The following is a 576,716-nucleotide window of genomic DNA, read 5'->3' as shown; positions in this document are numbered from 1 at the left end:
TGGAGGGTAACCCATTCTAAAATCTTGGAAGGCACTTAACTAACAAGCCATCTGGATCTCTGGCTCCTTTTGGCCTTGTGAGCTGAAAAGGAAAATGTGATAGTCAGACACTGCAGTCTGCAAGGAAGTGAGGCACTTTAACTGTAGCTTCAGCAATCTGCAACACACTTCACCGTGGCAACATTGTCTCAGCAGGATTTTAAGTGTTTCCATTAAACATGAGGATTTGTTCCTTTTGACCTAAAAATGTATCACTGGTAAGCTGTGATTCGCTGACAGGAGTATTGTATTACAAGGTAAGTTAACATTTGAACTGCCCACACAGCAAATGTCGCTCTTTGGTTTTCCATCAGCTTCACAGTGATAACAGCATGTTGGCATTTATACACCACTAAAGCTGATTAATCTCAAGCCTGACAGTAAATATGCTAGCGTTTGAGTCATGCACACAGAGGGGAGAAAAAACTTGGGCCATGAAAACATTACTAAATGGCTCAAGTATATTTTTGAATGATTTTCGCTACACCCCAAGCACTTGCAAATGGCCACTGGCTGTCAGAGCAGAGGAAAAAGCAGCTGAGGACAGGTATATAGTATATTTCATTAGACATGGAGCCTTAGGGGAGCTGACTACACTGTATGTTTGTCACAGAGGATTGATGACTGCTTTCTATAAAGGTAAATAAATAAATAATAGCAGTAATCCCACAGATGTGATGGCCATAATGTGTGCTGCAATAAAAAGCTGTGGTCTGAGGCTTCTGATAGAAGTTTAATTCACCATGGAATATGTCTCATTTATTTATTTATATAATTGTGCCATTTATTCATGTACTGCTGCAAACATGCTGCTGAAAGATCGGATTCTCTTTGACTACAAAGCTCAGTGGGTTATCAGGTTTACTGCCACCTATTAAAGTATCCTCTGCTTTCAAACCTTGAAGAGATGACTAAGTGTTTTTTGGGGGGAGAAATGAGTGCTTAAGCAAACTTCAAACGAAAAGCACACAGGCTTCCCAAATATAATTTTTCTAAACATCCACTTTTTCATATGCCCAGCAAAAAAGCAAAAAGACATAAAATAGAAATTACATGTTACTGTGGCTGTTGTTTGTGTCATAGCAATGAATAAATATAGAACTGTGCTGAGGCTCAGCACAGCCTTTCTGTTGAATATTAGAGTGCTCATAATTTCACTGTTTCTTTATTGCAGTCACATTTTCAAGAGCATTTAAAAGTAGGTATTGCTTCTCAAAAAGTTTTTCAGTTTTTGTTTGTTTGTCTCGTGATAATTGTATCTCTGTCTTTCCTTTTTGTGATCGACAATGCTCAATGCATTTCTTGGCTATAATGGCTCTCCAGCTAACTTGAAACGTTTTCTAAGCATTATCTGATTATATCCTCGTTATGTGGATAGAAAGGCAGAATTGATTTTTTTGTTCATTAGCACTTCAAATAAATCTATTCAATTTTAGCATCCCTTCTCTCTGCCCACCAGTTTCCTACCTTTTTATACTACATTGTATCATTTTCATTAACTGTAATGACCCTTAAATGTGTCAAAACCAGGAATTTCCTTCAGTGGAAGACTCCAAGTTCATCCAGGTTTCAGTGCTCCACAAGGCTAAATGAACCTTTTCACCTTTAAAATGCTATAGATTAAGTTGTCAGGAGTGTTTTAAGGTGTCAGGAGGTTTACATGGAACTACATGTTCCAGTAATTAAAATGGAAAACTCTTCCTTCAAGCTGAGAACAGAAATTATGAGTACAGATTCACTGAGTAAAGATGCTTTTTCATTCAGTTTTGTATTCTCTACATTTACCCAATACGTGAGCCCTCTACTAGTACACTGACATTACCATTAGCTATCACATCTATTGTGTCAATGATCCTTGAAATATTTTTTCTGAACATTTCAATTGAATCATATTCCTTTCATTTCTAGTCTCAGCTCTTGACAAACTAATTCCCAATTATATAAATTTAAATAAACTGAAGAGAATTTTCAGTGCATTGGCAAAATGATTAAATGTTGGGACTGTGGAGCCAAATTGCAAGCCTGATATAAAAAGATAGTGACATTGAAATTTTAGTAGCAATAACTCATTCTAGAATGATAAGGCACATGATTTGCCAGAACAGCACTTCTTTGACAAAGAAAGGTGTTTAAGTAGAAGTCATAAATCCTCAGGATAAGATATTAAAAAATATGAGATATGTCTTATCTTCCTAATATATTTAATTTGTCTAGGAGCATTAGAAGTCAGTTGGAAACTGAATTACCTAAATGTAAATCCTACTATGACTAGTTAATATAACTGCTTTCTGGTTCATGCCTAATAGGGACTACATACAGATATTATGTATTAAACATCCTTGCCTCCTTAATGAATTAGATACAAAGGCCACAGAACACAAGATAAGCTTCTCCAAGAAAATTAAAAGCAAAATCTATCATCTAACCCACAGAAACACAGAGCTCTCATCTATCTGTCTTACTCTCTTGCAGACAAATTACCACAATAATTCTGTACAAGAACAGCAATATAAACCATCTATCTGGGAATGGACAAACAAGTAAACTCTGTATTAGGTCGTTCATTCTTGCCTTTGACCCAGCTCATTCCAATGCAAACTCAATGGAGCCTCTTCCTGCACAAAATGGAGAGAAGACAGGGCAACACCGGACGCTGCATGTATTTGCTGTTTGAGGACATCAATAGGAAGGTGCTTTCATTGCTTTTGTGTGGTTTAATACATCTGTACACTGTGAAAGGAACAGCCAAAACCACACCAGCATTTTTCAATAAAAGTCAACACGTGTTTTGACTTGGACAGTCAAAAGTAAATGAGAAAACACCAAAGTGAACATTGATTCAGCCCAGTGTTTTTAATTTGATTGCTGAACAAACCAGTCGCTAATTCTGGAACAATAAAGCTATTCACCTTCAACTCATTAACTGAGGAGGAAAAAAACAAGTCAATCAGAGCTTTGGTGGAATTAAGACTCATCTGGCTGTACAAGCACCACAAAAATAGGTACAGAAAAATGGCACCAAACACACACACACACACAAGGGCCTTTCAACATTCAAGCTACGAGATGCAACATGCTTGTGACCCACGCATAAGCACGTAAAAGCCCCGTCGAACACCTAAATCTATCTATTCTTTGCAAGAAACAATTTATGAAACATGACACTGGTTTTGCATTGCATCTGCTGCTTGGTTGAACTATAGGTTTCTGTTTTAAAATTAATACAATTAATATGCAGTATGCACCACACAGACCACACTGATAATGAAAAGAATTTCTACACCTTAGATAACCCTAATATCTTTTCATCTTGTCCTCAAAGAAGTGATTGCTGGTACAGGGGACTTTTTTATTGCAAGGGTCAGGGGGCTGGTCTCTGTTCTATAATTTATTAGGTGGGTCAGCCATTTCGCTAGCATTCATCCTCATTGATTTGTTTAACTCTCTGGGGCCCCTTTCCTTCCATAGCTTTTGGGATGTAATATAAAGGGGCTTGAATGTATTGGTCTCCCCAGTTTGAGAAGCTAAGCAAAGATGGGATTTTATTCATTCCATTCACTCCTAAAGCATGAACCCCAACATTAAGAAGATTGTAGAATAATGTAGTTTGTAGTAACATTTACATTTATCCTGTCCCAGAACAAACTTCACAAATATATGATTTGGCAAATAAGAATATTCTAATTGAAGGAGGATAATATTAGCTTTATTGGTGTTTGCTGTTGCTTTTTAATTACAGTGTACTTGAATTACAGTGAATGAAGATTGTTGTTTGTTTAAACAGACACAGTCTGAGGGATGAGGACGAGGATTATCCCACTTCCCTAGTGGTCATTATCCCTGTTTCATAATTGAATTGAGGTCTTTAAAAAAGGTAAACACCCACACTAAGGGATTAAAAAATGAGGAAGATGGCCATTTGGCCAAAAATAACATTTCTTTTACAAATAATTTCCTGTTGGTCCTCTCTAAGACCCATTAGATCAATACCATGCTGATGTCTGGAGAAGTGTAATGGCCATCAGTGCCCCCCAGGGAGGACAACCACAGCTCTGTGCTCAGCACTGGGCTCCCTGATGACCCTGAGACTTGGCCCACAATTGACCTCAGAGCTAACCACCAGGCCAATTAGCACTGGCTCTCTCTGGGGCCTACCTATCTGCACATCTGATCAGGATGCCACACAGTCAAGATGAGGTCTGGCCCTCATTCAGTGTGTGACCACAGAAAGTCCTCAAATCCCAGGTGGGTTGTATCTTAACTAGCAGGATGACATGGTATGAACAGTGTAATCACATCAGAACTATTCACTGTACAAAATCATGTCTACAATGCTTAAATGCATGACACAATGAAATACATAAATGATGAAGTACTACATAACAGCAAATAATTTGAATGAATTACTGTATCTCTGCTCTGTGGGTGGGGTCTGTGCATACCATGACACTAAGTCTCAGAAAACTAAGTGAAACAACAGCTTAAGTCATTCTGCAAATTCTTTCATTTATAACTTACATCACTTACCATGCATCATGCAAGTAATATAAATTGATATGGACACAAGGGGGGAAACTAACTCAAAATAGCATAGATTTTTCCATACATACATACATATATATATATATATATATATATATATATATATATATATATATATGTATATGTGTGTGTGTGTGTGTGTGTGTGTGTTTAAATTAAAGAAGTCATTTAAACCCATGTTAAACCTCTACAATCTGGTATTATATGGTTTTGTTTGGTAAATGAAAAGCTGTCAAGGCAAAGTCTATTTTTGGCCTTTGGTGCGGATTACAATATATTCACCTCTATTAGTCATGCTAGCATTCCTTGCCCAAGCTAACAGCAGTGCATGACACACCGTCACACAGTACAGTTGCAAGGGCCATGTGAGTGATGCAATTGAATTGGGCCTTTTGCCTAGAGGCTCTCACAGCTGAGATGCTTTCAGAAAACATAGTTTGAATACAGTTAAATTTCATTTACCTAGCCACACAGGCCATTTCTGTCAATTGGTTTTTGGTCAATTCTGTCCTTCTGGACATATATATACGGTATATATATATATACGCGTATATATATATAGCAGTGAAGTGTTCTTGAAGTTAAGAATGAATTGGAGGTTTTGCTGAAATGCAGTAATTGCGTACTCGTCAGTAAAACAACAGTATAACAAACAGTGCATCTTGAAAAATGCTTTTGAGGATAAATAGAAACACATTTCAGGTCTTGATGGTTGAAATTTTTTCAACATAAGACTGCAGTGCTGTAACTGAAGATCTCGCAGACAGCCAGTGGCTTCCCAGACATAAATGATCAGCAATGAATTGGGCAAATTTACAGAAACATTTTGTGCTATAATACCTCTTAAAAAAAAAAAAAAAAAAAAAAAAAGAGAACTAGATGCTCACTTTTTTCTGAGTGGTCACTAGCTAGCCTTTCAGCTGACAACCTGTAACAGCAGTAACCTGTCAGCAGAAAATTAGCAACAGGCATCAGCATTCAGGCAGTTTTGCTATCAGGTATTTTACTTTGAATGGCAGCATAACACATTAAAGTGCTCCACTGCATCCTCATAGATACAATGTGACATCTTGGTACACAAAAAAGAATCAGACACACTAAACAGTGTTATATTACCGTGTATGGCTGAATTTTTTCACATTGTAGCCTAACATGTTTCATTGCTCACCATTTGCTGCTGTGTGTTTCTGTCTGCTCCACTGCATGCTGCCTGATTCTATTGAGTATAGGCTACAATATAGTATATAACAGAGATTATAATTCATAGTTTAGAGAACAGATCCAAGATGAAACTGACAGAAGGGCAGGACTGAGAGAAAAAGGTGCAATTACAAACCTCCCTGCTACTTCAGCACCACAGACAGCACCATGGATTTATCTCTATGCAGCCCAGAGTGTATGTGTGTGTGTGCGCATGTGGGAAGTGTGTGGGGGGGTCATTTTGTTAACAAGGGGGATGGCATTCCCTCTCATCCTTCCTAAACTCAACAACTATTATTTTGCTAAATATGAGGCTAAACCCAGCAAGTGCATAATTTAGTATTGCATTATCAAGGGATCCCCACCTCTAAAATTTACTAACAGCTTGTTATGAAATGTTTTTTTTTCAAATATGTACACAAATTGAAACGTAAAAGCAACAACTTGAGGTTTCGCTAGGGGACTCCACATGTCTTGTCTTTACCATGAGGTTACCAGGCAAACAGAGAAGACTCCAAAGAGTTATGGCACCCACTGGTCACCAAGAAATAGTTACAGCAAATAACCATAGCCATAAAACCATAACTTGTTGTTTTTATGTTTCTGTTTGTGTACAGATGGAACAAATGTGAAACTAAGGGATGCTGGTAGGATTTTACTTTGGGACAGGGACAGGCAAGCTGTTTGCCCCTTTTTTCATATGGTAATTGCCTGGTGGATCTTGTGGAATACTTAAATCACAGACACAAAAGTGGTGTCTATCTTCTCCTCCCAGCAAAAGACAGTAAATGTATTTGCCAGCAATATTTCATTAAACTATATTTTTAACTATTTACTGTATGTTTGACATTTTTTTCAGCAGTAATCAAGTGGATTTTGTAGTTTTTGTTGTTACTGGCGGAGACCACCTGGCTAGCACAGGATTCAAACTGCAAACCTACAATATTACATTAAAACAACAACAATGACTTTCTTTTTAAACTGTACTTAAAACAATCTTACACATTGAATCCCATTAGCCAGTGGGTTGTTTGAATAACTTATACACAAGTTGCTTTCTTCAGTTGCATACTTGACAGGGCTACATCTTTAAGGTGTGTTTGCTGCCCCCAGTAGTCAGTACACAATAGTTGGAACAGAACTCTGGGACCTGTATTATTAAAACATACTTGATGCTGCCATTAGTAATAACAGGTGTCTCTAATTCAACCCACAATGAAACCTAAAGTATTTTAAAATTTATATTAAAAGGTACAATTATTGATGCAAATGTAAGTAAAGCACGACTCCAGTCTCACATTAATTTTCAGGTCTTTTAATTAAAATATCAACACAAAGTCTGATGTTGTATGCTGTTCAGTGTTCATATAATAAATGATTCAACTGTAGTATACTAGGTGCAGCATTGCTGCAGCATAAATCAAATAATACACTGTGTCTACAATGAATATCAGGGTTACTCACTAACACTATTAACACTATTTCCTCACCAAAGAGCAGATCCACATGTTAATGATGCAGTCAAATTGATCATTCTTTTGTGCCAATAAGGCTACTCCCCTGGGCCTCCCCTCACCTGTTGTTAACAGCATTCTCTTAGGGGTTTCTGTCAAGTCCTGACAGTGAGAAAAAACATATGGCTGCCTTCATCTGTTAAAGCCGCATGAGAAGAATCCCTGGGAGGCTAGTTTGACCCTCTCCAGCAGTCTTTAAACCACAAATTAAACAGAAATTGTTTTCTTACCTGAAGCCACTGTGCTTCCCTGATGTCTTTATGCTTAAGGGAAACTGAGCGTCAGTTCAAGCCAAGGGATACAACAGCTTGAAAGAACTGACAGAAATGATTAACAGACCGTTCAGCAGCCGTCAGTAAAAGATGAGATCATATCATTTTCAACACCATCCCTGACAGCTAATGATCTAATTTTATCTTGTTTTTTAATTTATTCATTTGCTGAAATCAAAAGCTGTTTGGAGTGATATTAAATAGCTTTTCAAAAGAACTGGAGTAATTCTAAAAAGTTAGGTTTGGAATCCATGGCATTAGAATATCTACAGTCCTACATAATGTCCTTCCTCCTTGAAGTGACCCTGTCGTCCCTTTCTCCTTGTGATGATTTGCATTCAGTGCTTTAAGACAGCTGTATGGAGAGCACAGTGGTTTGACGGCTGATGGTTGCCTGTGGGCTGTATAGTTCTAGTGGTGCTTTTCAGCTGTTTGAAGTGTGCCTGCCTATGTGAGAGATGAAAAATTCATGAAAATAATTGAGAGAAAGATCCCTCTCTCATGCAAAGGTTAGTATGAAACAGTAAAGATACTTTTCACACCACCTGCACAGGACCTCTCGTCATGTCCTCAGCTACTTTGCAGCATGGCTAATATTAAAATTTGGTTTATTTTTAGTTAGTTGCCACATGCATCAGTACACTTGTTTACACCAAGATTGTTTTAAGAAATGTCCTAAAAGATCCATGTAAAAATAAAAATGGGGACTGAATAGACATGGAATTGTGGAAATTGAGCTGGCAAGGTAATCAGAGGCAGACAGAAGACACCAATAACTCCTCCGGGAAGTAACCAGCCACTTCCAATGGCACTTCTTATTTCCATTCTCCACGCTCTGAAATCCTGTCAACTCTCTCTCAGACAGACAGCAGCTGCATTTCACGCTATACTTTGTACAACTGAGAGTTGCCCACTCACTTTATACAGAACAGGGTGGTGGCATGCCGCGGTTAACTGTGTTTAATGTTTGTTTGTTTTTTCCTCTTATTTGACCATGGTTAAAATCTCAAAGATATACACGTCTTTAAGCTAAATTCTATATTTTATTCTTCTAGAGATGCACAAGATTTTTACAGGGTGATAGACTAAATAATAACTGCATTATGGAACCCTCTGTTGAAAGACATTTACCAAGATACAGATCTTGGTTTGGCATTTTGGACAGTACTAATATGAAATTTAAAGTTGTGAAAAAAAGCTCTTCACATCATCATGCTCTACTTGTGTCCTTTACACCAGCAAGTGCACCATATTCCACCACTGCTCCTTGACTCTCAATTTCCTGCACTGGCCCGGTGGCTGCTCCACTCCCACTTGACTTTTCACCCTACTGGCACCCCAATGGTGGAGTGACCTTCCAACTCGTTTCAGAATTAAAGACACCACCCTCTGCCACAGTATACAGATGAAAACTCAAGAAATATTTTATGTCATTCTCCTGAATAATATCTCCTTTGCACCCTGATTGATTTCTGAAAACTCATAAAAATCATGGAGTCCTTGAATTTTGTTTTTCTTACTGCAGTTTAGGCTGCATGCCATTTTCATCATGTAAGAACATTTTGATCATTTTGAGTTTGTGTATTATTCTCAGGTGCATACTTCATATATCCTGCAAATGTACTGCAATTAAGCAACTTAGTGGACATTACAACACTGATGTAAACTGGACATCATATTGAAGGTGCATATATACATAATTAAATACAACAAAATACGCTTCTGGGGCAGTAAGATCTTATGGCAGCCATTGAAATGCTGGTGTATTTTGCTTGTTTTTTTAAGTCACTAGCCTACATAAGCATACATTGTAAGCCGCGTGGTACATCACATCATTTGTGATAGATGATTGCAGCACTAGGACTAACTATAGAAAATCAACACTTGAAGGCCGAACCAAGCCCACCTCTGATGTCATCTGAATCCAAACACAATTGCAGGGATGCTAATAAAGCTCCCACCTAACAGAAATACAGAGGAGGAATATCGCTTCCTCTGATATTTATTCTGTGTTCATAAATGGTCACAGATCAAAGAATGATTTTGGCCCTTCAAGTACTCATTTACAGCATTAAAATCCCCTTTAAGAAAGAGCCTTTTAAAGTGCAGCATTGTATTGCATTGATCATGATGGCTACTGCCTTCTGAAAAGATGAAAAGAATCGGTCTTCATTTCAGAGAAGCGATTGAGATAGACATCCATTACCACATCCCACCCTTGCTGTGCTCTTACATCCTTACATGAATGCACTCGCATCAGTTGGAACAATAAGAGGCATTTAGGGCTCTGTTCAGACTTACTGTCCTGCATCCAGATATCTCCTGATCGTGTCTAGATTAGGCTGAAGCAGATTGCTGCATAATACCAGGCAACACAATGCGGATCAAATGCATCTCAAGTGACCACTTATTATTTTGTTTTGTGCTGTATCTTCATCAAAGGTTAGACATGCATTTGCTTTCAGAATACACTAAAATGACAGCTGCTAGTTATGACTGGGCTCCAGTGATCACACGCCATGAGGCTACTTATGTGTCAGTACGGAAGGAAAGGCTGATTAACACTTCACCAAAAAAAATAAAATAAAATGTTGTCCAAAGTAGAGATTATAATGAAATCTCAAGTACAAAATGAGTCACTGTTAGTGTTAGCTGTGAACATCTGTCTTCCATGTGTGTACCACATACACATGAAGGGCCTCTCTTATAGCCTTCCTACATTACTAAAGCAGCCTACCAGTGCAAGCCCAGTGACCCATGGGTCAAGGGGACACTGGACCAGAGCTATGAAGTGACTGTTGTGAAGTGACATTTCTGGATAAAAAGTCAATCAAACAACTACAAAGAGACACACAATAGCAACAAAGATAAATGACTACAAAGATACATAATGACCACAACTACAAAGAGATGCAAAACAACCACAACAAGAAAAAAAATGACCTGGAAGAGACAAAGACAAAGAGACAAAATGACTATAAACACACAAAACGACCATACATCATTCTGAAGAGTTGCCAAACAACTTCAAAGAGACACAAAATAACTACAAAGTGAGGCAAAATGTTTGTAATCAAAAGAGATGCAAAACAATCAGAAAGAGACACAAAATGAACCAACTACAGACAATGTTTTGCATCTCTTTGAGTCTTGCTGTCTCACTCACTACGCTGGAGGGGTGGGGGCCTTTTACATGGCCCATTGTCTCATAATCGGTCCATGCCTTCCGATCATACTGTACAGTGAATCACAGAGATCCAACAGTAGTGTAGATGCATTAAAATGTACACTCGGTAAAGTGATTACAGTCACTAATGTCTTAGTGGCATCACTCATTGTGATGGAAACATAGCCCCAGTCAGGTCACAGGCTTCAATGCAACTATACAGGCTGTGCTGTTTATATTTCTCCCCAATTTATCCTCAATACATTTTATTCATAAATTTTTTAGAGCTCTTCACTCATGACCAAATTAACTAGGACACACTGAGTGCAAGAGTTAGGGTTGTCAATGTCAGAAATACATCAGATAGTTTTGGGTAGCAGTGGAGGACCACAGCATTTTTCTAGGAAAATGTAAAAGAATTTATTATGTGGATCTTACTTGTTAAATGCTTATTCTCTTTTTCTTATCATTTGTATACTTTGAAGAAGAACCTCCTTTTTTAAGTACCGTTAGCAGTGTTTTTCTTTGTTCTGTGTGCTCTTCCTGGGAATGTTGACATATGTAAAGAGGCTAATGGGTGTACCAGTCATCTAGGCAGGCACGATGCTTTATGCTTTGATGTAAACATTTGAAATGTCAACCCAGTCCATTGCTCTGCGTGAGTAAGCTCCGACACAAATAAGGCTGTCAATCCTTTTTCTTTGTACGTGTGTGCGTGTTTTAATCTGAGAGACATGCCTCTGCCTTGTTGTGGGTTTGTTTACTTTATCGCCACATTACAAGGAGCCCCTGCCACTGTCTTACAGCTCTGCCACTGTCCATAGTTATCCCTGTTCACTTCTTATCAAAGATCCCTGAGGTGTGACACCAAACTATTCTCTTTTCCACTAATAACCCTCCACTTTTGTCTTCATCATTCTTGCATGAAATTGGCTATTAGATGGTTCTCCAGGACAGATAGAGACTTAATATTTTAATACAATGGGCCTATGCACTGAGAGAATGTGCCAGAAAAATGCTGAAAATATGAATACCTAAGAAACAAATTTCCTGACCGAGCTCAACCTGAGTAAGGACACACATGCACAAACATGCACACATACACACAAGGGGGAATTGGAGGACAGGCTCCTGTGATGTGTCTTAAAACCCCATAAAATGGCTTCAAATGACTGCAGGGACATGTTAAGGAGAGAAGGGGTCTTTTCAGTTTGATTTACTTTGAAGCCATCACTTATCCCTGTGTGGTGATTACCATGGGTCTTTGCAGTCCCCGACCTCACCACAATCGCGTTAACACAATCAAATTTCTGGGCTCTATTCGAGTTGCCACGTGCCAGCTACCTAATCATGAACAGAGAAAAGAGTGGAAGAATTATCTATGAGAACTTGGCTGCTTGAAACCCACATACTGGGTCAGTCATCATTATCAAAGCCTGTCCTTCTGGGCTCACCAGAGATTATAAAAAGAAGGGTTGATGAACAGTGGATGAGGCAGAACAGAGAAAACAAAAGAAAAAAACATAAAGTCTCAGTGTGCCTTTCAAAGTTCAAGAGATAGTTATAAATTGCTGCTTTCAAAATATGTCTTGCTTCACTTCGCTTCCCACGTTGCATCAAAGCAGAGTGAATATTTAGTAACATACATAGTGTGACAAAATGACAATGTTACTCTCAGTTAACGGTCCAGTAATGGGAGCTTTTTGAAATACCACGTTCAAGGTGGGAGTTTGAGTCCCTTTCACTGTGTTTTCCACAACTGCTGTGATATAGAATGACTGCATCTTTTACTGCACAAGTTATGAGCACTGCCTGTAGCTGTGGGAGCTCTGCTCCAGTTGAACATGAGAAACATACAGCATTCCAGATTGTATAATAAGCCGAGTTACAATTCTGACAGGCCTCTCTTTAACCTGACATTCTTTTATTTGTTCCCATATGGATTACTGCAGATGTTGATTTTATGTATTTCTCAGGGCACTCACAGAGCGGCAGAAATACGATTGAATACACAGTACACTACACAGAAGCCATTCTAAACGTAATCACACAACCAACTTAAACCAACATTCTCTTCCCTCTTTTACTCAATTTCTTTTCCTTTAGTTTTATGGAAATGAGACACAAGTCCCCACTATTGTCACATAAGATGTTCAGGTAGATGGAACATACACTTGAATGTGAATGAATAACACTTCCTACTGTGCACTTCCTTGTTATACTTGGAATCATATACACTTAAAGCCCTCTAGATGGGAAATCACTAAATCACTAAAGCATGCTCACACAGTAGGAACATCCGCTTTGATTTTCAAATATGCAGTTATATGGTCACTGACATTTAAGGCTTGCTGTCCACTCTGTACTAGTGATTTGCCCAGGTACATGTTTCAGCAGAACAGTTTATTCTTTCCATACATACAGTAGCTACGTTTACATTTACTGTAATATTCCTATAAAGGTTAATATTCAAGATTGTATGCACAAGTTTTTCTGTTTAAGTACAACTAATCAATATCTTTATGTTAAAATCAAATCATATGTGTGTATAATATGAAATGGGTTGCTTGCAGTGACAAACCCATCAAGAATTATCAGCCTCTGCAGCGCTACAAAACGTTTTATCCTCTTTCACTCTATGGATTTGGTTTTACGGCCCATGGTTGTAGGTTTCAGTATGTGTGAGTGTACATGTTTTTGTTACCTCTTTGGGACCTTTTCCAGTATAAACACCAACACTGAGAGGACCAATGGTCCTTATGGGGACGAAAGCCTGGTCCTAATGAGGCAAACCATTTCTGAGGTCCTGGTTAAGGTGAGGGGTAAGGTATGAATAGAGATTAGGTTAAGGTTAGGGTTAGGCATAAATTGGTTAGGGTTGGGATTAGGGTTTCCATATGAATGAAAGTCAATCCAATGTCCTAACAAGAATAGCTGCACAGACTGTAATGTAAACCTATTACAACCTTACATAAAATCATTTTTAGTTTTCGGTTTCTGAAACTCTCTGATAGCTTATGTTTATCACAAACACAATTACTACAGAGAGCACTATGGTGTTAGGAGTTAGGAGGACATGCAGCTAAAAGGCAACTAAATGTTGAAGTTACATTTGTCAGGTGCCCAAAAAGAAGACTAACTACTACTATTGCTATTCATGTCTGCTGGATTAAATAGGCAACTGTTTGCTAGGATGTCTGCTAAACTAACAACTCTCTAATGCAATAATGTCAGGCTATGTATCTGTCAACTTGCTGCAGAGCTTGTCTACTTCCAAGTGGCCAAAAAAGAGGAACATTTTAGACATACATATCAAACTTATAGCTGAGTCAAGAGTCTGTCTGTTTCTGACATGTACAGCACATGGCATATGTTTTACAGTGTGAATCTATTCTCATGTAAAGCAAATAAGTCTTTTTTTTTCCTTTTTTTTTTCAAAATTTGCATGCAGTCAAAAGGGAGTACTATGATAGCAAGTTGACAGAAAGATGAAAGAAGAAAAGTCTGCTGCTGCATTATAATGCTGAGGTAGTGTCTTCATTTATTAATCAGGCTATGCTCTGTTGCATGTAGATGGAAATCTAAAAAAGAAAAAATCTATAGTAAACAGCTCAATACAAATACTGATCTAATGTCTAAATGAAACAGGCAGTAGAAAGTTAGCTCTTAAACCTACCTAAATGTTGGCAGCTTGTAGCTGATATACAAACAAAGATTGATATATGTAGATATAAAATAATGGAAACTATAATTACATTAATCCCTAGCATTTACAAATGTCACCTTGGTGGTGCTCTTATGTGAGCTTCGTATTTGTAAAGACATGTGGGCTCAGGGGAAATCTGTGAGTAGATACTGAGGACAATCTTTGGCAAGAGAGACATCTGACAATCCTCTAGCACTAAACCTGTCACACTGTCAAAGCACCAGCACAACTTCCATATCTCCAGGCACTGAGCAGCGGCCAAGAGTGAGACTACACAAAAAATACATATTTATTAGTTTCTGTGAAGTATGAAAGCACCGAACTATACAACTTAAGATATCCTCTTCCCTGTGAGTCTAAAGAGGAAACTAAGCAGCAACACCATTTTGAAGAGCAGAGTCAGGGAGAGAAACACATACAGTGTAATAGCTTGATGGAGAATTTTGTTTGAGTGAATTAAACCTTGCCAGCCTTACGCCTGTATTAAATCATTTATAAAAAGCATTCTCTATAGTTCAGTAAAGCATCATGTGATAGAAGCTCTTACCTCCAAAGCTCAAAGGCCACCTTTCATTACCATGGCTATGTCATCCAAAGATGAGCAATGAGCCCTATCTCTACTGGGGCAACATGTAAAATATTAATATGCCTTATAAGCTATCCCAGAGGGGGGATGGACAATCAGGGGAGAAAATTGGGAATAAATTATGTAGGCTAAACTTGTGTGGGGCTTTTATGTAATTTATAATGGTGGTATAACCAAGGTCTTAAGATTTAAGATTGGAAACTCTTTACTATGCTTAAATGATTCCCATAGCACCTATTTCTCCTATGAACCAAATAACACAATTGAAGTAAGAGGACTATCCTAAGGACATAATGCAAAGTGTTTCCAAAAATATTCAAAGGCACCAAATGCACCTTAACATGTTTATGTATGTTAGATGCTGCAATTTATAGTTTGCTTCCTGCATGAAGCATGCATACCAGGTCAAGGTGGGGAGGACAAGAGACTAAGAGAGATTAATCATTTGAGAGTGGTCGGGTCTTGCTGGAAGCCGAATCCTTGTATTTTGTCTCCCATATTCCATTTACACAAAGAATCCAATTGATGTCAGAAAATGTGAAGAGAAATCATTTTTGAGACAGTGAGGTTGCGTTAACAGAAGTGTACCTGTTGGTGAAGTGTTTAAAGCATGTGTTTCCACACCAAGAGAACACATTAAATCTCCTGGAGGTCAATCTACGCTTTCTTCAGCTGCATCAACACATATTTTTTTTTTCTGCTTAAAATAGTTACAGTTGAGGAACAAATTTCCTCAAAACCCTGGAGTATGTGTGTAAACACAGTTGCTGCTTGTTGTGAAGTTATCCGCATCTAATTAATATGCTTGAGTTGTTGGAGGGCTGAAATAACATTACAGTCTTTCATCAAACTTTGAGATTAAAACACTCTGGCACAACTAATAGGCCTTATCCTTTATCAGAATGTGCCACCTGAGAAATTGCTACCCGGGGGTGACATTTAGCATCATACGTCGGCCGATGAAAGGGTGGAAAGTCTGAGCATCAGCAGGTTCCATGTCCTGCATGTTAGGTCCTCAGCAGCACCTCCATCTGTTTCTCTGGTAATGCAATTTGCCTTTAATTTCCTAATGTTCCTCTAATCACCAGGCCGGGTGCACGAGGGCTAATAGAGGGGTCACAAGTTGAAGTCTGTCCCGAGGAATGGATTTAATGGGGAACAGAGAATGCAAACCGCATTATAAAACACAGCTGCTTCTGCCTCACAGCAAGCACAGTCAATGTCTGTTGCAGATCTGATACCGTGAGTTATGTACAGTGTTGTTGAATATTTAAGTCATGCTTTTTGTATGATGATTCAAGCAAAAGCCAGACATAAAAAAATCCCACCAGAGCAAATGTTCAATCTGGGTAATTACATACCCCAATGCTCTTACGAGCACCATGTATTTTATAATTTAATGCAAAATATACTTTAATTTTAACCAAATGTGTGGAATGCCATAATATTTATGAGTCACAGTGGGGGAATTAGCAAAAGGTTAGCATGTTTTTTTTTAAATAATGAATAATAGATTAAAGAGTACTACAGATGAGGATTTTTCCAAACAGTCACACCAAATACAAATTCAGCTGCTATACAATCATTAAAGCAAACTGCATCATTATCTCTTATCATGAAGCTTAAATAACTTTATTTAGAATTTTTTATATGAAATCCCATGATTTCAAGATTCTCACATTTCATACATAACATTTTTTTTCCTAGCCACAACTTTCCATCTCCAAATCTTCAGAAATAAAAGTTTGCCTTAGATATGCTTATGTATGCTGTATTTTAGATCAATGGCATAAAGCCCTGGAAGAACAGAGATGGGAAAAACATCCGCTGTGAGAAACTAAAATAAGCAGCCAGGCAACTGCATCTGTTCAGTCACACGCTTCTCAAAACTCTCTACACCTAACTAAAGGACCTCGTGGCCAGACACAAACAGAAAATATTTCTTGGAGATGTTCGTACTGAAAAGTCTTTGCACTCATTGCATGTTTGTCTACTTAAACATCTTAATATCCGTGTTTGAAGTGTCTGGTAGACTTAATTCTTTAGCCGTTGCAAGCTTGCTGGCTTGAATGTTGCCCTGTGAGGAACTCTTATGAATTCAGTTATTTTCAGATTTATTATTTTGAATAATCCAAGGAGTGTTACAGCGGCAGTTATTCCCCAACCATACTCTTTTTATCTTTACAGTCAATTTTGTACTCAAACCTTGGTCAAGTGTGGTGAGTCAGTTCTGAAAAGCTTGTTTGTACATTTTAATAAGAGAGGGGTCCTCCACCAGAGGCAAAAAGAGGTTAGATCATCTGGGCTGAGTGTAATCATGTATTTCTATACGGGGCTAAATTGACTTATCCAGTGCCATTTTTGTACGTTGTAACCAATGGACTTGCTGACCTCTGGACCAGTGGTGATCCAAGCAAAGCTAATACTAAAAGGTTGTCATACAGCAGCTACATTACCAGCCGTTTTTTTTTTGTTTGTTTTGTTTTGTTTTGTTTTTTTCATCTGACTACTCTGCTGTCATACACTCTGCATTCCCTGCTCTGAGCTGACAGTGATAGGCTGATGGTTTAACTGCAAAAAGCAGCAGACCCAACAAAAATGAAAGAAAAAGGAAAACACAAAGAGGAGCTGAAACTAAAAAAATTAAGTAAAACATAAAAAGGAGCAGATGCAACTAAATGGCATGAATAAATGTATTTATTTGGCACGGCTCTATAACACCAGTGCAAGTTCAGCAGATAGCAGTTCAGCTCATTGTAATACAGGCTATATTCTCACATAAATGTCTGTAATGCCACTAGCATCAAAGCCACAACGCTAACAGGTTTGAAATGTGAAATGGTGAAACGTTCTTTTTCTTCATGGAACAAATCTGTTTGTCTCACAGAGGGTTCAGCTGAATCAATTAAATTGGCTTCTAAAAGGTATTCTGGCAAAATGTCCATTTTGGCCTGCTTTATGTTTATTAATACTAACCTGAATCAAAAGCAAAGCTGGCTTATGAATTATTCATGTTGAAATGAATGAATTGATAATATTAAACTGCTCATTTAGCTCTTTGATTTTGAGGTTTCATCATCAGGCTGGGCATTTCATAAGCAACACTAGCTAAATGCTAACAGCTATTAAAGAGTACTGAGACGAACAAGCCTCAGCTTTTGATGTAAATGTAAAATGCTGTGTTGTATTTTTTTTTAATTAAATAAAAAAATATACACATTGTACTCCATCATGTTGAATTTACTTCAAAAGCTGATGCAAATAGTTGCTGTTTTGAATAAATTCTGCATTTTTCCTGGCATCACTGTTCTCAGGGCAGTGCTATGTGTTTGGGATGCAGTTCCAACAAGTCGAATGAGAAAGGGCTTTGGAAACCCCAGGCTCTTTAGATTGAAGGACTCCAGCTGAGTGGAAGAAGTTACAAACAGCAGGAGTCAATTTCATGTCTAAGCAGGGCCTCTTCCTGTGGATATAATGCACTTTTTGAATGCCCTAAACTCTGCTGATGTGATTCTCTCCACAATGAGAGCTTTTTTAAAAACTACAATGATCAAACAATGAACCTTGCCAGATGTGTACTCAGAAATTAGGTAAAACAACATTTCACAATAGAATATCTTAAAAACAGAAAGTGGTTCAATGTTGACATCTGTGTCATAAAAGCAGGACCGCACGTAAATGCATGCATCGATCTGTGAGCCAGGAATTCACATTTACATCTCAGTCAGCTACACAAGAAAGGCAGGATGTTCACATGGTATATTTTTACCCCGCTAATGCAGGCATCTTTGTACCTGATAATGTATTAACAGAGGCTTTTGATTCCTGTGGGGTTCAAGTGGCACTTAATGCAGTTAGAAAATACTTCAAAGATATCCATTTGGGTTTTATAACAACACGGTTTACCACTGCTTGGCTGGATGTCACGCGAAGGGAGGAATTATGCCAGGGTGCACTATTTCACACATGGCTTTCAGTATGGAACAGTAATTATTTGCACTTCTAAGTAGTTGGTGTTGAGGGGGTCATACAAAGATGAAATGACTAATAAAACTGCTACAGTTTCTTGTAAAGCCTGCTGAATAAAAATCAGACTATGAGAACCAGAACAGTCACTGAGCGCCTTATTCATTGGTTGAAGGGAAGGTCAGTAAACTAGAGGAGCTGGTTGTAAGTTCACTTTGAAAAACTACACTTTCATACACGTGTACGTGTGTGTGAGGTACACCTCCTGGCTGTATTATTAGGCAGGAAATCAGGTGTGTAGCAATATAATACTCAAGTTCAATATTGATCAAGAACACTCAATTTAGCTTGTACATTTCACAGCAGCAACCCCGCTTTGAGCTACAGAGGCACATAGATGTGGTGCATGAAATCGATTGGAACAAAGGTACAATAGCAAAATCATATGAACCCTCACATAAGGTTTTCTCTTGGAAGAGAGATGAGAATGACGTATCTATCTCAGAACCCTCTTTGGCTTACTCAGCTTCCATTAATTTCTGTTTTGTACACATACAATAGCACACACAGTAAAGAAAGAAGACGTCAAATTTCAAGCAAGTGTAGACTGATTCAAATCTGAATGAATGAATGTCAAACAGCAGGGTTATTGGGTGAAGGTAACTATGCCTCTACATATACCCCCACATTGTCCTAATAGTACAGCCTAGTACAGTAAAAGAATTCTGATTCCATGTATATTTAGCCTGGCAAAGGAATTAAGGTGTTCAAAGGTGAGGCTGGGGACGATACTCAACTGACAGACGGGCTCTAAGGATACAGCTGTCAGGTGTGCAACACCAACCAACAGGACAGAAATAGGACTCAAGACAGGCAGTCTGACGGGGCAGTGTGAAGTGCAGGTGCAAGAAGGGCACCCTTATGAAGGAAGGCATCTTTATCAGGGAAGAAAAATGACCTGTAAACAGCAGAGGTCAGCCAGATGTACTAAAATAGTGTCTCGGACAAAAGTTTACTTGGAGAGAGCAGAGAGCAGGATTCCCACCATACTGTAACAAGAAATCAAGGAAAGAAAGCAGTGTATCAAGAAATTCTTCCTAATTTTAAGATCCTAATCAAGGATCATAAATGTCAGATGGATTGACCTAAGGAAGAATTTTCTGGTGCTTGCTGAAAAAAAATATAGGTACAACTCTTTCTTTGTTTCTTGTTTCCACTCGGATTTATTTAAAAAAAAAAAAAAAAAAAAAAAAAAAAAAAACACACATACACTTTGTACCACCATCAACACATGGCAGGAAAATGGCATTTCAATTTTTTGCCATGTTAGACAAACACCCACAATCAAGTCATTCAAAGCTGAGGTTAGTTTTCAGATTCACTATGGTTTAGTTCAAAACAAACTAGACAATGAGTGGACGCAGACGAACTCAGATGAAGAAGCACAATTTCAGCAACTGAAATTGAAACTACAGTGGAGGGAGGCCTGAGCAGTGGCATTTCAAACACAAAGAAGAAAGAAGAGTGGCAGAGGGTCACTGATGCGGTTAATCATGTGAGTTTTCAGCGACACACACAAGATGGTTTTGAAAAGGCCAAAAACCACATTGGATTTCCACAGAAGAAGCACAGGGAACCCCATTTGTCAGTACCCTCCAAAACAGTTTTTCATTCATCTGACATGTTTTTCTGATTCCTTTGTTCCTTACAGACACTGGTCATTATTCACACAGCCCATCTGATAATCGCAGTTATTTACATCAAATTCACCCTTAAAGAAAAAATAGAGTTGTGGGTTCTAAAAAATTAACCATGACATGTTTTTCTATTTGGTTTTGTACTTATTTGCATAGTTGAATTACATTTAGATGAACCCTGAACTTGACTGGTGTATTGGTGCTCATCTTAGATTATACCACGAGGAATATTAACTAAACCTGTGCATTGATTAACTTTATGTTATTTCTCTCACAACCCGGAGTGTCAAATGTGAGTAATTTAAATTTTAAATTGTCTTTCATTTGTCTCTTTTATCTGCAAATGAAAACACTGCACTCAGTGTCAGCAGCCCTCCAATATAACCTCAACAACCCATGTTAAACAGGTTATGTTCTCATTGATTGTTCACACACACTAGACAAAGCTCAGGAGTAAATCTCCCAGACACAATACAGCAGCAGGAAACTGTACCTTCAAAAGAGAAATGTGATCCCAAAATAGCCTCTTACAAATACACTTTGTGGTGGGAATGTTTCACCTTAGTGCACAGACGGGACCTTTGCTCATACATCTTCACAGAGAAAGCATTTGCTTAAAGGAAAGTGAGGTCAGTGACCTGCGGTGAGGTGTTGTAAGGAATATGCTGACCACCAAATTAATTGCCAGTCCAGTAAGATTGCAAGCTCAGGGCCCTAATTTCTATTTGTGGCATTTTAATGACTAATAGTCTCAGTTAAAAGGCTAGCATGATGGGCTATATTTCAACAGCTCCATTATAACATAACTCATACCTTTTAAAATAAAGCAGTGAACAAAGAAAGTATGGAGTTTTGATTTTAATTGTGGACAATGGATTAGAAAGAGAAGTTTATTTATAGTGCATATATGCATAAAATATAACCCACAATCTACTGTTCAAAGCTAACACATGAAAGTTCAAAAAAATAACTCTAACTGCATGCATGATAGGATGGGGTCAGTGAATGGTTACAAAAAACAAAGCAGTTGTGTTGTGGGACCATGAGACTGCAATTAATTTGGAACTAAATCCAAAATCTTAGAGGTTTTCACTTAATTGCACATGTATTATTCTAAAAAGAGAATCATAATTCTATAATTATGTGTGGAGAGATGTGTAGGAGTCTTACTAATGAGAAACTCAAAAGGACAGAAGTTTGGTTCCCTCTGGGCAGATCAAAGTCAGACAGATTTGACTGCTTTTTAGCCTCTCCTCACTGTCCCCTTCTGGTGTCATTATTTTTCTACAACACACAGAGTTTTTGTTATACAACACACTTGTACTGCTGAAACCTTTCTAAATAGGGAAATAGAGATCACAGGAAAAGTGGATGGTGGTCTAAACCCCTGCTGCGATGTCTTGTTCACTCCAGGCCAAAACCTAAAATCTAATGCTGCAGTTTAATAGTACTGAGCACACAAGGGGACGGTGTGCTCTCCTATAAGGCGCTAAAACATCAAACTGAGGTCTTGTTACAGCTTCGTGATTACCAATTCAGGAGGCCTGAAGACATACTTTAGCTGCTGTTGATTCAGCAATCCTGCGTGAAACAGCTTATCAAAGTCTTCCTATGGGCAGCCAAACCTGACAAGCAGATTCAGGGAGGGGTTTGTTCTCGACTGCAGATGAAGTGCAGATAGATAAACATTAGGCGTGTGCCGGTACACAAATTTCATAGTTGTGGAAAGTAAAACAAATACAGAAAATAACATTTTCATCTTGTGTTCAAATTCAATCCAAGCTGTACTTTATACAAGGCAAGCACAACACACTGACCGAAATGTGCACAAGAAGTGGGGCTCACTTTGCGTATGCTTAAGTCCTCTATTCCCTCAGCAAAGTATGGTTGCATATCATTAAACACACTTATAGCATTAGTTATTGCTTTAGCATGGTCTGAATCTGCAGTCAGTATGTTTGTGGACAGAGGGATTTGTTTCCCAGGCTGTTTTTGTCTTGTTCCAGTAAGCATGTGGTTTAGTATGTGTAATTGTTTTTCATTGTCCATTTTGGTCTGATCCACTACTATTTATTTAGTGTCAGAGTAACTTACTTGTCCAGTACCCCAGGAATTATGTACACCCATTGACAGTTCACAAATTACATCCATGTCAACGTTCAGCGCCAACAGGTCAGACTTTCTATCATTAGCTCCTAGAAATTACTTTTCTATATAAACAAGCTACAACAGAAAATACATTTTGTCAGAAACATAATCACTGGCTGGATTATGTTCAGCAGAAGCAACTTTTTTCTTGCTCATTATGTTTATAGAAAACAAAATCCGGTCATAATTATATGCTGACCTGAGTTCACATTACGTCACAGAGCGGTTATTTACATTTGTTTTTTGGGATTTTTTCTTTTGGGACTTTAACTGTAACTATAATCTCTCCTTAACCTTAATCAAATGTTTTTGTCGCCTAACCCTAACCACATCTCAGCCTTAATTTATTTACCATAATGATGATCATTCTCCAAAATTTACCATAGTTGCCACGTGCAATACTGTAGACCAACAGAATGAAAAAATTCTAAATTTGGCATGGCATTGTTGTTCAACAATATAGTACACTGTTAATGAACATAGTTTGTACTTAAATTCACAACAAGTCTGGCAGAATGTCTGCATCCCTAAATGGCAGAAACTATGTATTTAATGCATGTAAAGAAGCAAAAAAGAAAGAAATCATACAGCACATCATCTCTCTGTATCTCTCTTTACTGTAATCTGCTGGTGTCTCATTCATGATTATAATCACTTTGTATAATCACACCGGAGGTCTGAGGAGTGAAATATCCAAGATGACATGGATTTCCCAGGCATCTGTTTCTCTTCCCTCTCTGTCAGCAACGAAGGTTCTCGTGCCAAGGTCCTCAACTCCTCCTATCTCCCAGGCATTGGGCCTGAGAACTCAAAACAGTCTCACCAAAGCTCACCCAAATGGCCTGGGTCACGCACACAGTGGCACGCCTCAGTGACAGATGGAGCTTGCAGAGAGAGAGATGCCCTGATTGGATGTAGTACATAGGCCTGCTGCAAGCTATCTCACAAAGTACACTTTGTGTGCTCAAAACCACACTCCCCTGGCATAAACGTAAAGCAGCCAATGTGTTGGTTTTCTTTCCTCATGAATGATGGTTCAAAAGTTACAGGTGGAAGTGAGACCTATCACCTTTGAGTCACATCATGTAGAATCCTGTCTTTTCATCAAATTTTCATTAAATGTCACTTTTCACAATCAAAAGCCTAGATGATGATTGTGTGCTGTGTTTCTGTCTGTGTGTAGGACTGTGGCTTTGATCTAGTGATGCAGTGGCTGCTGCTGCTGCACAATATGTGTCTGTACATTAAGACATATTCATCTGTTTCTATGCTGATGACACACATCTGCTGCGGTGATTTCATGTATAATCTATCATACATTAAATTACCCCAAGTCAACCTATTTGTAGTTACAGTCTATGATTAAGTAGACTATGGTTGAAATGATTAGTCAGTGTCATATTCTTTGATTTACACATGGTGCACTTGGTTGTAATATATAGATATAAATATATTCATTTTCATATGCTGTCACTTAAGATCATAAACCCCTCACATATAAAACTGTATAATATTTTGATTATAAAAATAAAGCATGGTTGTTATTTAGAATATTCCAAAATATACAACAGGGACAGGAGAGAGCTTTTGATTTACTGTCACATCATGCATTTTATTAAGCATGCCTCATTTAAATACACCTGCAAAAGTTTATCTTCCTTTCAACCTGATCCTCCCATCTGGTGGACCGGATGAAAAGACAATGCTGATTTCATTTGCATGAAAGCTTGAATGAGTCAGCTGCACAATCGGAAACAGCTGCACCTGCTGTTTTTTGCACAGAGTAATAATTTGCGCCTTTTTCTACATCCAGGACTACATATTGTCTGCATTGCTTTGAATTAGCATTGTGATATTTTTTGTCCTAACAACAGCTTTGATGAATGGAGCAGAGAAATTGCTCCCTGCATAATGACTGACATAACTCATTCTGCAACATCTACTGTATCCTGCAACTCACTGTGGGGAGGGTTTACCCACAAGGTAACAATGGAACAACATTTTGAGAGCACCCTCTCTCCATAATTTAAAGTTCAGTATTCATTACTGAAATTAGGTGTTGCAGTGGGACATGACAACAGAAAGAGCAACATATCTGACTATACAGCAGGTAAACAGCAAAATGCCACGTAGGAGTCATAGAAAGAAAAAAGATGTATTAATCTTCAGTTTCTAGTATGTTGGTTTTTATTATTCAATTGTCAGTCGAAGGGTGCAGATGATAAACTACTCAATTTTGAGGCTGTAGTCTCTCAAGCATGGATGAGCAAGCAAAGTTGTACTTTCAATAAAAGAGACATAAATCAGAGCATCAAATGAATTTCGCAACTTCCGTTGAACTTGTAAAAATTCAAATAACTTTACAGGCCTGTGATCCTCATTCTTTCTGCCAAATCATTTAACACCACGACCACCACCACCAGACTTGCCACATACACCCCCTCCCCCCAGCATCTCGTTTTCCTGCTGCTCTTTGATCTTCTTATAAGTGACTCAAATTCTCTCTTACTCACGCTTGTATTCAGGGAATACAACACTTCTACCAGTGTTAGAACATTATTTCCAAACTAGTGAGACACTGCATAATGATAGCTGTATGCAAATTGAGGTGGATCGTTTTCTGTATACAAAAAGGTTCATGTCATGCATTATTATTCTGCCAGTATTGCTAAAATTTGGCTAAACATGTGCAGCTGTTATTACATTTTAAGTAATGCAAATGAAGCACTTTGTAGAAAAAAAAAATCTAATATGACCTGTCATGCAGTAAACAAAAAGTTCCTTAGCATAGGTCAAAGCAATTGCAAAGTTTCATGCTGATCAATCTGCCATCTGCTCATTAATGCCTAAATAATAATCTTAAACATATTAGGAGCTCTTGTTGCTCCTTACTTGTCCTTAACTGATGTTTTTTCCCCAGTGCTGTACACACAACTTGACATTTTTCCTTCCTTTTGCTAAAGGACAACAAATACAGAGGACATATTGAACAATAGAACTAGAGTAAAGTAATGAGAAATTATGAATTGTTTATGTATTTAGCTTTGGGTTTGCCCAGAGTGTTGCAGTGCCTGTTTTCAACTAGTGTTCATTTTCACTGGCATTTACTTCATTTATTATGAGTTAACAAAGTACTTTTTCTATGTAGAGGTTAAAACGTGTGTTGACACTGTGTAGCAACATAGTAGAATGAATCTACAATATTGTATCTGAAAAGTCAGTTATGAATGTTGTGATTACCCCCATAGTTCCAGTAATAACTTTAACTACAGCAACTGCTGACTCTATGCTGTTACTTGGAGTCTAGAAGGCTGTGAACATCTGGTGTTGTCTGTGTATTGATTCACATGTACACCACTGTGAAATGACATAGCTTTTTCTGTTGTTTGTTTGGTTGGTTGGTTGTTTTTTGTTTGTGCTCTACTTGAGAAAAAAAAAAAAAACATTCTAGGAAACTGTTTCTTCAAGGCAAAAATAAGAAAGAAAATATACCAAAGAAAATAAAGGGATTTAAACTATATTTAAGTGCTTCCTCTTCATCTCAAGAGAGCTGTTTACTTGCTTTTAGCACCTCTGAGATTATGGCACAGTGTGACCTGAGTGAGACATAAAAGAAATAAAAGGTTATGGATGAGCTATCCAGTGTAGTAATCTGAGGTCTGCAGGGGCATTGTCCCTTGATGTATTATGTGTTTCTCTTAGTTAAAACGCCATGTTTCAGTCAAGGGGGAGTTCAGGTGGCCTGTGATGACCACCACATTTGTGTGTATAGTGTATGATGAATGACTGAATGGAGATAAAACACATATCTGGATGCAGAAGTTCTCAGACTAGTTGCAACATCCGCTGAATTCTGAAACTCCAGCTGAGCATTGCAGGAGAAAAAGGGGGGAAAAAAGGAAGTCAATGATGGATGATGTTGATACGGGTAAAACATTCTTACTTCACACCGTCTTCGCTGAATGCTTTTCTCCTCAGCAAAATACAGTATCTGTCTATGAAACCTCTGTCTCTTCATCTGTAACTGGGACTCTGGCTTGCCAGTCAGAAAGAAAGCATTTGGAGTCCACCAGTCTACTCTTGACCGAAGCATCAGAATGATAAAGTGGCCTGACAGCCACTGAATAGGCTAGGATACACACCATCTTGCCGTAGTGCAATCTTCATTGCCGGAGGTTGGTGAATGAGCAATAAAAAAGGAATCACTGTGGAAAGGAAAGTGGCCGGTCAGCATTTGAGATGTGCTCAGCCATGTGCAGGGAGTCTCTTCACATGCAATCAAGGCAAAATCGTGCACACAGGACAATGGGACGGCTCATCTCTCTTTCCTAGATGACTGAAAGGTGGAGATTTTGCTTTTCAGAGGAGACAGCTGTTCCTCCTTCGCTTCACACAAAAGAAAAAAAAACGGCGTACCTGCAGTACACGATAGACGGATTGTAAAGATAGGTGGGGGAAGGGAGCTGACTTGGAAGACTTTGCTGCGACATCGGGCAGCATGGTAGAATGGATGGCCTTGAAAGAGCAGAGTTAACAGAAAACAGCCAGGGAGATGCATCATAGGGCTCTAGCTGGAGGACGTGTCTGTGCAGTGCTGTATCAGGGGGCCCAAACCATGATTGGCTCTGCCTGTTTTGTCATTTGTTAACTTCACCCCCACCCTCACCAAAAAAAAAAAAAAAAAAAAGACACAGTCAGCCTCGGAGCGGCATGGATAATCCTGACAAGAACCTATCACCTATAAAAGGAATCTGTTAACGCGGAGCACGCTGCTTCGTAATTTAATGTGACTGTTGTTGTTAGCGCAGCGAGCTGAGCAGCCTCCTCACAGCAGATACAAGGGGTTCAGCTCCTGCACTCTCCAGTTCAGGACAGAGGAGAGTTTATTATTTTCTATACGAGGACAGTTCATTATCAGTCTTACAGTACAGTCACTTAACACAGGTAAATGGAAAAGTTTTCTTGTTCTAATCATTATCAGTAACTAATTCAGTGTTCACATGGATATGTTGCCGGTACTAGTTATCTTAACTGTCTCTATGTCTCTTAAATGACCATGCTGACTGGGAAGTAGCGGCATCATAGCATAACTACAATGTGACAGTCCTCTGTGCAAAAATGCATTCAAAACATCAACTGATTAACTGGGTTTCATACAAAGTAAAGTCTTTTTATGACAAAATTAAAATATCCCTCCAAGGCATTTCAGCAAGTGGAAACTCAAAAAGCAAATTTCATACCCAAAAAACTGCAACTTTGGAAGATATACAAATAAATTTGCCAACTCCAACTTCGCACCTCACACACTGACTTAAATGCACTGCATGTGTAAGATGTTCATCAAAACATATGCACCCTTTCTCTCAGTGTAAGCCCAGGTCATTGTGTCGACTTGACACAAACAGAAAGAAACAAAGTATATATATATATATAGAATAGAATATATAATAGACATAAAGCAAACCCTATCTGAATAAATAAGTGTTAAACGCCCATTATAATTCACTGGAGTTAAAATATCAGCATTACTTAATTCGCTTTTATCAACTATTTTTCACAACCACAGAAATATAAATATCATTTGTGAACTGACTGACTACTTCTGTTCTTGTTTGCCAAGTTACCCTCAATCACACAAATCCGGGAAGCTCACAGAGCAGTGCTGTAAAAGAGATGAAATTAGAGCGATGGTGCTCGTGTGGACAGTGAAAAGGGGAAATGAAGGAGAACAGGACACTCGCTTGGGAGTAGTATATTGAGCCGGACCTCAAGGTGCACTACAGATCAACCCCTCTTTGACCCGAGGGGCTAATCACAATTTTAAAGCATCCCTGTGCCCCATCCTGCCATGACCCTGAGGGCAGACTCAGAGGCAACCTCGCAGGAAGGTGTCCCCACTGGACTCATTAGAAATGGATGCGGTGTTTCTGTCAGACATGCTGGACGTGAGCGTTTTGATCAGCTCTGCCAAAGGAGAAAATTTAGCATTGGGCTCACACCTGGATGCACAGAACTCATACTGTTGTCTCCGGACACTACGGTTAGGAGGAGTAACCCTGAGTTCACTGCAAAGCTCTGTCCTCTGTGACTGTGCAATCTAGTGATGATTATTCTCTCTTTTTAGTGTTTAAGAAAAAGCATTTTCCCTCTCCCCTTGAAGGTTAATACTGTGGGTCATTTCTTTCTCCGAGGAGGAAATTAAACACAGAGAGTAAGCCTTGAAATATCTGGGTGCATGGCTCCATTAGTTATATCCCATAATACATCTTTGTATTTCATTATATCCTGTGCCTGCTTTCGTCCCAGTAAGCAGTCCAGGAGTTAAATACAAAGATAGCAGTTACTAAGCAAATGGGTCCCTATGCAATAGCTTTTCATTTTATTTTTCTCCCCCTTTTTATTTTTCTCACTCAACCAATTGCCTCACTCTGTATGAGTGCATAAGAGCATCCTCCCCCCCCAAGGGATAAAAGTCACCTTCTCCAAATCTCATTGAACAAAAAGTCACACAGAAAATAAAAGCTAAACTCTATATTCCGCCTGCACACAGAGTTCAAGCTTAGAGAGAGAACAGGGCTGGCACTTTTTAGTTCTCTCTCTGTCAGCAGGAATAGAGAGAGAGAGAGAGAATGAGAGAGTGAGAAAGAGGAAGAGAGAGAAAGAGAAAAAAAAGAGAAGAGATGAAGCAAGTGTGAACCTTGAAAAAAAAAAAAAAACAACAGCATTATTTTTCTAATTTACGAAGCAGTACATGCATTCTGTTGGAAGCACTTGACTCACTACCTCCATCTCCTTCAGTAGTTCACTCCACCTCACCTACTGTACATAATTCACTCTCTCACACCTTCTCTCTCTCGTGCATTGTGTCTCATCCAGGATCAAGGAGCAGCAAAAGTGAATCAGGTCATTCTAAATCATTGAGGAGACATGAGAGACATGCAAAATTTGAATGTGAAAGGGGAGCTGTAATAAGCTCCAAACAGGTACCACTGATGTGTTTCGATTGACAGGTATTTATTTCTCAAGGGCCTTGCTAAAAAATTACCCTGCCCTTTTGGCAGAGCCGGGCCACAGCTGTTGATGAAAAATCCTTGTAGTGTGAACCTGTGTTGTTATTTCAAGGAATCAATGATTATTAAGGTTTAATGTGATTTATCATCACCTACACTGATTCTGAAATACTATGAGAGGACATTTCCTTGTTTTCTTATTCTTATAGGTCCAGTATCCAGTTGCTTATTTACTGACTCATTTTCTTAATTCAACACCCTTTTAAAAAACAAGTACCCTCACATTACAGCGAGGTAAAAACGTCAGAAACGCCAACAGGCTCCATTTCAAGCCGACCGAGAACATGTGACATTGATATTTCACTGTGTTACAAAAGATGTTGGGGGCAATCATTGGACCAACCACTGTTACCATGGAAACTTGTGTCTCTGGTGTTGATTGACAACTGGCACAATTTAAAGCTGACTCACCTCTTAAAATAGAGGTACAGCCACTCATTCAGTCAAGCAGGCTGGAGAATACCACATGACAGATGTCATTGTGCATGTATACAATCTATTACACTTAGACTTTTCCTAATGGCATGGCTGCTGTATAAAACAGTATTCCATTCAGTTTACTGAAACCAGAGCTTCTGTAAGAGCAGTTCAGAAGCGTGGCCTTTGCCAAGATTCTTCTTTTACAGCAGTTAGAAAATGTATTTCTATAAAACCCATGATAAAGAGTCTTTCTCTAACAGATGTCAGACCTAAAGCCCTAGCTTACTTTTAATGATTGTATGACTGAACGTATTTGGGTTTTTCCACTTCTTTTCTACATAGGTATGTACAGCATATGTAGTATTTTATACTCTATTATGTATTACTTTATTACTGGCGGCTCTTCTACAGATGAAATTCAGCTAGAGCGATGTTTAAATTGTGCATGGACCCCATGAGGCCTAAAAGTAAAGTATGGTGCTAAAGTTTGAGGGGGGATAAGATTGGATGTAAAAGATTAATACAGGATGGAGATTTGGAGGGTAGAAGAAGAGTAAAGGTCATTCTGGATGCTTTGGTGTGGCTACACGTATGCAGGTATTTGCATTTACAGGTACCTGCTTGTTTGTGTGTGCATTCCTACCATGGTCAAACATGTAATATGTGTAAGATGACGGCAGGTTATTCTACCTAGAGCACCAGATAGAAATTTAGAAGTGGGTGCTTTTTCAGTCCTCAGTGGTGCACTATGCCACTGCATGAGGCATTTTTTCCTCCTCCCATTAGAGCATTTGCACATTCAGTCAATTCAAATGTGAAAACCCTCTATAGTTATTTAAGAATGCCTTTAATTGTTTAAGCTTATACTTGTCCCTGAGTGTATCTTCGTGTGTGTGTGTGTGTGTTGTGTTTGTTTTCTCATCTTCCTCACTGCCTGGCCCTCTTCTCCGCACCTCCTCCTACTTCCCACACGACCATAAAAGGATTCATTACTGACCACTTCTCCTGTCTGCTCATTTATCCAGAAAATCTGCTCATCATCTAGTCCTCGCCACTGACTCCGATTACAAGCACAAACAATGTGTTTACAGTTCTAAATTTTCCCCATAATGAGCTGACACTAAGTACAATATTGTCCACCTAACGAGCTCATAAAAGCAATATGCAAACATTCTAGAGGCAGGATGTAACTGATCGAGAAGAACTGTAATTTGAGGGGCCAGGAGAGGAGAGGAGGGGATGAGTGTGGTGATGAACTGGGAAGCAACAAAGAAATTAACACACAAATATGTGGTTAATTATTTTTGATACAATTAAATATGTTTACTACAATTAAACATGTTTACAATTAAAAATGTGTAATTGGTGACCTTTTCAAAATTTAATTCAAATGCATGCATATGAGATAAGCTTTCTTCTTTCTCTCTTCTTCTTATTGCCCACTATTCAGATTTGGCTTCTCAAATCCATTTACAATGCTGTCGATATGTTTCAGCCTACATATACATTGCAGCTCTGTAGAAACACTTCAGCTGTCATTGGTTTCCAATAAAGCACACTGAGTTTGTGTACAAAGGGAATGGCACTATCAGCATTCATATCAGATGTGAAATCGACCACTAGTGCGCATACAAAAGCTACTAACAATGTTAGAAATGGTTTTCAGAGAGAAATGGTGCATGATTTGTGTAATGGGAGATAAATCATTAATAAATAAAGTTGTTGTGAATGTATTTTACAACATTACACAACTGTATGTTACAGTAATTTCACATTTTTTGGAAAAATGATGAATGGAACTAACATCTCCCCAGATAGTCATTAAAAACCACTAGAATTACACGGAATTACTCTCTGAATGGTTTTCATTGTAACCCTCCTTGGTATTCACTTGTGATTCAGTTTCACCTATAACACATCAGCTCTTTATTGTTGAGTGTCATTGACATTTGGATGCAATTCTCAGTCAACACTGAATTGCAGCAGTTGTTTTCAGCAAACACTGAGGAGAGCTGTGGAATAAAGCTTCAAGCACGTGCAAAGTGCAAGTGCAAACCTGGAATTTGTAAGAGGATAAAGAGAGCAGAGGATTTACTGTGCGTTCCAGCTCTCTCATCTTTTTGTCTCTCTTTCCTCTTCCTCGCTGCATTGGGCTTATTGACCCTTGAAAGACATAGGAGTTAACAGTCAGGAACAATTTGCACCAAAAAAAAAAAAATAAAACAGCAACATATATAGTTTAAAAAACCCTTCACACACACATCCTTAATTTCTCCTCTGTCCACACACTGTAGATCCATCCTCAGTTCTGCACCATTCCCTTTCCACCACCCTGATCTATTGAACCATGTTTAGTATTTCCACTGGTTGACGGGTTAATCCCCCCCCCAAAAAAAAATCCCCCACCAAAAAAAAATCCCCACCCTCCCTTACTCTTTTTCTCAGTCTTATCTGGTCACCCAGGTGTATAAGATACGGGCCCACTGTGCAGTGGTCCGTTTGTAATGGTAGTCTGTGTTGTGTGCTCAGTCACCCTGCTGTTTAACAGATGCTGCGCTTTATCTGAGGCAGACTGTGGTTATTATAGAGTGGGAGGGCGGTAAGAGACACCAGTCCCCTGGGTAAATGTATACTGTGCAAGTGGATAAAGCCCGTGATTAACACACCTTGCGCACGTGTCCATTCAGGTGCATGCCAACGTACCTCACACCACAGTCTGAGGGGAGACATGTTCACATAGCATCACAACACCCGAGGAAACAACCATGTAAATGATATTATGTAGGGAATAAATCACTTACTTCCCACCCCCCATGCAGTTCTGTAAACATCATATTTTTAATTATGATGCTTTGTGAATGTAAATCTCATATGGCTGATAGGATAACATGATTGTCATGCTTAATTCACACTTATGGTACATAGACAGCAACTGCTCCACAGACATGAGAGAGGTTAAAAGAGAGCAGCTGGACCAAGCTATTACTTCACATAGCTTTACTTTAAATCTACCCGTTTTATGCGGGTACATTTAAAGCACAAAGGTTACCACTATTTACAATCTGGCTCTATTGTGGCCGCAAGATGACAGACTTCTTGTCTAGTTAAGTGAGAGGGAGTGAGGTGTTTAGGCTTCCCGTTTGCTTACAAGCACAAAAGGAATGTGATACCTGCCTCCTGAGGGGGAGGAAAAAAATGATAGCGTTTTCTTTTTTTTTTTTTTCCAGAGGTTTGGAACACACACTGACACTCACCTGCAATCACAAACAAATACACATACTGTACAAGGCACATGCTCACTGTAGTCAGTGAGCACATACAGTACCTAGATACATAGCAATGCCCAGATAAATCCATCATGTTGAGCTATTATGCTGCTAGTGGTGCTGGGGAGAATTGCATGACCCATTCATCATCTGTGCTTTATTTCCTGCTAAAAATAAGCAGACAAATAAGTCTGAGCTCTAAGGAGACTTAAGCTGTTGGAGAGGCTCGGCGAGTTTCGGACCGACAGTCCAGGACATCAGCAGAGATATGAAGTCTCATCAGCTGCGAGGGTCAATTTGATTTTGAATGCAGGGTTGCTTTGTCATTCCGCTGCACTATATTTGAAGAACAGTGCATGACCTGGCGAGGAAAATTGAATGGAGTGAGGTGATATGACAAACGCTATTCAATTCAAAGGACTTATGTTAGACACCTGATAAAAAAATTCACGCTTAAATGTGCCCTCAAGTGTTGTGATTGGCTAATGCTGTGTGGGAGTGCTTCTCCACGTCAAGAGGGTCCTGGTTATGGTTGATAGGGAGAACAAGCCTGGCAGCTAATCTTCCTCATTCCATGCTCACCTCTTTAAATGGGAAGCACCAAAAGAAAAAGATACCATATTAGGTTCATGCACATTGTCAACTATCCCCCCTCCTTGTCTCACATCTTTCTCTACCTCTGTGAGTAAATCATTTCTGGTCATGCTAATGTGTGTACCTTTGTGCATATGTGCCATATAATTGCATGTATGTATGGAAATGTCTCAGAAGAATTTCTAACCATTTAAGATTACAGGTATGTTGGCTTTCACATACACACTCATAATACATGCAGAATAATAATTATTATTATTATTTATGTACACTTCACCTAGCATTGAGATGGTGCCATAAACCCAAATTGGGTTAATTCTGACTCAATGATTTTTAACGCATGCAAATTATATTAATTGGTGACTCTAAATTGCCCTTAGGTGTGAATGTGAGTGTGAATGGTCTATATGTATTGGTCCTGTGATGGACTGGCGATATGTCCAGGGTGTACCTCGCCTCTCAGCCAATGTCAGCTGGGACAGGCTTCAACCCCCCCATGATCCTTAACAGATAAGCTGTATAGATAGATAATGCATGAATGAATTAATGATTTTAATTTAATTTTAACAAAATCAAACAAATATCCTCCACCTAGAAATGAAATACACTAAATCAAAAAAAAAAAGTACAAATACCGTCTGATCCATGTGTGAACATTTGGAGGAGAGAAAGAGAATGATTGTGAGGAAGAGAGAGTCTACAGAGGGATGAAAGGATGATGGTGGTGATGATGACATGTCTGCATGGTGGGTTGTGGGGCATTCGGTTTTAATAATCCGTGCGAGGTCGAGGAAGGCCATCCATCAAGGAACTCTCCCACTTCCACCACCTCATTTCCTGAACCCTCACCCACCTTTTAAAAGGAGAGCTTTACTTGCATAAAAGCAGCAACTCTGTTTACTCCTCCTTTTTCCTCTCTCTCCCTCACTTCCTCACCCTGCCTCCCCTGATACCGAGCCCCGTGAAATCTACACAGCTTTCAAATTAAATGTGAATGAAGGGTATGTTTCCGTAGGATTGCGTGGCATGATGGTTGAAATCCTATAGTAAATATGACTTTGGAACCAGCGGTATCTCTCAGGCTGTAAGCTGGGTAATATTCTGCACTCTTGCACTTCATTCAACCTCTTCACAGAATCTGATCTGTTCCCGAGGCTTATGGAAGGTGTCAGTAGACCTCTCCGTCTTAACAGTCCTAATATAAATGGAAGATGATGGGAAGTGGTTTAATTTGCATCAACAATATTATTTGGATGAGACATTCTTACAAAAACATTTGAGCATGAAAGCATCTGCATATAATGTGTAGAAAGAACTTTTAGTATTTTCTTTTATTTATAGTTGGGATGAAATTACGGTTGTAGCTTTATTCTACTTAAAGATTAGGGAGATCCGTTATGTACAATAAGGCATTCCAGCATTTTTTGAATAGTTTTCATGTACTGTAATAAGGTAAGTTGGGTTTATTTGCATCACCCTGGATTTCAGTCACAGCAATCTGTCCACTATGTGTCCACCAAGGCTGATGTCTCTTACATTCCAAATCACATATTAATAAAGGAGGGATATACTGTATATTTTGTTGAGATTTTTAGTGTTAAGACTTTAATGAGCTTCTGAATGTATTGTGGAGTGGTGGTTTATTCTGCAGGAATGGTGTGAACAGTTTCAACTGAGGCTTTGACTTTTTTCACCACTGGAATTCACTGTAACTGACAGGAATTCAAGCTGACAGCAGCATCTATTCTCTGTTAAGCACAAAGCTCTTTTTTTACCCTTCACACCTACAGGATTGAGTGTCTGAAACTCAGAAGATAAGATTTTGTTGTTTGAGAATCACTTAAATATTGTGTAGTGTAGTATCAATTTAATATTGTGTGCTGTGAATTGTACATGTGCTGTACTATATATAGCGTTCTAGTTCTAATCATGTCTTAAATGAAGAAAAGACTATCTGTGAAATATTTACTTCTGATTTTATGAATCGGTAGAATAATCTGAGGTTGTATTACATGCATGTATTTCTTCTTGTCAGTTGAGGTGGTCATCAGTGCAGCAGAGGAGACCACACTGCTCACACCCTATGGAAAAGTGTTTCTTTGAATTTTTGATTGATAATTTTTGGGTGGGACATTAGCATCTTAAATGTTTAACCGGTCTGTTGACAGATAATATGAAGTATAAGCAATTAAGAAACATTATGTCATTTACTATCTGTTGTCTGTCCACTCCTTCACCTCTAGTGACTCCCTGATTATAAAAATCTAAGGGGTTACTCTGAGAGATATTTGAAGTTAAACCATGATATCGTTTTTTATAACAGAAAAAAAAAATACTTAGACTCTTGACTACAGGCATGTATCATTATGGTGAGACTGGTTATATAGCTCATTAGAAAAAACACTAGCATAAACTGGCTCAGATCCAGCCTTGTAATATGCAAAAGTGAATCTGAATAAAATCATTACTGCACTGTGTACTTTCCATTCTGTGTGATCTATAATGTAAGGTTTTTGCTGTATTAATGATATATAGTCTGGTCCTTTTCCCTGTTCCTTTTTATATACTGGTATATCATAGATTGAGCCCATGTTTTGTAACTACATGTTACTGAGAACGTAGTCAGACTCCAGACCATCAAGTTGAAAGTCTCACAGCCTAACTCACTGGGGGTCATCAGTGCAGCAGGGGATTAGGCACAAGCTCGAGTTTGAGGATCATTATCCAATTAACTTAACCATTCCCAAGCCTGAGAAACATGACAAGAACAGGCCACATTGATTTTCTTTGGTTTGATGTTTTCTATCTCTTCCCCCGTCCTTCTCTTCCTGCTCCTCTGGCTACTGGCTCACTGTGTTGTTCTTGGCGGATCTATCACTATGTCCTGGACTTCTTTCAGGGCTCCCTGATAGTACCAAGTGACAGGGCTGCAAAGGGCTTTCAGGAAAGGTTGCTATACAGCAGGTCATCAGTGAGAAGGTCTTGACTTGTCTTGTTGTCCCAGTCACCAGTTCTGTAAAACCTTTCCAGATCACCAAGGCAGAGACAGCTTGGGAAAAAAAACTACAGTAAAAAAAAACAAAAAAAAAAACAAAAGCCAAAGCCCATTTGCCTGTGATCTGCACCAGTACAAGACTGGCATTTGGTGCTAATTGCACAGATTATGTCTGTGTTGTTGGAGGTATTCAGGCACAGGACAGACTGACCTTGCCTGTTCAGTGGATGTGCTATGTGCCAGTATTTGTGCCTGTGAATGGAGCACAGTACAAAGGTAAATTACAGTTAGTTGCTTAAACATGTGCATTAAACACACGTGCATGCACACACATATTCACCATTGAATAGATGCACATGTTTCTGAACATATACACGCAAGTATACATAAAAAAATAAATGTACCACCACAATAAAACACTTACAAGCTCATGTACACACACAAGCTGCTACCCCTGCCAGGCTTTTGTCCTTGTGTGGTTTTTATAAGTGCTATCAGTGGAGCATACAGCTGTCTGAGGACACACACAAAATCCTACTCTGCAGCTCTCTCTTCTCCCTCTCCCTCTCTCTCTGTGGAACTCCTTGTACTACAGGACACATATGGCAGCAGATTGGCCATAAAAAAACAAAACCAAACACACTATCACACATGCTCTGAAAAATTCTGCTGCTCAACCAAAGCAAAATACTCTCCGCTTATGGTCTATTCAGAGCCAGTGGGAATATATCTTAAATTCACACACGTGTACACCTACGTACACATGCCCCAGACCAATACATATCAAATAATGTAACGCTCTGAGCTATGAAAAGGTAGCACGCTGCCATTATCTGACACTATTAAGAGAACAATCTCTTTGAATCTCACAGTGACAATGGGCTTCATTTCAGGTGTCCCACCATAACCCCTGTCTCGCCAAATGGTTTCATCATCTTACAAGCTTCATGTAGGATTACCCTGAATTAGATTTTCTCCAGAAAATAAGCCAGCAGTGGACATTCTCTGAATGCTAAATTAAGCATACAAGTGAAAATTATGTTCTGAAAAACATACCAAAAGTACTATTGCTGCCATGTAGCTACTTAGCAGGACATTTATTTTACACATAACAAATGTGTTTTCTACTTTGTGAAGTGCAGCAGAGCTATTTTTAACTAATGACGACAGTGTTGTCAAGTCCATATTATGAGCTCATTTCCTCATTATTAAATATAGTTTCAGCATAAAACATGGCTGAGCATCCACATTTCTCATATGCTATTCAACACACTCCAATCCCTCTTATTAATTCAGGAGCTATTACATTTCAAGGTACATGTGCAACGCATCTCTGGATTATGTACAGTTTCATATGGGGTATCTAATAATGCCACACTGAAGATGTGTGTCATGTATGTGAGCAGAGGAGATGCAGCAGCTTGGAAAACATGATATGCTGGACTTCTCTAAAGACCACAGTGACCCCTGCTGGATGGGTCAAACTCTGGAGTCACAGTGAACTTTGAGCTTTGAAATAAAAAATAAAAATAAAAAAATGAAGAGAGAGACAGAGAGAAAGGCAGTGTTGGAGTAATTTGCATGTTTGCTCTCTGAAAGTGAATTATCACAGTGGGGGTCAGCAGGGGTCAAAAATACTTTATTGGACTTTGGTAAACTGCACTTAATGTGTTCAATTGATTGAGGGAATGTAATTAATATATTCAGTGCTGACATTTGGTGTGTCATTGTGTGTGTTTGAGTGAGTGAGGAGAGAGAGAGAGAGAGAGAGAGAGAGAGAGAGATCTTTATTTCAGTGTCGTTGGGAGAGGAGAGTGAGGAACGGGCAACATGTTGGAAAGATATGATGTGATTAGCTTTCACACCTAGTGTTAATGTTGAATTATGCCCCCTTATCATGCACTGTGCAAATTAAACAAAACAATGGACAAAAATCAGAGTTACACTCATAAATATAAACAGGCTGAACAGTACAGCAATGTTAAAGTGCAATATTAATCATCAATTTTAATTAAAGCTTCATACTGTTCTCAAAAGACTAATAAAAATATTTACACTGGAATGAAAATATCACAATGTCTGTATTCTTACAAAGAAAAAGACGAACCTAATAATAAAATCACGGTGAGAAAAAAAAAATCATATTTCTTAATCCAAGGAATGATTCCTATGCTGCAACAGTGGCTGTAATAGTGGAAAAGTGAGCAGCACATCCTATCGCTACATCATCTCCAACTCCCTTAACATTATTCAAATGACTGACAGGGCCTAAAAAATTGACAGCAAAGAGCAGCTTGATCAAATGTGATCTGACTTGTCGCTAAATGTGTAATTGTGGCATCTATCAGGGCGATGAGGAAGACGAAACTGTCAGTAGATGTCTCCCCCATGGGAGGGCTAATGGATTTACAGTACTGCCTGACAGATTTTAGAGTCCTTACATCATGTTTTTCAAATATGTATTTTTCTCATTTATTTTGAAAGTGGAAGCTGAGGCTTGGCAGTCAAGCATGAAATGAGTCAAATCTCTTTGCCTTTTGGCTCTGTTCAGATTTCTCTAAATGGTTATAATGGTTATATTTACTTTTATATGTTACAATGTTTTTTAATTTAGGAAATTCCCTTCTGTGAAGTAGTAAGAGGGAGGTGAGCTTTGCTGCATCACGTGTCTCTAAAGTAATCTAAACTGTACTCCATCTTTATCATCCAAGAGATACCATTACCTTGACTTAATATTACATTGACAACATACAACATCAGGTGTGTGTCAGTTTCTACACTGAACACATACATGAATATATGCTTACTGAACATCATGCACCATTGACTAAACTCCAAGAGGAGTTGTCAGGTGAGCAAGTTCACCAGCTGGAATCAAATTAACATTCAGATCACTCGGCTCATTACGGTAATTTTCATGTGGCTTCAGATGAGGATCAATTATAGGGGCAGGACAACTGCCCATTACAAAGCTAGCATGCTTATCTTCTCACTTTGAGCCATTGGCTTTCAAATGAACACAATGTAAATGAGCACACAAGAGAACCCCCAAATACTCATTATCTCACATTCACGAACAATGTGCCATTGGATATTGACTACATTATTCTCCCTGCAGGGTCTCCAAAAGGTTATTTGGCTAGTAGTCTCTAACATTCCTTTTAGAGAGAATTAAAAAAAAATCCAGTAAAACGATCCCAGGGCTGCCACACTAATTAGGTTGTGTGTTTGTGCAATGTCAGATAATCTCTCTGAATAATGACTTTTTGATGGAACATCCAACGACATAACAAACATGGAATGAGAGGAGAATAGTCTGGATGACTAGAGCGAAAATCAAAATGCATCCTCAGTGAGCAAGCCTTTATGCCTGACGTTGTTGTTTGACCCCACAGAGCGCAGCTTCCTTTGCGCCTCCTGCTGAGAAACTGAACAAGCTAAAGTGCAGTCTGTGGTTGTCTTTGAGCAGCGATGCCTTTGTTGTGCAGGGCCGTTTGCGTTCTCCTAAAATGGCTGCACTAATGAACTCTGGGAAGCTGAACGTCATTTAAAAACACCATGTGCTCATCCCTTGCTCTTGAGCGGCACTTCAATTATGTCTTTGTCTGGGTAGGGTCTGCATGCCATTATTCGGCCCGATCTAAATTTAAATCTACAACATCCTCCATGTGACACTTCTGTCTTGAAAGAAGTCACGCTGGCATCTTGAATAACTTTCATTAGTTTTGACACATAGCTTATTTGAATAAGAAATCACTCAGTGAAGCTAGTTATCACAAACTTCAGTGAAAAAGAGCATGTCAGATATTTCAGCTTTCATTCAGCTCTTCACTTTTAAAGAAATTATTTTTAAAAAAATACTGTATTTGACATTTTTAAGTGCCATCCAAGCTAACATATTCTTTGCTGTCAACTACTGTACACCATATGACTTATCATTACACAGAGTTTAAAACTCTCACTTAAGGGCTATATGTCATTTTGCTGTGATTGAACATTTAAGTTATTCCTCTTGTCACCAGGGAGTGTGTGATTTGTCTGCTCTTTGGCTGTCTTACTATTCTTGTGAGGGCAGGCGAAAAACTGCATTCATTTCCACAGGGGTCTGATGGATTGTGCTCACCTTCAAGTTGCTAGCATTATTTATCTTTTTGTCCCGCATACTACATTTTCATCAAACAGTTCTCCCCCATAATTTGCTACCATGTATCCCTCAATCAACAGAGCATGGCTTAATGAGACACTTACAATGAGGACAGATGTAATTCACACCCTCAGACTGTATTTATTGGACAGTTGTGTCTCCTCACATCCTAACTGGAAGCAATGAGATGCTCACTCATCTATCTTTATAGACAGAAAAAAACAACATCACTGCAGCATTAAATATCTTTTTACATCCTATCAAAACTGCTGAATAACTTGAGAGGTGCATTGGAATTTAAGTTTCCCTATTGTTCAGAGAATACTTTTTTTACAAATAGCAGGTGTTTTAATAGCAAAAAAACCTGTTCTCAAATACAGTTCAACTACAGTGATGTTTCCTCCTGAGATTCTTTCATTTAAGTTTTAAAGGTCTAATGAGGACACTAAGGATTGAGAAAAGTTTTTAAAAACTGTGTAGGAAAAACGTTTTTCTCTATCTTGTTAAAGCTGCACTAATGTTTTACGGAAAAAATGGGTTAGATGGGTCATAGTCACAAACTCACAGAGAATTATCAACCAACTCTTTAATTCCCCTCAGCTACAATTAAGCTTTTTAATGTCTTTCTGCTTATTGTTTTGGTTTTCGGGCCCACAAATTTATTGTTATGGTTCAGTCTCTCCTCTCTCCTTAACCTCCCCAAAAACAATTTACTTTACCTGCCCAGCATCAAACGATAAAGTCACACAGAGAGGCAAATAGCAAGCCAGAAACCAACAAATATTGTACCCAGGAGTTGGTGAAGTACAAAACAGAGCTTCAAGGAGAAAGACTCGTGGACTGGCATTTATCAGGTTAGTGTGTTGTAGTAGTCTGCCCCCAGGTGGCCAAAAAATTTATCATCGCTGCATAAATCATACTGTGACCCCATCTCGATCTCTGTTGGTCAACCACAGGAACAAGGACCAGCCTAGATTCAATTTCCAGACTGATGTGATCCAATGACATGATAGCATGATGACTGATATCTCAAGGAACCTGGACATCATCTTCTTCATATTTAAACTACGTGCACCATCATTACTTCATATTTTTGTTTTGTCCAAATTTATGGAAAATAAAAAGGAATTATTATCATTCTACCTGCTAAATCTGTGTTCCATACACCTCCATATATTTTGTAACATCAAAACAAGGCGGCAGGTTGTTGTATATATCTGTCCTAATTTCACCTGGCCTTCCACTTCAGCTCATCTCATCTTTGTATCTCTCCATCCATTTTGCACTCCACACATTCCTGCAATCATTTACACAACAGATTATTGCCCCTGTCTGTTCATGATAAAATACTGTGATAAAATGAATACTGCAATAAAATGAATTAAAGCTTCAACTATTTCTTCCCAATGGTTATGAGTGAGGCTGGTATATTACCATGTTTATATGACACCCGTCCTCCTGTAAACTCCGGTAAGCAGAAACAGAGGCAGCCAGCCTATAAAACACGCTACCCTCCCCACATCCAAGTATTTATGGGAATAAAAACAACGGGCTTTAAATCAGACCTCAAGAGGGGTCGAAGACTACACAGAGGAGCCATGTTGTGTCCAGTCCTCCACTACTGCCTCTGATGTGTTCATCTAGTATCATTTATTGTAATAATTCTGCAGAAAAAATGAATTTATGCATGTATTCTGATTTGTTTTCTATATTTGCATTTGATGAATTCCATTCAGTAAGGATATACTGAGAATTCACCTCATTTTGAGCCTCTCACCTTTGGCACCACAGTGATGATTTTCTTTGGTTATGTAAACCAGTTGTTTGATTATGTATTCAGTGGATACAGACTAATTGTCATTGGTTGAAAAGGTTAAATGTGTGTCTCATTTGTGGGTCTTGTGATGAATAATTGCTCTGAAATATATATACATACTGCAGGCTTATTTCTTCAACATCAGTCATCCCTACTGTCCTTCTCTACTTGCCAAGCTGGCTTTTGTTTAAAACAGGAGGAATAATGTGGTCAGGCCTCAAAGCAACTTTTTGCCCGTAGGTGCAGAGAGGGCAACGTAAGATTGTTCTTGTTATATTTGTTTTCTGTGTCGGGGGGGCTATCAATCAGGGCTGAGAGGGAAAAATATAATAATAATATCGTAGTTAAAAAAAAAAAGACAGCCCCAGCACAAATGGATGGCATGGATGACAGGTGACTGAACATTTACAGCAAAAAGGTCTGTGGAAAAATATCTTGATCACCTCAAGTTAATTTTTATATTATAACAATTATGTAATTAAAATGTAAATGTATAATATGCAATTTTATTACATTTTATCATGAGATGATTCCATCTTTTCCTCCACATCCATATTATTGCACTGCTTAATTACATGTAAGGCACATTATTGTATTTTTTAATGTAAAATGTATTGCATAATTGCATCATGTTGGTTGGCAAAAGGGTGGAAACGGAGGACACGTTATACATTAAAAGATGCATAAAGATATAATGAAATTAATTATAAGACACTGGAGGGGTTTGTATTAGTAATCACTAATGAAATCACCAAGCTGTGTGCTTTGTGCCACTACAGGTTACTCTGAAATGGGTAATGGAGGAATGTCCCAGTATTTTCCAATTTGCCTCTGAATCTCATAATTGTAGGCATTCTGACTATGGGTCAAGCTAACTTGGTTCAGGAAACAATCAACATACATTATATTAGCAAAAGCAGTGCAAGCCTCCTCAAGCTTTCCAAATGAACTGAAACTAACTGCTGTGCTAACTGAATGATTCAACCAGCCGGCGAACCAAACGGCTGCCTGTTCAACTGCACATGCCGTTTTGTTGGGTGTACATGCAAACAACTGGGTCTTTTCTGTGTGGAGTTTGCATGTTTTCTCTATGTGGGTTCTTTTCGGAATCTCTGGCTTCCTCCAATAGTCCAAAGACATGCAGCTTAGGTTGATAACTCTAAATTGCCTGTAGGTGTGAGTGTGATTGGTTGTTTGTCTGTATATGTTGGCCCTGCGATAGACTGGCGATACATACAGGGTGTGTTTTAATATCATGGCAGAGGGTCAAGGCTTCATAATAGGATGGAGTTTGCTTCTATCAGTCTGAAAGTGAACTGTCATCAGTGAAACTAAACTGATTGGTTCCACTTCTCTCTTATCTGCTGAGACTACAGTGGGGGCAGTCATTGAGTGCTCAGTGGACAATCTACCTACTCAACAGTCCAACTGTTCTGTTTGAGCCTTTACACATAGTTGACTTTTTAAAGACAGAAAGGGTAATGGATATAATTAAAGTTGGGCAGACATAATGCTGGGACCTAGACACCTTGGCCAGCCTATAATTAAATTGCTTTCAGGGCTGTGCCATCTGGTCTCTGTGTGCTTATGTAACAGGTTCACCTTACATTCTGAAAGACCTGTCATGGTATTAATCGCAATATTTAATGCTTTGTCTAAACCTGTCACTAAACCCATCATAAATCAACATTTACTTTGCATCCAGTGTTGTCTGGAATGGTAATCAATACCTGCCCACTTGAATGATTTGGAGGAATGCTGTACATCACATGTTCCTTTCTCTTATTACCTCCATTTCTGAAGAGGTGAGAATCAGAGGAAAAGTATAACAGGGAGAATAAAAAGGAATAAAAAAATAAGGCCATTTAGCAGCTGCAGTCGAGGATTATATTTATTTCAGAGAAGAAGAAGAAGAAGCAGTGTAATCCAGTTAACATTTGGGTGTCTCCGCCCTTGGGGAACAGGGGGCCTTCAAAACCACAGTGTTTAAGCAGTCATCATGGCCTCACAGAGCAATGTTCAGTCTCATTACCACTTAACGGCCTTATTAAAGTCCAGCTCCAAACCTCTTACATGACATCAAACGTGTTCCATTAAATTGTGACATCTTGTACAAAGTTGTAGAAGCTATTAAAATGCAATGGTGAGGAAAGCGCTAGACACAAAAGTGGGTGAAACCTATTGGATGGTGTCTTTTTTTCCTGTTTCTAAAGCTTCATTTAGAAAATGAGAGCAGCTCATGGTGATTGTGAAAAGCTTACCATTGAATACTTCCCTTGAGGGAGAGTCTTATAGTAAGTGTGCTTCCCACATGATCATTAACCATAAATATCAAAGTCTCTTGACCCAATCATTTTTGGTGTGGTAGAGCTAATGAAGCTTAATTAAAATCCTCTTAAGGATCACGATGGGTGACCTCTGGAATACGCTGTCTGGATCATCACAGGCAAACTTCGCTCATTCATAGTCAACATTTAGCTCTCACTAATAGAGCACATATTCTTAATTCGTTGTTTAAATCATCATGCCTTTATGCTTTCACTTCTTTTTCATTCATGGCATCAGCTGGATATAATGAAGTAATGTCCGATCACTGAAAGGCAGGACTTATTTTCTGTTTAATGTGGGGATAAATGAAATAAATGCCTTTATATTTTTCAATAAAGGGACTAGGGAAAAGGAAAATGACAACATTATTCTTGTTGAAATGCCTAAAACAACCTGTGTGAGGGTGGAGGTTGGGGTGGATGGTTGAGTCAACAAAGTGTGAAACTTTGACAAACTTTGATTACCTACACTCAATGTTGGTTTCCTTTAATAGGCTCTCTTTATCTGGTGACACTAACATTTTCTTAATAGTTTCCTGGGAAATATTTATGTACTTTGGTTAAAATAACAGAGAAAAAGTTCTAAGACCGTTGGCGATGAGCATAAAAGTAGATGTCTTCATGGGCTCACTCAGATCTGAGGAGCCAAGACTCATTTCAAGAACCCAAGATGGACCCGGTCCAAGTTACACTCAGCTTAGTCAGGTCAGATAAAGTGTCATTGCACTGTCACAGGTTTTGGGTCTTGTCTTTGATTTACAGCGCCTTGACTTTGATTCATAGATGTTAGATTGGTTACAGTTTTATTGTTGGTACAGGAAGAAAAAAAACAGAACTTTCAGTTATTCCATTTAACCATATAAATGAATATTTTTAGAGTTCACTTCTATAACTTTGCAACTGTTCTGCATGTTCAGCTGACCAGTTGTGGTACAAATGAAAACAGTTCTCTTTTTTTTTTTTTTACCAATAATTAGTGCCATTTTCACAGTTCCTCACTGGAAATTACAAGGAAATATTAAATAAAATCCAAGTAATTTTTGAGCATAAACCTAATCAAATGTTATCCATAGTGGTGGCAGATCAAAAAAGTTATATGATAAATTTTACATAAAATACTTAATAAAGTTTTTGGAGAGCAGCAATTGAGGACATTGTGTGAGATCAGAAATTGGTCAATTTGGAAACCAATGACAAAGACACAAAGACAAAACATTTGTCTCCCTAATGTTACGGCTTCTTTTTTAAGACAGTACACATATAAATTGTCAGTGTGCCTACACTGGCCCAGCACCTCCAGCTACTTTATGCTCTCTCAGCTCTGACCTTCACAAAGGTCCTCTGAGCCACATTCACATCATTGCTTCTAGTCACTGGCAGACAACATAGAGTGAGAGAATCTAAGGCAGGGTGACAAAAAAGTAGAACCCAGTGCTTAGTTCACGTTTCTTTTATTAGATTTCTCCTCAAAATATATCAGAGACATTGGGAATAGGAACAATGCCCCAGAGGCACTTCAACCATACATCAATAGTATTCATGGCATTTAAATGTCACACAGGATTAGATACTTGCGTCACCACCACACCTGGAGCTCGTCTTTACACATCCCTCCATAAGCAGAGGGCTCCACTGTCCTTTGTTAAACAAGAGCGATCCATAGTGATCTCAAGAGAGCAGAGGAGAGCCGGTATGGGCACCAGAGAGCACCCCCCGAGGCAGAGCAGTCAATGCAGAGCTTGCTGTCCAACCTGCACCTTTCTTTCTCCTGTCTCCCTACCTCTTTCTCCTGGCAAATGATTTGGAGAGGGACAGATCACGTGGAGCCAAGCCCCAGTTATCTGGCAGAAGATCACACAGATGGGCCAGACTGAGCCAGCTGAACCCACAGGCAGCTGGGAGTGATGATGCACAGGATGCTTCCTATCAACAGGATGTACTGTAGCGCAGAAGCTTCACAGGCTGACACACCAGACAGAGCCACTAAAGGAGGGCCTGCAAAGAGACCAAAGAGGACAGGGGAACAGAGAGGGAGCGGCTAGATCAAGAGGAGGACCTCCAATCTGCAGAACTGAGGGGATGGTTGAAGTGGGGAATGAGGGAAGAAAGAGAAGGGAAGCAGGTTTGTAAGGATGAAAAAAAAAAACACCATGAAGATAAAGAGAGAGAGAGGAGAAGGAAGATAAGGTTTGTGGTGAGTGGTAAATAGTGGTGAGGTAAAGTGAAGGAGACTGACAGTAAACTTAAATATGTGAAAGGAGAAAGGGAAACTTTGAAAGAGGAATGGCAAATATATTTGGACTAGAAAAGGACAGAATATTATGTCTTTTCCCGAGGATATTAAAATGGTTGGGAGACGCAGAACGGGGTCGGGGTGAGGGTGGATTGTTGTTGACATGTTCATTTAATTCACCACTAGGTCATATTATTTCAAGTCTCTTACTCGTGTATTACATAATGAGGCTTTAATGAGGCAAGCACATGCAGCTAACTGCAAATGAGGAAGCAATCCTCAAAATTGTTTCTTTTATTAAGTGCTGTAACTCGGTCGTTTCTGTAGGCACTCTCCCTCTAAATTCTTCTTCCTTCACCTCTTCTCCTCTTCCCGTATCTTCCCAGAAACCATAACTCACAGGAACCAAATTTTATCACAGCTGTCCACATGAAAATGCAAAGCAGACAGGTACAGTAGGGATGCTCAGTGGCTGCAAATGCAGATGAAATAGAGCCTTGGGCATGTTTCTTGTACATACAGCATCATCACCGGGTGATAATTACTGTATTCCAGCACTTTATTGTGATTAAGCGCTTTAATTTGCTTTTTGGTGTGCCAACATCCCTCCAAGCTGCCTTGTTTGCATTTGCTTCATTTTGTAATTTTGCAATCCCCAGAGTAACATCTAACAACCTCCAGAGACCAGGAGTGAGTGTATCACCCAGGTGTGTGTTTTACAGTATGTACAGGAGAAAATGACTATAATGACAATATACAGTGCAAAGCTGCGATGGAAGAGTTAGTGCCCCTTATTCATTGAACAGATGTCTTGTGGTTACATTGCACAGTAGTCCATTGAGGTTGCCATTGCTGAAGAAATTGATATCGCCACCTATTTTTGTGATGAATTCCTGTGGGTATGATTATTTAATGTTGGTGCAAAACTGCGGTTATATAAAGGCTCTTTGATTCTACGAGGGTGATACCAAACCAGACATTCACTGCTGGAGTTTTAGGTGAATATTTTTTGCCATAAATGTTCTCATAACTCTGTGGGAAAATAATGTCACATCATCTATTTTTGGCTACTTATCTGTGAGGATAAAAAAATGCTGTGTATCACCCAAAAATGGGCCAAGAAATTCAAGGTACACCACCGGTAGCTGTATTAAACACTTTAATCCACCCTTTAATCCACCCTTAAACACTTTACCAGTGAAGGATGGATTTTTCCTGTCTAAAACGCTGCTCCTGCAAAGTGTAAAGACAGTTGGAGTGGCTGCCTTTTAAAGGAAAGTATACCTGGGTGATATCCTTCTAACAATATGAGAGCATATTATGCTTGGAAATAATATGAAGGGATGCATGTACAGTACCGCATATGGTGACAGGCTAAGAAACTCAGTGGCACCTGCCAGACTATACAGCAGCTTGGGAGGAGGAGGATGTTTCACCCTACTGAGACAGAAAATAGTCTATAAGAGAGACAAAAGCTGCACCAGTATAGTGCTGAATCTTAAACACCAACATACTGTAGTGTTTCTCACAGAGTCAAAATAGCACTGTCTCCTGAATCTTGTTTCAAACAAGGGTCATTTATTACCCTCATGAGAGTACTTCAATTGAAAAAAGAAAAAAAAAAAAAAGAAAAACCACATAGCTCATACTTATGGACACATGCTTCACACACCAGAGCAAGGCATTTTTATGCAACATACTCCCTCTCTCCTTCTCTCAGTATTAATGTTAGCCTTTGCTACTTGTCATTTGGTCCAGGCAATACCATGTACTCTATGTGCTGCAGATAATATGTAATCATGTCCTGGCAAGCACAGCATTTTGAAAAAGGGTTGAGGATTTGCACGACAGTGTGTGTGTGTGTGTGTGTGCACAATGCCAAGGACTGACACAACATTAACATATTTAGTGAAGCCAAATTTTGGTTGACAAAAATATCTGTACTAGAGTATCACAGAGCACACATTTATGACATTATAAATATAAAAAATAAAATCTTATACATATGCAAAAAAGTACACAATATAAATTATACAATATACACAAAACAAATTTGCCACTATATTTACAGTTTGAAAATGCAAGACAAAATATGTGGTATATTCGGTTTAGAATTGACGTATGACTAAAACTGCGACAGAATCAAGATGAGGGCAGTGGTTTTATGTAGGGTACACATCATTTTTAATTTTTATCAGTTGTTGGCTGGCTTTGCTTGTTATTTACAGAGAAATCTTTAGAAAAACATCATTTTCTGTTGCAGCTACATACAAGCCTATGTCTCACAGGCAGGTGGACAAAGGGGTATAACATATTGGGAATAATCTGATTGAGAGTGGAGCTGCCACATATAATGTAACATTTTGTACCCGCCAGGTTGGTTGGCACAGGACCTGATGAAGTTGGAACATTTGTCATCTTAAGCATAGAAAGATATTACCTCCACTGTCTTTTCACTGAACCGAACTCTTTGAGAAACAGAAACCCAAAAATAGTTTTTGTGTAATATTGGCTGAGCTCTCAATATCAGCATTGATTTGTAGCCCTTAAAAACCACAAATTCAACTCTCCTCAAATCACAGAGATTCATGACCAAATTCAACAAACACTGAGTATCAGGAGCATTTATTTAGAATTGTTTGCTCTTGCCACAAATGTTACTCTCCTTTTACCTCTGTTTTGATCTCCATCAAAAGCTCCATGAAGCTGTAGACTTGAGTGGAAAGTCTTTGTAGACCCTTTTCACATTTTCATTTCATAAATCACATTTTGTGATTTACAATATACAAAATACTGGCTAGTGGAGTTTTAAGTAATAATCAAGACAGAAATCAGGCATACAGGCTACCTTGTCTTCTTAATCCCATGCAAGCACCAACATTACATTGTTCCCAGTGTGTGGTTAGACAGTTATGAGATTGGTCTATGATACAATTCTGACATATCCCTAAATTTCTTTACATTTCAGTTGAAAGCTTTTTTTGTGACACAAAAAACTGTTGTTGACTCATTTTGGCGACTGGCGGATTTGGTTGGGGCAAGAGGGTATTTTGTCATATAACAGAGTCTCACCAACAGGAATGAAACTGCCATTCTGCTTGCCAAGAGTGAGAGCAGAGCTGGCATATTAAAAGACTACGAAAGGTTAGGACTCCACAGGGGAATTCTGTGAAAATAAAATCACAAAAGAGGTGCAATAACAGCCTGATTACAGGGCAGTAATAATGAGAGAGAGACAGACAGACATGCGGAAAGAAAGAGAGAGACAGACTGTTCAGTACATTTGACATTTGTAATGTTGGCATGAAAAAAAAAGATGTCCAACTTTCTAGAGCTGACTTTGATTTAAAGGCTGTGAAGTCCTCCACTGGGGTGTCTGTAATGGTAGGCTGCTTTGGAGGACAAGGAGGACCAGTAATTGTTTACAAGACTTGTAACATGCAGCTTCATTTCATGGCCACACTCAGATTAGCAGATGTTTGATCGTGTCATCCTGCCTTGGAGCAAGATATTACACAAACAGTCACATAGCAGAATGCATGCAAAATGGATGGATAACTCCAATCAACTGCCAGAACATGGCCATCCATTACAGTCCCAAATTGTCAAGTCAGGTTTGAGTCAACACAGTTCTGAACTGTAAATATGACCTGAAATCTATTTCACTGTTACATCAAATGCTGTGAACTCTCACCGGATAAATATTACACCTTACGTTAGCAATATGTCAGTAAAGCTAATATCTGCAATCACTTCCAACAGTTGACAGTCTAATCATACCACAGAAATTCATACTGCAGAGAAATACAGGCCAATGAGGAAAAATGACAGAATGTTAAAAGTTTGACAGTCCGCGTCCTTAGCAGAAAGGTAACATGACTGATAGCAAGGGTGCCTATTGAAGCCATAGATCTCTGTTTAAAAACTCTATTAGACAGAGATCAATATGTGACAGCACTTAAGAATTCCTGACACTGGTCTGACATTTATTTTGGGATGGCCAGCAGTACACCATGAATACAGAATAGTCAAGTGAGACCACAAGATCTTCCAACTTTTCACATCTTCACCTCTTGTTTAAACCAATCCATTTGCACTTTTTTTTTTTTTTTTTTTACACCCCCAAGTGAAATTCTCATAAATTAATTACATTTGGGTCAGCAAACAGCTTAAGACAGCTCTGATGTTTTACGTTGTTAAGGCTAAACCACAGCATTTGTTCATGTACTATTTATCACAGTCAAATGAAAATGGCCAATTTTTGTCCTATGTGCCTTTCTACAATCTTGCACATTACGCTGGCTTTGTGTCTGCATCTGAAAGCTCATTTAATGGAAAATATATACAATGTAAAAGCAGCAACAGGGACATGAAATTCCTGCCTTTCTTTCTTGTGGACATGAATAGATTCATTTAAACATGTGTGCCTTTCCTTTTTGAAAAACAGGCATACAGAAATACATGAGACACCTACACAGGCAATATGTGAGTCATGTATGTGCTGATTATGTTTAAATAAATAGTAGATTCCATGTTGCCATTACTACATTTTTCAGTATTTCAGTAGGAACCAGCTGTGAGAGGCTGCAGAATGACAATAGCTAAATGGTGAAAATGTTACGGACAGAAATACTGCGCAATCAAACTGAATCCACTTATTATCTGCTTATTTTGAGCAGGCACAGCAAAATATTCCTAATCTGCTGCTGTTAAAAACACAGAGGCTCATACACAAAACGTTGACTGTGTGCACAGATAGGCAGATATAAACAAATGTGCGTGTATTTGCATCAAATTTGTTTGAAGAATACACTCAAAACATACAGGTCCATTATCCAGTATCTCTGCAGTTAACTGCAGCAACAATGAGCGCATTGTCAATACATACTTCATTATCACTGCACATTTTACCACAAGACAAATGTATGTCTTCACTAAAAATACTGATGTATATGCTTGAAGATCCAACAGTCATTCTGATCTCATGAAGATAGCTGTGACCCCTAATAGTGTGCTTACATCAAAAGCAAATGAAAAGTGCATTTTATAAACTCCAAATTACTTAAGGAAAACACATACATTGTGAGTACTTTTAAATATCAAAAGGTTCACACCTACTGATTCCAAACAGTTCAGGGAAAATGTATGTTTTTTGTAATGCTAAATTCTATGGTTCGTGTGAACGCAACTTGGACAAAATAACACAATACTCTCTTTAAAAATAGGGCCAGAGCAAGCTGAGACACTGAGATATCATAATTTATTAAAGGTAATAGTTCCTATAAGAATGTATTTTTCCTCTTCAAAACAATGTCCTAAATGAATTTGTTCAAATGAATAATTTATAAACACTTAAAAGAACATTACTCTAAAAAGACATTTATTGTAAATGGTGTGAAATTTAAATTGAATAAGAAAATAAGTAACGACAAGCTTTATGGCTGTCCTGGGGGCGAGCTGATTTAGTAAATGTGACCACATGCTTATTGTCTACTTTAAACAAACACATGAATTAAAAGAAGTCTTTAATACATCATCCCGACACGCTTTAGCTTTAAAGTGGTTTTATAAGGTGCCATATCTCTCTAGTACATTAAAAAGAAGTGTGGCAACACATATTCAGTAATGGAATCCCATGCAGTCTTGAGTAATGAATGAATTAATTCCAAGACTCTGAATGAGCTTACAGATGGAACCAACATTTGTCTTTATTATAAAAACCCACTAAATTATACCTAAGAGACACATTAGCTGGTTGCACACAGCTTTATTAAATAGCAATGAGTCGCTGAGCAATGACCGCAACAATGTCTGGGTTTTAGTTTGGTCTAATATATTATATAGTACTTGGATGAAGCTGTGTTAGTAAATGGCTTCTTGGCTCCGGTATGTTTCCAGGTGTCACATACATCCAAAAAAAGAGACATTCAATCACCTGGCAAGTTAAGTTGAGGTTACATTAGACTTTTTAGAGATTATTATGCAAGGTTTTGTACTGTTTTGTGTTCTGTTTGTTTGACTTTATAGTCTATGTGTGAACAGATATTTGCACTGCTGAACAAATTGATTTTTATACCTGAACTTGAAGTTGATTATGAAGTACTGCTTGAAAACAACACACTGTTTGAAAAACACCAAAGAAAGTACATGTCAGTCAATGGCAACTCCACAGCTAAACTCTGAATAGCACGGTGACTAATGGATCTTTTAGAGATTTAGGACTGTACGGGCCATGTAACCCTGTCGATCGATAAGTTTGGATTTGGCGCCGTCTTGGGAACAGCCATGAACAGAGGAAAAGACTGTGCATCTGCCTGCACTGTTAAGGTCCTGCAGAGCGGGTGATCAGTCTTCCTTACAGAGGCAGTCAACTCAGTCTAAACTCTTTGCCAGGACATCTCTGAGCTCAGCTGAAGTCCTTCAGGCTCCCAATGGACACCCTCCCTCCTGATGAAATGCAGGTGAATCCATTGCTACAGCATAGGTCTGCAGAGTTGCTGGGGCCCGCTGGCTCATTATGAGATATTTATGGCTGTATCTAGCTGCCCAACATAGGGCATTCTCTGAACTCAAAGAGCACTTTACCACGTAAGTTTCTTCTCATGAAGGTGGCCTCATTGTAGCATGTTGTAATTCTAATTACACTCTGTACTAGTGCATGAGACGGTAAGAGCACAAAATCAAAGCTTTAAAAGTGCATGTAATTATATCATTGGTCCAATAAAATAACAGGGGCATTGATGTGGGCTTGCTTGAAAAGTCAATATTATTGTTTATTGACTTTCAGTTAAATTGTATAATGATGATATATGGTCATTATACTAAAATTACTTAGTCCAAATTAGATCTTTCAAGTAAAATGTAATTTAAAACGGCCAAATTAATTAGAAGATTTTTTTTTTTTTTCACATTAATGAAGCCCAGGGGTATTTGTAGAACCTGTTATGTGAGAAATCAGCAGAGCATGAGCCTTCCTGTTAATTTCCTACAACATTTTGGATGTTATCCCATAGTATTTTGTCTGTTGATTTGCTGTGTCGAGTGGTTTCAACAGCATTTAGGCAGCCTCTCCAGCATCTACTCAATACTCATCAAATGTTTTCAACCAACAGCAGCACTTTAAAGTGGCACTGTCATGAGCGATGGTCATACCTACTCAAGTTTTCACAGCCATGTGTAAAATTGTGGATTGCACATTTGTTGCCCAGCACTATTAATAATGTTATCTTTTCACCCAAAACTGATGATAACCAATTTCAACGTTTTAGGACTGAAAAACATCCACATTCATATAGGTTTCCATCATCCATCAAGTGTGGGTGATGCCAACCGTGATCAATCCTACCATGCTTTCACTGTCAGTAAAACTGTGTTCAGTTCGACTGTGCCTCTGCAGTAATGGCGGCGTCACTGGAGAGCACAACAAATAAATCAGCCAGCAGATTAGTATATAGACAGTGAATAATGGAGGACCTGCTAGGACAGTATGACAGCAGGTATGATGATTTTACCAGGGTATGTACATCTTCTGGTTCGTAGCTGTAAGCACCACACTGAAAAAAACTCATTTAGATAGAGTAGCTCAAATACAAGCTCAGTGAGCCCACAGAGTCAATCATTAATTAAATGTAAAAGGATGATTTCCAAAAAGTGTCACCTGATGATATCATATATTTCAGTCTATAGTGACACATAAACACACACTAGCCACATCTCAGTGTGACATTATCATATCTATTGGAAAAGTGGGCATAGATGTATCCATGTAAGATTACTTTATGTATTTTACAAAAATTTGCAATTTGCAAAATGATAAATACCCCTGCAACAAGTCTCTAAGCATTAGCCTCTTGAGTGCTACTAATAAGGTATGTTCCAGTGGTTAATTCTTAGCTCTCCAGGAGTCTGTTCCAGTGGTTCTCACAGCAAAAGTCATTCCAAATCGACTCCAGAAATTTGGGTGTTATGCACTGCTAATCTGCTCAGCTTCATAAGTGGGTGGCAGCAGGTGCAGAGCTCAAACTAATGAATATGCAAATCAACAGTGAATGTGAACAAAGTAAAGCTGAGGGGCAAAGGGCAACCAGTAACAAAAACATCTGAAAAATAATAGCATACAGCACTGTATGCATTAACCTCTAATAGACTGCAACTGGCAGTGCACTGTCCAAATCCCAGTCTGAAACACAGTCTACACCTAAGAAAAGGCATTAGGAGATAAATACTCAAAATGTGTTGTAGCTGCAACCTGCAAAAAAGAGAAGCTAAGAAGTAAAAGTTTCAAGAGAAGTTAAATCAATAGTACTTTATTTAATTCTACTGTGAGCTGCAATAACAAGTTCGGCACAGGAGTCCGAGTCAGTCGGAGTCCTCGGGTTGCCTTATTTTACATGTGCTGTAGTTTGTGTTCAGCTAACAAATAAAGCAATTTCCTTGAATTTGCCAGCAGTCTTTGAAGAGACACTCTCAATTTTTTTCCCAAATTGGGAAAGTACCTACTACTGTGCTATTGCTTACCAAAAGAGCACTGTTGAAGCTTGTAATGTAAATTGCTGCAATTTAATTCATCAATTAAAATGAAAAATTTTTAAATGATTTAAATCAAAAAGACTAAAATTCTACCACTACAATTTTCCTTCCTGTTAATTAAAAATGTTCCAGAACTCTATAGGTTATTTCTTATATCTCCAAAAGGTTTAAGATCCAAATATACAAACTACATGAACAGAAAGCCCTCAACTCAGTGAGCCTTGTCAATCACAGGGCAGCATATTATAAAAAGACACACATAAACACATACACACACACACCTATACAGTACAGTATGGCAGGATCACAGCAAATCCAAACTGACAGCTCGACTTGTACTTAAATATAGTGCGTTGTTTTGATTCTCTTGTCACTCATGAAGAGGTTTTATGCCATCTATATCTTATTGCTGTGCAAAGAATGCATGACAGTCTATCATTGCAGTTCAGCTTCAGACCCACAACAACTCCCATCTTGCAAAGCTGCTCTCTGAAAGAAAAGTATGAGCAGTAAAGAAGCCAATTCGGTGCACTTGATCGCATCGTCTTGATTATAGCAACAATTCAAGAGGGGGGGCCCATTCCTGAGCCCTCTGTCTGCTCATTTAGTTGAAATCTTTTAAGGAGACAAAGTGATCTGTACACTGTTGCTGGACAGTAGCTGAGGCGATTGGGGTGGGGTAGCAGGGTGGGGGGGTTGAGATGAAAAGGCTGCGAGAAGGAGCGTGGGGGTGGGGGTGGGGGAGGGTATCCGTGTACAAACAAATACCTCTTTAGCATTCTACACAGCACTCCGCTGCAGCGTGTTTGGTTTCCAGGCAGCACTGCATTATTAATGCACCCATCACCCTCGTCCTCCCACCCCCAGAGCACAGAGAGAGTAGGGTGGGGACAGAGAGAGGAGGGGAGAGAACAAGTTGGGGTGGGGTTTAAAGAAAGATTGCAAAGTTATATTTAAAGGTAGCTAATCAGCACGCACTACATGCAGTACTGTAAAATGTGCAAAATTAGAAACAGTTTAAGATTTTCAGATATATTTTTTGGCGAGTATGTGGCTATGTGTATTGCACAGCCCCCAATGAAATGACTCTGAGGATAAGTCTGGTACTATTCTATATTTTCTTACTGTCAACAAATTCAATGAAAAGACTAAAGTCAGGCCCAATTCATTCCTAACGAAGACATTAATCTTTAAAAACAGGTCATGAATATAGAGTTTGATTTTCAAGAATGTTATTTCCCAAAGCAGATGGGCACTGTCATTTTTAGCAAATGTTACTCTAAAAGGTGCGCATTCTTCCATGGATGAATACACTGCCATAGACTCTATCTATGTATCTATGGCAGCAGGACTACTTACTTCAAATACATTCTAATGAATAAACATATACCTAGTGAAACAGTGTGGCCAAGGTTCATAAAAACTTCTTACCATCAGCTCTTAAGTTTGCTAATTAATCTCATTTGTGTGGTTTTACTGGGACTAAGTTGTAACGATTTCTTGGCAAACAGTTGCCTTGATTTCCCCGTCTGTATGCTAAGCTAATCACCTACTGACTCCAGCTCCCTATTTAACACACGGACATGGGAGTGGTATTGATCTCCTCATATTGGTAAGAGAGTGAAAGTGTATTTTCCAAAAGAATGAAGTACTGCTTTAATAGTTTTTAAACAAGGAGGTCTACATAACAGGAAGATGAGCTGTATTAGCAGGAGTAGCTAGTTGGTTTTATTCTTTTCATGTCGACAGTTAACAAAAATATCCTCACCGTTAAAGCGGTTTGTTTTAGGCATGGCATGGTCACAGTATAGAGTGACTGACAGAAACATACAGTCACTTGGTTCAAGTAAAGTAGAAATCTCATATAAGTAAAAATTAAGTTGCACTACTGTCTTTGAAATACTAGGAACAGCTAAATTTGAGAGGGGTTTTACAGCCTAGCAATATTATTCTGCCAACACTGGAACCCAAGATCATTATCTGATGATATCTGACTTCATAAAAACAGACAAACTGCTTAAACTCCTGGCCAGATTGCCAACAATGGAATCCTTACCACAATGAACAGTCTCACGCTGTGTCGGTCTCTCTGTGTCTAATTAACAAACTCAGACATGTTTGGAATGTGGCAGAGTCTTTTCCTCAGTCAGTGAGACAGAGACAGATACATAAAGACGGAGAGAGAGAGAGAGAGAGAGTCGAAGAGATAAAGATTCCAATTTCCCCAGTCACTGACATCATAAGGAACACATTGTGTCCCCTCACAGATTGGCATCGAGCACACCTTGACGCTGCTGCCGCCACTGGGAAAATGTTAAGAGTTAACCTTTGGCAGCCCTAATGCAGTTATGTTTTTGAAGCTAGCACATTTCCCTCATCTCTTTTAATTCCACCTTTTCTGGGAACTTCATTTCCCATTCAAGGTAATGGGGGTTGGAGTAATGAATTCTTTCCGAGTCTAAACTATGTCCCCCTTGTGACCTCCTGTCTGTAAATGAAACAGTCAGCAGAGCTCTGGGCAGGAGGTCATTCTGGTATATAGCCTCAGCACACCGCTCTGCAGGGAACTTTCAGGGAGCTTCTACTCTCCATCATCTCTAAATGGAACCTGGTGCAACCTTTCTCTGTTTTCTCTAACTGGTTTCAGAATCCAGCTCAATTTGTTCTTATTTTTCCTGGCAATGAAATTGTGAGGCAATCCACCAAGGATGTCAATACCCATTATCTTTTGTCTTTTATTCCGTATGAGCAAACAAAAGAAAACAAAGCGCAGCAGCATTGAGCTCTGAGACTGACTGTTGACTAGTGTCTCTGATGTGCTACTTGACCAATCAAGCTGTTAAGCCGGCACTATTTCCCTCCAGTGGAATTGAAAGCTGTAAGCAGACGAAAGCGGCGGCACCGAGTGGTTGTGTGACATCACCTTGTCAAAGTAGTCGGCCTGGATTTGCTTAGGAGGAATTTACAGGGTTGTTGATCCCTTAGGAACATTGACTTCCAAGCCCCCTATAGCCCAGTGCAGCATTGCTGTCATATATGGATTTGCAGGGAATTAATGGCAGAAGGATTTTAAGTTAATGCACTCATCATTATTACTGGCAGATCAAGGTATTTGTGAAAGTACTAATATACTAACTTAATCTCTTACAATATGAATGAAGATCATACCTCTCTTTTACAAAAAATCTTGAGATATTAGTGTTGTGCATAATATGTTCAACCAAACAAAGACAAAAATTTAGTCAATTTAATCCAGTGATACAACCCAGTACTGCGCTTCCTTTGAAGGTACAATTATAAATGTCTGTATCTGTAAACCTTTTTTCCTAAATTCTGTTGAGCTAGTACAGGCAGATGCAAGTATTTTCAGTTGTGTATATGAACATAGCTTAGAATTTGTTTTATAACATTTTTTAAAATAATTCACTGCCTGTTGTGAGGGTGCAGTGTGTGTGTGTGTGTTAGTGTCAGTGTACTGTGGTTAAAAGAGTTTTCATGTGACAAATGACAATCAGCTCTGCAACCCTGCAATGCAGTGGCTGCACCGCAGCTAATAAATACAACAGTTTCACCCACCAGTTTAACTATAGTGACACAAGTCCTAATGATGGTGCATGAGAAGAGTAGCAAATACAAAGAGAAAGAGCAAATTAGAGAGAGAGAGAGAGAGAGAGAGAGAATGGAGAGGGTTGACAGATAAGAGTGGAACAAGATAAAAATTAAAGTATAATCTATTTTAGAAACAAAATTACTTTGAGTTTTTTGAAATGAAGTGATATCTTTTTGAACATATAAAATGTTCTTTAATTTGCATGTCATGATAAGGACAATACACAAAGTCTAAAGTCTAAATAGGCATTTTATTACAAACCATGCATGTCAAAGCGTAGTGGATATTCAGTACACCTTTCTCATTTGGCATGGAGGTGTGATTGGTCCAAATGACTCATAACAAACTTCCTAAGCAGAGACTACAAATAGCTTATTAAGAAAAAGTGGTGGTTTTACACTCACTTAAGTAAAACCTTTTTAGAAGAGATATTTGAAGATCCCCATTTATCACACCCACATTCATCATTTCATTTAACTCTGTTCTTTAATGGCATCATAACTACAGTACATGTCAAGGGAAGGAGAGTCTAGGAGTTATTTAGTTTATTTTAAAAAGTTAGCTTGCAAATTGAGGTGAGATGTTGACCAATAAATTGATTCATGAGCAGACTGACACATTCAATTCAAAGTGAAATTATCTGCAGTGACATTTAATGCTGCCTTTCCCACGTGGCCTGGAGAAAACAGGGATGATAAGGGCACTTTTAATTATTTCTGCTGCTGTTTTCCGACTCCATCCATTGCTGTTCTTCTTCTTCAAATAAAATGATAACAGTTCCCCCAATAGTGATCCTGTGTTTATAGTGAGGAGGAGCAACAATGTAATGAGCAAGATTTGTTTTATTACTTCCTTCATGGTCTCCATCCTCCCTATTCTGTCATCTTGGTGTGCTCGAGTTTCTTCCTGTGTGTCCTTCACCTTGGCAGGAACATTGCTGTAAACCTGTTTCTTTGAAAAAGTGTCTGGTAAAATTTCAAGTCTTGTGCAAACAGAGCAAACAATTCCAGGAATTGCTGTGCCGTGCTTGCTGCCCACAGCTCACTTTGTTATAGTAGTTTTTTTTTTTTTCTTTTTCTAAAAAGGAGATTTGGCAGTCTACTCCTATTAATATTTCTTGCTTGACCGATTGAAGAGACAGCCTAGAGCGATGAAAGTCACTCAGGGACTTGAAACTTGGTCACTCAGCAAGTTGGATATGGAGTTATGCACAAAGTGGAAGTCAAAGACCTTATCCCCATAGTCATTAGTAATGCTGCAAAGCACTGATCCAACACAGTTCCCTTTTATTTTTCTTGTTTATTTATTTATTTATTTACTCTCAAAAATGAAAACCTGAAACAAGACTGTGGAACATAATAACTGCTATAGACATATACGTATATATGCTTTTACAATTACCTGGATACCTACAGACCAATCTCCCTTCATCACCTTTGATCTGGATTCTATCTGCTCTTGCTAAAATTTACATGACCTTCACAAAAGCAAATATGTGGGCAGTGTTGTATTACTTGTATATAGGGTTGCAAAATTCTGGGAATTTGCAGAGTTGGAAACTTTCCATGGGAATTAACGGGAATAAACTGGAAATTTGCAAAATTACAGGTTAGCCTATAACAGGGAACTTAAATGTAGTTGGGGAAAAAAAACACCTTGCAGCATAATGTTGGATAAAACAACCAAACTGTAAATTCAGTTGAATTTCTCCCCTGTACTGGTCATTCTTCCATCACATACATAATTTGGAGAATCCTCTCACTACAGCAGGACTATTGAAGCCACACTACTGCATCTGAGCTCACAGACTACATCCAGTCAACTAAGGTCTGATGATATTACTGAGGTAAATATATTTGATATGTGGTATTAAAGTTTAACGAGGAAATAAATAAATCAAATGTGTTTGTACAGTTGCTACCTAACCGGTAAATCAGAGATGCTAAGTTACCCAACACCATTTCATTGACAATTCGAGTCTGGTTCTGCTCGAGGTCTCTGCCTCTTAAAAGGAGGTTTTTTGTTGTGTTTTTTTTTTTTTTTTTTTCTTTTTTCTGCTGCTCATGGTGGGAATTGTTGGGTCTTCCTTTGTAAATATTATAATATAAAGAGTATGGTCTAGACCTGGGCTGCATCCAATAGTCAAAATAATCTCCTTTCCTAACCACTTTTTCTTGACCTCGACGGATAATGTCATGAGGTCATGGAAAGATGCAAAGGACAACTGATAAGGAATTAGGAAAAGAGCACCGCTGTATTTAGAGAATTCAACTGCACTTACACTAGAGTTTTTTTTTTTTAAACCAACTTTATTCATAATATGGAAGAAATCTACAGTGACAAACTCAGTGCTGTAGGCTACAATTCAATAAGATTTCCAAGTTGAGGCATTAAAATAACAATAAAAAGGAATTGTGCAATGGGTTCAGAAATAGTAGTTTCCTGTTATATGGGCTTTTACCTCTTTTATATGTTTAAGTAGAGAAAATTCATTTAATGTAGAGGGTGGAAGGATTTTCAGAAGTTTTGGATCGTGTCACAAACATAAAACAGGAGCTCTTGCATCTACATGTTTGTAGATCTGCTGCGGTGTAACTACGACAGTGCGTCGCTTTAAATGCTGCAGCTACAAGGAATTATGGGATGGCATTTTCTCCTTTCCTTTCATAAAGGAAGGTCCAGTGTATCCTATGCTAAAGGAGATGAGATAGGAAGCACTGAAGCTCCTTTCCTTAACATTTAGAGACTTGGACCAGCTCTTGGCTGCCACTGAGATACTTCCGGGTCATCTCAAGCAAAATTGAGATGACTATTGGACTGTAGTCCTGCTCCATTGTATATGTACAGTGCCTTGAGATAACTTTTGATGCTATATAAATTGACTTGACTTGATTTCAAGAGGCTAGCTATCATGGTGCTTTCTTCTTCAGTTTTCTGTTTGTACAGACTGTAGGTTATAGTTTGATTTAGCAGCTGATTGAGGAGAGTTCATCTACTCATCTAACCTGTTTCAATTCATTTATTCAACATCAATTGTAAAATATTTCCCAATATTCCCAAAATTCCCCAGCTTACCTTACTGTGGAAAGTTTCTGGCATATTATATATATAAATATATATATATATATATATATATATATTAGCAATAATATATCAGTATACTACAGACAGGTAGAAACCTTTAGTATTTGTATCTGTAGTATTATTTCCCCATATTTTTTTTCCATTTGGTTATTTTAAAATAAAATTGCCTTGCTTTCAATCACCTCAATATACCTCAACCACCTCATTTTCTACACTGGAATATTTCTTTCTCAGGACATGCAAATAATGCATCTTTGGTTTCTCGGATTGTTATATGTTCAGGTGATGTCAAGATTAAATAAACAAAGATGAAAATAAAAGCATTTCTTTGGATATGCCTTGCCCTATATCCTTTGTTATTATTCTTTGCCTTATTTTCTGATCAAAACAAAGACACCAACTTTGATGAGATGGACTGATAATTATTTGCCGTTTTCAAACATGTGGGGCCCTTTTAAACATGATGCACAGCTGTATGACATATTCTGAAACAATGACTGATTTTAATAAACTTAAAATCCAGTTCTAATAACCCACTGCATCACTGAGCAAAACTGCCTCTGTGCCCTCGTCTCAGTTGAGACCGTGTAAACTGCCATTGAGCATGGCAGCAGCTCTACTGAAGCTCAGGACTGACTCTGTAAAAGAGTCAAGCAGTTGGGAATTTAAAATGGGTATTTCTGTTTTTGGGTTAAGCTACATGTATCCTGCAGCCTGCCTTTTGGCAGCAACACAGTGATCATGTCTGTTTGAGGGTGATTTGAGAATAGCTATAAGGCATTGTTCTGCACAATGCGTAGAGTCTGGATGGAGCGGCTTTTTGTTTTATAAAATGGTGGGAATAAAACTACTGCATTAAAGCAACAATTCAAATGTCCAATTCATAATTCAATTTAATAATCTATAGTGTTAATACATAATCATTCTAAATATTCTGTTGTATTATTTTGTACAGCAGCTAAGTACATAGTTCATAGATATAAAGTTTCTATTAAAACAATGGATTTTAGTGATTTTTAGTATTTGTTTTATCAAGCTTTCAATGGGAAAGTAATTCTTTGGAACATGAGGTTTAATAGAGACCACACTCTGTTTCAATATAATGCCAAGGTTAGAGTGCACTCACACAACAAGAAAAAGGTCTGTTTCATGCTCTATAACTGTGTCCCACATTATATTTCCCAACAAAATGGAGGAAAAGCCCTCTGTTGCAGTTATTTGAGTGGCTTTCAGCATCAAACAGGTCATTGTTGTTAGGTTAGCTTCAGTGAGGGGTTTTCTTCGGGTCTGTGACCTGAACAGACTGTGCTCAGAGAGGCAGGAAATGTGAGTCATGCTGGCAGTGTGTATATAAACACCTTTACCCCCAAGTCATAGTGAGATGTCACCTTTGTCTTCATAGCCACATGGACCATCTCTTGCACAGGATAACATACTGTCTATTCTCTATTACTGGAAACTACTTTTAAAGTCACATCAGATTTATTCTTTTTTTTTCCTGTCATACATTAACTACTAAAGGGCATAGATGGGATCTGACAAAGATAATTTATTCAAGTATTGTATACAAGTACAACTTGGAGCTTTTAAATTTGTAAGACTTGTTTATATTTCAAATAGAAACATCTCACTTATTTACCACATTCATGTGACAGCTGTTCTGTCTAGTTACTTTGCAGATTGTGGTTTTATATTCAAATTATACAATAAGCTCATATAATGCATTGCTGTATTTCAAACTACCCATCTGGCCACTTACAAGATTTTAACACTGCATATTAATCTAAAATATATACAACTCTGGAAGAGACAGTTTTCTGAAAGAGTTGCTTTACTTTTGACCCCGTTGAACCCATTATCTTTAGTTCACAAAATGAATTCAAATACTTTTGCACAACTGATCTTCAGGGCATCTTCTTCTAAATATATATTCTCCATGCACATTGAAACTCACTCATCCTCTACTCAGTCCACTTCTTAATCAACCTCAGCCCCAAGATCAATAGCCTGCGAAGGACAATCCAATCAACCACTCATAATAACAGACCAATTAAAACATAATCCATTTATCCATCACCTTTAATAAGCATATTTAATTTTCCAATGTGATTCTCCAGCATCCTGACTATCCATAATGAGAATGCCTCTTTCAAGGGCACCGTGGCATAGGTGCCGACAGCACAAACCCAAAACCCCAAATAAGGAATCCACCTTTCCTCCTCATTATGAACTCAGCAGCATAGTGTTGACCTGTGACAGAACCAACCTCATTGAGATGCTAAGTGTTCTCTCACCTTCTAGGGAGTGAGTCTGTCGACCATGTTAGGGCAATGAGGGAGTGCCCGTCAAATACTGCTATCTGAGCTGTGATGTACTACTAAGTGCACACACCCTTAATGGCCCTTGGCTTTTGTATTTGTTTTTGGGGGGGGTAATCTTCTAACCTATAGAATAAGCAGAAACCACAACCTTTTCAAACGTATTAAGAGGACTATTAAAGATCACCTTGAAGACATTCAAATGCACAGTGATGGATGAACCATTATTGATGGTTTGGCAAAATTGACAGCAGCAGAGATAAATATGGCCTACAGCCTGCCAAGTGCTGTCATAACCACTTGGCCCTACACTTGTCAGTTAACTGTATGAATTTATGTTGCTTAGGCAGGCATTATAAAACAATTTCCATCCCATTAGACCTACAAATTCAGAAGTAATTTTATCACAATATTATAAACACCAACCTCTTCTGACCCATAGAATACATAAAGTTCAGTTACTACACAGTGAATGCATCGTTTCAGAATTCCGAAAAATATTCAGAAAAGCAATAAACAGCAGATTATAATGCAAAGTAAAAAAGTAAAGGTCAGCACAATTAAATGTTTTGCAGCTTTTTAACTCAACGGGCCTTAATTGGTCCTTTGCCATCAGTGAGTACTTTCAAAAAAATACAACTTCACACTTTACATGTTTAAGTTTCAGACTGATGGATAAGCAATTTAAAAACATCACTTTGGTGCTAGGATGTGTCAGACATTCTTTACTATTTTGTGAAATTTTATAGAATAAACTATCAAGTGAATAGTTAAGAAAATAATCAGGAGATTAATCAATAATGAAAATAAGTCATTTGCATTCGTAGTTTCTTTAACTGTTGGCCAATTGGTAAATGTGGTACATTTATTATTTTTTCCAATCATACACAGATTAACTGTTCCTGTTCTCATGCTATCCCCTTTTTGGCTGTAACACTGCAAATTTGGCTTTAGCAGCACTAAAATATCTGTAATTTTTTTAAAGATTATGTATATATTGAAGCTGCTACACTACAGTGCTCAGGAGTGTTATGGCTTGTTTTAAACCAATACAATGAGGTAAGCCACTTATAACTAATAAAAATATAATTAATTAATTTTAAATTAAAATGGATTTAAAAAAGAGCTTAAAAGCCCTCCTCTAAAAGATCGTTTTATCTTTCAGTAAATCTGATAATGAATATTATCAGAAGATTTAAGTGTATTAAAGTGGCCTTTTTGAGGTGATGTGATGTGTCAGATAACACTTCACTTTTAAGTGCTATTTAAATTAACATCTTTAAGATAAGTTTGGTAAAGTGTTACCAGATATGAAACTCTTTTGACTTAAGTTGCACTCAAACTGTAGTGGTTACTTGAAGTTAGCAGTCGCAGTCTCCAACCCATTTCCCTTTCACACATACATATGTACGCATACGCATACACAGACACAGACTATTATGCAGAAGGGGTTCTTAGCAAATCCGACATCTCTGCACTCTGGCATCAAAGCCCTTTGTACGAGAGCCGACACCTGGTCCCTCTCTCCTTGCCAAAGAGGCCTAGTGAGTGGGCTCAGATGCCTGGAAGAGCTGGGAGAATTTACACCACCCACCTCCTGCTCAACCCACAACCATGCACAGGCTATTGGAAGTCCAGACAAGGACAGACTCTGCTGCCCTAAATTGCCCCCATCCTAATCCTACCCTTCACCCCTACAGGCAAAGACACATACACACACACACTATTTAGCAAGACACACTGTACTATACACACTGCAGCAGATTCATGCATGTTGGAGCTAGCACCAGACAGAACAAACTATACTGCTGTGATAGCACGCTGTAACTAATAGTGCCAAATTGCACGTTATGAAGGGCACAGAGACAATGTAATTAGTTCTGGATGTGGACTACTTTTTTGTAACTTGGTGTTTTGGCTGAAAAGTTCAACCATTTTTTGCCCTGATGCACCAAGTATTACCCCACACTAAGATCTTGTCTTAATCTTAGTGTTGTGTATTTAACTCAGCAAATGATTATTACGGTTTAATTGTCTTGTATAATAAAACGCCATAAAAAGCCACGGTTTCTTTAGACTGCAGCAAGTGTAACACTTTGTAGCATTCAGAAGGTAGATGTGCTGTACAACCTCAGTACTACAAACAATCTGTAGTTTCCCTCTGTATTCAGTGATATTGATTATTAAATATTGTGCTGTATAAACAATTCAACTCAATATTGTTCCCATATATATACACACAATAGTTGAGAAACTTGTCTCACCCAGCAACCTAGATCTAGCTTCCTCTGCATAGCAGCTGCTGGCAGGTTAACTGTGATCAACTGCAGAGCATATGACTCACTGCTACTACAGATGTAATGTAGGTTTCTGAGCTATAGTATGAAAAGTGGGGGTGGATGAAAAGCACACAATTTCTATTCATTATATTTGCACACTTGTATACTTTGTGATTTGTAAAACATATATGTCAGTTCTCAACCAAACCATCTTGGAGGTACACATCCATGGTGGGTGAGCAGATAATTTGCTTATATGATGTCTGCTGCCATTAATAGCTAAACAGCTGGCTAATGGGTAACTGCAGCACTACATCCCTCGAGCTGCTGCTACTGTAACTGATAGCCACAGCAGTCACTATGAGCAAACCTTCCTTCTCTTCACCACATATAATTGCTGTTTAAAGTTCTCCCTTGGTGTCGACATTTTCATGGGGTCTTTGATTATATTCACATGCCTTGACATGTTAATTCATAACTAACAATTCTATGAATTGCCCACCAAATGACATACATGCCAGTAATTTGTTTGAAATAGTATACACTGACAACAAGAAAAACATCACTTTTCTTGGATTTGAATTTTTCGAAACCTGCCCTCTCCTCTATGCTCCACAGAACTTCAGGTGACATTCTCCCTTAGGTGTCAAGAAGGCTGCCATTATAAAACTCACTGGAGTCTGTATCTGGCTGATGGTTGTGCAAGCTGGAATCAATTGGATTTTTGCTGCAGTTGTGGGCCACCTCTGGGGTTAGCTTGCCTACAGGCATGGCCATGCCTCCTCAGCTGTAAGGTTGGGCACTGGGCCCTCTCCATGAAGCAGAATGGTGGAGCACAATGTTAATCTCTCCTGTCTGCTGAGGCTCAGCTGTGGCCCAGGAGCACTGGGTGCTGGAGGGGGGGGGGTTGTTGCATGGACCTCTGCTATCACCACAGCTATGGTTACCACCAAAGCATTTAAAAAATTATGTCTGCTCTTTATCTAATAAATTCAAGGTGACTGTGCAGTGTATATTATATGGTAAAGTTTCTGTAGAATTTGCTTACTCTCGATACAGATGAGACTATCTAATGCTCTGTATCTCTGCAAGCTCTGATTTGTCTTTCACTTCTTTCAAAGTACATACAATTCATTTGTATGGAAACAGTGAAGGTTTTGTTACATATTTAGAGCACACTTGAAAAACCATCAGAATTCATTCAGCTCTTGTCCAATGGCATGTAGTTTCTAATTCATATCTTATAAAGGCCTTCTGTCTGACATACATACATTGACATTTTTTAAGTCCTGTGGTACGGAGACAGACGTCTTAAATAATCTGAATTACTTTCTACTTTAAACTCTGTAACTTACACAACCAGAGAGAGATAAAGAAAAGTTTGTTCTGATGATGTTCCAAAAAAACCCACAAGGATTAATCTGAACTCTAAGGTAACATAAATTCAAGATGATGAAACCTGACAGCTGACTTTAATAGCTTAAATTAAATAATGATCAGACCTTTCATTGATCATTGTGCATGTACTCTGTCCTCTCACAGGGAGGTCAGAGCTGAGAGTCAGGTACCTGGAACTGGCAGGGACTCTGCATTTTTGCTCACGGACACTTCAGTAAGACGGATGCTTGCCAACAGAAGGGCTTGAACCTGTGTCCTCTGTTTGAATAATTCTCTCCTTATTCACAATGCCATCCCGCTGTTCCAAATAAAAGTACTCACCGGGCAGCTGATGAAGGAAAAAAAAAAACCTTAAATAAAAAAATGGGTTCATAGCAGACTTTGTGGTTCTAATATATTTGCACCATAAATCAACCTCCCGTTTGTAGAATACAAAGTAAAAAACATCAATAAAATCAATATGAAACAAATAAATTCAAGTCTTGCACTTGATAAACATTTTTCTTAAAATTAACACATACAATATTGACTTCAGTTTGCAGCCCTCTTACAGAATCCACTGAATTTATATATAGGAGGCCAGGGGAAAATTGCTCATTGTTATCTTTAGTAATCCATAAGGTCTCTGAGCTACATCATAGCATGGTCTGGGGCTTGGTTGCTAATCGTAAATTCACAGAAATCTACTTAGAGAAAGGCAAATATCAACAAGTCCTGCACTGGCTCCTCTATTTTCTCATTAGGCTGATAGATGGAAGATAGCTAGCACTGGGAGAGGTGGAGGCAAGAACAGATTAGTCTCCCTTCACAAACAACCACATATCCTTGACTTTTAATTAAAAATGCCATCGCAATTAGACACGGTAGTTTAAAGCACTGCCGAAATAAAAAGAGTTCAGGCACTGCTATAAAGGCAATCCGGCGCAGTTCCAGGAGAATAAAGCTTTTCACTTTTCTCATTGTGAATGTGGCCTTTTTTTATTTTTAAAATGGAAACTTAAATCGGCTTATAGGTTTTTCGCAAAAGCACTGCAGTAGGAGCAAAAGAGGAGCCAGAGAGGAGAAAATAGAACTCAAAGTCATCACAGTGGTTACAAAGGACGTCTAAGATTGAGGTCAGGGGAGGGAGGAAAACTATTCTGTCGGCACAATAAATGAGAACAATTAATCAACAGTTAATGTGAATCACACCATTTATCCATCTAAACAATCTGGTTTCACCAAGTCACATTACTGAGGTAATGAATCTGTGCAACTCTGACATTTGAAATACTTGAGGGAAGGACAACAGCCTGTAGCAGCCAATATAGAAGCATATGCCAAACATGAGTAACAGCAGTGGTCTAAGTGATGCATACTCCACTTTTCTGTATGTGAGTCAACCATGCACATGCAGGTCCTGATCCTGGAAATAGTAGTATGTATTGTGAAAACAGAAACTAGTGGCCTACTTCAGGTTATTTTCCAGTTGCATTGCCTTATTTAATAGTAACTACTGAAAGCTGATTGCCCATGCAATTTATTTAATATCAGAGTATTTCAAAGTTGTTGGTATTACTCTACATCTATTGATAAAAAGCTATTTTCAGGAAGATAAAAACAACTCTCAGTGCACATGATTTAGCAGGCAGTTGTTCCTCCACTACCTGATAATTCACTGGAAGTCCTATTATGGTTTTATCAGCTTTTCCTGTGAACATTTTCTTCGCCCTAATTGTTTTACATATTTTTGTTTTAAATTTTTCCCTTTTTCCACAATTCCATTTTATTGCATTAAGCTTTTCCTTGTATTATTCTTTGTTAATGTGTTTAACCTGCATGTGAACAAATGGGAACACATTCCCACTCTCATTCTGGTTTCTGTGCTTTTTGCAATAGAATAACAAATCGGTCTTGGTGATTTAGTATTCCCTTGGGTAATTGGTTTTCTGGAGTGGTGACCATGTGGAGATGAAAAACAATCAGCAAAGCTCTTAACAGATGCTGTAATTACCTGAGCAGACCCGCACAAGCGCTTGAGCACACCAGAGTAGTAGATGCACCCTGTGCGATCTGCCACTTACAGAGAGGGAAGGGCAGAATCCACTTGAGCACTCGCTTCATCTTGACAAGCAAATGTAATGCACCATCTAACCATACTGTGGAGCCACAGGAGACACACAGAGCACATAAAATGAACTGTAACTACTGCAAAGGAATATTTAATCCAATAGTACCAAACTTTAATCAATAGAAATATGTAATACATTGCATAGAATACTTATAGCAATGCTAGCAGTCTATCTGATGGTTGATCCACACTCAGTCTGCCCAGTGCTTTGCTTTATGACTGGATTCCTGCAAAAGTAATGACACATCCATTAAGCCCAACTGAAATTTGTATTCAGAGCAAATGTTAGCATGTTTATTAGATACACTAAGATGGTAAACATTGTAAACATTTTACCTGCTGTACATCAACATTGTTGCATTGTCACTGTGACTATATTAGTATGCTGATGTTATTTACATCAAAACACTGCTTTACTATCCTTGTAAGAATGATAAGATTCATCATTGTAGTATTAAGGCCACTGTATTTGTATAGTGTTGCATTATACAGTTTGTATTGTATCATAGAGTTCATGTTACTGTGTACATCTCCATCTCAATAGTACTTAATATGCATAATTTACTGTTTTCCTGACAGTGATATAAAAAATGAATGTTAATCTTCAATGAAATCCAAAAAAATGGGCCAAAATGAAGACTTGCATACACTCTCCACTAATTACTCTCAACTTGTGTATGACGTTATGATGCACTAATCTAAACACAAAACTGCAAACGCTAGACAACAGCAATCTGTTATAATGGTCTAAATTAGTACGATTAATAGACAGATTTGAACACACTCCTTCCCTTGTTTTCAAACTGCTGAGGAATATGTTCTCTTGCTTCTCGCCCGTGAGGGTTCATCATTTTGTACAGCAGTGTAGATGATTAAAGGCTAAATCGCTTAAAGGGTCTTGAAGAAAGGAAGGGAGAACATTAGAGGTAGATGTTAATGTTTGAAGCTAGTGAGGTTAATGTGGTGCCATGCTGAGAGAACTTGTTCCTCTCCCTTTAGCGGATTCTGCCCTCCTGAATTCCTGTGCTCAAAATGACCTCTGCTTCTAGTCAGGCACACATTATTATGGCTACCTGGTGGCAGCACTTTCCTCTTCTATTCTAACCAACAACAGCCATAACGTGAGATGACTTGATGGCAAATACGCAACACTTGATACAACTGAGAACATCAATTATATGTAGGGGGTTGTGTAGAAAATACATTTAAAATAAGGGAAGCCAGGTTGGGGAGGCTGATACAGAATATTTTATTGTGGGATGTTTTACGCAACTTTTTTCCCCTTTTCCCTCTGGGCCCCATGTTCTTTCTTCTCTGATAATCCAACAGGAAAATACAGACTTTTCTACCAACTAAGCTTTGTGATGACTGTATTATGCATGGAGGGGACATGATGAAAAAATATATAAATTGAAGAAAAATACATTACTTCCTATTTGTATTTTGGTTTTCGACTTAAGTCGCTTGGTTGTCGTAAATAATGTATTCCTAGCTCACCTACAGCCTACCTTTAAATACTGTGATCCTGAACACACCACAAGCCCTTCAATGGGCATTACAAAGGCATTCTAAATACTGTTTTCCCTTATTCCAAAAAAAAAAAAAAAAAAAAAAAAAATCTAAAACGCTAGATGTAAGAGCTTAAAATTTCTTAGTCAAAAAGTTACCCCAGAGTTTGCTGGCACAGATGTATATTGGGAATGTGCATCTCTACTAAGCAACTTTAATCATAAATCAACCAAAGCAATGGGGACAGAATTTGGCAGCAACAGCTTTCGTCCCAAAAGAAATAGAACAAAGCTTTTTTTTCTAATAACATGCAGCTTACTGCTTTATCCATCAAACTAGTTTCAAAAGTGACATTGGTGAGTCAATCCTGCTTTAATGTAGTGTTCCATCTTAGCCCAGTCTTAACTACACTCACTACCCGCTTCATTTTCCCTGCTAACTATACTATAATTTTAATATGATACATTCTGTATGCTGAATCATATGCATTTGCTTAAACCCAGTTTTACCCCATAGATCTATGGAAGAACTCTGATTAAATATACTTCTAAATATGTAAATGTTTCTCAGTGATTATAGTAGGTCAACTCCTGGTTACCTTATAATGTATAGTAATGTTTCAAGCCCAACTTAGCAAATTAATGACAGCAACACCATCTTGTGAGCATTTTGCACATCTCAAATTGTTGCTTTCTCTCTCTGATGATCTTCACATATCAGCTTAATCTCTAAAAAACAGTATTTATGCCTCTTACAAGACCTTGTTCTGCAAAGTCTCCTGCTGCCAAACATGACATTTATTGTGATCAAACTGCACTTCCACAATATTATAGAAATAATCATTTTTTAAATAGTGCATATTCATTTACTTATTAAACAACATATAAACAGACATACAATCACCTCTGCACTTGACTACATGAATATTTTGTATGTCCATTGTTGCTGCCAACTCCCTGAAGCCACTAGATGCTGTTGACTAGAGTGTTTTTTTATTGCACACACCACTGTGAGTATACAGTACAATGCACATACTGTACTGAAGTGCAAACAAATATCAGCTAGACCTCTCCCCACTCAGCTGTAAGAAACTGTCAGAAGTTGAGGTGCTGGTGTTGCACGTCCTTTAATCACAGGCACATCATGGTGACAGAGCCTTGTGTAGTTTAATAAAGCTCCAGGAACAAAGACATTCTCCTCTAAACTATCTCTCTCATGTAGAGATGGCGAGCAGGGCTTAGGAGAACTGGTTATTACCATCTCATTGAAGAGGGACCCTCAACAGCTTGTAAAGTTACTTGGCATCATGTCCCTACTTCACTGTATGCTGACAGCCCAACCATCAGAACTAGACACTTGTCTTTGGAGGCTGTTTCAATTATTCACTCTTTCCATAGAGTGTCAGTGCTGTCTCTCTGCTGACACCACCTCTGCCTATCTTCCTTTTTTTTTCTTTTCTTTTTTTTTTTTTTAAAAACACTTTCTTCATCGCTCTCAGTCTCATCTCTCCTCAGCCTGAGATGGGCAGGTATCACACTCCAGGTAAAGCCCATGGTCAGATAAAAGGAGGAAAATGGAGGATGAAAGAGCAGTACATCAGGGTCACAGAAAAAAAAAGGTCCTTAAACAAATCTTATCACAGTAGAGCATCCAAATGAGATACCTAACCAAAGGGAATAATTATCTTTCAAATGAGCCTAATCTGAAGCTATCAAATAAAAACAAACTTCACTGCGAGTGTAAGGAAATATGATTATTCAAATGGGATAGAAATGCAAATGTGTGGTCTTATGTCGAGGAAACAAGGAGCCAGGAGCTAGTGTCCTAAGAACCAGACTCCCTACTGGTTCATAATTCTCTGTAATGGATGTCTTTGTGGACATGTGCCATTTTTTAAGGCCAGCAAAATTGTGGAGAGTCAGCTGCCCCCTAATTAAGAATAAATGTGTCTAATTGTGTTTATAAATGCCCTTATGCAGCAAAAATCTATTTTCATTAAATATAGATCTAATATAGTATAATATCTATACAGTAGAAGAATTTCAATCTGTTGGTGGCTTTTGCAAAAAATAAGTGGAGTTTATCAGTATTCAAATGTGAAACTTTGGTGTTTGTTTGCTGCAATTTTTTGTTACTTACTGCTCTGCCTATGTGCTGATACAGACCTGTGATAAGCTAATAGTAACAAACACTATAAGCGTGCCACTTTATCTGCCAGGCTGTCATTTTTAATACATTACATTTTATTTTTCAGTGTATACTGATGTATGTCTTGTAAGAGTCGAAATCACTTCTTCAGAAATAACAATAATAACCTTGAGGCACTGAGGCATTTCTTGAGAAATGTGCACATTACTTTTATTCTCTGCATGATACTCTTATGACACACACGTGCACATACTGTACAAATTCACACAGAGATGTTACCATCACCCCCGTCACCTCCTCCATTGTTCCTGTTGCACATCTTCTCACTATACTTGTATTGTCCGTAATGCAGGCATATACAGCACACCCTGCAGGCTTATGTAAGAGCAAAAGGGAGAAGCTTCAGAAGACTGTGGAAAGTATGCCGGGACTCATTTTGCCAAGAACCTCAAGCCAAAAAGTAGATTTAAAAACATGGCACTAGAGTTGCCCATGATTAGTTTTCAAAATATTAGACAAATGGGAGAAATAAAAGGAAGAGCCCATGGATTAAGCTAACAACACAGAGCAGGTGGTTCAGTGGATACAGGGTTTTATGTATTATTAAAATATTGTGTATTCTCCAGAAAAAAAACAATGACAGAATCCTATGTATCATCATTAATTTAAATGTTGTGTGTGTATTCAAAATGATGTTTTTAGTTTTTAAGCCACATAAGAGCCAAATTCACATCACTTTTTTGTCCTGAAAGCATGACCTTGAACCTAAGGAAGGCCCAAACTCAATGCATCTATTGCTGCTGCAGTGTTATCACTTTCATATACAGGTATACACCTGGCAAAGTGCTGCATCTGCACATTCTTTAAATTATTTCTATTGGTTGCAAGGTTGCTCTAATAGAGTTACAAAGAGCCTTGATTGGTTTCCAGAGCCACAGCCAGATGATAGTTTTTCCCTCCCTTTAGATTACTGTGGCCCAACAGCAGCGACTGAACAACAGGAAGCAGAAGATGAGCTTGGGAACAGAAGCACAGCACAGTCAACATGCTCCGTCAGCACAGTGCCACATTAACCTCACATCCCAACAACTCTCTGAGGCTTTTCTCCTTTTTACTTTTGATCTCTTTCTCCTCCTTTCTGAACCACATTGCTCTTCTCGTTTGACATTCATCACAAGCTTCAACATAAATACTCAATACACATATTTCCTTTAAAGATGAAAAAAGAACTGAAAATGCAAAGTTGATCTTTAAATATAGTTTCTTGGCTCTCTTCAGTACATAAATAATTGATCACAGAAAGTCTCCAGGCAGTGTCGTGTTCGCAGATATGTTGATTTCACACCAATTTCCTCACATATAGCCCAATCGCTTTACCCTGGTGTTTACCCTGCATAAAATTAACACTTACTGGACAGTATCTCCAGAGCTCAGTTGAAGACGAGAGCTCAAATACTGGAATTTCTGGGGCCTTTAGTAAGTAACATTTGCAAGATGTGGTACAATGGCTTCAGGAATGAGGCAGAGATTGCTCTCATATGCCAACAAGACCGATTCCACGATCCATATCTCTCTGAGAAATCACCACACAGCAGTACAAACAAGAGCATGTCTCTGCCACAAGATCAAAACAAATGTTAAACGTCAAAAGACTAAATTGAACAAGTGAAAAAAAAATTCAATATAATGTACAACATAGCAATCAATGTAATATGCTGTAGTTTCTATGACTGTGCAAGCAACACAAATCTAGAGCAGAGCGTGCTACTGGCAAAACAACACAAATCATCATCATGTGTTCTACAGAGAGGGGGGAAAAAAGTTTAGAGCTTTTCAGCTTAGCAATACTGACAACACCTCAATGATTTTACTGCATGAGCCCATGAATAAATATGCCAAAAAGTTTTGTCTAAATACATTTCTTAAAAGGAGCTGCAAAGTAATGTTTTTGGGATGTTTTCCCAAAATAAACACAGGATTATTCTAGGCAAATAAATGATGATGGGAATTTATTTATCATAAATTTGTTTGATCTCATCAACAAAACAGCTGACAGCAGTAGGGGTGCAGATTAGGTTTGAAGCACACAGATACGAAAAAGAGCTAATAAATCCTGAGTCACTCCAGATTGAGGGCAGTAAAGCCAAATTGTGCAGGGCTGCCCTCGCTGCACATTACTGTTTGGATGTTAGCGTATGAAATAGTCCTCTCAGAACCCCACCCATTCAATTTATTTATTTTTTATTTTTTATTTTTTTTCAGTTGTAAGTAAAGGATGCCTGGCCGCAATTTGTTTCTGTCAGGAAGATTAATGGCTCTCAATAATATTACAGCTTATATGGATATGGGAAGGTGCTTCTCTACAGCAGACAATCGATAAATCTGTGATCCTGCAACCACCCACCCTCAACACGCCAAGAGATTTAGAGACCATATGAGCAGCCTTGAATGCCCATACAGTAAGTCTTATGCAGATTAATAAAAACGTTCTTTAAATGTGCTCTAACTTGGTCCAATAATACCGTGACTATTAATTCTCCAGGCTGACAGCCTGCTTGCTTGTTCTTGTGTGGAGCCAGAATGTTCAGAATATATATATATACATACACACACACACACACACATATATATATATATATATATATATATATATATATACACACACACACACACACACATATATATATATATACATATATATATATATATATATATATATATATATAGTATGTATGTGTGTGTTTAACAGCTGAAAAGTTAACTTTCAAAAAGCGAGACCGACTGCTGATCAAGGATGTTACAGTGGGAAGGTATTTATTATGAGAAACCCTGAGGACCAACAATCACACATATGGCCATTATGAAAAGAATACTGAGTGTTATTTAGTCAGCTCTAGAGCCTTGGATGTGCGTGTGCCTCCCACTTGCACATGAATGCAGTATAGAGTTAAAAGACTCCCATGGCCCTTGAACGCCAAATACAATCACCAGATGGAAAAGGAAGTGTTACTGTGACACAATGAAAATATCAACATGTTCCTCAGAGTGCAATACAAATTTGTAGTAAAAAAAAAAAAAATACAAATAAAAATGTGAATTAGCATGTGAACCTCAAAAAAAAAACAACTTCAGCCACAACATGAAATTAATTCACAGTTAACAAAACTGCAGATACTGCCCACATGTACAACTGTTGCATATGAAAAGAAACTACTAGCCATCATATGTCATGACATGACATGACAAGCCCAAGCAAATTTATGTAGATCCTAGTCCCGTGATGCCAGCTGACATTGCCAAGCACACAGACACCAACTACAGCTAGCCTAGCCATGAGATTCACCAGCAAGTTAGCACAAGCACCATATTTAACTCACCTGCTAAGTGAAGCTGGGTTCCCTGGCATCTCCTGCGGATTTTCTTATCGTTCACTCCCATAGGAAAAGTCCTCCTTCCTCCGGCCTTAAGTGCTCCTCTGTCAGAAAGGTGTCTTCATAAATGGTCAACAAGACGGGAACAGGGCGTAAACACAGTTATTCTTCCACCAAGCCGTCCTCAGGCGATAGATTTCCGACGATTTGCGAGTGGCAGCTTCACGCCAGCCATTACACTCGCAGAAGAGTTGGCAAAACAGCAGGTGAGGCGCGGACGGTTTAAATAGACCGCTATCACACGAGGGGTGCGTTGGATAAAAGCTGCCTCAGGTAAGACTAGGTCACGTGTGAGCGTGGAATCGTCTGACTGTGCAAAAGCATACCACTGTGTATATGATGACACTTAGCCAACCACGTTTTCATTAATAATGACATCCCATACTTGGAAAAAAAAAATTATCATAAGAATAAAATTAGGTGTTAATAAAATAAGGTGTAATATTAAGAGACCAAAGTAGAATGTTGAATATTTTTATAAATATTTTCATTGTCATTGGGCTTTTACCGTGTTCTGGCGCCTGGATCCCTGCAATTTCTGTCATAGCTGTCAAGAGGAAACCATGTTTAAATCACACTCAAGTGCGCCACTTGAGATTGTGTAATTTGAATGTATTATGATGGTAGGATGCAGGATGGGGTTAATCAGGCCCTGTCAGTGTAACTTCAAATTGCCATATGTGCGTAGGCTCCATGTTGGCTACAGGCTGCTCCCTTACCTATTTACTTTTTATAAAATGTTAAATCTTTATTCTTAAAATCATAGATGTTTTTTACCCCAACAGCCTGAGTACCCCAGGTCTTGAGTGTCTTTGTGTTAAACTGTGCATTCTGCTTTATATATGGCACCCTCAAGAGGTTTAAATGACTTGGTGAGAAGAATTCAGTGTGAAATGGGATGTGATGCTGCACAGAGGTGTTCCAGTCCCACAGGCTGTGTAGTAAAGCGCGACCGGACTTCACTGACTCCTGCCCGCCTCCCAGCCACCTCCTCTCCCTCGGTTTTTCTTTTCCTCCATCTCTCACTTCCTTTCTCGGCCCTCACCTGGGGGACATCCTCCATTTTCTCTTTATAATATCCATTTTCCTTTGGCTATCCTCCCTGTGAATAAAACTCTGAACCATGCTGAGAATTTGCTGCTCTTAATTATTGCATAGTAATAAATGAAGTCTGAGCTCCAACTCTCCAGAGTAGCTCATGCTGATCTCCACCATAGAGCCTTACCAGAGGCACTGCTGCTCACCCACATCAGTCTCATCAAGCGCTGTGGTTTCGCTTCACTTACAGCTTCATATATATGAGAGCTTAATAGAGACTGATTCATTGATATTCCAGCCAAACTGCCCAGGGATTTGGCAGAACAGGCAGCAGCAGAGGAAAGAGACAGACAAAACAAAGTGTTGGAGAATGACTGGGAGGGGAGGCGACTGAGAAAGTTACACCAGATTTGCAGTCACACGCTGAGATGCCAAGGATGATAAAACCATCTCTCTCAGACAGGCCACTTTGATAGACTTGATTCGGTCCAGTCACACCCAACACTCTCCCCCACACACAGACACACACACCTCCCTTTATTCTCACGCTGGTCTCCTGCATTCTTCTTCCCTTATTCACTGACTCAGACATGATGAACAGGAGCAGGGGAGAGATGAGCAGCTGGCGTGGTCTCGACGGGGCAAGGGAACACATTTGACAAAATCAAATCAGGTCGGTCAAAGGTGAAACCTGCCAGTCTCCCTGCGGAGCGGGGAATGGTATCAGCTCCACACAGATGACCAGAATTCTCTGTAGCACCCACTGTAACCCCCCTCTTCCTCCAAACTGAAAATTCATGTTGCTCTATGCTCTGTTGTAACATCTATGAATTTCAAAAGGTCACTCCAGTGAATCAGTTTAGACCTAATTATATCTCCTAACTGCTCTTACCGTCCTAATCCTAATCCTAATTACAATGTTCAATGTCTGTTAACACCACTGTCCATGAATTTTTATCACACAGATGAAAGACATAATTGTATGGTTCCTCATCTTCATTGTGTGAAGATGACATTGCACAGGCCTTTAATTTGTGCAGATCCACCTCCTTGTGGTTGGGAGTCAGCTGTCAGTCTATTGCAGCAGCTAACGCTTTGATATGCAACACCTCATAGAGCCAAAGCACCAATTGACGCCATTATATAGTGTTCAGCTCACTAATAGATTTATTAGAGGGCTGGAGCCAGCTTATTACAGGGGGTCTCAGGAAAAGAGTGGAGGGAGTGATCTTTGCATCTGCATGCAACGCCAGCCTCGAAAAAGGACCATAAATTAGTGCTGAGGGTGAGAATATGAAAGAGATATCAAGCAAGAGTCCTCAGCTCTCAAACCCAGGACGATGGTTGAGGTGGCATCCCTCTCCTTCTGTATGCATAGTCATAAGAATCAGGCTCACATTTCCCTTATCAGAGCCCATCACCATGCCTCATTCTTAATCATCAGCAGCAGAGAAAGGTCATTACCCAAGTAAATTACCTCTTTAGCATTTGATTATTCACTTTTCCCTTCTTTTTTCTCTTTTTTTTCCTCTCTGTAAGCAGGAAGTATCACGCATGCGTCAATTTATGCATATATCCTTCAGCACATTCACCTATGGAAACCACTTCTACATCAAACCCATGTATATAGAGACACACTGATTAGTACAGTATATATATATATATATATATATATATGTGTGTGTGTGTGTGTAATGAATTAATTTCTATTTGGAAAAGTTTTCAGTTGTTTTTTTTCTTTCTTTCTTTCTTTTCTCTGTTTCAGAGCACTACAGTTCTCCATCTTCCCTCCAATCCCCTTTGGTCCTAATGAAGTTTCCTCAAAAGATGACATGAAGTGAAAATGGTAAAGTTTCAGGCTGCGTATTTGCATTTACAGAAAATATCAAATGATAAAGCACTCTGACAGTCCAGTGCACTTACGCAGCACACGCTGTAAAACATCGGTTGAAAGCTGGGCATAATTCATTCCCCAAACACTCATGCACGTATGCTAATAAAACTCAACTGCTCTCTCTTCATTTATCTGTGTATAGATGTGTGTGCCAGTTTGTCTGTCTCTCTCCCTCTCTCTCCCATGCACAGGCTCCCAAACACAAATCTGTCCGTGAACTTACAATATATGACATTTGCAAAGAGCATGGTCCAGTCAGAAATATTGTAAAATGTTAAACTTGAGGGTAAGATAAAAAGGCATTTTCACCTTTCACATTTAGTTTCCACCAGGCGTTGCAAATATTATCACTTAATGTGACAGGTGTAAAATTAAGGGCTAAGGTCAAAGATGCAGTCTTAGTCTTTTTTATTCCCTTTCCAAAACTGAAAATACAAGAGCAAAAGTATAAGTACTGGATTAATCACTGTCTGTAAGCCTTGCTAACTAGTTACTCATAACAATAACTTGTCCCATTTTGTAATGAGTCCATCAAAAATATTAACAAGCCAACCATCTGTTTTGAAGTCAAGGACCCCATTATTTTGGAAAATTACCATGAATTGCAAGTTATAAATCTGCCACTGTAATTATTGGAAACTGTGCACATGCAGTGCTTGAATGGATAGCTTGACAGGTGTAGCCACAGTAACCAAGGGGTGGCAAGGTGTAGTCATAGTGAAGGGTCAATTTATGCTGCACTTGGCCCCCCTATGAGCTTTCTTCATATTCTGCAGGTCAAGTACAGGTTTGAATCACAAAGCCTTTGTTTTCTGCATCTGTCAAATCTCTATTGTTCACAATAAAGCTTTCATCGCTGTTCATATTGTAATGCACAGCATTGCCTTGATAGTCGCTCCCTCTTGCCCTGTCTTCCAAAATTACTGTTCATTTACAGTTCTGAGCATTTGTCATCCATTGCCTTTCACATCCAGCTCACTGGACATGCAAGGCCAAACAGTAGTAACCCAATAGCCAGTGGTGTATGTGCACAATTTCCACCTCTCCCAGATTCTGTATATCACCCCCAACCCTTTTGAAATGGTGGCTATGAATCTTCATTGCATCCGGTGGTGTGGAAAGCGGCCCTCTTCTAAATGACTATTGATGATGATGCCACGCTGTAAGGAATGTGAACACAGTATGGAAATGGTACGGCAAGCCTGGAGGACTGGAGAGAGGAGGGGTGGGGTGGAGTACTGTGAAATGGTACGGATGGGATGGGAGGAAGTGTAATCAGCCTACAGCCTGAATGTAAATTTCCTCCAAGGGAATAGAGCATGTTACTTATCAACAAATAAATAAATAGGTCCACAACATATTATACATGTGAATTTATAGTCTTCAAATTCATTAAACAGACTTAAAAAGGGAAAGAACTTCAATGGGAGACGGAGAATTGGTATCCTTGTCTTGCCCAAAAACGGAAGGGAACATCCCTTTAGACCAACTTTAGCCTTCTCTGGGAAAAATCATTTCATTTATTCATTCATTTAACAGCGGGAAAATTAAAGGGCAAACATGATGCTTAATGTATACAGCTGTATGAAATTTTGGAGGAATAAATCCAATAAAAATGCATTCGTGCACACATGCTCATACATGTTTCAGATACATTTATATTTTGATTTTATATTCATGGCTAATTTAGTAAGAAATATGTGATGGAACACAAATTGTAGTGTGAAATTTAGTTCTTTTATCTTGTATTATTCAGAGTTCTGACCTTCCAATGTGCTTGAAAACAGAGCTGTTGAGTGGAGAGAGCTGCATTTATTATCAAAGACACTGGATAAGTGCTATCCATGGTCCTCCGAAGATCATGCTCCTTTCTTTCTCTCTGTCTCTGTCTCTCTCTCACTGCTGCAAGAAAAAACGTCTGCAGGTAGCTTCTGGGTCTTATGTGCACTGGTGATATCCACTCCCCAAAGGCCCATACAACTTGTCCTTGGTTGTAAGGAACTATGAAAAGTTACCCAGACAGCACAAGAATCATCAGTTTACAAGCCTTGAGAAAGACAAGGAGTGCTGCCTGACAGTACAGATGTCAGTTAACTGATTCTAGCATATATTATTTAGTCTGCATGTGCTAAGAGCAGTCTGTGCACCCAGCATTTCAAATAATGTCAGTCTGTTGTCTTTTCAGTTGTATCATTATTATTTGTATACTGTATATGTAGCTTTTGGTGTTTTCTCTGTTTCTTCATTTTCCTCTGCATATGTTTAATTTTTATTTTATCCTTTATTGTGCATCACCTTCTAAATTCTGTTTTCATTTAAGTACTCAAAATGTAATCGTTACTGATTACCTTTTCAAAGTGTGATGATGATGATTGCAATACAGTATAACTGCTGCTGATAGTTTGCAGGTGCATGTGTAATTAATTAATGTCTAACTGACATGATGGGTGCTATAAATAACCACTGCAATATGCAACTGGCCGTGCATAAGGATCACTGCTTTTTTGGGGGACTTCATCAGTGAGACAGTATCGTTCTTCTTTGCTGTTTTTTTTTTTTTTTTATATTGGGGGAGGATTATGGTACTGGTGATCTGTACAGGGTGTACCCCGCCTCTTGCCCAATGTCAACTGAGATAGGCTCCAGCCCCCCCACGACCCTTAACAGTTAAGCGCTTTAGATAATGGATGGATGAATGGGAGGATTATGGTGGAGCAGAGAGAGGCATTCCTCTATAAATTTGACTAAGGGTGTCTTGTTAGAGTCAAAAGTCAGTCAAATTGAATGGGATGGAATTGGGGAAACTGACTCTACAGTGGTGGGATGATCCAGTGTCATTTGAACATAAACATCCATAAGTCTGGCTCAAAGAAAACACGGCTCCTTGCATTGTAACTTTGTAACTCAGATTCAGTCTTTTTCTTCAGTATCAAAAGTATTCCAGGTAACTGTTGGCTGTACAATGTGATCAGAAACTGCTTGTAATCAAAGCAGCAGAACTGAGCTAGAGGAAAGGGAACACTGAACTTCCGTTTACCATGTGACCACAAACATGACTCCAAATGCAAAAAGTTAATGTAGCTCTGTAACTGCTGGATGTGTTGAGAAGCAACTTATGTTTACCAACAGCTTCACCATGTCAACTTGAACAGCGATGATATATGTTTGCACAACTGATGACACTGTGATGTGAAAAGACTCTAAAGGGAGTGTGAGCCTACAGCCCACTCTTTACAATGCCCACTGCAACCAAGATGGTCAGTGGAGTTCACAGCAGAAACATACTGTATCACAATTCTACCACCAAGGCCACAAAGTCAGCCACCACGCAACTTTATGGACTCTGACAGGGAATACTAGACCCTAATCAAGACCTTAATACACTACCAAACACACAAATCTTCTCATGCAACATGAAACCCAGCAGCAAGCGCCTCTGCTTTATCATCTTCCCTCTCTTCTGTCTTCCCTCGGACTGTTGATGTGGAATAGCACGAAAAGGAAGGCAGTCGTGTCACAGAAGATTTTCTGGAGGCCTTGACAGAACGGATGGGTCTCCATTACTGTAATGAGGCTACAGGAATGGCCGCCACGCTTTCCTCATTTACGCCATCTCAGTCTGCGCCTCCTCCAGGGGATACACTCTTTCCTCAATAATAGCCTACTCAGTCTTCTTTTACTCCCTCTCTCTTTTGCTCTTTGCTCTCATTCCCTTTTTACAATCCTAGAAATTTACAAGAGGTGTGTACATTTGTGTGCTCGCACAAAGGAGAAATGTATCATATTAGAAGCTTGAGGTTAATGAGGAATACTGGTATGTGTCCAGCCACCGAACCGTCATAGCATGGATGGGGAGTTCATAAAAATGGCCTGATGTATCACATTTTTGGGTGCTTAAATGGCAAGGTAGGGTATTTAATTTCAAAGTAATTTCAGCTGCATTTGAGGAAAAGGTTTTACTGTTAATCACCCACTTCAGCCATGTTTAAGAGGGTAGAGGGGAAGTTGGGGGGTGGGGGGTGTGTGTGGTAAGAGACTGTTTGAAAGTTTGCTGTTTACTCACAGGTGACAAGTCATTTGCTGCAGCTCACTGTGGGAAGGAATTGCCTGTTGAATCTGTTTCTTTCTTTGGTGTTCTCAGGGCGCACAAACACCAACTAACGAGAGCAGACTATTTGAACTCTGATATGTTTACTCTTTTTAGTTTAGCTTCTATGAGCATATGCAGCAAATAACTGCACCAAGACCATCTAAAAGTACAAGTCCTTGTCCTTTCTCATGCAACTACATTGAGATTCGCAGAATACAAGAAAACAATCCATACCAGCCAAACACAACACTCCTAAAGGGCAAGGGTTCACTCAAGCAGATTTCAGATTGGCGTTACGTGATGAATCATTGGAAAGTGTTAATCATCTAATAATCAGCCTCTTATTTCTTCATGTGGTTGTTTCCTTATGTGTTAAATCACTAATTTCAGCCCAGTGTTCTGCATAATAACCAGTCCATTTATCAGTCAGCTTTGACGAATACTAGAAGACAAGCTTGTTTCAGTTGTGCAGTTTTATTAATGTTCCAGAGGGTTGTGATCTCTTAAAAGGTCAAGATTACTGTGGTGATTGCCGGATGAATCATTGTCTCTTCAAAGCAGTGGCTGGGCACTGTCGAGTGGCTGCTTCAACGCCGTGTCTCATTTTAAAATTTAATTTGATCTTTGACTTTCAAACTCTCCATATGTTTGATTTTTGGTTGTGTGCCATTAAGTTATTTGTTGATAATAAAAAAAATGGACTTCTGCCTCCAGTTGTTGCATTTTACATCATCCTTTCCAAAGGTTTCCAGGGCCAAACAACACTTTCTTCTTTTTTTGGGGTGGGGGTGGGGGGGTGAGGTGTGTGTGGGACAGTTATGCAATAAAAGAACGCTGGAATCTGACAACTTCTTTTAAACCTTGATTAGGTTCATTGACAAGTTTTTTTTTATGAGTCAGTGTTTGGGCTTTGATTCAGGAAAATGTTGTCAAAATAGAGGAAGGATAATTAGAAAAAGAGCAACCCTGTGTGCAGTCATCCTCTTTTAGGCTGTTAAGAATTACAAGGCCACCAACATCAGTACAAACTTGTCAGGGCTGAGGTGCTTCATCATTTGCTTTCAAAAATGCTTGCTTTCCACTATCTGCACATAGCAACTACAGGTTGCTTAGGGAAAGACTGTGCCTTACTAAAGGTATGCATTGGATATAAATCATGAAAATGGATAAACACCACTGAAATATTAAAATAGCACACTAACAATAAGAATTATGCTTTTTATGTTTATATTGAATACTGGATGTTAGGATTCAGTCTAGGTTGGAAGTCCCACATAAACCTCTAGGCTCATGATTTGTATGAAGACTGTAGTTTGTATCAGGTAATCCAGTCCATGCGATAGTTTTCAAATATGACTTAGAGGTGCCCTGCCATGTCAAAAATTGATTTGTCACAAATACTCCTGCCTCTCTTGACAGAGAATTGTTGAAGTGATTCCCACAATGAGCAGAAACTCCAGGCCCTCGGTCACCTTGCTGAAAAGAGCTATAAACAATATCTAAAGGCAAGCATTAGTAAACAGTCAGGCAGACAAATGGAACAAACAGAGGGAATTCAGCAACATTGCATCGTGGGTTTTAGAGAGCATCCGCTCCAACTGTGGGTTGATGAAAATACATGAGCCAAAGGGTCTGTGCCACCAAGACCCATGAACTGTGTCTATGTCTGTTACATAACTAAATCAGCAATTATAAGTAAAGGTCTGGCGAAGCAAGCATTCATCCAAACAAGCTATCGGAAATCAAACTTTAATGCCAACAGCAGCAGCAGGACCAGTTTTTTTCCAGCAGTATCTCTGCAAGGTGAAAATTATTTTAAAATTTCTGCATATCTCCAGTTTTATTGTTACAAAACTGTATGACAGGAGGTTAATTCACTTCCTTTCATTCAGCCCTTTTTTGTGCTCTTACATATAGAAGATTGCCCTCAAGCAAAAGACTATGTTTTCATAGAAATTAGGTCTTGTCATGGTGATTGATATTGTAATGCTATTTTTCTTTGTTATGATCTTTTTAATGTAATTTTTTCACAGTGATGTACAAAATGTAGAGCAGTTTGTTTCACTGTGTAAAGGTAGAAGGAAGATGAGTGTTGTGATAGATCTCGTATACCCTTTTGAAAGATACTGGACAAACACTCTCCATTAATACAGAATTTAATAAAAGGGAGTAGAGATGCATGACATTTCACTCCGGGAGTCCTCCGATCCCAGCAGTCAGGGTTTAAATGCTATTGATCCAATTTTAGAGCACACAGAGGTGGAGAGTTGCCCGGGTAGAGTTACTAAAGTCCTACAAAAGCATGCCTCTCAGGTACCTTTTCAATAGCATATGAAATCCTTCCCAGCCTTTTCATTGTTTGCACACACAAAAAAGCAGATAAATGCAGGCATTACACAAAGTGATAGCAAACACAGGGTCTATGTTTGCTCATTCCTCCCTAAAAATAGATAGCTTTAGTTATGTATGTTGGTATTCATTTTTGAAAGCACATCCACTCTGTTGTGATTCTATAAAATACGTATTTAATCTCAATCATAATGTAAATTAATGGCACATGGTAATTTCACCCTGGGGTACAGGGTCTCCTGAGTAAGATCAACTAATTAACTCATTGCCAGAAGAAGTCCTTTTATCAAATTTCTCACTCTAATTGGAAGACAGGATGTTAATTTTCAGTGTCTGCATAACGAGCCCCACACATGCAGTTTTAGTAGTGATTGCAATGTGGTGTCTTTGCCAAACAATGAGTAAGCATGAAGGATAATTAAGGAAAATCTAAATTCTTAGTTTAAAACATGTGTCCAGACCCTGACAAGCACGGCATTCATGGTTTGCCTGAGTTCTGACACAAATTATTAGTTTGCACAAAAAAGGATGAGGAAAAAGTCAAAGTCAATGTGGATATATTAATTAGAATTGACTCTCACTACAAACAATCTGAGTGCAGGTGCCAATTGCTGAAATTCTACAGAATTAATAGGGGGAGTTAGTGTTGATGACTGTCAGCTGATAACTGCAGACTCACATTGAAAAGTTGCATTATATAGAGTATCTCAGTGCTGATCTGACCTACTGGACTTTACACTGACTCTGCCTACGCACTGGATTTCAAAGCATCTATACTACAGCACCTGCCTGAATCATTTTCATACCCAACACCACCAAGCCGGTGGTCATCTGAGAGACCATCTGACTTGAAATGGCCATCTCAGCAGTTCAGAAACTGCTTTGTTTTAACGGTCACAGATTAATGGGACGGCTGACCCTTTTGGCGAGAATGGTTTGCTCAGCACTTTAGAATAGACATTATACTGTGCATGCACACCAAAGACTTCAAAAATAAGCTAAGAGCTGATGGTGGTGTATAACCAATTATACTTACCTAGAGGGTAATGTGTTGTAATGATTGGTTTGTTTGTGTATAATGAAGTTGTGCATTCCTAATGTAATGTAGACTTTAAACTCTAAAATTGGTCCTTATAACAAATGTGAGATTAAGTGGGAGATCACAGACTGCCAGATAATTTTATTTAATATTTTACAAAACTGGTGCTTTACAGTTTGGGGTATGTGATTTTCTCACAATTTGCTAAGAATCACAAAGAAGCATTTAGTGCCAGAAGTAGTCCAGTGTCTGGCCATAGTGATGGAGGTCCAGAAATCATAACAGAGTTTCTGCCCTGATGGTTTTTAGGTATAACGCTATGAAATTGCAATTTAATGATTATGTATTTTGATATTTGAAATTAATTACAGAGTCTCTTGGATTTGTCTACATCACTGAAATCACATTTACAAGTTGAAATGCAGAGGAGTGTTGAGGCCAAGGCTTTAAAATGTCTCATCTTTGAGCAGTGCTGACAGATAAAATTGGCCATACAATGCCTGCCCTTTTTTCCTACTATGGCTCCCATTTCACATCAGATATTACTCTATGTATTAGTATCTGTGGACATATATTGATACATGATTTATGCGGGTTATTCAAACACAAGAATCTTCCCATTTATTTTGTAGGTCAGATAGAGGACGTAATTCTTAATGTACTTTTTTCTTTGGAGTGCTCTTGATGAGGAAAAATCAGTTTTATAATGGGGGCTTTGTGTAATTACTATGAGTGGCTCAACATCATGGAGCAACACTGGACTAATTATTTTTCACCAGTTCATGTTCTTGTTGATAGGGATGATAAGGCTCTTGTTCTTTAGTAGCTGTTATTTGGTGTTTTGTTTCCAGCACTGTGTACACCTGCTCGTTTATGAGGGTGCCTGTCTGCTTGACTGTGTGGAAGCCTTTAGTTTCTATGGGTCCTCCTGTTTTATTATTTCAGTTTAAGGTTGCTGCTAAAGTCTCTCCTACTTGGCTCAAATGTACAGACATTGTCTATGGTGTCCTTTAACTCTTGTTACCAGCTTTTCGTTGTGTGTTGTTTTCTGTACTAAATCTCAGTCTGTGCACTCCCAATGCTCACTGCATGTATGACTATTGGAGTACAGATACCCTTTTCCATGGGCTTCTCACATTTTCTTTCTATTACTGTCCTTCATGCGAGGTTGTGTTTGTTCTAAATGAAAGGTTGGTTTTCCCTTTTATCATTTTCATTTCTTATTTCATATGTATGTTATGGGGCCCTTTGATAATGAACTATGATTAAAGGACAGTCACACACACACACAGATAGACAGCACTCATACCAAAGTGGTCAGGCTTTGAGGTCTACTTTGACAAGACACCATCATCAGCACAGAGGCTTTGGTGTTCCCTGTGATCATATCATTGATTCAGACATTCCTGAACCATGATCCATGATGTATCCACATGTAATTTCTCGAATTAACAAATGTTAGATATTAATCCTTAAAAGAGATACAGGCCACGGTTCAAAGCAAAAGCATATAAGTCAAATGACAGGTTGCCAACATAGCATATTTCATCTTGAACAGCATGCATTTTCACACTGTTTCATCTCCCAATCAACTTAACACTTGCCTTGAGATGAATGGAATCCATTATCTTTCCTCCTCTTTGAAGGTCAGCCAACTAACTTTTAAAGTTATTGTCCAAAAAAGGACACAGCAGTGGTGGGAAAACATATCCACTTTCAAGAGCTACCTCACTGGATGTCTGAAATTTCTCATTTGGAGTTGACAGGGTGCTGCTGGGAGCAGAGCAGCATCACTCAGGGACAGCTCTCTGGCTGTGGCTCCTATCTCTCATTTTCTCTCGCTTCTCTGCAAATACGCCCCCATACCTACTCACATAACCCACAGACAGCCAGGCTGCGCAGCAGTGTGGGCTCCTCACTCACAACAACACAGCGTGCTGGCAGGCTCACAACAGAGAGTTACTATAGCTGTGCTTCACAACAGTATCATTGTGCCAGGTGATGTATATTTGCTGCTATAAAGCTGTGACTGCAAGCTCTGATGTTAGTGATTGTAGTATAGCTTTGATAGGTAAAGAACATCAGATAACCCTGCATTTGAGGTAATAAAAATGATATTAATTAGGAAGCAAAGTAAACATGTAAACAGGATGAGTGCCGCAGCATAATAAGCTTGCAGGATGTGGTTACAGACTCTTGATCTGGTAAGGATTTGAAAGAAAGGTTTGGTAAATTTCCCTCTACAACCCTAATGACATTTCTATGAGCCATGGCCCATGACAGTGCCCTTTAGTCCTCAGACATTCATGAAGTAATTAATAGTTGACTTAGAGGGATTATACTACATGAACGTGCCTTTGTTTTGGTGACCTTGGAGAGGTTGACTAATCTCTCTAATTGAGTAGTTGTAAACACTATTGTTCCCGCTCTGTTCCAATGTCAATTTGCTCATGTTTGTGGACGACTTCTTGCACAGTATCTTCAAGTGTTTGCACCACGAGTGAAGGTATTATGACAATCTATTTATCTAGGAGCTATTTGGCACTGCCAAGCGCAGCTTCCAGTGAAACGCTTCAGATCAGAAAACCTTGCTTAGAATTAATGTATTCAAACCAAAGGAAGAAAAATAACTTTGCTTGGAAGTCACATGTAATATTAAAATCATGTTTTCAGTGTTCTCTTGTCTGTAGCACTCTGCATAGCAGCAGAAAAAAAATGATACTAAATATTCATACTTTAATAGTATTTCTGCATTTTACAATGCAATGATGGATTTCCCTGTCTATGCCCTCCTTGAAAATCCAGTTTCATACATATTTAATAAGGTCCTCTAAACAATTTTTACATTTTGTCATCTTCAATGATGCATGCCATCAAACTCATAGGAAAAGTGCTTCATCCCACCCCCCATTGTCTGCACCACCACCACACCCAGTTTGTTAGTCTGCCAACTTTCACAGGTCTGTATTTATTATCAAATCTTTTAACCCTGGCTAAAATGGATGGCTGTGGTCCTAAAGCACCTATAGTGGAGCATGTTCATATGATATATTAGTAAATGAAGACATGAATTTGAATGACATGATTGCACCTCTCAAAAAACATGTCTAGAGAGTGTGGAAGCGCTTGAGCTAAGTGGGGTACATTAATCACAACATCCCTGAGGCTGGTTCAGTGCATGCTAAAGCAAATGTTCCTGTTCATTTCAGCAGTAGAAAATGAATGTAGATAACACACACGTTGTGGAAATAAATCAGTGCACATGAACACCGTGCTTGCACAATAACTCATAGCACATTCAATGATATCTAGATGAGATGCACCTGTACATTTTAATATGTGTACACTGGACAATATTTTTATAGGCATGAAAAAAAATTGTCTGTTCACCCCACATGAGGAAATGAGATCTGACTGGTATGTGGTGCAATGGTATAAGATGACAGCAAGGAGAAACATGCAACCACCTATTTGTGCACCTGTTCAAATGTGTGCATCCTTATGTACGATGGGACGAGACATTGTCCTGGACCCATATTAACCTGTGCAGTATCAGTGAACAGCTCGTGACAGCCCATTTCATCCTGACACTATAACTCCACTGGAAGGGAACCAACTGAGAAAAAAAACATGGAAATTGACACTTAAGATACAATGACAGTCAGCATTCACACCATCACCACTCTTGCTCTCTCACTCTCTCATAGACAGTTTTTTATTTTTTTTATTTTCAAGCACTCAGATGTCCTTTTCCAGAAAACTCACAATTAATTATTTTAATAGGATTTTGCTTCTCCTTCTCTCCTAAATTTATCTCGCCACATTGGTCACAGGAAAAGATAACCTTTGATAAATGAACACTTGCAAATTGTACAAACACACGATAGAGATAATATTAAATAGTGAATAGTTTCATTTGGTCTCTTTCTCCATCTGCAGCCACGGGCTTTCAGAGGATTCATAAAGGCAAAACCTCATTAATTTGGATAAGAGGATGAGGCACCTCTTTAAATATGGTCAATGAAATTCCTGAATCTAAGTTTTTTGTATCTGGTTAAATTAATAGATGTAGAAGAAGCAAGACTAAAACCTGCAAACTTATCTGTACTTAGACATTTGTAATGACCTGTCTTATTTTAGACAGAATCCTGAATCATGACTTTAGTTCATTTATTTTAGTTCCTGTAGCTTTAGGCTGGGGACTGTGTCACTGTGCATAAGTAACTTTGTTATTCTATTAAATCTTCCGAATTGGCTACAATATTGGACTGCCTGTCCAATCAGTCAATATTTATTTAGTATTGATTCATTTAAACCACGTTCACATTCATTATAAACATGCATGTGTAAGATTGATTTAAAAAGTTTTTTTTTTTAAGATCAGGATTTAAATTCACTGGGATGTCATTTAATTTTAAGAATAACACAAGACGATTTGAGGAGTATTGACCATTCTACTAATTTTGGGTTTTCTTTTGTCTGTTCAGCCCACAATAGCCCATAGTGTGAACCTTTATTTTTATTTGACTTCTTGTAAAACACTAGAACATAGTTGTTTTTTATTCATCTACTGATCACATATTCTTTCATGAATTTATTACCATATTACTGTATTTAGGTAGACTTGAAAAAAGTAACTAACTTTAAATAAACTTTAAACATTAGTGACAGGTCACTTTACTGCAGTTTGTTTGTGGGATTAGAAAGACTTTATTTCGAAATGATGCACGCATCTTTGACTGATGAGACTGCTTGGTTGAAACAATAACGTGAATAACATTAAAGCCTGTGCAATAATAAAACTGCTCAAGTTCAAAGTCTGTCCATCGACATGGTAATTAACTGAGTTGACGCACTAACTTTTAACCTCACTCTAACTTTTCACTTCAAAAAACAAAAAAAAGGTCATTAATTGCTTTTCCTCCCACCCATGTGGCTGATTTAATTTCACATAAGAGCCTCCTCTCCCAGTTGGAATCATTTCAATCAAAAAGCCTCTCTTGCTCCCCCCTCCCTCTACCCCCACCCCCCACCCTCTCTTTGGCTTTTCAACTTTACTATTTCCCTATCAAACTGCAAAGCACAGAATTCTACTTTCAGACTATCAACAGGTGCAGCAAGTCGTCCTGAATATGTGTTACATTGTGTCCTCTGCCACACAAATTGACTGTAATATCGTTTAAAGAATTAGTACCATTAGGTATGTCAGATAATGAAACCTGAGCTTATACAGATGGTACTCGCCCCTGCCAGTGCCTTGATGATAAATACTGTAAATAGACCAGGATTCAAAGGACAAGGACTCTCCTGAATGTGTGTCTGCTATCCTATAATCAAGTTCAAATTCCATTAACAGAGCCCTGTCTTCAGCAAAATTTCTCCCTCATTAAAAGGTTTAGAGACTGCACCACTTTCCCGTATCCACTCCCACTCGAAAACATGCTCCTGCCTAATTCATTTACCCATGCTTCCTATACACACCAACAGTATAATTGCAGCGGTAATGAACGTGCAAAAGCAGCAAAATGGGATGGGAATAACATTAGCAACCCAGCAACGCTCGCTGCTCCTTCCAACCTAACCACCGTCTCTTGGTACATGCAAGCGTGGACCCCCACAAACACACGCACACGTGCACACACACAAATTCAGAGCAAACACAACCACAAACTGATGCTGATATATCTGCTCTATCACCACAGCTCAGTTTCCTAGTAGGCCTGATTCTGATAGCTCTTTGCCAGTGTGCTGCTGGTGCTCTTGAGGCCCAAAGAGGGTCCACAGGGATCCCTCTGCCCTCTGTAGTCTACTGTGCAAAGCTACAGCTGAAGGTCGCACGGCTTAGGTCACGTGGTCTTAAAAAAAAATAAGCCCACTACATGTTTATCAACAACAGAAAGAAAATAAGGGGAGCTTTCAAAAAGCATTACCCATAATATTCCAAAGTTGCATAATGGTATTCATTTTTCATGGAGGGGTTAGAGGGTGATATTAGAGCCAAAAAAGGGAGCAGTTTTGATCAGAGGCTGAAATGGATAAATGGGAGTGAGAATGAAGGGATGGATAAACAGTCCAAGCCTTGAAGTAAACATGTTTCAAAGAGACGAGTGAATCATACCCTGACATTAGAGTAAGGAGGTGAAGAACAGCGCATAGTGTGCTTCAGCTATGGGAGTATGTATGGGAGTTTTTAGGTTAACACATCGTGAATCAAAATGCATCAAGAGGTTCAGTCTGCCAATTTAATCGACAAGACTGAATCTACAGTCACAGCAGCAGCTCTGTGAAGCCATCAGCAGGGTTCACAATGACAGTGTTTACTTACAGATGTTTAGCAGCTGTAATGTTTCCATTAAGGTCCTTCCTCTGAGAACCATGGATATCTGCACAAAATATCAAAGAAATTCAACCAATAGCTGTTGAGATATTTTGCTACAGATGCACAAAGCAAATATTCACTCATTCTTTCAGGTATTTGTACCAGTTTGATCTATTTCTGAGTGGAGGGTGGCACTAGCTTCTTGTGGGACTAAGTAAAAAGCACGGAAAATATTTGAGACAGGGCCATTAGTCCATCACACACTCAAAAGATAAATCCCTCCCCTTCATATACAGTGTGCAAGTCAGAGCCTCCTGACTGTTTTTGGAGTATGAGGAGAAACAAGAACACCCAGAGGAAACCACCACCAACACTGGGAAGAACATGAAGACAAAAAAAAAGAAAAAAAAAAAAAAACTCCAGCTGAGAATAAAGTACCTTGTTGTTGTGAGGTGAAAGTGCCCACCACGGGAGCCACAAAATACCGAAGACAGAAAGGTAAGATAAAATTCACATATAGTTTTTATATTGAGTGATTGCACAAGCGAAGCACCTACCACTAAGCAACATAGACATAATTTAAAGTAAAGAATTATCCAGGCCTGGAGAGGACAAATAGCTCCGGTGCACAGTTCATGAGCTCTCTGAATGAATCCGTATTTTTCTTTAAGTTTTTCCACCAGTAATTCCAGTTGCTTTGGATCAAATATGCCCTGAATTTTATGCCGCCTACATTACATACATAATGCTATGAACTATGCATGTAATGAGGCAACAGCCCCAACTTCATGCTGGCTGGCATGTGCCTCTGTCTCAGAGGAGGATGCAAGGGCAGGGATTAAATTGAATTAGCTGCATAATTATTTCCCTTGAAATTGATCGTGACAAAAATTAGCGTCTTAAGATGTGTGAAGTAACGGACTAGTAATACTAGTAATGGTACAAGTAATACTATACTCACTACAGTCTGTCCATCTGTGTTTCCAAATCTGCCACACTGAAAACCTTTATACCCCCACACATACTGTAACATAGCATACTGTGAGATTAAAGGCTATTTCATGCATGCATGCTTTCCACAGTCCATTCAGTGTAATGCAATGCAGGAAGACACAGTGAACTATGATTAATGGCTATTTGCCTCCTGCGTTAAAGATGAAAGACTGGACAGTGCATTTTGTTGTAAAAGGAGTGGAGACCTCATCTATCTAAAATGGTTTTGTTTTACTGAGTTTTGGGGATTTGGAACTAAGAGTCTGGCAGCAGCTCTGAATTCTTACTCACCCAACCTTGAAAAAATAGCACACTGCAGCATGATTACGCCTCTCACATTTTCACAAACTGTCACAAAAACAACAAGCAGAGGACACACATTGCTTCAGGGAAAAATATGCATACTAAGATATTGTTTCCTTTGAAAATACATCGGAGACCTTTTGCTTTGGTATCTTGCCTTCTGAGTGTTGTTTTTGCAATGCTAAGCACAGCAACGTGTCTTGGAGTAGGTTAGAATGACACTGTCAGTACTGACGGAAGAGCATTAGTCAGCTATCACTCACAAGTGACAAAACCAATTAGAATCACCTAGACAAATTTGGTTTAGGCTTGCAATTACATATGCTTGATAAGCATTATTACCCAGGCAAGGCGTTGTGTGTGTGTAGAATCATCTTTAAGGACCTCCAATATGATCCCTGTGGTGGGACTGAAAGGCAAAATATATATAACTATAAAAGCGTGTCTGTGATTAATTTTCACCAAGATGTGACATGTTATAGCTAAATGTAATCACTTCCTGATTATGACAACAGTCCTCCCTGTGCCCAAATTTAAGTAGTGTGTCTGAGACCCTGTTCATATCCGACAGTAATATGCGTTGGGTGATCAAATCGTGAGTGAATGCCTCTAAGTACAAATGTGAATGCACCCAAGACACATTGATGACACATTGAGATCTGATTGGTCAGACCACATTCAGAGGTGGTCTGAGCTGCATATGACCACTTTCCTTGTAGCAGTGTCTACACAAATGTGTCCTGAGTCACACTGAAGCATGGCTCACTCAACCCATGTTCTCTGCATAAGCAGAAGTAAATACTCATTCATACTCTTTCAGTTGGTTCTCAGATTGCGTAAGCTGGCTTTGTCCATGACATCTGAAAAATTTGAAAAATTCTTGGAGATGTGACAAGAGCCTCAAACATCTTGGGTGATTTGGTTTGCCTGGAACACACCAAGGAAAATCTTTGTCTTCTTTTAATTTCCAACAAACTTGGTATGGGAGGTGCATTGCTGCCTCCTGCTGGTTAAAAACAACAACGTATTTGGTCTTTTCAAAGGGAAGTATGGACGTGTTTATATGCATATAAAATCCTATCACAAGTGGTCAGTTGAGATGTATGTGGAAGCACACTCTAATGCCAGGTGTGAACGGACATGGTGTCCATCTGTGACACGTGTTAATGTCACATGTTAATGTCAGCTAATGAACAGGGCCTGTGTGACCTTAAAAAATGTCCTTGATACAAGCTACATAGACACGTAAGATAATTATACAGTGTCAGCTATTTGATTAGCTTAGAGAAGTTATGAGAATTATGTACTGGCATGATTTCTCACCTTCTCTCCATCCTCTCTTTTGTTCACACAATAGCAGGTACACACACAGTATGAAGCACTCATGTGGAACTGTGAGTGATTTGAACTCAACACAGAATTGAATTTTCTTGTTAGTACATGTTAAGTCAGGACGTTAACGTTACTCCTCAAGCTCAAAAACAGGTAGGGAGCCCTACTGAAACTACAGGAATCCATTTTAACTAAGAGGAGTGTTTAGACTAATTACTTCTCTTAGATGGTTGCAACCATCTGGCAAATAGTAGAGTAAACTGTGAATAGTAAGTGTTTCTTTCTCCAAGTCCATATCAGTTGTAGAGCAAGGAGGGACCACAACAGTGTGGCTGCTTGTTGTCCATGCTTAATTAAATTTGTTCATCGACTCCCTCAGTAATTAAACTCTGGTGTATTTTCTTTTTAACTGTGGATCATCTCTTGGGTGCAGACATCCCATTAGGATCAGCAGGATCTCCAATGGAAGGATGTGCTGCTTTCAACTTGACACATCTGTAGAATGGTAACCCAAAAGTCATCAAGCTCAGAGTTTTGTTTCACTTTTTATCTACTTGTATACTTGAACTTTCACACCTTGTTTCCAATTCAGTGTTTACTATTTGGAGAATTCAGCCTGTATCCTTAAGAATTATGTCTTTTTGTTTCTGTCATTTTTCCCTCTTTTCTTCTCCTCCTTTACCTCAACCAAGTGTTTTAGGTGTCTAGTCCTAACCACACTTTAATGTTTACCAGCCATAACAATTCTTAACCTTAAAGCTGCTAATCAATATCTTTTATATTAGACATGTACAGAATGACTACATAACAGACTACGCACATAATGTGAAGGCAGAGAATCCACAGATAATTATCACTCAACATTGGCAATGGGCAGTAAAAAATTAAATTAAATTTAAAAAATTAAATATCAACATTCTTATCTGACAATAGGGTAGGAGAACTCACACAACATTGTGTAATGTACAATGGTATGCTAGAAGAGAACAGATAAAGAAGACCCTGTAGGCTGTGTGTGTAGGAGGAGTTGTAAAACCTAAAGTAAACAAATATACCTGAAATTGTGAAATGCTGTATTTGCAGCAGTAGTATGTGACTGCCAAATCACTAATACCTGGCAATGTTAATAATATACAGTATGTCAAACAGAGAAAGCTACCATGTTCCAGTGATTTTCCTACACCAACATTTTTTTTTAGCCTGTGATATGAACTTGACAGCCATTCTGCTTGCTATGTACTTAGCGCGGGAATATGCAGTAAAGGAAAAATCTTTTTAATCCTAACTGGGGTGCCGTGCTGTAGAGTCTTATTAATATGTAATATTGCTGGATTACTCTACAGGCAGCTTAGTTTGCTTGCCCAGAATAGGGTGATCATCCATGACAAGCAGGTGTATCTGCCAGTCTCCAGCTTGCTACAGCATTAACGAGATTCTCACTTGGGAGTCAAACATAGAACATCAGACACAAGGGAGTGAGGGGCTGTCAATTGAAGCAGATACGCATCCGCATAATTCTGGCCATGTCATTGCTAAGACTAATTTTACGACATGTAAATGCGACATGGAAAAACATATGTTTTGAAAACTTTCATCTTGATTGTGCAAAGGTCAAACTGCATTAAAAAGGGGAAAATGTTTGTCTATGTGTGCTGAGGGCAGTAGACATTTGAAGATGACTCACATTGTCACAATGGAAATGGGATTTGAGCAATTGCGCACGAAATAGAAGAGCGAATGACAGTTGTGTGGAGGTTTTTTGGCATCCCACTGGAGGCCAGGTGAAAGTCCTTTTTCCCTGTGCTGACATTTGTTCCACGTGCTTAGCAGAGTGCTGCAAGTTCAGTTCACCATCGATTCAGCTCCCTTGTAGAATGGATATAATACAGCTGCAAAGGTTGTTTTCAATGAATGTATTATGCAGTGATTTAAACTGCCTACACATGATCTCTAATAGTCTGCAGCTTAATGTATTTCAGTGCTCTCATAGCCCTGTATCAGCACTTGGTATTACCTTCAGTGTGTCAGTGAAAAGCCTCCTTCCTGGTTCCATCAAAGGAGGGCTAGGACTTTTGAATCCTGCCTGTCAAAATTCTAATGGACCCTTTGGGAGCAGTGTCATTCATCTCTGTTCAGTCAATAGCTGGCAGCTCTGTCCCTCCATTGATTATCAACTGCGAGGGAGGCGAGGCAGGCAGGCCTTTTGTTCCCTCTCCTGAAGGAGGACTGCCAGCAAAATAACTCGCCACAATTAAAATCTCAATACATCAGCTGGAGTTTACTTTATGGTGGAGCCCAGATGTTATGTAAAGCACTTGATGAGAGGATAACAGAAGAGGTCCAAATGCATAGAGATGCTTATGGAGCCAACAACAGTGGAAAAAAACTGATCATTCAATGCCAACAGAGAAACAACTCATCTGACAGAGAGGAACCATCATACAGAAGTTATAGGTTAAAGACAGCTCAGTGACAAAGGCCAACAGAAAGGTCAATGCACTTGTTGCACTTTAACCCCGCAGATGATTGCTCATCATGAGAATTAAGTCTCCTTGACAAAGCAGGGAGCCAAGTGGACAAGGGTATAGCCTCGAGACATGAACCTCAGCTCGCTCTGTCAACTTCTATTGCCTTCTGCTGAGAGAATAAGCTAACAAGCTGTCATAACATTAGCAAGTGAATATCTGGAGATTTGGATTCCAAATGCATCACCCTGATTTGCCCGTGTTGTGCTGAATGTGCCAGCGGTCCCAACAATGTGATGTGAACACAAATGGAGTTGGTTGAAAACAAAAAAGAACAACAACAACAACAACAAAAAAGAATGTACCGTCCAGTCTGTCTGTCTTTTTCTCCAAAAACTTTTGTGACTATACAGTATGAATATAACATTTCAATCACACAAAAACAACCGGTGAATGCCTCCACAGGAATGAGCTACGGTAAAATGGGACTGGGAATGAGGTCAGATTTCAGCCTGCATTCATCCAGCAAGGCACCATACCTGTGTTTAATGTGAGCAGTATACAGAAAGAGGGACTTTAATGGATAGATGCAGCAAGTAATTCAGGCACTGCATGGAACCTAATGAGGGATAGAACTCAGAGAAACCAATCTTCACCCCACCCCCCACCCCCTTTGTTGGCTCCAGTTCTTTCATAGAGCTACACTGCCCTCCAACAGGTCTGAGAGGTACTGCAGCAGAGGTTTGGATACACTCAGTCAGTAATGTCCTATTATGTCTTTTCTAAAAATTTAGATGCAGTGATAGCTTCACTGCCTTTGCAACACAATGATGCATACCAACGGATTTCTCCATCTGTGTGCAGGCATGTTGTAAAATGGTGAACTTGAAGGTTTGCCACAAAGCACAACACAAAATATGGGGAATATGTGGGGCGGGGGCAAGGAAAGCACAAATGTGAATTGATCTCTCCAATCAATCATGATGAACAAGGAATGCCAGGAGTACTTTCTGCAGTACGCTCTGCAGTATTGTTCATTCCAGTGTGTTTTGTGAGAAGATCAGGGTTTCGTAGTCGATATCCCTTTAGTCATTAAGTGAGCCTATGCTGTTATTACACAAGTCAATGCTGTATTTACATGGAGGAATTCGCAGAAATGTTGCTGCAGTCTCATGCTGGATTTATTTCTGCAAAAGCAGAAAGATGAATGCAATCCTGGTGACTAAAACATTTTTCATCACACATAACTAAATGTGGGTAGTCTGCAATCTTGTATCTAAGTGTTTCTTTTCATGGTTTTTTTAAGGACCATAAATGCAGTGGGAGGAACAGGCAGGCATGTACGTTGTGATTTATTTAAACCTTAGGTTGCATGGTGATGTGTCAGTTTGATGGCTGGTTGCAAAATATTATCAAAACATCTAAAAATGAGTCAGACATACATCAGTCCCTGAGCTATATATTCACGTATGTATAAGTATGGTGCATCACATGCATAATTGCTTTATATCACTGAGTTATTCTTGCCACCTGTTCTGAGAAATTCTCTGAGTTTATATCAAAACAGGTCAAGCACAGAGTGGTTTGCTTTCTAGCAACATGTATAAATTTAATACTTAATGCACCATTTTTCCTCTCCAGTCCTCATACTCTCTAGACAACAGGGCAAAACACAGCAGATGGTAACATCTGTAACACCACTGGAGGATCACATTATATGTGGGCTTCGTGCATTGCTGTTAATGGTCCACATAAACAGAGTATTTATCTGTTTGTCATTGTTACAGCTTCACTGGGCTGCAGGTTGTGCCTCTGCACTTTTAAAGGAAAATATAACAAAAATCCTACTTTTTTTTTTTTACAACCTGAGAGCTTTTTTTATATTTCTGATCATCAGTCCTGTTTTTATGATAACATTTTACTCACCATCTTCACTGTGGAGACTTTGGGATGCAGCAGCTGCACAGAGTATCACAAACACAGCCAAACAAGTTCAGTTAAACTAAACTAGAACTGAAAATATCATTTGGAGGTGAGAGGGAAGGTGAACATCTCCAAACTGTCCATTACTAACGCCTGGAGATTTTTACAAATGCATGCTCAATACCATCGTAAGTAGTGTTACAATGTTTACTTTTGGTTTCATTTCACCAACAGAGGCTTACTAATATCAGTTTGGAGGGCAGATTTCTTTGATAGGAGGCAAAGATGCTTTCCATGTGCATATAAGAATTATAAGAATATTATCCAGGGCCTTTAAGTCATTGTCTACTTGACAGCCACATTTTAAAATTACAAAGAGTCATATTCATTTATGCATTCATTTGGTTATTTTGAAGCCTGAAACACTATATAAAATTGTTTTTACTACCATAATGATTACCCCCCCCAAGACATAAACATAATAGATAGGCTATTAAGTTAATTTATGATCTTCTTCATAGCATCCAGGTTCATGATATTCTTTTTTGATGACCCCAACTTTTTAGACTGTTGGTGTTACCTGTGGTGATTTATGTCACGCTGCAGGCTATGTCAAACTCACAAAACAACCTTTTGCAGCACATAAACATTAACATTCAAACTGGAGGTCTTATTAGAATATAATCTCACGAAATAAAGCCAAGGGCAGAGTCAAGTGTGCAGTGAAGTGGCAGCGGTTGATCTGTTCAGTCTGTACACTTTAATAGGGAGGTTGATAAGTATATGAGCAATGCTGCACTATTGATTTTGTGATTCTGACAGAACAAAAGCAATCGAAGGGTGTCCTTTTACCTTGTCAGATGTCACGTAAACAGAGTACCCATTCTCATGCCGTTTGCCTTTCCTCCTCAAGAGGTAATGTCACAGGGAATGATCCTTTAACGTTGATCAATTCTGCCACCTGACACCATCATGAGAACAATTAACTCCTGTTCCAGCCCTGGACGGAGACATGAGGGGAAAGCTAGTCGTGTGGACAGACAAGCTTTGCTCTGAGTGCTGGTTTGTGTGCCAAAATATCCAGTCTCCAGTCCTATTCTGCAGCCCTGTGTGTAATGTGTCTGGCACTGTTATCAAGTGGGCTCCAGATTTCTATCCACCCCACTAGAGTGGCTTTCAAACTTCTCTGAGAGCCCTTTTGTTTTGTGACCCACAATAATTTAATGGACTATTGTGCAAGCTTATCGAGCAAAATTTATCCCATTTTCAGGCTACTACTAACCTGTTATAGTGTTTTATTCAGCTGGCCACACATTGCAGAGACCAGAGAGGGCTTTGGCAGCATAACACGGCCATAATTTTGATATAAGCTTATACAGAATCATTTCCTGACCCAGTTTAATCTCCCTGTGAGTCATCTTTGGATTTTTATACCCAAACGCTCTCTAGCATGTTAATTTTGCATGCAGATTCTGACCACAGCCAATTGTCTGTGGTGCATTAATTATTATTTCATACTACACACAAGTGATAACATGAGACAGCAACTAAATAACAGCCTCCAGATGTCCCTCAGGGATGTGTTTATAGGAAAGAAAACAAAGGAAAATTACAGAATAACGGACATAGAGACTTTTACTCTCTTTTATAATATGATGAAGTACCACATCTCCACAAATGTATCCAAGCATTCACACACCATTATTTCCTAATACTATCTGCTGTGTGAGCTTGGCTGGACACATTTCTCCTCTGCGTGGCATCTTCCCATAATCATCTTATGCTCTCCGACTCTCTCTCGTACACATAGCAGCAGTGTGTGCGCAGAGTGGTCTGGAAGATAGCAGAACCACAACTGATGGAAAGACAAAATGAGAGAGAGAGGATGAGCTTACTCATCCAGGCCATCTCTGCCAAGACAAAACAAACCCAGAGAGTGAAAATCATCTTATCAGGGCGATAGCAGGCAAATAAAGGGAGACTGTCAAGAAATTATCGCGTTGGTATTCAAGCCATGACTTGCTGTGTCTTGTCACAATAAAACAGAGGGGATGCAAGCGAAGGCTCAGAGAGTGCGACGGCAGAGAGGGAGAGAGAGGGAGAGTGGGAAAGAGAGAGAGAGAGAGAGAGCTGTTGATCTGTTTAGCCTGCTTGCTTCATGCCACTGTGGTGCATCTCCTCTGAAATGGCTGTATTTGAAATCAGCTTTATAGAGTATAGGACACTGCGGAGCACTGTGTGCCGAGGCATGCCTGTCAGACCCAGGAAGGGTAGACTTCATGGATGAATTGTGATTGCTTACATACATAGCTACACACCAAACATTAATCACAAGCAGTGGTCTCTGTCCAAAAATACTGTTAAAAAAAACAAAAACAAAAAACAGTGGAGGAAACAGGTGCAGAGCTGCACTGAAAGACAGAGGGCACAGCATGAAGTGAAGGAGACAAAGAGTATGTGAGACCTAGGGAAAATAAGGTGCAGGCTATATGTAGTTTAAGTTATAAGAACACTTTATTTTGCCTTGTAGAGAGAGAGAGTGCAGCGTCGAGATTGTGCGCGCTTGAAGAGAGTGTTGCTTGCAATTTTAATGCAAGGCACAGCTCCACTGCAACCTGTGTGAGACAGCAGGGACTCTCTCAAGTGGCGCTGACAGGGACCGTCTGTGAACCTGCCTGTGGATCATCATAAACCCGGCACCTGCTCACGACTGTATCACAGAGCCCCACCGCTTTATATGCACATTAGCATACGGCTCAACACACGCTGAATATATGCACCATTATGGACCATAATTTATCATGTGTCCTGAGGTATTGATTATGTGCTCAGTGATAAGGCAGTGGAACATGCTTATTGAATATGGATAAAACATGCATCTGCATTAATTTGTCCACACATCTAATTACCGACAAACACAGTGAAAAATAATCACAAAGGGACTAACAACTTTAATTAAATAAGACTTACAAAAGCAGAAAAACTCATGAGATGAGGGGCAGAGTAAGCAGGCCTGCCAAGCCGAAGACATCTTTGGATGAGAAATGTGCACGCCCTATCACTTTTCTTTGTTTGATACAGACTTTTTGCTGCTTTTCGCTTTAATCGACTTTCATGGCAGAAGTGATTTGTAATTAATGGCGGTTTTGTAACTCATCTATATCCCTGAACCTTGACGAGACCGATCGATAGCTCTGCCTGTGGCCTGCTCTGTATGCTCGCTCTCTCTCTCACTGCAGCAGAACCCTCACAAGTGGCCGTATGGACACACACATTCACACACACAATGACAACCCATAGGAGGGAGTTACGGTCAAAAGTATAGGACCCTTGTTCATTTTGTTCAAGGTTAACAGTAGACTTTTCTGGAAGGAGAAAAGAAGCCATTTCCTGCTCAACTCCATTTTTTTTGGCCACTTGGACATAAAACACAACATTGAGATACAGTATTATCACCTATTAAAGCTGATACGGTACAGTTAACATGTTAGCAAACAGTTCGTGAGAGCTGTAAGAATGAACCAAAATAATTATAGGCTTTAAAACTAAAACAGTATGCTGAAACAAACTAAAACTCCATAGCAGTGAGCGGAAAAGCCAGATGTTAATATTCTGTGGCACCCTTCAAATTTGTTCCTTTGTTAATATAAAAATATTTATTAGAGCAGCTTTGAATTCTTAATATTTCCAGGTTGATTTGGCGACACCCACAGTTACTGGTGGTAACAACAAGTGTGTTTTTAATGTCACAAGTCCTGTGTCCCGTTTTGATTTTTTGACACATGAAAGTCTGTTTACACTAAAGTCCAACTACACATACACATCAAGTGACAAAGTGACAAATGACATCAAGTGAAAAAAGTCTAGGTGTGTGGAGCTTACCATAATTCTTTACCCTGCTCATTTCCGTCTATTAACGTAACACAACCAAATCTCTGAACCAACTGGTGGTGGTCAAGTTGCATGCTGGGTAGTGTAGGTGCCCGGTTGTCGCTATACCATTGTTCATCCCTTCTTTTTGAGAAATTATGAACCACACATAACCTCTTTTACCAAAAAAAAAAAAAAGAAAAAAGAAAAAGAAAAAGTACTAGCAACTCGCCCCTGACTGCTTCCCTTACTATCTGACATCCATCCCTCTAGTCACTGCAGTGCTGCTCTTCAGTTCATATAGGTCTCCCATTCTCCCAGCTTGCTACCGGTGCTCGTAGTCAGCTCAGGTCTTTATTTGATTTTATGTCTCTTTCAGACAAGTGTCTTTCAATCATTCCCCTTAGGGTCATACCCCTGAGTTGTTCACATAAAGAGCACTGCACCACCAAATTTACGCTTCAGTAGAAAAAAAAAGGAGGAAAAATCAAATCCAGAGGAAAAAAGAAGAAGAAATAAGACAGCAGGAAAGGAGGAGAGAGAAAGAGAGATGGGGGTTAATGTTAGACACTAACCACATTTTTCCTGAAAGGTCACTTGACAGACAGACAGCAGCCTTGTGCTGTTCAGCTAATATTCCCCCATCATAATGTTCCCCGATTTTCATCTTCCATTTCTTTTATTTTGGGAGTCGCCCATTCATTTGGCACTTGGAAACTTTCCCGCTTGCCTTGACGCAGTATTAATCACGCCAGTGTCACACACAACAATGTGGGGTGGCACTAGTGTTAATAACAAGCTTATCAGATAAGACGAAAAACGAACCAGCTGCCTCTTACACTTCAATCTTCAACATGAAATGACACAGGTGTGCAGGGATGACACAAACAAATTAGAAGAGAGGGAATTTGTGACAGGACATGCTGTCACCTTGTGTTAGGTCCAGGAGTGGCACTGTATTCAGTTGTGTCAGCATTCCTATGGATCACACACACACACACACACTGATAGTCTGGATGGCTGCTAAGGAGCCTGAAGAGTGGGATGAGGTTGCTGTAAAAGCAATTTCCTCATGAGAGAAAGGTCTCATAATTCTTGTGAGACAAAGCATCTGGGATGGTTGGGGGACAGATGGAGAAAACTGTATGAAATTCAGCAATGTCCTCATTCACTGCAATTGTATTTTTGGTAACCTTTCTCTTGAAAGTTTCTCTGATGTATTTCCCCTGTTTTTGAGGGACTTCACATTAATCACGGCTGACAAGCAGCAAGGCTTTCCTGTTGACGACAGTGTTTCAAATGTGGAGTGCGCCTACAGGCATAATGTATTTCGCTGGTAATAATACATGTATCCAGTCATCCCATCCGCAGCAAGCTCTCTTGATCACTTATCACTGATGAACATATGTTCAAATGCACAACATTCCTTTGTTGTATTTGCTAGATATCCGTCTGAGGTGAAAAATTAAGAGTATGTTGTGTAATGTTTGTAGCCCACACTCACTTACCAGAGCATACTTTCCAACCCATAAATAAATGGGCTTGTGGTGCAGTATCAAGGAGAAAATATCCAGCGAAAAGTGAAAAACATAAACAGGAGCTTGACTCTGCTATTATGTCCAAACATGGGAGTGGTTGGCCTGGCAGAGGCATGACTTGCTGATTTTAAAAAAATGGTTGTAGCAGGTGAAATGCTGGAGCAGAGCCAGGGACTAGCCTCTGGGGCAGTGATATTTATGCCTTATCTTTCTCTCTCCCCCTCTCTCTCTGTCTCTCTCTTGCTCCCTCTTTCTCTGTTTTGGTTGCAAAGCTAAACACAAACACTATCACAAACACAAACACTGTAACACTATCTTTGCTGATTTCCCAGCTGTGCCTTTGGCTGTCATGTTAGCGTCTTGAATTTATTTTTCAATATTACTGACTTTAAAAGATCTGGTTGGAGCACCCATTGCTTTGTATTCCTGGATAAATAGCAGTTTCCTACTATTTAGTTGCATTTTGCCAACAATCAGTGCAGCACAAAGACCACATTAGATGTGACCATGTACACTGCATAGAATGTTATGGTTTGGATTGTATAGTATTTGAAGCATCAGTAAGCTATTTCAGCTTTTGAATAAAAAGCCAGCCTTATCAGGAACAACACATCCACAAACAGACAGGTAAATCTGAGAAAACTGCCAACAGAGGCACTGGAGAGAAGGTCACACAAATGGAACAATGGTTTAAACTCATGTGTGAAGAATAAGACAGGATGGATTTGTTATCACCAACCATCAGCAACCTCCTACTCCCCTCCACTTTTCTTTATTTTCCCTACGTTGTGTTACTGCGCTCTTCAGCAACCACCATATTGTGTGGAGTAACACAATTATCACCATGAATGACTCCTTGCCATGAGGAAGGTATTTTAAATGTATGATTTTGTGCAGTTCAAACAGTTGTGTTGTGCACTACTGCATTTCTTCTGAGAGGAAATTCACATTGAATTAATCCAAAGCTGCTGGAGCAAACTTTCATTGGACTGACAATCGTCTTGGTTCATCAAAATTACAGTTTTATGCTGTAAGCAGCAGTAAGGTCAGCGGAACAAGCTGTAAACACAACACTAACATACAGGTATCTGCACCTTATAAAGATAAATTGGCAAACGTTAGCAAACAACCGCCTATTAACACATTCAGCACACATGAATTTTTTAAATCAAGTCACGCCAAGTCAAGTGAAGTCAAATTTTATTTTGACAGCCCAATATCATGAATTACAAATTTGCCTTTAGGGGCTTTACAGTCTGCACAGCATACAACAACCTTGAAGACCCTGGGATCAGATGAGAAAAAAAAACTCCCCCTACAAAGAACAAGTTGAATATTCACTCTTCTTTTAAGCCATGTTTGGAGCAAAATATATGTATCTTTAGCTGATACATTTTCCACTATCTCCATTAGGAAGGTACTAACTGTGTCTGCATGCTGTTTGTTGCCGTGACAAGTAGTGGGCAGTGGGTTTTTAGAGCTTTTTGTTGGAAACAGTTGCCGTGAAACAACACAAATGACAGCTGCAAGAGAAAATAAAGACAGCACAGTTGAACCAAAACAATGAAACTGAAAGACGCTAAAATTCTCTGTAGGGCTAAGCGGAGCTGCAGAATCGGGTAATAATTCTCTGTGTATTTGTGACTAAATCAACCCCTTTGTCATTGCATGTAGTCATTTAATCCACTGTTAGTATTAAAAAAAATATTGATTAGTGCAGCTTAAAAAATTTAGTTATATCTAATATTTAAAATAATATTGTGCACATCACTGCAAAATCTTTTGTGGAGCCCCAAAATAGAGGAATGCTTTTTTTTTTTTAGTGTTGATGAATAATTTAAAGGTTTGGGCTGACGAGATTTCAAAGGTCTGGTAGAAATAGATGAAAATGCAAAACAAATGGGTAATGAACTCTCGAACATGTGAGGGGTGCGCGGGGTGGGGGTGAGGGGGGGTGAAGAGCAGGGAGGGAGCTGCTGAGTGGGACAAGCCGATTGGAGTCTCTGCGCTCCTGCACTGTCAGATCAAAACGCCTTTCTGGGCATCAAAGACACCTGCAGCAGCAGTGTCTCCAGTGATAAAGATGCCACTCTCTCTGCTTTCCCACTCCCATTTTAATTACAAATATTTATAAGCAGCTTAACTGCATGGACAGGGGTTTTTCTTTACCAGGCAAGGGTGTGGGGGTGTCGGGGTATCAACGCAGCTGTTGGATACGATAAGATTATTTACCTCTTTTTTTTCTGGGTTATTTTATTTGTTTATTTCCTGTTAATTATTCATACCCCCACACCATCATCTACTCCACTTTCTCCTCAATACATTAAATGGGGGATAACATAGATAAATAAAAATAATAATAAATAAATAAATTATACTTGGGATAAACATTCTCAGTGAAAAGCTAGAGGGTAAACTTGTCTCACTGGAAATTAGACACTTGTCTTGTGAGTGTGAGACTGAGAGAAGGTTCTGCACATCAATTCCACCCAGATTTTAAACTCCTTACTTAACAACTTTCATGTCCTTAAAATTTTCATCCCCCTTTGCACACGTTGCGCGAGGCAAACGCTGCGTGGCTCGGAACTGCTCACCTGACAACAGCTTTACTTTATGATACCTAATTTCACCAAAGGTTGGGAGCCCCATAATGAGAGGAGAGGAAAGAAGACTTCATCTTACATGTCACTACTTTACCCTCCATGGTACATTATAATCCTAGAGAAGGGTGGAAGTAACCTTGTGCGAGGAGAATGTAAAAAGGAGACGAGCAGAGAGAGCGTGTGAGTGGAAGAGATAGAGACAACACAGGTGTATTTTTTTGTTTTGTTTTTTTTCTGTTTTCAGTGAACTTCAGAAACTCCAGAAAGCAAAATACATTGTTTTCCAGTGAATTGGGCTGACAGGGGTTGAAGGAGGTTGGGGGGCATTTATCTTATTTGGTTGAGATGTCTTCTAACTAAACACTTCAGCAAACTGAGTGGAAAGTTTCTCTGAGATACTGTTAGAATGTCAATAACTCAACACCTGCTGCAATTCTCCTCTGTTTTTTTTTTTTTTTAAATCAGTTCACGGATGTCAGGAAGAGTATGGCCGGCAAGCCATCAGCTAATGGGAATCCTAATGAAGAGCATGAACATCAGTCTAAATAGTAACAGGAAAGCCCATCGTGGCACTGAGTGGTGACGTGAAGAAGGTTTATTCTCGGCCCGGCGTTCGCAGCCCCAAGTGGGAGCGCGGGAGGGTTTATTTTATTTTCAAATCGGAGGTGGACAGTAATTACATTTAGTCTCATTAGTCGTTCCCCCTTGACTCTGCGTGGTCATCAAGGTAATGTATGAGGCCCTTCCTGTTTGGGCGAAAATGGATTTGCACTGCATTAGCTGATGAGGCAGGTAAATTACATTATGTCCCCCAATGTGATCTTAATGTCAGTGATTCTTGGATGGATCAGCCTTGTGGACAGTCTCAGACTTGTTAGTGTAGGCCGTTTTCACCACTCTGTCTCTCTTTCTGCAATAAGACGCAGTAAAGAGACAGGGGTAGGCTGCTGATCCTTAAAATACTCATTTGAAAGACCCTAAATGAGTCAGTCAGTAATTCCTTTTCAATTCTGACTTCATTTTGCAGCAAAGAGGACTATTGATAAGGTATTACACAGCCAGAGAAATGACAGCCAGTGAATTACTCTGTAAAGCACAAGGTTGAATGAGTAGCACAAAAGGACGAGGGGAAAAAAGTGCTTTTGAAATAGAATGAAAAAGATGAAATCATCAGCGGTTTCATCAACCTGTCGCCTGTCGAAACCTCACTGTGTCATCTCACTACCACTCCGTGAAAATAGATTGAGGTTTGCTCTTCTACAGGTGTTTATTTTTTATATCTAACTAATATCATTTTGTTTTGCTTATTTACCTGTTTGCGTGAGAGTGCAGAAGTCTCTCAACAACAAAGTCATGTATAGCCTCGCTGGCATATTCTACCCTCTTGAAATCATCTGTGGGAAAAGTATCAACTAATTTTTAGCAAGTGGACTAACAGCAGCAGCTAATGGGCTTTATTATTTGGCCTGACATTTATCAAGAGACTGATCGCTGCCCCATCTGTCAGAGCTGGAGTGTTAGGGGTAATTTGGGGTTGAGTATTTATACTGACATTTTAAAGTTCTGCAAGCGTGTGTGTATGTGTACATGATGTAATTGTGGTGTGTGGTTAGTGTGAAGGTACTTTAATATCTGCATTAATCAATATAAAGAGTCATATTAACATCATCCATCATCACATATAAAACAAGTATACTTATGTATGTATTCAGAGTACAGGATGTAGAGTGCTACACACTATTCAGTAGGAATACCTAACATTATAAAACATATCATCACCATGCCTTTTTTGTCATGCCAGGAATAAACCTGGGTCCAGACTTGGTCCAAGTCCGAGAGAAAGCATAATATTACAGTTTGATTCTCATGAGCAGAGATATTAGAGAGTTTTGTGCCTTTCCTGGGGAACTATAATGTGCTTGGTATTGTCTCCTGTTTTGCTTGATTTAGTTTCTGGTACTTTCAAGGGAAAAGATAGGGGGATGAGTACGAAAAACTAGGCCACCGCATAAAATGGAGTCAGTTCTTAGTCGAGACCTAAGATCATAATGTGTGAGACAGGGCCATAGTTAATTTTTTTTTTTTCAGAACCAAGATTTCAGACCCAAGATCTTCATGAGAAGCAAGGAGAAACATTAAAGCCAGAGCAAAAAAGTTTGAACTGGCCTTAAGCCTCGCCAACCTGTCTGTACTGGGGAATGATTTCTTTCTACTGAACATGTTCAGAAAACCCATCTACCCTTAAAAACAGGTAAAATACTGTAGAACTATGTGAAACTATTAGCTTTAAGAGTTTCACTGAGGCCCTCAAGGGATTACAATTGGTCCCAGCCACAGGTTTTCAGAGCAAAATGTATCAATTGGGACCAAACCAATGAAAACAGCTGTTAGGGGGAAAAAAAAGGTAATTCCAAGAGAAAATAGGACATGTAGCCTTGGGTCCTTCTACAATTGTTGAAAACTGGATTAGAACCAAAAAGTGTAATTCACTTGGAGGGCCGACTGTAATAAACAACTCTGTGAAGTAAATACACACCAGAAAAATATGCCACTGGTTCTCAGTGAAACAATGTCAACACCAGCACGAGAGCACAAGTCATCGTTAGACTACCATGCACAGACACAACGTCAATACTGATGCAACCTTTGGCTACATAGAGTGATGGTAAAATACTCTCATACTGAAAGAGAGAGACTGTGCAGATGTGAGTGTATTTTACAGCTACACTGTGGAGCTAGAGCTTTACTCACCACTCTGTACCTCGCTCAGTGCAGTGTGAGGTCTGATCCAAGTCAGTCTGCAGGATCAGCATATCAATTTTTTAAATAGATCGGTATCCAGTGTATAACCTCTGACCCATTTCTGATCTTTTGTTTATGGTAACCCATCACTCTGCGCATACACCAGCTATCAATAACAACACCATTGCACTTTGGTAAAAGTGGAACTGTGGCAAGAACTACATATAGAACTAAGAAGTATATAGATGCCACCCACTGTGCACACTGTAAGCACTGCAGTTAAGTCAAAGATTCTTCAAAAAACAAAAGTATGTACAAGTAATGTATTGGTGTATTGGCAGCGTTCCTCATAAGCAGCTTGTATGTTTCCTGAGAAGCAAAAGCTAGGGCAAATTTTTTTTTTTTTTTTCCTTTTTTAAATCTGCAAATGTCTCACAAGTGCTCATAAAGCTTAAGCACTGTGAACATGTGCTAATAAGGGAGACTGAAATGAGCATTTTAACATTTTGTTCAGCTCAGAGCTTCTTCCATCTGGATTTTGCCAGCTGCATAAGAGGACATGGTTAAGTGGTCTTTTAATGAAAGAAAAATCAAGCTGAAACTGTAAAAGTGAGGTGTTTAAAAAATATATAACTATGGGACTGGGACTTGTGTCTGCATGATTCAGATCAGGACTGGGGGCAGAATACATCAGTACGCGCTAGATAATTAGATTACGTAATTTCATATTTTTCTGTAAATACAACTGTCAGCATGTCTGAATAGTACATACAGTCACTTACTTTGTGCCTCCTATAGAACGCTGTGGAGTTATGTAATGCTGACACCATTTGTGCCTCCCACAGACGTACAACAATAAGTTAATTATACAGATGTCACTTCTTACCCACTTCCAACCCCATGTTTTGAACATTTGCTGTCATCACGTATAACATAATTGCCGACAATAAGTTCACAAAATTATGAACTAAAATTGACAGTGAGTCATTAAGGTGACAAGAGGGTGAGTCACATTTGCAACAATAGAAGAAGGCCTAGGGGGAGCCCCCATAGCTGAATGGTTGGGGCGCGTACCACATGGGCCTAAGTGCCCTGAGGTCCCCGGATTGACTCCCGGTCTGGCCGGACCTTTACTGCGTGTCATTCCCCCACTCTCTCTCCCTGTTTCCTGTCTCCTCTCCACTGTCCTGTCAAAAATAAAAGGTGAAAAGCCCAAAAAATAATATTAAAAAAAAAGAAAGAAAAGAAGAAGGCCTGATCAGAACCTGCTGAGTGCAACACACCACAGACCAGTCTATGAGCAGCTTAATCACACAGTTGCAGATACACAACTCACTGTATGTGTGTATGTGAGGGGAAAATTTCAACAAGTCCTCCAGATTTTAAGACAGAATATGCTGTTTATCCACAACTCTCTCTGCAAGGGCTGGGGACACAAATGCAGACACTGGGAAGAGGCTAGCAGTTCAGAGATGTATTTTAACAAAAGAGATGACTTAGGCTTACTGACTGTGGAGCAGGTGAAAGTCCATAACAAAAAATCCACAGGAAGGTCCATGAAAGTTCACAAGGTGGAAGGTAAGCAAACTCTAGGGAATCCAACTGGTGATGCAAACACTACACAACAAAACATGACACAGCACAACTAACCCAAGGGGGAAAGACAGGACTTTATATTCACAGGGGAATGATTAACTAATGAGACACAGGTGAGACAGGAAAAAGGGCGGGACAAGTACAAAGACAGGAAGTAAAAACACAAGAGACACAGAAGGATGGTGACTACCAAAATAAAACAGGAAACAAAAAAACACAAGAAACAAAAGAGGATAGTGATTTCAAAATAAAACAAGAGATCTTAGTCATTCAGGACAGGTTATGACGGGTTACATTTTCTGATCTGACACCCCTATTGACAGGCCCTTCCAGAACCATGACTGATCCCTCCTAGAAAAATGCATCTATTTTATGCTCACACCGCTGTGATTAAGGTTTGTTTAAGTTTATACACAAAAACAACTTAATTATTGTTAGAGAAAGATAGTTTGGGTTAAGGTTAGGGATGGTGATAACTGCATTCATAAAAATATTAATACACTTAACTGAGTCATCCTCAGTTATTGCTGTGCACTCAGAACAATAAGCTTAACCCTCACGCTGACAATGTGCCAATGTTCATTTGTGTGTGTGTGTGTGTGTGTGTGTGTGTGTAGTAGGATTTGTTGTTGTGCATGACATTTGTTATTCTGAAGCGGTTATCTTTTCTTTTTGAATAATAGTAAGAAGAAAAAAGTATATGGAATATAAAGGGTAATACAAAGGGCAATGGGAGGGTTAATGAGCAGCTGCTTTTAGGCTTTGTTTTGCTTTGGGTCTTGCTCTCAGGCTACATACAAGCTGCCCTACTTTATTGGACTTTGTCCAAAATCAGCACCTTATTCACTCAGTCTCAACTCTCTATATAATAGACACTCAGTGGTTCGCTCAATATTGAACAGTAAACTGAGACTTCAGAGAAAAAGTAAAATAAAAAATGTGGCTCATTGCATTGTGGGATTGTGTACATGTCACGGATACAGTAAATAATAGGGAGTGATTTCAGACACAGCCTTGGTGAAGGTTGTGGGGGCTGTATGCTGCCTGGAAGGAACACCTGCCGACACTACTCCAGGCTGAGGAGTGGTCTGCCGGACTTTTTTTTTTTTTTTGTTTTTTTTTTGGTAAAAAGAAAAAAAAATAGTCTAAAGTTATAGAAAATATTGTCATTAATATCAGTCAAAAATAGACTAAAGCACAGTAATCTTTGTAGTAAGGATGCACATACAAGTATATATCAGAAAGCAACATCTGTAAAGGAACCTAAAAATGAGTTGAAGTGGGCTTACAAATACAAAGGTTTACACAGCATTTCCATTTTGTGTTATTCTTCCATTATTATGGAAAGCACACTAACCAGTCTTATCAAAACATGTTGTTTGCACAATTGATTTAAATGTAAATTTAATTTACATTTACATGTACATGTTATTTATATTTTTTGCTTCATTGTGTCCCCCTCCATTTCTGAAACCAAAGCTACACTCTTGGACATAGGTCCTAATTCCTAATGCACTAGAGGGCTTTGTGTTGTTTTTGTGGATTTGCTGATTTTATTTTATTTTTTTATTATTATTATTTATTTATTTATTTATTTTTGAGGACAGTCTTGGAGATTTAAAGGTAGATTGCTGTTGTAGTGGTGGTGTTTGGGTTAGGAGTGTTTTCATGGAGAGGATTCATTGTTAATATTGATTCAATAAATGAAAAATGCCAGGAAGGGGAGGCAGAGGAAGCCCAAATTAACTGAATAAAGATCTTGAACGGAAATATACCATAGGTATTGTAAAACTACTCATAATTTGGATAAAGTAGAAGAAAAATAATAAACAAATAATCACTTTCTGAAGATGTCTCAACACAATTTTTAACCTGAGAAAACTTCAGCACTATTCCTCAGTGGACCAGAGGTGCATGTTTCTTGCAGAAAATGGACAGAAAAGAGCAGAAAGGTCTATTTTTCTTTCAAGTAGTTCTGCTCCTTTTCAAACTCCAGCCAGAGGAGGAAACTGGCTAGTGCACACGGGAGGGTTGTAATGTGGTTTCAGTATCTGGGCCCCTGTGGTATAGTACCCTCAGGTGGAAAACCTCTCAGACTGTGTTGGCACATCACTGCTCCAATTATCAACAGCAGGAGTGCCCTTTCATTTCTATTACATCTTTCTTCCTCTCTCCTTACTGCACTCTTCTTCTGTTTTGCGTGTGCTCTCATCCCTGCCCTTGGCTCCTTCACCTACAGTCACCTTCAACATTTTTCTTCTAATCTTCGGTCTCAACAATCATACCACCCCCACCCAAAAAAAACTCACCACTGCGTTGTACTGCACTGTCACTCTCACCAGAGAATTACTTACTTTACTCGGGCCCCAGCCAGGATTTCCAGCCAGGAAACATCTCTCTAAATGGAAGCATATTGGACTCTGAAGATGATCAGACAGGAGAGGATCTGATGATTCGACTCATCTGCCGCAGACACAGACTATCACTAAAAAACACTACAATCCACCAGAGAACTATACTATCACATTTAAGCTGGGAGTCTCTAATCAGAAGACCAGTCTTATTGATTTCCTTCTCCCTACTTTCACATCACAAGTCTCTTCCTCTCTATTTCCTTTGCTTTTTCATTGATTATTCTTTTTTCTTTCCTCTTTCATTCCACTTACTTTTTATCTGATCTGACAACCATTCTCAAGTTTCTCAAATTTCTATCTGCTCTTTATTCTTCATCTGTGCTGTAAAATTAAAATTTATCTAATTTAACATTTTATAACATGACTGTTGAAACAAGGTAAAAAAATAATTATTCATCTGTCATTACTGGCAACAGTTGTATCCATCATTTTTTGATAATTGACAAACTGTGTCACAGAGTGTTGTGGAATTTAATCGCCTTTAAATTAAAGATTAAATACTATGAAAATGCAGAATTTCCAGACACTTGTGTTGAAGATTTAACTTGTCAGTATGATTTTGTTCTGATATATTAAATGTGTCATTTTTTCCTAATAGCAGATGGAGGGCAAGGTAATGCACTGTTTGGCAGCTTACAAATCAGGCATCTTGCTCACATTTTCTGCTCCAACAAATCAGATGGAATGATCACCACTCATGTTTGTTGGAAATATCAGCAGGTTCTGGTAACTGATTTATTGAAGCATCTCTCAGTACGATGAGAGCCACCATCCCCAGAATCATGATATTTGTTTCTATAACCACAGTTCTGAGATGTAATTATCAAAAGACAGCCAATTTACTGAGGTGGAATGGAAGGTCCCTCAGGATATACTGAACACTTCATGTTTTTGATAAGGTCATCAAGACTGAGTAGTTCTATACTGATTATAAATGCCTCATGTTATTAATGCTGATGTTAGTGAAGACATTTTGTCAAAATGTTTATTTGCTTCCTTACTGAGAGGACTGCATTAACCACAGAGCTAGAGTCAGGAGGCAGTTAGCTTAGCTTAGCATTGAGACAGGGAGCAGGGGAAAGATCTAGCCTGTCTCTGTCCAAAGTTCCAAAATATGCACATCTAAGACTCAGTAATCAACTTGTTGCATCTGTGCACAAACAGAAATGTGAAAATGACCATTTATAATTTTAGACAGAGCTGATCCAACTGTTATAGGTTTATTTAAGTTTATCCATCATCGACTGGTTACCTGGCAACCTCAAGAAATAGCTGCAGCACCTCACTCCTTTGAAACCACAAATTGTCATTTTTTACATTTAAATCCACAACATACAAGCCCTGGAAATCAAGCTAAAGCTAGCATTAGACTTAGAAGCAATCCACCAATCCACTCCTCCAACTCCTCCCTCTCCCTGCTCTGTCACACTAGCCAGATCTGAACACACTAAGCTTACCAGTTCAATATTATTCATGTTTACACTGATACAAACTGTCTCAAGGAATTAACCATATGCTGTACCACATGCTTTAAGTCCGACATGACAAAAGATCTCCCTGTCTCCTGCCTACTCAGCTTTTATTCGTCACCAAACTAACAGCCCGCCACATAACTGAAGGTATAACAATCTCAACAGTGTTATAAACTCACTTGAGTGCTGTGTGACAAAGTTTAGTTTGCTTTAAGCAGTGCAGGTAGTGACTGACTGACACATGGTTTTCCCTCGGGGCTTACGCTGACTGTATGCACACACAGCTGAGACCGTTCAGTGTTTCAAACTTGTACAAACCCATACACTCGACTTGACTCTGCGGTTGCTGACACCAGCTCTCATATAGACTCACTGGCCTTGACACTTCCTATATATGCCGAGCTGCAACCCATACACCAAAGAATGCTGTAGAGACCACTTGAGAGCCTTGCAGCTTGCCAGATTCGTTCATGTACTACATGAACTACAATCACAGTAGACTCAGTGCATGTTAGCTCATACACACAGCTTGCCTGTGAATATTATTCCAGATTCCTACATAAGTTAGAGAGACTGGAAGAGTTTTGCTCATTTACCATAAAACACTTTAAAAAAATACATTTCATAACTAATTAGTCACATGTAGTCTGCTGTGTAAAATATTGGGAGGATAGTGAAGCATATTGTTTTCACCTACATCCTCGTCATGTACGCTGTATCAGCGAAACATGAGCCTGCTAGCGGAGCAGTAGTAAAGCAGCAGTGTGTTCAGGTTCTGACTAACAGCTGTGACCTCCCATCCCTAACTTCTGACTGGCCTTCTGATTGTTGAAAAGGTCAATGCTTACTCAGGAAATTTACAAGGGAACTTGACTTTACAGCACCTCTCCACATTAAGATATCTTTTAGAGCATTTTTCAACTAAGAAATATTAGGAAAAAAGTTACATACTAGCTTCAAGCCAGGCTAAATACCTCCCAGCTCTAACTCTTAACATAAAGATAATAGGGAAATATATCAAATCCATAATTAGTGAATAAAACTGAACTCAACCACACCAAAGCAGTGTGAGGTGAACTAGCAATAATTTGGTTATTTACAGTCATCCAATTTGGAGATAGAAAATAATAAATGAATGAAATAACATCATGAGAGGAAACACTGTTAAATGCTTTCTCTTTTTCTTCTTGAAGATTTCATCACTGAACATTCAGTCAAGTTTTCTAGATGACAAAAACACTACATCTTTTGTGTGTATGGGTAAAAACATGTTGTCAAATCTAATTTGCTACCTTGACTACAATTCAACATTACATTACAAATATATTTCCATGCTTGTCTGCTCTAGCGCCCCATAAGGTCCAGTGTCATCATCAGACAAAACACACTTTGTCCTCTGCCCTAAAGTAAACTTTTCTCCAGTCGGTATTGTTAAACAAACACAATTCATCATTTTAGTACCAAATGACTGCATGCTGAGAGCAGTGAGTGATAAAATAATGAACTCCTTATAGCTGCGGAACTAAAAGACATGATTCATCATTTTGGTGATCCTACTATATTTCTCTTTACTTGCCCGCTGGGGAGACTTTGTCTTCCCATTATAATTAGCATCAAGGCTCCCTCTGTCTAGAAGCCAGCCAGCAAGGGCACTCAGGGATGGTTGAGTCAATATGTCTTCTCTGCACATTTAATACAGAAATGCAGAGTGACTGACAAGTCATTTCAACAGCGCTTGATTCCCAGATTCCCATCCCTTCTCACGGCGCAGTCTCTTATGGAGGTAACTGACACAAAGCAGCTGCTTCAACCTACCTTCAACACATTTTCAAGGACTGAGTAAAACTTGCAAAACTGGAGGGAAAAGTATGCACTCTTTTCAGTCCACGAAGTGTGCATTAGTAATATTACACTAAATTTTACAGTTGTGACAGGTAAAATGCTATATAATAGCTGTAAGTGGATGTTGAAGTGGAATATTATTGATGACAATTGGACAAATTGTTCCATAAGTAAAAGAAGCTCTGTGGAGCTCTGACGGGTGGAAAATGACTCATCGCTCTATTCAAACTATTCTGCACCAGTATGAAAATGCTAAAAATGTGCAATACAAAATAACAAAAAGGTGATGAGTCAACAAAAACAACTTCACAAAGAAAGCTTCAACAGAATCTTGGCAAAAGGAAAAAAAGGCTTTAATCTGCTTCTAAATTAGTGTATGATAGGTATGATAGGTAGTGTATGAAAGCTAAAACCTAAAAAAAAAAAGTGTGAAAAACAAAAACAAAAAGATATTACTTGAAGAAAGTCCAAGCAGTGCAACCCTCCCTCAAGGTACTAGAAATGTAATTACTGGCTGGATTATGTTCAGTGGCCATGTTTTATCCACAAAGTGCAACATTCTTATAAAGGAATTTTGGAACAGGACTGGGAGATTTAGCCTGCAAAGCTAAGAACAATACACATTGTGTGGTAGGCCTATTATTTTTCCTGTATGGAATCAGTGAGGCAAACTCTTATCACTACCCAAATACAAATAACATGTACAAAAAAAATATTTATCCCATAACACATGAAGCAGAATCCCTCCTTTATCGTCAACCAACAGGATTTCCATAGATTTAAAATGGATGTCTGTCATGTTCGAGTAGCCAAGATACAAAGTATTATCAAAAAGCAAATATGGCTCCACATCACTGATAGGGAATTCTGAAACAGTGCCCAGGCTCAGTTTCCCCCGTCACCTTTACAAAGATGGAGGGTTCAGATAATCACTCAAAAAGTTAGAAGTAAAATGTTAGAAGTGATTGAAACTGAGCACTTTGCCCTTTAGAAGAAGAATGAGCCAAAATCACACGAGAAAAAGCAGCTGACACTTGTTTCAATGCCGCCATTAGTGACAGAATTATTTGTAGACGTGTTGCTGTTAATGTGGAAACGCCCTGCGTATTTCAGCTGCTCTGCATGCACTTTACGCCCCACCCCCCACCCCCACCCTCCTTGCTGTGCTAGGACTCCAAATGTAGCTGCAATGGTGGCCCATTGCCTTTTCCCTCCACTATGTTTTTGTCCATCCTGCCACTGTAATGTATCTGAGAGTATAATGAAAACAAATAACACAAACCAGCCACTTCACTGGAGTTGAGTAATGAGAAGCCTGGGATATAAAGGATGGATTGGTGTAGTAGTATAAAGGTAACACAAGTAGAGCAGCTTTTTCTTTCCCTCTGGAGGTTACAGAACAACAAGATTAAAGGAGTGTCAGTCTGCAGCCTTAAATGGCTGGCAATGAATGCATCTCTGCTAAGAAAATCAGGGAGCATCCAGGAGAGAAAACGGGAGGTGTGTGCGAGGGATAGTGGAAGAGGAGGAACAATGGAGTGAAAAGTGAGAGAGAGATATTGGGGGAGGTTGGTGAGACATTTAGGAGGAGACGACAGTGTGATGATGGGTGAAGAGGCAAGTGATGGATGAGACAGAGAGAGAGAGTGAGGGGGAAACAGAAAGAGAGAGGGAGGTTGGTTGGGTGTGGGGGGGGTGTGGGGGCGAGCAATTGTGCTGTTCTTGACACCTCCACAGAAAACACCTTGGCAAGCTGTCAATCAGACAGGCTCGCTTGATTGATTTTCTCCTCTTTTCAATCAGCATTTCACTTTGCGTCCCTCTCTTCCGTCAGAATGTGCCCTGATGCCGACACTCTGCTTTTTTTCTTCTTTTTTTTTTCTTAAACGTCCTTTATGTTACACACCAGGACCAAACGATGACTGCTGCGTTGGTAGTCCTGAAGCAGCGACATAAATTAGGTGAGAAATTAAGAATATGGTTTTGTTAATATCACTTCTGCTGAAACTAATCAGTGAAGTTGTTTACATAGAGTATGTGCTCCTGGGAAATACTGCACTGCAGCAGCTCAATCAAATTCCTAAATAACTTGACTGAAATCAAGCAATTTAGGTACATATGAGCAATTTATTAATTATGAGGCAGTTTCTGATATGTGGTCCTCACTCTTTTCTTGGTAGCTATTTTGATATTATCCACCAAACATACAGTGGAGCAATATAAGAGTCTGTTTTGCTGCGACAGGATAAACAGTCACCTTCCTCTGATAACATACCATGTTCATGTATAGTAATTTATGTATAGTAAGTGCACTTGCTTTGCCTCCATAAATAAACATACAGGAGAGTAAACTTATAAATCAAACAGAGAAAAAAAAACAATGAGCCAAGTAACCTTTTCATAGCCATCTAAAAGGTTAACAAGCAGCCAATAAAGCCTGGGGCAAAGCCACCAGTCTCATTTGGAGAGGAACAAAAACATGCAGTGTGTTGATCGTGGGTACACTACGCCCTGTACTGTATATCTAAATAAGCTCTATAAAACTTCACAGCTGCCAATCTACACTCCCTTTCATACATAATGTTCTAATCTCATTCACAGCAGTTTTTCAGAGACTGGAGAATAACAGTGTTTTATCTTTAAATCATATCATATCATATCATATCATATTATCATATCATTTGAATTTATGCAGAAGACAGTGTTTATAGCAGCAGTAGGACTCTGCGCCCCATGCCAGTCTCCACTTTACACTTGTGCAGCTGACTCAGATGGTGGGACAGAATTTTTGTGGTAAGAAGAAAAAAAAACAGTGTGTGTGGACAGTGGGGGTGTGTCTGAGAGACAGAGCCCATTGATTTCCATGCGGATGGATGAATAGATCAAATGCTTTTGCTCCCCCACCCCACCCCCCAATTCCCCCAGCATCTGTGAAGGCCAAGGCCAATCAAATAGCCACCAATTGTTTTGGTTTTTCAGTGAAATAGTGGGCCAAGTGGGAGCAGGTTTTATATTAATCAGGGAGACAAATGGGAGAGGGCATGAGGGAGGCATCTTGGGAGAGAAATTCTGCAGTTATAAAGAGAGAGTGGAAGGAAAAGCCAGCAAGAAAAAGAAGGCACAAAGAGGAGGAGTAAATATTAAATAACTGTTTAACACATGACAGAGGCAGGTTTTAATGTAAAGGACAACCCACAGCATAAAAAGCTGCTTACACTGCTCATAAAAAATCAAGAATGATGGATAGAGAAAACTGAGAAAACACATGCGTGCACTGATTTAAAAAAAAAATGAAATAGAAAACAGAGAAAGTGCAAGCAGAGAGAGTGGGAAATTACTCGCGGACAAGACGTGCAATTTGTCCCTGCACAAGCCATGACAACATGATAAGGTGATAAAATCAGACAGCTTTGCTTGTTACTTTAGCAATGACATCTATCCATCATTCAGCATGCATCTTCACAGCTTACCAATGTGTCAATCACTCCATCCTTCTCACATCCCAGCAGCACCATGACGGTCCAGAGAGTGAAATCAATTATCTTACCAGTCCCCTTCTCCCCTCCCACTCCCCCACCCCCCGAGCTCTTGACCCTGTTGCTTTTCAGCATTTACCACGAATATGAAATTCATGATGTAGATTACATTCCTGATTACAGAACTGCCGTCTTCCTTTTGCAATGTGAATAGTAGGTAGATGTAATCAGGGCCCTGTGGCAAAGGGGTCCTTATTTAGTTTGTGAGTGAAGATAGCAACAGGGAAATGAAAAACTCTGTCTCATTTCCTGTCTGGTACAGCCGCTATGAGGCTTCAAAGCACAAAATGTTCCTCTGGTGATACATATCGCTCAACCCTTAGACTCCAACCGTAAACCAAACACAAAATTGCTTTTTTTTTTTCACTTTCTCTGTGGACCACCATGAAGGCCTGTGCAGAGGAGAGCTTGTGAAGGGGCCCATTATGCAAGGAACTGTGCATTTCACAATTTCCTTTTGTCCTCAGCATGCTGGCCGGGCCTGGAAGTCTTGTTCACCAGGGTCACACTGATAGCCATAACTCCAAGCCTAATTAGTCCAGAGGAAATATAGTAGCATTTATTGCATTTTATATCCTGTCTGCAACAGATACAGGCTTCATAAATATTGTAAGTTCGAGATACCCAGACGCCAGACGGTTATTAAAAATGAAAGCAATGGTTGACCTCCAAATGCACCATACACTTCCCCTCCTGTTGTGCCTTGCACTGCACCTGCATGGGGCCTTCCAGGAAAGAGAAAGATGAGTGAACTTAGAGGAGTTTCAGCATCATGTCAAAGACCCTCCCACCAACCCACCCTTTCCCTGACAGAAACAAGTGTTGATTGTCCAGAGCCTGCAAAGAACCACTGGGGAGACAGTCCAGAGCTTAGAGCCGACAAGTCAGGCTCCACTTTTGAGAGAAGACATGCTACAGACATACAACAATGTCACATTAGACCAAGCCCCAGGTGTGGAAGGAGACAATGCTGAATTGCAGAATTTTAAAGCAGCCATGCTTTTCTTTTTGTGTTGTAGCAGCAGGCTGTTAGTTGTTTTGTGTCACTGGGCAGGAACTCAGCCGTGTCAGTTTGCAGTCAGTCATTTAATCTTCTTCTGACTGACAGTGTAAATGACTGAGTCCTATAATATAATTGAAAATCAATAGGAGAAATGTGGGATATTTAAAACAGCTGTCGGAGAAACTGCAGAGAAGCACATAAACCTAAAATGTTTTTGTCCACAAAAAGACAGCAAATGTGTGACACTATATTGAAGAGTCCCTAATGATCACCAGCAGAGGCACCCATCCCAATAGCCAATTATTGTTTGGATCAGTATGAGATTTCTGGATAATGTGAATTAGCGCTAAGTCTCTCTTTGTACAAGGTATGGTTCTGTGTGCGGTTTAAAGATGAGGGAGGCGGTTACAGCGAGCCAGAAGTTGTGTTGTGAGTCTAATTCAATTCTGTGATGGGAGCTGTCTATTTTATTACCTCAGTGAATTACCTGCTCTCACCCTTTTCCTCTAACATTCAATCTCGGTTTCTATATAGGTGTTATCTCACACTGGCACAATAGCACAGAGGATACTGGATTCTGTGGGGATGTAACAATAATATGAACAGATTATGTACTCCAAACAGATGTGAATGGCATCCAAATTAAAGCAGCAATTTTTTTTTTTTTCTTCTTGTTTGTTTGTATCACTGTGCGGACCTGTCACAATGTTTTTAGTTGATTGCAAGCAGAAAATTCTTAGGCTTAAGTTCCAGTACAGCCTTTTCTATCTCACAACCTCCAAACAGTGCCTCTATTATCATAACAGTGAGTAGGTTGTGTAGAGTCTTTGGTCAGACCTGGATTACAACGGCTTTGCACGCGCACACACACACACACACACACATACAGACGCAAGCACATAGCCACACACACATCTAGTGTCACAGTCTTACCTTCTGTCACTAAGCTGTTCAAATGGAAACAATTCAACAAATCGGTGTCAAGTGCAAATAAGACATCACCTAATCAATACTGTTTGTCATTACATGTGTTTCGAATGATGCTTCTAAAAACCTGTATTTTAGAGTTAAGGTGATCTCAGGACCTCTTTGAATCCTGTTCTGCAGTGCTGTTTTCCAATGAGTCATCAGCTGCATTTATATTCCACTCACTGACTTTTTAATCTAATGGTGTACTGCTTTTGCAAATCTGAAATAATAATAATTATAAATAATAATAATAATTATTATTATTATTATTATTATTATTATTATTAGGTCAGGTCAAGATTTTCGCTCATGCTGTGAAATATCTCAGCATCTTCTGGATGGATTGGCACAAAATAAAGTAGTAGAGATCCATGGTTTCCCTTGGACTCTGGTGATCCTCTGACTTTTGGTGTCCAAGCAACTTCATGAGGCTGACATCTGTGGTTTTGAGTGAAAGGTCTTGACAACTCTTGAATGTATTGCAGTATCACTTGGTACAGACATGTTCCCATCAGGATGGACTGTAATCATTTTGGTGATCCCATAACTTTTTATATAGTGCCATTATCAGGTTAAAATACTTTGTTTTATGAGGGAACACCTGCTGATGTTAGCAGTTAGGTCTAAGCACTAGGCTACTGTTCCCATGACTGTAGATTCTTGGTCCTGTTTTTAGTTCCGCCGACAATCTGTTGGTTACTGTTGAGGGGGAAAGAAGAGACAGATGCAGATACTGACTGTAGCTGAGCTTCACACCACTGAATACATGACTGTGTTTTATGCATGGTTGCACAGGGTCAAGAAAAGGTTGTGTCACATGTCATCGCAACAACTGTCGTCTAATTTCCTTTGATCCACATTAATGACCAAATCTAATGTTTTGTATGTAAAGGTCAAGATTATTAGACATAAAACATGCTGCATTGAAAAAATCTAAAAGTTCATACCTCATTAAAATCCTGCCTTGTAATTCATCTGGTGATAGCAAGAAACAGTTATTTTTTTAGCACCTAGAAAGTGCTGAGTAGAATCACTACAGACATTATCTTGAATTTGAAATACCCTCCCTCTGTTGCTTTTCCACCATCTCTCTACTGTCCCTGTCCTCGTCAGGATTCAAGCAGGTAAAGTAGAGATGAGGAGCTGTTCAACCAAATTGAGTTTTCGGCAGCATACATGGAAGTATACAGTGGCAGTCTGTTTGTCCCCGTAAATCCCACTGATCCGCCACAAAATCCAGTCTCGACCACAGAGGGCTCTGTCTGGGGCCCAAGGCAAGCCCTGACAGGTGGTGCCTTCCTGAGTGCTGGCAAGGTGACTGTCTGCCACAAAGGGACAGTGGGGGTAACTCCTAAAATATTGCTGTAGCGAGCCACAGTCTGCATACTGAACCATGTTCTTCTCACTGTATTTCTGCAATATATGTGCTTTGAGCGAGAGCTACGGGGGGGGGGGGATTAAATTACACAATCCTTCTATGTTCATGTACATACAGAGTCAAGAGTTTAAAAAAAAGGATGTATCCGTGAATCACAGCCACCACAGTCCATTTATCTAAAGCTTTGCGTAACATGACAGGCCAGAAAGGTCCATTATGGCAATAATGCAAAGCTCACTTACACCAGCACTGCTTCTCCTTTATCTTCAAAGCTATGAAATGTACTTACTACTGCAGCTATTTTAGACCAATTGCTTGGTTGTCTTCCTCTGTTTGTCTAACAAGTGAAGGCAAAGCCGAAGGTCCGCCTCAGCAGACTCTCATGCATCCAGTTTAGAGCTGCCTGTTCTCTCCATCAGTCCTCACTGCTGGGAGTGTGTGCGCTCTCACATACACACACACACACACGTATGTGTGTCCAGGCCATGTGTCTGGATGTGTGCGTGTGTTCAGTGTTGCAGAAATTTGGTGGTCTGTGTGCAGCCGCCACCATAACTCATTAGTGCAGTGGGACCCACGGATGAGGCTCGGCACCTCAGATGTGGTAACAGTGACACCCACAGGAAGAGAAATATATTGACCTTCCTGCCAGAGGGAAACAAATTTCCTCTACCTTTGCTGATTATACCCTGGGTGCAAGCAGTTCATGGAGACATATTAGGCAAGGGCAAAATAATAAAATATTAATGGCAACAATTTTTTATCCCTATCTTAAATAAGCCAGGAGAAAACTTTCTTAGCAAGAGTATTACAAATGACATGATATGGTTTGACCGGTGGCTGTGTACTCCACAGTACCTTACAGCAGTCTGTCTCTCTCTGCACAAAGCAAATCCGTTCTTTCATTTGGCTTCGGGGTAACTTAAGAAGAGAACAATCCCAAAGGATGACTCTTGTGATCTCTGCCAGAATTTTATCATCTGACATGTAATCCTGGGAACTATTAAAATGATCACAAGCTTTAAAAAAAACATTTTTTGGCTTATGGGGGAACAAGTATACAAGAAGTGTGTTTACTAACGTAAAGTTGGAGCTCAAGGCTGTGAGCATGATAAGCCAGACCCTGAAAAGCAGGAAGCTCTATAAAATAAAATAAAAAAGTTCCTCTGAATGTATGGTTGCTATGTGCACTATCCTCAGCATAAATTAGTGTTTTGATGTGTACACATCAGACCTGACATATCAACTTCCTTCAAGGCAACAGATCAGTTCTGGAGACAGAGAGCCGAGATTATATCCACATAATCTTTTAATTTATTAGATTTATCTGCAGTGGTGGGAGTATGTAGGCTCATTTACTCAACATGTGTACTTCAGGTACATTTCTGAGGTGCTTGTACTATACAAGTATTTTTTATGGTATACTTCAGAGCTATACATAACACACAAAAAAAAACCTACCTCTTACTCATTCATACATGACTAACAGTAGTCCAGTAGTATATAATGTCATATAATTGGGGCTTGTCTGCTGCATGATGAGTACTTTTGATATTTTTTGTAAATGTTGCACAATAATCTTTCTGTGCTTCATTTTGTGCTTTTATTTGTAATGGAGTATATTTTAGTTGTGATATTTCAAGTGAGTTGAATACTCTCTGTCAAATTACACGAGTGTGCCATGGCACTGTACAGCATTTGTACTTGTTTGTTTGTGTCATTACAGACACCAACAAAGGGATCTGGGATAGGATTAGGCACATAACAGCAGAGAGAAGATGAAGTAAAGCGAATCATCTGTCACTCTGGTTTCCATCTGCCCATGAAATGGACAAATTACTCTGCCCACCATCCAGGCCTGAAATAACAGCACCAGTCAGGTAACTTACAGTCGCCCCTTCTGTCCTCATTGTACACATTTAGGTTCTGTGTGTTGTCAAAATCATCACTTTCTTACCTATTACCATGATCCTCATCAATTACCCATCTGGCTAAGCTAAAGGTTTGTTTGTTGCAAATGTGCTGTGAATGCCAAATGTTGCCCGTACAATTTCAGCTGTGTGTTCTCCAGCTGCTGTCTGCTTGGCAGTACATCGAGCTTAACTGGCTAAAATGGCTGTGTTGTTTGTTGAATCAGGGTGGTAAATGTAGTATTGCGACAAGCCAAGGCCCAGTGTTTCTCAGTGGCAGGATATTTAGCTGCTGTGCTATTTAGAAATTCATTCCAGTAGTTTCAGCCCAATCATGGAAACAGTGTTAATTATATCCAAACCCTGTTATAATCCAAAAAAGAGTCAGCTGTAAAGAATTTTTTTTCATGTGTATAGTGCATCTGTCTTCTTACTGCCTTACACAGTTGTGCTTTAAATTTTGATTATATTATGTTTTATCAGTTTTCTTGCCTTTAAAAATGAATGTGTGTGTATGTGTGCATGGGGGCAGTTTTATCCAGTAGGACAAATATACAAAAAAAATATTGAGTGAATCTGGTTGTGAACTGTAACTGAAGAAAGAGTGCTACACCAGGAACAGCTGTGCCAGATGGAGGCCCTATGTCTCTCTTCTGTTTGATTTGCTCTCTCAGCCTTATCACCTGGGTGTTACTGTTGGTGCCCCACAAACAGCGCACCTGCAAGCAGTAATGGGGGCAGGCTGGGGCTTGGGGGAGCCCTTTTATCTCAATCTTCATCTCTCCTGTTGGGATAGCACCAACTGAAAGGCTGTGGTCACGGCCCTTACTTCTCTGTCACCACAGGCAGCGGCACCACCTGGGGGGGGGAGAATGAGCCTGCGCTTCAGAGCTGCAGGACCCCTGCAGCACTAAAGCCTATTTATCCGTGTAGAATTACTTTCTCACCCATACAAACAAAAACAGGGGCACACTAATGCATGTCAGTACAACACTGGGCTCGATCAAATCAGAATATCTTGTTAATTAAATGGAAAATCAGTGGCATCTTTCTCAATAAAATGTGCTGCTTTTAATCAAAACAAAAGAGTTCAGTGGGAGCATGAATTCATAATGTCAGATATGGAGATGAGCCTCAGCAAGTGTCTTTGTACAATTCAGATGAGAGTCATACATAGATAATACTCAATCATAATACAAAATGTTTCCAAAGAAATATGTGTCATTGCAGTGAGTTTTTTCTGCTTCTCTGAAAGTTTAACATGACCCTGAAAAGGTCTTGTCCTTTAGCTCTTGCTCCACTGTGCCATCCACCAATTAAATGTGAGGTGACAGGAGCTGACATTAAATATGCATTGCTTAAGTCTGACTACGCAAATGTGAACACATTCCTCCTAATGTTTTAAAGTAAAATAAACCAACATGTGTGCTGGAAAATGTGTTCCGATTTTCTGCAGTCTCAACTCTTGCCAAATCCTGTCACGCATGCTTTATTTTCTCTTCCCACAAACTTTCCTTTTATTTCGCTTTTTTCTCCACTCAACAAGACATAAACTTACTATATAGGCAAACACATATGCAGGTAGCCACACAAGAGGACAACATCAGAGAGTGACACATAATACTCTTGACAAAGAGCACAGAGCCTTTGCAACATGTAACAAGCTAAGGGGAACAAAACTGAAGCATTCTAAATAATAATAGTGCTAAAAAAAAAAAAAAAAAAAAAGTCCCAGCAAAGTCACCTCATTAATGAGGCACTAACACACAAATCTAACCTACATTAAATTAGCTTACACATACTATTTGCCTTCACCTCCCAGGTTTCCAGCCTTTGTAAGTCATTTGTTTCTACAGAGAAGCACAGAGACACAGACTGTAGCGACATGAAATTAATTACAGTGCTGCATGTTCACCCAGTGGGCTACAAATACAGAAAAGCTGACAACTGTACCCAGCACACACACCACCCCACCCCCCAACCACACACAACAAACACAGAAACACGCTCCTTCTTCCTCACATGCACATTATGGTTCTTTGTAATAAATGACTGTGTTTTAACACATTTTAATCCTAACTAAATTGATTTACTTATAATCAGCTCATCAGCATAGATCATTTTTAAGTGCTTTCTTGCCATTTCTTCTTGTCTTGATTTTTCAGAATACACGTGTGATCACATCAGAAAGTAGCACAACAAATTTAATCAGGGCAAGATGATGTCAAGAAACTTGCTCATGAAGTAAGTGACTGCACTCATGGGTAGTTGGTGAGCTACTGTAGCTGGCGAGCTAACTGCTAACACACTAGCCTGCTAGAACATGCTAGCTAAACTGCTAAAGTGCCTGCAAACTATTCCTTTTTTGTGAAACAGCTTTTCAGATTTAGAAAAGGATCAAGTTGGATGCTTCGGCTTGCCACTCCCTCAAAGTTCAGCACTGTCACAGCTAATGGTCAACGCCATGAATTTGCTCATCAAAGTTCACCAAAATTGAAAATCAAAAAATAAAAACACACGCTGCTTACTTTGCAGCTATGAGCAAATCCACCAAATGCAGCAATTCTACATGAATTAAATAATTTTTGTGCACAAAATGCTGCCATTTTACATGCTGGTGTAACCAGGCCTTACATCTTTCCAAGCCATTACTTTAAGTGTTGACACATTCTTGCCAATTGGCTTTGGATTTTGACTGACAGATGGTGGGTGCAAACATATCTGCAGTTGACCTTGAAGCATACAATGCTAAGGGTAAAGCCTGAATTATATTAATGTGTATATCACAATGGTAAAATGTGGAGTCCATCAGCACTCTGATGCAAATTCTTGTTGTCAAACACAAATAATGTTGTATTTTATAGATATTTCATTATCTTAAACTTTTATGGTTGCCAGGTTATTGTGATCAGTTGTGCTGTGACATTTTGTCTCTGTCCTCAGGCCTCTGGCAGTTAGGGTCGGTTACAGCTACATCAGGTGGCAGAGGCAGGTGAGTCAGTGCATCATCATCCTCTGCTTTCCTGGTAGGACACCACCAACTACAACATAACAGAATGTCAAACAGAAGACAAGTCATCCTATTTTCTCCCCTTAACTCTTTTGTGACAGGGAACATAAAAGCATTATGGGTACATAATGTGTGCACAGCAATGTAAATCCTTATACCTTAACAGGCTGCCACCAGAGGACACTTAATTGCCTTCAGACAGGTGCATGGTGACATGTGGAAAGACAAAACCATTAAGGCCTTCTCCAGCTTTCCAGATTTGGAATGACAGCTTCCCTTACCTGCACGGCAAATCTGTTATATTCCTTAAGATTAAAATAAGTACAGCATTCCACTGCGAATGATTATCTCATTGGCTTTGTTTTGTGTGATCATCAAATGCAATTCAGGAGTGTGACAATCAAATTAGTGGAAATGAGAGCTGACTCGCTGTTCAATTAAAATCAGGCTCCAGTTGTTCCTGAAAGCATTGCTTGTCACTGTAATTGAATTGTATCACCAGGAAATCATGCATGGAAATGATTGTTTTGCAAAGTAATTATTTTACCTTCTCAAATTCTCAACTGGTGGACACTGCAAGCATTAAGTTTTTTTTTAACCTTCAGAGAGCGGTAGCAGGGCCTGCCAAATACAACACTTTTGTTCGACTCAATCTGTCTCTCAGCTCCACCCAGAGACCAAGCAAACAGCTCTGTCTCACCAGGAGAAAACATAGACTTCAGCCAGCATGGCTGCACTGAGAGAGAATTCCATCAAAATGAAAGGCCTTATTAGTCGTGTCAAATACTGATATTCACCATGGCAAAGTGCACAGAATACAGATAGCATTACAGGAGCATACAGCAGGCCATATCAACAGCTCAAGGAAAAGGGCCCCAGACAATAACTTGGTGTGATGGCAGGCATATGAAAGGCATCACAGATGACGTCTAATCTGTATTAAAAGACCTGGGTTGGCTGTAATCACCTCTCTGTCACTGTGCTAATGGAATCCAAAGGCAGATAACAGACACGAGAGAGCAAGGAGGGTCAAAAACAGCTCAAAAAGCAAAAAAAAAAAAAGACAGACACAGGCAAAAAAATAAATAGAATAAAATTTAAAAAACTCCTAATAACAGCAGGCAGACAAAAACATCACATCAATTGTGAAGACCCAGACAGAGCAGGCTGAAAGGAGAGCAGAAGGTACCTGTCAAAGTCAGGGTAGGGTATACGATTATGTACTCCCCTGTGCTCATAAAAGAGAATTTCAATCAATTTGAAGGAGCCAACACTATTAAATATTGACACTCTCCTCCTCCTGCTTGCCTACTAAGTCTTCCTCCTTCTTGGTTTGGCAATCTCAGACATGATGTTGATCATAATTAAACACCCACCCCCTTTCTTCTTTCTTTTTTTTTTTTTTTTTTTTGACTCATTTATGCCATTGTCCTCTTTACAAGCTAAATGCTGCTGCTAATGGAGGACATCACCAGTAGCTCCCAAGCTATCACTACAACTCTACTTGACTATAAAATTAGCAGTAGTAAAAGCTTAATTAAAACCTTAATAGTGATGCTCTTTCATAAACTTGTGTTGTTTCAATCTGAAAAATGCACATACAGGACAAATGGGATCCTTTTTCTGTGAGAGAACACTTATTTTTTTATTGGCATTCAGGGGTGGTGGTCCTCATTTTAAGAGGCACTTGGGCTGCATTACATCTCACCATAATCAGCATGACATATTAAACATAACCAGTTATACTAATGAAGTCATTAAATAAGCTAATTAGCAAGTGCACTGTAGAAAGCATAGCACAGCATGGTCTACTGGGCATTGTATACATTTTAAAGCAGGTGCAAAACATCACCTGTAACTTTACATCTAATCAGTAATAGACATGTGGGTGGTGCTTCACCACTTTTTGGATAACTTATTGAGAGCAATGTGGCAATAACTTGGAATAAATGCTTTTACGGTTTCAAATATGTGTAGTGTTTAGTAGACCTTTTAAGAGGCTCTTTTTCCAAAGCACTTCACCAGCTTTAGCTTTTTCTCTGTTGGGTTTTTTTTTTTTTTGACAAGTTATGTTAAAAGGGATCAATCGATTGACTGCCAGTTAGGTTTTAGCAGCTGCAGTAATGCACCACCAGAGAGAGAGAGAGAGAGAGAGAGAGAGAGAGAGAGAGAGAGAGAGAGAGAGAGAGAGAGAGAGAGAGAGAGAGAGAGAGAGAGAGAGAGAGAGAGAGATGAACCACTAACCACATTTCTACATTAGTATTACTCACATGTGACTGAAATTATAGGATTTCTTTGTAAGGTGGTCTGCCTTGACAGGCTAAGGAGTTCACTGAGGATGTGTACCTGGGAGACAATCCATGCAGGAAACACAGCAGTGCATCTTCTACCTGGAACACCACAGTTCCTCCACTAAGCAGTGGAGGAAATTAATCTGGACATTTGGGTTACTGTGGTTAGACTGATGGATGGATGGATGCATGCATGGGTGGGTTGTGGCATTACAAGCTCAGAGTATATGCACCTTTTCACCTTGAAGTATGAAGTGTATTGTTAGTCTCCCTCGACACTCCTCTTGATGAGCTGTCTGCCTTAAAAATGGCTTCCGGGCTGCTGCGTTCACAGAGTCACCACAGACGGAAGCAGAGATGAGCACAGACACAGACAATACAATAACTAATGTTGATGTTTGTTTAGTTTTGCTGTTTTCTTCCCAGCTTCCCATTGCCTTTTGTGATTTAACTGCACCTGCAGACAAGACAATCAGCTCCTGACATGTTAGTCTACTGGTAGCTACATTACATGTCTGACACCCACAGCCACAGATGGGGAGGAGGGAAATTGACAGCGGGTAGGAATTGGGAGGAATTAACGGTGTCAGGGAGGAGGGAAGAGTGTCATCCCGAGCTAACTCCAACATGCTAGACCGTGTGTCGGAGTATCATGGGGCGTCCCTCACTCTGCGTTGGTTGTCATCCACCATGGTCATACTAAATGGAATATCAGAAGCTTAATTTTATTCTCAACATGGCACCATGTATTCACACACCCTCGCCTGTCACCTCAGGACGTTAATGGGCTGATAGAGTCTACGTAGAAACTTAAGACATCTACACACAAAGTAGTGTGATATTAATTGTGATTTATTTGAATTTGAATTAAGTGAATTGTTTAGCCAAAGAATAGGTAAGATAAGTCAGGTATAAGTTACTAAAATAAAACTTAACTGTCTGAAGTTGGCCAAGATTTTCCACAAATAATCCAGACAAGCTGATTCATCCAGATGCCAAATGCTGAGCAGTCATTGATTGTGTAGTGGAGGCAATTACAGGCCACTCAGTGTCAAAGAGACACAGCCACTTTCCAGAACACCTCCTTTCACTCTGATTTTACGCTTACGGCAGCATATTCATAATTACACATGCTAATCAAGGTGGGAGTTCAGAGTGAGCCATTCTATTATGTCAGCATCTCTGAGAGGCAACAGAGAGTCAACAGCCAAATCACTTCTGTACCATTTGCCAAAGATTACAGAGACGACCCTCACCACTCTACAATCCTTGCCTGCCATTCAGCTGTGTTAAACAGTCAACGCCAAAATAACACACATGCTGTTGATTGAAGAGGTATGAGCATGTATGAGCTTCCACGTGCCCTCGCAATCAGTGAATACTGCCAGGCTTGCACGGTGATCAAGGTTGTTATGGACAATGTAGTGAGAATGAAAAATGGGTAAAGATGTACCTTCAACACTAATAGCAGGACAGCTACACAATCTGCATGTTGATTATGCATAAAAATGGTAATACGGACTATTTAAAAGGAAATTACTTCCTTAATCACACACATAAAATGCATTTAGTATTATCTATATCCCACTAAATTAAACGACACAGAAATGCTTTTCAAAGGCTTACTGAGGAACTGTTGCATATACTTTCATGGATTAAGAAATATTTGACTTTTATTGAGTTTTCCATTCTTCTGTACAAATTGGTAAAACTCGGTGAATGTAATTTGCTGTCAGAGCCTCGATTAAAGGAACCATTCTCCGTGAAATAGCATTGTGGCCAACTCAAAGGCTTATATCAATACAGCAAGGCAAAATTCTACTTCTCTAATTCCAGGATAATCAGAAAAAATTAGGATGAATTGATATTAATGAAGATCCATACGCACAATTAAACAGCCTTATTTTCAAATAACAAGAATGCCATTAGTATGCTCTTCTCAAAGGACACCTCTCCTCCTTTAATATGCCAATCTGAATTCTGACAAGATGGAGGAAAAAGTTTTGAGTGGAGACAGGAATTTTCTTAAAAAGGTAAGCTATTATGCATTTTAAAAACTGAAAAACTAAAAACTCAGTGACTGTAATCAAATCCTTTATGTACACATCTATAACAAGGCTATTGGTCTGCAGTCACAGTAGCAGCTTCATGCGGCTGTATTCAGGCACAGCTGCTTTGAGCTAAAAGCTAACATCAGTATGCTAACATGCGTGCAGTGACAATGCTAACATGCTGATGTTTAGCAGGTATAATGTCTGCCAATGTGGCAAGTGGAGGGTAGAAACAGGGGATGTGTTGCCCAACAACACCTGGAGTTTCACCCCAGGAAATAGTTAAATAACTTAAGGAGGAGGTCTCGCCAGGTTCAAAAATTACCACAGGGCAAGAGACGGTTAGAAGGAAAATACTCAAACTGAATTTATTTAACAAGTAATAATAACATAATAAATGTATAAAATCAATAAAGCATCAGCTTTCCATCCAGGAAATACACTTGGCCCAAAGGGGGGAGTGGACAGGGCTGAGGCTGACAACGGCAGTCCAGAAACCAAAATCAAGGGAGGAGGAGAAACTAAACTTAAACACCCATGACACTGCACACTCACACACTGGGTTGTGAAGAAAACCCACCACCAGGGATTGGGTCACTGCCGTGGGCCCACAGCACCTATCCACAGAGAGAGGGAGAATTAAAACACAGTGGTCAATACAGCTGACTTTCACACACATACATATACATACATAGAAGCACACACACGTGCACACAAAAGCGATAATAATGTAATAAGAAACAAAAGAAGCAAAGTTGGATTAAATCACCAAAATGAATGAAAAAAAAAGAGAGAGAGAAAAGGAATCCAGGACTAAAATCAGGAGCTTCATGCCAGGAGCAAAACAGCGAATGGCCAAACTGAGATAAGGAGAGTAAGCCAAAACAGCAGCGCCATCCAGGGAGAGGTGGCGGAGGTATCCATTAAGCTAGGCCTCACCGGCGCAGCATCACACAAGGCGGTCTACGACTGCTACCGAACAACACTGCAGCATAGAACATAAACAATCAGCGGAGAGCAGAGCAACAAATTAAAGAGAGGAGATAGTGTACAACACCGACTTAACACGGAGAGGCACCCACACCAAAACGAGCTTCTAGCGGGGCAACCCAGCCCCAAGGCCCCAGCAGTCTGCCACACTGCACGAGGAGAAAGTATCACCAAGACGCATATGGCACGTAAAGTGGAAGGAGGAAACAACGGTGCGCATTACCTGTGTACTAAAGAGAAAGTGTGCGCCTCAGCGGCAAACACCAGCCAACCACGCCAGCTGCCAGGCCACTGGGGGGACGAGCGGAACCGGAAAAAGCGAGAAAAGAGAGGGTGCCACTATATATGTGGGCGCGGCGCCGTTTCAGCAATCAGTGCACCAGAGCCCTAGTACAGCGCCCTACGGGGGGCGGGAGGGCAGTGCTCCGGCTACACCAAGTTTAGCACGTTAGCATGCTGCAATCACCACTATACACAAAGTACAGCTTAGAGTGGTAGGTTTGTCTCTGTTGAATGAATACAGAATATTCACGTTCCTTTTTGATCTGTTTTGGTCTTCTATTTAGGAGAATATGGGGCTCTTTAGCCACTAAATGCTCCACTGTGTTTACTTTTCCCCTGAAAACAGCTACCTGCTGCTGAAAGCACCTTTAATGAGAGCATTGAGGCTAAACCAGAACAATAAAGCTGCAGACTGTAAAACTACAGTGAGCTGAAAGACACTAAAATGCTCCATTTGATCCACTGTTCATGTAAAAGTAAAAGTATTGATTTTTCACTGCAACTTTAGAATAGCTTCTTTAAGGCCAGTTTTGAACAAACTTTATTCAAACTTTATTTATTCCAAATTCAAGAACTCCATACACCTAATGTCAAACTGCCCTATATTAATTATTTACTTAATAAATATCAGCTTTATTATACCATGTACATAATACCCGGTACAAAATCAGGACCTCCAGCCTTGCCTCTAGCGCTGTAGTATTCATTCCCACAGCTGCTACCTGTCAAACCTGCAGCACCATCATTCAGTACAATAAGATAATAAGACACTCAGTGAAAGAGAGCTGTATGAGAGGAATATCTTTCATCATATTCTCGCCGTACAGTGTCTAGCTGCCCATAAAAAGTAATCATGATGATCAAGTGGCATTATTGACTATAGCTGTAACATGCAGTGTCCAATGTGTTTGGACAGTCGAGACGCTCTCATTCCGAACTGTTTTTTATGTTAAAGGATCTTGTGCTCAGTCAACTCGTCTTTTAATCTTAAAAATAATCAACAGTGTGATTAATTGGAAACCAAATATGGGATCCTATCTGGCACCATCAGTTTCACTGTGCAGTTTACTGATGTATGGTATTGATTGCAACAGGGAGCCCTCTAATCAGAATCATGGCAAAATCAATAGCTGGCATTGCCTGAGGTCCTGTTCATGCTTCAGTGTACACATCTGAGGTAAACTCCCCTGCGCTCAAACAGTTCGGCCATTTACTTAAAGAAAATCGAGGCTCACTGCAATAGGGAGGACTGCAGAGATAAACTGGAGGAGACAGACATATGTAGAGGAGGAAGGCACTGAGACAGGTGAGGAAGGGTTTTTTTTTTTTTACTGTGAGTGAAAACTGTTGCAGGTTTTCTCATTCAAAGTTTCAATCCATCAAGCTTCAGGGGAGCAGTGGAGGATCAACAAGCTACTGACCTCAACCTGATCCACAGGCAAGATCCAGCTAACCAGCTGTCCCGCTGTTGTCACATCTTGCTCTGCACTCTGTTCCTCCTCTGTGTCTTTATCCCTGCGTCTCCCCCCGGGAATGAGTTAAGTTGCAGGGCCGCAGTCATGCATCTACTCACAGCATTCCCTGTTGGCAGAGGGGAGAGGCAGGGTTAGTGCAGATCTGAGCTTATCAGCTTAAAACATGGCTTTAGGTTGCCTGTTCAACATATAACAGTCACAACCCGTGAACTGTGAGACTGTCCTGAAGACATCTAAACGAAGCAGACCTAGAAGAGCTCAGAGGAGCTGCAGAAAGACTCTAGGGTTTCCACCAGCATCTGGTCTGGTGCCAGGGTATTCGAGGCAGTCTGCGCCCCTGGCACCCTGCCATGTACCAAGGCAACCAAACCTTGCTGCTCACCTACACAGAGAGAGGAGAGACACATTTAGTAGAGCAGGGAATCCAAGAACAATAGCAGCAAGATGAAAGACGAAGAAGGATTTGAAGCAAAGGAGCACTTAACATTGGAAGGGACACAGTGGATTCAACAACCCTATTTCTCACAAAATTCCTTTATATTCTACTGATATGCTTTGCCAGATGTGTTTTGAGGTATTCTACCTGGATTGCATTCATTGGCAGCACTTCCAATCCAGTAAGTCTGACAGATGTAATAGGCTGACTGTTGTTTGTGGGCTTTAGCACACATACAAGTGCAAGTTCAAGGCACAGACTTTGGCATAAGAGATCTCTGTAGGTTCTGTAGGAACTCTGTAGGTCCTGTGTACTATTTACCACACATTGTCCCAGCTGTGTCACACACATTAGTGCCAGTAGACACAGAGCAACATTAGCATTTAATTGGAGTCTTGTCTCTGTCCACCTGATTAATGTAAGTCTAATATCCACTCTCCTTTTAGCCCTGCTTTGTTGTAAACCTGAAAACAGTGGCCTGCTGTGACAAGGTTGACGAGAGCGAAGAGGCTGAACATAAACATTAAAGGTGAGGGCCATAAAATCAAAACAAATGAGCTGAAAGAGGCTAAAAAAATCTGTAAAGCTGTGGGGAGCTATAAAGTTGTTGATAATTATCAGTGGATTTTTCACTACGAGTACAGTTTTTTTTTTTTTTTACATTATTAATGCAAACATAATATTTAAATAAATTTGTATATTTAAATGCTATTTGCAAGTTGCCAGGAGCAAATATTGTAGGAGAACTAAATCACAGCGATGAAAGTTCTGCTGCTGAATACATTCAGTTTGCACTGTACAGTAACACATTCAATAAAAATGTTTCCTCATTATGTGTTGTAGACCGAAAACAATAGTTGCAGATGTAAATACTGACCTGTGGTATAACAGATTACTTATTACAAGATGATAACCACCATACCACATCCAGAGTGAGGTGGAAGTATCCCAGCGGCACTCAGTACCAATCACCACAAGGGGAGCAATTACCGTAACATTAAATAGTGATAAACACTGCTACACAGTGATCGTCAGAACATCAGAGCTGTCACCCCGTCATCCGTCAAAACCATGCTTCAGGGCAGCAGCAGTCAGGTAGTGATACATTACGAGGGACAGAAACAGGTGCTACCGTTGATTCTAATTACTTTGTTCTATCAATTATGTACAAATCCTTGCATGGCCCGGGGTCTGCCACACACTGCTGTGCCTCCTACTCACTCTCTGCACCATCCCAGCTGCGGCTACATAGCAGGCAGTACTTTTCGACAGTGCTTTGTGTGGATGCCTTGAGGTGACTAGAAAAGGTTTATTTTTCCAAGGCTGAATTTCGTACGGGTGGAATGTTTCTCAAAAAATAAAGAAGAAAGAGAAAAAATATATATTCTGCATATCCCACTGACATCTGAATTCATGCATTATACCCTCTCTAGTAACAGGAGTAAATTCTTTTCTCTTCCACTCAGCCCTGTAAGCATCAGTTTAGACACACAGGTGCTCTGCTGTTTTGTGTTTTCAAGCTGTAACGGTCTTCCAGGCACTTGTGGTTTCTGCCTTTGTTTTGCACACTCCTCAAGTTTTCTCTCAGCCGCTCAGTGCACAAAAACATTATGCTAATGAGTGGGTAGACATCTGCTTCCAGCTCGGTATTTCTCTAGGTGTTTAGGCGTGTGTGTGTCACTCATATAGGGGATGTGCTTTTACCTACAGTAGGTCAAATCTTTAAAACAGAAGCGCATACACAGGAATGTCAGACTGAACCAGCTTCTAGGATGTATTGATCATTGTTGAGGAATGTTTTGTTTCTCCTTTCTTTTACCCTCCCCTCATGGAACAGCATCATAGTATGATAATGCACTAGGTTCAGTGTACTGTGAGAATTAATGACTCACACTCCTGGTACAGCATGTCACTCAGCGGTGAAGGAGAGTGTCAGAGTGTTTACTGAAATAGATACTGTTGACTCTTAAGCTAATGATTTCGGAGGTATTACTGTGATGTATCCAGTGAGGCTCTATGTGCGTATGTATGGGGCAGGCTGCAACTAATAGCCACGTGTATAGGGCTTTTTTTTTTTGGCAAGCTATGAGTAGTCTGACTGTGTTTAAAGGATCAAATTATTTTTGATGTCAGAAATAAGAGAAACCAAGAGGAGAAGAGAGAGGGAAAAGGCTTCATGTGAAGGCAAGGCACTAGAAAAAGAAGGGGAAGAAATACAAATCAGATACAAAATGAAACTTTGAATTAAAGCTAACAGTAGCAATGCTGAAAATGTGAATTTTGGCTGTGGAACAGTAAATACTGTTTACCTATATAACACTGGCACACTTGGAGTATGACTCCACGTTGGTGCTTGAATAAATATTTCTGTTTTCACATTAGAAGTTGTTGCCCTTGACTTATTTTTCTGAATACCAACGGGGAATCAGTATATACTGCTTCATAGTTAACCAGGAAAAAAAAAAAAACAAGTTTGATTAGGTCCTGTAATCAGCTTTAGAAAGATTGTGTGAATTAGAGGCCCTGGTCTTAGTGAATAAACTAGAAAAAAAAAATTATCTACATGCAGTTAATTATCTCGGGAATTTCAGCTATTAGAAAATGGTTTTGCGTGAGGAAGAAATTATTTTAGGAACCAGTTCATTTATAATGAGATTTTAAGGAATTTCAGATGTTCAATTTTCTAATTAATGTTGGAGCTATATTAATAAACATTAAGTTTGACTGAAAGCAATTAAATGGCTGTTTGCATCTGTTCCAGTTAATATAACAATTAAGATAAGATGAATGATTAGCTGTATTATTCCAAATGTTGCTATTTTTGGTATATTATTGTTGTTTATTATTGTTGGGAGGGGTGAGGGATTGTTTCAGAAATAACTATAACAATTAAGTTCATCTAATTGATGTAATAGCATAGAGAGCACACACAACATCATGGCTTTCTATGTGTTTGTATTGTCTACTTCCAAACTCCTGACAAAAATCTCCCATCAGAGGAGTGTCTTGTTGTGGCAAGAAAAAGAATGAATAGCACTATGTAGGTTTTCCCACAGGTGGAGAGTCGACTTATTCAAAATATTCTGTCATCAGGCATTTCCTCCACAATGTGGGTCATGTTTCCCACCATGACTGTTATCTGAACTGTTATGAATACTGTTTATTTGTTTTGCTATTATATCACCTAATTGAAGCCAGTTTTGGATGTGCATAACACAAATTATTCATTTAATGTAAACAAAACAAAAAAAAGCAATCTCCTAAAAAGTGACTGAATCTAACATTTAAACTAGAACATAACTACTGGAGAGAGAAAAAAAGACATAAAGACCAGATTTGAACACAGGTTTGAATGTATTATACAAACTAGGATTGTTTAACAGACAAGCATTTCTCAATAGCCCGTTACATCTTCTTTGATATAACTTCAGTGAGATCCAGTGATATCACTGAAGTGACTCACCAATTCAGCACCATTCAAGCAGTACACCTGCCAGAGAGCAGCAGTCACAGACTGTTAACCTCAAGATCTGGAAGTGTTCGCGAGTCAACGAAGCTTCACAAACTCTGTCACCATCTGCTTTTGTCAAACTTAGAAAGAGCCCTTTGGCTTCATCTTAGTGATTTTAAGATTCACAGTAACGTGAGCTCAAGCACTGCATCTGGTCCAGGTCGTAAGGTAAGCAAACTGAAGATTATGGTTCTAAACTAAGGGAAGAATCAACAGCTTTCAGGCTTTTTAAGTCAGTATTGCTATCGCTAGTGCTAGTGCTATTGTTACTCTAAGTTCACTTGTAAAGTTTTTGTAGCCATCCGGTTGACTGGAAAACACTATCCTTATTAAAAGTGGCTAAAATTGACCAAAGCAGTCATAACAATACTGTTAAAGCTAATAAAATGACATTACATTATACATACGTGTCAGTTGGAGTAGTGATGGAACAGATGCTGCAGCCAGACTCAGAATAAACTCTAAAACTTAAGGATTTTTCTAAAAGATGTTATGTCATTCATTACATGGAAAATTCTTTCAGTAATTATGTTTTGATTCGCACAAAGTACAGGCTGTGCTATTGTACAATCACTGAATAATAGTACTGACATTGGTTGAACAGAAAATGTAGCCCATTTTCCAGGAAAACCACGCTGAGTACTGTCACCACTTGTAAACATTCCCGGAAAGTTACAGGCTGAGTGAAGCAGCTCCTGAAGTGTTTGTTCCTGTGTCATGCTGCCATTTAGGGCTCTGATTCAAAGATAGAAAGTTTTATATAGGAATTGTTTGTTAGTGGTTGAAATTAATAAAGTTAACCAAGGTAAAGGAGGTAATTATATACTGTGATCATATCTGGTTGCTTTAGTTTGACTTTCAAAAAACAGCACAACCTTGTGTTGTCAAAGAATAGGAGCAGCAGTTACCTATACATACTTATAGCAACTTACAACCTTGTTAGTGTTGGTAGGTGTGTCTGTAATGTAGCTTCATAGGCTTGATTTTTGTGCTTTCCATCCTAATATGTCACATTTTGCCGTAATAAAGAAAAGTACAGTTTCTTTTTTAAAGTCATATCACTTCTATTTATTTATTGAAATTTTCTGAATAAAAAATAGGTGCTTACATGCTGGCCAATGTAATTACATTTAGTTTGTCATTATTATTATCCTGTATTATATGATAATATTTAGACTGTGTTACTGTGTAAACGTTGGAAGCCATAATGTATGCCATCTTTCTTCAATCTGAAAAGAAATGGTGGCTTGTTAAGAGGCTGAGTAACTGTCTGACCCTGGTTTCATTTTGGGGTCTGTAGTGCATATTGTGTATTATGGTCATCCATGTGTTACTGTAATAAACAGGAAGTAAAAGTTTTAAAACCCCCAAATGGAAACAAACAACAGCTGAGTGACACGTTGTGTTTGTCTTTTTGTGCCCTGTTTTGATGCAGGCACCTGCCGGAAAATGACCCTGCAGCCATTAACTTCAGTGAACTGTGCAGGCCTCCTACAGCCTGGCTGCTCTTTGCTACAGCTGGATGGTGAAGTTCTCCTGTTTGGCCAGAAAGGCTGGCCCAAGCGCTCATGTCCAACGGGGGTGTTTGGGATTCGGTTTAAACGGGGTGAGATGAAGCTGAGGGCCATCTCCTTCTCCAGTGACTCCAGCTACCTTCCCCCTTTACGCTGTCCTGCCATTTGCCGCCTCGACCCCTACGACAGGGCTCCCCGAGAGTTATCTCATTCATGGTGGCCGCACCCCAAATAACGAGATCTCTTCGAGCTTGTATCTGCTGACCATGGATAGTCGTGGCTGCAATCGTAAACTGACCCTGTGCTGCAAAGAGAAAGAGCTGGTGGGAGAAGTGCCAGGGGCCCGATACGGCCACACGATGAGCATGGTTCAAAGCCATGGGAAGACAGCCTGCGTGTTATTTGGGGGTAGATCCTACATGCCTGCGGGAGAGCGGACCACAGAGAGCTGGAACAGCGTTGTTGACTGTCCCCCTCAGGTGTTCCTGTTTGACCTGGAGTTTGGGTGCTCCTCTGCCCACACTCTACCTGAGCTCAGTGATGGACAGTCCTTCCATTTGGCCATTGCCCGAGAAGACTGTGTCTACTTCATCGGAGGTCACTCGCTCACCTCTGACTCCCGCCCCCCTCGACTCTTCCGCCTGCGGGTGGAGCTCCTGCAGGGAAGCCCCCTGCTCTCCTGTGAGACCCTAGAAACTGGCATATCCATCTCTAGCGCCATAATCACCCGTACAGGTCCCACTCACAGATACATTATCTTAGGTGGATATCAGTCAGACTCTCAGAAGAGGATGGCGTGCAGCACCGTGATTCTGGATGAGAAAGGGATTCACTTTGAGACTTCAGAACCACCTAAGTGGATCCCAGATATCATCCATAGTCGCACTTGGTTTGGGGGCAGTGCGGGGGAGGGAAAGGCCCTTCTTGCTGTACCTACTGAGGGAAGACCATCCCAGCCAGATGTACATTACTTCTATCTGGTCAGCTTCCAGACAGAGGGAGAAGGCAAAGAGGAAGAGGGAACCCTGGCCTGCAGCCAGGAGTCAACAGATTATGACGACTCTACTCCTCTTGAGGACTCTGAGGAGTTGTACTTTGGTCGTGAGCCGCACGAGCTGGAGGGAGGCAGCGACGAAGAAGGGGACACTTACAACGAAGACGATGAGGAGGACGAATCGCAAACAGGCTACTGGATCAAATGCTGCCTGGGCTGTCAGGTGGACCCCAACACGTGGGAGCCGTACTACTCCACTGAGCTCCACCGGCCAGCCATGATCTTCTGCTCCAGAGGGGAGGAGGGGCACTGGGTCCATGCCCAGTGCATGGAGCTGTCTGAGACTCTGCTGCTTAGACTGTCTCAAGGCAGCAAAAAGTATTTCTGCCTGGACCACGGAGGCCTGCCCTACCAGGAGATGACCCCGCCTCGGGAGGTCATCCCCCTGAAGCGCACCCCCATGAAGGTGAAGGACAGGAGAACTCCTCCAACAATCAAGATGTCCCCTGCTAAAAAAAACTTTTTCAGAAGACTTTTCGACTGACTTGATCCTCGATGCAGTTAGACAGTCCCTGTTGAGAATGAAAGTTTTCTTCTTATATTACAGTTAATAAATGACTAATGAAAAACATCTGATATGCTGATCGGTATGTGAGAAATACGTGAAGTGATAAACAATAAATTGCAAACATAACTATATCATTATTACATTGTTTTAATAAATAATAAATAATACAAATAAATGTATTTGTAGTTTGTATTTTCATCAGCTCTATAAGAGTTCATTGTTTTTACATTAAGGACCACAGATCTTAACACTTCTAACTCTTCCAAGGCCAAATGAAGCTGTATTCTTTTCATGATTCTTTCTACAATTTAAGTGATGTTTAATGAATGGAAAGTGTACTAATGGAATTTGTGATGACAATAAACAATACAAAGCAACCTCAAATTCTGTGTCTTCATACCAGTTTACTTCTAATGTGTTTTCATGGGGAAAAAAAAACAAACAATTAGTCTGTCAGTGTTTCTAGTTTGCAATCCCAGTAGTAATTTTTGTATTCAATCCAGGCCACAGTGGAAATAAGTGGTTAGATTAATACTTCCTACCACTAGCTTCCAGGGTCAAATGTATCAAATTAAATTTTTTACAATTAAATATATTTTTATTGATAAATAATACTATATAGAGAGCTGTAGACAGTTAAATCTGTAATAAAAATAAATAATTGAAATGCAAACTTAAATTAAAAATGTATCTTGTTTTTAAGGGCTTTCATAGTCTTTATATGTGGCAGAAAATATTAATATTTTAGTTTGTCTGGCTCCAGTGTTTCCAGATTGTGTTTTTGTATGCTGTATAACAGTTCATTGTTATTTTGTTTTCCAGGACCACAGTGAAAGTGAGCAGTGACAAATATACCTGAATTATTTGCCACTAATACAAATTTAAAGCACAAAATCAATTATAAATTATTTAATAAAAACAAACCAGAAGTCAGTTTCAGTTTTTATTTATTCTTTGGTGGAATCAGAGTTTTAAAAAAAAGAAGTTAAAAAGAAAAGCAATTCATCAAAAGGGTGGTAAATTGTCCAGTTCAGTGAAAATACAGCAAAAATATGTGAATATTATGTAGCATTTAAAATCAAACAACGTGTAAAAGTAGTGGAACTTCAATGTAATGCTGCACCAGTACGTGAAATAAATCACCACTGAAAACATCTTGTGCAACCCAAGTAAACACTTTACCTGATATTTAGTGTAATATGGAAAAACAAAATGAGGAAGTACATGGTAAAAAGTGACCAAGTAGGATTTTATGAATCATCCATCATCCATTACTTTGGAAATGCAATTCATTACGGCAAAAAAAACAAATATGAGACAAGTTGCAGTATAATGCACTCAAAACACGATGTTATTGTACAAGTGTGACAACTATCCAATGAAATGTGAATATTTCACAGCTGACATATGGTTAAACTTATGACAGTAAAATAAAATCAAACATTCAATCAAATGAGAAAACAAAATTGCCTGTCACAACTGAAAATGGTGAGGGCAGAAAAAGACAATATAATCAATCAATCAAACAAATAAAGTTGCCAACAAATCAGTTTAAATCAGGTCTCTCTGCCTCCGGCCCATCCCTCTCCTCTGTCAACCATGGCAATGAAGAAATATCAGCAGAGAAAAAGAGCCAGGTTATATACAGAACTTAAGAAAAATCTCTGCCTGCTAGAGAGTCCATGGGGTATTAGGCTCCGTAATGGTCCATGCTGTATTTTTATGGTATCAACAAAAAGGTCAGTATATGCTTTATTTTATGTGAAGAATTCGTATAAGTATCATCTATCCTCCACTGTGCAAAAACTAAAAGAGATAAAAATTGGTTCAAAGTGACCTGGCATCTATTCTGCCCCTCAGGGATCCCACGATAAAGCACTAAAGTAATCTTTTTCAGAGGGCACTCATGAAACAAAGAACATTTGGGTCTCCGTGATTGCATTTTGCTCCAGCTCAAATGATATATTAATACAGTGGCCACAAATGTGGTCTTTTTAACACAATTTCCCTCTATGACTTACAGCGCTTTCATCTGTTTCCATAAATATCCTCTCTATATAAATTCATAAATGTGTCATATCCTTGCAATACAATAAACTGCACCATATTTCACAGACGGTGAAGATAAAGAAAAGAACTTTGCTGCTCAGAGCGAGTGAAAAGAAAACCTGTGTATTATTTCTATATACCTCTGCGGTCCCATCTTTGCTAACAAAGCAAGGCAAAGCAAATTTATGGGTATGGAACCTTTCAACAAGGCAGCTCAAATACAAGTAAGCATTCAAAACAAGGAGAAGACGCATTTAAAAAAACGTGGTGTGAGAATAACAATACTTGCAGGAAAGCTCTGTAAATGGCTCAATTCAAGTACAAGAGATTGGTTACTTAATGAAAAGGTCTTGCAAAATCAAACAATAAATGATGTTTTGCATAAATTTGTACATATGTTTTAATCACAAGAAAATGAAATGAAAAATCTCAAAGTATTATGACAATTCTTATTCTAAACATGAATCAATGCATGTACACACATTACACATTTCACATTAAATCAAAAATCATTCAATTCCAGAGACATGTCCTCATCATCCTGTGTCTCTACTGGGTCAATAGTAGCTTGTAGGGCTTTGACAGAGTCCTTGTGAGCCTCCATAAACTTCTGCAAGTACTTGGAGGTGTAGAGCCAGTGATGTTTCAACACGTCCTCCAGTTCGTAGGCCTTTGACTGACGTGCATTCATCTTCCGGAAACGCCTGAACAGCTTGTTCGCCGACTCGTTCCCCTCGCTGGCCCAGGCTCCGATGGATCCATCCCTCTCTATGATTTCGGGCACATGGGCCAGGGTCTTGTGAAGGTAATTGGTTATCTTTCCATTGTACCTATATTTGAAGGTAGAGGATAGGAGGTCAGCAAAGCGCTGGGAGTTGAAGCTGTAGCGGCACAGCTGGTCGGGGCATTCCTTGGCTGGGCAGGTGGCACGCCACACAGGCCTCATCTGGAGGTAGAGCCTCATGAGCTCCCTCAGGGCCTCCCTCCTCTCCTCCGAGGGCACCAGCTCGCACACCACCTCCACAGCCTCCAGGGTCATTAGCCTGCGGGCGTAGTTCCCATTCATCCTCATTATGGGTTTAAGCTTCATCTTCTTCCTCAGCTGTTTATCTAGGGCTGCCCTCCAGCTGCGCCGCTCCTCTCGGCTGGGGTTGACCTTTTGGTACACCTCCCCTATCTCATCCTGGAAGATTTTGTAGAACTCTGTGGCATTGCCAATGTCACAGTGTAATGCATCAAGTGTGGGCTGGGTCTCCATGAAGGGCTTCGCAGAGACCCCTTTGACTCTGTCTCGCAGCTCCTCCACAGACTCAGAGAAGGGGTTGGTTCTCCATATTTCGTAACGCTCCAGGTTCTCTTCGTGAGAGCGGGTGATGGAGTGCAGCACCATGTTTTGAGAGGCCTCTGCCCGACTGGAGTCACACAGAGTACAGATATACGTGGAGCCCGAGGCTTCCAGGCCCTCCATCTCTCTCACCATCTTCTCATCGTATCCTGTGCCTCTGAAGTGGAAGCGGAAGGAGCGAGGCAGGCCTCCTATGGGTAGGATGAGCCTGCTCTCTTTCATTGCGTTACGCTCTGCTATTATAGGCCCCAGGACAGCTGTGAGTGTCTCATGGTCTGACTCATCCACAAACATCAGGCAAAGGGGCTTACAGGACAGCTCTGAGTTTGGCTTTGGCTCGGTGAAGATGGTAACCTCCCGCCTGTCGTCGTCTGCCAGGACAGAGACAGACATAACGGTGAAAGAGAAGCGTACAGCCTTCTCAGGAACGGCTGGTCCTCCACCGTGTTTTTCACTGACATCACCCATGCCATCACAACATTCCTTGATCATGACACTAAAGCCTGAGGTGCAAGCGCTGTCTTCCATCCCACTCTCTCTCAGCCCCTCCATGATGTCCTCCTCCAGATCTTTTAATGCTGACACCAGTGCCACATCATAGCGAAACCGCCGAGTGATGGTGTCGGCCGGGGAGTCATCCAGCGAGGCAGCCCATCCAGAGAGCCCATTAATAATGCCAACGTTGCAAGACGTGGACACATTCTTGAGAGCTGGCTGCCACTCAAACTGGTGAAAGCCAGGGAGAAGCTCCTTCTCCGCGGCTCGGAGGGTGTGCAGGGGCTGAAATATCTGGCGGCCACTGGTGGCTTTGACAGTCCGGTACATCTTGTGATACTGGCTGCAGCTCAGGAAAGTGTTCACCCGAATGGCCAAGCACACCGCGGGATGCAGCCCAAAGCCTCTGCCTGCAGAGAGGGAGAAAATGAAAGGGGAGAAAGTTTCAGAGTGAGCCAAAAATAAAAACAGAAATATAAAAGGAGAGTGAGAGGAAAGGGCTGAGACATGAAGAGAATTATTTAGCACCAAACTGTGGAAGCCCATTTCTAGTGCTTTGAAAAGAACTGCAGTATCTAACATTTCCTCATTTGATATCCCGCGTTTGGAGTCATTTATACCATGAGACAGAGAGAATCAGGAATTTAACACCCAAATGTGAATGTATCATTGTCAAAACCCCACAAGCCCGTGATTATAAAATCCAATATTTCCTAATTTCCAAATGTTATAAGGGGACAGAGGGTTGAATCAGTGGAGCTGGCAAAAGTGATGTATTGGCTGCAGATGAAAACAGACACCAGCTGGCTTCTATTCCCCAGAGAGGAGGATGGTGCTGTCTGTGTAATTTGCAGATACAAGAGCTGCTGATGTTGTTTTGATTCTAACAGCCCCTTCACAAGAGTTGTTATTGTGCATTAAAGGGAGTGTGAGAATGAGAGACTGACAGACAAGCAGACAGAGAGTGAGAGTGGGAGAGAGTCAGGGAGGAGCTGGGCGTGCAAAACAGCAGCGGTTCAATAGACAGAGATGGACAATAATGAAATGCTTTTCAATCAAAAATCACAGAAAACTTTCTTCTCTCTTTTCAATAGTGAACTTTTCATCTCATTGTTATTTATGCGATGATTGTATTCCTCAGAGGTAGGTGGAAATATTAATGAGCAAACACTATCACAATTTTCATTTGTTTGTGTCCCTCTTTCTTGGCTCTGGAGGGTTATGTTGGCTAAACAAAAGGCTTATGATAGCCTCTTACCTTGCATCATGGCCTCGAGCTCGTCTGCCTGCCGGTGCTCATTCCCAGATCGCAGCGCAAGCAGGAATAGTGTCTGACACACAGACTTCAGGTCGCCACCTTCCTCTTTGTCTGCAAACACCTTCACCTGGTTCTTCAGATCCCTCAGCCGATGCTTCTGGGCACGCCGGGTTAGAGACAGCAAGTGCTGACGGGGTCTTCCCCCTTTATTGGCTAGCAAGTAGCTGTCGAGTTCTGATGACTGCTTGTTTGCATCCTGTTCACTCAGCTCATGATCCAGACAGTGAGCTTTAAATGAGTCTAGCCTGACCTGCTCTCCACAGCCGCCTCTGGGGCAAAGCAGAGGCAGGGAATGGAGAGCTGATAAAAAGGCTTTGGCAGGCGAGGTGAGATCATCAGGGGCACAGGGCAAGTTGCAGGCCGGGCAGTGAGGTCCCAGAACGTGGTTATATTTTATAATACAGCTGCGGCAGAAAAGGTGCCCACAGGGGGACTGAACTGGATCAAAGAGCAGGTGGTCACACACCAGGCAGGTGAAAGAATAGAGGAAGTCCACAGGGAGCTTCTCAGAGATCAGCTTAGTGCTCAGGTGGTCTTTCTGGCAGTGGGTAATGTTCCTCACCCATTTCTCTCTCTGGACACTGGGTTTCCTCCAGCCCCTGAGCGCCAGGCCATGATGGCGGTCCCCAAACGGTCTCAGAACTCTCCTCTCTCCCACGGCGATGATGTCAGCGTGCTCCCGCCTGCTCCTCTTCGCCAGGCTCTGGGCTCGGGGAATGGTCTTCCTCCTCTTCCTCCCAGTCCGCTGGAATGAGCTTTTCTTGGGGGAGCAAAGGTGGCAGAGGGAAGAGTGGGGTTTCCACTCTGGGACTTTTATTCTGGAGAAGCTGCAGAAACCCCCTCCTCGTATGGCGGCCATCCAGCAGCGATGGCAGAAGGAAAGGGGGTGGACAGATTCTGTGTCCTCGGTCACGTCCACTTTGAAGACTTTGAGGATGACCTCTGGCCAGCTCTTAAACTTGCAGCCCATTTTACGCAGGGCACCTTTACTTGCCTCGTCCAGATCCCCATGAACCTCATGCAGTGGTCCCTTGACTTTCCTCAGGGTCACTCCACAGAGACGGCAGAGACACCTATATAGATTTTTTTTTAAAAAGCAATGCTGTCAAATTCTTAGAAAGAAATGTATGATATAGTTCAGATTTAGTACAGTGACATTTGATTACCTGAGGTGGTTCATGTGGGTGTCCATTTCCTGCAGCTTCTTATCTACCCTCCGGCCGGGGCCTTCCACATTCTCCTTGCTTTTTCCCCCAAGGCACAATTTCATAACACTACCTGGACCCACACCATTATCTAAATCTATTTTTGGAGCTGCAGGAGGTGAGATCCCTAACAAGACTCCTGTATCAGGTTGGCTCTCACCGGGCAAAGGGGCCTTCTCCATGGACCTCACCCTAAACAGTTTAAACTTCCACTGAGCGTACTTAGAGTGGGGATGGTGGAGCTCAGCTGGCATGGAGGATCTGGGGCCATCTGTCTCCAGGTTCTCCTCCACCATGGCGCGACTTAGATATTAGACCCTGAAGAGGAGAGGAGGATTTAGTTTGATGCATTACAAAAGTATGAAAATAGTTTCACCTGTCTGTGAAATGCCCATTAATGGATACAGAGAGAAGATCTGAAGGTTTAGATCCTCAGATATCCCCAGCGCCCTCTCAGCATTGAGCCAATGACACAGTCTAACGGCTTTACTGGATTCCTGTTGAATTTATACACCAGGTATCCTGAAATCCCACTGAATAGAGAGTAGTGAGCCCTGACCTAGAGTGCTGCATTATACCATAAGTGGCATTTAGATCTTGTGTAAAATGCATGAGACAAGCATTGAGGGGATCGATACAGCACCAAAATCTTCATTTCTCTCATCTCCAATCCCATCGCTCAAGGAGCCATTGTGACTTTTTTCCTTTGACACAGCGAGTTTGCTAAATGGGCAACCTTATTCGTGCAAGGCTGTCAATCATTTATATTAGTCATTTTCTTGGCTGGGGAAAGAATTGGAGCCCCGGGAGCCTCTGCCTGGCATTTGAAATGCGGAGAAAAAATCAGAGACACTGGAAACTTATTTCATAATACATAGATATTGACCAAACGGGAGAGAAAACAAAACAAGAAACCATCATATTGACTAAAGATCATAAAGAATTATTCCAAACACAACATTGTTCAGTTTAGGAGTTGTATTTCAACAGCCAAGTGCTTTTATGACACGGCACAGGTAGGATCAATGATACTGCTGCACTGACAGACCTTTTTTTTCATCTTCTCCCATAGGTTCCATTACAAGTTCAGACAATAAAGCAGTCAAACAATCTCAGAAACTATTACATCCATAGTCGAGTCTTACCATTGTACACCTGTAGCGCACACACTTTAGCATCTTCCATCTATCCATCTTTCAGTGCTCTCACTACGTTTTCTCCCCGGGAGGCTTGAGCCTGGCAGTCTCCTTCATTTCTTTGCTCTCTGTGTACTTCACATGCTGAACTCTCCTTTGAGACAAACAGCTGAGCCTGAGTGCATGTGTGTCAGCTGGGCTCTTACCTTGTTTTTCAGTCTCAGCTGGCGTCAGCTCCCCTGGGGGCCCTCTCTGCATGGGAGCACAAGGGAAGCCCTGGAGCCAGGCCCTACACACTACATAGACTGTATATGCTTGAGTCTGTCACTGCTCGCAGCATCTGTTACCAGGAGTTGTGGCTCCATACAGTGGAATTTTCTCCTGTCTGTGTCCTCGTGTCTTATATTTATACCCTTCCTTTGATGGGATCCCAACAGTCAATTCCTGCCACCTGATGCAGGCAGCTGATTTGAAAAAAAAAGGAAAGGAAAAAAACAAGGTCAACCCCAAAGCACAGTTGCAAACATGTGCATGTACAGAATCCAACAGTATACCCCAAAACAAACAACTTTCTACCACACCACAGTGATCCTCAGCTGGAAACACTTCTATGTCACCTTTATCTCCCCTTTCTCATATCCATCTGCAGGCTCACCTCATCCAGGTGGCCTCACTCTAACAGAAAGAGAGATACTGTTCAACTAATGAAAAGGCCACAAGTGCAGAGCTCACACAACAGAGTGCAAAATAAATGCACTTTCTTGTCCAACAGACAAATAAGACCACACTTTTAAACACACAGAAATTAATGTGATAAATAAAACACACAGATGAATACAGGAGCTTTACAAGTCAGTGCATTAGCAGCTTGTTAAAGCTGTTGATGGTGTGTTTATTTGTTTGTATGTGTGACTGTCAAAAGTGTTGAAGCTAATGAGGCCTTATTTTAAGGGCAGCATTAAGATAATATATATATATATATATATATATATATATATATATATATATATATATATTACTATATGTATCTGTTTTTTTTCTTTCAATAATGTGATAGGATATCAAAACCTATAAGGTGACAATATGGTAATGTCTTCAAACAGACATAAAGTCATATGTGAGAAAGATGGAAGGTAACTGAGGAGTAATGTTTAAAAGGTGGGAATGAAGAAAAATAGAAAATAACAGCAATTGCAATAATTATAATGACTATTGTTCTTTTTATCATTCTAATTACTGTGTTATTGAGACTTTTCCTGTTGCCACTTCACATCATCTTTCAGTGTGTGTGACTGATGCAGAAGTAATTCAGGTGTTGACTGCTATGAATGAAAATGACAAAGGCAGCCATGCAAGTGAGTTATATTAGGTTGAATACCAATTAGCGTGTTGTGTTAGTTGTTGGAGTGTGAGCGTTCATCTGGCAAGTACTATTGTGATAAGTGAGTTTTCAAAGCAATATAATATTATAGGTGCAAAGAGGCCACATTGATGCATGGAGCAAACAAACCAGAAAATATATACTGAATGTGTCACATTGCTCCTGTACTGCATTGTATTGTATGTATTGTGCTGCGCTCACATTGTAGGCCCCTGCAGTTTTTTATCTGCACTCCATCTCTCTATGGAATGTCAGCACTAAAGAGAAGTACATTCCATTCATTTCTCCAAATGCTGTCTCTCCGTCACCATTCAGAGTGAGTTTTAATTAGACAGCATCATCTGATATAATGTCTCAGTAGGTATGGGGAGTATTTGCCCAAGATCATTCTTGTTTGTAATTATCCAGGGGATTAATCTGGTGTATTCGCCACAGGAGCCTGTTGCTGTTGCGTTGGAATTGCCAGCCAAGTCATTAGATACACAGTCAGTGGGCACCAAACAACAGTTGGGTCTCTCCCACTCTTGTCAGCTTAACAGGGGAGCAGAATGAATCCTGGCAGTTTTTGCAGCTTATATTTGGTGCATATGGTCAAGTGTGACCTTAACAGCAATAGTAGTAATTTTTGTGTGATTTTTGGCTTTTTGCTTTGTTTTTGTTTCTTTTTTTTCTTTTTTGACACGCATACTTAGTCACAAGAAATGCTGACGATCTAATACAAAGAAAAGTTAAGGCAAAAAGTGCTGCTTTTGTAGCTATTCAAATCCATCAGACACAGCTGGGAGATTTGAAGTACACAATGCTTGATACATTACATATCCAAGAACAAGCAAATGATGGATTGTAGCAAGATGCTCCAAGCCTATTTATAGTTGATATTTAGATTTATGACAGCCAGGTAGCCACATGTTTCCAAGGTAAACGGCACACCTAGCTCCATGGCGGGGACGGAGCTGCAGATGTCTGCCTGACAAACAAGCGGTGACCCCCCGAGACCCTCATCTCTCTGCGCCTTCTAATTGACTTGTTATTGATCAACTCAAAGGCAGTCTGATTTATGGGGAAGAGGACTTGCGGAGACAGCCACCTGGCATGGAGCGGAGTGTTATGAATGTGAGGAGCAGACCCTGGGGGACTAGAGGCTGCAGTTTAGGAGGACATGCAGGAGTGTGCAATGCACCACCAAACTGACAACTTGTGCTAGGTGGGGGTGTTTTTTTTCTGACACGATGAATCCAAACAACAGCAGTGAATATGTGTGTGTGTGTATATATGTGTGTATGAGCATGTAGCAGGTGTCTTCAGTGGGAGAGATGAGTGGTAATGTGACAAGGACAGTACAAGGATGTGTTGGGGGGGTGAAAAGGAGGATGGGAGGGGTCTCTGTCTGTGTTTGTGAGTTAGTGCTGGCATGTGGGTTACATGCAGGAGCAAGCCCAAACAAATATAAACCAGTCTAACTAATCCACCCTTGAGAAACTTAAGAATGGTTTCACTTGGGCCTGCATGTATAAAACAAAGAGGCACAGACAGAGTATAAGAGGTGAAAGACAGAGAAGGGGGATATAGTAGTGATCTTGTGTAAAGGAGTTGCACAGGATAACAGGCTTAGCTCAGAGTGGAGAACACAAAAGGGCTTAAGGCTGATTGCAGGCTGTGACAAGGAAAGGGGGGAAGAGATCAAGCCTTCCAGGCAGAACTATGTAAGCTGAAGGTCCAAAAAAGACCTTCTGACAGCTCAAGTCACATAGAAGCTTAAGGAAAACGTGTCAATAGCAGAAATGGACAATGAATGAATTCCACAGCAGCATCGGTATCTTCCTCACGGGGAATAAAATGTCAGCGTCGTCCACATTTGAATAGACAGACCAAAATGATGATATTTCTAAATGTCATGAAGAATGTAGGCATCTTTGTGATTGTATTCAGGGTAAGGAGGGCATTTCGCTCTCATATTTCCACTGAGTGTTATGCAATATACCGAGCATTTGGTATGCAAATTTTAATTGCATTTTCATGGTGCGATCAACAACTTCTTCGGCCTCGCCCGGCCAATTCTCAGTTGGGTCGCCTCCCACTGTCCACCTCCTCCATCCCTCATCCGGAGACACGATTCGGCAGATTAATACTCAAAGAGGTGGACTTCAATGCAGAGCTATTCGTCAAAGCTACCTGCCAGAACAGACCCCTTACCCCACTACTCAAATCCCCACTCATTCATCTCCCCCTGTCTCTCCCTCTCAAAGTCTTGTTTCCCTAGTCTCGCCCTCCCCTCTCTTCTCACCCTCACCTCGGGTTTTGTTAATAATCAATTATGTGATTATTCCAATGAGGTGATTAATTACTGCCTCTCCCTCCCCTCTGTACCACAGGTTTGCATGCCTATAATCACACAGTGACAGCCGGGGGGACAGCTGAGTTGAGTGATGCTGTCTTGAGGCCTCGCATGACCCCGTACGGCTCGGCTGCATTTGTTGTTGGCTCATCCTGACTGATAGAGCTTTAACAGAGAGCAAAGGCACACCACAACAACATCACGCCTTCTCCAAATAACATCCCCCACAAGCTGCTGACAGCCTGACACCACAATATCTTCCATGTCCAGCTATCCAAATATTCATTTTATTGGATAGTCTAGTCTTGGGACCGCATTAATTCGTTCCAAGTCTTGCATTATAACTTTCCCTGAGGCGCTGCAGAGTTATTTTGGTTTTGGACAGGTTCCATTCATCTCTTCTGTTCTGGTGAGTTAGACAATATGGAGAACAACTTAAGCTACAGCGACTGTGAGTGTCCATTTTAAGAACCTTTTTCTGAAAAAAACAAATCCTATTACCATAGCAAGATAGGCCACATAGAGTTCAATAACATGCAGTGATTGCAGTGTGAATACATTGTGAGATTGTGCTGGAGTGTACAGTATAGCCCTCTGAAAAGTGAAACCTGCATCTGAGCAGACAATCCAGATGGGTGTTGATCCACTCGCAGTAAACCAAATGAAATTAAACCCTAAGCCGGATTCAGGAGCACTAGAGTAGAGTGGGGAATCAAGACCAGTGTCTTTAATCAAAATAACAATGCTCTTTAATTCTGTGTTAATTAAATGTAGATTTCCCTGATTGAGGAGCAGTCTCCTTGATGCCAGGGGACCTCCAGTCACGTAAACACCCACTCACTGGATTTGTCTTGTGTTTAACCATGTATTAGTCCCCTTTTCTCAAACTGTCTGTTGCCTGGTTTACACAGAAGGTCTGTCAGCTGAGGGATAGTAGCTTGCAAACAGCTCCTCAAATTTTTCAAACGTTCAGCATCCTTGAAGGGAGGATTTCTCGGCAGATTGTTAAACACCTTAATAAGTGGGTTACATCCGTACAGTTCTCAAATGAAATGAGAGTAATAGTGAATTCTCAGCACTAAATTTCAGACTATTTGTCTCTTGGCTGGTCATTCTCTTTCTTACCCTTCCTCTCTCCCTTCCTCAGTCCACCCTCCATCAATGTAATGAGCAAATCATGGCCACTAGGGAGAGATGTAGAGAGAAAAATTGGTCCCATTATGTGTCAAGGAGTGTGAAAAGAGCAGCACTGTTGTCTGTCAACTCTAACCCTCAACTATCCCTGGTCTTAACTTCCCACCAAACACAAAGAGCTCTTTTCCCACACGTAGATCGGCTTATTATTTCCCTGTCTTTTAACTAAAAAGTCCATTATAGGAAATGCCAGGACAGCCGTGCCCTTTTCTGCACTAGCTCTGCCAGAGCTCAGACAAGAGAACAATGGACACGGTAACACGCGCCGATTCAGGGGTGATTTAGAGTGACTGGTCTTAAACTCGACTTACAGAGTACAGTAATTATAGGAGGTGAAGGGAGGAGCCGTGAAGGATGCTGTGGACCGGTAGTGGCCTGGGGAGGGAGGTTGTTGTCATTTGGCAGCCAGTCCAGTTGGAGAGAGAAATGACTATTGTAGCCAGGGCCTGGGTGGTGGAGCATTTATCAAGCAGTCATCGCAATGATTCACACGATCCAGTGGGGAGCCATTATTTTACCACCCCGGTCTCTCACTGCAACCTGCTTGTGGTGACGATGATGATGGCTGTGGGCTTTGTGAGCTCAGGAACAGACATATACAGTAATTGTATGAGAACAATAGTTTGGAAAATCTCATATAAAAATCCCATACTGTATGTAGTCTCTGGATTGGACTACATTGAGGAAGAATGTAAGAGATATGGCATATGGCGTTTACTCACTGCAGCAGAACACAGAGATGCCTGAGGAAGGGACTGACAAACATGTGGTCCCTGTAGTTGGAAGGGAAAGTAACTAGCACTGAATACATAAAGATCACAAATAAATACACTGTCTACCTTCTTGGCGAGTGCTTTGGGACTGGGTAGATCCGAAAGAATTGATACAGTTTTGCACTGGCTGGCCTGCCTGTACAAGCAAGTATAACAGTCTCTGCATAAGCAAATAAATCCCTAACTGAACAGGGAATAAGGGGAAGAGGCAAGGGAGGTCTGCGATGGCCTCCTCATAATAATGATGATAAAAATGCTATTCTTCTATTCATACTCCCCTCACACTTCCTTTACCAACTTTCCCTTTTGGCTCCCATGGGAGACGCATCATTCTAATATACACAGGTTTTTCATCCCTTCCCTTTTTGTGTGAGACCTGCCAAAGAGACAGAGAGACACACAGACAGGGAGAAGGAGAGAGATGGAGACTGTTTATTCAGTCAGATGGTCTAACGTGTGCAGAATAGATTTGAGCTGAAGAGAAAGCCGTCTACACAGTGGCAGTTGGTGTCAGTGGGTGAGTGAATGATGCTGTGCCTGAAATCACTCCCTCGTTCACTCATTTACTCTTTCTTCCAAATCCATACTGTGGTGAACAGAAAAATGAGGTGTTGGATGAATTTCTCATTATCTCTGACATGTGTAGCATTGCATAGTAGTAATGAGACATCTAGGGCCTATTTAATGCAAAATATTATACTATGTATTTAGCAGTAAAACTGAGTCTACAGTCTAGCAGCTCTGTGAGGCTACACTTAGCTACAGCAGTGCTAAATGTTTACATCAGCATGCTAGCATGCTTACAGTCATGGCAATCCATCCAATAGCTGATATTTTCATGTGGACCAAAGTGGTGGGCCGACTCAGTGACCGACATTGCCTTGCCAAGAGCCAAGTGCTGGCAGAGCTAATGTACATGCTATGAAAAAAAAAACATTTTTGCGCCACATAAGGACACTATATAGTGCGATAACTTTGCACTTAGAATTTTAAAAAGGTAAATGCACTACACTCTGTATTACAGAAGGAGTGGTTTTGTACACAGTAGTGAGCGAGTGCCGATTTGTCTACTCATTTTCACAGATCTCCTCATTGCTTTTTAGATTATTCACCCATGCAAAATTATTTTCCCAGGATGGCGGCAACCATGTCTTCATGTCTGCCTTTTATATTCTTTTTTTCATTCCCCTCAGCCTCCTCTCGCTTCACTTCCTCGTGCCATTCACTGTCATTGTGAAAAGGTGTGTGTGACTCCACTAGTAGAGCAGAACCCATTATCATAAATAGGCCAATAAGTAACTTCACACAACGTGTCTCCAAAGCAGGCACACTCTATATGCAAAGCAGAGGCACACTGTTCAAGAAACTGGCGCCAAGTGATTATATTTGTAATTTAATTTCCTTGGTCACACAGAGATAAGAGAAGGGAGCAGCTACAGTTGGCCAGGGATGAATAAGGTGACAAGAATGGGACTACAGCTTCATTGTCTGGACTGAGATGTCCGAGACGACACCACTTATGGAGGAGGGTACCGGCGGGCAGATATGGTACATGCACTGGGATTCGCAAGTCTAAATTCAAAGACACAAAAACAATGTTACTACTAGAAACAGCAGAGAGAGTTCTGTTATGCAAAAACACCTGCACTCTCAAATCCAATGGATGAACATAGGTGCAGGATGATCAAGAAACTCTTTTCTCTGATGCAAGCAATGTCTCTCTCCTTTCTGTCTGGCTCCTTCGCACTCAGTTCTGCTGTACAAATGTAATCAGCAGGGTGGTCTGGGTGGGATGTCAGTCATAAAGAGCAATGGCTTATTGCAGATTCTACAGGCAAGATGAACTGGGTCACTGCAAGAAAAAAACGACTGAAGGACAGAAGGTGTACTCTCCCCATATCCTCATGCAGCCTCCCTCTTTTTCCTCCTCCCTCTGCTTTTTCTGAGATTGTAGGACTGCAGACATCAAATTTCCCGACTGACTTCCATTTTCTAAGAGTGTCCACTTATACTGATGACAAGGCAGCAGAGTACTGCAGTGGTCAAACTCTGATTTTGACTACATCAGAACATTTGGGGCTACAGAGAGCTGCCGGTGAGGGACGGGGGGAGAAAGAGTAAGGTACGAAGTTCGTCAAAATCTGACACCACACATTGCAGTACAGAATTCAGGGACAGTGTGAAACTATTTTGTGACATCTCAAATCCTCTCTCTCCCTTTGTTCTCTCCTCCTCTCATCTTTATGTCTGTTTCTTCCCCTTCTGTCTTGTCTTTCCCACATATTTCCCTCAGTGTCTTTACTTTGAACCCAACAGCATTAACCTGTCAGGAAAGTTACAAATGTTCTGAGTGAATTATGTAAACCACAGAGAAATAAAACTGCAAAAAGCATGGAGTTCTGGCTTTATTTCATAATTCATCATGCTCCCAGATCGAGCCAAATAAAACTTGACTTATTAAGTAGTCCAGCACATTCTGGCTCAAAATCGTCTGAAATATGCTTGACAATATTTATCACACTTTGTCTGCCTCGCAAATAAAAGTCAAACCCACACAAACACATGCACATACATGCACAGATTTTTTTTTGGTGTGTGTGTGTGTGTGTGTGTGTGTGATGTCATTACTCAAATGAAAGCGGTGTCTCACCGATTCCACAGGATTTCATAGCAAGAGGCAAAGCAATAGATGTTCCACCAGCACCACCAAAAGGTAAAAGAGAAAACAACAGTTTTTTTTCTCTTCTTTCTGTCCCTTTCCTCCCCTCCGAAATACAAACTTACAGCTCTGAAAATCAGATTAAGGATGCTTCGCCTTGGCAGCCAGCAAGTTTATTTATTTATCTCAATGAACACAACCGCAGACACACTGGAGCACAGAGAGACACACACTTTATACTGGGGGATGGCATAGTGGCGGTGCAGCATAATTAGTAGGACATGACTGTATAATTGGTCTCTAATTGATATGAAGAGCAGTGGCTTAGCCCAGGCTGTGCTTGACACATGCTGGCGGCCGCAGGCAGGAAACGCCGACGGCCTGCTTAATCTTGGTACCATCTTCTGATTGATGTCTCTGTAGGAAATGCCCTTCAACAATCAACACCCACAATCTCTCTGTGTCTATCAGGCCACCTGTCTATCTCTGTGTAGCATCTTCCTCCATTCATCTATCATTTCTTCCTTTGTGCCTAAACATCTCACTATCTCTTTCTTTGTATCTCCACATTGATTCAGCCTGTCTTTCTCTGAAGGCATTCTCAACCTTTGGTCTGTTTCTCTCAGGAAGGTGAGAGAGCAGCGTTTGTGGTGTCGGAAGGTGAAAAGTGGAAGGTTTATTCATGAGACACAGGCAGCCATGAAAGACCGGGGGGGGGTGCTTTCAAGGGCCCAGATAGAGCAAACCACAGGGAAATAAAAGCAACTTTAGATGAAAAGGAAATCAATTTTAAAAGTGCTTTTTATTTGCTGAGAGAAACTGGGTTACCTGTTCTCTTAATTTGGCAAATTAAGTTTGAAGAGATTTCTTTTAAAAATGAGAACTAAACTAAAATAACACCGCTGAGAGGCACAGCTGGACACAAGAGGTCAACAAACAGTGAACTGAGTGGATTGAGGATGAGGATGCTCTTTAGAACAATTCTGTTCATGGATCACATGCTGATGCAAGATGACCTTCAAGGACGTTCTCCTCATTTACACAGCAATTAAGCACTACCCTGTTGGTAAATTGAAAAAGAGACTAAAATCCTCTGTGGATTTAATAACAAACTCATTACCAGGGCCCAACAGGGCGGAACTGCCTTTTAATTAGAGCAACACCTGATTAACGCCCAATTAACAGAGCCAGAGCCACTTAATTCTCCCCCACTTTGGCAGGTTGAGAACATAAACATAAGCAGTCCAGCATCGGAGCGCTTGCTCTCCTCCTGGGAATGTGTGAGAGAAAAGTAAATAACGACTTTGGAGGCAGTCTGTTGTCTGGTGGTCCAAATGCTCTGCAGAGCTGGAAACTGTAGGTTGGAAATGCATGAGGTAAGTGTTTCAAGAGGGAGACAGATGTAGGACTGGCTGGCTGAAACTTGTGCCTCACTACACATGGAACTCCTGGTGGGCTGATGTAGGCCAGTAGTCCATGCAGCCTCAGAATACCCACTTTCATTCTTCCCATTCTCAGATTCTCAGAGATTGCTCTGTTGCCTTTAAGAAAGACACAGTATCAGGGATGTAAATTTCCTAAACTTTTATTTTAACCGTGGAGGAGTTTGGACAGCACAGGATGAGCACAGTCAGTCAAAAGGTTCGTTGAACATTCATGCATTATATTTCAGTATCCACAAGACTGCTATTTTTAAAAATAAAAATAAAGCATAAAGGTTATGGCCACAGATATTTGTGCTGTATTTATGTTATGTATGTATCACTCATCATAATTATACAGAAAGAAAACAACACAATGTGTATTGTCCATCCATTAAAGTGCTTGGCTCACATTTCAACAAATGAAATTAAATATGTTAAACTAAATAACTCCTCTTTGGTTGAGTTTTACTGTCAAAAGTGTCACATTACAAGATGGTGCTACTTTAACATCATAAAGTACATTGCAGCACCCACTGAAACTTTCAGGAAACGTACAAGTTGAGTTAAAACCTAAATCTGTTTCTGGTCCCAGAAGATGTTTTATGATTTCTACTCCTACCCATGACCTTGTCAAAGAGCAGTTCTCATCTTACATTTAGTGCCCAGTTTCCCAGCCAGTACTGTTCATCTTTAGAGTGTTTTTATTTTATTCTAGTCCATAATGAAAACAATAGGCAAAATTTCCACTGCAGTCATCTGGGAAGCAAAGAACCAAGAAGCTCAAGCCTTCAGTCTCAGAGAGTTTCAGGACTGAGATCATCTTAATTCCTTTAAACAACACTTAACTTCAAACACGCTTAAATGAGTGTTCCGTTTGGTTGTACAGCTATGGAAAGCAGTGAGGAATTGTTGTTTTCTCATGAGTCTTTGTGCGTTAATGTGTAATGTACACAGCTGTTTTCTTCGTTGTGTCCTTATTTCTGCGCTCCTTTCAAGGTGATGACATATACCTCTTAAGAGCCATGTTGCTTTTGATGCTACCGGGGTGATACCCATCACTGAAAGAGCGCTGAGCGGCCATAAGTTGAGAGGAAATCCGCCACGACTCCACAGCCTTCTCTAAGTCTGGGAGGATGTCTGGCACAACAACTTGTTCAGCGATAAAGACTATCATCTCCACGACCAGCAGCAGGACCCAACCTAAAGCCCCAACCCAGTAGGAAGAGCCGAGGCTGAAAAAGTCTTGACTGATTTCTTCGCGGTGCTGATATGTGAAAAAAGACCAGCTGAGGAGGAAGAAGAAACCTGTAGACAGAAGAGAAAATCAAGTCAAATCAAGTATCATTGAGAGAGAGAAAAAGTCATTAAGGTCAATTATTACATGCCTGGAGCTTTAGAAAAGAGTTTATATGATAATGAACTGCAATTCCAAGGAAAGTAAAAAGTCTCTTTAAAAACTGCTGCCTTGCAGGGTATGCAAATGAGTAGTACATAAAAGAATTTCTGTAGGTGTGGGTTTGACATGAACTACATAAACCAAAAGGCTATTTGGAGGTTAATTGGAAATGAAGCTATTTTTATTATGTTACTTGAAATGTATATATTATTTAAAAAAAAAACTCCCAAAACAACAACAGACAAATTATTAATAAAATGAAAATAAAAACATGCTGTGAGGCTCAGTAAAACAAATGTTTCACATATTGTGAGCAGCGTGGGGGTATTACCTGTAGAGGCCATGGTGAGTAGCAGCAGGGTGGTGGGGTAGAGCGCCTGCCCTGCCATGAGGAGAGAGCGAGTGTTGGAGTAGGAACGCACCTGTCTGAGATGTCCAGCAGAGGGCAAACACCAGACACAGAGCACCGGTGCTCACAGCCATCAGGAAGGAAAGAACACCAAACACCCTCTCTGCTTCCAGGGCTGGAGGACACAAACAGACACATATACAGTACATAAACAAGACTGATGATTCACTGTATACTGGCAAAGTTACATAAGGTTGTGGTTTAAGTAGTCAATATGAAGTGAAAAAGGTCAAAGTGATGACGCATTCCTGTGGATGCCCCCACACGTGCCTGCCTACAACTGAAACCAGAGGAGTAAAACCAAGAGTTTGTGTAGTTTTTCAGAAGTAATACATGGAACTAATCTCACAATGTATTAGATTCATTCTGAAAATTTGTGTGGTGCATTGGAGTTGAACACCAACATGGGAGGAGTTGATTTTAGTCAGTCTTTTTCTAACAGCAACCTGTTACTGACACAGCTCCACTGCAGTTCTACTGACACTGTTTAATCCACCATTTTATCACTTATCTGTGACCAAGCAAATACTGATTGTTGTGCTAACTAAGCTGCCCATTACACTAGTTCTCCAAAGCTAATGTGTCACTAAAACAACATACAACTAGACAGTTGAATTATAGTTACTTGTATTATGTTTCACTCTTTTTGCTCTTACTTTTGTGGACTCAATGTGATTGTTGAGTGGATTAATCACTGTGTTGTACTTCCTATGAGGACTTAATGCTGTTTCACTGGTGATACTTTGTTTCTTCCTACCAATACCTTTGGTGTAACTCTTGTTTTTTCCAGGATCCTTTATATTTTTATAACTTATAATTACTATCATTGAATTTGTAGAGTCAAATAGTAGTTTCAAAGTTTGGTAATAGCTTTAAGTAAAAAGGACAACAGCTGTCTTCAGCCTTCAAAAGTGGATTAGCTCACTGCATACAGGCATCTATACACAGAGTGAGGACACAGGACTTAGGCTGTGTTATATTCATTCCCAAAGTGTGTTTGCATAATGCAAATATCAGTGGGATAAAACAAACTGACAGGGGACTTAATTTCTGAAGGTTAACAATGCCAAGAAACAAGATTTAGTTAGCTGACAAAGACCAGGTTTCAGCTGATTTCAGCACATTTGCCTGCAGCCAAGTGTAAGACCTTTAGCAAATACAAAGAATGTACTTCATTGGTACAGGAGCAGGCACAAACTTGTTCACTACTGCTGAGGAGTTCATCTGCAACCCAGTGTATTTTTCAGCTCTCCTGATATTAATCCCCTCTAGAGATTCAAAGGAGTAAAATAACTCCCTGTAAGTCTGAAACCAATTCCTCATCTAACAACACAGAAACAAGATATACAGTATTTGTCTCATTGTATTTGCTGCCCTTTCAGACACATCTTATTCAACATGTTATTAGTCAATGAAACCTGTAACTTAACCCAGAGACAGCTTTAGACAGATGACAAATTTGTTTCATTGACTGACGAAAATTGTTAAAGAGGTGAATGCGACTCAGTGCTCACCACTGAAGACAGTGCCGTGTTTAGGGGTTGTCTGGTCACTCTTAGTGTTATTCCACTCTGCCCAGAGCCCCCTCTCCTTCAGCCAGAATGGTGTCCAGACTGCATAGCACACACACAGGCAACCTGCCAACCCCACGCAGGACTGAACAAACCTGAAGCGACTGATGGAGTCTCCTAACTCCAGAAACATCATAGTTCTATACCACTGAGAGAGAGAGAGAGAGAGAGAGAGGGAAGCAGGGAAAACAGAGGACGGTGAAACAGATGAGTAATTATGGTTTATTGAGGTTGAGCAACAGCAGGTAAATCTATCTCCAAACCTAACCTTGTTATTTTGTTTATATACATCAGCTGTAACATTGTGGAATGATAATAAAAGTACAGTCTTACCTTTGTTGTTGATGAAGAAAGAAGCTGTCAGGAACAAAGCTGTGAAATAAGTCTTTGTACGAATAGAACAAAGTTAAGAGTAGAGGAGCTGCTGGTTTTCACTACTGTACAAACACTCCTATACAAACACATTCAACACCCTGACAACTCATTATTTGTACTGCTCATGACCGCAAGCCCTCACTTGCAGATCAAACCCCTCAGTGTTACTCCGCCTCTGCTGCAATGGAAACTCCCCCCCCCCGGGCTTAGATTTCCCCCTGAATTCCCTACCCAACTGTAAAGAAAGTGAAAGCATTAAAAAAATCAGAAGACGGTCATTCAATATTTCAGAAAGCAGAAGTCTGTGTGGCTGACATTAAGCAATAAGGAATAAAGAGTAACTGTTAAAGGAAGTTAAAAAGTATAAAAAAAAAAAAAAAAAATCCCTTGACACGCTCAACAGCCATATACCACCCAGACATTTGTTTATGTCATATGCAGCAACTGTGTGGGGGAGGTGTCAACAGGTCATTATGCACGACAAACCATTTAAGGAAATCCCACTCTCGATTTCTCACAGTGGGCTACAGTGTGTTGTGGCTGATGGTGCTTTCAACCTCATATGTCTCTCCCCTTCGTCATAAATACCACCCCCTCCGCTTTCCTTTGTTGCAATGGAACAGCGCCCACAATCACCCAAAAGCAAGTTTTAAAAAATATCACATCAGAGCGTGTTTTGTATAAAACAAAGATACTTAAATATTTAAAAATTTAAATTCAGATTTACTTAACATGAGACATTATTGTCAAAAACATAATAATTCATTCATTTATTCACAGATCATTAACTTTAGAGAAATACAATACCTTCTGATAAAATAAAGTGCGTATGATCAAAATGATAAAAAATGTACAATTCAGATTAAGAGACTTAAAATGTTTGAGAACAGAACATGACTGCTTTTGGCTGATTTACATTTGGCATTCACTTAGAATTTGAGTTAATAAACATAGATCTGTTGACTCTGGGTTACAAAAGAGCAAGGCCAACTCCTCTAGCAGCTTAAAAGTAAGGCCTCAAGATACAGATTAAAAAAAGTACTCTGTCCTGTTTTTCCATCCTGGCCTTGCCTGCATTGCTTTTCCTCCTCTCTCCTCTTTAGCCAGCTCGCAGCTAATGTTTCCTCTTCACTCCTCAAAAACAGGCATCAGATTTGACCTCGTGTCAGGTGTTTGAGTCGAGCTTCTCAGCGTAAAAGCAGGGAGCAAGAGGGATGCTTAAGCACTGCCTCTTGAAATCTGGCAGCTACGTTCGTGCCCGTTTATCCTAAGCTTACTTTCTGGCTCTTTGCAGCAGGGCCTTGAATACATCAAGAATCTCTGGGTCCTCTCCGGCAGACAGCTCCGGAGTGTTTTTCTCCAGCCAATCCGAGGAGCGGATTTGATGCCTGAGCGTACCAATCAGAGAGTCCAGACTCTCTGCGGGCTTTGATGCTTGGCAGTCCAGCAACACAAACTCCTCGGTGGCCAACGGGCCTGTGTCAGGAACAGGGCTATCCTTCTCCTTCAGCTGGTCTGATGACTTGCTTTGGGGTGATGATGTTGAATTAACAATTGCAGCATTGTCTGAATCCGCACTGTCCTCTTTCACTGACTTTTTGCTCTCCTCAGTGGCTTCTTTGATGGAGTGTGAATCAGGACTGCCATTTTTTTCTTCGATTTCTTTCAAGGCCTCCCTGATTCGCTTCAGGCCTGAAATAACACAAAACATTACCAGAACAAGTTGGTAACTATTATCCAATCAATACCTAGTTTAAGACACAAAGCAGGAGATGGAGCTGGAATAACACCATTGAATGAGTAAATGAAATAACAGATATGATCTAATCAATGTCTAGTTTAAGGTAGAAAATGTGAATTAGAGGGAAAAACACAAAATGTGAAAACAGACATACATTTTTTAACACATAATTTAAGACAGAGTTGCTGAACAGCTGAGTGCGGATATAAATTTCCCAATATGGAAATAGTATTTTGTGTATATTACACAGTACAAACTGACCAAGCTGAAGGTGGTGCTGTTGGTCAGCGAAGACGATGCGGAACCAGCCAGGAGTGGAGCAGGAGAAGGCCTGACCACAGCTCAACACCACCTTGTGCCTGAGGAAACCCCTCCACAGAGACAGTTCCTCCTCAAACTGACGACTCTCTGAGGTACTACCAAAATAGAGAAACACAAGTGACACATCAAGCCTGTGGGAATGCACACACAATGTTCTCAAGAAATTACCATCTGGATCATTACTGTCAAGAGAATTAAATGACTGTATTATTTGCATTTCAGCTGGCGATACGCAACATAGAGCTGAATTAACGGCCCTGACATCTTAACCTCGCTTTGGGGTCGTTACCTTCCTGAGGTCAGCCCAGACGTACAGGGCAGCAGGTCTGTCTAGGTAGGGAACGCCCATGCTCTGCAGCTCTCCTATCAGGTAGCTGTGAGCAGCTTTCAGTCTGCTTCTGTTCTCAAGGCAGAAACTCCTTGTTGATCCACTCTGTGACATGAAAATATGAAGTGACAATAGGTGAGTGTAAATTAAATGTTACAAGCCTTAGTGCAGCAGAGGCCCATGCTGTGCTCCTGTCATATCACAGGAAGCCAAAAAAGGGGGGATGATATCTCTAAGAAGCAGGGGAAAGCACTAAGAAGCACATGTTTGAGTTGTTGAAAAGCTCGCAAGCAAAATTATTTGCATTCATGAAGCATTCATAAAAGCTGATTGTACTAGTGTGAATTTTGACTTGTTTTTACCAAAAGGGGACTGAAAGTGAAGACTATTTTTCCAATTGTGTCTATGGTGAACCTGATGTAACTACTACAGTGTTTGTGTGAACATTGGATTCATACCTCTGTCCTGAAGCAGCTGTGCCACCTGGTGCTGTGTGGTTCCAGAGATACCGTGGAATGAGCCCAGCTGGGCCAAGGCCTCCACAAGGTCTCTATTCTCAGTATACAGAGTGCCTATTCTGATTCCTGCCATTGCAAAGTCCTGGAGGGGCCGAGAAGAAGTAAATGAGAAAGAGCAGTGAAGGCAAACACCCACTGGAGAAAAGCTGAGATTTTACTGTACTGTCAGCAGGGATATAAAAAGTCTCACACACTCTCACACAGAGCACAGCTCAGTATGTACCTTGCTCATCCCCCACATTACATGTGTCCTCTGTGGGTCGGGCAAACTAAAACAAGGGCACATTATTAGCAGTTAAGAGGCTGTCTTCAGACACAGTTGTGATCATTAAGGTTCTAATAGAGTAATCAAGCAGAGGTTGGGGTTCACACAGTACCTGTCTACACTGAGGACACTGTGAAAGGTGACAGATTCATCAAAGACCGTCAGCATGTACACTTCATCTACAATGGCGTGGAGCTCATTTCTAAAGCAGGAAAAAAAGTGGAGAGAAAGATAATCCAGTATACAGTATTAATAAAGCTTGATTTTATATTGATGATGTCTGTTTGCAAAAAATAAAAATAAAAATAAATGTAAAACAGGTTTTTCAACATCCTATGTCAGTTTAAAAGCGCTGTGGTTTATGGTTACAACAGCTCAGTGCCTGCAAGGGTCTATGGAGGGAATTATTCTGGCATGATCATTTAGAAAACAATAGATGATGCAGGAGACTCCTTGGCACATGGCTGCACTTGACAATATGCTGATGGTTAAGAGAGGTGATAAAACTCCATCGAGAGCACATGATGTTCAACACACAGGACAGAGCTCTCAGCCATTCAGTTCTGCATACAGTTCACACTGGGAACTGTATGCAGTGGCTTAGCAATGTGTTTAAAGGAGCCACAGGATTGCAGACCAGGAGGATTATAGCGTTAGGCCACTGCGTGAGATAACAGTGGAGCAAACATACTTTTTGGCAAACTCCAAGAAGGCAATCATCTCCTTCTGGGTGTAGATCTCAGCCAGAGGGTTGTGGGGGTTCATCAGTATAACAGCTCGGATCATCAACCCCTAGGAGAGACAGCCAAGTTTCTAAGGAAATACAAACTCATGCACAGTATCACAGTCTTTAAAGATAAAGCTGCAAAACAAGTCTCTGAAAAAAGAGCATCTAAAGCCTTTATTTAAACTCTTTGGCCAAGCATTTTGAAGTGGTTTGGTCTGTCTTTAAATATTCATTAAGGACAAGTGCTTAGGAAAACATGCATTCATGAATTACCTCCTGCTTAGCCCTTTGCAGACCTTCTTCTAATTTCTCTACTGTGAGGTGGAAGGGTCGACTGTCTTTGCCATCAGCCTACAAATAAAATAATAAGTGTTGGAATAAAAGGAAAAGGATAAATACATCAACGTCTAAATTGGACAGCTGGCAATAGTCTAGTGTGTGAGATCACATGATGCAGTTAAAGCTGAATGCAAAATCATATACATACATACATACACATAATCACTGCATGTACATCAGGTTCTGTTTTCATACCTCACAGTCCAGAGGAACATGGAAGAGTTTAACGTCACTGTACAAATCCAGATCCTCAGTGATAACACCGTAGAAAGGAGTAGGAATAAGAATGGCATCTACAATGTGAAAAGCACAGTGACCACATGACATCTAAATACAAACACATATCATCCCTTTATCATCATCTAATGATTCTGTACATAAACATGTACACACATACTATATACCATATGTTCAACTCATGTATACATGACCAATCCTTAATGACCCATATAAGCAATTATTTAGGTTATTAGTGATCATTTTCATTTGTTAATTTGGAGGCAAATTCAACAATTTCCTACTCCACTGTTGCCAGTCATATTCACATAAGTGAATGACTTAGCATCATCATGATCCAAGTTGGTAGAAAATGGATGAACATCAGCTTATAAGCTTTTCAGCCTTATGATTATTATTACAGCAGAGCAGTTACTAAGTAAAACAAATATACTAAATTGCTTAAAATTAAACATTGCTCATTGCAGTGGCAACAAAGAAAAAGCTATTTATATAGCTACCTAAATAATTTTGAATATTTTTTTTGTTTAAATAATTATGCTACAACTTCCCCATTCTCTGTTGTACTGTATATGATGATCATTGTAATACAAAAAAGGAACATGGCCTAATTTCCCATTATTGCTATTGTGCACACATTTGTATTCACACAAAATAGATGTGAATGTATTGTATGTGTATGTTGATGCATTTGTGAACTTGCCTTTAGGGTCACAAATTACTGCAGCAATACATGAGAAGAGGGAACCACAGCCATTCATCACCACAACCTGAACAAACACAAAAGACTTAATTAAGGCACAGAAGGAGGCCTGTTAAATATGCTACAAATTCATACACCTATTAAAGCAGCCATTCATTACTTCTCCAAATTAAGTTGGCCTCCCTTAAAATGCTATGTTAGATCAATTGTAGCATTTGGCATCTTTATAATCATTAGTAAGTTGCTAAAATAAATTAACTGAATCCACTGCCTTTATTTTTGAGAATGAATGGCTATAATCCAGAACGTCCTGTTGCAGCAACATAAAACATAAAATACAATCTTATTTGTCAGTAATTACATAATTTCCTGGACATCTGCATCAATCACAGGGTGGATCCCTTTTAATACATATCTCAGAAATCCAAATTGACTAATTACAGAAGCACAAAAAAAGCAGAATCTATTTCCTATCTGTCTGTGGTGGAACATTTAAACAGCTTCTGTAAAAAGTTAGTACAGCCGCAATTTAACAGTTTTTGTTCAAAAGTAAAAGTCTTGCAGTAAAGTTTTATTTGTAAAAAGGAAAATAATCACTACAAGTATAATTTAAATTACAGTCAAAAATACTACCAGTCATCCTGACAAACAGTTTCTTTCAGGCTTTTTGATGGTTAATGAATTAAGATGTAGGATTGTGGCAGTAGTTGAGGTGGCACTACAGTGGATGTAATAGTTTTCAGCTGTTTAAACTCTTAGAGATTAATTATATTTTCTTTTTCTACAGTGCATATCAAATCTTAATGTGTCAAATACCAACTATCTACAGTCATAATATTATTGTTGTAAAACAAACAATATTCCACTCTGACAACTTACTGTAGTCTCTACAATAAACTAAAAACACTATTATTTACAAGAACCTCAGAACTGTGCTTACTGTGTATAGTGTAATTATATGTTATCACATTATCTATTTATATACTTTCCACAAACTCCTTTAGGTTTTCATATTTTTAAAACTGCAACTCTCATACACATACTGTTCTCAATACTAATGTTACATTCCACTATTAAAAATCTTCACTCACATTGTCAGCTTTGAGTGGGTTTGGAGAATAGCAGTATTGGGTCAGGAACTTTGCAACCGCCTCTCTCAGGCTGAAAGAGAGGAGGATGGAAAGAAGTTTAATGTTTACATTGAATGGTCTTGTTAAAATGTTACTGCATTATGAGCCGCATGACAAATGTAAACAATGAAAATACAGATCCACTCAAATTCTCTCACAATGTGTGGCCCCTCCAGTCTGAATACTGCAACAAGGATGGGTCAATATGTAGCATGTCAGGCTTGGTCAGCTGTAGCAGGAACAGAAATGAAACTCATTAGTGAACAATAATTTAGAATAATGTACACTGACAGACACATATCTCAGAGCATTACACTCTACTGCATTGCATCATTATTACCATACTGTTTCTCTCACCCGCTTGTGAAGGAGATCATAGCACAGTTTGTTCTCACTAGTTCCCATGTTGATTATACCCTACAAGTGAGAAAAAGAAGAGGGCCTTGTAAATTATCGTCAATGTCATTTAGAAACAAATCAGAGCTTTAAGTGGTGTTCATTACATGACGCAGACTTACATCAGGGTTGTCCGTGTCATGGTGTTTGTCCATTCCATATTGGGCATAGCCTTCCTGAAGAATGCCTTGATGCTGTCGGATGCTATTACCACGATTAGACAGGTACACGCTACGGCCGGGGGTTTCCGCACCTCTCAGAGTTGCCAAACCATTCTGAGACATTTTGCAGGCTGTGACAGATGTAGGCGGTGTTGACGTTGTTGTCTCCTGAGTGGAAACAGCCTGTGCCTTGGGAGCTTCTGGAGGCTGCTGAGATAAAGACGACAAGTCGGAGGGGGTGGCCGTGGTCATCAGTGAAGCTGACAGATGAGCTAGGGGTGAGACAGAGGGGTCGGTCTGCGCTGTCGCGACAGTTGGAGCAACCTGTCCGACAGCAGCCAGTGCCCCCGTGAGCATGCTGAACAAGCGGAGCTCATGCTGGCGCTCCTGTTCCGCCCTCCTCTCCTCCCGCTGCTCCCTGCGCTCCTCGGCCTGCAGCTCCCTCTCCAGCCGGGCCTCCTCCAGTGAGAGGAGGCGCTCCTCTGCTGACTGCTGCCAGTTCAGGAAGCTGGCCAGGGCTTTATCCAGGCTCCCCCGACCCCCGCATCTAGCACCTCCGTGGCTCCAGGATGTTTTCCCACCACGGCGACGCTTCCTCTGTCTCACGGAAGCTGGGGTATTGGAACCCTCCTTACTGGGTTGCTCGGATGCATCCAGTGGCACAGGACCACCAACAGCCTGGGTGACAGCTGTGGCAGAGCCAGAAATGTTCAGGTCACTGAAACCTGGGGATAAGAAGCAGCAGAAATAACTTACAAGCTACCATAGCCTGTCACTCCCTAATCTTATGTTGGTGATAGTTACAATAACAATAATGATAACATTTGGATTGACAACCTGAAGGTGAGATTCTTGCATTTGTTGAGCTCTCTCCTCGACCCAGAGTGTCCTCTGCCCCCAGTAGAGATTGCCCATCAGTTTCCTGGTCATCTCCAGATCCATAGTACATCTCAGGGGGTGCAACACCTGAGTTCAGCATGCTCTCTTCAACATCTTCACATTTTATATCCAGTGGATCTCCCGTTTTTGGAGGCTGTCCAAACAGAAACCCACCCGAGGAAGCAGGACCAAAGGAGCCAGCCGGAACTCCCTGCAGGTAGGCATCGGCCCCACCTGGGCTCTGAAACACCTGTTGAGCTATGACAGCTCCGCCCAGGGAGGAGTAGGTAATGGCGGGTCGGTTCGCCAGCACTCTGTCCATCACATCATAAAACTTCCAGGACCTCATTTTGTGGTTGTCTTTGATGCGGCGGTACTCCAGCTTCATCTTCTTGATTTTTTCCCTGCACTGGTCACCTGTGCGATAGATGCCCTTTTCACGCAAGATGTGGGCTATGCGGTCAAACACTCGCTGGTTGCGCAGTGAACTCTCCAGTTCAATCTGGACCGACTCGTCGGACCACAGCTGGAGCAGCTCCACTATCTCCGGGTCGGTCCAGTTGCTGCCTCGCTCATGCCTCCTACCACGAAAGTCCATCCTCTAAGTTACAGGACGTATTCTGCAACACAGGAAGGGGGGATAGCATGAGAAACGAGCAGCCTACCTCTGTTAACCTAACTTCAGCAACACCAAGAAACACTGGGGCTTTAAATGCGTTCCTCGTGTCCATAGTTCATGATAAAAGAAAATATATACACGTTATTTTACCCAATTGTGTTCTCTCACCGTAAATCAAAAGTGCAGCTCTTCGGAAAGAGATTGTTGTGGAGCTGTCACTCACGTGAGACATCCACGTAGGTCGACACATGTCACGGCTAGTTAACCCGGTTTGGAGTGGTTTGGAATGGCAAAGCTTTGTCCAGCCGGTGCTAAAACCTATAATTCATTCTTGACCAGAAAATTTGTCATAACTTGGTGAAATGGGGAATAGACGCATACAAAATATCTACATCCGGGTTGACGGCACATGCGTGCTGTCCTTATTCCGGGATAACTTTGGTCCGTGTTAACGGGGGGGAGCTGCTGAAAGCGGGCTGGATTTCACTTATACCAGGCTGTAACGGGGTAGACACAACCATGCGAGTCAGACTGGGAGCTTTGTGTTATGGCCCCCTCTACCGTACGGTGTGCTGCTTTGTTCATGTGTGTAACTCCAATAGATACCCACAAGATGGCGCTCACATACAGCGGCACAAACCAGCTAACGAGGGGAAGCAGGGATGTCTGTTTTGTGTATAGGCGTGTCCCGGAATTCCTTTGTAAACGATTAAATAATCATTGACAGCAGTTAAGAACAACGCAAAAAACACAATTTTAACCTAAAACTGTTCTTTTAATTACCATTAGGGAAAGCATGTATTGAGGTTTAGTCATTGAGGATAATTACCCTGCATTAACATGTACGTTTTACTATTATATATCATGAAGTTGTGCTTTAACATTACCCCTACAATTAATTTATTTCACCTGCTAAAGAAAACGAAGTATTATCGTTGAATTAAAAAAGTGAATAAACGTGATCCTAGGTGAGTTTATATCTGCTCCAAGCTAACGGTAACCCGCCCCACCCGACTCTTCGACGACTATGGTGATGCTAATCGAGCATACACGATCGCCCAGTCGGCTCTAAACGTGACGTATTTCCTGGTGAAAAGGGTTTGTGGCAGTTTGTTGTCATCTTTATCCAGTAGTGAACCGCTACATTGTGTTGGCATGTTTTCCTTTAGTCTGATCCTTTTCTTTAATTTTGCAAGTGTGAATTAATGCCAACATACTGTAGGCAGCAAACAGTGCGTGTGCAATAGCTGGAACACTTGGAAGAAACCGCTAAAGAAATAACTGGGTGCTACGGTTTAAGTTAAGTGGGAAAATATAACCATGGTCGTGATGGTGGTGACGGCAAGTTGGTGGTGGATGACAAACAAGACGGGATAGTTGAATTCAGTACTTTTGAAAGGAGGATGGGTGTGTGCGGAAACCGTTGTTATAATTCATCTCCTGGACCAAGCAGCGGACGTACAGCGTCAGGTTAGATGTAAAGTTGAAAGTCAAGCCGCAGGAGAAAGGGGAGTCTCCGCCCGGAGCAGGGAGAAGAAGAAGGGGATGAGGAGGCATCACGTCTCGGTCTTCGCTGGCATCTGACTAGAAGCGAAGGTACACCTGAGAGCTGATCGATTCCTCTTTAGTTGTTGTAGAGAGCCACGAGTTAGACGTGTTCAAAGGCAGGGAGGGGAGCTGGGGCAGTCAGAGTGGGTGGGAACAATGGGAGTATTTGCGGAAAGCATGAAGGCTATTTTAATATAAAGTCCCTGCCAGCGCTGCCGGCTGCTCTCACCAGTCTTCCCAGTCAAGTGAATTTTCTCCCAGTCTGGATGACAAGGATTCTCAGTCTGGTACAGTCGGACCTTTTTTTGTTTGAGGAGACATGACTTTGCTCCGATGATTGACCAGCATTGATCCGCAGCTCTTCCTCTCTGAAGTTTATTGTTGGTAAGATAAAGGCATGTTCGCTGTAACTGTTGTATTGGCAGCGTTGTTTTCTGCAGCATATCTCATTTGACTTGGTTAATTCAGATTTATGTCTTGCTTTCTTGCCTCCCCTCTGTCTCTCTTGCGCACACACACACTCTATAACATTTTCTGTTTCTCTTACTTATTCACCCTGAAGCCTTAATAGGCTAAACACCTCATCAAGTACTTTTATCTGGGTAAGGTGGGAATTGCTGTAATAAATTTCAGTTAGTTCTGCTTCTCAGCCAGGTCAGAAATTGCTTAGACCAAGCTACGCACTGCTCCTCTTCGCACTGGCATCAGATGTGTGTGAGCCTATTTTAAGAAAGGCAAAGAGTGCTCTTTGTGAACCAACAAGCTGAGAAACTCAACTTTAAAGTGATCAAACTCATCCTGCCTTGCACCCTAGTTGCTGTTGTTATTTTACACTTCTAGTGCGACTCCCACCGGGATCTCAACAAGGGATGAAGTCAAGGTCACCAGCGACTGAGACAAACAGCACAGCTCCAAGCTTCCTGCACAATCGGATTACACTACCTCACCACATCGAAGATTACCCTTTAAAACTAATCTTTTGTGCCTTCCTTTGTTTGGCCCAGATCCTGCTCAGGCCAGTTAGGAGATAAAGGCTATTGAAAGAGTTGGTTCTGTATTATGTTTAGACAACACCTTTCCAGCTCTGTTGATTCGTCACCAGCACTGGGTTTAACAGTACTGGTAATTCTTCAGCTGTGAGCTGTTAAGAGCACACATTTTATAACAAGCATAAAACAGGAATGCAGTGGAGGAGAAAGAAGCAGGAAGACAAACTTGTCAACAGTATAACTCATCTATAAACTAGGGCAGGGGAGTGTTGTGGATGAGGGGGAAGTTTGACACGGGGAACAATGCCAAGATTCAGATGGCTGTTAAAAATTGGGTTGGATCTCTCTGTGGGGCAATACTTACAGAATTGATTCTTTCTCCTGGACACACTGCTGCTGCCCGTGACAGCATTTTATCATGGCTTTTCCATCTCTGTAGCTCATAGTAGATAGTGGGAGCTAAGATGGATCAGGCTTTAGTGGTACTCACTCATTGCATCCTCACTCACTTCACAGTGTGTCTCAGATGATCGCAGTACAGCTTACTTCCAGCTGTGAACCGCTGTCCTGACTGAGCACAACAACATGCCTGTGCAACGCCTCTGGTTTTCCAATCACACTTTAACTTAGAGCAATTTTCCTCTCAGAGGATGCTTGGCTGTCAGCGGTACTTCACAAATGCTGCAGCTCTCTCCTGTGTCTTTCTAAGAGAGGGCAGCCCAGAGCACATGGTGGGTGTTGATTTGGCTGGTGGGCAGCCTGAAATAGAGCTGGAGTGCTGCATATGGTCTGTCACAGCTTCGCATGCTTGTCATTACCAATGGAAATCGCCTGTTCATCCCCTTCAAGAGCAGATCTGATATTCTGTCTAATTATGTTTATGACCTCTTACGGGAGTGATACTAATGTATGGGAAGATAACTAAATGCACATGTTCTTTGTCAGATACATTACATTTTCACTATTGGACACGTTCATGTAACCATAGGCTGCTGCTGCTGCTGTTGTTCACTAAGCAGTTGCTCTGGAGCAGCTGGGGGTCACATGTTTTCCAGGTCATACACATTTTCCAGGTGGGTAGGGAAATCAAATTGGCACATCTCTGGTCTCAAGCCCAGTTCTCCAAATCTAATTCTTGTCTAATATTACTGTACTTGACAAGAAGTAGATCTATAGCTGGGCTATTTTTATAAAATAAAATATCAGACAGTGTTTGAGTCAGGGCCTTGATATTGATAATGTAGTGACATTATCAATACCAGCAGTGGAAATGTGGACCTGGCAGAAAGAGCTGCTCATTAGTTTTTTTCACTCAGCTACAACTGACAGATACTAGATTTTTTTTGAAGCCAATTCCAATGTGAACATGTGAGACTGGTGAAAGATAGATGTGACAAAGATGTTTACTGAGGCCAGGTATTTTACAGTTGAACAATGATCTTATCAGTTATCTGAGATGGCAGAACCAGTCAATATCATTTAAGATATGATGATACACAACTGGAAACATACATACAACTGGTGTAAAATGAATGTTAATTAAGAAAAATAAGGGTCACAAATACTTGCAGTATTCTTTTGCTCACTGAGTAATATATACTATGTTGTGTCTGTGCCGCTGTGCCTGTAACTTTCAAATCAGTTTAGACCATTGTAGCAAATAGCCATAATACAGCCTGTGATATCATGAAAAGACAACATATTTATTATAAAATATATTGATACAGTCTTAATATCACCACATTTAGACCTTTGTTGCATGGTAATCAGTTCTCAGCTCATAGCAAAAATTGTTCTTCATCTCTCACCTGAACCAAGGTTATGAGAAACTTTGTTTGCTGACCAGCCATCGTTCTCTGACCATGTTGCTTTGCACTATATAACATAAGAAAAATCAGACCATATCTGACACAGTATGTCACTCAATTCTTGGTACAGGCCTTGGTTGTCTCTTACATTGACTACTGCCCCCTGGCGGGCCTCCTTTCATGCACAGTGAAACCCTTACAGATGGTCCAGAATGCAGTGGTGCGTCTGGTCTTCGATCGGCCGTAAAGGGCACATGTCACTCTGCTGTTAATTGACCACCAGTGGATATCCTTGACTGCCTGAATCAAATTCAAGTCACTAATGCTTGGCCACAGAGCAACTCCTGGGTCTGCACCCATCTACTTTAACTCAGTCATACAGGCTTGTGCTCCTTCTACGCCACTGCATTCCTCCAAGGAGCATCGTCTGGCATTGCTGCCCCTACACACAAGGCAATCACAGTCCAGACTGTTGCTGTTTGTGGTTCCCTAATGATGGAGTGAGCTCCTGAATGCTATCAGAGCAGAGGTATCTCTTAAAAACTTCAGGAATACACATGTCTTCTGAGAGCACCTCCTCTCCTAACACCTCTAACACTCTAATATGCCTAACTAGCACTTACTGTGCACTCCCTCTCCCTATATCCTAGTAATGTGCTTTATTAAACAAAGTCAGTACTTAGTACTTACTTCAAGGTCTAGTCCTGTACTGATGCTTTAGTGTTCCTCGCTTGTAAGTTGCTTTGGATAAAACTGTCTCCCAAAAGACCTAATGTAATGTAATAACAGATCTTAAAAGCTAGTGTTCCTCAAGGCTGCAAATCTGTAAAATATCCAACAGTGCAGAGACTGTTGCCCAAGGGCTTAATGATGATATCAGAACAATAATGAGTACATTGCTGATCCATCTCCCCCTCTTCTCAGTGTGGTTAAATAGTGAGGGGGCGGCAAAGGCTGGTGATCACTCTGTGGTTATTTTGTACAACACAGACTTGTGTTGGCCACTGAGCAGCTCCATTGGAGCGGATGAGGGTGAAGTGTGCTTCTCACGGGCACCTCAGCTGTCTCTGCTAAGAGAGTGGAGGGGATTGCTCATTATACATTTTGTAGACAGAACGTCTAAGCAAAGTGTTTTGATAGGGACAACCTGTTGCTGCTGCTGATGTTCTGCTCCATGATGGGTGAGAAAGTGTAAAAAAAAAAAAAAAAAAAAACACAAAGAATTTCTTGCCATCCATATCATAATGAGGTACTGAACTGCACTTTGAGATCTGTCAACAGCTTGAAACAGAAGGTGCTGAATTAATAATTCTAAGCTGCTGTATTATTATTATTATTATTTTAGCATACCACAGGTCATTTATCCACCCCTGCATTTCCACTGGCTTCCTCACTCAAGTGACTACTGAACTCAAAAGAGGTTATGCAACTGATTTTCTATTTTCATTGTAGTTTAGATCCTAAAGTCTTAAGTTCTCCTGTGTTTTGAAGGTTGAAGTTTTATCTCAGTTTTAGGCCTTTGATGTATATTGTAAGAGTAAGCAGCCTCTTGTTAACTCCTCTCCAGGCTGTGTTTTGAGAGAAGGTGTTTTGGGCGTTGTGTTATTATGTGCTCGTTATTTTCCGCAATGCTGTATGAGGGGGAGGGATACCCCCACCCCTCTCTCTCTCTCTCCATCTATTCCTCCCTCTCTCAGCCTTTCCAGTGACAGCAGACCCCCTGCTCCTGTTTTTGTGACTCCAGCATAGCATCTAATGAGCTCAGAAGAATTGCTCCACGGGAAGAGTGACAGCCCCTGGTCATGTTTCCACCATCTCTCCTGCTGCGCTCAAATCACACCCACTCCTAAGTGTATCTGTGAAAGCAGAGACATATTCAGTGAGCCTCTCCTCTTTGAATAGTTTGGATATGCCTAACTCCCCAAAAGCAGGGGATAATTGTTTGGGCGAATGAAGGGTAGGACATCCTCTGCGTTAGTAAAAAGTTCTGAAATGTTTCCCTGTTTTGGGAAATTGATTTTTGGAGGAACTAAATGTAAAACTAAGCTTACCTGCAAACCACTTGCCTCATTATACCTTACATTGGCCACTACAGGCATTCTTTCAATTAGAGTTAGTAGGTTTTATTTTCTGATTCCTCAAGAAAGGCCAAGTTACTTGACAGTAAGGACCCATGTTCACTGTAGAAAATCAATATTGATGCTCTCATTAAAATTGCAATCTCTTAAAAGAGGGGGGTTGTTTTGTAGATTTCTATTATATTCCAAACTTTAGCAATTGTTACAAAGAATTGAAGAAGTGTTTCCCTAAAGAATATAAAGGCTAAGATGTCCTTAGTCCCTCTGTAAGTCTATAGGCTAAGATTATCTGAAAATATACTGTCCTTGGATAGTACAATGTCATCATATCCCCACACTGTTCCCTAGTATGACTGGGCTGTGTGTACTGTCGTGTGCCCCTTTTTCACTGTTTTCAACTGTTACTAGGTGCCATCTATGTTACCACACTGCTTTAAGACACTTCCACTTACTGCCAAAATAATCACCACTTAATTGGAATGCATCGTGGAAGTGCACTGTTTTTTTCCATTCACCTTTAATGCCCATGAAGAGTCAAAACACACTCAGCCACAGTCAGTGGAACAGCCTGGTCTACAGCAGGTTTGCCTTACCTTGCAAAAGTCCAATTGTTTTTCAAAAATCTGTTAACAAGACTGAAAGTCTAAAGCCCCACAGCAGCCCCTGCAGTCTTCATTACACTCCCCAATTTGAAACTGTTTGACAGAATGAACACCACACTGATGATTTTGCTGCTCTCAGATCCTTAAGGGAGTGGGAGTAAAAATGTTAATTTGTCCCAAGGGTGGCCGTACAGGAAAGACCACATGGTCGTTAGAATCTTAAGTTTATCTCTATCCCCTAATACTGCTGAGCAAAGATCATGACAGTCTGCTCACTAAATCATGAGATGTGAGCACAATTGACAGTATGATGTAAGGTTGGAGCAAGAGAAAATATCACTGAGCGTTCAAATAAAGGGATCATCTTTTAAGGAGCATGAATGTTCCCAGGAATTTTCACTGCAGCTTGTCCATTGGGAAGGATATATTCAGGCCTAATTTTGGCCTGGTGGTGGTGGCAGCAGCAATGTAAAGAGCAGGTGGTCACCAAAACATTATGAGTCATTCTCTGGGGATTATTAATATCCAGTTTTTGATACTGAAATTGACAGTTTTACCTTTGTGGAAAGCATAACTTGAGCTGGCAGCTAGATTTTGATATGTCTTATGTAAGGGTAAACATTTTGATGGATGAAAATATGCTGGAGGTTCACCAAATCTCTATTGAATTGAACACCTATGGTGAGATTGGATGCGTTAGACACCATCATCCATCAGAGTTCGAGTCTTTGCCGGAGCACATTGACTGTAGCAGCTTGTGGTGGCCCAACACCTTACTGAAACACTGTTGTTTTTTTCTTTTGTCACCATCTGTATGGAAGTTATCAACAATGGCTCTGAAACCTAATGTTGTAAAGACAGATGGACTGACTGACAACAAAATAATGATAATAATAATACTGACTATAACATCCTGCCATGACAGTGAGAATAACAACCAGTCCAGTACTCAGCTGTTTTCCCCATTCCCATTGCCATCTGTACCTGCTAAGGGGGCATATGTTGGAAATTAAATTCCTTTGAATTTTTAAGCCTCCCAGAAAACCAGCAAAGAGTCATAAGTGAACTCAACAGACTGAAATTTGTTCAGTTCACAGCGGCTTATACTGAACACCTGCAGTAGTTCCTATTTCTTTTCACATCAGTTAGTGGGGCATCAGGGATTGACTCACTGAATGGCACCATGATCCCACGTTGGTGGGATCAGCAGTGGGACTGGACAGGCATTTAGACCTGCATCACCTCCCTCCTCCTCATCTTTCTTAGGATGAACTGATATACTTAGCGGATTCCCACACCTTGTCATCTTTCTTCTCCCTCAGTCGGTTAACTTACCACAGAGCTTTCCTTTTTATGTGCGACTTAGAGGCTCCTTTCCTACGACTCAAAGAGCTACAAATCAAAAGCCTGCAGAATGTCCCTGTCTGAAAATCTTTTTTGTTTGAAGATCTGCTCAAATAATGGCCCTTTTTATCATGCTTGTTATTTTACTATTCAATTAAAATATGTTGAGCAGTACTTTTTCATTTTAAGTAGTTGGTTGAATTAAAATTTTGGGATATTCTAAAATTAAGAGCAGTGTCTGAATATCCTCCTCCTCACATGCCTTGCCTTTCTAGTTGCCACAACTAGCTGTATACCAGTTTTCTTGGAGCTCATCCTGTATTGCAGCAACATGCCTACCGTATATCATTATCATACATTACCATTTCAGGTCTGAAATGAGGGAGGATTGAAAAATGATTCTGTTTTTGGCAGAGCCCTTGTGTGTTTTGACCTAATATTGATGCTTTGCACATTTATTAAGATGTGTTTTTTTTTTCCTCTGAGTTTGACAGTGGACAGTGTGCTAAGGATGATGCATGATTAAGGCTGTGGGTGTGCTGTCTATTTTTGCTTTAGTTATTGGTTTGTTTTCTGAATGGTATCAGCAGTAGGTAATTCGGGCCCAAGAGTGACCCAGTTAAGAAGGCCATGTTTGTGTTTATAGCTGCCTCTGTCCTCTCATCTCTAGGCCACTGTTCTACTTTGCTGCTGTAAGGTAGAGCAGCCCCGCTCTGCCTGGGAAGCAGTGACAGACGAACGGATAGACTGCCCTGTGAAGTGTCCTCCTTTTCATGGATGCCAGGGTGGCCCTGCTGCACCTATGGACAGTCCTTGTCCTTCTGAAAGCAGAACTGAAGTGGATTGATGCTGCAGAGGTCTACACCAACACTTGGGCGGTCCAGATCAATGGGGGGCCAGAGGAGGCTGACCGCATCGCCAGAGAACATGGTTTCATCAATCTCGGCAATGTAAGTTCAGTAAACCCCCTATATCACTTCACGTGGAACTGTATCCATATACAGCTCTGGCTTGTAGGTGAGCTACAGAATTGTTGTACATCAAAGGCGAGCAGAGAGCCTGACATGACACCTCCAGGCCATCCTGTTTCTGCAACAGATTGCAAAAGTGTGGCCTCCTCCATTTCTTAAAGCATAAGTGGGGCATGCATGACTTCCTAACACACTGGCAGACAGTTGTGTTTACAGAGCAGAGTTAGAAATAGACAGGAATAATAAGGCTGTTATTTTAGGGTCTAAAGGAAGGTTGTTATATTTAATTATGATGTAGGTAGTTAAATTTTTATTGCTAGCACTTTAACTTCAGTTTTTGGGACTGCCAGGTCATTTTGATTAATTGAGCTGTTGTGTCACACAGTTTGCAGATAGGGCAAAGAAAAACAATTGTTGGGCGAGCTGAAGTGGGGGGTGGGTAGTGACTTATTGTTCTTTCAGTGGGGTGTTAGGTCCCTTGAATATCAAAATGCTTTTCCATATTTGCGCTCAGCAGCTGACAGTGAGTAGCTATTTGGTCCCCTCTTCCCCCTGTTGCTCCACTTGAGACTTAACTTCATTTGCATGCGTCTTTGTGGAGCTGCCTGAGTGCTACACACGCCAGTGAACAGCCTTCTGGATTACTTCTTACGAATACGCGTAGGAGGTTCAGCATATTCCCACCCCACTTCTCCCCACCTCAAAATAAAGAGGATTTTCTGAGAGAGAGGTTTGCTAAATTAATTCAGGCTTATCGTTGCTTTCTTTATTTTGTCAAAGATAGAGCTTTGTCTGGAGTGCGGAGCCAGATGTTTTTAGTCTCCCTGTTATCACACTGAACAGTTGTCACATGGGTTTACGACAGTCTGATCAGATGTGTGTCATTATTAAATGCTCTTTATTGTCCACCCAGTTATATTAAATTGTATCCATGTGACTTAACATTGAGCTTGTCAAAGGGGCTTACATTCTGCTTGAATCTGGAGTTCATTTAGTATTGATCTGGATAGCTGCAGTTGTTCCTGCAGTCTAAAACTATTGTACTGCAGACTGAAAGAAAGCTTACATTAGGTATAATGGACCCTAACAGACTTTTACTCTTAATTGCTTCTGTGAATTCTAGATAGAGAATCAATCTCTAGACTGAGTGAATTGGGTAAAATGAAATGTTCAATATTCTGCTCACAGAACACACATACATAATCTAGACAATCACCCAGGGAAACAGCGCTTTGGAGCAAAAAAAAAGTATCTCTTCCTCCAAACGAGGCAATTCTTCTTTCTCTCATATTCCCCTTAAAACTTTTATTGCTTTCTTCTTCCTGTTTATCTCTCCTTCCCTCATTTCACCCAACCACAAAGACATTTTCAGCCTCTTCTCTGCCTATTAAACCACTAGATTAACAGGGAGATGTATAGCTTTATTTTCCTCTTCTGTTAATTAGTGATTACGTCAGAGCAGTAGAACTGGGAGTAGACGCAGGAAAGAGTCCTCCAAGACGGCTGTCTGTTACTGAATCTCTGATGCCATATGGCAGCTTGTCATTTTAGCACACGTGACATTAAGCTGCTAAGGTCCCAGAGCGTGAAAGAGATGTGAAGCCCTATTTCCCTAAAACACAACTCACTCACCTTACCCCCAACCAACCAACGGTTTCTTTCTGTGGTTCTCTGTTGCATGACACTGTAGCTCAAAAGATGTCTGTCTTCTTTCCAGTTTTTTTAATGCTGAAGCAATGCTATAGTGGAGCTTTTTTTGGTTGCAGTTTTGATGTGAGAGGCAGATATTCCAACAGTGGATATAGATGTCTGCAAACACAGAGAAGGTGAAGATGGATAATAAAAGCAGGGTAGGAAAGAGAGTCGAAAGAATTGAGATAATTGACACATTCCCATTGGAAAAATGAAAAAAGAAAAAGTAGAGAGACATGTGGTGATAGCAGGATGGCTGTGAGGACGTGTGGGAGACACTAGCGAAAAAAAGAAGAAAGGAAGATAGCTAATGGAGTATGGTATTATGGACAGAAAGGCATCAGTGTTGGATGACTAGAAGGCTGAAATTTAGTTTTATCCACTGTCTGAAATAAGATTTTGTGGGAGTACATCTTCAGTCATTGTTTCACAGAGGCACCCAAATAAGTTTTATTTTAGTCTGTAGTCCCTGAGTGGGTGCTGTAAGAGAGGGATGATCTACAGGCTATGTGCAGTGCCTGTGCTCTGACAGGGCAGTGTTGGGCTTTGTAAGGGTTTGGGTTAGAGGAGGCTTTGCAGGGCTAGAGGCTTAGAGGGGAAACAGCTTAGTCATTTTTCCATCATCCTTAGCGGGGCACTTGAAGAGAACAAGGATGCTGATGTATAATCAGAAGGTAATGGAATTTCTATCACTAATGTGATTACAGGATCATCACCTAACTAATTATTTGTTCACTGCAGTGCTCAGAGATGCCTTATTGTCTTGGTGCGTCTTTATGTATTTGCAGATTCACTCATTATGTTTCAGCTTAGTTTTCCTTGAGTGGGTGTGAGGAGAAGAAAGCATGTTTGTGTGTGTGTGTGTGTGTGTGTGTGTGTGTGTGCGTGCGTGTGTGTGCGCGCATGCGTGCGCACGTGTGCTCAATACCAGGGTTTTAAGTGTGAATGTCATCATGACTTCCTAGTGTGCATCGGCATTTTACAAGTTGACACAGAGAGTTGTTATATCTGTTTCCGTGTAATGTGTTCAATAGTGGTCTTCTTTTTTTTCCAATAATGCTTTTGTGTCTGTGTGGGAGTTCCAGACCAGGGTTTAGAGCTAAATGTCATGTTGTGTTCTTGGTGAACCGAGTCAGAATCATTGTTTTTATGAGGATGGGCAGGCTCTGTGGGCGTTGACAGACTGAATCACCCTGTTCTGTAGACGTCTAATGCCAGATCCTCTCCCTTTGCCAGTGCCTCTTTGTCTTTGTATCCCTCTCTCTCTCTCACTCTCTACATCTCTCCATCTGGGTCTCTCTATTTATAGGCAATTTACTCAAAACATGTGGCTATAGTGTAATCTGAAATAAACAATTTGCAGGTTTTGTTATCCAACTTCCCACCGTCTGCTCCAACAGTCATAGCACTCTTCAGAACCTGCAGGAAAAACACTCCACTGGCTCTTGTGTTGCAGAGGTAACAGGTCATTTCCAGGTATTGAGCAAATGTTTGATTGCAGTCACCTTGTGTCACCTGATTGTACTATAATATTCCTCTAAAATCCAATATTCCTGTTGCAATTTCGTGGTTTTTCAGACCACAGTTTTACAATTTCATACTACCTCAGCCCCAAATACACACAAACACATAACTGCTCCATGTTAGGTGAAATGTAATACGCTCCACGGCCTTTGTCCAGCACTTTGTGCATGATACCCTGCCAACTGTGTGATGCACCAGCCTACTGGCCAGTTCTCTCTCTCTCTCTCTCTCTCTCTCTCTCTCTCTCTCTCTCTCTCGATTCAGTTCAATTCAAATGAGCTGCATTGGCATGAAATGCAACAAAATAAATACATGAAATAATTTCACTCTCACCCAACCTCTCTGTCTTTCTCTCTGGTCTACCGCTCTGGTGGCTTTTTGAGACAGCCACAACACATCAGGACCAAGCCCATATATTATTGCTTAACAAATGACAGAGATGCTTTTAAAAATGTACAAGGGCAGTTTGCTATGTGAGTGAAAAGAGTTTGATTATTATATATTTTAATGTGATTTGTAGAGCAAGCTCTGTCAGGCTGATAGTATCAGACACTGTCTATTAACTTGTTTTCATTTGCCTTGAGTGTGATTGGAAGGCATGTGTGTCTTTGTGGGTGTGTTCATTTGTTTGGCTAGCTGATGTTTTTGTCCTCATTTTGAGGTAATAGTTTATTAAAAGGAACATCAAAAGTATCCCTCTCCTCTCTCTCCTCTCTGTCTCTGTCTGTCTGTTTCTCTGTCTCAGTCTGCCTGTTGTTTTCTCTCCAGTGCATACCTGTTCTGAGATGTTCATATCCCCACACTTCAACACTCTAGTTCTGCAGCATACAGTCAGGCAATGCCTGCACCTGCAGTATTTGCTGTCTACTATTTCCCTCAGGACTTTGAAGGGAAAATAAGGACTGCCTCTCTGAATAAAAGCTGTGAAGTTTTGCTGTTGGCACTAACGAATCTCAATAGAACACGTCTACAGAAGTGCTAATATATTATAATGGTACCAAGAGATTATTATAAGAAAGGGTAAGATTCTCTCTGAACATCCTCTCTCTCTCTTTTTTTCAATCACACTATTGTCCCAAGTCATTTTCAGAATGCCTTGTTTGTCTTTTCTCTTTATTTAAAAGGTAAACATTTTTGTCACTGCAATAATTATCCACTTTGGAGGAGTGAAAATTGTCTTCACTTTTTTTTAAATCATGCAGAACTGATCAGTTTCACATAGTCTTATTCTCACTATAAGTAAACGTTCATATTTGGGTATATAAATTTACTGGCTAAGAAGGGACTTCAAGCCAGTTAAAACAAACGGTTGGCATCCTTTAACTAATGTCATTGCTGTTACTAAAATGGACATGATGAAGACAAAAATGACAAAATCAACAAAACTGTGAAAAAATATTAAGGAGGGCTTGGACGAGGTACAACATGATTAGTGGAAATTCAGTAGGAGCTAAGGTCTGATGTCATCTGCAGTAGTAAACTGACATATATTATAGGAAAAAAGCAACCTAGCTTTACAGCACACATACCTATGAAACGTAACAGTTGACTTTAAGTGTCAATAAATGTTGTATTACTGTATTATAGAAGCCTTTGCTCTCTGTTTACAGGGAGTTGAAAAATGTATAACATTTAGTGTCACTCTCAGTGTGTTTACATTTTCAGCTTGTTGGGTTATACTGTCAGTGAGTTCATCATTATTAATTCAAAGTATTAATATTCATACAGATTGATTGACAAACATTGCCCTAATTTACTTCTGCTCTCGCAGCATCATTTCCTCCCCAACATCATTAAGCTGCATGAAATGAGTTTCCAAAGCTCCACAAATTTCAAGAGGGCTCATCACATCATAAACATCATCCTTTTTCTTTCTTTCTTCTCTTTTTATGCCATCTTTCTGTTTTCCCTCCCTGTTTTTTTCCAGTCCAGTGAACAGAAATCTTGCAGTAACTATACATCACACACATGTACCAACATCCATAAAGCTTTAAATTGCTATAGTTTAGAAGTACAGGTTTATAAAATTGTGTTGATTCAGTTTTAGAGAAACAGTGACTAAGAGGCTCACTATCCAATACAACAGCATCACTTGTGTCATTCGTGTTACCACACAAGAGACTTTGAATCAAATAATACTTGAAATGTTAGTGAATTTGAATGATCGTTTAAGTCAGAACTTGCATTTTGTAATTTCACTGTCTTAAAACAGCTCAGGTGTTGAACCCTTGTTGGTGAATCAATAGTGTAAAATGTATGAATGTTGATATCTGAAAAGACAGAACAGCTCTATTTTCTGTAATAGCTTGATTGTCTTTATACTCAGATGCTTGGTGCTCGAACTAAAGACTTTTCAAGGAATTTAAGTTGGTGGATTTGAAAGGGTCACCAAAGGTTTTAAATCTGCACCACATGGGGTCGTTTATATAAAACCATTAGTAATGGATGCGAATAAACCATTGTTTATTAAAATAAAATACATGTATCATCAAAGACACAAATCATTCATTAAAATATTAAAATATCTACTTTTCCCCCCTCGTCAGTAGATGTTTTACACTGTTTTTGGAGATCATAAAATAGCCCATAAATGTATTGTTTATGAGTAATGTGAGACTAATCAACATAAACCAGTCGTCATGGCTCTGTATCATACTTTATATCAGCTTGTATTGAGAGATATAATGTTCTTTAATCCACTTTTAACATGCAAATATTAACATGGAAATAATACCTTTCTGAAAGGGATTGGTTCCCAATTTATTGATATTATTTGTCTTTTAAATTTAAAACAAGCAACCAAGTATATCAGTAAATTGTTGCCATCACAATTCCTAATTAATTTCTTTAACCTCGTGTTCTTCCCTGCAGGTTGTTTCCTCTCCTCTCCTGTGTGCGTATTTGTGCACACGTTTGTTTTTTGTGATGGTTAGTTATCTCAGGGTTTAGCGCAACCTGCTGCTCCTGCTCTCTGCCTCACAGCCGTACTCTTAAGCCCTTGTGACTGTCTGCCCACTGGCACACCAATCTCCAGCCTGTTCTGGCATTAGGTTGCCATGGAGAAATTTGCCAGCATATTATTTCCAGCAGATTGACTCTAGTATTGAGAGAGGCGAGGGTCATTTTTTTCTTGGCAATACAATACAGTGCGTTGTTCTAGATCTTAGGGCCACTTGGCATTTAAATAAGCAGTCCACTTCCTGCTACTATTTGTGCTTCATTATGAAATTTAAATGAGACTCTTAACGAAGTGAATACTCCTTTTTATGTTTAATATGCAGTCATCAGGAATATCTAACATTTTGGACACAGCTCTAGTCTTTTTCCTTTGTTACTGGTATTTGAGGTATTTTATACCTGCATCATCCTCTTGCTACCATAGTATCCTTTAAAATCCAGTTTGCTTTGCAGTCCTCTTATTTCCCTTTGTGGCTCTTTGCCATTGTTGCCTCTTAATCTCTTTAATCTTCTCCTCTCTTAAAATTTCCAATATTTGCAGGTTGTTTGCAGGTCTGGTCTCCAGTCAGTCCTCTCCTTTTTTCTTTTCTTTGTGTTCTCTCTCCCCTCTTACAGTTGTCCTCTTCTCCCTTTCTTCATCCTCCAGCTTCCACTTTATTTCAGTGTTTACTGATCTGAGTGAAGTGCACCTCCTCGTCCCAGAGCTGTCTCTCATTTAAATGCACCACTTCATTACACAGAGCCTGCAGCCACAGACCTTTTAGCTGTTTCCAAAAATGTCTCCTAGAAATGGGTTGGTGCTGTGCCAGAGATCTGCAGAAATCATTACTCAAAAGGTACTCAAAACTATGTTTTATAACTAAAGAATTTTTGACCTATAAAATTCTAGTCTAGATATGTCTGCTGATAACAGTGCATCAGTAACAAGTTTGCAGTCAGGTTTTGCACTGGAAGAGAAAGAGCATTGTTGTTACAGTGAAAATGGTGGCTGGGTGACTCTTAAGACCAGACAGTCATATCAGACTGCTTTCTGTTCCTCTGAGATACGGAACCAGCCATGCGTGTGTATTGTCTGCCTTCATTCAAGTCTCTTTTACTCAGGAAGGCCCTTTTTAAGACTACTCACAGTCGTAATCTGCCCATTATTGACTTAGGAGAGCTCATAGTAAATTGGAGATGGAGCCTTCTTTTTGTAAGTCATTGAATTTTGATCACAGGGACAAAAGTAGCAACAACATAATTCAACCTCATCTTCAGCCACCACCAATTTTATTAGTTCATGTTGTTCTTCAGATACAATATTTCACTCCCATGGATGTTCTCTTGTTCTCTGTCACATATATGTTGAGTCTATATGCTGATGTCTAGATGAACAGCTTATCCGTTCATTCAAGGACGTATTTTTATTTACACATTTATGTCAGTGTCTACAATAACGTATCTGGACCTGATAGTAAAAACAACCGAACATTAGATAAGTAAGCCATGACAACTGATCAGCTCTCTCTGGTATCATGCTGTGCCATGAGTTCTTCCATTACCAACAGAGAGGTTTGAGGCCACAGATTCAGGTACAAAATTTAATGCTAGCTTATGAGCAGGTATCATAACAAAAAAAGAGCTGCAACTGAGTTAGCACAACTTCATCTTGACCATTTTGTTTTATCTGTCTGTGTTTTTTTTTTTTTTTTTTTTTTTTTTTTTTTTGGTTAGTTTGTTTGTTTGTTTGTTTGCCAGTATGTGAACAAACACTCTTTTTTCCCCAACTGGTACATGTAATTATATTCATATAGAATGAGAATATGATAGTATCCGTTAAGTACTATTATTTACATTACAATTGATCCAGATCTCTAAAGTGGCACCTCATGAGTCATGTGTAAGAATCCTGCATATCAGTCTAATAAATGTTGTAATGTTGAGACTGTGACAGAGTGGTGGCGATTTACGTGTGTGGTAATTCTGGAGGTTAGACGTGGTTAGTTTTACATGTTCATCCTCAGAACTCAATACGTTGTTGAATCAACTGAAAATAACTATTTTAAGTTTCAAAAAGGTAGCTGATGGTACAGAGCTATTTAATTACATAGCACATTTTATCATATTATTTCTACCTTGTTTGTCCTTTTTGGTTCTCTTCACTGAATGTTCCTGAAGGGTCCTTTGCAGTTGAGAAGAGCTGTATATATATAGTATGAGAGCTCACTATTAGAGGTTTAGATCATCAGATGCAATGTATGTGTGCAGATCTTGTGTTTGACATTATTCATACAAAACCTTGGCTGTTGCACATTTGTACTCCGAGTAAATGTAACTGTCAGGGCATTAGCCTGTACATGCAGCACTCAGATGTACATTATGGAATAATCACCGACAGCACAGACCAGTTTAAACGCAGGCTGCATGACATGCAGTCAGATATGTTTTGCTGCGATGGCACAGACTTGTGAAGCCGTCACAACAGACTGTCTGCAGACATTTAGAATATCGCTGTGAAACACTTGGAGAAGCGCTAACTCTGAAATGCTCAGTAGGTGTGTAATGATTCATTCATTGCACCGCTGCATCAATTATAAATGATGCCAATTCAATGCATCGATCTGCTAAAAGAAATAATCAAATTACTCTGGCTTCAGTGACAATCAATGCGAAACACTTTGAAGGGCAATAATCAAATTGAAATGAAACTACTCGCTCCATTGCCAGGATTGAGAAGTAGAAACTGGCACAATCACTGCTACTGCCATTACTGCCGCCACTGTTTCTGCCACAGCCAGTAATAGAAATGTTAAGACTACTAGTGCTAATGTCACTTTGACTACAGCTACTGCCGCCACTGTTACTCACAGCCAGAAGTAATATTATTGCTCGGAGTAAAAATTGTGCTCCACGTGTACAACACATTTTCTTAATGTGGGCAATGCTTAAATCCTTATTTTTCAGTATAAAAGCACCAGATTTGGTTATTCGTTAAAGAATCAAATTGTGCGTCCTAAAGTTGAAATCAATAATATAGAGAAAGAAAAATATTAATAATCTTTCTTGAAATGCAGAGATGAATAATGAAACTTCTGTCAAGTCAGCAATCCACACACCTGTTGTATTGAGCATTTTTAATATCTAAAAAAGGCTTCTCTTTCCATGCAGCTCTGCTGTAGAGCTTGGGAGCTCATACTTTATCTGGCCCACAGGTAAAAAGAAAAAAGGGGAAGCCATGCACAGACCTTGAGTCAGCCTTGGGCTCTCCACATGGGGAATAACCTTGCAGCATTCTGCATGCCAACAGCAGGACTTTTGAACCAATGCGGGAAAAGAGCTAGCTTAATACACTCACATGCTATGACGTGCTTCCAGTTTAACTTGTACCTATGCTGTGGCTGAGTCACTGCTCAGCCATGTTTTTTTTTTCTCCCACTGTTTACATAGTACGATCCGATGACACATCCCCTCCCCTCCTTTCCTTTTTTTCATGTGATCATTCTAATCCTTGCTTCGAGAGAATATTATTAGAAATGCAATATGTGTGGGTATCAAGAAGGATATAAATGAAAATAAGAATTAGAAATAAAAGAATATAGTCATAAGTGAGGGGGAAATTGTCACCCAGAGGTATGAATGAAAGATCAGATTAGCGCTCAGCCAGCATTATATTCTGCTTGGAGAACCCTGCAACAGTTTCTTGTATCCCATCTCCACTACGACATATAACAGCAACAAGCAATTCAATCTGAAGCCTACAAGTGTACAAACAATAAGTAATTTGACTGTGGCTGAGGACAGAAGTCGAGTTATTAGTTTTTTTCTGCTGTGTGCCCAGATTTTGTTGTCTGTCATGAAACGTCTCATATCTGAATAACTCACAGTGGTGTCTTTCATTTGATGTTTTAACATTTGATTTCTTTCATATCCTGTTTGGATGCCACTATAACGCCTTGGATTTCTCTCGTTATTTCTTTAATGTGCAACCAATCAATTTGGTTATTGTTTATTTGGTTATTAATTCTTAATTATTTGGTTATTAATATTTTAAGTCCCCCATGAAATGTAAATCAGAGCGCAGTACACAGTGTTAGTTTTGATAAAAGGCAGTTGCAGACAGCCATCAGCTGCAATGAAATATTGTAGTTAGATAAATGTATTATGCCCATGGTTTCGGAACTAGTGGCCTAGAACAATATACTGACAAAAGAATTTGCATACATATTGCCTTGGAAACCCATTCATGGTACAAGCATATGAAGCTCATTAGATGGCACAAGTTGTCAGCTCAACTACAGTGCATCAAAGTGCCAAACGAGTCATCTGTCTTTACAATTACATAAGAGGGGAAGTGGGTTAACACGTCATAGACCGCTTCAATTATTGATTTCCACTACGTGTGTTATTTCTGATTTTTAATGCCTATGATGTTCTGTAAGAGACTGGTGCATCAATTGAGAATCTGCCTGCCATCTTTTTTTTTTTTATTATTATTATTATCCTACTTCAGGGGGTCTTTAATGTGAGAAAAGCAAAAAAATCATTGAGAGTCACTGAACATTACTTTTCTCCGGGAGCATACAAATGACCTCCCTCCTGTGTTGTGCTGTGTTTTCAGGGATTGTGTGGGAATGAGGAATAATGTATTCATTTTTCATTAATAAGTAAAAGACAAAGTGAAACTTTTATCAACCAGCACCAAAAGCATCTACAAGGATTTATTGTCGTACGCAGCCGAGCCCCAGACTGTGGCCCGTCAGCTCTTTTATTTTTTCTCTTTTTCCCCCTTATAAGTTTGACAAGCTGATGTGGTGCTAGAAAAAAAAGAGTTGTTCAGAGCGATGTGTACTTTGTGCTGCTGTAAAAGTAAAAATATGACCTTTTGAGGAAAGCAGAATGGAGAAGTAAAAGGTCTGCGAGGCTGGAGATATCAGGCCCCCCTCTGAAGCGTGACACTTGGTCAATTGCAGGCTGATGCGATTCAGCGACAGACAAGACAGAGAGTGATGAAATAACAAAACAGCCGGGCCTCCCTGACTCAGGCACCAGTCGCTTCTTCCAGGAGTTTACAGAGAGTTGGAGGATTAGTTTTTCATCAATAACTGTTTACAGTGGAAAGCGGTTTCTCTGTCACATCATATATTATTTATACAGAAGTTCTCAGCATTAGTCACCATTTGTGCCTAGAACAGACAAAGGATGGTTCAATGGATGGACATATATCTATATTTTATTTATATAGACTTATATAACTTAAATACTGATTAAAGTTACTTTATAAAATATCGGGATTTCAAACCAATTTCTGAACGTTTGTGTAATTAGTGACTAATGATCCATGTGTCATTAGAGAGTTCTTATGTATGGGTGGATGGGTAGCGTGGGTGCTATCATGCATCTCCTCACATAGAGACAGGAGTTGTGTGTAGTAGTTATAATACAGCCCAATCATCCTCACCCTGAATAATGTAGAAAGAGTGCCTGCCATGTGGAAAGAATACTGTTCACAGCAGAGGATGAATGCAGAATACCTTCACAGCATTCGCTCCATTTTCACTCTCTCTTTAGAATCCTTTGTGGACAAAGACCGAGAGCGGTGCCGCATGAGCGGTTCTCTCTAAAATTTAAACGATGCAGGGGTTCTTCAAATTGTATTCTCTGAAATAAAAGTGACATGAAAGAATTGAACAGCTGACCCGGAACATACCGGGGGCTTTTCGTTCAAATAGTGCTCGCAACCTCCTGGCTCTTAGCTCTTGATAAAGAGTTTGTCTCACATATACAGTAATTTAAGCTGGGACTGTAGGAAAAAAAACGGCCTCCACAGAGCTAGTTTATCAAATGCAGAACCTTCTGTCTGTATTCACGAGAAGCTCTTAACCAATGATGCTCATCCCCTGTGACTCAAACCTACTTTCTCCTCAGCACACGAAGGCAACTAAAACACGCCTTTATCTCAGACTGCACCCTTAACTGTGATACAAGACAGACAATTTCCACACATTTTGATGAATGCTTTTAACCAAGAGACTGGACAAGCAAGTTTATTAATATATACTACTGGATCATGCTGAGGAGTAATGCGCCCACTACTTAAATGCCTCCTCATTAAGAGGTAGGAAAGAATAGTGAGCACTAGAAATTTCTAGTCTACATTATATCATAATGGCAAAAATGACTGCATTATTTATGTCTGCTTTTTGTGTACACTAGTAGCTATTGTAACCCCCACCCCACCCTATCATGCATCTGCCCTCCATCTGTGCTGCATTATTCCTGCAATGGAGGAAGCAGTTCTATCTCAGATGTTTTATAATAGACCTGATGGGGCATGTTGTGATATAAAGCTCTTCAATTTTCCAAACAGCACCTTTTAGCAATGGAGTATCAATTATGTAGACAATTGTACGTACACAAGGTAATGGCAGAATCCATATTTAGACTTGGACAGTGCAGGAAGGCAGTCACTGTCATCATAGCAGGTATGACACGATGCGGCCACCCCTCTGAAGCAAAGTAGCAAGTGAATTTTTGTTTAGAGATGATCATACGCAGTTGAAAAGATTCCTTTTAAGCTCATACGGGCTTTCAAGAAGACTAAAACTTGTCTCCTCAGGGTTTCATCATAAACCTAATGGCACTCTGCTACCAGCTTCATTGTTGTTGTTTGGGGTTGTTGGAGGATTGTGAGAAAAAATTTAAAATTTAAGTGCAGCACACCAGGCTGTCTCGTTCCAGCCTTCAGAAAATGTCTCTGTCTCTGTTATGGGTGTATGAGAGAAAATTGAAAAACAAAATGAGGTTAAGAAAATATAATGGTTCCCGGGATGTTAATCTCCTGTACTGTTTTGCAGACGGCCATCCCAGTATGCTCCCCATCCTTAGCATAATAGAAAAAAAAATCCTAAAGGTGCTAGTCATATGATGTAGCTTAGCAGAATGCTTCAGCCATTTATCATTGTTATGAAGGCTATCATGGGACCTTACACAAGAGTCCTTTATAATAAGTGCTGTTCTCTCATATTTTCAGCACTGCCACACAAATGCATACACCCCACACAGCAAATATGAGTGGTAGTTTAGTCCTTGTGTTTCCACTGCATTAGATTTATATACCCTGGTGTTATTGGATCAAACTCTTAAATCATAAAGAAGAACATAGTGGCTCGACTACATTTCACCTTCTCACAAACAATTATTTTCTACATCATATCCCAATTATTCCTGGACCATGTTTGTGTTTCTTTATGAATGAAAGACATTTAATCTGTAAATCTTTGCTTCTACTGATCACATAGTGTTGTGTTGAGATGAAACAGAAGTAAATGCCGTGCCCTTTGCAGCGTACGGATGTCTTGCTTTGAATAGCGCTATAACAAAGCATGTTTGGCTTGCCTGAATACCATGTGAGAGAGCATTTTTTTTAAAAGCTTAATTTATGCTTGGCCGCATAATACTTGGACCATTGTCTCAACAGCACTGTCACGCTCTATGTTTATACCTTCCCAACAGTACGTGGAAACACAACAAGCGAAAAGTATTAAATGGTGGGATCAAACAATTAACGTCTTCCACCCTGTCAGTTCTGGTGTGGGTGGAAGGCGTATGTATATTTTTTGCCAGTGGCAAGTATACACAGTGACAGTTACTCGCTGTGGAGCTGTTTTTAGTTAAAAATGTGAAATTTATGTCACAGCAGAAGAATTAAATTCTGCCATGACATATCATAGCAAATCATTGTCTGTGTGCACGTGTTTATACAAATGATAAGAGTCTGTATTTGTCTAGCCTTTTGTTTTGGATGCATTTGTGTGGTGACTCACAGTAGTCCAGCACTTTAATCTGCTCTGCCATCCCATCAGATTTGGGCATAAAGCCAGTTCCCATACCGAGGTTATTTCAGGCTCTCGTGAAGCTATGCAAAGCTCAAGTTCCCTTTCTCAGTGCACAAAGACCCCAATTCTCAAACTCTGAAGACACAGTGTTTTGATGTCCTCAACTGTCTGTGCTTTTGAGGTTCAAGGAGGAGGCATAATCTTCATGAATTTGAACGAAGACTGGTTCAAAGAGGCACACACCACTGGTGTAGTCAGCTTGCTCTCCTGGTTCCATGGCCACAGCACATTGTGAAAGGGAAGGAACAGAAGAGTCTTGAGAGTCTCCTTCTCGATCCATGAGGCCACTGTGAGGGGTTTATTTTTTTCCTTTAAGCGCACTTCTTGCTGTGCAAAAGCAATGTAGCAACAGTACACTGTGTATTTTAGTATAGATCATGTGGAACTCACTGCTGTGATTGCTGAGCTGAGATGATCCTTTGTCTTGTCTTTTGATCACATCTTGTTTTGATCACATCTAGCTGTTTGTTGTACTTTAAAGCACCACTTTGTTGTGTTTTAATACAGTGAAATAAATTCGTGCTTCAGGCAAAATTCACTTGTGTCTGTCCAAAGCCTCAAATTTTTACTCGTGAGTTAGATGTTATAATAAACAAAGGCTTAAATTAAAATGGAAGTAGAACACATTTAAACACTGCATCACATTGTAATTTTTATTTTGCTTTCAGAAAAATGAATGTGACAAATTAATTATACTGTGAACATTATTTGATACTGTGTGCATAGTTGTCCATATAATGTAAGTCTATGAAAGTACATGCACATGCAGTTGAAAGTAGAAAAATGAAGCTGTCATTTCATATCATCAACTCTCAACAGGGCTGCATATTAGCTCTTGGTACTTTTTGCCAGCTAAATTGTGCCAACTAAGTTATGTACGTAGTATTTAGTACTCAGAGTGTGACATGCTGAAAGTTGCTGGTGAATGTTTGATCTTGCGTAGTTATTGTATGATCACATACACTGTATTTTTAGGTAGTGTTCTTGTATAGCTTTAAATGTAAACACACATTAAAAAACGATGCCCCATTACTGCTCATCACTGTTTATATAAAGGGGTCTTCTAATCTCCTGAAGGTAAAACCAGCCTGTCTGCTCTGCTCAACTCTAGAGAACACTTGTGCTCACCCTCAAAACGTCTGAAGTGGCTCAAAAGCAGACAGAGGTGTAACAAAGTGCCAATTTTGAGAGTCAAGATGCAGAACACGTGGCAGCAGGGTGGAATTAGAAAGAATTCATTATCATGCATTGTCAGTGGGTGAATCAGTGGTTGGTAACAATTATAGCAAATAATCTTCTCCTACTTCCCATTTTAAAGCAATGCACTTCAAATGTCGTCAAATGTTATATTATGGGAGGAGGACAGTCATAGGTGAAAATATATGGGGAAAAACATGTTAATATTGTAAAATTAAGAAAAAATAAGTAGAATGTACAGTGACAGTGAGACAGACACACAAGTAAAAGGATGCTGGTGTGGTGTTGGGAGAGGTCTATATGGTGTGTGCCCCCATCTATTAAAATGACAAAAAGAGGTGTGCCATGCACTTTCCCTCACTGACCCTATCTGAGTGGACAGGCAGTGGACAGCACAGTCTTGACATCAAAATTGTGGTGCGCTGCAGAATTGCCAGTGACACACCTAACCCCTCTGACCCGCTGCAACGTGGTGGGTCACCGTAATGCTGAAGAGGAATATGCTATAAACAAAGCATCCACAATGTCCTTGGATATATAAAGCACAGAATACTGTAGATAAATGTGATCATTTGTAATATGTTCACATGCAGCCTGAGTCTGTCAGGTTTTCTACCCATTTTTGAGCACGACATGAGTGATTTTGATAATGGTCTCAACATGAGGAGCGGGATAAAACGTAAGCCCTGAACGTGTCGGTATTAATAAATGGAACCAGAGGAGAAGTCACGGGGTGGGGGCGGGGTTAGTGAAAGACACAGAGAGTGAAGGAATTAAACTGACAAGAGCTGAATGGGAATGGAAGTGGAACCTATTTACTTCAGCTCCCAAAAACTAGGGTGACGAAGCCTGACAGTGGCTGTTCTGGCACCAAGGAATTCAGCATAGGTGATGTGGAGAGGAGAAGTGGGCTGAGTTACACTCTGCAAATGAATAATCCAGCAGCCTCCAACAGAATCCCGGCGCTTTTAAACAGGCCACCATCTGAGGAAGGAGCCGGAGGGGACAGCTGGAGGCTGAAGTTGTCTTTTTTTATTGACCTCATCACACACGGAGGGTGGAAGAGAGAGATGTAGAGGTGTGAGCGTGTCTGCATGTGTTGGTGAGCACAGGTGTGTTTCTCTGCCGCTCTGTGATGTTTAAGTGAGAGTATGAGGTGATTTTTCTCTCTAGGGTTTTATTTTTTGTTTTTTTTTAATGCTGTAGGGTTGCATCTTCTCGCTCTACATCTGAAGGTGCTGACAGCTTCCATTTTCCTGAGCTGAGCCCTTGAAGTGAAGGGCACATAGTCAGAGGACGTTTTGCACATTTCCCTTTCAGTCGTCCATCACTGTTGCTGTACACCCACGGTGCTTCTGCCTCCCCTCTTGCATTCATTGATAGATTGACTGATCTGAGTCTATGAAAAATCAATAGGACAGCCCTTTGAGTGCTCCTCCCATTGATTTTTCATGGACTGTAGTTACTGTACTAACAAGTAACAGGCTTTTCATTCCTTGGGGAAAGCGTGCTCTTTCATGACTCTGCAGACAACAGGTTGAAACAAAGTCATGTCAGAGCACAAGGGTGCTATTAACATAAATGAATGGAGAAGGATTGTTTTATTGCATAAGAGTCAAGTGCAGCTTGTGTGTGCTATTTACTTCAGATCACAATTGCTTTAAATTTTTTATGACATGACAATCAGGGTGACATGATGCCTCCAGACATAAAGGCCAACGGCACTCAGGTTGTACTTGTGCACCACAACCCCTTTCGACTCGAAACACTGTAACATACACAATATTTAAAAAGATTTTCAGTTGCATTTTGGCTTTTTTCTTCTTTTCTTAATTCTCTCTCTCTCTCTTTTTTGTCTTTCTCCTCATTTGCATAATTTGTTAAGCTTCGTTGCTTAAGCTCTTTGTCGTATGCAGTCACCGTGGTGGCACATTTGTTTCCACAGCTTCTTTAGATCCAAAGAGCGGTGATCCTGTTCATCTGTTCAAAATGTCTGTTTACTCTGCCCCTCTCCCAGCGGCACGAAAATTAACCCAGTTTGATCTCAATCCTTAAGCATTCCACTCAAGTTGTTTTCATACGTCGTCAAGTCGTCCTCTTCCCCTCGTGGCCCCAGTTTCAGAAACAATTCTGTTTACCAATGCATCTAAATGCGTGTTAGTCTATCCTCCCTGTTCCTTTTTTTCCCCTTCTCCATCCGTCACTCTGTTTTGCTCTCTGTCTCTATTTCTTGTTCAATGAAAGGTAACAGCAACATTTCATGGAGAAGTGCCTCACCCCTGGGCTTGTCAGACCGTTGCTCTGTAATATCAGAGCAGGTTAACAGTGTGATTACTGATATTACCAATACAGGGAGAACCCAGCTCCTGCTACTGTGCTGATGCATTGCGAGAACTCCATGAATATCCGACGCTCCGGTGAAGCGTAGTTAACGTTGGGTGTTTACCAATTTCGTTAGCACATTTCTCCAACCGAGCCTGGAATTTGAGACTTAAAAATCAGCCCAGTGGGATAAGTCTCAAATTAAAAAGGCAAGGAGTGATCTGAAATATTGAACATGTCCTTCTCACACACACACACACACACACACTCTCCCTCACATGCAAGGTCTTTTTTATCTGTCTCAGTCTTCCTTTCTCAAGGCCATATCTCAGACTCTTCAGTGTGTGTGTGTGTGAGAGAGAGAGCGAGAGTGCCTGTGCATGTGTGAATTGCTTTGAACACCAGCATCTTTGTGAGTTTGAGATGTTGGCTGGATGTATCAGTGCCACTGGATGTATCAGCAAAGTCTGGCTGAGTGATGATGTAGCTTTATGCTGCATGCATGTGTGTTTATATCTGTGTGTGTGTGTGTGTGTGTGTGTGGAGTTTTTGATAAGCCCTCTCTATCTGTTCTGTCCCTTATCTGTTCTCTGAAAAATCACACCACAGAGATAAGCTACATCAGGAATGCTACTTTTTCTACATTTTTTTTATGTGTGCAGCAAACGCATGAGATTCATATACTCAGGCCATTTAATTTTCTGCTCTAATCTAACTCTAAAACCACTGCATCAAGGCATAAGAGAGTGGCAGTGGACTTTCCATGTTTTATTCAAGCATAGAATCACAGAGGGTGATACCAGCATTGATTAGGATTACAAGGCAGTAGCCATTTATGGTGACAGAACTGTATAAATTTAGTTTTATGGTAATATTAGTCAAAGGTCAAGCATGAGTACGGGCCGTATATATATCTGCTCTCTTAGTGTCCTCTGTGACATGTTCCTTTTGTAACCAATTCCTACTTAGTTTTCCACCATTCACCACTCATCTGTTCTCCTGTGATGTATTTCTTTCCCCTGCCTCACTTTCATTTTCCCTGCTTTCTGTCATATTCCACTGTGTCCTACTCTCTTAGGAATAGGAATAGGTCTGGCTGGACACACCGTGATTTAGAAGCTCTTTACCTTCAAGGTCTTTGTGTTTTTCCCTCAACTGCTCAAAAACTTTTTTCTTTTTATGAAAGAAAATGTATTCAATGGCCCAAATCACATTTCACACCTTTCATAGCGCCTCTATTTCGTTACTCCCAGCTACTACTGGGGGGACAGTCTTCATAGGCATTTTGTTAAATCTTTGCTATTCAACCACATAATTAGCCAAAACAATTTTTCTTTCCTTTTTTTTTGTGTGTGTGGCTCATCTTCTCCCAAGACAACATGTCCCCTGAGCTGGTGAATACAGTCAAGGCGGGCAACATGCAGAATTAGAGCTAAGATGCAAACAAATAATTACCCTTCATTTGAAAACACTCAATTAGCCTCTATTTCAGAGTAAAATAATGAGCTTCTCCCACTAAGCGGAGCCCCAGAGTTCCAGCTGTAATTAGTCCAAAAGATGTCAGCCCCAGTGGCTCAGTGGACACCAGCGACATGACTGTTTTATTAACCCAGCAGCAACTATCGTACCAAACCAATGCACAGCAACACATCTAAGCAGCAAATAAAGAGCCTCTTTCTATGTAGCTTTGCATTGATGTGGGTTTTGTGCAAGAAACATAAATAAAAGGAAAGGCCATATGTGAAAGGAAAAGCAAGAGAGGAGAAAAGCTTGGAGGACTGTGTGGCAATCAATGAGCTCTGCTGTGCTGCTGACATTTCTATCACAACAAAAGCTCCTCCTGAGTGCTTTTCCTACTGTACAAAAGGAGCAGGAGAGCATTGTGTCCGTTCCCGTGCATCTCTCACACATCCATGTGCCCGCTGTAGCATCCTCCATTAAGGTTAGAGGAATTATCACAGGCTGAGAATTAACGTGCTCAGTGTTTAGAGTGAATTACTGTTATTGCTGTGTCTCTAACCAGCCACCGAGGCCAATGCTTTTCCTTGACAGATGGCTCTGATTGACGGCAGTTCCGATAAGGTGGATTTGCCTCTGTGCACTTTTTCCCAGGCAAGGAAATACACTTAATGTGGAGCTCTGTCACAGTCAATATCAGCATAGTGGACCTCTAAGCTCCCATGCTGAATACTGAATATTTTGTATTCAGTCCCTTGTGCTGAACACATACAAACATAAACATTGACACGCACACACTGTATCATTGCATTAGTTACTCTCATTCTCTACAGCATCTATGCCACCACTTCTCCAAATATTGGAATTCTTTTTGAGTCTCCCAGCAGAATTTCAATTTGCTGATAAGAAAAATGAGATTTTATTGTGTACCTTTTCCATCACCCATCACTTGAGACAACCACAGTGCGTCAGGCAAGAAACACATTTCAGGCACATTTTCCAAGTACGGTGCATAATTTTATCCCCATTAGTTTGATGAGAGTGAAAAGAAAACTTTCCCTCATTTTACATCGGTTTTGTAACACTGGAGAGTTGGCGAAACGTTTGTACACACACATGTGCACGTGCATACACACACACACTCTGCAATGCGAAATAACATGAAGGTTACAGCCCAGTGAAGGCTTGCTACATTTCTCTTTTCGGCACCACTGATCTGAAGCCAATCCCCCTCTGGCCAATATTGACTGAACAACTGTGGCTGGAGGTGGTTAGAGACCAAGGCAGCCACTGCAGAAGGGACCAGGAAGGACATAGCAGAATATGGGATGTAGGAGACACACCGTGACATTACTTTCAGTCACCTTGAAGTCTAACAACCACTCTGGCCAAATTCCCCGGCGGACTGTGGCAAAATACTATGAGTATGACCTCTGATATGGAACATGCTGTGGTAAACAGTGTCTTTTGAGTTTCATTGCTCAACAGTGAGTGGTAGAGAAAAAGGGCTAGGTAAAGGATTATTAGAGGAATAAAAATCAAATGTGAAACATTGATGTGGTGAGTGGGCTGAAGAAATGGTAAAAAACAAACAAAAAAAAGTGCAACTGGCTGATGTGCCTTTGATGCTCCACACAGCTCTTGGACTGTCAGAAAGCTTTTGATAAGTGATCTTAATGTCAGTTGCACTCACACTCAGCCAACGTGTAGACTCCCACATCCGTCTGTCTCACACAAGTGCACACTCGTATAAGTTCAAAGTTGCTGAAATTACAAGCTTGAAATGCTTGACATTCACATCAGATGAACCCCAATTTAAACAAATTTCACTTCATAAATAATGTCATTTTAAAAGCAGTCACCGATTTTAAGTTCTTCCTGCGGCTGTACAGGGGATTCCAACCAAGATCAGACTAAGAGGAACGTTTTTCCACACTACCCGCTAATTGCCATAATAACACAGATGTAAGAGGGTTCGGTCTTGGTGTCCACACTTACTGCTTTTGTGCCTTGTATCCTCATCCTCATCATAAGTCTGCAGTCATCAGTGGATGGTTTCTGAGTAAATTTAAAATTCAGATCATGGTCACATGTTTCACTTTCACCTTTTTCAGTATTTACTGAGACAAAACAGACCTTTAATCTTGTAAGGTTAAAATCTCAATTGCCAAAAAGACATTTTTATGTTAGCAGCAAACCAGTGTGTAACTTTCTGGCAGAGATGTATATACACAGTGTTTCTATTATTCCAAAGCAATTTGAAAATCCTTCTTTTTTAATGAAATATAATTATATTTCAATATGTGAAAGAAAAAAAAGGCTTTGCAAAAGAATGTAATGTACATCTCTTGTGCCATTAGGGCTACTCTGACTTAGTGAGATTTAGTGAATATTTAATTGAACGTTCATACCTTATGCTGCTGATATCTGGTTTTAGATGTTGTAGGAATATGATTTTCAGCCAAAAAAAACAAAAACAAAAAAACATCACCTCACCTCAAATGAATCTCATTGATTTTAGAATGTAAAATGAAAAACATGAGCACTGTGAAATGTGTGGTTCACTTATGAAAGGCTCAGGCCTTTCAAGGAAAGGAGAAAAAGAGAATGAAAATGTAACTTTACCATGCTCCATTTATTATACAGTATCTGACAATATGAGAGCTACTTTCTTTGGAGTTTACAAGGACATTTTTACTCTAGTCTGTCCTTTCACTATCTACTGCTTTCACTACCTGAGAACATAAACTATTTTGCAATATTCTTTTGTATAAAGTGAAAATGTATTTCTTTGAAACCTGACTATACATTCTCCAAGGCTATTGATAAGTGAACATCTTCTTCAACGTTGTGCTCCTATTTTCTGAATATAAATCCCTCCTCCTCTGTAAAATCCACTAAAATTCTATGACTTCTAGTAAGATCAGCTTTTGTTGACTTGGCCTTGTTTTGTATATAATATGGTATTAAAATGTTGAGTAGATGTGTTGTCTTATTTTTCCTTGTATACTTGCTCTACTTGTGTACATGCCCATAGAAATACATTTCTGAATAATACAAAGATTCTTCAAGTCCATGATATGCAGATTTGGATTTGGCCGGGGGGAAGTCCTCTGGGCACATCTTAAAAACACAAGAGCTGACATGGGTTCATTTTCATGTTCTTCTTCTGTGTAGATATATACCGTATTTTAGAGATCACAGCAGGGTCTAAGGAAGCTTTTTTTTAAATTTATTTATTTAATTTAAAATTATTTTTTGTTGTTGTTTTATTGTAAGATGTTTATCTATTTCTGACTTTGCAGGATTATCTGACTTCATCTAGATAAATGTAACTTTATAGCTGAGACAGTTACTTAATTCATTAATCAGTCAATTATCAGAGCTGTTAATTGGCAATTAATTTTAATCATTTTTCAGCCAAAAATGTAAAAAATTCAGTTTTAGTCTGATAAATGTGAGGATTTTCTGCTTTCCTACCAATATCTGGCTTCTGGGCTGTTGGTCACACAAAATATACAATTTGAAGACATTACCTTGCAGTCAGTAATGAATATAATCATTAGTTGCAACCTTTCTTCCCTTGATTAGCAGTTTTCGCCTTTGGGTTTTTCTTTTTAATTGGATACAATGCTCAGATATGTTAAAGACTTACCTCTAGGCTACATGAAAGTATAGATAAGGTGGAGATTGGAGAGAAACAGCAAAAGTAAGAAACATATGAGATAGCAACTTCTAGCAGTGCCCAGTGAGAGCATAAAGGGCAGGACGCCTCTAATGCAGACTCAGAGCATAGTGGCAGGGTGACTAATGACCCACAGTGCTCTCAGTTATTATCACTGGCACACATACACGCAGAGATGCATGCACACAAACACATACCATATGATTCATTCTGGTTCCGACTTTGGAGAGGCATGACTCAGCTGCACTCATGGGCAGCTACACCAACATTTCTATCTCCATCTCAATTTCCCCAAGACCCATACACTCTTGGTCTAAATGAGGACATCAGCACTCAAGGAAATAGGTTTGTCCCACAGAAAAGCCACCCCGGTGCAGCACAAATTAGCTTTCTGCCCCGCTGCAATCAATGTGAAAGTGGGTCTCATTAATTTCTTGGGTCACATCTTTCATCACACCTCCGTCTTGCATCGTTCAGAGGCCATTTCCTTTTGCGTGGCTTTGAGGTTATTTTTTGAGACTGGGTGTCTGTGAGGTCAGTTGCTGATTGCCTAATTTACTGACAATGTCATGAAGTCAGATTCAAATATGAACCCACCACAGCATTATCTCCAATGAAACTATCCTGTTATGCTAATATATGCATTAACTACATTAAACTGCAACCATACTACATTGCCTATTTAGCATATTTATATCTGCTTGATATCTAGGGATTTAATGATAATTACCAGGTATTGCTTGACTTGAACACATAAGGCATTTGATCCATGTCTGAGTATTTTTTCAAATTAGCAAAGACATTTCTACATTTAAATTTTTTCTTTCACCAGCCACATTTTTCATCATTTAAGTGTCTGTTTAAGTGACAGTTTTTTTGCAGAGCTGTCTCCTCACAAAAACGGCCGCATTCATCTTTTCCACCCATAATTGCGTGCAAACGTGGGGGGGGATTTTAAGACTGATGTTCACTTGGTTTAAGTGGAAATTATCACAAGCAAATGGCAAATTGGCCAGTGCAAGGCTGGCAGCTTTATATCAGTTCTGCCAGACTAGGCCTCTGAGCTGCAGCCTCCAGTCTGGTCGGCTCGCAGACAGCCAGCCCCGCAGAATCAGCCTGCAGCCCCAGGAGAACCTTCCATCCTGCTGCGTCTGCTCTTCTCCCTCCTCACACACATCCATCCTGCCTGGTCGGCCTGTCAAACCCTGCGTCCCCTTCCCTCCATTTGCCTCCCTCCATCTCTTCCTCCGCTCCACTGGGCTGGTGAAGGTGAGCCAGTCCCCAGTGGCAATACTGTACAGATTGCGATGCTTCCTTTTCAAATGGAGGCTGCTCTCTTGTGAATACTCGTGTAAAGAGCGGCTGAGGCTGCTACCTCCATCTTCTTCTTACCCCACCTTCTGTTTGGTTATTTTTGTCTTTTACCGCACATTTATCTCCTGACGTCTGTACTGTGCAGTCTCTGCCTTGCTCTAAGGTCAGCTGTCCTTGACCATGACTAAGAGAGGAGCCGGCTGCTCCATGTGTTGCTTAAGAGTACGGATGACAAAGAGAAAGCAATCCCTGAGGTTGTAGGTCAGTTTGATGACAGTTGTCACCCGATCGCTTGTCCTTAAAAGCTCTTTTATGAGCAGGACATGTGAGGGAACAATGACAGCAGTACAAGACATGCTTTCAGTATAGCTCTGAAGCGACTCTGCTTCTAATGGATACATCTAGTCATTTTCAATAATTAAAAATTTCCATCCGTAGTTGTGTGAGGGGCGTCTCTCTGTTGGTGCACTTCTGTTTGTGTCTGGGTGTGTAGGTGTGTGTGTGTGTGTCTGAGATTTTCCTCAATCTGTGGAGAGCTTAAGTCTCTTCACCCCACCTCCAAGTTAGCCTCTGTTCCTCTAGTTTTTGTTGCTGTGTGGAATAGACAGGTTCTTTCATTGTGATTTAAGGTCTGTTCGTATTATAAGCTAAATAGATATCTAGCACTGCAAGTGAAATTTTAACACCTCATTTAAACAACAATAAAATACCCATTTTGTCAGCATTCAACAACTGCAACTGTCATGATGTCTCTACAGCGCCTCTCTGGCTAAGAATCAGGGGATATGTTAAGGGTGCCAGTAAAATGATTGTGTTTTATCCCTGATAAAGTGAAGAGATGCTCACATTTCTAGTCAAGTCAAGTCAAGTCAAATTTTATTTATATAGCGCCAATTCACAACAGAAGTTATCTCGAGGCACTGTACATATAGAGCCGGTCTAGACCGAACTCTTTATCTTATAAAATTTACAGAGAGAGACCCAACAGATCCCACCATGAGCAAGCATTAGGCGACTGTGGCAAGGAAAAACTTCCTTTTAAGAGGCAGAAACCTCGAGCAGAACCAGACTCAAGGTGGGCAGCCATCTGCCTCGACCGGTTGGGTTTAGACAGAGAGGAGTGGGGGGGGTGGGAGAAAGACAACATTGCAGATACACAGACTAAGTCAAAATGTAAATAGTAGTAGTAGTAGTAGTAGTAATAATAATAATAATAGTAATAATTATTATTACACCTAAAGGAATAATAATGACAAACAATGGTACATTAATAGCACTAACACTATCAATAACACTAGTAAATGTTTAATTATTGTTGCATCATGGGTTGAGCTGGATCTTCTACAAGCCAGAACAGTAATAGACTCTCATTCATTTGAATATGGACAGGAAATGCCAAACTCCGATGTCCAAATGGATGTGTCTGTTTTCAGCGCGCTCCGACATGAACGCTATCTGCACATTTACTGATGTGCACATGAATGCCATGGCGAGCATGAGGTGTTATCTGGCCATCCTGTTGCAGCAGGTGAACTCATTGCTTTTCCCTTTGTGTTTGTGCAGGTTTTTGGAGATTATTATCACTTCAGGCATCACGCCGTGGAGAAGAGGGCTTTGTCTGGCCACAGGGGGATGCACATCAGACTGCAAAAAGAACCACAGGTAAGGCGGTTGTCAGCTCTCACACAGCTCATTGTGGCAACAAAAGGCCAAAAGACAGATTGGATTACACACAGAGAGCGTGTATATCACAAGAGAAAAGGATGCCGGCGCCAATGACAGCTTGTCAAACTCTGAATCCTTTGCAGTCCACACCGGTCCTTCCATCTGTCCCTCTGACCCAATCCGAGAAACCGCATCGTTGTAAATATGCAAAATAAACCCTCCCAAACAACACAACAGCTGGGAGTGTCTCTGTGTTTTCTTGCTTTTTCCCCAGCCTTTTACAATCATCATTTGCACCTAAATGTTAACTAGTGAGGGGGATATTGGCATTCATCAGTCAGATTCTGGATTTGCACACTGCCCAACGAGCAATTTATACCTGGCATACTGTAACTCTGCAAATCTCACTCTCTGTGTACACCAGATGTAATTGAGTCATGGAAATGCCAACATAGCGGAAGGAAGTTTTTTTTTTCTTACTAGGGATTTAGAGATAAACAGTCTCACACTGCCAGACCCATATCCATATTATGTTTGCGCTGTTCCTACACAAGGGAGAGGTTTGGCAGTATCCACCGTCATTCTGTTGTAGGTTTTAAAAAACTCTAGCGTGTATTGATTTTATTTCTCAAACCAAAGAGAATTAAACTCCTTTCAAATTTGAGAAAACTTGCTTTTTTTTCTCTCATAGACAGTGACTTTGAAAATGACAGTGGAAGGCAGAAGAGAGAATGGAGGCGGGCAGAAAGCACTTATTCTGTCTTGTTGTAAATCAGCCTTCATGAATAACAAGAACCTTTTTCTGTATTTAGAGAAGCTCTTGGGCTTCTTTGCATAATGAAGTTCATGCACAGGCTAGGAACAAATTTGTCAGTTAATTTTGGTCAACATTCTTTACTGATAATTATATTTATATATTACACATTATTCTTGAATCTTAATTACAGCTGAGCATACACAATCTAGCAGCCTCTGGATCAAAGCACAACAACCTGAGAAACCGCACACTACTGCAAGAATAATCCTCAAGGAAACGCTAGATATCACCTTTAAATTAAAAAAAAAGCTTTTCATTGTGCATAAAAATGGTAATTAGATGTGAAATTTATAGATTATTACACTGCTGCCTTATGAAGGCAACAGGAGATATGCTAACACAAGAGGCCTATATGAATTAAAATTTTATTTTACTCACTCTCAGTAGCTCACATTATCTGGGTTGTATCATCTAATCAACAATACACAGAAGAGATTTTGTTGGAATCAGGTCAAAATATACTTTTTCAAAATGAACTTCATACAACTTCAGTTTGTGAAGTGCCAGGATTGTTACAAATATAAAGGTTAATATGCTAGCGTTTTAAGACTAAGAATGTCACGACCTTTTTCATGCTGCGTTCATGGACTTTTATTCACACCTGAGCCAAGGGAGGGAAATATTACTCTGACCTGAGTGGGCAAAAATGCCACACAGATCATAGTAACAAAAACAGGGATAATCCAAACACCTCACTGTGAGTGGTTTTCTTTGTTATGCAGAAAACAATGTAGACTAGTGAGAGCTGTGGGACATTGTTTTTGAAGAGATATTGCTGTTGTTTTTCCATTATATGTTTTGATGCGTTGAGTGCCGCAAACAAAATGCTCCACTCCTGTGTTGTGTATGAATCCTCAATGACAAGAATCTCAAAACTCTGAATGTGACCAAATCTGTTACTTGGAAAGATACAGTACCACATGGACTAAATGGTGAAAATGCCATCCATAATACTGAGCGTGTGAGCACATCAGAAGTTAGGTCTTTTCTTTTCTTTTTTTTTTTTTCTTTTTTTTTCCAGGTAAAATCCTCCCCCACAAAAAAAAATCAGCCATTCCTTCCAACTCGGGCCACAGCTACAAGAAGTCATGTGTGTACACTTGTGCAGTAGGTGCCCTCTCTTTCAGTGCTGCTGCCACCTGACTCAGCAGAATACCGTCGCCATGTTTACACAGGAAACACTGGATGTAGCAGTAGTAATTGCTGCTATTTAAAAGCTCCTGAAGAAGCACCTGACTGGTGCTAAAAAGGGAGCAGTTATGATGTGAGAACAGACTCGGGCCATCTGTAGCGAGGTGGCCCTGCCAAGTAGAGCCCAAGGACTACTCTCTGGCTTTTCCCGAGCCCAAGTGGAGCTGGCTGAGCAGAGGACTGATGTGGTCTGACAAGCGCTCCAAGACATCATTAGTGAGATATGGTGACTTTCACTGAGGCCTGTGGTGTCAGGGGTCAGGCTAAATGGATGTTAACAAGGCTCTGAGAGCATATGGGGCTCAGAGGTGTCTGCCTGGGAGCAGGGGGAGTACTGTGACACTCAGATGTGTATAAGATTTGCTTTGAGATCTCCAAAATCAAGATTCAGTACGGGCAGTGACAGAGGTAAGGATTTTGTCTGTGTTACCGAGGAGGATTAGTGGATTTTAGAGTTGTATGCAGTGGTAAGGGATAAAATGCAAAAATGCTGGCAAAACAGCAGAACAGTCAATCGAAAGTTGATGTGCTCTTAATAAGTGGCTGGCAAGGACCAGAATTAATCTGGAGGATGGAAACTGAAGTTTACTGTGTTTATACTGCTTACGCGATGTGGCATTACTAAATGAGAGTGGAAGCATCTTGGATTTAAAACTGCAGCGCTAACAGCACAGCCAGAAAGATAAAGACTTATCCAATATGAAAACATTTTTGACAGAAGAGATTCCATCTCAGAGGTTCATCTCAGTCAGGAGGTCAGTAGTTCAAGTTAAATCAGCACTTGAACCCCCGGCTATTCAGGGCGTCAGGTTTCTGGCTAAGGAACAACAATTTGTCCCTAGGTTACCTATCCACCCACACAACCAAAAGCACACCAAAACCGAGGCAAAGCATGACCACTGCCAAAAACCACCACAGCATGAACGAGTGGGTTTGTTTCTACATGCGTTTATTTATGTGCATTTGTATATTCATATTATTGTCTGTGGGACCATGTGATCCCTGGGAAAGGGGAAAGAAAAGGTTCTGCTTCACCAGCATTAGAGAAAACAGATTTAAAAGGCAATGAAAACATAATGGTTGGATTTTGGATTAGTCAACACTAAGCTTTGAGCTTGTTACAGTTTTTCCTCCCCGTAATCCAGCTGCTGTCTCTCACATTACCTCCATTGTCTCTTTTCCTCTGCTCCGTGGTGCTAACATCGCCGCTTATCACCACCCCCTTTGAATAATCACACAGTGGCAAGATGACATTGGCAGCTGCATAAGCTTTTACCATTATGCTTGCGAGGGCTGTTTGTCATCTCCTCTCCACACCCCACACCTTCTCTATGAGGGAAAGAATCGATTTGTTTTGGGGTGGCTGCTGCTGGTTTTGTACAAACCGCAGTGTAAGGCAGCTTACTGCATGCTGTGTTTCAGAGGGACTTTACCCCACGTCACAATCCTTCCCTCCCTTCTCTCTCTCTCTCTCTCTCTCTCTTTCTCTCTCTCTCTCCCCTCACCTTTCTCTCACAGTTTTGAGACAAACTGTGAGGGTGCACTGTGTTTTTAGGTGCTGCATGAGGCCACACTGTTTAAGGCTGAGGCTGGCAATGTTCTGTTTTTGTGTTGTGGTCAAGTAGACCAAAACTAACAACGCATGAGTTAGTTCCTCAGTTCTTTCCATCTTACCCAGCTTGTCTGTAGCACCCAGCCCACTGCCTCCTACTGAACATGTGAATGTTTAAATATGAGTCACAGGAGGTACAGGAGGAAATAATGTATTCGTTACTGACTCTCATTAGCAGAGAGAGTGATTTGAGTTGAGTTTTAGAGGTTGAAAGTTCTAAAATTATCCAGTAATTCACAAGAAAAAAAAAATCTAAGACTAAGAGAATATTCTGTTAATCATATAATGGCCCCTCAGATCTATCAAGGTACCCCATGGGAGGGTCCTGACACCCAGGTTGGGAACCATTGATTAACAAATGCTAGAACAAGTGTGTGTAGGATCAATTCAAAATAATTTACAGTGCCCATGTTCGTCATAATGTGTGGCTCACTGATGGGTTTTTTTACAGTCTTTGAACATCAGTGGAGCTTTATGACACAGGGGAATAAGCTATATCAGGATTTGGATGCACAGACAATAATTATCAGAACAATCATTTCATTGTCTTTTCATAGGATTTTTTGATAGTGACAAAAAAAGCATAGAACATCACTAGTTCTTATCTAGCACTTATCCTATAACATATCATCTTTCTCCATAAACTATAGGAACACAGATTTATAGATCAAAGCACAGGCTGTCTCTCCACCACTCTCTCCGCGTTACGAACAATACCAGCGTGGCTTCTCCTTAGTCATCAGACAGGAAAGCCCTGAGGACATTGCAGGATAGATGGAACAAATAGTTTATTGCTCAAGTGGATTACAGACCTAGCTCATGTGGAGGCCTCCCTGTTGTATCATGATTGCTTCTTTGTCTGGTTTTGTATGCTTCTTACTCTTTGTCCTTGTCCCAGACCTCAGGGTGATCCTTTTTTTCTCTGCGTCCCTAATAAGTCCTCCATCTCCCACTTGGTTCCCAGGGAGGATATGGATAAGACCTTGTTTTTCACAGTCATTAAAAGTGGGCGATGTGGCTTAAATGTTCTGCAAAGTATTCCACAATTTGCCATAATTAAAGTGATTACATTACATCACGTTAATTATATTTAATGTCAGTTTTCTCAAGATGATGTGATGCGAGTCAGCTGTGAGTTGAACATGCTAATGTTTAATCATTTGCATTAATTGACTATATAAATGAAGCACTAAATATCCTACAGTAAATGGCTGCATTGAGATCATCATTGTCTGGTCCATGTATCAGCTAAAATTTCGTTCTGATCATAATGTGGTGTGCAGTGGGCAGCAGTGCAGTCAGGTCAGTCATGTGCAATTCCAAATGTAATGAAATGAGAAAAAATGTTAATTAGTCTGGGGTCACTCAAATAAGGTTAATGCTTCCATTCTCTGAGGCTAGATTTTCAACCAGGGTTGGAGCAGCACCATAGTCAGGAGGCCGCGCTGGACATGTTCACCTTCACATTCAGACCACGTACCTTATACAAGAGCATGTAATCACGAAATCAAACAAGTAGAGAAGCCTCACTACCAGAAACATCTCTGACAGGAACAAGCAAAAAAGGAAAACCCCCACTGAAAAGAGCTAAAACACTTGAGTAACAAGTTGTACTTTGGGCATCTGCCAGGCATTGTAAAGGAAATTCACAAATGTGGACACGCTTCAGTTGAGTGAAACAAAAGTGGGACCAGTTTAAGCTTTGTCACCTTCAGCAAAAATTCAGCAAAGGATGCATTTATTACTGACAATAATGATACACAACAGAATTTGCTTTAAATGCTGCGAAGGATAAGTGTCTGTACCGTGCAGATTCCCTGCGCTACACTATTAGTTCATTCCAAGTTAAATTTGAATTTGTTGCTCCATGGTTTACAAAGGAAGAAGAATAGCTGAGTTGCCTTTTGGTTTATCAGAACAGTGTGTAGTGTTTGTTAAAGTAAAACCAGAGGTCCTTCACACCAGATCCACCTTTCTCTGTGTTTTCAATATAGGTTCACTTCATGTTCTTTTGATCACACACCCTTGTATTATATTATAAGACATAGCAGCACTGTTGATTTACTCATCTAGGACACCATGTCATGTACTCATCCATCTGCGAGAATGTACTGTATGGACATTTACTGTTTGCGAAATGCCAGCCTTTATCTGATTTTTAGTCCCACAGCTTGGATATGTAATTCTCACTCATCAATACACATAGTGAAAAGTGCCACATATATATTTGGCAGTCTAGACAATGTCCACAGATTGGTGGTGAATGGTGACGGGTCTGCTGAGGACAAGGTTACTGAAGAAAGCCACAGTCATTGACAGATGTACTGATGTAACATGACAAAACAGAAGATCAAACACTTTTTTTTATCATCCACTATGTATGCTGTGAGTGTTTAAATATTTAACCATAAATGAAAATATCAAATTCTGTGGGAGTCTTTAATCATTTCTCTACTGTCAGCCGCTGCTCACAGAGAAAAATGCCTGTCAAAATATATCGATACAAGCATGAAACAGAACAGAACAGAAAAACGCTTAGCAGATGAGCTATTTCAACTGGCAAGAGGACAGATATTAAATGATTGGCTGTTGTGTGGCTTTTGGCAGGGATGCGTGGAATTGTTCTTTGCAACTTCAGAAACAAAACTATGCAACGACATTTACTATGTTTGATATTAGCGTTTGCTGTCAACCACCCCTACTGAGCGTGTGCATATCCCAGCAGCCCCCAGGACTTCAAAGGCCCTTATCCTGGCACACTATACTGTAGCCACTTTTCCTCCACATCCCAGGAATCAAATAAATTAGATTTGCTTTACATCTCTGCCTTTCTCTCTAGTTATTACTTTTTGAACACAGCTGGGGCTGTGTTTTTCCACATCTACAAGCTGTGGGACATTGCAACAATTTCTGAAATTCTAACATTAGTAATTACACAATAGCATGTGAAGATAAGTGCGTTAACTGTGAATTTTCTCTGTGTGCCTGTGTGTGTGTGTTTACATTGTGTCTATGTCTGTCTGGGCACCCTCAGGTCCTGTGGACAGAGCAGCAAGTGGTGAGAAAAAGAACGAAGAGGGACGTGTACGAAGACCCAACAGACCCTGATTTCCCCAAGCAGTGGTATCTGGTGCGTGATGGTCTCTGATCTTTATAACCAAGACCTCAGTAGTCTTTCATTATGGCTGTATGTTGAAAATTGTAGCAATGAGGGATTACTTTTCAAGCCTCAAATGAATTAAAATTCTCAAACATTTAGTGTATGTGTATTAGATATAAAATGGCACACACGGTGCAGCCTGCAGTAGCATGCTTGCTGTTGTATAAAAGTCAGTGTTGTGTTACCAGCAAAGAAGTTAAAGGAGGTGCACAGTCAGTGAATATGTAATGATTTTTCTTAATTTGGGTATTCCATTCTGAATGCCGCTTTAGATTTTGAGGCTAATGAGAATGTCCTTCTCTGCATTCAGATTTGTCAATAGCAAGGTATTGTCCTGAACATTTTTCAGTTTCTACTATGAAATTATTTCTGAATAGGCCTTAAAGGCCTCCTTATTCAGCCCCAACACTCAGTAGTTTCAGCTCTGCAGAAAATTGTAAAGAAACCCTTATTAAAAGATGTACTCACTATCACATTTCCAAAATGTATTAATTCGCTTATGGTCAGTCAGATAAGTATGAATTGAATTGCTACTGTAGGCCTCAGTTACATCAGCTTCTCCACTAACACAAGGTTTTCCAGAGTCAAATATATAATGCGATGCATCCCGGGATGCTGGGTTGAATTTAGAATTAAATGTCAGGACAGATCCACTACTGAACTGTATCACCTGTGAAATATTGATAGCAAATGGTCCTGGCTCAATGTCTATTTCATTATTCACAGCTTTTCTCAGGGATGCTTCAATTTGCCCCAATCTTCCCTTTTTTTTTTTTCTTTTTCATACGCACAAAACCTCTGTCACCACAACAGATTAATGACAACACTGACTGTCCCAGACATAAATCACCAGTAAATAGAAGCTGTGAAGCCACCTCTGCCATTCAGCATTAGACCTCTAATCGTCTCAGGGGTTACAAGCTTTTTCTCCTGTTAAAAGTATATGCCATCAGTGATGACATTTTGTCTCGGTAGTACCACCAATTTATGGCATTTTAAGTCCTGTTATATTGGTTTATTTGGATACATGGGCCCCACCAATATGTAGCAAAAAGTTACCTTCACCAGCAAAAAGTTCATACTGAATGGTGCCTGTGCCAGCTGAAAGCCAGAATCTGTGAATGTGAGCTATGTAACCTAAGCAGCCAGACATTCACACAGAGCTGCATGTGCAGGGTTTTGCCCTATGGAGAAAAATCAGCAGAAAACAGAGGAGGGGGCAGAGGAGGTTGTCTGTGATGGCTTTCCAATCCTCCATCTATCTGTGTTTATCTGTAACCATCTCTTTCACCTCTAGCGTCTCCACTTCTCTTCACACTTCTCGCAGTATGAATTTTCTGTTATTCATCCAAATCACACTTTATCTCCCTGTATCCCCCTATTTGTCTCCCTCCCCCCTCCTCCTCTTGAAGCTTGCAGGCTGTTATTTCTTCCGCGAGAGAGGCAAATGCTCCCACCAAGATTTCTGACCTGCCACAGGTTGTCTGTCTTATTTTCTGACAGTGTAACTACAGTAGGATGCTCACACTGGGCAGCTCAGCCTGAGGAGGGAAACATGTCGGGATGATGCATTAAAATTGGATTTTAAGTGTCCATGAACCTTGATGCTCCTTTTCATGCCTTGGTGTTTATTTTTCTAAGGAGCATTTCTGTTTTCATCTTTAACCTACTGTTTGGCCATGACTAAAAAGGTCTTTGCAGATGATTTAACCGACTGTTCTCACGCTGACAGACCTTTCCTGTTGGTCTGTCTGGGGAGTGTCAGTCACAGCAGATTGACAGCTGAACAAAAGGCCTGTGTCTCTTCCAGTCTTCTCCAACACATCAAGACCTGAATACCAAAGTAGCCTGGGCTCAGGGCTACACAGGGAGAGGCGTCGTGGTGACAATCCTGGACGATGGCATTGAGAAAGACCACCCTGATCTTATCAGCAATTATGTAAGTCATAAAAACACAGCATTAGAAAGTATCTTCGTCATTTGTAAGCAGCACTTGCACTTACAGAACATTTTCTGAGAAAAATGGCAGCACAGGTAACTGAGAGCTCGAAGAGGCAGTTAAAATGACATGATTGGTGGCCTAACCCTTTCTATGTCTCTTTTAGGACCCTGAAGCCAGCTATGATGTTAATGATGGAGATGCTGACCCCCAACCGAGATACACGCAGCGAAATGAGAACAGGTAATTTGGCAGCAAAAAGAAAAATCCAGCAAGGCTATCATTAGGAATTGATCTTAACTGCTTCAAAACGGGCTTTCAAGCTTCATGGAAATTTGGCAAATAGGCGTAGGCATGATTAATTTCATCGCATGCGTGGGCAAGCATATCCATGAACTGAGAAATAATTTGGACTGGGATTTTCTTTCTTTCTTCTTCTTCTTCCTCTTTTTTTTAACCAAACAAGCCAATTTCTTGTTGTTTTTGACAAGGACTCTAGCTTCTTATAAATGTTAGTTGACAAGGAATGACACTGATGAGAAGTCTATACAGCTTTTGGTCCAGTGCTTTTTGTTGAACCATTTAAATTTAAAAAACCAATTATTTCAAGTTTGAAAGCAGTGGTGCAGTCATTCTGCACAGTCTTGAAAGATTGTTCCTTTTTTTTTTTCCCTTGCTTCAGTACACAAGCCAAGCTGCTGTAGCTGCATTTCAAGGTCCAGCCTCTACAGCCCCACAGCTACGATAGCACTTATTTGTTGCTAATACAATACTTGTTTACTTGTCCTCAGTGATTCATGCTCTTCCCTCGCAGTCTTTGGTGATCGCATTAAAGCACGTTCGCCCCGATTTAATGATGGAACACTAAAGCACTAGAGAGGGCGAATCCTAAAAACCTTCATCCCCTCCCCTCTCCCCTTTTCTCCGAACGCCATGGTCCTCTGCCTTAGTCCGATCCCCCCGGAGCAGATGAGAAGCTACATCCCTCCTCTGAAATGCACAACAGGATTTGTCTCAAATCTCTCTCTTTTCTGGGACCACTGCCACTAAGTCTTTTTGTAGTTGTTTGTTGTTTGTTTTTCTTCTTTATTTCAGTTTCAAAGAGTGGCATCCTCTCACAGTTGGTCAGAGGAGGAAGCTAAATAAGATTAACAAGTTTCCAGGAGATAGAAGAAAACTATTGTATGGAAATAGAATGGTTTCTGCACAGTTGTTCTTATTTGAACTTTCACAGTGTTTATCTCTCTAAGCCGCTTCTGTTGTACACGAAGTTCTGTTTGTTTTTCTGTCCTCATCTGAAATATAATCATTTCATCTAGAGTATTTATTCATCCTGAAAGAGGTTAGCGTCAGCAGGTTTTTTGAGCGGAGGCCTTGTTTCTTGTCCTTGCCGACAGCTCGGGCAGCCATGCGGAGCGACCCCGGCCCTTTCTGTCAGTGTAAAGTAGATCCCACTCTGTCCTACTGATGGAACAAAGCACTACTGGAGGGGATTACTCCCTGCCTCTGGTTCACTTCAGCTCCCCCAAATGCAGCATACTATCACTTCAGAAAAGCACACTCACACATACACACACATAATAAAAAACACAGAGTGTACAGATTCGCACTCACAAGCACTCTACTACCCATGTCAGTGGAATTGCCAAAGCAATTATCTTGGACCAGATCAATTTATGGGCATGGAATGAAAAGCTAGGGTGTGTCTCCGTGTCTACAGCGTGGAGCTGCCGTGTTTGGACTGACCTGTGGACAAATTATATCCAATGAGTTATGTAAATCACCACAGAGTAATACAGGCCGACAATGAGTAATGCTCACAACCCGCGCACAATGAGATTATATGAATTTATTCATAGGACAACAAAAAAAATAGGAGAGTCGGAGGCAGGCATTTTCCATAGCCATGAAGGCCAGTTCATTTGTACTGATGACACGCCAGGCTGACTTTTGAATTCTCATCTCAGGGTTTTTCTATAGAGATGCTCTGTACTCTTGAGTTGGCAGTTATGGCAGATACTGTTGAAGGGGGGTCGCAGGCTAAGTTGAAGGCTGCTTGGAGTCAGCCCAAGTGGGTAATCCATTTGTATTCCATCATAACAATGTTTGTCTTTTTTTCTCTCTACTTTCGTTCACTTCTCCTCCTTTATGTCAGTGTGATGGGGATGTATTGGGTTGCGAGCGGAGGATAGCAGGATTAATTTCACTTTCTGTCCACGGCCTGTCAGTAGAGCAAAATACTGTATATGCTTAAATCCTCAATGAGGGGCAAGAGGTCTCAGCAGTACGGTCAAGTATTATTATGAGAATATTTTATATGATAATAATTATATTTACTGTCCTGAGAAACACCAGAGTCCTGAGTGGGTGACACTGTGACTATAACTGCTACCACATTGATCTGAGATTGTGTGTAGTAGCCCATATTAATCTCCAAAAAGGATGTAGACAAATAGAGAAAGCAATTTGAATTCCTCAAAGTATATATGTATAACCAAACAATTAAACACACTGTTGTCTCTTTTAAAAATGTATTTAGCCACACACACACACACACACACACACTGTCTCTGTCCATCTAATTTCTCCATTGAGAGCTGTTAGCTCCTATTGGGAACTTTTCACAGGGGTCCATTAAGTTAGGCCCATATGCCTGTATGGAAGATTGCATAGTGACAGAAAATGACTGGCATTTTACACAACCTCGTGTGTCCTTCAGTACCCAACCAACCCATCACCACCTGAATACTAAAGTGACTTAAGCTCAAGTCTTGAAGGATGAAGGAAGATGTGCATGGGCTAATCTGTGTGATGTCACTGAGAAAGACCAAGAAAAGTGTTTGCACGCTTCTCTCCCTCTATGAAATTGCTTTGTCCTTGGTGCCACATGGCTGTTTGTTTCTCTGACCATGAAAGTGCCTCTTCAGCAGAAAGATGCTGGATAGGGAAAATGGCAAATGCACCTGCACCAGTCACTGCAGAAGACACACATCTTAAGTTTAATTTCATTAGAGTCTTAATTTCTTATCACATTAGCCAAGGTCCAGCAGGCTTCCTCTGCATTAGATAGCTCGGGATAAGGCCTGCATTTATTAAGAGGTGATGTAGTAGGTGACTCTGGAGGTCAAATGTTTCTGTTGCTTTACTGTCAACACCGTTAAACATTTTAATGTGTCACTGTGGTGTATTTTGTGTAGCTAGTTTACAGAATAAAAATCTCAGTCCAATTTGAATTCCGGCTGCAACGCCATTAAAAATGAAAATGGCAATGGGGTTAAATACTGTCTGCAAGCACTGTGTCCTTGGCCAAACACTGCCAGACAAGTAGCTTCTAAGGCCTGAAGCAAACCCTGTTTAAGCATGTGAATGCAAATCAAAATGCCTTTCCTGTGCTCTGCAAATCCACAGCCGTACATACGCAGCATGCATATCTAAGTCTGTATGAAGGTAATAAACCTGAGTCGTCAAAGGGGCGATACAGGACAAATCAGACTGAAGGAGAGCACAAATCAAAGAAGACAGCTTCCTCCTGCGTCGTCTGCCGTAGAGCCTCTGTTACAGTGTTTGACACAGCAGGTCACACCTGCTCTGCAGTTGCATAGCCACTGACACATTATAGATCTCAGCTTGTGTGGAACTGGCATTCTTCAAGTAACTGCGCTCATACTCTTAAATCCAAAATGTTTTTCTCACAGAAAAGAAATAGTTTTTTTCCTCAGTGATTTTTGAATAGTCACTGATAAAATTGCATTTTTGCCCATCAGTCTACATACATTTTTTGCAGATATATTAAAAATTAAAATCCAAAAGCTGATATTTACAAAAGTATTCATTTTGTGATCATGGTGCATCTTGGTTGCTTAAATTTTCCTCGAGATGCGATTGGAATGTGTCGCAAACTGAACTGATCAGACATAGTTTATAAAGGCATACAACTATTTACACAGGATTCACACTGCATGCCAGGACAAAAACCAAGGAAAATTTTTATGAGGCCAGATAGACGGGGCAAGGTTATAAAGCCATTTCTAAAGCTTTGAATGTTTACTGAAGGACAGATATTTCAGTCTCTACTTTTCAGTCAGTTTGCAGAAATTTCACAATATGTTTTCACTTTGTCATTATTATACAACACAATAAAATGCTGAAAGTGAAGAGGCCTGAATAATTTCAGAAGCCACTGTAGAAGATGCACTCTATCGATGGCGATAAACTTAAAGTAAACTCCGCTTTCAGTGAGTAAAGAATGAATGCACTTTAGTCAAAACAAAACTTGTGTAAGCCCTATTATGAGATTTCATTTGTCATTTTGAGCCCAACACTTGACAGTTTGACAAAAGTTTTCTCAGAATGTTGGCAGTCTGTGTGTGAAAATGAACAATAGGAAAAGAAGGAAAGAGTAGGGAACCTGCACACAAAAAATATTTTCTCTGTTTACTCTTGCTATTCTATGCTGCAGTTAAATGCCCACCACTATTTACACTGAGTTTATCAATTGTTGGTTACAAAGCTGCCACCTTTTGTCAAACCTGAATAATGTAATTCTGTTCCCCGTTGTCTTGTTTATTCTGCCGGGGATTGCTTGTTTATTTTCCAGACAGCCAGGCAGACTTGATGTTGTGATGTTGTGAGAGGTGATGCTCTGGCCCTGTGTTTGCTTTCCTTCTATTATTTTTGCCAAAGAAATGGACAGTGTGATTTAAAGCTGCTGTTTTCTAAACATTTTGATACAGCCCATTGTGATTGGAGCGGTAGCTCTAAGCCAAACCTCATTCTACAAGTCATTACCGATCACCTGGAGTCAGTCACTATTACTCTGCTCAGCTGACTGGATACAGATGAATTTGATGTTAAAGCAGTTGTGTCTGCAGTATGTGAAGATAGTCCACTTTAGACATGCTAGGCGATGTTGAATAATTTGTTTCTTTTCCCATTAGGTTTCTTTGATTCCTCTGAAATAATTAAAACATGCTTTATTGTTTGGCAGACTTCATCTAATTTGTTTTCAGTAAGCCAGACTGAGTCTTTGCATCTCATTGTTTTCATTTATATCCCTTTCAGATACCTCATCATTGGGAAATGGTCACTTTAATCACAGCAGCCCCGTTAAAAGAGTTTATTTCCTCTCCTACCACAGTGCTCCATATAGCAGAGTAATAATATATTTTATTCAGAGACTAGCACAGCTGTTACTGTGTTGCCTCACAGTAAAAAAGACATTGATTTCTGGCCCCCTTCTTTGTAGAGTTAGATTTTTCGCTCTACATGAGTTTCCTCCCACATAAGGACATGTGGACTGAAGACTCTAAATTGCCTAGAGGTATGAATGTTCATGACAGTTACTGTGTCTATTTGCCTGATGATGGACTGACAACTTTTCCGAAGTGTTTCGCTGCCTTCTGCCCATTGTATCCTAGATTAGGCAGTCGCCACTGTTGACACCAAACAGGAATACTTTAAGTAGGCAGAAAAGAAAATTATTCAATGAATGGGATTTTCTCAAATCTAAGACATCAAAATCTGCCATTTTGAACAAAGATGTCTGATCATCTTCTTCAAAAAGGCTTGAGGCAGCACCGTTGTATTCAACCATAGAATGAAGACATCTCCTCTTCACACTCCAGTGTAACCATTTGAACAGACCTGCCTGAGGCCACAGCTGAGCTGAGCTGAGCTGAGCAGAAAATAGCCTAATCCTTTTGGCAGCTCCAATGAACGGACCCTTTTCACTGCCTCTAAAAACAGATATAAACCAACAAAGCAATGCCAAGTGGCAGATCCTACAGTTTAACCAAGCACGGTTAGACATCAGTCACACTTGATGATGCATATTTTACACTACACTACATGAGTGAGTTTTTGTGTTTGCATTCACCCTGCGTATGTAAACATAAATTCTCAACACTTGAATACAATATGATGATGTCACCAGGGTTATCTTGGTTTCAGCTTGAAACTTAATGCAGAGGCTATGTTACAAAATTGGAGGTGTAGAGTTTGACAGACATGGGCATCTAGGAGGCAGACAGGGTCTGATGAAAGCAGCGGTCATGTTGCATTTTATGAGAATTGTAGGATCCAGTGTTTTTGGAGCTGCTAGGCTCTAAAAGTCTGGAAACTCCAGTCTCTGCTATTTGATTTTAATCACTAATTATTTTTTAAAAATCTGTCTCTTGTGAACTCCCTAGCTTTATGGAAGAGCAATAATAAATAAGCAGAACCCTTTTAAGATGGATTTATAGTTCTTCATCAAGGGGGTTATGCATGTAGCTACACCGAAGGCTTTGCTGTAGCTGATATGAGCCTTCTCAAAAATACTTGCTGGCTCTACTGTGGCTACAGAGAAAGTCCTGTATGTAGAGATAGCAAAAACTGTGATTGGTCAGTATGGGTTGCTTGTGTTTTAACACTGCAAATTTCTAATGATTGTAGCGATTGTATAGACGTTATATGCTCCTCTTCAGAAACACTAATAAAGTCATTTCCACTGAAAACCTCTTGCTTCTCACAGTCTCCATTGTCTGTCATAGTGAATGACAGAACATAAAAAAAACGGCGACAGCTTGGAAATAGTCTCATATTCAGTAATGAGACCAGGCAAACATTCCCACCTTCACTCATATCACACAGTAAGTGAATGAATGAAAATAGTTACTGTTGGGGATATGATTAAAGCACAATGCAGCCTGATCAAATAAGAGACATTCATCTAGTATCAGCTGGTGAGATCCAACACTGACCCAAAGATCAATACCTACAGCACGTTAAGTATATATTCAGCTTTTGATCTACTGCACTGCCTGCATGAATGTGTAATATCGTATTTTACCTCTTCTAACTGTTCACTGTCCCATCCCAAGGTGTCCAAAGCCCATTTTTTATTGTTTTATTTACTGCGTGTAAATGTAAGAGCAAATTTTGGGGTGACTTTTAGTTTTCAGGATAGAACTGACGTCAGGGCTGACTGTGGGATTATATCCAAATTTGAGCTGCATCACCTTCAATAATTTTTTTTGTGGTGTAGACTTTTGTTGGTGTGGGAATGCCAGATGTGTCTGCAGGCGTTACAGTGTCATGTGTTGGCTCTGTTTGGTTTGTTGTTACAATGCATCATGTCCAGGGAGATTGCGTAGGGTGACATGTCTGCGTTCTCTGGTAAATGACAGGGCAATGACTTGACCAAATACGGTACCTTGTCCTGAGGAGGAGAGATAAAAGCATTACCTCACTCTGTCCCTTTTGCTTCTTGTGATAAGATAAGGGAGGTCACACTGGCCTCTGTGAATAGAGCGCCTCTAGTTCCTTTTATCTCAGCTTCATTTCAGCTTTGTTGGGTCTTTTCACCACAGCTTGCTTTTTGGACAAATCGTGTGGCTTTTTCCATCCTCCGACTCTCTAAGACGACGCTGTACTATTTTTAAAGTGTTGTTTTCTCACGTCTCTTGTGCAAACTTTGAGTTATGTATTCTTCTTTCAAACTACACTTATGCCCTGACCTCAGCAGTTGCCATGTCTCCGACCTCTTTCAATTTATTTTAAATGAATATAGAATGGAGGCATTCAGTAAAGTGTCTCAGAAAATCATTTAATTTCATGGACATTTGACAGATAAAAATGTGGCTTTGCTGTAAACCTTTTGTCTGCTCTGGCGCGTCTGAGCCTCCCTGGATATATTAAGCTGTCTGGCTGTTTTAGCTGAATTCAATCCAGGCCAATCAGTCATTTCGCACACACACACACACACACATGTATGTGCCTGTGCATGTGCAGATAGTATTCAAAACAGCTGCATGTTGATGCATATGGCCTCTCTATAAACGTCTTTCCAGGCCTCTGGCTCTGTGTTCACTCTGCCCATCCTGGTTTAATCCCCTGCCTGGCATCACATCTGTGGCCGCAGCTCCTTGGTCTGAGGATATGCGCTATGCTGTTTGGACCATAAAGGCATTTTTATGATGGTATGGATGAAGCAATAACTGCATTCAGGCATTTGTAGCTAAAAGCATTGCATAAGTATTAATGGCCATTTACTTGCATTTCGAAAATACCACACCATTTTGATTCAGGCTAGTTGAATCACAGCAGCACTAAACCAATATTTTAAAAGATAAGGTGAAAATCCAGTGCGTCCTTGTTTCATAACGAAATGCTGTAGGTCAAGCTTTTTGTTAGTTTGCTTTTAAACAAAAGTCATTTACAGTTGACACTTAAAGTTGATATTTGTAGTCTAATTCAACTGCAAATGTCTACACAGTGCAAGCATGTAGTATTCTGGGCCAAGCCATCTGGCTGGACATTGTGCTGACGATGTGTTTTTGGCCAGCATGGATGGTTTCAGGCTCTCTGGTCTGCGTATTAAAGGATAGTGGAAGAATGTTCTTCCATTTGAAATCAGGGCATCTTCTGTGTTTACACAGCAGCATTCCACTGTGAGAAAATTAACAACACTGCAAAAGAAAATGTGACCTGTAAATTGCTTAAATATGTAGCTAAACTTCAGAGTAAATCAGACAAGTCCAAACGTTAAACGTTAAACATTGTATTTATCATTTTGAAGTATGATTTCCAAGAAAAATAGCTCGTAATTTGGAACCTGCCCTGGAGTCCTTCGCATTAAAGCAGAGACTGTTGTGCAGCCGTGACCTACTGCTACATTAAATCACAGAGCAAGCACTTAGTGTCTTGTATGTCTTCAAATATAGATCTCATCTACATTTGTTTTTATGTTTTATGTTATCAGTTATTTTATTAAAGTGCTGTAGGTCAAACTGTGCCAGATCGGTCCTGAAAAGCATTGATGCTCTGCTTTCCCAGTGTCATTAAACTCATCGACATCCTGTCATGTCTACCAGCAACATAAAATCTTCTCACTCATATTCTTGTAGTGTGGAGAAAAGAATAGTCACTCACAGGATGGCTAGTGGTATTATAGCAATTTTTTCTCAACTCAAAATGACTGACAGTCACCATTCAGCACCCTCTCCACTGTGTTTCAGCACATAATGACGTGATTGATTTGTGTGGACGAGCTTGTGGAGCCAGTCCGTCAGTAGTTTGTCAAAAGCACAGCAGTGAGCTAAAATGTAATGAGTAGGCAGGTCCTTGCTCTGATTAAACAATAGATACTCACTGAAAGGTCTGCTGGCCACTTCATATGCTCACAGAAATGCCCTGCTGTATGGGGACCAGCATATCTGGAACCTGATCAACTGACTGTGGTCTACGCCTCAGGCTTTTTCATGTTTTAACAAATAAACGAACTGTTTTTTTTTGTACGTGAATTGTAACGAATATCTAATGCACTTTAGGTCACCACTTTATTTGAAATTGTGTTTTTCACAAAAGCTGCTGCCGCTGCATTACTGACCCCTTTCAAACACTTCTAAGAAATGGCCTCCACACACAATAAGTCCCAATTTAACCCCTGAGTACATATATTGTTCTTGAGGGAGCCGTCAAGTCACCATCGACTGCCACCATTAATACAATGTGAAACGAGCTAGTTAGCAGTAAAACTATGTAGTTTAACCTCTTGATAGCTTTGATAACATTTTAATTAGGTTTGTGATGTATTACACCCTGCCATATGTTGTGCCAAGGTCCTTGTATAAGGGCATATCTGCCAGTGAAAAATAAGGCCTGTCAGGACAGTTGATTGCTTGTTTAAAAATCACTTTAATGCATGTCGCTGTTGACAGCCCAGGTCATGAGATAAATGATTTGTTAGGAAGCAAGTTTCAAGTGAAACATTGTGGGGTTTTTTTCCCACACCATCCTTTTTTTCCTGCTCTGTCTTTTGTTCTTTGACGTTGTAAATCCTGAGCTTGTAAAAAAAAAGAAAAAAGAAAAAGAAGAAAGGCAGAAGACGAATTAGGAAGAAAATAGCTGTGATACTATGCTGAAATGTTTTAGAGAACAAAACGGAGAATTAGCGGGTGGGTAATGTATCACAGAGCTACACAGAGTCTAATCAGGATCCCAGCTGGAGGCGTAGCCGTGCTCTGACCCTGTGAAACGACTTTGTCCTCTGCCTCATCATCAGGGAGGTTGGGAGATCAAAAAAGGGAAGTAATTTTTGTCTCTTCCAAAACAATATCGTGGATGTAATTAGCTTTGTTCCGATAACATTCACACAGCACGTCCCAGAGACGAGTGTGAGACTGTGCACCTCCTAATCAGATATCTGCACTGTAATCAGGAGACAATCTTAATGACCTATGTTAAATGCCAAACACTCATTCCACTCCATCCATTTGTAGTCTGATCACACCACTTCAACCCCAGAAGTCAATGAAACAAATTAAATCCATTTCACTAATGTTTGTTTTTTTTTAGCCTGGAATGATGCAAAACTGTAAAGGTTTCAATTTAGACTTTTCATTGTCTCGGATCTGTAGTTGATAAAGCTTGTTTTTGGAGGGTTGGAGCAGTTTTTCGTTTGCGAAGTGTTGGTGTGTTTGACATCTAGACAGCACTCTATAGGGAACCGCTCTGCTCTCTGAAACTCAAGACTGGGTGAAGGTATTTATGAAGGACTCTGTGAATAATTCATGCACATCGATAACATCTCATATCTCATTTGGATGTCCTCTGGCCAGTGACTGTCAAGGTAAAGTTAGTTTTAGACAGGTCATTTTTGATTGGAAGAGCCTTGTAACCCTGTAGCCAGTGCAACAGGAGAGAAGATTTCCATTATTTTTTCTCGGAAATTGGGGTCAAATCAAAAGAGGGGCTCTTTGAAGTAGGGTTGTTTAACAGAGGAGGATTTTCGAAGTACTGTATATACTCACTATGGTCTCTTGTTTCTCACAGGTGTGTACATCTCAAACTTTGCTGAAAACCTGGACTCTGATGGAAGCACATATAAACATTTACCCATGAGCAAATTGGTTAACTTTACGTACAGCCCTTGGAACCAATTTATTGAGAGTTTAACAATCACAACCTCAATGAATCTGCTTCCTTCTCAAGACTGGGTGTGTTTTAATCAGATTTGATTGACAGCGCTGGCAGCAACGGAAGCAAACCACCCCACATCTGTTATCACCTTTTGATATAAATGCTGCTAAACTCTGATTGGTGCAAAGGAAGTGCATAACATAATTTTTCAACTGTAAAACTATACTTCTCTACTAAACACACATGTATAAATATCAAAGCCAGAATTGTTCTGGTTTTTGGGGGAAAAAAAGGTACAATTGTCCATAGTAAAGGGCAGATTAAGAAAATATGTGCAAATATGCAGAAAGACAAAAGCATTTTTGTTCTGATTTTTTTGGTCAACTTTACTCTCTATGCATGAATTTGTTACTCTATGTTTGATAGCTCACGGGTGCAGAGCAGTGAAGTTTTTACACGTAATTTTGATGGTTAATGCTCATTGTGCTGTATGGAAGAGAAATCAATACTTCTCATTGCACATCGTGTTCACGCTGTTCTCTGTTCTGGGTTTTTATAAAACATAAAGAGCCCTTTAATGTGAAAGGCACATCAGACTTTCTGGCATCTGTTGTTAAGACTCTAACACAAGTCTGCTGCAACTACAAAAGGGGGCCACTGGGTTTATACTTCTCTTTTAACTGTGATTTATTTTTAGCAACACTCCAGCTCCAGTATTGTTTAAAAGCCCAGCACAGTTCAGTGAGTTACAAACAAGAACGCTAACTGTGAGTTGAATTGTTGTCATATCCCCGCTTTATGAGTAAAATCTTTCTTTTTAACATCTCTCCTTTTCTTGTTACTTTTCTTTGATTGACTGCTTTGTCTTCCACTCTTCTCTCTTTCCCAGACATGGAACCCGATGTGCAGGAGAAGTTGCAGCTGCAGCCAACAACGGTGTGTGTGGTGTCGGCGTGGCCTATAACTCTAAAATTGGAGGTAAGTGAGGAATACCATGGGATTTTCAACAGAGTTTAACAGTGTTTAATTTGAAATACTAATAATGTAAAAGACTATTAATTTTAATTAGAAATAATATGCACAATAATAACTCACATTCAAGCTAATTAAGGTAGAAGTGAATTACTTTCAGCTAAGATCCCTGTAATCTGGGACCTGAATCAGAGTCACAGATTTAGCTGCATCTCCATAGTGTGCTGCAGAGACAGACAAGAGGACACAATGGTTGTCGCTGAGAAGAACAGTTTTTTCTACAGGTTTTTCCAGTGGATATGGGTAGCTCATGTCTTCATTGAAACTGATGTGTCTGCTCTGTGTGCCATTAAGTTATAAACAACCTCCTTCCTCTTCAGGAAATTATTGAGCTCATGTTTTATAGAAAAAACAACCAGTGCACAGTATAATCCATAGCACCTTTACTTGGCATTTTGCCTGAAATTCCAGTCTTTCTTCCGCCAATTAGGTAAAGAGCAGAGCTCAATTTTTTAAGTGTTTCTGTTGTTTCCTTAGTGATGAGGGAGCGACCTAAATTTAGTGTAATATTGATGCCAAGAATACTGACTTCACAGCCCAGTGGACGTCCATTCATATCACTGTGTAAATCTGTCTAAAAAAGCTGGTCAGAATAAGACTGTTAGGGCAGGCTGCTGTTTAAACAATAATAAAGCTGTCAGTAGGTGTGTAGCGAGGTTCTTTCATATTAAACCTCTGATTGCAAATTGAGTCTAAAAGGTTTTTTTTTAAATCTCTCTCTCTCTGCTGAAAATTTTTTTGTACTTGATAAAGTATTCCAAGGAGGCTTTTCATAACTTTTGTCACCAAACAATCTGTCAATGACACGATGGCAGCCAACAAGACTCAGCGGAGCCCGTGGAGCCCCGAGCAGTCCCGTTCACAGATGTTACTCATAACTCTCCTTCTTTGTCTTCATTACCATTCATCCCCCGACGGAGCCGCGTGTTGGCCCTGTTCTCATAAATTGCTCCTCTGTGAATCTGTTCGCGTCACAGGGTCAGTGGATTGTTTATAAACAGCTGTGATTCGCTCCCAAATACCCAATGGTACGTGTGCGTGCGCGTGCAAGCAGTTATGTTTGCGTGAACGCCCTAAATGTGTGTATCCTTGCAGAGCAATGATTAGTGATTAGTGTTTAAAGCCTGTAATTGACCCTACTTTGCTCACTCTGTGTTTCCTTCCACCTACTGTACCTGTTTTCTCTCCACACACACACACACATACACACACACACACACTCTCACGGCTGCTTCTGTACCTGCTCCCCCTGACTTACTGGAGCAGCAGGGAACTTGCACAGCAGTGTCTTAATAAGGAATCGTCAAGCCGCAGGAAGTTGATGAGAATTGTTACGACAGTGATTATCATTACTGCCGCAATACAGCCCCGCGCATAATGACCGGCGAGCAAACATTGTGCTTTATGTTGCATGTTTACCTCAGTTAATTTTTTTTTAGGCTACTCAGTATTCAAACTTGAATCCCCCACACCAACAGGATAATTACTGCTATGGCTTCTCCCTACTGGCTTGTGTTTGTGCCTGCAGGGGCCAGGCAGGTTGTCTAGAATGGATTATTGAAGTCTTAATGTGGACGTCGTCAGTCGTAGTGTTGCCTCTGAGGTCCGGGGGTCCTATCCCAATAATGGACCTTATTTGAGGGTGGTTCATTTCACGCCTTTCTACAGCCATTAATGTTCAGAGGAGTGATCTAAGGCTGCTTACTTCAAAGGCTCAGACAAGGTTGTGTTCAGGTATGATGAAAGGTGACATTTAATGCTACCCTGTGGACACACCAGTCTGTTGAAGGCTCTGTAAACTCTCAGCCCATTTATATCTGTGTGTGTGTGTGTGTGTGTGCACGCACATGCCTGTGTGTATGCACCTTTCTCTCCTCTGCAGCCTGTTAGATTTGTCTACTTGTCCTGTCCCGTGTGTTCGGTGCACTCACTGACTTTCTTGGTTTAACAACCAGCTGGGGTTTTTCTGTTTACGTGAAGGTAAAATATGGTGGTATCTGGTGGAGTTCCATCTGTGGGTGAAGCTTTGTACACTTACTCATTAAAACTGGAGCTCTCTGAAGTCTTTGGTTTCTCCTGTGAAGTCTTTTTGTCTCTCCTGTTTTCTGTAGCTGAAGATAAAATGGGAATTTCTCTCACTGATTTTTTTTTCATGACAAGTCTCTTCTTGTCATCTTTTGCTGCTCTGACACCTCTCCACCCAAACTGAAGCTAAAATATATCACACACTCTCTATCTCTTAATCTGTCTGTTAATTCTGTCACTCTTTCTCCACCACTTTTCACATCTCCGCTGCATTGCATATTCATTTTGCAGGGGTTCGTATGTTGGATGGGGAGGTGACAGACGTGGTCGAGGCCCATTCCCTCAGCCTCAACCCCCAGCACATCCACATTTACAGTGCCAGCTGGGGCCCAGAGGACGACGGCAAATCGCTGGATGGCCCTGCCAAGCTGGCTAAGGAGGCATTCCTCCAGGGAATCACCAGGGTCAGTTAGAGCATAAGTTTGGACTTTTAATCTACCATTATCTTTCTTATTTCTTATTTGTATTATCACCATTGTTCTCGCCTCAGCTCTTTAAAGGAATACGTTGACATTTTTAGAGATAAATTTGCTTGCTTTCTTGCTGAGAGTTAGATGAGAAGATTAAAGCTACAGCCAGCAGCCAGTTAGATTGGCTTAGCATAAGGACTAGAAACTGGGAGAAACAGCTAGTCTGGCTCTGTCCAAAGAAAACTAAATCCGCCTACCAGCTCCTGTAAAGCTCACTAATTAACACATATCTTGTTTGTTCAATGCATGCAAAAACCAGTATGTAAGAATGACAAGCTGTGGTTTGTTGTTCATGTGTTGAAGTCTGTTCCGCCTTCAAACAGTGTTTAACTGATTGTGGTTAGGGATCAGTTTAAGTTCAGTTAAGGTAGGGAGAATCATAAATTGATTGAGAAACAGATTTAGACAAAACACCAGGAGCAGTAGCTTCCTAGAGTCTCTGGTGATAGCGTGACAACTGGTCCCAGCCATCAAATAGTCAAACAGACAAATAATGCTCTGTAAAATGGCAAATTTTCATTTGGCAGATGAGATGTATTGGTGCACAGGGCCAAGCAAGCTGTTTCCCCTTGTTTCCAGTCTCTATGTTAAGCTAAGCTAACCAGGTGCTGGCTCCAGCCTCATGTTTATTGTACAGACAGATTTCAACCCTCTCATCTAACTCTTTGAAAGAAAGTGGAAAAAGTTTTTTATGTCCCAAAATGCAAGGCTTTTCCTTTAAGCACTATTTGAAGTGAAGTGTCAGCAACGTAAAGCAGCTGTTGTGAGCATTTTCCACCTATACAATCATACTGTATCAATGTTTAATGGAGGATATTTCTCTGAGAGGTACTGTAGAAAAAGGACAAACTCAAGGTGATGTTTGTTAATTGCCCTCTGACTTGTCCTTTAGAGTTGGTTAGAGTAAGACATTAAAGAGTATGACATATTATCCAAGGCTAATGTCATCATCTTTCATGTGTCAGCATAGCTACATCAAAAGACGTCAGCAAGAACAGCTAAATGATGAATGTGAGATGAGAGAAAATAGAAACGGAGCAGCAGTCACTGATGCAGAACAATAGCTAGATTCAAAGGCCAGTGTAATTGGCGTATAAATGAATGAAACTGCAGATTTTTTTTTTTTTTTGGGGGGGGGGGTGATTCATAATATCACATCCCAAAATATGAAATGCCCCACATATCACGGTGGGCTGGTGGGGGAAAGATTGCCTGACAGCAGCACAACAGGACCTTACTGATTGAGCGTGTGTTCTCCTGGCTGCAAGATAACCCTTGGTGCTGGGGTGTTATCATCCGGCCTCTGTAACCCGCAGCAAAGGCAGAATCAGGTCATAAATTTGGCCGGAAGGTTTAGGACTATCAGCTGCAGCTTCAAGGCTCTAGTATTAAGATACAGTACGACTCAGACAGCATTATGCATCCAATGGAAGCATATTTATCCTGACTTCTTAACAGAGGTCATTTGTGAGATGGAGAATTAGGAAAATTAAATGGATAATCCTTTTAAAAACTCTCAGAACAAGCTCATTTAAAGTGTGTGTTCAGGTCAAATTGAAGTCCCTTTGTACGCTTATGAGCTTAAACTTCCTCTGATGAAGCGAGCCAGAGAAAACAGCGTTGCAACAACAGTGATAAGCAAGCAAAGATTTCAGGATCTTTGTATTTGTCAAGGCTGTGACACCAGTTATACTAGAAGTGATGATGCGACAGGACTTTTATTTTGATTCAGCCGGGCCAGATTCAAGCAGACAGAGCAGAGCAGACTGACAGTTAGAATCTTTAACAAAAGGAGAAGCAAAACATCTCTGCAGCTTTTTATATCAAACGCTCTGACTGAAAACAGCAAGTTTTTTTATGTCGCCTTCTGTGTGGTTTTGTGTATCTGTGGGTGAAATGGTATCCATCTCTCTTCTCTCACCTTGTTAATTTCTTTCTTGCCAGCAACTGTTTTATTGTTCCCGTTCTGTATGTGGGATGAAAGAGTGTCCCTCCGCTTTCTTTTATCTTCTTCACCATATGTGTTTCTTTAGATCTCTAAAATGAATATGCTATCCACCCACTGTATGCAGAAAGTATTTAGACTCCTTCACCTTTTTCACGTAGCATTAACTTTCAGCCATATGCTTTTTTTCTTATCAAACTCAGAGGCCCATAATGACAAAGCTAAAACAGAATTCAGACGCTTGAAATAAGCTCAGGTGCCTCCCATTTCTCTTAATCATCTTTGAGATGTTTCTACACCTTGGCTGGAGTCCACCAGTGGAATCTGATTGGACATGATTTGAAAAGGCACACACCAGTCTATATAAGGTCCCACTGCTGACAATACATTTTAGAGCAAAAAACAAGCCATGAGGTCGAAGGAACTGTCTGCAGTGCTCAGAGACAGGAGTGCATCGAAGCACAGATCTGAGGAAGGCTCCAAAAATTTCTGCTGCACTGAAGATTCCCAAGAGCACAGTAGGCTCCATAATTCTTAACGGAAAAAGTGTGGAATAATCAGGCCTCTTCCTAGAGCTGGCCAACCGGGCCAAACTGAGCAATCAGGGGAGAAGGGCCTTAGTAAGAGAGGGTGACCAAGTAGTGGTCACTCTGTCTGAGCCACAGAAGCCTCTCCTCAGTGAGAGACACATGAAAGTCCACTTAGAGCTTGCTAAAAAGCACCAAAAAACACAAAAAAGCAAGAGTCTCTGGTCTGATGAGACAATTCAAAGCATCCTGTCTGAAGAAACCCAGGCATCTGCCCAATACCATCTCAGCTGTGAAGCATGGTGGAGGCTGCATCAGGCTATGGGGGTGTTTTCAGCTGCAGGGACTGGTCAGGATTGAGGGAAAAGTGAACAGAGCAAAGAACAGAGATGTTCTTCTTAATGAGAACCTGGTCCAGCGGTTCCAGCTCTCAGGACCTCAGACCTAGCCAAAGGTTCGCTGTCCGAGAGGACAATCACCCTAAGCACACAGCCAAGGCAATACAGGAATGGCTTAGGGACGACTCTGTGAATGTCCTTGAATGGCCCAGCCAGAGCCCTGACCTGAACCCAAATGAGCATCTCTGGAGAGACCTGTAAATGACTGTCCATCCATGGCCTCCATCCAACCTGACGGAGTTAGTTTGATGAAAAATTCAACTTAAATCTGTTTAGTTACTTTTGAATGACAGGGCTTGATGAATGCAGAATAGAAATGTGGGTTGTGAGTAAATCATATGGATAAAAATGCCTCCATTTATTTTGCACTTTTTATGAGAATAAGACAAGATCAAAGACAAAGGGATAGTAAAGTCTAACAGAAAAAAATGCTGCTAAGTATGTTGTTTGCATAGAGGAAAAGGCTATGAAATGTGACAGCAAAGATAAAACTAATTAAGGCCAATTTTTTTTAAAAAGTAAAAAGGAACACTGAAGTCATTCTCCACCCACAGGGTGTTTCAGAGCTATGGAGCCCTGACAGCAGGTGCCCTGCTGCCCTCTGTCTCTGTCTCCAGCCTCAGAGCCCCAGAGACCATCAACAACAACTGGTCAGGAGACCACAGGCTACAATCTGCAACACAGTGAGAGAAAGGAGGTCAGCAGCGTAGGAAGGGGGCAGACCAACCCATGCCTTACAAATAAGCAGTAAAACTTAAAAATCAATTCCAAAGGTCATCAGTAACAAGTGTAGGGAGGCCAAAACTGAGAAAATGTACACAAATTTTCAACAACTTGTGAGCACCATGGCACTTTTTTTTTACAAGCCGAAGACGGTGCATCGTTTTCTGGGGCATGCTAACAAATAAAGAGTTACAGTAATCTAATCAGCTGGAGACAAATGCATGAAAAAGGAGGTTTGCATGCCTTGGAACAAAAGGAACAATCTAATCTTAGCAACATTCCTGAGTTGACAAATGACACCCTTTGTTACTTTGCTAAAAACATTTAGTGCAATTTTATTCTGACTCATAAATCGCTTCAAGGTTTCTAGCCTCCCGTTGGCAGTCCAGACCTAAAGGAACTAAATGCCTCATGTCTCATGTACTTGGTGTATTTTAGGAGCGCACAGTCTCACTGCCGGATATCATGTTGTCATTTTTCAGGCCCCTAAATTATATTCGGCTTGAGAAGATTTTGTAATTACATTTCTTCTGTTTATTATCTGATGTTCTGCCGCAATAAGTCATCTGACATTATGATGTATTAATAAGAGACGTGCCTGCAGCGGTTCAGTATTTGTGGAAGAAAGCACGTAAGTGACAAGGCATTTAAGCACTGAGACAAATGTCTTTGTCAAAGGCAATTTTTCACACTTCACACAACTCTTGTTAGTGTTTCTCCCTCTCTTTTTCTCTGAACATCATGTGTGGAACGTTTCTATCCCACAGGGACGCAACGGACTGGGCTCCATCTTTGTGTGGGCCTCAGGTAACGGCGGCCGGGAGCAGGACAGCTGTAACTGCGATGGCTACACCAACAGCATCTACACCCTGTCCATCAGCAGCACCACGCAGTCCGGCAACGTGCCGTGGTATAGCGAGCCCTGCTCCTCCACCCTCGCTTCCACCTTCAGCTCTGGAAACCCGGGGGAGAAGCAGATAGTGGGTGTACACACGCACACACACATACACACACACACTTTGAACATCTCAGATCTTGTGTAGGATTGTTTTCATATCTTTAGCTCACTGTAAATGTCAGCACTGCAAAAATAACCGTACACCTCATACTTTGCGTTGGCCTCATCAGTCAGCTAAAAGTCGATGCTGGTACAGTATATCCAAAATGAACCCAAATTCGTGTGGACCTACACATTAATCTTGTCTCAGGCATCAGACTGTCAGAATCAGAGTGACTGATGTGCAATGTACAGTGAGGAAAGCTGACAAACACTGAGAGATGCCACATGCTTCCTTCAAGCTGCTTGTCAGCTGAAGAAAGCCTCGCCTCAGGGACATAGAATAACATAAAACAACCATAAATCTGCCATTCCCTCCAAAATACACCAGTGGCATGCTGCAGGCAAGCAAACACAACTCATCAAATGGGTGAAATTGAAGTCATTTTAAAATATGCTACAGGAGCAGCTTTGTATTGTTGCTTTAGCAGTCAAAAGGCTATCATTTGTTGCATCAGTGAGTTCGTGTGGTTTTCTTTTGTCCAAAGCTACTATTTATGTTCACTTTGTCTGCTTTTTGTGTTTGCTACATTTTTATGTCTAGACTGTCAAATCTAGGCACAAAGACTAGACTTTTAAACAAATCCCACATGGACTAACAAGTAGCTCATTTAGTCAGCAGATTTGGTCACCTGTCATCTATTGAGGTTACAGATTTTGCCAGCAAAAGCCAGAGAAAAACATAAGTGGGTTCTGGTAGTTCTAAACAGGAATAATGGCCTTGTAATTAAACTTCTCTGGTGTTCGCACCAGAAGAGAATGTAGCTGTTTGCAAAAATAAACACATTAGCAGAGTGTGGAAAGAAGTACAAATTTTACTAATTGCCCCTCAAGGTATTGTTCTTGATACAGTGTTATTATCAAAGCACAACAGAAGCACCGTATTTTCTAAAAATTTAGGCTTTTATAATGATCAATCTGCACAGTTACAGGACTGATTGTTACTGTGCTTGCTTGTGGCAAATTTGTTTGCAAAAGTAAAAACCTAATCAGTGTACCAGCTACCTATTATTTTCATTATTGATCCATCTGTTGTTTTTTTTTTTTTTTTTTTCACTTGCAGTACAAAACTCTAAAATATTTATTTTAGAATTTTGCAATACTCACATTGGAGAAGGTGGACCCATCAAATATGAGGATCTTTTTCTTGATAAACAACTTCACAGATAACTGCAACATTAAAAGTGAGAATAACTCTCTGTTGATCAGGTAAATAGATTAGTTGTTTCATCACTAAATCAGTGAATGCAATGAAAACAATGAATTAAATAGGACCAGTGTTTCATTGTTATTTTATCAAATTCTGAGATCTAAGGCCAGTGCAGACACCTGCCCTCCTTTTGTTTACTCCTCTGACACATTGACATCTCTCCGCAGATAATGGTCATTAGTGCCACAATCTGTCAGGCCAAAAGCTGCAAACTAAGAATCTGTCCCTAACCTTCACAGCTCGCCTTGCCCTCTGGCTTCTTTGTCATTTCTGACATGTCCTCAACGTGACCCAGACAGGCCTCATTAACTCTGGCACCGGCAGAGACGGAGAGAGGAGGTATACCCGGAGTGCTTACATACTTTGTCTCACCACAGCCCAACCTGGCTGGGCTGATTTGGCTGACATTCACTGCCCCAACTGTGACCCTTTGGCAGCAGGTCCACAGACCTGAGACTAAACCAACCTGCTCATTCCCTCCTCGTCCTCCTCTTCCTCCTTTCCATATCTGATTGCTGCAGGCAGAGCTCCCATTGTCCCCGGACCACCCCTCTCTTAACACTCAGCCTCTCTTGCCATGAACCCCACTCATACTGAAGTGAGAAACTCAACGTGAAACATAACGCCTCCAGCTACAGCTGGCGCTGGCGCACAGGCATTTTGTTTTCGGGTTGTCCAGCCGTCTCATTCTCGTGATATCTCAGGAACACTTTGAGGGAATTTCTTCAAGTTTGGCACAAATGTCCACTTAGACTCAAGGAAGAACTGATTAGAATTTGGTGGCCAAAGGTCAAAGGTCAATCTCACAGTGACCTCACAATGCACGATTTTGGCAATTACTCAAGAATTCATATGCTAATTATGACAAAATCCAACATACATATAGAATAGGATAAAATTATGAGGTGACAACATTTTATATCCAAAAGGTCAAAGGTCAACTTCACTGTGACATCATCATGTTGCATGCAGTTCTGGCCATTATTCAACACTTTAACTCAGGAACAGAGGGGGAAATTGTGACCATATTTCACATTTAGGTGGATACTAAACTGGTGACACTAATCTTGGGTGCCGACCTTGAAACTGTGGTGATGGTACAGATTTTCTGTGCTGCCAGGTTGAAAAGGTGCACGACGCACCACATTTAGAATTTGTTGGTTCCTTGCAGCAACATCCATATTGAAACGTTGTCTGCTGTCATGGCTACAAGTTGTGTTCCATCATTTTATCGACCAAGTATGTGAACACATAAAACTGGTATCAGAAATGTCAACATAGTGGTAACTGTCATTTCACCAAAAAAGACACTTAATACCTTTTTATTGAATTCTTTCAAAGTCACTACCTATATTATGAGTCTGGATAGAAATGGATGTAAACTGCAACTTGTTGGTGGAGACGTACAACTGCGAGGCGGTAATCCTGGTGTTAACTGTGTTTCTCCCTCTGTGTTCCTGTGCACTTCTCTCTCTTCCCCTGTCTCCAAGGTGACCACAGACCTGAGGCAAAAATGCACAGACTCTCACACAGGGACGTCCGCTTCTGCCCCGCTGGCCGCCGGGATCATCGCTCTGGCTCTGGAGGCCAAGTGAGTGAGAGCAACACAGCCGCCTCTTACAACCACCCTGGCTATTTTTGTAGTTAATATGCCTTTACATAAGAAAATCATAAAAGCAAACATTATTTTAATATCATTTTATTCTAAACTTCATTTGGAATGCTCCACCGTGTTCTTGTGGGAGGTGTTTTTTGTGTGCGTGTGTGTGTGTGTGCGTGCACTCACGTCTGGGAGTTGACGCTGGCATAAATCCCAGCACAGAAATTCTTTCCTCAGCAAATTAAGGTTTTGATAATCAGTTAATTAGCAAGACAAATCAGCAGCTGCAGCCCACATAGACATCTGAATACCTGTAGGGCCGGTAGCGAAGATTTTCAGCTCGAAAATGTCTCTCATTATCGCTCACTCAGGACTCCAGGTGTCAGAATCCAAGTTTCTGTCAGCAGCTCTAATGTGTTCTCCATTATGGTGGTTATCTTTAGTCGTATCTTGTGTGTGTTAAGTCCTCTTATCGAGCCGCAGTCCTCTGCTCTGCATAATTTTCCTCATTTCCACATTAGAGATTAGCTGACAGGTGTCAAATCAAACACAGCATTACCTCACGACCTGGTTTCAGTTCAGGTATACGTCCCCAGTTTATCTTATCACTGTCATTTCTCATATCATAAGAGGAGGGCAGTGACTGACAGAGCTGAGGTTCACACCATGTAGACTATCTCTCACTTTCAACATTAAACTAGAGACAGTATTTGTCAGTGAGCAGCCCCCACTGCGTGCACACACACACACACACACACACATGCTCATACCCCTCCTGACAGGCAGCAGTAATAACAGGGTAGCTAGTTTATCAGACTGGGATCACACTGGAATTCACAGAGATAGAATCATTTAATAGGCAGAGTGTTTTGGCTTTCTGGTGTTTTATTATTTTATTATTTTCACCCCATTCGCTTTTGGCTGAGGTGACATTGAGTAGATTGGGTGGGGGATCTTGTCCATTAATAACACATGAGAGGATGTGGGCTGTGAACGGATGTGAGATGTGAATGCTGATGTGGAGAGTGGCGGAGGTGATGCGCCACAGTGCAGTTATGTGTTTCTATTTCTGTCGACTGTGGTGTTGCTCTTGGTAAGCAGTGTGATTCATGGTTTGATTATCTTAACACACGGAGCAGTCTTTTCCTCATTGGCAAGTCGCAGGCTGCTCGGACGACTGCATCCCCGCTGTGCCTCTTAATAAATCTGTATTTTTAAAAAAAAACTTTTTTTTTTTTAGCGTGCTTCTAGAGTGCAGAAGGTGACCCAATCCCCCAATCCCAGATCTCATTAGAAACTATCATTACAGAGAGGTCTAGACACAGCCCTCCACGGTATTGTATACTCTTGTTTTACTGTGTTCCCTGACCTTTCAACACAATACGTTATGATGTACCTTTAATACCAGTGCTTTACACTGGCGTTAAAACCATAATATGAGCCAGTACCTTTGTTATGGTTAACTGACATATCCCTCCAGGCTTCCTCTACACCTCAGTATAATATTCCAGAAATGCTCTTCTATATATGCACAGCTAGATCATATTTCAGGTGTCTACAGACTCCTGACCTTCCCCATATCCCATAGCTCCTCGCATTTCCTCTGCTGTATTGTCGTACAGTTGAGGTCAGCGAAACCTGACTGTTCCCATAATGTGCATAAAGTAGAAAGTAATATCTTCAGCTATTACATGACAGAAAGCCAATACATTTTACTTTGCTTTATTTCCTTCCTGTCTCTGTGCAGCATGAACCTGACCTGGAGGGACATGCAGCACCTGGTGGTGAGAACATCCCAGCCGGGGCACCTCAGCGCAGGAGACTGGAAGACCAATGGAGTGGGACGCAGAGGTACAGACGGTATTATATGGCATTGTATTTGTGCCTCAGTCCTGAGCACCTGATGGAGCACAGAAAAATATTATTTTGTAAGGTCAGAAATAATATTTTGTAGAGAAATTATAACCACGCAGAAGAATAATTCAGTTTTAGCAAACAAAAATGAATTGTGTTCCTAGTAAATTTATTTACCTTTTTGGTATTATACACATGAGAACACAATAATAACCTCTCTCACTTAGTTTCAAACTCCCTGCTCTGCTGTTACTCCCAAACCTTTGGATACTTTGCTTACACAGCACTTGCTCAACCTGACAGAGCATGTCATAGTTTCAGCCAATCAGAACACTGAGGTCATTTGTGTATGACACTGATCACTAACAGGATTATTATTAGGATTGAGCAACAAATATAAAGCCATGATATTACTGTGAAGAATGGATTGTTGATTGATTCTACCTTTTCTCTCTGTGATGTTAGCTCATCACCATCACGCACCAACCTGCCATTCTCTGTATGCCTCCATCTTTTTTCTTCACAGTGAGTCATTCGTACGGTTATGGGCTCTTGGATGCCGGTGCTATGGTGGCTTTGGCGCAGAACTGGACAACAGTGGGGCCACAGCATCAGTGTGTTCACACCATGCTTGTGGAGCCAAGGTAAGAAGTGTGACTGGAAGCTGTGTGTGCGTGTGTGTGTGTGTGTGTGTGTGTGTGTGTGTGTGTATTTGTGTGTAAACTGCAGTGAGTTTTAGTCTCATTATGAGCACTTGGTGTTCTATCACGCCGCTCAGCCTGATAGATGTCACCACATTCTCCTCGGAGCCAGAGAGACGGTTGCGTAAATTTGCAGCACAGCGCTATTGTCTGTGTCCATTTCTGCAGCCACACAACATTAACCACTCTCCTCTCCGCTTGTCAAACCTGCAGAGACATCGGGAACAAGCTGGTGTTCAGCAAGAGCGTGGATGCCTGCTGGGGGCGACCGGAGCATGTCAGCTCTGTGGAACACGTTCAGGCTCGCCTCACTCTCTCTCACAACCAGAGAGGAAAATTGGCCATTCATCTCATCAGCCCACTGGGCACACGTTCCACCCTGCTGTTCCCCAGGTACACACAGTAAAACACACCAAGAGCCGAGGCCCTGATATAAATCTCTCTTTGTCTCTCTCACACACACACACACACACACACACACACACACACACAGAGACAAGCACAATGCGCATGTGGGTGCCTCAATTTTACATGTGCACAAATACTCCCACAAGTATTCTCTCTGGGAAAAACACTCTCTTTCCACATTCAAACGCAGAAAAAAATAACACAAACAGGCCGCCTCTCCTCTTTGCTTTCAGGCCCAATGACTTCTCCTCTGAGGGATTCAATGACTGGGCCTTTATGACCACCCACTCGTGGGACGAGGATCCTCAAGGGGAATGGACCCTGGAAATAGAAAACGTGGCAGCTAATGGACGTGACTATGGTAACCCCACTCACCATCATTAATTGTTCAGTCTGGTCACATCAAACCCACATTCATGGCAGCATTCACTGCCCCCTCATCAGCTCGAGCCTTCCTGCATATTTTCATGCTTCTCTAAATAGCCACTTCTCCTTTTTTTCTGTCCCATTCCTTCTCTAATGACACAGTTTCTACCATTTTTTGAGACCAGAAGGAGCAGACTCTCAGAAACACAGATTAAAACTTAACAGCTGCTGGGCAGAGACGCATACTTCTGCAAAAAAAAAAAAAAAAAAAAGATGGCTGGCAACCTTTTGATTATCAAAACTTTCAAAAGGCAAACGGCAGTATATTGTCAAGAAGAGTAAACTCATTAAGTCCTACAGATTTCCTGTGGTTTTGTTTACTCAGAGCAGGGGGAGAAATGTGATAGGAACGTATCTCTTCCTCCGCCGCTGTTGAGCCTCCTCCAGCGTTGTGTTTGGTCGGCTCAAATCACTTGTTTCCTTTCCTCCCACCCCCATATCCTCTTCTCAGCCAGTTCACACTGTTCCCTCTATGAGAAGTGCTAAATTAATATTCTCCTCCACATCTTAATACTCCCCTCCTCCCTCCTCTCTCTCTCTCCTTTCCTTCTCTCTCTCTCTCTCCTCTCCCAGGTGTGTTGAGCCAGTTCACCCTCATCCTGTGGGGCACTGGACCCAGCGCTGTCAACCCCTCATCATCTGACTTCCCTCGTCCGTCCAACAACAGCTGCAAGACCTTCGATGCCCAGCAGATCTGTATCGGTGAGATCATTCGGGCTTTGGCGGGCACACAAACTTCGACCTGGAAAATGGGCTCGTTTGTATTGGCGCTGGCACACAGTCATTGTTACTAAACAGGCTCTGGGTCAGACTGTGTGTTGGGTATTTTAACTCGTGAAAAGCGAATGTTGTGAATACTGATTGCCCACTTGCAAGCCTCTTGTGCATCTGTTTACATGCACGTGCTATAATTATGCACACTACCATATGTCATATTAGTTCGAATCAGAGTGTGGGACGTATGGAGGAGCAGCAGGGGAGATTAAAACTGCGTCAGTGCAAGAGGTGCTACGTTGTCAACAACTGCTGAAGAGGATGACTCCCTCATTGAAAGGCAGATGAGGTCGGAAGCTCCTCTCTGCTTCCAAGCATTCAGACACTTTCAAATCAAATCTACATTTCAATAGTTACCGGTCCCCAGTTTTGTAATAACTTCTGAGAAATGAACTGAAAAAGATTTAGTAATTTGGAGATAGCTTTATAGTGAAAAGAAAAACTGTTCAGTTTGCTACAACTTCCATTTACCACTCATGGCCATCTTTTAACAAATTGACTGTGTCTGTGTGGTTGAAAATTACAGACAGGCATACAATTCACCAGATTCACCAAAAAAAGTGTTTTCTGTTGAATGTGTTTTCTGACAAATAATTGACTTAATGTGGATTTAATTGGATCTCAGTTTTTTCAGTCATTAAGATTTTAGCAGTTCTTTCAAGGATTATCATCTGGAAATCCACACCTGCTTATAGACCCAACTCCTCTGTACAGCACCTACTGTATCATCTCTTGTTGGTATTTCTTGTTTTTTTCCCATAAAAACTGGTATTAGTTTTATACTCTGTCAATAGTTTGACTCTATTTCCCTATATTTTGTCCCATATTCCACTAGAGCTGACAGATCTTGTCGACTGATTTGTTTGTTGTTTAAATTATTCATTAATGTAAACTGAAATATGAGAATAGGACACCGCTTGGGGCTTTGTAGAAATGTGTATAAATTATTGATATATACAGTAGTATATATATAGTTTCCAGTCTGACCTTTAATAGACCAAATAATCATTTGATTCATAGGGAAAATAATCAGCAGATTATTCTGCGATGACAATCACTGTTTGTTGCAGCCATAATGATATACACTTCTTCTTTCTTGTTACTCAGTTATATGTGGAAGCCATTTTCATTGTGTTTGTTGGACTGCGTGAGTCTTAACCTCACTTATTCTTTCATCTCTCTCTCTCCATCCAGAGTGCAGCCCCGGCTTCTCCCTCTTCCTCCAAGGCTGCGTGAAGTTGTGTCCACCGGGCTTCACCTCGGGTCCGCAGCTCCTCAACCTCTCGCTGGAGAACTGGGTGGACTTGTCCTCCGTCCAAGCCTGCCTGCCCTGCAACCCCGCCTGCCTCACCTGCTCTGGCACCGGACCTACAGACTGCTTGTCCTGCCCGCCTCACAGCCACCTGGTCCTCACCTCCTGTCTGCACCAGAATCAGGTCCAGCGTAAATCCCCTCTAGCTGGGGTACCCCAGGGAGCCCAGCCAGACGGGGAGAACCCCGCAGCGGTAGACGACAACAGCGGAGAAGGTGAGGAGCCCCCTGGGCTTAGCGTAGCTCCGTCCACTCAGCTGCCCGCCGCCGTGGCCGTGCTCAGCTGTGCCTTCATCCTGGCTGCCTTCGTTGGGGTCTTCCTCTTGCTGCAGATGCGCTCAGGTGGCTCTTCTTTGGGCTGGAGGACCAAACTGCCCTCTGTGTATTCAGAGACAAGGGGGTTGCGGGTGGGCTTTGGTTTTGGCTTCAGCCGGGGACGGGAAAGGAAGACGCGGATATCCTACAAGGGGATCCCCACTGTGTGGGGGGATGAGGACATGATCGCCTACGAGTCTGAATCAGACAGCGAGGAAGTGGACGGTCACAGTGAGAGGACAGCTTTTATCAAGACGCAGAGCTCAATCTAGCTGAACCTGCATCTGCTGTTGTGGTGGCTGACGCCACGATATCCTGGGTGTCGTCAGCATTTAGACCTGACTGTATGGAGCTGATACATGAAGGAGAATCACACAGGCTCAAACAAAAACAAAATACAGGCCTTACTGTCCCATCAGCACCCCATCCAAATGCATCAAAGTTTATCATGTATTTATTTACACTAATTAATTTATTTTATTTGATTAATATTTTGGTGTCTGACGTTTTTATCATACATTTGACTATTTGTCAGAAATTTAAGGTTTTAATTATTTCAATTAATTTGAATTTAATGACCTGCTTATTAAAGCAATTAAGTACTGCTGTTCCACTAGATAAAGCTGGGAGATTGCAAGATAGATATTAAAAACTATGGTCAAAATCAAAACAGCAGGAACCAAGATATCCTGAGATATCCTAGTCCAAAATAGAGGTAAAACCCCCCCAAAACACAGAAACCTACATTTCCCATAATGCAGCTCAGTAGCAGCTTTTGTTAGATACTTAAATTTCTATGCCTTTCAAACTGAAAAAAAAGTTAGTTTTAAGCCCAAGCCAAAATAACCCTGAGGACATCATCAGTCAAATGTTCTGTGCTACAAGTACTCTAAACTTGAAGTATAAAATGGGTGGACTGCTCTTTTAATCCAGTGCCTCCTCAGATATGCATATGATCTGTCCTCGACCCAAACACCTGGCCATCAGCGCAGGCAGACTGCTAATAAATTGGCTTTGTTAAATTTTATCAGATTCTTCGCAGATTGCGGATCCAGAGGTCATGAAGTTGACGTGATGTTCATTGATAGTAAGAAAAACTGTAAATTGAAGATTTCTGTGGCACACAGGGACAGCATAATAAAACATCCTGAAGGCTGTTTGATAAGCAGGAAACTGTGGAGTATACTCTGCTTTCAATCAAACCACAGTGGGAACTGCCACAGAAGCACAGACATATCAGACACATCAGTCAAAAAAATCTTATTGACTTGTAGCAGAGTAACACTGTTTTTTAGTGAAATAAAAACACACACACACACACACTTTGCCCCAAGCTGCTTGGCTGACCTTTACAACATTTTTCTACTTGGTTGCTGCTGGTAAGAAATAAGATTATTCTCTCTTCATTTTCCCCACAGAGCATATATTGATTTTGTGGCTTCTATCCCATAACGTCTTCATCAGGCTAAAGCCTTTTCCCTTTCTATTGTGAGCGCCATACATTGGAGGACAAATACATGCTTTATTTCTCACCTATAACAGTGTAGACTTGCCGCTACACAAGCTGAATCAAAGCCTGTGGCTCTAAAGGCCAGAATGGTTACAGTGAAATGAAGAGATCTTGTATTGCATTTTCTATGTTTGTTTTATATCCTTTTTTATTTAACTGACAATGGGTGTTAATATTGTGGAGATTTTCAGTTTCATGCTGGAATAAAATGACTTTGGCTGTTGCATAGATGTACTGTCTGTGTCTCTACTGCCAGATTTTGAAATTTTTAGGCTTTTCTGCATCTTAAATTCAGCCCCTGACACACTAACGGCGCCCAGGAGAGCAGGTGGTTCATCACTTCTTCATGGCCGTATATCACTGTCGCAAGCGCGTTTCCCTCACTTAACAGGGTACCAGCAATTCCGTCTTCTCCCTGCCTTCCAGTTGCAGCGAGCACGCTGCCAAAAAGCCTTCAAGAAAACGGTTTCCTCAAGCTTCAATATGGTGGGCCTTTAAAGTTTAAATTAATATAAATGGAAAGGTTTGTATACATGCGGGAAAACAATGTCAGCTACCGTCGGCAGCATCTTTGTTCATTAGCAGCTTTCCTCTGTAACACCCTCTACAGAGGCTGGTAACTGGGTTCATGGGTGAAGGTACATTCATTCTGTGGCCCATAATTAGATCTGCCGGGAGAACTCGCTGCACAATTCAGTGCCCCTCTGATGCATCACGCTTTACATTATGAATACTGTATGTGTGAAAGTAAACGTGTGTTAATTGGCTCATGGAGTTGGAAAAAAAAAAAGTGGATGAGTTTGAAAGCCTTTTATCTCCTCATTCACACCTTCATCACATGTTTCTCTGAGCTCTGTATTGGTTTTCATGTCTGTTTTTTCTCTGTGTGCCCTTTAGCCTTTATTAATTAGCTGTCATGTTCTTTACAGTGCCGCCTAGTAACCAGGCTTGGCAACAAGAAATATTAGATTAATTAAAACAGCACCAACAAATCAGCTCCCCATTAACAGATTTCACATGCAAATCAACTGGACACTGAGGTTCCAATCTCGTTATTCCGGCGGGTCAAACATAGTTTGTTCACTTGTGCCGAATCTGATGCTCAAGGATAAAGGCAGACTGTCCGATCTCTCTCTCCCTGAGAGGGAGAAGGTTGAGAAACACAGTTGGCACCGGCTAAGTCTGAAGTAAAATGCAGAGGCTGAGTGTCCCCAGGGTGCCTCCACAGGCATCACATCACTGCCCCCCTTCCCTCCCTACAACTCCTCCATGCATGCAGCCAGTGATCACTCTCAGGCCTCAGGCGTCCCTGCCACCACACTTCTTTTCTTCTCTACGTCCCTGATCCATTTTTATGTAGCATGAACAAAGAAACACTTCCTTTCATGTTCAATTCCTGCTCAACCGCTGTCACCAATGCCCTCAACATCACTGCCTCGCAGAGACATAAACATTGCTGAAAACTTGCTGCTGTTCACAATATGTCATGTAAACCCTGCTCAGATTAATGTCAGACTGACTACTCCACAGCCTCTCCAAGTGGGAGACCAGCCACTGATGAGTGAAGCATTGGACAGTCTAAAAGGGCTGGTATCTTTAACACTTATCAGAGACTGACAGCATCTGTGGGCTGGACTGTACTGCTCACACTGACTCAATGTTGCCCCCTACTGACACAGAATTAATCAAGCTCTTTGTTGATGGGCATGAAAACACCAGGGATTCATTCACAAGTGCTTTAAAAAAAGAGGCTGATGAAATTAACCTCAGATGAAGACAAATTCTGTATTTAGATTTTTATTCGCTCCCCATCTCTTCTGTAGTTCTACTGCAGCTTTAATCCATCGTGAATAAACAAATACAGAAGAGACCTTGCCTTCATATATTACCTCTGAACAAACAAAAACAGCGCTACAACATATATCACAGTTAAAAACAAAGAAAAAGACATTTATACAGAGACTCAGACACATACCGAAACAGCAGGAGAAAAGGTTATGACAAGGTTATGAGACAAAACAGAAAGTGCATTTCAATATGCAGTGAAGTCTGGTCTGACAAAAATGTTAACTGCAGCTCGGGAGGGTGGAGGGGGGGTGTTCTGCAGTGCTCGCAGCGAGAGAGGAGACAGGGTGTATTGAGCTATGGTAGACCAGACATCAGGCCAGAGAGGGAGAGCAACAAAGCAGCAGACCTCCTGCGGAAAATGAAGAAGATGACCGGGTAAAGCAATGAGGACACAGTGGGGGCAGGTTGAGATGACGGCCCGACACAAAGCGCAACACAGGTGGGCTGCGACAGACGTCCAGCCTCAGCTTTGGACACAGTTGACAACATCCTCCACGGCTGCTGTGGAGGCAGAGAGAGACGCACCAGAAAAAGGCTGAGTGCCTGGAGACAGCCTCGGGATAAGAAGCACTGTGGAGCTGAGATTTAAAAAAGAAAAAAAGAAAAAAAACTGCAGCTCATTTGAAGAAACTTATTTTCTTATGTGTTGAGAATCCCTGTGTATGGGGTTTAATCTAAGTTATTATTAAAGGGTCAGTTCACCCAAATTACACAAAAAATGTTTCTTAATTGACTCTAGTGGAATGTAGCCATGCAGAAAATTTTAAGTGTTGAAAGTACATCTCTGAAATTTAAACTTGACCTCTTTCCAGAAACTTAAGAGTTTACACACACTCTATTGCTGCATCCCATACATACTAGCTAGATATACTGCAGTATGCTGTTTGCTGTTCTTAAAAATCAACATACTTTAGTGTCTAATGAAAGCAGGAAATGATGAATGTGCACCCTGCAGAAACAATCAACCAGCTACTTTAAAATAACACTGCCAATTACACTTTTGAAACAGAGGTGTTTTTTTTGTTTTTGTTTTCTTTGGACGTGTTCATAAAGCTGTTTAACCACAATTACATTTGTGCGGCTGTGAGCAGCTCCTTCATTTCCTTAGTGCAATGTATTATCGTCCAATAGTTAACAGCAGTCATCAGCACACTCAAAATCAAGGGTTTTTTTCTAGTGTGTATACTGTGTGTTTTGAGAATGCTTAATTTGGTCACGGTTCCATCATGACCACACAACATGCTCAAAACCTGCTTAGAATTAGTGTGTGGTATGTACAGTATGTGGGACACTTCAGCCTTAGAGGAAAGTAGTTCCTGTGAAATCTCTTCACAGTGAGGTCTGTGGATTATTAAGAGTGACAGGGACACTTTTCTAGGAAAGACTAGTTGCTGTCACTTTTTTTTTTAAAGAAATTTTCAATACACTGAGCCCCAGATATGAAATTTCATTCTTCTCCATTGCACCGGGGGTGGGAGAAAGTGATAGATATAGTGCTGAATTGATGAGAAAATAAATCAACAACAATTTTGATAATCATTTCATCTATCGTCATGCATCACTTTTCAAAAAAACAAAAACAAAAACAAAAGCTACTTGATACTTTTCTGTTAAAAATATCTGAAAATGAAGTGGAATTTTCCAGCATTTTGTAGATTGAACAATTAATTGTTGTTAAGCCATCTGCACATAATTAGTTTTTTTTTTTCTTTTGAAAATTGGTTGAACTGACCCTTTACTTAAGACCAGTACTACTGATCAATGACACCAAATAGTACTGCGAATGGTCCCTGACAGTCCTCAATACACACACCCCCCCCCTCAAAAAAACCCTTCAAATATTCACGTTAACATACTCTGCGGACACACACACATATTGATATATCTGCCATGTGGTACATATGAGGTATAGTCTTTGTCTAGTCTTCCACTGCATACAATATGGACAATAACCACCCTCTCAGCAGTGAAGTACAAGCACAGGAATGACGGACAGGAGCTTTGAAATGCACAGACCTTCCACAGTTTTCTCATCAGCGAAGAGGAAGCTCAGGGAGGAAAAAAAGAGGAGAGGGAAAAAGAAGGTCTTCAGACTATCTACAAGCAAAAACAGCATACAGAAGGTAAACAGTCATCCGATATGATTGATGATCACATTGTTATCGCGTTATCGTGACCAACATAGGACTCTTGGACTCAGACGTACAATAGCTTAAAGAACTGCAGCTTGGGTCTCCTGGTGAGTTAGAGATGAAGAGACCACACATTCTCTTTGCTGCATTCGAGTCTGTCGAAAAAAAATGGAACTGCAGTCAACATTAGATTCATAGGTACAAAAACAAACCGCTGTGATGCATTTTCTTCACTGCGTACATTAAAAAAAAATGAAAAATGAAAAACCCATACACCAAATAAAGCTTTGTAAATTGCACTCTGATGTGGCACAAGTCCCCCCCTATCCCACCCCCAAAATCCTCATTTGGGATATTTACATTCAGTAGTTCAGTCCAGGATGGAGCGAAGATAGAAAAAGACATGAGTTCTTACAAAGCAGAACTAAATGAGATTTCATTTCTGATTAAAGATCAACGGATCCTGGGTCTTATCTGGTCGAGCGACTCTGGCAGTCTCAGTTGTTTTTGGAACAGCTGCGAGTTCGCCTGGGTTTTGGTGCTCTCGGAGACGTCCACAGTAACAGCTATCGCCTGCCCCCTGCTGTGCAGTCAGTCCTGTTACAGTGGACCCCTTCCTCTCCGAGTTGTAGTGTTTGTGGTTCTGCTTGAAAACAACAGAGAGACCCAGGAGACCCAGGAGACCCAGTCCCCCCAGACCCCCACCCCCACTCTGTTGCCAGTCTGTGGCCTGGTGTGGGCCCCATAGTTGGTCCAAGGAATACTATGCTGGTGGGGTGGGGGGTGGGGGTTATTGTTATTGCCTTGTTTAGTCTGGACGGCTCTTAGCGAAGTTTGAGCTTAAAGACGGAGATCTCCATGGGATCCAGGCTGATGGTGGAGTCGTTGGCCAGAGGTGTGCCGGCGTGCATCAGGGTCAGGGACATGGGCTGGAGCAGCTGCAGATCCAGGTTCTTGAACAGTCCTGACACACTCAGCTGTAGAGGCAGAGAAGGGAAGGAGGGCCAGGAACATTACAAAGTAAAAGTAGCCATAAAACAATTCAAAAATTCATATTCTACGAGTAAAAATCCTGTATTGAGAGTTTCACCTAAATAAAAGCGCACTTTAATGTTGTAGCGGTCAAGGTGGAACTAATTTTAACTGCTTTATATCTGTTACATGATGCATCATATTTCATACTAAACCTATGTTTAGTATGAAATCCTAACATGAAAACTATTAGTTATCACTGTGTGAATGAACATACTTTTTCCACCAAACAAATCTCTACAAGTGTGTGTGCCCATGTGTGTGTTTCTACCCTGACCTGTCCTTGTGTGGTGGTGCAGTTGAAACCCAGGTTCTGAGCCTCAACGGCCACAGTCCAGCGCCAGACGGTGAAGAATCAAGGCCGTGTATGGAGATGGAGAGTGGGGGTCCTGCTGCTCTCACACACATACAGGCACACACATTAGTTTCAAAGTCTACACACAGAATACCTGAAGCCAAAATTTGCATTGTTGTGATTTTCTGTCTCATCACCTGGCTCTGGATGCTGCGCAGGTTCAGCAAGTGGAAGTCGCAGGGAAGGATGGACTTGAGAGGGGCGAAGGTTTGTAGAGGAGGGATGCCGCGTCTTTTGGGCAGGACGGGCAGCGCCAGGACCTCGTGATTTAGGATGGCATTGGTCATGTGACTGAGTATAGAGGGGAAGCTCGTCGTTGCACTGTCCATCATCTGGAATAGGGCAGAGATAGATTAAAACCAGGGTGGTTAAGTGACAGTGTAAATATTACAACATCAATGACTAGATGCTCTAGAGCCTGTTCCTCATGTCTGGCTACAATATGAGGAATAGGCTCCATTTAGTTTATCAGAGAAGGAGACATATTTCTAATTCTAGTCGAGACACAGTAGTAATCGATCTGTATTGGGTTTGTTACAGCAAAAGCATGATGATGTCAAATTCATGATGTTTGATGTCTGTGGCAGACCAGAGAAACTTCAGTCCACGTACCATCAGCAGTTTTATCAGAGTTGGATGATAAAACTGCAACCAATGCCTTCTTTTCTCTGCCAATGTGTATTCATTTACTTGATAAATGGTATCATTTGTTACTTTCAATGGCGCTGTCGTAAAGACGGACCACTTTGGCTACAGCTACAAGGTAAGGGAGGCAAAAAACAGGAACTGGAGCTACGACATACACTATGATGCGGGCTAACAAGCATCCTCACTGTTGCCAAGGCAACGTTACCTCTTGAACTCCGTCAGTCAAGAATTTGGAGAGGAAAAAACGAAACAGGGAGGAGAGTTTGGCAAAGATGCCATCATACTGAAGGTAATGGAGTGGAAAAAGAAGAGAATGAAAACAAAATTAGAGAGTGGAGTGGATAACAAAAAGGACAGACGGGGCGGTAACGAGTACTGAAAAACACATACAAAGAAAAGTGTTAATGAACGCAGAATGAAGGACACAACACTGTTACATTCAACAGCCTTGTTCAGAGAGAGTCATTTCAGCACCATAGTCAGATGTGATATGCTAAAATTTCACGAGTGCTCGCCCAGCTTCAGTAACCGCCTCCGCTGTCAACTTACTGACCTTGTTGCCCGTGGACCTCCTCTCCAGCAGCAGCCGGAAGTGGTTGGCTGTCTTCTTGTTGTCCTTCAGGCCCTGGCCGAGTCCACGGTTATCATCCTGCATCAACCGCCGGTCCATAATCACTTCGAGTTGGCCTGGGGGGGGGGACACAGCCACTTTGATACAAAGCCCCTGTATTGAACTTTCAGACACCAGTCAATGAAGACAAACACTTTGAGCTATCCGACATTTACAAACGCCCCTATTATTCACATAACCACGATAAAAGGATTAGCTCAGCACACAAACATGAGGATATGAACTGTTTTGGTCTCTGAAAACCTCTTGAGGGAGGAGAGGGAGAGATAAGTGCTTCAGTACTATTCCAAAAAAAGCTAGAGACAGTAAACACAGAAAAAGAGGGCGTGTTTCAGATATAAATTTCTTCTTTTTTTGTAATGAAATCAAGAAAAATGACATAACATAAAATAAAATGCAATAAGATACAGACCACTCTCCAGGCTGCTGACACCCAGAGACTGAGCTGTGTGCAGGGTGAGGCGGTGATGGCTGTCCTGGATGTACGCCTGGCTGGGCATGGGATAGAAGTTGGCCTGCAAGGGAAGCTTTAGGTAGTGGCGACGAGGCTGCATCTACAAGTGGCGATCACACACATACAACATGTCAAACTAATAATCAAGGATACATGTTGTTCTGTTCTGACAGTGTGTAAAGACATAAAGTATTCTGCTCTATTGGCCAAGGTGGGACAGACCTGGAAGCCATTGAGGTCTGTGTAGAAAACATCTCCACTCTGGATGTCAGTGACCAGTCGCATGGCCAGCTCCTTATTGGTCTGATCTCTGATGTCAACCATGGTGGTAATGTCTATAGACAACCCATCCACTCCTAAAAATAAAAAAGCAAACCATTCAGAACTAAACTTATGCCAGAGACGGAAGTAAACAGAAAGACATGTTCTGCAAATTCAGGCCACATGCTACTTAAAATAGTAATAGCGTGCTCAAAGTAGAGGAAAAAATGGCAGCAAAACCGTCAGCTCACAGGGAAAAAAGTACGTAATTAAATTATAACTTGTCAAACACGTTGGCCCTTGTTGAATTGTACCATCTGGTGCCTTTAACTAAACATGAAAAGCTTCAGCAAAAGCCATTTCAACTGATTCCATTTTGCAGTTTTGTGTGTTTATTACCTGGCACATTGTGGATGCGAATGGTCTGCTGAAAATGCTGGTAGTGTGCCACCACCTCAGAGAAGAGAGGCCCCTCTACAACACGCACCACAGGTGGCTCTTTCTGGTTGTAGGGCTGAAAGCAGGTGGGGAGAGAGTGGAATCGTGAGCAGAGAGAGTGCTAAAAAAGGCAGGAGGAAGAACGATGGGGAAAGAGGTAGGAGGAGCCCCCAACAGAATAAGTAATAAGATACAGTGAAGCAACTAATCCCCCTACACTCCTGTGTATTGTGCTGTCTTGAAAATCAAGAAAAGATGAAGCAGCTCTGCCTTCTTGCTCTGAGCTCCTCAGCATGATACAGTGACACAACACACAAGGGAGACTCTATCAAAGCCTTCTGAGAGGTAAGTAAACATCTGAGATACAACAACTGAGAGAATACCTTTGCTTTTCCATCAGGTAGGAAGAGATAAGCCCCACTTTTGTCTTTAGAGGGGCGAGTGCCATAGACCACGAACTGCATCTGAACCTTCACTTCCTGAGGATCATCCTTGCGCTTGATACTCTGTGGATGAAGAAGGCATACAAGGGAAGAGAGAGCAGAGAATAAAAAAAGAGATGAAAGGATATTTGAGTAGCAACAAGACATGCCATGTTCACTCTGATCAAACAGCCAGGGTTTATTGGGAAATCAAGCTCGTGATTTTTTTTTCTCCAAAAGATCAAAGTTAAAACAGAGGAGCAAACCCTTAATTCTGATATAAGGTCAACAAGGAAGAACAGATAAAACACAAACCTCCAGTAGGCCGGTGGTTCCAGAGAAGCCAAGCGTGAGAGACTGACTGCTGATGTAGAAGGTCTGAGGGTCGGACTGCTGGGAGCGGACAGGGAGCGGGTCTGCAGCCCGGGCAGCGACACCGCGTCCGGACAGCCTGAGCAGGGTGTCGGAGCGGAGCGTCATGGGTGAGTCCGGAGAGTCATAAAGATGGAAAACAGCCAGACCCAGAGGCGGAAGACGGACCATGAAAGTTGCCTGGACAAAGGGTGGAAGAATTGGATATGTATAAATATTTAAATAAAAACAAAAGCTGGTGTTTTACAGTTCTGGCTTAATTTTCCTTGTTAAGCGGAACAGGGAGTGTTGACCACAAGGCATTCATTAAAAGTTCAAAGCATTTACACATTAGCAACAGCGTGTTGTAATTAAAATATGATGAGAGATGAGACTGTTTGTATTTCTCTTACATTTACATTCCATTACTTTCACTGGGTGGAGGGAATTTTATTTGTGCCAAACAAAATAATCTACAGAGTTGCAGGGAAGAAAATGGGATGTTTTTAGTCTGTAGATTCAATAGGTGTGGGGGTTTTATGGTTGTTTTTTTTTTTTGTTTTTTTTTTTTTTTTTTTTTTGAGAACTGAAGGTGCTGGCTTGCAGGTAAACATCAAAAGAAAGAGGAGAAAATATACAGTCATATCCCTGAGGTGGTCTTTTTATTTCAAATTCTATTCTATCTTGAGCACACATACACATACCCCTTTAGCAATTTGGCTTTTATTGTTTGGCTTTGACATGTGGACATGTGGAAGAGGAGGCTCAAACCACCAACCTTATTAATCTCTCTAACGCCAGAGCTACAGCCACCTTCGATTCTACTAGTCAACATTTTGAGTCCTGAAGAAGGTAAGATATGTCAAAAGGTGGAATTTAAAATAAGAACGTGTTGTTTTGTTTGTTTGTTTGTTTTTTGTTTGTTTCAACTTATGCATACAAATATTGCAAGGTCAAGCTTAATTAACTAGGCAAATACAACAGGGGTACATAGAGATAGTTAAAAGAGTATTCCACCAGTTTAGCATTACTCTCCTGCAACACTGTCAAACTCAGGTTTAACAGTTTAAAAAAATATGTATATATAAATACAGTACTGTGCAGAAGTTTTAGGCACTCTTGAAGATTTCAGTACCATCAGGGAGGTGTTCAGTGTGATCAGTCCCAAATTAATTCTACAGCTGGACTATGAGTCCAATCACACAGTCAGCATCATAAAGAGCTATCCTCAGAGACAAGAAGAGCAAAGAGTCCTGCAACAGATGGTCTGACCCCCCACAGAGCCCTGATCTCAACATCATGGAGTCAGTCTGAGATTACATGAAGAGACAGAAAACACTGAGACAGCCTGAATCCACAGAGGATCTGAGGCAACTTCTCCAAGATGCTGGAAAGAAAATACCTAAGTACAGGTGTCCTGAGGAGAACTGGAGCTGTTTTAAAGATGGGAGGTGGGTTATAAGAAATACTGATCTGATTAGTTTCTGTTTACTGCACTTCAGGTTAAAACTACCTAAAACATTTGCACAGTACTGTATATATCAAAATCGATGCAGCAGAAATGGAGATAACCTGGCGCATACATTACCTACATTACAACTCTACTCCAGACAGCCTGGTTGGAGATTCAGCTGTGTTATGCTAGTAGTAGCTAATGTAGCCTAAAGCTAGGACGAGGAGCAGGCTACAGAGGTAAGCTCACGTCTTTCTAACTCTAGAAAGACGTCTTTTCTTTGTAGTTTTTAAGCTCTAACTGACGCTGACTCAAGTGACACTACTTGAGGCAGCCACAAATGGATTTACATAACTTTTTTTAAACATATGCAGTAGCACTTTTCATATGTAACTGCAACATGAAGGGACTTCAAAGTCTTCAAGTCTGTGTTCTTTTACCAACTTAAGCATGTAACTGTAATGACTTTGTATTGGGATATGAGTGCTGTCAAAATGCTTCTGACAGCACAGCAGTACTGTGGCTGAGCAGATACAGTGTAGACACTGATGCGAGAACTGCTGCAGACACTGCTGCTGTGCAAGTGATATGCCAATTTCACTTTGCGGAAACCAGCAGAGCCTAATGAATTTAATATCTTACCTCAAATACCTCTGCACTCATTTGACTAGCGGAGCTCCACTGAGCGCTCAGCTGCACTGGTAGGGTCTGTCCGTCCTCCGTAAGCACCCGCACCCTGACCGTGTTGACCAAAACAGTCACCACACACAGCCGCTCCTGCTCAATGGGGTTGAACAGAACCAAGTACCTGGCAGAGAGAAGGAAAAAGCAATCATGAGCACAGGATGGTGGAGGAGTGACAGAGGGAGGAGGCAGTGGAGATGAAAGATGTGAGGGGATGCAGATAATACCTGGGTCCTGCTGGGTCCAGCTCGATTAAAGTGCGCTGAGGCAGAGAGTCTTGAGTAGCACGTCTATCGTCCTACAGAAGAAAAATATGACACAGGAAACATACTGAAAATTAAGTAAGGCAGAAATATGCAGGTTTTTAAAAAGTGTCACACCACGTTTCCTCCTACCGTCTCCAGGAAGGGCTCTGTCTGGTAAAAGCGATAAAACTCTTTGTTCTTCATCACCAGGAAATGAGCAGCATTGATGATTACTCTCTTCAGACCGATGAGTGAACGCAGTAATCTAGGGAGGAGGAGGAGGAATCAATGGCTTACTGCAGTTCTCACAGCAGATGGCTTTTCAATACTTTTGCTTCAAAGTATTGAATGGGAAAGTATAAAATAGCCACAGAGACAGAGGGTTAGAGACTCTTTCCTATTTCATGTAAATTAAATTTTCAAAGAATTTTATCTGCCCAATCCATACTGTCATTTTTCCCTTCACCCCAGACCCTTACTTAGTGCCGTAGTCAATGACAACATTTTCCTTTGCAGTGCCAGTGATGGCATCATGATGCTGGAAGAGGCCAACAGACCGCCTCGCGTCCACAAGCAGGGCATAATCTGAGACTGGGTAGCGACCTTCCATTCCCGCATGTCGGGCATTGGCAACCGCCAGACTGTAAAGGATCTCCGCCCCCCTGGAGAACATTGACAAACAGTTATCACTGAAAGGCCCTTTAAAATAAGACATGGTAGTGCGTTGACATTATTCCGCTTACGTGCACATATATAACTGAAAGGTTTGACATACAGTATATGTGAAAAACTAGCATTTTGTGTTGCTTTTTGTAATGGAGTCCTGATTTTCGGATGTGTTTGGAAAAATTACAAACTTGAAAAAAGATAAAACAGAATCAGAGAACAATATTTACTTAGACATAGGTGTGGTTTACTGTTAATTAATGTATTAAAAGTCTATCCGTTTGGGAGTGACAGCAGGATCCAGTGTTGTGTTTTGATTTGGACTGTGACTTTAGTTTGAATACAGGATCTTGTAGGTACATGTGCATGAACCTCAGATGCCACACCTACATCTTGTTTGCAATGCAAAATAAGCAAAGAAAACAATGTACTTTTCAAGACTCATTCATATAAACAGTATCATTAATCACACCGCAGGTTATGGGTGTCATTTTTAGTGATGTGATCAGCCCCACCTGAGGTGTGACTCTATCACACGGTCCAAGCTCTTATAAAATGGCCGAGAGGTGAAATAGCCAGTCCAGTAGTGGTCTTCACGGTCTGCGTAGGCAAAGAAATCTCCACTTAGCACTGGGTAGTCTGCAGGTCTGGTTCCCTGGGCCACTCCATGTGTTTTGTATACAGCATTGAAGTAGTCTGTGAGAGTCCCAAACTGAGCCTGGAGACAGGTGACATGTTGAAAAAAAGACTTTACTCAAGCAACGCTGAACAGAAGAAATAAAAGGCTCTCATTATTATGTATGCGCCTTTCATCTTACATGGCATCGTCTGACAGATTCTTTGTTCTGTCAGCAAGTTAAAATACTACTGCATGATTCATTATCACAAGAAAGGTTGTACACAGAGATACTCGGTACACCACACACTGAGATGCATGACAACAATCAAAAAATATGCATTTGGCAACACGATTTATGACAGTTGACAAATTATTTTCTCACCTGTACATGCATCTCTGGGTGAGAATTCATGTAGTCAAACAGCTTCTGGTAGTTGATATACTGTTGATCCCATTCCAGGGCCTTGTCGTAACGGAAGTCATCTCCCAGCGGGACTAGGAGCACCTTGCTGCGGTAGAGTTTGGACTTTTTACGGTACTGGTCCAAGAGTAGGTGTGCCCTGAAGAGAGGGTTAAAAAAGGAAAAGGTAAGAAGACATATTTCTTGGCAACCAAACTGCCCTGCTTTGCAAACGCCAGTTTTCTAGGAAACCACTATGACCTTGGAAGGAGGAGGATCAAATTAGCCCTGAGGTGTTTTTCCATCAGCCACTGAAATATGTGCTCTTGAACGCTCTTTAGGTCCTTTAAAACCTACTTAATGTGACTGCAAGACGATCTGCAGTCTGTGGCTGTCTCCCTGCGTTCATCCACCCTCTCTGGCTGTTGTCACTGGCACAAGTTCAAGTTTAGTTTATTTGTAGAGGAGCAGTACAGAAAACAGAGAGAGTTGCAACAGCCGTGGCCAAACTGCCGTGTAAGAGCAGCTGGAGGAAAATGACTTGTCATATCATTACTCTATCACATATGACAAAGAAAAGCAGCAATTCCTTTCCTCTGAGAGGCTAGAACAAGAGAATATTTAGCATTTTTCTTTAATACGTGCCTTAAATGATTAATCCATCACCAACTTTCTGAACTTCGACTTTTTGATTAACTGACTGACTGACTGATTATTTCACCACTAATATACACCAATACCAGTTTATCTCCAAAAAGCAAATTACCAGCTGCTAAGTCCAGTTGAAATATTGCTCTAGTTCTAGCAGAGACCTACAGGAAAACTTCCACCCTTAACTTTCCCCCAACCCCCACAAGCCTCACCTCTCTGCTACGTTGGCCTCCACCACAGTTTTCGGTGGCACTTTCCAAGGGCAGTTTATCCGACCACCCGGTAACCTCTTGAAGTCAAACTGGCAGCAGATTTTCGGATCGGGCCCACAGGTGTGAGGCACGTCGTAGCTGTAGAACGGCATCATGTGGCAAAAGATGTCCGTGCTTGACCCAGTGTCTGTCAAAGCGGTAAAGTTTTTTTACAAAACAGCTGGCATGAGAGACTTTCATTGATGACAGTAGCCTCAAAACACCAAAATGAAACACAATGATAGGGCACCATCTTCTCTGTGTTAGGATCATAGACACACCAGTGCTCATGAACATGTTGGCAAATTGCGTTGGCACCTACATTGTTCTCTGGGGATTCTAAAAAGACATTCTGGACAAAAAAGCTTAAAGTAAATGACAACATTCCATTACAAAATGAAAAATTCACAAAATCACAAATTGATAATATCTAACAGTGTAATACTAAATAGTAAATTAGGGAACAAATGGACAGTAAATCTTTAACAGATATCCCATGCATTAAGAAATAATAATGAAGACTGCTCCTTAGAGGCTATAATGCAATGGTTGTCCTTCCAAAGTTTTCCTCTCTTGCAGAGGCCATGACAAGTGGCATGACTCATCCTGCAATGAGCTTAACAAAGACGAGCACATGAATCAGATAACATCGCTGGCTGCGGTCCACTCACCCCAGGCCTGCCTCCACATAAACTCCAGGCTGCGGGTGGAGGCAAAGTGCTTTTTGATGGAGTAGTGGACCCTCTGAATGAGCATGCTGGTCAGGTTGGCCTTCTTCAGCAGATAGGGCATAGTAGCGCTGTGACCAAAAGGGTCTACGGCCCACCCACTGCGAGGAGTTACACCTGTGACAGCGAGAAGGAAGCAAGTATTTCAGCTTTACATTCGGATGAAAAGGAGGGAACGCATCTTTCAAGAAATCATTCTCCTCAGCTGGAAGCAGCTGAAAGTAGCACAAAGTATTTTATCACCTAGTGAGCAAGAGGCTACAACTGCAGCATGCGAGATGACAAGCTCAGATTTCACTATCAGGCACTGTGAGGAGTGGGAACATTTTAAGTTTAGACCAGTGAAAAAATCCTAAAATTTCACAGAAAGAAGCTTCTTAAAGATTTGAGCATCACTCTCCTAAATATAAATAAAGAAGAATAATTTCTGAGGGATTGTATGCAAGTACCCAGGTTTCTCTCCAGCCACTGATGTCCTTCAATGAGCTGGTCTATCATGGCAAAGTAGTGAACATTGGCTTCATCCGTCATCACCCACCCTCCTGTCACAATCTCTAGTTGGCCTGCATGGATCAGTCTGTTGAAGAGAGAGGATTAAGAAAGCAAGGTGAAGATAATCCAGCCCTGAAGAGGGAGAGTCACATTAACAAGATAACAAGCTATTTTTAGAGCATCCACTGTCTGCCAGAGGATGCTATGCACTATGTAAAATACAGTAGTTAAGGGCCAGTAGCCATCAAAGAAATCTCAATTAATTTTCAGATTGTGGAGAATAAATAAAAGGAAAAACTGTGTGTGTGCTTCACTTAGCTGTGACTCACTTGCGCACTGCCTCCTGTTTGTGTATGTCTGCAGTCTCCCACCACTTGGAGAAGAATGAAATCTCAGACCAGATGAACTTCCTGCGAGGATCCTCAGGCAACTTGACCACCATGTTGTTTAAAATATGCTGCGTCTGGTCTGTGAAGTACTTGTCAAAAGTCTTGATCCAGCCTAACAACACAAGAAGATAAATGTAAAAGGAAAAAAAATCTTCACAACAGTTGGCAAACAGACTGTCCACTACAAATTGGACTGTCTGACACAATACACACACATACACAGATGCTCCCCCACCCCCCACCCCCGCCTCCATCTCGCTGGCTGATACAAAGACAAGAAGGCAGGGCAGGTGAAGAGGCTCAACACTGTGGAAAAAATGCTGCAACAGATCAAAAATAAAACTCATATTTTATTCAAGTGGAGCTGTTCCTCTCAGAAAGCTATTAGGCAGAGTGGTTTCAAAGAAAATGACTAAAAAGCACTTTCTGTGCACATTTAGTGTACAATGGTGTAAAGTACCACAACCTATAAATATCCTGGCAAATATTTATCTCAAATATAATGTATTTTATAGAGGTCAAAGTCCTACATCATCCTAATCAGTGTCTTTCAAAGGATGATAGTAGTGTTTGTGTTGCTCATTGTTTGACCTGCTTGTCTTTGTTTGACTAAAACCTTTTAAAATCACTTCTTTGCATTTAAGAGAAATGAGCCTATCACCAGCAAACCTGCTTTCACTTTGTCTGAAGTGTGAGCTGACTATACGGTTTCTAGGCTACGAAAACCTTACAATTGTCTACACAAGAGCTGGACACTGCTACATAAACAAAACTTTGCAGCACAGTTGAATCAAACTTAGCTCCAAATTAAGTCTATTCCCACTGTTGATGGGCAACATTTGCAGGTCTGTACGGCCTGTCAACATATCAATAACTGTCAAGTTAGCAAGCATGTGGCAGGCTGGTAAACAAGTTTAATGGAAATGTCAGTCTAAAGCACAATATGAGACAACCCCACCTATAAATAGCTTGAGTTTTCCATTGCCAATATCTTTCTAATTCCATTGTTTGTGGCTGAGCCGTCAATCACGTCAACATTATGCTAATAATAATGAGTACAAATGAGTCTAACTTTGAATGATTTCTGAGCCCCTGTCACCAGCCTCCCACGCAGGTAAAGCCTCACAGTAGCCAGTTTCTCTCTTTCTATACAAACAAGGCACTATTTTTAACCTCTTTCATTTTCTTTTTACTTTCGCATTCAGACACGCCTTAGGCTGTGTCTCAAGAAACAGCCTTATCAGATAGACTTTCAAACTAGCACTGAAACATCATCAACATTTGAAAGTTTTGCTGTGTGTGTAACACCCTCGCAACTCACCCGGATCATTGTGGGAGTGAGGGACCACAAACACTTGGAGCGGCTCATTGTCCCACTCATCAGGGTCATAAGTAATGTCAAAACCCTGTTTCCACACACCACCATCAGGGTTGTCAAACTTCAGGAGGGAGTACACATCCAGCATCTAAAATTAAACACAAACTCCTCATTAGCTCTCTAGTTGGAGCCTGAATATGAGCATAAAGTAGCGGCTACAATGTAGAAACAATGACATGTATGTTTTGGCCTCTAAAAATGAGTGTAGGTGGGGCACCTGAACATCTGCTTGACCGTGGCTGCCGACAGCAAACTGGCAGTCCTGGGGTTTGACAGCGAGGAAAGTGGGGCGGCCATCGAATGGAAGGACCCAGGAACCATTGGCACTTCTGAATGGCAGGTGGCCGCTGGGAGACACAGCTCCTGTGTCTGTGAGCTCCATCACAGAGTCCTTTATGTGACTGATGATTTGGTGGTTTTCCTCCAGGAGCTGCTCCAGCTGCTCTATCCGGTTCTGCAGAACTGAGATTTGGCTCTAAAGCGCACACAAAAATAATACATCACACAGCTGTATATCATCATATAAAATCTGCTAATCAAACCCACATTCCTCTCCACATTCTTACACCAAGCAAACTTTAGATTTAAAGACCTGAACTAAGACAAACTGTTCTGAAAAATTCAGCAAAGGTAACAAATTGCAAACTTTCTCCAGTATAGGTTCATAATTGATCGTGACTATTTACATTTTAACATTTAAAAAATTCAGACATTAGACAAGCAAGTTTTTGTTTCTGCCTTGCATCCCAACAAAACGTCCAAAAAGAGGAGCTACAAACTTAACTACAGAAAGCAATTAATAGCAGATATTCTTACCCGTGGAAAGTTTCCGCCATTCTGTCGCCTTGCAGGGTCATGTTGGACTCGATCCAACATCAGATACAGTGAGAATACAGCCACACAGAATATGGCCCCTCCACATACTGTCACCTGTTTCCTTAGCTTCATCCTCTTCTGGAGCGATCTTCTTTCCGGGGTTTAAATTTGAGAAATGACCTTGACTGAGGTGGGGGAAGAGGGGGATTTCCAGCACAGAGAAAAAAAGTCCTTGAAGACTGGAATGCAAAAAGAAAAAAAAAAAAAAAAGTTGGGAAGTAACCAGCTACACCAGTATTAATGGTTCAGTTCCACTCCTACACTGCCTCCAGCCTCCACTCACCATACTGGAGACCCTAGCAAAGGGGGATACAGCAGTGGGAGCAGTGGATGAGGACACTAAATCAGTGATAGCTGGCAAGAGGTCTGTCAGCTTTGGCCAAACCACAGCCACCGGTGGGCTCCTTGAAAGTAGCCCTTGTGCTCAACCATCCAAACTGATGAGATTGCAGGAAAAGAAAAAAAAAAACAAGTGCCACACAGAAGGAGGGCTTAAACAGGGAGCCTAGTGTCCCCACAGCATGATGTGTGTCACTGTGGGCCTGCTCTCTTGGTCCAGTCCCCACTCCCACAGCAGACTCTAATCCTCCAGTACAGCCGGAGTCCCCTTTTGCTCAGTTGGCCTCCAGTGCCATAACAGTTTGCACGCTATGCTGTGGCAATGCAAAGAAATAGGCTAAGAAAAAGACCAACTTGGCTCAGAGCAGCAGCTTTTTAATCGAGTCTCAACTCGGCCCGAAGCAGCTCCAGGAATTAAAATGAGACAAATGTCATTCTTCTCTCAGTAGCATAGTAATTGTGTATCTACTGTGGCAGCATGGGCAGCACGTCTGTCCTTCATCACAAGCGCCAAGTTCAAATCGCATCAGAGGGTCTTCTTCAGCTGTTAGAAAAAAATTAGATTAATGGAGCATGCAAAAACACGTATTCAGCCTGCCATTTCAAGAGAAGGACTGTCACTGACAAGAAACACAAGTGAAGAGGGGTGTGTGGCACTTTTTTGATCTGACAAGCAAAGTCAGCAGGGGGAGGGAAATCAAGCAGAGTGGCCCGTGGTCCCTCATAGCCCTAATAGGTGTTCCTGTTTCCCTGTGCGTGCAAATCCAACACAATCATAATCCGCTCACTTCTCGGGCTGGGACTATCCTCAGCTTTACTACAGGGAGTTGGGATAATGACCTGGCACTTAGGTTTGCTTTGCCTGAATGAAAAACAGCTTCATTGTCAACAGGATGACGTTGATTTCTTAAACCATCTGGGTCAGATGAGGAATATTTGCAGCATGAAAGGCTTTGTTAGTTGGGATGCCTGACAGAGCTCACTAACGACTACACCCATCTACTTATGTGTCAAGCTGTAAATATACAACAGATTTCAAGCTGCTCACGCGATGGCTATTAGCACCAAGGGAAAGGGTTTTTTTTAAATATTCATTATCTCTTATGTAAACTATCAAATTCCCCTGAAGTATACTCAGGGTTATTGACCGAGGGGTGGCACCTCTATTAAGGTTTAACTTGAATGACTTTTACTCAGCTATTGCCGGGCAGCTAGCCAGGCAACACCGCGCTGCTGCCAACTTAAGAACACTAAAATATCCGCATTTACACTTTATGATATGAAAACAGATACAGATATACGACAGTTAGTTAACGTATCCAGCTGGTTATCCCATGAGAAATATAAAAGGACGGCGGAAAACTTTAACTATCTCGGTTACTCTTGACATTAACTAGACATCACGAATATGCTGCTAAACAAGCTAGCGCTAGCTACCAGATGTGCCATCAAGTTACCATACCAACTCGACTGGTTTGCAAGCTAGATTCAAGAGTCAGATGTTGATTAGTAAACGACTGTATAAGGAATGTCATTTGCTGATAAATCTAGGTGAACAGCAGTCACAGCTGTCTGTCTGCACCCGTGAAAAGCCTGTGCTGCACGGCAGATCTACGTCTACCGTTACAGACGACAGCAAGTATTGGCTTGACAACATTAAGACAATACGTGGCTGAAATTCCTGGCTAACCATTCACTTTCAATCTAAAACCTCAGCTAACATTCATCCACGACCTTGGGACCCTGTCTCTTTGTGAACAAAATGAAAAAATCAGACGTTACCCCATCAAAAGAGAGTAATCCGGAAGAGTGTAGTGCCCAGCGGTGTGTGTATGTGTGTGTGCCTTTAGCTCCAGGCTGACAGATTACCAACTGAACTAGCACCTAGCCTAGCAGCCAGCACCACTGAGCTACTGCAAAGGCTTGTGGGAAGAGAGGAGCTGCGCATCAGTCGATGATTGGCCAGCAGCTTCAGCAGATTTTAAAATAAATACACCAGCCTTCCATTTCTAGGCGAAGAAATGCAGTCGTTGTATGTGGATGTCTACGATACAGCATGAGTTTACAATTACTGATTGATTAGTGTATGAATATGACGATTTAATGTACAGGGTGTTTTCAGTCAGCCCTCAGGAGGGAGTACACATCCAGCATCTAAAATTAAACACAAACTCATCATTAGCTCTCTAGTAAAAACCCGAAAATGAGCATAAAGTGGCAGCTGCAATGTAGAAACAATGACATGTATGTTTTGGCCTCTAAGCATGAGATACAGATTACAGAAAACACGGTCAATATGAAGATGTAAATGTTTATCCATATGAAGACACGTGTACCAGGAGTAAAGATCAGTCTTCAACCCACTTACACCACTTACCGGCGTTCAGCCTGACATGACCTAGTTACCCATAATAGTTATTGGGAATTAATTATTGTAATATTTAGACCAATCCAATACAGTCCTGAATGGATTGTCTCTGATCTGCTGCAGCAGATAGTGTCAGACTGTAATGATTCATATTAATGTTAATCCAAGGGCTGTGACTACTGAATAACTAGTAAATTGGGCCTGGAAAGACATGCTGCTTATTACTGTTCAAAATATCATATGTGGGTGGCTGTTGTTTTCGAGGGCACAAATATCAGTCTGCACTGATCAACCACAAAATTAAAACAGGTAACTGATTTTAATGTTGAATTTTTTAAGCCATGAAGCCATGGAATATGACTGAAACTACATAGCAACAATGGTTCAAAATGAACTCTACCAAAACAGGCTACAGATATTCACCAATGAGCAAGAATCACATAGCCATGATAGTAGGTCATAACAGCATATCGTTTGATCATCTGCCCTGATTTACCAAAAAAATCCAAAAATAAGATAACTTGGGACATGACAAAACATAATAATGTCCTAGTAAGGCTGGTTTATTACCCTATTTTTGCTTATAGGCTTACTTCACACTGAATAATAAATAATGAGAGCCATGCAGAATAACCTGATTTGAAATGAAGAAATTTTGTGAATGTGGTTGCCCAAAAAGCTGATATATACAAGCCCTGTTGTGGAGTGTGTAGGAGACTGAGGAATCCAAGAAGAAAGAAGAGACCACTTTTCACCTCTTGTGCAATCAGCAGGCTGTGACAGTGGCAGCTTTTGAGTGGAATGCTACACTGTAATTTAGGGGAAAATTACAGAGAAAAATTGCGCCCCTATTGGCGGTGTAATAAAGATCTCCAGTTGTCAAAAAAAAGTAGAATAATAACTATGTTGATCACTGGTGGATGTTAGTCATAATATGTCTGTCTCGATCATCACCTACATTCCCATTCTGAGTGTTTGGACACCTGAGAAGCCCAGTGTGGAAAATGTAATGATGCTTTGCAGGTGAGTCACATTGTTGTGTTCTTTTGATAGATCATTCAGGAACTATTTATGTGTTTATGGAAACATGAGCTAAGCTGACATCTCAATAATTAATTAGCAGACCACATGGGACATGACAGGAACAGATGGTACTGTTTTGGCTTTACTCTGGACAGAAGACACTGATAACTACAGTCTACAAAACCATTCAAACATTGTTGCGTACAATTATGGATATTTCCAAATACAGAAAATAGTTTTGGAACCAGAAAGTACACCAGCAATGACAGAATCCTGTTCTTAAAGCATTATCTCTCATAAAACAAAGTTGTGATGAAGGACAAATGTTTACACAGCTGCTTTTGATTTTGATTACATACTGGGGCTCTTTGGGTCCCTGGTGCTGTGGATCTGTTATATATGAGGTCTCACAGCAATCCCAGCCCTCAGGAGATACAGTACATACCAGTTGTCTACACTGGATCTTCTTCTAAAGGCAGAAAGCTACCATGGTAATGTGAGAGTCTTAACAGGTGAACCTGAGCATGAGGCCCAAGGGGAAGCACCTCGTTTCCACAGCAACAAAGGACTAACAACAATGGTGCTTGGTTATCCCGGTAAAGAAGAATCCCCAGGGGACTGATGCAGGAAATACCATACCACTTCCTTTTGTGGTTTTCATCAGTAGGGAAACTCTGTAATGCAAGCACAAAGTGGTAGTGCTGGGTGTATCTCTAGATAAGTGAAATATCTCATACATTTTGAAACTTATATACAAAGTGTTAAAATGCAACGTGCAATTTTTACCTTTGCCCCAAAAAGTGACAGAAATGAAAACATTTTGGATTCAATTGTCATTCATTAAAAAAAGAATAGTGTTGCAATGTATTTGAGTGTCTCCATTTTGTGTGACTGTTTTTTTTTTAAACTATACTGCATTTCTATACTATATTTGTCAGACAGCTGATGTAACTAGTTCATTCATCACATAAAGTTAAACACATGTTTGTAGTAACCATGTACATGTTTTACTTTGTTTTGGTCACCTGAAGACTTCTGTTTATGAAGTTAGCTGCTGAAGTTTTGCTGTTGTATGTTTGTACTGAATGACTTTATATATGATTTAGTGTAAGGTGATTTCTACCGCTGAGCAAATGGTAAATTTCTCTGTATTATTGCTGTAAATTTGGAAAATGTAGTAACCTGAAGACAAGCTTACATTCTACAGAGAAATCTGACATGGTGCACTTTTTGAAGGCTGATTGATCCTTTTTAAATTCATCTGCTAGGCAAAGGACCGTAAAACTAAGGCAGCTGAATGGAATTCAGTCATCTTCAATTTTATTATATTTATTTACTCTTGTGCTTTTCCCACTGTGACATGTCAAAAAAGTCAAATGAAATAATGTCAAAAGTTTGCGCAAACATTTCTTTGGCGGGTGGGTACATTTGACCTCACAAGCTCTGTGTTTCTAAAAAATACTGGCTATGCACTTGTAGTGCTAGGTGTTCTTTTATCTATAAATAACTTAAGATGTGCTCATAAAATTGCAGAGGTTCAAACCATCCAACATTAAGCATTTAGACCACCTATAACATTAAAATACACCTTGCAGCTGAAAGCACAAAAATCTTTCATTACTGGCTGTTGAACTCCTCTTTTATTGCACACGTAGCCTCATAAAAGTCTCTGTGAACTGAGGAGAAGCACACAATGAAAATGTAACCAAATAAAGCAGAGATGGAGACCGAGATGCTCTGTTGCTCTCTTCCTTTTATGGCAATGGTGCGTGAGGGAAGGGGCGGGGCTGGTACGTAAACGTCCTCAACGTGCTCCAGGCACCCGGAAGTGTCGCAAAATGTAACATGTTTGGCTGAAGTTAGCGGTGTTTGTGACAAAGTAGAGGAAAACTAAAATACATATTCACCATTCTAAGTAACGTTGTATTGTGTGGTGCAACCTCGAAGATGAGTGTGAGTGAAAAAGAAAAGGTAAGGTAGCGACAGTAAGCTAGTTTGCCGTTTTAGCTTAGCAGTTTTTCATTCAGATACATTTGCTGGAAACATTTCTCTGTCATCCTGAGCCCTTGTTGCCAACTTCTTCTCTTTAACCCAGGACCCTGCATCCCTGAAGGAGGAGGGGAACACCCTCTTCAAGTCAGGAGACATGCAGGGCGCTGCTTGCTGTTACACCAAAGCTCTAAAGCTGAGTGACAGCCAAGCAGAGAGTGCTGTTCTGTACCGCAACCGCTCCGCCTGCTACCTCAAACTGGAGGAATACAGCAAGGCAGAGGCAGATTCCTCCAAAGGTGGGACACATAACTGCAGCGGATATTGTAGAGTTCATAAGATCAGGGAGTAAAAACAGTTGTTCATGATGGCACACAGGAAATCTCTGTTGCCCCAAGATTCTGAATTGGTCTGTAGTGCTTTCAGTGCAAAAGAGTAGAGAACTAAATATGAAATATGGTCAGAGATTGTCATGATAATACAGACTCAGGTTTAAACATTTATATTGAGAAACACATTCTACAGAAGTATACTCACTAATCGTCCTATTTTTGATAGAAGGAAGTATTAATAACTAACTAGCATAACTACTATGCCTTATGTAATTAAGAGATAAAGGATTTTACTACAGTTCTGGCTAGTACTGCATGAACTGTCCCTTTAACTGGCTGAGGATTCATAGGTGTGTACAGTAATGTTTAATGTAATGTTTGGCACTCTTTTCAGCTCTCGATACTGACCCAGGCGATGTGAAAGCCAGGTTCCGGAGAGCTCAGGCTTTTCAGAAACTCGGCAGGCTTGACCAGGCCTTTCTGGACGCACAGAGGTGTGCTCAGCTGGAGCCCAAAAACAAAGCTTTCCAGGATCTGCTCAGACAGCTAGGAGCACAGATTCATCAGAAGGTGATGTTTTTTAATAATGCGGATGAAGGGAGGTTTAGTCTTGTATTTGAAACTGGGACCTGATGAAACTGTTGCTAATTAGCATCCTTTCTCTCAATTGTGTAGTCAGCACAACTAAACTCCACAGATGCTCGTGTGCAGCAGATGTTCTCCCTCCTCTTAGATGCCTCTGCGAAAGACTCAGATCGACAAAAGGTAAGGATTCCTCAGAAGTCCTAACAAATTTCTGTATTTCTCTCAGAGTGTTTGATTTTTTTTTATCATTTATCTTATTTTTCTTCTGACTATAAAGCTGTATTGCACCAAGATAAAGTTGTCCATTAATCAATTCTTTTCAGGCTGCTCAGAATCTTGTGGTGTTATCTCGAGAAGAGGCAGGAGCTGAGCAGATCTTCCGTAACGATGGCATGAAGCTGATTCAGAAGCTTCTTCTGTCAAAGCAGGAGGAGGTGGTCCTGTCTGCTCTGAGGACTCTGGTTGGTTTGTGCACAGGGCATCAGTCCAGAGTAAGTGTAATAATTGTATACATTGCATCATCTTCCATCCAAGTCAATTTTTACAGGGATGTAAACTTGTATCTTCCTCCTTGGAACACACAGATAAAACAGTGTCCATAGTGATGGCTCTTGTAGTTTTGATCCTTTTAATTTTGTTGTATTTCTGTTTTGCACAGTTTATTAGCCGATGTTGCTGTATATCTGCATCCATGTCTGTCAGGAGACCGTATCCACAATGCTTTTAACACTTATCAATTTCTTCCCTGCATTTTATCGCTGAAATCTATTATTTTACTCACAGACTATGGCTATAGTGAATGAGCTAGGAATGGAACAGCTGTGTGCAGTAATGGGATCAGGAGCCTCCACTGTGTCTTTGGCTGCCTGCCACCTGCTGCAGGTGATGTTTGAGGCTTTGACAGAGGGCATGAAAAAAGAGATCAGAGGGAAAGATGAAGCCATACTTCCTGGTGAGTTTGGACTCTGATCGTGTTTATATTTGAGGCTGGCTACACATGAAAGTTGGACTACAGTATAAGAAATGCTTTTTTGTGTGTGTATGAGCTGTTGGTCCTGTGCTTTCAGCAGTAATTTATTGTGTGAATTTGACACAGAACCCTCCAAGGAGCTACGCTCAATGCTGCGACATCTCTTGGGAATGATGCCAGCATCCAATGTGTCGGGGCCGGGCAGAGACAGCGCCATCAACCTCTTGGTCAAACAAGTACCCCGCAAGTCCTTGAAAAACCCTGACAACTCCTTAACCTTATGGGTGATAGACCAGGGTATGTAGCACACCTACATGTAATCAAGTCATTTTTTCACTCTTATGCCTTGATGGACCTTCTGCCAAACATGCCCATTCCAGTTTTCCAGTATGTTGCACTACTGTGAGAACAAGTAGGATTGTTTTTGTGTGTGTGTGTGTGTGTGTGTGTGTGTGTGTGTGTTTTGAAGCACACAATGTCACATGAAAGTTGGCTATGGCTAAATTTGGCTTTAGCTATTCTAAGGCCATTTTCAGACATTCAGTCACCAGTTTTATCTGGCATCGCTGCAGCTAGATTAATGAACTCCTTGTCCTCCTGCAGGGCTGAAAAAAATCTTGGATGTGGCTGGGACAGTCCCTGAGCTCTCAGAGGGACCACCTCTTACAGACAACTCTCACATGAGCTGCTCTGTCTTGCTTAGCAAACTCTATGATGACCTAAAGAGTGACAAAGAGAGGGAAAACTTCAACAAACTATGTGAAGAATATGTTCAGTGAGTTGACCACAGGAGCTTGTCTTATTAACTTCCAAAGAGTCTGTGACTAGAGCTATTTAATACTGCAATAAAGTGAACTCGAAACATCATTACTACAGAACTTAAGACAAAAAATTGTATTCTGTGACCAATTCTCCTTATCTAATATTTTTCTTGGTAGGCAACACTTTAGTCAAGCTGGCCTAGATGCCAAGCTGAGAGCCATCCAGACAGTATCGGTGCTCCTCCAAGGGCCGAGCGATGTGGGTAACCGAACTCTGGAGATGTCAGGAATGATGGACGCAGTGATCTCTCTGTGCGCCTCCGAAGATGTAACTCACCAACAGGTAGCGGTGGAAGCTCTCATCCATGCTGCAGGAAAGGCCAAGAGAGCCTCCTTCATCACAGCCAACGGAGTGGCACTTCTGAAGGACCTCTACAAGAAGAGCGAGAATGACAGGATACGTGTGAGAGCCCTGGTGGTAAGTACTGGAGACAGATATAGAAAAGAACATCTCTAAATAAAGATTAAACTAACTCTTTCCTGTCTGTTATCACACAGGGTTTGTGCAAGCTTGGATCAGCAGGGGGGACTGATTTCAGCATGAAGCAGTTTGCTGAGGGATCCACGCTGAAGCTTGCCAAGCAGTGCAGGAAGTAAGTGTTTGTTCTGAATTTTTAACTTGTCATGCCTGGTTCACAGTGTTGCATAACATGACTAAAAACAACAGATAAAGAGTGGATTCTTGGATTTGAAATAAGAAGCAAGCTGCATCTCCTTCTCTGTCAGGTGGCTGTGTAATGAGTCTCTGCCTCCAACCTCCCGCCGTTGGTCTGTAGAAGGCCTCGCCTACCTCACCTTTGATGCTGATGTGAAGGAGGACTTAGTGGAAGACAAGAGTGCTCTGCTGGCCATGTTTGAACTAGCAAAGGTTGGATTCATGATGATGTATTATTTCTTTTAATACTTGTGACACATGGGCAGAAGATGGCAATTATGTGGTCAGATTTCTCTCAGAAAAGAGTCTTATTGGTTACTGTGCTGTTATATTTTTATGTAGTATTTGAAACAGAAGAGCTCACACCTTGTTTTTCTGCACGTTCCTGCAGTCTGAGGATAAGACAGTGCTCTTTGCCGTGGGCTCCACACTAGTGAATTGCACCAATAGCTATGATGTGGAGAAGCCCGATCCTCAGATGGTGGAGCTGGCCAAATATGCAAAACAGCATGTGCCTGAGGAGCATCCCAAGGTACCTGTTAGGTGGTTCTTTTTTCATGTAGAGCAAACATCACACAATATTCCTTTCATGCTGCACATCAGCTCTAATGCTCTAATAGCTGTTCTGCATGCATATTTTTTCTTTGAAGTTTTACATTAACCTGTCTGTCTTCATGTGTCAGGATGCACCTTCCTATGTGGAGAAAAGGCTGGTGAAGCTGCTGGAGGCTGGTGTGGTGTCTGCATTGGTGTGTATGGTCAAACAGGAGAGTCCAGCCCTCACTGAGGCTTGCAGAGAGTGTATCGCTAGGTAGGAACATGGCAGTAAGTCTTTTTTCACCCAGTGTTCTCTCTGTAGATTTTTTCTTAATGCCACTTCTCACGGCAGGGTGTTCTTGGCTTTGGTGGAACGTCAGGAAGACAGAGGCACAGTGGTGGCACAAGGTGGAGGAAAGGTAGAGCACCATGTTAAATATAGAATGTTTAGTTTAGCCTGCCTGCTTATCTGAACACCTCGCTTTCAGAGGTTTACATGATGTATATTTGCTGTTTTCCTCCAAAGGCTCTGATCCCACTAGCATCCGACAACACAGATGTAGGGAAAATCAAAGCAGCACAAGCCCTGGCAAAAATTACCATTACATCTAACCCAGAGATTGCTTTTCCAGGAGAGAGGGTGAGGAGAATTTGTGATTAGCCTCTTCAGTCAATTTTTTTTTTTTAAGTTTCTCATGTTTAACCATCTCTCTTTTATGTTTTTAGATCTATGAGGTGGTGCGCCCGCTTGTCAGCCTTCTCAATCTTGAATGCACCTCTGCTACAGAACTTCGAGGCGCTTATGGCTCTCACCAATCTGGCCGGCATCAGTGATAGACTCAGGTTGGCCACTAGGGGGAAGTCTCCCCTCAGTTGTAATGGGGACATGAGAACAGAAATATTTGCAAATCTAAACCTCTTTGTCTACAATTTAGCAAAACTACTTGCTATCTGCCCAGAATGTGGCACTCTCATGTTTCATTTTGACTTAATTTCATAAATCTCTTTTTCTTAGATCAGATTTTTTTATTAGTGTATAGAGTGTCTGCTTGTATTGATAAGGTATATTGATTCACAGGCAAAAGATCATAAAAGAGAAAGCTGTGCCAAAAATCGAAGGTTACATGTTTGAGGAGCACGACCTGGTCCGAGCTTCTGCCACAGAATGCATGTGTAATTTGGTTTTAAGCACAGAGGTAAGACACATATTTCTAAACATAGATTCTTTGGAACAGATTTATTAAAAAGTTGAACTAACGGCAGTGGGTGTTTGGTGTGTCCTCAGGTGCAGAAGCTGTACCTGGCAACAGGAAACGATCGGCTGAAGCTGCTCGTGCTCTACAGCGGAGAGGAGGATGAGAGGCTGCGGAAAGCTGCTGCAGGAACTCTGGCCATGCTGACCGCTGAGCAGCCTGAGCTCTGTGCTCGCATTCCTGGGACAGTAAGTACACCACTGCAGCAGCTCTCTGTCCCCACACCTCCATCAAATCAGCACTGTCACATACTACAGTGACTCAGATTTATATTTTTGCCTCCCTGTTGTCCTCCCTTCTCAGACAACCCACTGGCTAGAGATCATACAGGCGCTGCTGCTCAGTGAAATATCCGACCTACGTCATCGTGGAGTTGTCATCATTCAGAACATGATGCTGGCGGAGAAGAGCCTGGCTGAGACGCTCATGGAGAGTGAAGCTCTAGAGATCCTGTCTGTCCTGGCAAAGGGAGGAGAGGGCACGCCAGAGCCCGTCTCAAAGGTAGCTCAGAACTGCCTGGACAAGGCCGTGGAGTATGGCATCATCAGGAGCAGGGAAGGGAGGGAAAAGGGCAAAGGAACTGAACCCTGAAAACACAGCTGCTGTGTGTAGATGCGCCTCCTGACATTGTTAAAGTGCTTTGAGTATTATGTGGGACCAGTGGACGTCATTTCACTATTACAGGAGATCAGTTTTTGAGTGGGTACATACAGGATGTTCATGTGTCTTAACCAAAAACAGTAAACAGCAATAATGAAATTATTGAGAAAAGATATTAAATAAAAGACAAGCAGATTCTCAAATAGGTGTTTTATTACACATGAGCTTTGACTGCTGTTTCACATTACTTTCCCACTGAATGTATTTGTCTACACTATATGTTCATTTATGCACATCCAGCAGATCTACAATATCAAAAGACCAGTAATGAAGTCTATTTTATACATTCTTTACAAGAGACTGTCATTTTTACTTGTTCACTTGTTATTCCCAAAATATACTTTGGCTGTATTTGACATTATTCACACTACTTTATTATTATTTTGTAATTATGTGTGACCTACATAAACCAGAACATTTCATTCATAAAATTCACATATTTGTGTGCCGTGTTTTGATTTTTTTTCTGTTATGACCTCACTACATTCCGAGTGCTTTAACTGTGTTAAATGAATAAACCTCTGTACCTGAACTACATTGTCACCCCTCTGCTGAATACACCCATATACAGAATTTGGATGTACAATAGGAACCATCCCAGTGCATTCGCGTTCAAGAGTCAAGTCATTTTGCAGCGTTACAGGGGGGCGCATGCGCACTACATCCCGGCGCTACACACTCAGGAGTGTTCAAAGTTTGCGGACAACTGCGTTTCGCGTTTCTGTGAGGAATCAACAGAGGACAAGCGTTTTCAATGCAGTGGTTCGGATTTGGCTTCAACGCGTTCGGACAAATATGTGTCAATGAGGGATTGAGTAAAGGAGCAGATAGCGACGTCACCAAGGAAGTCAAAGTGATCAGACCGACAGAGCTCACGAGTCATGTGGAGAGAAGTGGCTGCTGCTTGAAGACCAGTCAAATCAAAGCGAGCTGGAGTCGAAGAGCATGTTTACATCTGGTTGGTGAGTCAGTTAGAGCACTTCAGCAGCTCTGTGAGAGCCCTCGATTTTATTATAACACAAATATAATGCGTCTATAATACTACACGCTTGATATAGGTATTAACTTTTGCACTATTTTGCTCTCTGCTTTGTTAGGTGACAGCCGCGTGTGCCTGGCAGGATTCGGGGCAGACGTCTCCGGTGACTCCTGTGGTGATTCAGTGGTAGAAAGCCGCGGCTGTAAAGATGCTTTCATCAGTGAGCTGTACCTCACCCTGGCTTTCCCAGACAGGATTGAGTCCTGGGACCTCCAGATGAAAGAGAAGACTCCATCATGGAGCATGGAAATAAAAACCCAACCTGAGAGCTCTGGTAATGTGTATTGTAACATCTCGTACAGCTGACAGATATCATAGGTATATTGAATGACATGTCAGAAGCTCAATGGTGTACGTCGTTTGCTCTTTTAACCCAGAACCCCCTCTGAATCTCCCATTGGTCCCTGGGGGATACATAGCCACAAAACCTCCCCTCTACCGCTCCTTATCACCACACCTGAGAGCCAAGAGTCTGGCCCTGGGAGCAGAGCATGCCATCCTTCTGTGTGCTACAGGAGCTGTGTACACCTGGGGACTGGGCAGGTAGAGCTAAAACTCACGCATCTGATTTTATTGGGAATCTGAGCAATAACACTCAAATGTGTGATCTTTTTTGTGTGCATGTGTTTATTTGACAGTCATGGTCAGTTGGGGCATGGAGGCCTCACTTCAGAGGAGGAGCCCAGGGCGGTGGAAGCACTCTGGGGGATGCCCATGAGCTGTGTTGCCACAGGAGGCTGGCACTCTGTCTGCGTTAGTGGTAAATGTTATACAAAGATGTTGACAATGAAATGGGTTACGGCCCTCAACTTGAGGGATAAAAACCCCCTTTTCTTCACAGATGGGGGTGACCTTTATGTGTGGGGCTGGAATGAGAGCGGTCAGCTTGGACTTCCATCACGAGGTCTGAGGAAAGCACCACAACAGCAAAGAAGACAACAAGCAGGTTTGTCTGTTTGCTCAAACAGAAATACACTAAAGGGACATTTCACTCCAAAACACAATCAATATTGTATTTCTTTTTACCTACATTGAGAACATACCTACATTTATCAATCCGAAGATTTTTGTTTGGTCTGCTGAGGTGCACCTCACTAGTGTCCAGTGGCATATATGTCATAATATTCAAATGATGCTTGTCAATTGGTTACCTCTTAACAGCTGAAAACTGTAGATTAATTATATTAGTTTTTTAAATGTATCTTTGGCACTTTGATCAACATACACTAACCTTATTAACCTTATTTCACTGTACTGTTGTGAGCTATAGCTGATATCTCACATCCTTTGCAAAAATGTAAATGTTTGAGTATATATGTATAGGAAATACTTTAACATTTGTGGGTGAGCCGTCCCTTTAAGTCTAGTATAATGTCATGTATGTTGCTGGTGGTAGCCACTAAAGAGTAAAATTTTCAGCAGTAAAAGCTCAGTAACATTGACTGTGCTGAACAGGAGCATCATGCCAAGATGACAGCAAGTCTCCTGATAGGGAGTTAAACGAGACAGAGAGACGCGAAGAGGTATTCATATCAATCCAGGCTTTCCCGGCTCTGCTGGATGTCACTCCGCCATGTGAAATCAGGACAGTCTGCTGTGGCTCCCGCCACACAGCTGCTGTAACAAGTAAGGAATCTCTCTTAGCAATGGGTGTATAATACTGCATTTCTTGACAAGCCAGTGTCATTATCATCTTTCTCATTTTTTCTCATTTCAGCCAGAGGTGACCTCTATACTTGGGGCTGGGGTAAGTTAGAATTCGAAGCTGACACCTACACATTTCCTTTGGGAAATTTCCATTTCTCTTCCCTTTCCATCTTTCCTTCTTTTATCATTTCAGGTGAATACGGCCAACTTGGACACCAGACCTTAGTCAGTTCAGATGAGCCTCAGTGTGTGGAATTCTTCAGGGAGCAGCAGATGCATGTAGTTGATGTAGTGTGTGGGACATGGAACACTTTTGTTGCTATTATCAAGGAGGAAGTAGCCTGCTCTTAAAAATACAAGGGAAACCCCCTGATAAACATGAACAATGGACTTTGGACAGCATATCAGGGAGTATAAATTATCACAACAAATACATGGAGACTTTGGATTAAATATATTTTGTAATATATAAAAGTTATTTATTTGTATGCCTGTTAAACATGAGTAATTCAGTAGTTTTTGTAAACATTTTTAATTTTCTTTACAGATAAAAAAAAAATCATAAGAGTATTAAATTTAGTATTAAATTTAAACAGCACATAAAAACCGTAAAGGTGATAAAATCCACACAGAAATATAATTTAAGGCAAATATTGAAAATTGAGTGAGTGAAAATTAAACATTAATGCATTTCCACAGCCCACTAGAGGTCTTCACAGCACAATCTTGAAAGAACTGTGGAGAAATGAAAATATAAAGTTTCAGTTGATGAAATTTTGTTGAGTAAAATACATACCTGTAATAACAATAATCCAAATTTTATTTACCTGACAAAATCTGGTGATCTTGAAATGACATGCTGAAACTCTGAGAGGTTGACAGTTCCATCCTTGTCAATGTCTGACTCTTCAAGAATCTAAAAAAACATACAAAGGGAAGAACTGTTAGGGTCAGTGTGATCAGTGTACTGAGCAGCATCCACTGGCTGTTTTAGCCATCTAATGTGCTTCCATACATCTTCAAACAGGAGAAATCTCAGTGTACTCACATTGCTGATGAGCTGTCGCATTTCCTCTGGTGTTAGTCTTGTGTCATCAGTCTCCCCAGTCAGACAGTTCACCAGCTTCTCCAGATCCCCACAGTCAAGGGTTCCATCATCGTCAAAGTCTGTAAAATATCAATATCTCTATCACACAGACTGAAAGCCATACATGTATTATGAATAACCAGTTCAATTTTTAAAATCAAGTTATTTACCAAAAATACGGAATGCATAGTGGGACTTGATTTCCAGAGTAGCAGAGTCACTGAAGGCACTCAGAAGATCCAGGAAGTCCTCAAACGTGAGGCTTCCGTCTTTCTGCTCAGATGTTGAGAATACAAGGCAGATCCTTTTCCTGAAAGGGTTGGACTGGGATGGGAACAAGTACAAGGGTCAGTGCAGTTTATCAGTGCTTGAAGAACTTCCTCCAGAACACACAAAGCACAGGACAATCCTAGTTTAACTGAAAATAACCACTAAGCAGCACTAAGCATTCCCTATTCCCTCCTTTTACCTTGAGTTCTGGCAGAGTGAGTATCTTCTCCATTGGTACTCTGGTGTTTGGAAGGTCTTTCTCATCTTTAGTAAGCAGTTCTGTGAATCTCTTGTGAGCGCTAAACAAAAAAGGAAACCACAACTTAATTGTGTATTGTAACAAACAGTGACAGATTTTTAAAACATGATCATTGTATAACATGCAGTTGGTCACTTACAGAAGAATTTCTTGTTTTGTCAAGAATGTCAGTTCCTATAAGGAAAAGTAAGTGTTGATAGAAAGATAAGACTCGCAGATCAAACTGAAACAGTGCTTTTGAGTCTGATTCCTACAACACGTCTATGTTCTGACTATTTGACATTAGCAACAACATTAGCTTCCGCAGTCGTATTAGCGTGATGAAAAGTGACGTTAACAAGTTTATAGGAAATACTACGACTACAAACTGCAAATAAATCATCTCGCCATTTTGGTGACAAGGCTTTAATAATCTTCTTTTGCCTTAAAACGCTAGGCACAGATAGATACTACGTCATCCTCGGTTATTACGGGGTGTGAAAACAACTGCTCTCAACTTTAGCCACTGGGTTAACGTCCATGACGATATAATATCTGATTCTGAAGACTTTGTTTCGGGCATTTACCTGATATTCTGAGAGCAAATCCTTCCCAAGTTGACTTGCCGTTGTTCCCATATTGAAAAATTCGACTTGCAGATGTACTTTTTATTGTTGTAATTAGTTACCCACCGAACTAGTCGACAACTAGTTGCATTTGCATCGCTTACTTCCGGTTTCTGGGTAACGCATTCTCTTTCCTGTACTTAGCTACGTAACGGTTTCCAGTGACGTACACTCTAAACAGCTGTTATCCCGACGGTCATCAACCAACTGGAGACATATTGTAACTAATAGAGTAACTATTTACAGTTACTCAAGAAGTGCACTTAAGTACAAATTTGAAGTGCTTGTAGTCTATTTAAATATTTTTGTGGTAATTTATACTCCACCATGTGTCAGAGGTTGATGTACTTTTTGATATATGTATTTTTGATATATTTTACATTGTAAAAGCAACAGGGCCTACCTGTGTAGTTATATCTTTTTCCTGATACAGTGTGTTTAAATTGAAACAGTTGACAAGAGAGTCGAGGGGTGAGAAAAATGACATGCAACAGAGGATTGCTGGATGGGATCAAATCAGGGACTTTACAGTTAAATTATATGGTGTTAACCAATAATGCCGCCACCCATCCCTTACCAACTTCAGTACAATAATATAACAGGGTTCCATCAAAAGTAAAGATATTGTTTTCAAGAATATACCTAAAAGTACAACTTTGAAGTGGTAGGAAAATATCAGGGGTACCCCTTTGTACTATAAAATGAAGATCTTCTATGTTTAGGTGAGAACAATCTCTAATGTCACTTACTGGATTGCATGAACAATAGCATAGAACAAAATGAAAAAAACTCAAGTGATGTTGACTTTTTTGTTTTATTTATTATTTTTGATGTATTGATTAATTTATCCTCTCAATTCTTGTAGAATGTCTTTTCCATAAAAATGTCCAGGGCAAAATATCTAACTTTTCTAATCATCTTCATTTTATTGTAGTTTTACAACAAATAGGGTCTCTTTTTTTCTTGTTTGCAGCAGAAACAAACAAAACCAGTATTTCAGCGCAGTTTCCTCTGTAAATAAAATTCATTAATTCAAGCTTACTAGTATACAAAGATTAAACATTAATAATAAACCTACAAAATAACCTTTTGGTAATGTATTAACTCATAGTGCATCCCCTAACTGATAAAATATTTTGGGAACTGAATACAGTCTTTAAATATTTAACTACTAACTACTCCACAAAAATGAATGTACTGTAAATGACAAATATATGAGGATCTTGACAGGAAGATCAGGAAATGATGAATTCAGCCCCAGGACAGACAAGCTAAGCTCCTAGATTTGTCTCCCAGTCTGTTGTATCTGAAATAGGAAAATAAAACCAGAATTATTCTTGATACAGCAAGTAGAGTAATGTGCAATGAAATAAATCATTAATCATTCTCTCACATATTTTACATTTTAGTGTACCTACTAATCTCATAACTCTAATTTTTCTTTTTTTTATTCCCAATAAATACAACAACTCTTATGATATGTGTTTATCTCAGATCATACCTTTCATTTTCGTTCCCTCCTTTGTCTCAGCTGCAACACCAATCCCGTACTCATTTTCCCCAGTGATTCTGAAGAAATAAATTCCCCCCTCCTCTAGGTCAGACACCTTATAGGACAGTCTGCGGCATTTGTCTGTGAGTCTTGTCCACCCTTTTCTGCTGATGTCCCGTATGTCCACAAGGTAGTGCTTGACAGGACCTCCTCCCTCATTCTCAGGGATGTCCCAGCTAACAGTGGCAGAGTTCTTGGTCACATCTTTAACTGTTATATGAGTTGGTGGACCAGGGGAATCCAAAACCCTCACACTCAGGGTCAAAGAGGCAGATCCAGCAACATTTTGCAGTTTGACTATGTATTTGCCAGAGTCATCACGTGTTGCCCGCTCCACTGTGATAGAGGTGCAGGAGCTGGTTGTGTTGATGAGTCCTCTGACTCTCAGATCTACATCTGCTTTGTCCCATGACACACTGGGAACAGGTTTGCCTGTAAAGGGCACAGTCAAAGTGAAAGAGCTGCCATCCTTAACGAGAAGGGTCTTCCTCATCTCAGTGCTAATATCAAACCTGGGCTCCTCTTCTCTCTCAATGGCTACTTGAGGATCTGTTTCAGGACTGGGCTCACTGATGCCTATCTTATTTATGGATCTGACAATAAAAACATACTCTGCCCCCGATGTTAGTCCAGTTACCGTAAGCTCTGTTTTATCTGTGTTATTAACACCGACAGCCCAGTCTTCTTCTGTTGATTTTCTGAATTCTACTTTATACCCTGTAACAGGTGCTCCACCATCAAACAATGGTTTGTTCCATGACAAAGTGATTGAGGACCTAGATGAATCAACTATGGTGGGTTTTGCTGGAGGGGAAGGTAGAAACTTTGGATCCTCTGCTAGGGTAAGCGGGCATGGGAGACTGGGTTCACTTAGCCCTGCAGCATTCTCAGCAAAGACTCTGAATTCATACTCACATCCCTCATGCAGACCAGAGGCTTTGACTCGTAAATCATAGACTGGCTTTTTATTCACTCTTACCCAGCGAACACCTAGCTTTTCCCTCTTCTCAATGATGTAGCCACTGATGCGGCTACCACCATCAGAGGCAGGCCTCTGCCAGCAAACGGTCATAGACTCGCTGGTTGCACTTGTGACCTCAACATCCGTCGGAGCAGATGGGATTGTAAAGGGATCCATGGCCCTGATGGGCTCACTTTCCAAAGTCTCACCCTCACCATATTTGTTCACAGCCCTCACTCTAAATAGGTATTCATTTCCTTTGAGCAGCTTGGTTATCTTACAAGTAGTTGCCATCATGTCACCGTACACAAGAGTCCAGGATACACGGCTGGTTTCACACTTCTCAACAATGTAGTGCATGATCTCAGCACCGCCAGTCTCATGAGGAGGTCCCCATGACAGGGTGCATTTCTCTGCTGACAGTCCAGACACTTCGAGAGGTCCAGCAGGTGGGCCGGGCTTGTCCAGGACTTTGCAAGTGATAGCTTTAGATGTCGTACCACCTGTGCTCTGTAGGGTCAAAGTATACTGCCCTGAGTCTTTCCTTACACTTTCTCTGATAAGTAGAGAGGTATGCGTCTTTGTTGCAGTGATTTCAATTCTTCCCTTGGTGCCAATATGTCTACCATTCTTTAACCAAAACACTGTAGGGTTTGGGCGACCAGAGATGTCAGCATCTAGTCTTAGGAGGTCTCCTGCTTTGACAATCACCACCTGTCTAAATTTGTCCTCCAAGATAATTCTGGGTGGCTCTACATCATGCTGTACAGTAACAGGTCCTGTGGTTTCAGAGGGTGCACTGAAGAGCTCAGCTGAATTCTTTGCAATCACACGGAAATCATACTCTTCACCCTCTGTGAGGCCAGTCACTTCCAGGAAGGTGTCCAGTAAGTTGGTGAAGTTGCACTTAAGCCAGCAGCTATCTGGCAGCTCTTTACGCTCAACAATGTAACCAGTTATTTTAGCTCCACCATCATATTCTGGTTTATCCCATGAGAGGGAAACTGAGCTGTTAGTTATATTGGTGACTGTGAGGTTGCGAGGGGGGTCACACTGGTCTCTTGCTGCCACAGGATCAGATGCATTACTGCAAGGTCCTATGCCTGCCATATTCTCAGCACAGACCCGGAACTCATATATCAGGCCCTCCTCAACACTGGTTACCTTGAACTGGTCCTCAGTCACTGGGCTTCTGTTTAACTTTGTCCACAGAATACTGCTTTGATCTTTGCATTCAATATGATATCCAATAATAGGGCTGCCACCATCACTGTCTGGTTTGCTCCAAGCAATGATCATTAGAGACTTTGAAGCCTGCATAACACGGGGATTGTTTGGTGGACCAGGGGGCTTGAAGGGATACTGGGCAACAACAGGTTCAAATTCAACAAATTGACTTGTGCCGTAACGATTCTCTGCAGCAATACAAAACTGATATTCAGTACCCTGTGTCAGACGGGAAATTTTGATTGATGTTCTTGCAACTGTAGCTGACACAGTCTGCCATATTGTGCTTCCCATATCTCTCTTCTTAACAACATAATTACTGATTGGAGATCCACCGGTGTAATGTGGGGGCTGCCACGACAAAGACACAAAGTCAGCGCTCACTTCATCCACACTGAGGTCACTTGGTGGTCCAGGTCTTTCAAAAACATTAACATAAATTTCAGCAGATGTGCTTCCCACTGAGTTGGTCAGAGTCACCTCATACACACCGACATCTACCCTGGCTGCATCTTTAATAATGATCTGAGATGATGTGTCAGATGTGCACACATTTACCCTGCTTGTCTCTTTCAGCATGTTGCCATCTTTTTTCCAGGCTGCTGTTGGTGGCGGAGTACCCCTGAATGGAACATCAATCTTTAAATCATTCCCTGCCTTCACACTGAATGCATTGGACAGCAAAGTAATAATGGGTTCAGCACTAGTATCCTTTACGATAACTGGCGCCAACAGGGACTTTGGTTCACTCTTTCCCTTTTCATTTACAGCGCTCACTCTGAAGAAGTACTCCTTTCCTTTTGTCAGCCCATTAACAGTCACTTCCAGTGCTTTACTCTCTGAGCATATTGTCCATGTGTCATCTCCCTTAGCTTGCATTTCTACAATATAACATGTGATTTTACTTCCTCCATCGTGATCAGGCTTCTCCCATGAGAGTCTCGCACTATTGCAGGTGACATCATTGAGTGTGATTTTTCCAGGAGGCAGAGGAGCCTCAGACACTTTAACAGCCTCGATGGTCTCTGCTGGCACTCCAGCACCGAACTCGTTCACAGCCAGGACACGGAAATAATAAAAGCATCCTTCCTGGAGATTGTCAATCTTGTATGAGTTTCTCACACAGCTGCTACAGACACTTGTGAATGCTTTTCTAGCCTCCTCTCGCTTCTCTACAATGTAGTGCAAAATCTTTGCACCTCCATCAATGACAGGTGCTTCCCAGGAGATGGTCACAGAGTCTCTTTTCACATCCTTCACCTCTATGTTTGTTGGTGCGCTGGGAGAGTCCAACACTCTGACATTGATGAATGCTGATTTAGAGCCACTGCAGTTCTCAGCAGTCAACATATACTTTCCTGTGTCATTTCTATTGACGTTCTCGATCAATAGCACTGTGTAGGAGCTTGCTACCTCAATTTGAGCACGCTCACTAAGAGTTCCACCTTCCTTTGACCATTTCACCTCAGGCTCTGGCCTTCCTTTGATGGTGACAAAGAGACGCAGTGTGGAACATGCCCGAACATTCACAATCTTCCTCAAGGCAGCTTCCAATTCAATCTCAGGTCCCTCCAATTTTTCAGCTGTTTTCACTGACCCAGGTAGATCCACATGTTCTCCCACTCCAGCAGCGTTCATTGCATGTATGCGAAAATTGTAACTCTGCATTTTCCCTCAGTCTCTTCACAGTGTAGTTTGTTTCCTCTATACCTGTGCTCGGTGTGCATGTAATCCACTCGTCATCTACTGCTTCTTTCATTTCAACTACAAATCCACTGATGGCTGCTCCACCATCATAGATGGGCTTTGACCAGGTCAGAGATACGGTGCTGCCAGAGTAGTCTGTCACTTTAGGGTTTGTAGGGGGACCAGGTGGGTAAGTAGCTTCGCACACTTTTATATACTCACTTGGCTCACTGGGTGCACCCACACCGGCAGCATTTTCTGCCAATACTCTAAACTGATAGTAATGTCCCTCTGTGAGCCCTGTGCATCGAAAACGCAAATCATTTAGTCTTCTCTTGTTACATTTAGTCCACCTGACACCCTCTTTGTCACGTTTCTCCAGGATGTAGCCATCAATCTCTGAGCCTCCATCACTTTCTGGTCTTTCCCACATTAGCGCTATAGAGTCACCAGTCACAGCGCTGGCAGTAGGGGTCGAAGGTGCGCTAGGTGTTGTAAAAGGGTTTTGTGCAATGAAGGGGTCTGATTCCAAAAATTCACCAACACCAAATTTATTCACTGCAGCAATTCTGAACATATATTCTTTGCCAGGGACCAGTTTTGTCACTTTGTAACTGACAGCTTCAACATGAGCTTCAACCCCTGTCCATGTGACACGGCTGGTCTCCCTTTTTTCAATGATGTAGTGGGAAACACAGGCACCGCCATCGTTCAAAGGGGGGTTCCAGTGAAGATTACACTTCTCTGCACTGACAACTTTCACCTTCAGAGGTCCTTCAGGAGGACCAGGTCTATCCAGGACCTTCACATTAATTGGCAAAGATGTAATTCCGCCAATGTTACTGAGGCTCAAAACAAAGTGGCCCCCATCTACTCGTGTACAGTCCCTGACAGTCAGAGTTGTGTGAGTGAGGGTGTTTTTGACCTCCATTCTCAGTGTAGCTTTGTCAATTTCTTTTCCGTCCTTCAGCCACATTACTTCAGGGAGGGGTTTCCCAAAGTAATCAGCATCAATAACAAATGTCTCACCAGCCTGAACAACAGTAGTAGTCTTGAATTTGGGATCAATGATTGCTGTGGGTCCTTCAATAACATCCTGAGCCATGATGGTTACACTTTCTGAGGGTGTGCTCCAAACACCAGCACCATTCTTGGCAGTTACTCTAAACTCATAACTTTGGCCTCCTGTCAGTCCTGTGACTGTGAACTGATTCTCAATCACATTGGTGAAGTTTGCCTTCATCCACCTGCCATCTGGGAGCTCCTTCTTTTCAACAACATAAGCCTGTAATGGTGCTTCCACCATCATACCTGGGTTTTGCCCACTGAAGTGTGATGTTCTCTCTAGTAATGACAACAGCTTCAGGTTTACCAGGCGGATCACAGGGGTCTCTCGCCACATAACATTCAGATACCTTGCTAGGTGAGCTGAGTCCAGCAATATTTTCAGCAAAGACTCTGAATTCATACTCAATCCCTTCCTCCAGTCCACTTGTTTTGAAGCGAGGATCAGATATAACAAGCTTGTTCAGCTTGGTCCATAAAATGCTGTTCTTCTCTTTGCGTTCAAGGTGATATCCGATGATGGGGCTGCCTCCATCTTTGGCTGGGGGCTCCCATTCAACAACCATGCTGTACTTTGTCACTGTGGACACAAAGGGGGTGCCAGGAGCAGCGGGCACACTGAATGGATATTGTGCAGTTACAACAGGAGAGGTGATTGCAGTGCTCTTACCGTACCTATTCTCTGCAAACACTCTGAACTGGTATTCACTTCCTGTCTTCAGCTTGGTGACTTTGATTGTAGTTCTTACTGTTGTTGCTGACACAGTCTGCCACTCTGTACTTGTGATTTCACGTTTCTCCACTACGTAGTTGTCCAGCTGACAGCCTCCTGTATATTCAGGTGGCTCCCAGGAGATGATGACATAGTCAGAACTGACTTCATCAATCCTCACAGGTCCAGAGGGTGCGTCCGGCTTTTCAAGAACAACCACAGTGATTTCTCCTGTAGATTTCCCTGCACTATTGCTTGCTGTGACAGAATATTGACCAGAGTGCTCCCTGGCAGCATGTCTGATATGAAGAACTGTTAATGAGGGTGTAGTTGAAATCTCTAGCCTTGATGTCTCTTTAACTGCCTGACCACCTCTTTTCCATTCAATCTTTGGTGCTGGGTGCCCAGTCACTGGGATCTCTACTTTAAGATCCTCACCATTCTTGATGGTGAATGTGCTAAAAGTTATCTGAAGTGTTGGTTTAATAGCATTCTCCTTATCTGTGGCAGGACCAGGTGGGACCCTAGGGTTGTGTTCTCTGTTCACTGCAGAGGCATCAGACAGACCTGGTGTGAAGATCAAAGAAGTATGAAATAATTAGATTTTAAATTAAAATCCATTTTACAAAATTCATATTGTTCTTGATAAAAACAAATCAGTCTATATGACTTTGTTAAATGCATTTGAGTAAACACATCAACTTGTTGATGCCTGTATATTAAAAATGTCTGGGGACATTTTTAAATACCTGTTCTGAATGTCAGGAAACCACTGCTGAACAGCCTTTCATAAAGGCCCATCTATCTATCCTGTTTCAATCTATTTATATAGACCTTAAATAACTATATAGATAATAAAATAATCTAAGCTTGAAGGTCTGAATAGCTTCCAACTGTATCTCACATTAATAACACTGTCAGGGGCAGCTGAAAGCTCCAGAAAGTTGGTAAATGGATGTTTAATTATTTTTTCATGCTTTACTTCTGAATTTTATCCTGTTTGTTCAATATAGATATGTTTGCTGAATTTATTTTTTAAATTATGGTGATCTTTTTTTTTTAATTATGGTGATCTTTCAAGCACATTTTTATTTAAATTCAAAGTAAAGTATGACTGTAGACTATCAAGGCCACAAAGTGATGGGATGAATGCCTGACATACCTTGGACAATGAGTGTGGAGGGTGACTGGGAAGCCTCTGCTGTGAGCTCTGCATCAGTGTCTGGTGTCATATTTATATTTAGAGCGTGAGCTCTATCTTCCGCTTTCTTTCCCGTCTACAACAGATAATGGTACAAAAATGTCAGAGAAAATTAAACAAAAGAGATGCTAACACAAAGGGGGCAATATATTTCTTTTTTCCCCCTTTTTGGAAGTAGACTGTAACTTTATGACCACATCTAAAAACATTTTGTTATACATATTTTATCACAGCAGGATTTTGACACAAAACTAACATTAGTATTTTAAACAACCACGTGGGCTATCTTAGTGTAGTGAGTGTGATGTGTTGGTAACAGAAACTCTTGATGGTGTTAAAAATAACTAGAGACATGGTGGACCAGACTGCCATCTGTTCAGATAAAACTCTATTATTATCTAACTTTAAAAGCTCTCATAAGTTTTAAACCATTTAACTTCAGCAAGAAACACAATTAGGGTAAATCGCTTAACTAAGAGTAATGAGGTGCCTTCAACTCTGTACAATTTCAATAACTTTCACAATATTCTTTGCAAGTATACATTTTCAAACACAGCTATACTTACTTCATTGCTTGCCTCCATCCTTTCTCTTACTTGTCCGTATTTATGTATGAGAAATGTAATGTGATTTAAAATCCAACCGGTTCAGTTACGATGCATCGACTGTGGTGATCCCCAAAACTCTGTGGCACACATACACTGCTCTGCCAATCACTGCCTGCTTTATCTCCAAAAGCATGTGGTGACTAAAATAACCATGATGCCTCATTGGCCAGCTGCTCATGCTCTCAAAGTTAGTTGAGCCTACATGGGTCAGCTGGGAAAAACTGGAAGGTTGCTCAACAGTTAGATATTGTACACCCACTGTTCTAGTTACAGGGGGTTTACAACTTGACATTTTGTGTTTTGAGATATCTTGTATATGTATATTTATGTGTCTGTTGTTGTGTGTGTGTGTGTGTGTGTGTGTGTGTGTGTGTGTGTGTGTGTGTGTGAGAGAGAGAGAGAGAGAGAGAGAGAGAGAGAGAGAGAGACCATGTATGTGAACAAGAGACTTCTTTCCCAAATAGTGAGCTATTACAATGATAGAGGTGGGTCAATAACCCTACAGACTATGTCAATACCACAAAATACTTGACCAGTGGGATACTTTTATAAAATACAGGTGCATTAAATCTGTTCTCTTATGAAGTAGCATTACCTTGTTTGTCAGTGTGTTGTGATTGTAGTCTACTGTGTCATTTGAATGTACAGTTATCTTCTACCTCTACCACTGTCTTTACTAACCTATAAAAATGTTGAGAAATGCATAAGACCATATTAAATTACACTAATGTTAATATAAATGGATTCAATCTAAATATGCCAATAAATACTTACTTACATTTATTCTGAAAAAATCTACCGGAAATACACCAATAAACGCCGACGAGGAAGAACACATGCAACTATGGAAGCTAGCTAGTTTAGCAAACCGGTGCTAGAGTAAAAATATAGATGGAAAATAAAAATAGGCGGATATGAATTTCAGTTAGTTGTGCCTTTATTTAAAAAGGCGTTTATGTGCTGCTCTGCTGTTTGTTTTAAGGCGTAAGACGTTGTCAAACTTCAGAGGTGAGTTCGGTATCAAATGAATTGAATGAAACAGTGAGTGAGAGAAGCACAGGGGTGGCACTGTATCCTGTTTAGACTGCTTGCTTTGTGTGATGTAGAGCTGTGTATTTGCTTCTGTCTCAAACATTTGTCAGTATGAATGTTACTGTCCTCTACTAATGTTACAGTCCTGATTTCAGAGCTGTCACTGTCAGTTAATCAGTTATTAATTGACAGACCACGTATTAGCAACAATTTAGATTGTTTCCAGCTTCTCAAATGTTTCTTTTGTTTCTATGATAGTAAACAATATCTATTACTGGGTCTTGGACCTTTTTCTTTCTTTTTTCTTTAACTGAGTTCTGACAATTTAATAAGTTAATCATAAGTTGCAGCCCTGCTTTCCATTTGCTCCTCAGTGCTGTCTGTCAGATGATTCAGCAGGATGACACTTAACTGACCACAATAAGCTTCATTTTTAAATCTCATGCCTTTCTGCTTCACCAGCAGATCCTACCATGCCGCTCCAGTTTGTGTATACCGACCAGGACTTAGTCACAGATGTGTGTCGGAGCAGTAAAAACAGTCCTGGGATGGCATCACCGCCAGCAAAGTTTGACACAACCATCCAAGCCGGCTGGACACACAGGATGGAGAGGGGACTTTTTCGCTACCATCTGGGTGATTTACAAACACGAATCCTGCCGGGTTCACATAGCTATGTGGCCCAGTTGAATATTCAAAGAGGAGTAGAGAGGAGAAAGCCTCAGGAGATACTGAGCATTCAGCAGGAATTCAACGCCAAACAGTTTAATTTTAACAAAATCAATCCAGAGGAAATCATATTTGAGATGATAAAAGACACAGAGAGAGGCACAGCTTTGCAATATGATGGACAGGTGCATCAACCCTGTAGGATGGTTGTGCTGGTTAATGTCAGTCCTTTGGAGTTTGGCCATTGTCTCTTTGTCCCAGATCCTTCACGTTGTTTACCGCAGGTTCTGACAAGGTTCGCCATCCAGGTCGGTATTGAGTCTGTGCTCCTGAGTTCTGACCCTGGCTTTCGTATGGGTTTCAACAGTCTGGGAGCATTTGCATCTGTCAACCATTTACATCTGCATGGCTATTACCTGGACAAGGAACTCAAGATAGAGTCTATGCCAGCCAAGCCATTGGTTCCTGACAGGGGATTTTATCGCTTGTTGGACTTTCCTGCAGGGTTTTTGTTTTACACAGAATCGGCAGAGGTGGAGAAAGTTTCCACGGCCATCTGTGAAGTGACAGACTTTCTTGTGGGCGGTAATATTGCCCACAACTTATTCCTGACTAGAGGATGTCCACCCTGTGATCACACGCAGAGCGAAAGGAATCTGTATTGGAGGAAAGGGGTTCGTATCGCTGTATGGCCCAGACTATCCTGTTTCGGCGCCAAAGAGGAGTCTGCCTTCAACGTTGCTCTTTGTGAGCTGGCTGGACATTTACCATTTAAGAACAAGAAGGACTATGACCTCACTACTGAGAAAGATGTTATCGATATCATACAGAGGTATCTTCTGCCTGATAGGGAGTTTCACAGGCTAGAACAGCAGCTTACTCGTCATGTAATGGATTTATAATGTTATGGAAGCCCTTTTAAATCTTGTGCTAAAGATTAAATCAACTAGGTTGGGTGCTGCATATATTTCACATTTTCAATGTTAAAAGTGGCACAGATCAAGAAAACAAGAATATAAGCTTACATTGGATACTCTGGGAGCTCTACAGAATCCCCTGCACCTGGCCCTAAATATACTTTACACCGGATGTTCTCTACTGAATAATTAGATCTATTATTGTATTTATAAATGATGAAAGTGTACTTTCATCAACTTTTGGGTGTGTTGTAGTGAAACTGATTTCAAATAAACTGCCAAAAGCATTTTATCTAAAAACACAACTTTTGTAGTTATTTTTTGTTGGGTGGGTGTGTGTGTGTGTGGGGGGGGTTCTCAGTTGTGTATGTGAAGGCAAATTATTGACCATTTCCACAACACACATTTTGGCTCATAAAAGTATTAACTTTGTGTTCCACCTTGTTTGTACTGTCACATTTGTAATGGAGCAGAGCAATCATTTATCATTTCTGCACTTGTGTTTTTCCTGTTAAGACAGGTCAGAGTATCTGCTGTGAAGATGCTACAATGTGATGTTTATTGACAAGGTAACAGAGGAAAAATGAAGGTTCATCTTTCCAAGGCAGTGATGGTGTCAATAAGTAATAAGCGGTCATTTCCTGTACAATTCCCAGAACAACAAGAGGATGAGGTGAGTGTATATATATATAAATAAAGGTAGCTTCTTGGGAAATTGACACTGCTGGTGCTGACAGTGACGGTGCATGTGAGACAATGTGACTCACTGGAGCTAAAGTTTAAAAAAACAAAAAAACAAAAAGCAAGGTATTCATCCTAGTGTCCAAAATCACACACTGTTTTCTGCCTGGTCCATTTGTTAACAATCCTGTAATTGAAAACACCTGTGTGGGTCTGTGCACCATGGTTGTGTGAGGGCCGAGCAAGAATTTTTGGAAGTTCCTCGTAGCCACAATAAATCTTTTCACTGAAGTGTAGTCACCACCTACCTTTACTTTGCCTTAGTAAAAGATTGATTCACTCTTCAAATGCTCTTCTTAACACATATGCACACATGTCGCATTCATGAAACCTACTGTGCACACAAATACAACATACAGAAGTCTCCTCAACAAGCCTGACAGTGGTGCTCAGACCAAGGGGAATGAGTGTTAACCATTATCCCTGAAGAGCACATCATCTGCCAGAATTCCATCACCATGGTAGCAGTGCTAAGCCGAGCAGTAAGATCAATGAGCACAGATACCTGCTCACTCATTTTAATGAGGCTCCTCATTGGTGAGTACAAATCCAGTGCATCTTTATGTTTAGCTGCTGACATTCTCACTTTTCAAAGAGAGATAATGATTCCACTATAAATTTGCTTTTGTGCTGCCTTGACAAACAAATCCATTTGTCATTTACATTTGATACAATGGTGTGTCAAGGTTATTGGACTGGTAGAGCATACCCTGTTGATAATAAACATTCCTTGTAGCACTTCATAATGACTTTGCAAAAAATTGTGCAGCAATAAAAGCTAAAATTGTCTTTAATACTAAATACAAGTTGGTAGTAAAAAAAAAAAGTTTTATATTCATGGTTATATTTTTAGGTGACTTTCATGCTCATTTGTGCAATTTAAGAACACTTATTGTAGGATGATATTCATTGATTTTAGCTCAGCACAATCATCCCACAACACCTGCTTATGAAGTTGACCCAACTAGGCCTAAAGTCAGTCAAGTCAGTCAAATTTATATAGCACCAATTCACCACATTCTCTGCAACTGGATCCTGGACGTCCTCACTGGTGGCCTGCTTTCAGTCCAGAACAGCAGATATACCTCCAACACCACCACACTAAGCACCAGCATGCCCCTGTACTGTGTATTCAGCCCACTCCTGTTCACGTGGACCTACTAGCAGTGTGATGTAAGACCAGCAGCCTTTATTGTCAGCTTCAGAAAGACACGAGCTGACCATGTACCACGGGCCATCAATGGCACCGCTGTGAAGAGGGTAAACAACACAAATTCCCTGGGAGTGAAGATCACAGAAGACGTCCCTGAACCTTAGTCGTGACAGCAATCCCCAAAACAGCACAGTGACGTCTCCACTTCCTGTGTCAACTGAAGGTGAGCTTCCCTCCTCTCCACCCACCCTCACTATGTTCCATAGAGACACCACTGAAAGCATTCTGACCACCTGCATCGCTGTCTGGTATGGGAACTGCAAGGTTTTTGACCGTAAGAACTTGAACGTGAACATAGTCACTTTAACCGTTTTTATTTTCACTCACATTCAAAATTGTCTGGTTTCTCTATGTGGTTGGAAGACATGAGAAAATTAAAATTGTCTATTTCATTCTTGATCAATAACAGTATTGTTATAGTTCTGCCCTCTTGTCCTCACAGTTTCAACAGAGGACAAAAAGAAAAACAACCACGTGACATTTAGGAGCTGCTGTATGTCCTGTGTATTCGGTCCTCTTGACACAATGTACAATGTACAAGAACAGGACAGGTATCCTCACTATTTACATTTGGCAGTCTGTCTATACATTCATCCTTCTCCCTTTGTGAATGTTAACTCAGTGCATACTAAACTTAAGTTTACTTTAGCAAGTACATTACATGACCATGTTTAAGACTGAGAAAGTGACAAAAACATCACAATAGCCTGCTACAGCAGATAGTATATGTGAACACAGAAATTATTTACACAGAAGCATCACTTTTGTTCAAGTTGTTCTTACATATAAAAAGAACAGTTTCCTATTTTGGGAAATACACGTATTTGCTTTCTTGCTGACAGTTAGATGTGAAGATTGATAACACTGTCACTTTTAAAGCTGGAGGCTACAACCAGTTAGCTTAGCATGAATACTGTAAACACACAAACTGTTATTTTGACTCTGTTGAAAAGTAACTACTGATGTCTTTCAGTGTCTAAAATTTACACTTAATACCTTCAGCAGAATCTCAGACTTTTGATCTAACCCTTGAAGAGAAAGCACATGAGCCTATTTCTGAAGACATTGAACTATTCCTTTGAGGATTATCACACCTTCCCACATAAAACAACTCTCTATGGATAAAACACAGTGCTTTGCATGATTTTATCATGCTTAGCTCAATCTCAATCTGCTGAATCACACAGTTATGTTCAAAATACTGAATCAACACGTTACAACATTTTACTGAACCACCCCATTGTAGTTAAATGTTCCATTTTTAATTGCAACACAGTCCTTTGTTTTACACATTTTAATGTTTTCTGAATTCAAACACTAAAGCTCAATAAAAGGCTTAAATGTCTAAGCAAAATTGAATGTATCACAATTTTCCTGTATAACAGTGCAGAAAAAAAATCACTTATAAGTAAGAAGTGGACTCTTGTCTCAACCTTGAACCCTTAGGCTATGATGGTTGACTGAGTCAAACCTGTTGTGCATCTTTCTAATGCCACCTGGCACGGATGCACATTATTTACAGTTAATGCTTCCCAGGAGCAGCCCTGGTACAGAGGAGGCAAAAATGTCTGCACCCCCTGACTAGTAATAAGAAAAGAAAAAATGCTGTAAAACCCTGTATATTTACTATAGGGACAGGCTTCATGTTGTCCACAATGACAGTTTGTCTTTCGCTGACATGCAAATGAATGTTTGTGCTAACATGTGTGACCTAACAAGTGTAACCTACACAAGCTCTATACACAATGTCCTAGTAAATATAATCTCTGTCCTGTTCCCTCAGAACATGAAGCATACTTCGTCTCACCACAAATCCTCAGAGGCATTTGATGTTACAGTATTGTATTACATAATAATGACTTATGTTTAGAAAAAAAGATGTTTAAAGATCAACTAAACACATGTCCTCACCTGAGAGGAGTCAAGTACATTCCAGATTTAATGTTGAGGGAGTGACTTGGGGGAGTGTCCTCATATTAAAGCAAACACCCATCTTTGCTCATCCTGCTCACTTAAACTTCAGATGCTCAGGGCCTTTAAAGTGTTTGTCCTTTTTGCAGAAGACATCGCACCTGAATAATTCAACTGTTCAGCAATTTTTACACCTTAAAAAAGAGAAAAGAAACAAAAAAAAAATAGAAAAAACAAAACCAAACAAAAAGAATGGGCTGTGTTCAAAGCTTCAGGGAGCTGTGTGACCGTCAAAAAAATACTAATGTTCGTCTCAGTCTTCCAGCCGTTTGTATTGTATGGCAGACGGCAATGATCATCTTGTTTGGAGTGTTTATTCGATACAATGAAGAATCGGATGCACACTGGATAGAGCACAGAAAAGCCAAAAATATATCGAGTGACATTGAGAATGACTTCTACTTCAGATATCCAAGTAAGTGAATTCATTTTTCCTTCTTTTTCAAATGTCTAATATCTGAACAAGTTGTCCTCTTTAACTCTTTACACATCTATCTTTATACTAAAGATTTAGATTTAGCTCATATTGAACTTTTTGTTTTTGTAATTTATTAATATTTGGTTGTAAATTGTCTGTTTTCATTGTAGTCAAATATGTTTCTACTTGAGTAGATGATAGTTCTCAGATTATGGTGACCTGTCATATTGCTGCTACACTACTGACAAGGATCTAACACTCACAGGTGCACATTTCTCCTGAGGTTTGACTCCCTTCAGGCTCTTTTTCCAGTTTAACTATAGCTGACATGTCAACACTTACCTCTTTGTCTGGATCTAAGATATCTTTTATTTTGGTCATAATATAGGTTGCCTGGAAATTCGGACGTGTGAGTGTATTGCACGGGCGTGGTTGTACTGTACACTACCCGAGCCACCCACAGTGTCATTGTCAGGCTATCATGAAGCCATCTCAGATATGGTGTTGGATGTCAGACGATAAATGTATGCCCTGACACAGTTTGTTGTCTGAGACCATTAAGACTTCATCTTAAAGTCCTTTGTTTTTTTTTACACACATCACACTCATCACTGGTGTTGACAGGAGGATATTCTGAATCATATGAAGACTTTGTTGTAGGTGAGGTGAAAAATATGCTCAGTCTGATGTGATATAACATTTCCTACAGTGTTGCAAATTCTTCTATACATACTATAATGTTTCACAGTGCAGTGGGAACCTATTGTGTGGCCTGAGATGTGTCGGGCGGTTACAGTATTATGTTGTAAACGATACTGGCTTAATTATGCTGGTGTCTGCATACTGTTGTTTGCTGGTTACAGCAGATATTACAAGTTCATCTCACAGTTCATATCAGCCACACAGGTTAGTACCTGTATTAGTACCTTGATACAGCTCAGTATCATCATAAAATATCATATCTGATCAATAAGAAACACTACGTACATAGTGAAATTACTGTAATGTCCTTGAATCATCTTTACCGGAGTATCCCCTCTTATGTAATATTTCCTCACGTGTTCCTGAACTGTGGTGACGTGTTGTGAAAGCAAACTGTCTATATACAGTGACAACTCAGTTCACTAAGTATGAACTGTATGCAAAGCACCTTGTAACTTTAAAAAAGTGCTATAGAAATAAACTTTGTTATTATTATTATTGTTACTTTTAACACATTACTTATATTAAAAATGAATAAGTTAATTGCCTCATAAATTAGCATAATTTCCAGAATCTTTATTTCTGTTCTTAATTTTGGTCATTTATTACCTCCAATTCGAGCAGATATGGACTCACATGCCGTAACTTGTCTCTGTGTGAGAGACCTTTCCTCACGTTCTCCTTCACATTTGTTATTTTTACTCATCAGTTTATTGGTTTTCAGCCCTGTGATGGGCAGGACAGAAAGACATTTACCCACACCTGATCCTACACAAATAAATTTAGTGAGGAAATAATTAAGACATTTTTACCACTATGCAGCTCCTTACTACCCTCCCTTACCCACTTTAATTGATTAATCCAATTACCATCCTCTTCATCTTCCCCTTCTTCTGTCTTCACCCTAGGTTTCCAGGATGTCCATGTGATGATCTTTGTTGGATTTGGCTTCCTGATGACGTTTCTTAAGCGGTACAGCTTCGGTGCAGTGGGTTTCAACTTCCTCATCGCAGCCTTCGGCCTCCAATGGGCGCTGCTGATGCAAGGCTGGTTCCACTCCCTGGACTACACTGATGGGAAGATCAAAATTGGGATTGAAAAGTAATTGTTTGTTTTATTCTTTTTATTCTTAGTAAGCTAGAACAATCCCATTCTTTTTATTCTATTTTGATGATGGTATACAACCAATAACAAAAAAACCATGACTCAATCATTTTACATAAAAAAAACCACATCTGTGGGAATATAAAACAGGAGATTTTATTCAGCTCTGGTTCTTTTGTTTAGTTACTGGTAAATATGTCTGAAAGGAATACATCTCCACCTGCATGGTTTCCACTGACAAAAAACACAGGGATGTACAGTGAGCTGGTGAAACCAGTTTGACTAACACAATGATATTTCCAGACACGTGAGGTTTAGTGTTTGTGGACTCAGTGATTGCAAAGTAAACAGAAAATCAGCTAATGAGAAATGATGATACTGTTGAAGTGCAGCCAAGTAGCTCTGTGCCAATAGGTACATGCATTCACTGTTCGAATGTGTTACACAGAGAGAATGTGAAAGACAGAATGTGATACCTGGATAGGTTTACCATTAGTTCAGTGCACATAATTGATCTCCTCTTATTTGGTTAACTGCTCTTTGATAAGTGCTTCCTTAGCCTTATCTTATATTTGGCCGGTGCAGATCACAGGTTATCTTGTCTTTCCTTGTATGTCCACTACATTTTGGTTGTTTTCCCTCCTCAGCCTGATCAATGCTGACTTTTGTGTGGCGGGCTGCTTAATTGCCTATGGAGCAGTGCTGGGTAAAGTCAGTCCAGTCCAGCTGCTGGTTCTGACTTTGTTTGGGATCACACTATTTGCTGTGGAGGAATATATTATCCTGAATCTCATACATGTAAGTTGTTTGATGTTGTTATTTTCAAAATGAATATTCAGCTCTATGATTAAAACGGGAGAGAGCATTTCATGTCATTGCTCACAATGTTATTACAACTCACAAAACACAAACTGCAGCTGGATGTAGTTTTCTCAATGAATTTAACTACTGCTATTACGACTATTGCTAATATTTTCTCTCTTGAAGGCCAGAGATGCTGGAGGCTCCATGGTGATCCACACGTTTGGAGGTTATTACGGTCTTGCCATCTCATGGATGCTCTATCGGCCAAATCTAGACCAGAGCAGTCGTCTGCAGGGCTCCGTCTACCACTCAGATGTCTTTGCTATGATTGGTGAGTGTGATTTATAGCTTTTCCAATACCTCCCACTCCTCTGTTTTGTGGTTTATGAGGCCCTTTGACCCCCATCGCTGCTTTCTCCCTGGCCTCTCCTCAGGCACCCTCTTCCTGTGGATGTTCTGGCCCAGCTTCAACTCAGCCATCACAGACCATGGGGATGGGCAGCACAGAGCAGCCATCAACACCTACCTGGCTTTGGCTTCCACGGTGCTCACTACCATGGCTGTCTCAAGCCTCTTCCAGAAGCACGGAAAACTAGATATGGTATCAACCAGCAGTGTTTGTTTTTCTTGTCAGTCATGAACACTGTCATCATAAAGTTAACCTGTGTAATCAATGTGTTTCCGATAATAGGTGTGCATATTTGTAAAGTTGGCATCGCAGGTTATGCCGACGTAATTCACCTTGATGAATTGTCAAACATGAGTTGTGCCCCTCCTTAGCAAACTTCACAGGGTGATGGGATGCATATTCTGTTTCACCTGATGCCGTGAAGAGAGATCAAACTGATGTGCAGCTTCTTTCGTGACTCACACACCCATTTTTTATTCACCTGTTTCTCAGGTTCACATCCAGAACTCGACTCTCGCTGGAGGCGTTGCAGTGGGAACAGCAGCAGAGTTCATGCTGATGCCCTACGGATCTCTGATCGTAGGATTCTGCTGTGGTATCGTCTCCACCCTGGGATATATCTACCTCACTGTATGTTTTTTTCTCCTCTGCCCTCGATTACTGCTTTTACTGCTCTGAAGTCTCAGTCTGTCAAACTAAGCTCTTATAATTTTTTAGTCAACTCTGCTAATCCTAACTCATATATCTCTCTCAGCCGTTCATGGAAAAGCACCTGAAGATCCAGGACACATGTGGAATCCATAACCTCCATGCCATGCCAGGGGTCATAGGAGGAATTGTGGGAGCCATTACAGCTGCAGCTGCAACAGAATCAGTTTATGGCCCTGAAGGGTCAGTGGTCCTTGCTTACAAATATGAAACAAGCAGCCAGGGGTCATGGTTGCTTTCATTTTTTTAAGTAAATTAATAAAAGCTTATAAACCGCTAATGGAACAGAAAATAAAAGTGATAGTATTTGCATTCTTATGTCCAAAAAGTCTTTCATTCTGATAGAGCAACATTGTGAGCCCTCCTTCTTCTGTATTACAGGCTGATTAACACCTTTGATTTTGTGGGTGATTTCAAAGACATGGTACCCACACAGCAGGGCGGTCACCAGGCTGCAGGTATCTGTGTAGCTATCTGCTTTGGTGTAGGCGGAGGCATCATTGTTGGTAAGGAATAACCATTTCAACCACCCTTTGGTTTAACAACTCAGACTAAACTCTGACTGTACTGTGTTTGAATAAGATGGGTGTGTTTAAACACAGTCTATAACAGATTGCGTGTGTTTGTACTCTTCTTAGGGTGTATCCTAAGGCTGCCTATCTGGGGAGATCCTGCAGATGACAATTGCTTCGATGATGAGCCCTACTGGGAGGTGAGAGACAGACCCTTACAGCCATAAAGACATTTCTGCAGTTTGAAACAGGAACGACAATATCAAGTCACAACTCAGTCATTCATCCCACAGGAATGGTGAATTGACAGAGAATTAATTCCAGATGTCTTAAAGATCACAAACATTTGAATGATTTTGGTGTTTTTATGATGTTTGAGATATTAATCCAGTTAAAATTCAAATTTCTGAATGGATCAGGAGAAACATCCTTTCAGGCAAAATGGTCACAAAGCTGGGCCCAGTTGGTTGGCAACAACTGCTATAATTCAGACCTGCTGATCTGAGGTTTTCAATTGATCTGCTTTGATCTGATCTGGCAAACAATTATCCAGTCAGAACTCAATTGTAGCAGTGTCCACACAACATATCTTAGATTCTTCATGTATATAAATATGAAAACAGACTTTAATTTGACAGGCTAGACATACTTTTGCTCTCATGCTTTTCTTGGCCAGTCACATTTTACTGTTATGTGTTCCTTGCCCTGATGCTGGCTTTCCACAGGGCTGCCATCATTCTGCCACCTCTATTTACAATTAAACAGCTCATAAATTTCCATTTTCTGACATTGACAAGTTCGCATAACAGCACTCATTTTGCTGCAAATATATTATGTGGTTACTGTTTCTTCTTAAAATCACATTGTTTCATTAACTGATTGTTCACAGCTCCCTGATGATGAAGAGAGCATCCCACCTGTCCTGCAGTACAACAATCACATGAGGAACAAAGACGTGTAAGTGTCTGTTTAGTTTATACAACAGCACTACTCCAGTCATAGATCTATCAGATACACTGTTCTCATACCAAACAAGCAGTGCAGGTTGCACTTTTGTTGTTGAGAAGTGTGTTGCACTCAGTGTCCTCTTGATGGCAGCAGAGCCCAACTAGCAGAGACTACATGTGACTCCTTGTAATTCCTGCCCTTTGTTGGGAATATCTGTTAGTGGCATTGAATACAGTACAAACACACAGTGAGGATGCGGCTGTAGACAGCATGGCACCGTTGACACACCGGTCTGCGCTGTCCCTGCCACTCAGTGTGGAAATGCTGATACAGACCCTGTGCTCTGTGCCTCCAAGTGAATCTCATCTGTGCTTTTTGTTGATAGGGGTTTTTCACAGCACGGCTCTACATGTGGAGCTCTTCAAAGTGACCTTCAAGTTGTGCAAGTCATATTTACAGTGGAAATTAAAATGATACAGTTAGGGCAAAAAACAGAACCATGGATTCCATAAGATTTTATATTTGAATTAATGAAGTTTTAACTTCATTGTAATCTACCCAGGAGAGTGATATTATGTAGAATTATGAGCACAGGAACATGCGCAGGCCAAATCTCAGTTAATTTAAAGGGTTTTTTAGAAGAAGAAAATAAAATAACCTTGACACCAAACTCTATTAATATATGAAATATTTGATTTGATCATATTTACATGGTTACACTGAGCTACAATGTTTCTATGAAGTGGAATGTTTTTCACACATTATGTTATGCTTTCTTTTTTTTCCCAGGACGGAGTCAAATTTCTCCATGGAGCAGAACTGAACTGATGATAGGCTCTTACTCTCCTCATGTGCATAAATATTTGTTTGATACAATTATTCTTCACCAATCAAAACCAGTTATTTTTCATACAGAGAATGACTGTTGACAGGTTCTTATCTCTTTTTTGGTTGGTTTGTCTGAAGTAAAAAAAAAAACAAAAAAAAACACACACACAATCTGCCAGTGGAATAAGATCTTGTCTTTTTCCATAAGATATTTCAATTTAAATCTACAAATATTCAGTAAAATATTTGTATTAAATATTAAATGAATGACATTGTTTTGGCTCTAGTGGAATATTTGTCCTTATTTCAACATTGAGAGACAGGTAAATGTCCTGAGAAAACAGGTGCATTTTTCAGGTGCTAAGCGCCAGACTAAACTTAAACATGACTGTGAGAACATATCCATGGTTCCTTTTAAGTGCTTGTAAGAGAAATATTTAAGACCATGTTTTGTATTCCGTTTGCTTCAAGCCCATGAGTTGCACTTTAAGGATTTTCCGCTGGAGGTTTCCCATCGTAGTTTGTCCTGATTTTAATAGTTTCATCTTTTCCTTATTGCCATTCGATGCATTAAAATAGAACTTAATTTTCTGAGTCTTCATAAAGAATTTTTACACTGAGATGTAATGAGAGTTATGGATCATGTTACTGATTTTAAAAATAAGAGCTGTGATATTTGTTTGACCTGAGTTATGCTGTGACATAAAGAATATTTGGTAAAACTTTACTTTAATCCCCCTGTTAGCGTCTATAAGTGTTGTATAAACTCTTACTAATGGTTTAATACATACTATAATGTAGTCGCATGCACAAGTAAGGACTTCTTTAAGGTTTATTAATGTAAAATATTTGCACATTTGTATGTACAATTATATCTACAACTTCTGCAGGAGTAAATAGACACTTCAATAGCACATATACATTGTAATGTGTTATAAACAATGTGTAAAATGCTTATATACTGCTTATAAATGCAAATGGGGGGGCGTAGTAGTAAAGTGTTTCCAGATATTTTCATCCATATTATCGATCTGAAAATTAATAATTTTGTCAAAGGCTGATATTTGTATCATTTAGATATTTAGACATTAGACAGTAGAATATTTATGTCATGCTGTTTTGAAAAGTTTGTTAATGGTAATGTAATTTTGAGAATCAATAAATCATTATTAATAAACCACTGTAATTGCATTATATACATAGTACCTACTTTTCTTGAATTTGACAAATCATTTACCACTTACCAATTACAGTAGGAAGAGTATTTCCCTCATTTTAGAGCCCCCCAGCATCCCCTCTCTAGCGGGGTCAGACCGAGGGTAAAGGTCACACCCTTATTGCTCTCTCGGGGCGCTGTGGCGACCAAAGACAAACCAGAGAACAGCCCCGTCAACTTGACCTCAGGTCAAAGGGTAGCAAAAGAGCAAGGTCACTGACAGGGCTGCACACATATGCTAGAGTCAATCACTTTAAATTGATTAACAGAGAGAATTCCTGTGGATTCGTACACTGAACATTGGTGCTATTTTTGCATAATGGTGGGTAGACGTGAAGGAGTAGAAACAATCTCCCAGTAGAAAGAACACGATGTCTTGTTTGTCTATAAATACTGAAGCTAATTTCACCATGCAGTTTATTTCTGTATCTGATAAACCGCCTTTCTGTCCATCATTTTCTGATGAAGGCTGTAATTTCCATGTGCTCTGTCTCCTGTCCACCTGGCTGCAGCATTTCATTGGCCCAAAGGCAGCAGCAGCTCATGGTGGGAGTGTGGATGATTCCCACACATGAGTAGCAGCGAGGAATCCATCTCCTCGTCCAGTCCCCTTGCTAACAAAGGCAGGCTTAGTGCTGTTTTCTTTTGTCATCAGTAACGTGTTTGAGTAAAGGAGGTAATGGTGCCACAAGTGCTCCAATTAAACGAGATGCAGCCCTGCTGGGAAGAAAGGCTCCCCCATTGCCCTCGACCCCCCCCCACAATATATACACACACAAACTGGGCCTCTTCTCATCCTACCCCCATGCAGTTCCCGCCCCAACTCTACTCATGTTTATTCATCAGCCACTTAAAGGGCAAATGCAGCGGCCTGTTAAAACTAAATCAGACTTATTTTTAAATGATACCAGGCCTTCCCCCTTCTGAGGTTGAGGGAGCCAGGCCTTACAGTATCAAGTCAGCCATGTTTCAAGAAGTTTGCCTTCCTCTGGCCAGAAGCTGACCACAGATGTGACTTCCAGAAGGGAAAACACAAACTGTACAGGGGAGGGCAGGGGAGGAGGGGAGACTGAGAGGCCACAGAGAGAAAGTGAGTTGGAAAAACTTGAGGAAGCAAGGGGGCATGAAAAGAGGGAGGGACGGACAGAGAATGAGGCCTCACTTTCATTGCTGATGACTGACTGCCTGCCATACGGGCTCAATCATGATCTTTGATTGACAGTTGGAGGGGGGGGAGAGGGTGGGAAAAGAGTGTGCAGGAAGAGAGTTTAGAATGGGAGCAGCACAAAACATACTCCCATACAGGGGGCCACAGAGACGCTCATTAATGATAAAGAACGTACCAGGAAAAGCATGTTTTCTCTGCATGCCAGCGATGTTGTTTGTAGGTTGAGATTAGTTTGTAATCTTCTATACTTGGCGATGTAAGATGCACAGAATACTACGGGTCTAAATACAACGTGGGAGGTCGTGTTAGAGCACCTGGTCGTGGCTATTTGCCTTTTTGTTCTTTTATTTTTCACCATTATTCTTAGAAAACAATGTAATATGTTCAATGGTGATTATGTTGCCTCTTCATCTGATCATTTTAATCTTGCCCTTTACAGATAAGTGTCAGTCACTCTGTGGTAAAACCCCACTGAATTCACTTTACAGTTACGACGTACAGTGGTTAGAGAAGTATTCAGGGATCCATGTTCACTTCCCTATAAAGGGAGCTGTAAAAGCCCCTATTGAAAGCTTCCAAAGGTCCATAAAACTGTTCATAAACTATTCAGGCCCTTACTCCTTTCTCTCTATACTTAATCTGCTCACGTTTTGTGCAGCCTGAGTGTCCCCTAAAGGTTACTTCTCAGCAGGTGCATCTGACTTCCAAAACCGTTCTGATTGTTAAGCCCTGGACTGTCGTTTTGATGCCCAATCCTGTCACTTACTGATTATCATAAAGCGCAAATACTGTATTTCCTACATTCAGTCCTTTCCCCATCATCAGAGGTAGAAAGTAACTGGGTGCATTTGCAATTTATTTGAGTTTTTCCATTTTTGGCTACTTTATATCCAATATACTTGTGATCCTCCACAAAAAAAAAAAAGTTCAGTTAGGGGCCCTTGCCAGTGATGAGTTGAAGTTGTTTCACGAGGCTCATTTTCCCTCATATCGTTTATTTTAAATGACTTTTCCAAGGCCCACACAGGTGAAAAATGATCTGTTAATTCACAAATATAACTAAATATATACAAATATAACTAAATAACAAAAATTAGAAAAACATTTAAAAAATAAAGGTAAAATAATATGAAGTTGTGCAGCAGAATGTTGTTTTCCCTGATTTCCTCTCTATGCACCTCACATTTATTTTGTGATTCACTCATTTACATTTACATAATTACTGTACTTAAGTACAAATTTGTCATACTAACCTTTATAGTTTAAGCTACTACTACTCCAACACATTTCAGAGGAAAATATTGTACCTTTTACTCACTGCGCTTATTGGACAGCTTTATTTAACGATTACTTTACAGGTTACTGTAAAAGATCTAATCAGTTCATGAAACACGATACATCATAGTAGATGAAACTGCCCAACAGTAAATAAAGCTGTAAAAAAGCTCTACTTCAACACTGAAACCCTGCATACATGTTAATGTATCAGTAACTATATATAGCCAATAACAATATAACACTGTGAAGTGGAACATTTTGCATAACAAATACTATACTAACTTTTGATACTTTAAGTACATTTTATGGTTAATACTGTATTTTTGCTTAAATAGCATTTTGAATGCAGAACATCAGCTTGAAAATCCTATTTTTTCTTCTTTTCTATTTTTATCTTCCACCACTGGACCCTCATAGAGGGTACTCGACCCTTAAGTTGGGAGGCACAAAATTAAAATACTCAAGGTGTGCCTATATAAAGTCAGCTCCACCTTCACCGACTACACCAGCTAAGTGCTTACTTCACCAGCTAACAATCTAATAACATCAGATTAGTTAGAGAGGCCGTTTTTCTGCAAAAGCAGCACATTAACTGGTACATTTGTACAAACTGCTGTTGGTACATTTGTAGATAACTTATACTTAGCAGTATTGTTGTACGTGTATGTTTACTAGGCCTGTGATAGACTGGCAACCTGTCCAGGATGTACCCTGCACTTGCCCAGTGTTAGCTGGGACTGGTTCCAGCACCCCACCCATAGCCTTCAAGGTTAAGCTAATGGACAGATGTATGGATAGTACTTTCAACTTAGTAATGATCTGAGTGCATCTTCCACTACTGCCCGTCAAGTTTTTTCCCCTCTGTTTGCAGCCTGTCGATGAACATAACAGCTCTGGCCTATCCAGGTATCGCCAGGCCTCCCCACGCCACTAACTGTCCACAGAGGCTGCTTAAGTGTCCCTGTCGGACCACAGTGGAGAGGAACAGCAGATTAACCATGATCCTATCCGCTCACCGCTAGCCCCTTCATACGCTCCGTTACACCAGCATTTAAAAGGAGGTGGGGACGCCATTCAGACCCATGATATGAATCCCAGACGTAGGAACAAGAACAGAGCTTTCACCCCCGTTTCACAGAAAAGACCCCTTTCTGGCACCCTCTAATTCTGGTTGCTACGGGCTTCTGGGTTCAATGGTGGACTCCCGTTGTGAGGGGACAAAGCCTCTCAGTCATCCGGCCATGGTTGCTAGGGGAGGCAGAATGTATGGGGAGGGACGGGCTGCCGTTGTCCCAGACGAAATGTCTCTCTTAAGACGGCTGAGATCTGGTGATTGACAGGTGGCTACACGCTCCACTGCGGATCACCCGGGAGGTCTGAGGGGCCTTATATCTGTGACCATGTGTGTGTGTGTGTGTTGTGTGTGTCTGTGGCAGGTTACATTGGTTGACAGGGTGAACAGAGGGGAATTGGGGGGCATACAGTCTACAAGGTCTCTGCCATAATGAAAATGGCACCGTTTATTACCTGTAGAGGGAGCTGCCTCTACTTCAAATAGATGCTCAATCACCCTGTTATGATCTACTGTACTGGTGTGTTTGCCTGTGCTCGTGGCTGACAGAGGCGTGAGAAAATCCTCAGATGCTTTACTGAAGTAAAAGTACCATTACAACTGTGTGAACACACATAAGTTACAAGTAAAAATCACGCATTCAGACTCTTCAGCCCCCTGTCCAGTTCAAAATATATTTTGTTTATTGTTACTTCACATGTGCAGAATAATCTGTGTTGTCTTCACATTCATTTGCTCAGGGGAGAGTTTGAATAGAAATGTTGCTATAACAAGAAGAAGATATACCTTTGAGGATTTTTAGCAAGGCCACTGAACTTTGGAAAACCGTGTCAGACACAAATTATCATTCCAAGCAGAACACATATGTCTTCAAACATTTCTGGAGGTAATCTAGGGGTATTATCATGAGATAATATAAAAATCCTAAGAGACAAAGTCCCCATGACTGCCACTGTACATGTACAGATTCTGCAGTTATGCCAATGCAGAAGTAGCATTTTACGGTTGTAGCTAATTGAGGTGGAGCCAGTTTTAACTCCTTTAAATGCTGCTGGCTGGTTCCAGTGGTTGCCAACCAAGAGTTCAAAATTCACAAAATGAGGATATGCTGTATTTTATAAAAAAAAAAAAAGTCTGCCTCCAAATGTCTAAATTCTGAATCCACCTTAAAAATGTTCTGTATTCTCTAGATAGATTTTAAGCAGCATAGACTAAAAATAAGTATTGTAAATAATTATAAAGTTAATCTATATATATACAGATAATAATGTGTAGAATGTTATGTGTCTCCAGAGCTCAATAATGAGATATTGGATAATTTTAAACAAAAACTCCTAGTTGAGGTTATGGTTTGAAAGTAGAAGTGGAGGGTGAACACTGATGAATGAACCGAGAAAAATAAGTAATGTAACAATTGTCAAAAAAAAAAAAAAATGGACATGAACAGTTAGTTTTAGTTTGAAGGAAAAACAAAAGCCTGAGCGTTTCAGGCAGAGGTAAAGATAAACGCTTTGGTGTAAATAAAACACAGAGGGTGTATTTTAAATGAACAGGGTAATTTGTTGGCTTATGTTTATCTGCATCTAAAGGATTAGTGATATTCAAATTTGTGTCTTCCCAGGGTGAGAACTAAAAACCAGTCGGTCTCTAGACATCAGCGGTCCCAGATTATTCCTCCAGGGCCACAGAGGTGAGTGGGAACAGACATGGGATAGGATGTGGGGACCTAAAGGGGTTCACACACAACACTGTCTTCCCTCAGATAGACGTCTGGGACTGTCTGGGTTCTGCACTCCCAGACAGGGAGCCCTTCCACCCGTCATATGCTGCTCACTCCCACCCCTCACCACCACCCCCCTTCCCCTTGACCTTGACTCTCTGTCACTGTGGCCCTCCAGACAGTCTGGGGTCAAAGGCTAACACAGCAGCCACACATCAGACATGGATCAAGTCCCCCGTGTCCGTATAAATGCTGAATGGTAAATCACCCTAAAATCAGCCTGTTGGAATGTAGCGTTGAATTCCTGCAGAGATGGACCCAAAGACCTCAGGGAGACGGTTAAAAATTACTGTGACTAGATATGAAGACTATAAAAACAAATGGTTGGATTTTATTGCTTCTCTCTGTCTCATCCTGCAGGAATATAAGTAAAAAAAATGAAATAAAATGTGCAGTGTAATACTTATATATTTGCCAATATTTTAACAGTGGTTGAAATACAAGTGTAATTTTACTTTATTCATATAAAGACAATCATCTCCCAGTCACATTTCCAAGCAGCCATGTTACATTCTACCTTTCACCTTTGACTGCTGATTCACACTGTCCTCAGCCAATCACAGCCGAGCGAGCAGCATGTCATGACAGATTTGTAAGAGAAGGGAACGGCTGCAGCCTCACGTGGCTTTTTGAAAAATGCCAACCCACACATTGTGCGGCTCTGATGAGCCTTTCCATGCCTCATGTGAGCATGCGCACAGAGCTGATTGTGTCTCAACATGGGCTCATCTCTCTTTCTCTCACATATCACTCTCATCATTCCTTCCCTCCTGTCTTATTGACCTTTTGTCTTTGGATCAATTTCTCTTTTATTCATCAAAACAAATATTCTTAGATTGTCTCACTGAGATTCCTCCATCATTTTGCTGGGTAACAGGCCACCTCCCATAGTGATTCACATTTTCTCATCCACAGGCTGAAGAGTGACGAGCAGCAACACAGGACACGGCAAAGTCAGCAGTCGCAGCAGTGGATTTATCTCACATTAAATGTTGTCTTTACATGTACATGTGAAAATATGAACACACACACACACACACACACACACACACACAAAGGTTTGTCTCCTTATTCACACACCCAGAAGGGAGATCAGTTAGTTAGTTTTATGCTGGACAAAGACGAAGCAAGTGAATACCTCCAGTTTCTGTGCCTGTGCAGCCTCCTTCAGAAGTGTCACAAAACCTCAAACACTGACTGATGTCAGCTGCTTTTAACACCTTGTCTTAACAGGAAGAAGCTTCTTAAAAGGCTCTGCTAGAATTAAGTGTGTAAATCACATTCAGGGTGTATTTTGTTTAAATTAGCACTAAGTGAAGTAGATAGGTCAAGTAGCCTACTGGTAAAGTTAATAAAAATACCAAAATATTATTTGGTTATTCTGATGTAATTCTAAGTTAGGCTACAACTTTCTTCTTTCTGCTCTCCTGTTTGTTGGCTTCAGTCATGCCAGTAATGACTGTGATTTAAAATCGCCATTGGCAATGTCTTGAATCGTGACAAAGTTTACAGTTCACAAGGTCACGACGGATGTAAGCTCGGTTTCGCTGTAACAAATAATAATTCAGAAATAATCGTCAATCTTTTCTTAAAAAAGGGTTAATTTTCATTTTTTCCTCAAACCGGTTTTAACAAAGATCAAAGGGCTTTGGGCTGCAAACAGTGTCGCGTTGCTCGGTTATTTGTAAAAATATATATATTTTTATAACACACACACACACACACACACACACAGGCCTGTAACGTAAAAAAGTTTGTGATTTTAAAAAAAAAAAAATTTGTCTGGTTAATAAGCATCATAAACATAAGAGGTTCTGTCATTGTTTTGCATTAATAGTTATTCCAATCCAAGCAGCCTATCTTCTTTCCATGCCATTCCTTCAAAATAATAATAAGAAAAAACTTTATATTAAAAACGTAATAAAATACCTATTTACCTTAATGTTTTTATTTTGAATTAATGTTCACACCTGCCATTTAAAATCCCACCTGACAGTCATTTGTATGCCATGAGACCTCTAATAGAAGACTATAGATTACAGGGAGCTGGTGCAGGTTGGTTCTCAGAGGACCTTCTGTACATTATACCGGCTGCCCATTAACTGTATTACAGTCTGGGAATGAGCTGCAGCGAGAGGCGAGACACGCTGCTCTGATGGTATTACACACCAATCAAGGGACGCTCTGCAGCTGTAAACACTGATGTAAAGTCGTAAATAAAAAGGTGCAAATGAACCTCCAGCCAATTACTATGTAACAAAAACAAGAACGAAAAATAAATGTCTAAAAAAAAAAAAAAAAAAAAAAAAAAAAACTTTATCTTAAATCGTTTACCTCTAAAAAATTTTTTTTTTCAAGTTTGTAGATTAATAATGACAAAGACAATCTCTAAATTCGCTGTGTGAGGCTTTTGTATGTCGGTATCTAGATAAAGTATATCAGTATAGAGTTTCTTGTAGGTAAATTTATATGGGCTCAACGCCAAACCAAAGAGCCACTAAAACCTCTACAGGATTATTACAGGAATATTTTTCAGAGACTTAAGGGCCTGTAAGGACTTTGTATTTTTTTGCGGAAAACCTTATTTCTTTTTTGATACAAGGCAGCCTTCTATGGTGGTTTGACATGATGTTTTATGTCTGGGAAAGGTGTGTAAACGTTCATTTTTAGAAAACACTTCTTATGAGTTGGCGAATTAGTTTGATGATCTGCTTTGGGATCAGTTTCTACTCGGCGCTGTCCCTTCAGCACTGGCTGCTTTGTACTGATGGACTTTATTTTAAGGCTCTGCCTTTGTCACAGACAGCTCCAAAATGACTTTATACCTCAAATTTGGAAGTTTATTTTTCTTCACATTTTGCACTAGTTCTCAATAAACATAGTGCAATGGAAAAATTTACATGACAATAACAATAGAGACTCACAACTTAACAAAGATGTCAAGCTAAAAATATATATGTAGCCAAACTGAAACATGTAGCTATGATGTAAGTAAACTGTCTTATGTGCAACATGAATTAACTCACAGTGACAGGGTATTATTTACATGTCTTAGCATTTTGTTTATATTATTGTATACTCTAATAGAATGATATAATGATTCATTTAAATTATTTTGATATATGCCAGTTTTAATTGACGCCACAATTTCAGCTGGCAGCAAAAAAATAAAATAAAATAGACAGTTGAAGTAGATGGAGTATGAACAAGCATATATTTTCTCTTATTCATATTTCCATATTATATCCATATTCTAAACTTCGACAATCTGAGAAATCCAAAGTAGTTTGGATTAAGCATCAGCTCCTTGGAGGAGGAACCAATTGATTATAAAGAGACTCTATGGAAGGAGAAAGGGCCCCCTGTTGTTTCAAACCAGCTTCTCTAACTTCTCAAGGTGCAGGGCCCCAGAGGCAGGGCTGCGTAGAGGGTACGTGCATCCAGTAAACGGCTTCAGAGTGACTCCTCAGAAGCAGCAGTGGGGTTGGGTGGCAAGGAAGGACTTGTAGGATACGTTAAATCAGCCTGATTAGGAGTTTAGGCGAGGGCAAGGCTCAGGTCTGACTGAAAGGCTGCTGGGCAGCCCCTCGAGTGATACTATTCACATCCTGGGAGAAAGGTCAGTGTCAAGGGAGTTCACAGGCCCCATCTCCATTCTTATGCTAAAGGATCATACACATAGACTCATTCAGTGACTGGAAAGGCATAAACAGCTCCTACCAACTTTCCCTCCAAAATGTTTGGATTCCTCAACATGAGCTGGGAGGTCCTGCCTCTCTGCCTCTCTCTCTTTCTCTCTCTCTCTCTCTCTCTCTCCCATAGCTTCTGAAGTGGAAATAGGTTTTGATGTGAGATTTCTGATCTGAAGCTCTTTCATCAATGTTTATTCACATCTATACTCCTGCAGCAAAGTCTCAGTAATGTTAAAACATTTTATAGAAGACATATACTGCACTCTACATCAGAGCTATAGCTGTTATATTGAAAGAGATATTATTTTGAATTTCATCCTGTGAAAAGCTGCTGTTGTTTTCCCTTTACATTATCTGCTGTTCCAGTCACTAATTTTTCTCTGGTAACCAGGTTTCATTAACCTCCTATATATAGACTTCTTCATGTGTTTCCCTGTCTGTCTCCGAGTCTGGTGGTCACTGGGGAATAGTCGGAAATAGCCACTTAATTAGTGGCCCTTGACCTCTGGCTCTGGCTCAGGCGGCTCCTGACCTCGGCATCTCTCCGGCCTGTTTATTGTCCTCTGGGGGACTGTCCAGATCATGACCCCTGATCCCTGCTGACCTATAGGGACTTCACCAACAGGTCCCTGACCAGCTGCCCCGCCTCTACAAGACACTCATCAAAAAGCAATATCTAACTTGAGTGACTTATTCAGCCAATTACCTCTGCAGAAGGATGATAGGATACTGAAGCTGTCATGATTATTCCCAGAGCTTTCTAATATTTGTTTGCAGAGAGAAACATAAAGCGCACATTTGCAGAGCATATAAGGCCCATCTAACAGAATACGAAACATTTTTTTTAATGATGAAAATCATGCCAGTGTAACAGTTTTTACAAAATCATTTGAACATTTGGGCTTTCGTTCCACCCAGGCTCTACAGAGGCTGATTTCACTAATTGGTTTCCATTCATCCAGAGAGGGGAACTAATCACCAAAATCAGCCTCTGTAGTGTTTGGATGGATTGAAAACATGCTGACTCCTGAATGGGCTTCCATGAGTGAGATCTCCACTGCTACATGAGTATGATTTTAGATTTAAGCAGATGAAAAAAAAAGAGGTGTTTTACATGCTGTTCACACTTTAGTGACTTATTTAATTGCATTTTTTTATTGCAACTTCCTTGTGTCCTCACACTTTTGTGAATTTTCTTCATAGTTACGTGTTGTTTGGTGTACATACTATTCAGTGACCTATTAACTTCATTTTTGTTTTCTAGATGCTCCATTTAGAATGCAGTAGGTATTCATGAGGTACATGGCGTCAATTAAGTTAATTTCTCTCTTATGAGAAGAGGACTGTGATTTTACACTTTATTATTTTTTAAATGCAATATCTATCTATCTATCTATCTATCTATCTATCTATCTTGCACTCTAATGTGATGATAACCAGTTTATATCTTAATTATTAATATTGTTTAATTAATATTTGTTTTACACCTCTAAAATATAAGTCTAATTAATGCACTTAAACTGAGCACACAGGGTTTCCTCCTGTCTTAATATTTTACTGTCTGTAATACTGGACTCAGTCGTAACCGATGGACATGTCTGTGTTTTTTGTTTTTGTTTTTTTTCATATAGAGAGACGGAAATAATCCCGTGTTGACCCCGCGCGTGTCCATCTGTTGTTTGACTCCGGACACGGATCAGTCGGACACTGATTGAGGTCCGACTGACACCAGGACAGCCTGTAATCCCCAAACCTGATTAAACGTCGAAACTGGGCCCTGATGCGGAGTAACACATTTGCATTCAACGCAAACAACACACTGAAATATAAACATCTTTTATCCAGATTCCTTTTTAGATAACAGACTCTTTTTATTTCATTATAGTCGAGGCCTTTGCTTTTATTTCACTAACTGCGGCAGAAAATCTGCACAATGTGATTGTAAATTTAAAAAATATGTATTCGTTTACATTTCGCTGATAAATAAAATATGAAGGCAATGAACAAAACCTGATTATATATTTTAATTGCGGGCAGGGTCATCGTGTCCATAGAGTTTTGTGGCTGATGAACTTTTTCTTTCCCACACTGATTCAACACACGTCCCTCTGTCTGCTGCTCCTAATTAAAACTTAATGCGGGGTCATTCAAACACTTTCTCACACAATCCTCTCTCCCTCCCACACACACGCGCGCGCACGCGCATCTGTAAATCTAAAAGAAGAGAAAAGGTCCTGCACACTCTGACTTCTAAACATTTTGGCACCTGTCTATTTTCGACTCACTTTTAATTTCTTTTTTAAAGACTAAAAGTAAAACGCTGAGAATGTATAAATATATTTGACATATAAAATAGGATGTTTCCTTGTCTGACTAAAAAATAAAATACCCTATTGCTCAAAAACAAGGCTACAACAGAAATTATATTTTCATCACTTTATTTCAAAGTAGTCTCATTGACAGCAGTACACTTAAAACAATATACTTGAATACATTTATATCGTATTAACAAATATCTCACTTTAAACATATGAGAAAAAAATAATTCAATAATTAAAACGTGCATTAGCTTTGAAAATACATATAAAACACTGAGTGTAAAATAAGTGGGAACATTTAAGGGATTTTTTTAGTTGGAGCTTTTCAAAAGAACATAATTATGTAAAGATGTCTAATTAAACACACTCCAGCATTTATACAGTATCTTAAAATAAACTCAGAATTTCCAAGGATGACAGACATCTTGAGCTATACATGTCAGATTTACATAACATAACTTCTGTTTCTACATAGCACTCTTCTTGCAGTGTTGAGTTGACTGGCAGTCTCTTGAGTTCATGCTCTGGTGAGAGTCTCAAAAATCTGATGACGGCATTTGGTTGAGTTGGTCCACAGTGTCCGCGTGCCAGAGCAGTTTCCTGCAGAGTGCAGAGAGTCCTCACAGATCCTGTCCCGTCCTGAGGAAAAATGATGGAGGGAATCATTAGCATGAGAATCAAACTTGGCTCCGTAAACTCTTCCACTCTGCATGGAAAGTGATTACATTTCACATTTTCTGGGTAGAAAGAAAGACAGAGAGAAAGAAAGAAGAAATTTTTTCTAAGATTAGATGGTAAAAGTAAATTAGTTTTGTCAAGAACATAATAATTAAAAGCTCTATTTATAAAGCTTAGCAAAGTGCTGAGCAGTCACTAAAAACAGCAAACACTTGCCATAAAAGAGATTAAAACAAAAACCAGAGGGTCGCAGGATAAAAGAACACATAAAAAGGGTAAATGAACTCCCCGCATTAAAGTAATGTCATATAAAAGCCAGTCGATGGAGATATGTTTTAAGAATAAGAGAGCAAGAATATAAAAGGCAATAATAATTCTGCAAACCATAGCTCTTTGGTAATTCCAAATGCTGGTGTTTTGACAACACCGAATCTGTTGTTGCGTGTGATTTTTAGTTTTGTACACCAGAAATAGTAGGTACTGTTTAAGAAAAACAAACTTCCTTTTCATGCCCTGTAAAAATAGGCCCCTGTGCTCTGCATGTTGTTCTTCTCTCCCATTTTCAGGCTGTATGCATGGAGGGATCTTGAGGCTTTTATCCCCACAGGGAACCAGCCCAAACTCTTTCTCTGTCAATTTTCACCCACTCCCCAATTCAGACAAGCCCTTTCTCCCACCAACCCCACAATGAAGGATTTGTCCTCGTTCTCTTTGTCCACCTCTGATATCTTTTTTTGACTGCTCCCTCTCTGCAGACGGCATGCAGCGTATGCAAATACACGCTCTTTTATTCGTGAGACCCCTCCCCAGAATGAATGCAACCTTAAATGAGGCCACACTTTCACACATTTACAGAGGGGGCATGGAAACATGCACATATTACAATCAGTAGATTTGCATGCCCGCTCTGACACGCAGTCACTCAAACATCCAACAGTGGCTTTTTTCAAATCAAGAGAAATATATTGTTATCTGATGTCACAGATTATTTTATCTATATATCTTCACAGGTCATGTATCCAAACAGCTCCCAAACAGAAAAGATAAAAACAAAAATTGTGCAGAGGCTCGTGTGAAGCTACATTTAACCACAAGTCAAAGATCTTTATGTGCACAGATACATCAAGCACCCAGCAATTAACCATAGAAACCACTAGTTTTTCAGCCTCCCTGAAGAGGAAAGCCTTTGTTTGTTCTTCAATATAGATTGAAGACAATGTCCATTTTATGTTTTAGTGCTCGCTATATGATGATTTTAAATGCTATAATTTTATCGTAATGTTCTTTATTCTTGCTGACTTCTGTTTGAAAAGACTTGATTTGCAGAACTTGGGGAAGGAGACAAAGCCTTTTGTTTGCAGTGTTTGCTAAGAAGTTATGTTCTTTTCTGTCAAGTGTTGTTTCACCACGGTAATGCTATGTTTAGTGTCTTGTAAGCACATGAGAGCACCACACTCACACACGCACACACAAACACACACACAATGGGCGTTCAGATGTGTAGGATGAGGCTGGAAAACGAGACAGAAGCGGTTCAACAGACTGCACCGAGGAAGAGGTGTAGACTGTGTAACTCTAAAAGGCTGGACGTATTACAACACTGTCTGATGAACATAAAGCGCAGCTCTCACAGCTAACATTCCCAAGGTGGCCCGTGCCATCTGTGAGTACGTGTGAATGGGCTGGAGTAAATGTGTGTGTGTGTGTGTGTGTGTGTGTGTGTGGTGGGGGGGTTGACGTCTGCTGGACAGCTCTGACAGTTCGGCCTTTTCAGTCGCACATTACTGAGTTGGTCGGCCTCTTTCCCATAGCAACCCTAACAGAGGTCAAAGGCTATGTATCCCATCCCCACCGCCACCCCCAGTCCACCCACCACCACCACAACCACCACCTCCTTCTCTTGTACTCCACGGTGGCACCAGACTCCTTTAACTCCTTGACCGGTCACAGACAGAGTGGCTGCGTCTATGAACTTGAACTTGACAGAGCAATGGAGTCGTACATCAGACATCGATGTCAGAGAGGTGACATCAGGATTAGAACATCATGTGGACTTTTTTTGTTTTTTTTCATGAGCATTTCTTCTTTTAGTCCCCCTTTTTTTAAATACCCTTTTCACACTGGCACTGAATTCATGTACTATACTATAGAATAAAATAACATGCTACAAAAAAAAAGAGGTCACACCAAGGATTCCCCCTAATTCTCCTCAACCTAGAACCTCATCTCCTCCTGATATGATTACAAAGGGACACTGTATTAAAGGCTCAGTCACCTAATTCTCCTCTACTTTCATTGGAGCACACAGGACCCCCACTCAGGGACGCCACAGCCAACAGACGTAATCTGAAAAGCCTGGGATGTAGAAACTTCTCTCCATCTTCCTCTAAGATACTTAACGTTGGGCTTTGTGCTAGATTAGTCTCGGCCAAAGTTGCATTAAAGAGGCTCGATGAGCCTCGCTTGACCCACATTGGACCTCATCCAAGACTATGGGCGGCCCGTGAGCTGGGCTTTATATATATATATATATATATATATATATATACATATATCACAGCAGAGCTGTTAAAACATTAATAGTGTCCACACATAGTGAGGAGAATCCAAAGAGGTAACCCAGGAGCTATATGGTATTAACATTTTATCGCTACTATGGCTACGCCGCTGCACCCACACAGAATGGGAAGTGAACACCAGCTACTGTCACTTCATCATGTCACACATTATAATTTCTTTGCTCTGAAAATCCTACATAGCAAAAGCAATACACACTTAATAATGAATAACAGTGAAAAGAGAGAAGAAAGAAAGGAAAAGGTAATCATCTCTGTTCTGGCATTTTCTGAAGGGGAAATACATTTTTCTGTCAAATTTTAAGTTATGTACAAGAGGAAGGGATTGAAGAGTGAAGAATGAATATTTAAGTCACTGTATATACGGTGTGCAAAGAGACATTCAGGGACCGTTCGGAGTCTAAATCCTCCTGACACGGTGTCAAAGCCGCTGACCTCGGTGTCCAGTCATTCTGGTTTCAGACAATCTGGAGTGAAAACTCTCTTTGTTTTAGAGCAGATTAAAACCAGACTCTTAAGCAGCACAAGAAAAAATCAAGAAGAGCCTCTTGACAGTGTATTTTAATTCTGTGTCTACTCCTTCTTGCTCATTTATGATCATTTCATGTCATTTCCCCCACCATGTTGCAAAAAAGTGAGAATTACAGATTTCAGCAATCATCAGATGAATAAATTGTGTGCATTTGTGCGTCACTCATTTTTACAATCTCCAAACACAGACGCAAGCCACTGCTCCTCTAGCAGATGTCGTAAGGATGAATACATTTTCCTGACAAATTTGCCTCAGTCACCGCCTCTTTTTGACCACGCTGTCTCTGTCGACTGCTGCAGCTCTCACATACAGTCGCACACCAACCTCCCCCCTTTGCTCTTTTCAAACACACACACACACACACACACACACACTCCTCTATGCCCAGCTCTTCGTGGAAGCAAATTGCTTTAGCATGGCATGGCACAAGCTAACACAAGCTAACCTCATCAGCAAATGCAGAGGTAACACCAGTGGCTCGAACATGGCTTCCAATGTGCTACACCTGCCCCTCGTGCCTCTTTTCCATTCGTGTACACATTCATCTTTAACTCTTTCTTGATTAGCCAGCCTTTAGTTTTACTTTTTGGAATCAACAGCAACATGATTTCCTGTTTTCTCTAACTCTAACTACAGAGATCTGCAACAGAAATGTAGCATGGAGCAAGCTACAGTATCTCCAAGATTAATTTCTTGCCTTCACCTTGCTTTCTCTCTCCTGTCAAATCTGCCCGAAGCAATGCGCTGTATATCACAGATGAGCAGCACAAATGCAATTATAAAGACAGCTCTGAGTCTTTTATATGAATAAAGAGAGGAAATACTCTTTTGACATGTGGGGCTGCACATGCCTTACATATCTAGTGGAGGCACATGTACAGTATAAAGCTCATTAATAATCATTATCCGCCGGTTACATCATTTAGCCGCTTAGGCACACCCATCGCCTTAGCTGAGTCATTTGCAGTAATACACCGTGCCACCAACTGTCTTGTGAGATTTTCATGATGTCTGATTTTTTTCTTTTTACAACCTGAGAGTGATACAGATGTGCAGATATTCTGTCTGCATGAAGGACAAATTGCATCCAGCTGGTAAACTGAGCAAAGATAAAGGAGTGCACGCCTGATGACAGGGACACTGCAAAGGTTTAAATCTGAAATAAAATCAGACTCTCAGTGGAAAAAAAAGTGAAAATGCATCTTTATGGTCTTCAAATAGCATTGCATTACACCTCCGATACAATCCAATGGCAAACTGTGATATACTATGTGACTGGGTGTAAGCCTGAGTGTATGATTCTATATGCATATCATGTATAAATGCATCTCTGCCAGTGAAATCCTTCTCATTTAGCAGAAAAAACAGCATCTCCATGCCTTTCAGACATGCAGAGGAGGCTGAATAGACTAATGAACAGTCAGGTGGCACTCCGGGGCTACAACCCTCCCCCAAAATCACACACACATATATCAAACACACATACACTTGCACACACATTAAAACTCAGCAGCTCGCCCGACCCCGGTGATCCGCACGACAGTCTAATGTCTCAGGCATCTGCTCATGTCTAGTCTGGAGGGTCTTTTCCCACCCTGCCCCCCAGCCAAGGCCCGCCGCAGCACCAGCTCCCACAATGGTGGGAAAGCAGGCTTTTTTCTGAGGGGGTAGGGGTGGTTGGGTGGTGGGCAACTAAACAGCTATTGAGGGGGTGGGTGTGTGTGGGGGGGTTGGAGTGTGAGAGTGAGAGAGAGAGAGAGAAAGAGAGAGAGAGAGGGGCTGAATGATAATTTGAAAACGCACGGCGCTGTTCATTAACACACAAGCACTGCAGCTGCACATGTTGGCCCTGGACACACATGCTCACGTGTCTCTCTTTTCTGCTTCAGGTTGCTGCCAGAGACACCAGGGGTACAGGGCAGCTTTACGCCATGATAGTGGAGCATACTCAGGATCTGTGTGTGTCTCTGTGTGTGAGAGATTACAGGGATGGAGCTTAAAGATTTGGAGCCTTGATATTTTGGGGTCTGTGTTCGCTGTTGTCAGTGTGACAGAATGTGACATTTCTACGTCGGTGAAGTCTGACATTTTTCGTCGGCGAGTGTCAAATAAAGTTCTAATCATGTGTGCAGCTGGTACCAGCACAATGACATTGCAGAATTGTAATCAATATTAAACTGCTGAGACCAAACGCTTAAAGACGAGATCTGACATGAAATCAATCTGTGCGCATTTAAGTAGCTTTAACAATTGTAAACTGAATTACTGTGGCACCTCTGATCCACACACACACACAAAGACTTATATGTATACACACATGACTGTAGACCGTATTCCAATATGAACAATGAAATGTCAAACACTTCAAATGTTCTGTTGAACATCATTCTATAAATGTTTTCCAAAGCAAAAACTGCTAATACTCTGTGCTGATATTATTACACATAAGGAAGTGCTTTGTAAGCCAAAATATATTTTGTTCGTACTGTAAATTAAATCTAAGATCGTAATGGTTCTACTTTTAAAAACAATAATGTTATTCCCCAAATGGGAAATTATCCAAGAATCCCTAATCAGCTCTCAACAAAATTCACCTAAGGGGCTCCGCATATTAACATCCTTAAGATGCTGTACAAAATATCATAATGTGAATTTCATAACAAAAGCCGTTTTGCATGAATTAATCCACGAGGGTTGTCAGGTGGAAACACGACGTATGCCACTGCCTGGTGCACATCAGGGAGTAAAGGAGCATCATGACAAGAGAGGATGGCAGGTTTCCCTCAACCAGTGCCAGCTCATTAATTTTGTTTGCGACCCAGCCCCCCCCCCAACCCCCAGTCTTCTCCTACCACTACCAACCACCAAGCACCCTTCCTTACCCACCTCCCCCCTCACATCACCCCTTAACTGCTAATTAGCAGGAGCAGAAGATAGAGAAAAGGGAGAGGCCATGTGTGACTGGGGAGGAAATGGGAAGCTCTTCTTCTTTCCCTCATCCTTCCTCCTGCTCCCCCCACCCCCATCACACGCACACAATCACATATACACGTACACACACTCCCCCACCTCCTGCCCACCAACACCATTACCACTGGTACCCACCAGAAAAACCATGATGCAGCTCACCTCGTATGCCAGCCCAGCCATTTTAGGTGTCGCGGCAACATCTCCCAAGATGGCTCCTCTGAGCGCGCCCGTACTCCAGGGATCCGGCAGGGTCTTTGTCCGCCTCCTGGCACGGGCAAAGTGTCCCCCGTTGGCAGTACAGATGGCATTAGAGGCTGTGGGGCAAAAACGGTGAGAGGGAGACAGGGGAGGAGGAGGAGGAAGAGGAGGAGGTGGCAATTCTTGACTGACCGCGTTTTCCCCACTCTCTCCTCGTTTTCTTTTAATGACGTTTCTACCCTCTTTTCAGGAATAACCGATCATTTGGTGCTGATAATCAAAAACCTGTAACAAGAAAAGACAAAAGAGAGAAAACAGAGGAATAAAACATGTAAAGTACAACTTGCACTTTTAGTTATCATTATAGTCTTTGGCCAGCTTTACTCATTCAAAGAGCATTCCCCTTGTCCTTTTTGTGTGCATGAGTGTGTATTTTTGCTCCAATAAAGGCACAAGAAGAATCATTATAGATGTACACAGGTTGAAACAAGGAGGCCTTGGACCATCCCATAAATAAAGCCTCAAGTGTTTTTATTCCCATTCATTAAGGAGGCACGCCATGTTCACATGCTACCTATAACAGGGAAAGCTCAGGAAAAGACTTGGACCTCAGCCTTTTCACATATCCAATATCTCGCTGTGAAACGAAGCAATTAGCCCGGTTTGACAGCGAGCTCTACTGCGATAGGTAGTTAACAGAGTGAATGAAAACTCATCTCACTTTGGTGCTCTTTAGGCTTTAGTGGCATTCTCTGGGCTGAGCGTATGCGGCGCGCAACGCTGAAGTACCAGGTTGAAAGGTTCAGCTCCTGTCTACAGGATGGCCCCGGCCTTCCCATTGAGGCGAGACACAATGTTTCCCAAAGGCTCCAAGACTTGGTGCAGCTTTAAATACAGACGCCAAGTGTTTTTTTTAACCCTGTGTGTGTAGGGTGCTACACCACTCAACTGCATTATTAGCAGTCCTGGAGACATTAGTGCCTGGACAAAGCTTTAGCTTCCCTTTTCTTTCATTTCTAAACAAAGTCTCACAAGTGAAATTTAAAATTTGTTCTCATGCTTTAAATAAATGGAAAATAGTATTTCAAAAGAAAAAGATAAATGAATGAAACAGCTGGCAGTAAAAAGCAAACGATAAATCAGTAGTATCTGCTTGAGTATCAACTAGACTGGCAGGGCAACACACAAGTGCATCCAAAAGCAGGTACCTCCAGGGATCCTTGAGAGAAATCCAGGAGGAGCTTGAGAGAATAAGAAATGCTTTATCTAGACTGTTATTTCACTTCTTACATGTGACCACAAGAGATCAGACTTTAAGGTGTGTTATTGGCCCTCTTCACACAAGAGATTTGGACATGTCACACTAGTAAAAACACATGGGTAAACTGTAAAATAAATGATGACTGAATTCCATTTAGCTGCTTCAGTGCCAGGGGTCTGACACTGGGCTTGCTGTCTCACTGTCGTGACTTACTGGGACACATAAATAGAACGCAGCCATTGTTAATGTTTTCAAAATGTCTGCTGTGAAAACGACCTACCCAATATTACCTCCCTGTCTGCATTATTAGATTTTTTTTCACACGGTAAAAAATAAAAAAATAAAAATCCTCTCAGACAGTGTTTTTAAATCTCAGATCTCCTGCAAGTCCTTCTGGGAGCCCTTGAAATGGAGAAAGTTTGGAGGTTCCTTTTTAGGACAATACTATTTTCCTCCACCCAGTGGGCGACCTGTTTAACATTCAGCACCATGTTGCAGAGGACCTGAACGGACAGCACCCCTAACCACCCTAAAACAGGGCCAGTTACTGACTGTGGACCCTGCAATTCATACAGCTCATATACTGAATCCTAAAATAAACTTAAGTGAGATTAAAAAAGCACAACAAAGGCATCTGGGTCTATCAAACTGTGTAACATGGCGATAAATAAGAAGCTTTGCACTTTGCCTTCCCTCCATGAAGTGAGAAAACACTGTCTGCGAGGTATTTTTATTTTCTTTACAGAACCCATTATCACATGGCTGCAAGTCAGGATAACACCAGATATATGCAATTAACAGAAATACATTTCTCTTCAGACAAAAAGCTCTGCAAACTGTTACAATGCTTATAAATCTACCATATACTAAAAATGTGTCTTAATTAGAAAAGAAAAAAAACACCTATTATTATGCTATGTGAAATTATTTTTACACTTCGTTGGCAGGACTACACTTCCGTTTTGTACATGCCACTTGGCATAATTTGTGATTATTATTAATTTCCTTAATAAACCTTAGGAAAACCATGAAGCAAAACTATTTTCTTACCTTTCTGAGGTGAAAGTTAAAATTCGCCATGATGAGTTTAAAGCCAGAGGAGTCCCCATTCTCTCTCTCTGTCTCTCTCTTTCTCGGTAAAGACCACAACGTTACGGAAGTCATTTCTACTTTCGGTTATCTAGCTTTATGACAGGTATTTAACACTCATACAGCTAGATAACCAAAGACAAAAACAGACCTCCTCTCTCACTCTCACGCTGTAGCCCGACATGATGCTGGCGTGATCTAGAAAGAGGTGAAGATACATGAGCAGGCCTGTAATATTTTTTGAAAACACAGTCCCAGCACCTCATTTGCAATATTTCTTCATTACAGCTGAGGATATAAATCAAAAGTGTTACATTTGTTAAGAGTTAGGGTTCCACATATTGTGTTGGTTAAAGAAGCTACAAATAAAACACTCAGCCGTCAAATATTCATGTCGTGATATATAAGGTGTTGGGTTGAAGGCCTACTCAGTGTTGACCTAATTATATTTTACATTTCTGTGAATTTCACATTAAATCGTTGTTACATTTGAAAAGCCTCTCCCAAAAATGTTATTTCAGTCAGAAAACAAACGCATTATTTTGTATTTATAGGTAAATACGTGCGTGAGAGGGGGGCCTAGTTTACATTAGCATCTCTTGACGTCTGGCTAGTTTTATAAGAAAATTGACAATTTTACATCATTTACAAAGTAAAATGTGTCAAATTTTTGTTCCTGCCAGCTCCAAAGAGACTTAAAAAATGTAGTTTAAAGTGGCAAATTTGAAATATCTCACAGGTCAGTCACACTGCACGTGTTGAGCTGCATTCAAAGACATCCATCTACACACTGAAAGATATTAGTTAACGCACTTGTACAGATAATTTGTAGGACATGTTGTTCTGCAGAGCTATCCCGTGGCACTACTTTTCCGTTTAACCCGATGTATTTGTCATCTAGGGCAACATTAAAACTAAATGCTGACCTGCCATGTTATTTTATACAATTTATGACATCATCAACACTCATAATGAATGAATGAATCATAAAGACGCATGCTTAAAGCCTATCAGGTGTAAGTTGGTGTAATGTAGAGAAGTCAAATTTCCTATTTTCTCACTGGGATGACCATAAAACGTCAGTGTGACCAAACATAGGGCGGCCTGATAGCATGACCATGACCATGAACCTAACACAGCGTTATAGGTTAAGAAATGGCTTTTTGATGCAGCAGGTTAAATGAGGCTCAACAGCTGACTCTCTGTCTCTCTCTCTCTCTTTTTCTTCTTTTTTTTTTTTTTTTCCAAATCTACTACATCTAAATTGAGCTGGGTTTTAAGATGCCTTAATTTCTTCTTGGCTCTTTAGTGCTCCTGGGGGCAACGAATCCCTACTTTTAATGAGAGTTGTGATTGGCCTACTTCTTCTAAAACTAGACTATTTCACATCACAAGGATTATCCGCATAAGCTATTACAGAAACCAATTTGTTCCTAGTCATAATATTAGGGTCGAGAAGCGTGGTGTAATATTCTGGCACTTTATAGAACAAGGGGTTTTTGTCTGTATAGGACCCAACACCTATACGCTTTTCTCTCATTTTAATTTAAACGCAAGGGCGTTTCTGCTGGTTAAATCACATGTTTCCTCGTCTGAAAAATAAACTAAAAGCTAAAACTGAACATGCATCTTCTGTGTCCCTAAATTCTCTGCGTAAGACACATGGACATGTCATGAGAAGAGATTCAAAGCAGGTAAAAAAAAAAAATGTAATGCAGTCCGTGCATATCCTGCCTATTTCCAAAGACGTTTCTTACCTGTTTCGGAGGCAAAGCAGAGTCTGGAGGGAAGTGTCCTCAACTTTAGATGATTTTTTCCAGATTAATTTTTCTGCGTTTACATCGGGCCCTTGTGGAGAGTCAGCGCTGCTGCCCTCTGATGAGTCCAGTTTCATCCTCGGTCCTCCAGCTTCTGCCTCTCCTCCAGCCTGCGCGCTTCCTCTACTGTCACACAACTCGCTCCAACACTGACGTCATACCAGGACCAGCGCGGCGTATTGACCAATCACAGAGTCCGCTGGTACCAAAGAATGTCCGAGCTCAGCAAGACATCTCACTCCTAATTATTTTCTCTGGTTTTTTGTTCATTTCTTCACTACTACTACTACTGCTACTAACAATAATAATAATAATAATAATAACGGCCCATATGTATACGACCAAATATACAAGATAAAGCCTTTTTTCAAGCACTTACAAAACAATCTAATTCCAAAACGTCTATTTAGTAACTTTTCTGGAGCTGATTCTGATCATATCACATCATCAGCTTTATCATCAGATGGAGTTGGCTTGACTCTTGGATACAGCAGTTGACAAAACAATATCATCTTTAGGACAAATTAGTAGCTGTTCTGAGCCTTTCTTAATTGTGTACATATTAAAATAGTGTATATTTATCATTTCTTTTAAATAGAGAACATTCATCAGGCCAGATTACAATGTGCAATTTCCAGAGGAAGGTTAAAAATGGTTGTATCGGAACTTCCAAGGCCTTGCAATCCTTTTTTCAGAGGTTTTCTGTCTTCATAATCCAGCTCTACTTTATACCTCTGTATCTCAGTTACTGTGCTCTGTTAACATTTTTTCAGAAAATCAACTCCACAAATTTCCTGATTTAAGGTATAGTCCCTGTGTTGCTCCAGTGCCATGTTATGTACATTAATTTTTTGGCAGAGCAATAAAAAAAATGTGCAAATCCAAGCTTTACAACATTCGAGGCAGTGCTGCCACTGTGGCTCAAAGTCACTTAAAGCAAGTCTGGTGACCCAAGGCAACCACATTGGGTTATATTTGCATTAGTATTATATTCTATCAGTGGAGGTCACTATCTCTTTTACAGAGCGGGCTATTGTAAGTTAAGATTTACAATGCACAAGAAAATGATTTCCCACCCGGCTCTGTTCACAGGGTTTCACAGGATGGAAGAAGGTGTGAGCATTCTTAGCAATACAGGATCTTTGAGGTCTGAGGCTTCTGTGCCATGGAGCCAGGCTAAGAGTCGTATGGGCAGTTTCCCTCAAACCTTTATGATCAGAATAAAATGTTAATGTGGTAAACTACAATAGGACCACTGACAAAACACTGGGGTCGCTCTTAAGATGCCATTTCTTTTATCCACATTTACAGCACATAATGGCAGAATGTAGGACACAAGACTTAGATGCTGAGTGTAGGTTAGACTTCTTATCATCTATGAACATTTAATTTCAATTAAGCGACAAGAGCTCTCAGTGCTTAGTGATTTGATCACTGATTTATAAAGTCTACGGTAGGAATACTTTGTGAATAAGCCCAAATTCCCATTGTATTTCAGTTTACAGACAGGCTCCAAATCTATGTTAATGAATATTTATTCTTGAAATAAATGGTTTGACCTGTGCATAGACTTAACAGAAATGTTTCTGGAGGCAGTCAGATTGTACTGGCTCAGTCTTGCCAGTGTAAATTAGCCAATTTCCCCCCAAAATTATATCTGGAATCATAGGGGAATGAAAAATAGCCCACTGAGCTGGACTGTATAACCTGTGGTTCACAAATTAATAACTTTAAAAATCAGTTTCTTGTGGAAGAAATGATTGATAATCCAAAAATCTTGGACTAATCTTTATCTTGGACTGGTCTCTATAGGATTTTAAGTTATGTTTCAATAAAATCTGACTGAGTGATCATTTTTTTAGTTGTGAGGGCAAATATGATTCCCATTCCTTTGTGTGGTTCATGTTCTTTTGCTCATTTATTCTCCACGTGGTCCATTGAAGCACCTAAATCTGCTTGATACATATAGGACTACTGCGAATTACGAATCTACATTTTCATTAAATAGTTAATGGGGTTTTTTTGGTTGTTCACATGTGCCGTATCCTGAGGTGCAATCAATATTTCCTGCTAACATTTTTAGAAGCGCGTTGACACCATTTCAATTAAACACTGGAGACAGGGGGTGCCATTTTGATCACTCAATCGCACACACAGGAGTTCCCTTCTCTTCCTTCAGTGAAATCAATTTTCTTAACAGGTACTGAAACTAGTTTAGGGCTCATTACATCAGATTTAGCTCTGCACTTTTTATTATAAGTCAGGTATGTACATGGAGCCCACTTACTGCAACCAAGACAAAGAACAAACACATCACATCACACTCTTGAAATCTATCTTATATAAACTGTTTAAAAACTAAATGTTATATATTTGTACCTATATGCAGACATGTGATGTTCCACCAACAACAATAAGTCACTAAGTGGGAAAAATTGTAAAATGCACTTATCTTTTATTGACATAATAGGCAAGCTGATCCATGGGCAACATGTGAACGGTCAGCAGCATGAAACAAAGGCATGCACAAGGCACACAGCCATTCAAGTAGATGCAGTTTGTGGAAACTCTGAGGCAGCTCTCTGTGTCTACCTCTTTCTCAAACACACGCACAGTAGAGTGGCTTTATAGGCAGAGGAGGTAATCTTCATAGTATTCCAAAAATGATGTCTGGCTGAAAAAGGAGGAATTGTTAGTGAGCTTAATGTACACTGACATGTTGACATGACAACCGTACATGCTAAATGCCGCAGTCATTCACTCACACGCTGCAGGAGGTGCTGTCCTGTGAAAGAGCGGGAGTCTGGAGGAGGCTGGCCATCTTGTCCCACTGCTTTGCAGCGTAGGTAACCATAGAGGTTAGCCACTTGGAGGGAAATGCTAGCTACCACAAGAGACTGGAGAAGACAGAGAGATGCATTTGAGACAGATATTATGTGATGCATATGCAGAGCATGCACACAAGCAACATGTGTCTCACCAGCCATTTAATCTTCAGGGAGAACAGGGAGGTGAAGAAGAAGAATGTCCAAATAAGAGGACAAATGATTAGACCCAGCCAAAATATCCTCGCCTCTGCCTCTGTCCCAGTGTTATTGCCCCGGGAGGTCTGTATGCACACACACACACACACACACACATGAATACCCCATGTTTGAAAAAAAAAAAAAATTGCTCTTCCACACCCAAAATGGTACACAATAATAACAGCGACTCACTTTTTTGGCCTCAAACACCCAGAGGCTCCGTCCATCCTCGTCAATCTGATTCCACCAGCGCAGCCCCACCAACAGCCTGCCAGTCACATTCTGACAAAACACAGGACAACTGTGTGTGAGTAACAGAAACTAGTGAGGTGAAAGAAAGCGATTAAACAGTATAGTGCAGTGCATAAGAGGGCAAGAAAGGGCTGAGGTGCAGGAAGGTAAGGGGAATTAGTAGCTGACCTAGTTGGCCTCTCACCTTGACAGACCAGAAGTCAAAAGAGAGCAGAGTGATGATCAGGACAAAGCATGATGCAAAGTTCTTGCTGATCCAGTCACAGAGCAGATAGGCAACAATGGCAACCACTCGGAAGAACAGGTGGAAAAAGGAGGCCATGGGGTGTCTGCAATCAAATGCATATGAGATTAGAAACGATGATTGAAGAGCCTAAAAATGCCAGTGAAGCAGCAGTCAGAGTCAGCTTTGTTGTACAGAAAATCTACCTCAAATAGCACCAGAAGAGACAAGGAGACGTCTAATGATGGTGATGTATGTAAAGATAAAAATATATTTTATTTAACAGGAAAATTAGCCTAATTAGTTCAACTAAGTCAAACAAGTTGGAAATAATATCCCAACATGTCTCTATTAATTTTATATTAATAGAAATAAGACGTATTAGTGTGTATGATAATACATATTTCTTGCAGTGCACCTTATGACTGCGTCTCTCCGCGCCCTCTCCTGCTCGTCAGCAGCAAAGTCCAGCTCAACATCCTCCGTGTCATCCGCCATCGTCTGGCAAGAAGCAAAGACAAAACACAACACAGGAAAAAATTATCCCACACCATCTTAGCTGTTACAACACAGGCAAACACAACATATTCACAACAACAAAAAACATCTCAATTTGTTTCATGATTGTGGATGTGTAAAGCTAAGCGAAGCAGCTACCCTTTGGGCAAAGCGTAGCTATACAGAAAGGCTGGAGCCAGGTGTTGCAGTGAAATAAGACCGACACAGACAGTAGCGCCTCGTCAGGCACCACTCTCACATCCACATCGGCAGACTGGGTTTAAAATTACTCCCGGGCACAGATTGTTACCTTATTGATCAGCAGAGCGCCTTTTCGCTCAACGCGAATGACGGATTTACATTTTCCTGAGGGAAACTGCTTGGGTTGCACGGGCATTTTAGTATCTGAGGACTTCAAAACATACGACCGCGGCAGGACTCGAACCTGCAATCTTCTGATCCGAAGTCAGACGCCTTATCCATTAGGCCACGCGGCCCTCGATATGCTATTGTGGAAGAGACAATGTCCTTTCAGTATTTTGCTCTACATTTATATGTTTGATGTGCAGTGAATATTTGTTATGCTTGGCGTTTTAAATTATAGCTAACCGGTCTGTGGTACAAATTGGTAGCTTGCCCACCGTGATATTCATTAAATCATTTAACGGTTTCAATAACGGTGCAGTCATCCGGACCGTTTGAGGGCGCTAGTGCGTCGTCTTGCTTTGGTCTTACGAGCCTGTGGGCAGGCATGCTGAAGCAAATGTGATGAAGAAACAACCTCATTTGCTGTGGGGTGACTACAAACATATTTTTGGTTGACTACTTTAACGTTAGACCTGACAACACAGATCGGGTGGTGTGCTTTTTTTTTGCTTTTGCCGACCGTGTAGCTAACAAAGTTAATGAGCGCCCGACTAAACGGCTACTGTTTTGTTTAGTTGCTCACAAGTTAGCAACAATCTCCTTGGGTAAGCGAAGTGTCAGTAGACATCACGGTTAACACACATTAGCAGGATGGTGGTGTATTAATTTAACCAAATAATGTAGATAATAGATATTTTAGTTGTACTGTGCTTCACTTGATTAAGCTAATATTAATTCCAGCAGTCGTTTCCAGTCGTGTAGCGTTATAGTTAAAGCTGGGTGATTACTTTTTGAGTCCTCAATAATGTGGCCAAAGTGAACGTAGGTAGGGATGAGTGATGAAGTCAAGTAAAGGCATTCATTTAGTTCAACTCACCAAGAAATAAGCTCACACAATGTCTCACACTTGACAATATTACAATAGCAAAATAAAACATCATAAGATATTCTCACAATTTTTGATTCTTCTAGATATCTATTTAGTGCCCAGCTAGATAGAGCAGTATTTAATCTCAGTTTGTGCCTTTCAGTTTATCAGAGGTATAACCAAGGCCTATCTAACCAGTGTCATGTCATAATGCTGATGTTGTGTCAATGTCTCCCAGCTCTAGAGTGAAGTCCTCATGAGGTGATGCTGCATGTTTTGCGCAGTCCTCTGCAGAGGTCTCTCATCTCTCTACAATGGACATGTCTACGCTCCCTGTTCTCCACCAAGCCTCATTCCCTTCAGGGCGAGGACTCTACAGAGACCCGCCTGAATCCCCTCAAAATTCAGATGCTCTCAAAGAACCTCCATAAGCAAATCTTTCGAGGGGTGGAACCACAATACAGAGAGGAAGAAGTGGAGCGCAGCATTAACCATTTGCAGAAACAAAAACTGTGGGGGAAGGAAACTTCACTATTGCCCGACGTGGAGCTGAAACTTCCCAAAATGTATGGGAAAAATATTGATGAGCACTTCCGTACCTTGGCAAGGATTCAGAGCCTTCCCTACCTTGAGGCTGCCACCAAGCTGCATCTGGCCGAGCTCCCTCCCATGCCACAGGAGTGGAAGTGGGAGGTTGGCTGGACACGCTATGGGCCCAACGGGGAGAGTCAGAAGGTGGATTTCCCAGAGGAGTCAGCACTGGTGTTTGATGTGGAGGTGTGCATGTCAGAGGGACAGTGTCCCACACTGGCTGTTGCTGTGTCTCCCACTAACTGGTGAGGAAGAAGAAGAAATGATTAATGCATTAATGCTACCAAAGTTGCAAAAAATGCAAAGTTTTCATACATGAAAATTGACATTTTTTTCCAATGTCTTTATCTCTCTCTTGCAAGGTATTCCTGGTGTAGCAAGCGTCTGATTGAGGAGCGGTATTCCTGGTCAAACCAGCTGACCCTTGCTGACCTCATCCCACTTGAGACACTTATCAATTCTGCCAAAACTCCCAGGGGCCAGTGGAATCACAGGCTTATAGTGGGCCATAATGTCAGTTTTGACCGATCTTACATAAAGGAGCAGTACTTACTGAAGGTAAGTATTCAGAGGATGGTGTGTTTTTTTTGTTTCAATACAACTTTCTAGCATTCTGTCCCCTTCTTTTTTATTGTTTTTTTTTTTTGTGGTATGTTTCACATGAGTAAACGTGCCAAGTCTTATGAAGTTGAAGTGCACTCCAGAAAATGATGTGTTTTCTTTCCTAAAGGGTTCAATGGTACGATTCATGGACACAATGAGCCTTCACATGGCCATCTCAGGACTGACTGGGTTCCAGCGCACACTGTGGATGGCGAGTAAGCTGGGCAAGAAAAGGGGTCTTCAGGAGGTCAAGGAACACATCAAGAAAACTGGACAGAAAGGGGAGGGATCGATGGTTTGTGTCTTGTTCTCACCATAGTTTTCCAGATGCCATGCAACTCTTGATGCATGGCATACAACAAATGTGGCATATAGTTTACATTTTGTCCAAGTTGAAATTATCTCCTTCATTATTTTCCTACATTTGCAAAGGGATATATTTAGGGTAGAATCAAATGTCAATCATATTTGTATCTATGACCCTAAGTAGGCCATCAGCAAAACTCAATGTGGCTTGATGTTTTGGTGCGCAGATCGGCTCCTGGGACTGGGTGAATATCAGCAGCATTAATAACCTCGCTGACGTCCATGCACTGTATGTGGGAGGGCCGCCACTGCAGAAAGAGGCCAGAGATACCTTTGTGAAGGGCAGCATGATGGATGTCAGGAACAACTTCCAGGTGAGAGGGTCACAACAAATCGTGTCATACTGTCAGTAATCATAAGCCAAATGTATTCATATTAAAAGGTCCTCTAAATGACTTGCATTCATCATGAAGTACAGGTAGATAATTTTGCCTTTGCTGACCTCTACAGGAGTTAATGCAGTATTGCGCCATGGATGTTCAGGCCACGCATGAAGTCTTTTCAGAACAGCTTGCCCCTCTTCATGGAGAGGTCAGTAAATCCCCACCCATAAACCTTCTCACATCAACTCTTACATGTGTCCATTCACTGGCAAATCACAGTGTTTGTTCACAATGCTATACAATAATCTCATCTCGGCTGTCTTTCATAAGGTGTCCTCATCCAGTGACGTTTGCGGGGATGCTGGAGATGGGCGTGAGCTACCTTCCCGTCAATCAAAACTGGGGTCGGTACCTGGAAGATTCGCAGGACATTTACGAAGAGCTCCAGAGAGAGATGAAGAAGTCTCTGATGACTCTAGCAGATGATGCCTGCCAGCTGCTGCAGGATGACAGGTGAAAGGAGCACCTATTTAACACCATGTTTCTGAGTATGGCATGTTATGTAATTTTGGTTCTAAGTGTGTGATGAAGGCAAAAGGATGTTAAGGTTAGGGTTAGCTTTGTATAAAACATCCAATTAACAGCATATATTTAATATTTTTACAAAGATACAAAGAAGACCCCTGGCTTTGGGATCTGGAGTGGGATGTACAGGAATTCAAGCTGAAGAAAGTAGCAGCTAGCAAGAAGAAACAGTTGAAAAAAGCAGTTGAAACACAAGCTGCTACTCCTCTTCCAGACTTGGATGAAGGTAAAAGCTCGGATCCGGGACCACATTTATAAAGCCAAAGTACTAACTTTTTAAAGAGTTAACAGATGAGGTGATTCACTTGAGTTGCTGTGATATTAGATCCAGGGCCACCATCTGAGGAGGAGATGGCAGGCCCGTGCCCCAGCAGGTTGGCTGTGGAGAAGCTGAAGGAAACAGTGAATCAACTTCCTAAACGAAGGCAACATCTGCCTGGACATCCAGGGTAAGAGAACTCCCAAATGCCACAGAGCCATCCAGTCTTTATCACTGTAGTTTTCACTTTCTAATTCCATTTTGCTGCTGTGTCATCAGGTGGTATCGGAAGCTGTGCGAGAAGATGTCTGATGAGGACAGCTGGTCACCTGGCGCGAACCAGATCAGTCTGCAGATGAGACTGACGCCTAAGCTGATGGGTCTGACGTGGGATGGTTTCCCCCTGCATTACACAGAGAAACATGGGTGGGGCTATCTGGTACCTGGACGCAGGGATAATTTAAATTCTCAGGAGGAAAACACTGGGCCTGTGTGCCCACACAGGTAGCCAATACACTGTTCTTGACTTAAAAGCAAATTATTTAACCTTAGATTTAAAGCAGTATGTGTATTAAACTCTTGTTGTGTTCCACAGAGCTATTGAGAATGTTTACAGAGAGTATTGCGAGCAGAACAGCAAAGAGCAGCCTGAATATCTGGACTCCAACCTCTCAGATGACCTCATGCTGACAGACAGTGCAGTGTGGACAAAGGCGCGTATACTAATGAAATGTTACAGAGTAGTGCAAACAGCAGGGACAGCTAGTAGTAAATGTAGCATGACAGATTTATCAAACTGAGTTTAAAAAAATGTTAATGGTTAAAAAAGGGGCGCAGGTGTTGAAATCCTCTGAAATTTGTGTTGCCTGGAACTTGGTGTCAGAACAACTTAAGATCACTAATCAGGCTCACAGGCTCATGACAGAATATGTATCATGACAGAGATGTGTTTCTTAACGTCGTCTGCAGGTGGAGGAGTTAAGTTCCTTAGAAAGTTTGACTGAGGAAAATGGAGTCAGAATGATGAACAATGGGGGGAAAAAGAAGAACATGGTAAGTGACTTGTTCTTTCGTTATGTGCAGATGCTCTGTGCCTTTTTCTGTTGTTGCTTTTTATTCTACGTGACTTTTTTGTTTCACTTTGATTCGTTCTATGACAATCTTTGTACTCTGTATCAACAGTCCCAAGAGCCACATAATGTCCCAGAGAAGAGTCAGTGCCACTATCACCATGGAAATGGGCCTTACAATGATGTAGATATCCCAGGGTGCTGGTTTTTCAAATTACCTCACAAGGTAAAGTGAAGCTTCAACGTTTACCCTGAGTAACCTTGAATAACCAGCACTGGCACAGTGTCACTCCAATGAGCTACTTTCATCATCTCACTGAATATTTGTGTTTCAGGATGGTAATCACAACAATGTTGGCAGTCCTTTTTCAAAGGACTTTCTGGCCAAGATGGAGGATGGTACTCTTAGGGCTGGACGAGGTGGAACCAACGCTACAAGAGCTCTGGAGATCAACAAAATGATTTCCTTCTGGAGGAATGCCCATAAACGTATAAGGTACTTGTCAGTTTCCTCTATAAAGATATTAGTCTTTTTGGATGATCACAGGTCAGCTTTTTAATGATAAAAAATGATAAATATATGAATTTATTACGTCCCCTCGCAGCTCTCAGATGGTGCTGTGGCTGCGAAAAGGAGAGCTTCCTCGATTTGTCAGCAGGTTTGTCTGCTATATCAAAAGTTATGTTCTATTTATTGATGTGGCATATAGTGGGGAAAAGTTACTGTTGTACATACCAACCTCTCTGTCTCCTAAAGACACAAAGAGTTTGATGAAGAGGGTCAGTACGGTGCCATATTACCTCAGGTCATCACCGCTGGAACAGTAACTCGCAGGGCTGTGGAGCCAACGTGGCTGACTGCCAGTAATGCACGGGTGAGAGGCAGAGATGACTAAAACAAACTGCACATCACAAACACAAAGTCATCAGTCAGTAAAGTCAGTCAGAATTTTGTTTGTATGGAGCTTATTTTGTGTCCACAGCGGGATCGGGTAGGCAGTGAGCTGAAGGCCATGGTGCAGGTACCACCTGGGTACCACTTGGTTGGAGCAGATGTGGACTCTCAGGAGTTGTGGATTGCTGCTATGCTCGGAGAGGCTCACTTTGCTGGCATGCATGGTGAGATTTGTCCCCTTCAAATCTTGGTTTAGTTATTTAAAACACTGCATTTTTAAATCTGATGTAGTCTGAACAGACAGCATCTGATGTTAACTGTGCTGATGTCCTGGGTCTGTGGAGTTCAGGTTGCACAGCTTTTGGCTGGATGACCCTCCAGGGAAAGAAGAGTCAGGGCACTGACCTGCACAGCCGCACTGCTGAGACTGTGGGTATCAGCAGAGAGCATGCAAAGGTGTTCAACTATGGACGCATCTATGGTGCTGGACAGCCTTTTGCCGAGAGGCTGCTGATGCAGTTCAACCACCGACTCAGTCAGACTGAAGCCGCCAGTAAGGCCAAGAAGATGTATGCCCTAACAAAGGGTATACGCAGGTACACTCGACAAGTTGAATAGTTGTGTATTTGAGTAAAGATTTTACTTGTTTGTGTAAATGTGACAAATGCATGTTTGTGTTTATATTTTTTTATCAGATACAATCTGTCAGAGAACGGTGAGTGGCTGGTCAGTGAACTGGGCATAGAGGTGGAGAGGGAAGAAAATGGAAGTGTGTCCCTGCAGGAGTTGCGCAAGATTTCTAGACTGGCCTCAAAGTGGTGAGAGAGCAAGCAAAACTTCACATAAACACAACAGCGTATCAGGAGCCACATATATTCATCTGCATCCTCTCATTTGCTCTGTTCCTTGATTTCTCTCTCTTGCTTTTCCTCATACCCCTCAGTTCTAAGCGGAAGGGGTGGGATATTGTTGGCAAACGTGTGTGGACTGGAGGCACTGAATCAGACATGTTCAACAAGCTGGAGAGTATAGCTCACTCAGCCCAGCCAGCAACTCCCGTCCTAGGCTGCAGGATTAGCAGAGCACTGGAGCCCAAGGCAGTTAAGAATGAGGTGAGACAGTGTGAGAGACCAGCTGCTCTGTAGAACTTTCAGAAATACATTTAACAAAATTACTGGAAAAATTGCAGCCCTGATTCACAAAATAAGCCCACGCCTTCAAGATGGAGGTTTCATGTTCATGTTGCTGTGTCTCTGTCTTTTGTTAGTTTATTACCAGCAGAGTGAACTGGGTGGTGCAGAGCTCAGCAGTGGACTACTTACATCTGATGCTGGTGGCCATGAAGTGGCTCTTTGAGGAGAACGACATCGATGGCCGTTTCTGCATCAGCATCCACGATGAGGTGCGGTACCTCGTCCGCAGTGAAGACCGTTACAGAGCAGCGCTGGCACTTCAGATCACAAACCTGCTCACGAGGTCTGTTCACACACGCTCAGTGTTTATTCTTCTTTGTCAATAGAGTGAGCAATAAAATTTAACAGTTTTTCTGACTGTGTGCTCTTCTCACCGGGCAGGAGTGCATTCGCCCACGCATTAGGCATGCAGGACCTTCCGCAGTCAGTAGCTTTCTTCAGTGCAGTTGACATTGACCAGTGTCTGAGGAAGGAGGTCAATATGGACTGTGTGACACCCTCAAATCCCACAGGTCTGGAACGAAGATACGGACTACCACCTGGTGAGTTCTGCACAGTCTACATCTTAGGTTATGTATGTATATATATATATATTTTTTTTTGGACCTGTATCTTATTAGCAGAGCAGCTTGTCAAATTAGTCCTCGAGAAATCTTTCAATAATGTTAAATAGAAATTAGATTTATTTTGAATAAAGTGAACTACAGGAACCAAAGCAAATTGTTAAACAATGTACACAAACTTTCCATAGGTGAAGCCTTGGACATCTACCAAATCATCGACATCACCAAAGGTTCTCTGATGAAACAAAGATAGGACCAAGCAACTGTTATTCAGAACAGCAGCACATGCACACGACTGGCCAGAGGCTGTTCATCGGCATGTAAAAGTCAGTGAGGAATTTGGAGATCTATATGTGTCAAACAGAAGAGCTCTTGCGTGTCAGCTCACTGTTTTCGCTTCTTCTGTTTGGGTTCTTGCGTCTCCTCTGCCTCCTGTGTCTCTGTGGTCTGAAATGAATGGAGGAAGAAATAGACACTGAAATCTCACCCAGCTGAAGCCTAAGGGAACTGCAGTGGAACGTTGGAGCTGCCAGTTGCAGGATCACATGGCACTTACCTCCAGACTGTCGTCCTGCTCCTGCAGGGCTGCGTCCAGAGTAGCGGCATTGATGCGGAAATCTCTTGAGGTGCTCAGCTTCATGTACTGCATCAGATTTACCTGGACAACGCACACACAGGTGTTGGTGAAACACTGTGTATAAGTGTACTGACAGTGTTCAAGGAGATGACTGTATTTTGCTCAGTTTTCTCTTCATGTATTTTGAGAAAATATTTTGTCAGCTCTCATGTTATTCAGCTCGCAAATACCTTTGATTTCTTTGAGAGTGTGATGAGGTATTTCTCATACTGTTCAATGCTGAAGATCAAGTCAGGGATGGCCTTTGTCTCTCTCAGAAGTTTTGCCTAGTGAGAGAAAATAAAAAGACTTGGAGATGTAAATATATTGTTGTTATAATAAATCACAGTCATTTCAGTTACACAGTTATAGAAGATAAGTGTCCTTACGGAAGCAGCTGCGTTCACTTCATTCCTTTTCTTTTTCTTCTTGTCATCTCCACCACTAAATTCTGCACTCTAATAGAGAAAAGACATTGTTTTTAAACATCAACACTTCCTCTTGAGGACGAAGTTGCTCGCGTCAAATCCATAACCATAAACTCTTTGTCTGAACTGAGCTGTACCTGTACATATGTGATGAAAGAGTAGCACTGTGGTGTTAGATGAGAGCCAGACAGTTTGACCTGCAAAGGAAATTTAAGATTAGCATGACATCACAAGTACTAACTGATTCGAACCATGAAACAATATCTCAGACTCACCAGCTTCTCAAAGCGTGCTGGCAGCATACCGTGCTGGGTGGCACACACCTGGATGTACTGAAACAACACACGGAGACGAGATTAATGCACAGGTAAACCAAACAAACATTCACGCTGAGATCACAGAGTGGACAAATGCATACATATTTGACTAGGGTGGTGAGGATGGTGTATATGCGACGCAGTTCTCTCAGCAGTGTAATGGTGCAGGTGCCAGATAGCACGGCAGTCTGGACCAGCTCATTTAATGCTGTCAAGAGAGTCCCGAGCTGCAGTGTCACTGCTTTCTCTATTGGATCCTGCTGGCCTGCAGTCTGGGTGGCCTCACCTACACATCAGGGAACACAACATCACAGAAGTTTTACAACCGTTCACTGACAGAGAAGCATCCCTCCTCTCCACTCTCACCATTAATCCATGTGAGCGTCAGTGTAAGAGGCTTCTTACCGGAGCCAGATTTGTCAGAGGCTGTCTGGCTTTTCTTTCTGGCAATCAGCCAGTCCACTTCATCAAGCACTCTGTCAACCTGAGACAGGACCAGCAGCTGGGGAAAAACAGATTTAAACGATGATGAAGACCTGGAGCGTGCTACGGAGACTGAGTCTGGGATATTTGTGTTGCAGCAAAATCAAAAGGCCTCTACTTGAAAAACCAACACTCACTGCTGCCGTTGTAGCAGTCTTCATGTTGACGGTGGCGAAATGAGACTGTTTCTCTACCTCCACGTCCTGATCACAGAGAAGGAGTAACGAGGCACAAAAAAGTTTTTGCATGTTAAAATAAAGATTTTAACCATTAGCTACAACAGCTCTCCAATATGGCCAATATCTCCTCATCCTTCTATACTGTGAGGGTATGGGATAACATGAAACTACGATCAAAGGTTGGATTTGAACTTTGGACAACTTAGGTTCTGGCAAGACCCTGCATTTAATGTATAGCTGTGCAATGTGAACAACTGATACCACACTGCAGTTGTGTGTACCTGATCGATGTCCCCCAGCTGACTGTGAATGTCTTGGCAGAGCTCCAGCAACAAGCCCACAGGACTCTTGTAGAGAATGTGTAGGTTGAAGAGAAGCGAGAGCAGCCCTTTGGAAAAAGCAGGATCCTCTAAAAGGAGAAGAAAACACACCTTAGAACACACCTTACAACATGTTAAAATGATACCACGTTCAAGTAAACTGTTACACACCAAAACTGGTCTCCTTGCAGATTTTCACAGTCCACGTGATCATCTGAACAAACTGTAGATGTAGACAAATGTTAGCGGACCATGAACCACTGAATTTGTTCTATGAGGTGCTCATAAAAAGTACACCAACCTGTTTGGAGGAGGGCTTTAGCTGGCGTGAGAGCACACTCAAGATGCTGACCAGCAGCTGAGCCTCTTTGCTGTTGAATTCCTCCTCTCCTCCACTTAACTGAGTAAACAGTGCTCTCTGTTGACGGGTAAAGAGAACAGGATTTTAGTGATGACACTCAGATGGGTTGCAATAATCCACAGGACATTTTAAGACACAACTATCTGAAAAGGTCAGAGAAATAGCGACTACATCTCTAAAAGTTACTGAACACACATACCTGAAACTGACGAATGTAAAAGAAGTTCATCTCCGTAACACTGCCATCGTCTGGCTCCGGATCGTCCTCTGCAATGTCTGCAAGAAACACAGAATGTGACGACTTCTTGCCTAATATTCAGGTGTAAAACCTAAAATTTCCTGCTTTCACACTTTGAAAACTGTATGTATCTAACCCATGTTGGAGAGGAGCTGGGCCATCTTGTCTGGATAGCGCTGCTGGCAGGTTGTGAAGATCCTGAGCAGACCTTCCAGACACAGCAGAGACAGGCTGGAGCGCTTCTCCTTCTTCCCTGCCTCCTCCACCACGCTGGGGATGTTGGTGTAACGCCACATCAGCACGCTGGGGAAGACATTTAGACAAAGACAGGTCACTTGTCGGGTGATGAACACAGTCCAGCTAAATGCTGATATTTAGCCCAAGGGATTCCAACCTTGTCATGTCACAGAGGAAGCGGAAAGTCCTGTCTGTGTTATGTCCATCTGGACCGTCTGTGTGTCCAGTTTCCTCCAACTGCTGGATCTTCTGTACAGCCACACTTACTGCATAACGAACAAACTCTCCACTAGAGCGTAGCACCAAAAGAGCCTCCTCTTTGCTCTGAGTACTGTCTCTGAAAGAAGATCCATTTTTAATTGTTTTTTTGTTTGTTTGTTTTGTTTTGTTTTGTTTAACATTTGCAGCAGACAATCCAGTAATTATCTCTAATGTTTTGGTGCTATCAGTACTACTCTTCATTCAGTGCACACACATTTTTGGAAACTATTTTATGAGTTTACATTGTACTTCTAACTTCTAAGCTCTTCACGTTTGCTCAATATTTGTGACTGTAATTTTTGTAAACATCGCATTAGAGAGCATTTACCTGAAGAGCACAGTGAGGAGAGTTGATATGAAGCCCATAGAGAGTAAACTGCGGGGGGTCTTGTGTGAGGGCACTCGACCTTTTCCAGATTTCTCCTTCAGAATCTCAGACAGCTTGTGGTAGCAGTTAAACAGCTGCATGAGCTCCTCAAAGCAGCTTTTACTGCAATACAAAGAGACAAGTACATAATTAAAAATTCAGCTCTGTAACAACATTTACGCTGCACAATATCCGCTGCATCCAAAGTGAGGTGGTGGGTTGTTACCTGTAGTTGGCTTTGATGAAGTTGTACTCTATGAGAACCTCATATACTCCCATCACCAGCACTGCATAGATATTATTCTTCACCCCAACACTAGATCCCAAGGAGAACTCTGCTGACTTGTCCTGATTAACACAGAGACAGCGTACAGGTTTAGATGATGCTTCCAGTACCACAACAAAACTGGCAAGGGTAGGGGCAAGCATCGAAGCTGTAAGCAAAGAACACTGACAATAGAGTACAACTGATACACAATTAGAAAAAGAAAATGATGGAAAAGTTACTTCAGCTTCTAACCAGAGAGCATGTGAGTTAAAAGACTGAACTGGTCCTCTCAAAGTCATACAGTGTAGTTTAGTGCACATTTTTTTTGTAAGGAATGCATACTAGTTCAAAGTCCTCCAGTTCACACTTGATCATTCGTCTTGTCATGCTTTCTAGGATTGTTTGTAGTTCAGACTGGTATCCCTCCTCCTCTTCCTCCTCATCTTCATCGCTGTCGTCAGCGTTGGGGTTGGCTGATCGCCGCATGTTCTGCAGCCACAGCAGGCAATGTACAGTGCAGCTAACCAGATGGGCCTGAGATGGAACAGACATTATTTATAGCAGACCTTAACACATTTGCACACTGAAGCACGAGCACAAAGTCACAAAAATACTGGAGAGTACCAGTGGCTCCTGGAGGTAGACTTGGTCTCCATGAGCTGTGATGCAGGGCTCCAGCTTCACCGGGGGCAGGAGGTCCTGTTCAGGCTCATAGTACCGCCTCAGCTAAGGATACACAGACATGACATACAGCTTCCATTCTTATAGATAACATGACTGACATGAGGCTATTATATCCAACACATTTTGCACATAACACACACACACACCTGTGAGAGGAGGGTCTGCATGATGGAGCTGGCAAGCTGCGAGTTGCGACGGAGGACATCATAGAAGCCCTGAAACAGGCAAGATTTTGCTCTCTCAGTATAAAAATGTCTTTCCAAACCTCAAATGATGATAAGACTAATAGCTGCGCAGGTAATCACAAAAGAATAACACTTCAAACTTTGAAGCATCTCTTTTAGAATCTTGTTTGCAGTGACAGACATGTATAAAATATGCTTGAAGTGAAGTAAAACTATTTGCTCCTTAGCTTATCAAGACGATCAGTGATGGAAAATAAACATAGTGTGGAAAAACAATGTCTAACCTCATAAAGCATAAGGCGAACATCAGCCTGCTGGCCCAGGCAGCGACGCAGGCTGCTGAGGATCTCCAGGCAGAACGCTTCGTTGGCAGCAGAGTTGAAACGAGAATGAACGTCCACTTGGATCTATTCAGGGGTACAGACAGTTACCATTACATAGACCATGTTTAAAATTGCAAATGTTTTCACAGCTTTTTTTCAACACCCGTGTTGCACATGCATGTACATGAAAAGTACACACACAGTCTTAACTGTACCTGGCTGGAGGAGACTGCCTGGCTGCACTGGCTCGACGCCAAGCTGCCCAACACTTTGAAGTTTTTCAGCAGCAGCAAGAAGCCAGTCACTGCAGACTTCCGGCCGTCCAGTTGGCTGGTAGAGGGTGTAAGAAGTTATCTTTATCTCTGCTGTTAAACTGCCTTTTTAAAATGTATTAATAATTAATTATACTGATGAACCTTGTCCGATTAAGAACACAGTAGTACACACCTTGAAAACATGGCCTTGCGGAGAACTAGAATCAAAGCATCTTTCAGGGACATGCTCACCTTGAGCAGGGGCTGGAGATTCAACAGAGAAAAGCAATTAAATAAAGAAACAGGAACTTTTACAATGTGGTTGTGTGTGTATGTGTGTGCGCGCGTGTGAATTTTAGGTACCTGGACAGCTTTTAGTAGACCCTGAACAGTGGCTAAGGGCAGGTATGACAGGTGGTCAAATGTTTCTGTCACCTTAGAGGATGACTCCAGGAGGATCATGGGAGCAGAGATCACAATGTCAGAGAAAAGGTCTGATGATATAGAAACAAAAAGAAATAAACTTAGTTTAAACCTAGTCTCTCTGCCCAATCAGAGTAGACACTGGTGTACATCTGAAATCTGGGATCATCTGAAGGTTGGGTTACCTAAGTAATGACTGACAGGTGAAGCCGTCTTTGTGACCAGTCGATTCAAGACCTGCTCCAGTATCTCGCCTCTGATAGGCTCATGTATCTGCCACAGAAGAACACACATGCTCCAGTGAGAAAATACTGATGCATATGTAGTCACTTAGCATCAGTCATTCATATTGTGGTAACTATATAAATTTAAAAAAAAATGTTACCTTAAAGCCCTGGAGGAGCATCTGACCCCCAAGCTTACATGACTGCTGAGTCGGGGTCCTGGCTATGGTAGCAGACCCATCTGTAGTCTTGCCAAATGGTCCAGGTTTGGGGCCGAATGTATCCATGAGGAAGAAGCCCAGCTGCACCAGCCCCTGGGTCACATGATCCCACCCAAACACGCTGTACAGGTGGAGGAGTGGTAGCCATATGAAAAAAATTAGATACAAACATTATTTTAATATCAGATGTGAGACATCAAGCAACACTATTTCATTTATTTTATTGTGAAGGACGTATGCTTTTTTTTTATTGTGGAGAATCCTAATCTTACTTTTTATAATATAAACACATACCTAGTTTTTATGCTTAAAGTTTGAAATAAATTAATAAATACTTTGATGCTCTGACCTGTTCTTGACTGTGTCCAGTATCATCTGAGCCACACTGCAGTGCTTAGGCAGGAGGTCCTGCAGGAACTTTGACCCCTGCTGCAGCTGCTCATCCTTGAAGCTCTTGATGATTGCCCCCTTCAAAAGGTCAAAGACCTACCCAGACCAGGGAAAGGAGACAGAAAAACGAGTGAACAGAGTACATAGAATGAATTAGGATTCAAATGAGTATAGGAAAAAATATTTTCGATCTCTCACCTGCTCTTCATAGCGCTGGATACGTGCCACTGAGAGCAAGAGGGCAACACTGAAAGGACACAGGTCGCTGTATGACATCTGCAGGAGTGCAATATAAGATTAATGCCATACTCCACAGTGCTCATTTTTTCAACATTTCAAAAATAATTTCAGACAATTAAGTTGTGAATAACCTTAAAGGTTTTGAGGAATTCTCTCCCAAGTTCATGGTCGAGTCGTATAGCAAAGACTATGTGGAGGATGGCAGTGCCCTCCACATGCCTTAACTGGTCCTGTGGAATGGACTGAACCTCTAGATCCAGACTCCTGAGGGAAAAATATTGAAAAATAACAACTGGTAAATGGAAAGTAGACATTGTGATTTAGAGTAAATACAGTATTTGCAGTGTCATGAGTCACTCACTCTCCATGTTTTTGTTCTTCTTCCTGGCGAACATCTTGGTCCTTAAAATAACCAATGATTCCATCCAGAACCTGTTTCTTACATCCCTAGCAGACAGTACAGGGCAGGCACTTAGATTTTAAAAACAAAGCAGCACACACAATTACCTGCTACTGAAAATCACACACACACACACACACCCACACACACCTTTGCAGACAAAAGCAGCAGCTGATAAACCAGTGGTGGAATCTCCTGCTAGATCAAGTCTGGTGAACATCCGCAGTATTTTCTCCACCAGGAACTGCAGCTCCTCTGATGAGAGGGGCACATCCCTAAAATTAGGTCACACACACTGACTAATGTTGCATGGTAAGCCCCGAGAGGTGGCACAAGAAACAAATAATAGCAGATGTAACACTGGGCACTGCAATAAAAATCTTCTTATTCAGAGAAAAAATGTATAGTGTCTAGAATTTGATGGCTTCATAGTCAGCTATGTTACCTGAACATGGTTGTCAAGTGGATAACACACTGCGGGTCCCATCTGCATGAAAAAATGGTCTGAGTTTAAAAGGACAAGTACATACAGACATAACAAGACTGTCAAAAACGCCATGTACATTTGCACGTTGTCACACAGTTTCAAATCAGCAGTGTCCTCACCTGCTTGAGCAGAGGCTGTTGATCAGCTGCTTCTTGTATTCCTCACCACTGAGTTCTCCTAAAGTTCAGTAACAAGCCACAGAGTGAGAGATTTATCATCTTTTAAAAGACCCTGTAAGATGTTGATATATTTGTATTATAATAAATAGCAAAGTTACTAAGGCTAGCAATTTGCATTTACCTTTGCCGTAAGACAAGGCTTCACAGGCTGCAAGGGCAGTAAGCACAGTAGGAAATAGCTCCAGGGATTTTCCACTGCCCATTTTCCCCACCTTAATGGCGTCAACGAAAAGAGATGCCAGTTGTGCAAGGGAGGGTCCCGACAGTGTACGAGTCTGTGTATTACATTTAAAAGGCAAATTGGAATCTTACATAAATGAATACGCTAGAAAAGAATCATAATATCACAATCAGGCTTTTTTTTTTCCTTTACTTCAAGCATCAGCAGTCCAATGATATCAGCTGCCACTTCAGTCTGAAGGTCCCCGGACTCACAAAGCGGGATGCAGTGTTGATAAACAAGAAGTCTGCGGTTTGATCCCTCTGTGGTACTAGGTGGAGAGCCTAACACAACAGAGCATAGTCGTTGTGGTGGGGGTCTTAATGCACAGACTGGCATGTGTCATATTAAAACTAATGCAGATAATACTAACTTTACTGATGCTCCTGAAGGGAGATATGACAGTATACGCCTAACAGCTGTGTTGATGTATATGTACTTACCTGCAAATATGCCTTTAATCATGGCACCGACCTTCTTACCCTTTAATGCGCCGTTAGTTATCACAGTGATTAACTAGAAAGCAGACAATAGAGAGATAAGTATTGCCAACGATATTTTCAGTTCCAGATCAGATTTATAAACCTGGTCATTGACAGTTATTACCTGATCATTTTTGAGGGACGACAGGTAGGTCTGAAGTTCGGCGGTACTGTCTCCATCTGACAGTGAGACGATTTTATCAATTTCTGCCCTCATGCTCAACCTGCAAAGCGGACACAAGTGGCTGGTAAACGTTTGTTGTCAAACTCTGCAAACTTATTACTGTAGATACATGTAAAATTTGATCAACGGAGTGCACGAATGAAAGGTTTACCTCTGCCTGTCGAATATGTCGCTAATTTCAATATTAGACAGCCACTTTAATTTAGTGAACTAGGCCGTGAAAAGACTAACTCAAGACTTTGGTGTCTTTGGTAATGCTTTCATAATATTTAACAAATTTCCCGCCAGCGGACACTTCCTGTTTTGCTTGGCGGTTGCCACATTCGACTCACAGTATCCTACAATTAGAGTATCTGATCAGCCCTGTTACACACAGGTTACGTTGCATTGCACGGTAAGATACGTACGATAACTCTACAATAGTACGACATACATAGTTGTATAGCTCGAAATTATTTAGCATAAGTGCCAGATGTTTTAATGGGAAAACCTTTAACATACCAACCCCGCTTATAAAGCACACCGACAGCCGGCATAGTTCTTTACTGGGTTGCCAGGTCTCAATTATAGTCAATTGTCGGTTGCGTATCCAGACCCTTAAAAATCACTGGTTTGGACTTGCTTGTTTTATTTTGAGGACTTGACCGTGTTGAAGGTTTAACGGACTGATAAAATATGAGTAAGTATTGGTTACTTCCGTAACGACACATCAATAACCTCATTTAAATTTGGGTTTTGAGTGGGAAAACTTGGCAGCTTCTTTGAGTAGCCTGCTTGTCTGATGTTTGTCAACTTTCGGATAGTATTTAACAATTATCATTAGTTAATGTTAGTCAGTTAGCATTAAGTGTCACTGTGTTTTTCTCTTAAACTGTAATAGCTATATCATATAAAATGATACAAAGTAAATGGTAGAACTCACCCTTTAAATAACCACGTGACGAAAAGCAAAGTCAACTCGGGCCAGTGGCGCAATGGATAACGCGTCTGACTACGGATCAGAAGATTCTAGGTTCGACTCCTGGCTGGCTCGATATTTTTTTTCATTTTGAAAAAGACACATCAACCAATGTGTCGAATCGTTATTTATGGAAATTTAATTTCAGTTAATCTATCATTATGTTATTTCATCCTATAAATGTTAAGCTGGTCAGAACTTTAATTGCATATTTCAGATTCACGCTACTGTATATTTCTACTGCACTATTTAATTTCTAAGGGAAATGCTAAAACATCAATAATAATGATACAATAATAATAATATAACTATCTTATAGGGGACATTCTGCATAATGAGTTTCATTTTTCATACTTACTCAGTTTGACAAGTGATACTTTGGTGCTTTAACTTAAGTAACATTATGAATGCATGACACTTACAGTTACAATGTGATATTGCTATATTTATTTAAACGAATTATTACGCTCTTATCCACGACCTATTGATCTATTAAACACTGTGGGTAGTAGCTACTAGCAGTAACTCAATAACTGTCATATCACAGGGAGTCATTTGATTCACTGGTCATGTAGCATACTGCTTTTACGTAAAAATAATAACAAAATTATCCCCTTTTACTTTTCTTTTTGTTTATTTTGCTTCAGTTTGTGGACAACCTACCCTGCCCTTTCACCTCTCTGATATTTTACAAGAACATGTTCACACCGTTCTTGACCTCTGAGCCAATAATGAGCTCCTAAGTCGAATTCCAATACTGGCGACTTATTATTTTACTGGATGTCAAGCATGGATCCTCTTCATACACCTGCGTTAACAATATCATAATGTACGTGACTTCTGTTTAGACAGAGAGGAGGAAGGAAGTCTACGTTCTTTACGCGTGTGACGTTGGAAGATATGTTTCTGCCCATGCTCAGAAGGACGGAGGAGAACAGCCAGACTGCAGCTGATAGATGTGTTGTAGTGATGTAATGTTGCCTGTTTGGTGACTACGGATGGCTGTTTGTGCCAGGCTCTGCGGAGTGGGTCAGTCGCGAAGGTGCCGGAGGCGTCAGCGGCATAACCAGCAGGATCAGGGCAGCGATTCCGACATGGACGAGGAAGAAGGGGAGCGGATCGTGGGTCAGAGGCAAGGCAACGTCGGCGGCGGCGGAGGCCCGGAGAGCGGCGTCGCCACTGCAGGGCCGAGTGACGCTTGTGAATATGGCAGCGGTCATGTCAACAGAGGAGGCTCTCTCAGTCGCACAAGCACGGGACCTCCACACCCGCAATCATTAGTGGAATTACCGCCTGAGCTTCTAGTGGAAATATTCTCTCTGCTTCCCGGAACAGCGTTACCGAACGTGGCCCTCGTCTGCAAGAAATTCAGACAAATCCTCAATACCGAAACCATCTGGAGAAGGCGGTGCATTAAGGGTAAATATAGCGATTGCCGGACGTAGAGATAATAGCTAAATAAAGCGTTGAGTTACATATTCATATCAGGTGTGTTATGGGATTCCTCCTTGTCGACAGGTTATTTGCGTCAGGCTCAGTGCACTGCATCGCTGGTTCCTCGGAAATGTTTCCCCCTCTAAAAGCATTTCTATCGATTAGTACGGGAACCATGGAGGAAATGAACTCAGTCGCTGCGTCCTTAGTCACTGCTGTAAAAAAAAAAAAAAAAAAAAAAAAAAAACACACACACACACACACACACACACAGAGAGAGAGAGAGAGAGAGAAGTCTCTCACTGTTTTTAGGCCCACGTTAGCTATTATGAATAGCTGATAAGACTGTTGATGCAGGGGCGGCCTCAGGCTTTTGATGGGCCTTGAACATTATTATGACCACCACCACCCCACCACTTCATGTCGCTAGTCGGGAGATTGTGCATTAGCAAGGCTTAACAAATATGTCATGTAACATGTACATAATCAGACCCAACTGTTAGGAAAAATATAAAGATGCACTTCCTGACATCCCCAATGTTGCAATGTGCAACATTGCCCACAATGGCCTAATACACCCAGATTTAGACAAAAGTGCTATAGAAATGCAGTCATTTACCCTCGGACGTTAAAGGGAGAAGTACCATAGTAGCTTTGACACTGACAAACTGAAGCTCTCACACTACATATATTGTTGTATTGCCCAACCCCACTTCGTTTATCAGTTAAAAATACCAAACATTTTATCTCTCCAGCTCATAATTGTTGTTACCTGAGCATTGTTGTGTCCACGAAAAGTTACACAACAAGTTTCATACTAGGGATTTACTAGGCAACACTTTTTTCAGTGGTGCAGAGATAACAAGAATGCAGTTACAGTGAAAACAGCAAACAAAACTGGTATCAGAGTTAAAGAGACAGTACTCACAGGCTCTTACACTGGGAGAGGAACAATGAATAACAACTTAATAGAGACTATTAAATTGACCCTTACATGTTTTCTCTCTGCAGAGTTTGGCATGAAGGAGGATCTGAGGAAGATGGAAGTGGGGGGAGTGTCTAGCCGGGACCTCTATGTTAAGCGTGAGTTTGACAGCTCTCATGTCACCACATTAATTGATCCAATTAAGTATTTTATTCCTTCTTACTCCCATTGTGTCATTCAGCATTTGCATTTTTACCTTTTCTTATGTATCTGTTCCTCATTGGTTTGTCAGTAGACATATGGAGCTTATTTTGCATTGTGAGATACTGGCTTCCACAAAACATACCAGGCAAAGTGGTGGCTCCTTGTTGGCTCTTTTGAACAGATTATTTTTGGCACATTACCAAATTCATTAGTAGGCTGCGTTGGACTGAGCACACCTTGGTCCATGGTTGCTCTACACATGCCTATATTGTGCCTGTCCAGGTGTCAACCCACGGGTGAAGTCTGGGCGCTTTATGAAGCTCCTCCCGGACTACGAGCACATGGACTATAGAGATGTGTACACACACTGTATGTACACGGGCCACAACGTGGATGACTGCAGCATGAGGGGTTGTTTATGTGTGTGTGAGTGTGTGTGTTGGACTCTTTGGTTTAATTTGTAAGCAAACAGCTGCAGCAGAGCTACGCACCCTGTGTGGAATAGTAAATGTGGAAAGTCTCCTCTGCAGTGTTTGCTTTCAGTGTGAAAGTGTGAAATGGGAGGCTCGATAACTCGGTGTGCCGTGTGTATTGTTTAGAAACTTGGCTGACAGGAATTTGGTCAGTTAACGCTTTCTTCTGTTTTGGTTTACATCTCATAGACTTCATCCTGAGGGACATAAAACAAGAAGTCCAGGCTGTTGATTTTAACATCTTCCTTTTGTGTTTTTAACCATGCCCAGTGTAGCTTGTAGTAAAGCATGGGTGTATTGCAGCAGAAACTGACAATTATGGTGTGATGTTGTGCTGTTGTGTTGCAGTGCTTCACCCATACAGACATATTTTGGGCTTATGGCAGCCTGACATAGGCCCGTATGGCGGATTGCTCAACGTTGTGGTAAGTAGTACATCTGCAAACGAGACATCTGCATTAATATGAGGAACAGTTACAACAATTTACAGCATACAATTTACAACATAATTTAGGATAATTTCAATGGCTCACAAGTTATTAAAAGTATTTTTCATTCAGGTGGACGGGATGTTCATCATTGGCTGGATGTATTTGCCACCTCATGACCCCCGCGTAGAGGATCCCATGAGAAGACGGCCGCTCTTTCGCATCCACATGTGGGAGAGCAAAAAGGCCACTGTGGAGTGTATGTACGGACACAAAGGTCCCCATAAAGGAGACATACAGGTGAGGGCTTGCATAGCACAGAAGCTCTTCTGTGCATCAAACAAATGAGCTGGACAGAATTTGGAGTATATTTACTTGAGACAGATAGCTGATTCTACTTTAATTTGAGGTTAGTAGCTTATAAAAGTAGGTCACCCCCTAACATGTGTCACATTTTGATATTTTTAGACCGTCAAGAAGGATGAATTTTCAACTAAATGTAACCAGACTGATCATCACCGTATGCCAGGAGGCAGACAAGAGGTGTGTTACTACTGTTACTACCTGAATCCTGTTGATGATCTATTTGTAATTATACACTTATCATGGTTAATGATAGTTTTAAAGCCTGTGTGCTTTGATAATGTCAAACTTCAGAGACTGTTATCAGTGCTCTGTAATTTGTGTGTGTGTGTGTGTGTGTGTGTGTGTGTGTGTGTGTGTGTGTTTATAGGAGTTCAGAACGTGGTTGGAGGAGGAATGGGGCCGAACGCTGGAAGAAATTTTCCATGAGCACATGCAGGAGCTCATTCTCATGAAGTTCATTTATACAAGTCAATATGAGTATGAGTCTTTTCCTTTTATCTGTCTGTTCTCTGTTTCTCTGTAGCTGAAATCACATGTCAGTCAGTTTAATGCACTCAGCTAGGTCTTATAGGTTAAATTAAAATGTCAAGTAGTATCTTTTTATCTGAGGAGCTGGCCCAGATTTCTCTTGTGGATGAATGTATAACCTGTCCATGCAGAGGCTTAGGTAAAGCTCTAGTTTTCATATGCTTTCGTTTGACAGTAACTGCTTGACATACCGGAGGATCTACCTTCCTCCTTTGATGCCCTCTGACCTGCTACAGCCAGGCCTCTTCAAAGGTACCTATGGCAGTCATGGCTTGGAGATTGTCATGCTCAGTTTCCACGGGACTTCTGCAAGAGCCACTAAGCTTACAGTAAGTTAATGATCATTCACTAATTATTAACAGAGGTGTTGTTCAGGCACACACCAATTACATAACGTCCCCACCGACCCCACCATCTTTTTTCATTTAAAAAGAAAAAGTAAAGAAAAGTGCAGCATTTCGGATTTAAAACCCAAAGCCAAAAGGGAATCTTTTTTTTTTTGTAAAGTGTCTGGTGTAATAGGTAACACCAGTGTTATCACAAGTTTATTATCCAGTGGGAAAATTTCTGCACCGCTGTAATGGTTGTCTCAAAAAGGGTTAGGGTGACTTGCATGCATGTTGGCCCTGCAGTATAATGTAATCGCAAGGGTGAATCATTTAGTATCCTGTAAATGTCTAACCAGTCATCCTCCTCCTCTCCATCAACAAACTATTCAGCCAAAGTTCCTGATGTAATCATCACTCAAGCTTTGAATCTGTGAATGGACATTTTTATATTTTTGACCTAGTGGATTAAACATCAACCCACCAAATTCACCTGCTTTTGGTGAAAACTGTAATTTTTCTTCCTTCCTGCAGGGAGACCCTAACGTTCCCGCAGGGCAGCTTACTTTAGATGTTGACCTGAGCCGGCCTGTGGTCCTCCCAGACTTGGAGCAACAGCGCCAAATAGAGGAACTGTCACGGCTTGTGCTTGGAGTGCATGAGGAAGTGCAGAGGGAAGTGGAACAACAGGCCAAGGGTGGCTCTGCTGCAGTCAGTGGTGCAGCAGTGGGGGCCTGTGGTGGTGCCGGCGGCGGAACGGAAGCGATGGACGTAGACCATGGTGCCTGTTCAGACGGCTGTCAGCCTGGCCCCAGCAGCAGCAGCAGCAGCAGCACCTCCACCACCACCACCACCACCACCACCACCAATCTTCCTGAAGCCCAGCCGTTTGTCCTGCCCCTGGGGGTCATGGCTCGCAACGAGGTGTACCCTCGCACCTGCAGGAAATGGTAAGAACTCAGCTGAAAGGACATGAAAAGTCCAGTATAAATTCCACAGGTTGACTGTAGATGACACACAGTGTACCTATTGTTCCTGAGCTGTTGTAAGTTGCTTCAGTGTTGAAAGTCCGTGGCTAGTAGGCTGAAATCATATCAGCCTCTAATGAATGTGTGTATGAGTGTGTGTGTGTGTGTGTGTGTGTGTGCATGTGCGTGTGTGTGTGCAGAATGTTTACTGAACTGCTGTGAACTGCTCAACTGCTGTGAGAAAATTATCTTAAACCTTAGAGTTACTGCTTTATAGCCAAGGAATTACATTTACCTGACATTATGATGTTGATTTTGGCTTCCATAATTAATTAAACTGGGTATGGTGCAAAATGGACTGATGGAGTGTCTACCCTGGTGCATCAGATGAAGGTATACTTTTTTAAAAATCACAGGCATTAGTTTGGAGCTCACTGATTAACAGACCTCAAAAAAAAACCAGCTGTTTAGCTGTAACTGCTTACTTATTAAAAGCAACCTGCAAGAGAAACATAACTGCAGTAATCTTTTTTATTTGATTTCAGCTATGATGGAATTATTATTGTCATCCACTTACTGAAGGAAACATTCCTGATGACTCTGTACTGACGGATTAATAACTATAAATTAAAAATATATCAGTTTATCTGTGTTAATACACATGAAGGTTGCTATAAATCCTTAGTAATATTCGACCATTATTACAAGTTATTAACTATTTAGGTAAAATACTCAAATCATAACCATTACCTGATATTTTTTTCTGTGCTCACTGTTTGTTAGAGCAGAGTCTATGACCAATTAAAATGGATATCCATTCAAAATATTCATTGATTGATAAATTGATTTTCCTCCATTTCAGCTTCTATGGCACAGGCCTGATTGCTGGGCATGGCTTTACAAGTCCAGAGCGCACCCCAGGGCTCTTTGTGCTGTTTGATGAGGACCGTTTTGGTTTCATCTGGCTGGAGTTGAAGTCTTTCAGTCTGTACAGCCGCCTGACGGACCATCTAGCCCACGCTCACGCCCCAAACATGGAGCGGTTTGAGGCCATGCTGCAGAACATGCAGTCCTGGACATCCTGATGCACCAAGCTTTAAGTCTCCTTCCTACAATACAACCATGACACACGAATCACCTCTGTCCTCAGCTTCCATTACTTTACTGTCACGTGTTTCACAAACATTGGGTTTTACTGTCTAATTACGTGAGTTACATCACCCTTCCCCAAGCACACCCACACTCCTGTTCCCATACAAGCACTTTGAAAGGTCTCTGGAGTCCAGTGTTTATCACCTCACCTCTGTAAGACCATAATCCTCCAGTGCAGCATGATAACAGGTCACATGTTTTTATGAATTTATTTATTTATTCCCTGCAGGAGAAAAGGAATGATATTTCATACCACTTATTATGGATCAAACTGTACGTGCCTCTAAAACCATGTCTGTACTTGATAGTGCTTGAAGAAGATAAAGGTATCCAATGTATTCTAATATATAGTATTACAATGATTTCAGTGCCCAACACGTTGAACTGCATGCTGCGTTTTATTTAGATCTAATCATATTACATTCATAACCATTATCTGAAAATGTTGTTTTATGTTCATGAAGCAGCATGCCTTGCTCTTAAGTTTTATTTTAGTTTTTATTTTTTGTTTTAGAGACATCAGAATAAAGAAAAGAGCATCTCAGGTGTTTTTCTCTTTGCCATTACTCAGTTAAAAACAAAATAATTTATGTGTATAACAAAGATGTATGAAGTTACATTGATAGAACTAGCGAGTGAGTTTTACAACTGGGCAATTTTCTAACCATTGACAAAGAAAGGACTTGCTGTCTTATCAAACACTGTAGCTTAATCAGTCAGTTTTGGGCAGACTGATTTGTTTCTGTCCTTTGAACTTTACAGATATGTTTTTCAGTGATATGCTTGGGCTCATGGTCCCACATCAAATATTATTCTAATGTCACCACACCTGATGAAATATTATGTAAATTGGAAAGATGTATTGTATTGCAATAGAATAACATAACCTATACATAAGCTGGATTTAATCAAAGTATCAAAATTATACAGTTTATGTGCTTATATAATTATGGTCTGAAACAGAAACTTGTCTTACCTATTGAACTGTATTGCATTTGTTGTTTGTTTAAATGGCTGACACAGTGTTTGCCTGGCTTTATGCCCGCAAAGCTATTCCCTCCACTTTTCCAATTTATTTCAAACCTGAGACCAGGCTTGCTTAACATTAGACAAAACTAACAGCTCAAAGTGCATCTCAAAGTACCAAGTAAGTGTCTGTATGTCTCATTATGGCCTGATGGTGATACCCAGTAGCTTTCTTACTCCAAGTGCACTTTTCTGGGTAATATAGTGAATCATTCAAAACCACTGGCCAGCACTTTTATATCAGACTGCAGCTTTACTAAAATTTGCAAAAAAAAAAAAAAAAAGTCTGCTAAAGCATCATTTGGGTTTATTTTGTCACATCTAATTAATTTACTTGCAATTTTAGTACATTTGTTTTATACATTCTCTGTCTGTAAGTCCTCTGTACCCAGCTATTTGAATGATTTGCCTTTGAAAAGTGTTGCTTTATACTATTTTCAATGCCATACGCCTGATTTTGTGAAAAACTAAGTTTGACCTATTGAACTGCTCACATCGGACTTCAGGGAGCTTTTCAGTTTAAGCGCTCTTCTCAGTAGTAAAAATAAAAAAACTGAAAAGAACCTTTTTGTCATATCTGTTTTTTCTGTTGTCTGTATGTCTATCACATTGCTGTGACTCGAGAGCCACTCTCAACTATCACCTACCATAGTTGAATTTAGATTTTTGACAGTTTGCAGCACCACACACAACATCCCTATATTACACTGTATATGTTACACCCTGTGATTAAGTGACCCATGTTAATCCTTTCACAGTAATGGCTAGTTTGTGTTTATGTGTTCCCATTTGTTTCTTTTATGAATGTGAAGGATACAAACAATTGAACAGTTTCGAAAGATTTTTATTTTTTATTAAAATCTAGATCATGAAGGAGGTAATAAGTGCGTGGGCAAACACAGTAGGAGTATCCCATAACTTTTAGTTCCCTTCTAGATGCTTCCTTTTCAATTTTTGGATTTTACAGAGGAAATCTTAGGGGCTATCCCTACCCTAGATTCAAACTGATGTTTAATATACAGTACACAGTGACTATAAAAAGTATTCACCCAATTTTACTACACACACTCTTCAACTGAGGAATTTAAAAATCTGCTGAGGTTACATTTTGAAAACTCACATTTCCTTTCCACATTTCATTAAGGTTCATAAGGCCCACAGTAGTGCTACAAATGTATTTCAGTTGGTTAAAATATCATCATTATTGATAAAACTGATGGAATGGGGGAGGGAGAGCTGACTTTTCTACAGCTCGCTGCGCTCCTTCTTCTCTTCATGCTGTCGGACCTTTTCCGGGATGGTCTGAGTCATGAAGACAAACCGCTCCTTCTTCAGGTGCTGACCAGCCACCTGCTCCTTCAAACCAATTGCCAGGTATTCCTCTTCTACTCCATACTTTGGCCAGTGGACAAGGCCGTCTCCATTAGGAGACCTACACACACACGCACACATACACAAGTGTTGCAAACAGCTTTGTCTTACCTCCCCATATATGAAAACTTACTGTATAATGAGTGGTAATTCCTACCCTGTGCGAGCAAAGTTGCCCCAGTAGCTCATTACGGTTTTGCTGAACTGTTGCTCCTCTTCAGGGCACGCGTCTAAAATAATGATAGTCAGGTAAAAGGCTTTGCACTCCGGGAAACCCAAAGACTACCCACATATCTGTTGGCCTACTGAAAACGTAATTTTTTATATTGCCCTTACCAGCTAATTTGACATGGGTAGTTGTGAAACATAATCCCAATACTGTAAAGATTTCATCTCCATGGTCGCTCCCAACAAAGCTTGGCCTTTTCGCCTGCAGGAACAAGGGAGGATGCTGGTACTCATACAGGTACACAGGGGCGCCTGCATCTAGTAGCAAACAAAAGCGTGTGATATATCTTGTTTATGAAAGTGTGTGACAATAAATACTGAATATGGGTTCTCAAAAAGATTTGCATAATCATGTATAAAAATTTACCTCTGTGGGCATTAGCGGTCTTGATGGCTGGGATGGTAAAAAACAAATCTCCAATTATCTCAGTGAACCCATCTCTGTTTTTCACACGATCTTCGCCAGTTCCAATATATTCACCTGTTATCAGGTCTCTGATGATTCCATCCTTGGGCTTGAGAAAATGAGTGACACATCTGTCAGAGAAGCTCGAGCATAATACGTACGAGTAGGACTGTAATGTCAGGCAGAGTCTGTCTTACATCAGAGTAGAACATGTACAGCATGTTCACAACATGCTCCCGATCCACTCCCTCTGTCCAGTTTGGAGGAGAGAAGTACTAAGGGAAGACATAGCTGCATTTAACATTTCGGACATGCACAGAGGCAAAACCAAGTAAGCTCTTCAGTCACACAAATTTCAGTGATAATTTAGCATTTGTGCTTACATTAGTGAGTAACCAGCCCCCTTCATCATCATTAACACCGGTCATGAATGGTACAGTGAGAAGTGCACGGTCACGGAACAGCTCATCCACAGGTTTCAGCAGGAAGTGTCCGTCAACATTTACAGGATACCTCAATTTTTCATCCTTCAGAGAATAAAATGTGAAAGAAGAAAGAAAAAGTTCAAATATAGACAACACAAAACAACTATATGAAATCTGACCATTTAAGAAATATTGCAGAAGGCTCATGTTCAACTAATTCCACCAAGTGTCTCACCTTCCCAACTGCCACAATTGTTTCAATATCAATGTTTTTCATGCAGTGGGCAATCTTCTCTGTGCTTTCCAGGCTACAGCCAGATATGTTTGCTACTATCTGAGGACAGACATAAGGGATCCATCTCAACAATTTTTACATATAATGGTATTCTCTATATTGTACACTGAAGAATGTTTACACACAAAAGAAGGCAGATTGATCACGAACCTGTGTCACTGGTAGAGGATCATTTACTACAAGAACATCCATTGCAGCAGTGCCACTCTCAGCAATGGCATGGTGAAACAGGCCATCAGACAGTGGTGAGAGAAGCTGTTGATTAAAGCAGCAGAAGAAATTCTAGGTTCCGTGGACAGTAGTAACTTTGCAATGACATAAACAATGCGACACTTGCGACACACCAAAACTGAGTTCATTTAAGGTGCTGTCTGTGCAGATTGATCCTTACCAGGAGGGATACGCTCACTCCACCAGCGGACTCCCCAAATATCGTGACTAAATCTGGGTTTCCACCGAAGTTGTGAATGTGCTGCTGGATCCACCTCAGAGCTTGTACCTGATCCAGCAGTCCAAAGTTCCCGGACATGTGCTCATCGCCAGTGCTGGACAAAACATACATTTATATTACATACATTTGGGACGTAATCCTTGTATATTCATTGTTAGTGTGCTTGGTGACCTTTTACCTGAGAAAGCCCAGAGGTCCCAGGCGGTACTGGATCAAAACCACAACCACATTCTGGTAAGCAGCCAGGGCAGAGCCATCATATGTTGAGGCTGACCCCAAGGTAAACCCTCCACCATGGATCCAGACCATGACCTGATAAAGTAAAGAAAGATATTTATTTTTTCCACGAAGCATAAAGAACATTTTTACTTTTTAAAACCATTATCATTTCAAAACCTAAAGTAAGGAGTTCTTACTGGGAGCTTGGCATCGTGAGCTCTGTTTGCAGGAGTGTAGATATTGAGGTAAAGGCAATCTTCTGAAATGTCTGGAACATCTGCCAACATGCCACTGAGTTTCTCAAGCAGATCTACAAGAAGCTCTTTAGGCTGAACACACCTGAAAAGGAGATTTTTTTTAATGAAAAAATATTGGACATGATTCCCACAAGTGTGGTATGCAACAACTGGAGCATATGGAAGCCTTACATGGGCGGCTGCTTGGTGGCATCTCTCATTCCTTCCCATCCCTCCACAGGCTGAGGTGCAGAAAGTCTTAGAGCGGGGCCTACGGGTGGCTTGGCAAATGGGATACCCAGATAGGCATGGACTCCGGTCTCTGTGTCCTTTACACTCACATACTCACCTCTCAGGCTCCCGAGTTTTGTGTGGACTTCAGGTGCTGTAAGGGTATAAGGACTCAGTCAGAGCCGTAATGTGACAATCAGTAATCTATCAATTCAACATACACAATAAACAAATAATGAATAGCTGTTGCATAACCAACATTATGGCGGCTCAGTTTTTTCACCTTTTGGTGCATCAAACTGCATAATAGTGGGAAACACACATTCATTCAAACCAGTCCTTTGACTGCAGAGCTGCTCCCAGATTCAACTTTGGCCCACTGAGTACAGTTGGGAAATTCAATGGATGACTGTAACTTCCTTTTCTAGTGTGTTAACACTTTATCTGAAATCAAGTGGTTTAAATAATATGACCATGATGCATGTTGAGCATTTAGCCAGCGTAAAAAAGGATTATCCTTAATAATTAAAACTCGCAGTGAGCCAGGGATATGATTTCACCTTTGGATACCAAGTATCGCCAGTATGTAGGTGTAAGGTAACGTCGATTAATTATCAATAAAATGCGAATAGTTAAAGTCAGTTAAGGACGTTGACAACGAATTCAGTCCCATGAGACACAGTCAAACAATACTGTAGCTACAGTATGTTATTCACATTGACAATGCATTCAGATCTAAAAGCAACAGATTCTACTTGTTGTCACCGATGTCACTGTGCAAAGTTCACTACTTTTCTTCTACTTACCATGTAGGTCTGCAGCTACACAGAGACATAAAACAGACATTAGGAAGACGAAGGTTTGCCTCTCCCAGAACTTCATGTTGGCCGTCTCAGTGGTCTCTGCTGTGAATTCTGCAAAGAGGAAGAGCTATGAGAAAGTGTCGTCTGCTGTGAACTTTTCCCTCTATACTGTCGACTGACATCGTGCTCCACTTAAAATTACCCGCAAGATATGACGTAACTTTATGAGATTTACCCCACAGCTACAGGTAATCAACAGAAGGGACTAGTTCCTCCCCTCCCCCAGTTCTGCTGTACACCAAAGCTCAAAGCATTTGCCCTTAAATGGGTTTACATAACAGCTAAAACTGATAGTGGACTCTTCTGTCCGGATTTGTCGCTAAATGAGAACATACGCGTTACAGAGTTGCAAAATTATTTTACAGACAGTAAAACCAGGATTAAAGTAAAATTATTTTTGCTCGCACTACACATTTCCCATTAGACACACAGACACAAGGGCGATGCCACCTGGTCTAAACGGCTCCGTGGTGGAGTCACAACTGTGATACCAGGACAATGGACATTTATTAGAAAAAGCATCATGAATGTTGTAGTGTCATTATGGCTCTGAGCAGTGGAAGTGCCCCACGATACATACATGGTTAGACTAAGTGACAGTCAGTTTTACAATGACAGATTTTAGTGGCCATACTATTTATACTATTATTATATTAAACTATGATTGCACCACTATTATTTATATAGTTTATGCTATTTGCTGTATTAGCAACAATTACTTAACAGCATAACCAATAATAAACTTCAAAAAAGAGTAATGTCAGTGCTCCGTTCGTCGGGCCAGTGGCGCAATGGATAACGCGTCTGACTACGGATCAGAAGATTCTAGGTTCGACTCCTGGCTGGCTCGGTGATAACTTTTTTTTCTCTTTACTTTTCATTTCGGTCGATAAAATGGAAGAACCCCTCTCTCTATCGCAGTCGAGCATGTGACACTGAGAGCCAATCGCGTTGCCTATCACTCCCTAAAATTCTACCAAGGTTTTATCAATCAGATGCCGAGAATTGTGAACACCAATAACCTTTCGTTGCGCTCTCCATGATTTAACCAATCATAATCGGCAGAAAAAACAAGCATAGACGACAAATTTTACAATATTTTTGCTGTCGTTATCATCGTTATTTTACGGTCTCGAAGTTTCACAGTTGAATCCAGTTCGTGAAAAGATGTGGTTTACCTACAGTATTAGCATGCACGCAGGACAAGTATGAAAATTTCATATGTACCTGACCTAGCCGACCAATTTTCAAACAGTTTTCTTTTTTACAGTTTTTTTTTTTAACAGTTTTCCATTCATTATCAACTCCGTAATCTGTGTTTTATCCTTTATTTATATCCCCAGTTAGCTAAAAGACGCCGAAATATACAGTCAGTGTATTTGGGTTGTTTGCTGAGTATGCAAATGTAGCCCCAAGAAATTGTTTCAGTGTATAGTGTGCTGGTTGTGGCATGGGCAAAGCAACTGAGAACTGCTAAATGAAACGCATAGTTCCAGTAGTGTGCTTAACTGGTTACTGGTGATAAGAAATTAAACTGGACAGCTTCGGTATAATACATTATTGGAAAACACAACAGCACAGACAAATGACAACCAAATGTTGCATTACCTGATTTGCATGAGACGGAAATAACACAGACTTCAGTTTGGTTTCATTTATTTTAGTTTTAGTTAAGATGGGAGTTAAGGATAGTAATAAGTATAGTTTGTAATAAGTATACAAAGACTCTGCTGTTAATTTTCAGCACAACGAAATTCTTAGTTTGCTGTCTGTCTACTGCAGTTGAATATATGATAAACTAAGAATTTAAAAAGAATTTAAAAAGTAAATACAAAATTAAAAGGAAGACAAAAATGATGACTACTGATTAACATAAGAGGTCAGACCAAGCATATTCTAACTGCAGTTTGTTTGTTTGTTGTCTCTTCAACCATACAGAATGTATCCAGCCTATTTGACTCTCATACTGATTCTAGGATGTTATCTGACATTTTGAGCATGTTGGAGAAAATATACATAGCTAGAGCATGATATAAAATCAGCATTACAGGGTGATTGCAACTGATATACTGGTAGTAATGTACAAAGCTGCCTCAAGTAATGTGTTACCAAACGTTTTGCTCATGTTCTGTGTTATTTACATATGTTTCTGTTTTCTTTGTATTATAATTTTTTAATCTGGATGAAACTAGGAGACCGACTGAGGGCAGTCTAAACCTCTTGGACACAACTGAAGCAACAATGGAGAAAGATACCAATAAATCAAAGTGGGGGCTGTGACCCATGTCCTTGGAGAGAGTGCTGGACAAGGCAACAAAACTCCCAAGACCACCTCCACAACAAGGGAGTATGTTGAGCTCTTCTGGCAGATTAATAATCACCAAAAAGGAAGAGCAATAAACCCAAACCCAGCTCTCTCCCCACCCTCAGTACTCTTCCACTCCCTCTTGGTCAGGAAGTTGCCTAACCTGTCACAAGCTGCTCCTCAGTTCCCCTTGGCCCTTGCTTTCGTCTCCCTGTCCATGTTTGTCCCTTCATTTCCTCAGCTGTGCCATTCTTCATCCACCCACCAGATGTCCCTTCTTTGTTCCTCTCCCCATATCCATCTGCTTACCTGCTTTTCATTTGCAATTCCCCAGACTTCCCCTGCCCACTGACACACCTGTTCTCTGGCTTCTTCATCACCCCACTCACTATTTAAATTTGCCATTGTCACCTGCTACTTGTCAATTCTACTTAACAAACATTTATTTGTAAAACACATTTTTCTATGTTCAGGATTAATTGTTCAGTACTCACAATTTTTATATTTGTCCTGCTCTGTTTTTTAGTTTTGACTCTGGTATACTCATGGTCATCATCCACCTGACCATGTCCACTGAAGCAGCCACAGGGCCATCAGCCACGCTACCATGTCCATTGAGCTCGATGACAGCACACCGCTGGTAGAGGCAATTAGGCATGTGCGTTTATACTTAACACAACACAGTATTAATTACTGGAAATTTTGCTGGTCTGTGAGTGGTACTTGTGATCCTTACATAATTTTTTAAATTAATTATTATATTATTATATTAATTATTATTAATAATTTTTTGTCTACTTTTTAAATATGTTTAATAAGTTTCCTTTACAGAGATAATGAAGTGATGTTGTATTTTTTGTATTTATGTCTTTGTTTTTGTTTTTTCCAGCAGTACAAGTCAATACTCCAGCTGGGTGGATACATGTGAATACACCTGGTTACACTTAAAAGCTGTGAATAAGGAGATGTGGACCAGCATTGGAGGGATAGGACAAAGGCTTGAATACCAGTAAGGAGACTCAGCACACAGATGAATTTGCATGAACGTGTAATGAGCACATTAACTGCAGCACAGATATTTACCATTTTAACACAACATAAAACTATCCCCAACATAAGCTCTGCACTTAATTAATTCTTAGGCATCTCTGAGTCCAGTTCTTTGGCCGTATCTGTCTGTAGGATCCCTCCGTTGGACCTGTAGATTGGCTTACATTCCAGTTAGCTGGAATCTCTACTCTTCAGTGGATGCTCTCCTTGACACTGGACTTGTCCTAGAATTCACCATTTACCAAAACCTGACCTATAGACAGGTCACACATCCATGTCAAGTTACATCCACACAAAGTTATCAATACAGGTCATATCTAACTTCTGCCACTCATCATGGAACATGCAGCAAAGCTTGTTTTACATTTATCCCAGTAAGCTACATAAATATTGTGGCTTAACAGTGGCAACATTTGACATTCACAAAATTAAGACACATTTTACTAGCGTAAATCTATGGCATTTTACATGTTATACATTAACCTAGCAGCTAGTGGACTTTTACAGTATTGCAACTTCACACACCTTGCCTGAAGTAGACCAGAGATGGATAGTCAAGGCCCTATTCAGGTGAACAGCACAGAGACATCCTGAGCTGGACTTTAGCAGGGTGAACAAACATTGGTTAAATCCTTGACAAATCACTTTTCCCCCTGCTGCTCTGGGTGCCATGAAGACTATAGCAAGTGAAATTCACACTGCCATCAGAAGATCAGGCAGGTAGTGGCAATAGAGAAATTGTCCACATCCAGACTGTCACAAACATGGAGGAGATGTGCTTAGTGTAGTGTAGAGTACCTGGCCTGGATTCCAAAAATTAACCCACCTCTGCTCACCCCTCTGTGTGCACTGAGCTGGATGACAGCACACTGCTAGCAGAGACAGGTAAATTGGAGAAGGCACATGTGGCATGTATGGTCATACTCCATACAAGACAATATCAATTACTGTAAAATTTGCTCTTCTGAGTGGTACTGGTGATGTTAATTTCTTTTCATTTTTTCCTTTATTTAATTTCAAAAGTTTCCTTTCCAGAGATAATACAGTTATGTGAAGTGAAGTCAATTTGGATATGTGTTTATTTCTTTGTTTTTGTTTCCTCCAGCACAATGGGTCTGCTTCCCAGCTGGCTGGATGTCAAAGGCACTGTTCAGGTGGACAGCACAGGAGCATCTGGAGCTGGATTTCAGCAGGGTTGACAAGTTTTGGTGGTATCCACCACAGGTGCCACTGAAGAGTAGTACTTGTCCACCACGAGAGAATTACTTTGGCCACTCCCTGCTACTCTGGATGCCACGCAAGCTGTGGCAGGTGACATTGACATGTCCTTATTCAGACTGCCAAGAACATCTGACCTCAGCTGGCCTGCATCAAAAAATCAGGCAGACTGCAGCAATAGGAAAAATATACTTTATGGCATCTGAGTATTGTTCCTGCAGAGGCTGCAAGTGGAAAGTCATCAGCTGGAGCCATGGCATCATATCCCAGCTTGACATTGGCCACAGGGTGCAGTTCCCTTGCATTCTAACTTCCACTCCACTAGATGTGGAGAGCACTTAAAGGTATGGTAAGATGATCAAATACAGTGTCTTACATGGTCAACAACAAATTAAATAGCTTAAGCTGGCTGAAATATCCTCTCTAGCTTTATTACTTTAATGAAGGTTATTAAAGGATCCCAGTCTGGTGGTCCATGCCTTGATGGTCCTGCAGCACCTGCCATAGGGCAACAGGTCAGACAGGTGGTGTCCAGAATGAGAATAGTCCTGTCCAGGATGAACTTATTTCAGTTATTTAGTGTGTGTTTATTTATGCTTTTGTTTTTGTGTTACACTTAATTATTAGCATTTATTATATTTAGTTAAATTATTACAACAACTTAAAAAAATCTACAACTTTTAATATCTACATAAGACAAGATTATCTGAACTGAAGCTATGTAGACAGATTACAATATTACTTGTATATGTCTACCTCTGTCTTTATGATCATCGTTATCACTTAAGGTCCTTAGTTTGGTTCTAGATTAGGCCTGTTTCACATTACTCTGTTATATTAGTTGATACCTTAACTTACATGTTTACCGATATATATGGTCACAGTGAGATAGCAGGATACATTTCAGTTTTTGTTACTTTTCATAGGCTGATGCCCGCAGGCCTCAGTCAAAATAGTCGCCGAAATAGTGGACATGGAAAACAAGTGATGCGAAAACATTTGAAGAAATGTTCTGAGTTACATTAAATTAAATCCTGCACAGTCTCAATTGCTTTGCCAGCCAGTTCGAGTAACAACTGGTGACAGCTGCAAGAATGTGTGTCACCAGGTTACAACAGATATTTGGGGCCTTGCCAAATAGACAATTTCTGTTGGAGCAATTATATATTACGTTAAAAATCATAATAATAAAAACGTTATTGTTGAAATGTGATACGTAACTTAATGTTATAGCGATCAGGTCTAGAAATGAAAGTTCGCACGATGATTTCTGCCAAATCCTTTTTTTTTTTTTTTTACTATTTATATGAAACAATTAGCTAAACAGAAAAGCCAACTCGGCGGCACAGTCCCCTCCTGTTATAATGAACTGAGATGTACATTATTTAATGATAAATCTGCTGACAATTTCGGGTGTTCCTTCTGCTGCGCTGACTATCGGCTAAAGACTGCTTTGGACTCAGCCTATGCTCCTCTGTATCAGTGAGGAACCTTCCATGTGAGGAACACACGAAGGCGAGGACTCATCTCTCGCGAGGAACAGCGCCGTTATCGGAATCTCTACAAACAACACGAGAATTCATCATTCACACGGTAATATAACCCAATCTTACACAGTACATGTGTCGTGTGCCAGCACTGAGGGAAAGATGCCGTATCAGAATCAGATTTTATTGATATTTCTTCTAACAGTTTACAATTTTTGCATTAGATATCGGCGGCCTTTAGGCCCCACTAGCATGCTAATCGCCACGCTAGCTTAGACGGCGGCTCCTTAGCTCTGCTTCAGCTTTAACGTTAGCACGCAAGCTTGCAAATCCGACTTTGTAGCGACAGCTAACGTTAGCTAGCGTGTTTCTGTTCAGGCTAGTTAGCTATTGCAAAATTGAACGGGGTTTCCGAAATGCGGTGGTAGTAACGACAGTTTGGATACATTATTGAAATTGCATATATGTCCCCGTTGGGATATTTGTCTGTTTTAATTCGTCCATGCTTCACATCGCTTAGACACCCCCGCCCAGTTAGCTACTTAGCCGTAGCGGACTGCTAGTTTACGCGCAGTTAGCCGGGCTAACGCCACTTTAACATTGCTACGTGATAATTTCATGGTCATTTAAGAATGCAGGGTTCTACTACAACAGCTTCACTGTACCCCAGTTCCCGCACGCTGCCAGAGCTAACCCTAGCTAACAGCACCATTTAGTTAATACAATGTTGGCGGGTTTTCTAGTATCAAGCCACTTATCATCGATGATACGCTTTTCATCATCATCACGATAATGCTCGTAGTTATTTACATTGGACTTTATTTTGCATATACAACTAGAAGAATTATACCAAAAGAGGACCAACACATGATGTTCCTGGATACCTGTCCCACCTGTCTCATAAACACCGTTACCCTACTTGTGTTTGGATCTGAGTTGTCTCTCTCTTAACCATAATCCTACCCTAACCCATGAGACGTGTCCCTGTACATAGATAATGAAAATATTTTAATTCTACTGAATTTGTATTTGACATATAACTTAAATTGTTAATAAAGTGTATCCTTACATCTATTGCATATAAAGTGTGACAGAAATATGTTATTGTGATTCCATTAGGTGACTGTCCTTGCATCAATTAGTGTTAGGAATTCATTCACACTGGCCTATGAATATTACCCCTTCCATTTTACAAGCTGTACAGTCACACCCATGCTTGTAATATGTGCCTAAAGACGCAAATGAAATCAGATGAAATCTCAGATAAATCCATAGTAGACTTAAATTCATAGTATTTAAAAAAAAAGTGAACTTTGTTGATGTGATACATAGAAATGAATGTTTACTCCTGTTTGTGTTACATTTCATTTGTAGCAGTGATTGCATGATCAAAACCAAATGTAATTGCAACCCTCTTTCCAATATGTTGACAAATGGGATATCAATAGCATACAGAAAAGCACCTCTATTGTAGTGGTTATACTTAATGCACTTCCGGGATGGGCAGTATACACAAACCAAACAAACAGCAGTGTATTGTCATAAAAAGCAGCAGTATACAGAACAAATAGCAATCATACCTCTACAACAGCAGATGAGATTAAACAGTATCAAGAACATCGAAATATAGTGCTACATTGAAATTGACCAGTTCTGTTCTTCTTGGTCAGAAATAACTTATTCTTGTGAGAAACACTTTCGAAAACATTCCTGAATCATACAAACAAGGGAAATGCAGTATATATTATTTGAGATGATGTCAGTTGTGTCATAAGCACATTTTAGCTGCAAGGGGCATCAACAGATACAACAGGAAGATACTCTATCTTGTAGTGACATGTCAGGAAAGAAATATTTGCTGTCCTATTTTTTATTTCAGCTGAACAATGTCTGAGCAAGAGTTGGATGAAATTGTGCAAATAACAGTTGAGGACTTTAACCAGGATGACCGTACAGGTAAGAGTACTTTTTCATTTTATTCTAATCAGTACACTGTATAGTGAATTGATGGATATCAACATCCCCTTCTCTTAACCATATATGGTTAGGCTCTCAATAAGGCATCTGGAGCACTATTAAATGTACATTTAACCAATAACTGTAACAGTATTATATAAAGTCTGTATAACAAATATTGTATGGGATTTAGTGTCGGCAGATACTCATTACTGTAGCCTTGGATTCGAGGAGTGTAATGAATTATATTCTTTTTAAGAAATAGGCTGCTGGGTTATGTTTTGAGGATGTCTCTGTATGTGATTCACGTCAGACATGCTGGACAATCATGAAGACGACGAAGAAAGGCCTCAGAAGAAAAAGAGGAAATTAAGCAACAGTCAAGAGAACAACAGCAACAACCAGGACATATCTTTTCTTAAGGTAGCAGCTCTGTGTAACAGACCTTACTCAATTAAAATAAACATTTTGAGGATAAATTACACATATAAGATCTAATTCTCTGTCTACCCCAGAACCTGTTGGTTTCTTTCACTTCATCAATCAGCCAGCGACTGGAGGGAATTGAGTCAAAGTTACAGGCTCTGGATGCCACATGCAAAGCCCTTGGACGCAAATTGGACAGCATGGTGCCCTGTGCCAAGAGTCCCATCCAGGTTCCTATGGTTGCAGGGTCCCCTCAGGGGGCCACTCAAACTTGGAACAAAGTGCGATGGTAAGTTTGCTCATCGTCACATTTTGATGCAATCAAACATCGTCTCAATTCAGATGTAGACTGCAGTCCAATGGAGATTTATTAGCTAACAGATTATCAGGCTAAGGTAGTAGTAGGTTTTTTTTTATAATGCAGGGAATTGGCTGTGTTGTCATTTTAAAAAGCTATATTGTGATTACAGGAACTAGCAGAACCACATTACTTAGGCTTATTTTAGACTGAGCAAAACACGCATGTGTTGCAGTTAATCAATGTGTTTTTACCTTCTCCTTCAGTGTTGTTCCACAAACAAATGTGATAGTGAGCAGTGAACACCCAAAGGGCTCTAGCCAAGAGGACACCCCGCTGGAGAACCTGCTCAGCAAGTGAGTGGCTTATATTCCCACTGCAATGCTGCATATACAATGTTGGGGTCACTATTAGGGAAAAACAAATGAAATATTCCTTTCCCCAGTTTTCAGTTCAGGCATATTTGTGGTTCTTTTCAGCACTGTGACCAGGCGGCGGCAAAACACAATCCTGGTAAAAGTGCCGGGCCCAGAGGAGAGTCAGGAGGAACAGGAGAGCGGCTCAGAGGCCAGTGACTCTGTTTCCAATGGTGGCCATTCCAGCAATGCACAAAATGGCCAAAATGTCACACTCATCACTCTCAATTCAGAAGGTATGATGTAGACAGACATAAAATATACATGTATTATTAGTATTCTGTTGTACCTGGACAGAAATTAATATAGTGGTTATGTTGAAGACAAGGTTGTGTTTTGGTTTAAGGACCACCTCACTGATTGTCAACCTTTTTCTTCAGATGCATGTACAGTATGCACCATTACACTTGACAGCATTCACTGCATTTACTTGGAAGTCAGTTGCCACAACTAGAGTAGTATCATCGCAGATAGAACAACAGTGAGAAAAGTTACAGGCTTAGTGGTTTCAAAATCTTATTTTTTCCTGGTACAGAGAATGATTTCTGAAAAATTTGGCCACATTTCTACAGTGAAGCAAAGGAAACACAAGTCTTACTTGTACCTGCCACTTGAACAAATAGCCTCCATTTGCTTTATTTAGGCTGTCAAAATGACTTCCAATTCTTTGATTTCTCAGCACCCATCTCACTAATAACAAAACAGTGGTGTGCAACAAAGTCATCTATGTTAACTATATTACTAGAGTAGTTGCCTTGAATTTTGTTTAGACCTCCAAATAACTGCTTTTAATATGGCCTATGTGGCTCTTTCAGATGGTCTCCATTTTGAATGGAAAACATACGGTGCTGATGTGTCATGTTCATGTTCCCGTGGTTCCGTCTAAGGCTCTTTTGATAAATGTTCTCATTGGTCAGTGATGTTTTCAGTAGCTTTACTCAGTGGCTCTGGCTGAGCCCTAGAGAGAATAGTTCATTTGTAATTGTGCAAACCTAAATGAAGTCCACATTGTTGTTACATGTACTGTGATTGTTGGTTGTGTTATTTTCAGTGGACTTGGGAAGTTCTTGGTTATCTTCAAAGGCAAACTATTACTCATTTATTTGCAGCTGTGGGTTACCATGATAAAATAATGTTAATCAGCATCGGCTAGATAATACCATGTGGTGTTCAGACCAGTGTGTACTTTGTTTTTGTGTTTGTTTGTGTGGTGGGCTTAACAACTAACATACGGGGTGAACATACAGCCAAACCACATATTCTGCTTTTTAATGTCTTTGATAATAACACAGGTTTGCCTAAAGTGTACGTAGTTCATCTTTACTGCCACATGGGTGTGCTATTGTATTACATGGTACAGAGTACAGTCTTGGTGACTCTGTACTCACTTTCCAGGTTTGCTGAGCTATGTGGCTGTGTTTAAGAACTGTTCCTCTGTTCTCTAGATGATTATCCAGAGGGCACCTGGCTGGGTGATGAGAACAACCCAGAGATGCGTGTTCGCTGCCCAGTGTCTGCAGCTGACATGCTTCATATCAGTACAAATTGCCGTACAGCAGAGAAGATGGCACTGACGCTCTTGGACTACCTGTTCCATCGGGAGGTCCAGGCCATGTCAAATCTCTCTGGGCAGGGCAAACATGGCAAGAAGCAGCTGGACCCGCTCATGATCTATGGCATTCGCTGTGAGTCCTGACATCATAACTGTCTTCTGACAGAAATGAATAATTGATAGTTGTATAAGTTTAATGCCACCTGCTTCACCTTGTGATAGGTTTCCGACAAAGCAAAAACAAAACATGACAAGTCAGTTTATAAAAAGTGTCTTTTTATGTATCAGCAGCTTGCACTTAGAGACCCTCTCAAGCCTCAGAGGTAAATCCTGAAAAAACTATGCATTGGAACTGACATTTTGCTGCTGTACCCCTCAACTCCTGTCAAGTGTTTCTGATTCTGAGCTGCTTGAACTTGCCAGTTTGTGATGACTTGACTTGTTAAAAATGACCCACAACCAACTGCCAAAACAGTGTCTGGTAACCAGTGTTTATTTCATGATTATTACATATTTCTGCATAATTTAAATTATACTATTACATTTTACTCAGCTGGAGTTTAAACCCTTGCCCCCTTATAGCAATAAATGAACTCTCTGAGAACTTCCCACATTTCATCCCCATGCTATTACAAAGCAGTACTGAATTGAACACAGAAATAGACTGCAGTCTGTATTCCCAAGGCGGGTTACAACAACATGCATTCATCACTGCACACACGCATTAATGTGCAACACATTTTATAACATACCAGACTCTAAATGACAAGCACATGTCTGGTAGAAAAGATCCTAATGGAGTCACCCTCAATTCAGTGAACTCTTTGATTTCTGATTAAGCAGACTTAAGGTTATGATGGTAGACAGATGGATATTTATGAAAGTCATGTGGCTATACACTATATTTATATGGTTCATATTCCTTTTAATAGAGCTCCTCTGTTAACTGTAGCCTATCCTACAGAGTTCAGCTTGTGCCCCCTGCAGGAGGTTTTAGTAAATATCCCCCATGGCATACGCAAGTGTTTGTATATGTGGTTACCTACATTTCTTCTCTGCAGTGTGGGTGTGTGTGGATACATGTAGATTTGGCCTGACATAGAGGTATGTAGAGACTGGAGCAGTGCCAGGTGACTTTTGGGTGACTCATTCCACCTGCCTATTTAAAAAAAAAAAAAAAAAAAAAAAAAACAAGGAAAAGGAGGTAAGGAGCACCTGCCATGCCTGCCTATACAGGACCCATCGGGTCTAAAGGGGATGACGTACACTGCCATCTCACTATTCGCAGATACCCCTCCGCTCCCCCTCTGTCTCATTTTCTACCCTCGGGCTGTCACTGCATTGTTAATTTATGTAGAAATGAGCTGTCAAGCACCTCACCCCCTTTAAACAGTTCATAACACTGAGGTAGACAGCCACTAAATACAGCTGCATCCAGTCTCACCTGCTCCCTCCACTGAGGGAGGAATGAGGTGCAGTCACAGGCCTGAGTTAACACTGTTTGTCAAAGTATGTGAACTGTAGAGGAGAGGTAAACATAATCAGGACAATTGTTTCCTTCAGTTTTCATAAAAGTGTGCATTCATTACAGATTAAGTGGCCCAATTGCAAACACCTTTTCCTATAGCCAAACAGGCAGCTTAGTTATATTCAGCCCTTATCTCTTCTAGTGCATTTATCTGTTACTTTCTTTGGCTCTGCATCCTGTCAGTATTATTGCAAAGAGTGTATGTGCTTATGTATGCCAATTGTACTGTATTCTGTTGTAAAGAGTTATGGACTAAGTGCACCAACAAGCCTACTACATTCATATGTCATATTCTTGAATGAATTATGCTATGAATTATGCTGGCTGCTCTGTCTCCTATCGATGCCAAGGTTCCCTTCAAGTTTAAGTGAGTGGAGGGTGGAGACACAACGCAAACCCAAAAAAAATGGGGCAGGTGCATTTGAAAATACTGAAAGCATGCAGGACTTTTCTTGTTTCATCCACCATTGGTCAAAGCAGGCAAATTAAAGGTGGCAGCATTTCCAGGGCAAAAGGACACATTGAAACACTGAAATGGAGACAGCCTAGGGACATGTCAGTTTGGAGATATGATACACCCATTCGTGGCCGAAGGCAACAGTATCTGCTTGATTATACATTATGCAATGACCTTTGACCTTTGCACCCCCCACACAGGTCACTTGTTCCACAAATTTGGCATCACCGAGTCAGACTGGTACCGCATCAAACAAAGCATCGACTCAAAGTGTCGCACAGCCTGGAGACGCAAGCAGCGTGGCCAGAGTCTGGCTGTCAAGAGCTTCTCCAAACGCACACCTCGCAATTCAGTCACAGGTAGAGTACAGATTATTAGCAGGAGCCTGTGAAGAATGTATTTTTTGCAGAGAAGACCTTCACAGATCTGTACAACTTCTGTGTCTCATGACTATGGTACATGCTCATTAGGATGTTGTGTTGTTTGTGTCTGTGTGTAGGTTCATTGCTGTGGATAATAGCAGCTTTATATTTACATCACACCTACCCTTGAACAGTGAGAGCTGAAGTTGGATATTGGTGATTTTGATGCATAAACATGCACACCAAGGAAACTGTATGTCTGTGCTATAAGATTCAGACTTTATACCACCTATATGTTGATAGAGGAGCAGAAAGAGAGAAAAGCACATTAAATCCATTAAAAAAAAACATTTATAGTTCGCAAATCTAAGATGACCAGGCTTACCTGTTACTTCCCAGAACAAAACATAGTCTCACATTTGGTCCAGGACGAACCTTCTGACACCTTTCTTGTGAAATGATGTGGGAGTGAGCACATGTACACTTATCTCCATGGTCTGAGAAAACTAACACATACCTGGCTTCACTCTTGTAAGGCTTTATCAGCTGATAATGTTGCTATGTTTCTGAGCTTGTTTTTTAATCAAACAAGATGCACTGTTGTGAGAATCAACCACAGACTGTTTCTTTTGCTCAAAGGCCAGTCACTCTAACACTGGTCTTCAGTTTCTGTTGGTTTCCATGGAGCAGCATGTAATATCAGTTGGCTCTGAGTTATGTAACTCATTAACTTTGTGCTGTCAGCAAAAAGATTTCATATTTTTCAACTTGTGAACTGTGATTTTGAACTGGTGCTCAATCATTTTGAAAGAAATGAATGAAAGTGTTTACTTTCTACAGATTTAGAGTTCGCAGTTAAGTCGTATCGGCTCTTTAAATAGCCAAAGCTTTTGTTATGGCTCTGACCAAAGTTCACTATATATTACTATCAATGTTTTGTCGTTTTTATAACTCTTTACTGGGTAGGGACAAGGGCTGAACGATTGCGATTTTTCTGACAGATATTATGATTGCTGTGTGATTTTTAATAACATTTTTGAAAGTCAAGTTTCAGTTCAGTATTCACTATATACATATAAAACATGTGATGGAGCATTACTTTAGCTTTGTAACTTTACAGTCGTCATACTGCAGTGTTCCCTTAGGGTCGTTATTATGGGGTGGGGTGTAGGGGGCAGTTGGTGAGAGGACTAAGGCTAACCTTCCTGCCAGCAGAGCCACTGTCGGCAGAAAAAAACACTAATAATTTGGTCTGACTTATTGTCCATCTATGATTTTGCTGAGTGTGTTTTTGGCAGCTCTGTGTGTGTGTTCGCACACAGTTTCCATTTTCCACACCATGAGATGATTAGTGGGAACATACACAGTCGCTTTGACTTCTGACCATCGAGCATGACGCTCTGTCACACAACGGCAACAGTGTGACGAGATTAACCACTGTGTCAGAGTCAGGAGTTGTGTAAAAAAATTGCAGCTCTTGCAGTTTGCTAATTGCATTAGTTCAAATTGTGATTTCGGTTAAAATTTGATAAATCGTTCAGCCCTAGTAGAGACTTTCCATCATCAGTATTACCACAGATGAAAATAGATTTGGTGCACATTTTTAGTTGTTTAATTTTAGCATGAACAGTGAACTACCACGTTGCACAATTTATTTGGACCTTTTTCTCTTTGATTGGCTGCTTTTCATTAATAGACAAATGATTTACAATTCATCATTTCTCTTTTGATTCCTATCCTACTACTTTGTTGCAGGAAAATGACTATACAGATAATCAACAAACATAGTCAGCACACTGTGATCTCAGAGAGATCCTGTTCCACCAGCTACATGAAAGCTATTTCAAGACCTGAACCCAAATTGAGATACAGTGCATATTGCTGCAGATGGTTGTAATCTGCACACAATGCTTGCTGTCCTTCCCTCCCTGTGAGCCATCACCTCTCACCTCTGACCAGGGAAAAGTAAGACTGCAGGGGAAACCCAAATATCCTGTGAGCACACACTAGGGGTGGATTATCAGACCCTGCCTTTTCAGGCCACACACACCCTAGAGTGTACAACACAAACACTAGTTCAGATGGTGCATGCACAAACATGAGAAGACACACACCAAACAATCATTCCTTCCTTAATCACATTACATGTTAATGGACCGGAAAGAGGCAATTCTTCTGCTTTGTAAATCCATTACTTGCCAGTGAACCAGTAAGTAGAGCTCAGACCAAAACTGTGGTTTCCACAAGCCACCTGTGTCTTGCTTCCTCGTCTGGCAAACAAAAGTACTGAGGATTATTTCCCTAATACAGCGCATAACCGTAATAATGAAAGATGGGAGACAGACGTACTTTTCAAAGCAATGAAAAACAGAACTCTTGAGGTGTATGTGATATGTGCTGTATGTTTTATGTCATTTAAAGCTAGATTCAGTTTTTTTTAATGGTCAAAAAAGTAGTCAGACCGCCTTTCACAGTAATGTTAACTGCTGCATAGTCTGTTACGAGAAATGACCTCAAATCCTTTCAGTCTTCACTTCTCCCAAATGGTTTTTTTATTGCTGCACATTTTGATGTCTTACAAGAGAAGATGTCATTTTATTTATTTTGTGGCCAGTGGCAGTGACGGTGCACTAAGCGCTGTGCTGTCTTTGACAGCTGACATGGTGTCTGGACGTGTTTGGGTTGGTGTGGAACTGTAGCGGGTGATGTGGCCCCGTCCAAGCGGGAGTTTCAGACTGCTAGTGTGATAGCTGGTGTTTAGACTGAGGCCTGGAGTTTGTGTTTGGTTGCTTGACCATGAGTGTGTTTGGATGGCTAGCTGGAGAGTCCTTGTTGTGTATTTAGGCGTTTGATGAAGTATAAACATGCCATCATCCAGCAGATGGCCTGGGAATTAGCCAGTTTTTTTTTTTTTTTTAATAGAGGTTTCTAAAGCCCCTTGCATGATCATGCGTTGGTGTGTGTGGGATTGTGTGACTGCCTGTGCCTGTGTCTTAAAGACCTCTTCCTTATTTCTGATGTATGCTGGAATCATTCCTGACCTACTTCCACTGTACACAAGTGCACTAATGACCATACTGCTTGTCCTTTTCACCAGAGGGAGGCATCACAGAGGAAGCAGCCCACCTTGAGACTGCCACCCAGCAAACCTTGCACTACACACTGGCCAATCAGCAGGTCCAGTTCCACCGTATTGGCGAGGATGGACAAGTTCAGGTGGTGAGTATCGGATGTTTCTTATTCTTTCTCTGAGTCCGTAAGCAAAAACATATTTATGGGCAAACACAAAACTAAGTATTCTCTAACTAAAATGTGAGTTTTTATCCCCTTCTCACAATATTTATCAGATAGGCATCTTCCATTTAGCTCCCCTTTTCTGATATGTGTATATATATCTATGTACACACAAACACACATCCTTCTTTCTTTCTTTGGCTGCCATCATACAGCAGTCCCATAGAGCAGGGTTTGCAGTGCATGTGGACAGATCACACTTCCCACCACAGCGACACATAATATTCTGCAGAAATGTAGTACAGCTTATGTCAACGAAGGAGTGGTCCATGCTCAGGGATTGGATGACCTTCTACAGCTGCTATGGTCAAAGGTCACAATCAGGCCCACTACAGAGATATGGGTGGGCTGACAGAAAAAATGACTGGATCTCTCCTATCTAGTCTTTCCTATGCCATGAAATCACCGAAAATATCTAATTGTAAGGGACAAGAGGGGAACCTTTTGGCCTGATGAAGGTCTTAAAAATAGTTTTGAGGTTGCACATGTTTAAACTGTGTGGAACTGATCAGATTGATTTAAAGTGCCATGAGGTTTTTCATTGAGGTTATATCCATTAATTGAATGAGAGCATCTTGGCTCAGTCAGTGACAGACACGCACAAACTTGTGTATCTGTTGTTTGTCATGTGGGGATTTTCATGGGAAGATGAATTAGATCATCATGTCCTAGTGCTAAAAGTGCATGTGTCAGAGATGCAAAGTTAGTGTTACCAAGTAGTCATGACACGTAATCCTATTTACTATGTGAACAGAAGGAGAAGTACTTTGTGTTCTGCATCTCAACTCACTGGTGAACCTACTCCATGAAATGACAGTGCCACAAAGCTGCCTCATAATTTACAGCACTGAGTATTTCTGTTGTTAATAGGTTTGCTACATGATGCATGGGTTTGGAGCCACTGATGATAAGTGACTTGTCTTAGAAAGGAAGGAACAGGCATAAAAGATAGAGGGCGGACAGGCAGAAATAGAACTTAGGGAGAAGGTGGAAGAGTGGGAGAGAGGGATTGTCAGGAGCTCGCAGTGCAGTTATTACCCTCCTGACACACTGTGGAGTATTAAAGGGTGCAGCTGAGCCTGAAATTTATGAGTACTGTTAATACAGCAGAGGAAATCAAGTATACTTGCTGGCAGAGATTCAATACTGCAACCATAATTACTAAACAAAATTTGTATTGTGTACCACACTAGGGCTGCCTTGTTAATTACTTTTAATTGCATTCTGTGCATTACAGTTAAAATGAATCTCCGAGGATAGGTTCACAATTGCTCAAGTCTGTCGTAAAACAACTTACATGCCAATATGAACGTTGAATTAGCTATAATCATTCTTCCTGCTCTTACTGGCCATTAAAAGATCTTTTTGTAATGCGATTTTGCTGCAAGTGATGAGAGACAAAATCCACAATCCTCATTCTGTGTAAAAAAAAATATTCAAAAGTGTATTTGAAGCTAATCTAAGGCTTCATCAGCCAGAGTTGGATAAATAAAAAGGGAATTTTCCAAAGTTAGCACAAAATTTCCCCTTTTTGTTGCGGTCTCTCTACTGCAGCTCACAAGGGAAACACACAAGAGGGACCTTTATACTAAAAAGACTTTATAACTGTAATTTATAATTGAATGATAATTATTTGTTTAATTATGTATATTTCATTGTAACTGAAAACAGTGCTCAGGATTAAAGGAAAACATGCCATTGCAAATTTCTTCATTTATTGATCATATTTGTGCAACTGCTCCAGCTTCTGTTGTCTCTCATCCTTTATCTGTGTCTCTCAGATTCCACAGGGTCAGTTGCACATTGCCCAGGTGCCACAAGGAGAGGAGGTGCAGATCACACAGGATAGTGAGGCAAGTGTCTGTGTGTGTGTGCATGTTAGTGTGAGAGTGAGAAAGGGAAAAGAGAAACAATCAACCACTCCTTTTCTTGAGTCATTCTTCTTGGTATATAAAATCTCTCAGTCACTCAGGGGAATTGGTCTCCAAGCAGAATATAACAGTGACCTCTTGCTTGAGAAAGAAGTGGTTTGCTGGGAAGAAGATGGGCTTTGTCTGCTTTAGTGTGGGAATGTCAGTATGTTGTGTTGGAAGACTGGTTTGTAATTTGGTCGACTTCTGGCTAGCTAATGACCTGCGTTATTTGGCTGGCTATTTGAAATCCTCCTCAATATTAGTGTGAGCATGTACTTTCTGGAAATATCTCCTTGATCTCACTTTCATGAAACAAAGACTTTTGTCTTTAATTAGCTAGTGAATGGTGGAATTGATAGTTTTTGATTAATTTAGTCATTCATTAAGTGTTTCTGTGGAACAGTAAGCAACAATAATGGACAAAGGGAATATAAACCTAACCCTAACCCTATTTAAACTTGATCTGGATTTTTGCAAGGCATTACATCTGTTAAATACAGTGCAATTATACAGAGGGAAAAAGTCAAGTTAAATATATGTATTTCGGCCAATAGAGGGTCAGCATAGATTTAGAACTGCTGTCTAGCACATTATTCTACCAAGCTACAGTACCCTGTGATGAGGCTCTCTGTCATGTTGAAAGCTCACCAAGTGTTTCTTTAGAAAATTTGGGATGTACTACCTGCAACTGTGTGGAAGAAGAATGAGTCTAACTTTTAGCTGCACCCGTTTCCATTTCCTTATGATTGATCAGTTGTGATTGCACAACTCACGTTTTGTAGACTGAAAACTAGTCTACTATGAAAAGGAAAAAAAGAGAGTCAAATAGATCAAACTGTTATTTTTCATCTGTCAAATAAGTTTGGTAAGAATCATTAAATATTTATGTGTCCTTTGTGCTCTGTATGTTTCTGTTTGCCCATGCCAACAGCTATCCCAGTGAAGCACAGTGCAACCGAGCTGAGCTTGATAATATTAAAGTCATTAGTGAATTTTAGCAGATGTTCTGTATAGTGCATCTTGATGTTTATATATCTGCCTGTTTTTGCAGAGGTCATGACTTCTGTCTCTACATAATGCCCAGATGTCTTATGTCCCCCACCAGACATCTGTGCATGCACACAGTGTTGGCTTGCCAGTTGAAATCAGAATCTAACTCCAAACCACGCCGACTGCTGAAGAGGAATTTCCGCATCAGCATCACTGTTAATGATTTTTCGAGGATGTGGGAGAGAGATTTATTTCAAGGCGCCAGTCTGTGTACACACACATACACACACACATGCACACACACACACACACGTAATCACGTACTGTATATGATATGTGCCACACATGCATGACAGCTCGAATTTTGTGCACAGGCAATTGACACCTTGACCGAGTGTTTTTCTCATTTCCTCTTCAGTTGGGCTAAAGGACGCTCAGAGGAAGAAATGCACAATTGAGTGAGAGAGACAGAGTGAATTGGAGGCAGAAAAGCTCTAAAGCTTTTCCTGCTCTTTGTGGCTGAGCCCAGATTTTTTTCTCCTCTCTCCTTCCCATTCCATGATATTGTTTGTTTTTTGGAGTTCAAAGCTTAGCAACAAAATCCCACTTCTCCCAACTGCCACTCACAGAATATGTTTTCATTAGGAACGGGCCCCTTTCATCAAAGACATTGGTTTTAGCGTGCTTGAGAAGGAAATGAGCTGTTTGAGAAATTACACCGCTTTGTGGTCATATGGCATTACAGACAGCACTGCATATATACATGAAGAACAATTAGCAAGAGAAAACAGCTAAGACATGGGGTTGGCTGAATATGGCTTGTGTGATGTCCTCTCTCATGTGGTCTTGTTAACATCACTGTGGGTGTTCAGAGATTTTATGATGGTCATTGCATCCCAATGAGACTATGATGGGCTTGTGCCCATGCAACTGTGTTTCTGTTTTTGTTTACAGGAGTCTTGATGTAGCCAGAAATGACAAAATCGTTGACGTAAACACAAGGACATTGCATCCACTTCCCATTCTTATGTCATTGTGTGTATAAACGCTCCCCTGCCAAACCCTGCATACTCCTGCAGAAATGGTTCAGAAACAGTGTCAGATATTGCCACTGTCATGCAGCGCATTGTTAATCACAAGAGGAGGGGATCAGTTTGGCTGTTGTGACAATGCAGGTCTTAGTAATCTGTTGTCCACATAGGTTAAGGCCAATAGGAGGACAAAAAATGGACAAGATGTGTATTTTTTGCTAGTTAAAATAGCAAAATGATTGTGTGGCAGCAGGATAATGTCATGACTTTTCATTTCTGTATTTCAGGGAAACCTCCAGATCCACCAGGTGCATGTTGGTCAGGATGGACAGGTGAGAACACATTTATAGTCAACTAAATAAAAGTATATAATACACTGATATGCTGTGGATTTTAAACCACATATTTGCATGATTTCATACTTTTGTGCATGTCCATTACAAATAATAACAGTAGTGGATAACCAGTAATGTGTGGTTTTGTGTTAGAAAAATGGCTGTTCAGCAGGCTTTGGTCAGCTTTGTACAGTAGTCCACGTCAAATCTTCCACAAATGATTAATGTGTCTCATGGCTCCAAATCCTACGGGCTGTATGCGTAGGCTCTTTGTTCTCCTGATTCTGCAGACATGAAGAAACATGGACAGGCATAAACCCTGTTCCTTTTATCCATTACCAAAACCAAACACTCTTAGCTCTAGGTTAAGGGCTGTAAATTGGTGCAAGAAGCTAATTTTGAAAGGCCATTACATGATTCAACACCCAACTGCGTAAAGTCATTCATTAGTCCAGTTAGAATGAGAGACTTTACTTAACTCAAAAATGCAATACACCTAACATCAAATAACAACCTCATTCATGTGCTGGTGCCAGGATTCCAGTCATCATGTCATGAAGTAGGGTAATTCTGTATCTTTGCCCTTCAGTGGTGGTTATGAAATATCTGTGGCTGTTTTTTTTTTTTTTTCTGGATCTATTGCGCAGTTATTACACTGCAGCTGCTGACTATTTTAGCCCTGTTCTTGATGTTTGTTTTTCCACGTGACTGCACCGGGCAGATGCTGAATGTTTTTGCCATTCAGGACAGGGAACCTTGCTGACGTCTGTGTGTGGTGACATCACTTTCATACCCTCTGTTGTACTGTCGCTGTGAGTGTGGTGAATATTTTGCTGAATATTTTTCAGGATTCAGGATTCAGTGACCAGCCTAATTTTGTTCATGATGGTGTGCTCAGTCGAAGTTTTTTCCGAGTGCATTTGAGAGCCATCACCCAAAAAATTATACTGTAATAGTGATCTGTAGTTGCCAGGAAGTCTGAACTTTTATAAAGTCAGAGGGTCAAAAAAAAAAAAAAGTCAAAGTCAAAATAGAGGGATAAGACAGACATAATGATAATATGGTCAGCTGGATGTGTACCAGTTGGCCCACTAATCACTCCTAATCAGCCCCAACTTCCTGTTTCTCAAAATTGTGAACCCATTTTGTACTGCTGTGATCTGGCCACAAGCTGTAAAGCTGCAATCCATACTTTTCATCATGCAGTACCTAGTGATGCATTTGCAAAACTGTTTTACCTCATTGTTATTAATATGTAAAAGGGACGGTTGCATTCCAACAACATCAGACATCTTGTGATAGCAGATTATTATTTCGGTACCACACGGAGAGGGTTATCAGCCATGGTAATTTCTTTTTTTTCCTTTGCCATTTTTGTGTTTCACCACACTCCACCATGCAGGATATAATAATGATACACTAACTAGAAACATACACTCAAGCAGCCCTAGCAACACACACGCACATGCACACACACACACACCTACACACATGTTCTTTGTGTCTGTGTCTTTGTTCATCCCGCTCCCCTCCTCCATATCTGTCTCGGATGTTTTGGACCGAGGGTTCTTCCTGTTTCTCTGTTCTTTCCTCTGAGATCCAAGTGAGTCTGGATCAAAGCAGAGCCGCCCTGTGTATGACCATTGCAGGCCACATATGGATGCCTGAGGAACAACGCATGATTTCACATTCATGATTTCATCATGTTTGTCTAGAAGTAAGGCTTTAGGGAAGGAAGTTCTTTCTCACGCTGCCCGGTGATTAAACTGTTTTGTGTCAGTTTGTTACAACAGGTGTTTTTATGTAACAACCAATGGAGGGCTTTTTCTTCCTAAAATGTGAATGGAGGCTACACCTATTCACTGTTGGGGTCATTACTAGAAAATTTCACATTATTATTATTTTTTTTAAAGGTAATGAATTCCACATGACCCCCAAAGAAAAGTAGCTACACTACTCATTACATAACTTCTGGATTACACCCTAAAACAGTTGTGGTACTACATTAATTGGGTCACTAAATGTTTTTGGGCTAAGGCGTTGTTCAAACAAAAAACAGCGCTACATCAAATCCCACTTTTATTCAGGTTATTTTATGCTGCACCTGGTTCCGTGTAGCCACACACTCCTGGTACATTACTTTGTACCACAAATACCATAATTCTGCTATTTATTCAGTGATCATCGCAACAGAAGATAAAATAATCGTCGCTATGATAACTTTCCAGAGTTGTAAAATTTTTCCTCATAGTATTATAAACCACCGTGCAGGGTTTTGGCTTCTGATGAGCTTCCAAACTCATGGAACCATTACTCAAATCAGCCGTATTGGATCATATTTCATCGTCTCACCAGTACCTTTAACGGAACTCCTCCACTAACACAGTCTCTTGTGTTTGAAGGCGCAGCAAGGCCGCATTACTACTTACTTCCAAGGTTTGTAGTAAAGGTAGTCAAAAATAGAGCCTGTAGCCTTAAATTCAGACTTTCTGAGTTGTATTTGCCACTTTGTTGGCTCAGTCATCTGTACCCTGCTCATAATTCAGAAATCTTTGGCATGAACTGAAGGCAGAATAAGACGAAGGAGATTTTTCCGTCGATATTACGCCAGTGAAGAGACTTAAGAGGCTTAAGAGTGTAACTCAAGTAACAACCTATTTATTCTCCGATTAAAGTAATGCCCTACTTTGTTGTATTGCAGTATACAGTAATCTGATTACAATTACATTACTTTGTAAGGCAATACTGGGCCTACAACACTGTATTTGAAAACTGAGACAATCAGCCTATGTACCATAATATGTCAAAAACTGGGATGAAGGAGGAGTTACAACCACCCACCAACTGTGCTTTGACTGCTCATTTCCTTTCATTTTATAGTCTGGTTAAGATCTCAATCATCCAATTGACTCATTGACTGCGCCATTAGCTATCTTTGCGCACACTCATTTCTGATGCATCTGCTTTATCTGGGGGTTTTCTTTTGTTGTTTGTATTGTTTTATTGGGTGTTTGGCTCTGTTTGTGTTTTCAATTGATTGAGGTAGTCACCACACATCCTCATGCTCCTTCTCTTGCACACACTCATCAGCACACGTGCATGCTCGTGTCCTCGGATGACCTTCATGCTGAGCCTGACAGCAGCATTCCTTTGTCTCTCTCTAGGATCTTGGAACAAGTTTTGGCCAGAGTTTGGTTTAGATTTTGCACAACAACACACATTTCCTTCAGTTCTTCATATCAGTTCACAGAGTACATGAAGTGTTTCCACAGATTTCCGTCAGCCGGTTAAGTTATTCTGTTCCATATACCGTATCTTATGCCATGCACAACATGCATTAACAACATGCACTATTTGAAATTGCATTGTGTTATACGTAAAGGCATTAATTCCTTGCAAATAGACACCAAAGTATCCCAGGATGCGAGAACTAAAAACTGCACAAAGGCCTCTATTCCCTTGGCAGTGTCTGGGAGCCTAGTCCAATAAAAAGCTCTTTTATTTTCCCTTTCTTTTAGCTCATACTTTGATTGGGTCTGTAAAATGATATGAGAGCAGAGCCAAAACAAACACACAGTGACTTATTCTTTAAACCTCGTGTTGCAGGTCGAGCTTTTCACACACATGCTGTGGTACACTACAGTGGCAGCGTCTCCTTGCTTGTATATTCTCATATTTTCATGGAACAGAGGGCTGGCGAATCTTAGGTCAGCTCTTAAATCTGATGAATCCCAGAAAGAACATAGAGACGCTCAAGGGAAACAGGGCCCAAACAAGTATGACACTGGCGATAGCACTTTATTCAAGGAGATTAATGTCTTTGTGCAGATATGGTTGCAAACAAATGACAAATTATATCTTTATCATGACCAGAATTTGTTACAAACCTCAAAGACAACACAGATCAGACTTAATCCTGATGTGTGCTTTCTTAAATGTCTTAATTTGTGTGTTTACAGAGAGGCCTACATCAAATAGGCTTTGTATGATGTCACTGTTTTTGCAATCTGGCAAAATAGTGCTGAGGCTATGTTAGTGTAACCTAGCCCACGCAATTCATCACACAAGAGCTCTCTCTCTTCCTTTGTCTGGGGCAATTTTTCTACATGTCCCCATCTCACCCTTGCTTCTTTTTTTTTTTTTTTTTTTAAATTTTCCCTGTGCTGCATAGCTGTGTTTACACCTGTCTTTTAAAGGCCAGTCTGTCAGAAGTTTACACACTCAGGTTGAATCTTGGCTCCATTCAGATCCTTTTCATAAATAAATAAAACTTGTGGCACTCTCAGGCTTTAAGTTTTAACTGCTTCACACAGATGTTTTTGCACACTGTGTCTCTGTCAGGGTCTCATATTTTGTTGCACATGTTTTCCTTGTTTGTCTGCAACTTGCTTAATTTGTATCTGTCTGCTGTATTTGTCACATTGAAAGCTACTATGATAATCCACATCCTGAAGTGGCCTGGCTCAATTATATGTGGAACTGTTATGTTGGTTGTGTCTGGTCACAAGGAGCAGCATATATTTAGAGGACACAGATGATTAGAGTATTATTCTGGCCTTTAATTCAGGAAGCAGTTTAGTAATTCCTTCTGCTGATTTCTTTACCTCTTTTTTTCAGTTATTTGATTGTTTGTTACTTAGTAAACACACACACTCACATTGTGAGTTCCCACCTCAAAGCTGTGTTTTATTGTCAGCAGACTACACAGTCTGTCCCTGGAACAAATGGATATACTAGTTTTCCTCAACAGGAGTGACTTTATATGATGGAAAATAAAAATTGGTACACTGTGCTAGTTTGGCTAGTTTGTTTCAGGCACACAATGTTTTCCACAGGCCAGTTTTCATGCTGCCTATGTGATGTAGTATTTCTGTTGTCAGAAGAGAGGTATTTTGTCATGAATCACATTTGTGACTTGAGAATAAAATTTGTTGTGTTTATTGGCTGTGGTATAATGGAAAAATGGGGGTGTTGATATGTGTGGTGATGCATTTTCAATACAACGAGTCCTGCATGGGCAAAACTGCGTTTGTGAAATAGGTTTCTTTCCCTGTGTGATCAGTTATTCAGGAAATGAATGCATTTTACGATCATTTGTTATAGGAAAAACTGAAAATGATCATCCCTATTCTTTCACTCACAGCTCGTCAGTCGTGTGTCAGTGTGTTGATTTTTGAGTAAATCATACTGTCCAGTAAGTAAGCATGCTTTGTTTACTGTTGCATAATTCTCCAGAATGAACTTAAACAAGAATTTTCAGTAAGAGATAAGTGATAGGCTTTGGAGCTGTGTTAATAAATAAGGGGCCAAACCATGGGGTCCAGCTTTATGGACAGAAAAGAATGAGGTTTCTTTGTAGTTGAGGAGATAGGCAGCGTTAAAATGTTGAGAAGGTTGCAGACTGACCCCTCTGTCTGCCCTCTGTCCACCCATCATCCCCTGCACTGCCACGGGAGATTTACTGCATGCAATGAGAACAGTGTGCTACACACATCTCACCATTCACTTTGTTTGTGTGTTTGTCTAACTCCTCGTGCACACATCGAACCTGTGTGGTTTGGCCGCAGACGTTCGTGTATCCACTTTCATGCCAGTCTGTGCCAACTGAGCCCTGAGCTTAGTGCAACTGTGCCAAGCTGAAAATCAGAACAAACTGTATCCAAAGTCCTCTGGCGGCCTATAAAAACCCTCTCATGCAGACGGAAGAGGAGGCAGACCCATGAAACTATAAAATAACCAGTCTTTTACTGCCCTCCCTGTCTGTCATAGCCTCTTATCTAGTGTCCCTCTTTCTTTCTCGCTGGGCTGTGATCTTACCCCTGCACTGATGCAGACCAAATGGAGGATTGGAAGATGAAAGGAGTGACTGATGAGGAGGAGGAGGGGTGAAAGAAAAGAAAAAAGATGGGGAGAGGAAAGCCAAAAAAGGGCCACTGTCTGGAGGAGATGTTTTGTCCCATTGATTATTAGAAACTGACACCAGTTGAGCTGTGAATCAGAAACACTCTGTTAAACAAATACATGGTACCAGGAGCCACATAGGAACATAGAAAGGCAGTTATGTTAGCTGAGGCACACAATGGCCTCTTTTTCTCTTATCCATTCCCATTTGCTGTCACTTTCCTTTGTAAATATGCGAAAGCAGAAAGTAACGAATAATCTAACAATAAATTAACAGAGGAGCAGAAAATCCACTGCTGAGTGAGCTCAGTTTTTAGAGGACTCTCCCTATCAGATAGTTTAAACCCCATGTCGTGTCAGTCTGAGAAATCCAGCACATCCCAAGAGACCGCTATAAAGCTTTACCAAAGTTACTAATCCTGTCATCCACCTGCGTCATTTACTGATGATGGACCTGAGTGCCGCCCATCGGGGGGTTTTGGATGCAATTGTCAAGAGCATGAACCCGTTCCCCCCACCTCACTCCCTCCCCCTAGCTGAACCTCTGCCATCCCTTCCTGTCAGCACATGTTACAGTGCATCTGCTGGATCCTCCCAAGCGGCATTGTTCATGGTCAATGTGGGAACTGGGTCACAGAACAGAGTCCAGCTCGGCACCGGTCCCTTCGGTGGTGCTGCCAGGACCTGTAAACACAGAACCAGTCCAGGACCAGAAAAAGTACAGGCAGTACATTTCATGTTAGGGTGACAGTGCAGCGGGGGAGAGGGATATGTAGATGAGTTGATGGTGGAGAGGATAAGAAAAAGAGGGGCCAAAAGGGGGAAAAGTGAGGTAATACAGAAGGGATGAAGAGGAAACAGATAAATTAGTGTTTTCACCTCTGAACTCATATTGTGCAGCAGTTGCTGACGTTCCTACAGTTGTATGCATTTGTGCCAGAGACATCACCTCCCTTGATGCCTGCTGTCAGTTAGCTTTGGTAAATGTCTGGCGTTCTAGGACAGTATCTCTTGTAATTGTCATTTCTACACACAAAGCAGATGCTTGAACAATGTGTAGAGTCAACCTCACAGCTTCAGGGTGTGATTTGTGCTGGAATCGAACCGCTGGCCCGTGGCCTGAGTTACTCAGTTGTCCTCTTCTCTCTGCTCAAGAATGTTGTTTCTAGTGTGTAAGGGGTTGTTCAGATTCCTGTGATTCACAGCACTAGGGGAGGGTAAAAATGAGATGAAAAGATACAAACAAGATGTTTTATGACCAATGTTTAGTATAAGTGGGATGTATGTAAGCAGTCAAGGATTTAGAGGTCTAGTGGTAGATCCTGTTTCAAAGGAGTAGTGGTCTGCTTTGTGTCCTTGTGGCGTCAGGACCGGGAGATAGAGGGCTGGAGATTGGGGAATCCTTAGTTCTGAATGTGTCTGTGGGTGTGTATGTGTTTGTAGCTCTGCATTTTGCAGCAGTGCAGAGGAGGGTACCCCCAGTGGTGTATTCTTTTGTCTTTGTGGGCAGAGCCCAGGGTCGCTGGCTGTGTGAGTAAGAGGGACCAGATGTTTTAGATGCATTTCAGGGTGACTCACCATCAGCAACAGGCTTGATGCAGCCCTGCCTCGCCAATCCCAGGCCTGCAGCACTCCATCATCCAGCAGCTTCAACTCCAGCAGGATCCTGTCAGGGAAAATACAGCAGTAGTGAGTGAACTGACACTGGACCTTGGGTTGATTGTAACCAGGTTAAGGCAGCACTGTTATCATGTAAACATCTTAATTAAGGAATTTAACACACAGGAAAGTCATAATTAGAAAAAGCAGGGAGCAACTTGCTTAACAGAGCTAGATTACTCATCAGTCTTTCGAATCACTCTTGGCATGTATAAAGCATAGTTAGATTTTTTTTTTGTTTGCACACCACAAACACTGGATGCAAAGTTGTGTGATTTGGGAAAAAAAGCTGCATGACTAGCAGCAGGGAAACAATAAAACTTGTTTTTCGTGGGAATGATAGCAAAACAGCTTACATAACTTACACTGCAACTAAAAGGTGTTGTAAAATTCACCAATGCAAAAAGTTAAAAATGCCAACAGAATACGATATTTTCAGACCACCCATTCTCCTGGAGGTTAACGTGACTATTAAACAAATAATTATGCCGGAGAAAGGACAAGACAGATGGTTGAGATGGATGTTGCATGACAGAGAGTCCTCTGAACAGTTTGCTTTGTTTCTTCTTTTACTAATGCTGGCAGATGTACAGGCACAGTAAAAGTGAGTGCATCTGATAGATGTGATGCCTCAGTGAGTTAAGAACTCCAGAATGCTACAAGCTTATGTAAGATGACAGATGTCTTTCACAGTGGATCTGACATTCGAAGTAAAACTCTCAGATTCTTGGCTGCTGTGCGTCAAAGGTGCTCAATGAGTTCAGGACCCAGTGTGTCTTCTGTTGTTTGGAGGTTGGTGTGCAGGTCGTAATTTCCCCGAGGGAGTCATCCCAAAGGGATCAATAAAGTCCGTCTAAGTCTAAGGTCGTTAGAAGGTCGTTCTCAGGTCATTTGGACTTGTTTAGTCTTAAAATCATTTTTATTTGTTTTTGGATATTCTGTTTTCAGTTACTAGCACTTGGCACTTTAAATAAGATGTATCACTTAAGTTGTGTCAGAAAATGACATTTGATTTAAGAAACATCCTGGCCTTCATCATTATGCATTTGTAGATCCTGACTCAAGATTAAATGACTTGTTAAGATGGGTATTTTCTGTAGTATGATATTTTGTTAGTGGAGTTTTACAGCCCGTGTATATCATCTCTTCTGGCTCCATTGAATTAAACAGGATAATTGGAAACACGATAAAGTCATCATCTTAAATCATGAAATTTACCGACTGTAAAAATGCCTCAGTCAATTAAGCAGGCCAAGTTTGGATTTGCACGAGAGAACAGAGAAAACTTTCAGTGGAATTTTCTTCCTTTTCGTTTTTTAAAGGGGCCTGACTTTTAATTACAGCTGTTATTTTTGTCATCAGTCCCCTTTTGATTTGCTGGTTCTGGATCAGAATTCAAGTCAAGCTGGTTTTGTCATAAAACCTCTCTGAGCCCTGTCTGAATCTAACTCCCAGTCTGCTGGTGGGAGTTGTGAAGCAAAGGATGCAAGGGAGGGCTTGATTGGATGCAGGTGTTGAGCTCTGGTGTAAAAACAGTGTCAGGGTGTGGGTGGAGTTGGGAAACAGTGAGCCAGGTTACAAGGTCAGGGATCTTGGAAGACATAAAATTTATAACAAGTATGTATTTGAAAGAATAATGTGTAGACGGGAGATGGACATATCGATAATGTAACTTGTCAAAAGTCAGAAAATATAACTGCAAACAAGTGAGAGAATTCACAAATCATAGAGGAACTATGCATGATAATCTTTGGCTTCTATTTCAACCTCTGACATTTATTATTTGATTTGTATCACAACTCCTCTGTTGTCTATTCAATCAGGTCCAGCTGAAATCAGAAAATGCTCAGACTCAGAGGTAAAATAAAAGGCATATGTAACTAAGAGAGTTAATGACTGCAGTGAGACATATTTAGGCCAGTGTGTTCACTTTTCCCAGTCTACACTAAACAAGCACTCAGAGCACTGCTGTGTCTATGGGCATCTTTACAGCAAAGTCGCAGCCAGCCCTTAGGCCCCCGCCCTCCTCTACTCCCTGCTCCCCTCCCACCCCACCTACACACCCGGAGCTAGTGTTTCTGCTTGGACATCTGTCCAGGGTTGGCAGTTGCAGATGTTGTTGACGGCTGTGAAGCTGAGAGGAAGTTCCAGCCACTCCAAAGTCCAAATGTTTCTTTTTTCATTTCCCTATTTTGTTTTGTTTTTGTTTTTTTTTTTCAGATCTGAAACAAGAGGAGGTATTCCTCTGACAACGATAGAAACCAGATTTGTGTAGCTCTCTCTTTTTTTTATAGAGTAAAGAAAAAACCCTGTCTTATGTGTATGTATTTTTGGTTCTTCTAAAAGGATCTTCTCGTCTTACGGGAGATTCCAGCGTGCTTTGATTACAGCGAGGGTGAAGCAAAATCTTTAAAAGCATACTCAGACACAAACACACACATGCACACTAAGCGGGTGACTCATAGCATCGTCCGATTTACAGCTGAGTTTAACTGAGACCTTCTGAGAGCCTGGGAACTGATGCCAGCCTGCACTGAGTATGTGCGTATTGTGAAAGTTTTTTTTTTTTTTTTTTTTTTTAATTTGATACATTTCTCTGAGACTGTTAGAAAGGAGAAAACGATGGGAAATCAGAGGCATTGTTGTAATTCTGTTACATTTCTTTCAACAACCCATATTTTTTTACAGCCTTCGTTATTCAAGTTTAACTAATTTCATATGAGGTAAAAGGAGAAAAGTACGTTTTAAAATCCTCAGACAAGCAGAGATGAGGGCTGGGTTAAACAGTCTTGTTTATCCAGTCGGTTATTGTCTTTCAGTCTTGAAATCATGAATGTTTTTTGCATTAACCGGCTGTTGTTGTTCATTTTTGTGTCTTTTCCTCTCCCATTGCTGTATTTCTTTAGTGTCCTGGATCCATTACTGAAAGCATTACAGCATCAGCAAAAGATTTATTTTTTTCTCTCCTTTTTTTCTCAAGGCCATGGCAGCTTGCAAAGGCTGCAGAGAATTTAAGATGTTCTTGATTGTACAGTGCTCCTCTCTCCAGTACTGTTCAGCTTTATCATAGCCCTTTAATCCTGCTTTTCTGCTCTGCTCTTTGGCCCTCCAGTATGGGGGTGGCCAGCCAGCCAGCTCTGATTATTTAAGGGTCCCAATCCTGAAAACTTTGAGGTCAACAGTAACTAATACACTTAAGATTTGCTGATGGCCCCTGTTTCTGACAAATTGAGCTCGCTATGTCAAATCTAATATATTGGGCTGCATTTTAAGTGAGTCAGCCAGCTCATAGTTGCAAACTGATGGCAGTTAGGCAAGACTGTAAAGTTTCCTCAATCTCAGGGGACTTGTCTGCTCCAAGAAAACCCCTTCAAATATTTGTCACCTTGTTGTTTGATGTATTAGTTTTTACTAACTGTCTTGATTTGTTGTTGATTAAACATAATCTATAAGCTGAATCATTTTCTAAGTCATAAAACCTCTCCTCGACACAAGTTTGTAATTCTTTTTGTTTTTGCATCATTGCCAACTAGCTTAATGATGATTGTGTCCTATTAGCTGAATGGTAGGGTAATTATCATCAGTACTGAATCGCTTAGTAGCGCTCAATAGTGTTTTATATGAACTTCCAACCTTGAGGTAATCATAGACAACAAATCTAGAATTTAAGCTAGAACGGAGAGTACACTCTGAGTACATTTTCTGGGAAGCGTCTGTGAAGTGGATGTCCATCTCAAGAGTACAGATTTAGTTTATGATTGTTTTTGACTGACTCAGACTTTAAAGCCAAGCATGACAGTATTTCACTCAAATGTAGGAGACGGGTTGTTCTGACAAAACAAGTCGTGGGACAGGATGTGGGCCCAAGAAGTTCCTGTGTAATCGCTGCAGAGATCTCACACACCATTCCAACTCTGTGCTTTTGTGAGCCTCTGTGTGCTGCTCCTCACAGCTGAGAATGCAAACTGCTCTCAAATGGAGGTTGAGAATCTAATTGAGTGAGACAAGTGTTTACGATCTCAAGTGTCAACCATAGCATCCCTTGAACCACGGTAATTGTACATTTAGATACACTAGTTGAACAACACAGACTCCTCATCATGCTTGAGCATAAACACACACACATATGACAGCAGACAGATGAGCACTTGGCAAAAGAACATGTTTGATTCATAATAAGATAACATTGTGATTAAATGTGGAGATAAGGATGCATCTCTGTGGATGCCTGCCATGACAAAAACACTTAAACAGCTGGTTGTGTGTTTGGTTTCTCACTGTTCTCAGTTAGATGATTGACTGAGGAACAATGTTCTGTATATGCGCCTTAAAGGAAGAGTTTGACATTTGAGGAAATATCATCGTTCACTGGTGGTACTGGTAGGTGATAGATGTTTTTATTTTGGACAGAGCCAAGCTAGTTGCTTCTCCCTGCTTCCAGTCTCCATGCTAAGCTAAGCTAATTAGCTGCAGGTTCCAACGTCATATTTAGAGGACAGGCATAAGAGTGGTATCTTCTGTTCTAATGCAGCGCAAGAAAGCAAATACACATTTCCCAAAATGTCAAGCTATTCCTTTGATTGCTGTTTACACCAGTCATTCAAGCTATATTCTCTAATTGATCAGGAATGTTTTATGGGTCATCAAACAGGGTGATTCATTTGACCCAGTTTTAATAGTCTTTTGCTATATTAAGAGTCTAACTCATCCACCCTCAATTCATGTCTGTGCTTGAAGTGTCCCAGTTGTCTGATCGGGTGAGTCAGGCAGACTTCTTAACACTAATCGCTTCCATCGGGCCAGTCGGGCCTGGTACATTATGGTGATGAAGCGGCAGATTTTGTGGTGAAACTGGCAAAGTCTTCTAGATGACGAGGCAAGCCGGGGGGGGGGTGTTAACTGAACCTTTTGAGACTGTCACTAACTGAACTTCAAAGCAAAGGTCGGACTAGGGGTTTGTGGGACTCTGGGATTGGAAGGGTTAGGGGGCAACAAACATCATCTGTAATTGAGGTTTGTGAGGTTTGGGTTTTTCTGCAGGCTTGCATATTCTCCCTTAAATTTTTAATGTCTGTTCAGCATGTCCCAGCCAGTACCAGCACCAAGTGCAGCTGGAGGAAGATTGAACTGGAGACGGAGACCTCACATAACATTGCAGAAAAAGCATACAAAGACAACATATAAATGAAACCTGCCAGACAGGAGACACTGAAGAGGCCTGTGTTCAGTCTAAGGCCATGAAACGGGGAAAAAAATATAAATGAGATCACGCTGTTGGTTCATGTAGGAATGCCCTTTATTTCAAATCAGCAGTTCCCCCTCTTCTGAGAAACTTATTGTTGGAAAGCTCTGAGCCACACTGGAGGGTAGTAATGTGGTCTGTGACCTTTGTCTGATTAAAACGAACATGCACAAGCTCAAAGCTGAGTGAATGTTTCCCTCCATCCGTCTTCCTCTGTGTTTGTGTTGACAGGATGATTGTACGTTAATTTGCATGTCTGTTGTCACATGGGAGTTATGCTATCCAAATTAACAGCAGTGCTCTGCTAATCCCAGAGCTTGTGTGTGTGTATTTGAATGTATGACTTTGCACAAGTGTATACACATACATGTGACATTCTCTGTGTGTTTGTGGTTGCTGACTATATATAGGAATAGCCTCAAAAAACTATAGAAAAACCCAACAACTCTCCAGCTGCACTGCACTGTTCTGTAATTAGTGCATCAAAACCGCAGAGCTCTAATGTCGCCTGGCTGACTTTCAACGCTGTGGGAGATTAGGATCCCCCTGCGATGTCTCACTAACCATTTTCTGCCAGTTCCCTTTATTTCTTTGTCTAGATAATGAAATCAACCCAAATAAAAACAAATGCTAACTAGCATATCATGTTATGGAGTCTGGGGTAACAAAACTTGTAAAAATATAATTGAATTGAATGGACCATAAAGTTCCTCTCAAACTCAATGCATAAACAAAGGGTGGGATGCAAAAGAGTGAGAACAGCGTGGCTGAAATGTTTATTTACATCACTCAGATACTACCGCATGACTCTTTCCTTGCCACAGAGTGACTTGGTGTGTTTGTGTGACGCTGTGCCTGTACACACTGATGGCTGTAATCAATGAAGGAACATAAACACATCAGATAGCGCACAAATGAGGCTTTCTGCTGTTTGTTTTTATTTGGCTCTTGTTTCTAGTGGTGTGCGCTGTAGATCATCACAGAGACAGCCAGATTGTTACTTTTTAAACTCATGGAGCTAAATGGAGCCGATGATTGGGGGGGCATCATTCAGATCTCTTTCACTTATATTTAAAAAAAAGAGACCAGGGCCACTGACAGGATCACTGATGATAATACTGGAAATGTCATTGATGACTAACAACTTTCCTCTGTTCTAGGTGCTGCGAGGAGCTCAGCTGATAGCAGTGGCATCAGCTGATGGAGGGGCCACAGCAGTAGAGGGCTCCCCGCTGCCCCCTGACATTCAAGTGCAGTATGTCCAGCTAGCCCCTGTCGCAGATCACGCAGCTGCTGTACAGGTAAAACAACACACATGCTAAAACACAAGCTCTTCCAGGCTCTCATACGTGTGTACACAGACACAGATTGTTTGTAACTGGGTCACAGTCCAAGTGCTGGAGTATGCAGCCATCGTTAGTTTGAGGTGAAACAGACCCCAGTATTAATCTAAATCAGTCCCTCTTCACATGTGTTTGTTTTTTAACCAATCCATAATAAATGATTGTGTTCTCAACCTCTTTTCCTCGATCTGACGTACGTTCACAAGTAATCAGTCTTTTGGTGATGCCATTAATCTGTGCAGAATACTGAGTGCACAGCCATTTTGTGTATTTTTGTACTCTGTGGTGTAGTCAGTGCTCTTGATCCTCAAATACAAGAGTCTTCTGGATAATTTCCTGCTACTATAGGTTTATGTTACCCATCATTGATAAATATTTCAGCTTTGTCCCTGGCAAAATGCTTTTTTTGTTGGTCTGGTATGTCAGATGGAACTAAATACACAGTGCTCATGGGCTTCATCAGCTGTTTCTGGTGAAGATGCCAGTCAGAGCCACAAAATTACATTTTGCAACTAATTCAAAACACTGTCATTCCAGACAAACAACAAAACACCACACTACCTCAAGTCATAAAAAACTGATATGAAACCCAAAAGGGATTTCATTAAACTTGCTAAAACTATCCAACAAAGCTTAGCTTCTCTGCCAGTAGTTGCAGAGGAAACTTTTCTTCTATGCTCAGTGATGAAATGTTTCTTGATTCAATGCCCCCCTGAGCTTGTAGTTATTGCCAAAAATTCACAGCCTTGTACTTTTTAAAATACATTTAATGAACTGAATTTTTTTTCAGCACAGTTGCTATTTGTTTGTACTGATGACTCAACAAGTAGAATTTCATGCTCGTCCAAGTGTTGAAACACTTCGACAGCCAGCCACCTCACATCGCCTGCCCGCCCATTTTTCAACACTATACAGCCATTACGTTGGAACAGTGGTTCATTGTGCTTGTGTCAAGCCCCCAAAACACAGCTTTTTAATCTAAAAATCTTACACAAGTGAAAAATACATTCTCTCTAAAGATGAAAAATACATTCACTTGGAAAGGAGTGGCAAATAGTTAATTGTCTTTATGCTGAAAAATTCAGCTCCATCCACCTAGAAAATGATACAGAACTTATCTTTTCTGCCTCTCATTCAGTTTCAGAAATTCATACATGCTTTTTTTCTTGTATAATTTCCCCCCCCGTTTTTTCTTTTCCTCTTTCAAGAAATTAGGCGCTGACTAAGAGCCAAAGTGTCTGGTTATTGGGCCTGACACCTGCCTTCTTTTGTACTATAATGGTTAGATTAGCTTCGTAATGAGGCAGAATATATCCTGAAATATTTCATTCATAATTACTGTAATGTTGAAATAGAAATATGAGTGTAATTTCAGCAATTTTGCCAAACTGCTTGCAGGTACAATGATTGTGCTTTTCCCCCTGTTGTCATAATTTTGCTTTAATAAAAAGCACTTAGCTTTCAGTCATTGTGACGGGTGTTTGGACAAACAGTAATTTAACATAATAAAGTGCAGTGTTACAAGTAGAAGAGTAGTAATTAGTAGATATGCCTACAATCCCTTGACGATTGAGCTTGTTGAACAACAGCCACATGTGGAATCAGGATGGTGCACAGGCACATGGCACGGCTGCCTTTGAAGTGGTCAGTTTAACTCTGAGGAATATAAAAGAACAGCACTTTTCCATTGCTCTCTCTGCTTTTGTTTTCCTCAAATATGTTGAATATCATGTTTCCTCCCTACTGCTTCTTTCCCTCATCACATGCTAAAAATGGGTACCTTCCAGTCCTGATGTGAATCAAGTCTTTGTTGTGTTGCTATAATATATATACAGAGAGTACTTCAAATGATATGTGGCTGTGTAATATAGCAGTCTTGTCCTGATATATCATCTCCTTGCAGACTTTGTAGTGTGACTGATCATGTTCACTTCCCTGCAAGACATGCGGATAGCAAATGTGCTGACCGGCCACGCATCAGGTTTTGGGATTTCCTTGTTAAGACTTTGTCTTCTCAATAAGACCCTGTCTTGTTGTCCATTTGTTGTCTGGAGTTGTCAAGGTAATTGGTTCCGTTCCCCTGTGAGCGTGGAGGTAGTTAAAGCACTCTATGCTGATTAAATTTTTTGGGTGTAGATCATACACAAACTGATAGACCCTGAAACACTATTTATTTTTGTTTTCATGAGCATGCACAATTATTGCCACCCCTTGCACTGTATTCCAAGATCTGTGCTCCATGTTGCTTGGCGCAGAGAGCAATCAAACTGTTTACTCAACTGATTCGTTTGAATAGATTTGTATGTCTAAAAAGAGCTCTTTTTTCCCCCTAATGTTTGATTGTACACAGATCTTGACCAAAATCAACAAAGTTGACAGAGGTCTGATCAGTCATCAGCTTTCTGTTCAGTGGAGTTTGGGTTCAGTAAGGGCACATGGATGTAGTCAGAGACAGCATGAAACCGCCTGTTAACAACGTGGCGTCTATTGATCAGACAAAATTTAAACTTGTCAAAAATGCTCCAGACCCAAAATAATGTAATGTGTTAATGTGCCAAGACAATAGGTTGGTGTTAAGATACATCCAGTATGTTCAAGTAGACGTTTCTTTAAATTTTAAGTGTGGCTTAAAGGACCTCACTGAGTAAGAACCTACCTAGATCTCTGAAAACAATACCGAACCATGTGACAAAATATGTAATGCATGCAACTAAAGACAAGGATGGAAGGAAACCAAAAGACACAGAATAGCACCGACCAATCACAATGATAAATAAAAACCGAAACTGTAAAGACACTTTGCAAAGTCAAGTAGCTAATGAGAAAGCATAGATACTTGGCTTGGTGGTACAGGGTGGGTTATTGTCACAGTTGGGTTCTGATGTCCGGGAGTGTAAACATCGCTGACTTTCAGTTCAAAGTTCAGAGCAAGGTTAGCGCTGTTTTTTTTCCCCCTTTTCTCAAAAGTGTTGAATCGAGAGAATTGCTCTCATCTGTTTCCAGACATATGGAAGCATTTATAGAAGTTCTTGAAAAATTACTTAGGCTTTTGTATTTATTTATCTCTGCATTTTTCCTCTCTCTTTATATAATAGTTTCCATTACACAAACTAGACGAAGTAGGAGGGCAACACACACTGTGACATTTTCGTTGGGCGTTTCTGCAAGTTGAAGCTCAATTTTGACTCATCGTGGTTTATCTCAAATACAGGACTTAAGTCTGGACTACAGAGCACCAACAGTCTGGTTTAAGCACATTTCTTCCAGAAATGTCCAAAAACAGTTTCTGATATAAACAATTCTCGGCAATGAATCCATTATCCATCACTATCTTCAAATGTGGAGCACGGCCTGTGTTATGACACTTTCACATGTCCAATGTTTCAAACACTCATTGAAAAACATGGATCCATATGAGTTTTACTTGGCCTCTTTACTGCCAGTGGTTACAGTGTGTCAGCCTCATGTGTTGTTGCATTGTGTATGCTGCTGTGGTGCAGCTGTGATCCAGTCAACGCTGTTGTCTAGTGACAGCATGCTGGGCTGGAGGGAGGATTAAATGCTGCAGGTGTGTTTGAGGGAACCTTTGGCGTGCACTCGAGGAAGGAGTGAGTCACTCCTCGTGGTCATCATCCAGGACTGAGTCATGAACCTCTCATCTTTTTAAGGGATTTTTACCCGCACAATACCTCGCTCTGTCTGACACTGACCATAGAGACAGTCAGAGAGCATTAAAATACAAATAACTCATCTCTTGTCACCTATCACTCCGCTTCTTTTCTCATTCCTTTCACCAGCTGTCTTCCTCTTTCTTCTATCTGTTGTATCTCCTCTCTGATCTCTCGTCATTCCTCTGCTCCTTCTCTCTTTGGTCCATTCACTGTGCTCGTCTCCCACAATGACACGGGGGGGGTAGAGTAAGGGCTTGGTCTCCCATCTGTTTAGTTCACAGGGAACACATTTCACCTGTGCTGCAGGGTTTTCAAAATTGCACTCATTAGCTCGGGCCAGATATGACAGAGTTAGTCAGTGTTTAATGTGTAAGATCTCATTGTCTTTCCTCTCCTTTTTTTCATCTGTCCCAGGCTGCTGAGCTTGCCCCAGCATTGCAAGCCGACATGGAAGTAAAGGAGGCCATCCAGGGCGCCATCCATGGCGAGAATGGTGAAGTGGTCCAGATTGTCACGTCTGTGGCCACCTGAGAGCCCATGTCCGGTTCAAGACAGCCCAGAACTCTGCCCTTATAGCATAGCCTGATGAGGCTCAGTGGAACAACAGAGGTCAACACATGCATACAGTCTGGCAAGCAATTAAGTCCGAAAACTTTTTTAACAAATGCTGAAGGTCACTGATGACATGGAGGGAGGACACATTTTTCTGTTTTTCGTTCTTTTTTTCCTCCGGCAAACTGCTCAATTCATTGCCAACCAGATGTCGCAATGTGGAAATGTTCACAGGGAACTCGAAAAGACCACGATACTCCAAAATCAACTGCGGTCTTTCTGGTGTTTTCATCACCAGAAGGACCTGGCCCACCGCAGAATACACAGTGGGATTATTGTCTATCCAAGGAGGATGCTGCTTATGCAGACCATCACCCTGCCACTTCATCAGCACACACGCTTGTTTACATCAAGTTTGGAAAATAGTGGAGCTATTTGGAGTTAAGCTGCTTGGCTAACCCTGAAACCCCCGTGAGGGTTTGTAAGGAAAAAAAACAAAAAAACTCAGAATCCCACCTCAAACAACCAGTCCTGTGCTCCTTTTCTCCTTATTTTCTTTCATTTCTTGTCATGGTGGACTGCAGTGGAAAGCTCATTTAGCTGAGGACAGCTACTCTTGGTTGTGATAAATCTGGCTTCCCGTCACTCTCCATGAATCAGCCCATACCATGTACCCCGGCTGTGAGCCCTGCCTTCTTTTACTTCATTCAGCTTGTTTTCATATTGCTTTAGCTGCACAGCTTTGTTTGTTTGTTTGATTTATCTAATTGTAATATGCTGAAATGTTTGAGGAGCTTTAATTTCAGAGGTAGAAGACCATGAAATAGAAGAGATGGTGCCAGTGGTAGACAGTACAAGTTGCTTGTAGAATACCAAGGAAACCTTGAAGTTGTTTATTTCCCTGAGTTTTGTCTCTGTGAAAGATACATTCATGTGAATAAAACATGTTTGTGGTTGCCATAAAAGTGTGTTTTTATTTTGGTTTCTTTCTGTATTTTCTCTTTATTTCCATCAGCCATGGTCATCAAAGTGGCTTCAAAGTTTTCCAAGACATGATTTTGCTTTCATCCACTACAAATAGACAGTTGAGGAAAGCGTGAAATAATAGTTTGGTTTTGAGGTCATGTTTCATCTTGAGCTAATTTATTTACTATTTTTGAAGTAAATATGTATCATGTCAGCTTCAATAACCATAGGATCAGGCTACTGTATTGTCAGCAATCTTAACAAAATAGACAGCAAAATAAGCTTTGGTCTCCACAAGAGTTTTGCCATAAAACTGTGATTAATATGTTGGCTACATTTAAAGTTTCTGAAGTATAATTGCTTTTCTTCAAATCCACAATGTGCCTACTGTGTGGTCATGTTTTTTATGTCGGTAACAACACTGAGAATGTATTGTTGTGTTGTGCTGGAGTGATGCTCCTCTAATGATGAATATCTGCACTCAGCAAGAAAAGTGATAAGTGAGACACTCCGAGGCTGTGTGTTGGTTTGGGGAAGTTTCCCATGCTCAGTGTGATGTAATAGTGTATTTTGGAGTTGGGGAAAGAACCAGGCGACAAAATGAACTTGATAAAACAACATCCATGGTCTTGGCTGCTTCCTCTTGTTTCCCTTTAGTCTGTTGTTGCTGTCTCTGACCCCCCTTTAAACTGCCTCTTCATCTTGTCCATTCCCCTCTCTGCCTCTCTTACGTATTCCTCTTATTAGACTCAACTTGTGTTTTCCTCTCTCTTCCTTGGAGGCTGTGATAAAGTCAATTTACTCCCCTTTAAAATTATACATTAAGCCGGACTAACATTTCGTGAGATAGACAGGGTTCATCCCTTTGAAATAATCTTGATGTAGCTGAGTTCAAATGTTGGCTTGGACGTCTGTCTCCCCCCCCAGTGACCACTCCATTAAATCTTGGACTTGGAAGGAAACAGGCCCTGCTCGTAACGGCCTTTTGCTCTTCACTTTTACAACCCTGGGCTCCATCCAGGGGCTGGAGTGGTTACTATAGCAACAGGTCCTCTCTCAGGCTGCCCCTAAGATAACCTGCTGAAAACAGAAATGAATGATAGATAGAGAGATCAGATTGTTTGGAAGCAGAATGCATGTTTTGGGGGGGTAGGGAGTGGAGTGATGGACAGAAACCAGCCGGTGTCTCTTTCTCTCCTTCTCTCAGCGGCTCTGTGTTCTCTTGCAGTGACTGAAGCTCTGGCATCTGCTACAACATGCAAGTACCAACCTCTGTTACACGCCAGGCTTTGGCTCTGACTGCAGATAATTCCCCTGCTAAAACTTTTAACAAGGCTAGAGGAGTTATCTCAGGATGTGTAAAGATGAGTGAACATATTTGTTGAGGCAAAAATGTCCAAACACAATGTGTCTCCATGATCACAAATCAACAATTGTTAATCTTGGGGAAACAAAGCTCCACACAGCCAGGACTTATCTGTCTCACGCCAGTGGACAGATCACACCAGAGCAGACTTGTCACAGTTTACAGCATATACACTTTTTAAAAAAAATGTTTTACTTGCTGAATATTCAGAAAGGTTGCAAGGAAGACATGCAAACTTTGCCTTTAGGAACACCTCTGGGCCTTTGATTGGGTTTCCTGTTGCATGCAAGCACAGAATATCCAGCTTTACACACATTAAATTATGGGATTTCTGGATGTACACATTGCTGTGTTCTTAAATTAGACAGCAGCAAGTTCTTGGACCTCAGCATCATGGCTGTTGTTACATATATCGTAAAACAGCACGGCTGCTGAACGTCAGTTTTTGGGACGTTGAGGTCAGTAGTCTGTAATTTAACTGCCCTCTTGGTTGCTAATAAAACATGACAAGATTCTGCATCTGAACTACATCAAGATCTGGCTTTATCAAACAGCAGTTTTTTGTTATGCATTACATATGATTTGATATATTACTCTGTTGAGCTGTCTTTCCCGCAGCATTAGTGAAATAGTTTTTTTGTTTGTTTAAATGCATACATGTAGTTTTATCAGTAGCACAAATACTATAATGGATATTAAAAAATGCATCTGTGCAGAATGGAAATGAGATTTTTTTTTTTTTGTTAACACAAGAAGGACGAAGGTATCAATTTATCTGAAAACTACAGGCATTATTCAATGTGTCAATGTAGAGAATAGAATATTTAATCTGTGCAGCAGAAATATAATTAGTGATACCCCATTTAATTGCTGTTATGATTTTTCAGAATTAAGCAATTTTCAATATTAGTTCCAGCAATAAGTTCCAGTAGGAATTCTTAATATAATATATATATAATATAATATATAATATGTACTACATGTTCAAATACATCATAATATTTTCTCTCCTCAACTGATCTCGTTATTTTATTAACCTCCACGTTAACTTAATCCTGCATGAACTTGCACCAGGCTTCCAAGAAGCTGTGCACGCGCTGAATGCTGGTGATTATGTCACCTGGAAAATCGGGTCTGGAGTAGAGGAACAAATGGCTCCGTCCATTAATATTTTTTCAGTTAGCTGAAGCTTCAAAGACACGAAGGATAATTCATTCAGAAACCAGCCGGGAATCCCTTGACTCATGAAAAGTGGTAAAATATGTGAGAAGTGGGTGCGCAGAGCCCTCAGCTGAAACTGCGTGGATGGGAGGTACTCCAGTTTAGGGACCAGATGTGTGAGAGAGGAGGGGTACAAACTCATCCAGACAACGGCTTCAAAATGCTTCCTGGTCAACGAGTGTCCTAAAAAACCAACTGTAATCAGCTCGGACCTTCGATTGAATGCTTCATATTTTAGTGTCGAAGGTAAGTTTGACATTCACTGGCCGTCTGTATTGTTAATTGAAATGCGCATTACGTAGATATCCTGAAGGAGAAACTTAAGACGTGATGACGTGAGGGCGTAACTACTTTTGACAGACTCATGAGACGCTTTTGATGTTTCTGTGCAGCTCCCTTTACGATGTTTTCTTGCTTTTGACCGCCGGTATTAACTTTAAAGCCCAGCCAATTCAAGCCAGACCAAATGTTGCGGCAGGCTTCTCACAGCACTGTGACTCACAATGTGCCTCGGCTGACAGGTTAACAAACGTCTTAATGTGAGGGAGGAAGCAGGTGCATCATGACAAGAGCTCATGATCAAGTAAAAATATACAAAAGAAGTATTTGAAGATTTAAAAAAGCGATTTAGCCCAATACACTACACGTTATATTTATCAGGCAGTGACAGACGCAGAAAAGTGAAACCTTAGTCATAACAGTCTCGAAGTTTAGCTTATACCACATGTAGCCTCATTGAGGTGGCCCTAATTTGGGAGTCACTACCTGTGTACTGCTTATGAGTATGGGGCCTTCCCCTTCATTTTTATAACTTACACACTAAACATGACAGGATTCATTTGGATAGGGATATTATCAGTGTTTGGTGGTTGAGTGTTGTGGTGTTAATAGGGGTGAGTGGGTGGGTTGCAAGAAATCATATCCCAGATGACTCGGAGGCCATGCCTCTTTTATGAGCCACAGTGCCGAAAACATTAGATCTTACTCGCTGATATTAAGTGTCTGAGCCAGAGGCATTTATTCAATGAGCTCTGTGGTCTGTTTGAGCAAGTGACTGTAACACATTTTATTAGCATCGAATGCCATTACAAGCACATTTCATTTAAAGTTATTGAGAGCCTAGTGTTTACTGTAAGCTGCAGGACATTTAATAAGATCAACACTGCCTCTGACTCATATAATAAGATTCTGCACTGTACAATATTTAGCAAGTTAATAATAAATAGTAGGCTGTATTTGCAACAAGTACTCTCACCTGGTTATACCAGTACCTGGAATACCTGGAACTCAGTACCTGACACTGTGCATCTTTTGCCTCTGTTATTTGTCATTCACTGTTGGAATGCTCTTTGGCAGATTGCAACTCACTGAAAAACCCTGATTGTGTCTGTAAATATGCGTCAGAGTGAGGAAAACTTCGCTTTGAGAGACATGTATTGTTCTTACAATATAGGTCAGAGACGGAAATGACTGCATCTTGCTGTGTATTTTTGTTCACAGTTTGTGAGTTTTTACATGCCAGAATGGTCCTTTGTTTTCAGAGACATTAGGGACTGAGAGAGGTCGTCCAGTTTGGATGGAGGCCGACTCTGATTCCATGGGAGAACGACTGCTTGTTTGTTAACGCCAGAAAGCTCTCACGTGATGAAAGGAAACTCCACTTAGCTTTTCATTGAGCAAACGTGTAAGTGCTCTGAGAGAGGCTGTGTTTGATTTACCTTCTCTTATCTTTGTTATGGTTATAAATATGATTATGCCAGATGTGGCATGTGGTACAAGGCTTTGTCTGGAGCCATAAATGGTTGATATCTCAAAGCATATTTTCTTCCCATCCAACCGTACCAGGAGGTCAGCCCAGGAAAACAGGGACTCAGAGGTTTCTGGCGCTGTTGAACAACAGTGTCTGACACTGCATCCCACCATCTCTGGTTATATTCACACATTAACCTATCAAAATTCTCAGAGAGTCATTGTGTGTGTGTGTGTGTGTGTGCAGCTGGCTAGATCACATTAATTTACAGTGTGTTTGTGTGTGTTCTAGGGAGAGAGACGTGTGTTTTATTGTGTTTTTTTGAGTGTTTATGAGCCTTCATAAAGTGAACTACTTGCCTCCTATTTGTGTATTAGCATGGAGCAGAAAGTCTTCTTGTCTGATTCTGGGGTTGTGCCTTATACTGCAAGTACAGAGTCTCAGGCCAAACCATTCACTGTCTCACCTAATCCCTGTCTGCACAAGACAGCCTGCCACCAAAGTCACCAGGGGACAGAGGAGACAGTAAAGCCTGGTTCAGTCTTGGAACATGTCTCTGGCCAGACAAGCTGGATAAATGACAGCAGCGTGGAGTTATATTGAGTTTTCACATTCATTAAAAATCAAGACATGGACAGATCAGCAGCATTGGACTGATTCAGCATATGAGTCAGTCTTTTTCTGATACTGTTGTGAATTGGGGAGTGAACAAGGGGATCACTGGATGGAAGAACGGATTAGGACAGATTTTAATGGGGTGAAAAAAAATACAAGGAGAGCTAAACTACAACATGATTTCCTGTTTCAGCTGTGCTAAAGAGTAAGGCATGTATACCAGTGATGGCAGGTGTTTACTTAACAACTGACAGATGTTTAGCACTACATAGTTTTGTAACAACAAATGGACCATTACAACTCTCCTCTAAGTTAATGTGTATAGTCATTGTCAACTAATTAACATTTCAAATACAAGCCAGAAAGTTATTTATACATCCACTGAGTGAATTTATCACAGACAATTGATATTCAGTCTTTTTTTTTCATCTTTACACATTCACATATGGTAGTTTCTTATCATCTATGACTGTATACAAAGTAAAGTAAGAGGAGAGATGGGAGGGAGAGTGGGAGTGACAGTTAAAGATGATATTGGAATAGTCTCACTGGGTATGTTTTTCATTCATTCTTTCGGGAAATGGTGCTTAAAAAACTGGGGTCATACTGATAAAGAGTAGACTTTTACCTTTCACAACAGCAGATGTTCAATTTTAATGGTGTGAGCAAAATAGCTCACTGATACTGGATTTTGGGACCGATTTTAGGGATTAAAAAAATTCTGATGTAGATATTATATTCTTAAAATGTATGTACATATATAGATACATATATCTTCCACTCAACTGAAAAGCTATGAAAGTAGCTATGAGGTTAGCGAACCAACCATACTTGGTTGCTGCTATAAGCATAAGTGACATGACTGTCACAGGAGAGTAAAAGATGGGGACATTATATACTTTCCAGCATTGCATCTCACAAACTAGGTAACAATGTAGCGTGAAGTCAGCACTTTACAGACTCAGTGCACCACAACACTGCCATTTGCTGAGCTCTAGAATGAATGGGAAGAGATGCTCTGATGCATATCTGCTACTGTACTGACTGTACCAAACTACAGCTGGTTAGTTAGCTTGCTAACGTAGCAAACAGGTGTGAATACCATGAGTAACAGGGGTCAGGGACAGGATTAGGTTATACTGAAAAGATAAAATGTTTAGGGCATTGTTTATGAACTTCCCTGCAATATAGTTCACAAACTAGTTAGCATCTTTCTGTGAAAATACCACTTGACTCTGCATCACTCTCTGCTCAGCTGTGATTGGCCAATACAGTATCAGCCAATAAAATCTTTTGACCATAAATCTGTCAGGCTCAAGTGAAGGGTGACCTTTTACTTTAAGAGAGTGTTGCATTATGGGTTGTTTGTAGCCTTAATGTCAACAGGCTAGCAAATTTCTCTCTTAGTGTCTGCAGTGAAGTCTCCAGTCAGCCCAGTTCAGTTTATTGGAATTATTTGCTGGTTCATGTTGTGTGATTTGCTGATGCAGAGGAAGTAAACTGCTAAAGAGTGGGGGCATCTTTATCACAGAAATGGCTTGGACAGAGTCTTAAGCCACAGAGTGTCCTGTTAGGAAATAGTTAGGAAATAGTGAGCCCAAAAGACAGTTAGGGCGAATATTCCTGTGCTACCAAATCCACCTGTTTCCAACACTGGAGTGTGTGAGTATATTTCCTTGTATGTTTCTTGTTTAAAAAAAATATTATTGCAGAGAGCCCAAGTGAAATCAAAATTTCCAGGTTCTGTTCCAAAAATAAGAAAACCATGTTCAGAATCACACTAAAAATGCAGCCATAGCTCAGACAGTTGTCATAGCAGGAAAAGCACAGGTGAAACTAATTCAATTAACGAGGGCCATCAGTGGTCCCACCTGTGAGCCAGTGAGGCAGCATGCACAACACCACCTGCAACTAGCTCACTTAAATGGAAAGCAGTTAATGTAACAGCTTTCATGAACTAGGTAAAGGGTTTGCTGTGTATAGATTAATATACATGGGTGGGTGGTATGTGACAGAATGTAGATTTATTCTTCTGACATTGTTTAAGTCAGTCACAAGAATGGGTTTCTTTGACCTATAGGTCATGCCCAGCACATACTGTCCATTTCTTAGCACCTCAGTGCCTCTTCTGCTGTCTGTTATGTCATGTCATTCTCTTTGTGTTTTCTTAATGATCTCCAGAAAGTGTGTGGCAAAACTGAGAGAAGAGAAAACTAAAAGCAGATCCTCGTTAAAACTCTCACAGTGGAGTAAATCACACGCACTGCTTTAGCTGGGAAACATAGGGAGGAGGATGTGATATAAACCTCCCAGCTCAGGCTGTATTTTGGCTGAGCTGTTGGTGTTCGGGTCTAATCAGAGTCCAGTGCTGTAGGAAGGACTGTGGTTCAGGATTGTGCCATAGCTATGATGCAAGTGAAGAAAAGGGTATGGAGGAGGAGAGTCGAGAAAAGACATGGAGCTCTGTTGCCTTCCAGCTCTGACAATTATCTTTGCAATCAGTGCAGAACAAGAACCTTTTCATTTTAAGGATGCGCCCTGCCTGCACCAGTCAGCTCAGCCATACTCAGCCCAGGAAAATGAGGTGAATGTTGCTGTACCCAGCTGTGTCCTGGCTCAGTTATAGTTTAGTGCAATTAGAGAGTAAGAGACAAGATCAGGAAACACCCAGAGGCCGTGTTGTCACTGCTGAGTAACATGATGAAGTGAGTGTGGCTGGCAGTGGCCCTCAGAAAGTCCAAGGAGAAATCAGATGTAAACCTGAAGGATTAGCAAAACTCCAAAGCCTGCACTGAGTGAACTCACAAAACCTAACACAGTGTCAGAGTCAGCCAGTTCGTTGCAAGGGCAAAAGGCAGTGTAGCATTCATGAGATAGTATTTAGAGGTCCAGCTGACATGGAGTGCATGTAGACCACAGACTATTAATGAAGAGAATACTTTTGACTGGAATGTATAATTTTTGAACTATAAAGAGAATATTCATTTATTCATTCATTATCTATACCGCTTATCTGTTAAGGGGTTGTGGGGGGAGGGGGAGTGGGTGAAGCCTGTCCCAGCTGACATGGGGAGAGAGGCAGGGTACACCCTGGACAGATTGGCAGTCCATCACAGGGCCAACACATATAGACAACCATTCACACTCACATTCACACCTACGGGCAATTTAGAGTCACCAATTAACCTAATATGCATGTCTTTGGATGGTGGGAGGAAGCCAGAGTACCCAGAGAGAACCCACGCAGGCACAGGGAGAACATCCAAACTCCACGCAGAAAAGCCTTGGGCGACCCGGGGCTTGAACCCAGAGCCTTCTTGCTGTGAGGCGTGTGCCACCATAAAGAGAATAAGAGTAAAGAGTAGAGTATGTATGTAATGTGTATTATTGTGGTGTTAAAGCTCTGTGGTAAATGCCTTAAGTGATACCATAGGTATTTGTTGTTGTTGTTGCTACGTGTGTGCAAGACTGGAGGACATGTTTTTAGAACAGTTCACCACCATCTGCTTCAACTCTTTGGTTTGATTGTAACCAAACCCCTCAGTGGGTAGACAGCTTTGGTTACAGTACACACACGCACGCACACACATTTTTAAAGATCACATTTAAAATTTCCTGTTTTTGCATGTGTGTTATTTTCTAACCAAGCTTGATTTTCTGTTCTCTTGACTTGACAAATCTCTAATATATCCCCCCCATAAATTCTTCACTACCATTCTTGTTTTCACTTATTTGTTGGATGTTGTTAACCTGCAAATCTGGTTTGAAATGCTCAGAATTAAATCACATCTCACAACATGAGACAGATGTATTCTGAATCATGCTGATTCATCATGTCAGTGATACCCAACAATATTTTATTTCTACCCACACTAGAGAAGCCTTAGTCATGTTGAATTTATTAAAGATTCTGTCAACTGAAACTCACATATCAGACTAATATCTTTGTTAACCCATATATCCAACAGTGGTACCACATAGAGCATGGCCTATATCATCATTCATCCTGTCTTCTTCTTTTCTACTTCCCAACAGTGCTCTACACACATGTACAGAAACTTTAGTGATTAACAGCCTGTCATTGAAGTTATGATGGATATATCCTGAGGTGGAATCAGAGGGTGCTAAATTATTCATTCAGGTTGTAATTGCTGAACTCATTTATAAAAACTGGGTCACAAAGCTGTTACTGATGTTGTGTAAGGATCAATTGCTGTCAAAGAGATCATAGTAAATGTGTGTGGGAGATGAATGAGGAGCGAAGATTACTGAGCTGGCTCTTGCTTTGTCTCTTCGGCTTAGAAACATTCCTAGTTTATGATGCAGGGAGTGCTACCTGAAGATATATTGACAGAAACGTGACATTGGATTCCAGAGAATGTGTGTATGTGCAGTGTTTGTGTGCGTGTGTGTCTGTGTGTTGGAGGTATTGTCTAGATACTGTTATTTGTCTGTGTCATTTTACGTAATCTACTTCCATTATGAGACATTTTACATTTTAGCTTTGTGTTTTGCCTTTCAGAAAGAAATAGGCACCACTTTTGAAACTCTGTGTAAATGGAGTATTGCTCTTAGGCATGTGAAGAAATCCAAAGCTTGACAGATCGGTTGTTACGGTTGCTACCCTGACATGATTTGAAACATGTATATAACTGTACACAAAATGACCACCACCTGTGTACCTGATGGTCCATTCTGTTATCTGATGTGATTAGGCAAAGAAAAACCAGATCACTCAAAAATACATGCAAACTGGAACACAGCGTCAATGACGTAGGTTGTAGTCTTAAAGTGTTGAAACACAGATAGGCAAGGAAACTTTATAATGAGGGAATATCCAAAATATATACTAAAAAACAAGAGACAGGTTTTAAACTCAACATGTTTCTCAATGGTTTGTCCATTGTTTTCCAGGAGACTCTATGGTCAAGGACACAGTTGTGTGCAAATACCTTTTAGTCAAGGATTGTGAAGTTTATGTAAACCTGGTAAACCTGGTTATGTATATCATGTAGTCAGTGTGATTCAACAGGAATAATTTAGTGATCTAAAATAGAAGAATATAAGATATTTTGTTTGTTATTGTTACAGGGTAAGTTTTAACCTGTTGTATTGACAAACTCATTCTGGATATTCTTTCATGTCTCCCCGTTTTCTGAGGTTTGCTGTCTAAAAATCAATAACTCAAGTTGAGGTACATGAGGCAGGCTGAAGGAAAGTGGATATTCAACATTTCATTACTGAGTAATTTTTCAAATGCACATTGATTAGAGTATATCACTAGCAAAGTATTTTAGGATGAAAATTGCTTTAAAAACTGGGTTCTTGGCCAGAGGGATGATTTTTCACACTAACAATCAAAATGGATAATCTGAAGTATGACCAAATTTGTGTGATACACATCCGTTTCTGTTTTCTAACATTGATTTTCATTTAGATTTTATGGTCTTATTATTTTGAGTAGAGACATGGTCATCTCAATGCAGTATCAAATCTGCTTGTTGACTGCAAATCCATTTGAATCCCTTATCAAGCCTATTTAGGTTTAAGGGAATTGTTCATTTTTTTTGCTCAGTAAACACCCATTTGCTTTCTTGCCAAGAGTTAAATGAATAGGTTGATAACACTCTCATGTATGTCCCCTAAATTAATCTTACAGCCAGCAGCAGCTTAGCTTAGCTTAAGCATAAACACCAGAAGAGGGGGAAACAACCAGCATGCCTTTTTCCGAAGGTAAAATGCCCTAAAGCTCATAAATTAACATGTTATATCAAAGTGTAAATGTGTCAGGTTGTGGTTTTTATGGGTTTTATGTACTGGAAATACATCTGTCGCTTGGGAAGAAAGGAAATCAGTGCATTTCCCAAAATGTATTTATGTATTTTATTTTTAAGTGACCACCTACAACATTAAATATACATGTTACCAATAGTTTATTGTTCCGGCGTTAGCTTAAAGCTAATACCTCTCTCAGTATAGCTATTCCTGCTTAAACTTTCAGCAGTTTTAAGCAACAATACTTTCAAAACTTTCAGGCAACAAAATGTATGAATAACTACGAAACTAAAACTGAAAAAGTGCCAAATAGATTACAACTTTGTTATTCATACAAGCTGTCTCAATGTGTAGTGCAGTGAATCAAAAGATAGACACACAGAGCTTAAAAAAATGTGTATTTTACCCAACTCCACCTACTACAATCCAACCCTGTCTATCTCAGAATAATGATGTGTAATTTGAACATTTGAACGAGCTGAACCCAACTCCCAACTGCAAAAGAGTCATTCTGGAGGGTAGCCTGTTGACCTGTTGGCCTTGTAACTGAGAGCAGTTCAGGTAACAGGAATGGTTTCATGTCAAAAAAGGAAGTGTTGGGTATTTAGTCGTCTTATTCAGTTATTAATATTTATAGTTTCTGTTTAGGTTTGCAGGATTGCATTGTTGTAGTGTTGTGAGTCCCTGTGTGAACAGTAGTTTTGGCTGATATTTATAATGGAAGCGCTTACATCCATGTATTATGATAAGATATATGATCCAGGTCATTACTGAACAGGGCCTCTACTTTGAGGTATACACCCAGTCCTATGAAGTCACTGCTTGTGTTGAGTGAAAGTATTTTGATTAGACATTAGATCTTGGTCATTACTGATCCATCTCTGTATTAGTCCTATATATCATTTCATCTCTCTCTGCTATGATTACTTCCACATGTCAGACCCCAGGCCTCACAGGCCTATACGAGGCTATAGTGTCTGTGAGTTTGTATGGGGGTTCAAGAGCCCCTGTAATGGGCTTCGACAGTCATGGAGTCCCTATGGATGCATCAGTGGCAGGGACTCAGAAACCTGCTGATGAAGAGGTTGGTGGGTGGGTGGCAGGATAATGTGAGGACTGTCATGGGAGCAGTGGGAGGATAGAGGGGCATGCAGGGCAAATTGAGGAAAGAAGGGGATTTGGACAGACACATCCTTGGGCTTGCCTGATGCTGATGAAAGAAATTTGGATCACAGGGACACCATATGTATATGTAAACATCTTCTACATACACACTGAAGGTATTATAAGTATGTATGTTTCCCTTTAATGGTGTATATATTTGTGTTTAGCTTCTGGGAAAGGTGGATTACCCAGCGATTAGTGTGTATATGATGGCATGACGTTGTTTGAGTGAAGTCGCAAAGCCCCTCACATAATAGTTCTTAAAGACAGGATATGTTTCATATATCCATAATAAGCACAGGGGAGCTTTGGTTGTCAGTTCTACCCCAGGTGGAGTGTACATCTGCCCAAATGATCTGTGTCGGAAAAGCATACGGAGAAATGGAGAAAACAGCTGTGGGCGTTCGTGAACACACAAAAACAGCCTCACCACGATTTTCCACAGAAAACGGCTTGCAGTGTGATCAAATGACAGACACAGTTTGGCAGTTTCTTAAGCTCGTCTTTCTGGCTAACTGTTCTGGTGGTGGTGGGAAGCCAGAGGCGTCAGTGGTGAAGGAGACCCCAAACCTTAGAGAAGAGAGAGTAGAGGAAGAGGCCTAAAAGGGAGATGAATTTGAATCACTATATTTTGATTTGTGGCATCTTTTTTTGAACAGGGGGACTATTGTTTTTTCCAAAATATATTGCTGACTGTTTTGAGTCAGGTCCCTGAGCCAGTTGGACATTTTGATTTTGTTTGTCATTCACACTTAATTCTGCATGGGTTGATAGATGTCAGATAGGTGCATACCCAGGCCATAATTCACTATCAATGCTTTCTTTGTTGTATTTATTTTTTCTCTTATAATTCAGAACATTTGTTGGCAAAGCTCTTTTGTTTTGCCTGTTACTATTTTGTTAGGTTACATAGTTAACCCTGGGAATATCACATATATTTTTGATTGCAGTCCTGAAGAAATTGCTCAGAGAACTTTCCGAACAGCTCCATTCTCAGATAACAACGCTCAGCAATTACCCAGCCAACCGAGACAAGCGAGTGAACACTGTCACCCAAACTGACAGAAAGAGGCTAAAGATATTTGGTTTCTTGGGTGTGAACAAGTTTGTGGGTTATATCCTTCTGCTTCCACCGTTCATGGTAACCTGAGAATTATGTTCCCAATGATTTGATAAGAACCAAGTGTTACACAGGGTTTTGGCAGTGACTCTTTGGCTCGGGTGTCACTTTTCTGCACTGGCACGGTACTAGAGAGCAACAGAGCATCCTCGTGTGCAGCCAGTGTTTCTGCTGAACCCAGTCTCTTCCATCTGTTTCAGACATACATCCTTGTGTTTAGTGAGGAAAAGTTACATTGTGCAGTACATGGATCCTGAAAAAGGAGGCCTGTGGGCCTTTGAAAATAACAGCTTTCCGATACTACACACTAAGCGCAGCCAATCCTCCTTGATTCAAACCATGTGCATGAAACAAGATAATGTGTTTTTAGAATAGTCTATGAAGAATAGTGTTTGTACTGTAGCATGTGCAGTTGTCAGTGTGGCTCGAGGGTCTCACTGAAAAGCTCTCATTTTGTGGACAAGGACCCATTTGCCTCTATGAATATTTAAATGGAAAGCCCACTGTGGCTTTAAACAAACAGTGCCTGTTTGTTTCAATGCACAAACATGTTGTAGACAATCAGATAAAGATTATACATGAATGTGTGTGTACAAAACACACTACACTTCAGAAGCAATTAACTAGTCACCTATTACACTTTACATTAACCACATACACTCTTATTAGTGAAAACCTGCAAAACCACCTTTATTTTTTCCTTCCTTTGCTATGTCCTCCTTTCCACCTGTTAGTGATCTGTTTTATGTGTCTCACGTGTCTCTCAGTATAATCAGTTCTGGCTTTTGGCACAGAGTAACACGTTTTACCCGATCCCTTGTTTGCCAGCATTCTCCCCCATCCCCCCTCCTCTTTTTAGACATAGATGCATCTGTGGCTTTTCCTGTGTACATATTGCACAGCTTGTATAAGTGTCTCAACTACTGTACTGCAGTTGCCCACAATGTATTCCATATGTGGTTATCATATTCTACCTTTTTGGCTTCCTCCTCAGGATTATCAGAGATAGAGAGATGTCCTAGACTCTCCTAATGAACATGAGCATCACGTTGACTGGGCAGTGTTCTCGTTTCTTTGCACAAATATTTCAGAAATGGCTGGTGGGGTTAGGGGATCCCTCTCTAAGAAAACTAATCACCACATGTGAGAGAAGTGCAAGCCGATGATATTCTAAGGAAGGAATATGTTTACAGTTCTCAGTTGGTGGTATAGTCTGTGGCTGTATTGACTTACCAGTGCTGTCCATGACTTTTCAACCTTAAACATTGTCATACTTTATTGACCAAAACAAAATCCAGCTTATACTCATGTTGCATGTTAAGCCTCACTGCTGACAAACCAGTGCTGAATCCAGTTTAATGAAGTCTTTCCAGAATATAAAAAAAGTGTGCTCATTACAGTTCCACAAGCCACATTGCTGTGTCAGGCAACTGAGATTCAGATCCATTTAAAAGTAAAAGTTTTGGTTTTTATGTTTTTATGTTTTGATTTCATTCTCTTCTTGTTTATTGCTCTTTTGTCAAACTCAACCAGAAATAAATCTGAGATTGTCACTATCCAGCTGGGCTGAGTTCAGTTGGAATTAAAATGGGGTGCCTAGCTGTTCTGTAATATGAGTCATTGTCAGCATTTCCACTAATATATCACTCAATGCTGGAGGCTAGGAGGAGAGCGTAATTTTTATGTTTCTCAGACCCAACCTGATTCAAAGGACCTTGCATGCCCTCACAAGTAACTGTCTATCCTTTCCTTGCAAGTCTCCAAGTCTCAAAATCCTGCTGTCTTTTATTTAGTAGAGCTGACTTTTACCAAATATCTTGCTGTTTTTAGTGAGCTGAAAAATGCCAGCATATGGTGGCATCATATTGCCCTTTATTGCTTTGCTGGATATGTTATTGTCTTGAAGCAAATCCGTGAATAAATGAAAACAGTAATTGGAACCATCTTTAAGAACTCGTCCCTGCCCCCAATTGATAGGGCAGGCACAGATTCAGAGTAAACAGTGAGAGTGACTGTGTTTTCATTGGCTCCCTCGCACTTTGTGGAGCTCTTGAATTTGATTGACACAAAGTGGTTGCCATTGCTTTATGCACCATTCCAAAACATTCCTATCTTTTGCTTTTATGTTGATGTTGAACATGGAAATCATATTTATTTAATTAGCTGATGCTGTGCATCTAGCACATATTAACCTTTTTTGTGACTTAACAGTGATCCTAGTGTTTGGCATGCTGTCTCTTACCGCTGCAATAGATGGGCCGGGCTATTCTGTTGTCATTTTCCTGATTGATTAGCATTGTTTTTGCACTGTTGCATTGTTTATCTTGCCAGAGATATTCAGGACTTTTATGCAACTATTGAAGTGTATCCAAGAAGCACTTTCACTGAAGCAATTCCACTCTTTCATGGTTAGGTTTCTCATAGAGTGGGAAGGGATACTGGGATTAGGAGAGTTGCTTTTATTCGGATCCGAATAAGTGATTACTTATTTATTTCCTGGGTGCCCTCCATTGTCTTTCATCCAGATATGTGTGTGTAACCTTGTTCCTCTTCCAAGCAACACTATTATCTTTTTTCCATATCAAACTCGTTGAGTGCTTTAGTGAGCCTGAGATGTGTAATTCTTTCACTGATGTGTCTGAGTGTGTAACAAATGACTGTTTTGTCTACTCTTGTCCCTGATAGGAGTGACCAAGTGGCCGAGATCAGCTGCTGAAAGAGGTGCTACTCCAACAGAAACAGTAAGTCCAGATTTTTTAGTTATTAGTTATTATTTTGCACTTGTATTGCATCTATGCCAACTATATGTAACTGTGGTGCTGTATCTGATGTACTATATGTGCACTACGCTGCACACATACATCACCAGTGTATGGAAAGACAGAACTGCCAATACATCTGAGAATACTGTGTATCTCGTAATGCACAAACAAAAGGTTCTGAGTAAGTATTTAAAAAAGATTTAAGATCTTAGTTTTTTTCCAAAACTGCCATCCAATTTGAATGAATGTAAAAGTTTTACCAATAATTACAGTTTAACTTGAATAAATGAATACATGTCAAGTATTACTATTTGGTCCTAGAAAAAATCAGTCAAACCAGTCAAAAATCCATGTTAAGAATAAATGAATGTATGTGGATACATTTACATCTATGTTTGTCTTAGTAGTTTTTGTGCACTCTATGTCTGTCAGGAAAAGTATCAGCTTCAACCATGTGATGTGTTAAAGGAATACTCATAAAATGTAATCTGTAATCTTCTGTGTATCAAATACTATAGTCTCTAGTGTTGCATGCTCCTTTGTGGAGGATGACAGCTGTTGTCAGCTTGGATTCACAGCAGTTATAATGAATTCCAATGGTGACCCAGAGTCATGGTAAAAATCATGTCAAAACATATTAAAATGTCCATAGAAACTTCTCAAAGTCCACTGATCCCAATGATTCACTTCTCCACTGTGGATCCAAATGTTACAAACTATTGTTGCTTCACCATAAATCGCTTAATATTCTACTTCCAGCAAAGTTTCAGATCTATGAGGCGATAAAAACATGACAGGGAAGTAGTAGTTTACTATGAGTGTTTGGAACATACTGAAGATATGAATGAAGGTTGAAAGAGAGGATTATTCTGCATTGGTTTTGATACTTACTTTTGCTGGACACAAGATAAAAACTGTGGACTGGGTTAATGTCTTTTGTATGGTTTGTTTCAAATGAGATGAAATTAAATGGAATTTTACTCCACAACCATTTTAAATCCTTCTGAAGAAAAATTCTCCTGCTAGCTGATGTTATACAGTGAAATTCTCTTGAATGTTTGGTAACTTGCTACATACAGTTCACATTATCGTTTGATGTCTTCAAAGCTTCAAGTTGTCAAGCTAGTATTGATGACTGCTTACATACAATTGGCAAAACAATGTTCACAAATGATGACTAAGAAGAACAGTAACATTAAATTCATGCCAGTCAGCTTTGAAGCTGATAAGGACTTGATTGTCTCAACAAATCTTGTCAACAGGAATTTGGTAGACTTCATTTCCATCTGAAAACTCTATAGCTATAGAGAAATAGCTAGCATGTGAGAATTCTTTACTGCTAATGTACTTTAGGAATAATACTGATTTGAAAGTTTTGCTATAGTGTCAGTGAATGTAAAAACTTTATGTTTTAGCATATGAACCAGGAGCATTTCCAGAGCAAATTATATTTGATCAAAGACATTTAGTGAAGTTGGGCTCGTACTATACTTAAAGTTATTTCTTTAAGCTGGGTGGTATTAATGAGCAGGAAAATTTTGTCATACATTTCTGACTATTGTGGTTTATTTACAAATCATCACATGCAGAGGGCGAAGGAGAGGCGGTACAGTGCGTTCTGATGTGGGTCTTCTGGAAAGGTGTATCTTCAGTGATGGGGATCATATTGTATCTCACAATACTGAGAGTCTTCATTCTCTCTAGAGTTATAATTCATGACCATTTAACTGAGACACTGCACACTATGGCTGTGAATTTCAATCCTCTTACTCTTGAATGCTCATGATTTTGGCTAAGGAATGCAAGCTTAGTCTGCTGTTTGGCTTAGTGCAACTCACTAGCAAATTCATGTTGCTCAGAATGTGCCACAGGGATTTTTGTGAAGCTTTGTTGGATTTTATCAGCAGGAAGCTTCACAGACTGTCAGCACAGCTCTCTTGAGTGCTCTGTACAGTAGAAGCATGTAAACTGAGGAGCCACTGGAGGAAAACCGTGCTGGTCATGTACTGTATATTCAGCACAGGTGGTCTGTTATGCCTGGTCCAGCCACTAGGGGGCAGTGGTATAGTAATGGTGATGTGGTGAAATTGTTTGTCTGACCAGATTGATTATGATCGACTTCCACATATTATTATATGTTTTTAGCTGTGATACATTTTTTTAAAAAACATGGATAACATGCTGTATAATTCTCTATTTAGGAAGTATTTGGAAACAATCACTGATATGCCCTCATCGTTAACAGAGCCTTTGTTGCACTTCACCTCTCAGTTTGATTTTATGATGAGCCCTCAAAGAGCTGCTTATATAATAATCAGTTTGAATCTTTAAATTGCTACCAGGTAGGATGTCCCCCTCTTCTCCTGTGAAAAAAAGATAGCCTGCAGATTGCAGGTAAATACATAATTGATGAGATTAGTATGGAGGAAATCCAAAGAATATGAACACCAGGCTCCAGTTCTTGGGATCTACTTCCTTCAGGCCTCAAGGTCTCTCTCACGCAGTTTACAGGACACAGTGTTAACAACAGTTGCCAGTTGGATATAAAGCATCTTAAGAAAATATTTACCAGATATCAAAACTTTCCTTAGACAACAAGGAGCAGCAAAGTAATTTGCATTAAGAAATTCCTTGAAGTCTGTTATTCATTGCAGAAACGTCATTAACAATAAAATAAGGAAAAGTGCTCAGTTCCTTCAATGGTGTGTAATCTGGGGAGTTTTGAGTTAAGAAAAATACCCTCACTGTTTTATTATTTGGTTATTTGGGTTATTTAGGTAATACCTTATTTCTATATTGCAATAAGTATTTTCTCTTTGGCATTCATCTAACAACACAGGTTTATCCTATTCCTGAGAATCTCAGCCCAAAGGAGCCAAACTGGATCATTCAGTCACCAGATATTTCAATAACCGCGCTACAGATGCCAACAGCAATAATGGTTTGGATTGCAATTAAGTTTCGATTAACCTGAACTCGGGCTGTGATATCATGGCAGTTCTACAGAGTTCCTGCAAGCCAGTTTTTTTTTTCCTTAACCTAGGACTGTCTGAGATGTTTCTTGCAACACTCATAAGTTCAAAGCTTAGATAAGAAAGATTAGTGAAATGTTTTACTGGGCACAGAGCTCCAATATTAAAAGTTCATATTTGAATAGTAGATAACAAATGTACAGCAATGAGCAACAAAGCCACTACAGAAGCACCACAAGTATTACAACTTTTATCCAGTCTGGTATATTTGCATTACTTCTGTGTGCTGAGGTTTTGTCAAATCTGTGCATAGTGATAATCATGTTAATGACAGCACTGCCAGACAGGAGGCAGAGTTTTGAAAGCTGTGGTTTGGTCTTTGAAAGAGCCACTGTATTTTCACCTCTCTTTCTCAATGGATCATTAACCCACCGTGAACAGTGATTTATGAAGTGTGTCACAAATGCTTAGAGCAGTTCCTGTCTGGGGGTTGACATCCACCCACTGATTAGCACTATTTGTCTATGTGCTCATGTGTTTGCGTGTGTTATATGTTTGAATGGACATGACAAAATGGGAGAGGGACTGCTGCAAAGGTTTGTTAAAGCCAATATAAGCATGTCTCTTTCAGTCTGTCTGAGGGTGGGTGAGTGTTTTCCTGTCTGCCTGTGTGATACCTGTGTCCTCTCAGGTCTTGAATTTCGCTCCTGGTAACTTGATACAGTAATGTTTCACTCTGCTGGGTGCTGATTGATCTGAAATGGAGGAATGTGAACTCTAAAACCAAATAGCATTGAGTGCATCACTGAAATGATGCCTCACACACATGCTTCAGGCCACTAATGGAGCTGATTTTGAACTTGATCTAAAGTCTTAAAGAGAAAAGTAACCAAAGGTTGAGCAAATACCTGCTAAAAGCAGCACCTTGGTGTTTTCTCAGATTTGTCGTGCTAATGTGCTCAGCTTTGTGTCTTTTGTGTGGAGATTAGCTCTGTCCTGCTTATCTTGGGCGAGGCTGAACATGCTGTTGTTTGGACAGGTCTGTGTTGTATTCTAGCCATGATGAATCTCTGCCAGCGTCAGCTCACATCATCCACTGACAGGAAAACTATATTAGCTTGTGACTGATGCATATCTCTCCATGTGCATGTATATGCATGAGTTTATTGACATTAAGTGTATCTAGTATAGTACATACAAGTGTACTTTTGGCAACATGAGTCATCACTGGATAGGTTTGCCTGTGTAGATGTTTTTTACTGTAAACAGTTTGCATTAGTTACATGGAAAAATGCATTCCAGAGATTAATTCTGTATATCTAAGTGTGGGTGAATGCACTGTATGCCCTTCTGGGTCAGTGCAAGCAGCGATGTGTGTGTGCTCTTGTAAGAAAGGAAATGGCAGGTGTTCGAAAAGGTTGTATCAAAGTCTGCATAGTGATATTTGCATATGCCTGCTGTCTCTTGTCTCTCTCTCTCTCTTCATGTGTGTGTGTGTGTGTGTGTGTGTTTGTGTATGTGGACCACCCAAAGCCTTTGAGGTCATAACAATAACAGGTCCACTTCCTTCCAGCGATATGGGCAGTGGTTCCAGTCGAGGGGCTGCAGACGGGATAGACGCTATCAGTCCATATCACAGCAACAGCAGTCCCTCTGTTTAGTGGACTTGTCACAGCTGTGTGGAAGATTCTTCCCCCTCCCAGTGCCATTACATATCACAGCCCTATATTTAGTATGAGAAGCCTGATGTTCTTGAAAATCACCAGCATAGCTGAGCGTGTTAATCCATCTTTCAACAGATGTGCAAATTTGCTGTTGCAATTAATCTTTTTTTTGTTCAAGGCCTCTCTTGCAAAATGTGATGTATCTGACTTTTTTTGCCCCCTAACTTCTGCGTAAACAAATTCTTCTGGTTAGACAGCATTTTCATTTTTGTGATTCTTTATTTTGTGATTCTTCCTCCTCCTGGTGAGCGAAAATACACTGTGGTAATTAATATGATAATATGTGTGGTGGCATAATTTTTTCCAGGCATCACTGCGAGCCATGTTGAATTGAGGTCTGAGTGAGGTTTCAACTGGAAACACTGAGGAGAGGCCTAGTACAGTATGTCTCTGTCAGTGCTGGCCAGTTAAAGAGGGGAAATAATATTTGTTTTTTGGAGAGAAGAGCACTTTGCCCACAGCCAGAACTATTATTATTTGCCCAGATAACTGAGTAAAATGTAGCTCTGTTCACCTTAGTGCAGTGTTTGCTCTGTGTGGAGCAGCATAGGTTTAACAGTGTTTCAGTTCACCTTCAGCTTCAAGACAATTCTGCTATCCTCATGAAGCTGGAAAAACAACATAACATGCTAACACACATGGTATGGGAAAAACTGCAGTGTAGCTTCATCTTGATGATTTATTGCACCGCACAGTTTAGCCTCAGGAATCAAGTGAGCTAATGCATTTGATCAACAGAGAATTCCATCACAGAGCTACTTTGAAATATTGTTTTGAGATTACTCTTCAAATTGGTTTCTCATCACCCCAACCCTTATACCCTGTTTATGTGCAAGGGGCTGATTTATGATGTCAAATGACAGTGGAGCACTCATCTGTGGTTAAACTGGGTGCAGTATACTACTCAGATGCCCATGGCTGCCAGTCCCCCAGTCTGTCTAGACAGGGTAAACACCAGGCTTTGTAGACCTGCCGACTGACAATCGCTGATGATTGGGTTTATGGGATATGAGAGGCTGGGTCAGTTAAAATGATTGACGGCTAGTGGCATTCTTTGTGTGTGTTTGGTGCTGTGTTATGGTGTAGGATCAGGAGCAGTGGCTTCATCCCTTTATGGCTGATGTAAAGCACCCTCAGTGAATGAGAATAAAAGGGCTCCACCTGCACTTGCTGTATAAAAATGTTCAACACAAATACTGCTCGTAAATGTAAGGTGGATGGGGATACAGTGATATAAAAGACATTTATCTCTGCTGTACTTTTGGGTTATGAGAGGAACCTTTCCCACAGCCAACAATAACATCCATAATACAGCTGATGAATCATACTGGTTTGAAGGCAGATAACAAAGGCCCTAGGACCTTCCCAGGAAAGAGAGTGTTGGTTTTGATTTGTTCCAAGATCCCCAGATCCCCTGTCTCCCTCGCTGTGCTTGGTGTGGCTGCTGTTAGAATTTGCTGCAAACTGGGGATGGAGATGATAATTATTCTTGTTGTTATTTATGTGTTTTTCTTTTGGAGCTGCTGTGAGCTCTGACGGGGGCTGGATCCCCTGGGATATGATGGAAACCCCCTCACAGCACTGGCATTGGATAACAGGTATTGATAATTAGAGAGATACTGATACATACACACTCAAATACACTATACTCACAGTAATGTTAGCTTATCCCTCTACAGTGATTTATCTCCCCAGAAGTTATGCATTTCTTTATATTATCACATACAGAGAAATGTCTGAGAATGATATTACATTGACATCAGCTCTCTAAGAACTACAGCATGAATTGCCCTGTCTACATGATGAATGTCACCACTTGCATATCCGTCTTGAGAGAGAGGGCTGTAATGGCCAATGACTGGAATTTGTCTTTTGCTGATTGGAGCAAGATAGTGGAACACAAGACTGTTCTTTGCAATATGGTGTCCACTGTGTCACAAGCTGTTCCCTGCATCAACAGCTCCAACAACTACTTTTTACTTAAGCATTTGGATGTGCATATACAATATTTGCTGTTCATAGGTCTTAGTTGTAATACTACATTTTAGTGTGTCCATGCAAAAAAAAAAAAAAACTCAAGCAAGCAAACTCAGCAAATCAAACGCATCCTGGCTGTGGGAGAGCGTGTCTAGAGAATGCTTTGGTTAATCACCAAGACTGTGCCATAGTGAGTCACTGAGATCAGTATCAGAGTTTAACCACATTGCCAAATGTGTCCAAAACTCTTTTGCACCTACATACAACTTTAGGGTGTACTAAACTGCTTGTGTCTCTCTACAGTCATGCTTCTAAGAAACTAAATCTTTCCCAGTTTGTGTGGAAAGATCTATCAGAGTTCAGGATCAGTTTCAGAAAAATCTCCTTTCCTGTCTCCTTTTGTGTGCCAGCCTCACTCTCAGTTAGACTGATGGGAAGAGGAAGTGAGGGGTGAGTGAGGAAAACATTGTATGTTAAAGAAAAAGTGGGGGCATTTCTGCTATTCTTGGGATAGCAGTCTTAAGTTAGCACATTGAGGTGACAGAGATATTAGTGTGATTTCTCTTCAGCCGAGGGTTAGCAGGTTCATTACACATTGCTGCTCTGCCTACAGTGAGGCCTGTAGGGCGTGGTGTTGGCAGACTTTACAGCTTCTTAATGTTACTTGGCATAAACAGTCAAACCAAAGGTTTGATTCAGGTTAATGGAGATTACCCTGTATTCACAAGAGCAGTGAGGGCAGAATGAGGGATTAGAGGATTCATATACATACCTTCACATCTTTGCTAAACCAACTGAGTCTGTGTATCCTTACCAGTAAATACATATTTAACATTAAGTAGGGTTTAGTTTTGAATCCTGTTTTTCTTTTCTTAAGTTCCTTATCCTGCATCAGACTGAAAATTCCTTCTGTTCATTGGTGTACTGCTCACAACTAAGCAATAAGCCTTTTGTCCACAAGGGGGTAGACATTCAGCACACACATATAGTGTTTTTTTTCACTGTCAAAGCCTTGGATCAGTTTCAGAAAGTGACCAGGGACACAATGAATCCTATCTGACTGTTTTTTTTGTTTTGTTTTGTTTTGTTTTGTTTTTTAGCTAATTGTGTCTTCATGTTTTGTTTTGGTTTCTCTCCTGCATGGACGCTGACAGAAAACTCCTTAAAAGTTATACCCCTCAATACCCCAAATTGCACTTCAGCACAACACAGCGTGACAGAGTGGACTTGAAACTCTAGAGAACCTAGTCATTACCTGTAAGGACCTGGTTATTACCCCATCAGTGTCTAGTTATCTCTGTCATTTCCTCAATAGTTCCACTTCTAAACCCTTAAGTAACAGACAGGCCATCCTGCTGATAATACAGTATATTCATATAAAAGGCGAGAGTGACAAATGTCTTTGAGGATGAGGTAGAAAATTTATGGTAGAATGAGAAGGAGATCAATTAATGACAGCCTGCAGCTTGCCACAGCCACATGCATTTATGCTGCATGACAGAAGGAAGAGAGGATAGGATTAAGATGGAATTTCAAATTGTTACATGTGTTGGAAAGACCAGCATTTGTGAATCTCAAATCCTTAATTTATTTTGTTGCTTCATTAACTTTTCTCTAACAACTTTGAACAGTGTTCAGTTTATGTTGTTTATGCCATTATATGTACACAAGCCGTACTGTAATTGGGAAATCATGGTAAATAATTTGAAGCAAACAGTGGATAAATGAGTCTTAGCAGCGGCGGGATATTTTGTGTATTGTTTCCAGCATCATAAGGCTTCTAATCAGTTTGTGTTTAATGTTATTCTTAACAGGAGCCATGGTAACACATACACACACATGCACACAAACACACCAAAAATATTTAATGGACTCTATATATACACTGGTTCAAGGCCTGACAATAGATACTGAAAAACCTTGGATTATCTTAAGCACATTATCTCACTGTTTTCTTATTAGTATGATGTTCATTTTCCAAGAAAATGAATGTGGTTCACATGTCATGAAATGTCATATAAGTGTATCATATGAGTTTTATATGATCCTTGTAGGTCATGTGAATGTCATGTCAAATATCTTCTGTGTGTGTGTGTTGTATGGGAGCAGGGAATGCCTGATTTCTGGATGTGTCAGTAGATTTATGAGACCCTGCACTTCGTCCTCACTCAGCTGGATACACACACTCCTCCAACATTATTCAGATGCAATGCACTGCATCTCTCTCTCCCAATGCTTATTCTTCAACCAAGATCCCACCACACCGCTGAAGTCATATCTCTGTGTATAATCCCAAAACATTTTTGTCCAATTGTTTCTGGAACCACAGTTTTTCTATTGTCCCTCTACTGTCAGTCCATTGTTGGACTTTCCAACTTTGACTCTCAAGAGAAATTTGCTGGCTTGTATTGGCAGAATTCAAGCTTGTGTTGGCAGGATTATACTGGACTATGAGTTCAAACTGGGGACATTTCCCGCAGTATGTAAAGGTGGCCTGTTTAATCTCTTAAAATCGGTGGCTAAGGAGATGGACAGACAAAGCCTAGATTTAGCTGCTCTCAGTCAGGATGAATAAAAAGATGCCTCTGTTCTCCAATAAGGCCCTGCACCAATACAGTCGAAAACTGATATTTCCTACGTCTTTATTGCCCTATCTATCATCCAGTGTCGCTCTTAAAAGGGGCCTCTATTGTTTTTGTGGTGACCTGCTTTGACCTTCTCTTATGACATCATTTCATCAAGTTTCAAACGATTCACTTGAGGCATGTGCTCACTTTAAAAACACACTGTGGAATTTCTGCTACCAGGCCACTACATTTGCTGATTTCATACCCATGAAGTAAATGCCATTATAGTTGATGAAAGATACATAGCAGTGTATCATACTTGTTTGAAATTGCATTTTCATTGTAAAGACACACTGGTATGTTTGTAATAAGCCTAATCCATCTTCATTTGTGTTTGAACTTGCTGAACTCCATTTTCAGATTCAAGCTCCACTGATTCACACATCAGAAAGCCTGGACAAGTGCCATTCCTAATTCACTCAGCTTTTCCATTCATGGTCCCCATTTTAAGCTGCTTTTATAACATGATCTCAGTTAGGTACAAAAACAATCCCTTTTTCACATTAACATCTGGGCTTTGATGGGCTTCTTACTACCTGTCAGATATGCAGAGTAGTGGAGTGTATATTTTTAGAGATAGTGGGGTGCGGTGCACTTATCTGTCCATGACTATCTGTTGTTTGCCCATCAATGCTGGAACAACACAGATGACTTGGCATGTATATTGACATACACAACCGCGGGTACATATTCCTCCCTTCAGTGATAGTTGGGCTTTGACAGTCACTGTATCTCTGACCCCAACTGTGTGTGTGTTAAAACACTCACATTTGCAGCTGCCATGAAGGTCACCAGTGAACATTTGGAGTTGCGTGACCTTGACCAGGGTGTGTTAAACCACTCAGAGTTGTTGTGAGAGCAAAAGGCAAGGGAAGATTGCATGGGAGAGAAAACATAAATTAAAAATAGGGAGAGTGACCTGCTGATTGAGGTCAAAATTAAGGAGAATGACCTTTTGTAATCACTGGTCGTCTAAGGACAAAATATTGGACATATTTGAGAGTGGACTACAGTGGGTGGATCGCCTATTATGTTTGTTTTGGAGTGTTAATGGAACAATACCTTCTCTATTCTGGTACAGATGGAATTTGGAGTCAGGTTGGTGGCTCAGGAAGATCCAATCATTCCATTGTTATCTGGGAGAATGATAGTGACGTAGTTGTCCTTGAAGACAGAAGGGGGACTGAGTGCACCTGGACAAGAATTCACAGCTACAGTAGCAGTGGCTTGCAGTGTTTTTAACAAACATTCCTGCAGCAAGATGACAGTGTGTTATGTAAAAGGTAGAGGTAGCCTCAAGGGAGCTATATCTACTAGTGCAAAACTGTTCATGCCATAATGCTGAGGGTGGGTGGGAGAGTAGGTGCAGTATTTTTGTCATTTGTCAGAAATTGGAATAACGATCGTTGAAGTAAAAATTTGGAGCAGGCTCATGCCAGATGAATTTTTTACATGAAGCAGAGCAAGGGAAATGGAAAGAAAAGAGAAAAAAGACCATATTGCAAAGACAGAGGATTGAACAGGGACATTAATATATGTGAGGGACTACTGTGGACTGAGGGGCTGTGTTTGCTCATGTAACTGTTGGTTATTAAGAGCGGATATCCATTTACTGACATTCATATAAAGACCTGGGCAGCCAGTCAGGTCTCCTCTGCAGTACAGTCTAGTGAGTTTGGGGTAAATGTCTAGGCACATGGGTGTAAAGTAATGAAGGGGACTCATGGAAAGTGTCATTTAACTCAGCACTGCTTGCCTCCCCTCTCCAGCTGGCTTAAATGCTCATGCATATAAATATCCATGAATGCAATTAAATTGTGAAACGCTGTATCAATTTCAGTTATTGGTTTTGTTCTATCCTTCACTCTTGGGCATGACTCGAGCTAGGACTGTCACTTTGGCTTTATGGCTGGTGAGGGAGGCTGCTGGTGAAAATAGGGTGTTTTGGGAGGAACAGAGGAGGGGAGTGATGAGGGAGACCAGCTATGCTGCCTTGTTCTGTCACAGATGTGGGTTTGGCTGGACACTGGACTGCAGTCTCTAATTCTGACATCATCTGTTCAGGAAAACGAAGTGACAACAACAAAGTGTCTTTTCTTATAATGGGACCCTACAGATTAATAAACCATCTGTAATGTTGCCCCCATCAAGGCCTCAATCTATCAACTCATGCCAGTTCTTATTTTGGTTGGTCTTACAACAATGACAGCCCTTGAAGTGTACTCTTGTGGCATGGATGCAAGTATGGATGTGTGGATAGTGCTGCCACATGCAAGGACCACAGTGGGGTTAAAAAGGTTAAACTAATTCATGGCTGTCATTGAAAACTTCAGATAATATTTTCTGTGATTTCTATCTCACAAGTTAATAATATGCTCATTAAATACGTGGTCAGAACAGTTGTGTGACACATGTATTTAGTATGCATATGTATATATTTAGTAGACATACAAATAAAGGCAGTGTTAGTCACTACATGAATGCAATAAACACTGTCTGCCTCCAGTTCTATTGTATGATTCAGATCCAAACTGAGGCTCCATTCATTATCAGCTCTGTGCTGGAATTGTTCACAGACCCAAGTAAAGCCCAGAGGTTTAACTTTTGCTCTCATTTCCAACTGTAAGTGAAAGTGGAGGAAGGAACCAAACTGCACAGGAGTGAAGTACCTTGCTGACAGGCCTCAGTATGTATTTGGAGGCAGTTCTGTGCACTGACCTGGCTCAGAACAGTGTAATCTGGATTACTGTCAACATGGTCTTTGTTGTTGTGGTAGGTGAAAATCAGGTTCCTCAGCAACTTCAAGTGTGGTGAAATCATTCTCAGTGCAGAGGTGTCCTCAGGGCCCATTCATTGAGGAAGCGGCAGAGTCCAATCAGTGATATTTAATAGCACACACATGCATGTGCATATTTGTAGGTGTTTACCTTGCACATTTCTTTCTACTGACAATGTGTGGAACATGACCAGTGATCTCAAGTTTCAAGGCTGAGATAGTTTGATTTTAAAATATAATGTGTGTTTGCCCTTGGTCAACTCTCTTTCTTTGTATATGTATGTACTTGCACAGCACTGCTCTGTGTACACAACTGATGTAAGCATATATTCATGAATGTGTGTTCTATCTCTGGTATCAATAGTTGGTAACCGCTAGCGGCCAAATAATATGTTCAGTGACTTGTAATGTGACAGGACTTGTAATATCAAAGTTAGGGTGTGTTTGATTTGGATGTTTTACAATTCCATCATATCTGCCACAAATGAAGCACTTGTGTCTGTTACAGAACTGTCTGCTTGTAATCACAGGTAGTTTTTGACACAGGGTTTGTGTCCTGACAGTTTTATTGCAAAGATACAGTATAGTACAGTATGTACCCTTTCCTTGTTGGACTATAACCTGCATCACTATTGATTTATAATAACTTTAATTTTAGTCTAACATTTGTATGCAGACAATAATATGTCATTAAACTGGTGATGGCAGTTCCTACAAAGGACATGAATGTTCGAGGTGGATGTTTCATTATGCATGTATTTAAACGGTTGTAATGACCGAAAAATAATCTGAATATATTGTGTGCTGTGCTGTGCCCATATGTGTCTGTGACATGTGTGCCTATGTGTATGTATGTATGTATGTATGTGTGTGTTTGTGAGAGAGAGTGATGATGAGCTTTCGGTGACATATCTAAACAGACCTGACATTAGGGCCTCAGCAGTCATCAGAGGTGCATCCCTCAGACACGCTGAAGTGTCAGCCTTTTGAAGATTATGACATGCCATGCAATAACATGGATATTTTCCCATGTTGTTATTACAGTTATGTTTAGAGTATTGGGACTCTGCATATGGAAGCTATTACCCTAAGGGCTTAGGAGTGCTTTTCCACAGAGAGAAAGGGGGCTGGAGACTGTCTATGCATCATGCCCAGTGGCTTATTTTTCCCTGAAGCCCCCTGTCTTCTCTGTGGAGGAGAGGAAGGCCTGGCTTCCTTCTGAGGCTAACCATAAAGAGTGTGAAACCTGGCCCACAAGAAGTTATGTATAGTGCCACTTTAAGGTGTGTGGAATGTGGGTGCAGTACAGGGTTATTTAATGCGTTTTATGTACATTATTAATGGAACTAAGTTTGGCTGCCATTCCTCCACCAAGATAACTTCAACCCACAGAGGAGTCAAGTCCAGTGCTTTCTGTCGCTTTCTGTGCACATCATCTTTCCATCCCTAGCTGGACTTCACAGTTAACTTCACGTCCAGTTTTGCCATGATGGAACACCAACCATCTCTTGCCTCTCAATTAAGAACCATCTGTGTTCTTCCTTGCCCATCCAGCGATGATCCACCCAGCTCTGCCCAGCTGCTGGAATCAGTGGTCCAGATTCAGTGAGCCTGTAAAGGAGAGGAGAGTCATAGGAAGCCCATCTGGACTACATCAGGACTAGGTAAACAGAGCCAGATCCTACATGGAGCAGTGGAGCCAGGCCTTGGCTCTCACCCACCATCACAAAAGACTCAGGCAATGGTTCAAGACACAAAATTATACACACGTTGTCATTAACTCAAACCGTCTGCAAAAATGCAAATCTGCTCAAAGCTTGATGTGCATACTCTCACCCTTGTGCCATTTCGGTTTAGTCCTCCAGTAGAGCAGTGGAGAACAGAACAATTACAGAGAGAACAGAAGAATTATAAATCTTCTCCAAGGCCGGGTCAGATGTTTTCCTTTCGTCTTTTTTGTGATCCATTAAAACTGTTTTAATAATGTCTGCTGCTTTACTGGCCTATATCTTTGTTAACTTCCCCCTGAACCTACCACACACTAACAGGTGCTATCCCCACTGTGCCTCAAGTCAAAAAAGTTTTGTATCAAGTATTCATCAAAAGGAGAGAATTAGACCCACGGTGGAGTACAAAGGGAGAAGGAAAGGAATTATTACACCTGAAGTATGTTTTGATAAATGTAGTAATTTTGTACAGCTGAGCACAGACAATACAATCTTAGAATTCGTTAAAAAAGATTTTAAAAAGACACTGTGAGATTACAGGTAATTTTTGTCACTTGCAAAATGTATTAGAACAACTTTGGTATGCTCTTACATGACCTCTAAACACCCTCCACAACTTATTTAATGCTGCTGTCTTGGAATTTATCTATTGGTTGTCTCCACCTGGATCTCTGTAGCTTACATTAAGCTCTGAGGTCATATAAAAAGGACGCTGAAAGAAAATGAAGTAAAACAGCAAGTTTCTACATGTGTTCAGATCATACCCGTCTGCCATCACAAAAACAACAGCCTTGTTCCTTCAGTACTCCATCTCCCAGCAGCCAGTCAGCATTGTGTATTTATATTGTATATCCTGCTCGCATATATCAGTCGTCCAGCTTTATTTCATGTCCCAGCATCAACGTTAACTGTTGTGGACCTAACCTGGCCTTGTTGTCACACACTGCAAGGCCGGATCATTCCACCGGCACTCTGTGAACTCTACACTTCATTACTTTCGTGTTTTATTGACTTGAGATGTTTTTCTCTCTTTCAAATAGAGAGATTAACTGTCCCGGCCTTGTGCTCACTGCACATTTGATCTTTTGTTCTATGTGGTGATCAGCCTTGGAAAGAGGACCAGTGGCCATAAAGAAACTAACTGCTCTGCGTCCTGTTTCTGGAGAGATTTATTGTAATAATCAGGTTGTAAGCGGTCATGGCCAGGGCAGCTACATATGGAAATACGCAATGGTAATAATGATAATAGGCCTCCTTTATAAACACTGACATTCGGCCTAGTCTCTCATTAAAACGAGCAGGAACCCCAGTGGTCCGTGTTGCAGATATCATCAGTGCTCCACAGTTGGAGATGGAGGATGGCTTGGATTGTAGAGTAGAAGTTCTCATCTGGAGTTACATTGTGTTTTTGGTAAGCTCTTCCATTGGGAGCCTGCTTCCAGACTCTGGGACAGTTTGGGGTTAGCGGCAGACTGAACCAGAGCTGGCTTCTGCTTGTTCCCCTGCTGCACAGGGTTTCAGACTGCTTTCACTTAACTCACAGTAATGTGTAACTGGAAAGCATTACCACTGCACAACACTGCATTACTCAATTTTATTTACATCTTTGAATACAACTATTCTAGAGTTTTATTTTAAACCTTGGTCCATTCTCCATGACCTCTCCTGCAATGTTCCCTCTAAGCTGCGCAATCGTGCACTGCTCCTGCTTTCTCCGCGCACAGCAAAACTATGTAGCGCATAAAATTACAGTGTGCGACAGTGTGCACGTCTGATGCTGCTCACAGTGGTCCAAGGAATTCTCAGGGAGTTTATGTGTATGCTCAGACACATGAAAAATTAGGGGGAACATTGCTCTCCTGTGTCTTCTGGGATTTGTGTATTTAAAACTGTCTGATGGGGCTCAAGCCATGTATGAGTGTGGTGGTCCCAACAGTACCGCCAGACGGTAATGTCAGTATTGGACATCTCTGCAAAACCCTGAATAATGCATTTTTAATTTAATTAATTAATGATTATTAATTAATTATCAAAATAAATCTACCTGCACGAAAGTCAGACATGCTACACACCCTTACTTTCTGGCTCAGTACATAAAGGGCACACGTCCCTCCATTTCTATGAATACTGTGCTGATAGTTCTTACTTGCCCTGGCTTTACCCACAGGAAAGATGGACACTAACTTAAAAAAAGATCTATATTCCAGACCTGCTTCATCTCTGAATTGAATGCAGGTTTTTACATTAAGACAGGAATTTGGAAAGAGTGCTGACAATCTAGATTATGAGAATATGAAAGGTGAAAAGTGTGGAAGAGACAAGGAAACAGAGGGAGTGAGTGTAAGAGAGATGTCTGGCTGTGGATGTGTGCATATATCCATATGTCTGTATTTGATTTCTGTGCTGTGGGGATTCCATTACCTTTTAGCAGAAGGAGCGTTATGTCGCTTTATGAACACCATGTGTCCGTCTTCCCTATGTACATGGGGAAACCTTTATTAGATTTTGCCTGCTGAAAATTAAGACTGCACCACATGTAGATCTGTCATTGTTTGAAATTGACCAAAACGGATTCTGCATCACTGTTCACAAGCATGTGAAAGTTCAGTGCTGTTGGGGCAGTCTATACCATACCTGATGCAAACTATACACACTTCACTGGATGTTTTCAGTTTGTTGAGGTTGATTATTGTTTATAACTGGGAGCAGATGCATTGACTTGGATTTTGTTTGGTCCAGCTTCAAGGCAGTTTCAAATAGGATCTGTCTGATTTTGTACACGAAGTACCGTGTTTCACATGGACCTTCAGGTAACCCTATCTTAAAATGGGTAATTTTATGCCTCTTCAGAGAAACTAAAATGTATTGTGAGGCCTCTTAACCAATACGGACAAAGTGTGACATTTATGAAGAATTATGGATAAAAGGTTGATGTTTATCTGGGGAGAGTGATGAATTGTTAAGACTTTATTACAGAACAAACTCTGAGAGATTTAAGTATCAACAGAAAAGGAGTATAGCTTTGTTGATGATTTATATTTAACCCATTTTAAATAATTACTTGTTTCATCCTAGCAGCAGGTAAACCTTTTCTCTATATGTCAAAAGAGATAAGTGCTTGAAATCTGCTCCATAATTTGAGCATGTAAGTCATCTTAAGTGCACCATAAGCCTCAGTCCCTCACCACATTCCTGTGCCACCCAGACTCCAAATTACTGTAATCTAAACCAAAGCCACACCATGGCAACGGAAGGGTGTCAATTTGGACAGGAAAGAATTTATTTGAACGTGACTAGAGTTTCTCTGGCTCAGCTCCCTGGTGGGGATGTGGAGAGGGTCTGTCTCTGGTTACTCTGTCCCTTGACGTATATGCCACATGCACCCCAAACAATAGCCAATTCATCCATGTCTCTGTGTGTCTGTGGCTGCAGCCAGGGGAGGCCGTCAGGAATGAAAAACACCTCGACCCTCAACCTAAGTGAGAATACATACAGTTCATCCACAGATAAAACACATAGAAATCATACATAAATAGAGAGCTATATAAACTTAGCAACAGAGAGATGCAAAATTTGTATTAAATGAGCAGAAAAAAGTCATTAACATAAAGCATGCAACTATTGATTTTGGGATATATTTGGTATTAGTATACTTAAGTTGATCGGATATCAGTCGATCAAGGATGGGGCATCCTGGTGGCACAGGGTTTAAATTACTGACCATGAACTGTAACATCCTTGGTCCTTGTCCCACTGGGGACCTGGATTGCATGTCATTCTATCTCCATCACCCTTTCCTCATTTCCAGTCTGTCTTTACTGTCTTCTGTCAGTAAAAATAACCAAAACGAACTACATGTGGTCAAGTACATAGATTTTGTGAAAATCAGGTAAATTATGGAATTGATAGTTGGTGTTGGCAGATACCCTACAGAGAAAATTTTGGGTTGATGCATCCCTGCTTACACTGATATATGAATATCACCTACAGTCTCCCTCTGAGTACCTGGTATGACCTTAGCTGACTGATTCTTATCAGTCTCATATTTCTGTGTCTCAGAAATATCTGGGAGGCCCCGCAACGGAGCCATGACCCAAAATGTCATGCCCTTCAAATGAGGAAACCATCTATGTTTGTTTTTTCTTCTCCATGGCCTGCTAGCATGACACACATACACACACGGTGAAGTTGTTTTTTTACTTAGGGAGCATAGAGAAGTATTTGATTCAAAGCATCTTGTGTGGACACATACTGTAGGTTATGTAGATGCCAGGGCAGCTGGCTCAGGTCACACTGCAGAATAATAAATCTATAGTGGGGTGATGTGTGAGAACCTTACTGGACAGTTGCCCCTTCTTCTCTATTCTGCCCTCCCCTAGTTTCTCCTCCCCTTCCCAGGCCAGAGAGTGGAGGTGATGATGGGCCCTAGAGTTCCCCAGTAGGTCTCCCTTACTGGTCTTACCCTGAATGGGTGTCTGTTCCCTGACATCTCCATCTCTCATCACCACCACATCAATCCCGTGCCTCTGTGACCATCCCTGCAGAGACAGGGCTCCACTTTGTCCCAGAACCCACCTTATTTTCCCACTAGTCCCCCTGCCTCATAGGCCCCACTGTGCATAGATTGTGACAGCTACCTGACAGCAGAGGCCTCTAAATGACAGAAATTTTAGTCCAAGCCTCCCTCTGTCCTCCAGTGCATCAAAACACCATTCCTAGAAGCATCAGCATCCCCCAACAAATACCAAATACCATGTATCTGTCCAAGAGTGAGAGACCATCCCCCACTCTGCATATCCATAATGGAGCCCCTCCCTTGCTTTCATCCACATCAAGGTCCCCTGACCCAGTAAACGCCTGTAGGATCAAGGTCTCCTCAGGGAATAGAGGTGGATGTTATGATAGCATTCCAGCCCATGTGAAAATATGCCAATTAGCATAGCTGGAGAATGTTGTTTTGCCTCTTTCACTAAGCCCCCTTCTCAATGGCAGGCAGGGCCCATGTGGCTGGCTTCTAGCTGTCACTGGAATTGCCATTCCTACTGAAAATTGATACTTTCTGTTTCAGCTGCTCCTAAATTTATTTCACAATATGAAAGAAATATAAATTCTACAGTGGGTGGCATGTAACCAATCCTGTCAGTGTCAAATATGACTGGTATGCCTCAACAACAATTCCAGTCTTATACTTCTGCAATAGCTTTTCCCAGTGTTCCTTGGCTCTGCGGTGTTGGTGCTCACAATGCAATGATGTCAGTTGACTGGTGATATGCTTTGATAGTTAATGGATCTGGCCAGCCATGCTGAACACACTTCCACTGTAACCCAAGCAGTTTGGCGACGATCCTATTGTGTGTGTGTGTGTGTGTGTGTGTGTGTGTGTGTGTGTGTGTGTGTGTGTGTGTATTCACTTTTTACATACTTCAGTGCTCACTTGTACTCTCCAGACAGGTTTATTAGGTGTTTGCACTGCAGAGTAAACATGAACTCTGATGCCTGTTTGTATATTTTTCCTCCTGTCTCCTCTGGGAGAAGTAGGAAAATTAGACAACAAAATATTTTTCAGACAATCCATAACAGTGTAGGTCAGACAGCCCGCTAAAAAACATATCCATAGATGTCTTTTTTTTAAAACTGATTCACAGGACTGATAATCCAGGCAAATACTGTATGACCATCCTTAATTTACAAAAAGTATACATTTCATTATACTGGAAAGTGTGCTCAGATAATGAAGTCTGTTAACCCAGCAGTGTGCTTATAAATTTCTGACCTACTTCACGTAACACAGACTTTACTGTAGAAGAAGTTGATGTGGAATCCTGATGATGTCACCCATTGGTTTGTATTGAAGCTGATTTGAAGCCCAGTTGCGGCTGTAGGACTTGGAAACAAGTCATAATGTAACATTACTTAAAAAGAAGATGACCACAGACTGAGCTCCAAGGATTTTATTATATCACACTTACAAAGCACATTTTTATTTGCAGTGTTCAAGGCTTTATTAAATCTTGCTGACATTCAGTGTCAAAATTAGATCTTATTGAGAGTAAGAACCTCCCTGTAGAAAGTCAAGTCTTCTACAGACATTATTGGATCTTACCAGAGCTAATCGATTTGACACGACAAAGACAACTTGATCCTCAGTAGATATACTTTATTGATGAATCGCATTCGTAGTATTCATGCCATATTGAACATTTACAAAACCACATTGCTGAAACAAAATGCAAGGGAACACTAGAAGAGAATGCAAACACAGTGTCAATCTCATTAAACTTTTGACTTCAGAGCCACTGTGTTTTTTTGTTGAGACTGAAGAGATTTAAATTAAGAGGCACAGACAGTAGAGTTCACAGTGTGCACTAGACCTCTACTCAACCACATGCCCCAACCTCAAACAATGTGCTGTAACTCAAAAGCATTGTTTGAGACATGAGGCACACTCTTAAGGCTGGCTCTGGACCCAACCTGACCACGATACCAAATGCCTTCAGTTCCCTCAGAGATACAGTACATGCCTCTGTCCAATTCTAGCACAGACTTCCTACAGCAAATAACCACTTGAGTACATTTGCAGTGTACTTTGACTCTAACCAGAGCTACTTCTCTCCTCCACTTTCCATTGAATGCTCCTCCTGTAGGCGGAATAAAAACAGGCACTGCCGTCTCATAGGGCTTTAATGTGTTATTGTAGACAAACCTTCTCATAAATTTAATTTCTTGGCAGAACTACACGTAACTAAAAAGGAACCTCCACTTTTAGTGTTGTTTTTATGTTTCAGTGCTTGACAAACAGTTCTGTCTTGGCGGGGGTAAGTCATTATATCCAGTAGCCAGCAGGGGGCCAAATGGGTTTAGAGAGGGATGCCGGGTGAGCGGGTGTTTGTCACATTAGGGTGGAATAGCAGTCTCACTTGCCAAAGAGTGCTGTGGTACAAGAGTAATACTATACCACTTCTCTGCTCTCTATAAATCAATGGACTAGCTGGTCTGTACCACAAGTAAGCATTTTGGGAGTTCATAGCCATTTGTAAGTAGCATTTCTCCTAAGTATTTTAAAATGAGATCAGTTCTATGTCTATAGCTCTGTTCAAAATTACTGTTACTACTACTAATGATAATAATGATAATAGTAATTTTACATGTAAGCTCCCACCTCAGGTACGGAAACAGTGGTGCTCTATGTGTCTGGATTTTCATTCATTCTGCCCCCAAATGCTATGGGACTTGTGGTTTAGTGTAGTGTAGGTTCCTGGCTTCTCTAGTTCTGCTGGTGGAGGGATATATGATAGGATAGGTTGTGGTGTGGCTGTTGTCAGTGTTTGTGTTTCCGTGCTGACTGCTGCAATATTTTTGTTCCAAAAGTGTGATTTGGCCTCAGGCTGTCATGGCTACTGGTTTCAAGTGGGATGTTGGTTTGGATTACAACATGATCTTGATTTAAGATCTTGATACTTCCTGCAGAATCACTGTACACATAAACAGTTAATCATATGAATGGATATCTCTGTTTAAAAACCCTGCACTCTTGACAGTTGAATCTGCTATATATCAGCTAGGGATTAATTTAGGTATTTATTTTGACTTGCACAACTTGCCAATTTGTGATCTAATCAAACATGATAACTGTGTCGCTGGAGGGTATACAGAATGTTGACCTTATTGTCTGGATTGCCGTTGAATGATGAAGCCCAAATAAATGAGCCCAGAGGCACTGTGTGGAAAAAAAGGTTGAAAATGCCAAGAATTTATGCATTACTTGTATCTGTATGTGAAATAGCTTTTCCCTCTCTTGCTTAGATTCATAGTCACTACTCATTATCATCTATAAGCAGATGATATTTTCACGTAAACTTTTAGTCAGGATCATTTCCTGTAGAGGGATTGTTTCAGGGCCTTCAGTATGCATTCACAATTACCTTTAATAATGTGATATGATGTCAAATAAAAAAACTATCACCTGCCCTGTGGGATAAGTGAGCATTCTCTGATAAACCTTGCAGCAAACACAGACAGAACTGCTTTTGTGAGAACTTCTTTTACCCTGCAGGTAAATAATAAGCCTCTTAATCATAATTAACATGGATTATTTGGCAAACTGAGCTAAAGGAATAGCCTGTAGCTGTTATTTGCAATTATAATGGGTTTCTTTCTTTCTTTCTTATCGATCGGCAACCCTGAGTCTACATTTAGAGCTTCATTCCCAATGTGTTTACAATTATGTTTGTGAGTTTTGAAGAGGTATTTGCATGTTAGCTGTGCAATGAAGCACCACTAAAGACTTTTGGGTCACTACTAGGTCTTGGAATGGGTTTTCTTAATGCAGGTGGGACGGCAGTACACCAGGGTTTGATACTCAGATGGATAAAAATTCAGAAAAAAATTGGATTCTGACCTAATTAGAAACAGGAATAATAATATGTCATGCTGGTTTAGTCATGGTTTCAGCAAGTTTTAGGACTGGGATCATCCACTTACACCTTGGTCCAACTTTGGGATGATTTGAAGAGGATTTGATTTTTATCATGGCTCCTGTTCAGGTTGACACTCCTCACAGGAGTGACTTGTGACAGTGATTTATAAGGGACCATACTGAAACCCAATGCTCTGAGTGGCTTTAAAGTGTAGACAGTGTTTCAGGTTGTGCACATATTGTAATCCCCTAAGTAAAACCCTGGCTCATAGAGTTTACCCTGATGACACTACCTCTGTTTTTGTTGTTACTTTTGTAACATTAGTCCCTGAATCTGTTGCTGGGACAGTGCTTTGTTTTCTCTAGGCTCTGTGTGAGTGTAAAGGCTGCATGGTTTTGTGTATTTGTGTGCACATAAGAGTGACACAGGGATAGCAACAAAAGAAGAATATCTGTGTGTGCCAGAAAAAAATGTGGAATTAATCAAGGACCTCGCTCAGTGAGCTGTGGTCTGGTTTTCATTGCCCTTCTAAATCCTCTCTCTCTAATCACCTTTCTGTCTTTATATAAACCTGTGACTAGAACCAACCATCACAAGGGTGTCTGGGTTTATGGGGCACATGACAGCCAAATTTCAGTTCTAAGACACAAAGCCAGAACCATTTGCTTCTTTCCTATAAATCCATTAAATCCCTCCATCGCCAATATTCATTTTCTTCAAGTGTGGTCTGAAGTTGTGAAACACATTGATAATCTTTCATGTCATAGCTATGTCTGAGTAGTGAAGGTCCTTTTAAAGCCAGGACAGACTTTTTGTTTTAAGGCACTTTAAGGCACGGCTGGCCATTGTTTGACATTTAGGAGCACCTACAGTACCATGAAAACTAGGGTGACATCCATAAAATTATACTACTTTTTGTAACTGAAAGAGATAACTCAGTGAAAAGTGCTTTTCTGACACATTTTCAGTAACACATTTGGATAGTTTAATGTTTACGCTCAGCTAACTGTCAGGTGATGAAAAGTGGCTGTCCAACAAAGTAACTTGCCTATTGTGTGCATCACAACATACTGTGTCACTTGATCCTTGTAAGTGTGCAGAGACAGTTCATATGAAAGTGAAAAATGTCTGGGAAATACAATAGCCTGACCTGCTTTTAGCTCTAGTTGCTTTACTGCACTTCTCTTCTTGTCCATGTAATTTCTTACATACATACTGCCAAGATGAATACTTCGACAGTATTGAGAGTAATGCATTCTACTGGAGAGGCTAGTGCTTTGTGTCTGTTTGACAATTTTTAGACTAATGTAATCACATTCACATATTACAGTCATCTGCAAAGAGGTGTACAAGGTTGTTGATACTGAGACCCACACCATGTGCAGGCATTTGGTATATTCATGTCAAAGAAGCAAGTTGAGATGGGCTGGATACATCTTCCCTACAAACAACACATGGCTCAGCTGGATGTGTGGAGGGATCCAAGTGACCGTCCAAGGCTGTGGTTGAACTTGAAAGGTTCTATAAAAAGCCTGGCAATTGCTGTAGACAAATGAAAGGAGCAAGGCAGTGATTGAGTGACCTGGCGTAGAAAGATTGCCTCTGAAAACGATGGAATTTAGAAGCAATGAAGAAGATAGCAGCCAAGAAATCAAGATGTGCTATTACCTTCTCAACACAATGAGTGTTGGGGTCTCGTCTCAGCACTGCCAGAGAGCATCCGGTTCCAAAACTGATCTTGAATACATCAGAAACCAAATCAAAAATGCCTTGATGTTTGTGGTCCTCGTTCACAATGGATCAACAATATCACAGAAAATGTAACCTTATGTAACCTCTGTCCTTGTTTTTTTTCCCTTATACATAGAAAACCTTACACTATTTGTAACATTAGCCACCAGTTAAAGATTAACATTAACCAGGACAGTGAATTTCTGTAGTCAGGTAACAGTGAACCAGTCCCAGTGGATGTAAGATAAGTTATTCATTATTATGCCTTCAAAAGATTTAGTTGAAGGATTGTTGTATACATAAGTTACTTCATGCATGACACCAGTTGTACATTAAAATCATAAAACTACTACTTTTTCTTTTTGCTTCCTCGTCCATTATTGTTGGATTTTCCATTAATTCTAGATGAGAGAGTATTTTCATTTGCAACTCTAAAATATTATTCACCCTATGCATCACTTTATGACAGTTTTACTACAGTCCGTCTTCCTGGCTACATCTGATGTGAGAAGACTAGATGTCAGTCACTGGGGCATGTTAATTTTCAAACCTCCCACATTTTGGTGCCTACATAAACAGAACAGAATTTCAAGATCACACTTTGGACCTCACAGTTAAAACAAATCATGTGAAAAAAATTGTGAAAAATGCAGAGGTCAGAGAGTAGTTTTCCTCTCCATGTTATACTCTTCCCATACAAATAAGGGAATGGGCTGCTATTTTGATTCCTGTAAGAGATAATTAAAACTTTCCCAGGGAGTCAGTAGAATGAGATATGTTCTGTTGATTGTGGCAGCCAGCTTCCAAAAAACTAGTAAAACTAAGAGCTTGTTGACACGAATGGCTTATTTCTCTGTGGCCATGGATTGTAAATCACTTAGATGTCAGCCCTTGTCTGGAGTACACATTACCATGTTATTTGTGTTTGTGTGCACCCCATGTTGCGATACTTATCAGCGTGCCACTAACTCCTACCTCACGGCTGCATTTGGTTTATGTAAGTGTGAATGGCAGCGGTGGTGTCAGGGTGTGTTGAGAAGCCAAGCAGAGAGAAGATTGACTTTATGTGTGTGTGGATGTGTGGTTGTGATAAAATTCTGAAACCAGGCGCCCAGCACCCTTCCATCTTGGCAGCAGACCTGCGACACTGGAGAGGGAGAGTAGCAGCAGCAGCAGCAGCAGCAGCAGCACGGTCAAGCATTCTGCCAATCTCTCTGTCTCTCTTACTCCTGGAAACAGGTCTTTTCCACTCTTTATTAGATCTGATTTATACGTTTTGTAAAGTATTGAACAAAACAGGTTCATGACATTATGCATGCTTTGGCACAGGGAGGATGCAGAGTGCGGTCTCAAAAGGGCTAACCAAAGAAAAGTGCTGCAAACAGAATGAAGGCAGGAACAAACTAAGAGTCTCTACCGACCTCGCACTTTTATTACTTTGCCAGAAAACTGTCTTGATCCAGCAAGAGACCGTTTCTCATTCAATTACGTGTTCCATGTGTGCGTTCCAAGGCTTCATGCACAGCAGCTTCTGAGCAGGCCCAATCTTTCACACACATCCTCATCTCTAACACTCAGCCCATTGCCTATCAAAACAAGACTGCATAGGGTCTGTCTGGCACTTGTGTGTACTTTATATGCATCTGTACAGTGTATGTGTGTGCTCATTACATTTTAGGGATATTTCCCAGAGTATAAGTTGAAACACGTGCCATGTTGTTTACCCTTTCAACAGTTCAGTGTAGTGCTGTAGGCACTTACCATCAATCTTGTTGAAATGGAATGTGTACAGGTGTTTGGGATACATGTCTCAATCATCAGAGCCCTTTGATATGAGCAAAAGGGTGCCTGTGAGTGGCACATGAAGGTTTTGGTTTTGGATAACCTGGACTCTAGGAGATTCCAAAAGGATTTCATTTGTTATTTAGTACCATGAGAAAATTAAAGGGAACAGTTGTCCCACCTGCAGTTAGAGCTGAACAATTAATTGAAATAATAATAAATTAAATTGCAGCAAGCATGGGGGCACAGACCTCAGCAAAAATCACATCATCACCATATTTAGATTTTTGTCATTGAAAATGAAATTCAAAAATTCCCACTAAAATTAGGACTATCACGTCTGTCAAAATAACTGCAATATGATTGTAAAATTTTATTTATTCATTTATTTTTTGCATATTGTTCATATCGTTCATGCAGTTACAAAAGTGGTTAGTCACAAAACACAGTGTCAGGCTTGTTGCCTGAGATGTGTCAGATGTAATTATAGTTCAAAATCAAAATGGATGACCTGGAATAAATTGTGTTGCACTTTCCGCATTATGTGGCTTTGAGGCGTATTGTGTGACTGTTGACTTGTAGGTCTGTTGCAGCTCATGCTTGGTGTTATTTAGAAATTCTTGTATCTCACATGCCAAGAACTGCTGAGGTCTGCATGGGGCAGGCCAGCCTAGTTCCTGCCGGATGTAGATGTTGGCGGCACAAGAGTTTCCGCTTTATTTTTCCTTTTATCTGGTTAGCTGGTAGTTTGCATGCTGTAGCTTGCCATACCCACAGTAAATTGCAAGGTGTTTGGCTACAGATACCTGCTGATAGAAAGATTTGCTACACTGGATTCCAAGAGTGGGAATGTGTGGCACGATATGGGTGCAGGCACTTTAAGGGCAAAAAGTAGTGGTTCTTCCAGCATTGGTGCTTCTACACTGCAGTCTCTTGTTTTAACATGAAATATGTTCTGACTTTTAGATTCAGACATTAGAAATCATCTTAGTTGAAGGATGAACATAGGATGGATCCCACCACCAGTCCAGATGGTAGACAGTGAGTGTTACTGATTCTAGCCTTATCGTTGTTTTGCCTGGCCTTAGAATGGGCCGCTACAATTCAGACACACATTCGGTTTATACAGAACATTTACTTCAGGATTGATTGTAGAAAATATGCAAAAATAAATTACAGGACAATAAATGTTTGGCAATGGTTGCAATTGTATATGTATTTATCTCTTATTGACATTAATTTAAGTCAAAATATTTTTTTACTGTTTTTTTCTGTTATGTGTAAGTTAATGTCATCTCGTCTGTCAGTTTATAGTTCAAACATTAAACTCTGCCTCAGTATACATCTTTTCCCAAACTCACATCTTCCCCAAGCACCAACCTAGCTTTCCATTGAATAAGTTAAAATTAGAGATCATATGTAACTATGTCAGAGGAATCAAAACTTGTTCTCAACTGCACGGATAACTCGATGCTCCTGATTTATTTGTTTGTTTAGTGTGTGTCTACGACTCCTGGCTGCAAAGCAAATTGGCCCACAGGAACAAGAAAGATTTATCCTACTGTTTTATGATGGTTGTTCTTGCTCAGTCCTGTTCTAAATCATCACAGTTTCCACATTTTTTTAACATGTTCATCTCTGCTGCAAAGTCCTGTCAAATGTTTATGACTACTGAAGATTACACCCTCTGTTTGAATGCATGCTGAGAAGGTTGTGGTGAGTTAGGAAGAATATGAGGGGCTTTTTCCTCTTTTTTTTTTGCCCTGAAAAATCTGCCTAAGTGGACTCAGGGTTTATCATTTTAAATAATATAAGTATGATAAAATATACCCGTAATGATAAATAATAGTAAATAATAATTGATATCACTTTTATTTCTAGTCTCATATATCATAAGAACAACCTGCTAAATACAATGAAATGAAACGCTGCTACACTTTGAACTCATCTCATTTTGCTTTTACATCACTAATGGATGAGGTCAATCTTATTTTACAGCTGCTTAAATTGGTACTGTAGATTTCTGTAAATGGCCCGTGGATGACCCAATTTATTGGCAGTGTCTGGCTACAGCTGCATAACATATTTTCCTCTTGTGTCCTCCAGCCCCAGATTTGACCCTTGCCTCGAGTGATTGGCCAAAGACCAAAGACCACACAGGTATGAAATGACTCTTCCCTTCCAAAATGTTGTTGATGTATTGCTCTCAAATATTCACCATTACTAAAAGTACATATAGACCTACACATGCACACTCTTTTCCTCTGTCTGTCTGTCTGGTTGTGGTTAAAATGTGGTTATCATTTTAATCCATAATTCCCCCTTTCTGCACCTCCCACAGTGTGTGTGAATCCAATGCTGTGAATTTAATTGCTTGGTCTTTGCTTTAATTACATGCAAGAGTGCTTCACTCTGTGAACCACAGGACTGTTTTTCCCTGCAGGATCTGGCAGCTTGTTTATATATGGATATGCATTTTATTGGTCTGGACAACGCACAAACGATAAGTGAGCAGCCAGTGCACTGCTTTCAGTGCAGCTCAATCAGCCCTGTAAACAGAACAGGGCTGGGACAGCAGGCTAACGAAACAGAGACTCAGTCCATTTTCTGCTGCTTTGATCCATGTTACAGGCCCTGCTGGACTGCAGCATGTTTCTTCACAGCACTGCTCTCCCCCACTTCAGCCTCACAGCTAATTGGTTCTGGTCTCTCCACTTTATTTCTGTTGACTGCAGGACAGTGACCAGAGGATTAGTGAGCAGCATGCTTTGGCTCATGCTCTGCACACTGAAGTGCAAAGCACACACTTGTGCGTTTTGATATGTGGATGTTTGTGAGCGTGTGTACTTGTGTGCAGTGCAAATGAACCCGTGCATGCTTGTTTAAGTGTGTGTGAAAAGGCCTTGTGTTGGGAAGAGGAGGCTTGTCAATCCACAGCACTTGGCATCACAGCGGCGCCAATAAGTCCTCTGTTTTTTTCCAGAAAGTAAGGGAAAAACATGCAGGCAGGCTGAGTGGTGTGCTGTGGAGGTTGGCATGAGGTTGATAGAGTACTGCTGGACCAGGCAATGCAGTTCTCTGTCCCATATCTCAGACCATGACTCAGAGCAGTTACTAGTGAGATGGATAAACAATCCCAAGTGGGGTAGTTGAATTTGGTTTGACCTCCACCACAACTGCATGATATCTCCTCAATGGTGAATCACTTCTAGGAGGAAGCTCCAGGGGCAGCTATGGTACAGGTTGATGGGAGGAAGCTATAAGGGAGGACCTGAGTAAAGAGGGAGAGAGAGCAGCATAGACAGTCAGACAGATAAATAGATACTTAAACACCTTCTGATATGGAGGTTACACTAAATCTGGCGTGAGTGTTTTTGGCTTTTGGACTTGGCCTGAGGAGGAGGATGTGAAGAGGGTGGGTTGGAGTGAGAGCAGTAGAGACGAGAGGGAGGTGTGGAGGCAAGTCTGGGTCTGAGTGGAAACTTGAATGGAGTGGAAACTGGGCTGGAGGCCACTCAGCAGATCCACCTGAACCTTGCCAGAGCAATCAGCTATCAGGAGTTTATAGAGGGAACCATTTGCCCCCTAAATAAATTCAGCAGGGGTTTGTAGGGATTTGGCCTGCTTTTTGAGCTCTAATGCAGAGATATTTTGGTAAGTGAGGTCCTCTTGTTTTCTGGAGAGGGTGCCAGAGCCTGTCTGCCTTTTAATGGGATCACAGCGGACACCCCAGGAACCACCGCCAGGTGAAGTGATTCCGCTCTCTACTTCCAGCTGTGTAAACACTCACATGCGTACACACACACACACACACACACACACACACACACACACACACACACACACACACACAGTCTCCCGCCTACTCACTCACACACGCATAGACACATGTACTATCACTTCTAATAAAATGCTTGCTGGCTCACATCGAGGGAAATGCTCACTTTCCCTTTTGCTCTCAAATAAAAACAAAGCTCATTTTTCTGCTTTTGAGAAAGTTCTTGGCCTTGTTAAAAACAATGAGTTGCTTGAAAGATGTAAACAAATTTAACAAGAGCTGGTGTTGTCTTTTCTCAGGCTGGGAACATTCAAAGAAGCATGACATTGTCCCTCCTCTCTCACCCTCTCTATTGCTTTTGTATTTCATTTTCTCTCTTTCCTTTATTTAGTTTTTCCTGCCAACATTAATTCAGTGTGTAACCTTTATTTCCACCCCCTCCGGTCATTTAGTCAGTCCTGCAACCGTATTAGATCTTGAGGTAGTGATATCACCCAGTTTTTGTAAATTAATGCTGAAAATGTTTATACTTACAAAGCATATAGTTACGAGCCCATTTGGAATTTTGGCGTTTGGTCATTTTAGGACTCAGATTTACTCAGCCAATATGGCCCATAGGGTAAGTTTTTGTAAAGAGGGAAGTAGGAAACAGTCTTAGTGGCCGGGCAGTAGCTGTACTGTTAAAGGCATTTGGACTTTAAAGCTCCTTTGTTTATATAACCAAGAGAAAGTGGAGACTCCCTTATGGCCCTTTTGAAAAGCAGATGCCGGAGATTTTTGCCTCTGCATTTTATGGCTTATTTGCAACCAAGGAGATTCTGAGATTTCTTATGGGACTAAATCTTTCCTCACTTTGCACGAGTCAGACAGAAGCTATCTATGAGGAGAGGTTTAGCTGCTAGTGTAATTGTACTTGTGTGTGTACAGCTAGTGCTCTTTTCTTTGGACCTGAATTGATAATTGTATTAATCTGTCGACTAATACCTTTTAAACTAATGAAGTGTCTTTGACTGCATGAAACACACAGCTCTGCTTTCTGTGAATATCACTGCAAGAATGTCTACCAGAACCTATCTGTGAAAGTTATTTATTTAAGGTGTTTAACTGATGCTCTTATGCAAAACAGCTTAGAGTAAAATTTGTCCAGTGCCCCTCTTCATAAGGACACGTGGTTTGAATTGTTCGCAGATGTGTGATAGAAACTGTGATGTTACAGTTACTATTATGGTATGTAGTCAACAAGCAGGCAAAATGTTATACACAGTGCAATTTGTATATTAAAGACAGACTCACTGTACAGGTATAATACAATAATTGGCAAAACACTTAACCATTAAAGACATTAGACATTAAATTAAAGTTCCAGACTAATTTTCCAGCCCTGGTGATGATTGCACTGCATCATTTCTCAACTGTTTTCACTTCACCATCAAGGCTGCCATCTCTGCAAAGAACACCCTTCTTAACAAGTCATTTAGTTTCCTACTTAGCCTTGAGGGCTTATTTTTCATTAAACAAGGAAAATGTTCTGCCATTTGGGTGAGACAGTTCCACTCGCTTAAGCAGTTCATTGCACTATTATCAATGGTGCACCTAAGGCACACAAACACAAATCAGTCACTGATGGCACTATTGGTCTCTGAGTCACCATACTGATCATTAGAGCAGAATGGCGGTCATCCTAAGCTCAGAGGTGCCATAGTGTTGACAGAACTTTCATGACCAGATAGTGTTATATAAGGCCTGTGTTACAGATCATGTTCAGTGTGTGAGCATATTTTTATGTCTTGTGTGCAGTCATGGGTTAAATTACAGCTGGAAGGTGTGATGTTTTTAATTATATCTAAAGGTCCTGCCTAAAGCATCAGTCTGACAGTACTGTATGCCAGAACAGACAAACTGGCCCTAATATGACAACAATGGCGATTGATGTGATTTTTTCCATTCTGCTGGTACATGGAGATGTAGTACTAACCTCTGTGGTGCTTAGTTGGTTTTCTTGCTTTTATTGTTGGTAAGATGGACATTTTTGCTAATACTTAGAAAAATTGTTTTGCCCAATAGCATAGTTCTCAGAAAACAAGCAGTAATTTTCTTGAATACCATCACGTCCATTGTGTGACCACTCCAATACAACGTCTGTGCAACAACACTGAATATGTCTGCAGAGCACAGATTAATATGAATATCTAATTTTTCCACTTGGAAAAAGGCTATTAAATGGTTAGAAATTTAGAAAAACTTCAGCGTTTCTTAACTTTTAGTGGGTGAGTGGTTAAAAGAGTTTCTAGAGACTAATTCTCTGCAGACCTTTATCAGGACTGTGCATTTTGAGACAACTTGCCAATTCCTGCCCTCCCAGACTGCATTAGTCCATGTGTTAGCTCAGAGCTCGGCCTAATTGAAAGAGTTTGGACCTCAGCCTCATCTGTTTGCTCAGCTGGATGACTCAGACCTCCCCTGGGGATCAGTCAGCTGCTGTCCCTCTGGATTTGCCACCATGCCTCTAAACACTCACTGCTGTTGTGGTCCCTGCTTGGTCCACATACAAGAATTAGTGTTGACGTTTATGTGAATATAAACTGGATACGTCATGCATAGAGGACTTACATCTGTTTTAGTTATGGCAATGTAATATATGGTAATGTGTTAATGTGTGTGTATATGTATTGACAAGTGTTCCTGCTTGATGGTTTTACGTGGGACTCGATATCTAACTTCAAACAATATCCAGCACAAGATGTCAATTTATCTTGCGTTTGATATACAATATACAGTATGTACATATGCATTATGCGTGTACACATGTAAATGAAATCTACCATAGTGTGACCAATCTATTTGCCCTGCCTGTTGACCCCTGCTCTAGTGACATTCAGGTCTTCCACAGTGACCCACTGGATCGCTGACCTGCCAGATTAGCAGGGCAGTGAGCTGAGAGGCAGCTGAGTGATATACTGCGTGTGTAAAAGTAAGGGGCGTTCACTGGAACACAAGCCAACAGCAGTAAAAGCCACAATATATCTGGCAAGACATGCTTTTCCTACACCATATCCATCCTTGGCTTAAGTAGTAGTAGTAGTAGTAGTAGTAGTAGTGGTGTGTGTGTGTGTGTGTGTGTGTGTGTGTGTGTGTGTGTGTGTGTGTGTGTGCGCGTGTGTGTGTGCGTGCGTGCGTGCGCGTGTGTGTGTGTGTGTGCGTGCGCACACGCAGTCTCAATTCCCTTGGGTGGAGTCTGGCCTCACAGAGTGACCCCATGAGCTGATTTATGTTTAGATTTCATTCCATTCATTCTGTAATGCTGGGTGGGTTTCAGCAGTAACTGTTAACCAGTAAATCACCCAATGAAATGTGTGTCAGATGTGGCTGACATTATTAGTTATACATTTTAAGATATACATTACATGCTACTTAAGGTTTTGTATGCATTAAATGGCTTAGGAAGGGGTTCTCAAAGATATGAACTGTAAACATGAATGTGCCAGTGTATGCAAGTTTGTTTTCATTTCAGCACACATATCTGACTGTATATGCATGAGTGTGAGAGAGTGGGAGTGAATAAGCAGTAGGCTAATTTGTGGAGATAGTGGAATCATTAAGCAATGTCATGGTAATGGAGACTAATGTGGGATTAGGGAGACTTAATGACATGCACTCGTCTGGAATGCTTCAGTAGCAGCAATCAGCGTGGAAAATTGAGTGATATGGAATTTCTTTGACAAGCTTTCATTCATGTTCAGAAATTGATACTAATGTGGAAAAATATGAGAGAGCAGCTTACTTTAGGAAAATTAGTGTGTGCTCTTGGAAAATTACCTAACTTATTAGATATGATTGTGTCCATTAAAGTGACCTTAATGCCCCTTGAAAAACTGATTGTGTCCCAGTTCCTTTTTAAGCATCCCTAACTAATTTGTAAAAATACCTATATAATGTGGTTTACAACCAAATTTATACATGTGAACTGTTGAGGCCTCATAAGCTTGAGAAAAGAATAACAAAAATGGCAAGTTTGCACTTTGCTTGACTTTATCAGACAACACAGAGAGGCTCTATGATATTGATATGATACAGGACTAAAATTCTGGATGGACATGCATTTTCCAGAATGACGCCATCTGCAAATGAGGCTGTGTACAAGATTGGGCCTGCCTCTGCCTCCAGTTAAACAGCAGTCACTGATCACTTCCTTGGCTAAGAGAGTGAGGGCCAGAGCATCAAGGGAGGAGGAAGATGAATGACCAGTTTGTGTTTTTTTAGGACTCAGTTTTGGAAAGGACTCATACCCTCCATTTACCCCCCTGAACTGCCCCTCTCTGACTCAGGACTGCACACCCCTTAGCCAGGACTCTCTCAGTGGTCAGGCCACTGTGTGCTCCCATGCTGGGATTAACTGGATGCATTTATAAATGGGGCTCTCTTCTCCAGCCTTCCATGACTTCTTACTATTACATTTCCATGTCTGCTTCCTCCTTTCTTCTTCCCCTGCTTCACCTCCTTCCTGGTTTTCTTCCTACCCATTGCTTCATTGCCCTCTTCTCCACCCTCTGCCCCTCAGCTTTTGTGGGAAAGTACTCAAAGAGGACTGGGCCATCTATCAAACATACCATTAAAAAGAAATACAGAGACAAACAGTAAAACAGTGAATCAATCACTTTCTTGTTTCTGTGGATTATTGTCAATAGAACTGTGGAAAAAAGAAAAATGTTGCATGAACAACAATCCAACGCTGTCAAGGAACTATTTATACATACATTATTAACACAGCTCATAAACACCTAGTTGTTTTATTACTCTCTTTTCCACTCTGTTTTCAGTTTTGTTTGATCAGACTGTAATTTGTGTGATTGATATTTGGATGTAGATCATACTACCACACTGCAGCACACTGCCAGGTACAACACACAGTAAAAGACTTGGTAAGCAATACACCTTGAGCAATGAAACGCCTGATGCACTGCAGTAAAACTACCATTATTAAAAGTAGTTAAACACACCTTATATAAAATGCCACGCCACCCAAAAACATTTAACAGCAATGTGCTGAGCTGCAGTCAGGCTTAAGCCATTCATAAATCCACATTTATGAATTCTTGGATTTGTACATCATTGCCAGTTTTACCATCCTATCCATTTCCTGCATGAGATCTCACTTACGACATTGATATGACTGGAACTGTTAAGTCAACTAATAATACACCTAGAGCGATTTATTTTTGAAGCTATTTCCTACATAGCTCTGCTTGTTTCTTCTCTGCTGCCATGTCCACTGACATCCTAGGAATGGAAAACAAACACTGCTGGTGTAGGTGTGGGTGGGAATTTGTCTTTGGGAGATTTAAATCTGTTGCTCTTTGCTCCAGATATTACTGCTGAGATTTAAAGGTCTAACTGCTCCAGTGCATACAGCAAATCCATGTGGTCCTACACTGTTATCCTTTTATTTCATTATGAGGTGCATTATGCATGTTCAGTGGCAGTTACTTCTTTAACATCACACCAGCAGTAGGAATACTTAAGCCAAATTATTAGCTTATTGGGGTATCAAGGTCTGACAGCTAGGTCTGCATGGGTAGGCTTTATGCACTCTTACCTACATTATAAACTTGGGGCAATGATTTGCATCATGGGAAATACCAGATTCAGTGTTTTTGAGATTGACCCATACCAGAGACTTAAAATCAGGACATCTCTGCCTCTGCTGCATCGATTATGGCCATTCTTGTTTTAGTCTAGCCACATAAAAAAGAAAGACTGAGTAGAAAACATAAAAGTCTGCAGCTAGAGCTATACCTGGATAATTAGAATTTTGGATAAAGGTGCACCAATCTTATCCTAAATCCACAGAGAACAGCTGTAATAGGACTATTTCAAGTCATTATTGAGATTCTACAAATTTTGCCTCTGTGGTTTTTGGTCCATGTATTCACTCTTGAGAAACCTTCTTCTCATAAGTGATGAAACAGTTCTGGACCTAATCACCACCTCCACCCAACCCCTCACCAAGAACTCATTTCTAAGGTCCGTGGAGTATATATTTTACTGATGTCATGTTACATGATTTCTACTGTAAGTCTGCACAGTTCATCTATACTCCTCTAGCTGCCAACATGGGATTTCTTTTAGATTTTAGTGTCTCCTCCTGAGTGACCAACACTCTGACACAGACAGCATGCTGCCTAATGATGGAAAAATGCTTCACAGCCTCGATTTATGAGGTGTAGGTTTTTCAGATGCTATTTTATTACACCGGCAGAGAATCTACTGAGACACAAGGCACTATTAAAATTGTTAACACTGTGTTTGTCAAAAGATAGAAGTAATGTTTTGGGACTGATGTCTTTCTTGTTGTAATGATGTCACTGCTCAGTGGTCACGGGGGATCTGTCCTCTTGCAGTGCTTACAGGAGAGAGATTGGGTGGAACACATTTGTAGACAAAATACATCATTGGCCTATTTCACTGCAGCATATACAGAGAATATTTGTCTTGTACTCATGCTTGTACATGAAAACACACATCTGCAGATATCCTGAAAGCCACATGCGTCTGTGTTCAGGGCAGATAAGGATACTGATCTGATCAGGAACAGTGTAGCATGGATTGTATTGTCTTCCTTGAACTGCTGGATGAAACATATAGTCTTTTCTCAGCCTGGGCTGCTTGTTATTATATTTCTTTGTTTCCTCTGCAACGTTCAGTTGTCATGCTTATGTCTCTGTTTCAAATTTGCATGCTGATGGAGTCAAATTCAGACAAGTGGATTTCTTTTTATTGCACATTTTTTTCTGAATCCTATCAGCACATTTCAGTGTTTTCAGTGCCCCCAGCGCAACAGCAGAGCTGCCCTGTGTATTTGTCCAACTCTTCCTCTCTTGTAGGCACAGAAGGACTGATGTTTGTAATTTACTGCTGGATCCTGTCCTGTAGACCCATATGGTTTCACTGGCATGGATCAGGATTATTAATCATACTCTGCTGCCTGTGAAAAATGAATGTGATACTTCTGTTGTGTTACACAAGGGTCTGATGAGTGAAATGTCTTGAACACTGGTCTGAATGAAAGCATCAGGTTATTTCCTGAGTTTTCTGGGGCATCAGGTGATATCATCGTCAGTCCTCTCCAAACTTTGTTGTAGTGTCTGGAGTGATGTGTATGATTTAGCAATGATTGAATTTTTAATTAATCTTTTGTTTTGCAGTAAATGCAAGGTCCTATATGTTGTATTGTGTACTTATGTTACTGCATTGTCAGTATTTCACCACAACACTATAAGACAATCACACAGTGCAATTGTTTCACTCTACAAATGAATTGGCATAGTGCAAAGTGTGGGCATCCATTTACTTAGATGGCTGGCTGACATCAGTTTCTAGCTGACTCCAGTTTGGCTCTCATATCAGCATTCAGGTTGTCTCAGAGGCAGCAGCTTATATCAAATGCAGTTGTAAAAATAGATAAAGCTAGGATATCCCCCAGTTCTGACACTAAGGTATTTGATTGGCTGTGACTGACGATTTACATCATTATGATTGGCCCACAACTTGAGAAGCACAAGTTGAAGTTTGCCAGGAACTATTACCTGTTTCCCCTTTCCTATGCTTAGCTGTCAGAGCCCTGTGTGTGTGTGTACTGTGTGAGAGTGTATATGCTTTAGAAAAATGCCTTGTTACTTTCCCCTATAATTTTGGGCTAGAAAAATTTTGAAAAAAATATACAGCCATTTTTTTTCATATCAATGGTTATCAGTTATTGATACATATCACAATATTGTCAATACATCTGTATAAATCTGCATAAAGATTACCTCAAGGTGAAACCTGAAAAATGGTCCATTATTCTACAGCCTTGGAACAGAAACTTAAATAAATTACATTTTTATAATACACATCCTCAACCTGTTTTTTGTAGGACTTTAAGTAGCTTAGTTCTGTTTGGGACCATATCATCCACTTCATGGTAAAATGAAGCTTTAACTAGCCAAAATATTGTCACATCACTGACGTCATTGTCACCACTTTTATCCACAATAGCTTTTTATGTTTAAGGATGTGTGACTGTTGACCACTCACTTTCTGTCCTGACACTCTACACTTTCTCTGAAAAACTGCTTATCTCTTCACTTCTCATCAGTCTGCCCCCTGCAGACACACACATTGTGATCCATGCAAACTACTGTATAGGGGTTGTACAGGTCTTTAAACTTTCTTTCCCCCTGACGTCATGCTTTTGGGTTGTGACAAGTAGCAGTCCTTCTTCCCAGCAGAGCTGTAGTGCACGCTAACTGCAGTGAGGTCACCACAGTAAAACAACACAGAAAGTTTCCTAAGGTCGTAAAGGCTGGCCGCTGACTGTTTGGAGCAGTAGGGGAATACGTCCTGGATAATTGGCAGGATAATTTCCGTAGCGGCAGCTGAGGTCAGGCATGGGCCTCCTTCCCCCACTGTCCACAGTCCACAGCCGAAGCCCCTAATCTGCCATTCCTCCCATCACCATAACATCACGTCTAATTGTAGTTTTTCCCTTGTCTTACCAGTTTGTTCCAACTTTCGGCCACACTCACCTCATGTGTACCCATTCTGGTCTGTAAATACTGTTCTCCCGTGGAGATATGGCCACTTTTTGGAGATAATGTCTTGTCACTGACTGTGATTCAGTACTGACCTTTTGTCCCCAAAAGAGACTCTTGACCTGGACTGTTTTAATGAGCAATATTTACACATTTATGACAAGCAATAGACACAGACTGGAAAATAAAAGGCATTTAAATACAGAAACACCAATGCAAATAGCACAATCGCATGCCTCAATAATTTAGACCAGGACAGAAGGTCAGAATTTGCAACTGCCGGTTGCTGCACTTTTGATGGTACTTACAGATTACAGTAGATTGAGATACATACTGTTTTTCAATCACAAAAAGTGTCACCTCTGATGAGCCCTAAGTTAGGCTTAATTGTTTTATACATCACATTAAGTTAAATGGTTATGGTTCAAAAAAGTTAATGAAAAAGTACAGCTTTAAAGTTCAAATACGACATATTAAAGCTGCATGAATAATTTTTGTAACATTGAGACACAACTGTGGCAAATTGTTAAGAAACAGTTGCCTATTTACATCTGTTTATTCTGAATCATGTGTCTGGCCACATGATGAATGTAAGTCTAATATTCACTCCCCTGTTAGCTCTGGTTTGGTCTCCACCAACCCCTGAAAGACATACCTGGCTCTTTGGCTGCTAGATGCTTTATTATGTTCACCAGCCAGTACTGTCTGCCATCTGGTCAAGGCTGGTGGTGTGCAGTGGATTTAGCTTGATTTTAGAAAATATTTTTCTGACAACAGCTACCTGCTGCCACACAAAAACCAAAATAATGACACAAAAGATGCTGAAATGCTCTGTAGAGCTGAGGGGAACTACGATCGGGTAGTAATTCTCTGTTTGTCACTGTGAGTCACCCCTTTCACATTACACTTAGTCATTTGATCCGTTGTTTATATAAATATTTCAATCAGTGCAGCTTTGAATAGAAGCAAATTACTTTAACAAGTTGCATATGGACACTACACATCATCATTAGATGCAACAGATAACTATTTTCCGCTCTTTTCTCTGTTTGCATGTGGACCTCATCTTTGCTGTTTCCTTTATTGCTCAATTGATTCCTCATTTTTTTCCTTTATATCCTCTTAATGGCCACTTTTCCCTGATATATTCCTGCCTTGTTCACTTCCTTTGCTCTTAAATCAGCAGTCCTGATCTCTCTCTGTGCCTTTGTGTGGTGATCTGCTGCATGGATATCTGTTATCTAGTCTTACAATGTCAGCTCCAGCATTCTCCATCCTGGCCCAGCTAGCACAGGCTTTTAGAGACTCGCTCTGTGGGTGGGAGGCAGTTGCATGCAAGGCACACTCTGGGCCGCGTGCTGTGGGCTTTTCTCCCCTTTAAACCTCTGTAGCTTTTCTCTTTCTCACTCCATTTTTCTTTTTTTTCTCTCAGTTCCTGCGGCGGGGGAAAAACTTACGGTGCGGTTTATTTGTTCTGGTTTGGTGTCGGTTCTCACATGTCCTTGGCAGGCTTTCATACCTCCATGACAGTAGCCTGGATTGCGAGGGATTATCGTGATATCGTGTGCGTGTGTGTCCGCCTTGCTGTTCACACTGATGCTGTAGCAGCACTACTTTTTTCTCAGACAGAAAATGTGTCTGTGTGCATCATGTGTGTGCAATACAGCCTGTCACTGTTAATGTTGGAGCAGCGAAGTGCTTGACTGCCAGTGTATTTCCCTGCCACAGCGCTTTGGTCTCCAGCATCCAGAGACTCATCTTTCCCCTCTCCTCCCCTCTCCCTCACCTCATTTGTGTGTCTGTCTTGTTTATGTTCCTCCTCGGAGAAAAACCACGCTGACCTTGTAGGAAGGAGCATGCAATTCAACTGGTGATTTGAGGGAAATGAATGAGGGGCTTTAAAACTAGGGGAGGGCTTTGGAGAAGGAGGGGGTTAAGTGAAAGGCAGAATGGGAGCTGAGCTGTTTCCATCTGACTGTTTCCACTAATGCTAAATTGCAGCCACTGGAAGACAGTGACCTCCTCCTAACATGTGTTCACCATTAATCCAACCATGGTGAGAGAAGGTCTGTTTTCACCAGGAGAGAAAGATGAGACAGGAGAGGAGTTGCCCTTCAACCATCATATTATTCAGACCATGTTGATGCACATCATCTGTGTCTCTGTGTGTTTGCATGTCTTTTTAAATATGATGCTTCACATTAGTCATGAAATGGAACACTTTATTTTCAGTCCACACTTTGCCTTATGTGCAGCAAATCATTTTAATTTCTAACATGAAATGAACAATATTAAATTAAATTGAAATATTACTTAGTAAAGTTCAGGCATTCAGATAAACAGAAGTCTTGTGATTACAGATGGACCAAAGTTCTCTGAGGACAAACCAAGATAGACTACAGTTTCAGCTGTTGAGCGAAACAAACTTGAGTACATTATTGGTAAATAGAAGTGGCTGAGTCATTCCCTTTTCTTTCCAACCGCGATTGGAGATTAGATATTCCATTTCATGTCCACAAAAATGCTCTGTTGCTAATTAAAGGGCCAGCGATTTGTTTGCTTGGGTCAGCAAAAGCTTTGACACTTTGGGATCTATTCAGTGGATGATAACCTTTCCTTCCCCCTTTTATCCATTTTTCTCTCCTCTAAATATTTCTCATTCCCATTGAAAAAGACATGAATGAGAGGATTTATGCTCTCCCTTCTACCGTTTTCTGACACATGTTATCTATGCTTTTTTCCTTACTCCTCATGCTGCTTCATATTGCCATATTGAGCCACATGACTTTTGCTGTGAGTGGGAGAAAGTGCGGGAGACCCAGGGCGCGTTGACATCCAGCTCCTCCATGTGATGTACGAGATGGATATAGAGTGGGGGGGGGGGTGAGGGATGCAAGCCCTGTTCCAGTGTTTGGGAGGCACATAAAACATATTACAGAAGGGCTGTAAAAAGAGCCAACATTAGTGTCCAAATTTAAAACATGTCCCAGGTCTCAGCTGTCGTTCGCAAGGGGATTTCTTGCCCTCCCTTCTCTTCTCCAGAGCTTTGGCAGAGAAAAAGAATAGAACAACAGAGGAGAGGGGAAACTGGCAGCCTGTGTGTTTCCCAACATGCAGACTTTGTTAGTCTGAGACATCATGTGCAGTGTTTTCAGTGTTAAAGATCGGGCACCAAAATAAATCAAGGCAAGGCAATATGGTGGATAAAAGATTCAGTGGGTACCACACAAGGCAAGAGATCAATTTGATTACATTATTGCATACATTTGGTAGCTTTTAAAGGGTCGGTTCATCCAAATTACAAAAACACATGTTTTTCTGCTTAACCATACTGATATCTAGCCATGCAGATATTTTCTGTTAAATCTGCTGGGTCCCTGAGATTTCTGCTGCATCCTCAGTTCATTTAAGGTGAACAAAATCTCACTTGTGGTGCTCAAAACATGACATTTGAAAAACTCAGCAGCAACTCTTATTTCTCTCTTTCTCTGGATAATCCACAGACGTCACTGTCAACAGTTTTCACTGGAACTATTTTCTACCAAAGAAATAGTTCATATGAAAACTGTTGACAGTTAGGTCTGTGGATTATCCAAAGAAACCTGGACATTGTTTCTGGAAGTACATACTGCTGTTGAGTTTGAGTTTTTTATGTTTTGAGCTGCACAAATAAAATTCCATTCACCTGAACTGTATAGAGGTGCAGCTGTCACAAAACACTATGAAATATACTTTGACCCATGAAAGACTGTCATACTGTAGGCATGACATAGAAAGGATGGCACTCTCTTTTTCACATGTATTTCATATGTGATGGTTTAGTTGTGTGTTCATGTAGATGAAAACATGTTAACAGAGGACTTTTGCAGCAGACCCACCATAATGATGCATCATGATGTCAAGAACACATTAAAACTACATTTTCACAGTCTAAGTATTCAACACCTGAAGGTGTAATTACCCTCCTAATCATCAAACCCCATATTCAGACTTTAGCCCCATGAAAGGCCCATATAGACACTGAATATCCAGCAGTGCAGGGAGCTTCAAGTAGCAATCCAAATATACAGAGGTATTCTCAAACAACGCAGGCCTGCCAACTACAACACTCCTATTTATTTATGTATTTATCTGGATTTCCTGTATACTTGTCGAGATTTTGGGCGCTGTGGGCCGGGCTATCTGAGGCCCATTTGACAAGGATTGGCTTGCACTGTCCAGGCTACACCGTACTGCATTATGGTTGGGTTATTTATCCTGGGGGCTCATAATGATGCTGCTGTCCCAGTCCCTGAGACGGCTCTGTTCTCTCAGTCACATCCCGCCCTTCGTAGGATGCTGGGCCTGGCAGGTTCCCACTTGTGCTCTGACCAGGAATGTTGCACAAGAGCTGCAAATGCGTGGTGTTTGTGTGTAAGAGTCTACATAATCCAGGGAGCGTAAAGTTAATAAGTGCTAAGTGATTCTTTTGCATGTATGGTTGTGTTCTTCGCACAGGAAAGATGATTGGGTACTGTGGTTCATCAACCCAGTACTTTAAACTTTACTTGGCTCCGTTGAAAACGGAAAATTCTGGAACTTAAACATCATGTTTCTACACATAAAAGCATGCAATTAAAAGCAAAACTGTGTTGAAAGGATTGTATCATTCTATAAACTGACTTTTATTAGCTTCTTTTGGCTAATGATACAATACATTTTAAAATTCGACAACCAACTATGACGACTTACAGTTTTGATTAATTTAATTAACAGTACTGTATCAACACACAATTGAGTTTTTTTTTCCCAAACATTTTTAGACATGCTAGTGGTATGGCTCTAGGGATGGCAATCTAATATGTTTACATTGTCATTGTGCTGATCTATGCTGATATTATATGCTGATGTTAGCATTTATTTAGCACCACTGTACCTTAGTATAGTCTCACAGAGTCACTAACATGGCTGTGGACTCTTGATCTTGACCTTTTTTCTTGGATACAGTTGTCTTATATGTATAAAAGATAATTATCACAGCAGACATTCTGAGTAGTCTAACACAGGTGTAACTGAACGTATTAATGATGGCTCTGTTCAGTGCCAGTAAGCCATGCCAGTGAGCCAGCATGCATAATATCACAGGCCTGGAACTGGCACAACTACATGGAATATAGCCACAACTAATGTTATTCATCACACCTGTGCTTTTTCTGCAATGAAGGGTCAAAATGTTCACCATGAAAAAAACTGCGCTACTAGATAATGTGGAACAGCAAAGGCAGGCATGGGAATGAGCAAGATAAAATTCCACAGGTTAAGATATTGATTGCCAGTCATTTACAATACTATGCCATGTTTTAATACAGTATTAAAGCACTGTTGAGGCTTTCTCACACCATGTTAATTGTTTTAAATGAACACATTCATATCAGTGGTGGAGCTTAAGCACATAAAACCAAAACTATCTGCTGGATACTGCTAGTTTATTACCGTGTCTTTGTGTGCATGGAGGATGATGGATATTCTCATTAAAATGACCTGTATTCAAACTATTCCCCATGGGACCTGAGCAGCACTCGTCACTGTAAGGAGCTGGCTTCTGCAAGCGACGCAGAGTGACATGGTGAGGGTTTGTGGTATGTTACTTGTTAGACTGTTGCTCTGAACGTGTTTCCTCATTGACCTTGTGAATCACGTCAGCCAGCCCTGTCAGTGGGGACCCATGCTGCGTCTTGTTGGATCTCATTCTTGCATGTCTTAACCAAATACATGTTGATTGAGTCTGGCAGAAATAGGCCCCATTTTGGCAGGTATTCTAAGTGGAGTGTTTGACAGATGGTCAGATGGTAAAAGTATATTGTTTCTTTTTTAAATAAATGAATAAGTGATTTTTCCACTATTCAAAAATATAGCAAGCCGACAGCAAAGTCTTTCATTCACCTCAAAACCAAACCAGCATTTTAAAACTGGAAGGTACACAACATTAATTATAAGTGCAGCTTGTAAAGGCAGTTGCACCAATTTCACCTCCTGTGCCAGGTGAATTTTACTACAACAAATATGCTACTGGAAGAATTTCTACATCATTAGCTCAGTAACTTTCTACAAGGCCAAAATAGACAGCAGGATGAAATGCAGAGGGGAGCACTGTGCAACCAAAGACTCCCTCTTCTTTAATCTGTGCTGAGAATCTTTCCTACCCAGAGGTTGCTTTCAGGTCTATAAGCAAGCTGAATATAAAATTCTAAATAAACACAGACAAACGTGATATTGCTGTGGCCTAGATGTCTTGGGGAATGGGGAGTATGAGGAATGCAAACATAGTTATTTTCCTCGATGAAAATTTGTTGCCCAGCTTTGCCCACATGCTCCTTCAATATGTGCATATGGTTCAGCAAGTGTTGGTGCCAAATTCATTTCATACCATCCTACCTCTCTATCACCTCTGCCTCTCAGTTCAAGTCAGGCTCAATCAGTCTCATCAAATCTGCCACACTGGACTGGAAATGCATGACTTTAAAAAGTGACAGGGTCTTTCAACCTGCAAAATTACCCTTGTTAATTCTGGGTTAAAGATGTGGCTAAAATTCTGTTGTGATTTGTGACAAAAACAAACAAACAAACAAACAAAAAAACAGTGCTCTATAAAAGTGGTGTTGTCAGAGTTTTAGTTCTTCCACACCCAAACTTGCATTTGCAACATCTACGTAATTTCTTATTCAATAGCTCATAATGATGTTATGCTATCTTGTTTAAACAAATGTAAATACATTTAAGGATGTAAACTTTGACATATTAGGGACATATTGCATATTGAGTCCCTTTTCTGGAAAGAAATAATCTTTTCCCCACCAGTGATATCTGATTCAGCAATTGGACAGATCAAAAGGATTACTCCTCCAAGAGAATGTAAGTGAATTTAAACAAGCTATTCAGACACGCAGTTTCTGAGGCACTGTGGCTGGACAGCATTTAGTCTGTGTTGTGTCTGATGTAGCTACAGGTGCAAATACTACCTAAAACCATAGATTTTAACATATTTTATCTTTTTTGTTGAGTAAGTTGGAAGTTCTCGATAGGAAAAATTGCACTGCTAGAGGTCCATTACTTTATGCACATTACTTTGCCTCTCAGTTGCTCTCAAAAGTCTCGTCTCACTGCTTTGTTGTTTCTGGTTAACATTCTGCCATTGGTCAGTAATTTTAATTGTTATTATTCATAATTGCAATTGTAATAGTTAGCATATGGTGACATAAATAACAGAGATAACAAATCCCTCTAACCTTCAAAACAGAATTCTTGTATAAACTGCCATTTATTTGCCATGGTAGTAAAAGAAAACATTATTGTAACTGCATATTTATGCACTTACTGATTAATGTTGTATGTGTTCTTTTTGTCCTCTTAAATTGAGCCAGTATTACCTAACATACAGTATTCCCTACAGCAAAGAGAGGTATAACTCTCTCCACTCACAATTAATGATTGGACACAGTTTGGTTTATTTATTTTCTCTGGGTGGTACCTTCATGTCGTGATCTGTGTTTTTACACAGCCTCTGTGGGAGCACTAGTAAGCTGTAAAAACACTACCACCACATCACAGCAGTGCATCTCATGAATAGCACAAATTTTGAAATGAATTTGGAACGCTGCCTTTTACATTTTTTCGGGAATCTTTTGGTTATCTTTTAACTTGATTCCCCCAAGAGCCAAGATGGAAAAATGCCAACTTAATTTTCATGTGTGTGCTTTTTCTTTTTTCAGACACTATAATATGTTTTAGCTGACTTTCACTTCAGCGTCTGTGTATCCTTTTAAAACTGTGTGAAATATGGGGCTTTTGTGTCTTGTTCACTTTCTGTTTTCTGTTTTATTTGCTAATGATTGCCAAGGCATAAAAGACCTCCTGAAAGGCCAGTAAACAAAATAAGAAACTTTATTTGTGGTGATAGATACTGTATAAGACCTCTGTATGTCTACAGTTTGTACATTAGCATTTTCCTTTAAATTAGCACAATTTATATAAGCAAGAATGAATCCCATGTCCCTTGTAAATTGCCTTGTAAATGGAAGCAGGACACAAGTAGCTTTTACTATCACTTGTGTCAACTGAGAGCAAGAAATAGAGAGCAGGCATGAAGGGATACCAACCCTGTGATCCAGTGTTTACATAAACATAACTAATACACATTTACTGTATTAACTTTCCCTCTTCTCAGTACATTTTCCCTCTACAATTTTTTGTATGCTAAAACCAAATCTGGCCTTGCCCCTCAGAGTCCAATATGCTTCACGTGTGCACACAAGGCTGAACAGTAGCTTGTTTGTGTTGCTGAATAATCCTTAATCAACAATCCAAACCAAAGCGTAGTCTCTCATTATCCCAGGGAGCATGCCAGCTTGGCACACAGTGAACCCTGCCTGTCTGTTTTAAACAGGAACCTACTGAAACAGCACAGAAGAGGCCCTGATGGCAGGAAATCTATGGATGTGCTCACACACACAAGCGTATGCACACAGAGACAATTCTGCATCAACGGGATGCACATGGGTACCGAAGTACACAACATTAGAAGGAACATGTACATGTACTCATACTGTCAATGCAAGTACAGTCATAAAGAGAAAACAAACACACAATGGACTGACTTGCCATCATGCACGCGCAAACACATACACACATATGCTGCATGCATCATTTGAATATAATAGTAGGGTATTGTGGCAGAGATGAATAATGCACAGAGGGATTCTTAGCTAAAGACTTTCAGAGAGTGCTGGATACTGCAGAGAGCCATCTTTCTTTCATTAGGCAGTATAGGAGCTGCAACACGGGCCCTCAGGGCATTAATTACACTGAGAGCAGGGTCTGTGCGGGTCCTACAGTAGGCACCACACATGGCATTGAGTAACACACGGCGGCAGCTCCTCATTATTGGGGCTTTCCTCTTTAGACCTTTCATCACTCCCCATCATGCAATCCAGAGAGGGAATCCTAAGCTTGGGTAGCCCACTAACCAAAGAAAACATAAGTAATTCTTGGTTTTTATAATGTATTCTCAGCTAAAGGCAACTCTATCTATCGCTTTTTTTCTCATGTCTGTCCTATTCTTTCTTGCAGTATTTGAACATTTGTTCCCATTCTATTACACTTAAATACATATAAATACACATGCACATAAGTTAAATTACTTGAGTGACACACTTCACAGCCCTGACTTCCTGCCACCCAGTGGGAGAAGCTGTCCATTACAGTGACAGCCTTGACTTTTTAAAAATATTATTTCGTATCAGGCCAGAGAGGTTAGAGGAGAGACAGATGCTGTCAGGAAGTGATGGATGAGCCTCTTTTAAAAGGCCATCAGGGAAATAATAGACAGCCTAGCGAGCTTGAAAGCAGCAAGCTAAGCCAGGACGACCTCTGCTCCCCCTCTCATCTCCACAACTGTCAGACTGAAAAATGTCAGCAATTAGAAAGTATGATAATGTAAAGGTAGTTTCACGTTTGATCTGCCATGTCCTGAGGTAGCTGTGGCAGTTGAGGTGGTCACAGAGGGCAGCAAGCCGCAGGGGGGAAGGTTAGAGCCAGGGCAGATGGAGTCAGGGCCAAATCCAGAAAGGATGTGGATAGAGATTTAAGATAGTAAGGATATTTAAAATGTATCACTCCATCACAGAAGATTAGGTAAGATGTTACCCTTCATTTACATTCTTACTATTCATTTATGGCCTCTTTTGCCAGTATTGTGAAAGTAGTTATTCTGTCAGAAGTTTTTTTTTTTCTTTTTTTAACATCTAGAAGACTGTTGAAAACAAATGAACAGTGTCCTCTGCAAATATGATTTTTGTAATTTGTGTATTTCCATTTGACATCATTCAAAGGATGAAGGTTTTTGGATGGTTTGGATTGTACGATGTCATCGTTCATAACCCTTGATGTCATCGTGGAGACGTCTTCTGTTTTCATGTGTTTGCAGACTTTAATTCAAATCTATAGTCTTTAATTTGGTTATCCATAAACAGCACATTTACAGGGTACACACACAGAGACACATATGAACATTTGCTTTGGTCTCTTCTTATTTATACAAAACTGAATATGAGATAATGCGTTTTAAGATTAAAACCATATAAGCACAAACATGTAACAATACTGCACAACCCACACTATTAAAGACTTGTATTCCAGTGGTTGACTTTCCAGTAGAGGCAGAAATGGTGAAGGTCCAATAGAATAGGAGACCATGGAGACTAAGAGGCAGCATTTACTTGCTTTAAATGGCTTATTTGATTAAGGCATTTTGACTTAGTGCTTCGTCTGACGCCAGACCTGGGACTTGTAATGGAGAATGAGTCAGAGCTGGAGAGAGAGAACCCAAAGAAGAAAGAGATGGAGAGAGACAGAGAGAAAGATTGGCGGCTTCTTAGTCAACACAAACACTGTCAGACAGGCAAACCATAGACTAACCATATAGTTCTGCTTTTTATTTACTTGTATTCATAGTCTAAAACCTAGGCTGCAATTTGTTCGAGTTCATTTTCATGAATAAAAATGGGGCAGTGTGCATGTGTGTGTATGTGTCTGGTTGGGGTTGGTATTTCTCAACACAAACACAATGACAGGAAAACCATAGACTGACCATACATCTCTGTTTTTTATTTATTCATTACCCATGGTCTTTTCCGGCCCACAGTTTGAATAAGTTAATTTCGATAAATGGGCCGCTGATTGCGTAGAAAGCAGAAGGGCACTGAGGAGTAACGAAGACGATCTGTCCTTGTTTTCAGGCTGATGAGATGCTTCAAACGCAAGAGGAAAGTTCAGAATTCAGCAAAATGCAAGCTATTAAACGGTGACATCAGTGTGGTAAAACCATAACTTGCTGGTTTTGAAAACATCTATCTGGATCTGTGGGTGCTTTTCTAGTGGTTCTTAAAGAGAGACAAATACCAGAGCTGTGCTGTCCACACATTCATGGAGAAAAGCACCAATATAGAGGGTCTCCAGCACTCACAGTTTATTTTCTCCATTGGAAATCACTCTGCAGTAGAAACTGTGCTGCAAAAGTGCTCTATTCAAGCTATAGTGTACATACTGAACCTGTAAAGCTTTAGAAAAAGGCCAGAGCATGCAGATCATTGTCTGTAAAGATAATCATTAGTGCATCTTTACTGGGCGGTGAAGTATGATTTACCACATGCTTTCTTGGTAGGGATAGTGTGTATGTGTAGACTGTGTATGTTTGTGGGTGTGAGTGTGTTTTCAACAGTAGTGTTATTCCTTGATCTAGATGCTGGCAGATTTGATTTAGTGCGCCCATAAGTCAGACCTTTCTCACATACGTGAAAACCTCTTCACTTCAGGCTCTGGGCAGTATACCAGGCAGGAATAACAACCTTGTGAATCCATTAAAGCATAAATTACCATAAGAATAGTTCTGTTCTCACCATGGGCATTTATAGCATAAACAGCAGAAAAAATAGCAGTGTTTATATCCTCAGTGATACAAGCAGAAAGTATTTAGAGATCTGTTCTGGGGTAAGCAGGGGAAGCAGAAGGAAAGCGAGGTTTGGGATGGATGCTGTGGTGTCTTGTGCCCTGCCAGTTGCCTCGACCACTGGCATGTCTGCCTGTGTCCATTTGCCCAGAACAGCCATGTTAGTTTGTTCATCTCTCCGAATGAACAATCTGCACCACTGACTTGGGGAGAGGTGGAAAGGAGCGGAGGAAAAACATAGGGGCGCCTTGTGTGGGGGGTGTGGGGTTGACGCGGGTGTGGGGGATTTTTTCCTTCAGCTCCATTTTCCTCCAGCACCACAGCTGATTGCTACCACATTGATGATGGTTAGTTAGTGGGAGAGCACTGTATACTCTAGAGCCCGCTGGCCAGACTGGCTCCCTTCCCTGTGGCACTGAGCCCCTGGCACCCAGTGCTGTCCTTCCGCCACCACAGCATCACTGTCTTATCCATCTCACATCCCTCCTTCGGCCTTAATCCGCATCTCCACCAGGGGCTTGGAAGAGTAATAATAGATTTTATTGATCTGCAATTGTGTTTTGAAGAGTCCACAAAGGCAGTGGTTGACACTCAAGGAATGCAACTAATATTCCTTTGGATAAATTCATAGAGCCTCTTTTGTTACATATATAAGTGATCCAAATCAATTGTTTTCTTTTTTCCATCACTAGATCTCTCCACTCTCTCCCATCTCATCTCCTTGTATAATATGAGCTGCTTGCTATCAAAACTTCTGCTATGTGTTTGAATCATTTTCCAGCCTCTCAACTCTCTGTGTCTGTGTTTTGTAAGAGCAACAACATTATACTCCTGTCTCCTGCAATTTAATCCAGAAATTGGAAGCTGTAAAATTTAGTGTGTGAGTCCAGCTTTATGATGGAACTAATTTTTAAAGTGTGCAGTAAACTGAACCAGATTCAATATCACCCTTTTTGCCCCCATTTGTGTCTTTTGTTTCTCTGTGGCATACCCATGTACTCTTGTTTGGCGTTTTTGTCTCACGGAAACCACAATTCTCATATATAAACACTATAACAATATTGGCACACATGAACAGCCATGTGGATGTCTAAACATGGCAGTAGGTGACTAGTTTTAGAACACGACATCTGCATTTGCTTTCATACCCTGACAGCAATTTATTCACCTCTACACACACAAGGCCCCTGAATTCTTGAGTAAAATTTCAATGAACTCTTTCTACTCCAACCTCCTACTCTTACAAATCAACACTGCTGTAATAACTTCCATAACTCTTTGCTTTACTGTAAAAAAATGAGAACGAAGTTAAAAACCTGCCACTTGGAGGTGTGGTAGTTGTGTACAGATATTCTGCTATGTGACATTTATGGGAAGGTTTATTGCAACAACAATCAAGAAACATTGTTAGCACCTAATTAGCACTGTGAAGGAACTTGGACCTATTTTATATATATATATATATATATATATTTATATATATATATATATATATATAAAGGAAAGACTTTGCCATTCTTTCAAGTACATTTGTAAACTTAGGATATAGAATATTTTCTTCTAAGCATCTCAGAGTTGCAGCATAAGTTAATTGTTAAAAAGAATAAATGTATGTTTGTAAGAATGCACTGGATATTTTGTTGATGGAATAAATGTTTTTCTAGTAGAGGCCATATCTGCCAAAGATGAGGAAAGTCTGGTAAAAACAGCTTTTCCTCTCGGAAATGAAAACACAGGCAGATGTTTATGGGCCACGGTTGAAGAACAAGATCATGGTTTTTGGCTTGAGAACCCCACACTGACAGCAACTGCTCTCTCCCAGCCTACTCTTCCATCTCACTTTAGACATAGTTCACTTATATTAAAAACAATGGTGGTGATGAGTAGTGTGAAGAGAATAGTGGTGAGATCAGTGTCTGCAATATGTTTGCCAGAACTTGATGTAATATACATTGCTTGTTTGAAGAGCACAATTCAAACTTTAATCGGAAGAGCTGCCATAAATCTTACCAAGGCTACAGTGACATTTCTTTGATACAACAGCAAAAGCACGGAGCTCCTACTATATATTTTTCTGTGGTTATAAATGCAAAGCTTTTCTTAACATGTCTGGGATGTCATCCAACTCATGTTGAGACGCTATAGTACTATGGTAGAGGTTCCACATTATAATGGAGGGTGGTGGGATACTTCAGCCGCTGCATTTGTTCTCTTTAACCAGAGAAGTGGAGTAATACACAGGATTTATCTTTGTTCTTAGTGTTCATTTTCTGAGTTATTATTAAAAATGAGGAACTCTCTTACTAGTTCCTCTGGGACTTTGAGGGAAGAAAATTATGATGAAAGTGGGTCCAGGACTGGCCGCAGATTGGACACTTTATTAAATGGACAAGTCCAGTGGATGTCCTGAAATGGGTTGCTCTAAGGAGGTATTTCCTGCAGCCAGACAGACTGCCTAGAGTGAGTGATGTGGAGGGCTTTAAAGGGCCTGACAGGCTTCCCCACTCTGTTGTATCTTAAGACTGCTAAAGCTTGCAGTTATCTTGCTGTTTTCCATGTACTCAACAGACTAAGTTGGCTGCCAGTTTAAACCACACTATACTTCAATTTACAGCCCTCATTAAGAGGCAGAGGTTTATTCCCACATTAATATTTCTAAATCCCCTCTGGCGCTGCAGCTTTTCTTGCCTTCTTACTCAGCTCCTTCAAGAAAGGGTTACACGATTATTTTCATTGTCAATGAAACTGCTGACTATTTTTCTAATAAATTAACAGTCTATAAAATGTCAGAAAATTACTGAGAGTCAAAGGTGACATCTTCAGATTTCTTTTTTGTCCAAGCAACAGTCCAACACTCAAAGATGTTCAATTTACAATAATGTAAAACAGGAGAAAGACAGAGAATCTTCATATTAAAGCACTAGTGAATGTCTGCTGTTGATGAGTGCTTAATAAATGACTCAGTAATAATTTATCAAAATTTGTTGTTGATTAGATTTCAACCAACCAGTTAGTCGTCTGATCTTCTCTGCACTGCTTTAAATTTTAATTAGACAGCACCAGCCATCACTAATTAGTTTGGACTCTCAGGCTTCCTTTTTCTCAACAGAGTAACTGCGACTGACAGACTGACTTATAACAGAATGATGAGGCTTTATCGCTGCTTTTGTTTAAACCCATTCGGCTTTTCCTGATTGATGCATGTTGCTTCACATATGTGCGTCTGCAGTAGTGGGATTGAATAAGAGAAAAATTGCAGGCGATGGTTGAATAGAGAATGGCTTCATGTAAAGTGCTCCTGCTGTGTTTAAAGTATGTGTTTGTGCTTTTGAGCGTATACATATGGTTCAGGAGATGTGAGTGTATGTGGCTGTATCTGCATCTTGGCCCCGGGTCAGCCGGAGTGAGGACATGATTGATGACTTGTGTACTACAGTAAAAAGTCTTTTAAATTAAAGCAAAATGGAGTCGAGAACGTATGACTTCATCAGACCTGCTCAGCTCAATGTGAGGTTAATGAAATGTGGCGAACTCTTCTCTTTCAGCTCAGACCATGCATTTTATTCCACAATAAGATCTTCACTCGACTGTGTCAGAGCACTCAGTTGCCATCATTGTGAGTGAACAGACACTGGATGATCTGCCGTAACTGAGCTCATTGTGGTGCTATTATGAGAGTGTAGTCATGCTTTATCTACATGTGGAGCGTTATAGGGACATCAGACTAGTGTCAGATCTGTCTGCACTGGAGCGATACTCCTCTTCAGGATAGCGTGTTGTTGTGTGTACCACAGATATGGTTCTAAAGATAAAGAAAAACATTAGATATGCAAAGGCTATTGTTGTCTATGGTTAAACTGCATCTGCTTCTAGGAAAGATTCTTGGAAGAGCCTCAACTAATGATTATTTTATCTTCTGTTTTTTATGATTAATCATTTAGTCCATATATAGAATGTCAAAAAGTAGTGAAAAATGCCCATCACAACTTCCCAAGGTGAAGTCTCCAGATGTCTTGTTTTGTCAGAGGAGTTTGGTGTTGTACTGAGATAAAGGCACAGACCACTCTCCGCTCTTGTTTGTTCAAATTCCGCAGACTGGAGGAGATGACAGAAACACTACCACCTAAACAAACTGAAAGTGACAGGAGATAAAGTAAAATTAGGGTTTTTTGTTTGTTTTGGTCTCAAAAAGCAAGACAAGCCACAGTTCAGTTCATTTTTTATGATTTTATTTTTACAGAGGGTTTTTAGAAAAAAATGTGTGGAGTGTTGAAGTGATGAGTTTTGAAACTTTTTACTGTCAGTTTTGAAACCAGCATTTAGTATCATGACAGCACTACCTCAGGGGAATGTTAGAATATTGGATCCTGATCTTCTGGATCCCCTGCTATTTTGTTTTTTGTTTTTTTTTTAAATTTATATCAGCTACTTCGTTTTAGGCAGTTCCAACTACCTGGCCTCATTTCTTACAAAAAGGTGTTTTAGGTTCTGAGGACTAGAATTGAGAGACAAAATTGCACTGTTCACCAACACTTGCAGTTTTCTGTTAGAACTTTTGTACTCATGGCCATTATAATTTTACAAACCAATCATGTGACCTTGTCAGACACTGTATGGTTATCTCAAGGTTATCTTCAGCTACATCTTGCCTTCTGGGGAATGCAGAGGCCTCTCTCCAGCATTACTCTCATCTTTCAGATGTGGAAATTCTTCCCCCACATTATCGCATGCATCTTTCCTTCAACCATGCACAGTGCTGACAACACTTCATTAGATGACACTTAAGACTTGCTTGGCAGTAAACTATTTGTCTATTTCCTCATGTTGGTATGAGCTATTGTATCATTTCAGATTTTGTTTTAAAGTGAAGGATATGTTCAGATGTTGGTGGGTTGCTGTCCAGTTTTCCTATGGTGTGTGTTAGCCAGTCCTATAATGTGTTAATTGTGTGCATTCATGTGAACCAAGCACTGATTGCATGTATGTGTGTGTGTATATGCTCTCTCAGGTGTCTCATAATGCGGTAATGGTTCTCTTATCGCCGTCAGGGAAGTGGTAATGAAGTCAATCAGGTGTGTGTAACACCACCTTCCCACCTGCTCTAAACCTGCTGGGACAGGGACTCATGGAACGCACAGGAAGCCAGTTGAAACACAGGGGTCTTCATTGCGTATTCAGGTCTTCCTGAACTGCCTCAGGTGAGCGCATCGCTCCGTTTGATAGGCAACTCACAGTCATTGCTGGCCCCAACTCAAACAGCTTCTGTAAGAGACAATATCAGTACTGTGGGATTATTTAGTGTATTTATGAGCATTCATTTGCATTTTTGTAGATGTGAGTGTACCCGATATGAATGCTAATGCTGGAAAAGTGGAGGAAAGCCAGCGTGATATTCCTAGACAGAGTCAGAGGAAAAGAAGTTGGAAGGCAGTCACTTCTCACCTCACTGTTGAATGTACATAGAGGTATCATGCATCTGTGGTTTTGAATGGTCTCTGTGTACTATGAAGCGTGTATGTGTGTAATATTAGAGCCTCGGTCTGAGAGAGGAAGCCGACGGAGGCCGGTCCGTGTTATTCCAAGGATTATTAATGGTTGCCGCTGTGTCAGGTCTCACTGCTCCTCACAACTCTAAGAGCTATGGAAGTGTTTGTGTGTATATTAAATCTGCATATTGCATATGTGCTTGTGTGTTGTAATGTGATGGTATTTGTTCTTGCTTAGAGTTCTTTTAAGGACAGTGTTGGCTCACAAAGAGAAATCGAGAGTCGAGAATGACTCAAATGATAGAATTGGGGGATTACAAGCTGATCAAAAACAGAGCAAAGAAGAATCTGAGATAAGTCCCTCTGAGAGACTGAGAGAAAGTCACAGCCAGACCGACAGACATATCCTCTGTCAGAGTCTCCACTGGGTGAGCCTGCTTCATGTAGACTTCACTGTATGCACCTTGGACTCTATACAGGTTCTTTGTATGAAACTGACCACAATGAGGAGACTGTATGTGTCCAGAGGGTGTGAAAACATTCCTGTTATCACTATGGAAAACTCTACCAGCTGTCATCAGATGGGGGGAAATATTATGAGTCTGTCTGCCGGCAAGTGTGTGTTACTCTGGGACAATCCTGCTATGTTTATTTTCTGAAACAGTAGAGCTTTAGCTTCCACATCACACAGACCAGGATCCCTCAGCCACAGCATCGACCTCACTACTGTTTCCGCATGTGGATGAGTCTGGGGAAAGTTAGAGGGTGCGTGTATATGTGCATGTGTGTGTATGTGTGACAGAGAGAGAGAGAGAGAGAGAAAAGTAAAGGTTTCGTTTTCACTGGGGTGTGTATGAAGCGTAGGGGAATGACTTTTGGGATTAACCAGGGATCAGAAAATGATGAATATAATTACAACAACATGGAAAACCTAATGTTAAAACCACATAATTGACAAGATTGCTGTTGTTTGTTTAGTCTAAACTAGCTGAGAAATCAGTGACTGTATATGCTTCACGTTTTGTCCTTGGAGGCAACAGATTGCATTCATAAAGAAGTCATAAGTAAGTCAACTGTCAGTTTATTACAGCATATACTTCTCTCCATGTAGATTCAATTACTTTCCATTATTTACTTAAAAGGTTTCACCCAGAGTCACTTTTCAAGGATTTGTTATGTTTGAAATAATACAATCAACAAACAATCCCATGGCTGTTTACTTATTTGATCAATATTTAAGATTTAGAAAAAAAAATGATCTGGAGACATAGTGGATTGATTTCCCAGTTTGGGCCTATGATTGTAAGGTAATGTTTTATTTGCTCATCTGTTGTCATGGAATTTTCCTTTGTTAGGCTCAATTTGATAGATCAAAGCAACAGTAGTTGGAGCATGTCCAGCCTCAGTATTTAGAAGATTAATGGTAGGCAGAAGGAAAGTGGTTATGTATATGCTCTGTAATTGTTGAAAAAAGGGAAAGATAGTGGAAAATCAAATGTCAAAAACACAGCCTCTCTTGGTTACTGTCCCTGCTTTGTTGATATTGGGCTTTGTGGTGACGGATGGCGTCAGCACCGCGCGGCAGTGCAGTTCTCTGGCCCTGTCGTATGGGTGATCTATCTGGTCCCATCAAAACAAAATGACACTGCTGACTTCCCCCTCCACACATGGAAAGCATTGGGTCAAACTCAGAAGCAACACACACGCGCGCGCGCCTGCACACATTCGCAGGGACATACACATAAAAAGAAGAGAGAGAGAAAAAGGTAAACGGAGCTTCCAGATGACTATCCACCTCAGGCTCTCAGGTTACAGGAACAAATTTTCCAAAGCAGCATTTTCATCTTAGTTTTTCCTCTCTATGGCTTCTTTGCTATTTGGAGACCTGTCACATTTTTCCATTAGACTTCAGAGTTACTGTGGGTCAGTCCCCTTTTTTCTAAGAGTGATAGATTTAAAACCTTTAACACAGCATTTGGGCCTTAAATAATAATCTGACCTCACAAATAATTATCTTCAAAGGCACAGTGCCTTAGCACACTTCTTAACCTCAGCTCACTGTGATGGACTTCATATAAATACGCTTCAGCAAATGAGAATCCTTAAGATTCTTCTGCCTAACTAGACTCATCAATTGTTGTCAGGGTTTGACTTCATGCGGACATAAACATACAGGGATGAAATAGCTATAATTACTTCTACAACAGTTTTAGCATTTTGAAATCACTAAACCGTAGGCCTATCTGGACATGGAAAAAGACACAAGTTGACATAAAAAATAGTTTTAGCCTAAATAAAGAAATGCGTTCCAGTGAAAAATAGAGTCAGATGTGAAAGGGTTAAGTTTTATTGTATGTGGAGGCCTGTGTCCTCTAACCAAACAAAGACCCTGTTACAGTGGTGTTGATGCTGTAGATCCTGAACCTTTATGAGTGTGCTGAAAGGCCTGCTGGTGGGAGGGTATACAGATGGATGGTGGTCAGCAGAGGCTACTGAGCAGATGACAGCAGGCCCTCCTGTGGGAAGCAAGGACTAATAACGAGTGCCACAGACGAGAAGGCCTTTGAAGGGAGAGGGCGTGACCTGTATATGTAAACTGGGGCAATGAGTGACAGATGCCATAAAAAGCACTACAGTCTCTGGTAGTAGAGAGAGCAGTATGTGTCTCATCATACAGTCAGTACCTATTCTCATGTGGAGAATGTCTAATTTTTATCCCATTTTACAGTTCGCTTGTATCGTTCTTTTTCTCTGTATGTTTAGATTTTTCTTCCTATGCCAAACATTCAACGCTCTCTCCGGCTGTAACTTGCTGTGTCATGCTATGAATGTATCACCCATAATTTCTCAAGCTTGCACTTACAATAACCCTGACAAACAGACATACATCACTCCTACATGCAAGTTACCTCAAGTCATAGACCAGTTCTAGTTCAGCTAGACTGTCCTTCATGAAATAGATGAAAAAATACACTGATTTCTGGCTTATACATTATGTGCTGCCTAATGCTACACCCCAGGGTCAGAAAATCAGGTCACAGCCCTGACAAATCTCAGAGAGGTGGAGGCAGACACCGAGTGGGTGTGTTAGTTTATTCTTTACAAGCCCAGACGCCCACCGTTATTCCTCCTTCTTCCCTCTGTTTTAACTTTCTCTTCTTGATTTCCTTTTAATCTGACTCCTTCAAAAACACCTGATTGTGAAGAAATTCAAAATTTGAGCAGCCAGGAGTCTGGCAACGCGTCTCGATATTCATCCCCAGCTCACTGTAATTGTTCCACTATTGAAAGTCTTTCTGCCTCTTCTAAATCAAACGCCCATCCCCATGATCACAGCCAGCGTCTTAACAGTAGCCATGTGTCCTGAAGTGCACTCTGTGGCTGTGTGTTCACATACACTCAGACTGTATATGCACACTCTACACACACTTGGAGTCATTACGATAGAATCACTGCAGGTCTTTAAAAAGTTGGCTACTGGGCCAGTGACAAGGAAAAGTGCCCAGAGTGTTCAAAGTGGACCAAGTTTTCTTAACTGCACGTCTAAGACCTCATCATTTATCTTCATGAAAAACTATGCTTCTGACAGATATGCTTAAATACTGTACACTAGCTGTAGGGGTTGTTCTGCACTACATGTTTTTTTTTATTTTTGGATTCATCAAAAAAAGAAAAAAGAACATCCCAGAAGCCATCAGAGTTTAAATAATGATGATTAAAATGGAACATTTTAATGGATAGTAAAATAGTAATAAAATGAAAATTTTGAGTTAAATAAATCAGTAATACAAAGTAATGCAGAGGAAGGTCTGATACGAAAACACTGTTTGCAGTGTAACCACTCTATGTTGTTTCTGGTCCACAATCTGAAGCTCATTTACATGGTCTCTTTATTTTTCTTGTGACTTACTAAAACTAAATAGAGTTTCCTTTTCAACTGAAAAACCATGTTTCTTCAGTGAGACTTTATAAAAAAAAAAAGAAAAAAGCTAAATTTCACCTTTGCAATGCAACTCTAACTGTGTGTGTTAATGAATAAGTAAACAAGTAAAATGAATCTTCTCAGTTGAACGTGTTTCACACAGGGGAAGGAAAAATTGTGTTTTTAATCCTGTTTGGCTTCTTAGAAAGAGTCAGAGCACCGCAATTAATAGCTGAGGCAAATTATTTATTAGACTTTGCAGATATTGGTGGAGAGAGCGTGTGTGTCTTTCCCCCTGTCCTTGGCAGTTATTATGTCCATATGTTGTGGATTAGATTCCGGGGGGAGGAGATGGGAAGGCTTTAAGAGGTTGACACCAGAGGAACATTTACCTGACTTTAATAGCCTCTTTTACATGCCTGCCTTAAGAAATTGTTTGTTTAATCTGTTTTAATTGCCTTTAACTTTTCCTGCCAAGTGTGAGAGAAGGCTCTGTAGGCTGTAAACCTATAGCTCAGTCTGTCTCTGACTGTGAGTTCAGCTTCAGAGCTTTCTAGATATTTTGCCCATGGCTGAACTATTTAAAGACCGCTGTTCCTTTTAGGGAGGAAACAATGTAGCTGCCCATAAAGTTCTGCAATCACATGAAACTGACAAAAACAACATGTTCTAGCAATGACAAAAGCTAAAGGTGTAAATGAATGTGCGTGCAAATATCCTGACAACTCATTTTTACTTCTCATTAATAAATGCAGCAGCTGTTTAATACATGTCTCTCAGTTCTGCCATTAATTTTAAAGAAATCAGTCTGTTTGACTGTAGTTACATCACACTTTACCACTGTCTGATTGATTATTGCTTATTACACTTACCAAAATGCTTAATATAATGCTCTTCATATATTTGTTTACTTTCTCACTGTTTCATTTTTTCAACAAGAACTCAACAAATGTATGAACACATGGACAATACAAAACAAGATATCCAACATTTAAAAAACCAGACAAAATAAATGATTTACTCTTATTTTAGAGTAAAATTTCACATTTTCTCTGCAATATTTAAATACATTTCTTAGGAAAGAAACAGTTAAAAATGAAAGGATCTGGTTTTTTTTTTTTTTTTTTTTTTACCATTTTCTCATGAAGACCTTCACTTCATAGAGTACATCATATGAGAACACTTTAAACACTGTACAATATATACTTTCCTTTTACACCCACTCCTACACACATACATACACACTTCCTGCTGTGTAAATATTCATGTTCATTCCGGTAAATTCTCATGTTATTTATCCTTTCTCTTTTCATTAATTTCACTTCAGTTTCTGGCAATTAGCATCTTTTAATGTCAATGGGATTTTATCACCTAGGAGAAAAAATCCAGGACTCAGGGCTCAGGACTGTGTGGGAGCCTAACCACTTGGAAAATGACACAGTGTGCCACAAAAAACACTGACTATCAAATGGAAATACAGACTTTCTTGTTTTCATTTTCATGTGTCTCTCTTTTCTTGTATTTCTCTTTTACTCCATTGCTTTCATGCTATTTCGTTTTTGAACATGTTTCTGGCAGCGGCTTGCTCTCTGACTGGAACAGATGTTGTGCTTGGATTGTGGTGGCATTGTTCTGGTGCGACTGCAACAGTATGTGTGAGTACATTCAGCGGTTGTGGTGAAAGTGAATCTTCCTCTCCACGGTTTCTCCTCCTTTGCGATTAGGACTAAAAGGGCAGGGTCATGGGAGGTGGTATCCAGCCCACCCTGTCTGTCTGTCCCAGTCAGTGTGAGGACCCAGCTCCAGACCCTGGATCATTCCATGTGTGGGTGTGGATATGCCTGCCTAAGTAAACACCTCCTGGCCAAATCACAGTGTACAGTATGGTCAGGAGGTGATGGTCAGTTGACTCTTTGATCATCGACTTATCTGGGATGCAGATGTTCCCTTTACTAGAAATTCGTCTGATCTGACAGAAAAACACATCCAGAGACTAAAAATAAAAGCAACTGAGATGATTCAGAAAAGATCTCTTACTGGCATCATGGGATTTAAAGGAATTGTTCAATAGTTTGGGAAATGTGCCTATTTTCTCTCTTGCCAAGAGTTGAATGAGAAGATCAACACCACTCTCAGGTCTCTATGCTGAATATGAATCTACCACCAGCAAATGGTTAGCTTAGTGCACCACCACATCTGAAATTTCTCTAATTAACACGTTGAATCTGTTTGTTTAATGCGTACAGTAAAACCACATGTTATAGCGCTATTATGAGAGGTTGTGCGCTGGACAGTTTCCTGACTACGTGCAGTTATTTCCTGGGGTATCAGCTGTTTTTGCCTCGCATTCATACATGTTACGTGTTTTTTGTACAGTCAAATCAGATATAATGTGTTAATTAGTGAGCTTTAGAGATGCTGATAGGCAGATTTGTTATCTTCAAACTAAACTCACTGTTACTGATGTTACCAGTCTATGCCACAAGCCAGTTGACTGCTGTCTGAGTGGTATCAATCTTCTTCTCTAACTCTGATTAAGGACACAAACACATGTAATTCCTCAAATGTGAGTCTATTTCTTTAAAATACTGTGGGATGTAGCAGAGACATTAAGGCAAAAAGGAAAAACCTGTTTGTAATGGCAGTGTGATAAACACTACAATAGCACTAAATAGACAGCAGCCATATAATCCATCATTCTGTATTTTTGTCTTTGTACTTTATTATTGTATGCAGAATGTCAGTCTATCCATGATTAGAACAGGGAGTACACCACAGCATCCACTGTACTTTGACTGCACTCAGATAGACCACAGACTATACAGTGTACTGTATGTGGTTTATAGAGAGCTGATTATAGCCTCTTTTACTATAAACCATGATAAACTCAAATTCAAAAGCTCTGAGGCCCCGTTTGACCAGATACGAGTATAGCTCTTTCAGTTCTCATGATAATGAAAAAACATTTGTCTTTACAGAAGGCGCAGTGGAAAGTGTGTAGATTACCGGTGGGATGCTTGGTGTGTTGGGTGATGAAGACAGGTTAAAGGGCACAGAGTTTAGTCTGAGCTTTAAGGTCCCTTTGTGAGATTTATTAGCAGCAGATAAGGCTGATAGCCATCTGTAGCCACACTCACTTTGCTCAGCAAGCCAGTGCTGATCTGCTGCCAAAGCACACAGAATGATACATTCCTTAATGTGTCTGGCAGGAGAGAAAGAGAGAGAGGGAGAGAGAGAGAGGTAGAGAGAGAGAGAACATGTGAGAGAGATTTGCAGGGGTCATGTTTATAAATCTGTTTTTCTTTTTCTTTCAGCCCACATCTCTATTTGCAGGTTAAAGGTGAGATATCTACTACTGGTGTATGCCCGCAGACAGCCAAATAAACTACCTCATTATCCCACAAGCCTGAGCCTTTATGGGGAGGGGGAGAGGAAGCCGTGAAAGGAAAGAAGTGGGGCATGATAGCATTTTAATCACAGCTAATAGTGAGGGTACTAATGAGAGTGTGGGTCTGTGAAAACAGCCCCCTGAGATCACTGGAGGTGACAAACCACTGTAGCAACAAATACACACTCTGCACATTCTGCATTACAAGAAGATAGTTATGACACCAGTTAATGGAGAAAATCCTATTTGTGTGTCACCTGCCAACACCTGATGTACAAACACACACACATACATTACACGTGTCTAAACACAATTACAAACTTACACACTTACATCTTGAAGTAATTGGCCTGTTACAGTGAAACCACCGGGCAATGGTCTGTGTTGTTGCCAGTAGATGTGGCTCGCTGTGAGTCTGCTCTCTGCTGGACAGATCTGCTATGATGTGAAGTGTACAGAGCAGGTAGTGGCCTTCTCTGCTGTCTCCCTCTTCTCTCAGCCCCTCTTTATTTTCTAAATATAGCAAACGACATTCATAAATGTCAGCTCGGCCGTTTATCTCAGCAACAAGCCTGTAATGAAGTCAAATAAAGACGCGGTCAAGGCCTTTCTTCCCAGGTTAGTTAAGGATTCCTGCATCCAAAGCCTGTTCTCGTCCAGAGAGAACATGAGATTCAGGATCTCAGCAATGATGTTGATTTCAAACAGCAGAATGAACTTTCCACCTCAGTAAACTTAATCCCAGACATACAGTATATATTTGCAGTTTTTCCTACATCTGCATCGCAAGTTGTGTTTCCAATTCCATAAAATGCTGTGCAGTTAATTTCATGTGATATTTAGTGGTACAGAAACCACTCAGACTTCATCGTGTTCTTAATCCCCCCCCCCCCCCGGGTTTGGATGTCTCTTCTGCAGATTACTGAAGTGGAGTAAGTAACATAATACTAGAATAAAAGAACCCCATGGATGTTTTTGATAGACTGTTTTTGAGAAATTGAACTTTACTGCTGCTGCTTTGGAGCAAACATTGATTTATATGTAAGACAGTTTATTTGTTGGCTACTCAATAGTTTGAAGACAAGCAAGTGAAATGCTCAAACTGTGGGAAAGGATCGCAATTTATACACTTATATTGACAAACCCATTAATAATACAATAAGAAGTAGCAATTTTATACACTTTGGAAGTGAGTGCTCAACTTACTATTGGTTATTTTATTGCTCTTGGATTAAAAACGCTCCCCTCGCCTCTAACCTTAACCTCCCACCGGCACTTGACCACACGGTATTCCTGCCTATCTAAAGCCTGGTGTATTTCGATGTGGTAGAGAGAGAAACAACAGGGACAATGGTGGGAAAGGGGATTATCATTGATAGGGATAAACCACCGCTTTCATGTGTCCCTCTTTCAGTCTGGGCCATAACAAAGTTTCCACCCACATGGAGTTTTTGATGCTATGTTTGCGGTGAAGTTGGAATCTGGGTCCATATAATCCGAACATTGGGTATTAGATTCACATAAAACAATACAAGTTGGAACCCTTCAGGCTTTTTCTAATGGATATGGTTGGCGGTGGGACAGAGCACAGCTGGGAGGGTTTTAAAAGTGGGCATTTAACAATGCAGCCTTAGACACTTTCTCCACTCTCCCCAAAAAGATTTTCATTAGTCTGCTTTGGAAAAATGTGGCAAATCGTTTTTGACAAATTTGCTGGGTCAGAATGTCAGTGCTTTTGTTAAGTCCACTGGAAACTATCACAGTCTCTAAACCATACGTAGTTTAATATCTATTATCATTTTTTAAAGTATGTCTGAGTCTCCTGGAAGCTTGAAAGGGAAAAACAAGGTTTATGGAGCACCAGGCTCTTCACTGTGGGACCTCATTACCACCATTCTTCCGCACTTTTTTTCTCGAATATGTCACTACATTTAGAAAAATTACACTTGTTATCCAAGAGTTTTATATCCTGCGTTTGAGAGTTTTTAAAATGTGTTTAAGTAAATGGTTCCCACTTGATGAGTGACTGTTAAACATAAAGAACAATATACAAATTATTGCCTTTTCTCATGGGGTGAGAAGGCTGTAATGCCAAATTATATTTGTCTCTCACACACACAACAGGGGAGTGGGTTTATAAGGGTTATTTGGCCTTGCTAATGGCCACACTACATGTGATGCACATAATGTTGAGGATGTGGGCTTCTTAGGCACAAAGAAAGACCACCATCGGTACACCACCTCCCAGGATGACACTGCTTTGACTTCCTGTGAGAATAGTATAATGACACACTAAATTAGACACACTAAAGACAATGTGAGTATGGAAGAAGGGGTGGAAAGATGTAATATTAGTGTCATACAATACTGCTGGGAACTGTGTTGTCATAAATTGTGTATTCTTCAGTCTTACTGCAACTGCTGTTGCTATGGAGCAAGGAAGTTGCAGTTGCATCAAATTTGGAACCATTCATTTTTGCATTTGGGAACAAAACACTCATTCAGCTCATTCACAGCTTCATGATCTTGAGTTTGAAAATGAATTGACTGAAATTACTGAATGTCACTAATGGACTTTTCTCCTTTCATTTGTGCTAATGACTTCCTATCAAAGAAACAGATGTTTTCAAACACAGTTCCCCAGCTTATGTGTTGAGGACGTTGGGCTGCAACTAATGATTATTTTCATTATCAGTTAGTTTCTCCAAAACAAAACAATAAAACTTAAAGAGTGAAGGAAAGGCATAGAGCATGGGTGAGAGAAAGAGAGACAGACAGACAGAGTTATATAGAGTTCAAACTGATGCTTGAACTCTCTGATGAGTAAAGCAGTAAAGGAAACAGGAAAAAGACGTGTAGAACACACAAGCACACTCTCACGCACACACGCGGTCCATTCTGAACCACAAGAAAACAAAAATGTCACCAGTTTTGAGAAGACTTAATGATCCCTCTAAGCATTAATGTCACATTCACATCATTCATCACTAGTATCTGTGATATTGTGTACATTCTTCATATAACACAGGCTGTTGTCCAGACAGGGGATATGTGGGAGAGAGAAGGCTTAAGGATGAGTTAGAAACAGACGGAAGATAAGGGGTTCACAAGGCAATGGCAAATGATGACTATGTTCGTTTTGGCTGAGAGATGGGTCAGTTACAGAGAATCTGCCATGCAGGAGTTCATGGCTATATGTTAAATCCTTTGTGAGTGAATTACTTCAAGTGCTTTATCTTTAAAAAAGACTTTTCAAGTACTTGGGCTGGGGTAAATCAAGTAAATGTATAACACATAAATATACACTCATTACATTACTTTCACACTTTACTTTGTCTTTCATAATTACTGATGTTGTTGCCAAAAATAAAAATAAAAAATAAAAAAGCTGCCTGTGTTGACCTGGAGCCACACAGATGTCTCATTCATTCATTCATAAAAAAGGATCTGGACACAGCAGGGGTGCATGCTTCTGTTTAGGGTTGAAAAAACAGAGACCAAAACTCTGGTGAGTTGAGAGGAGAGGAGTTGTTAAAGACACGATCTTTAATCAGTATCCACATAAGACAGACTTAATGGAGACATAGAGCAGAGGCTGTGGAAATAACATGACTAATATTAAAGTCAGCAGTGAAAGTGTTATAGCAGCACAAGCTCTTAAACAGTTGCTTTAGAGAGTAGGAGTGTACAGGCAGCTTTGAGTTTGCAGCATTGGACTGGGAAGTTAATATGCACTGTGTCTTGAGCCATTACAACAGCAAAACTGTACCTGCAGGACATAGGTTTCTCTGCTAATGTGTGTGCATGCGAGAGTGTGGACTTACTAATACCCAGCAGACCCTAGGGTGGAAAGAAGCCAGGGAGGGGCAGAGAGGAATTCAGGGCAGCAGAGATAGGGCGAAGGGGCTCCACTTTGTCGACAGGTGGACAGGTAGCAACAGAGGCCTCATTGTCTGTGGCTTAATCAGGCAGGCAGGTGTGCCGCTCAGCACTCGCCTCACCCCAGCAGCACAGCACACTCCTTGATTCCTTGCCTCTTCCCAGCCATCTCTCCCCCTCATACACTCTTATTGCTGCAGCTCAACGTGCCTGCAGTCATGGCTGGTAATATTAAGTTTGCTTTAATATTGATGTTATTGGAAAGGTTGCTACAGCATGAGGTATCAATTGAATGTGAGATTTGCCATGGACTCATACAGTCATGGAAATTAATGGACTGGTGTGGAGTACATAATAATTTTCAATTATGCACACATGATGGCGAAGTGGAATTTTTTGTTGCTGAAATAATATAGCCATGAAAGTGAGGGAGTGAGTAAAATTTATTTTACAAGATAAAACGTCAGGGAGAAATAAAGAAACAAAACCAAAGCAATTAATGCAGAGGGGAGAAAGAGAGTGGGGCTTACAGTGAGTGAGTGAGATATGGTTGTAGATATATTGCAGTTTAAGCAGGCGATTCTGGCAAGCCAGGTCCAGGTGGATAAATCTGTCAGCGGTGTGGCCAGGCTGCCTAGATCCAGGTTACTGTAGGACTTGACTCTGCTGCTCTCCAGCTGGCTTGGACCTCATCCAGACCCTCATACTATATCCTGGATCAGGTCCAAGCCTCTGGTGTGTCCTTACCCAGCCTCAGCCCACACCCCTGCCACTACCAGCCGGACGTCCTCTTGGCACTGTGCCTCTCAGCTATAGTCTAACTCTGTAGATGGTTCAGCTTCTGTCCACAGGTTCTCCTGCCTTCAGCATTTGTTGACATTGACGGAAAGTTTGCAAGCATAGTAATATTAATGATTCCTTAACTACACTTTTTCAGGAAATTGCAGGAATTACTATTCTGTTTCCTCTTGCCAGTTTCTGCAAATCTTTTTTCATCTCAAGCCTGTGCCCAAATATACTTACACAACCAAGGGAAGACCTGTGGGTGTTATAGACCAAAATAGAGAATGTAATATTGTAACTGCTTAATATAATTTAACTTTGTACTTTGTGAGGTATACCAGAAACTCGAAACAGTTTACCGCTATCCTCTGTTGAACAGCCTTGACATTATGTTTAGAGCCAAAGCAGGGTCGTGTCTTGGGGACTCTGGCTCTAGATTTTGGGATCGGTCGGTTAGAGTCTGGTCACACTCTTATTTAACCTGTGGTGAGGTTCTGGACCTTTTACTGTCCAAGTGACCACGAGGCCGCTCTGTGGCGCAGCTCATTGTGTTCTGGTGGTTTGCAGACCTTGGTCCTTGCATAGGGGATTTGACGGCAGCACTGTTGTTTGTCTGGCCGCGGCTGCACGCATGCTTTCAATCTGCAGGCTGTGTTTCAGAACAGTTAATGCTCTGTGGTAATTTGCATTTTATTTTGTTTCTGTCCCCAAACTTATCCAACAATGATGCAATGGAGAAGCAATGCTCCTATCACAGCCCATCAATTCAGAGTGTGTGAGTAGATGTTACAGGGATACGGCTCATTTGCAATGCAGAAAGGCCTCTTGTTTAGAGTATTATCTGAAAGAGAAGCCAGTTCTGCAAGAGTGTGTGAAGCTAAAAGGAGGTAGGCAATTCTCAACATGTTCATCTTACTCTCTCTTTACCTCCTGTGTTTCTATACATCTAAAGCTCTTTTCTCACAAGATTTTACTGAATGTTTAGCAATTTTCTCTTTTTGGTTGATGATACATTTTTGATTTAATTCCCATAAGTTTCATCTTATGCAAAAAGTATTTACGCATAAAATATTACTTGGTTTCTTGATTCTTTTTCTTGAATAGAGACCAGAATAATAATTATCTTCTTTGATTGTGTAAATAAAGTCAGCTGAGTTGAACTTATAGAAATTTTAGGCCATAAAAACAACACCCTGGCTGACCATCAGCAAATGTTGAGAGAGGGACTGATTTCCTTGTATGTTAAATGGAGTTGGCTTGAAATTACTATACTTTGAAAACAGGATTTGATTTTTTTTTTTTTAATTCAATTAAAGGAAATCAAATTTAATCTTTGTCCCTCGGTTGATACTATGCATGACGTACCTCAGTGATATTCAAAGACAGAGCTAACAGTAACACAACAGTTTCCTTTTTCTGGTGTGATAATCATTACCAGAATGACATAAATTACGTCTAAATTTTTTGTGCAAATTGCTTTTGCAGCTGAGTTTCATGAAAATGTACTCTCTTTGCGCAAAAGACAGCAATCAACTTAACATCACTCTTCCTGGTTAGAAAGTAGAAGTTGACTGCTGGTATCCGGTTGCAATTTGTATTTCTGCTCAGGGTATTTTTAGTTCTGTTTAGATCGACTGCCATCAGAGGTGTTCCCAAGTTTTCTACAGTGTACGCGAGCTGAGCAATAATATCTGGAAAAGCCATTGTTCGACAGGAGCCCCATCATTAAAAATGTGTGTCTCAGCATGTTTTGTGCAGCTCTCTTGCTCGCAGGGAGTTTGACAGTAGAAGTTATAAAACCAGAAAAGGGAGAAGATCTGATTTCTTTTCTCTATGCAGGCCTGACAGTACTGACAGTATTGACAGGCCTGACAGTATGACAGTAGTGTGAAACCTTACAGGGATCTCCAGGTGGTTCACTGAGCCATAACAATTCATGTCGGAAACATCTAATCCTCCTGGTGACACCAGCTCTGTGAGATGCAAGAAACTATCAGCTTCTGTCTTCACTCCTTGAATATCAATCACTACATTAGATGATGAGTGGCTGCTGTCATTCCGATTCAAACTGTTATTAACATTAATCTGTTATTGCAATGGTTTCCTTCCTGCTGTTGAATGCAGAGGAAATATGTCAGCGCTTGAGGGAATAATATTCAACCAGGCATTCCCTGGCTTGTAAGAATCGGTGGCTGTGATTCAGACAAATTGCTTGTTTTTTTTAAGGATTTTCACATTAGTCTATGTCAAACACAAACACAACATTGTAAGCAGAATAATACATATTCACTCTGCCCTCCTGATCAGTAAATACAACGCTAATACTCTGGGATAATCACTAAACTCTCTCACAAGTCACACCTACAAGGCTTTTCCAAGTTCTACAGTGGACCATTGAATCACACTTGAGTTTCTCTTGACCATATGGGACCCTGTATAATAAAATCAATAATAAATCCTTTGTATGTTAATAGACATATATTTGAGGTAGTACATAAGGTAATGATTTGTGAGATGTCAGCATGAGATGAAATTTTTGTTTTAACACATTTACATGTGTTCAACATTTGTCTTTACTATTGATTAAAAAGCATAAATATGCATTATGAACAAGTAATTATTACAACTTGTAAAACCTTGAAGCCTGAGAAGATGAGCCAGAAGTGACAAACATGCCACTACTTCATTAAATAATTGTTCTGTTTCATGTAGAAATGTCAATCTTAAAATTAGTCAGTCCAGTGTTGAATTATGCAACATTACTCAACCGTTACAGATAAAAGCTATTTCACCACTTTACTTTGGAAAAGGAAGAACTGGTGAATGTGCCAGCTCTTGACTTGCCGCAGGTGTTGCTAGTTGAGAATTACACTGTAAAAAAGAAAAAGTTGAGAAAACACAAAATTTCAAGGCAACAAACTTTCAAGTTAGGTGATTTAACTTAATTTCTTCAACTTAGGGTTTGAGTTTATCCAACTTAGAAATTCTACTCCTGTTAACTTGCTTTAACTTGAACTAACTTTCTTTATGTTGTTCCCACTTGGAATGTTTGGTTTATAGATGAGCATGCGGTCCTTTTTGTTTTTTAATCATTTATTTATTGTGTTACAGTGTGCTTATTGCTTATGAAAGCAACTACCAGCGGTCACCTCTGAGACACATGTATGAAGACATGTCACAGCCTCCATCATTTATTAACTATTAGAAAAAATAGGCAATTTTAAACTTAATGTAATGCATGCTGGGAAGTATATGCAAATAAGCTAACTGTGTTTCTAAATAACTTGAATTGATTATTTAAACAATCCATCCAACATTTTGTCAGCTGAACTCATGATTTTTAGAAAGTTATAGTTACACAATACAAACCTGAAGCTGACAAACATATCTAATTACACAAAAGTTTATTTAACACAACACATTATGAGATTTTATAGTGCAATAAAATTGGATAAAAAAGGATAAAGTAAACACAGAGTGATTTTTTTTTTCCTGTATTAAGATAAGTAAGGCTGTTGACAGCTAGATGTTTTCAGTGAAACAGTGAAGTGGAATATGTCACCTAACTTCCTCCCTTGCTAATTACCATGGCTGCTAACAACAAAGCGTAACTATGGGTGGTAGTAAGTTACTTGTGTAGATGACCTAGGGGCTTGTTTTTTTGTTTGTTTTTTTTTTTTTTTTTTTGCAGTGGACTGTCTCTACAGGAGGGATAAAACATGTGAGAAAAAACTAGGGAGTGACCTGATGCAGGATTAAGTCCTGAAAAAATTGATTCTGTAGGTTGAGCTGTACAGAAGTGTGCGCAGAGAGGTCATTTTGAAGAGAGGTTAAAAGAAAGTGATGTAGCAGCAGCTTGTGTTATTGGTACAATGTAATTAAATGTCAGCAGACTAACAGTAGGGTTTATTAAGTTGTTACGGGCATGTGTTAGCACCCTAAACAGAGCAACAAGGGCATCCCCTAGGAGTCTCTCCTCACCTGCAAAAAATGTATGTCTAGTACTCACTTTTGTTTTGCCTTAATTTAGTCCACCAATTACTGAAACCCAGCCATGAATTTTGGCATGCGAATGAACACAGCCTGCATGTACCACTGTATGTGTGCATGCATGTAAGTAACAACTTCCATCCACTGACCATGCATGACATTTAACAAAGCCTCCTTGTTTTTGTTTTTTTTAAATCTGCCTTTAACCTGTATTTTACATGAACTACTATTTCATATGCAATTAACTTTCCCCACAGCAAAGTATGTGACTGAGGAGAAGACTGATGGGGTTGATGAGAGGGAGTAATTGAATGGCTGAGTGAAAATGGGTAAGGGAAAGATAGAGTCGGTGAGTGAGGGAAACAAAGAAGCGGGTCAGGGAAAGTCACTGAATGTCAGCACATCCAAATCAGATGCTGGGCCCTCACCCATGACCTTGGCACAGTTGGATTTGCAGTTCTGAAAACAGTAAGTATGTTGGTGAAGGGAAGAGAGATGCTCTGTCGTAAAGCCACCGCTCACATGTCACTGTGATTTACTTTGTTATTTTTTCAGTGCAAAGAGTTCAGAAGGAGTTTAAACTGTCCTCCTGTTTAATTATAACACAAACATAAATATACACAATACACTTGTGCTTATTTTGTTGTTTTACTTTGGATATATTTAAATGAGCTACAGTACATTTTTCTGCAGTGTAACTGTTCTTATTTTGGCACGCTTCTCACCCTGTGTTGCGTGTGTGAATGTGTGTGAGCTCTTTTGTTGTTCTCCATTTATCTTCCCTGTGGTTTGGATTTGAAGTATTTATTGATGTGGGGTGTTGTTTGTAGTGTGTTTTTAGATTTAGACCTGTCAGAATGTAATATGTTTCTGTTGATATTTCTAGAGATATGTTGTTATTTTTAGTTGGAACGATCGAGTCATGGATGTTTTTTCGGCCCTGAGGACTGATTGTTAAGGTTTTTTGTGAGAGGCTCAGAGAGCACTTCTGTGTAAATGTTTGGCTGCTTTGTGGCTGTCCAGTTGTTATCATGCTACACTGCACCACATTTTTATGGAGCTTAAAAGTCACTGAAATCAAAAAAGACCTCTTCACCAATTTCACCCAATGTTTACTAATTTAAGATCTTAAACTTCTCAGACTCAGCTACAGGTCCATCATTACAACTGCATATTGTGCTGCCAAGCATTGTTCAAACTCACAGAACTTTATTTAAAATTCTAGCCAAGACCTTTAACTTTTTCATGACATCTTGAAGTGTGGGATACTTGAGCTTCAGAGAAGTATTGTCACAAACAGACAAAGAATATGCGCTGCTTTGCTTGTTTTGTTGACTTGCTTCTCTGCTTACACAGTTACCATTCTAAAGTTACCATGTAAATGAAAAAAAATAATTCCATTTAATCCTGTGTTCTTTGTGGTCACATTATGTCCATGACCAATTGTGGAAATAGTTTGAGCAATGACAATCACTGCATCCATGCTTGGGTGCCTTTCCATCTGGATTTTAATGTCGTTAAGTACCATCTGATAATAACCAAATCAGTTAAGCCAAGTAATATTGCCAGTTGTGAATGGTGTAAACGTCTACTTGATACTTATGAAAGCAAATGTTGTAAAATACCAACAAATTATTCAGCTGGATAAATAAATATTTCCAGATTGCAAATAGATTTTTAATACTGAAGCCAATTTTGCACATTTCCAAACAGTTTGATGAGCTCCCAGAATAATATTTCAGTAAACAAAGAAATAATTTGATGGTTGACATTTCTCTAATCAAAATATGGAACCATTTACACTGATCGAACAATGAAGCAGCTAACAAGGAGGCTTTTGAGAAACTCTGAAAAGCCCCCTGTTTCATTCAGGACTTTAAATTAAATAAACCGTTAAATTAAAGCAATCAGGCAAACACTGGACCAATAGATTTTGTTAATTTTGGCTTTGCTGCAAGGTTTTGGTTCTTAGAGGTCAAAGTGCCTTTAGACCTCGCCAATCTACATATTCATCCAACATTTTGTTGCATGCTTGCCATATTGTATTCCTCAAAGCTTTGAAAGCTGATAGTATGTTTGTTCACCACTGCTGGTCTTTCATACGTACAGTGCAGAATGTGTATGACCAAAATTTCCAATTTATGCTTTATATTTTACATGCTTATTGAAGCCCTTGGAGAGACATATTCATGGTTCTATGCAGAGGTTAGGTTTCAGCCTTTATTGCCTAGGTAAAGAAAACACCCTGAAGAATGTTTCAGGCCTGAATGATTGTCAGCTCTTACAGCGACGTGAAGACAAAACAGGAAGGCCCCTGATGGTTTTTTATTAGCAGGAATCACTAACAGAGCCAGAGACTCTGTCTTATAAAACATACTGAATAACCCTGCTCTGCTGTGATTGGTTGGCATGTTGCTCTGTGGTTTAATTTCTCATATGAATGAGGCCCTATGCTACTGTTCATATACAGAGATCCCATCATGTAGAGATTCTGATTACACCAGAGGTGTAGGAGTCTGAGGTGATGCATAATCCTCCGATGTGTACTGGCAACTGTTTTGCCAGTTTGTATTTCAATGGTGGTATTATTTCACTATGTGTGCCGCTGTTTGTTTTGGCAAAGGTTTACCAGTTGATTCCTCTGTGCAGGACGCTGCCTGTTTGGGATTGTTTGGCATTAGAATTCACTCAGTTGCCTGACAGACAGGTGATGCTAAACAAGCTAAAAAGAGAAGCTAAACAAGGCCAACATGGGCAGCTGTCCAATGCCACAGCTGGACCAGGGACTGTGCTCTGTATGGACATGAGTCACAGCACAGCCTGGTGCTGATGGTGAGCTAATAGGAACATTATTGGGATGTTCAAGCACACTGATGGGATTTTAAGCAGCAGGATGAGCTCAAGTTGCCACTATGTCTCTGCTATCCCTTCATTTTCTAGTGGTCAAGACAATTTAGATTTAATAGGAGATACTGAAAGGATAATAGTTATGTCTATACAGCCAAAATTTAAATGATTCTCTGCTGCTGCTTCAGACGGCAGCGTGACATGGCTGTTCAGTGCAATCATTAAAAATACAATTCTTGAACTAATGTACACAGGTTATTGACATTGCCAAATTTTCCGGTAGCGTGCAGTAGGAAAATGGCTTAGGAAGACACAAAAGCACATAGTCAACACAGTCTCCTAAAATTTGTGATGTCTTTTTTACTTAAAGCAAGTTGTGTTAAAATGTAAAGAGACATCCAAAATCCCATATTGTAAGTATTGTTCCATCTGCTGAGCACTTGTCTGGAGCAATGACAGGATGTTTTCAAGAGGTATGGAATTCATTACACAAATCAAGCACATGATATCTTTAAGTTTTAATTATTGTCAGTAATTTAAAGTGGGTGGCATTAGTCATAATCAATGAACTATAGAGCTTTGACCGCTCAGCGACTGGTGAGCTACATTGTGGCCATCATTTCTGAGAGAGAGTGATCTAAATGACATTAGCTGTATTTAATCTAATTTGCAGTCATTTGTTGAAGTTAAACTCTGGGTATGTGGAAAGAAAATATTTAAAGTGATAACAGGTAGCCTGCTGTCTCTGCTCATTTTTCATCTCAATTTCATTGGGTGTTGAGCCAAGACACACACATCAGCCACTCTGCCTGACTGAATAAGAAATCCACCCCGACCTGAATTCACTACCAGGGTTCTCACACTCCTGGAAAATCAGGAAAAGTCATGTCATTTTAAATTTGTATTTTCCAGGCCTGGAATGATATGAGAAATTATCATATGTAGAAAAGCTTTGGAAAAGCTATACAGTTTAATTGTTCTCTTCTTGAATGCTGTTCAATCTCACAAAAACACATGTGGCTTGTTTGAAATAGTGCAGACGTGTTGGAGGAAAATGCTTTTGGTTGCACAATGATTTTGCAGTTTTTTTGTTGTTTTTTGACAGAGGTAAAATAATATATAACATGTCACATACACACAACAGATCAAGGCCTTCCTACAAACACAGTCCTACCAGAGTGCCATGAGTAGGTGATGAAATCCCATGTTAGGAGGCAGGAGGTCATGCTTGTTATTTTTGAGTGGATCAGTCCCAGTGTTACTGAGGCCTTACTGATGTCTTTTATATAGTGCAGACAGGTCCCCCTGGTTTTACAAGAGCCCTAAGCACCAAGACTGCAGTCGTCAGCTCAACCTTTCCAGAACTGTGGGCCTCTGAGACGGGACCTGTGAGGGCCTCACAGGTTGCTGAAATTAAGAATTAGGGTATAGATTAGTTTTCCTGATAACTACAAATATTTATTTCTCTGCATGGAATTGATGGTGTAATTGACAGTGAGCAGATTCACTATTAACAAAGAGCCTGTGTTGGACAAGGTGGGTTTTCCCAATTTTGAGCAGAGCCATTATAGATCCCATAGACGTCTGGTAATTAGGATAAACTTCATGCAAAGACAGAATGAAGGCATCAATTAAATTTTCTGTCTCCAAAAACATTATTAAAATTGACAGATGAGAGTTCTTAGAAATAAAACCTTACAAATGCAACACAATGACTTACTAACTTACTAACACATTCATACAGTGCACTTCAGGAAATCAACATCTCAACCTTCACCTCCTTTGGAAAAGGATTTTATAGGAATAGAATAAGTATAGCTAAATAAAATAAATCCTGTAATGAGAAAATCAAATGTCTTAAAAATTGTTTGGTGGTTCAGTCAGTGTTGGCCATCATGGCAGACATTTTGACTTGTCAAAGTAGGAAAAAGCACAGGTGTTACTAATAACATGAAGGTTCTGTTCTGTTCAAGTGTTCCAGTGAGCCATGACAGTAGGACAGTGAGCCAACATGCACAATACCAGGACCCTGAAGCAGCTAAATGGAATTCAGCCATTGTGAAGTTTATTATTTACACCTGTGTTTTTCCTACTGTGACATGTCAAAATATCGTCTGTGAAAAAGGCTGTGACATGAGACATAAATCCTTTGTTCATGCACCTTCTTCCAGCAGTGTTTTTTTTTTTTTTTTTGTCTGTTTCTTGATCTGTTTTTGTGACAGCATTTACTTTACTTCATCTGTGTCTTCCACTAAGTATGCCTATTGTGTCCTCATATTATTTTTCTGCCAGTAGAAATAACATAAACATTGCAAGTTGTACAATAAGCCACTTGTCATGCAACAAATGTAGTGTGATGCCTAGCAACTTGAATTGCAGTCTAAGTTACTGTGAATTTCATTGCTGCAGCCTGTGTTAACTTTGTATATTACAGTGACTCAAAACACAAACATTGAATCTGGTGAGATGAAATGAATCACCTGCTTTAATTAAACTTGACGTGTTCAGCTGCAAGCAAAGAAAAGGAAAACAAAGCAGAAATTCTTCCTCCTCTCAGTTCCAGGAATACATTTGACAGTTGTTAGTTACCTTCTCTGCATCTCAGCCAATCTGCTGCCAAGGGGATGGGGGGGCTAGACTCTGATGACAATGATGACATCACTAATACACAAAAATTATGATACAACTAAAGATTAATCCAGTCATCTCCACTATCTAAATGACTGGCTTGTCCTTCTGCAACCGATCACATGCTGGCTACATTTAACAGCCCTTAAATCATCTAAATTATGGCCTGGCATGATGCACAGTGGCAAGACACTACAACCAGCTCTAACTCTGCTCTCATTCCCTTTAGACACACTATGGGGTGATGAGCTGATTAAATGGGATTTGAGTGTTTCCCAGCTGCAGTTGCCAGTTCAGTTCCTTTCCTCTGATTTCTTACAGTACATACCTGTCACCACATCATAACAAATTTGGCTCTCCCTAACAAGGAAGATAATATCTAATAGCTTCTGCTACAAACCTGAGTGTGCTTGATAGTGTAACCAGAGGCACCGATGCTATCAGGTGCTACAGTGGAAAAGACTCAATATTTTGGCAAGGGTTTAAAGAATATGCAGTGTTCCCATATGCCGCATATCCTGTCTATATGCTCATCAGCTATTTTAATACCTTTAATGTTTTAAATTAACCACACACCCCTGCTTATGTAATACAGTGCACATCCAAACACACACACACACACACACACACACACACACACACACACAAAATAATTGCCTGAGTCCTTGTTGATTACAGTGTGCTGAATGTGGCAGAGGTAGTAGTTGTCTGGCCTTTGTCCTGCTTTGAGGTAGCGGCATCGCTGGAATTGTGGGTGGGCTTGCAAGATTGTCATGCTTGGCAGATGGTAATTTGGGGTTGAGTCTGTGGTTAGTATTGGGGTAAGGATATAACTTATGGCTGGTGTTGGTTTGACTGGGCAGAAGCAAAGTAGGGAATGGTAGCTCAGGCCCTCTCTCTGACTGTCTACTGCAGATTAGAAAACTGTGGTTTCCTCCTCTTGTCACTCCATCCTTTATTCAATGTTCCTGATTTCGTTTGTGTTCCTGGGTATTTTCAGAGGAAATGGGAAAGTGGGAAGGACATAAAACAAATGATAGAAGATACTAAGACGCAGACAGAAAGAGAGACAGAGGGGTAGAGAGGAGGGAACAGGACAGGGCAGGAACCAGTGTTTGAAGTTAAACAAAACTGGTCCGTATCCTGAGGAAGTGACTGTTGCCAAAGACAGGGATAAAGACAGGACTGTTCCTCATGGTCTGTGAGTGCACATGATTACATGTGTACTGTGTGTGTGTGTGTGTGTGTGTGTGTATGTGTGTGTGTGTGTGTCTTCACATGCATTAGGGTGTTTCTGTTTGGTAATACCACAATCCAGCAACACAAACCCCCATGTTTTATTATCTAGCAAAGGCTCATTTTCACTTCTCGTGCTTCTCTTCGTAGTCGCATCATGCCCTCTGCTTAGCCCTCCACTTTGCCCCGAGGGTAATAAATTAAGCTCTCTAAAAGTCTGCATTTACTGCTCGTCTGCTCAAAACCCAAAGGGGTGTTTTCCTTTTCCCTGGGTCCATAAATGAGGAGTTGATTGGGTGCTAACAAGGAACACTTTATGGATTTCAGATAACATCACTGTGCCTGAGTAATAGTGGTTCAGGGTCCCCAGAGTCACATTGGTTTGAATAATTTGAGATGCAGTGTGAGTGTGGGAAATAGTCTCATGACTTCTATCTCTGTCAGGACCAATTTTAGATCTTGAGAGCGAGGACATTTTTGGAAAGTGAGGATTTTAGCCATTTTTACTTCTTCAAAGAGCTGTTTGAGGTTTACATAGAAATTAGGTTTAGGTTAATGGTAGGGCAAGGCTATGGTTGTGTGGTTAAGATTAGGATTGAGAGATGGGAATGGGTGATGTCCATGACTGTCCTCACGTGTTTAGAAAGATGTGTGTGTTGGTTTGTCAGCATGGTAGCACAAGATCATGGAGTTCAAAAATCTCCTCTCCTGTACATCCTAACAAGATGTATGAGCTCAGATGTAAATGTGTGCTTGTGGTTCGAGGTGTATTTACATGCATGTGTGTATGTAAACAAATACTTATGGTGGGATGCTGAGGGTGTGCAGAGTGGTATTAGCTTTGCCGTAATGACACACAGTGGTGGAATCCCACAGCCACTCAGACAAAACTCTTCCTGCTCGGGGCACAACACAGATTACGCATTAGTGTGATTGTGGGGTGTGTATGCACTCCCACCTCGGTCAGCAGTAGTCTAGACTCTCTAACAGCCCTGCTGTTGAATGGCTAATCAACGTAGCTGATGAAGCGGTGGAAATAAAAGAGGTCACACAGGAGATTTAAGAATGAGAGACCATTTAAAAAAAAAAAAAACACTCCTGAAAGAAAGAGCTGTGGAGAGGCCAATGAGGCATGCAACAACTGGCTACATTACATATGCGCTAAAGATTATCTGTCTTGGAATGATTATAGACTTCCCTGTAGATATTCAAATAGGGATCAGTGCGGTTTTGGTATGATGTGAGTGGTGAAACCGGCAAGATGGTTGTCCAACAGGACGTGACTTTCAAACAACCAGCAAAAACATTTTCCAACTGAATTAAAGGGCTTCTGCCCTCTCAGCAGATAGCATGATGTATATGCCCTAGGCCAACTGCCAATCAGTATTGATTCTTCCCTCTTGTTCTCAAAAGTCCTTTGTTTTCTGGGAGCTGTCAGAGGGACTTCATGCAGGTTTTGGAGAGCTTTCAAACCTAGGACCACATGCCTGACAGGCTGGATAAGAGGAAAATGATTTCTCAAAACCACATCTGATAGCTGAATGCACATCTGCTTAATAGCAAGAATATTGCATGTGTAATGTATTTGTGCGCATGGAAACTATATGCATGAATGTATTTCTCTGTCTCTGCCTCTCTATTTGTCTCTGTGTTCAGTTATATAAGAACTATCTTTGGTTTAACCTTTCTCTCAACGTGTTTTTTCCTCACTGTGGAGGCTTTCCTGTCTGTTGTGACTCACAGACTTGGAGAGGATGATAGATAATGTCCTGTGTGTGTTTAGTAATTAGGCATTCCAGCCAAACTGTTGCTCATTCATAGAAAAGTAGCTTTTCTGACCCACTTTTTGGTCAGCATGTATAAACTTCTTGGGCACATATTTATGGGCATAGACATTTTCTTTGGCACCGGATAACTATAATGTTTTTAGTGTGTGTGTTTTTTGTTCAGAAAATCACTTTTCATTCTCATGTGCCCTGAGAGATTTGTCCGTTTTGCTATTTGTCTGACAGACACAAGGTCTCCACCTGAATCTCTGGCTAATATGGAGAGCTCAGCTGTTAATAAGCTGAGTGTAATGCAGTCGCACACACCTGTTAAGATGCATGGATATCTGTTGTCTTGGGGAATATTTAGCACAGAGACAGATGGACAGTGACATCCAGGGACTGACCAGTGACGAGTAGACAACAGTATATCAGTATTTTTGTTCTGATCTGCGCCTGGCTGGAGCAGTAGTGCAGTCTGGCTTTTACTCTGTGTTCATGATTTCGGCTGTGTGGGTTGTGTGTGTTTATGTCTGGACAACAGCAGGGCCCAGAGGCTCAAGCGTGATAGAGAGGTTAACCAAAGCATAGCCAGAGGGCTGGAGTCTGGGTTTGTGGACTTAAGTGTTTTGATGGTTTTTGTTATCTGGACTAAGAGCCTGAAAGCTCACGGGATGCAGCCGGGCCCCTGCTGGGGTATATGTGCTGTGAGGCCTGTTTGCCTATGTATATGACGTGGGGAAGTGTCTTGAACAGTTAAAAGGTGTTGGGGAGCTCCAGAAGAACATAAAAACTTTAAAAAACATTAGCAAATACCCTTCTGGAAGTGTTTAGACCCCAGTCTGTTTTCACTCTGCGCAATAAGCAGAAACACACAGAAACAGATATGCAGTGGCGTGAATATGCCTAGGAAGTTGAGGGCATCAGACTGTCTGCATTAAAGGTATAATGAGAAGTGTGTGTGAAAGAGAATATTGGAACAAGTCAAGAATGGCATCAGTGGTCCATGCATCTGATTCTGCTGGTCCACATGGGGTGCTAATGTAATACAAAGATCATGGCTAGACCATGCTGATGGGAAACCTGTGGACTATTAAAAGCCAGCAATTCTCCAGACAGTGGTGAGTCACTGGTGGTTGATTTGAAGGTTAACAGTAACCATTCCTTGTGAGTCAAGCATATCTAGCTTTGCTTGGGTGAGACTTTTGTCAATAGTGCAACAGAGTTATTGGGAAAGTCTGTAAAATTTGTGGTAGTGTGTGTCTTTTGATATGTGCCTTTGTATACAGCACATGCTGTTTTATGTGAGTCACCATCCCTCATGGCGGTGACGACGGGACATTTGTTTTTGATGCTACATTTGACCGGGAAAGGCACAGATTGTACAGATTCTGCTTTCTGCTCTCGATGAGAGAACAGAGGGAGGGTGGGACTGAAAAACTGGCTGTGTGAATGAGAAATGGGGACATCTGGTGTGGTTGTTTATTTACCCAGCAAGGAAGTGACAAAACAGTTTTATTTCATCTGTTGGCTTTACTGGTTTATTTGTTCAATCAATACTTTAATCCCATTCCTCTTTCTTTGTACCACTGTTTTCCTTTTTCCATTCCAGTTTGCTTTTGAAAAGTCTGAAGGCTGAATAAACGCACTGCACATACATAAGGAAACAGTATATAGTATAGTGTTTTTGGGACAGTGAGACACAGGGCTGATACCTTTTAATGAGTCACTTAACATTAGAGATGAGTCAAATGCCTGAAACACTGCCTGGATTAAGTATATGAAAGAGACATACCAACTATATCAGATGCAGGTTGACAGCAAAGTATTGTGGTGAGGGTATGGAGCTCACAGTGGGTGGTGGTTGTACCTTTATCTTTAATGATCCTGATTAACTCCCTAAATTATGTCAGTGAGTGAGTAAAGGTTTTGCTCACTTAATCATTACCAAATCCTTGCCTGAGGCTTTTGGGAAATACACTGATCATCTTTACAAGAGTTAGATTAGAAGATTGATACCACCCTCACATCTGTATAGTAAGTATTAAGTTAGAGTCGGCAGAGGATTAGCTTAATTTTGCATAAAGACTGGAAGCAGTGGGAATCAGCAAGCCTGGCACTCTTAAGTTCAGAAACATGCCTACCAACACCTCTAAAATTTACTGGCTAAATCTGACCCTTGTTTGTTTAATGAGTACACAAACAAAAATCTAACTGATGACGATGGAGTGCTGTAAAGTTTTTCCCATTCCTTAACTCTAGTGTTATTTAGCTGTACTAGTGGTTCCAAACTTGGGGGTTGCACTCCCCAAGTACGATCATTCTTCAGTTGAATTGTGCACAACCGTACACCAAACTATGACAAGAGATCACACATAGGCACTAATGTGCTGACCTAATCCTCTAGGCCCTGATATACTCTAAAATCGACATGCATATGGACAATAGTGCAGCCAGCCAAACACACATGGTTCTGTTTATACTACTTTATGTGTCTGCATAGGTGGACACATCCATATACTGTATGTGCACACATGCAGTCATACTTTCTGCTACATATGTGCACAGATGCTGGTGGATATGGAGATGACAAAATTTAATGTCATTTTAGTTCTACCCTAACCATATATGGTTATTTTTAATTGCCTTACCTACAGTAATCTCTCCAGACCTCTGAATCGCTGCCCATATCTCAGATTTGCTCTTTGGGTCCAATATATCTTGTAGTAATCTAGTCTTGTGATAATGGATGGCTGCCTCTCCAGTCATAGACCTTAACTGCAGCAGACATTTTGAGTTGCCATAGTGGGAAAAGCACAGGTGGAACTAATAACATTAATGATGACTCCATTTCATTGTAGTGTCCCAGTTAGGCACGTCTGCTAGCCAGCATGGACAGATCCAGGGCCCAGATACTGACAAACCTAAATAAAGTGCAGCCACTATTAATGTTATTTGTTACACCTGTGCTTTTCCTGCTATGACATATTGGAGTGTCTGCTGCAGAAAAGGCATTAAGTCACATAATCCTGTTGTTGTGAAAAAACATGATGTTGGCATAATGTCTCTCCTCAACATGAAATATGAGTTTCAAAGTTCATGCTCTTCATAGTGAGAGTGGCTGTGTTGCCTTGCAGAAACATAAATCTAGCATAACAAATGAGACAAAGAGGAGTAATTAGACTCCTCTGAATAGAGTGGTTATCCAAATCTTCTCATGATATCAGCTGAGTGGAAAACATGTACAGCTGTTACACAGTCTGTTGATCTGTTTTTTTTTTTTCCTCTACTTTTTTTGCCTGGGTTCCACGTCTTTGTGCTCAGCCGTGAACTCTGAGAGTCCCCCAGCTCTCACACTGACTGTTTAGATTGAGTATAGCACTATTTGGCCTTCACAATGCAGCCGCACTCCAGCAGGGCATTCCCCTGCCGAATTCATTGAGAAATGTTTACCTTCACGCCCTAACATGCTGGGGTGGTCCCAGAGCATGGGGTTAATGGGCATAAGTTGCAAGTGCTCAGTTCTGTGTATACTCAGATGTAAACTCAAAAACACAGAGGTGCGGAGGTGTAATATCAAATTTATGCAGCAAACACTATACATGTGCAAAAAGCATAAAACCAAGGCCACATTTAAGACTAATATATGGCTATTAGTGCACATTGTTTTACCTTTCACTGGTTATAATTCATATGGAACCTCTGGTATGTGATACAATATGTGGCACAGATGTTTGAAGATCTCCCCTGAACAAACTCATTTCTTATGTCTTACTGTGTGTGAGTGTTTGGCTTGTATTTCTGAGAATGTATTTGAATCTACCACACAGATATAAATCACACTTGATTACACACACTATGATTTACACTGGTATTGTATTTCTGTGATTTACTCTTTGTAAAGAGCAGTCTGTTTTTATACAGAATGAGTCTATACATAACTTCAGATTGTAATTAAAAAAACATTAATGTTTCATTGCTTGTTACTGTTTTATTTGTGCTGTGATTTAGGTTGTGTTAACTCAGAGCTTTTTAAAGAATATAATTTGACGTTTATACAACAGGGTACTTTTTAAACATCTTTATCAGTAATCTTGTCTTCTTGATTGTATTTATGTTAATATCTGAACCAAAACTAGTATAAATGACCTGGCAGAGGTCTAGAATCTTCTAATTAAATGGAACAGTTAAACTGGCTTTTGTCAACCTTGCGCCTGGGAACTTTCTCCCAAGGTTAATAAAAGGCGGATAAAAAAATGTGACAAAATCTTCTGAAATTCTATTCACAGATGGCTCGAGAGTTGTGTTCTCATTTCTCATATGTTGCTTTTGATGAATAGATACAGTTGGACTCATGCTTTTGTTTAGGAGATGATGTTGTGGCCGCTTTTTACAGAGTTCGCGTGGATCTGCTTGATTCATGTCTGAGATGAAATATATAGTGTGTCTGTGTCTGTGCGTCTGTACACATGTATTATTGGCTTTGATGTTTTTTAAATCTGTGTGAATTCCTCCTTGTTTACCGTTTGGTATTAGTAAGCATCCTGCGTTGGTGGATGATCAACTCTTTGATGAGTCTCATGGGGGCGGTGATATAGCTGTGTGAGTCATGGGAATGCATGGGTTGTGATGCCCAACCTTAGTCAGCAATCACTGACAAAAAGGGAGACTCTTATTCTCTGCAGGGTTGCTGACCTCACTTCCACTCACCAATGAAATGTGAATTATGTTACCATTGCAAATACACAGCCTAACATAAACAGCCTTGCAAGTTCTCACAGACACAGCACACATCAGTGCATTACTCATAGTCCTCTTTCTGCTAACTTCTTTTGTTCTTTGCGTCTTTTTCTTTTATTCTCTTTAACTCTGTTCAGGTTGAGGCCACATGTGCACTGGCGGAGCTTTGAACCTGTGTAGGATTAAGCATGTCTGTCTGTCTGCCTGGATTCATCTGAAAACAGAGCATGGCACTGCTGGGGCATATGACTTTTTCTGCTTCTCAGTCAAAACTAGTTTTTCCTTCCAAAATGAATTTGCAAATAAAGATAACTTTAGTTTAAAAAAACACATGAATGGAGTTAAATAAAACTTTGATAACATTTCCTCACAATAAAGAATTGAAACAACTAAATGTATGTATTTACATACATACTATGTGTAAGTAGTGATGTTCAAATTTGCAATGGAATTCAGCAAGGGAGTCAGTAATGAATTGTTTATCATCCACCACAATGTTAAAAACATGAGATTGCAATCAGCACTTAATGCACTATTTAAGAGGCACTGTAATGTATTCATTTTAGTAATGCAATATTTCCTGAATTGGTTTATCTTTAATTAAGGCATTACGTTTCCAGTTTGTTGTCTGTCTGTACCATTTTCATGAACACAATATCTCAGTAAAGTCTTGAGGGATACCCTTCAGATTTGGCAGTACCATTCACTTAGACTCAAGGCTGAACTGCTCACGAAACTTTTTGACTTTTTGAAAGTGATATCTCAAGATTGCCTCAAAAGAATTTCTTCAAAATTGTCACAAACATTCACTTGGACAGCTATGAACTGATTGGGTTTTGGTGGTCAAAGGTCAAGGTCACAAAACACATAACTTAAGAATTCACACACTAATTAACTGCAACTGGACTGATTGGCAGAAGCGTACAACCACGAGGCTGTAATTCTCGTCTGCATTCAGCCAGGATGAAATGTGATGAATACCACCTGTCATAAAAGCACAATCCCAATCTGTCCATGACTAATCAATTCTGAGAGGCTTTTTATTTTAGTTATGGGTGTATTTTCTTTTTTCTGATGTGTTGCCAGTTTATTTCAACTCGTGATGGAAACACACCTAATTTCTGGTGAATTTCTTACAACAACTTTGACTGCTTGCATGAATTTGGATTTACTTTAGATCTTCATCTGTGTCTCTTCTGCATACTTCACAGACTGCAGAGGACAAAGGTGTACCGTTTCCATTCAGACCTCTTTATATATAATTTTCCTGTCCTTTAACCACGTTGCCAGGTCTAGCGGAACAGAGTGAGAAATATAGTTCACTCCAAGCTGTGTAATTCTTTCCAGGAGGTGAAAGAAGGCCTGTGGTGGTAAACCTCTCATAGTTTTAGAGAGAATAAACAGTAAACATTGAGAAGAAATAAATAAAGCTGTAATAAAAACACTATAGAGGAAGTTTTAATTATGTGCTTTTTGTTTTTTATTTCCAACTGAAAGTGGAAAACTGCTCTGATATCAAAGGCAAACACTAAGGAAAACAAAAATATAGAGTTCACAAAATAACCCCCAAAATACCCTGACTCCTTTTCCAAGACCACAGATTGACATTTTATGAACCGTATTTACCATAATCTACTCTCTCTTTTGTTTATAGGTGGCATTTCTTTTCAAACAAAGGCTGACTAACATATGACGCCATCAACAGTAAGTATAACACACTTTTTCTAGCACTTTTATAACAACCATAGATTCACAAAATGACAGTACGTGCAATATGGCAATAGGAGAAACCGAGTGACACAGGCCCTCACTTAGAACAGTTTACCATATGTTTTTTGTTGTACATGTATTCTCAAGTTTGATATTCCCCAGTGTTTGATACAAGAATTTGTCTCCTGGGTGAAAATTTGCCAGCATCTCTTAGTCTATCTCTCCCACATGTTAACGCCCATCCCTGACCACAGCCAATAGGGGATAATGCATGGTTGACACTTTGCCCCTCCCTGTGAGATGTAAATCTTGTTTTTCTCTGCTGACCACCACGCTCCCAGGAAAAGACAACAGCCTTCCAAATGACACGGTTGTAGACTTCCGATTACAGCCCTGTCACTTACTCTACCGACGTGTAAACACATGATGGAGAGACAGGCAAGGTGAGAGAGACAGTGAGAGAGACAGAGAGAGACAGAGAGAGAGAGAGAGGGATGTGCTTGGGTGCGTGGGCTGCTTTTTGTTTGCCTTCAGACGTCAGACCTTTGGTTAGATGGACTAACATAAAACAGTTAAACCAACACGATGCCTTTAGTTAAGCTGTCTCACTGCACAAGCCCTTTGGCTTTCATGGGGCTGAATGATTATAAAACAGTAGTCATAACTCACTTCAATATAATGAGATGTCGTCACATTGCCTCTACATTTCACTTCTTCTGTTTTCTTTGTGTGTTTATCTTTGTGTCTTGTTAAAAGCAGCAGAGGCAACATCTCAAGATGAAATCTGTATAATATTTTGATTCCTGTGACAACTGTGACATGTGCATAGTCTTTTGTCAAATTTTCACATACTGTCTGAGTCACATACCACAGTACCCCGTTTAAAAGATGTTAAAAAGAAGTTTAAATGATACATTTCTGAATTATGGCCATCCAAGTGATTATTACAATAGTTTCAGCCATCCTCTTTGTGATCCTGTGGCCTGTGAGAAGACAGACCTAGTGCTGGCTTCGTCTTGGCCTCCTGACCAAAAGTGTGATAATTTTAGACTCAAGTCTCTCACATGGTCTGGAGCAAGGACGGCATTTGGAAATAAACTCGGAATTTAGCTTAATTGCAGTTTACAGATTTAGGAGGGGCAGTGTTCTCTTCTTTATTTTCTTGCATAAATAGAGAGTGACTGGAGGCCAAAGACATGAGGTTTCAAAGCCACAAAAGAGGTTAAAGAACGTCAGAGGCAGCAAGGACACTTTTGAGACTGGCTTCTTAGCTCTCCCTAAGGTTTAGCCATGCTCTGTCCCTAATGTGAGATCCTTCTCCCCACTCACCATATCCATCAGATTTATTATTCCACCCAGGCTATTAGCTCTCAGCAGTAAAACTTGACTGTCAGTTTTTAACTGCTTCATGCACAGCCAAATTACGATGCTTTGCTTTTTTTCAGATGCTAATTTTTGTTGTGGGAGGTTGTAGGAGGTGCAGGAGGTTTCAACTGGGAATTTTCCCCATTTTTGTTCAGCTGGCTCTTTTAACAGCAAATGAATCGTCCTCTGAGGTCCCCAGGTTTTGACAGCTTCTCTACACACACTGTTTGGATCTAGATATTTCCCATTACCTCATTTTCATTATGTGTAAAATCTTTTTCTTTCTTTCCATTTTACAAAAACTGATTCCATTACCTGATTTTGATTTGTTCATATCTCTGTTATAAACATAAATAACACTTTAAGCCTGTGTTGAATAGCGTGACAGGACAGTGCGATTTATAGCTTACGAAAATGATATCATGGAATTGTTGCAGGGATGTAGCGGACAGGCAGAGGGAGGAGATGTAATGGATGTGTTTCAGGTGGCGTAACAGGGGACAGGACATTAACTGTGAACCAGTTCAACGGATTAAGAGTCTCCTTGCTCCCTCTCTTGCTGCGTGGTCTCTTGGTGTGACTGATTGACTGTCTGGGCCTCCCTCAAGCTTTCTCAGATGACATAGATTCGATAAAGATAAATCTAGCATTGAAACACACTCACAAACATTTGTACCCTCATATTAATGAAAACCTTTACTGAGTTGTATATCCCCACATGCATAGTGCATGTTGGAAGGAATGTTTCTGCAGCTAAGATAAAAGCCTTGTTCTGGAGACAAATGATGAGTAAAATGGCCATTCAGTGCGTGCTCTGCTGGAGTATGCCATCCAAACTGCAATATGTCCACATTAGATTGAAGCCATCATTGCCCTAGACCTTGAAAAATAGTCACTTCAAAGAGGCAGTAGATCAAACTCAAGAAAACAAGACCTTGACATGGGATGGGACATACATCACTGGAGAATAGGGGGAAAGGCAGATGGGGTGGGTGTAGAAGAGGCTTGCTGCAGTACGTTTCAAGAAACAAGATCATGGTCTTGAGATGTGTAAGCTCTTGAACAGTCCCAAAGGATAAGACAGTGTGTGATTTGGGGGTGAGTGATTCAGGGAGGAAATGATGAGTGACTGGGGCCTATGGAAAAATGTCTTTAGTAGAAAAACAGGAAGATAGGGAGGAAGGATGGAAAAAAATGAATAGGCAATAGAAATTATTCATTTCTTTGGTGGCAATTTTAGGTCAGCTGATAGTGTTTCTGTGTAAAAGTTCATGGGTGGATTATTAGATTTGTTTGAATGATTTGAAAATAAGTAATTGAGTGGTGTGAATAAAGTAATATTGTGCAAGTGCAGGTGTGAATGAGTCATTATAGCTGGCCTTTCTGTACAAGTTATTCTTTGTCAGTCTCAGTGTTTGCACACATTTTTTAATTGTCCTGATTCTTTTAAAAGTTGATTTATAATTCACTCTCTTTATCTGCAGCTCTGCTGTGTTCAAATTCAGATTTGGTTGAAAAGGAAGCAGAAGATTTAACAGCTTATCCTACTGTTTGTTAAACAACAATTTATTTGCCTCAATTCATTTATTATTTCCACATGAAAAAAGAACAAATCCATAGTCTCTCCTTTCTCCATGGAATTGGCAGCCAACACTTTTGCTTTATGTCTACTCGCAATGTCATATGGAAAAGGTTGAGGTCAGTGGCTGGGGGCAGATACATTTCCACACCGTTTCGTGCCTTAACCTACCCATTGCCCTTTGTATTGCCCTTCATGTTCCATATACTTTTTTCTTCTTACTATTATTCAAAAACAAAAGATAACCGCTTCAGAATCACAAATGTCATGCACAACAACAAATCCTACTACTACTACACACACACACACACACACGAAGGCACATTGTCGGCCACCGGGTCACTTTGACCAGAGGACAACGTGAGGGTTAAATCAGTTTTTTCAGTGTTTAACTCAGACCCTGATCTTTCCCGTAATCACATGCTCCAAATCTTAACCATACTTTACTTCCCTAACCTTAAGCAAGCACTTTGCACTTTACCTAAATACACCCATAACATGATTAACAGTCTACTCCCATATTAACAGGTTTGTGAGGCTGCACTTAGTTACACCAGCGCTTAAACTACATAACATCAGTGTGGCAGCCTAACATGCACACAATCACAATGGCTAGTTGTTTTGCAGGTATATTTACCACATTCACCATACCTACCTCTTAGTTTTGCATAATTGTTTACTAATATTTGCTAATTAGCAGTGAACACAAAGTACAGCTGAGGCTGATGAGAGTGTCACTGGTTTCGTGGGTAATTTTGTCATAAAGCAAAGTATTACACATGCAAATTTAGAGAAGGTAAGGGATCAAAGTCAAAGTCATCCCCTCCTCCTGTGGGTAGTTCTGTACTAAGTTTTATGGCCATTCATCCCTAACCCTAACCCTCACCCCAAGATCACTCACTGTGATAAAAACATAACCCAATCAGTCGTAGGGCATACGTTCATCCAAAACATAAGCCAGTGTGATGAGTTGTAGATGAACATAGTTTGTTTCAGTCATAGTGAAAATGATACTTTGCCTTTAAGCTACCTGCACCTATCATTAGGCCTTTGTAACACGATTTGCTTGGAGTTTACACTCTAATCCTTACCTGCTCTCTTTTTTTTTTTTTTGACATTTTTAACTGCAGTTTAAAGCACCTGTCAATTCAACATTTCATCTGGAGTATTTAATGTTTACTATCCAGAGGATGCCCTTCTTAGCAGAGTCTGTTTAGCCTGTCAGTTTGAATGGTTGGAGAACACCTTACAGAAGGATTGGTGTGAGCCAGTTCTGATACTGTGTTTGTTCTTCTGTTAACTAACCTTACCCACTTTGCTGGGTGATTGACAGGCAAGAGATTCTGGGGGTCACGAGGCGTGCCGACCTGAGGGGTAGGACCACTTTCATGACCAGACATGCAGGCTGACACTCCAGTCTAATGTTCACTAGTGACAGACAAGTGGTTTATTAGTGTGGGGTGTGGATCTCTGGCACTGTGGTGCACACAAAAATTCATGACTAATCAATCAGTTACACTTTCACTTGTTTGACCTGTGGTGAGACGAATACATCATGTCTATTTCATTACAGATGCATCAGGGATTTTATTTAATGCCTCTAATCTTCAAAACATTCAAATCCTGATCTAGTTTTTAAATAAAAGAAGAATTCACAGTTTATTGTGCAACAGTGCTGGCTTCTGCTGTGACTTTGTTGTTTTAAAAAAAAAGCTAAGCATAAATGTTTAATTTATTCTAATATTTTGCCTTCAGTATGCAAACTCAGAATTTAGTTCTTTCTCAATGAACAATTAGCTAAAAAGTGCAGGGCTCCATAAAAGCACCTTTTATCTCAATATCCTAAACTCAACACACAGGTTCTATTTGCTGAAACCATCCATCTTTAAGATCTGACAATGAGACGCTTGCGGGTTTCAACAGAGTCCAGGTATTTTATCCGTCTCAGTAGATCTTCCTTAACTCTCACTCAGGTACTATAGAAAACAGACAAGAGCCTTCAGTTCTGCTTGGCTGAAATCCTGCAGAAGTGCAGAAATACATCAACATGATTAAAAATGTCCATGTGGTCTTTTCTGTGAGCTCACCGAATGCAAGAATTTGAATTATTTCAAAGAAACCAGACCAGTGGTTTTCTTTACATCCTTAAAATTGAGCTTTATGGGGTTATTATTCAGACATTTGTGAATATAAATCCAGCATTTAGGTTGTGTTTACAATAGCCTCGTCGACTGCATATTTTTAAAAGGAAACCCAGCCCATGTTTTAAACACAGTCATAGGCTGATTGAGGAGTGTGTATCCCAAAGATGACCCCTCTCGCTCTGCCCTCACCCTCACCCTAACCATAACCCCAACAATGTTCAAAATACCTCCACTGCATTAATCAGAGCAGAAAGTTAACTCATACACCGTTTTACACCAAGGGTTAATGTTTAGCTATAAACTTAAACAGGTAAATTATATGTCTCCAAAATTACAGTCTTTATGCAGCTTTGATTTTATGAACTGCATGATGACCACCATGAGTAATACAACTATGAGAGCTACGTTTTAATGAGCTGTACGTCGCCCTGAATTTAAAGACTAGTCCATTTGAAAAGGAATATAATGATTACCTCTTGACATTTTGTTTAGATATTTGAATGACTGTCATGTAGCCTAAGCTATACAAAGCTCTCAAGCTCAGTCACTTGAAGTTAGTGACTCAAAGTCAGTATAAGCCCCTTTAAGACTCAGGATTCAGTGCCTTCAAAACCTGCTATGAACCATCATCACAAATGTTTAACTACTTAAAATGTCATTGCAGTACATCCTCAGTAATGTCTGTCTGATTTTGCCCATAGGTAATCATTTGTGTCTGTCTTCTGCAACCAGAAAGTTCAAAATAGTATAATGGCTGTATAAAATTATTCTCTGTTGTTATATGAATGGAAAGCACGCTAGAAACATGTAAGTGAAAGCAGTGATAGCAACATTAATTCCCCTGTGTATTTGGCCTTATTTTCTTTGCAAGAGAAACCTAATACAAAGCTGTAGATAAAATGTATACATTATTTTGAGACCTTTGAAGGTTTTATTAAAATGGAAGTAGATTCCCACTTTGCACTTGTTTACAGTATGGACAGAGATATCGCGTGCCTTAGAAATTATGCATCATAGACCATATTATGAAGAAGTAGAGGAGGACACCTTTACAATATGAAGTGAAAAATACTACTGTTATCATTAATAAACAAATGACTTCAACTAAGTGACATTCTGCATGTGTGTCAACAAGATTTTTACATTTTGTCACCTTAAACCATATCTGTGACATACTTTTATTTAGTTTATGAGTATGAATATGTATGTGTTTCAGTATGAGTGTGAATGGCTATTTGTCTCTATATGTCAGACTTGATAGACTGGTGATCTGTCCAGGGTGTAGCCCCCCATGACCCTCAAAGATAAGATGGATGGATATGTAATATTTATTTTAAAACATTGTTTCCACTCCTTATCACCACTTATACTATCAGTTACCATGATCTTTAAACCTCCTCTGTTGGGCCCCCCTTTCCTTGTGGTTTTTTGCTGTCACTTGTCTCCTCAGATGACATGGTATCAATGATCCCATCAACCACAAGCTAGGGCTTGTTAAGGTATCCCTCTTTAACTCAGAGTTTTACCCCAATTCAGTCCATGTTGCTTCCAGGGGGAATTGAGATCATCACCATTTTCTGCACATAGCTGGGGACATACATGTAGACATACAACTACAGATGCAGCAAATACACACACACACACACACACACACACACTGAACCACAGTTCCTCACACAGGCTCATTGTACTGTTCACACTTCCAATATAAATGAAAGGATTATGTGTTACAACAAAGGCCCGTGATCTGTCAAACAAAGCATTCACATGTCATGTCTCTTTCTCACCCTCTCCACTATTTCCCCTCAAGCGCCGTGGTGACAGTTCATTATTCAGTCCAAAAGAAAGTTCAAAATAGAGGCTAAAGAAATGAGTGTCTTCAAGCGATCCATGGAGAAACAAAATGAGGAAAAAGAAAAGCTTTGTTTTTGTAGCAAAAGGTGATGAACTTGAACAAAAATTTAACACAATTAGTTTTCTGACAAGACAAATAGAACTGCTATTTCATCACATACAGCCTTCTTTTGTAAAATAAATTCACACTTGTAGTTCTTAATCCTCTTCAACCATTATTCCTTTGTGCTTCTTTGTTTTCCAGACATACAGTATGTACAGTCTGGTACATCGCATCTTATTTAGAGGCACTTTATACATATCAGATTAGCAGCAAAGTGTGATGCAAAATTCTGCCATTCATCATCTTAATGTGGCATGTTAACATGGTAAGGTTTGCTAATTAGCAGTAAGCACACAATACAGCTGAGGCTGATGAGAGTGTCATTAGTTTTGTGGGTATTTGGTCATAAACCAACTGAAGGAGAGAGATTAATATTTTGACTTGATGATAACACTAGAGGGAAAAATAAGGGCATAATCATTAGGATACATTGTCTGGGAACCATTTATATCTGTACAAAATTTGCTCTGTCAGTGGCCCTAGAAAAATAGTCAGTGTATCATCAAAATTATTTAAAATCATCCTGTGGTGATCATGAATGTCTATATAAAATTTCATGGAAATCCATCCAGCAGTTCAGTTCGGATCAAAGTGGTAGACATTGCTATGTCTAGAACCATACTGCTAGAATTAAGCTGAGGATCTCTTTTGTTCATTTCATGAGGTGTTCCTGGTGTAATAAGATCAAATGGGCTTTATCACATTAATTTGTTCAGATGCACCAATGTTGAAATCATTCTCCAGCTTAATGTTCTCCATATGGAGAAAATGTCCTGATAAAAGGATGACATTTTTTTCACAAGCATCATGTCAGCAAATTTACACAAATGATCCATTGTTTCCTGACTCTTTTACCCAAAGTGTTATCATTATTGACCAACTTAATTATCAACTATGCTCTTAGTGCTACTTCAAACTAATTGTTCCCACCAATCAAACCCAGTCCCATACAAGACAAGGGAGGTTCTTCACACAAATAAGCCAAGTTTCAGTCATTTCTGTATTCTAAGTTGTACTCCCTATGTCCACAGTATTTTGCCTTGAACTCCACCATTATATAACCCCAGATGGTCCTCTGGCGCCTCTGCTCATCTGTAACATGTTCATGGGTCCAGCAGGCATACACACCAGAGCATGCCGGCAGGCCTTTGATCTCTCTCCCCTCCTGGGCCTCCTCAAAAGGGTGATTCTCCTGAAGCTTGTCCAGCCTGGATACATCTAGCTGGATGTCCTCCAGGTCTGTTAAGGAATGGAACGCTTCTGATCTAATTCATTGCATCTATGCAAACAATATGTCGCACCAGGGATAAGCTATGACACTCGTTTTGGCCTCTCAGGTAGAGCTGTAAGCATCCACAAGCACTTGTGCACTGCAGGTCCAGGTGTTTTCTCGCTCTGTAGGCCCCCAATCTCAAAAAATGCCAGTAGCTGCCAGTTCCAGACATCCTTTCACATTCTGACTCACAGAAATTCACTCCAAAGGCAGAAGAGTACTTATATCTGTCCCATATGCTACACTGCTGAAAGTGTATGCTTAGATGTTAAAGCATGGTGTATTTAGGATTTGGCTATTTGCCTAAGGCAGGCCTAAATGATAAGACGTTTGTGAGAAGTATTTAGCTGTTGTTGATGGATGTTTATATAAAGTACCTGCAAAGTGGTATGAGAAGGAGTTTTTTTCATGGAGCCAGTTCACTGCAACGTGGCACCATACAAACTCTGAAAATATGCAGTGAATTATCATGTGTGTATAAACATCTGTGTCTGTTTTACATCTCTATACTGTATGTATGTGCATATTTGCGCAGATCTATGCATGTGAACCAGGGGGTAAAGGACAGTAAAATATTGTGTTGGCTTTACTCTGTTATGCTCTTGTCGTGAGTCTCAGTGAGAGGAGGTTGGCTTGACTCTCTTGTTTTGGATAATTGTACGCTGCCGAGGTCTGTGGTCCCCTTCTCTGTCTCCCTGTGGCCTAGGCTGCAAGAGCCATATTTAGGTTGCACGTCCTCTTCATCCTATCCTGTCTCTTCCCCATCCTGTCCGACACACCCCCACAACGCAGCAGGGGGCAGATAAAGGGAAAGCAAGTGGTCCATATGCCAAACTGTAGGTGCCCAAGGAAACTGTACGAAGTTACTGCAAGACTTGAACTGACTTCTCAGTAGTGTTTAAAATCTTTGTTTTGGACCTGTTTTGTGGACATAAAGTTGCATGGTTTGGTTACATAAATGTTTTTTAGGGAATTTATGCAACCAAAAAAATTTGAAACCATGCTTTTTGCTGTACTGGTGTTATTTTATTTTTGCAGGTTTTGCTCTCCTTTTCTGTTGTATTACAGAACATTGCAGTGTGTTTATGATATGAAAGTAATTTGTACATTTGATGGGGCAACTTGAGGGCAGTTTGCATTCAATTTTCCACTCAATCAAAATTATGAAGTTGCATTATATCATTTGCAATATTTGACACTGGATGTGCAGACCAAAAAAAGTGAGGATTTAGTCTTTGTTGAATTTGTGGGAGTGTGTTGCTTCAGGTACCAGTGAAATACAGTTGCAGTAGCAAAACTTGCTAGGTAAGCATTAAATAAATGTTGTTCATGAAGCTCCACCCATTTACATTGTTTTGTGAGTGCCAGGTTACTCAAAACATCTTATCCAACAAGCTACTGTTAGCATGGAAAGGGTGGTGACCATTTTCAGTCAATAAGTGGGACAAATATGGCACCATATCGGAGTCAAATACCATATGAGGTTTTTGGGTTTTGTTCGTTTGTTGGTTTTTTCCAGAATGCAATGTAAAAACATTCTTATGTTCTTACTTTTGTCCTACACGTGTTACTCCTCATTTTTGTCATAGATAAAAAGTCACGCTTTCATGGGTGGACTGAGGGTAGCTCCCTTAAATGACTCATCGCATTTCTCTACCTCTTCACTCCACCCTTCTACTCCTTAGGTTCACCTACATTAGACCTTTCATTACTAATCACTTTCAATTTGTCACTCCTCCATCTGTAGAAATTCTCCCATAGTTCCACTTGTATTGTGACTGACTGTGTGAATTACAACTAAAATCAGAAAAATAGGTGTCAGATGGCTCGTATTACAGTGGTGGCATGACTAATATATTTCTCCATAGGTTGTCTCACATTTTCATCATCATCTACATTTTCTGTACATTATAAATACAGTGAGCATGTGGCGTATTTCTGAGGATGCATGGAAGGCGGCTCTCTCTATCTCTTGGATGATAACAGATAAGATATATTTTACCAAAGCATAAAGCTCTAGCCTTAGGAAGAGTGATTGGATAAGGAAGACCTTCATAATTATATATTTTACTCATTGTTCTCTTGACATTATTTCATTTTATTATATTTATTTTTGTCATTTATGAGTCATAAAGATGTGAGGGGCTAAACTATAGGTACCACTCTTAAAATCAGAATCTATAAGTAGTATACATAGATCCTTGTGAGGTTACAGGGCGGTGTGTGATCATGCATGGGATCTCAAGCCAATGCTTGCATCAACTCGTATGCCTGTCTCCTGAGGCAAATGATAGTAGGAGCAGGTGTTACTGCAAACAAAGATTCATGGGAGAGCTCTTGATTTCTCTGACTCAATCTCGTTTTTCTCTCACTCTCCTTCTCACTCACATATGCACTTTCACACAAACGCTCCTTCACCTTCCCTTTGCCTTTAAGTATAGTCATCCAGCAGAATTTATTCCCACAGGGCTTGAATTCCAGTCATTATCTGCTGAAATCACCCATGTAATGCACATGCATGTTTTATAGCTAGAGGGCTGCATTTCTATTTTTCTTTACTTATAGACTCTTTATCAGGGAAGACTTTTAGTCCCTCATCAATCTGTGATCCATGTTTCTTTTCCTCTCTTCAACAGCTTAACATTGACCAAGTTATGCAGAGTCTTTTGGGTATATCCTAATCTGATCTGAAATTATTGTATGAACCTGTATGAATTATTGCTGAGTATGGGGCATACGATAAGGTCAGAATCATTATGTAACCCTATAACCCTCAGACTTTTATCCATAGAATCACCTGCCTGTGGTTATCATGTACATTATTCAGACGAGGAGGAATGGTAGAACAGGTGTTCATGGGTAGTATAGGTGCACTAGACACCTTCAGATGTACCGGATCTGGATATGGAGAGTTTTGGGGGGACTGCGGAGGTGTCTTTCAGGAGAAAAAAAAACTAAAGGATCAAATGTGACTCAAGCTGGTGGGGTTGGTAAAGAGGCCAAAAATGTTTGTTTTGTCATTAAAAATTTTAACATGGGTACAAACAGGGCTGATTCATTTTCCAGTGATTTCACTTCATTGCCTTTACAGGAATGTATTTCTGACCTTTGCTATTGTAGAGCAAACTTTACTGGTGATGACTAAATGATTCTAGTTGTTGCTCTAAATGTTTCCAAACCACAGCTGTGTGAAATAAAAACCCACTATTTTCCTTGTTCTCCAATCACCACTGTCATCCCTTATATTCCTTGTCATTCCCCCCAAAGATGCTCGTAAGCCTTACTCTTAACTGGAATTGGGATGCAGAGTTTCCAGTATGTGTGTGTGTGAACCATTCATCATGGTGCTCATTCCAACAACATTTCTCCTCACTTCAGGTGCTCTGGGATCACTTTCAGCTGAGTAAATACTGGTATTCTTATAGATCATTTGACATCCCAGGTGACAAATCAGCCCCTACTCCTGGCTTAAACAAGTATCTTTTTGTTTCTTAATCATCGCAGAACATCACATGTATGTCTGTCCCGGTGGTCAGTATGTCAGTAAGTGATCATGGTCCTTCACATTCCATGTGCGACTTGGCTAGGCGACATGTCAGACTACAAACTGAACCCTGTATATTTGCTTGAGCTGTGGAGTGGCTCAGTGGATAGCAATGGCGGTATGTTGGTTTGTCTGCCACTTTGGTTCAGTATCTCACAAATATTAGTTGGATTTCCATTAAATTTTGGACAGCCATTTGTGGGCCCCAGAGGATGAATCCCAATTACTTTGATGATTCCCTAACCTTTGTTGAGGCACAACCATGAGGCACTAGTTAAGAGTGTTTTGATAAGTATTGCACTGATTGCCATGAAATTTTGTACACATATTGATGTACACATAAAGGATGTACCTAATGAATTTGATGATCCCTTCACTGTCCATCTAATAGGTTAAAGTTACCACTTATATATCTCATTATCTACCAGATCAATTGGCCCATCATGAAGTTGATGGATCTGAGTGAAACGTCTCAACAACATTGGATAGATCACTATGAAATTTGATGCAGACATTAAGGGTTTTGTGCTAATTAGCAGATAACAAGACCTAGTGTGAATGAAACACATTACAGATGTGTCGAAACTCTGTAATAAAAGGCAAAAAATTCTGATTATACTGCTGCTTTTCTGTCAAGGCCTTGTGAGATGTCCTAGAGAGGGAATCGATTGTTTTTCAGTGTGACAGACCATATTTTAATCAGACCATTATCAGGCAAGTAAGCACACAAAACCATGAGGACATTTGGGATACTGGCCTAAATATGTGAACAGTTGTTAGGTCTTAGCACATTAGGATCCATGACAAAGCTGAACCTCTTTTGAAATTCTGCTGAATGAAGGAGAGAGAAATGTAGACAAGCAGGAATTGGGAAAACTCTGGGGGAGTGAGGGATTACCATCCAGCAGAGAGAGGAAGCTGTGCCAGGTTCTCAAAGACTACATGATGACTCATAGGTCAAGGCCCCTGTGCCTGTAAACAGGATTTTTCTCATAATTTGAGTGTTGAATCACATACTGTGCATACACTCTGCTCTACTTTTCTGTCACTATCTCCATCACTTTGTTTCAAGTAGTACTAATCTCATGGGGGAGTGGGGATGGACAGTCAGTCAGAAATGGCGCAAGGGATAGTAAACCAGTTATCAGTGGGGTCAGTAGAGGGGGAGTATGTGTGAACAAAGTTAGGCATGTTGAGGATATCCCAAGTGTGATGATAAAGCTGGGGCCAAACTGATGATTGCAATCATTTGGGGTGACTCTTCAATGTAATCTTGTCTTTCAGTGCAAATCTTTCATTTCCCACAGGGCTGGGAAGTGTTGTGAAAGCTGTTGCATGTCAAGGTCATGGTTAGGGTGTCAGCACTGCTCTGGTTTATCTCTTGATCAGGTTACAGGATGACCAAAGAGCTGGACTGGATATACTCTCCATCTCTTGACCCTGTCACTTTTTTCTCCAAAGTCTAAGTTAAGACTACTTGCAGTAACAAAGATGTTGCAGACCTATGAATTTAGGACAGGTTTTTGCTAGCTTTCTGATTAAATCTAATGAAATTTAGCTACATTTCTCTTCTTTTCTATGCACTCTTCCTTTCTTTCAATGAGGTCATGACCCCTGAGGAGACTCCAGTAGGTTTGCCTTTTTAACCGACACACTTGCCTCCCAATAAGCATGGTGCATTCCTCACATTCTGGAAAGACAGTGTCAAGGCTATTAAAACCTTAAAGTGCAAGGTGTGTATGTGAGAGTGTGTTGCAGCTGGGAAGGCAATATTACACCATGTCACATGCAGTGGTCAGGCATCCATGAACTGACCTGTGCATTTCTCAGAATACTCTATTAAATACCTTCAGTAGACCATAGATTTATAGTCTCAGTTTAACAGCTCCTGAAACCAGACTACAGTTGAAACAGTGTGGCATGGACAGCAAACTCCAAAAAGATTCCTTCTTTTGCCTCATAGTAAGCTCCCTGCTACACGCACACGCACACGCACACACACACACACACACACACATACACATACACATACAAATGCATGCATGTGCACACACACACACACACACACACACACACACACACACACACACACATTTTAATAATAGCAGGTGTGTCTCCCTCATCCTACAGCTGCACACCAGAGCCTGAGAGTGAGGTAGAGTAATACAGATAGAAAGGCATATACTGTAAGCATAATGAGCAAGTGATAAACAGCGACAGACGACAACAGAGAGAGGGAACTGGAGTGGAATATTTTTGCGAGTGGAAGAGGCAGAAAGAGAAAGAAAGCAAGAATTTAAAAAGAGAGGGTGGTTGGTTTACTGATTGGCAGAACCTCAAGAAGGCAAAAGTGGTTTTAGGAAAACTTTAAAAGCTACTGGGGAAAAAAGCAACGGAAGAGAAAAGAGCCTGGTAAAAAGAAATCAGTGGAAACAGCGCAGTGGTGAGAAAGTTAAAATTTTAGTGGAGTGAAGTGTTCTAATCTTTTCTCTCCTGAGGGCGTTTTTGGAAGTCTCTCTCATCAGTCTGGGCAGGACTCATTTGTCCCTCTATCCCTCCCTCCCTCCTTTTTCCCTGTGCCTTAGTTCACTGCAGTACAGCGTAACTAGAGCCACGCGATGACTACAGGTTGAGAAGTGAGTTAGAGAAAGGGAGACAGAGATCAAGGAGAGGAGAGACTGACACACCTCACACACTGGAGTTTGGTTTGGTTCACTGTGCAGCCCACAAAGGTGAGGTGAAGAGAGAATATCTTACCAGTCTGTGAGTTTTCTCTGTGAGTGTGCATGTGACCATTTGTGTGCTTATATATTTGTGTGTCTATATGTAAACATCTCTGTGGGTGAGCGTGTGATTATGATTATGGTTGAATTAGGGCATTGACTCCACTGCATGCAGTGGCTCTGTTTGAGCAGTGAGTTTTCTTTGAATCCACCTCAGTGAAGGCTGCCATTCATGTTTTGGTGTGTAAACCATTCTCATGTCAGTGATCAGACTTTGTAGCGTGTGTGACAGGTTTGCCTTTCCAAGATCACATCTTGGTGTGTGTATGAATCATCCTGCTAAGCGGAGAAAAAGACACATTGTGAAAGTCACTGCACGTGGCTGCCTGCACACTATATGTATCTGCACGTGTGCCCGTTTCTCTTTGATTTAGCTGCTATTCCAGTTTCCGAGAGATCTATGAACAATAAGGAATTGTTTAGGTTTGTCGGCAGTAGACACCTAGTGAAGGACAGACAGACCATACAGAGTCAACACCCCATCTGGCCACAATATGGGCTGCCTACATGTTTTGCTGTTGAATTTTTTAAAATTTTTTGTAGGAAATGTGTATTTGCAACAGACATCAGCTGTTATGACAGTGATGAGAAGCAGAAAACAACTGTAGCAGATTGATGTAAGAGCATCCCATCTGCAAGTATGCATTCATCATAATATTCTTTCAAATGACAAGAAGTAGCTGCAGGGATGGTATTGTTTTGCCCATACCTGTATGCTAGAATACTGTATATACTTTGCTGTTACATGTTTTTAAAATATGCCCACACCTCAGAACAGTTTTTTTTCTTCCCTTTGTGTCTCATTCACCCTCAGATTGATTTATCTGTACATTGTGGTTATCCTGCTTTACTTCCAGCCTGACAGTGACAGCTAAGAGCTTCCAGGGTGTGGTTGAGGTACTTAAGGGTGGGGCTCAGGTAGAGCAGATAGAGGGGTCATTGTGGAATGTTTGAGATTCCTCTCCAGCGCCTCTTCTGCAGCAAATACACCCAGCCCCCAACCTATGTGCCCCCACCCAGATTCTGTTCCCTCGCCTCCCACCAGGAACTCCACTTCCCTTCCCCTCCCTCCCTACACCCACCGTATACTCTCTGCCCTGCTGGTGGAACCTGCTCAGTCATGTCAGTCTGCCTCCTTGTGCCAGCCTAACTACCACACTCATTTAAAAGGTGGAAAATCATCCTCAGCACTGTCGGGTGTGGCATTCCCCCTGTGAGTGTAATGGTGTATTTTGCCAGGTGTGCCATCAACATGTCTGAGTGAAGGAGACAACAGTATTACAGTATGTGAGTGGGATCTGGCCTGGGGAGGCTTTGGTGTGTGATCTTTAATCTTGAAATTAGTGATGAACAACACATATCGAGTGGCTGCCAATACTGATATCTTTTCCTTGTGATGTGTTGGATATAACATACTTTCTATCAATGTAAGAGATAATTAGCTTAGATTACTATGTTCCACTCCCAAGGAAATGGGAAGTGTAGGTGTGTGTATGTGAGTGACAGATTGAGCAGACTATAAACATTGTTGTTTTATCTCTTGCAATCACAAGGACATATAAATAAAAAGTTCTGTGTGAACATGCATGCAACACTGTGCCTTTCAGACTGTTCAATACAGATTGTGATGTCTCTTTTTCTTTTTGGAGTGCCAAGCTATTCTCAAGCATCCATACAAAAAGCCCATTACTTTTTCTACCCTATGCATGGACCACTCAGACTGACTGACTGGGAAGCATAATTCTCAAGTCACAGAACACAATTATAACAAATTGCCAGATTTGCCCATCAGTCAGCTATCAAAATCATGCGCTCATTATCAAGGGACTAACCAGGTATTCCTTTGAAACCTTTATAGGTGAATTGATTGATTTATGAGACTGGAGGCGGCAGTGAGTTCAGGAATCCAGGTGTACAGCACTGAGTTGAAGGTGCCAGGCATAGATTCCACTGAGAACAATAGAATAGACGAGAGATGTTTGATACAAAGTTAGCGTGCACTGAAAACATTGGCTGAGGGAAACAGAAATCTAAAGGTGTCACTGACAGCCAAGGGAATAGAACCTCAGGCAGTTAGCAAAAGGAGTAGGACAGATGGAAAGAGAAGGGTGTGTCATCAGAGGGAGACAGCAAAGAAGTGAGAGAGAGTCCCTGTCCAGCTGTATGACAGCAGTGTTGGCCTGGTACAAAAAGCTCTTCAATGGCCCAGTGAATACTGGAATGAAAACCATATCAGCACTGCAGACTTTTTACCTCACGTTACCTCTCCCCTTCCTGCTCCTCCCCCCTCTCTACCATATTCCCTCCTCCCTGCCTCATGGCCTCAGTGGGTCTGGTCTGGTCTGGCAGTGGTATGGTTTTCATTAGTCAATTACAACCTCTGAAGCTGGCTGCTTTTCTCAGTCACTCTTCTTTCCTATTCTTGCTTCTTTTTCTTCCTAAGGTCTCCTTTCACTCTGCTTGGTACCACATTCCTCCAGTTTTTTTTCTCTCTCTTAATATCAAAGCTCAACTAGTGACTCATTGTAGTATGTTATGAGTGTTTCCTTATATATTGTATCAGTCTCTATGACAACCTCTTGTCAAATTTGATGTGTTTTTAAACAATCAGTCAAGTTCACAAAATATCTTCCAAGCACAGTGAATATGGGCCTCTTGCATCTGTATGTGCATGTAGAGATGTATGCACAGTGCAAGATACACAGTGCATTCTCACATGTAGGAAAAGCCAACACATGCGAGCCCTCACTTGCTCCTGTGCATTTATCAATGCATGCAACAATAGGCTCGCTCAATATGCCTTCTGGGATTAAAATTGTCAAACACTGGATAAGACCTCAGTTAGAAAAAGCACTGACATGTATAACATTTCAAAGACACATTGAGGGTGTTCCTCAAGTTGTCGATGTAGGATTTTCGCTGTTGCTGTCAAATGCAATAATCAGGCCATGTCCATGGGATCACTCAAATGCGACCATGCCCCATGGCATCAACCAAGAAAATGTTCATCAAATTCTAGGCTTGCAAGTACTTGCCTAGTAGTTATTCAGTATAAATGTAAAATCTGAACCATGTCAGGTGCCATGTTGTAGGTAGGCACTGACTTTGTTGCAATGTAAATAATTTGATACACAGTATTACATTACTTTCAAATATTAGCAGCCAAAAGCAGCTGCTAATAGCTTAGACTTAACACCCTATATGTAAAGCTGTATGTCTGCCTACAATAACAGTCAGATTGTGCGGTGGAGCTGGGGTTTTGCAGGATAAACAGGTGTAAGCTATTCAAGCCACTGGGTGTAAAGCGCAGGGCACTGGGCAGTAGCTTGTGTGTTTACTGTGACGTCTTTTGCTCTGGCTGAGATATTGGAAGACAGTCAGCCATCTGATGTTTTTCCTGTTTTCTTCACTGATAGACATTAGGGTATCAGGTTCTGGTTACCCAAATAAAGTGCAAATCTAGTAAACTGCAGGAAATAAGACACCAATGGGATTAGCCCACAGGCATTGCTGGAGTACTGCCAAAACATCACAAAGATAGCACGTCCCACATAAGTGTTTCCTCTGCTCATTTAGAGCAAAAGACCTGGATCCATTTACTGTAGTCAGGTTCTTGCTGCCAAAATCCATTCAACAAGCTTGTTGAAGTTGATACCATAATTTTTTATTTGCTATGAATGCAAACTCATCTTTTATCAATTGACTTGTCATTGTGAATGGTCTTTAGTTTACTACCGTGTATGAAAAATGCAGATTTTTATACCTGGTCTGAGTTGCCTTCTATTTCTTCTCACCAGCTCTTACTCAACTCATCATAAATCTCCGCTAGTAATCTTTGTTTGGAGTTGTTTAATGTCCCATGGCTTTGATTGAGAACATAGATCACAGGTGATACTGTAGAAGGAATACCTGATTTCATTCTGTCCTCTTATGTTCTGGCTACTTGTGTCAAGGAGTGATTTAACACTGTTAACACTGTAACAGTTGAAAAAAAAAAGTCCCCTGAAAAAGAAAATGCCTCTGTAATGTCAGGGTTGGTTTTATGTGTTCTGACCATGTTCATGTGAGTTCAAAGCATAAATAATAATTTAATGTTAACTTTTCACATACTCGTATTTTGAATGATGATATAGTTTCAAGGCCATAGATTATTTTTTATTTTTTTTAAATTAGATATATTTTGTATATGGTGAAAACATTTTAGACAATGCAGGCACCTCTGCTTTTAAGCCTGAAGCACCAAACCATTAAAGGTGAGTAACTCATCTCAGCACTTTCTGAAGATAATAATCTCCTAATAATCTCCTGACAACTACCATGTATTTCAGCTCTGTTTGAAGGCACAAAAGTAATTTAATGGACCAAAATTCCTACTTAAGGCTTTAGCCAGTCTGTCTCTTGAATCAGTTTTGTGTTTATTATTTTTAATGGTTGAAACTTGTACTCCCAACCCAGTTCAGTGCAGAGAACAGAGTATGGTACAAGCTGGACTCCAGATTGCATTCACTGAGATCCCACTGCGATCATAAATATTGCCAGCAGGGAGGGTAAGCAAGGATGCCAACAGGGGATAAGACCAGAGTTAACACACACCAGGGGTAAAGCAGGCCCTCACAGTGTAGACACACAATCACATACTGCACACAGGCACATGTATACAATTTAAGCCCCACCTTAGGTGCCCACTATGAGACTGGACTGTTTCTCACTATGTTTCAGATGTGTACTCACAATACACGTCTGCCACCCTGCTGTTAGGACGTTGGCTCCTCACTGTTACCGAACACACAATTGTCACTGGACAAACTGTCTTTATGAAAAATGTTTTATGACTGGACACCTAGTCATACTGGCCTCTGAGGTTTTGGCTCTGCATGTCTCCAGTACTCCTTATTGAATGTTGCAGGTGTAACTCAGAGAGGCAGAGGAGGTTGTCCATATGGTTCTTCTTGTCCACATATTAGAGTGTCCTAGAACAAGACATTGACTCACAGATAACACCAGATTGGTCTATGTAGGGAAAAAGTACATCACTTTTGACAAAAAAAAAACCTGCCAGAATGAATGTGAAGCAATGTGATGCTTACCAGATTTCTATCTGCTTCTATTTTTGATTAATTACTAAGTACCTGATATGAATAGGGACCACATAAAGTTGTTTCTCCTTCAGCCATTCTCTCCCTTCCTTGTGCACACTCCCTAACTCCTTTTTTAAATTTAAACTCACATTTGTAGTTTCTGTTAGACAGAAAATGGGCAAATACCTCTTTGTTGGTCAGGTGAGGAGAAAAGTTTTCCCAGCAGTGAAGTCACATTGGGACTGTGCTTACTAAGCAGAGATACAGCATGAAGGATGAGAGAAAAGACAACAGCTTTCACCTTCTGGCCATGATCCTAGCCATTTTCTTTTTTCTTTTTTAAAGAAAAGGGATCATGATCCACTGAATCACTATCTTTCTAAAAATGAATGAGGAAGAGAAAGACACCTAAAAAGGGCATGCAGTGGTATGCACAAACATTCCCATCTTTAATGACTCAAGTTTCCCTCCCTCTGTGTATGAGTGCTTGTGTAAATGTGTGGGTGTGTGCATATGTGGATTAGCGGTTGCACGGCTGCGTCTTTGTGTCTGTGTGTCTGTGCGTGTATACATGTGTTTGTCACAATAGTAAAAGTACTTAACTCCTTGTGGTTGTAGCTCTGTGGTCTCTTGGACTAGATGAACTCAAACGTCACATACACACACACACACACACGACTCAGAACACCTCGAGGTGACTCCCCATGGCAGGGTGCCCAGTGTGTCACAAAACCACACAGCTGTACATTCCCAGACTCTGAGAGTGGGATTAGATTAGCAAAGTGGAACACTTGCAACTGTAGGCGATGGCTGTGTGTTTGTCTGATTGCATGTGTGTATTTATTTGTGTCTGCACATAAACATGGTGTGTGAGACTCATGCCAGCTCAAGGTGTGTGGGAAGAAACACTCAGCAGTGGCTGCTTTTTTATTGAATGATGTGAATGTTCTGCAGTGAGCTCCCATAGGTCAGCATTTTATGGTGGCGTGAATGGCTCTGTCTGCCACATGCCCATTTTAGCTGGTGTATAATTTAATGTCTTTACACTGGATGGCTTCTTTGATTGGCAGACAGGTTTTGTATGGCTCAGTGCTACCCCTCCTGGCACGAAATATCATTTTTGGCTGACTTAACTCTTGAATGTATGAGCACCGATAACTACTGACTCTGTGGAGGATTTGTTTGTTTGCTATGTTGTAAAAACACACTTTTAAAAAGCAGTTTTTCATCTCTAAGTTCACACCTGTACTGTGCTGGAGCAGCATCATGTCTCCTCTACTGTATGATATGCATATATGCCAGATTCTAAGGCTTTGGCATCTGATGTGAAGGCTCAGAGTCAGCAGGCTCACTTTTGTTCTTCAGCACCATCGTACCTGATGTGAGGTTGAAACAGATGGAGAGTCATCTTAGATGTCACTTTAGTAATTTAGTAATTATACTGCTCTTGCTTCCAGTAACATTGTGATTTCTGCCATTTTTGATTGTGGCTGGCAGACATTCTAATGAACATCTCCCACAGCCTCAGGCAGAGATTTTTAGTGACAAGAGCAATTGTCCAACTTAAAAACAACACATTCATCCACATTTTGATGAAGATGACTGTTTGGAGCACACTGAGCTTATAGATGGACAGGGGTAAAGTCAATGATCCTGCAGGAGTGGTTTGATTAGTTTTTTGTCAGATACTTTATTTCTACTGTGAAAACCTACCATAGCCACATTTCAAGCCTACGGGAGGAGACTCTTTGATTCTCAAAACATTTGATTTTGGGTGGGGTATCACTTTAAGCACATCATGGAGAAAGACTGACAGGCTGGAAGGTCTAAGTCTAGAATGTTTGAATGGGCATCTGCGCATGCTTGCGTGTGTATGTGTTAAACACATGTACGGAGATGGAGAGCCTCAAGGCAACTAATGACTTAAACTGTGTGTGTTGTTTCATCTTAGATAGTGTTGAGTTTCTATTAAAGTGGTGTTGAATGGATATTGTGGAGGGTGGTGAGAGTGGGCGTATTGTGAATGAGTTTGGTGTTGATAACCCAGTGAATAATCGCAAGTCTCTTCTAAAGCGACTGCTGACTAGTTACAACTGACCATGTGAGTGTTGAATTCTAGTCTGAAGCACTGAAGTGACACAGAATGAATGGTGGCAGATACAAGTGAGGAAAAGTACAGCAGATAGGGACAGGGTGGGGGATTGAGTAAGCAATTGAATGATGTGCTGAGGGAGGAAAGAAGAGCAGGATGCCACCATCTGTTAGCCACATGCACGCCCCACAGCAGTCACATAAATCTCAGCCATGCTCAGCAATGCAAGGCTGCATTCCTCCAGGCTAAATGTGCACTGGCTAGCTACCTCCACACAAATGTGCAGCTCATGCATCATGCTAACCTAGGTCATACATTAAGCGTATACTGTATACTATATCAAATGAGGTAAGATGAAACACAATGGTTAGACCAGGACACTGGATTGATCTGAGAGAAGTGTGAGAACGTTATTTGAAATTTGATGGGTTGCTGTAAATTTAATTATCAACTTGCCAGCATGTAAGTAAGATTTGGTAGAGGAGTTGCACAATTATTTTAAATGTGTTACTGTCACAGTAGACCCATAAATTATAACTCCTAACTATTGGCTAGGAAGCTGTAGGAAAAATACTGCAGCTAGGCAATGGTTGATTTAAAAGTTGTTTATAAAGGCAAAGTTCTTCTATTCTTCTGGTGTGGTCCCTTGGCCCTCCACTGCACTAGGAACAGTGGATGTGCAAATACACAGGGCACACATACGCACCCCACACCCACGTTCGTGCATGCACATTGATACGCACACTCACACACACACACACACACACACACACATACACATGCCCACACACACAGACACACAGACAGTTACAGGTCACCAGGGTCAAAGTAAAGCTCAAGCAAGGAAATACGTGGATGAGTTGCACGTTCCTGGCTCCACAGATGGGCTGGAGACTTGCAACGTTGATTCTTCCCACCAGCCTTGTTTTTTGACAGCGCTCATCTCTCTGTTGTTCACTGGTCACTTCAAATACATTTTTCTCCTCTCCTCTCCTCTGCAGTTAGGTAATCTATTTCTTTGTCGGCACTGACACATTGATCCTCAGACCTCTGATCTGACTTGTACTTGTGAGTGTGACGTTTAAATTTCAGCTTCAAAGAAATTCTCTTTTTACCCCATCCATGAAACTTTCCAAATGGTGTTGTAAAACCAGTAGTTATCCAAATTATTTTTCAAGTTTGACAAATTTTCTTATGTCTGATGACACCTCACATTACAATTTACAGTGTTGTGGAATAATCCTTTTGAGCAGCAGAAGGTTATCCACTTTTAGTTGTAATGTAAAGAGGTATTTTATTCTGTGAAATATCTTGCAAGTGTGGAGCTTGTCTCCATGTTGACCTCTTGTACCCACTTAAAATTGTCTAAGATCTATAGAATGTGAAAGAAACATGGTAAAAAAACAAAAAAAAAACATCATATTTTCCGTCTTTTGGATACAGACACATATTTTTGGCTTTTTTGGTCTGATTTCATGGAACTTTAGATCGATTGAAATCATTGCTGGTGAAGAAATGATATAATAACATAGCGGCCAGAGATGAGTCACCACTAATTTCACGTTCCCTTTCAAACCCGCTGTTCAGTTGTACCGTTCAAGCACTGCGGGTGAACAGAGCCCAGCCAATGAGAAAGCCCAGTTATGACATCACAGTCATGCAGTGTGGCAGATGGATGAGAACGATCCAGAAAAAACATCAGAACACAGCAACAGAAGCAGGAGTTAAACTATTCTTTCATTATTCATAGCAATGATCAGCAGAATTGGTTAGAGGGTGGCATCCAGCCAGAGGCCTTGCTTACGAGGCAGGAACATAGTGACACTCTACGGTTACTTTAGGATAAGGAAACCATAAAATAATCACAGGCCCAGAGAGTGCATTGCTCTACGTCCATCATCAGTCCCTCATCAGGATGCTTCTTCTATGAGGTTACTAGAACCACAGCCGAAGTGGCTGCTCGCCTTATCCTGTATAAATGAGGTAAAAGAAGCAGCGTCCTTTGAAATATAATTGAAGACTATGGGGAACACTGCACAGGGACTATGGATCTGAGGTATTGTTCATGTAACTCTTGGAAGACAGGCGATTAATCTCTAATTTTCCAAGTACATTAACAAAATGGCCAGCTGATGAAAGCTTTGGCATGTGATGTTACCGCTCATCCAGCTGGCTTTGCTCCAACAACAAACCCAGCCAGCTGTCCAGATGCCAATTAATCCATGGTTTTAGCCTCTTCCTGCTAACTCTAATCTGGTTTAACCATTTTCAGAACACATATCAGAAATACTGTAGCTAGATACCTCTCTGTAAATGCTGCAGAGATTTATAGCGTTGTGTACCATCAGCTTGGGCTGATTATGCTGCTCATTCAGCAGCTGCAGGACAGGGACAGCTGTGACTTCCTGAATCCCAACTACTGATACTGTTGCCAAGCCAGACTAATCACAGCTGGAGAAATTTCACTGATATGATATGATGCAGCTTATAAACAGTTCTTGAGAAACCTAGACACATTTTATGATAGGGGATATTACCTTGAAAATGGCTGAAAATGAAAAGTGTTCAAGGTTGTATGGAGCATCTTTGAACATGTTGAAACACAGCTGGTTGAATCTATTCCAGGTATTTTAGGAATCAGAGCGTCTGCCTAGTAGCAACAGAGTGCAGTTGAAGGGTTTATTTAACTTATTTGACATCACTTTGTGACATATAATGATGAATGGATGAGTAAGAGTGTGTAAATCTATTTACTCTGCACATAACATGAAACTAACCGTGAAGGAAATGATGGGCAAAGCATGCATTTCCCCCTGCCTTAACAAATTAACTGCTCAATAAAATTAGCTCACTGGGTATATTAGAAGATGATCAAAAAAAGTTAATGAAAGAATCACTATTGTCATATTGGTACTGGATATCCCGTGTTTCTGCCTCACAAAGCATAAAATTTGTTCATCTTCCTGCACTGACTTTCTTTTCTCTCTTCTACTTCTTCCTTTCATCCTTAGCCAGACGTTTTTGGACATGTAAGATATAAAAAAAATGCAGGAAGAAGAAGAAGAAAGAAAGGACAGTTCTAAAGGAATATGGCTCGTATTAATCTGGAAATATTGCTTTACCTCATCTGAATTAAATTACTGGTCTGAACTCGCTGTCCTCAGAGAGCAGGCAGAGCGCCACCGGCAGCCCAGATGGGCAAGGAGTGGTCGGCAGATCTGTCACCGTGACCACGGTGAGCACATGAACCCCTGGTCTGTGAGCTCTGTAGCTTTCCTTTTATACAGCGGATCAAAAGTGTTTCTTTGTTATTGTTGGGCTTGGATTTTATACTCAGGGGCAGCACACTGGAGGAGAATCCAGAAGTTCTCTCTCTCTCTTTCTTTGTCCCATTTCCTGCTATCTGTGTGACTTTGTGCATATGTATTGTTAATGGACCAAAAGACCCTCTAAACAAAGATCTGAAGGTAATAAGAGATGATCTGTTATGGTTAAATATTGAGGTTGTTTTTTTAGTTTATGACAGCATTTGAACAATTCTATGGAGGATTGAAGGACACAATCAAGCTAGTGCCTCGTTGTTGTGATCCAAAGATCCAAATGTGCATTGCTGGAGGCTATGAAATCTATAGTGAGGGGAGCTGACTTATGGTGTGGCTAAAGCTTGCCAAGGCTTGTGGTTTCCACTGGTAAAGAGTAGAGACAGGCACAAGTGACTCCAACATCTCTCACTGCTACTGTAAGGAATTTAAAGGTGCGATTGCACACCCTACATGTAAACACTGGCCCATCTGCTCTCTCTCATAACTGGGCAAAAGTGACACACAAAAATTTCACCATGCTACATGTTAAGATAGACAAGAACCTCAGAGAGTCAAGAAGTAGATATATGACCATTACGTAATATCAATGGCCAGTGGCAACGAGTCAAGCAGTACTTGTTGCTGTGATTGCTCATAACTCCACCTGTCAGGGATGAGGGCCACTCTGTTTTTATTGCAATGGTTTATAAGTGTGAAAATGCTCAAAGGACATGCTCTCATCAGATGAAAAACTTTGTTAGAGCGTGAGCCGGTCAGAAAGAAGGGTCAATGGAGGAGGAGGATCGGGCTGTTTTTGTTCTTACATGAACTCCAGTTTTCACCTTTGAAAAATTTACAAGACAGAGGAAAGCTGTGATTTATCTCCAGCAATGATCTTTCATGACAAAAATCATAAATTATCATGCAGATGCCCCTGACAGCAGTCTCTATGCATGGGGATCATGGTGGATAAATAGGCCAACCAAGAACGACTTTCACCCTGATGACTGCTGTTTGTCTCCTTTGTGAAACCAATAGCTGTGCTAGTGCTGTTTCTTTTAACCACGTCCATTTCACAACCTTAACTGTGTGTTCGTACCTTTAACCATGACTATGAAGATCCAGTTGCACCTGCAGCTGGTATGCTTCTACAGGTTGTGTTATTATTACCATGACAACAAAGGTCTGATATACCTGCTGCTGGTCCTATGAGTTGTTTTCCAAGGAAGGCACCAGAGATGTATATGGTAGTTTAGGTGGGACGATCTCACAATGAAGCCAGTCAATCAGTCATAAAAGTGAATAATAAGAATGAAAAAATATATTTTTACAAGTAATACATAGTCTTATAAGTGTTGTTATTAGTTTGTGTTAAACAAATAAAAATGAACTCATAAACGAGGGAAGGCAATGACTCAGTAAAGAAGTAATACCAAAATAAATATAACAAATTACTCTCCTGTTATTTATTACCCTGGATCCCAATCTGAGTCTCTTTATATTGAGTATCACATAATGATATATGAGTATTTGCCTATAGAATACAGCTGCATACTGCAAACATAGCCTAAAGGGGATATTTAGTAAAGTAATTTCCATTTGCTTGACAGCTGAGTAATTCTGAATTGTGACAAGATGTTCTGCATTTCAGCTTTGTTTTGATGGTTTCCTATGCCTGTAATATTTTGTACAGTGTCCACATGTGTCAGTGTTGATCTGTTGTGGAACAAGGGTTTAGACAGTATTTGGACAACATGATCAAAATACTGACGTTCAAAGGCAGTTTTTGCCAAAAGCATCACTTCAGAGACATAATACACCTTTATAATAATAGTCAATCATGTTAAGTGTAAGGAAGAAGCTCCACTGCAAAAAGATGTTTTTGACAGTTCTTGAGTCTGTAGTAGAAATGGGTACAATAAACTAAGGATTAGATGTGAACTTGTTCATCCTATATGTATAAAGTGAAATATGCTTTGACTGGTTTGGCAGCTGTTCCTACAGACCAGACCTTAAAGTGCAATGCACACGAATGACATGATGTAGCTTCAGGCCAGTGACATGCATCAGTTGATGCCCACAGCAAATACTAGACGTGCCATACAGACAGAAGAAGTAGCCTTGGAACAGTAGCTGGGATGTGATAATCTTGGGAGCAATGTGTTAAATATGCTGCATTTCTGAAGAGTTGACATGTGTTGAACCTGGGAAATGAGACACAGTTGACACATCATTGCAGGTTGGCTTGCATCGAGACACTGTTTCCTTTTAGAACCTTCATCAAAAAAGTCAACCCTGTGTAAATATAATTTAAAATTTTTATTCTATTCTTTCACTTTCAACTACAACTGCCTGCATAGCTCAACCTCCACAACTCTCACAGGCCAGCTCAGGCCAGCTTTTGTCATTTTCAAATTACGAACATCTGAGGTCAGCTGGCCAGAACAGCTCAGAGCAATCTGAACAAAACTGTGGGAAGTGTGTAGTGCAGCATGAGTACTGATCTATCTGTAAATGAAATGGGTACATTCCACACCATGTCAATAGATGTGTCATCAGGTAAATATATCATTTTTTTCTCTCTCCTCTTTGAGGCCCCTCTATCCTTTTTGCCTTGTGCCAGTCATGTTGACTAAAAGGTAACACAAACTGGTGGTGTCTTGACATGTTACCATGGGTTGACACATGTCACCTCATCAGGATACATGACTGTCATATTTCCCAGCACCAATGCACATCAACTCTCAAGCAGCAGTTTTATCACATTTTCTCCCCAGTCTGGCAAATCCCAGCTACTGTGCATTGACAGCGTCTTTCATCTGTATTGCCACTTGCCTGTTCGTGATGCCACAGATGTGTATCTACCAACAAGCCTACCTTACAGGGCTAAAAGATATTGGCATGCCCCTCCTTCATAGGAAATGTAGATTCTGGTCAATGTCTCCCATGTTTGTATATTCACCTGGCTTGCATATAGCTGAACTCTGATCTCAAGAAACACATCCCCGTGGGAGAGGGAAATGTGCCTGTGAGAGGCCCACTCGTGGGCGGCAGAGTGGTTTTATACACAGACTGGCATTATCTGCATCTCCTACTTCACTCAGAGGACAGGGCCACTAAATATACGCTGTGAGGCCTTCCCAGGCTCCTCTGGGCTGAGGAGATGCGGCCGCTGCTTGGGCCGAAGGCCAATGACATGGCTGCCGACCTCCATGGAAAGTATTTTTAAGGTCAATTACAGGGTACAGTGCCTTTAGATGGCCGACTGGTGCTGAGGAGGCCTCATATTAAAGGTTTATGTGGAGAAGGACCAGAGAAATCTGCCTTAGCTCACCCCAGCTCCCATTGTTACCACACACCCACTAAGACGGTGCACTCTAAAGGATTCATGGGGTGATGCATGCGGCATGTGTGTGCACTGAGAGAGATAAAACAGAGAGATGAAAAAAAACACAAGTCAATAGTCTATGATGGACTATTGTTTTTAAATTAAAGATTATTAAACTGATAGTGAGTTGTTGGACTCCAGTATGCACTTTGAGGATATTGGCCACAACATAATCTTAGAATTCACAAGATTTACAGATGTGATCAAACAGTTCAAGTATCATTAAGCAGTCACACCAATTCATAAATGCCTTTCTGCAGAAACACACACAACACTGGTCTCAAATTAAATGAGTCACAAGCATTTACTTTAAGTCTGTGACCTTTTAATTCTTTTCTCACATTAAAGGCTTCCTGCAAACTTAACATAGCATAAATCTTAAATTGCTTATAATTAAAGGATGGGTTCACATTTTTCCAAGTCTCACTCAAAACAACACTCACAGGCTCCTATGTTCACTGAACATATAAAAAGCAAAGCCCACTTTAGGAGGGGTTGGGTTAGATGGATGGGTCAGCAAAACAGAGTACTATCACACAGGAGATCATGATTCGTATCCTGTGTGAAACCAACAGTTATTTTCTTAAAATCCATGACTGTTCCACAACCTTAACTGTGTGTTTATTATTGTAACTATAAAGACAGAGGCCATCCAACCTTAACGAAGTACTTATTTTAACCTAAAACACAATCTTTTGCTAAACCTAACCAAACTGTGACGCTCCATAACCTTAAACACATGTTTTTTTTATTGTTACCATGACAATGATAGTTCAGTACACCTACAAGGTTAGGGACAAGTGATGTGTGTAATTGTTTAAGTTCAAGGACCTTTTGCTTGAAGATGTTTCCTAATACGATTCCAGTGGAGGGACTGAGGCCCAAATTCAGTCCTGACTTCATGCAAAAATCATTCTAAAGTTCTGAAGCTGAAGCTAACATTAGTTGGAGTAAGTTAAGTGAAAAGGGTATTTTCCAAAGTTACAATCTTTTTGTGTTACTATTCCTCCACTACAGTCTAGTAATCATTCAAACCAGAATCATTAGAACAAAATTTTGCAATAAAAAGACTGTAAATTTGAAAGATACCCTCTTGATTTGAAAAACTCAGAGCTGGTAAAGCCTCACCCTAACATTGGAGTTGCACTAAAATTCATCCCTTCACATATGAATGATTAGTGACCTGTACCTTTTTCCATGTACACAAGTGAGTACTGTTTTAAGATAGACTTATCCCTTATTACTATAGCATTGATTACAATGGATGACTATACTTATAAAATTACTTTTCAGCAGGTGGGCTGGCTTCATAACAGCTTCTTCACAGAGAAAACATGCAGTGTATTCATCCATACAGACACAGACAGATAATAAACACAGAATAACAAGTGTACTTTGTTGGTCATTAGAGAGCTTATCTTAATCCTCCGCTCCCATACATATACAGACACTCACACAAGCCCCATTCTCTCTAAGGCCACACACGCAGACCCACACAGCTGACCAACTCTCAATATAAATGAACATCCAGCAAGATGATTTTGGTCCTTTTCATGATTCATTCCAACATGACTCCAGCTGGCCATAAATACAGGCCTGTCAAAATGTGTTCTACCCCACAGAGTGGGGAGTGGTGGAAGGTACAGTAGACACCATTCACCTCTCTGTGTGTTTGGAGGGGGCGCGGGGAAGGTTGGAGTTGGTGGCTTTGGTCTCGATGAAGAGTGAAGTATTGATGGGACAAAAGTGAGGGGAAGGATTGAAAGGCCTGTTTGTGCAGATGAGGGCTAGGCATCTCTGTGTTTGCTTTACTGTGGCTCTGCTACACTTCAATGGCAGCTCTATCCACCACCCTTCTCTATTTCAACCCAGACACTTTAATCGAACAAAATAAAGACACCGGAAGACAGAACCCGAAGAGGAAACATCGATATGTGTTTTAGTATTTAACTGTATCATTTTATCACTGTGTTCCAGACATAAATGACATTTTGACTCAGTTACCCTTCAATTAACTACAGTTTAGCCTGAGACACTAGTCTAGCGAGGCACAGCATAGTGATTATCTTGTTTTCACTGTGTGAACATGATTAGCAAATGGGCTGGGTTTTTTAAATGTCTTAGGATAAAAACATAATTTCTTCTATGCTGAGTAAATTAAAAAATGTTTGACAAAAAAATTGGTATGAATCAAGCATAAAAGGAGGCTTCTATGGATGTTTATTAAGTATCAAATGCAGCTATGCAAGCAATATATTTCTCCACAGGATTCATCAGATTCAACCAAGATATTTACTGTTGTTTGTGAAGTATGATTGTAAATAGAACCCAAGATTCTTGTGTATGGTGAATTACTTGTGTGATTAATTCTTGCCTTTAGCATGGTATTCATATGAATGCTGCATTCAAAGCAGCTTTGCCAGAAGTTAAATCCATATTAGATAATTTACATTTATTGCCAACATTCAGTGCCAGCGCAGTAAGTTGTATTCCCTTTATGTAGCTGGGTGATGGATAGGTGCAAGGTGTACATCTGGCTTTCAAGCATGAAACTAGAGCCTCCCATCACAGACCTGTAAATGATGTTTGCCGTTTTATTACACATAGCTGCAATCTTTGCCTAACCTTAACCAAGTTTTTTAGTTGTCACATCCTAACCATACTTAGTTTTGCATCCATGTGCGTTTTCCCCCCAATACTGATCTTGTGATGGATATCAGCTCGGACATGAACAATCCACAATAAATACAGTTTCCTTGTCTATGTCACTATAATTTTCAATGTTTCTGCTCTCAGTTACATTCTTTCAGTCATAGCAAGCTGTTGACTTATTGTTGACTTATTTATTATTACCCTCTGCAAAAGTGATTCAAATAAGGTCCAAGATGTAAGGTACTATATACATGTTTTGAATTTGGGAAGAACGCATAATGCTGCATATCAGCATATGTTTCAAGTTGAGGTGTTGGAATTAGTGTTAGAGAAAAAGTCAAAGTGTATCCCTAACCATAACCAGCTAACCTTGTTGTTGTATGACCATACCTGGACCATATTTCATTTGTCCATGTCTGGTTATTTTTTTGAAAAAAAAAACAAAAACAAAGAAGAAGTACTCCATTCTTCAACTCTTCCTCTTTCAGCTACAACCCCACCCCACCCCCCTCCCCTCCCCAGCCCAAACCCCAGCCCTCATCTCCCTGGGAACATCATCACTCCTGGTCTGCATGGCGGGGCGAATACACATCGCCATGCTGCTAAGTCCACACTGGCTGGGGTGCCCCGTGTTTGCCCTGGGGGAGAGCATGTGTTCGTGGCCACCGGGCTCTCGGGGTCAGAAATGGCACACCAGGGTGTGATGGGCTCTGCTCTGTCCGTTGCTGGTCATGGCCATTGTAAGTGTGAAATTCCCAGACCTGAGGCTGGCCACTCAGCCCGGCAACTCCAGAGCCAAAAGCTGCACAGACAAAAGGAGGGAATGGATGTGTTAGACCTTTTGGCCAGCCACCATTACCTGTGTCTGAGGTGAAACCCACAGTCTCATTTTTCTGGGGAACTTCCTTGTCTCATTGCACAAACACACAATACATTCATAGAACTAGTCCTTGTGTTTGTAAAATACTCTATATTCCTGCCATAAAGTCTTAATGCAATTGTTTTTATTGGACATTTCAGGTGCATAGCAGGCAGTGAGTCATAGAATAATGTCACCATATGTAGTCACTGCCTACACTCGCTACCCTTAATTGACAGTTACAGGAGAGTTGGTGTTGGTGGCGATGGGAAGGCCTTTCATTGGGACTCTGGGTGTGTCACTAACCTAACCTGGAATGACCCTGGTACTGTACATACTTGCAGCAATTGTGGCAAAATCAAGGCTGCAGATCCCATTTTACAACTTGGAAGAAAAACAGTGCTCTTACTGTACTTTACAGGATTTGATACCATGCTAAGTAGCTACATGCATGTCAAGCTCAAGTAATTGTTGTTTAAAACACAGACCTGAGGCTTGATCTTCTCTATAGCAAATTTTGTCTTGTCTTGTTCAAGAAGCAGTCCTGCTTACCACAGATTAATGACTGGGTGCTTCAGAGTACAGGAACTACTGTGGCACACAGCCAGGGATTGACACTTGACTCTTCTGTCTTCCTGCCATGCCTTACACTGTTTTATCCTTTTTTCTTTGAAGACCAAAAATTGGTTCCCCAATAATGTCTCCTTGTGTTTTTCAGAAGAGAAGCTACCGAGTGTTACAGTAGCAAGCTCTTTGAATGTTAACAAACGTTTCCCATAGCTATATTTAGCTTTAGAGAAATATATTTAGTAATAGCTGTACAGTAGGTCAATAAATGTTTGCCTGTACATTGCCTCCAAAAGGTCACAGTTTAAGTACATTTTTGACCCAGGTGCTGCTGCCTTAGGGGAGGTTAGAATACTCTAAGGTCATTAAAACGCTTTATATGGTTAGCATTCATGTTTTATATGACTTTTTTCTTCCACAGAGAGAGAGTCCATTTAGACACCTTAGAGGGTTGGCAGAGTGAGAATATGGGGCTAAGGGTGAAGTATAAAAACATGTTTTTTCAATGCCCTGTATGAACTAAAAATGCTTGTTTAGACTGGTATAATACAAGCCATTGGTGTCCTGATGTACACATGCCCTAGGGCTAGGTTTAAACAATCTCCATATTCATCCTGGTAATGTTGAGTAGTCAAACTTATGCTCCTTCACTTTGATACATCTCACAAAGGTTTTCTGTGTTAGGAACGCAGAAAGTCCCCTCTCTTTCCATCTGCCTCTACTCTGCTTTCAGTTCAGGTCGTTAAGAGTGAAATTTCAATTTCCCAACAACCTGTGATTGAATCCTGAAGTCTAATATGATTCCAGCTCCCATCCAAAGGCACATTGTTTCTGATGCACTAAATAAACTTTAAAGCCTTTTGTATGTTTTTGTTCCATTTATCAAATTTAGTTTACTTGCATGCATATGTGAACTTACCACTTACCATCTATTTTTGTAGTTATTGGCATTAAGAAGTTTCATTCTGTACTATAATGTAGTACTCCCTTTGGCCCATCCTAGCCTGGTGTTTTGCCAAATGTGTGTGATGCCTGACAGTCAGATCTTTTCCTGTGGCTTTTGAAATCCAATCATAGAGGCAGCATGTTTTTGGCTTTTCTGTAGCCTGAAGTTCCTGCGAGATGACGGTGTTGTGCTTCCTGCAACCCCTGTATAAAGAGTGTTTTTAAGAGAGTGGTGTTTAGATACTCACCCATATTTCCCCTTACTTTGATGTATAATGTTGTTCTTTTTAATCAGGAAGTCATATCCTTATGCTCAAGACTTGGTCATTTTCTGACCCCTTATCCCAATCTGTTGTCTGCAAGCAGCATGTGGCATTTTCATTATGCACACTATTTGTGTTTGTTTGGGTCTTTGGATTGATTTTAGTTTACAGTAAAAGGATTCAACAACACTGATAATTGATAAATGTCGTTTTAGATCTTGCACTGGATTGAATCAATGATTAAATGTGGGAAGAACTGCTCTTGAAAAAGAATCACAACCCTAAAAATAAGGCAGGCACAGAAACCTTCCTTATGCAGTTGAGAGGCACAAAGGTTTATCCTCCCAAAATCAGAAACATGGAGGAGGGTGAGAGTGGTGTTGTGTAAAAAGGTTAATGCCAAGCTATGCCTAATCCCTGTGTGTAAATGCACTGTATGCACATAAAGCTCAACTCAGCCCCTAGTGGTTGAACATAATATTGTGTCCTTTTAGTAAAATACCTAAATCCAAGTTTTTGATCCTGAGGCACAGACAGCCTGTTATTACTGTTTTAATTTTCCTTATTATATGGTCATTTTGTGCTATCTTTATCTATTTACTACTGTTATGGTAATGGAAATTCTTGATTACACAGCAGACAGTAAACAAACAACAGCTTTCAGATGTTGGATTAGTCCTCTCTCTGTCACTGAAGCCTCAGATTAAAGACATAAAACACCAAAGAGGGGCTGTCCATGTCTCTGCTGTTGGAGGATTAGCAATAAAGTGCACTGAAATGAGTTTCTCTCTCCTTTTTCTGTCATCCCTCTACCAACCCACTCCAACTGTCTTAAACCCCAACCCCAGGCCTGGGCTTTCACAACCCACAATGAAGGCAGCCCATAACCTTAAGTACTGTTTTGTGGACCCGTGTAAATTTAACACCATTATGCCACAGAGAGGGTCTGTGTAGGTGTTAATGCTAGTGTGGGAGATTGCCAGAGATCTGTATAATCCCTGCTTACCTCATCACGTGCTGCCAAAAAAATTTGCTCCCCCCTCTTTTTTATTACATAATGGAGACTTTTTGGTCCTTTCCTTTCTGTGATCCTTTGAATCGTTATTTTTCCTGCAGCCGTCTAGTTTTTCATGTTGTTTTGTGACATCTTATTTTTCTTTTCCTCCACTGTTCTTCTACTGAAGAAAGTACTGCTTCATCTTAGATTTGTACCACTTCAGCTCTGTCCTTTCCTGTGAAAGTACTTCAAATGGGACACCATATGCAGGATTGGCAGCCCTGGTGGATGTAGTGATGCGCTGTGGTGGTGGCTCTTTCTAATTTTCAGCAGCATCAAGGCTTAACTGTCATGCTCTGAACTGGAGATTGACCTACAGCATTTACCAGTAAATGAGCTCTCTGAGATTCTTGGGAAATCGCTACTTTGAACTTAAATTTTTGCTAGTTCATGTCAAGGACCTACAACACAGTTTGACCTCCAGTCAACCCATTACTGTAAGTTGTGTAGAATATGTTTTACTATGTCTTTTCTTTCTGAAGTTGAATGAATCCCTCTTGCTAACACATTTTTCTTAATTACAAGTAGATCTAAAACATCAAACTTAGCTTTTCTGCTCTTCTTTTCTCATACTTTACACCACTCTCTGTCTGTGCCATGGCCTGGTTTAAACTGGCAGACTTAGTAGAGCTAGGTTTATGTGTGGTGGCACTGGGGGCAGGGTGCAGAGCTTGCTTGGTTTGAGTGTACCCAGCCCCTCATAATTACAGACAGTAAACAGCTAGGCCTATTTTCCCCCGTCTGATGGGGAGAGAGTTCACTTTGGCACAAGAAGAAAAGGCACCGAGAATGAGAAGGAGGGGAAAGACAGTTTGAGGATGGACAAAAAGTGTCATCCTTATTCTGGGTGTTGGCGATTGAGGAAGTTTGCAAAGAGTTGGTGAGACTTACAGACAGGTTTATAGAAACGCAAACACACAGAGACACACATTGTCCCCACCTCTTAAAACCCAACACACATAAACACACTCACACACATACTTGCTACTTGCTACTCCTCTTAAACAACAGTCTTTTGATGTGAATTTCTTAAGTCTTAATAAGAACTTTCAACAACTGCTGGTTAAATATGTCTCTTCTCCTTTTACTTCTCTCCCTAGAACTGTCAAATTGATCACCCATCTTGCTTCTATTTCTCTCTCTCGGAGTGTGTCTGTGTTTTTCTTTCCGTCTGCCTGCCTGTCTGTGTCCTTCCCTCTGTCCCCCACTCCCCCTCTCAAGTGAATCCCTGCCGCCTCACACTCCTCACTTGGTCCAAATTTTAATTCTCCTCCTTCTGTTTTCCTTCTTCGTTTTACTTTGTACTCATTTAACAGTCCCACCCCGCAGCTCACACACACTTCATCCTTCCTTATTGCATTTTCAACAGCTTCACTGGCAAAACTGTTAAGCGCAAACAATTTTGAGGCAAAAAAATAAAAAATAAAAACAAACAAATAACAGTTTGTGGATTCAAACCATATGCTATATGCCAGTTCTCTGTCTCTCCATCTCCTTCCTCATGTCTCTCTGTCCCTCTCTCTCTCACTGTGTGCACTGCACAGCACTGGCAGGCGGTGCGATGGGAGGTTTTCTTTGGCAGTCTGCTCCCCCTCTCTTGGCTGGGACAGGCCCTGGAGCGTGCTACTGGCTGGGAGTGTGGAAGCGGGGAGGTAGTGAGGGAGGAGGGGAGGGAGGGGGAGAGGGCTTGGGAGGAGGGAGACTGGAGGGGTGGAGGCGTGGTCTTGCAGCTGGTAATGAAGTCTTCTCTTTTCATCCTCAGAAGGCAGAGTGTGAGCGGACGGGCCCGGGATCTGTGTGGCTCCACTGCTTTCTCTGCCTGTAAAGTGTGCTGAGCGCCGCTCCACTCTGCGCTGCCAGTGTGTCTCAGCGCCTGCCTCCCACAGCTGAGAGATACAAAGAGACCAAGACTGAGAGAGACCGCTACAGTCATGAGGCTTTCCCTTGTATCAGCTCCATAGCGTCACTCTTGAGGTAAGACTTCAAACTGTTTCCTCCTTGTGTGCTTGTGTGCTGCTCCTGCCTGTCTCTCTCTCAGTGTTCTCCTTTACTGTCTGTCTGTCTGTTGATTGTTGTGGTGTGGTGGTGGGTGGGGGTGTAAAGGGGGTTGTCCCGTTTAGGTCCCTCCCACTTTTAATGTGCACGTGTCTGTGTGTAACTGTGTGTGCATGCGTGTGTGCGTGCACATTTTGTGTGTATACATACAGTATGTGCAACAGTAGGTAGGTGTGTGCTTGTGTGTGTTTGAGCATTCACACATGAGTATACTGTATGTTTGTGTCTGTCTATCCAGGTTTCCTACACTGTTTATGTATGAGTGCAGACTGAGTCAGCATTCAGTGAAAGGTTTATGTTAATGGTGATAAATGGCTCCTACTGGTTAGGCAAGGAAGGGGGTCAGACAGGGGCTGAGAAGTTCTGGAAAAAGGATTATGGGACATGAGTTATGGGATGGGAAATTTAGTAACACTTACCTGGAAGTGATAATTCTTTTGTGTGTTTGTTTGTTTGTTTTTCTGTTACCTTTTGTCAAGTAAATTTAATATCTCTCTGTTTATTTTGATTATTGGTTTGTTGTAGTGTAATATATAGCCACACAGCGATACCACCCTCTAATTTCAAATGGGCTGTTAAATGTCATACAGGGCAATGTTACTGCACCTGTGTGTGTGTGTGTGTGTGTGTGTGTGTGTGTGTGTGTGTGTGTGTGTGTGAGTGTGAGTGTGTGGGGGCACGTGTGGAGATGTTTATTTGCCCTGTTGATTGCTGTTTAAGGCAGATGGATGCAACAGGCTATTGGGGCTCATCTCTGTAAATAAAAAGGACAGGAGACAGTCTGTACTCATCTGCAGCCCAGTGACACCAGGCTTTGAAGTGATTTCAGTGGATCTGTCCTCCTTCCCGCTGGGCAATTCAGATCCGGCCTGCGACTCACTCACTTTCATCCACATTCCCTTGGAAATCCATCCATCTGTATTCTTTCACTCACCCCCTTCCTGCTCCCATTCACCCTATGAGTTCTTGCACCCAGATATCCCTGGGTGAGGCCTTCACCTCCTATCAACACCAACTGTATTCTCATACTGTTCCTACAGTTTTACTCTCCATCCCCACTAGTCTGACACGCTTCTGGGGAACGGGTCTTTCCGATACTTCTCCCGGAAAAAAAACTAAGCGACTTTCCATTAGTTTCTGCTGGGCCATGAGAATTATGGTTTCCCAAATGAATAGTGTACAGGAGCCTGGCTTAATTGAAAAAACACAAGCATGGTCTGCCATGAAGGAGACGGTCCTTGTGTCACTGTTGAACTGTGTGAATGTACTTTCCAGAGCTGGCGAGGGGGAGAGAAAGAGAGAGGGGAAAATACAGAAAAAAAAAAAAAAAAAACATGAGATAAGCTGAGGCAAATAAAATTTTGAAACTGAAGTGTGGAAAATCAAAAGGACTGATTGAAAACATTGTGGGTAATATACAGTGTAGATTTGGAAGTGAATGACCAGGAAACATCAGGGGACTCAAAAAATTATATAAAAATTCTTCTGAAGGAATCCAGAAGAAGAAAACATGTTGCTCTGTATGTGTGTGTGAACTTCCAGTTTGGCTTCATCTGGTCTGTCATTCAGGACAGTGTGTATAAAAGGGGACTTAAGTGGGATATAATGGCAGAAGGAGGCCATCATGAGACTGTTTGCTGGCCATTAAGCCCTAAAGGCCAACAATAGAGCTCACAGTAAAACCTGCTTGATTGTAGTTTAGCTAACAGCAGCATCTCTCCCATGATTTTCCCAACAGGGAGTCACATAACATTTAACCCTACTTGAGCAGTCTACTCAGCTGTGAGAGCGTTTATATTGTAATCAGACCACCAGTGAGCCTTTAGGGAAGGTTGTTCCATGTTGTGGAATTTCTCATGTGAAGAGTGCTTGACATATCCTATCAATATCTGCCTTGTTATCTTTTATTGTGTCTGCTGCCTCCCCCTCGTCTGCCCTGTTCCACCTCATGCAGTCTTTCTCCCACCCTCTTTGCTGTGTTTGTGTGACATGTTTGTGTGGCAACCCCATATGGTGATGATTGAGACCTTGTCATTGGTTCAGATGGCACATTTGTCACACACATGTTTGCCAGCAGCTGCTGTTGCTAGGGCTTGCAGGGCTGCAGGGGAAAGCATCTCTTGTTTACTTCCTCACTGGGTGGTTCATTTGTTTGTCAGGGCACCATGACCCCTGACCTTGCTACCACCTCCTGTCTCTCACAACACCAGTTAATGTAACTTTAGAATCCCTGACAGCCCCACTGCCCTCATTGTTCCACCACCACCACTACACTCATGCATGGCTAAAGAGACAAATTTCGAAAAGATCAACACTTGCAGCAATAGGTCTCAGTTAAGTAATTCTTCTAAGGAAACATCCACAGGGATCCTGTGATGAAAATTCATGTAGGCAGGGTGACTTCACTGTAACCTCACAGAATGTGCAGAGTGTGAAAAGAAAGATTATCTCAGGAGGTGTGATTTAACACTCCCAGGAGAAGTACTTACCCATTCTTTTATGATTAAAGCGCATTGCATTACACCTTGCTCAAGAATATTAATCATAATCCCCTAACCAGATACTGAGACTATGAGACTACTCAGTTAAAGTTTAAATCTAGTTCAGTGTCTAAGGGGCATGATAATGGTTATAAGGTTGGTTTGTTATCAGCTCAGCAGGTACTGTCCAGACCAGTCACTAAGGTTACATAACACCGTGGAAGTTATTCATCCTTTAATTCCCTCGTCGAGTGATAGGGTTGTGACTTCTGACCTCCTGGCCTCACCGCTGACAGGGCAGAGCTGACTTTCATTAAGCTTCAGTAGTGTAAGCTGAATTCTGATCTCAACCTCAGAAGAAAATGCTCATATCAGTGGTCTAATCTTCCCATCATCACCATCATTATGGTGTTAAATAACTAGTTGAGATATAGTTTAAGAAGAAGATGACTAATGAAAATACTAATTATATGATTTTGGGGGATTCTGTGTTTGACTGTAGTGCTTTGAACCAGCTTGTCTTTGAAGCACAATATTGTCCCTCTGTAACACTCACTGCTTTGCTTATATAGACTTAGATAAATGTATAAATGTCATATTTCAATGGGGTCATACAGAGGCAGTCATGAATTCCTATGCACATATTGGTATTATCTCATAATCATAATCTATCCATTATGCACTGATGTGGTCAGTGGCAACATTTTCTCAGCATTGATGGATATGAACTAGTCTATCCTTGCTTAAACATCCTAAAAGGCTCTGCTTTCCTTAAAGTTTTACTGACAACACCTGTATATCCTTTGCAACCAAAGTTGACTTCATCATTCTATAGATATTCCCCTGGGAAAAACACTATCTCACGTGATGTGAACCCAGGGAATGACACTGAATTCACTCTACCACTTCAATTAGAAAAAATAAATAAAATTGAAACTGATGCTACTTTAGCATAAATAAAAAACACAGCAAGGAAAAAATCGAAGATGGTCCCTACTTGATCATACCTGAAGTGTCATGAGTTTTTAATGTATAATAAATAATCAGATTTAAATTTCATTTGACAGTCTCCCCAGATTCACTCCCAGTCATTAAAACTATGAGAACCTTAGAATTACATGGTGGTAAAACTTTTTTTTTCTCCAATAGACATTAAACAGTAGAAAGCCAAACCAAATTTCCAAATTTCTTTGCCTATATAATTTTCAGTTAAATTTAAATACATAATTGAAGAGTTGCCTTGATGATTAAAAATCAACATTTTGTGTTTGTCAACTGACCTTAGCTGAAAATATAGGCCTATGTTAATCCATGATTTACAAACATGGTCAATATAAACATACTTTTAGTAATATCTCTCTCTGTGTCTCAGTCTCTCCTGTCTCAGTCAGTTTAAGAGTGATAGGAAGTTACATTTATATGTTTTGAATTTTGGTGTTTTTCCACTCTTTACATTTGGATCATTGATTTTGCCTCTGACAGTAATGATCTATAGCCTAGTTGGTCCAGTAAAATAAACTAGGCGTCAGTTGAATACATATTTTTTGGAAGAGCTGAGATTGTTAACATTCAAAGTGTTAGCTAGAGCTCTCATTCTGGTTATGCTTTTTGTAAACAAATTAAATGACATACATGTGCATGATGGCAAATGTCTCTGTACAGTTCAGATATTAATTTTGTTCTGAAGGCAACATGTTTCTCATTATTTGGATGGGAGATATTGAAGATATGGCAGCATGATTAACTATCCTGACTAAGCTACTGTTGCAGTCTATATACAGGCAGTACAATTTACTATTAGAAATAAACTGTGCATCAGCTGTAATACTTCAGTATTTTACCATCATCCTCATTTGTCTTGATTTTCTGCAATACATACCTCTGTTTTGTTCATTTTTTGGTATACAATCCATAGTGCAGTTATACAGTATGTCACAAGGACCTTGTGTAACATCAGGAAGCTCTCAGAGTTGAACTGCTTGACCTCACTATGCAAGGCTGTCTTCATCTCTCTCAGCTCAGCTCTACAGTCACTCTCAAACTGCTCAGGCAGCTTCCCGGGCCAGCCAAGCAAACTGATTTGTGGCGCAACCACAGATTTGCTTCTAAATGTCCTCATCTGTCCTAACTTTGAGGTCCTTTAAAATGAGATGTTGTATCACAGTTGTCAGGTCCATCTTCCACCAGACTCTCTGGTGGCATCTCCAGCCTGTGGTACTCCTACTGACCACCTAGTGTGCCCACACTTTAGAGGATGAGACTTGTATAACTGAGCAGACTCAGCGTAGTGCAGATGTAAAACACATGACCTGCGGGAGAGGAATCTTTCAGGTTCTAACATTTTTGCTCTTTCCCCCACCTCCTTCCTCTCCTCCTAGTCTTCACTATCTGTGTCGTCTCTGAATAGGACACATTCAGCATATTTTCCATCCTACCATACGTCTCTGTTTGTCAAATCACACCTTCAATCTAAAGAGCACCCTGAGCTCCCACACAAATCCACTGACAAGCTCACAGACTGATGTATGTGTGTGTGTTTGTGTGTGCATGTGCATTTGTCTATTGTTGCATACATTTTATGCATTCTTGACTGTAAAGTCCAAGTATCTCTGCCAGATTGTAAGTGGCATACTATGTGTCTACTGACAAATGGTAAACTGTTGGATCAGGTGTCATGTGTTTATTAGACACTATATCCAACAGGCAGAAAATTGGCCTGAATATTTGCCTTGCTCCTCTGTTCCTTCTGCTGCGTGAATGCAGACCCAGCAGCTCTGATTGCTTCTGACAGTGACAACAAGAACAGGCTGCTTGAGAAGACTTTCTGAAGACCTCCCCCTGTATCTGCACAGAAAAGTCAGAGGAATGAGCCAAATCAAATATGAAATTGTATCTTTGAATTTTTTTTCAAAATTCACTAGAAGTACAAGTTTACACATCATTACAGTTGGATAACCACCATACAAATCTCTAGGGTTTTTATTTTTTGGGTTTTTTTAAATTTGTACTGAGTGGACTTTGCAGTGTGCTAAGTTTACAATACACATGAATAAACATCACTGTATTATATAAAGAAAAGCGACAGTAGTATGAACGACTCGCTGGCCACAACAGTAGCGCTTCAGCTTCTTTCATTCTGCCTGATGCTTTGATCTACAGCAGTGACATCAGGTCTATGGGAGGAGGGCAGCAAGGGGAATCACCAGTAAATTATAGCTCAGACACATCCCCATACGCCTTGGCCAGGGTCCTAGAACTAAATAGCTTTAGGACCGCTTTCCCTTTTTCAACCCCTTTTCCACTACATTCCTGCTCTTCCCCTCTCACTCCTGCATTTCGCTCCAGATGTGGCATTGTTTGGACACATTTGTTTTGGGCTTTGGCCGGTAGACCTGCGCAGGGTCTGATGTCATGCTCTATTTAAAGGGAAAGCCATGAGAATTGGGTGGAAAGGAGTGTGCTGTGGTCTCACTTCAAAGCTTCAGCCCAGGACTACTGATGACTGTCATCCACAGGCACAGCAATCTGTGTCATGGACAGATGACCACATTCATTTTAAGTGTTGACAGACATGTCATTTTCAAGTTCAGAGAAGAGGCACCACTTCTCACAAAAGCCAGAGAGATTGAATTTTTTTCTTTAATCTCCCATCACCTACCGGGTTTACTGAAGTTATCTCAGATTCACTATCATTTGGAACAATCTGCCACTCATATGAAAAAACAATACCGGGTTTTATTTGAAGCTTGCACTATGGCTGTTTATGGTATAGCTGAGTGAAACCTGATACCGTAGTTGGATGAAATGAAAAGATGATGCCCTCAATTGAACCAACAAACAAGACTGGTTTTTTATGGGTCAGAGGAGTCACATGCTGCCTAAACTTTCATGCCTCTCTAATTAGCACTGTCAGTCAGTGAACCTGGCACCTCGTGCCATTGAAGAATGGGATAATGAATCTCTTTCTCTCTGTGTCTCTCAGTGTGTGGGATATGTGTGTGTGCGGCATGTATTGTTTTACAGCTATAGGGGAGTTAGAAATGGCACCTCTTCTTCAGAGAGAGGATGAGGGGATCTTTTCCTCGATGACTGAGCTTATTGTGCTTTCTTATTTAAACTGTCAGCATAGTGGAGAGTCAGCAGCAGCTGACTATCAGGCTCTACTGTCAGATTCCCCATGGGAGCTCTGCCTTCAACACTGTTTGGCCTTCAAACACACATATATTTACCAGGTCCTCTCTAGTGTCCCTGGTTCAAACAGCTATAAGCTCTAACCCAGCTGAATATTTCCGGTTCAAACGGGCATGTTTGCTAGATCTTCATCCCTCGCTGTTCCGTCTCATTGCTCCAAAGTGTTTGCTCAGGGAGTTCACAGTGGCTTCTTGGCCCTTCAGGAGTTGAAAGCTGGAATGACATGAAGTGCTAGCAGACAATTGGCATATTTCCATTCAGTCATGCACACATACTCACACACACTCAGACACAGAGAAAGGGAAAGCAGCATTTGGATAATATAGTCATCAGACAGTTGATGTATCCATATGGCCTCCCAGTGACCCACTGGCCACATCCTAAGCATCTGAAGCACTTTGTTTTCTAAAGCAGTGTTGCTCTAAGACACACAGTCATGAGTGTTTTAAAGGTATAGATCCCTCAGGTTTGATGGTGAAACTGTCATCCTATGAAAACAGGGTCTTGACTGTTTTTAAAAGCATTGCTTGACTCACCTGTGTGGTATGATTGAAAATCCAGGTGAGCTGTTCATCTGTTCTCTCAGGTGCCATAACTGTTGCTGTTGTATTCAAAGGATATTCAAGGAGCTCCTCTCCAAAGCTGGCAACGCAGACTTAAGTTTCCCCACTTTAACGGCACACATGTAATTCTGTTCTTGCATTTTGAGGGTAGTTATATATAAATGCAGATGTTTTTAACACAAAAATGTGGGTCTCTCCCTCTCTCAGCGTAAAGTTCACTACAGTTCAATGCCACTGTGGTCAGCATCAAAGACTTGGATACAGACATGTTTACACACTTGCATGCGCAGACATGCAAACAGACTTTTAGATCATTTATATTTACTTCCATACAAGAACATAAACAATAAAGATGAAATCAGGAAAATTCTCCCACACGTGTGTCCTTTCTCACACACACATTCACAAACACTCACACACACAAACAGTTTTCCTGGCTGCGGTCCAGTACAGCGCCCAGTGTTTCCTCCAGCCATACGGGCCAAGTATTACACATAGTGAAAGCATAACAATTTAGCCCTGGGGTCAAAAGGTCAAGCACATCTAGGTGATCAGTGCTTCCGCTCCAGATACTGTTTATGACTATGTGTATACACACCATGCAGTCTGTCAGACAATTGTATACACCCCACACCCAGCCTCGAGCTCACACAGCTGGCACAGCCAAACATTCACAGAGTCTGTTTTAGGGAGGGTGTGTGTGTGTGTGTGTGTGTGTGTGTGTGTTTATGTGTGTGTGTGTGTGTGTGCGCGCTTGTGATAGCATGTGTCTGTGTGTGTGTACTCACTAAACTTAAAGGATCTTCTGCTGCCACCCACACACTAAAACTTAAGATTACAAACATACACACTCACAACCTTACTCAGAGATTGACATGTAGGTTAACACTGCATTGGAATCCAAGCTCACACAATTAATTTTTGATTTTGGAAACAAATTTAGTCAGACTGGGTAAGATTTATTTATAGTTGGCAAAATAATAGACTGATCGCTTCATATTTCTTCAATGCGTGCCAGAAGCACTCCACAGAAATTTTGCGGGCTTCTCTATCTTGATCTGAGACAGTTTGTATCTCTTTAAAAAGCTCTTGACTGTCTACATTCCCCTCACATTCATCCATTTCCCTTCACATGGGAGTGGATGGAGTTATATTTGTGCAGAAAAGTTGCAGGAAGCAGAGAACGTGCTGTAGGTCTGAATACATACAGTCACATGGTGTTGAAAAGATGTGGTTTGTTCACACAAAGTCCTTGAGTGCTAAACACTTACTTTTCAAGGGTAATACACTCACTTTTTATAGGGCTAAAACAGGTGGCTGGGCTGTAGAAATGGGAGGTGCAGATGGGTGAAGTGACAGAGTGGAGTAATGACAAACTTCTGCATAAATTAAAGTTAAACATCATCATTTGAGGGGAGTGTCAGAGTGGTTGAAATGTACCTTTAATTTGCTTGCTTCCTTTTTTTTTTAATTCAATTTTGTTGTTTGTATCCAAGATTCTTCTTTTGCTTTTATATTTAGGAAAGCTGTAAATCTAAAGGGGTCAGAAAGGGAAATATTAAATCAGGTTATTCATGTAAATTTTCCACTCTTTTTCAATGGACAATCCAAGCCATAAATAAACATTTCACTGATTACAAAAACAGGAAATCCGTCTATCCAGGAATAAAGTCTCATTTAAACATAAAAACAGCACTGTAGGCAAAGTTTGGCTTCCTGCCATAGTGGTAGCAATCCTGTTTCATGTAGCATCTTTTACTATGTCTGAACCCATTTGATTTTATGACCATTTACATTATGGTCATCTCCATCAACACAGCTGACTGACTTGAGTGTGTGTGTGTGTGTGTGTGTGTGTGCATGTACATATGTGTATGTGTATGAGTGTTTATATTTGTTTGCATGTGGTTTTGTTTACCTGAGTGCAGCCATGCATACACACACACACCGACATATGTTTTCGTTTAAATGGCCCCTCGTGGTTTCTCCAGGCTATCTGTTGGTTACATCTTTGCTGTAGAAAGTTGGTGCCCACCCCTCTAGATTCAGTCTCAGCACAGTAGTGTATATCTCATTTCCGTGTTTGTATGTAGCCCTAAACTGCCAAGGAGAAGAAAGAGATTTGTTATGTGAACCATGTGTGTCTACTGACGCAGATGGGAGAGGTTAACACAGCAGGGAACTCAAAGAGTGTGGCTTCATCTGCCAATCTATTTCACTCTCCATCTGCTGTGAGACGTAAGATTGACAGTCTGTGAGATACTATCAGGTCCTACACAGCTGCTGAGGCTGAAAATGACCACTGATACTAGAGATAAGAGTGTTTTTTTAATCTATATTAGTCATCTAGGTTCTCCTTGAAACCAGGATAGCAAATTAACTTTTTGATGAAACATAAAAGCCAAGTGTTGTACAGCATTTCATATTTCATAGTCCAATTTTGCTCAGTAGGTCGTAGGAAATACAGCTTTTTTTAAAGGACTGACTCTCTTTAGTTGGATCTAGTGAGTGAGCTTATGCAGCTGGGCTAAGCTAGCAGAGCTTTTCCCTGTGAGTCACAGTGGTATTACAAGTAAATACAACAGATAGATGGATGTATTCACAGATTATTGGAGTGCAGTGGGTTAGTGCTTCTTTGGGCTGTGTGGTGTTTATGTAGCCCTGGAAGGGATGTCCTGCTACATGTTAGCACAGTATTAAATCATCTCATGCCAACAGCATTATCATAAAGATGTTGACTCTGGAAAGCTACATATGGCTCAGATTCTTCCTAAAGTGTCATCATGTCATAGCTGTGTAATGTGAAGTACATCTGGATTTGTTGCAGACATTTTTCTTGCAGCCCTGTTCATCAAGTGGAAAACAGACAGGAACCCTACAGTAAATTACCATGTTATGCACAATTCATAGTTGTGGCTATGCAGTCTTGGTAAAGACTGCAGGATTTAAGAAATGTCTTTTAGCTAGAATGGAGAAAGATTAAACTGTTTTGATTTACAAACTGTTGTGATAAACAAACTGATTTATAGTTTGTTTATCATTGCATATTTTGAGACCATCAACATTGGTGTATCAAGCAGATCAAGTTTTTTTCAACTTTACCAGTCACTGACAGAAGACTGCCTATCATTCCCAGAGACCCTGGGCTTAATGAGAATGCTTTCTGCAGGAGGCACAGCTCCAGGTATGCTAACAACATAAATGCTCTGTAGCCCTGGAGCAGAAAGGCTTTTCCTGCTGCTGTTCTGAGAAAGGAAACCTCGGGCTTTCAGATTTCTTCTAACAATAGAAAACCTAATAGGCAGTTCATCGCCTGGACCACAAATGCCTCTTTCTCCCAGCTAGTTTTTATTTGAGAAGCTTAAACACATCTAAGGAGCCTAGCTGTCGTGTAGACACAGGCACACACCTGGGAGAGGGGAAAGGGAATCCCCTGGACTGCCTCACTATCAGCAGAGAGCACTGATGTTATCTCGTTCGCGCTCCCTGATTCTGAATTGCTCCTTTTCTGTGTTCTTTCTACCTCTGCCACTCTGTCTCTTGTCTCCAGACATAAACATTCATCCCCAGTCTCTGATGCTCCAGGGAAAGCTACTCATGCAGCAGGGAGAGCCACCTCAGTCCAGTCTTTTCAAATCATCATGGGTCTGTGAGATGCTAGACTGCCACTGTGGTCCATGCACCTCCTTCGAGTAGAATGACAGACTCAGAGGAGAGAAGCATGGGAGAAAGAGGGTGGGCAGACCAGAGGTATAACTATCAGGTTTCCCTCACTACAGCAAAGGCTGGGTCTGAGCCAGAGCTACCATAGGGCTCTTCACATTCCCAGAGGCACTCATGTGCATTCTGCTCATGAAATGATATGCTGGACCTCAGTTATTCAGTTTCACAGAAGAAACTCACAATTACTGCTGACATGTTGTTTTCCATGACTTTCCTCATGAGTAAGATGAAGAGAAGGATAAAAAAGAGCAGGGGTGGCAGTGTTTTGGTAAAACCGCTGGATACATCTAGTTCTGTTGGAGAGCAGCTTCTCTCAGTTGCAGCATATGTTTTGGATAAAGCAACATATTTCACATAGATATTTTTACGTGTGATCAACAATTAGCCCAAATGTGTTCCTTGTTTTCTGACTGCAGCTCCAAACGCATCTATAAAATATGCTTCAGAGGGAGCTGTTTGATGTGCTGTAACTTACTCAGAGTGCTTGGTCATTAGACTTAATTTTCTCTTTTGGTTTGTCTTTATCACTTTCCCTCCTCATTTCTCACTCATCTTTTACAACAAGCTAGCACACACCCTTTGCTCTTTGTTCTAGCTCCATTGTGAGGATATCAAGAAAGTTCAAGGGTAAAAAGTCTTTGATCAAGCACACTCAGGCATACAAACAAGTTAAAACACAGCTGTCAACCGTAATCTTAAAATTTCAGAACTTAATTTCTGATTTATCTAGACTGCTGGTTGGAGTTCCCAGGGCTTATTGTCCAAGTTGTGATGGAGGGCATTGTAAACCCTTCGACAGAACTGCTCTGTGTCACTTATTATTCAGTATCTAACACAGAGCTTCAAGTCATGATGGACTTTGAGTGAGTTTTAATGAAAGATTTCCTGCTTGGTTCCTGTCAGGCCAACTACCACGCAATATCACCCGCTCTTTAAGAGGTCACTCCTTCAAATTAAGGGTGAGGGAAAAACTGCAATGCAAAAAACAGAATATTTTCAAAGGGAAAATATGTTCAAGGAAAGTAACAGGAGCTGTATCCGACTTTAGACCCCGGTATGGGTCAGTGAGAGTAGGACTAGTAAAACCCAGAGGGCCATGTCTCCCCCCTCACTTCCCCAGTTCAGGCCAGAGATGAGGTGATCCACATGGTGGGGGAAGTGTGTGTATGTGTGTGTTTGCAGAGACAGAAGGGGAAAAAGTCAGACTTTGGTTTTGGTCCAAGACAGGAAAACGCTGAAGTAAGCTCACCCGTCACCTCCCAGACTCTTGGATAAAGCACTGGCCTAATTACACCTAATACAGTTGTGTGATTTATTCTTTTAGCACCCTTTTGATAGTGTGCACGTGTGTATGTGCATGTATGTATGTGTGTGTGTAAAAGCAACCACCAGTCTAATGTGGTAGTGTTGCAGAGGGAAAGGTCATGTGAGGAGAACTGCACTGAGGATGTAATGATGCATTGGGCTTGTTTTTCTGCAGCAGATGTGTGTTTTCTGACAGCTTGTTTTTTTCACCCGCTCCTTGATTTGTGTCAAGAGCGGAGGCTCACCCATTTCATGCTGTACAGACAGAACAGACAGCCCCCACAGGCAGAGGAAGGAGTTTGGTCTGTCGAATGATGTCAGTGTTTGGAGAGGATGACTGTGTTGGTGGTGGGGGGTTAGATGAGTCTGGTGGAGGGGAAGAGAAGAGTATGTGTGGGGGAGGTAACACGAGATCCCCCACAGAGATGCTAAACTCCATTACAGACTGAAAGAGAGGGAAGAGGACTCTTTACAAGGATGAAGAAAAACGTTCCACTTTTAATCTGTGTGCAATCTAAAAATAACCTCCCCTCTCTGTATGCTGCCCACTGGGGCAGGCTTGTTAAAGAGCCTGTCTCCAAGGAGAGAAAGTCAAAGTACTGGAGAGGACCAAAGAAAAAGCAGAGAGAAAAGGGACAAAAAAGAGGGAGGGATTAAGATGGAAAATGGAGCATGAGTGGGAGGGCAGTGACAAGAGTAAGAGCAAAAATGGCAAAGAGGGAAGAGTGCTGGGAAAGATGTGGGACAGATGAATCTTCGAGAGAGTGAGAATGAGTTCATGAAGCTTAACAGACTGCTGAGTGGATCAGACTCCCATGTTGTCAACTGTTCCCTCAATGCAATGCCATTACGCACCTATTTGGCCCCAAGGCTTTTGTGAGTCTTGGTGCAGCCATAAAAGCACCTAGTGCTTGGAAATGTGGAACAACAGACAAGCTTTTACAGGGCCCGGTGGCATGGCCCTTCTCTGAGAGGTTCACCACACAAGCAGTGAATCACACACACCACATAGTCACCCATTCTTCAAATGCTTCCCTGCTTTCCAGTCGCAGTGTCTGACTCACAACTTGCTACTGTACCAGTTTAGCCAGCCACCCAGCCTGATGTGTCATCTTCATCTCTGTTACTGTTATGTTGTTCTTTTTCCCCTGACTTCCAGGAAAATGAATGGAACAGGACAGTGTTGGTTTGTTTTCAGTGGGGACTGGGATTTGGTGATTTGTGCCAAAGACTTATGAGAAGCATCTTACAAAGAGGGGAATGGATTCTAAAAATACTAGACACTGTCTCTGGGACGTTTAGATCCTCCCTCGGAAACTAAAACAATCTTTGGACTTATTCACTAACATCCATCTGCCCAAGGGTAGGATACTTCTCCAGACTGCACACACTCGTGGCTTTGTCTTTCTGAACAATTTGGAGCAAATCTGGCACCGTTTCTACCAGGTGGACTCACTGTGCTCATCACATGGTGAAGTACAGTAGGTACACAGCAGCACCCTCTCTCTGACCTGCGGTAAAGACCCAACTCTCAGCTTGTTTGATTTCAACATTCCAGCTTAAACAGGGGCTAGTAGAGACATCTCTTCATCCTTACCGCAGCCTCAGTTCCCTTTCTTTTTATATACACACTCACACTGTGATTGCCAGCAATTACATATTGTTCAGATATTCACTCAGACGACCTAAAGAGCAGAGCGCTGGCTGCCAAGTACACAATCACAGTAGTGCAATTACCCTGCATAGCTGATAAACAACATATCAACCCTTTAAGTTCAGAGCAAGATCACACATATTTACTAAAGTTACATACCTTATCAAGGCTTCCTTTTTACTACTGTGATGTCATTTTTCCCACTTAAAGCAGGGGCGCTAACCCCTTACCACCATTACTTTTTTCTTTTTTTAACAGTGGAACATCAGCTGGGCGTCTGTGGAGAGATTGCATCACTGAGATTATTCAAGCCTGTTGGAGCAGCAGCAGAGGTCTGAGAGAGTTGAGACAGCACAGTACTAACTGCCCCTGAACCAACCAAACACCATTCATAAATTCCTCAGAGTGTAGCCAAGTGCACAGGACCTGGTGATGTGTGGACTATTTGACTCATGATTACACACACAGTGTCCTCACACATTCTCTGCTGGCTCTCATTGCTGGTCTGAAGGAACTGGGGTTGCCTACCTTGCCATAGAAAGGAAGGTATTCCAACATAAGATACGAGCGCGTCCTTGGATAAATTTTCCATTAATATCTCTCCACTTAGCTTTCACAGACCCTTCAAAACACCACGACTTAGATTTCAATTTTTCACTCTCCAAGATTGCTCAAAGCTTTTAACATTTTACATCCTCTCAAAACTTTACGACCTTATATTTCATTTTAATTGCCCTCTGCTCCTCTGTCTGCCTGCTTGATAGCAAGGTGGATAAGGCATGCAAAGAGTCTACTCTCTGGAGTAAAAACACCAATCAGATGGGAATATGTTCATTTGTTATTCTTTTCCTGGAACTGTTGCACACATATACTCCCCCACATAGTTTTCAGTGCATGAACTTTAAATGTGTCTTTTCTGTGAAAACAAAATGTTGATGTAATTCTTAGTCTTTAAATTCATATTGCAGCACATGAAGAGGATGTGATATGACAGCCCTTCATTTGTGTTATGTCTGTGTTGTGCAGTGCTTGCATGCAAACACAGGCTTATCCAGTGCACATTTAAAATACATCAGACCTAGTCCCCAGTGAGGGAAATAGGATCAAAGACGTGCAAAGTAATCACATTTTACACGTGAACAGCTCATATTTACTTAGTATTTCTACAGGTTCAAATATTTATGCATATTTCTTAAATTAGGGCTCCTATTTCCAACTGAATCTTTGACTAAGATCAGGGTGTGTTTTAGTGACCAATGGTCCTCACACAGCCCCCAAAGACCCACTAGCCGTAGATTAATGGCTTTCCTGCTGCCCCAGAGATTCAGGCGGTGCCAACACAAATGGCTGGGCACGCGATGTTGGCATGACAAATTGAAGTGAGGGCAAAAGGGCAAAAGGCAGACCACAGCCCAGACTAGCAGTTTTTCTAGTGAATCCACATAAAAGCAGCATAAGGACCACAATGCTGAGCTGAGAGGTCAAAGGCGGAGGGTTACAGACCCTAGCTTGTCCTTCTGTCTCAGCTTTTTAATGGACTGTGACTGGGTTTCCAATCCCAACAGCCTGGCCAAATGGTTTATTCATCAAAGCAGCTCATGGGTGCAGCACTAGTATATTTCATGCATACAGAGGTTGACACATAAATTACAGTACATTATCCTTACCTCAGCTTGTGCAAATGGAAATGTTTTCATCTGATTGATGTGCATTGCTCTGAAAGCAAAGAAAGCTGGAAAACTGAACTGTTACGCTCACTATAGTCATTTCATTTGTGTTACTGATTGTGAGTTTACAAACTGTCAGAAGTGTGAAGCATCATTATAACAGTATACAATGATGAAAAACAATAATGAAAAACATAAACAGTAGTTCCCAATTCAAAACATGAACTAAGTGCATCTTTCACTTTTGTGTATCTTACTTCTTGATTTATACTTATTTCTGATTTCAGGAACCATTATTTCTGATGATCCCTAATGGCTTCTTAGTCTTTAGTGACTCATATATTGTATCCTGTCTTTGATTCAAGCACTGGCCATTGTCAACACAATAGTTCATTGTTTGTTTAATGCTTTCCAAGTGTTGATTTTGTGACAGTCTGATTTGGCATCACATTCTTGTATTTTTACATCCTACGGCTTAAAGTCAATTGGCTAAAACAAAGTAGAAAAACAGAGCCTGTAAATCATTAATGATTCTCAGATAAGATTTTTCTAAAACGCATGTGCACAGAGCATTATGTTCACATACACACATTTGTGGCATGAATGCTTGCGTGCGTTCAAGGGTCAAGAGGGGATCATTGGTGGTTGTTTATGCAGAGTGTGAGGAAGCAGAGTAACTGTGAGAACCTGAGTCTCAAACACTCTGGGTTTCTTGTCTTTTTCAGTCACCGAGGAGTAAAGCGTTTGAGCAGATCTAGTTGTGCGACAGCTGTAAAAATAGGAAAGAGAGGGAAAGTATGATTCATGTGATGGGGGACAGGATTACTCCAGCTTGCATACAGTGTTTAGCTGCATCAAGAAGTGGATCCAATTGATGTGCCATGCCCAGCCTTATCAGCCAGCTACCACAGTGAGTCAGGAATGTAGGAAAGACCAGTTTGATAAGAGGACAACTGTGACTGAAAACATGAAGATAAAGTTACAATTAAATTTTTTTTCCATGATGAATAAGAATTTTTGCTAGTAGCAGTGTGTTTAGGGTTAGCAAGTAGAAAGAAGAAACGCTCATTGGTATCCAGAGGATGTCTTTATCTTCTGCCTTGAGGCTGCCACACTAAGCCACTCTTGTGTCAGAAGCACTTTTGCGCTGTCAGTATGTTTTCGGCCTCTGGTGTAGCATCGTCTGACAGGTTTGGAATAAATCATACTCATTCATCCTATATACTCTCTGAAAAGTTACCATATTACAGGAGGGTCAAGTTGTGTTATCTTTGTCAATTTTACATAAATACTCTATTAAGTGCCCCTGAGCCAGTATATTTTCCATAAGACATGGGTTGAGAAAAATATTCCAAAGTACACAGCATTCTCTTTGGGTCGCTCTTTGGCTTGGCCCAGTTGCCCGCCTCACACGCAGGCATGTGAAGCCAGAGAAGTTGGGCATAGTTGATGCACAGAAGCCACTTTCTCTATCCCAGCCTCCAGCACTGGTCTCCAGTGAGCCGGAGCAGGTCTGAGGGGAACAACGTGAGCTCTGCCAGGGCCTTTGGTTTGTTCCTCAGCCTCCAGTCAGCCACTGACCTATAATAAGCCCCCCTGTTCAACATGGCAAAGGCAATGGGGAGAGTGGAAAAGAATTTACAGTAGTCCAGGTTGACTGAGTTTGTTGATCAACCAGAGATTAGTCTTGTAAACACAGGTTTGGTTCCGTTAGATACACTGCAATGCCTTAATAGAGCTCAATCAGTAATGGCAGTGTTGTTTCTGACAGGCTGTAGCAATTCAGTCTTGGAGAGAGTTGAGGATCTTGATGTACGTTCTCATCTGTGCAGGTGTTGACAGAGCCAATTGAGTAGGATCCTGCAGAAGTCTGTCCCCCCAGTTGAATCAGTGGCTGTGTTGTCTGCATCGGTCAGACCCAGCAGTGATCCTTCTGAATCAGTGGACATGTTGTCTCAGCAGCGCTGTCCTGTCCAGGATGGATTAGATCAATACTGGTGTTGTGTAGTGTTGGGACAGCAGGGACCGGATCAGTACTGGTTCTGTTTTAGCCACCATGGGTCAGTGCTACACACTCTCTGTGGCTGAGCTGTGGCTGTATGAATGGCTTCTTGCAGTGGTTGTACAGAGCGTCATTCTTCTCACCCTCATCTGAGGCTGACATCCAAGGGGGAAGCCCAGGGAGCCGGCAGGCTAAATGTTTTTCTATCCCCCTGGTAGGAATGGACGTATCGGGTGCTGTTTTAATGCGTTTAAAGTAGAAAAACAAGGTAGTGTCCAATGACCGAAGGTAGAAACGACAAGGACAGTAGTGAAAACAGACTGTGGCTCAGGCCATTTGCCCTCCCTTTTCAGTATGCAGAGTGAAAAGCAAAAACATCCAGTCCAGTGACAGACTCATCATTAATGCTCTGGGTTTGTTTGTCTTAAGAGTTATTTGCCCACTTTGCCATTTCCCCAAGAATCTTAAATACCCTTGTCCCCTTGGCCCTCACTGGGTCCCTGCATAAATAGTCCAACTCAGTGGGAGTCCACTATCCCCATGGTCCTGTCCTCCCCACTGTTGCCAGGTCTAGATGGGACAAAGTGAGCATTCCAGGAATAGCAACACAACTCCCAACACCCAGACCCACCTGCTCCCCTCCCCCCTCAGACAGGGATATTTTTTTACCCTGCCCCCATTTTCCTCTGCACCTCTAACTGTGACTTTGGGGGACTCCCATGCAGTGACAGTTTTTCCACAGGAAACTATAAGACTCATTTACCCATGACCCATCTCTAGAACTCTTTTAGCATGAACTTGCCCTTTTACCTATAACCCTTGCCTCTCTCTTTCCCTTCTTATGTAACAAGACAGATGCCAAAGGTGTGGCCGTGCCAGACAGACAGACATCGCACAAATACTTCACACCAGCACGTTTCACCTCCCCAGTCCAGGGGCAGCACTGACACAGTTCATCTGTCAAGTACCGCTGAAAAGAGGGAATGAGTGGTCAGTTGATCTCAATGTGTCCAAGAGGGGAATATTTGTGAATTTTAAAATAAAGCAATCTGAGGTTGGTAGAGGAGAGGCAGGGAGGAGCATTGGGGAGAGGATGAATAGGGTCCTGTGCTCAGCCCCTGGGTGGACTGAACCCCTCTGTTTGTGCTTTTTTCGGCCTTGGCACACAGGGCTGCCTGTGAGGAGTGGGTCGGAAGCAGGAAGTGGTCGTGTAAGGCGATCTGCAGATGCAGCACAGAGCCCCTTTTCAAGAGCAGACCCCTCGGTCCTGTTCAGCACAGCGACACATCAGGTAGTCCTCCTGCTGCAGCCACAGCAAGACACAGGCTACACCCACATGGGACAAACAGGCAGAGAGAGAGGAGAGATGAGAATGATAGATAGGAAAGGGGACAGAAAGAATGGGAACAAAAATTGGGAATGATGCAGAGGATGGAGTGCACTGGAAAATGAAAGTATGGGCTTCTGCTGCTCTAGTCCCTGATCAGATAGGAAAAAATGTTTACCAGAGCACTGCTGAGGTCTCTGCCAAAATTTGACATGGCTGGACAGTGGTCCAAATTGTTATCCATGAAATCTTTTATTATTGCAAAGCAAGGAATGATGAAAATGATAACGTGGTTACTTAGCTGAAATCTGAGATGGAAGATCAAGCTACAGGTGTACAACAGGTTCATTTTTCCATTGCACATCATGGAGGAACGTGATGAACTGTGTCTGTCTGTTGCAGAAAAGTTGCTGTAATATCCCATCCTGGATCTGATGTGAATTGGCACTCGGCACTCAGAGCCCCAGGAGCTGGAATCTGTCTCCTCTCTGCTTGACTTCCTTTCCTCTTCCTCATATCTCCTCTCCCTCCCTCTCCCCATCACAACTTTTGGATCATCCAGGCGACATAATGGTTGTAGGTGAATTGCTGTACTCTATCTGATTTCAGATCCTGTAACTGCCCAAGGTCATCCCCCTGCTCTGTATTTATAGTTGGTTTTTGCAGCTGCAAATAAAAAGGGCCTCTTTGACAAAGGTGGCCCATTGACAAAGCACTTAGTTTAAACACTGAGCAGGAATGTGAGGCACTCCAACTAGTCCATCACTTCCCCCTTCATTTTACTTTAATTGTTTTGGCTATTTTCAAACCATTACCATAAAGTGGTTTTGAGCAGGATGCATACCACCTCGTCTCCCGCAGTACTAAATAAACAAACAGTAAAAGGATAAAGTTAGATTCCTACTGAAATGTCACTAAATGACAGCTCAACTGAGCTTTACATGGTATGAATGAGGCTTTTGTTTGAACAGGATTCATTGTTATTGTTTCCAAGCACTACTTTAGGTGCAACTAAGCTGCTGAAGTGGACCAAAGTGTTGGGATCCCAAAATAGAAACAATTATTTAATGGTGTTTTTTCGGGCAGGGCAGCTTTTGTGTGAGCACCCATCAATGCCAAAATTTGAGTGTCAGTTGTAGTTTGACAGTGCTTTTGTAATGTAGACCGTATGACTGAAACAGAGTTTGCGGTTGGTATTATTATGACACAGATTAAAGTGTGATGAAGTGATCTGGTCAAATCTATGTCCCTGGCAAATCGTTTAGCTCCAGGGAGCCTTTGAAGGTCTGCCCAGTCCAGGGAGAGCTTTGAGAACTGAGACACAACAGAAGAGATCACAGACACAGACAGACAGAATCCAGCTCACTGTCCCACCATAAACCTAATAAAAACCAAACACAAGAAAAGCATGCCTCACTGCCACCGCAGTACTGCTGTTTTGTGACTATGTATATTTTTGAATACCATGTCATGCGTTGACACAGGCTACTTAGGAAAGCCTGAGTCGTAATTAGGTCATTTGGACATTTCCTTGGACTATTTAAAGAGAGGTAGGCAGGATGAATTTGGAAAATGCTGGTACTGACTCACGCACACTTTGCCTGGAATTCCCTCTTTACCATTGGCCAGGGGACTACTGATCTTGGCATTGATGCAAATTGGACTGAAGAATAAAAAAGGGAGAGAAAAATATTACTCAATGTTTTTTTTCTTTGCTACCCTTTCCACCCATCTCTTACCATACATACTAGAATAGTGCTGGAGAAAGAAACTACTCAGGTTTGCCCCCCAGACACTTAACTCCAAATAACCTCAGCTCATGAGCTTATTCTTTGAGTTACTTGTGTTGGTTCTAGCATTAAGCCATGACTGTCAATCATGTGCTCATAGCGTTCATCCTTGATCTTCTACAAATATTTTTGTTTCCTCCCAGCACCAACCCCCACCTGTCCCTCAGTTCCTGTGACCTCATGCCAAACTGATGAGATTTGCTTTCATGTGCGTGTGGGTTGGAGAAAGGAAGAAAGTATAAAGAAGTACAGAAGCAGGGAAAGATGTAAAAAGGCTGCATGATGCATCTGGCACAGTGGTTTGAAGCAGAGAAACTTAAGATGGTGGAGGTTTGCTGATGATGGTTTTCAAGCCCTATTCTTTTCTCCGTCCCACCCTACTAGTTTTATTTCTGACTTTTCTCTCTCAGCATACATCACATATTACCTGGTGCCAAGTCTATAGGAAATGAATCACTTCCTGGTTCTGCTCACCCTTTGATTTAAATGTTTGTGTGCCAGTCTGTGACCCCAGCGAGACAGCATTAAATTTGACTGAAACACTTTGATTCATCTGCGTGGGCTTAGGAAAGTAACATTGTACCTACTACTCCATAAAAACCCACCACCAAACTGTATGTCAGTCACACAATGTATACTGAAATTATACATAAAAGCACTGGCACACTTGCAGAGAGATCCACATATATACAATTATACCCAATTGAGTGTGCAAATGTACTCACATGCAGTCAGTGCATTCGTGTAAATGCTGCAACGCTCTCCCTCTCTCCTAATTGCAAACATGAACTTAGACAAAAGGTTCATTCACAAATAGACCTTTTGTATATCCTCCGGCTCTGTAGTCGCTCAGGGAAACTGTATTTCATGAGAATTAACTTGTTTCATTTGGCATTGATATGGGGTGCATTTATGTAGCCTAGTTTCCCAAGGTTTAAGGAAAACCCGTTTCACAGTCACATGTTGGAACTTGACTGTCTGTCCTTTTCTCTTGTGATGTATGCAAAAAACTTCCCTCTAAGTCTTACAAGCAAAGGCTTTACCAGAAGGTGAAAGGTCATGAATGTGGCCTGCAGGTACGTTGAGGTTTAGACCAAATAAACTTTCTCCTAATATTTTGATGGATTTTTGCCACTCCCAATCTGCCTGAGTCACACTTTAAAATAATTCTTCCCAAATGTCACACCAGAGGCGAAGGGCCTATCACGCTTCTTCCACATTTATCATAAAAAAATAAAAAAAACACTCAGCGTAAGATGATGGTGTGGAGGCGCATCAGCCTTGAAGTGCTCTGCGTCACAGCTGTGTACACGAGAAAAAAATCAAACCAAGATGTCACGTTTATTTTAACAAGATCAAACTTTATGTGGTCGGCACTGTACTTGTAACTTATTTATTTCACAAGAACACATGAAATGCTTCAAATTCCAGATGCTGGTAGGTTTGCATTTAGTTCTTTTGTGGAGGAATATAGAATTTCCTGACTGCTCTAAACATTAGCCCTTTCTCTGAAGCACCAGCCTTATGCAGCCTGTAAAAACCATTATCAAGCTTTTGTGACACTGCACCCTTAGTTTTGCTGTACAAAGGAGAGCATATGTATTGCTGAATAAGTGTTTTGCCATTTAAGCATTACGTATGAGGATAAAAAGCTTTTGTCAAAACGTGGGGTTAACACAGTTATTATCGCTTGTCTTAGGTGAGTTTGTTCATTGATTCATGGGAGGGAGGGTGATGGGTCAGTGAGAAAAGGCTGAGTCCCCTGAGGCCACTGACACTCTGGCTGTAACTCTGCCACTGCAGGCCCAGTCTCATCTCTGGACTTTCACCTATGCAGTAGTGGGTCCAAACTCCTCTTACTGCTTCTGGCTTCCTTGAGGTAGAGGATATGTAAATGTTAATGGAGCAAAACATGCAGCTCCTACAAAAATAAAAGGCTTCCTCTGTAATATGTTCCTAAATTAGCATTGATCAATGGGAGCTTGTTAAGTCACGCCCATAGGAACTACTGAATGACTGGGAAACTGTGGAATTGCAAAAAAATGTATTTATATTAAGTGAATACAAAATGAATACTATATAAAGGTTCATGCTGTGCATCCACTGGTTGCATCTGCTTGGGGGTTTGGACACATGAAAGAAAGAAAGAAAAGGTTACAATAACAACTGTCATATCTGTAGATAAAGATGAACTTTGTCTTGTCTGTGTTTTCATAAGAATGTGCTCAAGGTTTACACAATCTTTAGATACTGTAAATAAATGATTGAAAAGAAAGGTTTTCTTTCCATCTGGTGCAACTGAACAGCAATATTTAAATGGTGAGACTGTGAAAATGTTGTTTTTGCTGGTTTGGTTCTTTTTAGCCATTTGAAGCACAATTAAAACTAAAGATTTATGATTTCCTTGTAGTGTGTGGCAGAAAACGTTGAAGTCAAGGCTGCCGTATATCATCCTGCACATCTTGTTTATGTTTGTGGGGGGTCCATCCACCACATCCACATTGAATATTTTTCATCCAGTGACCACCCTGGTTACCTTTTAACCAGTGTTTAGCAACTGAGAGTGCAGGACGTCTCTTAAGGTGTGTGGCTTGGTAGAGAAAATATTGATAGAGTTTGCTTTACCTTATACCTTACAGGCACTGGTTAGCTTTTTAAGTGGTGATCTCCTTAGTGTGTGCTATAATGTCTCTTTGTTAAATATTCACTCATTAAAATGCAAGAGTGTATCCTCAGATGTGACTGTGATAATTAAGTTTGAGGACTGTCATTAATGAATCCTTGTCCTATTCCATCTCAAAGTTTCTTTTACATTTAATAAAACTTTGCGGAATTTTGAGAGCCACCAAATACTTTGCCCCAGGCAGAACAAGGGACAAGAAAATATTGATACACTGAAAAAAAGGAAGGAACAAAACCTTAAAGAAGGATTTGTCCATTGAGGATAAAGTTATCATAGTTTTAAGTGGGAGTCAGGAAATTTTCTCCAGCTTGCCCTTTCGCTAATATCCTGTTCTACTCAGTCATGTTTTACAGTCTATCACACACGTTACCTATTTTTTGCAGAGCCACACAAGTAATATTCCATAGACATGCAGAAATAAGGGAAACTATGTCAAAAAGAGGAAAAAATAATCTTTAAACGCTCTAAAACAAAGATTCCATCATGTTTGTGGAATGCCGTGGTTAGCAATATGGAAACAGACTGAGTCCAGAATCCAGTGGTTAGAAAAAAATAAATAAAAGAAAAAACTCGTCTGAGAAAGAGGAAAAACTTAGGAGGGGGTAAGGGGAGCCTCTGGAATTACACACCAAAACCCCCTTAGACACACACACACATGCATGCACACAGACACATACCGAGACACTCAGACACACACACACACACACTACACACTCCTTCCATTTTCCCAACTGCACAGCTAACCACGTTGGGTTAAGGGTGGGGTTAGGGGTGGTGGAGGTAGGGAGGCACGACTATAACAGGCCTCCTTCAGTACTGTGCTCACTGTTTCATTTGAAGTGCTCAGACGTTGGTTTTTCTGGCATCTTCCAAATATTCTGAAGGCCTCTGACAAAACGTCACCAGCGTGGAGGGAAACAGATGACTCATTAATTATTCTCTGTAAATCATAAATTCAGAAATTAAGTCTGTAAACCACTGACAGACCACTACTGTTCACACATCCACATCCACAGCTTCTGTGTTAATAAATGTGGTGGTGGTATAGTTGTGAAAGAATGCTGGCCTCACTTCACATTTGCTGACATATCTCTCCTCCTGGTCTCCCTTTGAATGGACGTATGCACAGAGATCTTAAAGGCAAATTGCTTGCATAATGGATGTTTCCAAAAATACAGAGAAGTAGGCAGGCACGCTGACCAAGGTTTTGGCGGTGCGCCCCAGCATGGGCCCTGGGCCAGTCGTTCTCATTGCACATTCCCTTCACTGGACCAGTCATGCTGGGAGAGGTGTGAGGAGAGCAGTCAGACAGCTTTTATTCTGCCACCTGATCCTCCCCCCTGCATCCTTCTGATTACACAGCCTACTGGGCTACACAGCACACTGAACATCCCTTCTCCACTTCCTGACACTTCCTGACCCTTTGTATGATTCCCCTGCTCTTTAATGGCCTTCTCTACTATGGTTGTCAAGATTCCTCTCCTCTCCTCTCCTCTGCACAACCTCTGATCTCATCACCCCTCATCTTCATCTGTCATCTCTCTCTCTCAGTGGTCTCTGGGACTACTGTGTGGTGATATTTCAGTGAGCAAGCATCTGGAAAAGCTGAACAAGTTGGGAAATTCCTGCTAATGCCAGTTATTGATTTACATTATTATAAAGGGAGCCATTGTTTGTAGAAGTGGATTGCTCAGCCTGCTGCTGCCCTTCTCTTGGCCCTAATAATGGTTTGTATCTCTGGAGAGTCATTGTCCTCAGGATTTAACTGTTGTGTGTGGTATCTTAGCAAATGTTACATTTCTGCACTGTTAAGATTGCCTATCTTGGTAGAAGCAGTCTGTTTTTACCATTTCTTTTAGCCACCTTTGGGTGCTCTCCTGTTACAGAACATACATCAACAGAGATGTTGAATAGCTCAGAAGAAAGAGACGCTGAGCCTGTAGTCTTTTAAGTTAAATGACTTTGAGAGATATGGAGCTTATTGGGGGTTTTGGCCTCTTGGAAAATAGAAATTGCAAAAGCAATTACGAGCTTAAGGCACTGATGTGATGAGTCGACAGAGATTTTCACAGTGCTACCAGCATATTTTCACTCAAGCCAACACCACATACATCCTGTACCAAAATGACAGGAAAAAGAGTTTCAGGAAATTGAGTTTTCATTCAAGCACCTTTTACCCACTCCCTCATCTCAGAGGGAAACCAATACATGTACCTCGTGTAAGTGAGGAAAAAACACTCCAGTTTCTTCAGTTCTGTCCCAGTTATGTTCTCACACACACAGACAAACACACATGCACCTATACCACAAACACACCAGTTCTTCCACACTCAGCAGTCTTAAGCATCAGGGTGGTGTTGTGGTGAAGCCATATGGGGCGCCACTGCTTGAGAAACTTGGTGATTTGACAGGAGGCCTAAAGAACACACACACACATAGACATGCACACACACAGCCTTAATTGACTTGTAAAACTCCACTAAAACACACTTTTATGGAACAAATTTTAGACCAGTCACACAGGATTTGATATCAACTTCTGCCCAGCTTGCAATTCTGTCACCACCACACTGTATTTATACACGGTCCAAGCACAATTTATACTTTCAAGATAAAACTGAATAAGCTGGACCAAAGACACCACCAGACTGCAAGGGAGCAGTTACTGAGTTACGCAGGGCTGTAGGGGAAGTGGCTAAGGCATTTGTTAGGATATAAATGACCCCTTACTCTTAATAAACTGACAGCTCAGGCTTTGGTGCTACTTCTGTAAGGCTCCTGTGATACTCATACTGCTCTTTTTGTTGCTTGAGGCATTCATCCTCTGCCCCAAACTTCAATGGCTGGTCTGAGCAAATACAATTGGGGCTATGATGTATGATTGTGACTGTTGACTCTGCGGAGCTGGATCAAGCACTGCCTGGTGAAGATGCTGGCAGGGCCATTCATACCGGTTTCCCTACCCGGTGGCAGAGATAGCTGCAGACACTCCGGCTTTCAGATTCTGTGGAGCTGTAGAGGGGATGTGATTTTTAACAACCAGGCCTTAACCCAGCCAGGTCTCAGCCTCAAGCCTCCCTCCCAACTTGCTAAATGCCTCTGGGAGGTTTACCAGTGGATGAGACAAGGAAACACATAGCAGAGAGTGATCCCTCTGGGTTAAAGTGGGTCATATCTCACTATTCCATTTGTCAGGTGGTGTCTGGACACTGGCTGCAGGTCCGTGGATGTAAACATAGCCCTTGAGATGCAGTGCTTTTGGCCCTGTCATCTTATCTGATTTCTGCATCCCCGGGTCTTGCCCTCCTCTCTGTTCCTCTGAGAGGGCCTTGCCTTTAAAAACTGAATAAACTTACCTTTCGGGACCACATGTCTGCAACAGGGCTCTATGGTGCCATGAGCCCTCATTTACAAAACAGTCAACACTCCATGCTTTCTCTAGACTTGAACTGTTTATTAATTGAGACACAATAAGTCATTGTCCTTAAGAAATGCTGTGCCTTTAATTGTGAATAGGACCTTACATATGCCTCATCATATTTGTAGGTGGTTTGGTTATTTTGCTTGGGATCACAAAGAATTCATTTGTGGGCAGCCTGTCATCGCCTTCCTGATAATCAGCACTAATGTAATGTCAAACAATCTTATCGTCACCTCAGTGCTGAAATGATCAGATAGGATCTCTACGAAAGGAATTTAGGTGTGTTGCAGAGAAAATAGAAGTCTGCCTTATATTTCTATACTGGCTCTTCTCACTTCACATTATTTGTGATAGTTGAGCTGAAGTTGCAAACAAAAAGAATATTACCGCCACCACCTAGCTTCCAAAACAAGGTGCTTAAAGAAAGAATACAAATGTTAGCAGTACTTCGCCTAGACAACTTTTAGTTGTATAATACAGAGCCCTTTATGTAATTAAATCAATGCAGTAAGTTAGCTGATAAAGGGTAAGCCCCTGGGCTGATAAAGGGCATTCAGGAATTTAGGATTGAAACTAAACCAGGTGTTGATCTTAAAATGACCCTGAGAGGCCTGAACAACAAACTCTCCAGAGAGATTAATGAGGATGGAGTTTTGGTGGACATTTGTACTGCTGATTTTCATCTTTGCACATTTGACCAGTCCCCAACTGCTCTGAAAATGTATGGTACAGCAATGCATGCTCCTCTAGGTGTGTTTGGTAATCTGCTGGGCAGTCACAGTCATCACCTGAGGGAGAGGCCCAATGTAATAGTGGTCACATGGTGCATTTTCACATAGTAATAGTGGAATTTCCTTACACAATTTTTACTCACTCCTCCCAGGTTAAGGACCTCCTAGTAAAAAAGAACACCACTTAAACTGTCAAGAATGTGTCTTGCTCAAGGGCACTTCAACAGGTGGATGGTAGCCAAAACAGAGGTCTGTACCCGCTAAATGGTGGTGTCTCCAGCTATAGGCCACCCCCAGCCGTTGGCATTGGTAATAGCCAGGGGAAACAGACAAGAGGGTGGGATGGAAGTTTGGTTAACAAGCCTAGAAATTACATTTTGGTGCTAACTCCAAGTTTCATCTGGTCTGACCTCAAAAGAAGCAGAAACAGTGGAGGGCCAAAGTAAACTGGGACCTGAGAAGCGGTGTCTGGGATGCCTGAGGAAAGGCAACAAACGTCAGTGTGCCCATAGTTCTCACTGTCTAATGGCTGACTGACTAATCCCTGATATTCCTCCATGATCTAAAGCTGCAGCACTCTGTAGCAATAGAACACTGTGGTATTGTGTCCCTGCTCTTAAGGAGTCTGTGATTCATTTACTGGCAGTGCTTTTTGGATCCATGCACTGTATTTTTCTCATCCTCTGTACTGTAGTGAGCTTCATCATTTCAAGACCAAACTGGTTTCTTTGTGTGATTATTTATATAGAGGATTTTGACAGTGATACTTGTACAGCCATCAATTCAGTGTTGTAAAGCAGGAATCCAACACTCTGATGAATCTGTATTTACTTTTTTGAAATGTCTTTTAATTGTTGTCAGGAATTTAAGTGTTAGTAGTATCTCCAAGACTTTGAGTATGAGTTTGGCAGTATTTTGAAATTCCCTGTTGATTACGCTGGTGCTTTGTGCAATGACAGCACCACTGTGTAATGCTGCAATAGTGCTCTCTGCTGGCAGAAACTAGGAATATAGTAATTGTGCTTCACCTTTCATATAAAAGTGAATGCATCAGTAGTTTATTTAAAATGTATAGTTTGAGCTAATTGTGTAAGAATGGTACCTTTTAATAAAGTTCTTTCATGTAGATATTTCTCACACTTCTGTTTTTCATACTAATACCTGGATAAAAATGAATGTTTTTTATTTGATTTTATTTGAAAAAAAAGCACATAATGTTATTTTTTCAATTACATAGTAAAAGCTTATCATCTGATTCTCTGTTCTCTTTTCTTTCTAGGTCTGCTTTGCTCTGGTGCCAGCTGTTCACAATGAGGGTGAAGAGATGAGCCTGCAGCGAACAGCCCTGTTCCTGCAGTTCCTGCCACTGGACATTTACTAATTCATACAACCCAGAAGACGATGTCCCTGTCTCCCAGATAGCATTTCTGAGGACCAGGCCTTCACAGCACGCATTGTGCACCATGGCAGGAGAGACTCAGCGAATGCATACTGTCAAAGAGCTGGATGCTGATTCCAAACTGCAGGATGAGGGGACGGCACTGGAACAGCAGAGTGACAAAACCACAAAGGAGTCTTCAGAGCACTTTTCAAGCACAGGCACTGAGGCCAGAGCCAGCAGCAGAGGGGCCAAAGTTGAAAAACTAGAGAAGGAAAGGGACTGTCCTCAGCAGCGTGAAGCTGTTATACGACCACAGCAGGCAGGGAAGATTGACTTCAGATCACTGCAGAACAGATCGAAATTTGCCACTGACAGGAATTGGCCAAGTGGCAAAGGCAGCCCCCAGTCCCCGAGTGGAAAGGGCCGCAGCCGAGAGAAGGGGAAGCGGTCAGGAAAGGCAGAGCGTGGCAACCCGCAGCAGCTGTACAGACTCAGCATTACAAATCCACGCTCCAACAACCCCACCATTGGCATTGCCTACCCACAGCAGAAGGTTTCACCACCCAAGAAGTTGGAGACCAGTCGTGGCCCAGTTTCGGGCAGCTACAGATTCCACGTTCCCAGTATACCAGAGAGAGAGGCCGAACTACACCAAGAGGAGCTCAACTATAGCCGCTGCTTCCAGGAGGCCTCCCCTAACCTTACCTCCCCAAGCTATACCTCACAGGCACTGGGTTCCTCAAGTGGAACATCATCACACCCACATCCGCCCCTGTCACAGCAGCAGCAGCCTGCCTCAATGGAGAACAACAGTACACAGCCTGGCAACCAGCTAATCCTGGCTGACTTTCAGCTGAGTGGCTCTAATGTATGGCAGTCTCCTGAAAGGACTTTTAATGGTGCTAACTATGGGGTTTCATCACAAAAATCCACTGCCCTCACAGAAGCCAATAAGGCAAGTGCCTTTGTGCCTAGTCCGTTTCAATATGGATATCATTTTCTGGAAGAATCAACCTCTGACTCTTTTTCCTGTGAACAGAATCCCCAATCTCAAGACTTTACAGACTCCTCCCTAGGTTCTGTTCATGTGACCCACAACTCATTTTCCTTTACACCAGGAGAAGGACAAAGCATTGCTCAAAACAATACTCAGTTCAGTAATGAACAGCAGTCAGAGGATGGAAGCTCTTATTCTCACTCCCCACAGTCACAGTTTATTCAAGGGGTTGCATCCTCCATCCAGTGTCCTAGGAATCTGAGTGAGGACTCAGCCAGCAGTGACAGCTCTGGCTCCAGCTCACAGCAGTCAGAGCAGGGGAAGACTGCCCTGCCTGAGAGCACAGACACTACTGGACAGACAGACAGTAGGGATGCAACTATCACCTCGGGGAGTAAGAGGAATTGTCACCCCAAAGACACAGCTGCCAACCAAAGAACATTCATACAAGGAAGCATGCACCATGCAAGAAATATTTCACAAGGTCCAGGCTCCCAAATGCACCTTTCCAGCAAAACATTTAACAGTCCTCCAGTCAGTAACATTCACACAGGCTCAGTGTCATTTGATAAAAACATCAATAATAAGGTTCTAAATAGGTTACCACACTCTTGGGAAGGTCCAACTAAGACATATTCACCAGCTGATCAAAACACAATGCAGTATTCTGACATGAATGATAAGTTTCAATTTCAGAACCAGCCAGCACTTGACCAAAGGCCAAATTCATCTAAAAATAGCAGAATGCCCTGGCAGCAGATACGGCCAAACTCTGCTATGCCGAACCAAAACAGAATTGAGTTATCTAGGCAAATAAGCAATCAGAAATTGGCTTACATTGTTTCCCCCTCTGACTGGCAAGATGAGACTAAATCACATAAACACAGCTCACTCAAAAATCCCAGCTCTTTTCAGAACAGCAGAACTAGTGATGGGTTTTCAAACCAACGACAAGAGACTGTAAAACATAGCAGTAATACAGTCTCAACTTTTAAAGTAGAGATGAGCCACACACAAGTATGTGAGTCCAAAAATAAGGCGGTTTACTTCGGACTCAACCAGTCTCTTCCAGTGGCATCAAGGAACTACAACTATCCACCATTACAGGTCCCACCTATGGGACTTATGATGGTATCACCCTATGAATCCCCCTTGCCTTCCCCAGTTCATAACCCTACATCTAGTAGTACATGCTCTTCCCTCTCCCCAGTGTCTACCAGCCCTGTTAACATCAGTTCAGAGGACAGTCAAATGTCAAAGTCAGCACCACCTCACACGTTTTACCACCAGCCCCAAACCAAAACTCAGTTACCTTCAGATCACCTGAGCTCTCACCCCAACCAGTTCCATTCTGATGCTTCACGAAACCTCCCTTATGCACCAGACAGAGCCAAAGATGACATGATGAGCTACCTGCAAAACAGCACACATCCAAAGACAACTATGGATGGAAACAAAGGTTACATGGACAGTTTTGGGGTGGAGCATCACCAGCCTCCACCACCTTATTCTGCACATCAGCTGTTAGCCACCTCATTAGCTGCAGCAAATCTTGACCAGTTAGATGTGCTTCTCACATGCAAGCAGTGTGATCAGAATTTCAATAATCTGGCGTCATTTCTAGGCCATAAGCAATACTGTGCTCAACACACGTTTGCACCAAGTGACCTCAAAGACATATCAAAGATGGAAGACAACAGAAAGTTTCATGCAGAACAATCAAAAGCAGCACCACCTGTGTCAAATGTCTCAATGTCTCGGTGCCCATCTGATCTTCATCTGTCTCTGTTGGGTCTCAATAAAAATGGAGAACTGATATCTGACAGTGAAACAAAAGGAGAGAATAAGGATGATCCCATGAAACTCAGTTTGTTCTCTGGCCCTGGTAACATCCCTGTTCCTCTACCTGAGTTGGAAATGGAAGATGCCAAATTAGACAGCCTAATCACAGAAGCCTTGAATGGGCTGGGCTATCAGTCAGACAATGCAGAGATAGACAGCAGCTTCATCGATGCATTTGCTGATGATGACCTCACTACTGTCAAAGCGACATCAAACAAACAGTGTCTGAAAACCAAAGAATCCCTGGTCTTTGAGAGCAAAAACAAACACGCAACAGATGATGACAAGTCTTTCACACAGGGAAAGTATTTTTATGACTCTGATGTTGAGAGCCCCGAGACAGACAAACAGTGCACAGAAAGCAAACTTGAGAAAATATCTCTGAATTTGGAACAAGATGAGAAAATTAACATAAAAAAAGAAGTCTCTCATAAAAATTCAAGAGTTGCCTCAAGGGAGAAGATGAGGGAGCAAGACAGCAAAGTGAAAGAGGCAAGAAAACTGTGCAAGAGTGAGGAGGAAAACACCAGTACACAAAGGTTTCTCTTATCCAGCAAGTTTTCTGAGCGTTGTGGTGTTAAAAGCTTTCAGGACAGCTCCGCACTTCGAGGGTCAACGCCCTCACAGGCCTCTACATCTCCAACCTCAAGAACTACAATGAAAGAAAGCAAGAGGAAAAGCACTGGAGGGGGTACGTGGAGCAAGGAACTTATTCACAAAATAGTTCAACAGAAAAATAAGCTCCATAAGCTTCATGTTAAAGGTACCAAAAACCTCCAGTTTTCTTTGGTGATGGAGAGACTGACTCCCACTGTACAGAACCCTGCATTTGGAGAATACGACTATGTCTCAGACTCAGATGATGAATGTGAGCCTGTAAAGATAGCAAGCCAAGGCCGACTAAATCAAAGCAGTCGGTGTAAATACACATACACGAAAGAGTGCAAATGGCGAGCAAGAAGTGAGAGAGACCAGGCAGCATGGAGACATGAGTCAAAGGAGTGTTTTGAGGTGAAAAAAAGTGAGGATGTTTCTCTGTCCCCTGAGAAACAAGGTTCTCACCAAAGACTCAGGAGGAGGGGTAGCAGGTCATCCACAAGCAGTGAACTCAGCACATCTGTGAGTGTTTCAAGTGATAGTATCAACAGCCCCAAAAGCACTGACCGCACTGACTCAGACTGTGAGAAGAAGACAGACATCAAAAAGAAAGAGTCTCCAGAGCAGAAAACCTATGAAAGTTCCTCCCCACAGAAGTTATGTAAAGAGTCCGGCACACTAGCACTGACATTCACTAAATCTGTTAGGAAGTGTAATACTGACAAAGCCATTCTCTCTGATAACAAAGACGCTACAGAGGATCCAAAGAAGTACCATTCAAATCCAGAAGTTGCTGATCCAGTGTCATCCTCACAAAAAGCAAAAGACACAATGAAAAACTTGGAAAAAAGCAAAAGCTCTCAAACTAAATCAAGAGAGAAGCTGGCATCTCACAGAAAAGAAACCAGCACAACAGTCTGTTCAGACAGAAACACCCTACAGAGAGCCGACAATCTGTGCCCCAAAGAAGAACCAACACAAAGTAGCAGTATAGATAACAAGCCACTACAGTTTGATTCACAGTCTCCCACCATCAACAAAGAAACTGATTTCAATATTGACAGAAACACAAAGGGCAAAAGCAGAGAGGGGCCCCAAGCTGCACAGCCAGAGCTATCAGACAGTACCACATTTGAAAAACAGAGTGACAGCGTCTGCATGGTGAAAGAGGCTATTACTTTAGGCAATGACCTAGACACACACAAGCCTGCATCTCTTTGCACCTCTTTGATGGATGAAGTGTGCCTATCTCCAACTGAAAGCCAGGGCCCACTGATACAAAAGGATACACTCCACCTCATGCCCTACCCTCTGGATCAGGAACAGGGGCTCATGAAATCCCCACTCTCATTTGACACTTCGTCAATGTTCGGGGACCTCACCGGATTCGACAGCGGCCTTTACTCAGATATGCCAATTCAGAAAGAAGGTTTCCATTCAATAGAGAGCACCGCTGATAAAAAGGAAGAGTTTGTGTCGTCCTTTTCTCCCTTTCTGGAACAAAGAGACTGGAACCTTATAGTTAGCCCGGTACTACCAGATGAGATATCTCAGTACAAAGACAACTCTGAGAAATCAAATGAAAAGAAACCAGATTACAATCATGTTCCTTTGTCTCTGCCAGAAAAAATAATTGACTACAGTACAAATCTCAACAGCTGTGCATCAGAGGATGAGCTGGAGATAAAGAGAATAGTGAATGAGCTTGAAAACCAGCTGCAGACAACTAAGTTGGAAAGCCCACCGTTACTAGCTCAGGATGTCCCCAAGCAGCTGCAGATGAGCAAATTTTCACCTTTACGGCTGGGTGATGAGTCAGAGAGTGAAGGCACTGGTCTGGGGTGTCCTGTGCAAACAATAGATGTGCCAGTGACCAGAATGCCTTCAGAGCCATTCACCGAACCAGGAATGCCATGGTCCAGTCCATTCCAGTTTGAGCTTATGGGTGGACACCACAGTCCCCACACTCCAATTAACAATGAACCAAGGACACTTGAACATTTTACTGAGAAAGAAAATGATGCACCAGCCGTGATTGCCACTGTCTCGAGTATTAAATGCTCACAGCCCCACCTTGACCAAAAATCAGAGGAGAGGAGTGCTAAAAAAGAGACTCCTATAGAAACAAAGGAAGAGATTTTAGAACAGAAGCAATACACAGAAAACCTCATGAAAAGCCTGGAGGTGATTTCAGACTCTATATTCAAAAAAGAGCCCATTATATCAGAACACAAGGAGCCGAATGTCACCTCTCTCACCAGTCAACAACATCAAGAAATTGAATGTCAGGCAGCTGATGCAGTTGAGAGAGAAGATCACAGTGAAAAGGAAGCAATTACCGGGAAGAAGAATATATTATCACCTCCAAATATCAATGAGCGGAAGGATGATATTGAATTCATTCTGAATGAGTCACAGTCATCTCTCTCCAACAGCACTGACCCCACAGTCAATGGAAACCAGCCAATTTCATCGCAGCCAAGTGAGCCCTCAGAAAACAATGATAGCGAGGGTGAGACTAAAGTCACATCAGACGAGGATATAACTGAGAATAGTAATTCGATTGAGTCTGCTCACTGTTCAAGTGTGGTGACACATGACCCACATGTGGTTGAGGAGTCCTGTGGGAACAGTAACGCAGAAGAGAATGTGAATCTGTTGTTTAAAAACAATAGTGATGGCCACGAACATTCGACCAGGGATAGCCATGAGGAAGCAGAGGCAGTGAAGGGAATCATTGGTCAATCTTGCAGCCATCCTTCATCACCAGCTCAACCTGACCCCAGTTTAAACATTGGCAAGAAAATGGCAGATGTGGTGCAAACGGCAATGCAAGAACAATCCACTGAAAACCATGATAATCCTGGAGACATTAGCTCAGCGCATGCTGGTGAACTGAAACTGGAGCATTCAGACAGTTTGATTGAGGCAGTTGAAACAGCAAAACAAGATCATGTGGTTGGACTTTCTCCCTCTAAAAACTGTAACCCTGCTAAGATTTATGGTTCAAGTTCAACAACTGATTTGTCAGTGGAGATAGTCACAACGGAAAAGCCTTGCAGTCCGATACTGGTGGAGACCAATACAGAGAGTTCTAATCATTGCTCACCCTTCCAAGATGCCCAGTCCATAGAGGGACAAAGCAGTTTGCTGATTCTTTCACAGTCTGATGGCATCATTGACAGTGATCCCTGCAAAGTTACTCAATTTAACGAGTCTTTGAAACCTGATGCACGTCTTGCCTTTGACAATATTCAGAAACAAGAGGAGATTTTACATGTTCAGGAGATCAAAGAACATCTTCCAGTTAATTTCATGGCAAGTCAGCAAAACTCACCGTGCAGAGAGGAGGTGGACGAAAGTCATTGCCTTTTTCTACACACTGCCCCACCAACCAGTCCTCTTTTATCAACTTCTCTCCAAACACCGATGGAGAAATTGGACGATTCATGTCAGCCACAAAGCGAATGCAACAATAAGTCTGTTGGTGAAGGCTCAAGCCAAAGTGTGAAACCCCCCTTAAATAAAGATGATAACCAAAGTGTCAGAGAGGCTCTAAATAGCAATGAACAATGAACACAGCTGAGATGAGTATTCTTTGATAAGCCCACCTCACCTGGACTTGGGAATCATGGAGTGTAAAATCCCCAGCTCTGAACCCACCAATCCCTCTCCACTTCCTGTGACCAGCACAGCAGAACCACCAGAAGGCCTTGAAAAGAGAGATCCAATGTATGATTTCAAGCTCAGCCCTCTCAACTACAACAGCATCTCAGATGAACCTCCACACCTGAATCAATACGACTACATACCAATTTCACCAGCCAGTAAACCTGATGAGAATGCAGACATCAAAGCAAAGTCCCAGAAACAACT

General features: G+C 40.8%; 19 protein-coding genes, 2 long non-coding RNA genes and 3 other non-coding genes across 30 annotated transcripts; 12 read left to right on the top strand and 12 right to left on the bottom strand.

Moving 5' to 3' along the window:
* Positions 1 to 71,117: 71,117 nt before the first annotated feature.
* On the bottom strand, positions 71,118 to 78,316 carry LOC108875226 (uncharacterized). The gene is made up of 2 exons (XR_001959841.1): positions 78,064 to 78,316; positions 71,118 to 71,256 (listed from the first exon to the last, which is right to left on the bottom strand). It is a non-coding gene; the product is annotated as an uncharacterized LOC108875226 (long non-coding RNA).
* Positions 78,317 to 142,717: 64,401 nt separating this feature from the next.
* On the top strand, positions 142,718 to 146,174 carry rag2 (recombination activating gene 2). The gene is given in 3 exon segments (XM_018663974.2): positions 142,718 to 142,949; positions 144,217 to 144,482; positions 144,484 to 146,174. Coding segments are annotated over 2 exon segments (1,602 nt in total). The 5' UTR covers positions 142,718 to 142,949; positions 144,217 to 144,230; the 3' UTR covers positions 145,834 to 146,174.
* Positions 146,175 to 146,787: 613 nt separating this feature from the next.
* On the bottom strand, positions 146,788 to 153,844 carry rag1 (recombination activating 1). Of its 2 annotated transcripts, none has more exons than XM_018663777.2 (4): positions 153,612 to 153,844; positions 152,231 to 152,587; positions 151,005 to 152,137; positions 146,788 to 150,156 (listed from the first exon to the last, which is right to left on the bottom strand). In XM_018663777.2, exons 2-4 carry the CDS (start codon positions 152,563 to 152,565, stop codon positions 148,409 to 148,411), a joined length of 3,216 nt encoding a protein of 1,071 aa, XP_018519293.1. In that variant the 5' UTR covers positions 152,566 to 152,587; positions 153,612 to 153,844; the 3' UTR covers positions 146,788 to 148,408. The 2 variants fall into 2 exon arrangements, with proteins under 2 accessions (XP_018519293.1, XP_018519294.1); XM_018663778.2 differs by lacking the exon at positions 153,612 to 153,844 and adding an exon at positions 153,415 to 153,605.
* A 9,472-nt stretch (positions 153,845 to 163,316) lies between these two features.
* Positions 163,317 to 175,839, bottom strand: accs (1-aminocyclopropane-1-carboxylate synthase homolog (Arabidopsis)(non-functional)). The gene is given in 21 exon segments (XM_051073451.1): positions 163,317 to 164,476; positions 164,899 to 165,091; positions 166,491 to 166,695; positions 166,881 to 168,614; positions 168,925 to 169,066; positions 169,068 to 169,079; positions 169,274 to 169,390; positions 169,392 to 169,417; positions 169,771 to 169,912; positions 170,054 to 170,099; positions 170,208 to 170,297; positions 170,787 to 170,887; positions 171,096 to 171,173; positions 171,357 to 171,454; positions 172,102 to 172,168; positions 173,193 to 173,262; positions 173,390 to 173,460; positions 173,589 to 173,648; positions 173,750 to 174,513; positions 174,626 to 175,287; positions 175,455 to 175,839. Coding segments are annotated over 17 exon segments (2,943 nt in total). The 5' UTR covers positions 175,266 to 175,287; positions 175,455 to 175,839; the 3' UTR covers positions 163,317 to 164,476; positions 164,899 to 165,091; positions 166,491 to 166,695; positions 166,881 to 168,195.
* Positions 175,840 to 176,371: 532 nt separating this feature from the next.
* Positions 176,372 to 248,503, top strand: furinb (furin (paired basic amino acid cleaving enzyme) b). Of its 2 annotated transcripts, none has more exons than XM_018664124.2 (16): positions 176,372 to 176,882; positions 184,326 to 184,605; positions 210,214 to 210,312; positions 216,970 to 217,065; positions 218,906 to 219,034; positions 219,201 to 219,277; positions 230,823 to 230,911; positions 233,282 to 233,454; positions 237,881 to 238,093; positions 240,871 to 240,971; positions 242,728 to 242,831; positions 243,361 to 243,478; positions 243,749 to 243,928; positions 244,177 to 244,304; positions 244,943 to 245,071; positions 246,338 to 248,503. In XM_018664124.2, exons 2-16 carry the CDS (start codon positions 184,429 to 184,431, stop codon positions 247,039 to 247,041), a joined length of 2,517 nt encoding a protein of 838 aa, XP_018519640.1. In that variant the 5' UTR covers positions 176,372 to 176,882; positions 184,326 to 184,428; the 3' UTR covers positions 247,042 to 248,503. The 2 variants fall into 2 exon arrangements, with proteins under 2 accessions (XP_018519640.1, XP_018519639.1); XM_018664123.2 differs by having other exon boundaries at positions 176,372 to 177,218.
* A 1,557-nt stretch (positions 248,504 to 250,060) lies between these two features.
* man2a2 (mannosidase, alpha, class 2A, member 2) lies at positions 250,061 to 267,939 on the bottom strand. The gene is given in 25 exon segments (XM_018664122.2): positions 250,061 to 253,236; positions 253,569 to 253,616; positions 253,618 to 253,683; positions 253,784 to 253,978; positions 254,848 to 254,981; positions 255,338 to 255,479; positions 255,602 to 255,735; positions 256,040 to 256,154; positions 256,462 to 256,584; positions 256,816 to 257,052; positions 258,947 to 259,112; positions 259,216 to 259,286; positions 259,384 to 259,498; positions 259,713 to 259,895; positions 260,415 to 260,617; positions 260,901 to 261,078; positions 261,782 to 261,968; positions 262,492 to 262,665; positions 262,998 to 263,125; positions 263,370 to 263,541; positions 264,751 to 264,895; positions 265,025 to 265,282; positions 265,624 to 265,862; positions 266,377 to 266,566; positions 267,805 to 267,939. Coding segments are annotated over 23 exon segments (3,459 nt in total). The 5' UTR covers positions 265,756 to 265,862; positions 266,377 to 266,566; positions 267,805 to 267,939; the 3' UTR covers positions 250,061 to 253,083.
* Positions 267,940 to 271,216: 3,277 nt separating this feature from the next.
* On the top strand, positions 271,217 to 277,650 carry unc45a (unc-45 myosin chaperone A). Its single transcript, XM_018664222.2, is given in 20 exon segments — positions 271,217 to 271,384; positions 271,509 to 271,701; positions 272,129 to 272,304; positions 272,410 to 272,499; positions 272,643 to 272,810; positions 273,103 to 273,271; positions 273,416 to 273,586; positions 273,893 to 274,064; positions 274,228 to 274,528; positions 274,609 to 274,703; positions 274,837 to 274,978; positions 275,157 to 275,297; positions 275,449 to 275,576; positions 275,655 to 275,721; positions 275,829 to 275,942; positions 276,029 to 276,082; positions 276,084 to 276,145; positions 276,381 to 276,498; positions 276,588 to 276,743; positions 276,859 to 277,650. Coding segments are annotated over 20 exon segments (2,829 nt in total). The 5' UTR covers positions 271,217 to 271,360; the 3' UTR covers positions 277,147 to 277,650.
* A 192-nt stretch (positions 277,651 to 277,842) lies between these two features.
* On the top strand, positions 277,843 to 280,639 carry LOC108875358 (RCC1 domain-containing protein 1). Its single transcript, XM_018664223.2, has 8 exons — positions 277,843 to 278,177; positions 278,313 to 278,528; positions 278,632 to 278,797; positions 278,893 to 279,014; positions 279,096 to 279,200; positions 279,710 to 279,880; positions 279,972 to 280,001; positions 280,095 to 280,639. The coding sequence occupies exons 1-8, from the start codon at positions 277,970 to 277,972 to the stop codon at positions 280,250 to 280,252; spliced, it is 1,176 nt and encodes a 391-aa protein (XP_018519739.1). The 5' UTR covers positions 277,843 to 277,969; the 3' UTR covers positions 280,253 to 280,639.
* LOC108875361 (calcium and integrin-binding protein 1) lies at positions 280,357 to 282,254 on the bottom strand. Its single transcript, XM_018664228.2, has 7 exons — positions 282,084 to 282,254; positions 281,657 to 281,691; positions 281,458 to 281,557; positions 281,159 to 281,312; positions 280,950 to 281,068; positions 280,729 to 280,817; positions 280,357 to 280,636 (listed from the first exon to the last, which is right to left on the bottom strand). Exons 1-7 carry the CDS (start codon positions 282,132 to 282,134, stop codon positions 280,615 to 280,617), a joined length of 570 nt encoding a protein of 189 aa, XP_018519744.1. The 5' UTR covers positions 282,135 to 282,254; the 3' UTR covers positions 280,357 to 280,614.
* A 663-nt stretch (positions 282,255 to 282,917) lies between these two features.
* On the bottom strand, positions 282,918 to 288,852 carry LOC108875119 (titin-like). Its single transcript, XM_018663793.2, is given in 3 exon segments — positions 282,918 to 283,428; positions 283,624 to 287,521; positions 287,523 to 288,852. Coding segments are annotated over 3 exon segments (5,202 nt in total). The 5' UTR covers positions 288,792 to 288,852; the 3' UTR covers positions 282,918 to 283,393.
* On the bottom strand, positions 288,820 to 291,482 carry LOC108875360 (titin). Its single transcript, XM_051073450.1, has 3 exons — positions 291,093 to 291,482; positions 290,488 to 290,602; positions 288,820 to 289,892 (listed from the first exon to the last, which is right to left on the bottom strand). The coding sequence occupies exons 1-3, from the start codon at positions 291,108 to 291,110 to the stop codon at positions 288,820 to 288,822; spliced, it is 1,206 nt and encodes a 401-aa protein (XP_050929407.1). The 5' UTR covers positions 291,111 to 291,482.
* A 301-nt stretch (positions 291,483 to 291,783) lies between these two features.
* gdpgp1 (GDP-D-glucose phosphorylase 1) lies at positions 291,784 to 294,057 on the top strand. 2 transcript variants are annotated; one of them, XM_018664226.2, is made up of 2 exons: positions 291,784 to 292,142; positions 292,629 to 294,057. In XM_018664226.2, the coding sequence occupies exon 2, from the start codon at positions 292,640 to 292,642 to the stop codon at positions 293,735 to 293,737; it is 1,098 nt and encodes a 365-aa protein (XP_018519742.1). In that variant the 5' UTR covers positions 291,784 to 292,142; positions 292,629 to 292,639; the 3' UTR covers positions 293,738 to 294,057. The 2 variants fall into 2 exon arrangements, with proteins under 2 accessions (XP_018519742.1, XP_018519741.1); XM_018664225.2 differs by having other exon boundaries at positions 291,790 to 292,142; positions 292,632 to 294,057.
* Positions 294,058 to 297,705: 3,648 nt separating this feature from the next.
* Positions 297,706 to 305,285, top strand: rhcgb (Rh family, C glycoprotein b). The gene is made up of 11 exons (XM_018664386.2): positions 297,706 to 298,092; positions 299,706 to 299,898; positions 300,549 to 300,699; positions 300,889 to 301,036; positions 301,140 to 301,306; positions 301,607 to 301,744; positions 301,869 to 302,005; positions 302,204 to 302,328; positions 302,461 to 302,534; positions 303,224 to 303,291; positions 304,072 to 305,285. Exons 1-11 carry the CDS (start codon positions 297,870 to 297,872, stop codon positions 304,103 to 304,105), a joined length of 1,458 nt encoding a protein of 485 aa, XP_018519902.1. The 5' UTR covers positions 297,706 to 297,869; the 3' UTR covers positions 304,106 to 305,285.
* Positions 305,286 to 316,737: 11,452 nt separating this feature from the next.
* Positions 316,738 to 327,845, bottom strand: LOC108875313 (uncharacterized). Its single transcript, XR_001959849.1, has 4 exons — positions 327,696 to 327,845; positions 325,900 to 326,136; positions 323,550 to 323,873; positions 316,738 to 317,273 (listed from the first exon to the last, which is right to left on the bottom strand). It is a non-coding gene; the product is annotated as an uncharacterized LOC108875313 (long non-coding RNA).
* Positions 327,846 to 330,167: 2,322 nt separating this feature from the next.
* Positions 330,168 to 332,433, bottom strand: LOC108875312 (Golgi apparatus membrane protein TVP23 homolog A). Of its 2 annotated transcripts, none has more exons than XM_018664131.2 (7): positions 332,065 to 332,433; positions 331,675 to 331,757; positions 331,218 to 331,362; positions 330,974 to 331,063; positions 330,736 to 330,864; positions 330,521 to 330,652; positions 330,168 to 330,429 (listed from the first exon to the last, which is right to left on the bottom strand). In XM_018664131.2, exons 1-7 carry the CDS (start codon positions 332,149 to 332,151, stop codon positions 330,403 to 330,405), a joined length of 693 nt encoding a protein of 230 aa, XP_018519647.1. In that variant the 5' UTR covers positions 332,152 to 332,433; the 3' UTR covers positions 330,168 to 330,402. The 2 variants fall into 2 exon arrangements, with proteins under 2 accessions (XP_018519647.1, XP_018519648.1); XM_018664132.2 differs by lacking the exon at positions 332,065 to 332,433 and adding an exon at positions 331,914 to 332,021.
* trnar-ucg (transfer RNA arginine (anticodon UCG)) lies at positions 332,179 to 332,251 on the bottom strand. The gene has a single exon. It is a non-coding gene; the product is annotated as a tRNA-Arg (tRNA).
* Positions 332,434 to 332,521: 88 nt separating the features above from the next.
* On the top strand, positions 332,522 to 340,413 carry polg (polymerase (DNA directed), gamma). The gene is given in 24 exon segments (XM_018664127.2): positions 332,522 to 332,725; positions 333,227 to 333,824; positions 333,942 to 334,137; positions 334,310 to 334,477; positions 334,716 to 334,862; positions 334,999 to 335,058; positions 335,060 to 335,079; positions 335,202 to 335,384; positions 335,540 to 335,682; positions 335,782 to 335,905; positions 335,995 to 336,219; positions 336,311 to 336,428; positions 336,685 to 336,768; positions 336,898 to 337,011; positions 337,121 to 337,281; positions 337,391 to 337,444; positions 337,543 to 337,660; positions 337,769 to 337,904; positions 338,030 to 338,276; positions 338,376 to 338,498; positions 338,624 to 338,792; positions 338,948 to 339,156; positions 339,255 to 339,415; positions 339,625 to 340,413. Coding segments are annotated over 23 exon segments (3,597 nt in total). The 5' UTR covers positions 332,522 to 332,725; positions 333,227 to 333,252; the 3' UTR covers positions 339,690 to 340,413.
* fanci (FA complementation group I) lies at positions 339,735 to 348,719 on the bottom strand. The gene is given in 39 exon segments (XM_018664126.2): positions 339,735 to 339,883; positions 339,993 to 340,094; positions 340,244 to 340,339; positions 340,442 to 340,510; positions 340,618 to 340,677; positions 340,756 to 340,812; positions 340,899 to 341,083; positions 341,203 to 341,299; positions 341,418 to 341,483; positions 341,741 to 341,868; positions 341,951 to 342,002; positions 342,081 to 342,197; positions 342,340 to 342,416; positions 342,515 to 342,681; positions 342,773 to 342,952; positions 343,205 to 343,366; positions 343,470 to 343,591; positions 343,854 to 344,045; positions 344,136 to 344,237; positions 344,342 to 344,410; positions 344,665 to 344,787; positions 344,919 to 345,033; positions 345,151 to 345,221; positions 345,321 to 345,451; positions 345,566 to 345,653; positions 345,766 to 345,946; positions 346,175 to 346,311; positions 346,414 to 346,491; positions 346,587 to 346,719; positions 346,817 to 346,902; positions 347,006 to 347,053; positions 347,055 to 347,130; positions 347,301 to 347,342; positions 347,462 to 347,519; positions 347,643 to 347,796; positions 347,895 to 348,025; positions 348,185 to 348,257; positions 348,348 to 348,447; positions 348,559 to 348,719. Coding segments are annotated over 38 exon segments (3,981 nt in total). The 5' UTR covers positions 348,441 to 348,447; positions 348,559 to 348,719; the 3' UTR covers positions 339,735 to 339,820.
* A 648-nt stretch (positions 348,720 to 349,367) lies between these two features.
* Positions 349,368 to 349,440, top strand: trnar-acg (transfer RNA arginine (anticodon ACG)). The gene has a single exon. It is a non-coding gene; the product is annotated as a tRNA-Arg (tRNA).
* Positions 349,441 to 350,103: 663 nt separating this feature from the next.
* fbxo31 (F-box protein 31) lies at positions 350,104 to 357,758 on the top strand. 2 transcript variants are annotated; one of them, XM_018664128.2, is made up of 10 exons: positions 350,104 to 350,784; positions 351,811 to 351,882; positions 352,211 to 352,297; positions 352,750 to 352,826; positions 352,962 to 353,129; positions 353,298 to 353,372; positions 353,563 to 353,672; positions 353,899 to 354,052; positions 354,584 to 354,999; positions 355,880 to 357,758. In XM_018664128.2, exons 1-10 carry the CDS (start codon positions 350,364 to 350,366, stop codon positions 356,100 to 356,102), a joined length of 1,803 nt encoding a protein of 600 aa, XP_018519644.1. In that variant the 5' UTR covers positions 350,104 to 350,363; the 3' UTR covers positions 356,103 to 357,758. The 2 variants fall into 2 exon arrangements, with proteins under 2 accessions (XP_018519644.1, XP_018519645.1); XM_018664129.2 differs by lacking the exon at positions 352,211 to 352,297 and having other exon boundaries at positions 350,108 to 350,784.
* Positions 357,759 to 358,023: 265 nt separating this feature from the next.
* ces2b (carboxylesterase 2b) lies at positions 358,024 to 362,172 on the bottom strand. 2 transcript variants are annotated; one of them, XM_051073449.1, is made up of 14 exons: positions 362,063 to 362,172; positions 361,864 to 361,971; positions 361,019 to 361,211; positions 360,788 to 360,929; positions 360,550 to 360,683; positions 360,312 to 360,465; positions 360,071 to 360,175; positions 359,861 to 359,959; positions 359,584 to 359,727; positions 359,398 to 359,475; positions 359,162 to 359,309; positions 358,903 to 359,052; positions 358,724 to 358,796; positions 358,024 to 358,627 (listed from the first exon to the last, which is right to left on the bottom strand). In XM_051073449.1, the coding sequence occupies exons 2-14, from the start codon at positions 361,937 to 361,939 to the stop codon at positions 358,441 to 358,443; spliced, it is 1,683 nt and encodes a 560-aa protein (XP_050929406.1). In that variant the 5' UTR covers positions 361,940 to 361,971; positions 362,063 to 362,172; the 3' UTR covers positions 358,024 to 358,440. The 2 variants fall into 2 exon arrangements, with proteins under 2 accessions (XP_050929406.1, XP_018519646.1); XM_018664130.2 differs by lacking the exon at positions 362,063 to 362,172 and having other exon boundaries at positions 361,864 to 362,056.
* Positions 362,173 to 362,697: 525 nt separating this feature from the next.
* trnar-acg (transfer RNA arginine (anticodon ACG)) lies at positions 362,698 to 362,770 on the top strand. The gene has a single exon. It is a non-coding gene; the product is annotated as a tRNA-Arg (tRNA).
* A 5,165-nt stretch (positions 362,771 to 367,935) lies between these two features.
* Positions 367,936 to 401,871, top strand: banp (BTG3 associated nuclear protein). The gene is made up of 13 exons (XM_018664298.2): positions 367,936 to 368,086; positions 369,860 to 369,936; positions 370,250 to 370,359; positions 370,452 to 370,651; positions 370,927 to 371,016; positions 371,140 to 371,312; positions 372,522 to 372,761; positions 374,814 to 374,972; positions 378,073 to 378,194; positions 380,051 to 380,122; positions 382,491 to 382,535; positions 396,501 to 396,641; positions 400,769 to 401,871. The coding sequence occupies exons 2-13, from the start codon at positions 369,867 to 369,869 to the stop codon at positions 400,883 to 400,885; spliced, it is 1,539 nt and encodes a 512-aa protein (XP_018519814.1). The 5' UTR covers positions 367,936 to 368,086; positions 369,860 to 369,866; the 3' UTR covers positions 400,886 to 401,871.
* Positions 401,872 to 404,326: 2,455 nt separating this feature from the next.
* On the top strand, positions 404,327 to 576,416 carry LOC108875364 (zinc finger protein 469). Its single transcript, XM_018664235.2, has 6 exons — positions 404,327 to 404,705; positions 417,569 to 417,624; positions 445,485 to 445,538; positions 503,528 to 503,577; positions 540,194 to 540,405; positions 569,303 to 576,416. The coding sequence occupies exon 6, from the start codon at positions 569,487 to 569,489 to the stop codon at positions 576,414 to 576,416; it is 6,930 nt and encodes a 2,309-aa protein (XP_018519751.1). The 5' UTR covers positions 404,327 to 404,705; positions 417,569 to 417,624; positions 445,485 to 445,538; positions 503,528 to 503,577; positions 540,194 to 540,405; positions 569,303 to 569,486.
* The last annotated feature ends 300 nt before the right edge of the window (positions 576,417 to 576,716 follow it).

Source organism: Lates calcarifer, linkage group LG10, assembly GCF_001640805.2.
Source record: "Lates calcarifer isolate ASB-BC8 linkage group LG10, TLL_Latcal_v3, whole genome shotgun sequence".
NCBI lineage: Eukaryota > Metazoa > Chordata > Actinopteri > Centropomidae > Lates > Lates calcarifer.
The sequence above is the reverse complement of the archived record's forward strand: the minus strand, read 5'-3'. Positions and strand labels throughout refer to the sequence as shown.

What these genes read in the sequence shown, in the direction of transcription:
- rag1 (XM_018663777.2), bottom strand. Translation starts at nt 152,565, where the DNA reads ATGGTGGAGGAGAACCTGGAGACAGATGGCCCCAGATCCTCCATGCCA. An exon ending in ACCCACATGAACCACCTCAG is followed by an intron (nt 152,138 to 152,230) that starts GTAATCAAATGT and finishes AAATCTATATAG; the next exon opens with GTGTCTCTGCCGTCTCTGTG. An exon ending in GCTCGAGGCCATGATGCAAG is followed by an intron (nt 150,157 to 151,004) that starts GTAAGAGGCTAT and finishes CCCTCTCTGCAG; the next exon opens with GCAGAGGCTTTGGGCTGCAT.
- furinb (XM_018664124.2), top strand. Translation starts at nt 184,429, where the DNA reads ATGGATGCCAGGGTGGCCCTGCTGCACCTATGGACAGTCCTTGTCCTT. An exon ending in ACCATGCTTGTGGAGCCAAG is followed by an intron (nt 243,479 to 243,748) that starts GTAAGAAGTGTG and finishes TCAAACCTGCAG; the next exon opens with AGACATCGGGAACAAGCTGG. An exon ending in TGCCCAGCAGATCTGTATCG is followed by an intron (nt 245,072 to 246,337) that starts GTGAGATCATTC and finishes CTCTCCATCCAG; the next exon opens with AGTGCAGCCCCGGCTTCTCC.
- LOC108875358 (XM_018664223.2), top strand. Translation starts at nt 277,970, where the DNA reads ATGCAGTGGTTCGGATTTGGCTTCAACGCGTTCGGACAAATATGTGTC. An exon ending in GCAAAGAAGACAACAAGCAG is followed by an intron (nt 279,201 to 279,709) that starts GTTTGTCTGTTT and finishes TGTGCTGAACAG; the next exon opens with GAGCATCATGCCAAGATGAC. An exon ending in CCACACAGCTGCTGTAACAA is followed by an intron (nt 279,881 to 279,971) that starts GTAAGGAATCTC and finishes TTCTCATTTCAG; the next exon opens with CCAGAGGTGACCTCTATACT.
- LOC108875361 (XM_018664228.2), bottom strand. Translation starts at nt 282,134, where the DNA reads ATGGGAACAACGGCAAGTCAACTTGGGAAGGATTTGCTCTCAGAATAT. An exon ending in ACAAAACAAGAAATTCTTCT is followed by an intron (nt 281,558 to 281,656) that starts GTAAGTGACCAA and finishes TTTTTTGTTTAG; the next exon opens with CGCTCACAAGAGATTCACAG. An exon ending in CTATGCATTCCGTATTTTTG is followed by an intron (nt 281,069 to 281,158) that starts GTAAATAACTTG and finishes GATATTTTACAG; the next exon opens with ACTTTGACGATGATGGAACC.
- LOC108875360 (XM_051073450.1), bottom strand. An exon ending in CTCCACACTCATTGTCCAAG is followed by an intron (nt 289,893 to 290,487) that starts GTATGTCAGGCA and finishes TCTTCACACCAG; the next exon opens with GTCTGTCTGATGCCTCTGCA.
- gdpgp1 (XM_018664226.2), top strand. Translation starts at nt 292,640, where the DNA reads ATGCCGCTCCAGTTTGTGTATACCGACCAGGACTTAGTCACAGATGTG.
- rhcgb (XM_018664386.2), top strand. Translation starts at nt 297,870, where the DNA reads ATGGGCTGTGTTCAAAGCTTCAGGGAGCTGTGTGACCGTCAAAAAAAT. An exon ending in CTTCTACTTCAGATATCCAA is followed by an intron (nt 298,093 to 299,705) that starts GTAAGTGAATTC and finishes TCTTCACCCTAG; the next exon opens with GTTTCCAGGATGTCCATGTG. An exon ending in AGCACGGAAAACTAGATATG is followed by an intron (nt 301,307 to 301,606) that starts GTATCAACCAGC and finishes CCTGTTTCTCAG; the next exon opens with GTTCACATCCAGAACTCGAC.
- LOC108875312 (XM_018664131.2), bottom strand. Translation starts at nt 332,151, where the DNA reads ATGCCCGTGCAACCCAAGCAGTTTCCCTCAGGAAAATGTAAATCCGTC. An exon ending in CGGAGAGACGCAGTCATAAG is followed by an intron (nt 331,363 to 331,674) that starts GTGCACTGCAAG and finishes ATTTGATTGCAG; the next exon opens with ACACCCCATGGCCTCCTTTT. An exon ending in GACAGCACCTCCTGCAGCGT is followed by an intron (nt 330,430 to 330,520) that starts GTGAGTGAATGA and finishes CTCCTTTTTCAG; the next exon opens with CCAGACATCATTTTTGGAAT.
- fbxo31 (XM_018664128.2), top strand. Translation starts at nt 350,364, where the DNA reads ATGGCTGTTTGTGCCAGGCTCTGCGGAGTGGGTCAGTCGCGAAGGTGC. An exon ending in GAGAAGGCGGTGCATTAAGG is followed by an intron (nt 350,785 to 351,810) that starts GTAAATATAGCG and finishes TTCTCTCTGCAG; the next exon opens with AGTTTGGCATGAAGGAGGAT. An exon ending in ATTTATACAAGTCAATATGA is followed by an intron (nt 353,673 to 353,898) that starts GTATGAGTCTTT and finishes TTCGTTTGACAG; the next exon opens with TAACTGCTTGACATACCGGA.
- ces2b (XM_051073449.1), bottom strand. Translation starts at nt 361,939, where the DNA reads ATGAAGTTCTGGGAGAGGCAAACCTTCGTCTTCCTAATGTCTGTTTTA. An exon ending in TGTAGCTGCAGACCTACATG is followed by an intron (nt 361,212 to 361,863) that starts GTAAGTAGAAGA and finishes ATACCCTTACAG; the next exon opens with CACCTGAAGTCCACACAAAA. An exon ending in GACCGCTAATGCCCACAGAG is followed by an intron (nt 359,053 to 359,161) that starts GTAAATTTTTAT and finishes GTTTGCTACTAG; the next exon opens with ATGCAGGCGCCCCTGTGTAC.
- banp (XM_018664298.2), top strand. Translation starts at nt 369,867, where the DNA reads ATGTCTGAGCAAGAGTTGGATGAAATTGTGCAAATAACAGTTGAGGAC. An exon ending in TAACCAGGATGACCGTACAG is followed by an intron (nt 369,937 to 370,249) that starts GTAAGAGTACTT and finishes GATTCACGTCAG; the next exon opens with ACATGCTGGACAATCATGAA. An exon ending in CATGATCTATGGCATTCGCT is followed by an intron (nt 372,762 to 374,813) that starts GTGAGTCCTGAC and finishes CCCCCCACACAG; the next exon opens with GTCACTTGTTCCACAAATTT.
- LOC108875364 (XM_018664235.2), top strand. Translation starts at nt 569,487, where the DNA reads ATGGCAGGAGAGACTCAGCGAATGCATACTGTCAAAGAGCTGGATGCT.